This window comes from Engystomops pustulosus, chromosome 7, assembly GCF_040894005.1.
Source record: "Engystomops pustulosus chromosome 7, aEngPut4.maternal, whole genome shotgun sequence".
NCBI classification, from domain to species: domain Eukaryota; kingdom Metazoa; phylum Chordata; class Amphibia; order Anura; family Leptodactylidae; genus Engystomops; species Engystomops pustulosus.
The window spans coordinates 162,948,209-163,524,924 of NC_092417.1; the positions used below are offsets into that span (position 1 = coordinate 162,948,209).

The 576,716-nt window shown below is 44.8% G+C and overlaps 9 protein-coding genes and 1 long non-coding RNA gene across 19 annotated transcripts; 7 read left to right on the plus strand and 3 right to left on the minus strand.

The window, feature by feature from the left end:
• Window positions 1–593: 593 nt before the first annotated feature.
• PRRG4 (proline rich and Gla domain 4) lies at window positions 594–10,380 on the plus strand. The gene is made up of 6 exons (XM_072118611.1): window positions 594–865; window positions 4,764–4,870; window positions 5,233–5,396; window positions 6,388–6,430; window positions 6,905–7,037; window positions 9,636–10,380. The coding sequence occupies exons 1-6, from the start codon at window positions 825–827 to the stop codon at window positions 9,862–9,864; spliced, it is 717 nt and encodes a 238-aa protein (XP_071974712.1). The 5' UTR covers window positions 594–824; the 3' UTR covers window positions 9,865–10,380.
• A 9,412-nt stretch (window positions 10,381–19,792) lies between these two features.
• QSER1 (glutamine and serine rich 1) lies at window positions 19,793–51,916 on the plus strand. 2 transcript variants are annotated; one of them, XM_072118613.1, is made up of 13 exons: window positions 19,793–20,100; window positions 33,919–34,031; window positions 34,115–34,276; window positions 35,765–39,316; window positions 42,017–42,276; window positions 42,661–42,777; window positions 43,162–43,295; window positions 44,379–44,590; window positions 46,192–46,332; window positions 47,478–47,575; window positions 47,727–47,876; window positions 48,584–48,679; window positions 50,325–51,916. In XM_072118613.1, exons 1-13 carry the CDS (start codon window positions 19,997–19,999, stop codon window positions 50,463–50,465), a joined length of 5,280 nt encoding a protein of 1,759 aa, XP_071974714.1. In that variant the 5' UTR covers window positions 19,793–19,996; the 3' UTR covers window positions 50,466–51,916. The 2 variants fall into 2 exon arrangements, with proteins under 2 accessions (XP_071974714.1, XP_071974713.1); XM_072118612.1 differs by having other exon boundaries at window positions 19,794–20,100; window positions 44,376–44,590.
• A 36,728-nt stretch (window positions 51,917–88,644) lies between these two features.
• DEPDC7 (DEP domain containing 7) lies at window positions 88,645–112,015 on the plus strand. Its single transcript, XM_072118619.1, has 9 exons — window positions 88,645–88,767; window positions 95,697–96,108; window positions 98,833–98,960; window positions 106,813–106,999; window positions 107,155–107,372; window positions 108,760–108,902; window positions 110,325–110,450; window positions 110,992–111,070; window positions 111,685–112,015. The coding sequence occupies exons 1-9, from the start codon at window positions 88,695–88,697 to the stop codon at window positions 111,897–111,899; spliced, it is 1,581 nt and encodes a 526-aa protein (XP_071974720.1). The 5' UTR covers window positions 88,645–88,694; the 3' UTR covers window positions 111,900–112,015.
• Window positions 101,776–104,987, plus strand: LOC140071207 (uncharacterized). Of its 4 annotated transcripts, XM_072118618.1 has the most exons (4): window positions 101,776–103,817; window positions 103,926–104,035; window positions 104,322–104,417; window positions 104,496–104,729. In XM_072118618.1, the coding sequence occupies exons 1-4, from the start codon at window positions 101,925–101,927 to the stop codon at window positions 104,596–104,598; spliced, it is 2,202 nt and encodes a 733-aa protein (XP_071974719.1). In that variant the 5' UTR covers window positions 101,776–101,924; the 3' UTR covers window positions 104,599–104,729. The 4 variants fall into 4 exon arrangements, with proteins under 4 accessions (XP_071974719.1, XP_071974718.1, XP_071974716.1 ...); XM_072118617.1 differs by having other exon boundaries at window positions 101,776–104,035; XM_072118615.1 differs by having other exon boundaries at window positions 101,776–104,417; window positions 104,496–104,987.
• A 6,100-nt stretch (window positions 112,016–118,115) lies between the features above and the next one.
• On the plus strand, window positions 118,116–134,244 carry TCP11L1 (t-complex 11 like 1). 2 transcript variants are annotated; one of them, XM_072118620.1, is made up of 10 exons: window positions 118,116–118,298; window positions 123,388–123,557; window positions 124,178–124,310; window positions 125,921–126,041; window positions 127,046–127,266; window positions 130,129–130,265; window positions 130,855–131,021; window positions 131,281–131,462; window positions 132,156–132,328; window positions 133,189–134,244. In XM_072118620.1, the coding sequence occupies exons 2-10, from the start codon at window positions 123,395–123,397 to the stop codon at window positions 133,401–133,403; spliced, it is 1,512 nt and encodes a 503-aa protein (XP_071974721.1). In that variant the 5' UTR covers window positions 118,116–118,298; window positions 123,388–123,394; the 3' UTR covers window positions 133,404–134,244. The 2 variants fall into 2 exon arrangements, with proteins under 2 accessions (XP_071974721.1, XP_071974722.1); XM_072118621.1 differs by lacking the exon at window positions 118,116–118,298 and adding an exon at window positions 122,174–122,190.
• A 6,694-nt stretch (window positions 134,245–140,938) lies between these two features.
• Window positions 140,939–189,104, minus strand: CSTF3 (cleavage stimulation factor subunit 3). The gene is made up of 21 exons (XM_072118622.1): window positions 188,931–189,104; window positions 180,685–180,786; window positions 180,466–180,561; window positions 154,997–155,029; window positions 152,609–152,706; window positions 151,947–152,013; window positions 151,830–151,864; window positions 150,583–150,709; window positions 150,421–150,498; window positions 148,470–148,632; window positions 148,226–148,335; window positions 147,847–147,963; window positions 146,407–146,481; window positions 145,659–145,802; window positions 144,612–144,714; window positions 144,406–144,475; window positions 144,118–144,313; window positions 143,432–143,585; window positions 143,204–143,298; window positions 142,474–142,534; window positions 140,939–141,335 (listed from the first exon to the last, which is right to left on the minus strand). Exons 1-21 carry the CDS (start codon window positions 188,961–188,963, stop codon window positions 141,133–141,135), a joined length of 2,160 nt encoding a protein of 719 aa, XP_071974723.1. The 5' UTR covers window positions 188,964–189,104; the 3' UTR covers window positions 140,939–141,132.
• Window positions 189,105–195,988: 6,884 nt separating this feature from the next.
• On the minus strand, window positions 195,989–233,899 carry LOC140069046 (uncharacterized). Its single transcript, XR_011848697.1, has 3 exons — window positions 233,872–233,899; window positions 231,967–232,000; window positions 195,989–196,218 (listed from the first exon to the last, which is right to left on the minus strand). It is a non-coding gene; the product is annotated as an uncharacterized lncRNA (long non-coding RNA).
• Window positions 233,900–236,285: 2,386 nt separating this feature from the next.
• On the plus strand, window positions 236,286–301,619 carry HIPK3 (homeodomain interacting protein kinase 3). 2 transcript variants are annotated; one of them, XM_072118623.1, is made up of 16 exons: window positions 236,286–236,663; window positions 256,488–257,592; window positions 282,715–282,838; window positions 285,435–285,554; window positions 286,547–286,633; window positions 287,596–287,780; window positions 289,984–290,143; window positions 292,756–292,879; window positions 293,133–293,272; window positions 293,356–293,483; window positions 294,950–295,111; window positions 295,208–295,507; window positions 295,596–295,736; window positions 296,715–296,950; window positions 297,642–297,769; window positions 300,007–301,619. In XM_072118623.1, exons 1-16 carry the CDS (start codon window positions 236,588–236,590, stop codon window positions 300,463–300,465), a joined length of 3,675 nt encoding a protein of 1,224 aa, XP_071974724.1. In that variant the 5' UTR covers window positions 236,286–236,587; the 3' UTR covers window positions 300,466–301,619. The 2 variants fall into 2 exon arrangements, with proteins under 2 accessions (XP_071974724.1, XP_071974725.1); XM_072118624.1 differs by having other exon boundaries at window positions 293,151–293,272; window positions 300,007–301,617.
• Window positions 301,620–311,824: 10,205 nt separating this feature from the next.
• Window positions 311,825–408,974, plus strand: KIAA1549L (KIAA1549 like). 4 transcript variants are annotated; one of them, XM_072118629.1, is made up of 22 exons: window positions 311,825–312,173; window positions 343,641–343,913; window positions 348,363–348,935; window positions 351,296–351,432; window positions 352,812–353,022; window positions 356,493–356,614; window positions 359,283–359,445; window positions 360,401–360,460; window positions 364,079–364,230; window positions 364,313–364,484; window positions 366,487–366,650; window positions 369,993–370,168; window positions 373,940–374,067; window positions 374,731–374,763; window positions 379,029–379,192; window positions 381,113–381,330; window positions 390,561–390,693; window positions 397,042–397,386; window positions 399,071–399,168; window positions 401,347–401,492; window positions 403,049–403,197; window positions 404,746–408,972. In XM_072118629.1, exons 1-22 carry the CDS (start codon window positions 312,029–312,031, stop codon window positions 405,025–405,027), a joined length of 4,044 nt encoding a protein of 1,347 aa, XP_071974730.1. In that variant the 5' UTR covers window positions 311,825–312,028; the 3' UTR covers window positions 405,028–408,972. The 4 variants fall into 4 exon arrangements, with proteins under 4 accessions (XP_071974730.1, XP_071974726.1, XP_071974729.1 ...); XM_072118625.1 differs by having other exon boundaries at window positions 343,641–348,935; window positions 404,746–408,974; XM_072118628.1 differs by having other exon boundaries at window positions 343,641–348,935; window positions 403,082–403,197; window positions 404,746–408,974.
• A 5,224-nt stretch (window positions 408,975–414,198) lies between these two features.
• C7H11orf91 (chromosome 7 C11orf91 homolog) lies at window positions 414,199–417,167 on the minus strand. The gene is made up of 2 exons (XM_072114380.1): window positions 416,768–417,167; window positions 414,199–414,383 (listed from the first exon to the last, which is right to left on the minus strand). The coding sequence occupies exons 1-2, from the start codon at window positions 417,084–417,086 to the stop codon at window positions 414,280–414,282; spliced, it is 423 nt and encodes a 140-aa protein (XP_071970481.1). The 5' UTR covers window positions 417,087–417,167; the 3' UTR covers window positions 414,199–414,279.
• Between the last annotated feature and the right edge of the window lie 159,549 nt (window positions 417,168–576,716).

Consider the following 576,716-nt stretch of genomic DNA (forward strand, 5'->3'; position numbering starts at 1 on the left):
GCGTGCGCCAAAATCTCCCGGGGCAATACAGGGAAAATCGGCGCAATTCGGAAATATTTGGGTAACACGTCGGGAAAACGCGAATCGGGTCCTTAGTAAATGACCCCCATTGTGTTATCCCTCTTTTATTCCTCCTGGAAATCCATAAATAATAATAATAATTCCTTTATTTATGTAGCTCACACAGATTTGCAAAATCAGTCCCCAATGGGGCTCACAATCTAATCACCCTACCAGTATGTTTTGGAGTGTGGGAGGAAACCTGAGGACCCAGAGGAAACCCACGCAAACACAATAGCACTACAGAGAAGTTTATACATCTGGCAGTTCCGGATATTATTGCAAAATCAGAAACATTGAAAATCTGATGCACACGGAAGAATTGAAAACAATTACGCATCAGTTTTATCTTCTATTGTTCGCATTTTGCTCCATTATTTACATTTTTCTCACGTTTTTACTTTTCATTCACGGGTTATTACACCTAATAGAGTCATAAGAAGGAATAATAAGAAACCAGAACTGCTTGTCTTATTATCCAGATACCTGAGGAGTGACACAGACACAACGCAAGACAAGACAGGTATGTGCAGGAGGAGTCGCCCCAGTCCTGACTTCCTGGTGTAAGACTAGATGGGACTTTGTCTGGTCCCGGCTGTATAGGCTGATGCAGATCTCTATGGGCTGGTCCTCTGTCTATGGATTATAGAAGTGCACGGGCTCGGACGACTGTGCGGACTTTGGTTTTCGGGTCTTGGGAGAAGTTTTAGAGAAGTTGAAGAGTCTTGTTCAACTTTCTTAGGACTTTAGGACTTTGGGTACTGATGAATCTATTCAACAATGTGAATGGAGCTCTAACATTGAGGTAAGTTACTGCTATATATATATATATGTGTCTATATAATCCTTAATTATAGGGTTAACATATTCCTTATTTCTGGATATAAGAGATTAGTATCTGGGTCAATTAGTATTAAGACTGATGGCCATATATTTACATAGACAGGGCACCATAAATGGTGGTAGAACAACCAAGTTAACCCTATAGATGGGCCCAAGCAGAGCAATAATGGGATATTTGCGCCATTATATTGGTACTACTTTGCCAGTCAGGGAGGTGCACACTATTAGTTGGCATTATATGGCGTAATATTATGATATATATTACCGGTATATAGAATACGGAAAATAATTGCAAATTTTTCATTTCAAAGAAAAGTTATGTTATTCGGAAAATCAATAGGCAATAGGATCCTAGAGGCAAAACATTGTTCAAGCGGCCCTATAGTGGCTGAAGTACTACTGCCCCCAGCATGCACTAAGTATGATTGTATAGATAGTCATATATCACAATACACAAAAGTGTTACACAATCACAGTCCTTACCTCCCCCCTCGGACAATACTTGTGTCACGTGTGTCCCCCCTCCCCCTCCTATACACCTGAGGTCAGGTAGATTACACAATTCTCAATTTCACCCACATCCTATGTGCCACTATTCACACAACACGCTCCAGTGACGATTCCCGCCGTGTGCCCCTTATATGCCCTCTTTATGTCACATTATACCAATATGACTCCATATTACATCTGCACTCTACATGCCCCCACCCTATGCCCCCTTAGTGTCCTGGCACACATTATTATTTAGTGCCACCCAATATCATATAAACCCTTACTGTCCCCCACACCGTCTGCCTCCTAAGTCACAACTTATTCTACCCAAATTACCCTTTGGTCTCACCACACTCCCTATGCCCTTCTTAATGCCCTCTCAAACCATATAGTATTCTTTCACACCATACACATATTACCCCCTAGTGCAGGGGTGGGCAATTCATTTCCACATGAGGTCACATGAGACAGTGGAATGATTTGAATAAGCTATACCCCCACCCATACCCCTGCTCATTATGCCCCACTTTTATAATGCCACTTCCATAATGCCCCCATTTATAGTTCCCTCTCCTTATGCCTCTTTTTATAATGTCGTCTCTCCTTATACCCCCTCTTCAATTATGCCCCTTTTATAAGGCGCCCTCTTCTTATGCCCTTTCCATTATGCCCCCATATACAGTGCCCCCTGCATTCTTACCCCTTTTATAATGCTCCCTCCATTATGCATCCTTTTGTAATACCCCCTCACCTTATGCCCTATCTATTTTGCTCCTTTTTCTAATGCACCCCTCTCCTTATGCCCCTTTTCTAATGCACCCCTCTCCCTATGCCCCCATATACAGTCCCCCCTTTGTTATGCCCCCTTATATGAGGCACTGTCTACTTATGCCCCCTCTATTATTCCCCCTTTTATAATACCCCCTCTCCTTATGCTCCATCCATTATGCCTTACATTGCTGTGTGCTTGGCTCTCTGCATTGAACTACTCCACAGACCCTTCTAATATTTAACCAGAAGCTTTTTCCAGCATATACTAGGGAAGCTGTGGAACAGTTCAAAGGAAAGATCTAAGAGCACAGCAGTGTGAGGACATCGATTCTCCAAGTCCAGCTACAATCCTGGAATATACACTCATATTTCACAGTCCTGCTGCTACTGACAATAGGGACAATAGATAACACAGTCTGTAATTCCTCAGCATCTCATGGCATCAGGGGGCATATTCCCAGGGCATAGGAGGTCCACAAGATCAGCAATGAATTTGGTGTTTGGACAGCACAGGGCGAATAGCAGCCCTGCCAGGACTTTGTTACTCTGCCCATAACACTGCACACATGATGTAGCAATACATAAAGCCATAAAACTCCATAAAGGTGAAGGTTCATTTGGGATAGTCTCTTCAGTAGCGTTTACCAGCCTGTAGTGTGGCTTCCTGGCAGTGATGATGGGGGGTGTGGTGCAAATTTTTGGTTCCTTTCCAGCATTTGTGGAATTGCTGCATCTTTGATTACCCATAATGCATTGTTACAAGGTGTGTAGCGTAAACTACTAAATCAATATATTCCATTAATGAGTGGTAAAGTTACCCCGACAGCTTAACATTCGCATTGGTATAGAAAGAAAACACAAAACTTATATAACTCAGTCCGTCCCTTTATGAAATATTCCCATGATGCCCTTCTACGATGCCTAAGTTCTTTCTTTTTATGTATCTGTTTAATTGATATGCCTTTTTTACACAAAAATTACACAAGACTGAGGTCTATCGCAAAGAGATTGGTCAAGAGGTGAGTCCTCTGAGCCAGAAGGCCCTGAAATGGTCAAGGATCCATGACTTTGTCTTGCTGAAGGATGGGCAAACATCTAGTGTTGTTCACGGGGTCCACCAAGGATCTGTCTAGGATTCGGTGGACCCTGTTCTAAATAATAAGTCTGGAGTTACCCTGGGGTCCACCAAGGAGCTGTCTAGGATTTGGTGGACCCTGTTCTGAAGAATAAGTCTGGAGTTGCAAATCAAGTCAAGAATGTCATGGAACATGTTCAGGATACATGTCATTCCAAATTCTGGATACAACCCTCCAAAACTGGAACTGTATCAGTAGGAACCGGGGCGGTGGAGACCTGGCCACATCCTCACCTGAATATCTAATCTCAACGTTAACGGGTTTCCAGGATTAAGCGAAATTAATAAATTAGTGTTTTCCCCCCGTATGCTAGTACTGTGCAATCTTCTGCAGGTTGTTGACTTGTCCTGCAGATTGTCACAACTTTCAGGATGAGGAAAGAGGGACAAATGAAAAAAATGTTAAGCTCCCGATCCCTGCCACTGACTTGCTCCTAACCCCATTCACTAACAAATCAGATACTCACCTATTCTCATTCCCCCCCCAACAGCTCTCCTCCTCTTCTAGGGGGAGCCATTGGTCCACAATACATTTGGTCTATTTGGTTGCACAAAATTATTTAGATTTTACAGAATGCACACATATAATGTGAAGATGCTTAATATTTTTTGTGTATAACATTTGGTGAACTACAACATGTCATTCTGTCATACAAATCATAAAGTCATAAAATTTAAGGCTGCTTTCACACAAACGTATGGGAGATGTATATACGTCCTCTATAGTCATCTATGGAGCTCGGGCTTGTTACGGGGAGCACAATTGGGCTCATTTACTAAGGGTGCGTGGAGCGCATTTTCGTTGGGTTTCCCGACGATTTTCGAGTTGCGCCCGTTTAACAGGGGATATTGGCGCACGCAATCGGATTTTGTGCATCAGTGCCAGCTTGCCTGCGACACAAACGGGTGGCGGTCGTCGGACAACCTGAAGGATTCGGACTGAGCACAGGATTTAACATTTAGAATTGTGTCGCAAGACAATGCACTTACAAGCAACGGGAAGAAGGTGAACTCCTTCTATATTGAAATGAGGGGCATAGCTACAGTGGTAGCAGCCATAACAGCTGCTATGGGGCCCTAATTGTAAGGGGGCCCTGGCATCCGACCTGACAGTAAAGAATGGAAGATGTGCACCATTATATACAGTGTATATGGTACTGTATGTATGTGTGTATATGCTGTATGTTTGTATATTTACGGAATGTATATACTGTATGAATGTTAATACTATAGTGTAACAATACAATGTATATATAATGTGTATGCATTTGATATTCTGTATTTGTGTATAAAGTGTGTAAATGTATATATCAGTGCAAAACTGTGTGTATTAATGCATGTGATGCTATATACATGTGTGAGTGTACAGATACGTAAATTTTTCTATATTCAGAAATCTGCTATGGGGCCCGGCCTCTCCTTGTTACACCCCCAATTTAAACATTGAAAAATCTGTTTGCAGATATCGGAGCTTCATTCTGCATTTGTTTCTGATCTACCAGCTGATAAGTCAAGTCCTTGGATTTCCAGACTGTGTAAGAAATTTGCTGGGATCCCGGAATCAAGAAGGTATGAAATAGGGATTTTATTAATAGTAGAGGCAGAGCTAGAGGGTGGCAGTGGTAGTGAGGCCTTATAATACAGAAATTGTATGAATGTATAGATTGTACATGGGGGGTCCATGAACTTTGTACACAAACGTTTTTACGACTGTAAAAACTGAGCACACGGTCGTAAAAACGCTTGTGCCTTGACTTCTATGGGAAATATCCTCATCCATTTGTCCAATGTACCCTGGAAAAGATAGGACTTTCTGTGGCGAGGGGAGGGGTGAGGAGTGCTCAGTGTAAAGTATGGAGGACCATCAGATGAGGCAGCAGGATTTATGGTATCTTTCCGCATTGTACTTGACAAGACGCTGTTCCTTTTAGTGTTTAGAAATGGGGAGGACGCCAGCAGCTTCTTGGGCCGCAGACTGCACTACAACCAGTTTGATTTCGAGATGTTCATTGTGGGAAACCTGGAGAGAGAATGTTACGAGGAGCAATGCAACTACGAGGAGGCCAGGGAGATATTCGAAGACGACGATTCGGTGGTAATTGCATAAACTTTTCCTTGTGAGATTACGGTTTTCCTAAAAGACACACGGTTAAAGGGGTTGTACAGGACTGGATATACAAGGCTACTTATTTGCCCCTATAAAAAAGTGCCCAGGGCTTGTATGGGGCAATAGTTAACGCCTCTATTCACTTTTATAGAACTGAAATACCAGGTACAACCCACAGGCAGGAGTAAGTCTTTATATAACAAAAGGGAGGTCAACAGGAATATTAAAGGGTTGGCCCTTTGGACAGAAAGACAGATTACTTGACCCTCCATCTACGGCCATTTTATGGGTTTTATGCACAGCTGTCATCTCTGTCTCTACTCCAGGACATCCATGTGACATTGTCCTCTCTCTCTCTTCTTACAGTCACAGGGAGTAGTGATGGGTCATTTGCGAACGAGCCGGCACAAAGAGACGGCTCTTTCACGTGAAAGTCGGGAGTCGTCTTCCTTTAGTGAGCCGACAGCTCACTTAAACCCCACCCCTAAACGGCTCACTACGACCCCTTAGATCCTAAAAATCAAGTTAAAAGTGGAGAGGGTTGACTTTCTGAACTGAGACTTCCTATTGTATATTTAAAAGGGAGACGTTCAGGAGCCGGCTCTTCTTAGTGAGCGGAGCCTAATAATCCAGTTCACTAAGAAGAGCCGGAGAGAGCAGGATGAGTCATAACAATGCTGCTGCAGCTCCTCCTATTCAGCAGAGCTCAGAAATGTAAAGAAAGAAGTATAGAGGGTCTGAACACAGTAGAAAAGTAAGTAGCAGGACTGCTGAATCATTTGACGACCATTCAGGGATTATCTACAAGGTAGTCAAGTCACTTGGGGAACTTATGTAAAAGTTATGGCATCATATACTCCTGATGTAAATGCATGTTATGTCTGATCGGTATATACATGGTGGACATACTCATAAAATGCACGTTGGAGGGATAGTCATAAGAATTTATAAATTCATGGTGTTTTTTTTGTTTTTAAAGGCGGCATTCTGGAAGGACTACTCACGGAGAATATCCAAGGAAGGTAAAGCCAAATAATGAAAATGTATATATATATTTCAGTATAATTTATTTTTTTTATAGTTATTTAACATAATGCAAGGATACAATGAACCTTATCTATCCATCTATCTATCTCATATCTATCTCATATCTATCTCATATCTATCTATCTATCTATCTATCTATCTATCTATCTATCTATCTATCTCATATCTATCTATCTATCTATCTATCTCATATCTATCTCATATCTATCTATCTATCTATCTATCTATCTATCTCATATCTATCTCATATCTATCTATGTATGTATGTATCTATCTATCTATCTATCTCATATCTATCTCATATCTATCTCTTATCTATCTATCTATCTATCTATCTCATATCTATCTATCTATCATCTATCTATCTCATATCTATCTATCTATCATCTATCTATCTCATATCTATCTATGTTGGTAATGCCATATGTCCCTATCTGTTCTCCCCTTAGGTACAGAGATAAAGATTGATGTGATTGGGCTTCTCACGGGGTTAATTTGTGCTGGAACGTTCCTGGTTATATTTGGACTTCTTGGTTACTATTGGTATACAATGTATTGTGACCCGAGAAGACACAGTCACATGTAAGTACCGACCTAGTTCAGAATAAACTTTTCTTATAGTTCCCTACACTCCTGTATAAAGTTGAGATGAAAACTTTTAAAACTATAAGAATTATAATCTGTGCATAGACAAGAAATTGCTAAAATTTTGATGACCTTACAGGTGGCCTCTGGCTATTAAATAACATTGCAAAAAACACCTTTTTTTCGGCGCTCCTCTTCCTGTACCCGTCCTGACACAGCGGTGACAAATTTCACATCCATTTTCATGCTGGCTGAGAAATCACAGGATTTATCATAAATATGTGATACAGGCTGTCCCCTACTTAAGAACACCTGACTTACAGACGACCCCTAGTTACAAACGGAGCTCTGGAAGTTGGTAATTCACTGTACTTTAGTCCTAGGCTACAATAAACAGCTATAACAGTTATTAAATATGTCTGTAGTTAAGATTTATTGTTAATCCTGGTTCTTATGAGAATAAAACATTTTTAAAATCCATTTTTCACAGAGGCCGAAAAAAAATTTGTCTGGCGTTACAATTATAAAGTATACAGTTCCGACTTACATACAAATTCAACTTGAGAACAAACCTACAGACCCTATCTTGTACATAGCCCAGAGACTGCCTGTAGATGCAGGTCCCACCTCTGGGGCCCCTGCGTATCCCAAAAATTAGGGTCCGCTAACCTCATCCCCAATAGAAATTTATTGCACAATTTGTGGTGATGTAAAACCCTTCTCTTCCTTGGTTGACATGTATCTTTTTTCATCCATATAAACTATGTAACTATATATGTAACTATGTAACTGTATATGTAACTATGTAACCCTCATGGTACTGGGGGGAGAAAAAGAGACATACATACCCCACTCCGGATCCTGATTTGCACATTGCTCCGGTACTTCCAGTGGTAGATACACTATATCACCCCCCTCACTGCTCCCTCAGCTCTTTCCCCCCTCCCTCTGCTTTATGTAATCTCACTGCAGCAGAGGAAGTTTCAGCCCACAATGGGGGCTGGCACAGTGTAACAGCCTGTGAAGCTACAGAATGGGGAATCCCTGATGATGCCCCCAAAAGCACTTCAGGCTCAATAGCACAGTTATAAAAGTTGGAAGGCGGCCATGGATAACAAATATAAGAAGATTACCACAGTCACGGTGCCTGGATCTGTGAGTAATGTCCCTGGTTTATTAGGATCCAGAAGAGGTCACTGCACACAAGGCATCCTAGAAACACTGACGACCTAAAACAAATTTGTAGAAAGGAAGGATCCAAATTTTGTCCTTAAACGTGAACATATGGCGGAGATGATGTAAAAGAGGATCTGCAGGTTATGGGTGAAAGGGTTTACCTGCCTTTTCTTCCTGTAATTGGAGTGTTACTTGGTGCACCCAGTAAAGTACATGAACTGTCATTGATCCAGGTCATTCCAAAGGGTTCACTTACTTTTTTCTTTGTGATAAGCAGAGGTGATATAAGTAAAAACCTTTACAAAATGATAAAATTTTGGCACCACAATTGCAGCAGGGAGACCACAAGTATTTCACAGACCGTCCCCCGAACGGAGAAATCTTTAGCGCCCCTAGAGGTCAAAGTATGTCATCACCAAGAAAAGTAGTCAGGTGAGTTCTTAGCGGGATACATGATCCAGATAGAGATGCAGGGAAGCGTAAAATGCCTGAAACATCAAGTTCCTTTTATAGGCGAGAGATAACAACCCAGATCCGTGCAGTTTACTAAAGAAATCCCTGGTATCTTATGGCTCCTGCAGTAAGACAAATCAGGACCATGTAATTACAGAGAAATAATAGCCTTGTCTGCCCGAGAAAACATATTAAGCGTGCAATTATCCCCCTGTAATTACACCGCCCGGGACATCTCACTGAATATCTAATATTTTCCTCCACTCTACTTGGAAACTTAGGGCCTAGATTTTCGCATTAATGAAAAACACGACTTTTACGTCTGGAAACGGACAGATTTAGAGCAATCTAACACTCACGGGTCCATACCATGTATGTCCTGCGTATTCTGGTACTTAAGAAGACTTTAAAGGACACATGTATGGGGCTCAGGGGCGTAACAATTACAATTACACACACTCCGTCTCGGTGTATGTGAGTGCTATTCTTGCGACACATATTTTTTTCCGATGACCACGCCCCCCGATTTCTGTCGCGTGAAAGCCGGCGTCGATGCGCCACAATCCGATCGCGTGTGCCAAAATCCCGGGGCAATTCGGCACAAATCGGAAATCTTCGGGGAAACCCGACGAAAATGCGACATTCAGACCCTTAGTAAATGAGCCCCATTGTATAATTCATTGAATCAGCTGTAACTGGAGTGTTCCTTTAAGGATGGGTTCAAAGTGGACTGTAATCAGTGTGGAAAAAATTGTAAAATCTTCCGTCAATGGGAGACTCTATGGAAAGCATTTTCCATATTCTGCTACATTTTCATTGCATTGTTGGCTCAACATCGGTTACACAGTTCCGATCTCACATCCCATGATTTTCTTACATTTTAGCTCATTTTTTGTAACGGATATGAAATTTTCGACAAAATCTTTCATGACCCTGACTATGATATGCTCTTCATTTTCTTCACAGTCCAGAAGAAGACCACGAATGTAGAACGTCGTCCACCAGATGCAGGACACAAGAGGCTCTTCCATTGCAGAATACGGTATCCGCCCCAACACAACATGAACCACCCTCCTACGCCCAAGCTGTGGCAATGGATGCCGCCTATGATGTCCCACCACCTTATCCCGGGACGGAGATAGACTCGAAAATCTACAGAAAGTCCATGTCCATTCCTGCTTCTCACGTGTTTTGAAACAATGTTCAAGACACAATTCTTACTGTAGATGGACTATCGGATGGCGGGAAATATAAAATTCCGGTTCCATTCTAGATGGAGAAGAAAGAGGTTCACGATGGAGAGGTCCATGTTGGACAATGATGGATTTATGGACAACCAGTCAGGTTCTCTTGATTTCTAAGGCGACGTTCTGAGGGAACTCTTGAAATCATGGACCGAAACTGATGTGGCGTTTAGCATTGGGATTATTTGGATGGATTCCGGAGTTTGGGTATTTTTTTTAGACTGAGATCTTAAAGACATACGAGGTGGGCCTGGCTTTTCTCGGAGGATACACTCTACGGCTCGGAGATACTTGACAAGCCGTTGGCTGTGGACGTGTTTTGTATTCCTGTACCTTCAATGCGTTGCGTAATTTGGCAGCGATTCTTATATTTAGTATCTACCCTGCCAAAAAAAAGATCCTGTCAATGATTACTGTACGGAGAGGCAGGAAATTGTTACACAATCATAATAAATGATTATGCCGCAGTTGTGGGCGTTCCGCTTTTATGATACCCGTTGTAGGTGAGGTAAGAGCACATGATATCGGCGCCGGTGTCCCTAATGTTCGCAGAGTAAAGGGGTAGTTAAAGGCTGATCCCTGTGGAAGACTTTGGTTCTTTCTTCTATGTTATCCATGATGCATCAGGAGAGCATCACATAGGCAACTAGGCGGTTACCATTTGTACCTCCTGGGAGGACTGTGTGGTAATCTTTCATGCTTTGTATCTCTACAAAAACCTAAGAGATTGTAGGTGTATACCCAGGAGGATGCATTGTCATGTCCATCATTATAACAGTGTAACTTATAATAATCAGTAGATGTTATAGGAGTCTGTGCTACCCCTGTGGAGAACCTGTGTGGTACACTCCATGTACCGTAACTGCATCCCCAGGAATTGAGATAGAAATCTCTGGTCAGATACACCGATCCATGGAATTCTGAGATGAATGGCTGGTTCCCGATAAATTTTCCACGCTGGTGGTCCGCCGGCCATATCTACTAAGAAGTTCCGGCTTCTTAGTAAATAACGGTGCAAACTTTGCCTGTTTGGACCTAAGACCAGGTCTGGCAAAGTTTTTTTGCTATAGTTTCCGTTGGTTTTTAAGGGAAGACTACGGTAAATCTGGTGGGTCTGGGGTTCACACCCCTGCCCTCCTTCCTTCCCTGGCAATGCCCAAAGTGGTGTGTGCGTCAGAGAAGGCGTTATGGATCTCCCCCAATGTCTGCCGGCGGCATGGAGCCTCTGGACAGTGTCGGACTGTCCCATCAGAGCATCAGAGAATCCTCAGGTGGGCCCCAGGTTCAAACACTTTATAATGGGCCCCAAAGATCTTTATTTAGAATTTAATGGAGTAATCAGTAGATATTATGATTTATTTCATATAAGACGATTCCGATATTTTGGATTATTAGGTCTTTTTGATGATACATCCTACGTAATACGATTTAATGGTATTTTATGGTTGAAGGGTGGGCCCTCAAGATCATCACCTCTAGTAGGCCCAACACATGCCAGTCCGACACTGCCTCCGGATGTTTTATAAAGTTAATATTTCACTATTAAAGATGCCAGAAAACGTGTAAAAAACGCCCCCCCCTCCGCCCCTAGACGGAACAAGCAGCCTAAATAGGACACTCCCCCACCAGTAATCGGGTTTGTATGAAAAGGTTATGTTTCTAGAATTTGGAGCAAAAATTTCTGACATACACTGTTATGATTTGGATCTCGTCTTTATTTTATGTTTTGTGGAGTGATATAAAGTTTTCCCAAAAAAAAAAAAGAGAAATGAAAAAAGCGTCAGTTTTTTTTAAATTAAGGAGAAACATTTCAGAAAGGGGGTTTGCTGTGCCTTGTTTCTGCTCTTTCTCCTGCAGTGAGCAGCGTGACTGCTCATTTACATCAACGTTAATACTCAGCTCCAGTTGCGTATTCGTTGCGTTTTGTCTCTGTTTTGGTAACGCTGTGTCTCTGTGATGCATCCGTTTTGTCTCCGTGTCCGTAAAAAAAAAAACTGAAGGTGTAACATCGCTTTTAAAAAAACATCACACGTGGTTTTTCAGCCTCATCGGTGAATAAAAAAAAAAAAAGGACTTCTATTGCATTCAGTGATCCGCATCCGTGAAAAAAATAGGACACGTTCCATAATTCTTTTCCACGGACAACGGATCAGTGAAAATACAAACCAATGTGAAAACTCCCATAGAAATCAATGGATTCGTGGAAATCACTGAAACACGGACGTGAACGCCAATGTGAAAGAGCACTAAACGCTAAAACGAAAGTCTTCTGGGCTTCATCTACTTTAGGTAGATAAGAAGACTAATGATTAACTCTTTCCATACTTAGGAAATCTACCATCAAAATCTATCATGATAAACCAGGGACATTACTCATAGATCCAGGCACTGGGACTGTGGTAATCTTCTTATATTTGTTATCCATGGCCTCCTTCTTTCTAAAATCAACTGTTATAATTATCCTAATGAGTCTGAAGGGTGAACTAAGGGTGTTATCAGGATGTTACATCTGTTTCTCCCTCCTCCCTCAGCGCTTACCCTCTTCCAAACTGTGTCATCCGTCAGGACCAACCATGATGATCCCTATGGGGGGGGAGCCCAAACTGTGTAATCCATCAGGACCAACCATGGTGATCCCTATGGAGGGGAGCCCAAACTGTGTCATCCGTCAGGACCAACCATGAAGATCCCAAACTGGGAGCCCAAACTGTGTCATCCGTCAGGTCCAACCATGATGATCCCTATGGAGGGGAGCCCAAACTGTGTAATCCGTCAGGTCCAACCATGATGATCCCTATGGAGGGGAGCCCAAACTGTGTCATCTGTCAGGACCAACCATCATGATCCCTATGGGTGAAAGCCCAAACTGTGTCATCCTTTAGGACCAACCATGATGATCCCTATGGGAGGGGAGCCCAAACTGTGTCATCCATCAGGACCAACCATGATGATCCCTCACTATTGTGATCCCCCCTCCCCCCCTCCAATTCAGTCCTATTGATTATCCCGGTTTAAGTGGCTGGTTTAATCATCAGCTGATTGGTTGGACATTAAAAGGAGTATAATGGGAATTCAGGGAAACCCCCGGGGGCAGTATACTTATCCTACTCCAGCTTCTGGTTCCAGCGCTCTACCCCCATCGGTCTGTTGCCCATAATCCTGGAAGAATCAGTTGCCCATAGCACTTATTCCTTACGGAATTTTTGTGCAGAAAATCTGCTACGTACGTAATAAAGTTCTGTTGATATTTTCAAAACCGATTTTTTTTTTCTTAATGTCAATTGAAACGGACATGATTATAATTATGCTAATAAGGCAGAAGAGCTCTAGAGGTGTTACCAGAGACCCTCTGTGCTGCAGATTCACAGGTGGTTACAAGGTCTCCTCCTCATCACTTCCCCTCTCCCTCCTGTAATCTCACTGTAGCACAGGAAGTTTCAGCACACATAGGGAGTGGGGAAGTGTACTGCACACTGTAACAGTCTGTGAATCTCTAGCACGGAGGGGCACTGGTAACAACCCCAATAGCCTTTCAGGTCCATTAGCATAATTATAAAAGTTGATTTTAGAAGGAAGGAGGCCATGGATAACCAATATAATAAGATGACCACACTCCTGGTGCCTGGATCTATGAGTAATGTCCCTGGTTTATCAGGCTTGTACATTGCGTCACCTGGAGGGGGTTATTACTACGCCTGTGGATGTCGTACATAGTATTCTGTGTGTTCCCGCTCAGGATTTGTCCGCCTTCTATTGAAAAAGCACAAACTGTTTAGTGATGAGGAATGTTTTTGTCCATACACATCCAGCAGGCGCGGACACGTCCCACAACTCGCTCCGCAACATCATTGCACCAGTTTTTCTTTTGCTTTCGGCAGATATTGTTGCTGAAGGGGGAACTAAACCCTAAATATAACTGCATTTTTGTCTCCATTAGGTATAAATGTGGATGCGTTGTAACCTGTTTTATGTTAATATCCGACAGAATTCTACATATAATTATTCCTGTAATTTGGGCAGTTTAGTAGCTGTTAGTATGATTTATGATCCACAATACGGATTGTTAGATGTAATAAAGGGGGGGGGGTGTCTACCCTTTATTTTGGAGGTCGCTAGGGGGTCCGACACCTGGATCTGGATGGCTGATTACAGCGCAGTGTAAAGTGCACATCCAGACAGCGCCACACACTCTGCAGTGGCCGTGCTGCGCTATTGCGGCTCAGCTCCCATTCATGTGAAACAGAGACTGGCTCATACATTGGTCCTGTAGTCAGCTGATCGATGTGGGGGTCCACATGTCAGACCCCTTAATCTCCAACTAATGACCAATGGACGGACGGTATTGGTCAGGGAGATGTCTATAATGACACCTTTATGTATGTTGTTAGTAACAGCAGGACTGTGAAAAATGCATTCATAACTGGACTCTGAGTGCGGCGAAGTCTCCTCACACTCCTGCGCTCTTAGATCTCTGCATTGAACTGTTTTAATGCCCCTCTACTCTGGGTAAAAGCTGTAGGAGGTTCCCTGTTGAGAAAGGGCTTTGGAGAGGATTGATGCAGACAGCACAGAGCACAGCAGTGTGAGGGCACGCCTCTAAAAGCTACGATCCTGGATTATAAATCCATATTTCACAGTCCCGCTGCTACTAAGAACATACACAATGGTATGATTATACAGACCTCTAGAAACAATACCAAACGCTGGCTGCAGAGAGCACAGAACACAACAGTGTTGGGACATGCATCTAAAAGATATATTACTGGAATACAGATCCATATTTCACATTCCTTCTGCTACTAAGAATATAGACAAAGGTGTTATTATATAGATCTCTAGGGACAATACCTAGCACTAGCCGCAGAGAGCACAGAGCACAGCAGTGTGAGGACATGCCTCTAAAATCTATATTACTGGAACATTAGTCCATATTTCATGGTTCTTCTGCTACTAAGAACATAGACAAAGGTGTGATTAGGGTCTCTAGGGACAATACAGATACAGATCTCTAGGGACAATACCTAGCACTGGCTGCAGAGAGCACAGAGCACAGCAGTGTGAAGGCATTCCTAAGAAGAACATAAATCCATAGTTCACTGTCCTACTAAGAACATGCACAAAGTTTGATTACACAGATCTGCAGGGACAATACCTAACACTGGCTGCAGAGAGCACAGAGCACAGCAGGAATAGAAATCTAATTTTCACAGTCCTGCTGCTACTAACAACACACACAAAGGTCTGATTACACAGATCTCTAGGGACAATATCTAGGACTGTCTGATGTTTTGTATGGTCTAAACTTTACTTGGAAAACCCGGCACAGTGTTATTCTTAGTAGGTCCTGATGATATAGACAGGTGACATCTGGGGTAACATGAGAGATATAATAATAGCCCCATTACACACGTGTATTGCCCCCGCGGGGGGACGTGCTCCTCAGGTGTGTGATGTCAGATAACTGCAGACACCGACATCCTGCAAGAGGCGGTCGCTGAGCCTCCGGAATTAGATTGCAAGCTCCCGGGAACAAGGACTAATTACATCTTTATGATCATCGCACCAAATGTTTTCCAGCCCCCCTGCTCCTCCCTGCCCTGCGGACCACCCAGAGGAGGGGACTGGCCCAGATAGACAGACACTGGCCCACATTTATCAAGAACAGCACAGTGTGTACTATGTGCAGTGTCCTGTGTATAGTGCAGGGGGCGCCAGATTCAGGAGTTTTGCATGAATCCGCACTGTTCCGACAGGGGGCACCAACTTTTTTTGATGCAACTTTAACATGGGGCGTGCGACACAATTCTGTTGGACTTTGCATGTATGTTTGCACGGAAAAGAATGTGCAAAGTCCAATAGAAAACTGGCGCAGGGGCTTCAATAAATGTGCCCCATTGTCTACCTTCTGTGTACGGGGCAGGGCCGCTGCCACCCCGATTTAACAATATCTTCCATAAGAAACATATTGGGGCTCATTTACTAAGGGTCGGGTTTCCCGACGATGTCCGATTTGCCCTGAATTCCCCCGGGATTTTGGCGCATCGGCGCCAGCTTTCACGCAACAGAAATAGGGGGCGTGGCCGTTGGACAACCCGACGGATTTGTAAAAAAAGAATTTAAAAAATTTAAATTTAAAAAAAAATTTGTGTCGCAAGATCAGCACTCACATGCACCGGGACGAAGAAGGGGACCTCAGCGCAGCAGCGACACCTGGTGGTCATTGGGCGCACGGACCTTAGTGAATCCCGGCAGAACCCGAATCAGCGTCAGAGAACCCGCCGCTAGATCGCGACTGGACCGGGTAAGTAAATGTGACCCATTATATAAAATCTTAAAAAGGAATAAAGAGACAGGGAGCCATGTTATACACATCCCATACAGGGGGCCACGCTACACATCACCTAAAGATGTGACGTACTAAGAGTTCAAGGTGAGAATATGATAAAATGATAATATATTCTATTGGTCTCTGTTTACTAATCATTCAGCTGAGCCGCCCCCCCCGCCCCAGAGGCTCCTCCATGGCTATAACTGGGCAGTATATATATATATATATATATATATATATAGGTATATAACAGGCCCTGTCCCTATAACACTCAGGACAAGTCTGAGGGACGACCTGGAGGAGAAATCATCCCCTTTAACTGGGGAATTTGTACCAAACCCTGAACCCACGGGGTCCTAGATGTTATGTCCCTTGCACTTTCGTCGCACTGTTCACGGTTTTGGGATTTGTGCAGCTTTGACAGGTATTTAACAGGGTTAGGTATTTGCTGGGATTATGTTGCATGCGATCGGAGTGTGGTGCAGCGGCGCTGCTTCCATGCGACAGAAACGGGAGAGGGGCAGGCCGTCGGACAATCCGATTGATTCGGACTGAGCGCAGGATTTAAGATTCAAATTGTGTCGCAAGCCATGCACTCGGAAGAAGAAGGTGAACTCTGGCCGTCCTGAGCGTGTGTATTGCTCATATATGTGTGTGTATATATGGATAATGGTGATGGTGGTGGTGATGATGTCCGGGGATGATGGTGGTGATGTCCGGGGATGATGATGGTGATGATGATGTCCGGGGATGATGATGGTGGTGGTGATGTCCGGGGATGATGGTGGTGATGTCCGGGGATGATGGTGGTGGTGATGTCCGGGGATGATGATGGTGATGTCCGGGGATGATGATGGTGATGATGATGTCCGGGGATGATGATGGTGGTGGTGATGTCCGGGGATGATGGTGGTGATGTCCGGGGATGATGGTGGTGGTGATGTCCGGGGATGATGGTGGTGGTGATGTCCGGGGATGATGGTGGTGATGTCCGGGGATGATGGTGGTGGTGATGTCCGGGGATGATGGTGATGATGATGTCTGGGGATGATGATGGTGATGATGTCCGGGGATGATGATGGTGATGATGTCCGGGGATGACGGTGGTGATGATGTCTGGGGATGATGGTGGTGATGATGTCTGGGGATGATGGTGGTGATGATGTCTGGGGATGATGGTGGTGATGATGTCTGGGGATGATGGTGATGATGTCCGGGGATGGTGGAGGTGATGTCCGGGGATGATGGTGATGATGTCCGGGGATGATGGTGATGATGAGGTCCGGGGATGATGATGGTGATGATGTCTGGGGATGATGGTGGTGGTGATGTCTGGGGATGATGGTGGTGATGTCTGGGGATGATGGTGGTGGTGATGTCCAGGGATGATGGTGGTGGTGATGTCCGGGGATGATGGTGGTGGTGATGTCCGGGGATGATGATGGTGGTGATGTCTGGGGATGATGGTGGTGGTGATGTCTGGGGATGATGGTGGTGATGTCTGGGGATGATGGTGGTGGTGATGTCCAGGGATGATGGTGGTGGTGATGTCCGGGGATGATGGTGGTGGTGATGTCCGGGGATGATGGTGGTGATGTCCGGGGATTATGGTGGTGATGTCCGGGGATGATGATGGTGGTGATGTCCGGGGATGATGATGGTGGTGATGTCCGGGGATGATGGTGATGATGTCCGGGGATGATGGTGATGATGATGATGTCCGGGGATGATGGTGGTGATGTCCGGGGATGATGGTGGTGGTGATGTCCAGGGATGATGATGGTGGTGATGTCTGGGGATGATGGTGGTGATGTCTGGGGATGATGGTGGTGGTGATGTCCGGGGATGATGGTGGTGGTGATGTCCGGGGATGATGGTGGTGGTGATGTCCGGGGATGATGGTGGTGGTGATGTCCGGGGATGATGGTGGTGGTGATGTCCGGGGATGATGGTGGTGATGTCCGGGGATGATGGTGGTGATGATGTCCAGGGATGATGGTGATGGTGATGTCCGGGGATGATGATGGTGATGATGTGCGCGGATGATGGTGGTGATGATGCCCGGGGATGATGATGGTGGTGATGTCCGGGGATGATGGTGGTGATGATGTCCGCGGATGATGGTGGTGATGATGCCCGGGGATGATGATGGTGATGATGTCCAGGGATGATGGTGGTGATGTCCGGGGATGATGGTGGTGATGAAGTCCAGGGATGATGATGGTGATGATGTCCGGGGATGATGATGGTGATGTCCGGGGATGATGATGGTGATGTCCGGGGATGATGGTGGTGATGTCCGGGGATGATGATGATGGTGGTGATGTCCGGGGATGATGATGGTGGTGATGTCCGGGGATGATGGTGGTGATGTCCGGGGATGATGATGGTGGTGATGATGTCCGGGGATGATGATGGTGATGATGTCCGGGGATGATGGTGGAGGTGATGTCCGGGGATGATGGTGGTGATGATGTCCGGGGATGATGGTGGAGGTGATGTCTGGGGATGATGGTGGTGATGATGTCTGGGGATGATGGTGGAGGTGATGTCCGGGGATGATGGTGGTGATGATGGTGGTGATGATGCCCGGGGATGATGGTGGTGATGTCCGGGGATGATGATGGTGATGATGTCCGGGGATGATGGTGGTGATGATGTCCGGGGATGATGGTGGTGATGATGTCCGGGGATGATGATGGTGATGATGTCCGGGGATGATGATGGTGGTGATGATGATGTCCGGGGATGATGGTGGTGATGATGTCCGGGGATGATGGTGGTGATGATGTCCGGGGATGGTGGTGATGATGTCCGGGGATGATGATGGTGGTGATGTCCGGGGATGATGGTGGTGGTGATGTCCGGGGATGATGGTGATGATGTCCGGGGATGATGGTAGTGGTGATGTCTGGGGATGATGATGATGATGATGTCCGGGGATGATGCTGATGATGTCCGGGGATGATGGTAGTGGTGATGTCCGGGGATGATGGTGATGATGTCCGGGGATGATGATGGTGGTGATGATGTCCGGGGATGATGATGGTGATGATGTCCTTGGATGATGGTGGTGATGTCCGGGGATGATGATGGTGATGATGTCTGGGGATGATGATGGTGGTGATGTCCGGGGATGATGGTGATGATGTCCGGGGATGATGATGGTGATGATGTCCGGGGATGATGGTGGTGATGATGTCCGCGGATGATGGTGGTGATGTCCGGGGATGATGGTGATGATGTCCGGGGATGATGGTGGTGATGATGTCCGGGGATGATGATGGTGATGATGTCCGGGGATGATGGTGGTGATGATGTCCGGGGATGGTGGTGATGATGTCCGGGGATGATGATGGTGATGATGTCCGGGGATGATGATGGTGATGATGTCCGGGGATGATGGTAGTGATGATGTCGGGATGATGATGGTGATGATGTCCGGGGATGATGGTGGTGATGATGTCCGGGGATGATGGTGGTGATGATGTCCGCGGATGGTGATGGTGATGATGTCGGGGCTGCACTAGGCCTCAGCCGCCAGCAGGGGGAGCGGGAGAGGGAGGAGGCGCTGTGCCCGCTGCATCCTGGGAAATAAACCAACATGGGGAGCAGCTCCGGGCTCCTGCACTACAATCCGGCGGAGTGAGCGCGATCCTGCCCCGCGCCCTCCTCCTCCTCATAGCGGCCGCTGCGTCACCGCCTCCCGGGGACGATGTGACGGGCTGGAAGCGACGACCCGCAGCCTCTCCCGGATGATGGACAGGAACTACCCGACTCCCACCTTCACCGACCCGCTGGCCCCTGCCTCCCCCGCCGCCTGGGCCTACGAGCGGAGCGCGGCCGGGATCAAGCCCAGGTAAGGAGCGCGGCCGGGACGGCGAAGGGGAACTGGGAAAGTCCGGGGATGTGCGGCCTAGTCCTGCAGCCGGGCCTGGGAGTGAGGAGGGAGGGGCTCCGCGGCCCTGTGCAGCCCTACCCGGGGAGGACACTTACCACAGGCCGGGGATCCACCCCAGCTGCAGGCCTGACACCCGATCCGGGCGTGCGAGGAGGCAGTGACCCGGCCATGACACATGTGCTGCTCCTGTCACCTCCATGCAACCTGTGGCTCCAGCGGCTGTGCCCAAACTACAACTCCCAGCATGCACTGACAGGGGGTAACACTCAGGGCTGGCTGGGAGTTGTAGTCCCACAACTTCTGGAGAAGTTATCACCTACCTTCTGACAGGTAACAGCTCGGGGCACCTGGCGCAGGGGGCACCGGGGGTCCCGTCATATTTTGTTGTCCCTTTGCAAAAAATTGTTTAGTTTTCCCCTCAGACTTGAAGATAATCTGACAACTTTCTGCAATTGGGTAAGCAATGTTATAAAATGGACATGTCGGCTTAAAGGGGATGTCTAGGTCACATGTTAGGCTGGTTTTGGGTTTAAATATGTAAATTAAACATATCTGCCCCACTCCGATCCGGTGCTGGTGGCCCTGTGATGGGTGAACACTGCAGCCAATGGCCGTCCTTGGAGGTGACCTCTGTATATGCGGCATAACCCTCTGTCCAGAACCGACAACTGGACTGGGGCTATAGGAATCCTGAGGTGTGGAGGATACAGAAACAAAGCGCATGTACAGTCCCTGCGCCGCGCTAATACTTCCAGTCTTTGGCTTCTGAGCGGAGGGGGGTCAATCCTTGGCTTCCTTGGACGGAACAAGATGTCTCTTCCTTTGATGTCACCCGTCCCGCAGTCCAAGGAGGGAGAAGGAGGTCCCGTGACCCCGTCCTAAGCAGTACAGACCAGCAGGAGCAAGTTCAGGGCACTTTGTTTTGCCATTTTGCCACCTCGGTCCCAAGGGATTTTCCGGAATCTCTGTAAGGCTACATTCACACTAACGTATGGGGGACGTATATACGGCCCCCATACACTTCTATGGGCGCACGGCACCCTACGGGAGCGGTACGGTGCAGCACACGTGCGGCACCGTACCCGGGAAAAAGATAGGCCCTGTCCTATCTTTTCCCATAATACGGCGCCGTGCGCCATAGGTTGCTATGGAGAGGGGCGGGGGTGAGCTGCGCTCACCTCCTCCTCCTCTCCCCGTACACTGCCGTTGCCCGGTATGGTACGGGCGGGCAACGGCAGTGTGAATATAGCCTAAGGGTTTCCACACGTTACAGGTTTCGCTGCACAGAATTGTACGGAAATTGATGACGATCCCATCCCCGCTATGTGGGGAGAAAAAAATCTTTCAATAAGATGTAGTCCCCATCATATAAGTGACCCGTCGCTGTAAACGTTGTACGGAAATTAATCTGTGCGATCCACGTGGAGCCTCGTTTGCAGAATAACTGATCTGCATCAGCAGTAGAGATTAGCGGACCCGTAGTTTCAGGTTCGGCTGCGCGACCCGGACGTACTACTGGATTGGCGACCGAATAGCCAATCCGACAAATTGAGGCTCATCAATTTACCGGATTGGTATTCGGACGCCACTCCGGTAATACTTTCGGGTCGTGTCGCCAGACCCGAACGGAAACTACGTGTCCGCTCATCTCTAATCTGAATTAGTCCGGCTTCATGTAGTTTCTAATTACTGGGGGTAACCCTCAACATGTGCGGATACCCTAAAAATCCTACATGTCTATGGAGCACTGCCTACGCTGCAGATGTGGAATTCTATCCCCTTTCATTTTTGGCCCTAATTACCTACCCAAACTCCCTTGAATGTTATGTAGGGCTGTCCCACATGTGCCCCCCGTATCTTTGTTTTTATTTTCCAGCTGACTTTTATGCCATAAATTCGGTTTAGAAATATGCAAATGAGGCTGAAGTGAGAGGGGGAGGAGTTGGCAGAGCACCTTAGGGCAGTAACAATGCCCCCGCTCCGTCAGCGTCTCCTCTCATCCTCCAGCTACGTCACTCCTAGGTCCTGCAATATGTGGATCTGGAACCCCAAGGTCCTCGAACACCCCCAAAGCACTTCAACCTCATTTGCATCGGACTCATTGTCAGACTCATCAGGGGGGTACGTAGTGATCAGTGGTGGGGTCTTGACTCCTGTGGACTCTCGTGTCCATGAGTCTCTTTCCATTCTTCTTTGGGATTACAGTGTATATAACCATAGTTTCCATGTGACCGCTGAGTCACTGCTGAGATACATCTATAGTCCGGTGTGTCCTGGGGGGATATCACTACTACTGCCCATTATATGACATGTCCTCCAGCTTCCTCTAACCTCACCTACCTAACACTGGCTGATCTGTCTCTGTACACATCTCGCTGCCAGTGGTGGAGAATCCGCTCCATAGCACCTCAGACGTTATAGAATAGTATGAATCAGCACTGATGTGAATAAAGCACTGGGGTGAGATAGTAACTTACTATTTAGTTCTAACAGTCTGTCGGTGTTTCTCTTTTCTCATCCCTTCCTCTTCATAGACTTTTATGTAGTGTTCTACCTTCCAGCCCTTATTCTCTTGTATGTAATTGTGCCTGTTTCTCCTTTCTTACCCCCCTCCACTCTTCAGTGACTTCTATTTAATCTTCTTCCTTATCTTGTGCCCCCTCATAGATTTCTATGTAATAATTTAGCTATGTGTGCCTGTATCCCCCCTTCATATACTTCTGTTATGTTCCACCTCTGTGTGCCTGTACCCCCTTCAGAGACTTCTATGTAATCTAATATGTCTTTTTCTCCATTCTCACCCTCTTCTCTTTCAGTCTTATGTAATGTGTGTGTTTCTCCTTTCTTGCTCCTGCCCTTCTCATAGACGTCTATGTAAACCCTATACCTCTGTGTGCCTATACCCCCTCCTCCTCCTCCTCATAGACTTCTATGTAAACCCTATACCACTGTGTGCCTATACCCCCTCCTCCTCCTCATAGACTTCTATGTAAACCCTATACCTCTGTGTGCCTGTATGTTTTGCTCGTTCCTCCCCCTCCCCTCTTTGTAGACTTGTACTTACCTTTATACTTGAAACCACTGGGACATCTTCAGTCGAGAAGAAGGGGAACCGCTGCCGTCTGATAACATGTATTGCATTTCTACTATTTCTCTTTATTTCTTCTACGTTTCTTACACTTCTATTTGTACTGTTGATTTATGCTAAAATTTTAAGCCACAAAATAAGTGGCAAAAAATGGCAAAAAAAAACATAAGAACATCTATTTTTTTTCCCCTTGTGCTAAAAATAGTAGTAATTTTGGCAGAAATTCTTTACGGTTCAACAGTTCAGGCTCGGCAGGGGATGTTTAACCCCGTAATTGGAGGCGGAATAGGCTGCCCCCCGGAGGTGGATATTAAACCTGCAGGACCATTGTCATGGATGGATATAATGCCAGCGGCGCAGTGTGGACTGACACAAACTCACATGTAATCCATATTCGTGCAAAGTTCTATTCTGTGTGCAGAGTCTTTGGAGAGCTGAGTAGATCGGGGCATTACAATGTCTCCTGTTATTAGCCTGGAACTACTTCTGTTTAATCCAAGGTGTGAATGTAGGGACTACAACCACCAGCATGCATGGTACCATTGTCTTGTCGCAGAGCTGCTCTATGGCGCCACCTGTGGTAGCTTTAAACATTTGGTGTTAATTTGTATCCATCAGATGTTCTGTCGGCGGCATCTGTATTCATGGAGGGGGCTCGGTTCTGTTGTCACGGGTAATAGCTCCTGTCTGGATCTGTGATTTCCTCCATTTGTCCTTGTGGGTTTTTTGTTTTTACCTATTTGTATATATGTGTTATTGTACGTGATGGATATTTGGTGTCGCAGGGAATTTATGGCTTTTTTAGAATCCTGCAGGTCATGTAAAAAGCTTTCCATAAGTCTCCAAAGGCCAGGAACAGGCAGTGGCTAGCTCCCGCAGAATGCCGTAGCGGAGCAGATGGGATTTAAAGGGAATCTGTCACCTGATTTGACCCCTTTAAATGGGTTGGTCATTCTTTTACATAAGTTACATTTACTGCCTTAATAATGATCCCTGAATGTTCAGCAAGTGACTCCGCAGTCCCGCTACATAAATTTGTGTGTAGACTTTCTGTTATTCTTTGTTTACATGTCTGAGCTCTGCTGAATAGGAGGAGCTGCAGCAGCCGGAGAGTTATGACTTCTCCTGCTCCCAGTCCCCATCAGTGAGACGGACAGCAAAAAGAGACACAGTGGGGAACGCCACTTGGGCGGAGGGAATTAGTAAGAAACGGGAAGCTGGGTTTATATGTAGAGGGAAGAGCTGAAGATCTCAAAGAAGGCAAAGCTACAGATACAGATTTATTGAAAAGTGGCCAACCCCTTTAAACTAGCAGCCCCCCTCAGTGGGGGGGGGGGTTAAATGTCCTTTCTAGAATTCCGTCTTTTATGCGAAATCACATCCGTTTACTCCAAAGTCATATGCTGATAAGCAGAGAAGAGTCATATTTTGCCCGAGACGAGTCAAGTTTAGAGAATGCAGGGGGAGAGTTATTTCAGACGCCGCTATGGAACCCACAAAACAGAAATCTGATGTCTGATTAAAGATAATAATTTCCTCTTTCAGGTCGCATCAGGCTTCTAGTTCAGTGATCTACAGAGCTGTGGACAATCCCTACACTTCTCCCCCTGTAGACCTGTGAGGGATGGTTGTGACGTGACTCGCTGACTTCCTCTGTGCTGCTGTATACACATGGATTATACATCATTGTATAAATGTATTAGCAGAACATGAGTAATCCTCCGAGCGCCCTGCATTATGTCATACCCCGCACGTTCCCGGGGTGCAGCTGCTTATTCACATGCGCCTTACGGTTATATATATTATTATAATTTATATGCTTATGGGCGGGGCCTACTGGACAGGAGGGGCGGGGCCTTGTTATTTCATGCGGTTCTTGCTTTCTTATTACATCCCAGACTAGTGATAAAGATCTTCCCGTCATGAGATGTATTTATGTCCGTCCATTAAACGTGACCGCACTTCACTTCGGAAATAAGTCATCTGTCTAATGAATCACAGGCCGTGCAGGGAGAAGGGGAGTGTCTGTAAGGCCTTGTTCACATGGTGCGGGGACATTCGGCAGCTTACATGTGGCTTTAGTAGTCGCATTATTTATAATGTATTTTAGGTATTTTCATACAGTCGGCGCAGTCTGCATTCGGGTTTCTTTTTAACCCATTGACGACCCTTTATATTTGCTCTGCCGTATATCAGACGGCCTGGTGTTTCGGAACATGGTGATGTTTCTGGAGTATAGATAAGGCCCCATTCACACAACCTAAGATCTATGGTTTTCAATGCAGAGGGGGAGAGATGAGGAGCGATCAATCCCCCTCCCTTCTCCACATGGCCAAAAGCTATACCCGGGATCCAATCCGGGGGAGCACACTGCCATGTGAATGAGGCCTAAGGGTTAGTGTCTTTGAAGGGAATCTATTAGTAATTTTTAACAGTGCAAAGCTGCGGGCAGTGTTGGATAGCAGCCTTAGAGATCTGTGTAATATACCTAGTAGCAGGAGTGTGTATAAAAATGTATTTGTGTTCTAGGGTTGTAGCTGGAACTGCTGTGTGAGATCTCCTCCCCGTACTGCTACACAGCCTCTCACCGCTGCTGTAGCAGCTTCTGTTTGAATTGTACAGCGTATGAGGGGCTGTGTAGCAGTACAGTGAGGAGATCTCGCACACCAGAGTCCTTCGGATCCAGCTACAATATGGAATATAAAGACATTTTCAGAGTCCTCCTGCTACCGACCTAAAATGCACACAAAGGTATGGTTACACAGCTTTCCAGGAACTATATCTAACACTGTGTACTGCTTTGAATAGTCAGAAATGTATTGGCATCTACCATCGTCTCTTTTAAATGTCTTTCCTTATTGACAGACGCAGGATCCGTCCTAACTTTCCCGCTACAGCACCTCCTATTCATCAGAGCTCAGACATGTAAACAAAGAATCACACAGAGTCTGCACACAGCACAAAAATAAGTAGCTGGAATGCTGAATCACTTGATGAACATTCTGGGATTTTTATTAAGGTAGTAAAGGCACACGGACAACTTAAGTAAGACTGGCCAACCCCTTTAATATAAAAGTAACTGCAGTCTTTCTGTATCCCAATTGGTGTCTTGGAGAAAGGTAGCTGGGGCTTGAGTCACATGGTCTAATCTTTTTTTTTTTTAATTGTTACTGTATATTTTTTTCCATCTGTAACGCCAGGCCCTGGTGATGCCGGTTATACGGACAGGGGCCAGATGTGATCACGTGACATTGGTGGCTGATTTCTTCTCTGTGGTGAGCAGTATGACGGTGTCGCCGGGTCTGGTATCGGCCATGTTTGTGGGGAGCGAGCGCGGCTCATAATCACAGTCTATATTCTCCAGTACGGGGAATTATTAGCGTCCCGGCTGATTGTTTAATTACAGATCTACGTAGAAGGAACGGCGTGCGGCCTGTCGGATCAGCCTTGTATGGTAATATATGCACAACTTGTGACTAATCCCTACTGCTCGTATTCCTCTTCATGTTCCAAAATTAGATGGGTATACTGTGGGGATGTTATAGTTTATGAAAGGCTCATAATGGGTTAAAAAACAAAAGTAAACATCTCCTACCCGTTTCTGGCTGAACTTCCGTTATGTGTCTATTTCCTGCTTTTTAACACTCCGAGCCAATCACCATCCACCGAGCCTGTGATTGGCTGCTCAATGGAATAGGTTAACTTTATTAAGAGATGTCGTTGTGGATGCCTAACCTATGAGACGGGTATCTATAGTATGTGGTATAAATGTGTGACCTGTAGGGGGCCCTAATACTCGGCATGGTATAATCCCCCACAGCAGACCACCCACATCTTCGGGACGGATCAGCGGCTTGGGTTTCCTTTGTATAAAATTCAGCCACATAACCAAGTTTTATACAGATTATAAAAGCTTTTAGTACAAATATATAATCGCTCCAGATCGGTCACGTGATCGCGCCCCCCCCCCCCATTCCCCCTGTGTATGTTTATAGGGCCGAGCTATAAATATTTCAGACGTTTCACGAGCACTCGATTATTCTGGCTTCATAGCTGTCGTGGATTATGCCTTTGTTTCGAAGCCTTGAAATGGTATGGATGTGGGGGTACGGCTATGTTCACAGGACCGATGTGCGTTCAGGCTTAATCACATGTGATATCCGATTTCTACGCCCCGTGTCGAAATATGATGTGCAGTGGTTGACGCCTAATTGTAGCGTTTGGAGTTCACCGCTTGTGAATACAGAAGGCACATAACTCTGAGTCCCCCCGTATTCTTGTGCTCTAGTTCCTGTGCCGTTTAGGCTCAGAAAATTGGTGGCCTGTTATTAGGATAGGGCATAAACACCCCCATTGGCTATTTGAAGGGCATGAGGGTGCACATTGTGTTTGGCTTAGTTTGTGACCCCTTCATTGTGCTGAACTACACATGTACAGAAAGTAGGACACCCCCCTCGCTGATCTGATAATGGGTTATCCTATCAATTAGACCATCCACAGTTTCGAGGATAACTTGATGGGGGATGGGCCTAGTGGAGCAGTCGGTCGAGCGCACTTACTGCCGCTCTATTCATTGTGTATAGGAGAAATTGCTCATCTCAGAGTCCAAGGATGGACATTGATGGGGCAAATGCTTGATGTGTGTTGGAATGGGACTCCTCCACCCAAGCCCCCACCCCACCTCCCCCCCAAAAAAAAAAAAACTTCCAAGATCAGATTATTATGTCCTATAATTTTGGGTCAACCTTTTAATGCTATGATAGGCCGCGTAGACTTCGTTCTCCAGTTGTTCTGGCTCAAAAGTTATCAGCTTTGTGTCTGTGCCCTATGGCTGTAATAGGGTCTTACTGTAACCATGAAGCGGCCGCTGACTGTTGTCGCCATGAAGCGGCCGCTGACTGTTGTCGCCATGAAGCGGCCGCTGACTGTTGTCGCCATGAAGCGGCCGCTGACTGTTGTCGCCATGAAGCGGCCGCTGACTGTTGTCGCCATGAAGCGGCCGCTGACTGTTGTCGCCATGAAGCGGCCGCTGACTGTTGTCGCCATGAAGCGGCCGCTGACTGTTGTCGCCATGAAGCGGCCGCTGACTGTTGTCGCCATGAAGCGGCCGCTGACTGTTGTCGCCATGAAGCGGCCGCTGACTGTTGTCGCCATGAAGCGGCCGCTGACTGTTGTCGCCATGAAGCGGCCGCTGACTGTTGTCGCCATGAAGCGGCCGCTGACTCCTCCATCCTGCTCATTGCTCTGCGCTCCAGATGTTCCTCATAGGAAAATGTTAATTCTGTCCAGCTGAGCCATTTTCGAGCCTATTTTACCGCTGGGACCTGATACATCCATTGTAGGCAGAATGGAAGGGACTGGAAGCAGGTGAGGCCCGGATTAGCGACTCAGCACTGGCATCGCCTCAGTAATCAAGGCAGGAAATATAGATTTTTAAGCAGCTTTTCTACTGTAAATGCACGATTTTCCTCTACGCCTTCTGCTTGGGTGCAGATTGTTAAATCGCTACAGATTGATCGCTGGGCAGAGCCGGGATAACCACAGGCGTGTGATCAGATGGGGATAAAAAGGGGGGAATGTTATGCAGAAAAAAATTGTGGCATTTGGGTATGATCTGGACCCTTTCACCCACTATGATATGATTCTGCAGCGCATCTTGGATGTCTCCATAATCCGTCAGGGTCCTATCACTGTCCTATGTGATGCAGTTCATCCTGCCTGCTGCTTGTGGTGGGTTTCTCCCCTCATGGCTCTTACAAGCAGGAGGCAGGGGGAGCGGCGTGAAGCTATGCATGTACCCCACCACTACCCATACATGCACATCTCGCCCCCATTGTCAGGATAGCAGCATTTGGACCCTCACTCTTCATCACCCTAAATATAATTTGTTGGAAAGCTCCTAAAAATCTAATATCCTTTCTGCACGCTCTGACGCCATTGTGTTAGCCCCTCCTCCCCACCCCCACCATTCATCAGATTGTAAGCTCCTGTGGGCAACAACTCACTGTATTATCCTTGTGATTTGATAGGCTATGGTAATAATTATGATTTGGGTTAATAGCAAAATTATTTAAGCCATTCATGTATAGAGACATCTGGCTGCAATCTGCCATTAAACAAACACGGGAGGGCCTTTTGATTTTTTTGTATTTTTTTCATTCTCCTTTTGACATTTGCATATTTCTCTCTATGGAAGAAAGTGTGTGTGTGTTATAGCAGGTCCATAGTCTGTGCCATCACATCACTATTTTAGGCTACCAACTCCCTTAGGCATAGCAAGCAGTGGTGGAGAGTCACCCTATACTTTACCTGTCACCATGATTGTCAGTACAATGTGACTGAGGCACCCGTTATTTCAATGGGAGAGAGCGCAACGCAGGAGATGTGCGTGCGGCTACACACATAGGAAATGGAGCAGCAGCAGCAGTGGGGCCCTGGGTGTTTAAGGCAAGTCCAGGGTGGGTCACTTACTGCATACAGAATAAAAACTCCACAAAGCCTGAGGGAGGGGGTAGTCTCCCTTTAATGAAATCTACCATTATCTGGGAGACACATTTAAACTACAAATACTCCCTTCCTCTTGATGTTGATGCCGGTGGTGGCCTTCTCTAAGTTTGACACGCTGGAATAACCTAGAAAATTATAATTAGCAGCCCGGAGCACGGGGACAATGTGTCCAGAGCTCCGCCCTTCTAATTATGCACGCCCCCTGCGTGACGTTTCCTCCCTCTTCAAAATGGGAGAGGAAGAAATCTTATCACGCAGGAGGTGTGAATTCATAATTATCAGCATGAATGCATAATTGGCAGCCCGGAGCCCCGGACACCTTGTCCCCGCACTCGGGGCTGTGAATTATACGTTTCGTTTAGAGAAGGACACGGCTGGGATCAACGTCAAGAGGAACATAGGTAAGTATTTGTAGTTTAAAGGAAATCTACCACTAGCTGGTAGACATGTTAAACTGTAAACATCCGTAAAATCGTTGCCAAACCAGTAACTGATCTTTTTTTTTTTCCATGACCTCGAAACTTTTATCGTTTACTGTAACATTCTCCTGGTGCTTTGGTCTTTGTTTTTGGCATCGCAGCGGTGACCACCGTGGTTGCCCACATAGGCCGATGATGGGGTATAAAGCCATGTTTTGCCAAAATTACATAGGTATGACATCTAGGTATGATCAGTGCCATATCTTTCCATCTGTAACTTTCTTGTATCCGGGAAGATGATTTCCGCATTCGGAGTAAGTAACGTTACACATCACCGCGTCGCCTCGTACGGCCCCGGCTCCGTGTAAAGGACTCTCGGCGGAGGCCGCCTGCTGCTTTCCGATGGAGTCATCCGTGTTTGCCGGTGACATTCCGGGGACACTTAGTGGTTTTCCGTGTGACACGTCAGCCCCAGGATCAGGCAAGCGCTGCCAGCGTGTGTGTGAAAGCCTTGGCGGCCGTCCAGCACCCCCCTCCGCGATAATATCCTATTCTCTACTCCAGGGAACGTCTCCGGCTTTTCAATTATCTCACCGTTCCTCGTAACAAGGTGTTCAGCCTGGAAGGATTCTGCAGAGAGACGTGTCATTTTAGCGATTTATTAATATTTCAGCTGGATTTTTTTACTGTGCTAATTTTTTGCTTTCATTGTGACTTGTGTTTTTTACCCAATGATGGAGACATTAATGTCAACTAGGAATGTTTGGGGTACACGTACGTCCTCTTGTTATCATTCATGGCAAATTTTACTCCACAGCAATCCCCCCCCCCCCCCCCCCCCCCCCCCCCCGGAACTAATCCGGCATGCAAATGGTCACTCGGACCTAGGAAGATGGGTTGGGGAAGGATTCGGTGCAGTTACCACCTCCCGGGCACTTGCCGTCATGCCAGGTCTACTTGCTTTCTGATGGTTTGGGGACATATAATTTCTGGATGCCCCAGGCCCCCCCCCATACATGTAATAATTGTTAGATCCCACTAAATTTGTGGGTCTAGACGAATCCTCTAGTCTGGTAAACCAAGTCCATTCTCTGTCCCCAGGCCAATCTTATATTCCTTTTGGAAAGTAGAACAACGTTTCTCCCGAACGCACAGATTTCCTTCCTTGCTCTGGAGAATTTCCGTTACTTAAAGCCGAGCTGATCCGGTTACTATAATTATCCGGCTATACCTAGTCATTTTCTTGTGGTGCTCCGAGACAAGTGGTAAATGAACCATGTTTTTACCCTTCCGTACAGCTGGATGTTATATATTTCTGCACCCTCTTGGGGAGTATCATAGCAGAGATGGAGGATATTACTCAGATCTGTACATTTCTCATCTTCTCCTATCATTTTTGGAACACCCGAGTCATAGGTTATCTTAAACTACGGATGCATTGAGCTGTGAAGCAGAGTAAAGGGTATTCCGTGAATTTAGAAAACCCTCAGGGGGGGATGGAGTGAGGCAAAATAACTCATACTTGCCCTGCTCCGGCTCTTAGTTCCCATTGAGTTGCTTCCTGTGACGTCTGTTCCCTTTGCTAGGCTACTGCACTCCCTGAAAGTATCCCTAAAAGGAATGTGTAAGTGATTTTGACCACACACATGGTAAGATATAGGTCCTGGAGATCTGTGTAGTAACTCAATATGTGTGTGTTAACAGCAGGACTGTGATAGTGGATTGAAATTCCAGGATTGTACCTGGACTTTGTGTATTGGGGGGGGGCATGTCCGAGGAGATGTCCTTCGATGAGTCCTGTGAAACCCCAGAAACTGAAGTATTGGAGAAATGGGTGTCCCGTATTCATTGAAATCCCCTTTTAAGGCAGAGCTATAAGAGCGCAACAATGTGAGGACCACCCCAAGTACATAAAGTGCAGCTACATTCCTGGAATTTAAATCCATTATCGCAGTTCTTCTGATGCCACACAAATATTGGGTTACTACACAGATCTCCAGGTCTTGTATCTTACCATGTGCATAGTCAAAATCGCTTACATATTCCTTTTAAGGATACCTGAACATTTGGTGACAGGCAGGGGTGGATTAAGACTGCCATGGGCCCTGGAGTGTGTGAATATTATAGCCCCTACAATCAAGCTTCTTGGGGAATGTGTCCCTTCTGCCTGCTTTCAATCTGTGGTTTCAGGACTTTTAGAGGACCTTCAAAGGTCCTTTTCTTTCTTGCACTATAAAACGAGGGCAGCACGTTGGCTCAGTGGTTAGCATTACAGCCTTGCAGCGCTGGGGACTTGGGTTCAAGTCTTAGGTTCAACATTTGCAAAGAGTTTGTATGTTCTCTCTGTGTTCTCGTGGGTTTCCTCCGGGTCCTCCGGTTTCCTCCCACACTCCAAAACATATTGGTAGGTTGATTAGATTGAGCCTCATTGGGGACAGGGAATTGGCAAGCTCTGTGCGGCGTTGTGTAATCTGTTTGTGCTATATAAATACAGATTTATTATTTTTACTATCTTTCTAGACATTAATCCGCACACGATCATCGGGATCTCTTCCCCTCCCCAACATTTTTTCCTACCAGAGTGCCGATCTCCGAGGCAATGATTCGATTTATGCGTCTCAGATCCCGAGCGTTACTCAAGGTCTTATTTTCCAGGTTCTTGAAGGCAATGGCTGTAATAAAGTAGTGGCCCTGGTTAGGTCTGTGAAGATGATTTTGAGTGCTACGTTTGGATGGGAGAAGCTGGGAGTGAAGGGCCCCGGCTGGCGATGGCTTCCTGCGAGAGCGGCGCTGTCTGTATTTTCCAGGCCTTGGCCGCCTGCCACACAGTATGAGCTCATGAACATCCACATGGACTGTCATAAGCCGTCAGCGATTGTTTTCTTTATTGACTGTAATGAGCGAGACTTTACAGTTTCGTTGTGCAGCGCGTTTCGAGCCCCCGCCAGAAGAGTGAGCGCCGCTGCTATTTCCAGGCTCTATGCCTCATTTCTTCCAGATGGAGGTCTTCACAAAGTACTAATGCGATCGACAAACTATAGTCTGCGTTGTGCCTTGCTCTGTGTGTGTGTGGTGGCCGGATCAATTGGTCTAGTGTGTAAGGGGGGGGGGGGGGTACACTGTGTGGGGGCGGAATAATCAGAAAGACTTTCTATGTGGTTAGGGGTGGGATCAGGGGACTATTGCATTATGTGAAAGGGGTGAGATTGTCAAGATTTGTGCTGTGTGTGGGGGCGGGAGCAGCGGGACTGTTGCTCACTGTATGGAGGGGGTGGGATCAGCAAGACTCTTGGCCACTGGTGGTAGGGGCGGGAGCAGCGGGACTGTTGCGCACTGTATGGAGGGGGCGGGATCGGGTGGACAGTTGCGCACTCTGTGGTGGGGTCTGGACTCTTGGCCACAGTGCGGTGGGGGCGGGATCAGCAGGTCTGTTGCGCACTGTGTGGTGGGGGGCGAGACTCTCGGCCACTGTGTGGTGAGGGTGGGATTGGGCGTGACTATTACGCACTGTGTGGTGGGGGCGGGATCGGGAGTGACTATTACGCACTGTGTGGTGGGGGCGTGATCGGGCGTGACAGTTGCGCACTGTGTGGTGGGGGCGGGACTCTTGGCCACTGTGTGGGCGGGGATTGGCTAGATTGTATTATACCCAGTAGCCGCCTAACCGGTTTGCCAAATATACCTGTGATAAGATTTATCTGTATTTGACTTGAAGTTCTGCAGTTTGTGCTGATTATTTCTTTCCTGTTTATGTTCCTCCAGTCTGAGCTATGGCGCGGGGCATCCTACTCATTCGGACACGGAGCTCCTCCACCGGCAGACCTATGCGGCCACCCACCAGCTCCCTGGATACGCCACCACGCACCATCCTACAGGTAGCACATGTCATGTATAACTTACTGGCCGTTCTTAACATGAAAATGGCTTTCCAATGCTGTAAAATGTCTCTTGGTTTCAGGCTTATCCGGCCTATTCGATACGAGCCTCCACGTGGCCGGCGGTAACACTACAGAGACGTCAGTGATGAACTTTCTATCCGCCATCGAGTCTCGGACGGCTCAGGCAGCGTCGTCAGGCACAACCCTCCTGCCACAGTTCAGGGCTCCATCATGGCAAACTGGTAATAGCAGCTCCTACTACCGGACAAGCGGTAGTACACAAGACTCGTGGGGTCTTATAGATATAGCTGCACCTTTTATATACCTCCTGTTAGTTTTCACTCTATGTATACAGAGGGCAGGACCCTGAGCCTTTTGTAGTAAATGCAGCAATTTGCAATCCGTTTCCTAATGTGTGGAAAGTTGCAGCTTTGCTACGTCGCTCCATGTTACTTCCCTCTGCATGTACAGACTGAATACATTTATAAATTGCCCCTTTATTGCAGATACATCTTGGTCTGAATAAGGCCTAGTGTACTGTAGTAATTCTCTAGTTAAAGGGAATCTATCAGGCACCGAGACACTGATAATCTTATGTTTGTTATCTGTGGCTTCCTGCCTTCTAAAATCAACTTAGAAAACCATGCTAATGAGACAAAGGGGCTTCTGGGGGAGTTACCGGAGCTTTTGCCGTGCTGTAGCTCCACAGGCTGTTACACTGTGTGAGATTACATCAGGGAGAAGAGTAGCGGCCTCTGAAGCTGGAGCACAGAGAAGCTTTGATAACACCCCCAGTATCCTTTTTGGTCATTAGCATAATTATAAATGTTGATACTAGAAGGAAGGAGGCCATGGATAGCAAATATAAGAAGATTACCACAGTCACAGTACCTGGATCTATGAGTAATGTCCCTGGTTTATCAATGTCCCTAAATTGTTTTTAGTAAAGGTTTATATTCCCCATGAAATAATAATTCTGGAGCATCGTTATCAACAAATTGTGCTGTTCCTCTATTATTCCTCCTAGATGTGTATGAATAAAACAACTGGGTGCTGGTTACTAGTTCTATGTCATTACATGATGAGACTGTTTGCAAGCAATGTTATATTATCATCTGCAAGATAGAACAGGACTCCCGATCTTGTGATCAGTGGGGTCCCAGTAGTCAGACCCTCATTCAGATTGTCCTGCCCTATACAACTTACTATAAACCCTATAAAGGAAATCTACCATCACAATCCATCATGATAAACCAGTGAAACTTACTCATAGATTCAGGCACCGGGACTGGAATAATCTTCTTATTTTTGTCATCCATCGCCTCCCTTCTTCTAAAATCAAGTTGTACATTTATGCTAATTAGCAAGAAGTGGTGTGGGAAGGGTTAACCAGAGCCCCCTCTATGCTTGTCTCACTCTGCCTCTGTGTGCCGAAACTTCCTCTGCTGATTGTCTCACCCTACCTCTGGTCAATGTAACAGCCTGTGAAGCTGTAGCACGGAGGGGGCTCTGGTAACACTCTCAGAGCACTTATGGTTAATTAACATTACCTTTTAAAGTGTGAGCAGCCCGATTTGTGACTGTTTTAGAAAGTTGGGATAGACGGCTGTTTGCTGAACAGCTGTATATAGACGCGTAACCCAATTGACAATGGGTATGCGGTCTCCATAGTGTTTAGCGCTGTCTCTTTACTTGTCCTGCCTCTCACTGTGCGTTTTGCTGTGTTGCAGGCATGCATTCCTCGACAGCAACCGAACTGTTTGTGACCGGAGCTCTGCAAACCTCTGGAACCTTTCCAACATCTGCGCTCTCCGCCTATCAGCACCCAAACACGTTCAGCTCTAGAAACTTTGCCACGACTCCATCTTTAACCCTTCAAGATGGGACTTTCGGCGCGGCGACCAACGGTCTGCTCTCTCCTCACGACCCGCTTCTGCAGATCAAGTCGTCACAGACCCCCACCGCCTTGACCTTCGAGCGCCTGGGCAGCGCCGTGCTGAGTACCGGCATCCCACAGTCCTCGACATATCGCTCTGCCCAGGAGTCTGCGCCACATCTCTTACAGCCCCAGTTCAGTTTGTTGCCGTCAGCACTCGGTGGGACCCAGCAGACCCCTCAGCCATACAGTACATCAGTGTTTACTGGTTCTACCGCCTCCATTGAAAGAGCACTTCAGAGGGAATGTAGTGTTATAAAACACCATCAGAGGCCTTCTAGTACACAGTCTGTACAGGCGCAGCTATCTGGTACTCAGCATTCCTTACCGAATTATTTAACAAGCGCAACCGGGGCTGCCTTGCAGGACACGAGACAGTCCGCTCTGTTATGTGCTCCTCTCGGAGCTCTTACTCAGGTGAGCAATGGTGGACCGGTACAGAAAACCCCTCAAGTTTCTGTGGAATTATCTCAATCTTACCCATCTGTCATACCATCCCCCGGCTTCCCTCCTTCTTCGACGAAAGCGAAAAACTGTCCCACAAAGGTACCCCCGAGGTCATCAAAGACCCCCAAATCTCAGAGTGTAGCGTCTCCTGGGCAGACCCAAAGTTATATAAAGTCTTCTCAGAACCAGAGTTCTGTCATTTCAAGCCAAGCACAAGCCTTCTCCACAGCACAGCTTAGTAGCCTCCTACCTGTAAGTCAGTCCCCCAGCTACGTGTCCACGCAGTCCCCCAACCTGCCATCCGCTAGTCAATCGCAAGTTTTTTCAACAATCAAATCCGAAAAGCTGCCTCCTCTATACAAACCACTGACTGTGTTCTCAAGCCAATCGCAAACCATAACCTCGGGCAGCCAGACACTAAGTTATTCGACGGATCAGCCGCTTACGCTGCCTTCGGTTTCCAGCGAGAACTACTCCGATCAAACGAGAGATTTGTCTTCAGCTAACCAGACTCAAAGTTATTCTTCCAGTAACACTCAGGGTTTAACTCCAGTCAGTCAATCACAAGTTAGCTATTCATCTCAGTCCCAGGTGATGTCCCCTGTAAGTCCATCAGAAAGTTACAATTCGGGTCAGAACCTACCACTATCATCCCCATCTCTTCCATTTTCCGCTTCCTCACGTGGACAGACTTTGCCTGCGTCAAGCCCTACCCAAAATTACATTTCTATGCATTCATCCCAGGCTTCGCAAGACTCCACCTCGCCACAGTCTCAAAAGTTTTTGCCAACGGTCCCCTCATCCACGTTTTCACCACCTCCCCACTCGCAAGCATTACAAAACAGTAGAACGACCGCGGACTCCAAATCCTACGGGAAGAGGAAGTCTGAAACCAACCTGTATGCAAGCGTCAAACAAGAGGAGAAATTCCAAATGCCGGATCTGCAGGCGTTACAGCAGCAAACCAATATGGAGACGTCTAGCCAAGGACTGAACGACGGGGAGATGAATACACAAGAGACGGCTTACAGTGTTTCCAAGGCCGATGACCGATATTCTCAAAGTGTTATCAAGAGCAATTCTCGTCTGGAAGACCAAGTCCTCGGCCTTCAAGGGCCTAAAAAAGACGAACGAATGTTGAGCCCTGTCGGTCACATGTCTCAGCATGTCGGTCACTTAAACAGTTCAGGCGGCCACGATGCTAAAAATTCTACAGACTTAATACAACCCACACAAGTTAGCGCTAAGGATTTGAGTCAGCATAACATGTTACACAAAGTTCACGAAACAAAACTTCCGGAGCAGCCAAGTACGTCCCCACAGCTCCAGGCGGTTTTGAGGCACCCTCAACAACATCTTCAACTACAAGGCACGCAGGTACTTTTGGATTCAGATTTGCAAATGTTTCAGCAGTCCATTTTGCAGTCCAACATGGGGCAAGCAAAGGCGCCCGCTTCAATGCAGCGCATTCAGAGTCCTCAGCAAGTGGCGCCGCAGTTCCTCCAGATGGATGGGCACATCATCCAGAGCAATGGTGGGCAACCTCAACCATCTCTCCACTCTCAAAGCTCGGACGTCATAAAAATGGACACCTCCGACGGGAAGCATCTGCAACAGCACTTGCAGCCGAAAGATTTCGGCCAGAGACCGCGGCTAGACTCCAAGAATCAGTTTGAGTCTTTAAACCCAATGTGTTTCACAGAGTCCATGTTGCTCGGTGATGAACGAAACTTTTTGTCTCATGTTGATGACATTTTAGCAGCTACAGCAGCTCAAGAGTTTGCCAAGTCTTCTAGCGAGGATAGTTTGTCGGTGAAACCCGACGACTCAAAGTCCCGTTTTCAGTCCCTGAATATAAGGAATTCGCCTGCAAACTTTACATCCTCAAAGCAGCAGCAGAACCTAAACACTCTTTCGTTAAATGGCGGCCAAACAGCAATAAACCTTTCCACTGTTTCTACAACTCATTCCAAAAACACAAGTCTTGATCAAAACCAGATTCGGCCTTTAGAGCAAGAATTGCCAAGCGGGATGGGTTCACCGGTGCTCGGGACCAGTCAGGATGACCATGAGAAGAATTCCGAGATGGCTAAGAAGAATGAATCCAAGGACACTAGCGATGTAGCAGGAGATATCGGAGATTCAGATTTCATGGCGAGTGCAAACAACCTCAGTAAGGAAAATTCAGCATCTGATGGAGACTTTATGATGAACACGGATGACAATGCCTCTCAGGTTCAGCACATGTCCACAAGTGATCCTCAAGCAGGCAGCAGCTCTAGTGGCCAAATGGAGGAAGACTGCCAAGATCTAGGCCAAGACGGCCTTCCAAAGATCAAGGGCAAAGATAGAATGCCAATGAAACCGTTTTCGGAAGATGAAAACTCAAACGTCAAGCAAGCGAAACGGAACGTACAGATGAAACGGCCCTTGTCTAAAGGCCCTGAGTCAGGGATGCCGTACTCCACGCACGTTTCTGAGGGGTACTATGATAGCTATCAGCACCAAGAAAGGATGAGGCAGAAGATAAAGGAAGTGGAGGAGAAACAACCAGAAGTCAAAACTGGTTTCATTGCATCGTTCTTGGACTTTTTAAAGACCGGACCAAAGCAGCAGTTCTCTGCTCCTGCTGTGCGTGTACCTAATCGAATCAGGAGGCCGTGTACCCCGGTGATAAAGACACCTTGTCCTGGACCAGTTCCTCAGCCTCAAGCAGCAGGTTCGGAGGTGGCTGGCTCTCCTAAAAAGACTGAGGAGGAGTTTAAGAAAAATCTGGAGGCACTGCCGTCCTTTTCTTCTGATGACGATGATTCTGTCGGAGGCAATAATGATCTTCAGAAGAGCATCACCACAGCGTTGTCCGCCTTGGATGAGAATGGCGAGAAGAAGGTTAAAGCAGGTGAGTGTTTCGAGTTGCGAAGAGCTTGGTGGACTACCTTTCATCTAAGGTAGTCCAAGAATTTTGATAGTAGTAGGTGGACTGTTGAACTATCTCCGGTGCAGTCTAGTTCATGTTGGCTATTAGTCATAGACCCTAGATGAAGGCCACAGCGATCTAGGGTCTTGATGAGCTCCTAGTCAATGTCCAGATTGTTCAGTTTAACCTGACATGTGCAATGGTTAGTGATGGATTGACGGTGGTCTGACTGCTTTGTCCTCAACCATTCAGGAAAACGAGTAGAGCTTCCGCAAGTAGATAACTTTAGTGATTGGTAGTCATTTGCGTTGCTCTTTCTTTCCCTGAGCCTGTGATTTAATTTTTGCGACCTGAGAACCCAGGAATACCAGGTGCCCTATTCTGCAGTGGTAGTGGAGGTATCCCTACATGTTTGCATAGGACAGGTTTGGACCATACAGTTTTGAGTGTAAGTGTAAGTATTGTAGGACCAACCTTATCTCAGTAGTTGTCCTACCGGTCCCAAGTGTTTTGGCCATTGTCCACTATATCCTGCTGCTCTGATTGTTCAAGTTGACTTCTTGGCATTAGTGCAGGCTCACATAGATCTTAAGCTATGTAAAAAAACAAAAAACAAAACACCCATGTCAAAGAAGTGTTCCCATCGGGACATCGAATGGCTTATCCTACGGATATGTTCCTCAAACCTCTGCTGACATTGGCCCCACTTCTAGGTCTGCAGTACCTTGAACCTCTCCCAACCAAACCAGTAGAAACTGGCATCTTTCATTGAGACCCGAGCCCGTCTCTATGGGCGTCACGGCACAGATTTTGGTCCCCCCCCCCCCCCACCCAACACTCCCATAGAAGTGAATGCAAACCTAAACCTAGAAGACAATGTGTGTCTATCATCTAGATTCTGCTGCAGGTACTATTGCTCCATTATTTACCAGTTTCTCCCAAAATGGCCTTTTGATTTTTGTCAGGAAGAGATCTGTAAGTCACAGCCCTATATTTTCCAAGTTTTGGTCACTGAAAGGGGGCATCTCTATGACTAACAAGCAGCATCCATAAGGAAGTTAGTGGCTATTTTAAGAGAAGCCCATCTGGGGGAGGGAAATAGAAAAATTTCGTTTCCGGGTGGTTGGTAGCTTATATGGTGGTCACCACTCTTTTAAATCTGTGTCCTGGGATTAAATTTAATCCACGTTTAAACCAGAAAAAATATGGAAAGTAGCAAAATGGAAATAAAATGGGGTTGTTTTTAGTAAGAAGGGTCTCCAAGTATGAGCTGCTCCTGGGACCTCTGTTATAGGTCTGTTAATCATCAGAAAATGGCAGAAATTAACATTTATTACAACTTTAAAAACTGTAAAGTTACTGACAAAATAATAGTTTTAGCACAGCTGGAAAGAGTCTTTGATAACAATTCCTACAATACCTGTGTCATGCTTCTGGCTGCTTCCTATCCTCATATATCTATCATCCCTTCTTATAAAATCACATTCAGCTATTCCTGAATTGAGCAGGCTTCCTGGTAGTGCTCTGGCCTCACTGCCCTTAGCCGATGTCACAGAGGGCATTGGTATGAATCAGGACACTGTTTGTAATTGGACGACCTGAAGCATGTGATGAGTCACATGCTTGTAACATCAATCCTGGGCCTATTTTCTTCCACTCCTCTACAACTGCCCCTCCCCACAAGCTGCCTTCTCTTCTACAGCCATCCTGTATGGTTTCCCATGCTTACCAGGAAGCAGGACAAAAGGAGAGTAGCCTGTGTGCACAAGACAAAGCCTCTGCTAGCAGCGGAGCACCTGTAGAATTAGAGTAAATCGGAGAATTATTTTTGCGTAGTGCAGAGTTAGGCAAAGGTTTTCATACTTTACAGTTGTACTTTAAAGGAAATCTACCCTTAAAATCAAACCGGATAAACCAGGCACCGTGACTGTGGTAATCTTCTTATATTTATCTACGGCCTCCATCCTTCTAAAATCAACTTTTTAAAATGAAGCGAAAGCCACAAGGGTTATGTGGGTGGTACCAGGGCCCCTCCGTGCTGTAGCTTCACAGGCTTACACTGTGCGATAGCACTTACTCCCTCCCACTGTGTGAGATTACATAAGACAGAGGGATGTGGTGATATGTGCTCCTACACAGTATAACAACCTGTGAAGTTACAACATGGAGGGGTTTGGTAACACCAACCCCCAGGCACCAGAGCTCTTCTGGCTCATCAACATAATTGTGAAAGTTGATTTTAGAAGGAAGGAGGCTATGGATAACTAATATAGGAAGATTATCTGGATCTATGTGTAAGTGCCCCTGGTTAATCATGGCAGATTTCCTTTAATGGGCTGCCATTGGATCAGCACCAGTGCAGCTGCTTGTATATTGGCAATGTAAGAAGATCTCTTTAGCTCTGAGTTTGCAGTCGTCCTGATTTATAGAAGCAATGGGACTAAGAGGAGTTTATCACCGACAGCAGGGGCTGGCGGCGGCGGTTAATTACGGCCACTGCATTGTACTAATGCTGGTAATATACTCCGCTCACATGTCAGTGGTGGCCATAAATTACTTGTGAGCTATGAGTTTAATCCTTCTAGGGAACCGAGCCAAGATAATATTAGCAAGAAGCTGCTGCAGGTCTACAAGTGGGAACTCCAGGGATCTTACACCCTTTGTTGTTTTTCTTATGAGAAGGAGAGAAGACGACGACTGCGGTAAAGCAGGAATCTCCTCCAGTCCCTTCCCCAAGGACGACTCAAGAGAAGCCCAAAGTGGTGGAGACCCAGAAGAGCACCCAAAATGAGCTCACCCAGACCGAGCAGCTGGCCCTGCCGCAAGAGGTCATCGCGCTGGAAGGCTGCACGGATGACGAGGGCACGGAAAGCGGCGGTGAGGGGATCTACCGGGAGCGCGACGAGTTTGTGGTCAAAATTGAGGACATAGAAATGTTGAAGGTAAATTTACTCACCCAAATTCTCAGATTGTAACAATCCCTCAATGGTGCATTTTTAGATCTTTAAAGCTTTATATGGTCAAAACTGCTGGGAATCCGAACCTGAGAGTGTTTGGTATGGAAAGATGTGCAATCATACCCTTTTGTGTGTGTAGTTAGTAGCAGCAGGACTGTGAAATATGCATTTATATTCCAGGGTTGTAATTAGACGTGGAGCACTGGTGGATGTTCCTCACATGGATGTGCCTATGGATCTCTATATTGAACTGTTTCACAGCCAGCTGCTTGCTACAATTGTACCATTGGGAAAGTGTCTTTACCAAGGCAACCAGTTCAATAATGATTGTTAAAATATCTCAACATTTTCTCTTCTCTCCACTTCTAGGAAGCACTGCGTACAGGCAGGGAACCTCCGGCTATTTGGAAAGTCCAAAAGGCTTTACTGCAGAAATTTATCCCCGAGGTTCGGGAAGGACAGAGGACGTTTGCTGCCACAAACAGCGTAAGTTCTGCAATGTATAAATCCTGCATTGTCTTCCAGAAAAATGATGGGTACTGTGATTGGATATCCAATAGCTTAAAGCAGGTTGGTCACTGGAGTGGGGATGGATGGATCTTAAAGGGCTTTTTCCTAGTGTAATTGTTATATTAAATGGAGATAACAATCTGATTGGTTGGTGTCCTAGCAGTCGGATCCCCACCTGTTAGCTTGTTATCCCTGTATCCTGTCCACAGGGAATACAAATGTATCAGTGGAGCAAGGTTGTGGCAACCAAATGCCTTACATATGTAGATAATAAGGGTTAATATGTGGATGAATCTCCTATATGTGTACCTTATGCTTTTGTTCTACTCATTCTTATATATTTTTTGTTCTCCTTTGTAGTATCTTGGTTACTTTGGAGATGCCAAAACAAAATACAAGCGAGTATATGTGAAATTTGTGGAGAACGCCAACAAAAAGGAGTATGTGAGGGTTTGCTCCAAAAAACCCAAGAGCAAGGCTACTCCCCTTCCCAGGTAAACAGCCTGCCCTCTGATAGCTGCCATTTATGGAAAGGTCATGGCACTTGTAGCTAGAAAGTGTATAGATGTATTGGCGTCTTGAAGATATAATTGTAAAATAAGGCACTTTACCTTCAGAGTAATTTGGGGCTCTAAACCAACACAGGACCCGTGTAACATCTGTCTGTATGTGTACTGGCTTACAGATGAGTTTGATGAGATGTTGTAAGACTTCTTTGGTGCTCCAGGCACTTGCACGTAGCTTAAATGAAGCCGATGTAGTACTACCACCATACCTGTGGACTACGCTGGCATCATTGAAGCATCACTCAGGCATTGAGAGCTCCAGACCGAGGGAAGTATAAACATTCTTTAGTTTGTGTGTTGTGTGTTTTGAACCAGGGATATCCACTCCTAAAGTTGTACTTTAAACGGGAAATTTTTTTAAAAAAAGCTTATTTTTCTTTAACATTTTGCAGTCATATATCGGCTAATTTTCTAAAGACAAAAATGTCATTAATAAAACTATTCTATCAAGCTAAAGCTTCCCATATCATGACAAAAAAAGTAAAAACTGTTGGGATATGTAAAGCTTTTCCAGAGATATTATTATTTAAAGAAGCGCAGAACAGAACTGCAAAAATTGACCTGGACCTTCAGGCATCAATGACCATCGGTCACGAAGGGGTTAAAGAAACTATGAAAATGAACGTTTCCCATATGGGAATGTTGTCCTAGTTCTGCCTGTAAAATGTGTGAAAGAACCAAAAATCTTATACACTGCGCTACAGAAGGTGGCACACGATCCAATCGAAATCTGAGTGTCGGCAGGACCATCTAAAGATCTACCAAAGCAAAGCAGCCTAGTCCTCAATCTGTTTTAGTGAGAATTTGTGTTAATGGTTTTAGACTAGTTTTTATAAACTTTTACTACAAAGTGAGTGGGACCTGTGGAAGAGGCGTGGCTTAGACGAGAAACGGGTTGATCAGTTATCGCAAGGGGTCGGGCGTTTGACTAATTTGGTTATTAATCTAGATCCTCAATATTGTAATCCCAGAAGACCTCATTGATCCTGGCCTTTTCTCTCATTTTAGTAGAAACGCTCACACAAAGGTCAACACGGGTAACAAAGCCACCCCCGAGACTCCCGTACAGAAGAACGCACCACCAAAAGTCGTGACCCCTAAACCCAAAGCCAAACAGCCAAAGACCAAGGCTGAACCTCCACCAAAGAAGCGGAAGCAGTGGAAAGAGGAGTTCTCATCTTCTCAGTCGGACTCCTCGCCAGACATGCAAAGTGATGAGGAAGGTAAGGACAGATAATACAAGCGTTTCAACATCAAACATCTTATACCTGTTGGACTGACAAACCCGCTATGTGCAGTTTTTGGATCTACCAGACCTAAAATCACAGAACTGTATTGGAATATTCTTTTCTAGTGTATGTGGGAGCTGCTCATTGGAACAACTATCTAATGTGTGCAAAGTTCTAAAAAAAAAGAAAAATATGGCTCCCTCCTTCCAAACACAGCGCCCCTCTGACCATAGGTTGTGTGGTGTATTGCAGCTTGGCACCTAATCACTGAAAAGGAACTAAGCTGCAGTACCAGACGCCACCCATGTTCCCTCTGCTGTATGGTTTTTGGGTCATCGTGGTTCATTTCGTTCCTGATCAGGTCCTGTGTTTGCTTTCCGTTTCATGACACAAATTGAGCTGTTTTGACGCCTTAAAGGTTGTCTCAAGTATATAGCTTATCCCTTTTCCACAGGATTGGGGATAGCAAGGTGATAGTCTAACTGCTGGGAGCCCCACAGAGAACAGGCATCTTGTTTGCACTGATTGATGCTTATTATCTCTGTTCTATTCCAAGGGAGTGCTGGAGATATCTGAGCACAGCGCTCAGCTATCTCTGGCACTCGCATAGTCTTTAAAGAGAGCAGCATATTCGTCAGTATAACTATGGGTAAAATATAAATAGGGATCAGTGATACCTCGACCTTTATTAATGAGAACAGGATAGCTGGGGGTCCTGTTCATGTGATTGGAGCAGTCGGACCCTCACCGATTACCTTTATAATATGGATAAGTGATAACTTACAAACTTGGGACCACCCCTTTAAACTGGAGCCCCATTTCGCTGACTAGTCTGAGGCCTCATGCACACAACCGTGTGGTCTTTTCTGTTCTGTATATACGGCTGTATAATGGCCATAAATACGAGATGAAATGCAACTGTAGGACAACCTATTGCTCCGTATCTGTATAAAATACGGCTAAAGTACGACTAATTGATCAACTCGGTTGTAACGTTCAAGATATCTGTCAATTGTTCATTCTGCAACCACGTATGTTAGGGTGCAACACAAATTACTGATTGGTGACTGACTATTGGCTGGCTGACAGAAAGCTCCTCCCACTGGTTCTGGATAATGCACTTATATACAGCAGCATACGGTGCACAGCCATATACAGCACGTATTTAGCCTGTATTTTATACGTTCCCATTGACTTCCATGGGCCGTACAGAACAAAAAAACGGTGAAAAATAGGACATGCTTTTTATTTTTTATTTTTTTATCCCGCTCACATGGAATGCATGGGGCAGTTTTAATATGTTCTCTACACGTTTGTGTGCATGGGGCCTAAAGGAGATAATAAAAGAGTAGTAAAGGGAACAGACCTTTTGACATCAGTGATCCAATTTCTGCAAGGCAGCAACCATGCTTGGCGAATCCTGTAAAAACTGCACTCAGGGCCGTAAACTGTAATGGAAACTTTACCCAATATAATCTAAAGTGAAGGTTGAAGTCCATAATCTTTTAATGTTTCCAGCCCATATGAATAAAAATGTGCATTAAAACATACCAAGTTTAACTTTTTTATTTTTCTATTCTATCGTTTCCTTTAAGAATTCGAGCCCCCGCCACCTCCCATAGTGACGCGCTTCTTGAACACGAGGGCCATGAAAGAGACGTTCAAGGGGTACATTGAGCTGCTCGTTGGGGTCGTATTGGATGCGGAAGTGATGCAAAATCTGGAGAAGGATAACGGTAACGATAGATACATCATGTGATACTGATATGTGATATGCTGACCTGTAATAGGGTCACATAGGAAAATAGGAGGATTCTGTGGGGCACATTTATGTGCTGTTACCTGTGTATACAACGGAATTCAATGTACAAAATTACAAGACCATACATATCAATAATTCATATATAATCCAAAACATAATAACACATTTTTCAACCGCTCAAAATTAAGTAAATCCAAATTTTTCAGTGTTACTGAAACCTTTGCCCTCCTACCAACCAGTTCTTATTCCAAATATGAAGACATCCCCTTCTCAAATTACTAATTCTTTCCCATGCTTTAATTTTTCTGATCATTTCAATCAATTCCATAAAAGTTGGAGGTTGCGTACTGCCCTATTTTCTAGCTATTCCCAGCCTTGCCAAAAGAAAGATTTTACTAATCGCCCATTTTTTTGCCCATTTCTTGCCTTCTAAGAACATAAACCCCTAAAATAGCCACTTGAGGTGAACGGGGGTGAGTAATAAACAACTCTTTTCCACAAATTGAGAAATTTCCCCCGAAAAGCCCCCCAATTCGGGGCAGGACCAGGCTACATGTACATAATCCGCTCCCTCTTCCGTACAGCGTCGGCAAGTGGAATTTTCTCTCAGAATTATATCATGTAATAGCTTAGGGGTATAGTATAACTGATGTACAAGATTAAACTGGATCATTCTATGGTTCCAGGACATAGATGAAAGTGAGATTCCTCTATAACAGTTATTCCAATATTCCTTAGGCAGAATCCCAATGACCCTTTCCCATTTTTTGCTGCAAGGTATTTGCATATTAAATCTCCCTAACTTGTCACATGATGCCTAGTGCAGCCACAAAACAGACACGTGAGACACAAATGTGGGGCGGACACTTCTTAAATACCAGTGCAAGCAGTTTGCATTAGAAAGAATGGGCAAAGTCCGACAGAAAACTGGCGCACGGCCCTTACTAAATGTGCCCCCGTGTGTGTGTGTTACACTGTCTCGTACCTATCAGCATAGTGGCTCGGTGAGAAAGGGTCCTGGCTTAATTTCAGACAAAGGGCAATAATCTGTGTGCAGCGTGGTGGAATATGTTGGTGGTACATAAATTACTAAGACTTTGCCTCCACTTTACTTCGTAGATGATGTTCTTCTGCCACACATGAGGAAGATAGAAGGGATGTTAAATGAGAACAGGAGACGACTTCTCGCAAAACTGCAGATGGATCAGTCATTGAAGGTATACAAGCTCCTATATATCAGGGTATAACAGTAGGGGGACACGGCCTGGCAACTAAATAATAGCTACGGTGTTTGCCGGCTGTAAATTTAAAAAAAAATCTCATTAAACCTCCATATTTTTGACTACTCAATCTTTACTCATTTTCTAGAATGCCTTGGAAAATTACCCAGATATAACCACGATAAATCGCGACACGAAAGGAAAATCGGCAGGAACGGCGTGTAAAATAAAAGTGCACGGCAAGTGGTACAACAAGAAGACGATGAGGCCGGCTAAAAGCCCTTCAAAGCAATCACAGGTACGTCATGAATGGAGCAGAACTCCATTAGTGATGGCAGATTAGTACAAATGGAGGAGATACGGCCCCTGAGACGCTCGCCAATTCTGCTGATCCTTGCTTAGCATTGTGTCTCCTCCGCCAATGCCCCTACCTTAGAGTGTGCTGGCTGCTTCCATGCCCGGCCCGATCATTGACAACCTAAACGGACGTGCTGAGTTCCATTCTGGTTGTCTGCTTTCGGGCCAATTGTTCCAGCCAGCAGACGTGCAAGAGTTGGACGCTTCTTGTAAGGGGCCTGTGACTTTGATCGCGAAAACAAGGGGTCCATCTTTGCTCCTCAGTGTAATGGAGCAAACGGCCGCGCACGACCTTTCTGCTCCATTAATCCGACAGAGCGGCGAGGGGTCTGGAGGACCGAAGTCCCCTCGATTTCATGATCTGCTGGGGTCTTGGCACTGAGACCCCCACTGATCAGCAAGTAAGGCCCTATACCATGGATGGGACCTAACTTTCCTTTGTGGGAAACCCCCCTTTAAGGCGCTGCCCATTGTAGTGTTCCCCACAGTACAGAATGCTGGGGTGCAGCCCCTTGTCTTTTCAAGATGGGAATAAGGTCATTAAAATCAAAATCCTGGAAGACTTGTCCACTTTTTTTTAATTTTTTTATAGTATTTCTATTAGTTTTCATTTTTTGTGACTGTTTTATCACATTTCTACTTCCACAGGAGTTCACTGTAGATCCAGAAAAGTCCCAGTTGTGTTCCCTCTATCATGCACTCCACCATTACAAGTACCACATATACCTTATATGCAAAGATGAGGTAAGTCCCTTACGGTAGTCCTCTAGGGCGTTATGCCCACACCTAGAGAGAAATGTGTTTTACATGAGAAATGTTAAAAAACACAACTAGAAACTTTTAACTTATCTGAAGTTTAGATGGGGTGCAGGGTGCTAAGAACCGCACAATGTACACCCCCTTCCCCAATTATGGCCATGGCTCCTAGAAAGGGGCGTGAACTTGCCGGATTGGCTATTTGGCCGCTAGTCAGGCAACACGTCCGAGTCGCTTGGCCAAATCCGAACTAAAACTATGGGTCCTCTCATCTCTACTTGGGAAGGTTATCCAAACTTTTGAGCTTAATTGTTGGGTTTTCAGCAAAGACTTGTATGGACTTGATAGAAAGCAGTGAGGGTTCCTCCTCGACTTTGCTGTACATCGGATAGCCGAGTCAAAGACCAGCTGGGAAAACGCTATTGAAGGCCGGGCTACCCCCTGTAATAAAGTGCAGTTTTGACTCTGTACACTAGGGGGGGGATGTTGAGCTTCATGTTTTTCCTTATGCATTCTACATTGTATGAGATGGGTGGGTAGGAGAGGGTGATTGATGGGTGGGTAGGAGAGGATGATTGATTGATGGGTGGGTAGGAGAGGATGATTGATTGATGGGTGGGTGGGTAGGAGAGGATGATTGATTGATGGGTGGGTGGGTAGGAGAGGATGATTGATTGATGGGTGGGTGGGTAGGAGAGGATGATTGATTGATGGGTGGGTGGGTAGGAGAGGATGATTGATTGATGGGTGGGTGGGTAGGAGAGGGTGATTGATGGGTGGGTGGGTGGGTAGGAGAGGATGATTGATTGATGGGTGGGTGGGTAGGAGAGGGTGATTGATGGGTGGGTGGGTAGGAGAGGGTGATTGATGGGTGGGTGGGTAGGAGAGGGTGATTGGTGGGTGGGTAGGAGAGGGTGATTGATTGATGGGTGGGTAGGAGAGGGTGATTGATGGGTGGGTGGGTAGGAGAGGGTGATTGGTGGGTGGGTAGGAGAGGGTGATTGATTGATGGGTGGGTAGGAGAGGGTGATTGATTGATGGGTGGGTAGGAGAGGGTGATTGATTGATGGGTGGGTAGGAGAGGGTGATTGATGGGTGGGTAGGAGAGGGTGATTGATTGATGGGTGGGTAGGAGAGGATGATTGATTGATGGGTGGGTGGGTAGGAGAGGATGATTGATGGGTGGGTGGGTAGGAGAGGGTGATTGGTGGGTGGGTAGGAGAGGGTGATTGATTGATGGGTGGGTAGGAGAGGGTGATTGATTGATGGGTGGGTAGGAGAGGGTGATTGATTGATGGGTGGGTAGGAGAGGATGATTGATTGATGGGTGGGTGGGTAGGAGAGGATGATTGATGGGTGGGTGGGTAGGAGAGGGTGATTGGTGGGTGGGTAGGAGAGGGTGATTGATTGATGGGTGGGTAGGAGAGGGTGATTGATTGATGGGTGGGTAGGAGAGGGTGATTGATTGATTGATGGGTGGGTAGGAGAGGGTGATTGATTGATGGGTGGGTAGGAGAGGGTGATTGATTGGTGGGTAGGGTAGGGTATAGATATGTATGTTTGTGTGTGAGAGAGGGATGCGTATATGTTATATAAACGTAATTGTTTTGCTATCTCTTTCACCTCGTTTCAGGTTACCTCCATTCAGAAGACAAATCGGGACCTACAACAGGCAGACCTTGTAAACCACTGCCTGAAAAACATGAAGTGGGTGGAGGATCTTTTTGAAAAATTTGGTGAACTTTTGAGCCGGGTGCAACAGACATGTTCTTAAAGCCACAGGCTTCTATTATTTTATTTTTATTTTTTTAAATTTCTGGACACAACCCCCGCCCCCCCCCCTCTCCCCCACCACCTTATTTACATGTCACAGCTCTTCCCACCCCTACCCCTCCATACAGCACTAATATATACTGAGACTCTAATGTTGGCCCATCTCTGCAGATCGCTGGCGAATATACAGCTCCGTGTCGTGTCCGTGTCTGAGAGGTGGACGGCACGTATTCCCCCGTGCCCCCCCCCCCCTCCCATCCATTTTGTAAACTGTGGCCTATTGCGTTTTTATTTCCTTATCCCAGGGTAATGATACAGCATGCACTAAACTATAGAATGAATTCCTTTATTACCTATAGCGTTAAACACTTAAAACTGCTTTACTCCATTTTTTTTTTTTTTTTCCATTTTCAAAAATCGTTCAAATAGGAAAAAAAAAATCCCTCTTGCCCCAGGCCCAATTTTTTTTTTTTTTTTTTCTCATTTTATTATTTTTTTTTATATTTTTCCTGTTCTATTAAAAAAAATTTTTAAAAAACACTCTCAAAGTGGAGGTACAGGAACAATATTTAGCATCCATTTTTTTTTTTTTTCCCCAGGCCACCAAATTTATTTAGAAAAATATTGTACATTTTGTAAAACAGAGATTTGCGATACATCACTTTATGATAGCCAGACCGTGATTTAAAAAAAAAAAATGATAATAATAAAAATAAAACGGATAAAAAAAAAATTTTAAAAAAAGGAAAAAAAAATATGAAAAATGAAAAAAAAAAATCGTTATGCTTTACGGACTCCTTTTACAGGTTTTTTTTTTTTTTTTTTTTTCTTGGGTTCGGGAGACTGAACGCGGAATTGGTGCAATCCTTTGACTGCTTTTTGTGTCAAATTATATTATAATGGATTACAAAAAAAAAAAAAAAACAAGAAATGACATTAACTATTTTCCCTGTTTTTGAAGAAAACTATTTTCCTTTATACTGTGTTTTTTTTTGTTTTTTTTTGTTTTGGTTTTTTTTTTTTTTTTCCTTTTCAAGAGAGAAAAAAAAAAACCGAGAATCAATTGTACATTTTATCTCACGAATAGTTGTATTTTTCACAGAGAAAATATTGTGGTTATAATTCTGTTTTCCTGGGTCTTTGTAATAATACACCTTCCCCGTTTGTGGTTTTTATTTTATTTTTTTAAATTTAAATTTTTTTTTTGTTCTTTGTTTATACCCTCCCCACCCCCCTCTTTCATGTTGATTTCACATTGTATGCAATATATCTTAAGCAATGCTTCTATCTCCCCCATCCCCTCTATTCCCACCCCCCCCCCCCCACCTCCCACATAGATGTTAGCTGCAGTTTTAACCGGCAAAATGTATAGCGGGTTACTATAGTTTTTACAATGTAGACAATGCAACCGATTTTCTGATCCTTGGAAATAAATGACTTACTTAACATGTACTCGATGGCTGCAGGCTTGATTACTAGAAGTTGCACGACGTGTTTCGACTTCTAAACTTCCCCTTTAAGTCACTGAGGCATTCACTGAACCTGGGGGCCACGGAGCCTACCGTATTTTTCGGACTATAAGGCGCGCCATCAATAAATGCCTGCTAAAACATCTAGGTTCATATATAAGGCACGTTGGATTATAAGGATGACTGACCAGCAGGTGGCAGACCTGTGCTGTTGTCTGTAAGTACGGTTCATATATGAGGCGCACCTTTGATTTCTGAGAAAATCAAAGGATTTTTTGTGCGCCTTATAGTCCGAAAAATACGGTAAGTATATGGTGAAACGTTTTTGCTAGTCCTGCTTACATAACCACGTACTTGATGACTTTTTAAGAACGGTCTCAACTGGAGTCTCTTCTAGGGCAATTTTAAACTAGCAGCTTCTTCAGGTAGGGTGTGCAATTTATTTTCCAAAATTCCCTCTTTTATATGAAATTTTACACTAAAATAAAATTCTCCTCCAAAGTCAGGCAAACTCTTGCCGCCTCATTTTCACTTGAGATGAGTCAAGTTTAGGGGTTGCAGGGGGAGTGTCACATCAGAAGACCCTTATCTTTGGGTTATATAGCACCTAGAAAAATTCTGGTGTCATATTAAAGATGGGGATCTCAACAGGGTTATGGTTCTGTGAGCTACAGAACTGCACATACAGGCAGCTAAGTGACAGGCAGGAATTGGATGTTTTATCTACAGTTTGCGTTTCCAACTTTGTCTTTAGCTGCCTGTAGCTCTGGTTCTGTAGCACACAGAGCCATAAGCTTGATGTGTTCTGAAAGATGAGATCCGAATATTTAAATAAATCTGTTTCTAAATGTTATAAAATAGAAGGTGGGAGCTTCTGCAGTGACACTATCCCTGTAACCACTAAACTTGACCCATTTCAATCGATAATGGGGTGAGAAGAGTCATATTTGCCTGATTTGGGAGGAGGTTTTATGTGTAGGTTAACAGGTGAGATTTCACAAGAGGGGGGATTCTAGCAAGGACATTTTATACCCAACCTTGGGGGCTGGCTGTTGAGTGGAGTAAATATCTATGAAAGTGTGGCAACTAGAAAAGCCTGAGATATCTACTCTTAGAGTTACAATTGCGAATTAACCTCTATTAAACACATTCCTGATATATTAACATGCAGATGGGAAACCAGAATTGTTTCTCAAGTGCCACGGTTTGGGAGATATGTTGTTTAAACTTTGACACTTTCATCACATGTGTGTGTATATATTTATATAGTGAAGGGCCAAGCATATTCTACTTCTAGCAGCATGTTGTAGGGAACTTAACCTTGATTTCCAACATACCTTTATCATTTCTCTGCGTTTCTGCCATTTCTAAGATATCCCTTATTCAATCCGTATGCTAATGAGGCCGTTGGTGCACCCAAATGTGTCCTCAGCACCCAGTGCACTGTTATTGCTACTCGGAACATTTACCTATCTGTCAGATTAGCAGGAGATTTATTTTGTAAGGAGCATGAGACGGCACGAGAAGAAGCGGGAAGTGATTTAGACAGGAAGTGCTGAAGACGCGTTTTGGGTGCACCAACTGTCTCCTTAGCATACTGATTGCAATGGGAATATCTCTGGAGCAAGATAATGGGCAGACATAATAAAGGTATGTTGGGATACACAGTGCATTACATTATAACATGCTGCCAACAGAATATTATACAGGATGAAGATGGAAGACTCCCCTTAAGGCATACCTAACCTTTCAACAGGCGGTGTGTGTACATATGAGAAGTAATGCTGTTTCTGGTCATTATGTGATTTGTAAGTTTCATTTTCTAGAAGCTTTCATCTCTCAACTGCTCTCTGTCGATGGGTGAAGACCTAGCTACTTTAAAGGGAACCTGTCATCAGAAGTTGACCTTATTCACCACGACCAGTATGTTGTGAAGCAGATTAACACCTTCCAGATGATGTTTCTTTCATGACCCAGTGTGGTGGCATCATCCAGAAAATCAACTTTGAAGATAGATGTAAATTGGTTGTATAAAGTCATGGAGGCGGAGAGGATAAATGTATATTGGTTGGGTAAAGTCATGGAGGCGGAGAGCTCCGCTTTGAAGTCAAGTTCTCCTCACCTCAGAATGAAAGAGATCTGTTTAGTGATCTGTCTGAATGTAGGACCATCAATTACAGTGAAGAGGGCTTTCTGAAGTGAGGAGAGCTTGACTTCAGTGTTTTAACTCTCCACCTCCTTGACTTTATACAACCAAATTACATGTCACTTCAAAGTAGATTTTCTGGGTGATGCCACCACACTGGATCATGAAATAGACATGATCTAGAAGGTGTTCACCTGCTTGATGACATACTGGTAGTGGTTTTGTTAGGGTAGGATTCAAGACATCCTCTTTTAGTGTGCGTTGGCTGCGTGTTTCTAATCAATAAGCATGCGTGCACATCATAAGAAATTAATTCAGACACATTTGCTGATTTAAATCTCACTCATGCGATCATGGCCATGGCAAATCTGCACTGCTAGAACTTTATTTGGTTTCACAAAACTATATAGAAATTATGGAAGAAGCAGAAGGGGCGGAGAATTCCCAGCTCATGTAGTCTCTTGATTGGAGAACTTCCTTGCTGTTGCTTATTGACGTCAGGATTGAAGTCTTGTTGACATTCTTTAGCTTCAATTGTTTTCGTTATGATCACGATGTCGGCGCCATCTTATAATGAAGTCTCTGTTACAATGATTTTAGGAAAATAGAACAAGTAGAAATGACAGGATTTGATCTATCAGCAGGTTTACCTTAACAGTCCCCCCTAAATCCTGGAATTTCTCTCAGCTACTCTTAGTCTAGAAGGACCTACAGATCTGCCCATATGTGCTTCGCTCTCCTCTTCACCAGTTGGAGGACAGCAGACCCCTTGTTGGGTGTGCCCCCATTTAGTGGACTTTCACATATGGGAATCAAATCTCTACTCTACCTCTCCCTACTCCAGGGGGCTGCTTGATATGTTTCAGGGGTGGTTGATCTTCATTATGCAAATTTAAGTAACTTGAGTAAGGGGGTCTTTGGCTTGTCTAACTACTGATACCCATGATACTAGGTGGACTTGATGGGGGGGACCACATAACACACAATAAGTGACAAGAGCAAAATCACAATCCCCAATATCATCCGCACTTAAAGGAAACCCTTCCAATCCCCCAACTACAAAGAGAAGGATATAGTGTCCACTTCTGAGTTTCTTTTGAGTTCCCTGGACAGTCCTTCAATCTTTTCAAGAGCATGGGTAATCGATCCATAGGGGGCGATGTCATCCGGGATGTACATGCAACAAGCCACTCCCACCATCTTACAGACTCCTCCCTTCTCAGCAAGGGTCATGTCCAAAATCATGCAGTTCTGGAAAGCATCTCCGATATAATTCACAAATCTCTGTTTAATACAATAAAAACAGTTACCCAATTAACATCTTTGCTCATAGCTATCTGGGGAATAATGGACTCTAGTCCTGCCCATATCTGATTGTGGGCCTTGTACTCATCTGGACCCCCCCCCCCCCCCCTTGGTGCTCCCACTGTATCCATATAAACGTTGTCATCTAGGTGCTTCTCTCTCAGACCTCCAGAATCCTTTGCCATTCTCTACCTTTACTTATGTGTCTGATCAAACTTATCCCTGGGGATCACGAGGAAGGAATGCACAAATCTTATCACAGCACACTCACCTTCCCAGCCTCCAGGCCTGACCTGACTCTCCTACCCCCACAAATCCAGTACACATCAGACACTGCTAATACAGGATTACCTGTGCTGTCAATGTTATAGAAGGTCATTGCACCGACCGTAGGTAAAGTCTCCTACCCTGAGGGCATCCTGGTCACCCCTATAGATACAGTGATAGTCATGGTTGGGGTGTCCCTGAGCATACAAGTCATTCAGAAGAGACCAGCTAGCAAGAAGAATAAGTAAGCATGGAATAGAAAGCGTGGAAGCGTGCTGACTTCCCTCTAGCTTCACAGACGTGGCACTGGTCAGCAGGACTTGGAAAGGACCGTCGTAGCGAGGCTCCAGACTTTCTCTTTGGGGTGTCTCTTTACCACCCGTCGTCTCCAGGCTTCAGGTTATGCATCCTGAGCTCTCTGTCTGCATCTGAAAAATGAATCAGAAACACTTTTGCAGACCTTTTCCAAGGCCTGGCTCAACTGTATGGCATGTTCCACCTGGTTCCCTGCCATCATCTCTAGGGTCTGTGGGAAGTAGGGGCCTAGTCGGGGTGCACAGCCAAAAAGTACTTCAAAGGGGGCAATCCCATCTTTCTGTTGGGTGTGGTCCTAACTGAATGGTGGGCAGCAGGAAAGCACTCGCACCATGGTTTCCCTATTACTTCCATGGCCTCCTGGATCTCTAACTTAGGAGTGCAGTTTAAAGTATCTCAAACGCACCACCAACTTGGGAAGGGCAAGGGGTGTGCAGGGCCTGATCTATACCCAGGAGGGACAAGGTTTCAGGTCTTTACCTGTCCAGTGAAGTGGATTCTGCGACTGGACTCTATGGTCTCTGGAAGTCCAAACCTGCAGAAGAATCTCACTCACCAACTTCTTTGGCTGCAGCTCTGGCAGTAGCCTTGGTCATGGGAGAAGCTTCTGGCCCCCCTGGAAAGAGATCAATGCACACAAGCACGTACTCCTACGTACCACTTTTTGGTAGCTGGATAAAATCCATCTGCAGTCTCTGGAAGGGATACAGCAGCTTAGGTGTCACCTTCTGTGGGGTCTTTTCCACCTTACCCGGGTTGTGGCGGGCACAGACTATAAAGGCTTTCACTAGTCTAGTGACAGGGGTAGTAATGTCCGGGGCAAACCACTGGTGGTTTATGTGCACTAGCATGGCCATTTTGGATACGTGTGTTTGTGTCCGTGGCCTACTTGACTTACTGTCGGGTGCAGGGCTCCTGGCAGGCACACCCTGTCTCCCAGCATCCAGGTCCCATCGGCATCTGGGCTCCAGCTCTCCTCCACACTTCCTTCACTTCTGATGACTCTCGGGCCACCAGGGACTGGAGCACCTGTGGATCAAACTTTTAGCTCAGAACTCACCGCTGAGACTTCAGGAGAGTCTCTGGGTTCCTCTGTGCAGCTGCCTTCGCCATCCCGTCAGCCACATACTTGCCTTTGGCTTGTGGAGTTACCAAATTGTGTGTGGTTTAACTTTTACTATCCTCACCTCTTGTGGAAGTAGGAGAGCATCCATGAGCTCTTTAATCAGCGTGCCATGCTTAAAGGGGGTCCCTGCAGAGGTGAGGAAATCTCTAGCCTTCCATAAGGGTTCATAGTCGTGTTAAGACCCCAGACCTATACCTTGAGTATAGATGTTTGTCCTTTTACCTTCCACCAGCTGTAGCGCTTCCCTGAGTGCCGTCACTTCACCTCCAGCGCTGACCTGTGTGGAGGGAGTGGTTCTGCTTGTACTACCTTATGTGCGCCACTGACCACTGTATATCCAGTGTAGAACCGTCTGTCTTCTCCTGCAGACCTGGAGCCATCTATGAGAAAAAACTCAACATCTGGGTTACTCACCCTTCTCTCCCCCCCCCTCTGAATCCTGGAAGACTGGCGACAGAATGAAGGATTCAGAGCTGTGCACCTTATCAGTGTATCCTGGGGCATCAGGAGTGCACACTGGAGTCTGAGCTGTCTGGCCTTGGCTCAGATGCTTGGGCTGTACTTGGGTGAGGACACTGTGCAAGGTATGTGGGGTTTTCACGGTAACAGTGATCTAGGGTCTAGGATCAGCTCACTGGCCTTGCTGAGCAGATTGCTGGCTGCAGCTACTGACACATGAGGGGGTCCCCTCACGACTGAGTCTAACCGGGCCTAATAATGGGCCACTTGGGAGGCCACCACGTTCCTGGGCTAAGACACCTGTGGCTTATATACTCAGTGCAAAATAAAATAAATGGTTCAGTGGCATGTGCCTAGGTACAGGGCAGACAGGATTTGCCAGCTTAGGGCTATGGAATGCATCAATTGCCTCCTGACTAAGGGCAAATGGGGAAGAGGCAATGCAGTCAGATAGGGGCAACATCAGGCTGGGGGCAGCAGACCTTATCCCAGGCTGCAGGAGCTGGACAGTCCTAGAAACATGTGCAGAGGCTTAGGGCCTCAGGGCAGGGGCACATTCTGGATTGCCAGCTTTCTTTCCTCTGTCAGGTATCTGCCTGTGGCTGAGAAGCAGTGGCCTAGGAAGACCACCTTCTCCTGGCAGTACTGGAGCTTATCTCTGGAAACTTTGTAACCCTTCTGGAACAGAAAACACATAAGGTCAATAAATGCATCCTGGCAAACAAAAACAGTAGGTCCTCCACATACTGGAAAGGAGAACATCCAGTAAGGGGCTAGTCTGCCAGTCTACTCCCTGTAGGGCCGTGGGGTACTGGCTGGGTGAGTTTTACCCCCCTTGTGGGAATCTACATCAGGTATACTGGAATACTGAACTGGTAAAGGCAAATAGGTACTGGCAATCCTCATGTAGGGGCACAGAGAGGAAAACAATTGCCAAATCAAAAACGGTGAATAATATGTCACTCTCAGGGACTGCTGCCAGTTTGGGCTAGGGACCACTGGGCTTCAGTACACTCATTGGCAGCTTGGAGGTCATAGACCATCCTACATGTATCCGGCTGTTCTTTCTGGGTCTTTTCCTTGACCGGGAATGGGCTAAAATCATCATCGGGCTAGCAGTGGAGAGTCACACATCAGTTTTACAATGAAAGGCACTAACTCTGTTTGGGGGGGCCGTTCAGAAGGGGGACTGTTCTCGCTGACATCCCTGTCCATTACCACCACCCCTTGTCCTGCCCTGTTGGGGGCGTCTCCGTTACTCACTATAGTAATGTCTCCTCCCCACCGTCGAAAACACGCCCACTTGGGTCGGTCGGTTGAGACTATTGGAAATGTTGTCAGTGTCACTTTGCCGTGGTCTGTGAAACTGGTCTCTGTTTCCCTCTGGCTTTCAGTCACAATCTTATCAGTGTCAGTGTCTCATCCAGACATTTAGGATTCTCTTAACTATCTATAAACTTCTGGCTAGACTCCAACATCTCAACAAAATCCAGGTACACTTATGTTGGTTTTTAATCAAAAAGGAACAAAAGTCAGTCATAGGCTCAGTAATACAGTTGGGGGGCTCATTCTTGCTTAGTCTGTTCATGGTGGTACACAGGAGGACATCACATCATACTGTATCCCTGTTCCACAACAAAATAAATTCCTTCAAGTCTTTTCTTTAGATTGTCAGGGAGAAGTCTAAACGCAGCGATCTGCCCCCTTATGTAATCAACTTCAGCTTACTGTAGCGTCAAGGTCAGAACAGAACACAAAGTGATAACACAGCTCAGACAGAGCCCTAGATTTTTGGAGAACTTCAGCGTCAAGGCCATGTACATGTCTTCACAAAACAAAACGCAGCTCCAACAGCCCCCACCCTTCTGTTAACCCCTTATCCTGTTATCCTACAAAGCCCCACAACCAGCCTTTATGGCTGCCAACAGCAATCAACTTTCAGGGACTTGAAGGGAATATAACTTAAAATGGCCGCCACTGAAAAATAAACCGACTTAAGATAACCGCCACTGAAGAATGGTAGGGCGTGTCATCTTCTCTAACCACCAGATACAGGGGTGGAGTCTGGATTACAGGGGCCATTTTTCTCTCCCAAGGAAAATATAATAAAATCTCTTTTTCTCAAATTCTCTCCACATCAAAAACTTTGAAATGTCCCTTATTGCCTGTCTCTTTCTTCAATGGGCACTATGAAGGATTCCTGTCACTCTGTCCTCGTCCGTCCGTCAAAGTCAGAGGCTCTAAGTGTCTGTTTGCAAATCAAGTTTTACCACTTGTACAATCATCAGATCCTCTAACACATTCCAAAACTCTCAAACTTTCACTATTACTTTTCTTTTCACTGCAAACCTACCAGCCCTTCTGTTCCATCATATCAACTTGCACTTTTCCATCAGTCCTACTTAAATGAACAACCTTCTGTCTACCTACATCTTTCCCTTCCCTGCACTGAACTATCGCTAGCGCACCAGTGGTTCCCTCTGGGAGGACGTCCTTTCTCTTCCGAGACCACAGAATTTATCCCGAGACCCTTACCGTGCAGCTGCTCACGGCTTAAGGGCTGACCTTCAAGCTCCCCGATCACCAGTTACCGAGACTTAGCTTACTGCGTGTCAGAGGTTTATCAGAAGGTCCCCACTTAACGATCTCTCCTGTCCGAATTCCTTGTCAATTTTCCCTGACAAAAATCAAATCCCTGACAACTGGGCCTATTAACCACTATCCTGGCCGCCTGTATCAGAACCCCAGACATTTATCCCTTGTCTGCTTTTTTTCAAAGTCCCAGGCACTTGTCCCGTGCCTGCTTTTCCCTGCGGTCTCTCTTTCTCCATTTCTCTCATCATATCTTTTGTGACCTTGGAACGTCCTCCCCCTCCCTTTCTGTTCTCGCTCAGCAAAGCGCATACACAGCAGCCAAGGCACTTCTCATACAGTACTATATAACAATTCAGACCCCGATGCAGGACACCAGATGGCTATACACATTTACCCTCCAATCCCAGCTGTCTACAGCCACAGGTATCACCATTCCCCGAGTCACAGGCAAGTAGCAGAATATATGTAATCTGAAACTTACCGTGATCGTGGGATGATCAGACCCAGTCGGGAAATGGTGACCCCAAGACTGCAAACGGTGCTGGAACGAGGGGGCGTCCTGGTCGTCCTGATCGCAAAATCTCAGCAGTGCCTCCAATGTTAGGGTAGGATTCAAGACATCCCCTTTTAGTGTGCGTTGGCTGCGTGTTTCTAATCAATAAGCATGCGTGCACATCATAAGAAATTAATTCAGACACATTTGCTGATTTAAATCTCACTCATGCGATCATGGCCATGGCAAATCTGCACTGCTAGAACTTTATTTGGTTTCACAAAACTATATAGAAATTATGGAAGAAGCAGAAGGGGCGGAGAATTCCCAGCTCGTGTAGTCTCTTGATTGGAGAACTTCCTTGCTGTTGCTTATTGACGTCAGGATTGAAGTCTTGTTGACATTCTTTAGCTTCAATTGTTTTCGTTATGATCACGATGTCGGCGCCATCTTATAATGAAGTCTCTGTTACAATGATTTTAGGAAAATAGAACAAGTAGAAATGACAGGATTTGATCTATCAGCAGGTTTACCGTAACAGTTTATTAGGTCAAATTCTGCTGACAGGTTCCCTTGAACTCCCCCTCCCCTCTTCATAGACTTCAGTGTTATGTAACATCTCTCTGAGCTTCTATTTGCATATAGTGGAGATGTCCATTTACTCTGGTGTCCTATTCATGGACTGTGAAAAGCGAGTGCAGGATAGCGTATAAATTTCTGGGAGCTACATGATATGCAGAATGTTTCAGAAAGTGACAGATCTTTCCACCATACAAGTCTAGGAGTCCACGATCCATGAAGAAGTTGTAAGAGGATGTAAAAGCAAATCTCCAACCGGGAGCTGACAAAAATAACGTTGGTTCTGACAAAGGAGAATTTCCTGTAACGCTCCGAGCTGTGACCTGTGACTACACTTCGGCTACAGAGTGTTTAGTGTAGTCTGACACGCCTCCTGTCTCGTTATTGGTTAACACTTCCACAGCCTAAACCAATCATAAATTAGGAGATGTTTCTGACTACCAAATCACAGATCATTAAAAACTAATTTTTTTTAAAAAAATCTTTTTGCTTTTTTGTGTTTTATGTATGATGTGTCTGTACCATTTTGAACTGTTAATGACATATTCTGATTATATGACCTTCTTTATTCTCAAATTTATATCTTTTTGGTCCTAGTTGTTGGAGAAATATTTAGACTGCGCTGTGATAGACAATGTACTGTTACTTTTTTATCATTTTCCCAGGAATGTGCGTATTTTGTCTTTTATTTTACTCAGTTTTTGTGTTTTATGGCTTTATAGGATTCTTGGAAAGGACATGGGTTAAACCACAGCTACCGCACACATGCATGCATGCATACATACATACATACATACATGCACGCATGCACACATGGTACCCAGTGGTTTTATTGTATATTTAACCTATATTGTATATTTTTCTAGGAAACCTGGTAGGTAGATTTAAAAAAAAAAAAAAAAAATTTAAAGGTGTTCGGCACGTTGATTTTAAAATCTATGCAGCTAAAATAAAAATAAACGCTCAGCGGTTACATAACTGTTCATTAATTGGCTTTAGCAGTCACGTGATCACCGACACACAGGAAGATGTTAGAAGGTAGATGCTACTCTAAAACTATAGCACTTAACCCTCTTCTGTCCATCCCTACTATGAAAACAGCCAAGCTTTAACATTTAAAAAAATTCCAAAATGTATAAATAGACCTCTTGAGGATAATAGAAGGTACTAGCTCTCGGTCTAATACTCCAGTGATGGGGAACCTTTTATACAGAGTGCCCAAAATGTGACAAATAAGCAGGTTTTCAATGTAAAGTGACAGCATTGTCCTTGCTCCCTGTTCTGTCAATTGTATTAGCTCCCTGAGGACGCCAATACAGTAGAGAGGAGAATTGTGTGACCTGGAACAGGAGCTACAATGATAATCCAGTTTTGGCCACACCTTCTGCCTCATCCTTTAGGCCCGGGCGGATCGGGATGTGATGCTTTAAAATCGGCATGTCCACGACTTACTTGGATTGCAGGAGGATGCTTTGAATCCTGTCTGGTAAACTATACGGGTTGATGGCCCACAGAGAGTACTCTGAGTACCACCTCCGGCACAGGTGCCCTAGGTTCACCACCACTGTACTACACAATTGGAGCAGAAGCTAAACACTTTACAGCCAGTATCTGATTGATTGGTTTGCGTGTGTGGAGTCAATACTGTTCCCTATTAAGACAATGTTGCTCCTATTGTCTTAAAGGGAACCTGTCATCAGCAATTGTTCCTAATAAACCACTACCAGTATATTGTCAAACAACGTAACCCCTTCTAGTTTTTGTTTCTTTCATGGCCCATTGTGGTGGCATCAACCTGAAAATCAACATAGAAGGGACATGTAAATTAGTTGTATAAAGTCAAGGAGGCGGAGAGTATAACACTGAAGTCAAGGTGGGGGGCTCTGAATGCCTCCTCCTCTGTGGTTGGCACCATGCATTGATCTTCAGGAGATCTGGTTAGTGATGTTTCTGGATGCAATACTATGTATTACTGTGATGGGGGCTTTCTGAGGAAGAGAGAGCTGGACGTCAGTGTTAAAACTCCCCACCTCCTTGACTTTATGCAACCAGTTTACATCTCACTTCAAAGTTTTATTTTATAAATGATGTCAGCACACTGGGCCATGAAAGAAACATCCGAAAAGTGTTCAGCTGCTTGGAAACATTAGTAGTAGCTTATTAGGTTAATCTCTGCTGATAGGTTCCCTTAAGCAAAGTTGCAGTTGCAAATTTATTGAAAACACTTGCTTAAAGGAAATCTACCACTTGGAAAACCGAATTTAAAGCAATAAGCACCTTCTTGTGGCCGTTAGTAATATGATGCAGGATCCTATCTGGATTAGTCATAAAAACCTTGTAATTTCTGCAAAATTTAAACTATGCTAATTAGGTGAGGATGCTCCTGACACGTGACCGAGGGAGCTCCAGTGCTCTCGCTGCTGCTAATTATGCACGCCTCCTGCGTGCTGCATAGATAATTTTTTGCAGAAATTACAAGGTTTTATGACTCATCCAGATAAGATCCAGCATCATGTTACTAATGGCCACAAGAAAGTGTTGCTCGATTTAAAGGGCATCTACCACCAGGATGAATGATTTTATTCAATTGAGCCTGAGGGAGCCTAAAGCCCCTCAGACTCATTTGCATACAGTCTTTCATCCTGGTGGTAAATGCCCTTTAACCTACCACTTTCTGACTCTCATGAACCTGCATCCTCAGCTTAGCAGAGCAAGTGTAGGAAGACCGAAAAGATCAGGCATGTTGTCATCCAACAGGTCCAACCTTCCCTCATCTTCGAGAAAGGGTTGGGAGGTTGCACTAAAAGCCATAGCTTTGCATGACATGTAACATGCGTGACGGTCATTGATCCAATTTTTTTGGTCCACATATGACACTATCCTCTTGTCCATAATCGCACATCTCTGAGGGAACGCAGTGATATGTTGGGTCAATACGCCCTTTGTCTGGCGTTACGCGCCTGGATCTGGTCATCTTTAATGGTCGCCTTGGTGTCACGATTACTTCGCTATAGCAGAAGATTGCATTATGTTACTAAAGAATTCCATCTTTTTGGTTTTTTACTTTTGTAACTTCTCACTGTGTTTGTGTGGGTTTCCTCCCACACACCAAAAACATACTGGTAGGTTGGTTATATTGTGAGCCCCATTGGGGACAGGGACTGATTTGGGAAGCTCTGTGCAGCGCTGCGTCATCTGTGTGCGATATATAAATAAAATAATTATTATATTTAGTACAAAACCTGCCGGAAAGGACCTGCATCAATCTCTCTCTAAGGAGGCGCACAATTCATCTACTTACCTGGTAACAAAGTATGGAAACAGAGGATTCCATGTCCTATGAAGAAGACAAATATGTGTAACCTCTGGCAGCGGCTGGCCCCTAGTCTGGGATGTTATATAGGAGGTGTATACAGGTAGAGCAGGAGACTCCGAAACTCCCAGAAATGACATTTTAGAAGCTCAGTCTAATGGATGGTTAAAGTCTTGTAAGCTGTTTTTTTTTTTTTTTAATCTACTGGAAACCGTATTATTTAACCCGTGTGCCACCTCTACCTGCGAGCCCCCCTTCACCCACACTCTTAGGGGAGTTGGCTTACCCGCAAAATCCATCATGATAACCCAGGGACATCACTCATAGATCCAGGTACTGTGACTGTAGTAATCTTCTTATTTGTTATCCATGGTCTCCTGCCTTCTATATTATATCCATATATTGCGCAATCGCTGCCGGCTCTCTGATGCGGCCGCACCGATAGTTGGACGAATATATATATATATAACATTAGGCTGGCGCTGTGAATATGTGCGGCCAGCCAGCGCCGTCAAAAACATGGCGAGGCTGCTGTCAGTGCAGCCACATCGCAGAGAGCCGGCAGCGATTGCACTATATGTGCGCTGCTAGCGGCTATTCTTACAGGCGCTGACAGGGGCTTAGAGGCGGAGCGTCGGCCAGCCCCCTCATGAATAACGCAGACTGCAGCGCACAGGATACGAGGATCAGACCTCTTATTTGGTAAGAGGTTGGATCTATAAAAACATACTTTCCCCAACATAATTTTTTTTTAAAATGGCATAAATAGGCTGGGGAGAGGATCTGCTGGGGGTCTTTTTAGGGGGTGACAGGTCCTCTTTAAAGGAAACCTACCACCACATTTCTACCTATTAAGGTAGATCCAGTGGCAGGTTCCTCTAATTTATCTTTTTAGGGCTAATCCTTTAGTTCCTCCGTATCTTTTATAATTTTTAATGGCCGTAATATTAAAATATCCCTAAGAGGCTACACGGCGCGGCTCCTCAACACCCCAGTAGCCTCTTGCAAGCTGCTTACATATCCTCCTTCAGCTCGTCCGTGAAGCTGGGTTCTGCGTAAAGCGCAGGCCGGTGGCTGTGCAGTCTTGGCTCCGCAGCTACTGCGCATGCACAGAACTCGGCTTCCTGGACGAGTGTGCGCAGCTAAGAGGAGCTGCGCCCTGAAGATGTCTGGGTAGACGGATTGTCAGAGGCTACTCCACGTCCCTCTAGCCTCTTTGGAAAATTTGCATATAAGGGCAATTAAAAATTATAAAAAAATAAGGGGGACTAAAGGATAAGGTCTATACTACTATAGATTAGAGCAGTGATTTTCAACCTTTTTTGAGCCGCGGCACACTTTTTATACTTAGAAAATCCTGGGGCACACCACCAACCAAAATAGCACAAAATGTCACTAAAACAGTCATATTATACATATAGTTAATTATATAGATTCTAAGTTTATTTTACTCACTCAGTGTGAAACCTGGGCCTGTTTTGATAAACACAAAAGGGATATCCTGGCAGGAATGGTGGAAAGACACACACAAAGCTCTTCCTCAACAGTTCTCAGTTTCTCCCTGTTTTTAGTACATGGTGCTGTTTTTTTATGTGAGAAGTACTATGGCCATGAGGCCAGAGTACAAGTGCCAGCTCATATACTCAGCATATGAGCTGGTACTTGTAGTACTCCAGCCTCATGACTATAGTATTTCTCATTCTTATATGCAGTATACTGCTGGAGTACTACAAGTACCAGCTCATATGCTGAGTATTCTGCCAACAGTTCATATACTCAGGCAAAAGCTCATATAGTCAGCATTATTGGCGGGCATTACCTTGGCGGTGGGCAAATGCGAGAGTCTCTCCGCTCTCAGGATGATGCGCCGGTGCAACATCCCCCACCGGGGCCTAGCCTTTTTCTTGGGGCCTGGAGTCAGCCGGGGCCCGCAGTACCTGAGTGGCTGGCGGTTGCGGCCTAGGCACGCTTGTGTCACGGTGCTTGGTATGGGAAACCGGAGGGCTGTCCTACAGCCTGGCAGGTCTCCAGCAGGGTGGTGTTGGCAAGAAATGATGAGGGAGAGGCTGCTATAGCGGATCTCCCTGGGGCGACCATTTGGAGTCTAGAGTATGAGTCTCTGTGTGGTGGACAGGGTGCCCGTGATGGTGACAGCCGTAGTAGCAGGGACCAGACGGAGGCAGAGGTTGAACAGAAAAACTTACAGTTCTTTATTGGAACCGACAGGAACATCAGCAACGTGCCTTTAACAAGATGGTGGAGTGCTGAGATGCAAGTTGGAGGCTGCCACAGGAGGTAGAGCGCCAGCCTGGATGCAGAGGGCAGGCTGGGAGGTAGCTGTGTCCTAATAGGAAGCTTCAGCTTGTCCTGGAGTGCTTCAGGTATCACCCTTGAAGGTAGGATGATACCCCTTTCCTCACTAACTCTAATCTATTAGCTCCACTCTTCAGAGGCAGGGGCTAGGCTCTTCCTGCTCTTATCTGGTATGGTCGCTGAATAGAGTCTGGACTGGGGTAACCCAGTCTGCTTCTCTTCTCATCTGAGCTAGGCTAAACTAGTCTCTAGCTGTTCTGATCTTGTGCCCTGCAGACCCAGAGGGTCCGACTGGAACTGGTCTCTTCTCCCTCCTGGGAGAGACTACTCTAGTTCTGGAAGTTTCCTGACAGGGTCTTGTAACTCCCCTGGTCAGGTGGTGGCTGCTCCTCCAATTACATCTCCGCTTACAGAGGACAGGATGTAACACAGATCATTGGATAATAGAATCTTACATCATACACAGATTAACTTCTGCCTTGCCAGGCAGGATTAACCACTGCAATGTCCCCTATGTCCTATAAGGACCATGTAGTGTAAGGTGGTTACATGCAGGTGGGGCGTATTCGCAAACACTCCCTCGCCTTGCATCGGCGAGGGTGTTGCATACCACGGGGGCAATTGAAAGAGCCGCTCGACTACAGATGGCTTGGGGCGCAGAGGTGGATACGGGCACTTCGGGGAAGTGCAGACTATGTGAGGTGTAGGGACAAACCGCCCACGGTCCTGGAGACAGGCACCTGGGTTGGTGTCGGACTAAGACAAAAACATGTAAGTGCTTGACAGTTGGTCGCTGACGCCATTAAACCGAACTGTACAGTAGGAAAGGTGTGGTGTCATATCCTGTAATCCACTCCTTGCACCAAGGCCTGTATATTTGTTATATCAACACTTCTTCCCTGGCGGCAATTATATAGTGTGTATATCTGCATTGCGTTAGCATATGCGACACGAGTACCTCCTGACTGACATCCTTACCCATAGTATGGGTGGCATCCAGGTGCTAACTCTGTAACACCCCCGGTCCCCGAAGGACCCGCAGTTTACGGACTACCCCCATGTGCAAACCTCGGTTTGGGGGATAAGGTAGCGGTCAGTGTTTTACAAAAAGACGGTCCGACACAGCCACACTACAACCTGTAAAGCCTAAGAAAGGGTTAATGCAGACTACTGGCATATATTTTGACAGTGTGCAAACAGGTTAGCTCACATTGGCTTAGGAGCCCAATGGGTACACATCTTATAACATTACAACGTTACAGATAGATAGGCTACTTAGGGTAGCACGATAGTAAATGTCTCTTTTCCTGCAAAGGAAAGGCATGGAAGTGCAAACATAATGTCCGTACCTAAAAGGAAAGGCATTAAGTGCAAAATAATAATAAATTACGTGGCAACTTTTTCTGGTAGAAGTTCATCTTCTGGGTACAGCCCTTGATGTGGGGAAAAGTGCAATAAAGAAACAAAGGGTCTCCTCTATGTGTAGAGGGACAGAGTCCTTTGGTAGGAATCTCTGCTGTGGCAGAGGAAGGGGTGCTATCATAGCACATTACAATGGGCAGTTCAAGGAATGTCTCTTGACTGAGATAAATAAGGGTAAGAGTCTCAGGACAGTTTCTGGCTCTATAGGGTAGGGACAGAAATAAATATTTGCAATGGACACAGTACCTGGAGAGGGCTACAGCCCTTCAGGGGTTAGTCAGAAGCATCGCTGGGTTCAGCAGAGACAGGATCCAGCTCCAGCAGGGAATCCTGTACATCCTCAGCGGGAGTAGGTGCCGGCTGGGGACACCCGGTGGCAGTAGCGGGTACTGCAGGTGCAGCAACATCCTCCTGACCTTCAGGGGGAGGAGCGCTGTCGCCCGGGATGTTGGCTGTTCCAGCCGGGGGCTCAACTGAGCCAGGGAACACAGAGGGGTCCAGCAATAAATAGATAGGAACCTGCGGCAGCGCCACGTCTCCTTCCAGCTCCGGTTCTTCTGGGGCCGGGTCGTCACCCCATTGGTAACCAGCAAGTGGAGAGGTGGGCCTCGTCGGAACCTCCGGACAAGGTTCACTAGCCGGGATGTCTTCTCCCACGAAAGAGCCGCGGGACCGGGCAATGCTCCCGACAGGAGAGATGGTGGGGGTGGCGCCCTGGATCATGCCCGGCCCATGGATGGCAATGGGACCCGTACTCACGATCACCGTGGATGGAGCATTCACGTGGGTCACCGCCCGGGGACTCGCAGCCGAGGAAGAAGAGGTGTTCGGGGATTCCGGCCACTCATCGTCCTCATACAACTCATCGTAGGATGGGTAGTGGTCCTCGTCGGAGTCCGGGATCCGGATCACACCAGCCGCCCATGGCCCTCGGGGCCCCTCCTGCAGGGAGAACTCGATGCACTCTCCTGGCTTCAGGTTGTGCAGTCTCTCTGGCAAGTCAGGCCTCTTGACAGACCGGCGGGGAATAAATACCTCCCGTCCGGTGTAGTCCTGGGTGGCGAAGCCATAGCCACGTTGCTTGTCGAAGAACCGGACCATGCCGGTGGTGCGGTTCTTTTCCACCCAGGCTCCAGCTGCAGACCGGCCGGCCATGTAACGCTGGGCCTCCTTCTCGCGGCGTCGCTGTTCTGAAACAGCGTCTCGGAGCCTCTGGCGGACGGCCTCACCTCAGCCTCGAGGCTGCGGAGGTGCCGGTGCTGGGGCTCGTGGCTCCGGTGCAGGCTCGGATATCCGTGGTTGTCAGGCAGGTGCCGGAACAGGAGCAGGAGCAGCCGGAGGATCAGGAACCGTCACAGCAGGGCTAGCAGACCGAACAGCAGGGACAGTAGGCCTCGGAGCCGGTGGCACGGCAGCAGTAGGCCCAGGCGCTGGGTCGACAGGAGTCGGGACCTCCCCACGTGGCGCCTCCACGTGGGCCCGCGGTACCGGCATGGTAACCGGGAGAGGCACGAGGAACCGCCCGGGTGGTAATTGGTATTCCGTCACCGTCTCGACATACCTCCTGGTGACGAAGGCTCGGGTCAGTCCTAGATGCAGCCGGTGCCCAGCAAAGGGCCTCCGGACCGGCTGAGCAGAGACCACAACCATGGTCTCCAAAATCTCGAAGAACTCGGGACGCTCCACAGAAGGGAATGGCGGAGGACCCCACATGATGCTGACCTCACTGTCCAAGATCCGCACAAGTTCTGGCGTTTCGTTGAGGCGGGGCAGGAAGTCCGCCTCGTGCCAGAGGGAGGAGTCCAAGTCCTTCCCGCCAAGAGCTGTGGCGGGCTCTAATTTTTCCTGCACCACAGGAGGCGGGGTTCGCGCCCTTCGCGCGTGGGTGGAGCTTGGTGTGTCATCTGGGTTTCCCGCCAGTGAAGGTTTTGGCGGGCTGGAATTACTTGCTGCGCCACAGTTTCTGAGGAAAAATCTTTAGGCGCGGCAGCGCCAGATGTAGCAGAGCTGGTACAGTTCTTGCAGGGATTAACCTCTTGAGTGCTGGAGCGGCGCTCGACAGCACGTGGCAGCGTCGGAACCTCCGGACAAGGTTCACTAGCCGGGATGTCTTCTCCCACGAAAGAGCCGCGGGACCGGGCAATGCTCCCGACAGGAGAGATGGTGGGGGTGGCGCCCAGGATCATGCCCGGCCCATGGATGGCAATGGGACCCGTACTCACGATCACCGTGGATGGAGCATTCACGTGGGTCACCGCCCGGGGACTCGCAGCCGAGGAAGAAGAGGTGTTCGGGGATTCCGGCCACTCATCGTCCTCATACAACTCATCGTAGGATGGGTAGTGGTCCTCGTCGGAGTCCGGGATCCGGATCACACCAGCCGCCCATGGCCCTCGGGGCCCCTCCTGCAGGGAGAACTCGATGCACTCTCCTGGCTTCAGGTTGTGCAGTCTCTCTGGCAAGTCAGGCCTCTTGACAGACCGGCGGGGAATAAATACCTCCCGTCCGGTGTAGTCCTGGGTGGCGAAGCCATAGCCACGTTGCTTGTCGAAGAACCGGACCATGCCGGTGGTGCGGTTCTTTTCCACCCAGGCTCCAGCTGCAGACCGGCCGGCCATGTAATGCTGGGCCTCCTTCTCGCGGCGTCGCTGTTCTGAAACAGCGTCTCGGAGCCTCTGGCGGACGGCCTCACCTCAGCCTCGAGGCTGCGGAGGTGCCGGTGCTGGGGCTCGTGGCTCCGGTGCAGGCTCGGATATCCGTGGTTGTCAGGCAGGTGCCGGAACAGGAGCAGGAGCAGCCGGAGGATCAGGAACCGTCACAGCAGGGCTAGCAGGCCGAACAGCAGGGACAGTAGGCCTCGGAGCCGGTGGCACGGCAGCAGTAGGCCCAGGCGCTGGGTCGACAGGAGTCGGGACCTCCCCACGTGGCGCCTCCACGTGGGCCCGCGGTACCGGCATGGTAACCGGGAGAGGCACGAGGAACCGCCCGGGTGGTAATTGGTATTCCGTCACCGTCTCAACATACCTCCTGGTGACGAAGGCTCGGGTCAGTCCTAGATGCAGCCGGTGCCCAGCAAAGGGCCTCCGGACCGGCTGAGCAGAGACCACAACCATGGTCTCCAAAATCTCGAAGAACTCGGGACGCTCCACAGAAGGGAATGGCGGAGGACCCCACATGATGCTGACCTCACTGTCCAAGATCCGCACAAGTTCTGGCGTTTCGTTGAGGCGGGGCAGGAAGTCCGCCTCGTGCCAGAGGGAGGAGTCCAAGTCCTTCCCGCCAAGAGCTGTGGCGGGCTCTAATTTTTCCTGCACCACAGGAGGTGGGGTTCGCGCCCTTCGCGCGTGGGTGGAGCTTGGTGTGTCATCTGGGTTTCCCGCCAGTGAAGGTTTTGGCGGGCTGGAATTACTTGCTGCGCCACAGTTTCTGAGGTAAAATCTTTAGGCGCGGCAGCGCCGGATGTAGCAGAGCTGGTACAGTTCTTGCAGGGATTAACCTCTTGAGTGCTGGAGCGGCGCTCGACAGCACGTGGCAGCATTAACACAGTTCAATCCAGAAACACACAATCACTTGGGCCTAAACCCGGATGGCAGCAGGGTTAGGCAGCACAGTCTTTTTCAATAAAGGATAGTCTTTAATGCCGGAATAAGGCACAGAAGTATGAATCCTGTTCGTGACGCCACTTGCAACATCCCCCACCGGGGCCTAGCCTTTTCCTGGGGCCTGGAGACAGCCTGGGCCCGCAGTACCTGAGTGGCTGGCGGTTGCGGCCTAAGCACGCTTGTGTCACGGTGCTTGGTATGGGGAACCGGAGGGCTGTCCTACAGCCTGGCAGGTCTCCAGCAGGGTGGTGTTGGCAAGAAATGATGAGGGAGAGGCTGCTATGGCGGATCTCCCTGGGGCAACCCTTTGGTGTCTAGAGTATGAGTCTCTGTGTGGTGGACAGGGTGCCCGTGATGGTGACAGCCGGAGTAGCAGGGACCAGACGGAGGCAGAGGTTGAACAGAAAAACTTACAGTTCTTTATTGGAACCGACAGGAACATCAGCAACGTGCCTTTAACAAGATGGTGGAGTGCTGAGATGCAAGTTGGAGGGAGCCACAGGAGGTAGAGCGCCAGCCTGGATGCAGAGGGCAGGCTGGGAGGTAGCTATGTCCTAATAGGAAGCTTCAGCTTGTCCTGGAGTGCTTCAGGTATCACCCTTGAAGGTAGGATGATACCCCTTTCCTCTCTAACTCTAATCTATTAGCTCCACTCTTCAGAGGCAGGGGCTAGGCTCTTCCTGCTCTTATCTGGTATGCTGGCTGAATAGAGTCTGGACTGGGGTAACCCAGTCTGCTTCTCTTCTCATCTGAGCTAGGCTAAACTAGTCTCTAGCTGTTCTGATCTTGTGCCCTGCAGACCCAGAGGGTCCGACTGGAACTGGCCTCCGTGACGTCATTTTGTCGCGCGAGATTCAAAGCTTGCGCATGTGTTATTGTACCTGTAGTATGCGCCAACCACCATTGAGGGGCGCAGGTGTAAGCTTAGGGGGCGGGTATAGTGGTGGTTTCTTTAAAGAGAACCCGTCATGCAAAATAACCCCCCTAAACTAAATATATTTTCATAAACTGCCATTAGAGAGCATTGCCTCTATCCCTTCATTGTCCCTCTACATGCCTGTAAACCTAAGCAATGAGGTCCTAAAGCTGTATGCAAATGACCTGTGAAATGTCCAATGAAGCATTAGCATATTCAAGCTGTCCACTCTATTCATGAGTGGGAGGCACAGCCACACCCCCAGTGCTTGACTGACAGCCTGTATAATGATGTGAGGCTGTATAATGATGTGCTTCCTGGTGCTGGTGGCCACGCCCCCTGCAGCCTGTGTGTGTGTATAGGAGAGATACAGCAGCTCCAGGCAGCCATGTTACAGCAGAACATGTCAGATTCATGTGTAGCTGATGTCTGTGTCTCTGTATATTAGGAGGATGCAGCATGTCAGCAGATGCAGCACACACACTAGCCATGCTTTACTATACATTACACACAGACATGAGCAGGGAGAGGGGAGGGGTAACTGGGGTGACATCACTGCCTCTTACCATGTGACCAGCCTCATTTACATGATAAAGAATAGATGATTTTACAATGAATAATGTATGAAATAACTAGATAAACGCTGGGATGGGATCCTTGTGAGCTGCTCCAACAGGTAGAGGTGACAGGACTAGTGACACAGACCTGATGACAGGTGTCCTTTAAGAACCATTGATAGATATCTAACCTGAAGCACACAGATCATAACTCTGCTCCGTGACGTCTTTGTCTTGTAGTTGGATAATACTCACCTCTACTATAAATAGTATCGTTGTCTAAGATGAAGTCTTCTCAGGTACCAGCATGACCTCGAGAGGAGGGAGTTTATCTGTCTTTAGCCAATTTATTATCAGGAAGTAAGAGTTCTCCTTACGGAGACATTGCCAATTAAACCCACCTTGCAGGCATGAAGAGACTTCCTGCCATTGCTGCTCCACTAAGGGATTCTGGGAAATATGCAAATACATTTTCCAGGATGGGACAAAGAAAACATTGGCTCTTTTGCTAACAGAAAAGAATAGTGTTGCACGCCCCACGTTACAGGTGCACCAAAAAAAAAAAAAGTTTGGGCACTCTGTCGGAGCAGTGCAGGGGGGAGCCAGAGTCATGCAGAACATGCACCAGAAATCCTGAATCCGGCGCCCCCTGCACTATACACAGGCAACTGCATTGTTGTTGGTAGGTTTTTTTTATACCCCTGCCACGGCTCTTAAGAGGTTTTCCAGAACCTTCACAAGTGCATCAGGGGCCGCATTGGAAGATTCCTTCATAAAGGTTTTGCAGGTAGAACTTTTTGATCTGGTGAGATTCCGCACCTCGGAACCAGAGCCCAGCGGATCCTGTTATAGGCATTGAGATGTGTTAAACATAACCAATTTCCCTTTGCAAAAACAGTATATGGGCCCCATATTACCTCCTATCTTATAGAGCCCCAGTCTTCCGCCAATCTATATGTAGTTGGGGGGTTACAGTTGTACCTTAGACCAGGAGCCTTAGGTGCCCATAAGATGTCCAGTACTATAGACAATACATTAGTTATATACAATTATATTTTGCATTGGGGCCCAGAAGCTTGACGTTAATAGATATTTTGGAAAGGATTCTGATTCACCCGGATTTCCATTATGTATGTGCATCGGTCACACTGAAAGGTTCAGAAAACAAGCACCAAAATATTTCCCTGACTGTAATACTGGTCTGACGGCATCAAAACCTCATAAAAACATGTAGTCTTGGAGAATCACAAGCAGATAAATAGAAACTACCTGAGGTCAGTGACCCGTAGTAGTCAGAACATTCCAGAACACGGGTTATTTCTCATACCGTGGCTGCAATATCACATACAACCTTTAAACAGGTGTGGTGCTGTTTCTGCAGCCATATGCAGACCCTGTGACTTCTTTTATCCCGCAGGATACAAAACATGGTGAAAGTTTATTTAATTTGGGTAAATTTTGTGCTGAGTGATTAGCTTTTTTGTAAAAAAATAAATAAAAAGTTAAACTCCGATGGCGGGAAGATGATGCAACACATACCTCCTAGCCATACCGGATTGAGCGGGACTTGGATTGTTATGTGTCCCACCTTCTCGGGTGATCGATTGAAATGCACTCGCGAAGCACAAACCAGTCGACTCCATGCATCACCAATGACACTCTGACACTGCCGCATGCGGCACACACTCCCTTAGTGTCCCTGCACAGGATACACAGGAAAATCTTCTGTGCATCCCCCTCTAATCTATATGGATTTAGGGTCGGATTCTCCGAGAAATCCATCGCAAATCATTAATTTGCTGCAGACTGTAAACTTGTATCCATTTCCACCATCGCAGAGATTCATCAACCTGTCTACTCCAGAATTCTGGAGTAATTTTCGGCTAAAATTTCCAACGTTTCCAAAAAAAAGGGGTGTGGCCAGAAAATTCTAAACTAGAACAACTAATAGCTGGTGTGAAGTACAACTCCATCGTTCTCAGATGCATCATCCAGCAGGATTTATCCAGCACAGAATAGGACTATCTCCATGTGCACAATAACGTTGCGATCACTTAGATGTAAATCTGCCGCAGATCCTGATTGTATCTATTGAGGAATGTGAGCAGAGATGCAGTTCCCAGACTAGCCACTACACAGAGAATGGAGCTGTGCTTCCAATCTAGGACTTCTGGAGGGAAATCCAGGGATTATTCTTACTTATTTGGCCACATTAAGTAAGGGAGGAATTTTTATTTAAAGGTTCCTGTAATCTGATATTGACAACTGATCCAATAGATTGGACGTCAAGGAACATCCCTTTAAATCTGAATTAATATTGGGTGTGTAGATTGTATATGGATGCAGTTTTGGGGCATTAGACAAGTTTCCACTTATTATTTGGGGGATTCCAGCTCCTCCTCTGCCTGTATAGTTGGAGCCACACAACAACCTACATTGAAGAGATGTATTTTTCAGGTTTTTTTTGTTACCTCCATACACAAGTACAATACATTGTATTATTCTGCGCTGAATGTGGACGTTGCGGCGCGTTGTTATTTCTCCAATGGTTCCTTTGTTGTGGAAAGAGTAAGGTTCATACATATTCATATTAGTCACATATCTGGTGATGTGGGCAGCTGGGAACCCGGCCGTCCGTCCTGTGTGTACGTTACTGTGAGGTAGGTACACAAAGGGCACAGTGTTCTCTATAGCGTGTTTATCTATATTATATCTACATAATCCAAATTAAAGGCGTGGACCACTTTCAGCAAATAATTGATATGGTTTGCATAATGAAAATATACTTTTTATATCGATTACGAGAGCTCTGCTTTTGTCCTTCTCCAGGAAGATTCATTGTTTACTTCCTGTGGATAAAGAACGGTCTCGGATCATGTGATGTCACACAGGTGCATGGCTCGTTATATCCCTGGTCATGTGATGTCACACATGTGCACGACTCGTTATATCCCTGGTCATGTGATGTCACACAGGTGCGAAGCTTGTTATATCCCTGGACATGTGATGTCACACAGGTACACGGCTTGTTATATCCCTGGTCATATGATATCACAGGTGCACAACTCGTTATATCCCTGGTCATGTGATATCACACAGGTGCACGGCTCGTTAAATCCCTGGTCATGTGATGTCACACAGGTGCGAAGCTTGTTATATCCCTGGTCATATGATATCACAGGTGCATGGCTCATTATACCGCTGGTCATGTGATATCACAGGTGCACAGTTCGTTAGATCCCTGGTCATGTGATATCACAGGTGCACAGCTCATTATATCCCTGGTCATGTGATGTCGCACAGGTGCACTGCTCGTTGTATCCCTGGTCATGTGATATCACAGGTGCACAGCTTGTTATATCCCTGGTCATGTGATATCACACAGGTGCACAGCTTGTTATATCCCTGGTCATGTGATGTCACACAGGTGTACGGCTTGTTATATCCCTTGTCCAGGAGTTATGGATGACCTATCAGTAGCATAACCAATCAGTAGGAGGCCGCAACACCCCAACCCCCGCACAGGTGAGACTTCCTTGTACCCCAATTATTTGGTATTACTGTAAAGTTGACTTAAGAATTTAGGATTAAAGTAGGTAAAACTATTGTTCCATATGAATGTTTTTACTCTGTAATGTAATATTATATTAGTATATGTCCCCTATGATTTGTAAAGCGCTACAGAATATGATGGCGCTATATAAACAAAGATTATTATTATTATTATATGGTTAAGACATGCATGCTCAGCCAAAGCCATTGTTCCTTTGTTGCCGGGTGATTGCGAGGAATAGCTGATTGCTATGTGTGAAGTGGACACTTGTATTGATGGTGCACAATATACAGGATACACGATGCACGACCTGCGTACACTGCGCTCCGTCCTGTAAGACGTTACCTTGACATAAACTCATAGGGGGAGATTGATCATCAAGTGTCTGAGGTAAAACTGTTCTAGTTGACCATAGAAACCAATCAGAGCTCAGCTTTCATTTTATAAACAGCTGTGGGAAAGTGAAAGCTGAGCCCTGATTGGTTGCCATGGGCAACTTCAACAGTTCTTCTGATAAATCTCCCCTAAAATGTCTCTTATCTCCGGAGACACTTTGCTTCTCTTTGTATGTAGATCTGATTAAAGTCAAGTATCACCAAATCATTGTGATCATTATCAGGGCCAGAAGACTATAGCAAAGTCTCACAGAAGAGCCCCTGAGGGTGGACTTGTGGTGGGATCATGTCTATTAGCACCACAGGGTGACTGACAAGTTCCAAGACCCCCATTTTACTTCAGAAACTAAAGGGTAAATGACACATCCGAACTGCCAGCATGTAATGGGTGTGGGGGTCTTATCATTTACAACATGTCCAGAACATGGCCGCCATCTTGAAAGCCGCCATATTGGATCAAGGGCAAGTTTTACCAATGGAATGAAGTTCATGTATCATCAAAGACCAGAGTCCTGTCCTATATAGCAAAACTATTCCTGTGTATTCATTATTGTTTAGCAATGAATGGACTGTGAAGTGATAGCAGAGTGTGAATTGTGTGCCAAAAACAGCAAGAAGGTTGGAAACTTTCACGGTTGGACGGATAAATCCCATGTCTTCTAGAAGAAGGTAAACAAAACAAGGACAAGCTACTCATGTAGGAGCCCTCTCTTAGGAACAAGAGAAGAGGTTGTCTTTTCCCCCTATGTTAGGGTCCTAAAACATGGCGGTCTCCTGGCCGAGTGGTGACTACAAAAGGTAAGGAGACCTCACTAGTGACATAGGGGTGTCCGCAGCCGAGACTTCAGTGCCGAGACCAGTCACAACGCTGGAATAAGGGGCCAGAAAGTACACGGCCCCCAGGTTGGTTTTCAAAATGTCTAGAAGATCTTCTCAAAGAAACAATTCCTATCTGGGAGGAAGAGCAGTAGATCATAGAATTGAAGCTCCATACAAGGTTAGGTATAAGGGTCACCAAAGCTTAGGTGGATGCAGTGTCGGACTGGCCCACCAGAGAATCATAGGATCCTTCAGAAGGCACAGACTAACCTTATGCTGGACCCCATAGAGGAGCCCAGGAGGTGCTACTAAGCAGCTCTTGCTAGAGGATACTAAACCTCAAAGGCCTGTCACTTAAAGGGGTGGTCCAATAAATGAAAAATATGGCTGCTTTCTTCTCAAAATAGCGCCACACCTGACCATGGTTTGTGCTGGTATTGCAACTCAACTCTTTATAACTTAATAGTGCTTGATCTATCACAGGTACAAGCATCGGACTGGCCCATCAGAGAATCCACTGGCCGGTTCGGGGGCAGTCTGGGTTAAAGGTGGTTATTAAGTGGTTTAGCAGGGGTGTAGGGTCTCCAAATTATGAGATGTTTGCACCTATCCCAACATTGTGTTAAAACAGCCCTGATGGGGTCCTTACAGCTCTCCCCTAGCAGCATGTTTATGATCCCTTTCCTATCCAGAACACATGAATACTTAGTGATTCGGGCTTACATTTATGTGGTGGTCAAGAGGGATACAGGTTGAAAAAAAAATCGGACCCCTGAGTATAGCTTCCCCCAAAATCAGATTTTTGGATTGGTTTTCCCAAGTTTCATTGTTATCCCATATGGGAAAATAATTTGATTGGTGGGATTCCAATCACGAGAACAGCCCACATTGGGGCACATTTACTGCGCGCTATCCCCGATCTGGACTGTCCAACGATCCTGCGTTGTGGGGCGATTCACAAAGCTTGTGCGCCCGATTTCCTGCATCTGTCACTTTCCCGCTCAGGTCCACCGGAGTTCACCTTCTTCTTCCTGGTGCATGTAAGTGCTTGGTATTGCAACACAATTTAAATCTTAAATCCTGCGGATTGTCTGAATCCGTTGGAACGTCCGACAGCCCGCCCCCCGGTTTGTGTTGCGTGAAAGCCAGCGCCAACGCGTGCGCCAAAAACCCCTTCTAAATGCGGCACACATCGGAAATCGTCGGATATTCCGACGATAGTGCGGACCCTTAGTAAATGAGCCCCATTATGTTAGGGGATATAGAACAATCTGATTGGTTGGGGTGCCATCCCCAGCGATCACGAGAACTGACCTTTGCGTAGATAGTGGATTACAATCAAACTTAGGACAACCCCTTTAACCCATGTCCTGTAGATAGGGGCTAAATGTCTTTAAAGAAATAAAACCCTAAAAGTTCCATTCCCCTAATAAATCTTTAGCCAAAAACAGAATAAAAAACCTACGACACAACAAACAAGACACCAAACAGAAACTAAAGTGTTAATGATCTAATAATAAACCATATACACAGGACAATGAGTGAAGTCTGTGATAATCATCCTCCGCTCTGTCACAGTACGTTCTTGTCAAGAGTTAAAGTCCTTGAAGGGGAAAGTCGCGCCAAACAATGTTTGCCTTATTACTTAATCAAGACAGAAGTGATTAAATACAATTAATCCTGGGCTGTCATAGGGCCAGCGCTCACACACACACCGCGCTCCTCCACACCGCGCTCCTAAACGCGCTGTCCTTGAATCCATTGATTCTTTCTTTCATCTCAGACTCTTGGTTTTGAAGTTATATTTGAGAGAAAGTCTCCGGACAGTAAAATAAGTGAATTTTTCAACAAAACCAGAAATCTTTTAGTTATTCAAATGAAATCAAAGCACCGCACTTAAAACTTTGGCAGCACATGAGTAACCGCCCAAGGCAAACGTCCACACGGAAACTGGAAATATCAAGCGCAGATTCACAGCGGAATTTTACATGTAGATCTTACGACACATTTGCCTAAAATTTTTACCCGGTTATTGATGGAGAAAAACTATATAATATGACTTATTTTGTTATGTAAAATCTTCACCTCAAAAATCCACTTCCATCCAATTCAAAGAGGAGGGGGGGGGGATCATCAATGATATATTTCTCTCATGGAAAATAAACAATGTGCGGGTGGATCACTTGTGGTAATATCCATCGAGGAATGGAGGCTACATCGCCTCCGCAGGGGAAATAGAGAACTACACAGTTACCAATTAAAGGAAATCTACCACCAAAATCCATCCTGATAAACCAGGGACATTACTCGTAGATCCAGGCACCGGGACTGTGGTTATCTTCTTATATTTGTTATCCATGGATGCGTTCCTCCTTAAATCAACTTTTAAAACTATGCTAACGAGCCCGAAGAGCTCCTGGACCTTTACAGGTTAATGTACTGTCTCACGCTACCCCTGCTCCTTCAGCTCTTATCCCCCTCACACTGGAAGGGGGAAAGTGCTCATGCACAGTGTAACAGCCTGTGAATCTGCAGCACAGAGGGGCTCTGGTAATGCCCCAGAGCCCTTTCAGTTTATTAGCATAATTTTAAAAGTTGAATAGATAAAAAATATAAGAACATTACCACAGTCACAGTGTCTGGATCTGTAAGTGCCCCTGGTTTATCATGAAGGAATTTTGATGATCCTTTAAGGAATTTTTCCCATCCCAACTCCAAATACTTGTCGCTTTAGTGATTCTGGCATATTTGGAGCTACATCTCTAACCCTCAGAATTCAATCCCATTAGTTTCAGCACCAAATAAGGTATTTAGACTCTGTACTGTCAAGTGGGGGGTTCTAGGGCGAAGCAGACAACATGGGACCACCCACTTGTCTATAGAAAGCCATCATTCTGGTGTACAGGCAGTCCCTGGGTTACCTACAAGATATGTTCTGTAGGTTTGTTCTTAAGTTGAATTTGTATGTAAGTCGGAAATGTATACTTTATAATTGTAATCCCAGCCAGAACTTTTTTGGCCTCTGTGACAATTGGATTTTAAAAATGTTGGGTTGTCATAGGAACCAGGATTAACAATAAAACTTCATTACAGACACCTGTGATAACTGTTAGAGCTGATGTTTGTAGCCTAAGGCTAAAGTACAGTCATTTACTAACATCCATAAGGTCCATTTGTAACTAGGGGTCGTCTGTAAGTCGGGTGTTCTTAAGTAGGGGACCAACTGTACTTGGAATGTTTTCTCTATTGCACACTATTCCTGATCTGTACAGCGCTGCCGAATATGATGGCGCTATATAAATAAAGCTTTATTATTCCTAAAAATGTAATTACTTTTCAACATCTACTGTCAGATGGGTGGAGCCCAGCTGTCTACTTCAACCTAGGACCACCCATGGTTCATTTAGCATATTGGGTCTTCAAAATATCCTGAAACTATGCTAAGTAGACTGCACGCTGTCAGGTGGGTGGTCTTAGACTGGTGTAGGCGGACTGGCTCCGCCCATCTGACAGTCAAGAGCTGTAAATTGTACCATTGATTGATCAAGAATGGCGGGGGCGAGAGAATATATTCCAATTGTGTCAGAATAAGTGCAACAATGGGATGAAAGAGTAAAGGTGATCTGTAGAAATTTCAAGTTTAATACTGAATATCTCTGTACTACGCTCCAGAATATGTTGGAACCATGGAAGCAACAACAAGATTAGTACTTAGCTTGTCACGATCCAGCAGTGGACGCTTGTCACAAGATGTCACGGACAGAAGCTGAGCCTGGATAATGTCTAAATAATTGGGGCTTTGGATAATTAGCAATAATTAAAGCTTTCATACAACGACTAGGACACTGTTCACACCACTAGTGAATGACAGGTTACGCTGGAAATCTTACAATGGTACGAGAATGACGAGCATGCCGCTACTTGTCCCCAAGAATAGGCAAATAGTCCGTAGCTGGTTGGTTGCCATGGAATACACATTATTAGTTCTAAAATATACATTTTTTGCTTAAAATAAGTCATATTTTTACACATAAATGTGTCATCAGGTGAAGGAACCAGCATGTAGTTTACAAGAAGTCTATGAAGGACCAGGTAACATACAGTGCCGCTGCCGAAAAGGAGATTTTGACATCTAATAGGAAAGGATTCTTTACAGTTACAGTAGTCAGTCCACGGAATGTTCCACTTTAAGCGGCGGGGGGGATGGCAAAAATATGGCAGCATAAAATCCTTATAATATTTAACAATGAGCGTTGTAATAATATAGCATTGATAGGGCCGTACGGTGTGGGCTGGGTATTCTATCTGTAGGGCCGGTGACTGCTGTATTATATAGAAGGCACCCGCTGCTAACACCTGCCATCGAGGAGTTAACATTCTGATGTAACAGCAACACTTCAATGGTAACGGCGCATGCTCGGCCGTCTTATTTGAGATTGTGTTCAAGACCTCATCGGAGGCCGATAGCAGCTTCTCACAGGCTCCATAGCTGTCATATTAGGACTGGTTATAGATCAGGGTTAAAAAAAAAGAAACATACTAGGTATCTCCATACCCAAAAATGGCGACATACCAAAAATGATTATCCAATGCGTTGGTGGACATCACAAAAAAAAAAATGTACTGATGTCCAATTTGCCATTAATAAATACGGAGAAAAAGGCATCACACATTGTCCTAATGGGAATCAATGAAAAACGCAGCTCCTCCCGCAAAAAATGCCACCTTACACAGCTCCGTACAGTGAAGTATCAAAAAGTAAGGGCGACATGGAAATGCTTTGTTTTTCAAATGTTTGAAAATTTTCTTTGAAAACTGTATAAATTTGGTATCCCTATGATTGTGCTGACCCTGAGGGCGCGTTCACACGTTGCATTTTGGTTGCGTTTTCATTGCGTTTGAAACACATATACAACAGCTGATGAGAGGTAATTTGCCTAATTACATTACCGTTTACATAATGAAAGAAAGTACAATTTCTCCGGCAAAAAACAAGCCCTCACACAGCTCCGCACACAGAAAAATGAAAAAAACATTCAAAATTTTTGAAGGAGAGGGGAAAAAACATAATCAGTGAGGGGTTAAAATTAGGGGCAGTTCTCAACTGCTTTTTGGCTTCCGTTTTGTAATTTAAACAGATGTGTGGGCAGATCCATTAATAGTAAATTTCCGGGGGGGGGATTAACGGATCCTTTTAAAGGTCCCTCTAAAATAAACAGATACTTTGCTTTCCGAGTCAGTTAGTTTCCATTTTTCATTTATTTATAGCCATCCGTTTTTTAAAATTCCAAACTTTGGCAAAGTTCACCCTGAGGGCGCGTTCACACGTTGCGTTTTCATTGCGTTTGAAACGCATATACAACAGCTGATGAGAGGTAATTTGCCTAATTACATTACAATGTTAACAAAATGCATGCGATTACGAGTTGTTAACACATGCATTAACATTACGTTTACGATAACTTAATAGTGCTTGATCTATCACAGGTACAAGCATCGGACTGGCCCATCAGAGAATCCACTGGCCGGTTCGGGGGCAGTCTGGGTTAAAGGTGGTTATTAAGTGGTTTAGCAGGGGTGTAGGGTCTCCAAATTATGAGATGTTTGCACCTATCCCAACATTGTGTTAAAACAGCCCTGATGGGGTCCTTACAGCTCTCCCCTAGCAGCATGTTTATGATCCCTTTCCTATCCAGAACACATGAATACTTAGTGATTCGGGCTTACATTTATGTGGTGGTCAAGAGGGATACAGGTTGAAAAAAAAATCGGACCCCTGAGTATAGCTTCCCCCAAAATCAGATTTTTGGATTGGTTTTCCCAAGTTTCATTGTTATCCCATATGGGAAAATAATTTGATTGGTGGGATTCCAATCACGAGAACAGCCCACATTGGGGCACATTTACTGCGCGCTATCCCCGATCTGGACTGTCCAACGATCCTGCGTTGTGGGGCGATTCACAAAGCTTGTGCGCCCGATTTCCTGCATCTGTCACTTTCCCGCTCAGGTCCACCGGAGTTCACCTTCTTCTTCCTGGTGCATGTAAGTGCTTGGTATTGCAACACAATTTAAATCTTAAATCCTGCGGATTGTCTGAATCAACTTTTAAAACTAGGATCAGGATCAACTTTTAAAACTATGCTAACGAGCCCGAAGAGCTCCTGGACCTTTACAGGTTAATGTACTGTCTCACGCTACCCCTGCTCCTTCAGCTCTTATCCCCCTCACACTGGAAGGGGGAAAGTGCTCATGCACAGTGTAACAGCCTGTGAATCTGCAGCACAGAGGGGCTCTGGTAATGCCCCAGAGCCCTTTCAGTTTATTAGCATAATTTTAAAAGTTGAATAGATAAAAAATATAAGAACATTACCACAGTCACAGTGTCTGGATCTGTAAGTGCCCCTGGTTTATCATGAAGGAATTTTGATGATCCTTTAAGGAATTTTTCCCATCCCAACTCCAAATACTTGTCGCTTTAGTGATTCTGGCATATTTGGAGCTACATCTCTAACCCTCAGAATTCAATCCCATTAGTTTCAGCACCAAATAAGGTATTTAGACTCTGTACTGTCAAGTGGGGGGTTCTAGGGCGAAGCAGACAACATGGGACCACCCACTTGTCTATAGAAAGCCATCATTCTGGTGTACAGGCAGTCCCTGGGTTACCTACAAGATATGTTCTGTAGGTTTGTTCTTAAGTTGAATTTGTATGTAAGTCGGAACTGTATACTTTATAATTGTAATCCCAGCCAGAACTTTTTTGGCCTCTGTGACAATTGGATTTTAAAAATGTTGGGTTGTCATAGGAACCAGGATTAACAATAAAACTTCATTACAGACACCTGTGATAACTGTTAGAGCTGATGTTTGTAGCCTAAGGCTAAAGTACAGTCATTTACTAACATCCATAAGGTCCATTTGTAACTAGGGGTCGTCTGTAAGTCGGGTGTTCTTAAGTAGGGGACCAACTGTACTTGGAATGTTTTCTCTATTGCACACTATTCCTGATCTGTACAGCGCTGCCGAATATGATGGCGCTATATAAATAAAGCTTTATTATTCCTAAAAATGTAATTACTTTTCAACATCTACTGTCAGATGGGTGGAGCCCAGCTGTCTACTTCAACCTAGGACCACCCATGGTTCATTTAGCATATTGGGTCTTCAAAATATCCTGAAACTATGCTAAGTAGACTGCACGCTGTCAGGTGGGTGGTCTTAGACTGGTGTAGGCGGACTGGCTCCGCCCATCTGACAGTCAAGAGCTGTAAATTGTACCATTGATTGATCAAGAATGGCGGGGGCGAGAGAATATATTCCAATTGTGTCAGAATAAGTGCAACAATGGGATGAAAGAGTAAAGGTGATCTGTAGAAATTTCAAGTTTAATACTGAATATCTCTGTACTACGCTCCAGAATATGTTGGAACCATGGAAGCAACAACAAGATTAGTACTTAGCTTATCACGATCCAGCAGTGGACGCTTGTCACAAGATGTCACGGACAGAAGCTGAGCCTGGATAATGTCTAAATAATTGGGGCTTTGGATAATTAGCAATAATTAAAGCTTTCATACAACGGCTAGGACACTGTTCACACCACTAGTGAATGACAGGTTACGCTGGAAATCTTACAATGGTACGAGAATGACGAGCATGCCGCTACTTGTCCCCAAGAATAGGCAAATAGTCCGTAGCTGGTTGGTTGCCATGGAATACACATTATTAGTTCTAAAATATAATTTTTTTGCTTAAAATAAGTCATATTTTTACACATAGATGTGTCATCAGGTGAAGGAACCAGCATCTAGTTTATAAGAAGTCTATGAAGGACCAGGTAACATACAGTGCCGCTGCCGAAAAGGAGATTTTGACATCTAATAGGAAAGGATTCTTTACAGTTACAGTAGTCAGTCCACGGAATGTTCCACTTTAAGCGGCGGGGGGCATGGCAAAAATATGGCAGCATAAAATCCTTATAATGCTTAACAATGAGCGTTGTAATAATATAGCATTGATAGGGCCGTATGGTGTGGGCTGGGTATTCTATCTGTAGGGCGGGTGACTGCTGTATCATATAGAAGGCACCCGCTGCTAACACCTGCCATCAGGGAGTTAACATTCTGATGTAACAGCAACACTTCAATGGTAACGGCGATTGCTCGGCCCGTCTTATTTGAGATTGTCTTCAAGACCTCATCGGAGGCCGATAGCAGCTTCTCACAGGCTCCATAGCTGTCATATTAGGACTGGTTATAGATCAGGGTTAAAAAAAAAAGAAACATACTAGGTATCTCCATACCCAAAAATGGCGACATACCAAAAATGATTATCCAATGCGTTGGTGGACATCACAAAAAAAAAAATGTACTGATGTCCAATTTGCCATTAATAAATACGGAGAAAAAGGCATCACACATTGTCCTAATGGGAATCAATGAAAAACGCAGCTCCTCCCGCAAAAAATGCCACCTTACACAGCTCCGTACAGTGAAGTATCAAAAAGTAAGGGCGACATGGAAATGCTTTGTTTTTCAAATGTTTGAAAATTTTCTTTGAAAACTGTATAAATTTGGTATCCCTATGATTGTGCTGACCCTGAGGGCGCGTTCACACGTTGCATTTTGGTTGCGTTTTCATTGCGTTTGAAACACATATACAACAGCTGATGAGAGGTAATTTGCCTAATTACATTACCGTTTACATAATGAAAGAAAGTACAATTTCTCCCGCAAAAAACAAGCCCTCACACAGCTCCGCACACAGAAAAATGAAAAAAACATTCTAAATTTTTGAAGGAGAGGGGAAAAAACATAATCAGTGAGGGCGTGTTCACACGTTGCGTTTTGACCTGCGTTTTCATTGCGTTTGAAACGCATATACAACAGCTGAGGGGTGATTTGCCTAATTACATCACTGTTAACGCATCCGTTAACAAAACGCATCGTAAACGCGATGTTAACGCATGCGTTAACATTGCGTTAACGCATGCGTTTTGTTAACACATGCGTTAACATTGCGTTTACAAACGTAAACGGTAATGTAATTAGGCAAATTACCTCACATCAGCTGTTGTATATGCGTTTCAAACGCAATGAAAACGCAACCAAAACGCAACGTGTGAACGCGCCCTCACGTCCCCACACTTTTTTGATAACTTTTATTATCCCTATATTCAAATTTACTTATGCGGCTACTGGGGCGTGGAGTAGCCGCTTCTGAGGTTACACGAGGCGGCTACTCCACGCCCCGGTAGCCACTTTACCCCTCCTACTCACCCATCTTCGGCGCGCAGCTCCGCGTAGCTGTGCGCCCTCGTCCGGCGATCCTGCCGTCTGCGCATGCGCAGAAGAGCAGGCCCGCGCCTGCGCGCTCACTGCTCCGAAACAGGCGCGGGCCTGCTCTTCTGCGCATGCGCAGACGGCAGGATCGCCGGACGAGGGCGCGCAGCTACGCGGAGCTGCGCGCCGAAGATGGGTGAGTAGGATGTAAGATGGGTGACAGTGATGTAATTAGGCAAATCACCTCTCCTCAGCTGTTGTATATGCGTTTCAAACTAAATGAAAACGCAGGTCAAAACGCAATGTGTGAACGCGCCCTAAGAAACAGTAGTGTGAACTGAGCCTGAGGGCGCGTTCACACGTTGCGTTTTGGTCGCGTTTTCATTGCGTTTGAAACGCCTATACAACAGCTGATTAGAGGTGATTTGCCTAATTACATTACCGTTTACGATGCGTTTACGATGCGTTTTGTAAACGGAAATGTTAACAGTGATGTAAATAGGCAAATAACCTCCCCTCAGCTGTTGTATATGCGTTTCAAACGCAATGAAAACGCAGGTCAAAACGCAACGTGTGAACGCGCCCTTAGGGTGAAGACACACATGGCGTTTTTGGGCCGTTTTTACTAAGTGCGTTTTCAGATCGTTAAAAACGCATGCGTTAAAAAACGCATCCGTTTTTTAAAAACGCATGAGTTTTTTTGAAAACGCATGCGTTTTTGTCCGGTTTTCCGAAATTGCGCAATGAAAAACGGACAAAACGCATGCGTTTTCAAAAACGCATGCGTTTTTAAAAAACGGAGGCGTTTTTTAACGATCTGAAAACGCACTTAGTAAAAACGGCCCAAAAACGCCATGTGTGTCTTCACCCTTACTCCACTCAAGTAAAGGGAAGATGTAAAACGGATACTAACCAAGACACCATTACAAGTCTATTGAAATCAATGGAAAAAACGGATACGATATTTATCCGGCTTTTTATACGGAAACTGCAAAATAAAGGCAAAACGCAGATGGGAACTGGTTCAAATAAATAAAGATGGGTAGAAGCCCCTTAAAGAGGATGAATGATACTTACCTAAAATCGCCTGGCAATGAATAAGATAGAAAAATGTTACGTATGACTCTAAAGCTGGTAATGATGCGGTACCGCACCTCACTATTATCGCATACACACAGAGCACGTGGTGCGCGCGGCGCTGGATCCTCTATTGACATGTACACGTCACTGGCCCCGCCCCTCCTGTAGTAGAAGAGACGCCAGGCCCCGCCTCCCTGCTCAGTGCTCACTGCGGGAGGACGGGATGGCCACGGTCCGGGAGAAAGCGCTGGCCCTGAACCTGTGCACGTCCTACAGCCCGGCCCAGAGACCGCCAGGTACCAGCAGAACACGGGGCTGGGCTCCGGTACTGGAGTACATGCGGGTGGTGGGGGTGCTGCAAGTCTCTGGAGATGCCTTTTAACTTCTATGTAATGGGCTGTGTGCGGGTTTGTGTTACTTTTATATATTGTATTGTATATTTGGATGTATAGTGAGTGTTTTGGACTCTTTTTAGAGTGAACTTTTATTCTGGGAGATGTTAAACTTCTTTTTTTTTTTTTTTTACATATTTACGTTGCGTTTGTGTGCATATTATATACATTTCTGTTTTCTTGTGTCATTTTACACCTTGTATTTCCTAGAACACAACTTTCTGCACATATATAACAGAAATACACCCCCCCCCATAAAACCTTTCATATCTTATATGCTCAATTGTTACAACTCCTATTCTATAGACTGCAGGTCCCTATATATAACATTTTCCAGTATATAACCTGAAATGGATGGGTCTCCTGGTATGAGGAATATGTCCCCCCCCCCCCCCCCCCCATGGCTAAACTCCTTCTATAGGCTTAAAATGTCCAAAAAAAGTCTATAAAACGTGTCAAATCCTGTTACGTCGCTGTTCTAGAATTCTTCCAAGGTTGAGGTTTTTATTTTTGGATGGGTCTAGTCCTGGGTCACATGGTTAGAACTCGGTCTATCTATTAATATGGTTATATTTAGTTAAATAATTTTTTTTATTATTTTATTAATAATTATATTATGTAATATATATTATTAGTTGTGTTTTCCTAGGAGTGTGCACGCTCCTGTCATGATTTTTACAGCCTTAGTCAGCGCTTGTGTAGTTTATGCTTTCGGAGAATCGGTGTCTCAGGGTGTCGGTATATTACGGCAGTCACGTATGGCGGTAATAGATGGTTATAGGCTCTGGGTATGTGATGTCTCAGCTGCTGGAATGTGACCCGGGCGGCTTTTAAATTGAATGTGCTCATTTCCTCTGTGCTGCTGGTGCCTTCCTGTCAGTCTGCGGAGGGAGATCGCACAGTAAATTCTTTGGAAGCTTCTATGTAAACCTTCAGGCACCAGGAATTGTCTTTCCATATGGCGCTGAGCTGATGCTTCCCATTGGTTAATTAGATGGATCTGAGTATTTTAAGGGGATCTATAGGTTTGTTTGCTTCAGATGCCAAATACCAATGGAGTGAAAGTAGTAAAGGGAATAGACAGAATCTAGAGTAAACATTATTTATTTTCTTTATTTATATAGCGCACACAGATTACGCAGCGCTGCACAGAGCTTCCCAAATCAGTCCCAGTCCCCAATGGGGCTCACAATCTAATCAACCTAGCAGTGTCTTGGAGTGTGGGAGGAAACTGGAGGATCCGGAGGAAACCCACGCAAACACGCAGAGAACATACAAACTCTTTGTAGATGTTGACCCTGGGACTTGTACCCAGGACCCCAGCGCTGCAAGGCTGTAATGCTAATCGCTAAGCCACCGTGCCGCCCTATAATAATGTGCAATGTAATTCAGCATAGAACCTTATGATCACACACAGGCTGACATAACTATAACCTGTAACATGTGATCTATCGTCTGTTAGACGGGTGCTGGTACCTGGCCGGAGCCTTTAGGAGCGGATAGTACTTTGGGTGCCTAGAGCCTAAAAGCTTTAGAAAATTTTTAGGGCACATTCATGCAGTAGCCACTTAATTTAGGCTGATATGGTCTATTATGAAGTCCTGGTCCTCAAGGGTCCAGTATTGGGTTATAGTCGGGAGTCCCCCAAAGGATTTTATGATGAGCAAGTCCAAAAATAGTTCCCTTTTTGGTAAAATACCTGCACTTCTCCATTGACAAAACGGACAATTATTGTCAAGTCATGGAAGTCAATTACGTTCTGGTTCAGATTGACAGTGGGGTCCAAGCAGTGAGGCCATGCAATCAGTACCAGAATTCATCAATAACAGAATGTATCACGGTTTATCCTATGAGACGTGTTCTCTATGGTAGATTAACAGATCCTGCTGATTGGTGTTTCCATGGGAACAGACTACAAACAAGCCATTGGTAGTCTGATAATGTAGTAATACTTTATTTCTGTGCTTACTCATTCCTTGCTTATCTACTAAATGTATAGTCCCCGAGTGGTGATGGACTCTGTAACTACTACAAGATGATGGGGGGGGGGGGGGGGGGGGAAGTGTCTGACTGACCCACCAGAGGATCGGCGGATCTTCCCGTGGGCCCAGGCTCTAACCCATTTAACCCAAAACTGGAGCCCAGAGATGTATAATATACCCCAATTTCTTAGTGGTAGAGAACTGACACTATTGGACCCCACTCTGACACTGGAGGTTAGTGGGCTATGCCTCACATATTAAGGGTGGTATTGGTGGCTCAGTGGTTATCATTACAGCCTTGCAGTACTGGGTTCAAGTCCCAGGGTCAACATCTGCAAAGAGTTTGTATGTTCTCTCTGTTTGCATGGGTGTCTTCTGGGTCTTCAGGTTTCCTCCCACACTCCAAAAAAACATACTGGAAGGTTGATTAGATTGTGAGCCCCATTGGGGACAGGGACTGATGTGACAAGCTCTGTGCAGCGCTGCGTCATCTGTGTGCACCATATAAATAAAGGAATTATTATTGGGGACGTGTAGAATGTGTCCCTTTTTTCTAGTCCAATATTGACTTTAAATTACATTTTAGTTACAAAGAATGTAAAACTGTAAATATATATGACTGTATGGTAACAATGTGTGGAATGTATCGGTGTAGGTGAGCGGCTGGCGGTGCATAGATAAAGGGATTGGGCAAAGCGGAGGTATTTATTGCGTGATGTGAATGTGACCTTGTGCTGTGGAAGTCCAGAGTCCGGCACCTTTATTATGATTGACCTGCTATTTACTGTTCTTCTGGGCTGATAGGTTTTCCAGTTCTATGTCTGGTCTGTGGTGGGGATAGGACACCTGGTGTTATTCATTTAAAAAAAAAAAAAAAAACTAAAAAATTAGGGTTATGCTTCTTCCTGGTGTTGGTATGAAAACACTTCAAGTCAAGTGGACACTATATTGATCACAATGTCTCTTAAAGGAAATCTATCAAAATCCATCATGATAAACCAGGGACATTACTCATAGATCCAGGCACCGGGACACTGAGAAACTTCTGTGTTGTCCATGTCCTCCTTCCTTCTAAAATCAACTTTTAACATTGTGTAAATGAGCCAGAAGGGCTCATGGAATATTAGCAGAGCTCCTTTGTGCTGTAGCTTCACAGGTTGTTACACTGTGGAAGAGAACTCTTCCTCTTCTCCCACTGTAAGCTTGCATCATACAAAAGGGGGGGGGGGTGCTGAGTGAGCAGAGGGGAAGTGGGTGCCAGTGTAACAGCCTGTGAAGCTACAGCACAGGGGAGCTCTGGTAACCTCAAGAGCCCTTCCAGCTCTTGAGGTTTTTGCATTAGCCTTAGCAAATTTTGTAACAATTTGCTTGCAATAGTTTCAAAAACGTTGCTTTGCAACCCGGATGGATAAAGTAGAGTAGGTTCCACTTCTCAATCACTAATATCAGACAATCATTGACCTTTAACTTATGTCACTTGACCCTATTGACATTCCTGGGAATTGGAGATGCTCATAATTTGTTCCTCCTTGAAGACTCAAGGTCTTGGAGGATGGACTTTGATTATTTTGTCTTTGAAATGGGCGATACTGAGGTGTGTGGTAGACGCCATTGACTCCGGTGTTTATATACCTTGTATGCGCATGTCAAAGGGGGGCTAATAGCTTAACCTTCTCTCCTGGTGTTTGGAAAGTTGTAGAATAGGACCCTGCTGGAGACTTGTGTATTGGAGGTAGACTTGGTAGTTAGTATAATACAATTAGTAGCTAATTAACAAAGAATGGGAAGGGTTCAATCTACATACAAGGGCAGTAAATACTGTAACCCCCTCTACCCCCTTCTACATATCCACAGGGGTCTTAATACTGGGAGTCCCATGTATCCTTCATGATGGGAGCCCTCTTACTCAGGGCACATAGGACCCCCAGTATCTGTCAGACCCCCAGCAATTAAACTTTTATGTATCAGCCGTTTTAAAATAAAAAATCTCCAAACTTCATTAGGTAACTTCTGTTATTCCTCCTGGCAATGTTAGTCCTAACTGAGAAATGGGTGTTCACTGTTTCCTGTGTAAATGCGTGGATTAGACTGATATAAAATGTTTCTGGTCAGGGACGTGAACTATAACTGTGATTTGCAAGGTGATCTTCCAGGAGGAATAACTGATGAGATTTATGTAAAATTGCATCCGAATTGTATGGATAAGTAGATCTAATGTGCTCTGTTTAAAAAAATTTTTTATTTGTTATCCATGGCTTCCTGCCTTCTTCTAAAATCAACTTTTAAAAGTATGCTAATCATGGGCAGCACTGTGGCTCAGTGGTTAGCAGTACAGCCTTGCAGCGCTGGGGACCTGAGTTCATGCCCCAGAGTCAACATCTGCAAAGAGTTTATGTTCTCTCCGTGTTTGAGGGGGGGTTATTCCGGGTCCTCCCATTTCCTCCCACACTCCAAAACATACTGGTAGGTTGATTAGATTGTGAGCCCCATGGGGACAGGGGTTGATCTGGTAAGCTGTGCAGTACTGCACAATCTGTGTGCGCTATATAAATCAGACGTAGTGGTGGCGTTACCGGAGCCCTTCCATGCTGTATTCTCCCTGGCTGTTACACTGTCACCCCCTTCCCTTTTCCCTCAGTGTAACATCCTTTGAAGCTAAAGCATGGAGGGGTTCTGATAACGCCTCCCAGAGCCTTTCTGGATCATTAACATAATTTTAAAGTTGATTTTTAGAAGGCAGGAGGCCATGGATAACAAACCAGGGTCATTTACTCATATATCCAGGCACCATGACTGTAGTAATCTAGTATTTATCATGGTGGATTTTGATGGTAAATTTCCTTTATTTATGAGCGACCTTGTGGAGGTCCATGTCCCATGACCATAATGGCAGAGCAGTTTTTGGCAGCTGAGAGCGTGTCATTGCTCTTCTATTTACAGCTGATGTCTCATGCGATCCCTCTGTGTATTCTCCCTAATAAACACCTAATATCTGCCGTTGGGTATATTTTTGTTTGTTAATGAACCTGTTCAGTCCATTGGGACGGCGTGTGTTTACATTGTTACATCTCTGCCCATATACGTAAACACGGGGCTGAATATCTGCGCCTTTATATAACCTTCATCTCAGAATCGTCTAAAGTTTATTTCCCCTCTTGAAATAAATGAAGTTGTCCTGCATTACCAGACGACACCTCTATACATTGGTGGCGCTGTTCATGGAATGGTAAAAAAAAAAAAAAATTCTAAATTTATGTATCCCTTTAAATCTGCAGTGGTGGTCCCCGCACTGCTATATATTATCCCCTTCCCCGTTGCTCTGTACTAGTAAATCCGCTGTAATGACGCTGAGATTTACGGTTGCCGCTGAATTCGCTTCTGTTCCTGGCAGAACAGGGAACTAGACTGTAATTTCTGCTAGTAAAAATGTCAGCTGCTAAAATATGGATCTGCCGGGGAGAAGTGCAGAACTAACGCTGAGAATCTGTGATGGGGCAAGTGTGGACTTGGACTGAGTTCACATTTGAGTTGGAAGATTTGAAAGGAACAGGTGTCCCAGATTCCATCCAAAATCATGGACACAATTATTATCTAATTATTATCTAACTATGTACTGTGTTTTCTCCGAAGGTGGAATGAAGTGATAGGTTGTAGGACTGTAATTATTACATTCAGAGAAGACCTGGATATATATATAGTTGATACAGACTCATCATTATATCACTACAGACAATAGATGATGTCACAGCTTATCTCCTCCCCTCCCTGTACAATGACCTCTATATAGATAACACTGACCCATCATTACATCACTACTGACAATAGATGATGTCACAGCTTATCTCCTCCCCCTCCCTGTACAATGACCTCTATATAGATAACACTGACCCATCATTACATCACTACTGACAATAGATGATGTCACAGCTTATCTCCTCCCCCTCCCTGTACAATGTCCTCTATATAGATAACACTGACCCATCATTACATCACTACTGACAATAGATGATGTCACAGCTTATCTCCTCCCCTCCCTGTACAATGACCTCTATATAGATAACACTGACCCATCATTACATCACTACTGACAATAGATGATGTCACAGCTTATCTCCTCCCCTCCCTGTACAATGACCTCTATATAGATAACACTGACCCATCATTACATCACTACTGACAATAGATGATGTCACAGCTTATCTCCTCCTCCCCCCTGTATAATGACCTCTATATAGATAACACTGACCCATCATTACATCACTACTGATAATAGATGATGTCACAGCTTATCTCCTCCCCCTCCCTGTACAATGACCTCTATATAGATAACACTGACCCATCATTACATCACTACTGACTATAGATGATGTCACAGCTTATCCCCCCCCTCCCTGTACAATGTCCTCTATATAGATAACACTGACCCATCATTACATCACTACTGACAATAGATGATGTCACAGCTTATCCCCTCCCCCTCCCTATACAAAGACCTCTATATAGATAACACTGACCCATCATTACATCACTACTGATAATAGATGATGTCACAGCTTATCTCCTCCTCCTTGTACAAGGAGCCTTATAAAACTTGAGAAAAACCTGCTTTGGAGACAATTGTGTGCATTGTTACTGTTGTAGCTCAGCCATCCACTGGCCTCAGGGGCTCTATATGTACATGAATGCTTGACTGTTCACGTGAATGATGAATGTGCCAACATTACCTCTGGTTTAGGGATACCAGTTAAACACTGGTAGCTTTTAGCTTTTGAAGGACAGGGGGTTAGGTTTTATTTTTTTCATGTCCCATATATTCCATGCCTTTACTTATTTTTCTCTTCTGTCCCCCAGGTCCCAACTTGAGTAACAAACCCTTCCGGGCCACGTATATATGGAGTAGCATCATCCACGCTCTCCAGACACAAGTTGAAGTGAAGAAGAGGCGCCACCACCTGAAGTCTCACCCAGATTGTTTCATCGGCTCCGACGCTGTGGACGTTATATTCGCCCATCTTGTGCAGCACAAGTATTTTGGGGATGCGGAGATCTTGCGCTCCAAGGTGGTGCGGGTGTGCCAAGCTCTTATGGACTGTAAGGTGTTTGAGTCGGTGCTCACCACCTGTATGTTTGGGAAGGACAAGAAGCGTTCGGTGTTTGAAGACAGCAGCTGCAGCCTGTACAGGTTCCTCAATGTGCCCAGTCATCCTGCGGGAATGATCGAAAAGACCAACGGGCACTGCACACCACAGAGGTATCCCGGAAGGTAAGGGATTGAACAGATGGGAGATCTGTCCAGGAGTTGTCCCCTCCCTGGTCCATGAAGGGTCCATCAATGAGATATTGGTAGGACTGGCTTCTTGTATGTGTCTCCAAGGTTCCATTCAAGGTTGTCCTATTTTTAGGAGATTTGGCCATGTCTTTTTGAGTTCCTTACAATATCTTGAACGTGTTTCTTGTTCCCTTAGAGCACAACTAAATCCATGTAGGAATGTTTTTTAGTGATGACGTTGACTTGTGAGCGTCTTGACTCATCTTAAGCTGCAGCCAGAAACTTCAGAGGTCGTCGTCTTGATGAAACCAACCTCTGGCGGCGCAAGGCTGTTACCTAATAAACATCTACTCCGGATAAGATCTGTATGGAGACTTGGCATCGGGTGGTTTCTATTGTGTTGAAATTCTATGGTGGCACATCTTTGTGAGCGCGGAAGTTGATATTTAGCCGTAACTTAAATTGTTGATCCCAATTAATTCCTCAAAAATATTCATATCCTAGAGCTAAATGTAACGCCGTTTGATGGTGGTCACTGGGGGTGGCATAACGTGGTAATGTCAATCTACCAGACCTCTCTGAAAGCCCCCCATAAAGCGAAGTCATGACCATTAGGGGTTGGATGAATATAGGACCTAATCAAAATATGGCAGAGGAGCCCTTACAGCTTAAGTTACAGTCTTTTAGTTGATGCTTCTGACCAGGATTATGCTACCAGTTGACGATTTTGTGCCCTTTTTGACTATTTTGACTTTTTTTTTGTGACTGCTGAATCTGCTATTGCACCATCCAGTTCGGGCAGTTTCTCTCGTCGTTTTTTTTTTTTCTTCTTGCAGCCCTGAGGTTTGTTGGTGTTTGGCTGCAAACTAGATAATTCTAGGTAGTCAGTCTCTATAATACACAGCAACATCTTCCAGGACTCCTGTCAACAGCTTAAATTCTTTAGAGGACAAACTACTTTGGGTATTAGAGTATTGTGGTACTAACTCTCGAGGCCGGTGTCAATGTTGTGGTCAAGGAAAGGCAGAGCAGTTTTTTGGGAGAATTCGGTGAGAAAACGGCTAACGTTTATATAAGGTTGGCTGCTGTTATGGGAGGAAGGTTTCTGGATACAATTTTATCTGTCCCCATTAAAACGGAATCCCAATTCCAATCGTCCCCACGTGACCGTCTCTCCCCTTTTGCATATATATTATATTCAACACATAATCTCTTGCTAGCACCACCCTCCATATCTACTTAAACATTGTGGGCTTCGGTTGACATGCACTCAAGATGGCGTTGGTTGTGCGATACAATAGTGGATTATAATATAGGTGATTTGGGTGGTAGCCCAGGGCCCAAGAACTGTAGTGGGCCCATGACCACCCACCAAATTTTGTACTCAGAAGGACCTTCTTCCGTGAAATCCTTGTACATCTGTTCCTGCTTTCAGTACACGTGCCATTTCAGGACCTTTGAAGGTCCTGAAACTGCAGATTGAAAGCTACAAGAAGAGACACATCCTCCGCTCCCCAAGAAGCTGATTCTAGTCCCAGATGTAGGAAGTGATTCCTGACTTGTAGGGGCCATAATATTCATACAGCCCAGGGCCCATAGCAGTCTCTATTTGCCTCTGGTGCCATGACTTTTTTTGATGATTCCTCTTGGGTATGTTGGTGGTTGTCATTGGCATAGCACATGTAGTCATTACTCCATAATTAAATAGAATTGCTTATGTAATAGACCTGGTAAATGGACATTATATCCGTGTGTGTTTTACAAGCCATTCAGGACCGCAGGCGTTCATGTGGCCTCTATTTACGCTAGCTACTACTGTAATATTCTCTCCTTTTAAATTTTTGCAATTTTAAGCCCATTTACATGGTCGTGCATGACCTCCCGCCCAAGGGAACCTGTATTGCAGATGCAACTAATTGCATTGGAAACTCCCATCTGTGGATTTCTGTATTTAGAATTTCTTACTGTGTTGACCCTTGTGTGTTGGGCCACCATTGATCAGGGTTGTGGAGTCGAGGAGTTGGACGCTTGGCTCACCAACTTTTTTTAACGGACTCCAGCTTCACCAAAATGGTCACGGTCTCGCCAATGACGACTACCATTGGCATGTGATTAATCAGTCCCACATTGCAATATTATGGGTCACTTGGACAACTGGCTTCATCCTCTTTGCTGCGGTTTGGCTATGACTTGTGCTATGCTCCCGATAGATGAATTCTGCTTTTAGTGAAGAATTGGGCCAAGGGTAATGGAAAAGGCATTTGAGAGAGGACCTTTCACCACCTCGCACACATGGAGATGAATATACCATACTGTAGGTATCGGTCCCAGTGTGATCTCTACTGTCAGAGGGGAGGCGCTGAGATGGGGCTTGGATTGTGCGAAGCTTCTCTGAAAAGTAGAAGATTATCCTAACATGAGCCCTCTCCTCCTCCTCTCTGACAGTGGAGAGGATTATATGAGGTGGTGAAAGGTCCTCTTTTTAGGGTAGGCACTAGAGGTGCCCATTTTTCATCTAATATTTTAGGACTTGTCTGCTATATGTACACACAGCTGTGTAAAAGCTACTGGGCATTCACTTTTGGGAAAGTTGTGAAACCAGATTGAATTTATCTCTGGTTTCCCAGCCTATCTTGCAGCATTTTCCCCTCTATCATGTAAGCCTTGTGTGACCTTGCTGCATTGTTTGTACAGTAACCTGTAATATATCATTTGCAGGCATGAACCGGCCGGCTTCCAGAACTCTCCCATACAGTCGCACAATCTGGAAGATCTTTGGGATAACCTCAGTTTGACACCTGCTGACCCGGCACAGATGAATCTCCCTATAGACCTACCTCCCAAAGGTGAGTTTGACACAGGACATGTTTAGAGAAATGTCTTGGAGTCCTAATTTTAACATAAAACTATTGTTACAACTTGGTGTGACCTGCTCTGGTGCGACGGGTAATACAACATTTCTGCATGGACTGGTTGCATTGAAGTAGCACCCACACACCACTTTATCTGTGTCGCTCAACAAGTTTCCCTAAAAACACAAGGAGTGGCCAGTCTTAAAATACACCCCCCACCTCAGCCGGTCATCCTACCTCTTGGTGAATATGGGCGCAAACTCTGGCACTTCTGACCTGTAGACAAGATCATAACTGAAGTTTTTTGCTGTAGCCTCCATCAGTTCTGATCTGTAGACTATAGTAAATGTGGCAGAGCCGGACGATTACACACTAGCCTGCCCCAATTCCTGCCCGCTCTACGACCCGTCATGCCCATGCTGCCATGCGAGTTGTAAAAACCGGAAAAGTGGCGGAAAGAGGTAGTGATTTATATGGGTTTTCCAGCAGAACTCGCGGAGAAGCCATGGTAATACTTGGCCAATTTCTTGTGGGCTGCATCCAAACAAAACTAGATCAAATTGTTGCCAATTTTGCTGTAACCCCATAGCAAAATTGTTTTTACATTCGCACAAATGTATGGGGGATGTATATACATCCCCCATTGGCGGCAATGGGCACACGGCACCGTACCAGTCCGTAGAAGGAAGAAAGATAGGACATGTCCCATCTTTCTCCAGAATACAGCGCTGTGCGCCATATATATTACTATGGAGAGGGGCGGGGGTAAGCAATGCTCACCCCTTCCTCCTCTTCCCGGCGCAGATGTGTACGGTGGGCATACACCGTGTGAATGTAGCCTTAATCTGTATTTCCACCACGTCCCCCATGACGGCCACCTGGAGGATGCCCTTTGACCTCTGTGGGAACAGGAAGGAGAGAGGTTAAAAGTCCCCTCCCAGCATCCTCCCACCAGTGTTCTTCCTGTTCCCACAGGGGCAGGATGGAGAGAAAATCTCTCCTTGCATCATCCAGGTGTAAGGGGGGACGTGAACACCTACCGTCGCGCGGTCCTCGACCAAGCCACGCAGGTCGGGTCCACGGGCGGCTTCGGCCCTCCCTGGTCATCCCCGTCCGGCCTGATGAAACACCGCTCGTCCCGCTGGCGGCGGCGCCTAAGGGAGAGCGGTGGCGCTCCGTGCGCTTTAAATACAAAATCCCGGTGTGTCGCGCGGAGGTAGATGATGACTTCCGGCGCGACCGGAAGTGACGCTCCGATGCCGGGTCCGGAGCATGAACGCCGGCTGCAGCCTTCAACAGGGGGATGGGCTCCCCTAGAAGGTATTTAAGCAGGTTTTTGAGTGTAAGCGTTGATCTGAGGTCTAAGATCAAGTTGGTTCTGGACTCTCGTGCAGCCGTGTGTTTTGCTCCCTGCCGTCACAGCCATGTCTGAAGAGGCAGATGCAGGCTCTCTCCACCCGCTGGTACTTGTAAGTGCGCTGGAGGTGTCCTCCACATGTTACATGTGTATATATTTTGTTTTATGTCTCCTGCAACAAATTCTCCTCCTTTCCCTTCCAGGAGGAATCTGGTGGAAGGGGGAAAGGCAAGGAGGAGAAGCAGGAGAAAGGGGGCAAAGTGGCGAAATCTAAAACTAAATCATCTGAGCAGAAGATGTAATATGTGTTTCAGCAAGTTTTCAGAAGATGTAATATGTGTTTCAGCAAGTTACCCGATACGCATAAGAAACCAATATGTAAACCTTGCATTGATAAATTATTGAGGGACGAGAAAACCTCCTTTATGGATGAGATTAAGGAGTTTATCGAAGAAAAATTTGTATCCCTCACCTCAACCTCTAAGATTCCTCAGGGCCCCTCCCCTAAGAGAGCTCGTATGGATCCAGATTTAGCCACTCCGGTATCGGATTCAGATGTTTCCGAATCTCCGTCATGTTCTTATGGAGATTCAGAAGTAACACATTTTGACTTACAAGAATCTGAAGCTAGGTATCTGTTTCCTATTGAAGAAATGGAAAGATTACTCAAAGCAGTAAGGGATACTCTAAATATTGAAGATATAATCCCTCCCAGATCGGTTGAAGAGGATCTCTTCGGAGGATTGAGGACCAAAAAGCGAAGGGTCTTTCCTGTTAATAATACCTTGAAGGATCTAATCACGGCAGAATGGCAAGAACCTGAAAAGAAAATAGCAGTTTCCAAAAATTTTAAGAAACGACTTCTATTCGAACCTGAAGATTCGAAGATCTGGGACGCATGTCCTAAGGTGGATGTACAGGTGTCCAAGGTATCCAAGAAAATGGATTTACCTTTTGAAGATGCGGGGCAACTACGGGACCCTATGGACCGTAAAGCCGAGGCACTACTCAGGAAAGCATGGGATACATCGATGCTAAATCTGAAGACTAACCTGACGGCCACCTCGGTAGCCAGAACACTACTCTTCTGGCTGAAAGAGCTAGAAAACCATGTTAAAGACCATACTCCTAGAGAAGTCATCTTAGAGAATATTCCTCTCCTCAAGTTAGCAACAGCCTTCCTAGCTGATGCCTCTGCGGAGTCCATCCGATTTTCAGCTAAAGAAGGGGCTCTATCCAACGCTTCGAGGAGAGTGCTTTGGCTGAAGCAATGGGGAGGGGACTTACGCTCCAAAACAAAATTGTGTGGAATCCCCTTTTCAGGCGAGTTCGTCTTCGGCCCGGACCTCGATGCCATTCTCGAGAAAGCTGCCGACAAGAAGATGGGGTTTCCGGAAAATCGTCCCGACTCCAAAAAGAAATTTTTTCGTGGCCCCAAGGACCAGAGGGAAAACTACAGAGGGAAGGGCAAACAAGGCCGCTGGAGCTACCCCAAGGGAGGCAGAGGTCGTGGCTTCTTGTTCTCCTCAAATAGTGACCCATCAAAAAGTAAGAAGCAGTGACGCCAAGGTTGGGGGAAGACTCATGTTTTATACTTCCCAATGGGAGAAGATAACATCAAATCTCTGGGCAAGAGATATTGTAAAAAATGGTTACAGAATAGAATTCTCCTGTCTTCCCCCACAAAGATACTTCCGCCCATCCTCATCATCTCCTTCTATACAGGTCACCATCTGGCAGGAGGTCCAGAATCTGCTACAACTGGGGGCCATCCTGAGAGTTCCGCCCAATCAGAAGGAACAAGGTTTCTACTCTCCTCTGTTCACAGTGAAAAAGCCCAACGGATTGAATCGTCTTATAATAAACTTGAGAGGACTAAATCGCTTCATAATATACAGACGTTTCAAGATGGAGTCGGTAAGATCTGCTATACCCCTCATCCACCAAAACTCCTGTATGTGCACCATAGACTTAAAGGACGCCTATTACCACGTTCCCATCCACCCTTCCTCTCAGAAATATTTAAGATTTTCTGTTCTTTCTCCGGAAGGGGTAACTCACCACTTTCAGTTTTGCGCACTACCCTTCGGAATATCTTCCGCTCCCAGGGTATTTTCCAAACTGATGATAGAGGTGGTGGCTTTCTTAAGAAACCAGGATGTGTCTATCGTTCCCTATCTAGACGACTTCCTGATTATAGCCAGTACCAGCTTAGACCTAATCAGGTTTCGGGACTTTACGATTTCTACACTCACAAGTCTGGGGTGGATCGTCAACTTTCAGAAGTCAAGTCTTTCTCCCCTTACCCAGATAAAATTTTTGGGGGTAATCTTAGACTCATGTCGCCAAATCTCTTCTCTTCCACAGGACAAGAAGGACAACATCAGACACCTCGTATTATCATTCAGGAAAAAACCATACGTCTCAATCCGAACGGCGATGAAGCTTTTGGGGCAGATGACAGCCAGTATCCCAGCAGTTTCTTGGTGCCAAAACCATTCCAGATCCCTCCAAAGCTGGATTCTCTCATCTTGGGACAAATCACCAAGAGGGTTAGAGAAAAGGGTCCAGATCCCGCCGAGCGTCAGACGAGATCTTCTGTGGTGGCTGGATACAAGGAACTTAGGAAGGGGCGTCCCATGGATCCAACAGCCCTTGATTACCATTCAAACAGATGCAAGCAAGTCAGGTTGGGGCGCCTGTTTTCAAGATCAACTGGTACAGGGTCAATGGACTCAAGAAATCAGTGCCAAATCCTCCAACTTCAGAGAATTGTGTGCAGTCTGGGAAACTCTGAGATCCAACAGGTCTCACCTAAAGAGTTCTCACCTCCTGATATTATCCGACAACACCACCACTGTATCATATCTGAAGAGACAGGGGGGAACCAGATCTCCGGAGTTACTGGCACTATCACAGAAAATCTTCAAATGGGCAGAGAACAATTGCCAATCTCTCTCCGCAATCTATCTTCGTGGAAGAGAGAACCTAACAGCCGACTTCTTGAGCAGGAAAGCACTATTACCAAACGAATGGTGTCTAAAGCAGGAGATTTACAACCATCTGATCACCTTATGGGGGCAACCTCTCATAGACCTCTTTGCTTCAAGAGAGAATACAAAATGCAACCTTTTCTATTCTCTAGACACAAGGGAACCATTCTCGACTCTGGACGCATTCAGCCATACTTGGGACCAGCCACTAGCATATGCCTTTCCCCCAATTCCCCTGATTTCAAGAGTACTACGCAAGGTTTACCTGGACAAGGCCAGGGTAATACTAATCTGCCCGAACTGGAAGAAGAAGAGTTGGTACCCTCTTCTGAGATCCATGGCTCTTCAGGAACCCATCCTACTTCCTCCAGAGAACGATCTCCTATTTCAAGGCCCAGTTCTTCATCCAAGACCGAGTTACTTCGACCTATCAGCATGGATCCTGAAAGGGAACTCCTGCTAAGAAAGGGTCTATCATCAAGGGTGGTGAACACTCTACAGGCAAGTAGAAAACCAGTGACATTTGCCATATATCATAAAATATGGAAAAAATTTGTATCTTTTTGTGGGGACAAACCTCCATCACAAGATAACCCTAATATCTTTCAGGTGTTGGAGTTCCTGCAGGCTGGATTAGAAAGGGGTCTGTCCACAAGCACTTTAAAAGTGCAGGTGTCTGCCCTTGGTGCTTTTCATGACTGCTGCCTAATGGACAATAGGTGGGTAAAAAGGTTTATAACCGCCTCTTCTAGGATCCATCCTCAGGTCCTTACTAAAATCCCTACCTGGGACCTTACGTTGGTTCTCAATACCTTATCTAAAGGTCCATTCGAACCAGTAGAAAACATTGATATCAGAAACCTGACTTTAAAAACAGTTTTTCTGGTAGCTATAACCTCAGCCCGAAGACTTGGAGAACTACAAGCCATTTCTATTCAAGAGCCTTACTTAAAAATTCTAGATGACAGAATTATAATAACTCTTGACTCTGCTTTTCTTCCAAAGGTGGTCTCGAATTTCCACAGGAACCAGGAAATTATCCTACCATCCTTTTGCAGCAATCCAACTTCCTCCAGGGAGGCGGAATGGCATACTCTTGATGTAAGGCGCATGGTATTAAAGTATCTTCAGTCCACTGAGGAATGGCGAGTAGATAATAACCTCTTCATTCAATTCCAGGGACCCAACAAGGGAAAAAAGGCATCTAAGATCACAATCGCTAGATGGCTCAAGATGGCAATCTCCAAGTGCTATAACCTACAGAACAAGCCGGTTCCATTGAACATAAAGGCCCACTCTACAAGGGCCATGTCTACCTCATGGGCAGAAAGAAGGGGAGCTACACTAGACCAGATCTGCAGGGCTGCGACTTGGGCTTCCCAAAATACATTCATTAAACATTACAGATTGGACATTCCTAAAAATAAAGATTTGGCCTTCGGAAGGAAGGTGCTTCAATCAGTCATCCCACCCTAGCTTATCATCTCATTTGATAAGTCTCCAGGTGGCCGTCATGGGGGACGTGGTGGAAATTAAGATTTAGAAACCTACCGGTAAATCAGTTTCCACTAGTCCACCATGACGGCCTATTTATTCCCTCCCTAATATTAATTGTTTTTTGTTGTATTCAGGTGTGTGACTTAACATACTAATAAATACAGTTGCATCCATTCCAGGTGTGGTTATTTGGTAGACACTGGTGGGAGGATGCTGGGAGGGGACTTTTAACCTCTCTCCTTCCTGTTCCCACAGAGGTCAAAGGGCATCCTCCAGGTGGCCGTCATGGTGGACTAGTGGAAACTGATTTACCGGTAGGTTTCTAAATCTTAATTTTGTGAGGTTGGCCACAAAGTTTGCTGTACTCATTGCAAAGGGTGGAAATCCGTGGAGTGTTGGGTCAATTTTTAAAAAATCTCGACCATGGACTGAAAACTGGCAACATTTCCACTACACGTGGATACTATTCCATCTCTATATACGTTGTAAATTTGGGGTTGAATGATCTGTAATACAAGGAAGCCATTTCCCCCATAAGTTGGATGGAGCAGCTTGGGTTTAGCCACTGCATCCCATAACTCTCAATCCACTTGGTGTGTAGTAAGAGTCCCATTGGTCACCGTGCCCTTCGTCCCCTATCCTACAGATTACGGCTTACGGCAAAGTGAACTTCCATTAGTATTTTGGTCCGTAAAGTATATGGGTTGCATCATAGGGAATTATGTTTGTTTACACTTCAGTCGATTAAATGAAGTCCCCTGTGTAGAATTTTACACCATTACTTCATCACAATCCCGCATAAGAGTTAATACTGTACCCATTTAATAAAGAATTTAAAGATCCTTAAATATTTGCCCCAAAGGCAAATCTGTTGCCAGGCTGGTAACAAACACATCCATTGAACAAGGCACACAGTTTAAAGCATTGTTCCCTTCTGGTTGTCACATTCATTATAAAGTATAATGACAACCTCAGTGGCTCATGAATGGCTTTCTTATATGTAATCTCCTCTTATTTCTTTTACTGACGGGCACTTTTGGCTTTCTGATAGTAAAAGGAAATCTCTCGGTAACAATGGTGTTAATTGTCGTTTGTATTTTGACTGTAAATGGAGTCTGGATTGTCTTTTATGATCTGTGATTCTGGGTAGAACTCTATAAATATTGCTGGGTCGTTCCATTCTTTCATCTAGTTTGTTTTTTTCACTTTGATGGGACATGTGACCATAGACAACCAATGGGGACTGGACTTATCCAAGCTTGGAATGTCTATTGATACTTATTTGGTGAAGTTCTAGTCTGAAAGGTGGACACTAAATTTGAAGAACTCAACCAGTACTCAACCTAGTCTTCTTCAGTTGACCTTTGGACATTAAAATTAAAGATGCTTGTTCCTTCAATATTCCTATTTCAGGAAAGTCAACACATCATCCCCCAACTAACTTCATTGACTGATCCTACCAAAATTTGGGTTGTGCCTACCATTGCCCCAATCTGTGGTTTCCTTAAGCGTTACAATGTGTTGGGTAAAGGATCTCCGACAGCTTGGTCTTTAGTTTTGTTCCACTGTGAGATCTCAAATCTAGTTAAGGTCCAATATCTTAATCCGCATGATACTGTCTCGGGCCTTGAATCTCTTAAGGATGACCAGTATGACTACCATCCTCTAGGTTGAAAAGTCAAGTTGAAGGATATCTACCACCAGGATGAAGGATTGTAAATCAAGCACACTGAAATACAAATACAGACACCAGTATGTCACTGTTCTTGGTTTACAATCCTTCATCCTGGTGGTAGATGTCCTTTAAGCATACTTGTGGACCATAAAGTAGATGGTCCATGATTACAGCCCCTAGGTTTGAGATGAGAACTTGATCTAGATCACGCAAGGTTACAAGTAAAGTGGCTGATGATCCAAGAGTGATGTGGATTTTTAAGCCATAGTATTGAGGAACAACTACAAGTTATGGTGACCATCTCTTCTGATTGTACCCCTTTAGTTCTCAGTGAAGTCTGGCAGGAACAGACAATTCGTCGACTTCTTCAGCTGGTAGAGCTTCCAGTATTGGATTCTCTTCTTGAAAACACCCCTGTAGCTCAGAAACCTCAGTCATCGAAGAGTGAGGAGCTGATCATAACCAGCCAGTACCTGGATCGGGAGATTCTCAAGGCCTTTAGTGACTCTCAGTAAGTAAAATAATGTCTTTTATTCTAGGGGTTTCTATAGGGTTGATTTCTACCAAACCCCTAATTTTCTATAGTATAAAGCATGTACCTTCATAGATCTACCTTCAATGGTCTTGCCTGAGATGGCGTTATATTCTTGTATACATGTGTTATAGGGCAGATGAATGGGTTTCTGCTGCGGTGGATTGCTTGGAGTTCCTCCCAGACCACATAGTGGTGGAATTAAGCAGAAACCTTCCCGAGCATCAGGACAAGGATGGATCATGGAAACTACTTCTCTTTGAGACCTTAAGCAAGTACTACAGCCAAAACCGGGTGCCTTTGGTTACCAACCCATTCTTTGACATTCACACGGGTATTGCTGAGCTCTTAGGTGAGTTTTTATATTTTGCCTATAGTCTCATTTGGAGTTGCCTATATAATATAGGAGCAAAATTTTTGACAAGTTGTTGAAGGTCAAATGTGATTTGCCTTTTATACAGGACCCACTAATGCAGCCCAGTGCAATATTTATAACCAAGTGCCTCCACCAGCCATGTGTCTTTTTGACCACCCATGGTCTGATCACTTCGGGCAATTCTGCATTACTTTGCCAAAAGGTCCGCATTGGTCCATACATAGTGTTGTATCAAAGTCTCTATATACTGGGATACCTTGTTAAGGACCACCTCTTACTCATATTTTCCAATCTATAGTCATGTTGGTGAAGTCTCCTCAAAATATTTAGTCCTGTAACCTCACGACCTCTATAATTGGGGTTAAGCATTCTTGACGGCTTCATGTTTTTGGTGACTTTGGGTGAATCGCCAGTAATCTCACAATTTGTGAACCGGTATTACCCAGGCTGTAGAGGTAAAGGGTTACAGCACTTGAGTTGTTAGAATGGAAAACACAGGTCTGTTTATATAAGCTGCAGAAGATAAGACTAAGACTCTATGTACTGGGGTAAGGAACACGTGTTAGAGACCTGCTCAGTCTAGTACGTCTGGAGCTTACATGTCTTAAAGTGAACATTTATAGTTGAACCAATGCAGAATATGGCATTAGTAACTCTTGGGGGGACGGCCACCCCTTGGTCTCCCCAAAGTGAGGGTGGCTCTGGCTATTCTTTGGTCTCCCCAAGGTGGGGGGAGGGGGATAGAATGTCCAACTGAGGGGGGTCTGTTCTACCTGGGAATACTGTAGTTACCCAAGCTGGTCACCCTTTGGTCTTGGGGGGGGGGGGGGTTGCTGGCCACCCCATGGTCTCCCTAGGGTGGGGTGGGGGGGAATGGCATGGCCCCGTGGGGGCGGGGGCCTGGTCTCCCTGGGGATACTGTAGTTCTACCCAAGCTGGTCACCCCTTGGTCTTGATGGGGATGGGTGGGGGGGATTGGATGGCCTCCACTTGGTCTCCCTGGAAGGGGAGGGGGCTGGTATTCCTAGGGTTACTTAAGTTGGACCCAAACTGAAAACCAACTGTAGTTAGACCCAAGCTGGTCACCCTTTGATCTTGATAAGCCCTTGGTCTCCCTAGGAAGGGGGGAAATGCGGTGGGCTCCACTTGGTCTTTTTGGGTGGGTGGCTGGTCTCTCTGGGGACACTGGTTACAGACCCAAACTGGAAAGTGATTATTGAAACTGTGGGAACTCCCAACAAGCCTGATCATACACGTCCACAGTCAGATACTTGTTATAGAAAAATGATTGCTGATGATGGACTTTATATTGCACGGCGCCCGGCCCAGTGTACTGAATATACATTGTGTTTATTGCTTGCAGTAAATGGGAAGACTGAACCAGCCCTGGAAGCGACACAGCTCTGCTTGAAGCTCTTAGATTCCCAGAACCGGGAAGAATTCCGACGGCTTCTTTATTTCATGGCGGTTGCTGCAGAACCGTCAGAATTTAGACTCCAAGAAGAGGTAAAACTGGGAGAAAAATGACAAATTCAACATAAGTATCAGCTCTTTATATTCCCAATTGCTTCACTTCCTGTGCCTCTACTTCAGGCTTAAGTATAACTCAGAATCCAAACTTCAAATGTTAAACAGGTGAACATTGTAACTGGTGATTGTGTTGGTACATTTTTTTTTTTTTTGCATCAGTTTGTTTTATTTAGTGTATACAAAGCTCCGGATCCCTTTCATAGTCGCCTAATGCAGTATGTTCTGGCCAGATGCAGCCACCACTAGGGGGAGCTTGTAGCTCTTACTGCATACTGTGAAGGTTTCAGCTTAAAGTGCATCTAGCACCAGGATGAGACTGTATGCAAATGAGCCTGAAGCCCCTCAGGCTCATTTGCATACATTCCTTCATACTGGTGGTAGATGCCCTTTAAGGAAAACCTGTGAACAGATTTTACCCCAATAGACTACCAGCCCCATTGAGTAGTTTCACTAACATTTCACTCGTATGTTAAATCTAATCAGTTTAACTTTAAAAATGACTCCTTTCTGCCAAAATGACTCTCTTGAGATCATTTGCATATTTTTATTTTTTTTTCTGTCTTCAGTGTCACTTCAGATGCCTCTGTCTTTGCTTCTATGGCGCCTAGAATCATGGTGTCCTATTAAAGAGGAGACTCTCCTCATCAGACTTCTGGATAATAAAACAAAAAAAAAAATGGGGACTGTATCTTTATACTTGCTCACATTCACAACTTTTCATTTAGCTTCCTATAGCTCTAGGTCTGTTGCTTACAGAACCACAAGCCTGGTGCAATCGGAGAGTTCGGATTTTTATATTTAATAGGGCACCAGGCTCATGTTTCTAGCTGCTATATAATTGAAAATGGAGGCATCTGAATTGACACACCCCCTGCAGCTTATGAAAGTGACTCTACTCTGGCAAAAAGTGACTCTTCTCTGCTTATTTGCATATGAATTTTTGTTTTATAGGTAAATGGGTGAGATTTCACATAAGAGGGAATTCTAGAAAGGGCATTTCATCCCCTACCTGAGGGAGCTGGTAGTTACTGGGGTAATGTCATGATCATGGGGCTACCTCCCTGCTACAGAATAGTGCCTTGGAGTGACTTTAGAGGAAGGGCAGGCTGAGTCACAGGAGGAGTGGAATGGACTTGTAGGCTCTGTCCAATGCAACGTTTGTTTTTTTTGTATATAATATTCTATATACATTTAAATCTGACTGGTCCATTCTTCATCTCCTCATTACCCTTCCACCTGCACATAGCTGAGGTGGTGAGTAATAACCTGCGGTGACAGGTCTCCTGACAGTTTGCCGGGTCACTGTGGTATGTCAGCTATGTGTTTGCCGGCTGTCAGGCCTGCAGGGCGGTGGTGGCGGTGTAACTCCTTATAGCGCTGTTTGTATTTGAATTTTAGAGCGATAACAGAATGACGGTGAAAAGGAAATTCTCTAAAGCCATCGTACACAACAAGAACCTGTCCAAAGGGAAGTGCGATCTCCTGGTCCTCTTCCTCCTCGACCACCATAAGGACGTCTTCAAGGTATCAAGAAATACGTAATTGTTTTTTTTTGTTTAAATTTGCTTGAGTAAATTCGATCTTATCGATGAGACCTCCACTGATCACAAGGGTCTCTCTCCATGTATTCCGACTATATGGGCGCTCCTCCACTCTATATGGGACAGCTGAAGATTGTCCAGTCATTCCTAGTAAAGGAGGACTAAGTCCAACCCTTGCTTTTTTTCAGGGCCCCAATTCTGGTGCATTTGTAACACCCCTCCCTCCCAACTTATCTACACATAACCATTTGTATCCAATGGAAAACTTATAGCATGCTCTTCCAGTGCACCAACAGTCATGGCCACACCCCTTGTACACTGAGCAGCTAATTTGCATAAAGAGAAACAGAAAATTTATCTAAAAATTTCCAGAGATACTTTCCCAATTTCCCGGTCATCTGTCATTTTCAAGTACCGAATGGTAGTTACAAACTAAAAATAAAACCACCTTCTAAAATGTACATAATTTTCTGTATTTCTGCATTATGTAATCACTAACCTTTTTTTTTATCCCACTTTTCAAGATTCCTGGGTCCCTGCACAAGATGGTCAGTGATAAACTTGTAGCCATACAGCAAGGAAGGGACCCTGACAAAGACACAGGTATGTTGACTTGGGTACAGGGTTTTCTAACATTGGAATTAAAAAAAAAAAAAAATTTATACCCGACCAACCCTTTAATGGGGTGGCCCAAGATGATTGCTCTCTATCCACAAGAGTATAACAAATCTGATCAGTGGGGTTGCTATTGCACTGATCACAAAAATAGTTGTTTGATGGAGCGCCCAGTCAAGCATGCTTACTGTCGCTTTATTCAATACAATGCGAGTTATAGAAATTGTAGAGCACAGAAATATGTTATCTCTAGGAATCTGATTTACTAGTCAGTGACTGAGATGCCCAAACAATGTCCTTTAAATTCTAATATTCCTGTAAAACTGAATGGAATGGCAGGAAGTGTGCTCAACCGAGTGCTCAATTTGTGAGATTGGGAGTGTAATTCTCTAAAATGTTGAGGGTTCAAGTGGTCAGACCCCCTGATTAAGGGATATCCATCAAACTAGGTACAACTCCTTTGAGGAATAGTTGCACCAATCTACAGGGTCTGTGCATACCCTTCTAGAATTAAAATATTTATCCTAATTAACAGTGAAAGTGAGATTTCCAACATCTTTTTATATAATTATAATAGCTTTTTTCCTCCTTTTTACTCCCAGGTTACACCTTCTGCCAGAGAGTAGACAAAAATGAATTTGATAGGGCGGCCCGGAAAACGACCCAGACGGAACTATGGACATTACTTAAGACAATCTATGAGAACACAAAACTTTCCCCCAAAGAGAAGAAGCGTCTGTTGGGTCAGTTCTATAAGAGTCACCCGGAAGTCTTCATCCAGTTCTTTGGTGATAAAGTGAGCACAGTGTATATGTAATATATAAAGCCAGTGTTGTAAATAGCTAATAATAAGATGTAAATGTAAAGTGTTAATATTGTAAATTTTGTCTAACAGTCTCTATTTTGCATGTTAATAAAGAGGTTCTCTTTTTATTATTGGTGTTTATTTGAACTGTCTTTACCATTTGTGACTTTGGTTAAGTGCAAGGGTGAACCTGAACTTTCTGCTGCCTGAGGCGAACGGCTCCACCTTATCCAGTAGTAATAGTCATTTTTTTTTTTTTTTTTTTTTTTTTTTAGTGTGTTCTCCATAGTGTCACACCCATGCTGACATCTGGTGTAGAAACACTATTTTTAAGTGTCAGCTTCTGCTTTTTAGTAGGTGATTGCGCCCCTGTTGCTGCCCCCATCTTGCTGCAGATGGTGCTGCCTAAGGCAAGAGGCTCAACTCCCATCATGGCTGGTGCACCCCTGGGTAAGTGCATGTGCTCTTGTGAACCAGCTCCCATATCGCCCTACAAATCTCATTGTGATCTCATTTTAAACATCTTTTTTCTTTATGCAAATTAGATGCACTGTGCAGGAGGGGTGTGGCCACGATTTGTGGGACACCCATTAATTTTGATCTTTCTACATTACCCAGCACCTCCTATGCAAACAGTTTTTGCAGTAGGAACCAGGTGCATCATAAAAATAGAAATGTATCTAATAGATCACTGGGCAATGAAGAAAAATGGGAAAACTTGTACAGTGCATTCCTCGATTCTTTATTGGGGGTAGATCCAATTAAAAAAAGTCTACCACCTACATAAAGCGTTATAATTTGCTGGTAGCATTTTGTAGATGGGCACTGCGATTCCCAACATGGCTTTATTTCTATCCATTATGCAGTTCCTGAGAAATTCCCATTTTAAAGCTTATGCTAATGAGACAGTTGGTGTACCCAAAGCATGTCCTCAGCACTTCTATTCCCACCTAAATCACTTCCCCCCTCTTCTTCCAGTGTCATGCCATACTTCTCACAAGACAAAACTCCTGCTTATATGATGGAGAGGGTAAGTGGTAGCGGTGATCTGGGTGCTGAGGACACAATCTGGTGCACACTGTCTCATTAGCATATGGATTAAAATGGGAATTTCTCAAACTGTTAATGAATAGAAATACTTTTGAGAATCTGCCTTTCTCTACAACGTGGATTCAGCAGACTATAATGCGTGTGGTAGGTGGTGGACTCTTTAGGAAAAAAAAACTTGAAGACCTTGGGGTTAGGCTACTTTCACGCAAATGTGTGCTTGCCCCAGTGCGCTGGAGAGGGATGAGTGTTGCTCACCCCTCCCCTCTCCATTGCAATGCATGACCATAAACATGGAGAGGGCATGCTTTTTTTTTTCCTTTTCCTTTGTATGCTTTGGTGCTGTGTGTTGCCACTGGACTCCATAGCAGTCTATTGGAGACGCATATTGGGCTGAAATAAGTGCCCACAGGGCAAGTGGGAAAGGGGCCTTATGTTGTGTATGAATCTTGTGTCCCTGGGAATTACGGGCCTGAGTATCCTGCGTTTTTTGATATGGACATTTTATGTAATCCCACAAGATAATGTTGGCACTGTCCATGTTTGTGATGGCAATGCCTGATCCTGAATAGAGAATAGTCAATTTCTGCAGACTTATCCAAAATCTAGAATTCTTTGCTAAAAGCAAGTTGACACAGATGAATGAAGCCTAATTTACTGATGAGCTTGGAAAATAAATGTAGGTCACAAGCTACTTGTTGATGGTTTCCCGGATGCTGCCGGCGATTGCCATCAGACCTGTATACACAAACAATCTGCTGACTATAGGCCGATACCTTCCTGTATATTCACCTGCGCTCCAGTTCAGACCAGAAGACGTGAACACTCGCTGGATATCCTTCTCCAGACATGTCCTAACATACTTTGTATCTCTACACGATTTCTCCTTCCGTTTACTGTTTTCAGTTGTTGGTCAAACCCTCCGTCGTCTCCTGCTTCCAGATTTGATGCAAATCCCTGGAGGTATTAGTGAAGGGAGTTTGAAAACTTGTTTAATCCCTCAGGCTTTGTCTTGAACAGTACAAACTGGTTCAGTCTCTCCAGCTCAACGGCTTCACGTGAAAAACTGTAGCTGCAAATCAAGTAGTTTAGGGTCGTCTGAACCTTTATTACCAATATCCTGTGGAGCCGGAGACCTTGTGGTAGTCAGAGGGGTCTCTGAGATTTTTGCTCTCCTCCAAGTTTGTTCATCTGAGATGCTCCATTCAAGTTTTGGTGAAACTTTTTCTACCTGGCTGCAGCCTTAATGTGGTGGTCCAACTTGGTGACCACAAGGACTGGTGTGTGAGCTGTGACATGTTTGGGGAACGAGCCTACAAATTATACACTAAACTTGGCATAGTAGTCCCGGGTTTGGTAAAATTTTTACTGCAGGCAATGGTCCTATGGCGCGCACTTTCTATCTTATTACATTTGTACATCTAGAATTTTTGCATGTTTCATCGAACGTTTGTAGAACCATTGGTGTCTGATGAAAGACTGTTCCATTTGCAAAATAAAACTTGTTATAGAAAATAACAGTCCTCTTACCCAATCTTGCCTAAACTCATCCAGGGTATCCTTAAGTGCTTGGCAAATTGACCAACCATGTGCAAACAATAGAGGGCTATGGGCACTCCAAATTATCCATGAGGATCCACAGTAAAAATGTTCCTCTGTTCACTTCCACATGGTGCATCATAGATGGATACAATAAAAAGATAATCAATGCGTTTTAACTTTAAGGCATTAAGACAATGTAGCACCGAAACGTGTTAGTCTTGTTGTTTTAACAATCTATGATTTAACACGTGGAACATTTTTTACTCGTGGATAATTTGAACGCTTTATCGTTTGCACATTTCTTTTTTCAAAGGGTCAAGACCTCCCATTGTTGGTGAAGTTGGTGCTGGGTCAGTATTGGTGTTGGGAGAATGTTCATTGACTTGGTGGCAGGGGGATGATTAAGTGAATAACTCCAAAAATTTAGAAAAAATAGAACTTGTCTCATTCTTGCCCCTCATCAGTCTAGAGGAGTATTTTGTACCAATGAGGGGCAAGAACCCTGGAGCAGTGCTTCCTATAAAATGTTGGGTGGATTTTGGGATGGTCTGGTGCACACTGGTACATAGGGATGGATGTCAAGTGGTCACAACATGGTTTGGTGGTCCAAGGTACACTTTTTCCAAGTCGAAGAATCTGATGGTTGGGTATAATCCTGTTTATGCCTGACTCTTCCGAACAACTAATCGTCAATATTTCTATTAAACCATTCCTGTAAATTTCTACATTTCGTTGGCCGCAAACAACAGATCTGTGCGCCATGTCCTCCAAAAACCAGTCTGTGTGTCATCTGTTTTTGGGGATCTGTATACTTCCATGGGTGGTCCCAGGCTGCAAACATGGACAGGAATGGGACCTGCTCTGAATCATCTACACCCTCCCCATGGATCTATGGTAGACACATTCATGTGCATGGGGGTCATTGGAATTAATGCCTTCAAAGTCAAAATAGATAGCATAAGGACACCAGTTTGCAGTCATGGATAGATCCGGTTATGTCTTCTATGACCTCTCCATGTAGTAGTGCAGCAGATCACACACAACCATAGCCGTGGCTGGAATGTTGTCGTACAACACGTTGACCTTTCATCTTCCTAAACAAACATGTCAGAGGAATGTGCGTTGTGTACGGCGAGTCACTGCGCTGCCGCTGTGTGCCCAAGGCGGAGGCGCTCATCCTCATTATAAGAGACACCAATGATCTGGAGAAAGTAATTGTGGAGTTTACTGAAGGAAGGTAATAAAACACATAGTAAAAGTACAAGGTTGGAGCAACGGTGTCATCTTTGAGTCACTCACGGACTCGCATTCCTCTGTACCCTTTTAATATAGTAAAGACATTGATGCGGAACCATCGGACCCATAGTCACTACTATCAAAGGGGGTTTTAATTATGACGGGAGAGCTGATACATGGAGGTGGAAACACTGTCTCTAAGATGATTTTAAGCTGTCGCTTCAGATATGGCTTCCTCTAAAAGTGAATCTTGAGCATATATTGGTATCACCCAGTTGTGAACTTTATACATTTCTAGTAGGAATAACAGAGGAAGGTCACAACTCTTAAGAGAAACAATGCTCCATGACTATTATATTAAGGGTAATGCATTTCCAGAAGGGGTGAGGGGTCATTTTTTCATCAGGAACCTGTCACAAGGCATTAAATTTTTAGCTCATAACAGGTTCCAATAGCCTATGCTTTGCTGATATTAAAAATGTCTGTCAGCAATCTGAATCATTTCAGTACTTTATAAAAGTATTTCACGTTACCTGGCTCCCTGTCAGCACCATGTGGTCAGTCCCAGGGAGAGGGGCAGCTGCTCCCTGTATATGTGCCGGTGTCTCCTAATACATGATTCCTCTTCTTCACACCATCCTCCTACCCTGGCTGCTCACTGCACATGGCAGGAAGTGAGGAGAGGAGACTGACACAGGCTGCAGCTACCCCTCTCCCTGGGACTCGCCATGGTGCTGGGAGGGATCCTGGTAATGACTTAAAAAGTACTGAAATAATTCGGAGTGCTGACAGGCATTTTTAGAATCGGCATAACATCCGCTATTGGAACCTGTCACTCTACCTGAGTGCCTGATGGCTCCTCCGCTAATTAATTTATGCCCCCCCCCCCAAAAAAAAAATTGATATTAACCCCTCTTTCGCGGCTGCAGTCCTAATCCAGCTGCTGGGAGCCAAGGATTTAGCCAAACAGAGTGGAATCATCCCCTAGAGGTTACAAGCATCGGTTATAGGCCACCGTTAAACTGGTGAGAGATGTCCTTTAAAAAAAATATATATATACATTTTTGAACACGTTTTGCAAAAACGGGGGAAAATTAGGAAAATCTAGTGATCTGCCTGCGGTGCCCCCTAGTGTCCGCTCTCAGGATAACACACGTCCTGAAAGAAGAGAAGCCGGATCCCGGGGACTGATGTGACCGGTCGCCCTGCCCTGCTGATCTTCTCCATTGTTACCGCAGATGTTGTATAAAGTCAGGCAGATTCTGTCAGCCTGTTCAACAATTCCGCAATTCGTATTCATCCATAATGGATGAGGAATATTCTGTTTGACGAATATCCTAAGCCATAGTACAGATCCAACCCACTGGACTTGTGGTCCTGTGTTCCTGAGTTATGGTCCATGTTATTCCTATAGACTTTGAATGGACAGTGTGGAGTGACCACTGATTTGTATGGGGAACATAGGACCAGCAATCAGACCACATGATCACAGGGGTCCTTGCCTCAATGCCCACATAGAATAGTGATGCTAGAAACTTTTTTTTATTTTTACAAGAACAGCTGCCAAAAAAGGGCCTTAATCCTTTCCTTATCAGGCCCTTTTAAATGTTTGTCTTTTCTCCCCCCTTCCCCTCACCCCCCTCTTTCCACAGGAATGCCTAGCATGATTATGATTTTACTTTTTTATTCATATGGGTTCTAGGTGAATTTTTATCGTTGATTTTTTTTTTACTATTTTTCCCTAATTATTATTTTACACTGCATTGTAGTATATGGTAGATACTGCTTCTATATTTGTAGCATTCTGTAATGCTACAAATCAAACAAATGCCCATAAAAACCGTGCATAGTTAATGCAAATGTTTGGCATGACAATCTGCAACGTGTGCAAAGGGCTTTAAAATTACCCCAACATAATGCTGCGTTTTCATGAGCTGAAGAAAAAAAAAAGCAAAAAAAAAATCATAATAATGGACTTCATGTAGAGCTGGGATAGAGGTGGCGTCTGGATGAAATTTTGGTGGGGTTGGGTGAAAAAAAAAAAACCTGCAAAAAAAAATCTGCATCCCCCATCACAAACACTACCCAGGGTGTGTTCAGACACAGCAGCTGCGATTAAAACCGCAAACAAATAACTCTCAACTTTTTTTTTAAACTATGATATTTTTGTTGCATTTAGAATTATTCAGCCGATCTATATTTATTTACAACGTTTTTCTCGTAAACTAGAGAAAAAACGCAGGTAGTTTTTATTCCCATGCGGTTTTCACACACAACAATGAGCTATAAAATACACATCAGAAGGACACGCCCCTCAGCAGTACGTCATTTCAACACTGACCCCGCCTTCTGTCTGGCACGCCCCTTCTTAGTGTAACGCGACGCCCCGCCCCTTAATCGCTGTCGGAGTCTTACGTCATCATTCTCCTGCAAAACTACATTTCCCAGCAGCCCCCGGGAGCGACTTCTGCAGTGACCTGAATGGGCTGCTCTCTAACGACTATGACTTGCATCCTCCAGGCTCCTTGGTGATGGTGTGAGGGGTCAGGCCTGGCTCTCCCACCTGCAGCTGCCTACCCCATAAAGGTAAGCCTGGTCCCCGGCCATTACTGCTGGATCTGTACCTGGGAAAGCTGGGTGACTACTTGTATGGCCTCTATAACATGTGCTGCGTGGTGGTCACACAGCTCTCTGAGGACCCTGAGTGACATCATAATCTAGAGCCACCCCCCAGGGTTACTAATAGCAAGACATGTGACCACTAATTAAAGGGATCCTCTATGATACTTCTATACACAGTCACTGAGGGTCTCCAGGCCTGGACAAGAGAATGGGGGTCCCTTGGGAGCCATGGTCCCTATTAGTCCCATAGACTGTGAATAGGGCTTCATTCAGTGTAGGGAACACAGGACCCCCAGTTCTTGTGATCAAGGGGGTCCCGGCAGTCACTACCACAGCAATCTAGGTGGAACGATGAAATGTAGATTCTCCAGAATTATTATTTTAGGGGGAATAAAAATATGTAGTAAAAATGGAGATGACGAGAGAAGTGATGGGTCTTCTGTAAGGTAGCACCCTGCTATGGAGGCGTCCTATGGTCTGAGGTGCTCACTGATTGGCTGGAGCAGGTCCCTAGACCAGAGGAAGATGAAAAGACTGGAAGTACCGTACTGACGTGGGATCAGGAGCCCCTGCCCCTTAAGGGTTCGCTTGAATCCCAGGAAAACCGTTTAAGGTATATTTTTCCAATATACTTTCTGTATCAATTACACACAGTTTTCTACATCTCTGCTTGCTGTCAGTCTATAAGAAGCTTTATTGTTTACTTCCTGTGGATAAAGTCCGATCCCTGGTCATGTGATGTCACACAGGTGCACGGCTAGTTATATCCCTGGTCATGTGATGTCACAGGTGCACGGCTCGTTATATCCCTGGTCAGGAGATGTCACACAGGTGCACGGCTCGTTATATCCCTGGTCAGGTGATGTCACACAGGTGTGCGACTCGTTATTTTCCTGGTCATGTGATGTCACAGGTGCACGGTTCATTATATCCCTGGTCATGTGATGTCACACAGGTGCACGATTTGTTATAGCCCTAGTCATGTGATGTCACACAGGTGCACGGCTCCTTATATCCCTGGCCATATTGAGGTCGCACAGGTGCACGACTTGTTATATTCCTGGTCATGTGATGTCACGCAGGTGCACGGCTCCTTATATCCCTGGTCATGTGATGTCACGCAGGTGCACAGCTTGTCATGGTAAAAAGCCAGGGATGACCAGGGATATAACGAGTCCTGCACCTGTGTGACATCACATAACCAGGGACATGTGTTTATCCACAGGAAGCTTCCTATAAAATCACAGCCGGCAGAGATCTAGAAAGCAGTGAGGGATTGATACAGAAAATATATTGGAAAATTGTTTAACTTTTCATTACACAAACAATGAGATTTAATTTTGTGAGATGGAACACAACCCCTTTAAAGGGTTTTACATGAATCTGAAAATCCACAAGGGGGGAGATGTATGAGAATAAAATTGTGTGCATAGTCACCCTGCTCTGGCTTTTGGTTCCCGCGTTGCTCTGGGACCTCTGGTTTTCAGCACTGCCTGAGGCTCTGGGTGATCTGAGAGCTTCTTCATCCAATGAGTTGCCTCCTCAAACATGGATGTGACTTCCATTTTCCAGTGGACCTCACTTCCTGGGTTGTCTTCTAGTCTGAGGAGGCCACTCATTGGATGAAACGAGTCCCATGATCCTGCAAAACTTCTGGCTGGGGGCATGGCTGAAAACCAAAAGTACTGGAGCAATTTAGGAATTAAGATCCTAAACCGGATAATTATGCTTACACTTTTCTTCTCATCCCAACCCCGTAGGGGATTTCCAGATTCCTAGGAAAACCATTTTTAAGGCAAGGACTGTTGCCCCAAGACCATCATGTTGCCCTCCAACTTCTTCCCTTGTGTAAGTGACCCTGAGGGCGCGTTCACACGTTGCGTTTTGACCTGCGTTTTCATTGCGTTTGAAACGCATATACAACAGCTGAGGAGAGGTGATTTGCCTAATTACTTCACTGTTAACATTTATGTTTACAAAACGCATTGTAAACGCGATGTTAACACACACGGTAACAAAGTGTTAACACATGTGTTTTGTTAACGCATGCGTTAAAATTGCGTTTACAAGCGTAAACGGTAATGTAATTAGGCAAATTACCTCTCATCAGCTGTTGTATATGCGTTTCAAACGCAATGAAAACGCAACCAAAACGCAACGTGTGACCGCATCCTTAGGGTTACAATGAGAGTCTATTCAATAGTAAATAAGTCACAGATCAGTGCATTTGGTCAAGCGACAGGGGCTATAGATAAAGTCACCCTGTGACTGCAGCCCATGTCATGTATTGCTGCACCCAATCAGACATTGCAGTGTGATACAGTACAGTCATGGTATAAACCTCTTCATACATCAGTTATATCACACAATGACCTCTGATGTTTATCCAGAACATTCTGGGAATAGTCAGATTATTACATGTTTACCCGGTCATGACTCTTCTCTAGTAATCTCTCTGATCATGCTGGCGGAGCTTGTGTTGTATTGTTACATAGAAGTGTTACCTTATGGGAATAGCCCTTTAAGAGTGTTATCCATACTGAATAGGGTCCACATGTCTTACATTGGGGTCCCACCACTGGGACCCTCATAAAACCTTAAGTCCTGTATTGCAACATTACTATGAGATTACTTGAGATGTCCGATCAATGGGCATCGGATCCTTGTTGCCCCAATCACTAGGGTCCAATTTTTTCCATGGGGAGAAAAAAAACCCTTTAAGGCTGGCTTCACATAGTGGCTATACCTCCAAGGTCATTTGACAGTGAGCAGAGAAGAGTCATATTTGAATGAGATGAGTCAAGTTTAGAGACAGTGTCACTTCAGAAACCCCCATTTTCTGTTCTAGAGTACCTATAATCATGGTTCGGGTGTCATATTAAAGAGTTGAATCATTCTAAGACTTGTGGGTCTGTGATCTACAAACCCAGAGGTACAAGCAGTTAAATGAATAGGAGGGAACTGGATCTTACAGCTCACATTTCCAGTAACGCCGGTTCTATAGCTCACAGAACCCCAATTCTGATTAAACAGAAGAGGAGATTCTTATCTTTAATATGACACCAGAACCATGGTTCTCCGCACTATAAAGATGGGGCCGTTTGAAGTGACACTCCCTCTGCAGCCTGTATAAGGGACTCATCTCAGGCAAAATAACTCTTCTCTGCTCATTTTTACATGACTTTGGTGGGGATTTTTATAGGTGAAAGGGTGAAATTTCACAAACTAAAGAATTCTGTCAGATTCTGAGCCCAAACTACCATTTATAATTCAGTGTGTTTTGTTTTTTTGTTTTTTTTTTGTATATAGACTTAGATGTTGCCTGCTGCCAAATTCCACTGTGTGAACACAGCCTTAAAGCAGATTTTTTTTTAATTCTCCCCATGATATAAACTGTTGATTATGGCAACACGGTTCAGGTTTCCACTGTTTCGCCATTTCACACAATCTCATAGGGATGTAATAATACATGGGACTTCCAATCTCGTGAGCAAGCAGGGTCTCTGAAGTAGTCATCTAGGCGGGGGAAGTAACGCGTGCATTTTGAAATGGAGCAGAACAGCTGAGAAGAGGAGATTTTCATGATTACATAGCTGTTAACATTGTGTTTACAAAGCACATGCGATAACACATGTGTTTGTTAACAACACATTAACATATTTGTTAACACTACATTAACACACATGTATTATAAATGCAATGTTGACAGCTATGTAATCGACCAAATCTCCTCTTCTCAGCTGTTCTGATACTTCCGAAAACGTATGTGTTACTGCCGCGTGTGAACGCACCCGAACGGTTTGCTGGCGCACTGGATTTATTTTTGTTTCTATCCTCTCAAAGCTACAGAGAACAGGTAATGGCGTTGGATTATAATTATCCGTATTTCCTAGCCCGCCAGCGCTGTTACAGGAAGCCTGGGATATTATATTATAAAACCACATGCATTGATATGAGGCACTGGCCTCCACAGACTGTCTGGGGCCTGAGCTGAATTTATTATTATGATGATGGGAAGCAAATATGACAGCACCATGTCTGCTCCAAACACTAATAACCATCACAGAGTCAGTAGGCCTCATTTTTCAACACTAGAACACAAACAATGGACTTGTTGCCCATAGCGACCAATCACAGCGTAGCTTTTTTCTCTTCCTGAGTGGTTTATGAAATGAAAGCAGAGCTCTGATTGGTTGAATGTGTGACTGATTATTGCCTTAGATTAAAAAGAAAGGGAAAATGGCACCCATTCAAAAAATAAAAAGATTATAACATTGAAATCTCTAAGAAGACCATCCCTTTAACAAGATATCCCCCTCAATAAAAGGCCCACTGTATATTCGGAGCCCCTCTTTAGTGCACTCTCCTGTACAGCACCTGCCACAGAAACTCCGGCTCACGTGTAACTCCCGGGATTTCATGGAAATTTGGATTCACTCGTTGCCAGCATGAGGCGGTGTAGTTTCTCTTTGTCACATTGCACATTGTTAACCCTCTATCACCACAGAAACTTCATCTTAAAGGGGTTGTCCTACAGACCTCATATTTAAAGGAAATCTACCATCAAAATCCATGATTATAAACCAGGGGCACCTACTTATAGATCCAGGCACCGTGACTGTAGTAATTTTCTTATATTTGTGATCCATGGCCTCCTCCCTTCTATAATCAACTATTAAAATCATGCTAATGAACAAGACAGGATTTGGGGAGTGTTACCAGAGCCCCTTTGTGATCTGTCTTCACAGGCTGTTAAGCTGTGCAAGGAGCACTTCTCCCTCCCTCTGCCTGCTGCAACCTTGCACAGTGAGAGGGGTGGAAGTGCTCATGCACAGTGTAACAGCCTGTGGATCTACAGAACGGAGGGTCTCTGGTAACAACCTCGGGAGCCATTCTTGCTCATTAGAATTTTAAAAGTTGAATTCAGAAGGAAGGAGACCATGGATTACAATTATAAGAAGATTACCTTAGTCACAGAGCAACCTGTGACCTTTATTTAGAAGTTAAGAATATTTCTGTTGTGAAAAGTCCTTATTCTACTACTTTATTCCAGGCTCATCATGCCTTTTGAACCTGATAAATCACAGCCCAAAGAAGAGTCATCATCAGATGAACCGGGCAGAGCTGGCCGCGGGGGCGCTACCGCTGATGTCTCTGAGGAATCGGTGCGGAAGAGGATCCGTCAGAGCACCCCAAGTCCACACAGAGGAATCACCCCACAGGGTGAGAGATAATTTCCTCCTGTCCTCAACCAGCTGTAAAATCAATGGACTTTAGCCGCTGTGTAGCAATGGTTTATGAGTACGACAGGAATTTAGTGGGAGCCTGCAGTAATCCTACACGGCCACTATACAGTAGACGGAGCTGTTTGCTTCAGGCTCCATCTAAACTTTACAGTGATGCATCACTGTCCGCCACTCTGATTGTCAGAGTTGTCACATGCTCATGACTTTTTGTTGCCTGAAAAAACCCTTTAAGGAGGACCTCACCATTCCGTGATCTACTCCGAGCATATAACTTACTAGTATACGTATAATTTATCACTGCTATAGTTTCTTATACAGTTTTAGTTATAAAATAACATCAAAAACTATGAGTAAAAATGTCACGATTTTTGTTCTTGGATGCACTGCCCCCTTATAGCCAGCAGGTATCACCGGTATTTCTTGGCTTTTGAACAGTAAATTTGAATTTTGACTATTTTTAATATTTTTTTAAAATATATTTTGTGGGTGAAGCTGATGACCCTGACATGTGATAACAGGTGTCACTGAATAATCCCTTCTATATTGTATTGTTCTGTATATCAGGCAGATAGCGTGACTTCCTTGTGTGTCTTGCAGCCAGTCCGCCTCGCTTTGTGTCGGTGGAAGAACTGATGGACGCGGCGAAAGGGGTCACCAACATGGCCCTCGCTCACGAAATTGTGGTCAATGGAGGCTTTCAGATCAAACCCATGGAGTTGCCTCAGGGAAGGTAGGATGTGACGCCATTAATCCATGGCGCCAAACACATGAACCCCTTATTACTATCCACAGTATAGGGGACAACTCGCTGATGGGTGCCGGTGCTTGACCTGCCGCTCCAGTCATTTGGGGTGAAATGGACCCACATTTTATTATTTTGACTTTGAGGGGTTATTCCCTAATCTACGGGTAGGGGCTAACTTCTAACCAGACATCCCCTTTAACGTGTGCCACCGTACTGTTCTGTAGCCTGGAGAAAGATAGGACATGTCACTCACCCCCGCCTCCTCCGATGTGTGCCCACCGCGCTACGGTACGGTGGGCACACGTTAATGTGAATGTAGCCTAAGGGGAACCAGTTTCTCATCCAAACACTTCCCTAAAATCTCCTATAAAGTAACAATTTTCTTATCACTCTGCATTGCACCGTCCCTCTGTTATTCCTCGTGGAAATGTATTAATTAATTGTGTTGTCCATTTCCTTTCTTTCAAAGGGGTGTGTCTCTAGTCTGGTACTTTAATTACTGACTGAATAAAAACACATTTTCTCTGGGAATAACTGAGGAACAGAACAACACAGAATAATTGTTATTCATTGGGGCTTCTTGTACCCTACCTACGTTTCGGGAAAGGAGGAAACCCTACTCTCCTGATGTAGGAGGAAACGCTAAGCAGCTGGCAGATCGTCAGGTTTCCTTGTCCCTTGCTCCTGTTAATCCTGTCCTCGTGTCGGTGAGGAGGGTGAATGTTTGGTGCTTGTCCCCCTCATGGTCCTCCCTAATATTCCAGCCACCGGCCCGGATCCACGTGTGCAATAAGGAAACCGAACTGTAGTCCAAATTGTCCCATAAACCGACCCAGCAGGAGGAGACCTCCGCGCATAGGCAGTGCCATTGTCCGCCGCTCATGAAGACGTCTTTGTTCCAACGTGTGCGAGGAAACGTGCTCCTAGAAGGGGAATGTGCTTTACGTAACTGTCATTTAGGACGAGAACTGCCCGGACTTTCCTATAATTAATTTGTCCTTGTTATGTAATTTTTTTAACTATTAAATTTGAGTGTAAACAAGCGACTTCTGCTGCAGATCACTAAAGAATGCTGGGAGTTGTGGTCTAGCACAGATCTTTTCTAGTCTTAAGGCTTGAGTCCTTATAGGAAACCTGTCATCAGCTTTCACCACATTACACTGAAATGTAAAATAAAATGTCCAAAATTACCTCCGTTATGTGAAATTTCTCCAGAAATCTCCCTCAAAGTCTTGTGACAATGAGCAGAGAAGAGTCATATTTTAATAGGATAAGTCAAGTTTAGAGGCTATGTGGGGGGGGGGGGGGGAAGCCATTTCAGAGGATTTTTCTATAGGTCCTAGAAAAATGGTGTCATTTCAAAGATAAGAATTGATTATAGCGGGATATACATGTGCCGGCCACTACACAGAAAATGGAGCTGTTTAAAGGGGTATTCCGCAAAGTTTATCTTTCTGTACAACTACACCCGTAAACGAAACCCAGCAGAAAACCTTTAAATCAGCTATAAAAAGTTAGAAATATTACATAAAATGTTTTCACAATTTTGTTTTTCACTGTGTATTTTATTTTATTTGAATTTTTCTTTTTTGTAGCCTAGAAAGAACGGTTCGGGACATCGTACATAAAGCGTTCTGGGATTCCCTGGAAGCTCAGTTTGGTGAAGAGCCTCCGGTCTATGACCACGCCATTATATTACTGGGAGAAATCAAAGAGGTAATCGTTATGTCGCCAGACTAGATGGTCCTGGGTCATATTTGGTTGAAGATGAGGAGTGTTTTAGCAAGTGGGCTGGGATACTAAAAAAATTATGTAAAAAAAAATCTATTTACTAGAGATGAGCGGCCCTATTCGGTAGCTCCGCCTAACCTAACCAGGACATGTTGCTTAATGGGCTGCAGGGCATCCAATCAGGTAGTTTTACAACCCTAGCAAGTAGACATGGCTGTGATTGGCCTGGTGGACCTGTTCGGAGCGGCCGCACCTAAAGTTGCAGTGCACTTCTCTTATATTTAGCCCTCTCCGGTTCAACGGGTCCCTCATTGCTCCGGTGCTTCAGGTTCCTACCAGTAGTTCCAGGGGTTCATAGGACCCGCTTTATCCATAGGTGGCCTCCTTGGACATGGGATGTTGTTTCCGATTTCTAGGGGACCGGCTACGACCACCGTGGATCTTCTAGTCGCACACAGGACATGAAACTGGAGGATCTAGAGCAGGGAACTTACGTGTTGGCGCAACTGCTGACACAAGTGTGCACGTGTATCGGATGGTCAGGAAGACTGGTTGTTGGTCAGGCAAGGATTTAGCTGACCGCTAGGGATCGTCTCACAAAACCAACCTGTTCACGGGATCGATGGGTCCCCTGTGATTGGAGAGCCAGTGTGTACGCGTGACCGGCTGACAAGACCACCCTTTGTAGTGAACAGATTGGTGATCCAATCACAAGGGGATTTTCGTTCTGCCAATTGCTGAAGGTCCTGTCGGGTCGGTTAAGTTTAGTTACTTTCATAGGACAACCCCTTTAAGTGTCTTAAAATGAGCCATACTGTCTCCCATACACTAACCTGAAAAACATTTAAAGGGTTTGTACCATAAGCAACACTTCTTAGCTATCCATGTGCTTACTTTTGTTGGTGGTCTGACCTCTGGTCTCCTGAGTAGCCCAGGTCATGCAGAATTTTTATCAAGAACTTACCCCAACTTCTTGTTCTTCTTTCAAGGCCCTCATCTCTTTCCTGTTACCCGGTCACACACGGCTGAGGGATCAAATCAACGAAGTCCTAGACCTGGACCTTATCAAGCAGGAAGCGGAGAACAGAGCCTTGGACATCCCAAAACTGGCCAACTTTACCATAGGGATGATGGGGACCTTGTGTGCGCCGGCCCGAGACGAAGAGGTCAAAAAGCTGCGGGATATTAAGGAGCCAGTGCCCTTGTTCAGGTAACACGTCCTTATAAGATGCCCTCATGAGGGTCTGGGGTGCTTCTCATCACATACCTTATAAAAAGAAGTAAAACCCATCAAAAAACTTCCAGGGAATGTAAACGTTGTTGTCAAAAATAGACATCCCCTTTAAGGGGTTTTCTGCACTTAGCTATTATGTTGGTCTTTGATAGTTGATGGGGTGGGATCTCATCTGGCAGTTATATATTCAGAATAAAATCTCCTACAGTTTAAAGGGGTTGGTCATTAATTTAGAAAATTTATCAGGTGAAGGGCAAGACCCTAATCGGGTCCCCCATATTGTTCTTACCTTAGTAAAGTTTCTCTGTAGTCTTTGGCTGCTTCTGGTCACGTAGCCCCTGACAGCATGTACTTCCTGTGACGCCCCATGTCCAGCAGACGGAGAAGGCGGAGCATCCGTTACTGTAAGCACACCCCCTCTGTCACTCAGTGATTGGAGGGGTGTGCCAAGGACATCCACACACCCTCCAACATAGGAGTGGTTATCACAGAGGGGCGTGCTCACAGCAATGGCTGTACTGCCTCCTCCATCCGCTGTAAGCCAGCAGGACACTGGGCGTCACAGGAAGTACCAAGTCCTGTTACTCAGGGGTCATGTGACCTACAGCTCTCGCAGAGTACAGAGAAACTTTACCAGGATAAGTAAAATATGGGGCACCCTATTTAGGGTTGAACTTGATGGACATGTGTCTTTTTTCAACCGTATAAACTATGTACTTTGTAAGGTCTTGTACTTTTGCTGGTAAAGTGGCCAACCCCTTTAAGGCTGGATGATTTATAGATGCATGTCCGGTTTTAAAAGATGCCATTAATGTTGATCAGTAATTGTACATATGGAATACTGATGCAGCTCCTACTCCCCTCTCACAGCAGGAAGTCTAAGCGTGAAAGTTTATACACCTGCATCCATCTCCTCTCTAGTGTCTAGTTACAATATTGCTGCTTTTTTTTTAGACAGATTTCAGAATATTTAAAGAGAGGAGTTGCAGGCGGTGAGATAGGGATTTATAAGATGCTGTTTATAATTTATTAAGGAAAAAAATTGAGTTTTTATGGAAAACCATTCAAATAATCGGTGATCTATAAGTGGAGTAGAAAGTCTTCGTTCTCGTCTCTTACTACATCTCGATGGCTAAGACTTCATTTTTATCAGCCGTAAACAATGAAGTTCCTGGAAGTGGGTTATAACATTGTGCTGAGTGATGGGCGGCCGCTCCCCGGTGCTGGACTTACATCAGAGGGTCCTTGTATCCAGAATCAACACTAGTCTATTAGCGACCTTGGTACTTTCATGGGTAGATGGTGTCACGGCTTGTACTTGGGAGCAGGAATAATTCACAGTAGGTTTGAAATGTCTTTATGCTCTTTGTTCACCAAGTCCTCATTGTCTATATCAAGTACTGTGTAGGAGGTTCCTCTTATGTTCAGATGATCAAATCTTGGAATTTTTCATAATTTTTTTTGCCTATTTATTTATGACATTATCAATGCCTCGTGTTAGTTAAGCTAATGGTGATTCTCAAATCTCATTGCCTCCATGTTAGGGTCATATATAATCTACACGGCGGTGGTATTTTATGTAGAGAAGTTAGAAAAACCACAAGTACAAGATGAAGTAGAAGTCTATTGAGAAGGGAGGGGGAGCGGTGAGTCACAGCAACTAGGTCTCAACTCACTAGCACAGAAGGGACTGCAGTTGTGCAGACAGAGACTGCAGAGGGGGAAAAGCGCAAGACTACAAGACTTATAATGACCAGAAACGGTTATTTCTCATGTACACACACAGTATTTGTGATCTCTGTAGATTTTGTTAGCAGGTTGGGGACACTTTAGTTAAAAGGGTTGGCCACTCTTTTCTATCAGTTGTCCATGTAACTTTACTGCCTTGTGAATAATCCCTGAAGTGATTCAGCAGTCCTGCTACTTATTTTCGTGCTGTGTGCAGACTCTCCATATTTCTTTGTTTACATGTGAGAGCACTGATGAATAGGAGGAGCTGCAGCAGGAGAGTTATGACTCCTCTAGCTCCCTCCCACTCTGCTCTTCCTGTCTGTCAGTAAGGATGGATAGGGAAAAGAGAGACACAACGTGTGACACCATGAGGACAGGCCCTGGTTTATATCACCGCTGGGGTCCAGGTATAAGAAGGCGGTGACTCGTGTTGCGTTGTGACACAGAGGTCCGGTGTTTGGGACCTTGTGTCTTCCCTCGGTGAGTGTGAGTGAGACAAGATTTATTATAGAACGGCTATAATGGAGGCCGATGTACACATCCAGACCTGCTTAATTCTCCGGACAAAACGCTCCGGGATTAAAGGATTTCTACTGTTTAATGTCAAAGCTTTGGCATCGAAATACAGAAGAGTCGCCAGGACCCCAGAATGAACCAATAGGAACAGAGGAAAGTTTCTAGTCATTTGGTGGTTTCCATAGAACATGTCCCGGAGTAGGTTCATATATAATAACTATATATTCTGTTGTCCTAATGTCAGAAGAGCTGGACGGATGACCTCCCTGGAATTACATCCGTCTTGGTATGAAAAATCTGTAAAAACTTTGTGGAAAAGTTCTTTGATTTAGCCAAATTTCCAGGTACAACCTCCTATTATGGTTCTGAGTAATGAAGTAGATGGGTCTGGGTGGTGGTTCAGTCCCGACCTGCTCAGGCCCGTTTCTCCTTTAGAAGTTGGTGACATGTTTGGGAACGTCTTGGTGGACCCGGTGGTCTTCCCCTCCGATACTCTAAGGCTTTGTTCAGATTGTGTGAGAGCTACTAGAAGTTTGTGTACTTTGTGCTCCCATCATTGGGTGTTGGTGACCGGTTCCTCTCGTTGTGCAGGGCCATCTTCAGCGTCTTGGATTTGATGAAATTGGACATGGCCAACTTTGCCATCAGCAGCATCCGGCCACATCTGATGCAGCAGTCCGTGGAGTACGAGAGGAAGAAATTCCAGGACTTTTTTGAAAAGCAGCCGAGTATGAGCACATCTCCTGTCATGTCTTCTATCTGCCGGGGAGTCAGACATTGCTTTATGTGCTGGGTATTATTGGGTTAAAAACTTACATCCTTAGACTTCAGACTGGGCCTCCTAGAATGAGTATCTAGACCCTCCTCCCTCCCTCCCTCCCCAATATCAGGGCCTCTTGGCACAAGTGTCAAGACCTCGCCTCACCCCATACCGGGGCCTCTTGGCACAAGTGTATAGGACCCCCCAAGACCGGGGCCTCTTAGCACGAGTGTCTAGACCCTTCCCCCCCAAGACTGGGTCCTCTTAGCACGAGTGTCTAGACCCTCCTCCCTCCCCAATATCAGGGCCTCTTGGCACAAGTGTCAGGACCTCCCCTCACCCCATACTGGGGCCTCTTGGCACAAGTGTTTAGGACCCCCCAAGACCGAGGCCTCTTAGTATGAGTGTCTAAACCCCCTCCAGCCTGGGGCCCCACACCGCCGGTATCCGCTCTATGTACAGATGGCGTCCACCACTTGAGGAGCAGTGATATATATGGATTTTCTCTTTCCCAGGAGTTTTCATATAACGTCCCTTGTTTTCTTCAATCTCGTCAGACTCTCTAGAGTTCGTCACATGTTGGCTCCAGGAATCGGCTGATGATCTTTTGGCTAAGGACGCAGCGTCGGCGGCTTCTTCCGGTTCTCTGTGTCCCATCTCTGTGCTGAATCACGCCTACATCAGACTCCTCACATGGGACCATGAACGTAAACCCTTCCCAGAGGTAGGAATTACTAATCTGTGCCCGGATATTGCAAGTAGCAAATATTCCTTTACACCCACCCCCCGTCATTCACCAATAACGTAAGGGGCATCTGCATCCTTGAGTGGATGACCAGCACCACCTCATGCCGGCTGCTTATCTCCATTGACAATAAGATGATTGGGCATGATGAAATCCACCTGCCCGATCCTTCCGTCGGCAGGTTTGGATGGTATTTTAGATTTTTGACTACTTTTATCCATTTGTTTGTCTTCTCCAGACTGTGGTGATGGACCAGATCCGCTTTCAGGAGATGAAGCTGGAGGTGACGCAGCTGACGTTACTAGGGACGCTTCTCCTGGTCCTACAGAACTCCACGTCTCCCGGCCTCAGCAGTCACGCTGCCTTCATGGACAGAATGAAGGGTCTCATTAGAGTTTTACTGGAAGGTGTGGGGACCCCGTAAGTAACAGATGATGTAGTAGACCAGGTCCGCACTCTGCATGAGTATTGTTCCCTCTCTGAGGACGCCATTAGGGGCCATATTAAACCTACCCATAAGGCCGTGTCCAAAGACCCCCTTAAAGGATATCTTCCATCAGAATCCATCCTGATAAACCAGGGACATTATTCATAGACCCAGGCACTGTGACTGTGGGAATCTTCTTATATTTGTTATCCATGGCCTCCTTCCTTCTAAAATCAACTTTCGGAAAAATGTGAATAAGCCAGAAGTGCTATGTGGTGCTTTAGCTTCACAGGCTGTTACACTGTCTAGTAATGGTTGTTACACTGTGCAGGAGAGATTTCAGTGCCGAGTGGGTAGACAGTGTAACAGCCTGTGAAGCTACAGCATGGAGGAGCTCTGGTAACACCGCACATAGCACTTCTGGCTCATTAGCTTTTAGATTTTAGAAGGAAGGAGGCCATGGATAACAAATATAAGAAGATGACCACAGTCCCGGTGCCTGGATCTATGAGTAATGTCCCTGGTTTATCATGATGGATTCTGATGGAAGATTTCCTTTAATGGAGAGTTAATTCTAACACTTTGCAGGGGATTATATAACACATCACTATGTCAGGAAATCCATAGTAAGTAGTTAATCATTGATCTCCATATTTGCCCGTTCCTTCCCGCTTCCTGTCATTTAGTTCCGTCAATACGGAGGAGGCTCTGGCCGCGGCCAGCGAGAAGATCTGCCTGGAAGTGAGCGGCTACCTGAGTCAGCACGGGGCCACCCCCTTCACCACAGAGAGAGAGGAATCTCTTAAAGGGCAGATCCGGACCGCGTCATCTCCGTCCAACCAGATTTACCGATTAATAGGTAACTGCGTGTTTGCGTTTATTATTGATCCCCATTTATCACGTTAGCGAGCCTCATGTCCCGATACCCTTCCTGTAGCTATGAGAACACATGTTTGACTAATAAATGCATACAAAGATACATGTGACACTTGTGCTCTCAAGAGGTTGTGCCATTACTAAAAGGGCCCTCTACCCCCTTAAAGGGACTTTGTCATCAGCTATTTTCACAACTCAACTACCAGCCGCCTCCAGTAGGGTGTATAATATCCTTTCTAGCATTCCCTCCCTTAAATCTTGGCCATTTATCTATTACAAAAAAAAAAATCATAATCATATGCAAATGAGCTGAGAAGAGTCACTTTTTACCTGAGGTGAAGTCACTTTTTACCTTAGATGAGGCTCTTGGTGAAGTGTCACTTCTAATGCCACTATCTTGGCCTTTGTAGCTGCTAGAACCTTGTTGCTGGTGTCATTGTATAGATGACAATCTCTTCTTTCAAAATCATCAGGATTGTGATTCTGCCATATAACCAGAGATACGGGCAGTGAAAGACATAGTTGGGAATGTGAGCTGCAGATGAAGAATCATTTTCCCTACCATGACTTTAACTGTCTGTATTATTGGTACTGTAGCTTACCAAATCACAATACTGATGTGTTTTTAATGATTAAATTTTCAGCTTTACAATGGCACAGGAACCATGAGTGTTGCTGCTTAAGATTCCATGATGGGAAGGGGGTAAAATTTGTCAAAAACAATCGCGTGCCTCCATCTGTGCGCGCCTCCATCTATGCGCGCCTCCATCTATGCGCGCCTCCATCTATGCGCGCCTCCCGCCAGTCTCATCTTCAATAACAATCTTTATTAAACTTCTGCAGACTCCAGGATCCAGACCTACCTGCTGAACTACCTATCTGCGGCCAACCAGAGATCTGCCCCGGTGCTCCCCGGGGGTCTAAGCCAAATCCAAAAAGAACTGGAAGAGATGGCTGTCAAGTTTGTACGTCTGGTCAACTACAACAAAATGGTGTTTAGTCCACAATATGACCTCATCCTGAGCAGGATCCTGAATAAACAAGAGGCGCGGCCATGAGTGAGCGATCGGCTTGGTGATCGGGGCGAACCGCCAGGAAGTGGCACCTCTACAGGACTTGGCTTTTATTGTATGGGAAGCAGTGTTCCCGTACAGTCGTCTCTCTCATATTGCGCTGACACTCGTCTATCGCCCTCCAAATGTAAACGTCATATTCTCTACGGCCTAAAAACTTGTGTATGAGGACTTCACCAATGCAGAGGACTCGTATACGGATCAGTACCATCCAACCTCCGGTTCTGTACAGACTCGTTCATGCTTTGTTGTTTCCCATGACTGCTGCCTGCTCCTGGAAGCTTTAACACAATGAATGCTATGCAGGGGTCCGTATAGCGACCCCACAGAAGGGAAGTATTATATATTTCAGGTCATAAAGCTGCTCCGCCCTTCATGTATCAATAGCTCTTGGGATGTAGGACAACTTTGCCTGTTTCTTTTGTTAACTATGTCCAGCAGTTTCTTTGCTATCCTCCTCAGTTTAGGCTGTCCCTGCGGTAGCTGTCCCAGCCAGCTGTGCTGCTTGTCGGTGAGATTGATTTCTAACTCCTGTAAGGGAGGGGATCCTGCTCCATTCTCGCTCTCTGGTGGGATAGGTAGATGATATAATGGTCTCTGTGTGTAGCTAGCAGAAGAGCTGTGCAGATCTGTGGCTGAAGAAGTCTCCTGCAAAAAATAGAAAACAGGAGCTATTGTATAGATCCTTTTCAGTCTGTCCATCCCAGTCTGTGATTCTTAACTTTCTCTGCATGTCATAGACGCCTCTGCTCTCTTGACACTATCTGCACAGCAGGGAAGCTGTTAACACTTAGTACATACACAGCACAGACTAAACATCAGTGGCGTACCGACCGCGGTCGCAGCGGTCGCCATTGAGACCGGGCCCATCGGACGGGGGGGCCCGGGCGACCGTCTCAATGGCGACCGCGGTCGGTACGCCACTGGCAGTCGGGCAGGGGCCTCCGTCCGTCCGGACAGGAAGCTCCTGCCCGTCCCTGTATAGTGCTCGATGCGGCCATATGCGGCCGCTCGAGCACTATAACTGGAGCGATGTGGCCGGAAGACAACACCGGCGCACATCGCTCCATGAACTGGGATGCGCGGCTGCGTGATGACGTCATCACGCGGCCGCGCACCCCTTCCTGCCCGCCCGCGGCAAGAAGATAGAAGACGCGGGACCTGCTGCCAGTGGTGAGTATAGGGGTTTTTTTTAAATGGGGCTTATTGTATAATTAATTAATTGTAATAATTGTGTGTGTGTGTGTGTGTGTGTGTGTGTGTGTGTGTGTGTGTGTGTGTGGGGAATCTAATAATTAATTGTGGGGGGGGGGCAGAATATGTAATAATTAATTGTGGGGGAGGAGAATATGTAATAATTCATTGTGTGTGTGTGGGGGGGGGAGAGATTGTAATAATTAATTGTGTGGGGGGGAGAGATTGTAATAATTAAGTGTGTGTGTGGGGGGAATATGTAATAATTAATTGTGGGGGGTGGCAGAATATGTAATAATTAATTGTGGGGGAGGAGAATATGTAATAATTCATTGTGTGTGTGGGGGGGGGGGAGAGATTGTAATAATTAAGTGTGTGTGTGGGGGGAATATGTAATAATTAATTGTGGGGGGGTAGAATATGTAATAATTAATTGTGGGGGGTAGAATATGTAATAACTCATTATGGGGGGGAGAGTATATTTAATAATTCATTATGGGGGGAGAGAATATTAAATAATTAATTGTGGGGGGGCAGAATATGTAATAATCACTGAAATATCGGTTAGCAGAAAGGGTTTTGAGGGTTTTTTTTAGGTAAAGTTGGGGAGGGGGGGGGGCCCCATTAAGAATTTTGTCCTGGGGCCCAGTGGACTCTAGTTACGCCACTGCTAAACATTTCATGGAACTGTTTCACTGGTGGTTTCTATTACTTATTTCATGCTCCTCCATAGGATGGAAGCTGCCAGACTAGTCACTGCATAAATCCTGTATGTACTCACTAAGCAGAGCTTAGTTGCTTTACTTGCAGAGATCTCAATGAATTAGGTGAATAACTTCTCATTGAAGTTTCTTTATGACAGAACACAAAGTATCATGGGAAGTGAGGGCAGCTTATAACTGACTCAGCTTTAGGGCACAGACAGAAAGAGCTTAGACTCCGCCCAATTCACTGCTGCTGAGGAAGATTTCTGACAAGTCACTTCGGAACCGAAATCTGCCATAACTCTGGAAATGAAAGGACAAGCAGCACAATTTGGACACCATTCTGTTTTTTTTTTTTTTTTTTAAAGGGGGAAATCACATACAAGAACTTGATAAAAATTAGCAAATGTAAATTTGCTAATTATTGAAAGTATAGATTGTACGGAGGATTTTCCACAAAAGAAAGATGTTTTTATTGAAAAAAGGTTTGGAGTTTTTGATTCCAAATAATTTAATTTTTTGGAAATTTTGAAGGATTTCTTTGTGTCGTTTAACGTTTGAAGAGAAGAGACTTTCATAGCTGTGAGGTGACGGACTGGTTACAGGTTCTTTTTTAGATCAGGGCTGGAGATCTGTGATTTTAGCAGCGGGCGGCCATTTTTTATTTTTTTTTTACTACCCTTTAACCTTACTACAAATATCGAGCTTGTGTACAGTCTAAAGTTCTGTCCGGGTTTACGGATCTCCAGACAGGTGACCTATGTATTATGTAGATTGTGATTCTGTTAATTCGAATAATTTGAATGTTCAAGTTTTATTTAAAAAACCGACATGTATAGGATGGAACTTCTACTATGAAGGGCATCTACAGATCTGCTTTAGGCATTGGCCAAGGCATCCATGATATTGGAACCTTCCACAAATCGTATCCTCTTGGGTCAATAGCCGTGCCTCCTGTCTCAGCATTTGCTCTGCCTGTTGCCGCTCCTATGCGTTTTAAAGTGTCACCAGCCACGCACTGGTGATAAAAGGCACCTTTTACCTAGGATGCCGAAGTAGCTCTAGCTACTTGAAAAGTCCCTGCTCTTCTTGTGCATCTCTGGTTCCGATCTGCTGCCTCTTGGTCACAACCCAACTTGACCTGACACTTGACCTACACCTGGACTCTGTTATCTACCTGCCTTGACCTCGGCCTTTCTGTGACCATCCTTAGTCTAACCCCCTGGTGCTTCATGCCAGTGTCTCCTGCACTGACCTCTGCCTTTCTGTGACTGTCCGTAGCTTCGCCCCCAGTTGTTTCATTCCAGCATCTTCTGGCCTGACCTTGGCTTTTCTGTGACCATCCTTAGCCTCAGCCCCTGGTGCTTCATGTCAGTGTCTCCTGCACTGACCTCGGCCTTTCTGTGACCATCCTTAGTCTAACCCCCTGGTGCTTCATGCCAGTGTCTCCTGCACTGACCTCTGCCTTTCTGTGACCATCCTTAGTCTAACCCCCTGGTGCTTCATGCCAGTGTCTCCTGCACTGACCTCTGCCTTTCTGTGACCATCCTTAGTCTAACCCCCTGGTGCTTCATGCCAGTGTCTCCTGCACTGACCTCTGCCTTTCTGTGACTGTCCGTAGCTTCGCCCCCAGTTGTTTCATTCCAGCATCTTCTGGCCTGACCTTGGCTTTTCTGTGACCATCCTTAGCCTCAGCCCCTGGTGCTTCATGTCAGTGTCTCCTGCACTGACCTCGGCCTTTCTGTGACCATCCTTAGTCTAACCCCCTGGTGCTTCATGCCAGTGTCTCCTGCACTGACCTCTGCCTTTCTGTGACCATCCTTAGTCTAACCCCCTGGTGCTTCATGCCAGTGTCTCCTGCACTGACCTCTGCCTTTCTGTGACTGTCTGTAGCTTCGCCCCCAGTTGTTTCATTCCAGCATCTTCTGGCCTAACCTCTTGGTACTTCATAAAAGTGTCTCCTTTAGAAGTTGGGGCAGAAATCACCAGTACCTGGATTACTTGGAGAGGTAGCAGCTTACCAGTCGGGATAATGTGGGTCAAATGTTGAAAACTCTCCATTGAATATCAATCCAGTAATGTTCTACTCACAGCATAATGAGTGACATCATCAATCTCGTTAGTGACATCACCTCCATACCACAAAGCCCGGTGCTACGACAGATCAAAATATCTGGGCCTGTTATTTGGGAGTGTCAATAACTATACAGGGAATCTCAGTCCATTAAGAATTGTTAATCTCAAATGAATGAACTTTTCCAAAATTTTCTGGCTTCTGCTGATTGTTTGCGATGTTTATATTTATCCACTGTCACTTATGAATTCGATAAAGTTTTAATTTGGTTATTTTTTTTTGTAACTTTTTACTTGCTTTGATCCTTTCTATGTAAGCGAAGTTCTGTATAAAGACATCACTGTGTTTTGCAGCTCCTTGCTTTCCTTCATGCTGTGCTTACACAATACACAAATACATTACAGATTTATTATAGGTTTAGCTACATTATGTAATTAGATTATAAATATACAAATAATGAATCAACGTAATACAAGCTATTACACACTCCCAAGAATACTTATCACCAAGGCGATCTCTGTCCAGAGAGGAATCTCCGTTACTTACCAATTCCGGATGATCCCGCTCCCCTGGTATGCTACAAGACTCTAAACCAATCGGTGTTTGGAGCAGTGACCTGCCTTAGCCAATCGTAGGGTGAGCAGTTGCTACTAGTGGGAGGTGCCCAGGAAGTCCAGATCAGCAGGGGTGGGGCAAGTGAGTATTATTCTATCTTAGTAATGTCTTGTATCACAGTGTTGGTGTTTTGGTTGTGAAGTAGAAACTTTTAAGAGTTAAACCAGATGAGCCACAGAGCAGTGAACCGGTCAAACGCAAAGAACCGGACCTTCGGGTGATGAAATATACGACATGTACTGTACAAACCGTCTATCAGCTGCTAGCGATATCTCAGGTCTAGTGAAGTCAAGAAAACATGAAATTCTGGAATGTACAGAACCCCATGTGCTGGGTTTTCTCATGGTCTACAGCTTAAAGGGGTTGTCCATTTTACAGTAATGTAATGCCAGAGATTCATGGACATAAAATGGCCACAGAGGGTCATGTGATCTCTGAACATGAGCAATCGCCCTGCCAGGACCTGATGAGTGTATTCTATCATAAAATCCTGTCAGGGCGATTGTTCATGGACATGAGGTAAAGGGTCCAACCCCTTTAAAGGTTCAACAGGGTAAGTGGGTGTCAGCGGGACAGGTCCTAATGACAGGTCTGTTGTTTTAACTCGTGGGGCTGAGAAACCAGGTCTTATGTTTTCATAGCAATGTTTAGGAAGACCTGACAAGTCGATTTTGGGACCCTTAACCACCTACAGGGCTTTATGGACCTGTGGCTTAGGGCCCCAAATTGACCTGTATATTTATATTTGTGTGCCCCAAAGTAAAAAATATTTATACTTCGTTAGATGTGAGGCATATCGGACTCGCATCTAACGGATCCTGCCTTGGCACTTACTCTTACGTTGCAAGAAGTGAGGTCGGGACAACAAACCACCGATCGGTTTAGTGTCCCAAATCGCACTGACAGGTTCCCTTCAGGTTTTTTTTCCTGATGAGACAAAACACAGTGGACGTGTAATACAAGCGCCAATGTAAAACCACCCTTACCCTGTTAAGCTTTTCTTACAGCTGGAGAACCCCACTCCGAGTCTTTAGGATTAGGACTCCAACTCTTGCACCTGAGATCCTGTACCGTACAGCCTCCTAGTTCCAGAACCAGAACCCACTCCAAGTAAATAGAAGCAGGGCTGTATGTTAAAAACTATGGCCTAAAGCAGTGACGGCAAACCTTTTAGACACTGAGTGCCCAAAACCCACATATTATTTGCTAAGTGCCAATGCAACAATTTAGGCAGTAACTTAAAGGGAACCTGTCACCAGGGACCTCATTTTCACTAACGACAGATTGTAAAAGCCCAGGACACCTGCAGTGCACAGCTACCTCTCTGCCTTTTCTAAGCATTTGCATTAGAATATAATTGTTATAACTTGCATCCTGACAAAATCCTGGGGTAGTCACAGGGGTTGGGCTTTGGTTTGGATGCATTTAAAAAAACAAACATGCGATTTGTCTGAGCTGCAGTCTGCTCCATCTTTGTGCTCCTGCACAGCTCCTCCATCTCTCACTGATGTCAGCTCAACAGGCTGTGACTTCTGTGGAGGGGCAGGAGCTCTACAGGAGCACAAGGGGGCTAAGATCTGAGGAGGGAGTAACACAGACAAGGCACATTTTTTTTTTAATGCATCCAAACCAAAGCTCAACCCCTGTGACTACCTCAGGATTTTGCCAGGGTGCAATGGAAGTTATAACACACAAATATATTGTAATGCAAATGCTTAGAGAAAGCAGAAAGACACATTTGCACTGCAGGTGTAATAAGCTTCTGCAACCTGTCTCTAGTGAAAATGAGGTCCCTGGTGACAGGTTCCCTTTAATACTCCCTGCTCTGGCACAGGTTGAAATCGTATTGGCACCTGAGGACACCAACACAGTAGAAAGAAGAAGTTCGGATTATCATTGTAGCTGCCTTCCAGGGCCCTGGGACTGCAAGAGGCCTTGAGTCCTGTTTGGTGAACTTTGCACTGGGGTGAAGGCACGGGTGCCCATAGAGGGCTCGGAGTGCCACCCGTGCCATAAGTTCGCCACCACTGGCATAGAGTAACGAACAAGGGGCAGGGATCCGCCACGGCTTGTACACCTAAAAACAGATGTACAAGCTGTTATTTAGTCTCTATTTCTGATGCAGGGATATGGATTCATCATGGGTGACAAAGTAAGATTGGACCCAGGATTCTAACACTTCGCCGGCAATAAATTGGACCCAGGTTGAGTTATTCTTTTATTTTGCAAACAAAAAAAAAAAAAACAAAAAAAAAAGAGAAATGAATGATCACATCCCCCCGAAAGCCACAGGACGCCTCCTACTGCAGAAGAAAGCGGCTCTGACGTTATCGTACGTATTAAATATTTATTGTATGAAAAAAGGAGGACCATGTAAAAAACAGGCGTTCTGAGAACAGTGGATGAAAGGTCATAAAATTAAGAAAAAAAGTGGATTTTTGCACAATTTTTTTTTTTCTCCTGAAGTCTTTTGCAGTGCAAACACAGACAATACTAGCACTGGAGAAACTCAGCCGTTTACAGAAGGATAAAGTGTTTTGTGATGGCGGTCGCTTGTTTTTTTTTTTTTCCATCTTACAGTGTTTTTCGATAAAAATAGCAGCGGATTCACTAAAAAAAAAAAAACAACAGTAATAATAAACATGACAAGGCAAAGGCTGCAGCGCCCTCTAGTGTACGAGAATGGAAATCCACCCGGCTGCAAATTAAAAGAAAAAAAAAAATCCTTACAGTGTCTTGGGTTTTGCGCCACTAGTAAAATTATAAGCCACAGAGAAAATGAACGACACCGGCGCCGGATGTTAAGAAAAAAAAAAGGACAATTATCTTTCCAGCTTTTTTTTTTTTTGCCCTTAAAATAAACCTATAGAGGCCCCAGAGTGTCGTCCATTGTACGTAAAAACACAGATGAGCAAAACCGAGGACTATGTACATTTTTGGACTCTTGCCCTTCCACAAGAACGTCTCGATCTCACCCGAGTTTTATTAGTTTTTGTTTGTTTTAGTTTTTTTTTTTTTGGATGCTGGTAACAAAATAAGTCGTCCTTAAAGCAGAAGGTTTGAGGCAGGAGGAACAACGTTGGTTGCGATCAGATCAGTCCGTCTCTGATTGGTTGACACCGATTCCTCACCGGATCCTTTTCTGCTGCCGCGCTCTGTAGATGTCGTGTACCGGGGGCACCACCGCGCCCTTTTCTTCGTCGTCGTCGGAGTCTTCGTTGGGTCTTTTAACGGATTTGTTTATAAGGGTGCTTGCTTCTACCGGCCCGTTACCTTCCATGAGGAGCTCGGCCTGGCCTCCGGTTATCACCCGCACGGCCTCCTCCACAGCTACAGAGGGAGAGGAAAGCTGGGTTAGTGCTGGTACTGGACAAGCAATCTGCAATTAAGTAACTATGCTATTCCTATAAGGCTTAAAGAGAACCTGTCAGCAGAAACTGACCTAATAAACCACTACCAGTATGTGGTGAAGCAGCTGAACACCTTCCGGATCATGTTACTTTCATGACTCAGTGTGGTGACATCATCCAGAAAATCTACATTGAAGTGAGTTGTAAACTGGTTGTATAAAGTCAAGGAGGCGGAGATTTTATCAATGAAGTCCAGCTCTCTCTTCCTCAGAAAACCCCCCTGACTGTAATCGATGGTCTTGCACCGCTAACCAGATCTCCTGAAGCCCAATGCATGATGTCAATCACAGAGGAGGAGGCGTTCAGAGCCCCCCACCTTGACTTCAGTGTTAAACTCTCCGCCCCCTTGACTTAATACAACCAATTTATATCTCACTTTAAAGTGTGGATGATGCCACTACACCGGGCCATAAAAGAAACAAAAACTAGAAGGTGTAACACTGCCTGACAATATGCTGGTAGTGGTTTATTAGACCAACTGCTGATGACAGGTTCCCTTTAAAGAGGTTGTCCATAGGTTAAAAGAGATCTGCAATTAAGTAACCGTGCCCTTCTTATTAGGCTTAAAGGGGTTGTCCTGGGTTAACCAGGTTTGTGCAGCTCAGATTGGAATAAATGGAGCTTAGTTGCAATGTCAAGCGCTGCCAATGGTCAGAGCTGTCTTTGCCAGAGAGCAGCCATGATTATCAACTTCTGTATAATCCATGTAATTCTAGAATCAGGATCTCCTATCCTTAGCGTAGGTGATCAATTTGGGATCGGAAGGGCTCCATCACCCCCACAGATTGGCTCTTTGAGGTGGCGCCTGTCCATGTTACAAGTGCATGGGGCTGAGCTGTAATACGGTGCCCAGGTCTTGTCTCTTTATTGTCCTAATCAGACAACCCCTTTAAATCCCTGAATAGGGATTCCTCTGTTTTCTGCTTCAAAGCAGCCAATAATATGGCTAACACCGTTTTGGCGTACAGCTTGTGCGTCTTCAGACGTGAATTGTGCGATTTAGAAGTGGAACAAGCGTTGGCATCTTGTCTATAAAGGACAATGGGGAATTTACTTACTGTCTGGGATCTTACAGCGGCGGAAGATTTCCATAAGTTCGTCAACCTGTACGAAGGGGCCCTGTAGAGAAGAACATGTGGTAAGAGGAGGTCACATAAGGGAGTCTCTAGAAGATAATGACTGTGGCTGTATGGGTTGTACGGGTTTGTTACAAAGTTGCCGTGTTTAGGTTGCGTTCACACGTTCAGTTTTTCAGATGCAGTTTTTGAAGAAGCCAGTGGGTGAGAACACACCCTGAGGCCGCGGTCACGCGATGGGTTGCGTTTTTTGTTACATTTTGACACATTACAAAGGCTTCAAGCCTGAGTTGTTAGTAGCAGCAGGACTGTGAAATGGATTTATATTCCATGATTGTAGCCCAAGAATGTGATCACATTTCAAAGCCTTTGGAATACATCAAACGCAGCAAAAAAAAAAAAAACCTGACACAATGCATTGTGTGAACGCGGTCTCAGTTGGGCTCAACCATCCCCACTCCGATCCGCCCACCCCCTAGTAAAAGCAAAATTTGCCAGTGGCATTTAAGCAGTTAACACCTGCGGCCAGTGCTAGCACCAATCACGGGTGTTACTGGTTGGGGGTCCGGGCTCAAACAGGTTTTTCACATTTTAGGTTCAGCTGAACTCAATTCAGGAGCGGGTGAATGAATTTTAAAGGTTCCGCTTATGACTATGTTGTCTTCGTGTAAAATCGGGATTAGGGCGCCGCTATAATGTGTGGCTCACATACCTGGTAGCACAACGGTGGGGGAAGCAGCTTCATTAATAGCACGGCAGCGGGAGGCACAGGGAACACCCCGCCGGGAACTGGGTGAAGTCCAGGAGCTACAAAAAACACAGAAGTGATGAGTGACTATGGGGGCAATGCAGTGACTGCGCCAGTCCCAGTGTAACCAGTATGGCCGCCAGTCTAATGTCTCTCTACCCAGTATAGAAGAGAACATTAACTATGACTTACGGGCAAGGTGCCTGGGCTGGAATGGGATCATTTGGCTGGTGTCTGGTTTGGGATACTCCGGCTTTCTGTCGATTTCATCCTTGAGAGACGGAGCTATAGAAGGAGCTACAATGGGGTCTGGGATCAGTGATGCTAATTTAGCTCGGGAAACATCCTAAAATTAACAAAAAAAAAAAAAAAATATGGTAAATTTACATTGAAAGGGTTTAAAGTAGGATATATTTAAAGGGGTGGTCCGTAAACTGATAAAACATGTCTCATTTCCTCTCAATACAGCGCCACACCTGACCGTGGTCGGTGCAGGTACTGCAAGTGAGCTGTATATAAATGGAGCTGAGTAGCAATGCTGGCACAAGCCTTGGTCAGGTGTGGCTCTGTTTTTAGAAGAAAGCAGCCATGTTTTTCAACCTCCTTTTAAGAATAAATGTGGCATTAAATGTCCAGGCTACTCCAGTATACACATGCACGCCTGAATTAAAACTGCAGTACCCCGGCATGGCCACTACACAGTGGAGGGAGACGTTTTATTTTGGATTCATACACTATACAGTTCCGCTTCCACAGCTGATCAATAGGGGTGTCAGACCCCCAAAATTACAATGACAATGACCCATCCCATGGGTAGATCATCAATATTACAACAAAGCACTGACATAGTAACAGTACACGGAGCCTGCGGTACGTACTTTATATCCTAAGGCTTTGAGTTCACTAGAGGAGCAGGGGTAGAGGTCCATGAACTTGTAGCGGTCCACCAGCAGAGCCGTCTCCTTCCCCTCATACTCCTCCTTAAAGGCGGTGTACCTTCGCTTCTCCACCTTCAGAATACTTGCCAAGTCGCCAATGTTACTTTCAAACGCCAGGAACCGGGCCCAGATTTCACTGAGGAACAAAAATATTTCATGTTTTATACACGATCTGATGATTGCATCAAAACTATTCAGTAACCTGTCCATATTAATGGGGATACGTACCCCGACTTCTCTGGGGGCAGACTCCCCGACGTCAAGACCCGTTCAAATAATACTCTAGTGTTGTTGTCCTCTGTAGGTGCAAAGAAAAAGAGATGAAAATGACACTATAAAGTACATACAGCACATTGCCGTGATTTTCCATCGTCACTGTTAAGGGGAGATTTTGTAAATAAAGTTTTTGAAGTTTTATCGTATAGAGAACTTACCATTGAGGTGAGATAAATAATCGATATAAGCGAGAACGTATTCGGGAATGTCTCCGTACTTCTTTAAACCTAGCTCAAATATCTTGAAGGCTACCGAGGTGTCCTGGCAAATAAAACATAGAAAAAATATACGATGACGTGAAAATACTGCATTTTATTTTTAAAAAACGTAGTGGATTTCTCGTTTGCATCAACAACTTAATGGGAATTTACTAGTTATATTGACTATAGAAGATATTGGCCCTAGAGATTTAGAGCTGTGCAAGGATAACTATGCCTGAGTTGTTAGTAGCAGCAGGACTGTGAAATAGGGATTGCTGTGCTCTTAGCTCTGTGCACCAAGATGCCCCACAGTCCCTTCCCTCTACTCCGCATTACTCAAATGACCTCTATAGCTCCTACGTGGAGCAGAAGGGCTCTGCAGCAGTTTGAACACAGAGATGGAAGACCACAGCAGTGTGAGGACAACCCCTCCCCATGTGCATCTAGTCCAGCTACAATCTTAGAATATAAATCTATGTTACACAATTTTGTCACTCCTTTCCCAGATGGTAAATGGGTTACTGAGCCGGATGTAGAAATACTGCATTCTGGTGGATATCTCCTTTGGATCACCAACTTAAAGGGAATCTATTAGTAGTTTTGACCATGGAAGGTATTGGCCCTGGAGATCTGTGTAAGCATACGTATGTGTGTCTTGTTTGTAGCAGCAGGACTGTGAAATAGGGATTTATATTCCAGGACTGTAGCTGGACTTGGTGCCCTCACACTGCTTTGCTTTTAGTTCAGTGCCCTAAGATGAGAAAGAAGAGACTCAACAGTCCCTTCTCTCTACTGTGAATGACTCTGAATACTGCTACAGCTTCTGGGCAGCGCAGAGGGCCTCTGCAGCAGTTTAAATATAGAGATCAAAGAGCACAGCAGTGCACCATTGTAGTGCACCAAGTCCAACTACAATCTTGGAATATAAATCTAATTTTCATAACTTTGCCGCTCCTTCCTCAGTGCAGTCACCGAATCCATAAATAAGAGCTACATGATCCTCACCTTACTACAATAATACTCCATTAAGGCCGCAGTCACGTATACATGGTGTCGCGTCCGGACGTCTTCTCTGGCTTTTTTGAAGATCATTCTGCCTGCTTTGATCCCTTCCGCCCTTCTCGCAAATTTCATGTACTGGATGTAAACCTGGGAGAAAATGACAGGACACGGTCAGACTAAACGTATGTGCCCTTAGAAACAAATCGCAGCTAATTTTCATTCCGAAATGAGGGCTTGACGGAGGTAAATCTAACAACTGAGACATTACATAAGGTGCTTTGTAATCAATTGCCCATTCATGTCATTTTAGATGGAGGCACTCGGGGACATGTGGATGGGGTCGTCTAAACCGGAAAACAGAATAATGAATTTTGCTCTGTTTGTGGATTAATAGAATTAGCAAAGAAAATTCTATTTTGACCATCCTGTCAGATAAGGTGTCATGGAGTAAATGCACATGGATACATTGCAGAATTTCTGTACGGAACTGCATGCGGAAAATCTGCTGCATGTTCCAATAACTCAATGAGATATTTGACCAGATCTGCAGATTTCAAAATGTGCAAAATCCTTAGCAAAATCTGCAATAAAATTGAATGTATTATAATTGGGGGTGGGGTTTACTTGCACTTTTGGTCCAGACTCTTTCCACAAATCACCTATTGGAAAGTAGCAAACCTAAAAGTCAAAGTCCGACCCTTTAACAGGGATAAAATATTTTTATTATTCAGAATGAGACGTTGAGACTAACCAGTGTGGGGTCGATATCTTCTATGGCAAGGAGTCTATTATATATACTGTGCGTCTTCTCATACTTCATGCGACTCTGCAATAATAAAAAAAAACACACGTATAGATTAGATTATCCAACCATTTTAAATCATTTAAATAAATCTATAATTTTTGTTCAGGCTGGGTAATTCGGTGAGGGATTGGTACTGCACCCTGACCAATCAAAATTTCTGCTGCGTTACATGATGTGTCCTGAAATCATTGGTATCCTTTGAAATTAAACCTTAAAATGTGTGCCTGCTTTTGACTTAACACTCGCTATAGAACATTTTCTGGGTGGTCTGAAAGTTATAGTCCAAAAGTCAGGCGGATCGGGTGAGGTGCTGATAAAGAATAAAGCATCACCCAATCTCTGGAGAGCAAAGCCTGTGCACTGCTCTTCCTCTTCCAACATGAGAAATACTACAGCACCTGGAGTGATGTCACCAGCGTGTGACTGATCAAATGCTTCCTGTATCACTGAAAGGTCCTGAAAGGGATGTAGCAGAGCTGGTTGTGAGTGTAGGGATGTAGCAGAGCTGGGTGTGAGGGTAGGGATGTAGCAGAGCTGGGTGTGAATCTAGGGATGTAGAAGAGTTGGGTGTGAGTGTAGGGATGTAGCAGAGCTGGATGTGAGTGTAGGGATTTAGCAGAGCTGGGTGTGAGTGTAAGGATGTAGCAGAGCTGGGTGTGAGTGTAAGCTGAGTGTGAGTGTAAGCATGTAGCAGACCTGGGTGTGAGTGTAAGCATGTATTACAGTGTAGGGATGTAGCAGAGCTGGGTGTGAGTGTAGGGATGTAGCAGAGCTGGTTGTGAGTGTAGGGATGTAGCAGAGCTGGTTGTGAGTGTAGGGATGTAGAAGAGCTGGATGTGAGTGTAGGGATGTAGAGGAGCTGGATGTGAGTGTAGGGATGTAGAGGAGCTGGATGTGAGCGTAGGGATGTAGCAGAGCTGGGAGTAAGTGTAGGGATGTAGCAGAGCTGGGTGTGAGTGTAAGCTGGGTGTGAGTGTAAGCATGTATTACAGTGTAGGGATGTAGCAGAGCTGGGTGTGAGTGTAGGGATGTAGCAAAGCTGGGTGTGAGTGTAGGGATGTAGCAGAGCTGGTTGTGAGTGTAGGGATGTAGCAGAGCTGGTTGTGAGTGTAGGGATGTAGCAGAGCTGGTTGTGAGTGTAGGGATGTAGAAGAGCTGTATGTGAGTGTAGGGATGTAGAAGAGCTGTATGTGAGCGTAAGGATGTAGCAGAGCTGGGTGTGAGCGTAAGGATGTAGCAGAGCTGTAGGATGTAGTAGACCTGGGTCTGAGTGTATGGATGTAGTACAACTGGGTGAGAGTGTAGGGATGTAGCAGGGCTGGGTGTGAGTGTAATAATGTAGCCAAAAGGGAATTTTTAATTGGTGTCAAAAGAGGTGGCACCCACCTCTTCGTAGTCGGCATAGGCAAAATACAGCAGCATATTCTTTTTCAGCAGAGTACTGATCGCACGTTCATAAATATTGGCGGCTTCGTCACTGAAGAGTTTTGCATTATTCATATCCTAGAATGACAAGAAGGAACATGTAAATCTACACAAAGACAACTCATGCTTCCTGATGTGTCTATGGGGCAACAAATGTTAGACTACCCTTTCCGAAATTAGATCAACTGACTAGAGAAAACCACCGCCAGCCTGGGACAATGTAGTGGACAGACTATGAGGGCGACTCAAGCCCTCCAGAAAAGGCACCCAGCTCTCTGGGGGCTCTGAATTTGTTTGTTTTTTGTTTCATTTTTGGGCAAACCCCTTTTACTAAACTCACCCCTTTCTCAGCAAGCAGCTTGCTGGACTGCTCCAGGTACTGGCCAGCTTCGTACCAGATGTCGGGGTGATGTCCCAGGACCAGCAGACACTGTTCATAAGCGAACATGACTGAAAGGGAATACACAGATTGTTAGATGATTACTATCCTATCAGATAGGATTGTGTACATGGTGCCAACTACAGAGGATGATTATAATAATATAATAATACACCCTGATACTGTAGAGGACATAACTCCGCACCTCTTTTAGTGATGAGGGTCTGGTCCTCAGTACGGAGCGGATTGCTCTTCTCCCACTGAATATACTTCTTCCACATCTCCACCTGTTGAGCTTCCTGAGGGGTGTTCTGCGGGGGCACGGAGGGAGCGTTGCGATCCAGTCCTTTCATTACGGTTTCATACTCCTGAGGATGGGGGAAAGAAAAAACAGGTTTAAATTTTAAAGTAAACTTTTGCACTTTGAGTCAAAGCGTCTGGTTAGACAAAGCGATTTGTGGGTGGAGAGACAATATAATGTGTCCCTGTAGTGTCAGAAAACTTCAAAAAGATGGAAGAAGTTTTGATTCTCCCTAGAAAGGGGAGACTGCGGAGACTGATGTGAATGGGCAAAGCATCGAGAAACATGGGAAGTGCTCGACTTTGCTCATTTGATCCTTGGAGAAGTAAGCTGTGAGGATTCTTATAATATAATTTACTGAAATTACTGGCACACTATAGAGCAGCGGTTCTCAACCTGTGGGTCGTAACCCCTTTTGGGGTTAAACGACTGCTTTACAGGCGTCACCTAAGACCATCGGAAAATACGTTTTCCAATGGTCTAAGGGCCAAGGACATCACTCACCAATTAGTCTCTGCCGGCTTCCTCACTATTCCTCCCTGTTATCAAACAATGTAATGTATCCACGTCTTTAAGACATTTGATTGGGAAAGCGCTGCATAGTCACTTGTCATTGCCATCTACCAGCCGCTACCAGCATCCATACACAGAAGATCAGAGAGCCTATGGGATTGTGGGCAGGTAAGTACTTTTGATGGCCGGCGGGCATCCCCTGTGACTGACGACGACCGGGGGGCATCCCCTGTGACTGACGGCGACCGGGGGGCATCCCCTATGACTGACGGCGACCGGGGCATCCCCTTTGACTGCCGGCGACCGGGGGGCATCCCCTATGACTGACGGCGACCGGCGGGCATCCCCTGTGACTGACGGCGACCGGGGGGCATCCCCTGTGACTGACGGCGACCGGGGGGCATCCCCTATGACTGACGGCGACCGGCGGGCATCCCCTGTGACTGACGGCGACCGGGGGGCATCCCCTGTGACTGACGGCGACCGGGGGGCATCCCCTGTGACTGACGGCGACCGGGGGGCATCCCCTATGACTGACGGCGACCGGGGGGCATCCCCTGTGACTGACGGCGACCGGGGGGCATCCCCTGTGACTGACGGCGACCGGGGGGCATCCCCTGTGACTGACGGCGACCGGGGGGCATCCCCTGTGACTGACGGCGACCGGGGGGCATCCCCTGTGACTGACGGCGACCGGGGGGCATCCCCTGTGACTGACGGCGACCGGGGGGCATCCCCTGTGACTGACGGCGACCGGGGGGCAACCCCTGTGACTGCCGGCGACCAGGGGGCATCCCCTGTGACTGACGGCGACCGTGGGGCAACCCCTGTGACTGCCGGCGACCAGGGGGCATCCCCTGTGACTGACGGCGACCGGGGGGCATCCCGTGACTGACGGCGACTGGGGGGCATCCCCTGTGACTGACGGCAACCGGGGGGCATCCCCTGTGACTGATGGCAACAGGGGAGGGGGGCATCCCCTGTGACTGACGGCAACCGGGGGGTATCCTCTGTGACTGACGGCGACCGGGGGGCATCCCGATGCGTGCTGGCTACTAAGGGACATCCGGGTGACTGCTGGCTACTGGGGAATGGTGGCATCACTGTGGCTACTGGGAGCATAAATGTGACTACTGGGGGATCACTGTGACTACTGGCTAGTGGGGGCACCACTGACTACTATGGGAGCATCACTGTGACTACTGTGGGGGCACTGCTATAGAGATTCTCCATCCTTCCCTGGTCCATGGGTTATGTCTGGTTATGAAATGCAGTGTCGATAAGTAAGAGTAATGCTGTTCTGGGGTAAAAACCATTTACTGTGAATTTAAGCATTTCTTACCTTGGCGACCCTCCTGGCGTTCATGTAATCTCTGCTCCGATCCTCTATCATCTTCTTGGCTAGGTGAACATTAATACCCTGTGGATAAGACAGTGGGTTACACTTGTAAGGAGCCACAATCTCTCCGGTGTGATAATCCCTCATCCCCGCTGTATCCTCTACCTCTTCATACTTGTTGTAATCCCTCCACAGCTGCTCGATGTTAATCATAGGATTGACACAACCTCTCTGGTAAACCCTGCGGACGGCGGTGATTCTTTGATTTTCCGCGTAGGATCCCACCGCTTCCCTAATTGCCAAGAAATCAGAGACATCACAATGTAGTCTGGAGGATCATTCAGCGTGACCTGAACCCACGGGGATCCTAATCCCTGTCTGCATGTGGGAAATCCAGACTGATAAAAGAAATGGAGCACTCACGACAGTAAAAAAAAAATTGAATTCCAGGGATTTACTCCTGTTTTGCGATTGGTTTAAAAAAAAATTTTAATTAAAAAAACTCCTCTAAAGTCATATGCAAATAAGAGCCACGTTTAGAGGCTGCAGGAGGAGGGTCACTTCTGATGCCCCTTCAGTTCTATAGCACCTAGAATCATGGTGCTGGTGTCATTTTAAAGATAAGAATCTCATCTTTCACAATGCTGCTCTGCAAAATCAGAAGGTGAGAACTGGATCTTTACCTCCAGCTCACATTCAAAACTATATTTATATACTCCCTTGTAGCTCTGGTTCTGTAGATCACAGGGCCTGATGGGATGTGGAAGATGAGATTCTTCTCTTTAACACCACACCAGCAGCATGTTTCTAGGTCTACAGAAGCGAAGATAGGTTTTTCTAAAGTGACACTCCCCCGCAGCCTCTAAACTTGACTCATCTCAGGCAAATATGACTAGTCTCTGCTCATTTTTACATTACCTTGGAAGAGATTTTTTTTTTTTTTTTATACATAAACCCGATAAACGGGTGAGATTTCACTTAAAAGAGAGAATTCTAGAAAGAACATTTCATCTCTTACCTGCGGGGTAAAATCTGTTCCCTTTACATTTCTGTTATTGCCAACTGTTCTAATGAGTATGGGGTCCTAACCATCCCACCCACCTCCACTCTAGGTTTCAGGAAGTAACAGAATATTTTTGGAGGATTGCTCATAAACCTTCACAGTCGGGACCAGACAAGCAGTGATCACATGGTTATCCCCTATCCTATACATAGCACATATTATTTAGCACAAAGAGATGAGAATCTTATAACTTCTAGCATGCACAGGCGCTGAGAGCTGCATAATCCACGCGTGGTCCACGTATCAGGTGCCACGAGCAGAGTGTAAAATCTACTTTGTGATCACTGCTGCGAAGATATCGGGAGTCTCAGAGGTTACAGTCTTAGAAATGACACAGATATTGACTTACACTCCTTTGAGAAAGTTGATGTAATCCACCCAGATCTGCAAAGGAAGAAGCACTCAGTTACTGCGACTGTATGAGGCCGAGCACCATTCATGTCTGTGGATTGTGAAGAGCACTTACCTGGTAGGACATGATTTCCATGCCAATTTTATCCAGAGCAAAGTCGTAAGCCTGGGCCATTTTTTCCCTGAAAAAGAATTTTAAAAAATAAGCCAAAATGATTAATTTTTAACACGTTTTAAGTATAAAAAAAAAGTCCTCAGGTCCTTAGAGTAGGTTTGCTTTAATAGCGACCAGTCACCAGGAAAGTGTATTCTAATCTACCAGCCTAATGTTATAGAGCAGGAGGAGCTGAGCAGATTCTACATGGTGTCCTTTCTGCAGGCAGCATGTTATAGAGCAGGAGGAGCTGAGCAGATTCTACATAGTGTCCTATTTGCAGGCAGCATGTTATAGAGCAGCAGGATGAGCTGAGCAGATTGTATATAGTGTCCTATTTGCAGGCAGCATGTTATAGAGCAGGATGAGCTGAGCAGATTGTACATAGTGTCCCATCTGCAGGCAGCATGTTATAGAGCAGGAGGAGCTGAGCAGATTGCACAAAGTGTCCCATCTGCAGGCAGCATATTATAGAGCAAGAGGAGATTATCATATTTGACATAGTGTCCTACCTGCTTGTAGCATGTTATAAAGCAGGAGGAGTGGATTGTAAATAGTGACCCTGCAGACAGACAACACCTTTAAATACCAACAAACTAGGTGATGAATCTTTGGACACCTACTTGTAACTTGGAAGTTTCCCTTTTGTCTCCCGCACGTAAGACACGTAACATTTCCATAGATCTATGTGCAGGACCTTCATCAGACATCTCTGAAATAACTGTGGATATAAGAAAGCTTGGTGAAACAATAGTTATCTGTTCCCACTTCATTAAGACCACAAAGTCTTCCAATGTAAGCGACAAAAACCCTAACATTTACAGAAAACTAGCAAAATGTCGGGGATTGGTAATGACTAGAGGACATATTATAGTACAGTTGGTTCCTCTAGGTTTAAGATCCATGGAGTAAGTGTCCTGGATCCATGGAGTAAGTGTCCTGGATCCATGGAGTAAGTGTCCTGGATCCATGGAGTAAGTGTCCTGGATCCATGGAGTAAGTGTCCTGGATCCATGGAGTAAGTGTCCTGGATCCATGGAGTAAGTGTCCTGGATCCATGGAGTAAGTGTCCTGGATCCATGGAGTAAGTGTCCTGGATCCATGGAGTAAGTGTCCTGGATCCATGGAGTAAGTGTCCTGGATCCATAGAGTAAGTGTCCTGGATCCATAGAGTAAGTGTCCTGGATCTATAGAGTAAGTGTCCTGGATCTATGGAGTAAGTGTCCTGGATCTATAGAGTAAGTGTCCTGGATCCATGGAGTAAGTGTCCTGGATCCATGGAGTAAGTGTCCTGGATCTATAGAGTAAGTGTCCTGGATCTATAGAGTAAGTGTCCTGGATCTATAGAGTAAGTGTCCTGGATCTATGGAGTAAGTGTCCTGGATCTATAGAGTAAGTGTCCTGGATCTATGGAGTAAGTGTCCTGGATCTATGGAGTAAGTGTCCTGGATCTATGGAGTAAGTGTCCTGGATCTATGGAGTAAGTGTCCTGGATCTATGGAGTAAGTGTCCTGGATCCATGGAGTAAGTGTCCTGGATCTATAGAGTAAGTGTCCTGGATCCATGGAGTAAGTGTCCTGGATCTATAGAGTAAGTGTCCTGGATCTATAGAGTAAGTGTCCTGGATCTATAGAGTAAGTGTCCTGGATCCATGGAGTAAGTGTCCTGGATCTATGGAGTAAGTGTCCTGGATCCATGGAGTAAGTGTCCTGGATCTATGGAGTAAGTGTCCTGGATCCATGGAGTAAGTGTCCTGGATCTATGGAGTAAGTGTCCTGGATCCATGGAGTAAGTGTCCCTGGGTTATCATGATGGATTTCATGTTAGATTTCCTTTAATAAGCCTCTACTATGAAGTAGTTAATCGTTCTGTACAATGATTATTTGGGTGGTATATGTGTAATTTTACACCTGATTGTTTGAATATATCCATATAACCCTCTCCATATTGATGGACAACGGAAATGGCTTCTCTTAGATCATTACTCATGTCATTCCTCCAAGGTATTGTGTTACTACAGTGCCTGAATATTCTTCATAAGCAAACTGCCAAACTTCTGCTTTTATAGGGAGTCACACTTGCTAATGATCAATGAATCAAGTGCATTTAATTAGTATCACGTGGCTGTTAATTCCTATGGTAGCAGAAAGGGTGCAGTATTCCCCCTGCCCCTGCATTTTTTCCTAGATTTGTTAAAGGGAACCCATCAACAGATTTTTCTCTTAACAACCAACCATGCCCCTCAGGTAGAGAATGAAATGTCCTTCCTAGAATTCCCTCTTTTATGTGAAATATCACCAGTTTACCTATTAAAATTTTTTTCCACAAAGTCATGTGAAAACGAGCAGAGAAGAGTCATATTTAGAGGCTGCAGGGCGCCCAGAACTTTAATTCTAAATTATGTAGAAACATGATTTTGGTGTCTTATTAATGACTGGAATCTCATCTTTCAGATCACATCAGAAACGTCACTCTTTGAGGTACAAAACTGGAGATACAAGCAGTTAAAAATGCCCGATGCGGACCGAAATCTAATCCCTGCCTTTTTATTTTAACTGCATGCATCTCCGGTTCTGTATTATATAGAATCACAATACTGCCGCAATCTGAAAGATAAAAATTCTTATCTTTAATATAACACCAGAATCAGATTTTTAGATGCTACAGAACTGAAGATAGGGGGGGATCTGAAGTGATACTCCCCCTGCAGCCTCTAAACTTGACTCATCTCAGACAAAATATGACTTATTTTTAAAAGGTAAATGGATGAGAGTTCAGATAAAAGAGGAAACTACAGAAAGGACATTTCATACCCTACCAGAGGGGGCTGCTAGTTTAAGAGGGTAAAATCTGGTGAGAGGTTCCTTTTAAATCATGACATGATGTCATTTGTCATATGCATATTTTTTTTTACTTTTTTAAAACAATGTCCCGATATATAAAAGCATATAGAATTCAGAGCATGTAATGTATATTTTCTCATGATTGTAGGACAAATTTACCAAACTCACCTTCTCTACTTTGTCGTAATTTTTAGCTTTAACCTGCAGGCACATGAAAGAAAAGAAAAAAAGTTAAAACGGGGAAAAATAAAAAAAGTTTTATACCCTCCTCCTGATGAGGCACTAACTAGAATCACCTAATGTGTTACTAAAGTGACCCTCAATCATTGATGACCCAAACTTCATGGACTATCCCTACAATTGTCACTTTTGGAGACTGCCCCCCCCCCCCCGCCAATCATAGGTGTTTTGTATCCTGACCGATGTTACTGCACTGTTACTACTGATGCTGCTCTTTGATGGACTATGTTTTGGATAAACGATCCATATCAGATCAACAGGGGTCCTCCTCAATAGGACGCTGTACAAGGAGCTGTGGCTATTCTGGGTACTGCAGTTACCTAGATCAGCTGTGTAGGTAGTAAACATGTGGACCTGCATTGATCTGATATCTACGGTCTATACTATCCATAGTCTAGGGTTCCGATCCGGGTTGCATTAAAGCGATACTTTTTGGTTATCATAAATAAAACATGGAGTGCCGAGACCTTTAATAGTTGTCGGTGTACTATTGCCTTGGGGTATCAAGCGCAGTAATAATGGACCCTATTCCTCCAAATTTAAAGGGGTATTCCCACTGCGGCAAATTACTGTTATTGTTTGTATGATGAAAAATAATAAAATGTTCCAATATACTTTGTGTATGAATTCCTTGCGGTTTTCTAGATCTCTGCTTGCTGTCCTGCTATTGTTTCAAGTGGACAGAAATCTGACCATGGTCACACGGGTGTGCGGCTCTTTAGTATCAGAGAGAGTAATCAGAGCTGTGTGACCATGGTCAGATTTCCTATAGAACGACAGCAAGCAGAGATCTAGAAAAGAGCGAGGAAATGATGCAGAAAGTGTATTGGAAATTTGTATAACTTTTAATTATCCAAACAATATCAATTACTTGTTGAAATAATATTTATATGACGCCATCAAATTCCGCAACGCTTTACGATTCCTGGATGAGTCCAATACAAAAACTATATTGCCCCCTGCTGTACTGGATACTGTAGCGATGGAGATGCTATTAGGGGTAAATAGCTTTGTAGATATGTGCAATGTTAATCAGGCGCTGCCTCGGTGCAAGGCCTTGTACCTACTACTCCCGGTAGGTCAGACGTTGTATCATCTGTACCTATGGCTTCCACAACAATTCCCTCATAGGTTGACATTTCACAAAGGTCAAGACGACGAGACACAAGATGAGCGCGTCTACTTCCAATTTGTTACTGTATGTGATCCCCAAGTAATAACCCGATGTGGCGGCAGTATTATCGTTTACTCGGTTTCTGCTGCAGGGGGCACCCATGTAAAATTGGGATGAGTAAAACACGCTGATACTATGTGGCATCTTGGGTCACAGGGGTGGATAATACCAGAGATGGCAGGTGACAGGGGTGTTCAGGATCAGGGAAGCTGGAACCCAACTACAGCAGAGACTCTTCTCCATTCATAACATCCACACTTTCAGACAAGGTGGTCGGAAATATATTATTTTATATATATATATATAATAATAATTATTTATATAGCGCACACAGATTACGCAGCGCTGCAGAGCTTGCCAAATCAGTCCCTGTCCCCAATGGGACTCACAATCTAATCACCTACTACCGGTAGTATGTTTTGGAGTGTGGGAGGAAACCAGAGGAAACCATGTATGAAGAGGGAGAGGTAAATTTGTGAAACCTTACAGCTGGGCTCGGCAAAATTGTAAATTGAAGAATCAATCCACTAAATAAAAGGAAAGGGCAAGTGGTGGATATCAAAACAGACAATAATAGTTGCCCAAAAGCAAAAGATAGTAGTCACTGCCTCTCTTAACCCTTCATATATACAAACGATCTCCTGGCCGAAATCACGGATGTTATGAATTGAGATACCCTCTTTAAGACTGCATTTACACGTTCCGTTTAGAAAAGCAATGCAAATGTAAGTGGGCATTGAAATGCATAATTGATGGGGCAAACCATCATGCCGTCTGGATAGTACTGTTAAATTAAATCTCGATGGAACGTGTGAATGCAGCCTCGCCCTCTGTAAAGATGAATTCCAACATTCCCGATCCAGGACATCCCTGACACTGGCCATCAGAAGAGAATCGGGTGGCCCCATAGTTACTCAACTGAACCTACCAAAATCGGCAAATTGGCTAAATTTGTATTCAACTAAAAGTTCTAGTGTCCTTATTGGATAAGTAACTAAGACTTGCTTAGTGTTAACAATGGAAAAAAATTACCAGATATTGAAATAAAGTATTGACAATTTATTGCCTCCTACAACCGTAGGCTTAGTGGCAGATAAGTGACCGCTCCTAAAAAAAGGCAAAGAATAAAAGCAAGCCCTTGTTTGTACATACTGCAGGTGGCCTGAGGAGTGAGGTGTATATGTAAGTATTTTCTTTGTCTGTATATTAAATATTTCTGTAATTGAGCTTCTTGCTGTTCCATGGCTGTGGCCACGTATCAACACACCTTACATCGTGATTAAAAATCTAGTATTAAAAAACAAAAACACAGCATCTTACAAAGCCCCACCCATGAAGCCCCAAGTAGCTTAAAAAGGGGTATACCCACAAAGACAAGATTCTTAAATACGCTCAGGATACCACTATAACACATTTTCTAATTCAGTGGTGAATAGCTTCTCTTAACTGCACACTGCAGTGCTCTCTACCCCTCCCCCCTGCATTACAAGACCAGCTCAGACACAGGCACTTCCTGCCAGCAAGCAGCAATGTGCAGAGACTTACTCTACAAGCTACAGCCAAGATATAGCAGTGTTGACTGTATTTTTTATGGTCTAGGTGACGTAGTAAAGCTGAGGGTGTCATTGTGTCTTAGAATAATAATAATAATATCTCATCTCTGTTTCTATGCGTCAGACTAATGCTAGTACAATGTTCAGAAGCTAAATAAAAGTGTATATAAACCTGCACCCTGATAATCCAAGCACATTGTCAGCACACAGCATCTCATAGCACAAGAGGGATTATGAAGTGTCTGCTTAGAGAGGCCTCACTCACACCCTGGAATTTTACACTGACCATCACTGAGTGATAGGAGCTAAAACAGCAAGAAAACTGAGTAAAATTGTAAAGTAAAGGGGTTAAGATGATCTTTATTGTGTAAACATCACTGGGGATTAAAACTTGAGAACTTTCTTACATGGACAAACCCATTTTATTGAAAAAAAAAAAAAATCCCTACAATGACACATCCCTAGGAAACAGTAAGGACACATTCACATGGTGCAGTTTGAGACACAATCCAATGGTTGAGGTACAACAAACGTGAACATGGAAATGTGACGTAACCTCAGCATGTGATCACGATTGGAGCCTTTGAATTGTGTCTCAAAATGCTATCAAAACAAATTATGCCACACTAATAGTAAGGAGACATATTCATGAAGACCGAATCGCAGTTGCACTTGAAGAGGACGTGCACCACATTTCTGTCAGACTTGCCGATACATACAAGCCCCTTTCTGTGCACATGATGTATTGTGGCGTAGACTGTATAATAAATGTGGCGCACTGTATGAACGCAGCCTTAGGGTATGTTTGGTAAGCTTATATAGTGCCCTCCACGCGATTCGACAGCAGTGAGACTGCTATTAAAAACTATTGGTTATATTTTTGGCTGGTTGGTGACAACAAATGGGGGATAATAATGGGGGATTGTCTTCCAAGGACCTCCAAGAGCTTCTGGGAAACAGAGATTTCTTTACATTTTTGTTACTTCTAAGTGCAAGAGGATAATATAGAATTAAGGGAAGTTCTGTAGCTACCCCTGCCCTGATACCTGGAAACCCTTAGGAGCATGTGTGTGTAGCCGCCTGAGTGTGCCTGTGTCTCAGTCTCCTCATGCATTCCCCCTCCCTCCACTGCCTGCTCAATGCCCGACAGGGTGTGTGTATGTGTGTGTGTATGTATGTATGTGTGTGTGTGTGTGTGTGTGTGTGTAGAGATGGGTAGTTCACAAACAAGCTGGCGGTTTACGATGAATGTCAGTGCCCGGCTCTCGGTTCACTTAGCCCCGAATCGAGAAGCCCTGCCTCTTATTATGGATCTCACCGTCCTTTTAACATGAAATTTTGGGTGGGGATGGGTGGCTGGCTGCCTAAAAACTATTCTCTATGAAATTACATAGGGGGCTCTTTGGGAGCCAGAAGAGATGGATCTTTATAGTGAGCAGACTTAAATGAATGAGCTCATTATAAAGATCTGGTCTTTCCATCGCTAGTGGGGGAGGGGAGACCGAGACTGAGGCACACACAGGCTGCAGTGGCCTCCCCAGGTAATGTGTACAAAATTTTTATAATGTACTAAAATCATTCAGAATGCAAAGGTATTTATAAAATCAAAAACGGCAAAACAGAAGCTATTGAAACACATCACCAGCTCATCATAAGAAACGCTGATCTAGGTCCCAACCCCTCCCCCCCCAGGTGTCAGGTGGGTGGTCCTGTGCTAGGGCAGATGGTCTGACCTTAGAGAAAAGGGCCTATTATACTTATTGGGTGGCAAAATGAACGGCATTGACTGAAATAAGAAAATAAAAACGTAGGGTGGGGGGCTGCAGAATCGGTGTATAAAGCAAAGAGCCGAAATTGGAGGGGGTTCACTAAAGATCAGAGACTCCGGCAAAATGGATGTTGCATATCTGGACTTTTCAAAGGCATTTGACACCGTGCCACATAAAAGGTTGGTAAATAAAATGAGACTGCTGGGAATAGGGGAAAAGCTGTGTATTTAGGTAATTGGCTTAGTGATAGAAAACAAAGGGTCGTCATTAATGGCACATTCTCAATTTGGGTTGACGTTACTAGTGGAGGCCACAGGGGTCAGTATTGGGGCCACCTCTTTGTAATATTTTTATTAATGACCTTGTAGTGGGTTTACAGAGCCAAATTTCAATATTTGCAGATGATACTAAGCTGTGTAAAGTAATAAATACTGAGGTCAATAGTTTAGCATTACAGAGGGATTTGTGAAAGCTTGAGGAGTGGGCAGAGAAATGGTTGATGAGGTTTAATGTAGATAAATGTAAAGTTGTGCACTTGGCCCATGGAAGCAAAAAAGTATAATTATGTTCTAAACAGTCAATTACTTGGTAAAACTGGAGCTAGAAAAGGACTTGGGGGTATTGGTGGATGGTAAACTTCCAGGTCGGCTGCTGCTAAAGCAAATAAAATTATGGGATGTAAGAGAGCAATAGATTGTGATAAAGACATAGTTTCGCCCTTCTACAAGTCACTGGTCAGGCCACACATGGAATATTGTGTACAGTTTTGGGCACCAGTGTACAAAAAGGAGAGCAACCAAGATTATTAGAATGGGAGGACTAGACTTGTGTTTTTTTCCAGCCTTATAAACTATTATACTATGAAAATGTAGTAATATTATTAGGCTGATTGTATTAGAGGTTTCTTCTGAAATTTTTTTTCCTAGAACGAAAAAAAATAAAATAAATCAGACCATTGGATTGACTGATGGAAAACTAATCCTACGCACACATTTCTTTGAACTTCTTCTGGCGCACCTCCGAGAACCTCGTCTTAGAATTTATTAACTCCCCCTCACTCGTCCAGTCCTTCCCATTGACATTGCAGTAACCAGGAAAGACTGGACAAGTGAGTAAATGGTAAGAGCTCAGAGGCGTTCAGATGCCGTAAGCCAGAGTGCCTCAATGGGGACATATGGGGGCCTCTTTTATGTCATGATTAATGAGTTAATTAATGAGATTTTATAAATTTTTTAGGGGAAAAAAAATTGTTTTAGACTTTTAGCATTTTTGACTATTTAGTGTATTTTATGGGTCACTACGACTATGGATGGTTGAGGGGTGTTATTTTTTGCTTGATTTTTTTTTTCAGTGGTATCAATTTGGGGCAGGAAACATTTTTTATCACATTTTTTTGTAAAGAGAGACTCAAAAGAAAAAAAAAAAAACTAGTTTTGCATCCTTTTCTTGAAGCCGCTTAACCTGCCGGTCCAATAATGCTTCAGATTTATTATACAGGTTGTTACGGATGCATTTGTGTGTGGGGGTTTAATTTTTGTTTTTTTACAATTTTTTTCTTCTTTCTTTACTTGTTTCCTCAGTTGGATTTCAACATCATCTGATTGTTAAAGTCCCTGCACTACAATAGTAATGTATTTCAGTGTAGCGTAACTGACTGAGAATGCAGACACATACTTGGACACTTAACAGTCAGGTCCTGCCCAGTAGCAGGACCTGAAGGGCAGTCCTGGGACACTCATCAGTCCCTGGGGCTGAAAGAGAAGGATCGGACCAGTCTGGTAATCGGCGAGGCTCGGATCAAGGACGGGGAGGAAGAACATTCTCTTTACATGCCGTGGTCATGCATGACTGTGGCATGTAAGGTGTTTACACACACGACTAGAGATATCTCCGAAAGTTGGTGTTACAGGAGGGTGTCCGCTGTAACATACAGCTGATACCCTGCACGTCCCTCCCCCACCCAAGAGCTGTACTATTATTTCTTGTGCGGGGAGGGGCTAACAAGTGCACCTGATGACAATTGATTGGTTTATAGTTTTGTAACGCCTATATGCTTTGCATTTTGTTGTGCCAAAAGACCATGTGGAAGAACATGAACAGAAAAAGTTCAAAACTTGTAGGTCGACTCTCAAAAGAAGCACTGCCATGTGCATTTTTTCAATATTACACATAATGAATGAAGTTTTAAGATCATCTAATTTTTAAATGTGTTGGATTCTACCGTTCTATGGGATTACTGCTTTCCGAGCCTATGGGGCAGGAAACCTTACGGATCCAAGCACCACGTGTGGGGAGTAGATCACTTTTCCCTGATTTGTGTTATTTTGTTTTCTTACTCATGGGCTAAGCCCTCTGCACATAGGGTAGGTGTCTGCTGTATCATACAGCAGACACCTGTTAACTGCCCTGACCAATCCTGGCAGTTCACTATCTAGGTGCCAAGGTTGAACCTGAGCAGGGATATGGGAGGGCATGGGCGCTTCCCATGTCAGTGGGAGCCGCTGAGGTTTCCAGGCTTGGTCACTGACCAAATTTCTATTACAGTTTGGGTGTCTGAAATCGTGTAAAAAAAAAAAAAAGAATAAATTAAAAAAAAAACAAACAAACTAGATATGCAAATCATTCTCCATTATTTCCTAGAATGCATATCTAAATAAAATCAAAAACCATGCTCTGCATCACATAAAAGTGAAAATACCCCAATTGCCACCCATAAAAATTCCAAAACTTGTATCAATAAAAACATCAGTCCTGAAAAAAAAAAAAAAACCCAAAAAAACAAATAAATTACACTTCACCCAACATTGTGTGTTGGTAAATGTATGTAAATGTTATACAGAAAGAGAATATATGTACCGGAATATGTAATTGGGGGAGGATTTTCTTTATGTTATTAAAAAATTTGGTATTCTCATCACTACACTATCCTAAAGCATAAAGGGGATGTATAATTTGTACAACAGAGAAAGAGTATAAACAACACCTAAAAATCTGCTGCAGCTTCTCCTACCAATACCTAAAAATGGGGAATATCAGTCACCCGGAAGCGGATTAGGAGAACACATACACCGGTGACAGAATTAGTATGGACAAGTTTATAGTGTAGATTTGCCTTTATTTACCTGTATTCCCCAGATTTCTAGGTTTACTATCCCTTTAACAATTTTAGGTCAAATACGTAACAGCATTTGGCTTACTTTTTTTTTTTTTTATAAAGAAACATATAGCAATATAAAAATCCTTTGGTTTTTATTTATTGGAAATGTTTATCATTTTTGGTTGTTCTGGACATTTTTATTACAGAATTGTTATTTTTTTATACTGTATATATATTTCCTGAATTTACTGTTTCCTATTAAAGAAGATTCAGCACAAAGGATAGTATGGAAGGACCTGTGATGACATCATGAGAGGGGAGGAGCCATAGACCTATTCTGGCTGACACAGTGACCCATATAGCGGTGTTTTTGCACTGCTAGGGTCCCTGCACTCTATAGTTATGGTTTGGATGTTGTTTCCATGACTAGCATACATCCCCATGCATTTGTATGGCCTCACATAAGAACAGAATGCCTGATCTACAGACCTTGACCCTGATGCCAGTGACGCAGGCTGAAAACAATGAACAATGGTCATGTGAAGTAGTCCTAGGAGGTATCTGTCCTGCTCAGTAGCCCCCAGCATAGTACCATGTACAGTTTACTGTTTTCAAAACTTGTTCTCCTGCTTTTAGGAGAACAAGAGCAGGACATTCATTTCTCCCCCTACCATGGCATCAAGGCTCCTTTACCGTCGCAAGTGTCCTACACCGGTATATCTAAAAAAAAACCCAAAAACTAATCATTCTATTATCCCAAATTGGAAAATACCTAAAAATATCTGGAAGTAATTTACATTTTTTAAGCATAGGGCAAAAAATGTGTTTTGTTTTTTTTTTCAAACAACCCCCTTCCCCTATATATTTGGAATCTGCAATGTAAATTGACACACATTTTGTACTGAAGCCCACTCACCAGACTATAATTAAGTTGTATCCCATGCTATGTATGCCCCTGGTCCCCAGCCTCTATCTATGCTAAACATACTCATAGACTTATCCTGGTAGATAGAGGCATAATTTTTGCCTCTGTGTGGGCCAGTATAAGTTGTGTGCAAAAAGCAGGTTGGAAAGAAAGCTACAACTTTCCATTATGCTGAGCACCGTACATGCAGAGGCCATTGAAGTCTATGGGGGGAGGGGGAGTTGGGGCAGTCTAAATGGTACCAGTTTGATTTTTTTCTTTTTTAAACGTTCGGCACTGTCCAAATCAGTGTTTTGTTGGTGCAGGGAGATGGAAACACATAGTTATCAACACACACAAACTTATCTGGGAAAGCAAACTATCGTCTAAAGGTTAGAAGGACAAACTGTAAAATCACTGTCTAATGCTAAATAATCACCAAATGGGTAACTAAGCCCATCAAGCCAAATTTATGAATCGTCAAGAAAACATTTCCAGTTATTTTCCCCTTTCTTTTCCTGTAATGAGCAGGGTTTCTAAAAGCCTTCTCTAGTCCATACACAGCAGATAGATAAGGAGAGGAGGCAAGAGATTAAAGGGAACCTGTCACCAGGGACCTCATTTTCTCTAAAGACAGGTTGCACAGCCCATTACGGCTGCATTGTTGTAAACAAGCAAAAAAGGTGGGGGCTGAGGAGTATGGATGAGGGATGTAGCAGAAGTATTCTGGCAGAGAGCCGGGTAAGTTAAAATACACAATTATAATGAAATCCTCAGAGAATGGTCAAAAGGCATCGTTGCAATTGTGTAATTGGCTTTAGTGAAAAATTAGTTCCCTTGTGGCAGGTTCCCTTTAACTTTTTTTCCATACCTAGTGAACACTACACTTGATGATTCATCTCTGTTAGGAGATAAGGTTATTCACCGACCGTTTTTAAGGAGTTTCTTAGGAAAGAGCTCAACATGATTGCATCTTTTGACATAATGACAAGTTCCCATTGACTGTTTATTATAAAACATACAAGTATCAAACATTCTTAGTTCCATTCAGTTTTAAAAGTAGATACAATTATAACTGTCTGCCTGCCCCCAAAGAGGATCGAGTCATGGGGGCGTCTGTACAAGGCTGCAAATCCCCGTGCGAATAGGATGGGGTCAACTCAAGTCTACATGACAACAAAGGGACTCGGGGCCTTGCCGCACTTGTGACTAAACCCACTTAGCTGGAGGGACGCCAAATATACTTTTACATTCTTTTAAACCTGAATGAAACCAAGATTATTTATTACAAAAGAAAACTTAGACATCTGATATGATACAACCTGTCAGAACCTGTCCTTCAGTCACAATGTCAAAACCTAATAACAGGTTCACTTTAAAGGGAACCTGTCACCAGGAGGCCCATTTTTAGCACTCCCCCAGTCCCCACAGAGCATAGTACATACTCTGTGTTTTTGTATTAAAAATTGGTTTTACAGAAAAAAAAGATATGTTATATTGTACCTTTCATTAGCATCTGCTGTGTGACTAGGAACTTGTCCACTGGGAGGGGCTGGAAAGGAGCAGTTTCCCCCCACCCTTGGGAAACAGCTTCTCCATGTGACCTTTTCACATATATGAATAAATCCTCACACTCGGGATTGGCTGTAGAAGAGCAGGGGGCGTCGCTAAGCCCAGTGATGGGTGTTTTCATATATTTGAAAAGGTCACATGGAAAAGCTGTTTCCCAAGGGTGGGGGGGAAACTGCTCCTTCCCAGTGGGCATGTGCCTAGTCACACAGCAGATGCTAATGAAAGGTACAATATAACATATCTTTTTTCTGTAAAACCAATTTTTAATACAAAAACACTTTGGCAGAGTATGTACTATGCTCTGTGGGGACTGGGGGAGTGCTAAAAATGGGCCTCCTGGTGACAGGTTCCCTTTAAGTAGCAGATTCACACTGGTGTATTTCCCCCCCAAATCAGCAATTTCTCACTGAAGCATTTATGGCTTAAGCACACATACAGATTGTTTTTTTTTTTCTTGCTTCAGTAATTTTTCACTGATGCCTTATTGAACCATGATTTCCAATGGGCTATTTTTTACCCCCCAGTGTGTAAACAGCACCTTGAACAGAATGGATCAGTAAGGCATCAGTAGAAAAACCACTGAAACCTGGAAGAGGAAACCCAATCTGTAGGTCTCCATAAGCCAAAATGGCTTTAGTGAAAAAAGAAAAAACACCCCAATGTGAGAGACCACCACAAGACCTAGTGCGCAAGTGCAGTCAGTGAAAAATCGCTTTGTACACTGAAGAGAACATCGGCCCCGACCGTCTGATAACTGGAATAACCTCAACATGTCAGTTCTTTCCCGTGATCATGGGTTACCCCCATTTTCACTGACTGCACTGGCTCCTGGCAAAGAGCCCGAAGTCTATGGAATCTATATAAAGTCTATAAATGACAAAAAGCTGATTAGAAGGGGAAAGAAACCGGCACGGTTTTCTTTAATACTGTACATTACAAAGTTAACCATTATCATCTGCACTACTGATTTCGGCAATTTGGCTTAAATGTTTAGTTGCGCTTGTTTGTCATTTCTACTGGCGCACACATGACCCTGGTTTTCGTGGACCCGTGTATAGCAGTCATTTCTGCCACCATCGGATCGTGTGCAGGTAGGGAATGATTGTCTAGTCTGACTTTGTACCTCTCATTTATTGGCAGAGTTTACACCAGAAAAATTATGATATATCTGAAGCAATTTTGGCCGTGTCCTATTGGTCAAGTGTCTAAAATGTTTCATAAATGTGACACAAGGCATTTTCTATATTTTCCAATTTATTACTGATCTTAATGGTAAACTGAATAAATCCCCCCCCCCCCCCCCAAATAAGTTGCAGAAATCTCTTTTTATGGAGATTTCAAGCTTTTATTGAGAGCCGATGACAGAATCTCTTGTTGCTACACAAACCTTAGAGATGTTTTAGTGATGTAATCACAGACCTAACTCTTCTGCAAACCATTAGTCAGCAGTTTGGGTCATGATACCATTGCTCGGGCCAGCACATACAGCTCTAATACAGGGGATAGATTCTCATATTATGCATTTGTAAATACTTTCACTGCAGAGCGTCACACCCAAACCCATCCACGTGAGAAGGGGACAAGAACTTGTCTTACGGTATACATGTCTTGAAGACAATGGACTTTACGGTTCCAATTAAATAATAACCATTTTTTGTTTAAAAAAAAAAAAAAAATATCATGTTGTTAACTGTCTTGTAAACACAAATGTCAACACAATGTAATTAGGCACATCTCTCCTCAGCCGTTTCCAAACGCAATGTAAACGCCACGTGTGATGCAGCTTCAAAGATTTTCAGACCATAGGGATCTACTGAACCTACTTAAGTGGACTAAATCTACTTTACGCAGTATTGGGCCTTGTAATAGTTTTGCAACTTAGACACTATGAATTAGGCCAGGTTGCACTACCAACCCCAAACTCCTTACTATGTACAGCAGTGTGCATGGCTGAAAGTGAAGACCACAGCGCTCCAGAGAGCTCTGCCTTCGCCGCTTCTTGCACACAGTCGACCCCTTTTAAAGGGCATCTGTCAGCAGTCTTGAGACAGCAGACAGTGTTAGAAAATGTCTCTGGAGATCTGTGTAATCATACAAAAGTATATTTCACAGTCCTGCTGCTGCTAACACACAAAAATGTGCTGGTAGCAGCAGTACTGTGAAATATGGATTTATAGTCCAGGAATGTAGCTGGTTTTAAAGGACTCACTGGTATGTGAGATTTCTTCACTCTTCTAGAGTACAGCCCCTCCCCCTATGAGTAACTGCTGTAGGATCTAAACAGAAGCTGTTACAGGAGTGACTCATAGTAGAGGGCTGGCAATGTGAAAAGTAATGGACAGTCTACGGAGAATGCTGCTGCCAATAGGGAATAGGTAGAAACGGGAAGAACAATGTTGATTGGTTAATTTTTTTGGGTGCTAATGGGAAGGCATGTAGTGCTGCCAATGTATATTAAGTGAGCTGCACAGTATAGCTACAGAGGTACAATGTAATTTGTGTAAGGCCCCATTCACACAACCATCAGGGGAACATATACCCAGCTGCAGATATACATCCCCCATAGATGGCTATGGCACCCGTGCTCGGTACGGTGAGCATGAGTACCTACTGTTCAGAGCTGTGGCCGCATGGAGCATGCTCTATCTTTGGCCATAAGAAAATGGAGCCACAAGGCCGTTCTATGGAGGCATCAGGGGTCAGCAGAGCATACGTTCATGTGAATGTAGCCTTAGGCCCTGTTCATACCTGTACAGGGTGGGTTTGTACAGAAAGGAAATCAACAGAAAAAGGAAAACACCTAGAAATACTCACCCCCTCTCCTCGATGTTGATCCCGACACTTTCCTCCGCTAGTCTTGTCACACAGGGATCAACTAAAAGAAAGCCTTATAATTAGCAGCACAGAGACAAGATGTCAGACTTTCAAGGCTGCTAATTATGCATAATTAGCAGTCCGGAAAACTGGACATCTTGTCTCTGTGCTGCCAATTATAAGTTTCTTTTTTAGGTGATGCCAAAGTGTCAACACTAGCGGAGGACAGTGCTGAGATCAACATCAAGATAAGAGGGGGTGAGGATTTCTAGGTTTTTTTTTTTTTTTCTTCTTTCAAATGGTTTTCCCTTCCTTTCAGTTGAATTTGTATACAAGTAAAAAAACAGGTATATTATGTAAGTAACTCTTGTCCATGTGACAATCGGATTTTCAAAGTTGTTGGTTACAATAAGACAGCAGAGAGGTGTTTTTAGTCAGGTCCCCTTAAATTGAACCTGTCACAAAGCATGTCATTTGTAGCTGACAAAGTTCCAATAGCCTTTGCTATGTGGATTGTGTTAGGGGTTCTGCAGAAACCTGTGCCTCAGTCTCCTTTCCTCCACACCCACCCTGCTCCCTTTCATGTGCATTGAGCAGGCAGGGAAATGATTCCCAATGCTGACAAAGGCATTTTAAAATTAGCACAGCATAGGCCAGTGGTGGCGAACCTATGGCACTGGTGCCAGAGGTGGCACTCGGAGCCCATTCTGTGGGCACCCAGGCCATCACCCCAATTTCACCAAACAGGACCAAATCTTCCTGCAGTCCCAAGCAACTTAACAACAGTGCTATTTTAAAGCTGTGGGAAAAGTGAGAAGGTGTTGACAGAACTGCATTGTCTTTGAAGGTCTTCCTGGTGGACCCACCATTCTCCCTGGACAATGATGGTCGGAATTTTCCCACCTTCTTTAAAATGTATTGGTGGCCTCAGGCGTGAAATGCCATGTTGGCACTTCATGGTAAATAAGTGGATTTTGGTTGTAGTTCGGGCACTCTGTCTCTAAAAAGTTCGCCATCACTGGCATAGGCCATTAGAACCACCGGTGACATGACACACCTGATGACAGGTTCAACAAGTCACTGCAGGGATTTTTTTAAGACTGAGTGCAATCTCTATTACTCCCCTCTCAGCCACACAATGCATGGGATGTACCAAGAGGCTCCTCCCAAGATTATTTTTACACCATTTTTGGCCTGGTGCAGAATTCTGTTAAAGCCAGCGCTATAGAGGTTATAGTAAATGCATCGGGACGGGGACATATAACTTCCTATCATGCCCACTCGGAATGGCGGTGGCTTAAGTGGGAGGGGACAAATGCCTTTACACTAGCTTTATTGAATTCTACAATGATTAAAAGCATCTAAAACAGCTATAAAAAGGGGTTCCTCCACGTGCCTCTCAGATGGGTTATTTGGACCCTTCACATGACGGTAATACAATCTAAAATATCATGTCTGTATTGTATTATAATTGTTGCATAACTATTTGGCATTAATGCTTCTTTCGCTCCACCATTATTTTGGATAATATTTACTAATACAGATATACTGCTCTTGGAGCCCAACTAGCATACTACTGTCTGCATATATGTACATCATAGCCTGAGAGCTAGGGGTTTTTTGGTAGTATGTTCAGCTTTTTATAGCTCTTTTAGAAGTTTTTAATCATTGTATAATTCAATAAAGCTATTGATTGTTCCATATACACATCTTTCTTTTTTGCCCTCTATTTCATGTAATTTTTTGGATGTGTGGACTCAACACACAAAAGGCTACATTCACACGATGTATGCCCCCTGTACCGTAGTACGGCGAGCATACATTGGCGCCGGGGAGAGGTGGAGGGGAAGAGCGTTGCTCACCCGTGCCCCTCTCCTTAGGGTAACATAGGGCGCAACGCCGTATTCAGTTGAAAGATATCCTTCTACAGGCTACGGAACGGTACGGTGCGCACGCGGCCACTGCGGTGTATGGGGTCTTAAATACTCCCCCCTCCATGCGTTTGTGTGAATGTAGCCCAACTCCTCCTGTCCCTGGATAAAATTCCTTTACACTAAAATTTTAAAGCGATTTTGTCAAACAGCAAATTGAAAATGCATCCCCTTTTGAGCAGCACAATATAAAAATCAACTTCCAGGATTTAAAAAAAAACTTACCTCGGTGTAGACGTCCCTAATATATAGGCAAAGTGACAAGATTTCCGCTTCCAAATTTACAATTTAAAAAAAAAAAAATATATATATATAGGGGAAGAAAAGTTCAAAGATTATAACATGCCACAAGCTCACTGGTGTTTAGAATTCAGTGTCTGAGAAACTGATGGAAGTTTCTTATTTGAACAGTCACTACCTTCTCCCTTTTCACAGTGTCCTCTAATTTTTTTTGTGCAGGCTAGAATTGCAAATGTCTCACAGCCGCGCAGCTCACCCCCTCCCACCACACTGAAGTACAATCATCAGTTTCTTGATCGTCGCTCTTCACACTACAAGGTATTCCTTGTTGTACTGTTCTCTTTGTAAAGGTAATGATCTCGATCTGTACATGGTCTTCGTTATCGGTAACATCAGCTTGACAGTCTTGTATGCTTAGAACTGAAATATTCCATGGCTTTTGTTTCAAAGACTTCCTTTTGGTTATTTCCCTTCACATGTTGTTTTGTTGCAGATCTTCTGAAGAAATACAAGTGTCAATCTCCACGGTTCTCCTTCCATGCTCCAATAAACGTTTGACTTTTTACACCCTGCAATTTGCCTTGAATGGGTTTTATGACGTCTCCAGTTTTCCCACGTTCCTGTAAGATCCCCTAAGGGATGACGGCAATGTAACATTTCTTGAATGAAGAGTAAATAGATTCTTCTACGTTGAGATGAATGGTTAGGGGAGAAGAGGCTCTAAACAATGAATGAAGCTTCAAATTAAAAGTTACAATTAAGAGTTACCCCACAAATTATATTTGATGAACTCCCTTCTCTAACTTGGGGGTGCAGATGATAAGGGATAACCCTCTTTAAACTTTCCTGCCAAGTGTAATAAAAGTTAATTAAAATGAATGGTATACCCAACTTTGCAATCTAACTTTTCTAGCTGCTGAAGGCTTAAAATATTCCTAAATGTGACTATTCTAGTAACCCATTAGTAAGATGTAAATTTATGAGGGCAGGCAGTGCTCACTCCCTAAACCACAGTGACCACCGCTTTATATGCAACGTCTGTTGCTGGGGATACTACATTGTCCTGACTTCATGTACAAAGAATTTTTTTCTTTTTATTTTTTTTGAAGGGCATTAATAGAGGATTTACAAGTTCCCTAAAATACTGGGAAGATGTTGAAAAGGAAGGAAACATGGACTAAAACATCTATAGCCCGAAGATGCTTTTGCAGCGTAACAATACTGATAACAAATCCATAGGATAGATCAATTTTGTACCTCATTGATCAGGAGTGGGCCCAATACAGCGAACCAACACAGAGAATAAAGCTGGAAGAACAGCTCCAGTTTCCTTTCTCTAAATGGGCAGGCTGGAATTAGTTGGTCCGATTCGGAGTGCAGATACCTAGATTTTAGTGACCATCCTTTGGCAAGTACCGAAATAGAATATTGAAGGCCCCTGCGCCATGTTCTCTTCTACACATGTACTATGAATAGAGAACATTACAGGATCCTTATCTCCCCCCATTATTTACCATCCGCGTATATAGGGATACAACATTGTTTATACCTGTACACCAGGAACATGCATTATACAATAGGTTAGTCCTTTTCAAGTGACTGTAGCTTAAGGAGCTTTGAGGTCTAAAATCTGGGGTCTCATGTTTTTGATTAGATCACATTTCTTGAAGCAAAATTACATGAAGGTCCCCCCACCATAAATAAATGATAATAGTAAGATTTTTCACAATGCATAAGATGTTTACTTTGGGTAAATGTACAGGGGAGGGAGGTGGGTGGGGGTAGTTGGTTTACATTTATTGTATAGTTTTCAGGATTAATTTGTGCAATTTGCAAGGTTTTCTATGTGGGGTCCACACCTCATTAGTTGCCATACAATGAAAGGGCGTGTCAGGAGTATTCCGACGAATCCCACTATATGCCCATGAAGCGGAATACTTTACCCAGGGACCCCCAACTTCCCCCTGAATTGCCAGCTGCTGATGATGAACGGGACCCCCCAGTGACGTCGCTGTCCTAATATGGACAGTGACATGACCGGGACAGTGACGTATGCGCTCAGCGGGACGAGATGCAGTACAATATTCACTGTCCATTGAACCTAATGACTGCATACGTCAGCTGAGGCATGAAAAGACGCAGCTTGTCTTTCTATTCTGCTTTTTTTAAAATGCACAGGAGGTAAAAGTGGCCAGGCGGAGGTAACAACTATGCCACCATTTGTCAATATGTATGCTAAGCGTACATGTTGGGTGCTTTCCTGACGTATTGCATACAAAAAATGTGATGTGAACTAAGCTTTAGCATAGTCAACAGTTGAGCAATTGTTTCATTTCTTGCAGTCAGTATATAAAAACATGTTAATAGTAGCAGCAGGACTGATATACATACACAAACAATTGCAGGACTTCTCTAAGATGCTGCAGAGTCCCCCCTCTGCTCTGAGTAAGAGATGCAGCAGGTAGGTGGTTAGATATTACAGGAAATCTACCCTAAAAAAATTCCATCATGATAAACCATTGACACGTACTATTACTAGATCCAGGCACGGTGACTGTGGTAATCTTGTATTTGTTGTTATCCTAAGGCCGGCGCCACACAGGGCGCTTTGTCTGCGCTTGCAAACGCAGACAAAGTCGCGCCCACCGGGGCGGGCCTCGGCTCGATTGGGCCGAGGCCCGCCCCGGTGGGCGCGACTTTGTCTGCGTTTGCAAGCGCAGACAAAGCGCCCTGTGTGGCGCCGGCCTTAGACTCCAATAAAAAAAAAAGTTATGCTAATGAACAAGAAGGGCTCTTTGGGATGTAACCAGTGACCCTTCGTGATGCAGCTTTACGGTCTGTTACACTGCACAGATACATGGCCTCCCACCTGCCTGATGCAAATACCACAGCGGGTATACCAAGGGTAAGCACTCCGGCAGGTTAACAGCCTGTGACGCTGCAGCAAAATCAACTTTTACAATTATGCTAATGTGAAAGAAAGGGGGGGGGGTGTTACCAGAGCCCTTTCTTGCACATTAGCATAATTGTAAAGTTGATCTTAGAAGGAAGGAGGCCATGGATAACACATACGAGAAGATTACCACAGTCCCAGTGCCTGGATCTATAAGTGGTATCATGTAGAATGTTGATGTTAGATTTCACTTGAAGCAGAGGGCAGGGACTGTACAGAAATATAATGGTAGAGATCAAACAACACCGCGGTGTGAGGTCACTACCCCAGGATTCAAAGCCCAGCTATTTCTCATAGTCCTGCTGCTACTAACACACACAAAAGGTATGGTTATACATCTCTCCAGGGACAATACCCAACACTGGCTGCAGCTTTGTGTCTTCAAATCTGCTGATTAGGACTCCCATTAAAAACTGTAATTACCATCATAGAGCAGTAAAACCCATTATAATTTTTTTTCCCCCTCGATTTTATAGCTGCCCTTCAAAAGAGTTTAATGACTGACAAATGTTGTATGGCCCGAGGTTGAGTTTCTTGACTTGTAATAACAGAGTTTATTAGACGCCTCTATAGAAGCTGCAGCTGTCTTTGTAGTATTGAGGGAACGTGTATTCTCCCACGCAGACATCCTGACCCTGGTACAACACATGGCACAGCTTGTCAAACAAAGGCAAGACGACGCCGTATGTTAGCATACTAGGTCACTAGAAGGGTCTGTGTCAGGACACTAGGTTCCCTTTCATTAAGGCGACTACTGAAGCATGAGTAGTGTTAACAGGGAGGGGGTATGTCTGGTGTAATTGTCTTTAAATTAACTCTTTAGTAAAATATTGGACCAAAACTTTTAAAGATTATAGCTCCGGTTCACGTTGACAATTTTATCCCCTCAGTTATGGGGAGGGTAGCACCACCTACCCCAAGCGCCTCAATTTGTTGGCAGCATGTTGTAAATAATTACACAGCAATTCCCAGGAAATCTATTAATTCTGTCCATTATTCCATTTCAAAGACCCATATTCTAATGAGGCAGTTCGGTTCAAGCGGGTTATGTCGTCAGCACCCAGAGCATTGACATTTCTGTTTTGATAACTTCCATCTTCTTGCACAGTTGCCCCCACTGCTTAGCTGATGGAGAGAGAAGTGGTCCGGACACGAATAGCAGTACATCTGGTGCACCATCTACCTCGTTAGCATACAGATTAAGGCTTCATTCACACATAGTATGGCGGGCATACATCGGCGCTGCGGAGAGGAGCAGGGGATGAGCGCAGCTCACCCCCGCCCCTCTCCATAAGAATATACAGCGCCATATTCCGTAGAAGGATAGGACATGTCCTTTCTTTCTACGGGCTACGGAGCAGTGCGATGCTGCACCGTACCGTTCCCGTACAGGGACGTGAGCCCATAGAAGTGTATGGGGGACGTGTATATATACGCCGTATATACGCGCCCCCCCCCCATACGTTCATGTGAATGTAGCCTAAAATAGGAATTTTTCAAACTGCATGAAATTATATTGCATTTATCCACAACATACTGCCAACAGATTATGTTTAGCATATTGACCCATAAAGAGCGACTGTCCTATTTACAAGCTTTAAAAGAAACTTACACTCCATTTAAATTAAAGCATGGATAAACCAGGGACATTACTCAGATGCAGGCACTAACGGTGGTGATCTTCTATTTATTATCCATAGCCTCAGTTTCCTAAAATCAACTTATGCTAATGTGCCTGAAAGGTTCTGTTGGCATTACCAGAGCCCCTCAATGCTGTAGCCTCACCAGCAATTACACTGTGCAGCAGCACTTCTCCCCCTCCCCCGATATAATTTCATACAGTTGGGAAGTGCAACAGCCTGTGAAGTTATAGCACAAAAGGGTCTCTGGCAATACTTCCGGGATCCACCCAGGCTCATTAGTATCAATTTTAAAAGTTCAATTTAGAAAGAGGACGGCCATGGATAACACATATAAGTATCGGTGCCTGCAGCTATGAGCAAGTGTCCCAGGTAATCCTGCTTGATTTGGATGGTAGATTTCCTTCAAGACATCAGAACTTCAGATCAAAAGGAGGCAGAGACACTAAGATCCTTACAAATCACAAAAACAAAAAGGTGTAAAAGTGCTGAGGATGGTGTCCCTTCATTGACAGCTTCTATAAATCTATACATGGCACATGCGAGTCTCTTCAGAGAACAAAGGAGATGCAAACATACAGAGATTCTGCTGCATGGTTTTAGAAATAATGTGGTGGTCTCAGTATCTAGAAAAAGCTGGTTCTCCCACATATCACCAATATAGTAGTCCAGAGATAAGGCAGTGCACTGTGCTAGTCCCATTCAAAGTCAATGGGGCTTAGGGAAACATCCGAGCACTGTTCTCCATCAGTCCCATGAACATTGAAATAGAATATGAAATACTTTTGTGAACTAAATCTGACACATGCTCTATACCTTGTATCAAATGAATTATCAAATGAATTGTACTGTGTAGACCTCAAAAATATCTATCATATTCAGCAAATGAAGTGTACAGAGAAAAATACAGAAAACTAAGACATACACCAGTCAATGGCAAAAAGCGCACGGACTTGTAAACATCCAAGTTATGTGTTCCCATAACATTACTGAAGCAGCTTCCTCTTTGACTGTTAGGGTGGATTCACAAGAGGTGTTTGGGGAGTTCCAGGAATCTTTCCCACTTGAGGCACACCAATGTCATTTATAATAGGCCCCGATTGAAGTTGCCTAAACACCAGGTTGGCGAATCTTTACTTTAGTGGAATTAAAGGCGTCTTTTAAATAGCGGCAGATGACTATTCTTTTTCAGCCGTACCATTTGACTTTATATCCAATTAGACATCCAGATGATGTAGCATTATCCATACCTTGGATGCTTCACATGACATACAGGGCAGGCAGATGGTAATCATAAGTCTCTTTGTGGCAATGAAAATCCACTTTCACAGACAGTCCTTGTGTTGATATTTCCACACGTAGGCTACTGATAACAAGCGATGACAGACTTGTAAGCCCCTTTGGTTGGTAATTTTGCTGACATTTTCTTGGAGCTTGCGAGGTCTATGACTCTTTGGCAATGCTGCCCTTTGCCCTTCACAATAGCAGTCTGACATGCTGCCTAACTGGAAATACACCATGCTATGACAGGCTGTGACATGGTGAAAGTCGCTTATCTTTCTCTACTAAAACTTATATGGAGGTAGAGGCTTGTTGCACCTGTAAGCAAATATGTTGGTCAAAACAACCTATAGGAAATAGTGGAAGAGGTGTTCACAGAATAAAGGTTTATACAATGATGAAAAATCATACTGATGATATTACACATCACTAAAGACCGGGTATAAAACTATGTTGATGTTATTTATTGCATAAAGTGCAATAATACGAGAACAAAAAGGAAATATTTGTGTCATAAGTCTAATAAGCAAGAGCATAAAGTTTAAAGGTAGAAGATAACTTAATAGAAAGAAAGAATCGCAAGATGAAAATATTTTATTGTAGTATGAGGAGATTCTAAGTAAATTTCTATAGAACAAGAAAAAAAATTCTTAATCTGCTTTGTGTGTATTCATTACATTATGACATAACTATTTGGCATGTGACTTGGTATTACAGCTACTACTACATATGGTTTCTGCACTATTCTATGCTCTAGTACAGTGGTGGCGAACCTATGGCACGGGTGCCAGAGGTGGCACTCGGAGCCCTCTCTGTGGGCACCCAGGCCATCACCTGGCACAAAGGCCACCATTCAGGACTCAAGACCTCCTCCTGCAATCAAGAGCAGCCCAGGACGTGCCACTTTCAGCGTTATTATAAAGTGACTTGAAGTGCAGGAGGAGCTAGAAGATTTGGACAGATCTGGTTATCATTGTAGTCCATTTTCCAGACCTGTGATTGATCCTGTTAAGGGAACCCTAGAGGGAAACTACAATAATAATCCAAATTACTCCTTTCTACTGTATTTGTGTCCTCAGGATGCTAATACATTTGAAACCTGTAAGTTACTTTAATTTGGCAGTTTGTGAAAAATATGTGACTTCTGCTTGTAGTTTCGGCACTCAGTCCCTAAAAGGTTCGCCATCACTGCTCTAGTAGAACCTACTCCCTTATAACAGGCTACATCTACATGCTATAGAGCCACAAGACACCATAATAAATTATAAAAGTCATTAGACAAAACACTGACGCAAATAAGAGAATATAACAAATATCGTAAAAAAGGTTAAGTTACCATTATCAATCAAGCAGCTGTTGGTGTACTAACTAGTTTGGGTCAGACCAATTTTGTTGGATTCGTGCATTAGCTCTGCCCTGTTGTGCGCTGGTATTCGGCTATGGCAATAACTGCAAAAATCTAATAACCAAGTTCTGAAAAGGTAGACAACTCAACTCATCTAGAATCATTATCCATCTCTTCTAGAAGTGGAATCATTTTGCTGTGGCTCTAGGGTTTGGCTAATACAAGGGAACACATATGTTCTAGATATGTCCTTCTGAACTAAATAGAACAAAATATTTTTTTTAAGGTCAATGTAATCTCCCAAAGTATACGCTGAATGTGTCCATAGACATATACTGACAGGTGAAAGGACATCAGGTCTCTGTCACTAGTCCTATCACCACTACCTGTTCGAGCAGCCCACAAGGAGATCCTTTGCATGATCGCTTAAGCTTACAGGTATGGAGAGGGACAATGAATGGATAGGGACAATGCTTTCTCATGGCAGTTTATGAAACCATTTAGTTTGGGGTGTTATTTTGTTTGACAGGTTCTCTTGAAAGCCTCCTTTTGGCCTCAATCTGCTCAGTTAATAGGTTGAATCAAGCAGCAAAAATAGGATAAAAAAAAAAGCATTGTAAGACTAAGTATATTTTCCTTCATTAAAAAAAAAAAAAAGCCTGGTTATGTTCAGCGGAGGCCATAATAGGCTAATGGGCTCTGATGCCATTTGCTTCTATTACCAGCTTCTACTGAACATACACATTGGGTATTCCCTTTAAGATGTAACTGTCCATACCCCCATAACACTGCAGCTAGTAGAGAAAGTAGCAGCACTCCGTCTTCCTAGTTCAGGATATGTTTATTCACATGTGGATACAAAGCTACGTTTCAGCTAGCTCAATGTAGCCATTTTCAAGCAATGGCTACACTGAGCTAGCCGAAACGTAGATTTGTATCCACATGTGAATAAACATATCCTGAACTAGGAAGACGGAGTGCTGCTTTCTCTACTACCTTCATGTAACTAGGTCTTGGGTCAGACCAACGCAGTCAGCACCCACACGGATTGAATCCCCTTTTGTTTCTCACTGTGCTGCCTACCCGTTTTATGCTTGCCATAACACTGCAGCTGATGTTCATCCCTCCTTCCACTTTCAGGGGGTAAAAAGGAAGATGAACATACAGTTATATACTAAATGGAGGGCTTCAAAGTAATCAATGTAAAAAAATATTTGTTTCTGACACAAGTTTGCTAGAGGACATCACCACCAGGATGAAGGACTGTATAACGCAAATGAGGTCGAGGGGCTCCATTTGCATACAGTCCTTCATCCTAATGGTAGATGTCCTTTAAGTACATGCGATGAATCCTACAAATATATACTAAAAAAAAGGGCAACAATGAGATGTGACCTCAGCCTTAAAGGGGTATTCCCATTTCAGCAAATGTTATTGTTTTTACAATGAAAAATTATAGAAATCTGGTCACACAGGTGCAAAGCTAGTTCGTATCATAGAAAGTGATCATAGCTGTCAGTTAAGGGGCTGTGCACCTGTGTTACAATAGTCAGATTTCTGTCTTCTGGAAATAAACAAAGCTTTCTAAAGAATGACAGCAGAGATCTAAAAAAACCTAAGGAACTGATATAGAAAGTATATTGGAAGATAGCTTACATAATGAAAAGTTATACAAACATTTACTTGCTGAAATGGGAACACTCCTTCAAGACACACACTTTTCTGAATGAATGCAGATTAATTTCTCCTTTAGTTCCAAATACCTAGATGCTTATACTGCACACAGTGGGAACTAGTAATATTTCTATACATAAATAGACCAGGAGAATAATTGGCATAAGCAGAATCCCTTTATTTTACATAAAATTGACCAAACACACGCATTAGATTGACCTGCCGATTCTGGCTGGACCGACAGGATTTCTAATGTGTATGGTGTTTCTGACCTCTTCTTGGACAGTAAAAGATACGGGACAAAAGGATGAGGTTGTTTGAACTCAAAATGCCCATTCTTTTTGTTTTCTGGGAGATGAGGCACTACTTTGTGGGTTTTCGTCTTCCTTCTCCCCCATCAACAGGGCTGACCCACGCTACGTGTTTGTGTAAAGAAGCATCATTTAAAGGCCAAGCTAAATTCAGAGTAGTTTAAATGGATATGGAGATTTAGTTATTGATCACTAGCCTCTGCTATTGAATGCCCAACGATGATCAATAAATAAATCCTTTAACAGAACTAAACATTAAAGTAATATGAAATGTATTCAATGTAAAGAAAACTGATCATGGCACAGATTTTTACTTACTGGAAGCCTGCAATATATTATAGAAATGGCAGAATTACAATAATAGAATATCCCCGTGTTAAAGTATGTAGATGATCAGCACATTTTATGTATGCAAAAACCTAAAAACCGTAATTGAATCGAATACAGTAAAATAAAACCTGCAATGAAACATTTAATACAGCGAGGCACTGCAAAAGTAACCAATGGTAAACACATTTTAATGGTTAAAATCAGAAATACAACACTCACATAAGAATCTCAGTATAGGCATAGTTACGTTATAGTGTGTGTTCTGAATATGGTCAGCGAGCATAACATTCACACAATTGTCTTACTGAATGCTGCAGGAGGAATACTTGGTTATTCACAGGAGATTAAGCACTTTCATAAAAATAGGATTATTACAGTAACATGAATGTACAGTATATGCTAGATCACCCACAAAAACAACATTACAGATAACATTTTATTATAATAGTACGGCTATGAATTTTGCAGATCCCAATTAGTTTGCCATCGTCACTGAAAATAACACGTGATCAGATCTAAATAAAGGACACAGGAGGCAATAAATTGACACGACAAATAAATAAAAGTCTAAAGCACTCCATACCATTAAAATGTTTTAATGTTGTTGCAGTATCACTGTGCAACAATCATCAGTGCGGTAACACTTTAGAGAAGTCATCAGTTGCTTTACCCCTAATTTACATTAATTAAAAGATATAAGTGTGCCTGAGCTATAAGTCCCTGCTAAAAGTAGTCCCAACCTTGAAGGCTATCTGAATTATGTTTAGAAATACCCATAAGAAAATGTAAAAAAAAATTAAAATATTAACCTCTGCTTCAATGTAAAGTTTCCAGAATCTGCCAGAACTTGGGAACTGGGCCACAAGCCGCTCATATGTCTTCCGCGCTTTGTCTATAGGCTGATTCTAGAATTTGAATAAACAGTGTTTTACAATGTTACGGATTGATGTATGAAGAATTTATGATATGCATAAAAAAGCCACTGCTGGGGCCGAGAGAGAACGTAATGTAATCCTATGTCACTAAACCTGTGCCTCGCGAATGAGAATGCTCCAGGCGTCAAGGTCGTAAGGGTTGTCTTCCAACTTCTTCTCCGCTTTCTTCACCTTTTCTGGCACATATTCGGCAGCCTTTACAAAGCAAACAAGGAACAAGGAAAAAAGGAAAGAACAAAAAAAGAAAAAAAGGAAAAGACAATTACACACTGTTAGACAAAGTTCAAAATTATGTTCATCAATATTAGATCAACAGAGGATCTTACTACCCAACCTGAATAATTGGGTCTTATCTACAGCGCCCGTCATTGTCTAACTGGAACAGCTCAATACTTTTAGCAATGTCTGTGTATGGTATCACAGCTCCACACTAAGTTATTACTAGGGAACTATAAAGCAATTTTGGTGGATCTTTACATTTCACTAATCACTAATAAAAGTTCAGAGTTGTGAATTGTAAAAAAAAATTAAGGGACCTAAAGAAACCCCTTTAAACTGGTTATTTAACAGGGGTGCCAAGAGCAAGATTCTGACGATAAGTTTTAAGGTCGTGAATTATACATTTGATATTAAACCATCACAGTCTGTTAAACTATTTCACCAGGTTTTGTTATGTAGCACCACTGAATTACCAATAAGTACGTGCTGCTCAAAAACACACTGGGAGTGACTCTAAAGCCTATTGTCCACAGAGGAGCTCTGTGCGCTTGCAGGACATACCAGACCAAACCTCAAATCAAACAAGTGCATGGAGAAAGTTGGACCAAATTTGCTTGTGGGAGATGGGTTTTGGAGCCTCCATCATGCACTACGTTTCAGACTTCTGAGCAAAAGGACACATCTGAGCATCCATGAAAAAATGACAACACATGCCAGGAGTCTTCCTAGTGTATACAGAAGATGTAGTGTGAACAAGGTCTTGTCCCATCAGCATCGCCTCTCCTGCACAATTCAATTAGTCCTGCATTTACTGAAAAAGTAGACTCAGTTCTGCAGGGGGATTTTTATCTCATTACAGCCTACACGGACACATTATAAAACAGATATTATGGAGGAACCTTGGATTGCGAGAAACTTGTGTTTCTTGAACACGGTTTTAATCCAAATTGTTTAAATACCAAAAGAAGTTTTTCATAGGAAATCATTGAATTCCAGATGATTCATTCTACGCCCTCAAATATTTAGTCACTTGCAGTAAAACATCTAGCCCTTTTACTAAAACAACTTTGTGAGAGGGAGGTACAGTACAGTGGAGGGGGCTGCCTGTAAACAGAGTATATATAGGACTATGTATAAAATATAGCACACGTGACCGTGACCAGATGCCACAGGCTTCAATAGAGACCGATATCCAAAGCTTTCCGTCTCATTCTCAACTTATTCCGTCTGAACAGGTGGAAAGGATCGGTCATCAATATTTTCATGGAAAACCACTTTAAGAGGAGTGAACAGCACCCGTTCCCACCGATGCCAATGATTGGGAACGGCAGGTGCCAGCACTGGACCACCAATGCTGAAATGCAGGGGTCAGGCAAGTAATTTACTTATAACGAAAAGCTGCATTAACTTTTGTGAGCATCATTCTGTAGTTGTCTGTAGTTACAGCCAGACAGGTTTCCATGGGTAGTTTTTTCACATTGCATGATGAACTATGGAAACGAGTAGCATTGCTCACGCTTCCCCTCTCCATTGCGAGGCATAGCGCCGGCCATATATACGGAAAAAGATGTGGGTGGGACACAACATGAAACCTGTCAGTGGTCACCGTACCACGAACAGGCGCCATAGGTTTTTATGTGGACCGATATCTGCCAATCTCAATTGCAAGATGAATGGTGATGCAGGTAAAGCCATACTTTATATAAACCAGGTGCTTTCCTATACTATGCAAATTACATTTAACTAACAATATCAACAGAAAACTGGAGCAACTAATGTATTCTCTGCTGAACTTCCAAGTAACGCAGGAGGAGAAATACATCCAAACACACAAAATACAACTTTAAAGACTTGCCTAAATGCTGCCAGGTCTCAGATCAAACCCTTCTTATCATATATACATATAATTAGTAGGTCTTTTGCTGCCCATACACCTGCAGCGTAGCTATAAATGGAGAACTGTATAACATACATGACCCCATTTGATTGCATTTGTCAAACCCCTACTGATCCAGCAAATAAGAACAGGGTATGAATGGGAATTAGTAAAACAGCATTCATCTACACAGTACAATTGTTGAAAAATTCTAAAATAGGGATTGATAAAAAAAACTCAAACAAGAGTAATATGACCTCTGCAACATGCACAAAATACAATACAATATTAGATCAGCCTTAAAAAAAATAAGTGTGGTGCATACGGTTGTACCCTGTATGCTGCCGGACACACGAGCAGTTTCCAGGGAGATCAGAACCAGAAGGGGGGAATTCTGTCATCCATCTGCCAGCCTACCATATTTTATACAGATATGGTATGGATACAGTGACATACATGCACATATGATTTTTTTTTAAAATGGTCACAAATATTAAGGGCTCATTGAGCCGACTGTAAAGGGTACCGATATCGCTTCTGGCACCCAGTCACAGTGCAGTGAGCACACGCTATGTCATCACACGGTGACCATTTACAGAGAAATATATGGCATGTCCTATATTTTGCAGTGTTATGGCGCCGCCCGGGCGAGCATACGTAGTGTGTAAGTAACCATGAGTATGGTCATAGTGCCTCATGCACAGGACCATAAGCGTTTTTCCTGTTATGTATATACAGCTATATTTTGGCCATAAATACAGCATGTTTCTCATCCGTATGCGCATGTATCTAAAAATTAGTGGGCTGGCAAAAGATGACTGACAGAATGCACTCTCCACTGGTTCTCATCTCTGTGGACGCTGCATTTATATACAGAAGCATACAGTGCACAGCTGTATGCAACCTGTATTTTATACAGTGCACAATGCGCCCATTGAAATGGACGGCCGTATTGACCATTGAAATAATTGGGGCAGTATTCTACATGTATAGGATTGTGTACATTAGGCCTTGCACAGCACAGAAATACACGACTGGAAAATCATACATTCATGTGAAAGGGGCCATAACCATGCAACTTGTGACTGATGTGTAACCTTTTCGAATTTTCCATAGGAAATGAGAGAGAAACCATCAAAATCTGTACTGAGGCTGGCGCATCTGGTAATCTCAAATGGGGCTTTGAAGCTGAGAAAACCAAATTCTAATTCTGCAGGATACATCTGCTCAGAGACATGACCCTCCAGTGACTTACAAAAAAAGATTGAGTTCAAAGTCCCATTCGACAAGGTGGTCTTGTGGCCCTGCAGCTCTGCTGCTGGGTGCCAGAGATTGGACCCCCTCCCCCCTATGGTACTCCTGCAAAAACATTATGCAATAAACACACTGTAAAAAAGCTTGCCAAGAACATTACTGCTTATATCAAACGTCCCATAACAAGAACAAAAATGTAGCAATTGTCTTCCAGTATGTCGCCATATATCTCCATACACAGGAGGCAGTTCGCCATTCAATCTATGAAGACGAGGCCTTTAACAACCATCCAAAAGCCATAACTTTAAAAAAAAGTTTAAAAATGTTAAAAAATTCTGTGTACCAAACCAGCACAATGATCAGAGACCATTAAAAAAGGGTGAAAAACATGGCAGATTTCTTCTAAAATATAACACTGCACCTGACATGGTGTGTGCTGGTATTGCAGCTTTATGGAGATGAATGGAGTTTCATTTCAACACATCACACTATCCATAGTCAGGAGAACAATTTGGGGATGTAAGCAGCCATGTTTCTCAACCTCCAAAAAGCTTTGTGTGTAATGGACGTGTTAGGTCTAATGGCTGTCTGGAAAATAAAGCGTTACCTTTTGAAATAAAAAAAAGCACCCCTTTAACCCTTCAAATTCAGTGATTCAATAATTCACAGACTGGTAAAGTAAGGGAATGAACAAAATAAACCCCCCTTTCTAAAAAAAAAAAAAAAAAAAGTGAACAATAAGTATTTGCCCCCAAAAATCGGCATATCTATTAACCCCGTCGTGACCGATGGTCATTAGTATCTGAATGTTCAGGTCAATTTTTGACGTTCTGTGCTTCTTTGAATGACACTATTTATGGAAAAGCTTTACATATCATAACAATTTTATCTTTGTTGTGGCCACTGCAATACAGCCGTCTGGCTGTATACATCCTATTTGCATTTCATGAAAAAAACTAAAATAATTATCGCATATGGTATATGTCATTACGGTGGGAACATAAATGGCCGCTGCTACATTGACATTTTGTAAACAAAAATTTGACCACCACAAAAGGTCAGATTTTTCAAAAATAATATAAATGAAAAAAACAAGGACCACAAAAAAAAAAAAAGTTACCCCATCTACAGCTATACAAACTGGAGTATGAAAATTTTACAACAAAATCTGTATAAAACGTTGTATCAAGAAATGGTTTCTTTGAACAGTTTTTGAATAGCGGGGTGGAGGTGGCGTACAATCACAACAATTTATGAAACATGTAAAATGAGACACTTATCACCACATTTGCACATTTGCACATATACAGCTAGTGACAGGTTCCCATAGAGCCCTTTTAACTAACTGACACCCTTGTTTCAGCCCAAAAAAATTTCCTTCACATCCCCATAAATCAATTTTATCTTATTACCTGAAATCAGAGGGGGCCTGTCTTGCTCGGACAGCCCCTCCCATGTACTCCTCCCCATGCCTTATGCCCCCTTACTATTAAGCAGATCATGTCATGTGACCAGGGTGATGTCAAAGGTTCTGTTCCCTTTACATTAGCAAAATGTACACCATGTATGTATCTAATGACATGAAATCATAGCAGCCTCCATGGGGCTGCTGTGATTTAATGTCATCAAATACATACAGTACAGGTAGAGTTTGCTAATGTTAGGAGGCTAATGGACCTGAGATTATGTCACTCTGGTCACATGTCATGAATGTAACACAAGGCAGAGCTTCCAGTAAAATAAGGGGGCAAGGTTCACTGGCAGTCCAGGAGAGCCAGCAGACACGAGTCAGAAAAGCTAATTTGTATATCAGAAGAACCAACCAATTGAGGTACAGTGCCCCACTGGCAACTAATTTTAGGTGATGTGGGGAGGACTTGTAACCGTTTATCAGCAGACATTGTTAGGGTGGTACAATTCTGGTGACTGGTCCTCCACCACACAACAGAGCTTTCAGTAAACCACAGCATGTCTTCCATCTAAAAAGTTGCATAACAACCCCAAAACTTTGAAAGCCAGCCTAAGAAATATTCAAAAATGCTAGTGTTTGCCATCTATACCATCATTTTATGATGCTGACATTAAAGAAAATCTACTATCAAAACCCATCATGATAAACCAGGGACACTTACTCATAGATCCAGGCACTGTGACAGATAATCTACTTATATTTGTTATCCATTTACTCCTATATTCAACTTTTTAAATTATGCTAATGAGCCTGAAGGCCTTTGGGGAAGTTATCTGTGCTTCACAGGCTGTTACACTATTTCACCCTCTACCCTGCTCCCTGAGCACTTTCCTCTCTCTAACTAGGTCTGATGCAATCTGATGGCAGAAAAGGAGGTTTCAGCACACAGGTGGGAGAGCGGTCCTGCACAGTGTAAGCCACAGCACCAGGGATCTCTGGTTTATCATGCTTGATTTTGATGGTAGATTCCCTTTAAAGCAGGGGCAAATTTCTGTTGCGGCATTCATCAACAAAAAGACGTGCAGAGCATTTTGATAAATTGTAGATTCCACTGACTGGAGGAATTACCCTCAAAGCAAAACTAGTAATGATCTTGCATGTAACAATCCAAGGACATAACCACAAACAGCCCCCATCTGCCATCATGAGACTGACTTCACAAAGCGCTGCATATATGGATAGTAAAAAACAAAATTAAAAAAAAAAAGTGTTGGAAGTTTTGTAAAATGAACAAAATATTAAAAAAAAAAACAAGCACATTATACACATCCTGTAACCTTAACCAACCACTGTAAACACTTTGTAACAACACCTACTAGCCCACATGACAGGCACACATCAGGTGACATTCACAATGAAAGGACGCATCACAACACCTACTGTACTCAAACGAAAAAACGTATCTAAAAACTTCATCCTCATCACATTAATAAAGTGTAAACACCTGGAATAAAGTCATCTCTCTTTCTTGAGATTCAGAAAGGCCCTAATGGGGTTGTCAGAGTTTTAAAAACATTTTTTAAAAATAAAGGTGTACTCACCTCCTCTGTCTGACCCCTGCCTGTTTGTTTACAGGGGCTTTGCTCGAGGCGCTTCCAGCCATCCCACTCTCTGAGCACTGTAGGCGCTGGGCTATGGAGATGGATGGGAGTGGCTGGGTCGGCCGGAAGCTCCCCAAGCACAAGTTCCATGCCCCTGTTAACCAACAGGGGGACAATGCCAGACGGACCATAGGAGAGACTGGGAGGCGAGTACACGTTTAATTTTTTATTAAAAAGCCTGCCCCAGCCTGTCTCCTTATTTATTTTGCATTATTCCAAGCGTAAAATTCCTCTACCAAGGGACCCCAGTTGGGTTCAAGTTTACCTTTGCGTTAGGGCTCCGTTACATTTTCCACTTTTGGGCAGTTGTAACGGAAACTAGAAAAGGACGGTTAAAGGGGTTGTCCACTTTCAGAAAATAATTTATATGGTTTGTGTGACGAAACGTTGTACAAATTTCCAATATGCTTTCTGTATCAATTTCTCAGTTTTCTAGATCTTTGCTTGCTGTCCTTCTGTAGGAAGCTTCTAAGTTTACTTCCAGTGGATAGAAATCTGTCCATGGTCACACAGGTGTTATATCCCACAGCTCTGATAACTTATATTAACCAGCCGTGCACCTGGGTGACCATGGACAGACTTCTATCCACTGGAACAATGGAGCTTTCTATAGAATGACAGCATGCAGAGATCTAGAAAACAGTGAGGAATTGATACATAAAGTATATTTGAAAATTGCACAACTTTTCCTTACACAAAACATATCATTTGCTGAAAGTGGACAACCCCATTAATGCACTGGGCACGGATTCTGCGTTTTGAACAGCATCTGGATCTCTGCAATATTGGATGTTCTTATACTACTGAATGGATCAACAGGACACATGTACAACCCATTAGTTAGAACAGCCTCTCTTCTCCAAGAGTGTCCATTCACACGATCAGGGGAGATCCCAGAAGTCGCTCCCTCTTCAACCAGATTGTTACCACCTAATACAGTATAACTTGCTAATGTTGTACAACCCTTAAAGGGGTTTTTCCACGAAGGAAAGTTGGGCCCGAACTTGCTGATCAGTGGGGGTCTCAGTGCGGAGATCTTTGAGCGCGGCCCTCAGCAATTTCCGTCAGTTCCACAGAGATTGATGGAGCAGAACAGTCATGGGCGGGTCCGACGGACCCTTCGTTTTCGCAATCTGTGGCGGTCTCAAAACTGAGACCCCCCCCGGATCAGCAAGTTAGGCCCCAACTTTCCTTCGTGGGAAAACCCCTTTAAGAGCACATAACAAGGTAACATCAAGGGTGACCACTCCATCACTATCAGTTCATACTTCTCACACCACTGAAAACACCAGCCACAGGCCCCCAAAATGCATAAGTGGGTCTCGAATAGCAGAACAGATTGATCTTTTCCCCTAGATAAGTGAAATATATCACTTTGAAAGGGTTCAACAGTCAGGACCCCCGCAATCTAACATAGTTAAGACGGGTGAACAGCACCACACACTCTGTAATGGCAGATATGTGTTACTACAGCTCAGCTCCCAGTCATTTGGTCGAGAAATGATTGATACAATCTTCAATACCAGGTCATGAGGAACATACCTCCGCCCCAAAGACTGAGGTCACACATTCACATTGGATTGTGTGTGAATTATAGCCATACAATATCCCCTCATCTTTAGAAGCCATGTTGGATAAAACCTGGTTCAGATGAACAAATAAACTAGACCTGGAATGAATTTAGTGAAGGCTGAGAGTCTATAGGACGATCGATAAATTGTGCATACAGTTTGTGGCGAATTACAAGCATCAGGCGGCCCCTTAGACGTCATGGCGCTCACATAGTCTGTAATGGCGTATACACACATAACTATGTCCTTACAGTCACCACAAGTGAGTCCTCCCGCCCACACGTCCAGTCACACTGAGGCCTAGCCGGGCCCCGCTCACCAGCGCCACAGCCGCCGCCATTACTCACTTGCTCGGAGGTACCTTCTCCGCTTGACATCATTTTCCCGCCCAAAACCGTCTCCGTGCACGTCCCAGGGGCTCCCTCCTACACCGGTCACCGTCCTTCCCTCACAGCCCCGTCCTCCACTCACAAGGCTGCAAAACAAAATGGCGACGGGAGAAAAAACCGCTGCGCTGCGCTCTCTTCCGGCCAGCTGAGCCGTTACGTCACAGCGCCACCGCCAGGGCACAGGAGGTACTGCAGCTGCGGAGGACTACGGTATCTCCTGTGTAACAATAATAATGCATCATATGTGATTGACTGTAGGAATAATTTAATCTAAAATCAATTACTATCCTGACAGACGCAAATCGCAAGGAAAGATTTTATTTGGACGGTTAACCCCGTCGCGCCGATGCCCCTTTTCCATTTTGCGTTTCCGTTTTTTCACTCCCTTCCTTCAAAAATCCAGATTTTTTTCATTTTTCAGTGCGCAGGGCTTGTTTTCTGTGGGACAAATTGTCTTTCCTTCCATCAGTATTTATTATCCCATGTCATTTTACAGGAAAACTGGAAAAAAAATCCAAATGCGGTGAGATTGCTGAAAAAAAACACATCTGCGTCATTTTTTTGCGGTCGGCTATACTGCGCCCGTCAAATGACACATCCCCATTAATCTTTGGGTCAGTACGATCAAGGAGATATCAAATTTATAAAGTTTTTCATTATGTTTTAGGCTACATTCACACACATGTATGGGGGACGTATATACGGCCGAAATACGTCCCCCATGCACTTCTATGGGCTCACGGCCCTGTACGGGAGAGGTACGGTGCCCAGGAAAAGATAGTACATGTCCTATGTTTTCCCGTGATACGGCGCCGTGCGCTGTATATTCCTATGGAGAGGGGCGGGGGTGAGCAGCGCTCATCCCCTGCTCCTCTCCGCGGCGCCAATGTATTCCCGCGGTACTACGGTACGGCGGGCATACATCGTGTGAATGTAGCCTTAATATGTAAAGTTTTGATAAAATAAAAATATTTCTCGTTTTGTCATATTCTGATGCCAATAACTTTGTCGTACAGACTTTTAAGAGGTGTCATTTTTTTGAGGAACAAGTTGATGTTTTTGTTGATACCATTTTTGAGACTGTACAAGCTTTTGATCAATTTTAGACCTTATGCACACGACCGTATGCATGTTGCGGTCCCATTTTCTGGCCGCAAAAATAAGCCATGTGTTACCCGCATGTAACCCATATGCCACTGGCCATATTAAAAAAAAAAATACGGTGGGCTGCACCACGTGACTTGGTCTCCCATAATATTGAGTCAATATGTGTATAATACTCTGATGGCAGCGGCGCAGTGTCTCTAAAAGGTGAGTATTGATTTTCTTTTTTTTTTATGTGGCTACATACTGGGGGAATGCTGGCTGGCTCCATACTGGGGCAGGGGGCTGGCTATATACTGGGGCAGGGGGCTGGCTACATAATGGGAGAATGCTGGCTGGCTCTATACTGGGGCAGGGGGCTGGCTATATACTGGGGCAGGGGGCTGGCTATATACTGGGGCAGGGGGCTGGCTATATACTGGGGCAGGGGGCTGGCTATATACTGGGGCAGGGGGCTGGCTATATAATGGGGCAGGGGGCTGGCTATATAATGGGGCAGGGGGCTGGCTATATACTGGGCAGGGGGCTGGCTATATACTGATCACTTTTTATTACATTTTTTATGGAATGTAAAATGATGGAGGGACGCTTCTGATGCCAGCGGTCAAAGAGGAAGAGCAGGCGGGCACCACACCATATAAACCTCTGCCCAGGGTCCCCTATTCCTCACAATCTGCACCCCAATTAAAGCCACAATCCCACCCATATAGTGCTATAATACACTCAGTCCAAGTCATCTCCCCACGGCATCATGCGCACCCTCCCTATTGAGGGGTCGGGGGTACGCTGCATAGGGAGATGAGAAGTTACAGTATGAGGAGGGATGAGAAATCACAATATGAGGGGGATATGAGAGGTTACAACAAGAGGGGGAGATGAGGGGCTACAATATGATAGGGAGGTGAGAAAGCTCCTGCATGTGCCCACTCAGTATATAGATAACCCCTGCATGTGACCACCCAGTATATAGATAGGCCCTACAAGTGCCCACTCAGTATATAGATAACCCCTGCATGTGCCCACTCAGTATATACATAACCCCTGCATGTGACCACTCAGTATATAGATAACCCCTGCATGTGCCCACTCAGTATATAGATAACCCCTGCATGTGCCCACTCAGTATATAGATAACCCCTGCATGTGCCCACTCAGTATATACATAACCCCTGCATGTGACCACTCAGTATATAGATAGCCCCTGCAAGTGCCCACTCAGTACATAGATAGCCCCTGCAAGTCCACAGCCAACCCCCCCCCCCCACTTCAAAGCAGATGCCCTCTTTAATGAAATGTCCACAGAAGATGCCCCCTCTAATGTAATGTTCATCACAGATGCTCCCATTCATGAAATATCCACCCCAGATGCCCCCTTTTAATGAAGTGTCCACCCCAAATGCCCCCTTTTAATGAAATGTCCACCCCAAATGCCCCCTTTTAATGAAATGTCCACCCCAAATGCCCCCTTTTAATGTAATATCCATCCATGATGCCCCCTTTACATAAATGAAACCCCTCACCCCATCATTCATATAATGTCCACAGCAGGACCCACTTGAAAAAAAATCTATACTCCCTTTGGCTTCTTCTCCCCAGCCCTGAGGCTCTGACTTCTCCTTCCGGCCTGGACGCATAAACCATGACGTGGCGGTGCTGTGGCTGCACAACGTCATAGTGATGCAGAGGAAAGGACGGAGCCGTAGGGCTGGGGAGAAGAAGCCGGAAGGTGAGTATAGATTTTTGTAGACAGTGCTGGAGGGTTTGAGCTCCTCGCCCCCCCCCCCCTTTTTGATTAGAAAACAGGGGTGGGGGTGGGGCCTTGAACACAGTCCCACTAGACCCCCCCATGGTAGCAGCCCTGGTGGCAGGCACCAAAGCACTCAGCTTTGCTACAATTGACTCCAATTGGGGGCAGTAGGGCACTGGAGTAAATTCTAGGGGCTTTCATGACAAATGTGTCTGGAATGTTAATAATTCTGATGGAACCTGATGTGGGGACCCTTTTAGGAATTTTCTTCGGGGCCCAATAGACTCTAGTTACGCCACTGCACATAGGGCCAGATGTATCTAAAGCAGTGCAATCTAGAAGTAGTGCAGTTTGCCTCACTAATGTGCAGGGGGCAGCAGTATATTGAATACTGGCGCAGTATCTGGCGCCCCCTGCGCTGCTCGGGAAGTGAGAACCAACTTTTTATGGTGCACCTTTACTATACAGCGTCCGCCACAATTCTGTTGAGTCGCAGCATTAAATGTGTCACAAACTAATTTCCACATATTGCTTAAAGAAACACACACGTAAGTGCGACACATCTACCGTCAGTGGAACGGATTGTGGATGTCCTTTAAATACATATTCAACCATTTTGCGCGTTGTTTCTAGTGCAAATTCAGATAGAAAACTGGCGCAGCCAGAATAATCGACCTGATCCGTAATTCCCTCCCGTATATCTGTGTGGCGATATATGGCCGTCGCTAAGGGTTAAGAGCCTAGGAACGAATACACAGAATGACCTGAGAGTTATGTATCACTGAAATACAACAGGACAAAGAACGTGGAGGGTTAAACATGGTTTATTATACACAACCCTCTTCCTATACCTAAAGCTGTTGATCCAGAAGAAGGCGAAAAAAACCTGGACAATTTGTGCCTCAGGGAAAAATTCCTTCTTGACCCCCGGAAAAGGCGATCATTTCTAAAACCCTGGACCAAAGCCACAATATAAGTCCAGTACTGCAGAACGTGGGAGGTGCTCCCGGTACCATCGTCTCCTCTGGACCTCGCCGGCTGAACGTTATTCTTCTCCACTGCTGAAAGAGAGAACACACACTGCCCCCTATAGGAGAGACTGGGGAATGTTACGAATACCAAACAAAAGGATAAAATAAAGAGTTAGAGGGAAAATCCATCCCATTTACATATAATTATTATTATGACTGTGTATGATTTCTAATTCTTTAGTTTTAGAATAACTTCTATGTCTCCTCAATCACAGACTTGGCATCTGGGGGCTGAAGTTCACACAAACTGGATCTGTAAAAGCCGGGTCACCACTGGCCTTTCATAGGTAAGTAACCTCTGGAACATGAACAATGCAATATAGTCCGATCCACTTACAGACCGCACACTCACAGGACAAATGACTTGCAGCCTAACCCTCACACAATCGGGTCACTTCTGGCCGGACCCACTTTCAACCCGCACATTCAAAGGACAGTAGACATGCAGCCTAACCTTCACACAATCGGGTCACTTCTGGCCGGACCCACTTGCAACCAACACATTCAAAAGACAGTAGACAGGCAGCCTAACCCTCACACAATCGGGTCAGTTCGGGCCGGACCCACTTTCAACCCACACATTCAAAAGACAGTAGACTTAAAGCCTAACCCTCATACAATCGGGTCCCTTCTGGCCTGACCCACTTACAACCCGCACAATCAAAGGACAGAAGACTCGCAGCCTAACCCTCACACAATCGGGTCACTTCTGGCCGGACCCACTTACAGATCGCACACTCACAGGACAGAAGACTCGCAGCCTCACCCTCACACAATTGGGTCAGTTCTAGCCGGACCCACTTACAACCAGCACATTCAAAAGACAGGAGACTTGCAGCCTAACCCTCACACAATTGGGTCACTTCTGGCCGGACCCACTTACAGAACGCACACTCACAGGACAGGAGACTCACAGCCTCAACCTCATACACAATTGGGTCACTTCTGGCCGGACCCACTTTCAATCCGCACATTCAGAGGACAGAAGACTCACAGCCTAACCCTCACACAATCGGGTCACTTCTGGCCTGACCCACTTTCAACCCGCACATTCAAAGGACAGAAGACTTGCAGCCTGACCCTCACACAATTGGGTCACTTCTGGCCTGATCCACTTACAACCCGCACATTCAAAAGACAGGATACTCGCAGTCTTACCCCCACACAATTGGGTCCCTTCTGGCCGGACCCACTTTCAACCCGCACATTCAAAGGACAGAAGACTCAAAGCCTTACCCTCACACAATTGGGTCAGTTTGGGCCGGACCCACTTTCAACCCGCACATTCAAAGGACAGGAGACTCACAGCCGAACCCTCATACAATCGGGCCACTTCTGGCCGGACCCACTTACAGACCGTACACTCACAGGACAGAAGACTCGCAGCCTCACCCTCACACAATTGGGTCAGTTCTAGCCGGACCCACTTACAACCAGCACATTCAAAAGACAGGAGACTTGCAGCCTAACCCTCACACAATCAGGTCACTTCTGGCCGGACCCACTTTCAACCCGCACATTCAGAGGACAGAAGACTCACAGCCGAACCCTCACACAATCGGGTCACTTCTGGCCGGACCCACTTACAGACCGCACACTCACAGGACAGTAGACTTGCAGCCTCAACCTCATACACAATCGGGTCACTTCTGGCCGGACCCACTTACAACCCACACATTCAAAAGACAGTAGACTTGCAGCCTAACCCTCATACAATCGGGTCACTTCTGGCTTGACCCACTTACAACCCGCACATTCAAAGGACAGGAGACTCAAAGCCTTACCCTCACACAATTGGGTCAGTTCTAGCCGGACCCACTTTCAACCCGCACATTCAAAGGACAGTAGACTTGCAGTCTAACCCTCATACAATCGGGTCACTTCTGGCCGGACCCACTTACAGAACGCACACTCACAGGACAGTAGACTCACCGCCTCAACCTCATACACAATCGGGTCACTTCTGGCCGGACCCACTTACAACCCACACATTCAAAAGACAGTAGACTTGCAGCCTCACCCTCACACAATTGGGTCACTTCTGGCCGGACCCACTTACAGACCGCACACTCACAGGACAGTAGACTTGCAGCCTCACCCTCATACAATCGGGTCACTTCTGGCCTGACCCACTTACAACCCGCACATTCAAAGGACAGTAGACTTGCAGCCTAACCCTCATACAATCGGGTCACTTCTGGCTTGACCCACTTACAACCCGCACATTCAGAGGACAGTAGACTCCCAGCCTAACCCTCACACAATCGGGTCAGTTCGGGCCGGACCCACTTTCAACCCGCACATTCAAAAGACAGTAGACTTAAAGCCTAACCCTCATACAATCGGGTCCCTTCTGGCCTGACCCACTTACAACCCGCACAGGACAGGAGACTCAAAGCCTTACCCTCACACAATTGGGTCAGTTCGGGCCGGACCCACTTTCAACCACCACATACAGAGGACAGGAGACTCACAGCCGAACCCTCACACAATCGGGTCACTTCTGGCCGTACCCACTTACAGACCGCACACTCACAGGACAGAAGACTCGCAGCCTCACCCTCACACAATTGGGTCACTTCGGGCCGGACCCACTTTCAACCCGCACATTCACAGGACAGGAGACTTGCAGTCTAACCCTCATACAATTGGGTCACTTCTGGCCGGACCCACTTACAGACCGCACACTCACAGGACAGAAGACTCACAGCATCAACCTCATACACAATCGGGTCACTTCTGGCCGGACCCACTTTCAATCCGCACATTCAGAGGACAGAGGACTCGCAGCCTAACCCTCACACAATCGGGTCACTTCTGGCCGGACCCACTTACAGACCGCACACTCACAGGACATGATACTTGCAGCCTAAGGCTACATGCACACTGCCGTTGTACCGTAGCACGGCGGGCACACGGCAGCGCGTGGGGAGAGGAGGAGGAGAAGAGCGCTGCTCACCCCTGCCTCTCTCACCAGGAACATATGGTGATTGGCGCCGTAATATGGGTAAAGATAGCACCGTATCGCTCCCGTACAGGGCCATGAGCCAATAGCGATGTATGGGGGACGTATATCGGCCTTATATACGTCAGCTGTATGTACGTCCCCCATACATGTGTGTGCATATAGCCTAACCCTCACAAAATCGGGTCACTTCTGGCCTGACCCACTTACAACCCGCACATTCATACAAAAGGAGACTCACAGCCTGACCCAAACACATCCGGGTAACAAAACCCCTTCACTCCCAGAATATAGTTACAGCCACTTGACCGGTGTTCACATTTGTTGTCGGGTGCAGATTCTCAGCTCCGTCACATTCTCCACGAATAACCGGCCACGTCTTCTCCAGTGTGAGGATTTCTGGGAATGAGAGCACAGGCATATTACAGCGGGCCATACACCGAGCTTTATGTGACCCTATGAAAGCTCTTCCTATCTCTATTAGACATGTGGGCGGGGCTTGATGGGTTATTATTCATTGTTATTCTGGCTGATGCAGACACCTTATACACTAGATGAGTGAAGGGGGCTGTTATTTTACCATCCAGCCTCCATAAGGGGCATGTACCCCGATGTTACAGGTCAGAGAATACCCCCAGTCCAGATTATACCCCGGGTTATAATGGCCTACACTAGATTATACCCCGGAGTATATTTTGGCCTAAGCCATTTTATAACCCCATCATAAGCTTTGTGATATACATGAGAATTACTATTAGGGATTCTGCTCTTATAAGTTAAAGGGAACCTGTCACCAGGTTTTACCCCCACTAAACTCCCAGTCAGTCAAATATGACTCTTCTCATCGCATTTTCACATGAGATGAGTCAAATTTAGTGGCTGGAGGGGAAATGTCACATCCGAAGCCCCTATCTTCTGTGTTATAGAACCTAGAAACAACTGGTGTTATTTTAAAGATAGGGATCTCATCTTTCAGATCCCATCAGGTTTATGGTTTTGTGAGCTACAGAACTAATGATACAGGCAACTAAATACATAGTTGGGAATGCAAACTGCAGATAAAGATAATGATAATCTTTAAACTTCCTGTATGTCCAGTTCTGTAAATCACAGAACCATAAGAACAATAAGCTAACTAAAATGTGAGATTCTTATCTTTAATATGACACCAACACCTGTTTCTAGTTGCTATAGAGCAGAAGATAGGGAATTCTAAAAAAAGGACATTCCACCCCCTACCTGAGGGGTACAGTAGTTTAGTGGGTAAAAACCTAGTGGGATGTTCCCTTTAAGTGAAAAATTTACTTAAATCTTATGTCTCCAATCACAGAACCATTGCTGTTGGGCTGTGTTCGCACATTGAGGTTTTCTGATGCAGTTTTGTAGCAGATGAGGACCCTAATGGGTGAAAACATATAATGGAGATGATGCTCCTCCTCTTATTTTACTCCACTCTTGGTTGGGACATCAAAAACTGCATCTGAAACCTGAACGTGTGAACGCAGTCTTAAAGTGCATCTACCACCAGACTAAAGGACTGTATGCAAATGAGCCTGAGGGGCTCTAAACTCCATAGGTGTTAATGGAGCCTGGAGCCCCTCAGTCTCATTTGCATATAGTCTTTCATCTAAGTGGTAGATGTCCTTAAAAAGAGGCCACACACGTCATGTAATTCGTAAATTTCTTCAATTACAAGTTAGTAAACAGCACGATCCAGAACTTGTCCAAAAAGTTGCATGTAACCCGAAAAACAATGTGTATTCCTGAATAAAGTTTTTATTTCACATGATCCCTTCCATTATGTATACCTGCCTTATGGCGTCCTAATGCTACTACAATGGCGCACGTATTACACCCATCTAAAAGTGACCTTTATTATCTCATTAGCTTGGTTTATGGATCTATAGTTGTTATTTGGGTTACCCTTATATAAGAGAATGTGCAGTAATATATAAGTCTGTCTCTGAGCGTAATACAGAATGGTGAATAACAGATATAGGAGCCTTAAAGGGGCTGTCCATTTTCAGCAAATATTTGATATTGTTTGTGTAATGAAAAGTGATACAATTTTCCAATATACATCCAGTATTAATTCCTTATGGCTTTCTAGATCTCTGCTTGCTGTCCTTCTATAGGAAGATTCTGGGGCAGATTTACTTACCCGGTCCGTTCGCGATCCAGCGGCGCGTTCTCTGTGCTGGATTCGGGTCCGACCGGGATTTATGATGGTAGTTCCTCCGCCGTCCACCAGGTGGCGCTGCTGCGCTGAAGTCCGCTGGAATGCCTCAAAATACACCGGCCTATCCTGGATGAAGGTGAGTGAAATTTTCGCGACACAATTTTTTTTTTTTAAATGCGGCGGTTTTTCCGAATCCGTCGGGTTTTCGCTTGGCCACGCCCCCCGATTTCCGTCGCGTGCATGCCGCCGCCGATGCGCCACAATCCGATCGCGTGCGCCAAAATCCCGGGGCAATTCAGGTACAATCGGCGCAAATCGGAAATATTCGGGTAACACGTCGGGAAAACGCGAATCGGGCCCTTAGTAAATGACCCCCTCTGTGTTTACTTCAGTGAATAGAAATCTGTCCATTTGATGTGATGTGAAGGTGCACAAGTCATTATTATCACACAACTCCTATTACTATCAGTGATAATAACAGCTCATGCACCTGCATGTCCATCACATCACATGGACAGATTTCCATTCACTGGAGTAAACATAGAAGCTTCCTATACAAGGACAGCAAGCAGAGATCTAGAAAACCGTGAGAAATTGATACAGAAAGTATATTGGTAAATTGGATACATTTTCCTTACACTAATAAAATCAATTATTTGCTGAAAGTGGACAACCCCTTTAAGCAGGTACCCAGCTCTCATGGCAATTGATCGGCGCCCTCCCATGACGTCAGTTACGGCGCCGATGGGCCACCAAGATGACGGCGCCCATCGCAAGCGCTGTTAGGTGGGGCTGTCAGCTTCAACTGCGGCACCTAACAGGTTAACTGCCACAATCGGTGCCGACACGCGCCACGTATGCAGTGAGGCTGTGTAATTACCGTGCTCACATTGCCTTTACTTAAACATGACACTCAAATAATGTTTACGTAAACATGATGTAAATTTTATGTAAACTCCATTTTTTACACCCCCTGGTATAGAGTTTACCCCCCGGCTATAATATGGCCTGGGCCAGACTATACCCATGTTAGAGGAGTAGATTCTGGCCTGAAGGGGGGTATAGTTTGGCGTAGGATATTTTATATCCTGGCGTATACTATACCCGGGTATAATCCGGGTTGTTATGTCCTGCTATACAAGGCTTGGCCATGACATGTAGAGGGTACTGGGCTCGGGTACTGATCCAATTCTCCCCCTGGGTGATGTATGCTTTGGCTACACCCATGTCTTGTGCCCCTCCTCCCCTATAAAAGTCCTATGTCTCTCTTAGACCCGCCTACTGCTCCGCCTCATCTGCTATTAGCCACTCCCCTTTCTTCTATCCATCCTGAACTGAACCTCAAGCCCCAAAATCTGACCTTTTACGATTTCGGGGCATTTAGGCACATATTTTGGGGTGCAGACAGGAGTCTCCTCATTGTGGCGGCCGCTGAAGCTCGTCTGCTCCTTCTCCATCCAGGAGACAGATGGATGAAATGACAGTTGGAAATGGAATGTAGGGCGTGTCAAAGACGACCATAGCAACCAATCACAGCACTGCTTTCAGCATAAGTGCATGGAAATGAAAGTTGCAATATGATTGGCTGTGATAAAATAAGGGAGGGTGTGAGGCACAACAGTGGGATAAGGGGTACAGTGAGGAGGTATGAGGCACAGCAGTAGGATAAGAGGTACAGTAAGGAGGTATGAGGCACAGCAGTAGGATAAGAGGTATAGTGAGGAGGTATGAGGCACAGCAGTGGGAAAAGGGGTAGAGTGAGGAGGTATGAGGCACACCAGTGGGATAAGGGGTACAGTAAAGAGGTATGAGGCACAGGGGTGGGATAAAAGGTGCAGTGAGGAGGTATGAGGCACAGCAGTGGGATAAGGGGTACAGTGAGGAGGTATGAGCCACAGCAGTGGGATGAGGGGTACAGTGAGGAGGTATGAGGCACAGCAGTGGGATAAGGGGTATAGTGAGGAGGTATGAGGTACAGCAATGGGATAAAAGGTACAGTGAGGAGGTATGAGGTACAGCAGTGGGATAAGGGGTATAGTGAGGAGGTATGAGGTACAGCAGTGGGATAAGGAGTACAGTGAGGAGGTATGAGGTACAGCAGTGGGATAATGGGTATAGTGAGGAGGTATGAGGCACATCAGTGGGATAAGGAGTACAGTGAGGAGGTATGAGGCACAGCAGTGGTATAAGGGGTACAGTGAGGAGGTATGAGGCACAGCAGTGGGATAAGGGGTACAGTGAGGAGGTATGAGGCACAGCAGTGGGATAAGGGGTACAGTGAGGAGGTATGAGGCACAGCAGTGGGATAAGGGGTACAGTGAGGAGGTATGAGGCACAGCAGTGAGATAAGGGGTACAGTGAGGAGGTATGAGGCACAGTAGTATGATAAGGGGTACAGTGAGGAGGTATGAGGCACAGCAGTGGGATAAGGGGTACAGTGAGGAGGTATGAGGCACAGCAGTATGATAAGGGGTACAGTGAGGAGGTATGAGGCACAGCAGTGTGATAAGGGGTACAGTGAGGAGGTATGAGGCACAGCAGTATGATAAGGGGTACAGTGAGGAGGTATGAGGCACAGCAGTATGATAAGGGGTACAGTGAGGAGGTATGAGGCACAGCAGTGTGATAAGGGGTACAGTGAGGAGCTATGAGGCACAGCAGTGGGATAAGAGGTACAGTGAGGAGGTATGAGGCACAGCAGTGGGATAAAAGGCACAGCAGTGGGATAAGAGGTACAGTGAGGAGGTATGAGGTACAGCAGCGGGATAAGGGGTATAGTGAGGAGGTATGAGGTACATCAGTGGGATAAGGGGTATAGTGAGGAGGTATGAGGCACATCAGTGGGATAAGGGGTACAGTGAGGAGGTATGAGGCACAGCAGTGGTATAAGGGGTACAGTGAGGAGGTATGAGGTACATCAGTGGGATAAGGGGTATAGTGAGGAGGTATGAGGCACATCAGTGGGATAAGGGGTACAGTGAGGAGGTATGAGGCACAGCAGTGCGATAAGGGGTACATTGAGGAGGTATGAGGCACAGCAGTGTGATAAGGGGTACAGTGAGGAGGTATGAGGCAAAGCAGTGGGATAAGGGGTATAGTGAGGAGGTATGAGGTGCAGCACTGGGATAAGGGGTACAGTGAGGAGGTATGAGGCACAGCAGTGGTATAAGGGGTACAGTGAGGATGTATGAGGTACAGCAGTGGGATAAGGGGTATAGTGAGGAGGTATGAGGCACATCAGTGGGATAAGGGGTACAGTGAGGAGATATGAGGCACAGCAGTTGGATAAGGGGTGCAGTGAGGAGGTATGAGGCACAGCAGTGGGATAAGGGGTATAGTGAGGAGGTATGAGGCACATCAGTGGGATAAGGGGTACAGTGAGGAGGTATGAGGTACATCAGTGGGATAAGGGGTATAGTGAGGAGGTATGAGGCACATCAGTGGGATAAGGGGTACAGTGAGGAGGTATGAGGCACAGTAGTGGTATAAGGGGTACAGTGAGGAGGTATGAGGTACATCAGTGGGATAAGGGGTATAGTGAGGAGGTATGAGGCACATCAGTGGGATAAGGGGTACAGTGAGGAGGTATGAGGCACAGCAGTGCGATAAGGGGTACATTGAGGAGGTATGAGGCACAGCAGTGTGATAAGGGGTACAGTGAGGAGGTATGAGGCAAAGCAGTGGGATAAGGGGTATAGTGAGGAGGTATGAGGTGCAGCAATGGGATAAGGGGTACAGTGAGGAGGTATGAGGCACAGCAGTGGTATAAGGGGTACAGTGAGGATGTATGAGGTACAGCAGTGGGATAAGGGGTATAGTGAGGAGGTATGAGGCACATCAGTGGGATAAGGGGTACAGTGAGGAGGTATGAGGTACATCAGTGGGATAAGGGGTATAGTGAGGAGGTATGAGGCACATCAGTGGGATAAGGGGTACAGTGAGGAGGTATGAGGCACAGCAGTGGTATAAGGGGTACAGTGAGGAGGTATGAGGTACATCAGTGGGATAAGGGGTATAGTGAGGAGGTATGAGGCACATCAGTGGGATAAGGGGTACAGTGAGGAGGTATGAGGCACAGCAGTGCGATAAGGGGTACATTGAGGAGGTATGAGGCACAGCAGTGTGATAAGGGGTACAGTGAGGAGGTATGAGGCAAAGCAGTGGGATAAGGGGTATAGTGAGGAGGTATGAGGTGCAGCAATGGGATAAGGGGTACAGTGAGGAGGTATGAGGCACAGCAGTGGTATAAGGGGTACAGTGAGGATGTATGAGGTACAGCAGTGGGATAAGGGGTATAGTGAGGAGGTATGAGGCACATCAGTGGGATAAGGGGTACAGTGAGGAGGTATGAGGCACAGCAGTGGGATAAGGGGTACAGTGAGGAGGTATAAGGCACAGCAGTGGGATAAGGGGTACAGTGAGGAGGTATAAGGCACAGCAGTGGGATGAGGGGTACAGTGAGGAGTTATGAGGCACAGCAGTGGGATAAGGGGTACAGTGAGGAGGTATGAGGCACAGCAGTGTGATAAGGGGTACAGTGAGGAGGTATGAGGCACAGCAGTATGATAAGGGGTACAGTGAGGAGGTATGAGGCACAGCAGTGGGATAAGGGGTACAGTGAGGAGGTATGAGGCACAGCAGTGGGATAAGGGGTACAGTGAGGAGGTATGAGGCACAGCAGTGGCATAAGGGGTATAGTGAGGAGGTATGAGGCACAGCAGTGGGATGAGGGGTACAGTGAGGAGGTATGAGGCACAGCAGTGGGATAAGGGGTACAGTGAGGAGGTATGAGGCACAGCAGTGGGATAAGGGGTACAGTGAGGAGGTATGAGGCACAGCAGTGGGATAAGGGGTATAGTGAGGAGGTATGAGGTGCAGCAATGGGATAAGGAGTACAGTGAGGAGGTATGAGGCACAGCAATGGGATAAGGAGTACAGTGAGGAGGTATGAGGCACAGCAGTGGCATAAGGGGTACAGTGAGGAGGTATGAGGCACAGCAGTGTGATAAGGGGTGCAGTGAGGAGGTATGAGGTACAGCAGTGGGATAAGGGGTATAGTGAGGAGGTATGAGGCACATCAGTGGGATAAGGGGTACAGTGAGGAGATATGAGGCACAGCAGTTGGATAAGGGGTACAGTGAGGAGGTATGAGGCACAGCAGTGGGATAAGGGGTATAGTGAGGAGATATGAGGCACAGCAGTTGGATAAGGGGTACAGTGAGGAGGTATGAGGCACAGCAGTAGGATAAGGGGTACAGTGAGGACATATGAGGCACAGCAGTGGGATAAGGGGTATAGTGAGGAGGTATGAGGCACATCAGTGGGATAAGGGGTACAGTGAGGAGGTATGAGGCACAGCAGTGGGATAAGGGGTACAGTGAGGAGGTATAAGGCACAGCAGTGGGATAAGGGGTACAGTGAGGAGGTATGAGGCACAGCAGTGGGATGAGGGGTACAGTGAGGAGTTATGAGGCACAGCAGTGGGATAAGGGGTACAGTGAGGAGGTATGAGGCACAGCAGTGTGATAAGGGGTACAGTCAGGAGGTATGAGGCACAGCAGTATGATAAGGGGTACAGTGAGGAGGTATGAGGCACAGCAGTGGGATAAGGGGTACAGTGAGGAGGTATGAGGCACAGCAGTGGGATGAGGGGTACAGTGAGGAGTTATGAGGCACAGCAGTAGGATAAGGGGTACAGTGAGGAGGTATGAGGCACAGCAGTGGAATAAGGGGTACAGTGAGGAGGTATGAGGCACAGCAGTGGGATAAGGGGTACAGTGAGGAGGTATGAGGCACAGCAGTAGGATAAGGGGTATAGTGAGGAGGTATGAGGCACAGCAGTGGGATAAGGGGTATAGTGAGGAGGTATGAGGCACAGCAGTGGGATAAGGGGTATAGTGAGGAGGTATGAGGTGCAGCAATGGGATAAGGAGTACAGTGAGGAGGTATGAGGCACAGCAATGGGATAAGGAGTACAGTGAGGAGGTATGAGGCACAGCAGTGGCATAAGGGGTACAGTGAGGAGGTATGAGGCACAGCAGTGTGATAAGGGGTGCAGTGAGGAGGTATGAGGCACAGCAGTGGGATGAGGGGTACAGTGAGGAGGTATGAGGCACAGCAGTGGGATAAGGTGTAGAGTGAGGAGGTATGAGGCACAGCAGTGTGATAAGGTGTACAGTGAGGAGGTATGAGGCACAGCAGTGGGATAAGGGGTACAGTGAGGAGGTATGAGGCACATCAGTGGGATAAGGGGTACAGTGAGGAGGTATGAGGCACAGCAGTATGATAAGGGGTACAGTGAGGAGGTATGAGGCACAGCAGTGGGATAAGGGGTATAGTGAGGAGGTATGAGGTGCAGCAATGGGATAAGGGGGTACAGTGAGGAGGTATGAGGCACAGCAGTGGTATAAGGGGTACAGTGAGGAGGTATGAGGTACAGCAGTGGGATAAGGGGTATAGTGAGGAGGTATGAGGCACATCAGTGGGATAAGGGGTACAGTGAGGAGATATGAGGCACAGCAGTTGGATAAGGGGTACAGTGAGGAGGTATGAGGCACAGCAGTAGGATAAGGGGTACAGTAAGGACATATGAGGCACAGCAGTGGGATAAGGGGTACAGTGAGGAGGTATAAGGCACAGCAGTGGGATAAGGGGTACAGTGAGGAGGTATGATGCACAGCAGTGGGATGAGGGGTACAGTGAGGAGGTATGAGGTACAGCAGTGGGATAAGGGGTACAGTGAGGAGGTATGAGGTGCAGCAGTGGGATAAGGGGTACAGTGAGGAGGTATGAGGCACAGCAGTGTGATAAGGGGTACAGTGAGGAGGTATGAGGCACAGCAGTATGATAAGGGGTACAGTGAGGAGGTATGAGGCACAGCAGTGGGATAAGGGGTACAGTGAGGAGGTATGAGGCACAGCAGTGGGATAAGGGGTACAGTGAGGGGGTATGAGGCACAGCAGTGTGATAAGGGGTACAGTGAGGAGGTATGAGGCACAGCAGTATGATAAGGGGTACAGTGAGGAGGTATGAGGCATAGCAGTGTGATAAGGGGTACAGTGAGGAGTTATGAGGCACAGCAGTAGGATAAGGGGTACAATGAGGAGGTATGAGGCACAGCAGTGGGATAAGGGGTACAGTGAGGAGGTATGAGGCACAGAAGTGGGATAAGGGGTACAGTGAGGAGGTATGAGGCACAGCAGCAGGATAAGGGGTATAGTGAGGAGGTATGAGGCACAGCAGTGGGATAAGGGGTACTGTGAGGAGGTATGAGGCACAGCAATGAGATAAGGAGTACAGTGACGAGGTATGAGGCACAGCAGCGGGATAAGGGGTATAGTAAGGAGGTATGAGGTACATCAGTGGGATAAGGGGTACAGTGAGGAGGTATGAGGCACAGCAGTGTGATAAGGGGTGCAGTGAGGAGGTATGAGGCACAGCAGTGGGATAATGAGTACACTGAGGAGGTATGAGGCACAGCAGTGGGATAAGGGGTATAGTGAGGAGGTATGAGGTGCAGCAGTGGGATAAGGGGTACAGTGAGGAAGTATGATGCACAGCAGTGGGATAAGGGGTACAGTGAGGATGTATGAGGCACAGCAGTGGGATAAGGGGTGCAGTGAGGAGGTATGAGGCACAGCAGTGGGATGAGGGGTACAGTGAGGAGGTATGAGGCACAGCAATGGGATAAGGAGTACAGTGAGGAGGTATGAGGCACAGCAGTGGCATAAGGAGTACAGTGAGGAGGTATGAGGCACAGCAGTGTGATAAGGGGTACAGTGAGGAGGTATGAGGCACAGCAGCGGGATAAGGGGTATAGTGAGGAGGTATGAGGTACATCAGTGGGATAAGGGGTACAGTGAGGAGGCATGAGGCACAGCAGTAGGATAAGGGGTACAGTGAGGAGGTATGAGGCACAGCAGTGGGATAAGGTGTACAGTGAGGAGGCATGAGGCACAGCAGTGGGATAAGGGGTACAGTGAGGAGGTATGAGGCACAGCAATGGGATAAGGAGTACAGTGGGGAGGTATGAGGCACAGCAGTGGCATAAGGGGTACAGTGAGGAGGTATGAGGCACAGCAGTGTGATAAGGGGTGCAGTGAGGAGGTATGAGGCACAGCAGTGGGATGAGGGGTACAGTGAGGAGGTATGAGGCACAGCAGTGGGATAAGGAGTACAGTGAGGAGGTATGAGGCACAGCAGTGGGATAAGGGGTACAGTGAGGAAGTATGATGCACAGCAGTGGGATAAGGGGTACAGTGAGGAGGTATGAGGCACAGCAGTGGGATAAGGGGTATAGTGAGGAGGTATGAGGTGCAGCAGTGGGATAAGGAGTACAGTGAGGAGGTATGAGGCACAGCAGTGGGATAAGGGGTACAGTGAGGAAGTATGATGCACAGCAGTGGGATAAGGGGTACAGTGAGGAGGTATGAGGCACAGCAGTGGGATAAGGGGTACAGTGAGGAGGTATGAGGTGCAGCAGTGGGATAAGGGGTACAGTGAGGAAGTATGATGCACAGCAGTGGGATAAGGGGTACAGTGAGGAGGTATGAGGCACAGCAGTGGGATAAGGGGTATAGTGAGGAGGTATGAGGTGCAGCAGTGGGATAAGGAGTACAGTGAGGAGGTATGAGGCACAGCAGTGGGATAAGGGGTATAGTGAGGAGGTATGAGGTGCAGCAGTGGGATAAGGGGTATAGTGAGGAGGTATGAGGCACAGCAGTGGGATAAGGAGTACAGTGAGGAGGTATGAGGCACAGCAGTGGGATAAGGGGTATAGTGAGGAGGTATGAGGTGCAGCAGTGGGATAAGGGGTACAGTGAGGAGATATGAGGCACAGCAGTGGGATAAGGGGTACAGTGAGGAGGTATGAGGCACAGCAGTGTGATAAGGGGTACAGTGAGGAGGTATGAGGCACAGCAGTAGGATGAGGGGTATAGTGAGGAGGTATGAGGCACAGCAGTGGGATAAGGGGGACAGTGAGGAGGTATGGGCACAGCAGTAGGATAAGGGGTACAGTGAGGAGGTATGAGGCACAGCAGTGGGATAAGGGGTACAGTGAGGAGGTATGAGGCACAGCAGTGGGATAAGGGGTACAGTGAGGAGGTATGAGGCACAGCAGTGGGATAAGGGGTATAGTGAGGAGGTATGAGGCACATCAGTGGGATAAGGGGTATAGTGAGGAGGTATGAGGCACATCAGTGGGATAAGGGGTATAGTGAGGAGGAATGAGGCACAGCAGTGGGATAAGGGGTACAGTGATGAGGTATGAGGCACAGCAGTGGGATAAGGGGTACAGTGAGGAGGTATGAGGCACAGCAGTGGGATAAGGGGTATAGTGAGGAGGTATGAGGCACATCAGTGGGATAAGGGGTACAGTGAGGAGGTATGAGGCACAGCAGTGGGATAAGGGGTATAGTGAGGAGGTATGAGGCACATCAGTGGGATAAGGGGTACAGTGAGGAGGTATGAGGCACAGCAGTGGGATGAGGGGTACAGTGAGGAGGTATGAGGCACAGCAGTGGGATAAGGAGTACAGTGAGGAGGTATGAGGCACAGCAGTCGGATAAGGGGTACAGTGAGGAGGTATGAGGCACATCAGTGGGATAAGGGGTACAGTGAGGAGGTATGAGGCACATCAGTGGGATAAGGGGTACAGTGAGGAGGTATGAGGCACATCAGTGGGATAAGGGGTATATTGAGGAGGTATGAGGCACAGCAGTGGGATAAGGGGTATAGTGAGGAGGTATGAGGCACATCAGTGTGAAAAGGGGTATAGTGAGGAGGTATGAGGCACAGCAGTGGGATAAGGGGTATAGTGAGGAGGTATGAGGCACAGGGTGGGATAAGGGGTACAGTGAGGAGGTATGAGGCACGTCAGTGGGATAAGGGGTACAGTTAGGAGGTATGAGGCACATCAATGGGATAACGGGTATAGTGAGGAGGTATGAGGTACAGCAGTGGGATAAGGGGTATAGTGAGGAGGTATGAGGTACAGCAGTGGGATAAGGGGTATAGTGAGGAGGTATGAGGCACAGCAGTGGGATAAGGGGTATAGTGAGGAGGTATGAGGTACAGCAGTGGGATAAGGGGTACAGTGAGGAGGTATGAGGTACAGCAGTGGGATAAGGGGTATAGTGAGGAGGTATGAGGCACATCAGTGGGATAAGGGGTATAGTGAGGAGGTATGAGGCACATCAGTGGGATAAGGGGTACAGTGAGGAGGTATGAGGCACAGCAGTGGGATAAGGGGTACAGTGAGGAGGTATGAGGCACAGCAGTGGGATAAGGGGTATAGTGAGGAGGTATGAGGCACATCAGTGGGATAAGGGGTATAGTGAGGAGGTATGAGGCACAGCAGTGGGATAAGGGGTACAGTGAGGAGGTATGAGGCACAGAAGTGAGATAAGGGGTACAGTGAGGAGGTATGAGGCACAGCAGTGGGATAAGGGGTATAGTGAGGAGGCATGAGGCACAGCAGTGGGATAAGGGGTACAGTGAGGAGGTATGAGGCACAGCAGTGGGATAAGGGGTACAGTGAGTAGGTATGAGGCACAGCAGTGGGATAAGGGGTACAGTGAGGAGGCATGAGGCACAGCAGTGGGATAAGGGGTACAGTGAGGAGGTATGAGGCACATCAGTGGGATAAGGGGTACAGTGAGGAGGTATGATGCACAGCAGTGGGATAAGGGGTATAGTGAGGAGGTATGATGCACAGCAGTGGGATAAGGGGTATAGTGAGGAGGTATGAGGCACGTCAGTGGGATAAGGGGTACAGTTAGGAGGTATGAGGCACATCAATGGGATAAGGGGTATAGTGAGGAGGTATGAGGTACAGCAGTGGGATAAGGGGTATAGTGAGGAGGTATGAGGTACAGCAGTGGGATAAGGGGTATAGTGAGGAGGTATGAGGCACAGCAGTGGGATAAGGGGTATAGTGAGGAGGTATGAGGTACAGCAGTGGGATATGGGGTACAGTGAGGAGGTATGAGGTACAGCAGTGGGATAAGGGGTATAGTGAGGAGGTATGAGGCACATCAGTGGGATAAGGGGTATAGTGAGGAGGTATGAGGCACATCAGTGGGATAAGGGGTACAGTGAGGAGGTATGAGGCACAGGGTGGGATAAGGGGTACAGTGAGGAGGTATGAGGCACGTCAGTGGGATAAGGGGTACAGTGAGGAGGTATGAGGCACATCAGTGGGATAAGGGGTACAGTGAGGAGGTATGAGGCACAGCAGTGGGATAAGGGGTATAGTGAGGAGGTATGAGGCACATCAGTGGGATAAGGGGTACAGTGAGGAGGTATGAGGCACATCAGTGGGATAAGGGGTACAGTGAGGAGATATGAGGCACAGCAGTTGGATAAGGGGTACAGTGAGGAGGTATGAGGCACAGCAGTGGGATAAGGGGTATAGTGAGGAGATATGAGGCACAGCAGTTGGATAAGGGGTACAGTGAGGAGGTATGAGGCACAGCAGTAGGGTAAGGGGTACAGTGAGGACATATGAGGCACAGCAGTGGGATAAGGGGTATAGTGAGGAGGTATGAGGCACATCAGTGGGATAAGGGGTACAGTGAGGAGGTATGAGGCACAGCAGTGGGATAAGGGGTACAGTGAGGAGGTATAAGGCACAGCAGTGGGATAAGGGGTATAGTGAGGAGGTATGAGGTGCAGCAATGGGATAAGGGGTACAGTGAGGAGGTATGAGGCACAGCAGTGGTATAAGGGGTACAGTGAGGAGGTATGAGGTACAGCAGTGGGATAAGGGGTATAGTGAGGAGGTATGAGGCACATCAGTGGGATAAGGGGTACAGTGAGGAGATATGAGGCACAGCAGTTGGATAAGGGGTACAGTGAGGAGGTATGAGGCACAGCAGTGGGATAAGGGGTATAGTGAGGAGATATGAGGCACAGCAGTTGGATAAGGGGTACAGTGAGGAGGTATGAGGCACAGCAGTAGGATAAGGGGTACAGTGAGGACATATGAGGCACAGCAGTGGGATAAGGGGTATAGTGAGGAGGTATGAGGCACATCAGTTGGATAAGGGGTACAGTGAGGAGGTATGAGGCACAGCAGTGGGATAAGGGGTACAGTGAGGAGGTATGAGGCACAGCAGTGGGATGAGGGGTACAGTGAGAAGGTATAAGGCACAGCAGTGGGATAAGGGGTACAGTGAGGAGGTATGAGGCACAGCAGTGGGATGAGGGGTACAGAGAGGAGTTATGAGGCACAGCAGTGGGATAAGGGGTACAGTGAGGAGGTATGAGGCACAGCAGTGTGATAAGGGGTACAGTCAGGAGGTATGAGGCACAGCAGTATGATAAGGGGTACAGTGAGGAGGTATGAGGCACAGCAGTGGGATAAGGGGTACAGTGAGGAGGTATGAGGCACAGCAGTGGGATGAGGGGTACAGTGAGGAGTTATGAGGCACAGCAGTAGGATAAGGGGTACAGTGAGGAGGTATGAGGCACAGCAGTGGGATAAGGGGTACAGTGAGGAGGTATGAGGCACAGCAGTGGGATAAGGGGTACAGTGAGGAGGTATGAGGCACAGCAGTAGGATAAGGGGTATAGTGAGGAGGTATGAGGCACAGCAGTGGGATAAGGGGTATAGTGAGGAGGTATGAGGCACAGCAGTGGGATAAGGGGTATAGTGAGGAGGTATGAGGTGCAGCAATGGGATAAGGAGTACAGTGAGGAGGTATGAGGCACAGCAATGGGATAAGGAGTACAGTGAGGAGGTATGAGGCACAGCAGTGGCATAAGGGGTACAGTGAGGAGGTATGAGGCACAGCAGTGTGATAAGGGGTGCAGTGAGGAGGTATGAGGCACAGCAGTGGGATGAGGGGTACAGTGAGGAGGTATGAGGCACAGCAGTGGGATAAGGTGTAGAGTGAGGAGGTATGAGGCACAGCAGTGGGATAAGGGGTACAGTGAGGAGGTATGAGGCACAGCAGTGGGATAAGGGGTACAGTGAGGAGGTATGAGGCACAGCAGTGGGATAAGGGGTATAGTGAGGAGGTATGAGGTGCAGCAATGGGATAAGGGGTACAGTGAGGAGGTATGAGGCACAGCAGTGGTATAAGGGGTACAGTGAGGAGGTATGAGGTACAGCAGTGGGATAAGGGGTATAGTGAGGAGGTATGAGGCACATCAGTGGGATAAGGAGTACAGTTAGGAGGTATGAGGCACAGCAGTGGCATAAGGAGTACAGTGAGGAGGTATGAGGCACAGCAGTGTGATAAGGGGTACAGTGAGGAGGTATGAGGCACAGCAGCGGGATAAGGGGTATAGTGAGGAGGTATGAGGTACATCAGTGGGATAAGGGGTACAGTGAGGAGGCATGAGGCACAGCAGTAGGATAAGGGGTACAGGGAGGAGGTATGAGGCACAGCAGTGGGATAAGGGGTACAGTGAGGAGGCATGAGGCACAGCAATGGGATAAGGGGTACAGTGAGGAGGTATGAGGCACAGCAGTGGGATAAGGGGTACAGTGAGGAGGTATGAGGCACAGCAATGGGATAAGGAGTACAGTGGGGAGGTATGAGGCACAGCAGTGGCATAAGGGGTACAGTGAGGAGGTATGAGGCACAGCAGTGTGATAAGGGGTGCAGTGAGGAGGTATGAGGCACAGCAGTGGGATGAGGGGTACAGTGAGGAGGTATGAGGCACAGCAGTGGGATAAGGAGTACAGTGAGGAGGTATGAGGCACAGCAGTGGGATAAGGGGTACAGTGAGGAAGTATGATGCACAGCAGTGGGATAAGGGGTACAGTGAGGAGGTATGAGGCACAGCAGTGGGATAAGGGGTATAGTGAGGAGGTATGAGGTGCAGCAGTGGGATAAGGAGTACAGTGAGGAGGTATGAGGCACAGCAGTGGGATAAGGGGTACAGTGAGGAAGTATGAGGCACAGCAGTGGGATAAGGGGTACAGTGAGGAGGTATGAGGCACAGCAGTGGGATAAGGGGTGCAGTGAGGAGGTATGAGGCACAGCAGTGGGATAAGGGGTATAGTGAGGAGGTATGAGGCACAGCAGTGGGATAAGGGGTATAGTGAGGAGGTATGATGCACAGCAGTGGGATAAGGGGTACAGTGAGGAGGTATGAGGCACAGCAGTGGGATAAGGGGTACAGTGAGGAGGTATGAGGTGCAGCAATGGGATAAGGGGTACAGTGAGGAAGTATGATGCACAGCAGTGGGATAAGGGGTACAGTGAGGAGGTATGAGGCACAGCAGTGGGATAAGGGGTATAGTGAGGAGGTATGAGGTGCAGCAGTGGGATAAGGAGTACAGTGAGGAGGTATGAGGCACAGTAGTGGGATAAGGGATATAGTGAGGAGGTATGAGGTGCAGCAGTGGGATAAGGGGTATAGTGAGGAGGTATGAGGCACAGCAGTGGGATAAGGAGTACAGTGAGGAGGTATGAGGCACAGCAGTGGGATAAGGGGTATAGTGAGGAGGTATGAGGTGCAGCAGTGGGATAAGGGGTACAGTGAGGAGATATGAGGCACAGCAGTGGGATAAGGGGTACAGTGAGGAGGTATGAGGCACAGCAGTGTGATAAGGGGTACAGTGAGGAGGTATGAGGCACAGCAGTAGGATAAGGGGTACAGTGAGGAGGTATGGGCACAGCAGTAGGATAAGGGGTACAGTGAGGAGGTATGAGGCACAGCAGTGGGATAATGGGTATAGTGAGGAGGTATGAGGCACAGCAGTGGGATAAGGGGTACAGTGAGAAGGTATGAGGCAAAGCAGTGGGATAAGGGGTATAGTGAGGAGGTATGAGGCACATCAGTGGGATAAGGGGTACAGTGAGGAGGTATGAGGCACAGCAGTGGGATGAGGGGTACAGTGAGGAGGTATGAGGTACAGCAGTGGGATAAGGGGTATAGTGAGGAGGTATGAGGCACGTCAGTGGGATAAGGGGTACAGTTAGGAGGTATGAGGCACATCAATGGGATAAGGGGTATAGTGAGGAGGTATGAGGTACAGCAGTGGGATAAGGGGTATAGTGAGGAGGTATGAGGTACAGCAGTGGGATAAGGGGTATAGTGAGGAGGTATGAGGCACAGCAGTGGGATAAGGGGTATAGTGAGGAGGTATGAGGTACAGCAGTGGGATAAGGGGTACAGTGAGGAGGTATGAGGTACAGCAGTGGGATAAGGGGTATAGTGAGGAGGTATGAGGCACATCAGTGGGATAAGGGGTATAGTGAGGAGGTATGAGGCACATCAGTGGGATAAGGGGTACAGTGAGGAGGTATGAGGCACAGCAGTGGGATAAGGGGTACAGTGAGGAGGTATGAGGCACAGCAGTGGGATAAGGGGTATAGTGAGGAGGTATGAGGCACATCAGTGGGATAAGGGGTATAGTGAGGAGGTATGAGGCACATCAGTGGGATAAGGGGTACAGTGAGGAGGTATTAGGCACATCAGTTGGATAAGGGGTACAGTGAGGAGGTATGATGCACAGCAGTGGGATAAGGGGTACAGTGAGGAGGTATGAGGCACGTCAGTGGGATAAGGGGTACAGTTAGGAGGTATGATGCACAGCAGTGGGATAAGGGGTACAGTGAGGAGGTATGAGGCACGTCAGTGGGATAAGGGGTACAGTTAGGAGGTATGAGGCACATCAATGGGATAAGGGGTATAGTGAGGAGGTATGAGGTACAGCAGTGGGATAAGGGGTATAGTGAGGAGGTATGAGGTACAGCAGTGGGATAAGGGGTATAGTGAGGAGGTATGAGGCACAGCAGTGGGATAAGGGGTATAGCGAGGAGGTATGAGGTACAGCAGTGGGATAAGGGGTACAGTGAGGAGGTATGAGGTACAGCAGTGGGATAAGGGGTATAGTGAGGAGGTATGAGGCACATCAGTGGGATAAGGGGTATAGTGAGGAGGTATGAGGCACATCAGTGGGATAAGGGGTACAGTGAGGAGGTATGAGGCACAGGGTGGGATAAGGGGTACAGTGAGGAGGTATGAGACACGTCAGTGGGATAAGGGGTACAGTGAGGAGGTATGAGGCACATCAGTGGGATAAGGGGTACAGTGAGGAGGTATGAGGCACAGCAGTGGGATAAGGGGTATAGTGAGGAGGTATGAGGCACATCAGTGGGATAAGGGGTACAGTGAGGAGGTATGAGGCACAGGGTGGGATAAGGGGTACAGTGAGGAGGTATGAGGCACGTCAGTGGGATAAGGGGTACAGTGAGGAGGTATGAGGCACATCAGTGGGATAAGGGGTACAGTGAGGAGGTATGAGGCACAGCAGTGGGATAAGGGGTACAGTGAGGAGGTGTGGCATTATGCAAATGAGCCTGAGGGGCACCAGGCTTTATTAACTCCTATGAAGACTGGAGCCCCTCAGGCTCATTTGCATGATTTTAAAAGCCTTTTTTCCCTTAAAAACAAGGGCATAAGACGCTAAAAAAAGAGCAGATCCTGCCAGAGGGGGCACACACCAGTATGTCAGTGTTCTTGGTTTACAATCCTTCATCCTGGTGGTAGATGTCCTTTAAGAAAAAATCTATAGGTTACTGTTAGCAGTTACTGGATTTCAGATGTGCAACCCCTAACACTTACCACTAGGTGGTGCTGTTAAAGCAGAATAGTTTTAGGATATACCGGAGATACAGGGGAGTATTTTGCACTAGTAATACATTCTATAGAATGTGTAAGTATTGCTATTAGAGGGGCACAAAAGCGACTGCTGATCAGTGCAGGAACTGTGGGGCTCATTAACTGCTTGCACAGGTATTTAAAAAGTGTCTGAGACACATTTGTGTCGCACGCAGCAGTTTTGTGTCGCGGCCGCAGTCTTCTTCACACGACACAAATTAAGGGGGACGTTTCGGTGCTCACTCGGCGCCCCCTGCACACTACACAGGCAACTGCACGTAGTACACACTGCACAGTTCTTGGTAAATACGACCCTGAGCGTACGCCCCCGATGATCAAGTATTGATGATCCATTATAAGGACAGTAGTAATTCCTATAACCTATAACCCAGCAGTCCCTGCTTCCTGCGGCACTAATATATCATACTCCCCAGGGCCGGCTCCAGGTTTTAGTGGGCCCCTGGGCGACAGAGCCTTAGTGGGCCCCTCCGTGGGCCGCCCTCCAGTGGCCACACTTCCCCCCCCCTCCCCACACACTGACCACCCCCCCTCCCCTGCGGACACACTGACCTGACCACCCCCCCTCCCCTGCGGACACACTGAACCCCCCCCGCTGACACAATTATCCCCCTGCTGACACACTGACCCCCCCTCTCCTCCTGTATACACACTGACCCCATCCCTCCCCCCGCGGACACACTGACCCCCCTTCCCCCTCTATACACACTGACACCCCCCCCCGCGAACACACTGACCCCCCCTCTCCCCCTGTATACACACTGACCCCATCCCTCCCCCCTCCCCCTGCGGACACACTGAAACCCCCCCCTGGTTCCCCCGGCGCAGCACCTGCAGCTGTCTTCGGCCTGGGCCTCCCGTACGCGCTGGCTCTGAAGCCGGCACACGTGATCCGATGACGTCATCATGTGCGCCGGCTTCAGAGTCGTCGCATACCCTGCGGAGCGCCGCATCGTGGGAACCGGGACAGGTGAGTTTTAGATTCTGCCTCTATGCAGCACTTCCGACCAGCGCAGCATAGAGGCAGAAAAATGATCGATCCGGATGGTGATCAAGTGTACCAGTGTCTCATAGAGACACTGGTACAATTGATCCGGGGGCCCGAGTGGGCCCCTCCAGTACCCTGGGGCCCCGGCACTTGCCCGGGTTGGCCGGGTGCTGGCGCCGGGCCTGATACTCCCCTCTGCTCTGAGTGAGTGCTGTAGTGCTCAAATAGAAGCCTGCAGCAACAGTCACATAGAGCAGGTGGGAGGAGGTTTGGAGTAGATCAGTAAGCAATAGTGGATAATAATGTGGGTCGTAGCCCGGAGCCCAAGCCTTCTAGGGGGGGGCCCAAAACCATCCAAACCTAATTTTATACTAAGAAGGGCCTTGAAATTCTTCTACAAATCTAACTATTCTCCTACTCTCAATACACATGTACACAAGAGCCATTTCTGGACCTATGAATTAATTCTTCACAGTCCTGCTGCTACTAACACCATGAATGTTGGAATGAAGGAATTGTGTCAATCGACAAATAAAGGGGCAACAAGATGATTAGTGGAGATCTAACTGCTGGGACTTCCGAATCAACATTGTTCTCAATGGAGGGGCAGGTTGGGCATGTGTCCTACTGCTCTATTCAGTACTGTGGGAGTGTTGTAAATTGCTGAGCACAGCGCTGGGGTCTCCCTAGCACTCATACAGACAGTGAATGGCAGTGCTGGAGATATCAATACTGTGGTTTTCAATTTCCAACATTCCCTTGGTATTGGTATTGAATGGAGCAGCAGTCGGACCCACACTAATCATATTGTTATTCACTATCATGCAGGTAACAATCAAACTTGGTACAACCCCTTTAAATATTTCTTCAGTCCCAAAACACTGTTTGCAGTTTGTACGGTCACATCTAGAGATGAGCGGAACCGATGGTTGGATTCTGCGTTCTGGTTCAGCCGCCTCACGGAACACTACCATCGGGTCGGCTCTTCTCTAGTCACCTCTATTGCCACATTCCCTTTAATACACACTATTGTGTGCAGTCATCACTATCACATCATGAAGCCCTGACCATCTGCTTGTAGGGAACTTGTAAAAGCCAACAACAGCTGTGAGAGGTGTCATTGTCACATGTGTCAAAGTAACACTTTCTTAAGCCATTCTCCAAAAAACCAACAATCCCACCTGTTCATTGCATGGGGCAGCAGCACCCTGGGGAGTAGGTACCACAATCAGGGCATAAGCTGCTATATAGCAGCAGTAGCAGACAACCTTAAAAGGGTTGTCCCACGATAGTCAAAGGGGGGAAGTGTCTCATTGTTTGGGGGTCCATCTTCTAGGTCGCCCAAAATATTCGCTCTATAAGAACTTTACTTTATAAACTCCTCCTCCATGACTATTTGCAGGGCTTAGAGGATGACTAGAAGTTCCATATAAGCAAATGGAGAGAATAAGGAACGTGATCTAAGAAGTGGTGATGACTGAGAAGGGTCTACTGTGCCTTGTAGCGTCATAGATGAAAAGTCATGGGTGAAACCTGCGGCAATGGGGTTTTCTATACTAGAAGAGTTTGTATGTTCTCTCCGTGTTTTGTGGGTTTCCTCCGGGTCCTCCGGTTTCCTCCCACACTCCAAAAACATACTGGTAGGTTGATTAGATTGTGAGCCCCATTGGGGACAGGGACGGATTTGGCAAGTTGCACTGACTCAGTCCAGCCACTACAACAAGGATGGAGCTGTTTGATTCCTGTTCTATTCTCAGTTGAGAACAGTCAATCTGTGGGGGTCCTGAGCATTGGATCCTGCTGATTAGCCTTGCAGCACTAGGGACCTGTGTTCAAGTCCCAGGGTCAACATCTGCAAAGAGTTTGTAAGTTCTCTTCCTGTTTACATGGGTTTCTCACACAACATACTGGTAGGTTGATTAGATTGTGTCCGGTGACAGGGACCAATTTGGCAAGATCTGTGCAGTGCTGCAGAATCTGTGTGCGCTATATAAATATAATAAAGAATTATTATTATTATTCTTCAAAGAGGGCATACCAAGTTTAATTGTTATCCCCTATCCACACCATTCTAATGAGCAGGATTTTGTGAATCGAATCACATTCCCACTAATCGATTGAGCGGCAGGTCGAGCATTCAGTAATAAGGGAGTGTCTAAAATTGCTGAGCACAGCGCTTAGGTATCTCCATTCGGAGATACTCAAGCACAATTTCTGATGTTCCCATAGTATTGAGTGGAGGGGCAGGATCACATCAATTAGTACTACATAAGTTAGTTAGTATCTTGTGAACGATGGGTGTCACAGGTTACAACCCCATAATAATTTGCACCTATCATTTGGGTAGGTTATTAATATTCTTAGCCAGGAAGATGTTATACACTATACTGCTACTGAATTCGAAGTGTCCAGACCCCAATGATCTCCTTTACTGTGTAATGAAACTTCAGATGGACATCCCCTTTAAAAACCATCTAAAGTCTTGACATTATTGTGGTCGGTGAAGCAACTTCGCTGGATTAGACAGGAACTGAGATTCACCCATTGGTCAGAGCGGATACCCTTGACCTTGAGAAGAGTTTTGGCTTTAGGTGTGCATGCAAGCGCCGCTTATTTTTAGCCTGAGGTATGAGAATCTGACCGGAAAGAATGCGCTCAGTGATGGTGGCGAGCTGTCTGAACAGGAAGAAAGTCAAAACCGTAGCAGATAGGAATACAATTACAGTCACTTCACCCTCTCAGTAACACACCGGAGCGTAGGAAAGAGAACCAGCAACTAGAAGGCCTCCGATTTTAAATGGAAATTGGCCGCGACGGGATTATAAGACGTCTGTAATGGGTTTCATTGAAATGTGAATCCAACCCAAAGTGTGTATCAGGCTCTCGCTGCTGAAGATCTCACCGTTTTGTGTATACAGCTCTCGTGTCAGATCATGTAGTAGTAGTGGTGTTGGTTTGAGATATATCCAATATCGGTGCTTTTAGAGGGCGAGTGCCCAAACTACAGCCAAAAACCCACTTATTTATCACAAAGTGCCGACACAGCAATTTAATCAGCAACTTATGAGCTGATGCTCTATTCTTCTCTATGGCGCTGACGGGGATTGCCAAAGCTGCAGTGTGCATGTGCAACCAGCTGTCCTATTTTGGGGAACAACGGACCCCCCATTCCCGTAATCCGTAGGAGTCCAACTGCTACATCCCCCAGCAAGTTATCCCGCATCCTTATATGGGATCTATCATATAAGGGATATATATCAAACCAACACATATCATTAGAACTGCATGATCTGACATAGGAGCTGTATACACAAAGCGGTAAGATTTTCAGCAGCACAGCGAGAGCCTGGAACACACTATTTTGGATTTTACATTTTAATAAAATTCATTAAAGAGGTCCTATAATCTGAAATAACCTGAATACATATGGGGGCACATTTACTTACCCGTCCCTGCGCGATGCCCGAGGTGCATTGTCCGACGATCCTGCACAGCTGCCGATATCCTGCATGTGTCGCTTCCCCGCTCAGGTCCACCGGAGTTCACCATCTTCTTCCTGGTGCATGTAAGTGCTTGGAAAACCCAATGGAAATGCGCCCGCGGGCCCTAGAGCTTTCTGTTTTGGGCAGCATGGTGGCTCAGTGGTTAGCATTACAGCCTTGCAGCGCTGGGGACCTTCAAGTCCCAGGGTCAACATCTGCAAAGAGTTTGTATGTTCTCTCCGTGTTTGCGTGGGTTTCTTCCAGGTCCTCCAGCTTCCTCCCACACTCCAAAACATACTGGTAGGTTGATTAGATTGTGAGCCCCATTGGGGACAGGTGCTGCAAAATCTGTGTGCGCTAGATAAATAAAGGAATTATTATTATTATTGTCTATACTTAAGATTATCTCATTGGTATAGGGCAGTGGTGGCGAACCTATGGCACGGGTGCCAGAGGCGGCACTCAGAGCCCATTTTGTGGGCACCCGGGCCATCGCCCCAGCACACCAGACAAGACCCCACGATTCTCTGTGTACAGAGGGAAACTGGAAAGAAGCTAAAATGATGAAAATTTTCCATCTTCCTACTGTGTTGCTGTCCTCAGGAGGCTAATATCATTGAAAGTTGTTGAACAGGGAGCAATAAGTTACTGCTTTAATTTTTGGTTGGCACCTCGTGATAAATAAGGGGGGTTTTGGGTTGCAGCTTGGGCACTCGGCCTCTAAAAGGTTCGCCATCACTGGTATAGGGTCTGACACTAAGCACTAATCATCTCCCATCAGATCTGTACATTGAATAGCAATAGCATAGTCTAATATGCGAGGGTACAATGCAGAACTCCTATTCAGGTGAGTGAAAGCTAAGCTGCAATAGCATGACATAGCCACTACAAAGATTGTGGAGCTATTTGCATCCAGTGCAGAACTGTCAGCTGATTTGTGGACAACCCCCACCAATCTGAAATTTACACCATAGCAACTTTTTTTGTGAAGTTAGTAACCCCTTTAAGTCCATTTGGGACAAAATTAAGCTTTATTTTTTTTATCTTAGAAGGGGTGTATCAGTCATGAGGCGAGTTGAGTGTCTTGCCTCAGGCACCAGCACCTGCAGTAAGAAGGGGGGCAGCCTCATGCTGCAGTCACCTCCTACAAAGCAAGACCTGACACTTAATAATAATGTCTCTTCACATCTGATATCACCATGGGGGTGAGACGCAGCATGGAGAACCCACTTACTAAAAAAATGTACTACTGGATGGCAGGGGGCGCCATTCTATAGTTCGCCGCAAGCAGTAGAGAGATTCCGTTCACCCCTGTATCTCAGAGCACGTGGTTTTCTTTCCTGCAAACTAAATATTTGTCTTATTATTTATAGGGAACTGAAATTCAATTCCCTATTACCTAGACCACAAATTACCAAATAAGGTCTTAAACGCAGATACATCTATGTTGCCGAAAATGATTTTTACGGAGAATTTTGGTGAATTATGAAGAATAACAGGGGAGAGGCTGGATACTAAGAGCGTGATTGAGGCTTGAGGAGGATTCAAGGAACACCCCAGTCACAGCTGATTCATTGCATTATATTTTGTGCAGGGAGGAGCAGGACTCTAGATTCTAGTAATAAACTGAAAATGAGTCATTCTCCTCCCTCCAGGCCCTGCACCATGTATTATTCAATAAATCAGCTTTGACTGGAGTGTTCCTTTAAGACTGCCATGATCTCTGAGCTGGATGAAAATTGTTGACTGCCCACAATTCTACATTTTTTTCAGTTTTGGAGTTTGAGGACCGTTAGAGGACCTTTAAAGGTCCTGCACGGCTCTTGTATACTTGTATGTCTGCATAGGATATGAGGATTTCAGGGCTGGAGATTCCTCTCTTTAGTGTCTCTGTATCAAACTTGGTTTTGGCCCTGGGCGGCCAGCCATACCCCCATATTATCATCCACTACTGGCTCTTCATGGCACTCTATCTATATCATCTATGGCAATATCTATAACATCCACAGAGTCGGTCTTCCAAGACCCTTAGCTGGTCATGGCTCCAGTTGTTGGAACGGGACACCAGCCACTTTGGAGTGGCCCAACAGAGAACCAGAGGGATTTCTACTAGTCCCAGGTCCAGGTCTACTAGTCCCAGGACTACTCAGAGGTCCAGCAGATGACAATCTAACTAGGAAGCTACTTGTCTATCTCCCACAGGTTGAAGGAGGACCTCAAAATAATTTTATTGTGTGGACCCAAGCAACCCCAGTCCAACACTGGACAAAGGGCCACCACTAGGAAGTTTGGGCAAATTTTGTGGGCCCCCTACACAATGATAATCCGGGCCTATGTGCACAGTGAGTTCTGTGCACCAGTGGGAGGGTTTTCTGTTTTTTTGGGGCCTCTTATCCTAGTTGGGGCCCCCTGAACACAGTCACACTAAACCCCCCTGATGGTGACCCTGACTGGACCACACCCGATGAAACTAGAGCCCCCCCCCTCCACCCCCCCATCCCCTTGAAGGCAAATTGCTTCCAATATACAAATTTGCAGAAGTGGCAAAGAATGCTGGGAGATGCCAGCTCTGAAGCTTTCAAAGTTGTGAATGCAGTTCCGAACTGTATACAAACAGTCCCCGGGTTACGTACAGGATAGGGTCCATCAGTTTGTTCTTAAGTTGAATTCGTATGTAAGTCGAAACTGTAGATTCTATAATTGTAGCTCCAGACAAAAACATTTTTTTGCCCCAGTGACAATTGGATTTTCAAAACTTTAGCTGCAATGGGACCAAGAATTATCAATAAAACTTTATTACAGACGCCTTACAGCTGATCATTGTAGCCGGGGACTAAGAGAGCTTCACCAAAGGTCACAGTGGGTAGTGGGGTCCGTCTTTAACTAGGGGTCGTCTGTAAGTCAGGTGTCCTTAAGTAGGGGACCGCCTGTATATAGTTATACATTTCCACAATTGTTTTCTATGCAGTTTATCACCCAGCCATAGGTAGGTGCCGGCAGAGGGCGAGTCTTTCGACTTTAGATGTAAGTTTTATTTTCTTTGCAATGACACCGGGGATGTGTAGCGGGTCAGGCGCGCTTAGGCTATCCTGTAATATGGTATCTGCAGTTACACGGCACGGCCGGCCTGCACCTGTTAGGTTTTATGCTGAATTCATGCCTTGTTTGACTCTTCCAGCTGGGCCTGGCAGTTGCTGCGGGGATTAGGTTACGTTAAGTCTTCAGATGGCCATCCCAGGCAGACTGCGTCTTAAGAAACACTTAATCTATTTTTCTAATCTCTTTCTATGTTTCCTTTATGTCGACAATGTACAAATAATTTGGAGTCCGAGGTGAAGGGACTTTGGGGCTGTTAATGGCAAAAAATCAAATCTTCCTGGAAAATTGGTTATCCTAGGGGTGTACATTGTTACGGGAGGAACAATTTGTTAGGATTGTTAGAGTTATTGCTTTATACAAAGGTAAGTTTTAAAGGACATCTACCACCGGGATGAAGAATTGTAAAACACGTGCACTTACATGCTGGTCTGTGCCCCCTCTGATAGGATCTGCTCTTACTTTAGCTTCTTACGCCCTTGTTTTTACAAGTAAAGGTTTTAAAAATTATACAAATTAACCTGAGGGGCTCCGGGCTCCATAGCTGTCAATGGAACCCAGAGCCCTTCAGACTCTTTTGTAAAATTTTAAATCTTTGTTTTCTAAAAACATGGATACAAGAAGCTGAAAGAAGAGAAGATCCTATCAGAGGGGGCACAGACCAGCATGTAAGTGTGCTTAGTTTACAATCCTTGATTCTAGTGATAGATTTCCTTTAAGGATGAAGTAGGTTTGGGGTATAAGGAAAGGTGATAAATAATAATACTATTAAAGGGGTTTGCAGCTTTAAAGGAGTTGGCCATATATAAGAAACTTTACCAGGTTACAATCCCCTTACAAGGTCACTTACTATGGTAAATGATCCCTTTATGACATGTCACCTGCCTGGATCTGCTTTTGGGACTTCCTGTGACCTCCCGTTTCCTGTGGATCAGGGGACGGTGGGCTCAATACTTAATTACTGGTGGTGGGGTGTGCCAAAACCTGCATTCAATAATGAGTACATGGCCCCCTCATCCCCCTCGGAAGTGCAGTAGGAAGTCTCGACAGATCACGTGACCTTTGGCTCCTCTGGGCAAAAAGGGGAAGTCCACTATAATAAGTACAATATAATTGCCCCTATGGGTAAGGTACTTACCTAGGTAAACTTCTTATATGTGACCAACCTCTCTAATGATATTGATGACTTATCCATAAGATTAGTGGTCCGATCATCAGGTCCTGTAGTGTTCAGCAAAAAAGCAACGGTCCATACTCTTCTCCTTATAATATTGTCAGGTATCCGACACATCAGAAGAACCTTAGTTCTAGAAAGCAAAGACAAAATTAACCTTCTAGAAAGCAAATTGACAAAATGACCAGTGAAATGGTAGAGAAAATCAGACTTTGTTAACCTATGACTTCCCAGCTGTTGTCACTCTTCGATTTCACCCAGTCCTACCAGCATGTGTCTACTCGGCCACACACACTGTGACCCCCCCCCACAGCTGGACTCAATATAATCATTTCCTTCTAGAAGGATTAGATATTTACCTGGTAAATGTAGTCAGACAGATCAAACCCTAGATCTTGCTTCTGGGTCAGAGCTCAATTTAGGGACGGATAAAAATTTGTGGGAGATCTTTGGATTGGTGCCAATCTCCTTTTTAGGTGTTAACTCTCCAACTGTCTGTCGGAGAGAACTTGTGTCCCTTTAACTCACTTAGGGGCAGATTTACTTACCCAGTCCATTCGCGATCCAGCGGCGCGTTCTCTGCGCTGGATTCGGGTCCGACCGGGATTTATTAAGGTAGTTCCTGTACCGTCCACCAGATGTCGCTGCTGCGCTGAAGAGCATCGGAACGCACTGGAATACACAGAGCCGGGCTGAGTGAAGGTAAGTGCAATTTTCGCGACACTTTTTTTTTTTTTAAATGCGGCGGTTTTTCCGAATCCGTCGGGTTTATTTTCGGCCACGCCCCCGATTTCCGTCGCGTGCATGCCGGCGCCGATGCGCCACAATCCGATCGCGTGCGCCAAAATCCCGGGGCAATTCAGGGAAAATCGGCGCAAACCGGAAATATTCGGGTAACACGTCGGGAAAACTTAGTAAATGACCCCCATAGAGTATTAGTATACTCCTATGTGGATGTGGATCAAAAATTCTGTTTGGGCAGGAGTTCCCAAAAAAGTATACTTGCCCTGCTGCAATAATTCCAGACTTTGGCAGTGAACCCCGTGCACAACTGAGGTCCCATGTTAGAAGGAGGCCACAAATTGTCCAGATTCCTGAAAGAATTCTCTTAAGTCTATGTTTCCAGCCTCCAGCTTGAAATCGATTTTTCCCTTGCAACTCGTACAATCAGGTGACAGGAGAGAACAGTGTGCGGCATCTTCTACTAGGAATACACTGGAGATTCCGCACACAGAACACACCGGTAGCAGAGACAGAATGGGAAACGATTTATAGTAGACCTGTATTTGATGGGGAGGCGTCTAAGCATTGGTACAAGGGATTTGATTGCTCATGATGAATTACTTAATTAAAGGGAACCAGTCACAAGTGAACTCATTTTCACTAAAGACAGGTTACAGAAGGCCATCACACCTGATGTCAGCCCACTGAGGTCAGCTCTAAGCTGTGAGCTCTGTGAAGGAGCAGGAGGGAGGAGTTGTACAGGAGCACAAAGGTGGGGGCTGAGAACTAAGCAGTCTGCAGCACAGACAAGTCACATGTTGTTTTTTTAAATACATCCAAACCAAAGCCCAACCCCTGGGACTACATAGAGGATTCTGTCAGGGTGCAAGTTAAGTTATAACACACAATTATATTGTAATGCAAATGCTTAAAGAAAGCAGAAAGGCACATTTGCAATGAAGCAGTAATGGGCTTCTTTAACCTGTCTTTAGTGAAAATGAGGTCACTCTGCTGTATTTCTGTTATCTTTTCTTGGTTGTCCTCCTTTTACTTTGAATACCAAATTAACATATGCACATGCATAATTTACATATAAATGCATATGATTTTTTATGTTTTGACATAACAATTGTGAACAAGTCATACCACGTAAAATTGAAGAATAGTAAAACAGGAACATAAATATAGAACATAGCGGGACTCAGACTGGAGAATGGAGAATAGACTACAAGTAAATATCTGAGCATGAATGGACGTTGTAGGAACTAATTTGAGTAATAAGCCTAAAGAGGATTAGACATATGTGCAAGCAAAGCAGCAGTCAATGACTGGCACAACGTCTGTGCCGCCTGGTGAATATCATAAACCATATACATATACAGTAACCATGTACAGTGCCATCATAAGTGGCTCCATAAATTCTAACTATATCTTAAAGGTCCCAAATCTCAACACAAAACCTACTCCAGGGCGCCTAACTATACCATCCAAAGTGCTGCAAGGGTGCTGAACCCGTTGTCTGTACCTACTTTAAAGTTATTTGCATTGTGGGGATGTAGATAAAATGTAATGTAGTGGCAATAGTGCAGGACTGCGCTCCTCATACACGAGTATGCATGTACATGGGCCCCTCAACGAACCTATGTCAGTCCTTCAAGGGTCCTTCAGCAGCAGCGCTGCACTGGAGACATGTCTGAGGTAAGTGATTTATTTATGTGTGTCTGTCTTCTCCTATTCTTCATATCTTATCTGTATACAGGCGTTCCCCTACTTAAAGCAAATCTACCACTAGGATTGTAAACCAAGCACACAGACATACTGGTGTGTGCCCCCACTGGCAGGATCTGCTTTTCTGTGCCCTTGTGTTTAAGAAAAAAAAGGCTTTCAAAATTATGTAAATGAGTCTGAGAGGCTCCAGGCTACATTAACGCCTATGGAGCCTGAAGCCCCTCAAGCTCATTTGCATAATTGTAGGAGTCTTTTTTTGTTAAAACACAGGCTTAAGAAGCTACAAGAAAAGCATATCCTACCAGAGGAGGCACACACCAGTATGTCAGTATGCTTGGTTTCCAATCCTTCATTCTGGTGGTAAATGTCCTTTAAGAACACCCGACTTAAAGATGACTCCTAGTTACAAACGAATCTCTGGATGTTGCTAATTTACTGTACTTTAGCCTTAGGCTACAATGATCTGAATAACAGTTATCAAAGGTGGCTGCAATTAGGCTTCATTGTTAATCCTGGTTCTTATGACAACTCAACATGTTTAAAATCCAAAATTTTTTGTCTGGGGTTACAATTATAAAATATACAGTTCCGACTTACATAAAAATTCAACTTAAGAACAAACCTACAGGACCTATCTTGTACGTAACCCTGGGACTTCCTGTATATGGGCACAGTACAGTACTGCAACTCTTATCCTCTACATATGTGAGCCATGCAGTACTACTACACCAATACTGTAATTATATTGGCACCACACATTATTACTACTCTTATCATGTATATATGGGAACGGCACAGTAAAACTACTTCTATCATGTATATACACTCACCGGCCACTTTATTAGGTACACCATGCTAGTAACGGGTTGGACCCCCTTTTGCCTTCAGAACTGTATCAATTCTTCGTGGCATAGATTCAACAAGGTGCTGGAAGATCCTCAGAGATTTTGCTCCATATTGACATGATGGCATCACACAGTTGCCGCAGATTTGTCGGCTGCACATCCATGATGCGAATCTCCCGTTCCACCACATCCCAAAGATGCTCTATTGGATTGAGATCTGGTGACTGTGGAGGCCATTTGAGTACAGTGACCTCATTGTCATGTACAAGAAACCAGTCTGAGATGATTCCGGCTTTATGACATGGCGCATTATCCTGCTGAAAGTAGCCATCAGATGTTACAGGGTACATTGTGCTCATAAAGGGATGGACATGGTCCGCAACAATACTCAGGTAGGCTGTGGCGTTGTAACGGTGCTCAATTGGTACCAAGGGGCCCAAAGAGTGCCAAGAAAATATTCCCCACACCATGACATCACCACCACCAGCCTGAACCGTTGATACAAGGCAGGATGGATCCATGCTTTCATGTTGTTGACGCCAAATTCTGACCCTACCATCCGAATGTCCCAGCAGAAATCGAGACTCATCAGACCAGGCAACGTTTTTCCAATCTTCTACTGTCCAATTTCGATGAGCTTGTGCAAATTGTAGCCTCAGTTTCCTGTTCTTAGCTGAAAGGAGTGGCACCCGGTGTGGTCTTCTGCTGCTGTAGCCCATCTGCCTCAAATCTCCACGTACTGTGCGTTCAGAGATGCTCTTCTGCCTACCTTGGTTGTAACGGGTGGCGATTTGAGTCACTGTTGCCTTTCTATCCGCTCGAACCAGTCTGTCCATTCTCCTCTGACCTCTGGCATCAACAAGGCATTTCCGCCCACAGAACTGCCGCTCACTGGATGTTTTTTCTTTTTCGGACCATTCTCTGTAAACCCTAGAGATGGTTGTGCGTGAAAATCCCAGTAGATCAGCAGTTTCTGAAATACTCAGACCAGCCCTTCTGGCACCAACAACCATGCCACGTTCAAAGGCATCAAATCACCTTTCTTCCCCATACTGATGCTCGGGACTGCAGGAGATTGTCTTGACCATGTCTACATGCCTAAATGCACTGAGTTGCCGCCATGTGATTGGCGGATTAGAAATTAAGTATTAACAAGCAGTTGGACAGCTGTACCTAATAAAGTGGCCGGTGAGTGTATAGTCACAGTACTACCACTCCTATCCTGTACAGTGCACACTGGGAAATGACAGAAAATGTGAATAAAATATGAAATATTGGTATATCTCGGTTTGGACTTCCCCTTTAAAAAAGAGGAACATGTAGCACGGAACTCTGTCACACATGACTTACATTATAGGGCAAGCATCTTACAATGATATACAGGCAGTCCCCGGGTTACATACAAGATAGGTTCTGTAGGTTTGTTCTTAAGTTGAATTTGTATGTAAGTCGGAACTGTATACTTTATCATTGTAGTCCCAGCCAATTTTTTTTTTTTGGTCTCTGTGACAATTGGATTTTAAAAATGTTGGATTGTCATAAGAAATGGGATTAACAATAAAGCTTCATTACAGACACCTGTGATAACTGTTATAGCTGTTTATTGTAGCCTAAGGCTAAAGTACAGTAAATTACCAATATCCAGAGGTCCGTTTGTAACTAGGGGTCGTCTGTAAGTCGGGTGTACTTAAGTAGGGGACAGCCTGTATTACAATGTTGATGATCATATGTAGTATGTCATATATGTATTTATACTTCTGTATGTATGTGTTGCTCTCCATAAATTCTTACTGGAAGGTTCTATTTTCCCAGCAGTAAAATTTCCATTAGGTTTCCAAAGAGGCAAATTGGCACAGGATGCAGCGTGTGGGTTGACTATGTAAGTTGCGCGCATATATAGACATCATTGAGAACACTATGCCAATCTCAGGCCTATTACTATATCCATAGCAACTAGATAAGGCCACCACATCAACGCTTTCTCAACTCAACAAGCTCCACCTGAGCCGCTCTACTGTATTGTGCCGAGTCGTAGACATAAATGTTACGTCCAGATCTGTGCAGACCTCCCTAGATCCCTGTCACTGACGCATCTGTCCGACTGACTACATGAAGGGTCTCAGGTGTCAGAGTGAAGACAATAAGCGTGATGCCTGGAGACTATGTTGTGTGCTTATAGTTTTAGGCATGACGTACAAAGAATTGTATGATATACGTGTAGTTTATATCAATAGACATGGATTTTGTGTATACCTAGAAAACTGGAAGCAGGTTATGATAGAGGGGGAGAAGCTGAACTCTGTGATATATAGATTTATAAGATTTGGAAAAGGAATTCTGATTACTCCACCCACACACAGTGATTGACAGTGAGAGTCCTGATTACCCCGCCCACACACGGTGATTGACAGTGAGAGTCCTGATTACCCCGCCCACACACAAGTGATTGACAGTGAGAGTCCTGATTACTCCACCCACACACAGTGATTGACAGTGAGAGTCCTGATTACTCCACCCACACACAGTGATTGACAGTGAGAGTCCTGATTACTCTGCCCACACTCAGTGATTGACAGTGAGAGTCCTGATTACTCCACCCAAATACAGTGATTGACAGGGAGAGTCCTGATCTCCCCGCCCAAACACGGTGATTGACAGTGAGAGTCCTGATTACCCCGTCCACACACAGTGATTAACAGTTAGAGTCCTGATCTCCCCGCCCACACACGGTGATTGACAGTGAGAGTCCTGATTACCCCGCCCACACACAAGTGATTGACAGTGAGAGTCCTGATTACTCCACCCACACATAGTGATTGACAGTGAGAGTCCTGATTACTCCACCCACACACAGTGATTGACAGTGAGATTCGTGATTACTCCACCCACACACAGTGATTGACAGTGAGAGTCCTGATCACCCCGTCTACACACATTGGTCACATTTACATGTGGTGTTTAACACATGCATTTCAAAACACACTGCAACAGCTCTAGAGAGATTTCATGAGGAAAAAAATATCTAAAAGAAAAAAAATCCCAAAAATTTTCTAACTTCACTTTATTTTTTTTAGAAATATTCCAATTTCTATCAAAGTCTCCATTTTTCCCTTCTTTCATGTTATTGTTGTTGACAAAAGCGTTAACGATGTTGTGTTATAACGGCGACAACAAAGCGCCACTAAATATAACATCATAAAACGATCTTGACATTTCCATAGAAATCGCTCGCCGCCTCTGTGCCGCTGTACTAATTATCACCTGCAGTATTTTGCCTACAATTTGGCATTAAGAAATGTTTACAGAATTAAGGAAGAATTCTGCCCACGACTGCTCCTTACCAGAAGAGATCGCACCTGCTCGGAGAAGGGAATCACATTATATAATCTTCATTCCTATGGTTCTGCGTTGGGATAGCGCAGGTCACAGCTCTCCGTGAGACATGTGAGGTCGGCTATTTATTTCCACCTAATCTCTGGATGGATCCAGGAATATCCAGCCAGGACTGCCCACACATCTCCAGCTATCCGAGAGAACCTATGGACTACTCTGATAAGGCCTCTTTAACATGCTCTGGTGAATTTTTTTCCCTTGAATTCCAAATGTTTTTTTTTAAGTTTTTTTCTTTTTCTTCTGGCATTACAAAAGAATAAAAGAGAAGACGAGACCAGCGTCACTTGGACAGGAATAGCGGCACGCAAAATCTCTGACGACTAATTCACGCTAGCGTTCTTTCCTCCGTTAAAAAAGTGAAGGATGGAGGTTCAGCGGAGGTGTAACTGTCACGGGTGACCCTGCGATCCATGTCCCGGGTCCCAGGTACACCTGTGTAACTCCATGTGCCCCAGCCTGCCTGCATGCAAACTCATCTTTCCCGGTTCCAGCGGCGGTCTCCAAGATACCCGCTCCGATAATTGGCGCTGGCCAGCCGCCTGCCCTGATAAATTCCAGCCCCTTCCTGTGTCCCCTGCCGGATCTTTGTGCCTCATAGTCTTAGAGAAAGCTGTTCATGATGCCCTGTGCGATTATTCTGAATTTCCCGTTGTGACCTTGATTCCGTTCCTGGGCTCACTCCTGTGCTGCCTGTCCTGACCTTCCGCTATGTCCCTGACTCTGATCCTGTGCTGCCTGTCTCGACCTCCTACCTGTCCCCGACTGCGACCTTGCCTTACGATTCTGTACTTCGTCTTGACCACCACCACGGATAAAGTCGCCCCTGTGAAAAGACCTGGTGGTACCACTCGGCAACAAGTCCAACCCGCTTTGCGGCGGGCTCTGGTGATAACCGAGTGCCACTTAGACTCCGGTCCTAGTTGTTGGCTTACGTCATCGTCCACGGTGGTCCAGAGGATCCACTACCACTGATCCTGACAGTAACATATTAATTAATAATCCCATTGACATCAAGGTAAATCTTATGTCATCCGTTATGGTCAGTTTGGCATGGATCCATCAGCCATGCGTTTTTTTCAAACAGAGGTAAATTACTGCAGCTTCCGTATTTTTTCCATCCAAAAAACGAACAGTTAACAGATACCTAAACTGAATGTATGGGACGACATAACATTTACATTGATGTCAAAAGGATTTTTAACTTTAAACCTCCATTCTTCACTAGTAGTTTAAAATGAGCCTAACCTGCTGTGATTTACAGTAAGGGGATGTACCAACTTGTCCACTTATCCCCTTACAAGCTGATTGGTGAGAGTCAGATTGCTGGGACCCCTACTGGGACCCCTACTGGGACCCATGCCCACCCAAACACCCACCAAATTTTACACTGAGAAGGACCTTCACCTATGAAACCCTTGTACATCTGTTCCTGCTCTCTATACACAGGAGCCATTTCAGGACCTTTGAAGGTCCTCCAAAGGTCTTGAAACTTGAGATTGAAAGCAGCAGAAGGCACGCATCCTCCATTCTCCAAGATTCTTGTGCCATATGTAGGAAGTGAATTGGTAGAGACTTGTAGGGGCTATAATATTCATATATGGTCCTTAGCAATCTTAATCTGCCCTTGTAGAGGGTCTGTTAGGTGTGGTCCAATGGGCAACTTGTAGTTGTGCCACTAGGTCAAATTTTGAATTAAGGAGAACATTGAAATGAATGGAATTTGGCTTTATACTTCTGGGTCAAGATCTGGATATTGACTGGATTTCAGGAATTTCTATTAAACCAACATTTTTGTTGCATGACTAATTAACAAGAATTCCCCATCATTGTGCTCTGATGTCAAGGAATCTTATTGTTCTCCACTTACCCACAGTCCTATACTTACGGAGATCACTAACCTTAGCATGCAAGTCCTGGCTGCCTGGAGGTTTTCTAAAAAAATCGAAAAAATAAATGTTCAAAAGCCTGAGAGTTTTGACTTCAATTTTATTCAGTCACTGGAATAAATTAAGATAATTGTAGGACATGAAGATTTACAGGTGATGAGGGGGTAGTGTATTTTGAAGGTGAGATTTTGTTAAAGGACCATTTCAGATAAGTTCCTGTTGCTCTATTTTCATAGGTTACAATGTAAAATGTTCCGAACAGAACATGTTACAGATTCTGAGTAACAGAGTTTAAGTCGAAAAAAAATAATCAGCGGCTCTTTGTTCATAATTAATAGAATTCTGCTGAATAGTGAATTCAGCTCTGGGTTATAGTACAGGCTGTATCTGAGGATCGGGAGAGAATACTCATGCAAATTGTTTAAAAAAATATATTAAAAAATATTATACTTTATATGCAGATTGTAGTTGTAAAGGTTTGGTAAAGACAAGGGTTGTTAAAAGTTATCGGATTCTAAAAACGCTAAAATGACCAATTTTACACAGATATATCAGCATTCAGATAATCCACATAGTAATGTCACAGAAAAGGAATAATGTATACAGTAAGTGTTGTCCTGGACTACCAATTTAATAGTACAAGAATAATACACACAGTGATGTCACAGTACAGAGAAATATACGCACAGTGATATAAACACCATAAAGATAATAAACGCTGGGACAGTAGAGAGATAATACACACAGTGATGTCACAGTACAGGGATAATACACACAGTGATGTCACAGTACAGGATAATACACACAGTGATGTCGTAGCACAGGGATAATACACACAGTGATGTCACAGTACAGGGATAATACACACAGTGATGTCGTAGCACAGGGATAATACACACAGTGATGTCACAGTACAGGGATAATACACACAGTGATGTCACAGTACAGGGATAATACACTTAGTGATGTCACAGTACAGGGATAATACACACAGTGATGTCACAGTACAGAGATAATATACACACAGTGATGTCACAGTACAGGGATAATACACACAGTGATGTCACAGTACAGGGATAATACACACAGTGATGTCACAGTACATAGATAATACCCACAGTGATGTCACAGTACAGGGATAATACACACAGTGATGTCACAGTACAGGGATAATACACACAGTGATGTCAGAGTACAGGGATAATACACACAGTGATGTCACAGTACAGGGATAATACACACAGTGATGTCACAGTACAGGGATAATACACACAGTGATGTCACAGTACAGGGATAATACACACAGTGATGTCACAGTACAGGGATAATACACACAGTGATGTCACAGTACAGGGATAATACACACAGTGATGTCACAGTACAAGAATAATACACACAGTGATGTCACAGTACAGAGATAATACACACAGTGATGTCACAGTACAGGGATGATACACACAGTGATGTCGCAGTACATAGCTAATACACACAGTGATGTCACAGTACAGAGATAATATACACAGTGATGTCACAGTACATAGATAATACCCACAGTGATGTCACAGTACATGGATAATATACACAAAGTGGTGTCACAGTACAGTGATAATACACACAGTGATGTCACAGTACAGAGTTAATTCACACAGTAATGTCACAGTACAGGGATAATACACACAGTGATGTCACAGTACAGAGATAATACACACAGTGATGTCACAGTACAGTGATAATACACACAGTGATGTCACAGTACAGAGTTAATTCGCATAGTATAATAACAGATATAATAAACACAGATGTCGTAAAACATGGAAAATGCATGCAATACAGTACAAGGATTACGTGACGATTGTAGCAGAAGAGGAATAATGGGAGCATGAGGTTTCAAAATGAAAAATGGAATGGAAAACTTACATTTTAATATTCTTTAATATTCAGATCTGGGGGGCAATAAAGACTTTAGTAAATTTGGCCACTTGCAAAGGTGATCTAACCTTTATCCCTTCCTACACTTTTTGTTGGCGATCACATGGCCATGAAGGACGTCAATTCTTATTTGTACCAACTGTTGCGAAACTGAAAAGCTAATGTCAGTGTTACTACAGCAGCCGGGGGTCAGCGTGCCCGTAAGCTCACTAGAGACAGTATTTCATTACTATACTTCACACTGTGATGTCAACATTTTTGGGGCTGGACATGCGCACACTTCCTTATTTTGAAGACCCCAAAAGCGGGACAAAAGATGCAGATAAAAATTGCGTCTCACAAGCTCTGCCCTTGGCCTGTGCCCTAGTGGGACCGTAGTGTACCCCCCTGCACTATGTAATGTCCCCCTTTGTTGCCTCCAATTAGTATAATGACCCTTTCCGATAACAACCCAAACTTTATAAGCAAATTTGTCAGACCAAACTTGTTGGTGGGCATTGGCTTAACGGGTTCTTCAAGGAGTTGTCCAGTAAAAATAACTTATCCTCCTGGCCACAGCGATCAGCAAAACCAGTGACTTGAAAAACCTGTGTAAATGGAGCGCCAGTGCATGCCCAGCGTTTTTTTGCTCATTTTTTGGGACGGCTATGGTACAAGGCGGCTTAGGAGAGTAAAAATACTGGGGTCTAGGTGGATACCCTATGAACTCAGTGCCTCCAAATAAAGTTGGATAGGTAAAGAATATTGATGTGATACGTCACGCACAGTTTTTATGCACTTTTTGTGGACATTTTATGAAAAATAAAAATTCTATGTAGAAATGTGCAAAATTGGGGCACATAAAAAAACCATAGTGAGGCCTAAAATTCATATTATTTCCCACAAGGCAGTATCATAGAGCCTAAAATGTGATTTCATAACCAATTTTAATGCTTTATGATATGTTGTATGAGTCATAGGTGGGATGTTTATGAACACAGTTCTATGACGCCTCCGCTTCCATGTAGGATTTACTTGACAGAACCTAGAACTAGTGAAGTGAACTGACACGCTGAGTTCAGTTCAGTGATTCTAGATTTGATCCAGTAGATCCCACAAGCGTTTGGAGCGGAATTGTCAAACCAAACTCGCTGGTGGGCAACAGGTTTAACTGGTTCGTCAAGGAGTTGTCAAACATAAGTAACTTTTCCCCCTATCCAAAGCATTCTTCATGTAGCATCTCCACCTCCATGTGGGATTTACTGGACTGGACCTAGAACTACTGAACTGAACTAATAAGCTGAGTTCAGTTCAGTGATTCTAGATTTGGACCAGTAAATCCGTAAAATCGTACAGAGCGGACTTGTCAGACCAAACTCGCTGGCAAAATGTGCAAAATTACTGGACATTACCGGACTAAACCTAGTCTCACCCTATAAAGCTGGATAGGCCTGGAATATGGATGTGATGTGTCACGCACCATGTTTATGCAGATTTTCATGGACTTTTTGTGAAAAACACAATTTCTGTGTGCGATTCACAAAGATCGTGCGCCCGAGTTCCTGCATCCGTCGCTTCTGCGCCGAGGTACGCCTGAGTTCACCTGCTTCTAAATGTTAAATCCTGCGCGTTGTCCGAATCCGTCGGGTTGTCTGACGGCCACATCCCCCGATTTCTGTCACGTGAAACCCGGTGCCGATGCACCAAAATCCGATCGCGTGCTCCAAAATCCCGGGGCAATTCGGTGCAAAACTGAAATTGTCGGGAAACCCGACGAAAATGCGCTCCGTGGACCCTTAGTGAGCCCCATTGTTTAGATGCTGATCCTATAAACCTGGTATTACCCTATATAGCTGGATAGGCCTGGAATATGGATGTGATGTGTCATACACCATGTTTATGCAGAATTTTCATGGACTTTTTGGTAAAAAATAACATTTCTGTGTGGAAATGTGCCAAATTACTGCACATATACACCGGATATCACCCTATAAAGCTGGATAGGTCTGGAATATATAATGCGCTGCGTCCTGCATAGTTTTTATGTAGAATTTTTCTGACTTTTCTGAATTTTTCTGTGAGGAAATGTGTGGAAATGGGGCATCACAGGCGACTTATTGTGGATCTGATCATCAAGGAACAGTAAAAGAGCCTAAAATGAAGGGTATTTCTCTCAAGGAAGCATGATAGAGACTAAAAATGTAATTTCATCAGCCATTTCAAAGTTTTTTATTGTATGTGTATATATCATAGATGAGTCATCGGTGGGATGTTTATGAACACAGTTCTACGCCGCCTCCACCTCTATGTTGCTCTGGATGGGTGCAACAGCACCGCCACACAGGGGGTTAACGGGCATATGACGTCAGCGATGTAAACAACCTAGTCACGGGCTGACGGTTTACGGCCGCCAGGTGTCGCGCTTCTCTTCGGCGGCGGATGTGCTCGGCGCTCGGCTGCTACTGCCTGTTTCCCTCAGGCTGCCCGAGCGACATGTTAGGAGGGGAGCGGGCGGCGGCGGCGGTGGTGTGTGCGCGGCGGGACCGAGCGAGACAGGGAGCCCGCGCCGGCAGCGAGAGGATGGCCGCTCACTGAGGGGGAGGAAGAAGAAGAGGAAGGAGCCGCAGCAACAGCCACACGGGCACCCGCCGCTCCGGGGGGCTCCACAGAAGGACGGTGACGGAGCTCAGGGCCGGGACAAGATGGCAGCAGCAGCGAGCTGAGCATGCAGAGGGGCCCCGCTCACTGCCTGACATGTCCGGCACAGCCCTGCACGCTGCACCTCCTCCTGCTCTATGAAGGTAACAGGGCAATGGCTTAAAGGGCAACTCCACCACCTCCTCTCTACCTCCTTCATCACTCCTTAAAGGCCCCCTCTTGTGTTCTCATCCCATTGGATTTTGTGTCTTTTTGTGTGTTGGAATTGAACAATTATCGCATTACCCCCCCCTCCCTTTTTCGCGACACAACAAAATCGGAAGTAAAATGCTCCAACGCCTCCGTTTTGTCGCTATAGGGGTTGTAATAGTCATAAACTACCTATAAAGTTTATTCTGGGCGGATATTTGCTCTCTAAAATTAACTTTGTTTTTTAAGAAATTGTGTCTGTTTTTTTTTTTTCTGTTGGGTAAGTTTTCAGCGGCCATATTAGTGATTGTGATGCAGACCCTTTCATGGAGAAGTTATTTTATACAGTAAGGACCCCCAGGTGGAGGTGTAATGGGTTGGCGAGGACTCACGACCCATCAGTGTGTTACCCATCTGAACATATGCTTAGAGTATTGATCCCCTCCTATGGAGGTACATGGGGGGAGGTGTTGGATAAGTCTCCCCCCCCCCCCACTCACTAGGAACCCCTCGTAGGAGGCGTACACCCTTATATCCATACGTGTTTTGGTGAGGTCTTGTATTAGTGCACCCATGGGGACGTTAAAGTTTGCCATACCTGCATGTAGATGTGCTTGGTCCGTATTTTGCCATCTGTTTGTCCTCCATCTGTAACCCTTTCTCAAGTCGGGTGTCCCGTGTCTTCCGTTATTTTTTCATGGATCCAAAAAAAAACAAAAACGGAAGCCTGGCAAATGTCTCTAGCTTATCCTGACCTCTTGAAGGGTCACCTGATTGTATTGCATAACAGATCCCTAAATACGGAGGGTGTGTGTACGACCGTATTTTACTTGTTACCATAGACTGACTTGGGTCAGGACCTGCTCCGAGTTTTCTACAGACTCCAAATGGATCTGTAAAAAATAACACTTTCACGTGGCCAGTTAAATGATGTCTGCGTCCCATCCGTAAAAATATAACACGTTTGAGGAGGGTTCAGACTTTTGTTACCCGGTCCTATACATTTTGTGGGAGATTTGTAGATGATGTTATGTGTATGGGACCCCTGATGTCATGGGGATTTAAGGATCGTGCAGTTGCATTTCAACATGTCTGATCCTTGTGGTCGCCAGACTATTTGCTCACCTACCAAGCTTGGTAGGTTATGTCCCATACATAAATCCTATATCCAGCTTCTAGGGCTATCCGGAAGCAAGAGCTGATTGTCCCATTTTACATTTCGGATACTACACAAACTTCCTTTAAGGCTGCATTCACACTGCCGTTGCCCGCCGTACTGTGCCGGGGTACGGAGCGGTACGGTGCCGCACGTGTGCCGCCGCGCGCCCATTGCTGTCTATGGGGGATGTATATCAGCCGTATATACGTCCCCCATACGGCAGTGTGAATGTAGCCTAAGTCATTTTGCATTTATGTTTTTATGGTTTCATTGGGTCTGATTTTGGGTGGATGAATCGGTGTCCCCTCCTAAATATAGAGTTTGAGGTGAAGGAGATAAGTATATAGGGCGATACGTATTTTAAGTACAGTACACACTGCTAGTCGCTTCTGTGGTAGACCATGCAGAGATGACAAAAATAACAGCGCCCGAGAGGGACGGGAAGTTTAGGGAAAGTACAAGAAGAACTAACAATCTGGACTGTAGAATAACTGTGTGGGGGGTCGGAGGGGAAGGGCTATAAGTGGTGTATTTGCATGGGACATGGTGTTCCCGTCCGTCTGTGTGCATGCATGAGCTCATGTAACAACAGAGCTCATGTTCATGCCGGTCTGAGCCGGAGAGATTGGGATGAGGAATGGCCGGAAGGGGCGAGAGGTAGAGTCTTCTGTATATGTGAGGGAGGACTTGATCTGTGATCATACAATGCAGAGGACCCCCTTCTATTGTTAGTGAAATATACGAGGAATAAGGTGTTTTTGTTAGAGATTTTCTGCACTGTGTGGATTTTTACTTTTTGCTGGTGGGGAAACACTTTGAATTGCAATACTTCATTGTATGACCATGTCTATGATATCTCATTATGTACTATTGATGCAGTAGAGGGTCATACACATTCTTATGAATCCTGGATGGGTTATGTAATGAGGGGTCCAGTACTTTTTGGGTTGAGGGCACATGGGAAGGTCCTATTACCCTAATATCAGGTTTGTCTTAATTCTAAGGGTGGTTTGTGGTGGGATGTCTTTGGTTATCCTCCAGTGCAAAGGGTGAATATCCTTGCTAAATGTTTGGTTATTGGGATCCCCAAAATTGAATTGATTGAATGCGATTGAATGCTGTGCTGTCAGTCCCATAGATGTGAATAGAGCACTGGTCACACGCTTACATCTTGGGGCATCCATTCTCATGATCAGAGGCGGTAGGGCCCCCAGGCAGGCAGTCAAAAATGATAATATATTTTTGAGGAAGTGTAAAACAAAATATATTTTTACCACTTCTACTTCTAGGCCCCAGTTCCTGGTTTTTGGTTACAAGTATGCAGATGAGACTTGGTGCGTAGATACTTGTGTGCTAAGACTGTGTTCAGACCAAGGCATTGGATGAGAATTGCAGTGTAGTCTCTATACAGCAGCTGTGGGTTTGTACATACACATTTAGTTACATGTTGTTCATTTTAACAAAATGTAACTAAATTGTACATTTAGTTCTTAGAGGATATATTCCTGAATTAAGTCCTGATCATTGGGACTTTTTTAAAGTTATTTCGAGATCTATACTTTCGTTTTTTCTTTATAGTTGCTTGGTCTTATAAAGGGGTTGAATTAAAGGGAACCTGTCACCACAGAACCTCATATAGACCCCAAACAGTACTTTCTAGATGACTGTAATTGTTTTTCCATGGTTCCTTTGTGCATTCTGTACGCTTTGTCCCAGCCTGGTTTTATTCCCTTTTTAATAAATACTATATATATACTTTTATTGAGCCTGGTTTCTCTCATCAATTCAGTCAAGGTCTCCCATGCCTCCACATGGCCTCTGTGCCCTGTAAACCCACCCCTCCACACGTCCCATGACAATGCCCCCTGTTCACATCACTCTGCGTATGTGCGGTGCGCCTGTTATTGAGGAGTTGTGGGGCTCATCCCCAGCTGCACCGCACAACCTCAAGTATTGTGCGCAGGGCCGGGTTACAAGGTGTGAGAGCTAGGTACACCTCAGAGCACGTCCTTCCAGCTCTCGCACCTACCCGGCAAAGTGATCGTGGGGGTGGGATCCTCACTAATCACGGTAATAGTCCGACAGCAATCCGGACCACAGCGGTTCTGTTATCCTGAGCGGCAGGTCCTTTTCTCATGCTCATGGGGGTCCCATCAGTGAAACTCTCACCGATCATCTTGTTATTGCCTAGGGCACTCCTTGCAAACTAGGTACAACTTGACAGGTAATACGCCTTACATATCTTGTGTTAGGTTATTTTCATATGTTGTGGACGCCCCTACTCCTTGGCCCAGCTGAGCGTGCACGCATTCTTTAAAAAAATAAATAAATAAAAAAATTTTAAAAAAAGAGGCGCGGGGACTGGCATGTTTGTGGACGATTGCTGGCATGTTACTCTGAGAACCAATGAATTTGTCTGCCTGATACTTATGCCCCCAACTTTTACCATCAGGTGAGATTCGGGTAATTTCCATACATATTGGCTATGCGGCGACCAATCGCACTATATCGCAGGGGCGTTTAACCAGTATATGAGTAATGTGTACTATTGCCATAGCCTGTTGTCTCTACAGTTGCTGTTTAGCTTAAGGCAGTCTATTGTTCCCTCTTATCAGCCATGAGAGGCTGACTCCGCAAGATAAGTGACGGGAACTTCAAAAATATCCCCCCTCCCCCCAAAACCAGCACCACGATAAACTACTTTATCTCCATATCGCTGGCGTTCTGAGAATTTCCAGGAACTTTTCCACGACTTTTGTGAAAGAAGTTCAGCCAACAGAAAATAAGTTTAATGTTCTTATTGATAATGGGTCTAAAGCAGAACCATTATCGGCGTTATGGTGTGGCTGCTCCTCGCACTGCGCCCCTAAATAAAAGATGATTGATCGGGTTGTGATGATGGTGCGTTTTTTTTTTTGCTCTGGAGCTGTGTCAACATGTTGTGGCCTGGTGCGTTGATGGAGGGTGGGGACAGGGAGGGCGTGAATGAGGTGTCAGCACAGGACTGCTGAGCCCATCACATTCCACAAGCTTCCAGGGGCTCTATTCACATTCACTAGCCCGAGAGAGGATAGCAGACCCAGGCGGGCGCTACTGCCCCGTATAGACATGCACTCATCAGTTTTGCAGCCCTCCCCCCATTACATCCTGTTCCTCTTCACTCTGTGTATCCCCTTTCTCATTGTGCGTCCTCGCTCTTCCTGCGACATCTAAACACAGCCCACAACTTTCCTGTTGCCTCTAAAAATTCTAAAAGAATTTTATTTATTTTTTTGACTCGAATGCGAGGAAACATTTTAATAGCTTCCACCCCCCCCCCCCCGGCCTTTCATGGCATCTTGCGCACAGATTTCATCTTTTCCTACTTTTCACGTAAAAGTCTTTCATCCTACACGCACTCCATAAATCCCCCCCGACAGATCACGTAAACACGCAGACGCACTACAAGAGTTTGCATTATTCTTCGTGAGATCGGAAGAGAGGAAATGGCTTTCCAGCTTGTACGTTGGTGGATTCCTTATTCCGCTTTTTTGGGGGGTTCTGGAGGTTGTGGGGGGATTAGGGGTAAGATTTCAGACTGTATTTCGGACACTGGGGTTTGGAAAGTCATTGCTTCATTTGGTGTTTTTGTAACTTTTTTTGCTTAGTTTTTGTTGTGTTACATGTGTATGTGAGTCTCTATATGTACCGCTGTACACGCTTTGACCTATTGCATGTATAGTCACACACGCTTGTATGCATACAAGGCGAGGGAATAAGTGATGTTTCTAAGACGCTAATGTTTGTGAAATTTAGGACTGGATGGATTTGTATCAAATCTTGTAAGCTTACTAAACAGGGCGCCTTGGGGCCTGTCGTCCATGTGGCTAGATTATTTGGGTAACATTGTACCTCAAGATAGCTTATGTCTTATTCTATTCACTGCCTTAAAGGGGTTGTCCAGAGGCTCAGAAACATGGCTGCTGTGTTTCAAAAACATTGCCACCATCTGATAAGGAATGTAGCTTAATTGCAATACCACACACTACCAATAGAAAGGTGCTGGCACTGTTTTTGGGATAAAGCTGGGGGGGAATTTTTCATAGACCGGGGCTACGTGCACTGGTGTATGATGGAGGCCCCTTTGGCGCCTCCTGATGTACTTGACCTGTGGCTGCGCTGATGTACATTTCTACGCCAGGCCTTGTCTAGTGCAGGATTGTGCTCTTTCGGGTGTGCCGGCATGAGCCCAACTTGGCCGCCAGCGTGGAGGTGCAGTATAGAGGGAAATGATGGCAATTTTGGATTATTTCGGGGCTTGTACTCCAAAAAGCTGGGGTACCGGCCCTTATATATCTCCCCGCTGTCTCAAAACATACATGATTCTCCTGTCTGTAGTATAGGAGTTCAACCTTTGGGACCCCCCATGATCATTGGATTGGTGCAAGTGGCTCCATTGACTAATTTTGGACCATGGGAGCTCCCATAGGAGGGAATGAAGTTCTAGTGAAGTACATGGAAGGCACTTACTTTCTCCTGTTTCTGTGTTTTATGGGGATCCCAGTTCTCAGACCCCCAGTTTTGTATTAAGAGGATGAACGGTCACCCCCTTCTAAGGTTATATTCACACAATGTGAATATGACATATGCAGTTCCTTACTGAATTGGTGTGGACGTTGACTTGTAGTATGAAACAGAATTGTAACATTAGGAGCTCCTGTATTGGACTGAACAAGAGGCACAACCCAATTCCCCCCTTTATATGATGTCCCTATGTGGCAGGGCATGGGTAGTGTCCAGGAGAGATGATCTCTTGTGCTTCCAGATCCAGTTATATATACGTTGCCTTTTTGGTGTTGAGCTGGACAGGAACGATAATGCGTGTTTGGTAGCTGCGGACAGCTTGCAGGGAGTCTGTAGTGTTTCCAGCGGGTGACAGGTGATGGGTTGGGGGCTGTAATCTCTGCCTCACTTAGTCTCTGTGGAATGTGAAGCTACAAAGAGGAGGATATTGTGTAAGAAGGATGGGAGTGCCTCCACTTCTCAATTACTGGCTTAATTACACTTACAATGAGCATTGTTTGGGTTGTTGTCAGTTAAAGTACATGCAGGGGCATAGTGGGGAATTCAGCGTTCCGGTTCCTCAGAAGTTGTAAAAAAAAATAGGGGACAGATAATTGGGCTGTCAGGAGGCCCCCAGCTCCGTGTACTTGTGTTTGTTTTACGTTATGTCCTTAGGGCTAAGTCCACACAGGACGCACTTGCAGCATAGCCGGCCACCCTCCGTGTTGTAAAGTACCCGCATAGGAGATGAGATTGTACAATATATCGGGTGACTAGAATACTACCTGACCCGCGGCATGACTAGTTGTGTTGTGTGATTGCCCCTGAGCTTTTAACCTTTGCAGTGTTGAGTTCAAGGAAGACCTGACACATTCAGAGATTAACATAGCATACTGTAGGGGCTATCTCACAGATTCTGGGGCACTTTGAATTTTGTTTTTGGTCCCCCAGGATTTCAGTCCCGGTATCTGACCACTTTAATCCACTTCACTGTCAAAGAGGAGGAGCTGGAGCAGAGGAGGGGACATGTGTTATGAGGATTTTTCTCATTGTCAGAGTGCCCCCTCCTATGCTCCGGCTCCTCCTCTCTGACAGTCGACACAAATACAGTGTCATATACCGGGACTGATATCTCGGCAACAATGGAGCCAATATTGAAAGTGCCCCAGAGCCCATACTAGGGTATGTAAATCTCCACTTTTGTAAGGCGGTGAAAGGTCCTCTTTAAGTGGCGAATGCAGACACAAATGCCATCCTATAAAAGAGGAGTTGCGTGTGGACCTGTAAAGTTTTTAGTTGGGGTTATTAGGCCCTGTGTCAGACCAGGACTTGTGGCTGTATTGTGTATATCCACTACACTCTGGGTGTATGAATGAACCCTTACAGGGGTTGTACCAAGTAATATTGCTAACCCCTATTCACATTCTCATCAGTGAGGGTACGATCATTATGGCTGCATGTCCTGTAGCCTTCTGTCGGAATTTATTAGGGGTCAAAGCAACAGATAGACCCTCATTAATCACTGAGAATTTGTTAATGGTCAAATGGTTATTGCCGCCGGGAGCCTCCCATTATGCTGCACATGGACTGCTCTCCTCGGGGTATACTGTGAGATCTGCATCCATTGTATAGATAGATGCACCCAGTTACCTGCTGGCAACCATCGATCAGTTTACTCCTTGTTCTGGCTAACAAAAGGCCACCTGCACGCGGATTACATTGCACTGGGAGTGGTCGGGACATGTCTAATCTGCTTTCTGTCTCTGTGAAGATGCTATAAACTTCTGAAGAGGGGGGCGGAAGAGGATTTATAGTGTTGGGGGGGCTTTACGTACCAATGTTCTGTGGTTATAGATTCTGATAGTCGCCTGTTATTCATTGCTAAAGGATAAGACTCCCATCTCCCCAGTGACAAAGCACATGCACCTTCATTAGGACAGAGCGTGCAGGTGTATTATGGGAGCCGGGAAGAATAGCTTTGGGCAGAGCAAACTTGACTTAGAAATAATCCAACCCTCCATCCTATACTTCATCCTTGTAAAAAATCCCCTTATAATTAGTCATTTTTAGCTTATTTTTCGGGTTAATTGTTTACGGAATCCATCAGATTTTTGCAAAGTTCTAGATACACATTCTACTGATCATCCTGGTCTTCCTGGTGCATGAATAGAATAGAATCCCTGAACTGCTTTAATGATTAACATGAGAAGTAAGGAAGGGGCATGATGTCGTAGCTTTGGATAAGTAATGTTTTTGAAACTTTTGGCTGTCTGTGGAAAGTTGGTGAGTAATAATACTGAAGATATGATCATGGGCTCGTCCCTGCTTGAAAATTAAGGTCTTATCGATTTGATATAACATTAAACACACTGACGGAGCCACAAAGTAGACCAATGCTGTGAAGATGGACAGAACGTACTGGAGTACAGTATGGACCTACAGATGAGCTTCATTAGGCCTAGTGATTGCAATGTAGTGGATTTTTGATTGTACTGTATAGTCTGGTACATGTAGTCCGGTAGGCCTCTGACTCTGGATTGATTCACACACAGATCAGTCTTCCTTCCAGTGTTATTTTTGGACACTTTGAGGTCCACACGACGTGGTTGGGAATAACTACTACTGGGCGGCAGGGTGGCTTAGTGGTTAGCATTACAGCCTTGCAGCGCTGGGTACCTGGGGTCAATATCTGCATCTGCAATGTTCTCTCCGTGTTTGCATGGGTTACTTCCGGGTTCTCCGGTTTCCTCCCACACCCCAAAACATACTGTTGATTTGATTGTGAGCCCCATTGGGGGCAGGGACTGATTTGGGAAGCTCTGTGCAGCGCTGCATAATCTGTGTGCGCCATATAAATTTATTATTCTTATTACTCTTTCTCATCGCCACCTTCCACTGACCCTAATACATGATCTTCCCTATGTCCCTCCTATAGGCTTCCTGACACATCCACCGCATTGCTATATTCTGCAGGAAATAACAAATATATACCGTATATATTTTTATTCTTAAAAAAACCCACAACTTTTCTGTGACATGCCTAAACGTCTGATGTCATTTCCCCTTATAGTCAGTGGAAACCTCTCTAGTGTATTTCTGATCGTGGTTTGCGTGTTTTCAGCTAAACAGCGTCATATGTGTCATTTCCATTCACCTTATAGTCACCTAGTGAAGGGTTGGCTTGGGCTGTGCGTGGGGGGTGTTGGGGGGAATCTACATTGTATCATCTTGTATGTATAAGAAGTGCGCACAGACCTGAGCACATCTTGTGACCTCTTACTGCGGACATCACATTTGGGGGAATGTAATGTTGTTGTGGTGCTATATGTAGGGTTTACTGTAACAAGTAGATTAGGGGCTTCACCTGCTGCTGTTTGGAAGAAGTAATGGGGGACCCCCGTACGATGTTAACCGCTTCCTGACCCAGGGTCATTGATGGCTTTTTTTGCAGTTCTGTTCTGCTCTTCTATAAATGACAATATCTATGGAACCACTTTACATATCATAACATTTAGAACATAACATAATATAATAATTTTATTAATCACCCCTTTTTTCTGGGTAGAATTTTCATATGAATAGGTAAAAACCTGAGGCTTTTATTTTGGTCACTTTCCCCGTTGTACAATTTTTTTTTTTTTTTTTTTGGTGAACGGTAAAACTATATAAACCTTTACCAAAATGTTGATATGTAGATTATCAATTCATTACGTATAATATAGGTTCCATAGGTTTGTTCTTAAGTTGAATTTGTATGCAAGTAAATTTTTTGCCTCAGTGGCAAGTAGCATTTTTTGCTATAATTGGACCAAGGATTATCAATAAATGTTCATGAGACTCCTTAGAGCTGATCATTGCAGCCTGGGACTATAGTAACATCCAGAGAGCTTCACCGGTAGAGAGGTCCGTCTTTAACTAAGGGTCGTCTGTATGTCGAGTGTTCTTAGGTAGGGGACCAGCTGTACTTATGCAAAGTGTCCTCTGCAGCTGACCGACTGGGGGATGTCAATTCAAACGGTCATATCTCACGAACCGTGGCACCTAGAAACACAATTCTTATGTCTTTGTAAAGAGGAGCGTATCCCCTTTTAATATAATATATGGATTGAAACGGAACCGGCGATATCCACTGTTAAATTTTTGCAGAAATTGAGATCTGTATATTTAACTATTGCACATTTTACTTCACCTTTAACAGTCAATATCTCCTGTTCTGTGTCACCAAGAAACACGTAGGGAGGAGATGCTCCCCTTTAAAGGAAACCTACCACTGCTTGCAAGATGACGTAGGGTAGCACCGGAGGGCTCATTTGCATATGTAAGAAAATCATTTATTTTGGCTAAACTAAAGTTCGCCAAGCCTAACTAAACTATCTACGGGCATCAGCATTAAGTAGCCTACAAGGTGGTCTGCTCGCATGATTTCAGTGGTAGGTTTCCTTTAATAGGACACCCGAATTGTGTTTCTAGGGGCCACAGTTTCCAAGATACGAATGTTTAAATAGGGACAACGTCTTGATGTGTGTATATACGTGCTCTTATAGGATATATATATCCGTATGGCAGACCTGAAGGGGGTTATCGGTAGACTATTGAAGCTCAATCAATGATTATATGTCAGTCCCATACCATTAACAGCAGACTTTACTGAAACTGGATCACCCAATCTGTAAACCATTGTATGTGTATGGGTCCAACTTGCCTGCTCTGCACCTACATGTACTGATGGGGCAGTCCAGAGGCCCCTTACATTGTAAATGGTTGGCCAAATTGGGGAAATAAGAAATTTTGGCTGGCTATTGCTCGGAAACCTTACAAATGATCCTTTATGATGCTGGGGAGAAGTTTTCTTCCTAGCAAGAAGGTGAACAAATGTGTTGGAGAACTTAAGCTTTGGGGAAGCAAAGCTGTGGGGGTTTGGCACAATCATGCGCTGATCTTTTCGCTCCTGTCCCGGAAGTTTTTAATACTTGATTAAATCTCTCCCTTTTTTTGTTGGGATTGATCGTCCATACTGTCCTCTAAAAAACTGATCAGTAACTTTGCATTAAAGTTTAGTTAGTTGCCTATTTTTGGCATCGCCCTCCAGGTATATAGTGGGGGAATCTTTTTCCGCTTCGGTCATGTGATTGTTTCTATACAAAGACCCTCTGTTACCCGGTCCTGAAGTCTTCACATTGAGTTCTATATCTATGTCATAAGTGTTTATGATCTGGGACTTGGGGCTGCAGTACGTGATACGGTCGGGTAGATGTTTGGTGTATGAGCTCATAGGCTAAACAAGTCACCAAGGGACGTCTCTATATATGTAGGTCAACATCAACTCGAAAATACAAGCCTTCACCTGGTACTTGGAGAAGGTTTGTGTCATTGTCCCATGATCACTAAGCCAGGCATGACTGTTTCCATCACGGACGACCACAGAAGGCATTATCCAACGTGTTGTAGTCTTAGCACAGGTATACATTACAGCAAAGAGCAACACAACCAGGTCGCCAAGAAACCCGGGGAAATAATTTACCTAATGTCTATTGTTTCCATGTAGCGGGGAATGACCTGACAATCTATAGATGAAGGGGATGAGGCCTAGTATCAGGTGTAGGCACAGTCCTGGGAGACGTCTGTCCGTAGATTGGAGTCTAGAACGGAGATGATTTTGGTTCGGCTTTTAACCCAAGTCATGTAAGATCTCTAAAGGCGACAGACTATTTAAGGATTCTGTCATTCGCACTTATAGTAAATATGATCAGTAATTTTTTGGGCTGTGATCTGAGACCTCCTCCTAGATTTCTGTGTTCACTAACATAAGGGGCTAACTGCAGCAAATCATTAGTCACCCCGAGTCCTCATACAGCCCTTATAGGGTGGCACTATAGCACATACAAGGCCTATAGGAATGTCAGTACAATCTGGTCTTCACAAAGGGAACTGGCACCCCTGAGCTTCTCCCTGGGGATCCCCTTTAAGACTTACATTACTAACCTTTTAAACAGATAACAACCTATGGGAGCTTCCAGGAAACAGCTGTTCTTGCCGAAAGAAATTTGGCTGCCCCCGAGATAGCGAGACCAGAAGCCAGTTTTTTTTCTGGTTCGGAGAGAATTTCCAAGTAGAGGAGCCATATACGGTATATATCATATCCATATGTTATAATAGGGCATCTAAACAGGGGACTCCTGATGAGAACAAGTGATAAATCTGTAGAACACGCTAGTGCTATTTTCACAAATCTTTGATGCTTTTATTTGCACTGCTCTGACTATCTGTGCTGGCATTTTAACAATTTAGGAGCCCTCCTATAATTAGTCGACTTGTGTTGGTGCTCTGTTATGTCTGTGTCTCATGAACACCCAATCGTAAGTTGTGTGTGGCCCTGGTGCGGGGGGCCCTCTCTCTACCTTGTGTGTGGCTCTGGCGCGGGGGGCCCCCTCTCTCTACCTTGTGTGTGGCTCTGGCGCGGGGGGCCCCCTCTCTCTACCTTGTGTGTGGCTCTGGCGCGGGGGGCCCCCTCTCTCTACCTTGTGTGTGGCTCTGGCGCGGGGGGCCCCCTCTCTCTACCTTGTGTGTGGCTCTGGCGCGGGGGGCCCCCTCTCTCTACCTTGTGTGTGGCTCTGGCGCGGGGGGCCCCCTCTCTCTACCTTGTGTGTGGCTCTGGCGCGGGGGGCCACCTCTCTCTCTACCTTGTGTGTGGCTCTGGCGCGGGGGGCCCCCTCTCTCTACCTTGTGTGTGGCTCTGGCGCGGGGGGCCCCCTCTCTCTACCTTGTGTGTGGCTCTGGCGCGGGGGGCCCCCTCTCTCTACCTTGTGTGTGGCTCTGGCGCGGGGGGCCCCCTCTCTCTACCTTGTGTGTGGCTCTGGCGCGGGGGGCCCCCTCTCTCTACCTTGTGTGTGGCTCTGGCGCGGGGGGCCCCCTCTCTCTACCTTGTGTGTGGCTCTGGCGCGGGGGGCCCCCTCTCTCTACCTTGTGTGTGGCTCTGGCGCGGGGGGCCCCCTCTCTCTACCTTGTGTGTGGCTCTGGCGCGGGGGGCCCCCTCTCTCTACCTTGTGTGTGGCTCTGGCGCGGGGGGCCCCCTCTCTCTACCTTGTGTGTGGCTCTGGCGCGGGGGGCCACCTCTCTCTCTACCTTGTGTGTGGCTCTGGCGCGGGGGGCCCCCTCTCTCTACCTTGTGTGTGGCTCTGGCGCGGGGGGCCCCCTCTCTCTACCTTGTGTGTGGCTCTGGCGCGGGGGGCCCCCTCTCTCTACCTTGTGTGTGGCTCTGGCGCGGGGGGCCCCCTCTCTCTACCTTGTGTGTGGCTCTGGCGCGGGGGGCCCCCTCTCTCTACCTTGTGTGTGGCTCTGGCGCGGGGGGCCCCCTCTCTCTACCTTGTGTGTGGCTCTGGCGCGGGGGGCCCCCTCTCTCTACCTTGTGTGTGGCTCTGGCGCGGGGGGCCACCTCTCTCTCTACCTTGTGTGTGGCTCTGGCGCGGGGGGCCCCCTCTCTCTACCTTGTGTGTGGCTCTGGCGCGGGGGGCCCCCTCTCTCTACCTTGTGTGTGGCTCTGGCGCGGGGGGCCCCCTCTCTCTACCTTGTGTGTGGCTCTGGCGCGGGGGGCCCCCTCTCTCTACCTTGTGTGTGGCTCTGGCGCGGGGGGCCCCCTCTCTCTACCTTGTGTGTGGCTCTGGCGCGGGGGGCCCCCTCTCTCTACCTTGTGTGTGGCTCTGGCGCGGGGGGCCCCCTCTCTCTACCTTGTGTGTGGCTCTGGCGCGGGGGGCCCCCTCTCTCTACCTTGTGTGTGGCTCTGGCGCGGGGGGCCCCCTCTCTCTACCTTGTGTGTGGCTCTGGCGCGGGGGCCCCCTCTCTCTACCTTGTGTGTGGCTCTAGATTTTTATTTATTTTCTTTTTGGTTGTTGGGGTAGAAGTCCTCAGACTTGCGCTAATCCCTGTTATCATGAGAATGTGGTGAACTCGCTCTTATTTACGTCAGTGAAAGACTCTATTATTCTGTCGGGCCGCATAGCCAAGCAAGAATGTCAGGGGACAGGGTAAAATTTTATTCTTAAAAAAAAGGAAACTCCGCACGCTAGTCCTGCTAATAGGACATGTAATGTATGGGAGGCTCCACATGCTCCTAGATGTCAGATGGTGTTGTGCCAGCGTCCGCCAAGGCTTCCAGGAAAGTCGGAGTTAATTTCACCCCTCATCAGTTCCTTGAAACGCGGTGGAAAATATTCTGCAAGCTTAGAGGAAACTCTTGGTTATAGTGTAACTTTCATATACGCGGAGCGGCCCCTTTGCCAGCAGCGACGGGCGCAGTCTACGCGGTATTGACTTTGCAGATGATAAGCGCGATGTTTACTTACAACCGTTAACCTTTTTGTGCGGGGAATACGCCTTCCGTATACACGCGGTTATAAAGGATCTTATTTCCCTCCAGGCGCTGATGACTTTGCTCACGTCTCCCATCACGTTACCTTTCAGGATCTTGGTTGTTACAGTTTTGTGATTAGATTGTGTCAGGCTATAGTTCCCAGCATTAGTATGTGACTAACTGCTAGGTATTGTCAGTGTACGATTAAACATCCAACTCTTTTCCGAACTGGGCATCTTCAGAAAATTTTAAGTGTTTTTTTTTTTTTTTTTGGGCCCCTTTGCACCCCACGTATTGTTTCATATTGATGACCTCAGGATTGGTCATGAGTATGTGATCTGTGGGGCTACAGAAAAGACCTTACAGCAATCAGATGTGGCTGGAAGTAGTAGATCCTCCACTCAGTGCATTTCAGCTCTGGTCTGGTTAAAGGGATTGTCTTAACCGGTTCGCGACCGCCAGCTGTGTATTCACGGCGGTGGTCGTGTTCCGATGCATGGAGAGGGCTCGCGGGCTGAGCCCTCTCCATAGCCGGTAAGTCTCTGCTGCATATTGCAGCAAAGGCTTACCGGTAATACCCACGATCGGTGCCGGCACCGATCGCGGGTGTTATCTTGCTGATCGCTGGGCCCATGCGCCGCCATCTTTCGGAGGATCGCCGCTCCCCGTGACGTCATCGGGGAGCGGAGATCCGTCGCCATTGTACTGATAGCACATTGTAATGAATGGGTTAACCCGAAGTAGCTTCGGGTCTTCGTGAGACCCGAAGCTACTTCCGGTTAACCCATTCATTACAATGTGCTATCAGCACATTGTAATGTATGAGGAGTAAAATCCCCATGTACCCTAGGGAGTCTGAAAAATAATAATAATAAAAAAAAAAAAAAAAAAAGTTATTAAAAAAAATTATAATAAAAAAACCTAAAAATTCAAATCACCCCCCTTTCCCTAGAACTGATATAAATATAAATAAACAGTAAAAATCATAATCACTTTAGGTATCGCCGCGTCCGAAAATGCCCGATCTATCAAATTATAATAACATTTTCCCCCTGCGTTTAACCCCGTAACGGAAAATCGCGTCCAAAGTCAACTGGCACTTTTTTGCCATTTAAAACAAAAATTTAAAATTCTATAAAAAGTGATCAAAAGGTCGTACAGTCCTAAAAATAATATCATTGAAAACATCATCAAAAGGCGCAAAAGATGACACCACCCTCAACTCCATACAACGAAGTATGGAAAAGTTATAAGGACAAGAAGACGGCAAAATAAAAAAAAAAATTTTGTTCATGAGGTTTTAATTTTTGTAAATGTATGAAAACATTATAAAACCTATACAAATTTGGTATCCCTGTAATCGTACTGACCCAAAAAATAAATTAGATGCGTCATTTGTGGCGTGAAGTGAAAGCCGTAATATCCAAGCCCACAAGAATACGGCACAAATGCGTTTTTTCACCATTTTCACTGCATTTGGAATTTTTTTCCCGCTTCCCAGTACATGGCATGGAATATTCAATGCGATCACTATGAAGTGCAATTTGTTACGCAAAAAATGAGCCGTCACATAGCTTTTTACGTGTAAAAATAAAAAAAGTTATAGATTTTTGAAGGTGGGGAGTGAAAAATGGAAATGAAAAAAACGGGACAGGGCCCGGGCCTTAACCGGTTAAAGAGCTTTCTTCCTTTATTGGTGGTTGCTGGTACAGCAACTAGGCTCCATTCATCTCTATACAGCTGGGCTGCAATACCGGCACATGCCATGGTCAGGTGTGGCGCTGGTTTTGGAAGAAAGCAGCCATGTTTTGCAACCTTCGGACAGCCCCTTTAAATGGGAACTGGCACTGGCTCTATACTTTAGATGCTGCCAGTTTATGTGGGTGCCCCATCAATCACATGCAGGTGATCTAACCTGCATAGGCATGAAGAGTTCAGGAAAACTCCTTTAACAGGGGCACTCAGGTAGTGTCCTGCAAGGGGAGTATTACGTAGGACCATTTCATGTATTTGCCTTGCGTTTACCTCCTAAACTGGGGTTCCTTGTTATAGCTCATATTGGTGGTCCTGAACTCGGGGCCCTTCTCTGTCCATAGCTCAAAATCCTGGTGTTCAGACAAGGGGTTTCTTCTTAAAGATGACTTTTCACCACCTCACACACATGGAGATGAATGTAATGTAGCTGCTTCATAGATTTCGGGGTATTTTGAATTTTTTCTCTGTCCCCCACGGTTGCTGAGATATCGGCCCTGGTATCTGGCTATTGTGATCCTCTCCACTGTCAGAGAGGAGGAGCTGGATGGAAGGATATTATAACACACCCCTCCTAATCTGCTTCAGGTCCTCCTCTCTGACAGTGGAGAGGATTACAATAGAACTGATATCTCCGCAACCATGGGGGCTAGAAAAAAAAATCGGAACTGCCCATAAATCTGTAAAACGGCCCCTACATTAAGGTACGTTTTATCTGTCAAATGTGTGAGGTGCTGAAAGGGTCCCTTTAAAGTATTAAAGAGACATCACAAGTGGCTCACGGTAACTGAATTGGGCCTAACGTGTATGACCAGCCTTAAGGGGGAACCTGTTATCTCTTTAAGGGGGATTTTGCAATGACATCAGATGTGAGTGGAAACTCCATAACCCATAATGTGTCGGCACAGCTGCCGTCTGTAGCCTCATGTTTTTACTACTTTGTTGCACTACCTTCCCCTTTCAGAATGTTTCTTTCTGGTTGAACCGATCTCTACAATTGTTACAGTAAATCCTCATTTAAACAAGGTTAGAAAGGTAACAATGACAGCTGCAGGGACATAATACATGTAGTTTGGGGGGGGAAGGAGGATCCATGGCAGTCGATGGAAAACACATTGTTACCCAATCTGATGCTGGCTGCTGTGTGTACGGCGTGTCATGCATCACATAGCAACTCGCATAATAACACTGCTGTTGGCGTAACGGCTTTATGGAGGGTTTTCTAGGCTTCGGCTTTCTTTATGCAGCTCTAGGCTGCTTCATGTAAGTATATTCAGTCTGTGAAATACGGACCGTATGTCCAGGACTGAGCGCTACCCAGAGACCGGGACTTATCAACATGGTCACCTAAGATGTTATGAGTTTTTCATGCCGTTCTTGGTACCCACCTCTGCCTTTACCTGTTACACTGTGCAGAAGCACTACTCAATCCCACTGTTTGGAATTACAGCAGGCGGGGGAGGGGGGGGAGACATTGTAACAGCCAGTGAATCTACAGCACAGAGAGGCTTTGGTAATGCCCCCCTCCCCCACAGTCATCCTGGCTAATTAGCATAGTTTTTAAAGTTGGTTTTATAAGGAAGCAGGCCATAGGTAACAAAGTGAAGTCTCGTGGAAGTGATGTCCTGTGTCCGCAGAGGCCACTAATTGGAAGTGGGTCCTGTGACCTTCTGGCTTGATGTTCAAAAACCAGGAGCTGGACTGGTGTAAGCAGGATTTTGAATCTGTAAAAGCTCAATTTGAATGACAGCAAGCAGACATCTTGCGCCCCCCTCGCCCGATCAGCTTTTGCGTCCCCTCGCGTCTCAGCCTCGGCGTTTTGCGTCCCCTCGCGTCCCAGCCTCGGCGTTTTGCGTCCCCTCGCGTCCCAGCCTCGGCGTTTTGCGTCCCCTCGCGTCCCAGCCTCGGCGTTTTGCGTCCCCTCGCGTCCCAGCCTCGGCGTTTTGCGTCCCCTCGCGTCCCAGCCTCGGCGTTTTGCGTCCCCTCGCGTCCCAGCCTCGGCGTTTTGCGTCCCCTCGCGTCCCAGCCTCGGCGTTTTGCGTCCCAGCCTCGGCGTTTTGCGTCCCAGCCTCGGCGTTTTGCGTCCCAGCCTCGGCGTTTTGCGTCCCAGCCTCGGCGTTTTGCGTCCCAGCCTCGGCGTTTTGCGTCCCCTCGCGTCCCAGCCTCGGCGTTTTGCGTCCCCTCGCGTCCCAGCCTCGGCGTTTTGCGTCCCCTCGCGTCCCAGCCTCGGCGTTTTGCGTCCCCTCGCGTCCCAGCCTCGGCGTTTTGCGTCCCAGCCTCGGCGTTTTGCGTCCCAGCCTCGGCGTTTTGCGTCCCAGCCTCGGCGTTTTGCGTCCCAGCCTCGGCGTTTTGCGTCCCCTCGCGTCCCAGCCTCGGCGTTTTGCGTCCCCTCGCGTCCCAGCCTCGGCGTTTTGCGTCCCCTCGCGTCCCAGCCTCGGCGTTTTGCGTCCCCTCGCGTCCCAGCCTCGGCGTTTTGCGTCCCCTCGCGTCCCAGCCTCGGCGTTTTGCGTCCCCTCGCGTCCCAGCCTCGGCGTTTTGCGTCCCCTCGCGTCCCAGCCTCGGCGTTTTGCGTCCCCTCGCGTCCCAGCCTCGGCGTTTTGCGTCCCCTCGCGTCCCAGCCTCGGTGTTTTGCGTCCCCTCGCGTCCCAGCCTCGGCGTTTTGCGTCCCCTCGCGTCCCAGCCTCGGCGTTTTGCGTCCCCTCGCGTCCCAGCCTCGGCGTTTTGCGTCCCCTCGCGTCCCAGCCTCGGCGTTTTGCGTCCCCTCGCGTCCCAGCCTCGGCGTTTTGCGTCCCCTCGCGTCCCAGCCTCGGCGTCTGACGGAAAATTTCTTTTAACCTGCAAATGGCACTAAAAATATACTTTCCGCCTTACTACTTGCAGCTAAATATAGAGCTCTTGTAATCTCTCACGTAGCTCATACATTTCAATTGGATGAAGTGTTTTCTTCATACAGCTGGAGGACGTTTTTCCTAATTCTTCCCCCTCAGCCTGGAACAGGTTAATGGCATCGGCCACTGGAGGTGTTTTTTCCTTCTGTGTCTGACGTCTGTCCACCCTGTTACCCCCCCTTCCCTCCATTGACACGCGTGTTTGGCTCAGAGAACAAAAGTCTTGTGTATATGAGCAGCTTTAGTTAATGACTAACCTCCCCGCTCCCACTGATTATTACTTACCTGACTTCTGCAGGACCATGTTTAGTTAACCCCAACATGGAGACATCCAGTACAGTCATTGACCTGTTATTCAGGAGTCCAGGAAAGCTGGGTTACCCTAAAGATTGCCTTGCAGTAACCATGTATGTTTATAACCCACCACTCCCAGAAATGAAGAATGGGGACGTGTTTGTGCGCCGGTTGAAGGGGGGTAGAGGAAGTTTTTAAGAATTGCAATAACTATTGGGGTTATACTGTTTACTTACTGTTGAAATAAACTGGTCCCTGGTCATGTGATGTCACACAGGTGCAGGGCTCGTTATATATATATATCCCTGGTCATGTGATGTCCTACAGGTGCACGGCTCGTTACATCCCTGGTCTTGTAATGTCTCACAGGTGCATGGCTTGTTACATCCCTGGTCTTGTAATGTCTCACAGGTGCATGGCTTGTTACATCCCTGGTCTTGTAATGTCTCACAGGTGCATGGCTTGTTACATCCCTGGTTATGTGATTTTGCGCAGGTGCATGGCTTGTTACATCACATGACCAGGGACTAGTTTTTACCCACTGGGAGTAAACTATAAAGCTTCCTATGGAGTGTGAGCAAGCAGAGATCGAGAAATTGTACATCTTTTCATTACACAAACAATATCAATTATTTACTGAAACTGGACACCCCCTTAAAGCCTTTGGCCAAGCCCTCTAAAGGGCTACCTCTTGACTGTAACAAATGGGGGCATGTAGAGTACAGATCATACTGTTATCCGGGATTAACAACTGGATGGATAATTAATCTCCTCTTTCTGTCTTTTCTATCTGCAGGTATGGCCTCACAAGTTTTAGTGTACCCACCATATGTTTATCAAACTCAGTCAAGTGCCTTTTGTAGTGTGAAGAAACTGAAAATAGAACCAAGTAGTTGTGTGTACAGCAAGAGGAGCTACCCCCTACGTACCGACCTGAATGCTAGACAACTTGGATTTGCACATCCATCTAACAAGACTAGGGCTCCTTTCCAGACAAAGAATCCAATTGACAGACCTCGCCAGCAGACTGTCGCACCCCAGGCCGGCGCAGTCGCTTTAGAAACCAACACAGGTGCTCCCGGGGACACAGCAGCGCAGGCGCAGCCGGATCCGGAAGAGGCACCGACCGTCGGGACACCGGATTGTGCATCTGATTTGCTGGAAACACATCAGCGATGTGGATTGAAGCGTAAGAGCGAAGAGTTGGAGAACTTAGGTGGCAACATGCAGATTGTCGATGAATTGTCTGTACTGCCTGCCATGCTGCCGGGCAATGCGGCTAACCCAGTAACTGTTGTGGCAACCACCGGTGCTTCAAAGCAGAATGGGGCAAGTGTGGACGGGGACTATCAGTTGGTACAGCATGAAGTGTTGTGCTCGGTTAAAAATACTTACGAAGTATTGGATTTTTTGGGCCGGGGAACCTTTGGACAGGTGGTCAAGTGCTGGAAAAGGGGCACAAACGAGGTGGTGGCGGTGAAAATCCTGAAAAACCATCCTTCGTACGCACGCCAAGGGCAGATCGAGGTGGGCATCCTGGCACGGCTAAGCAGCGAGAACGCGGATGAGTTTAACTTTGTGCGGGCGTACGAATGCTTCCAGCACCGGAACCACACCTGCTTGGTTTTTGAAATGTTGGAACAGAATTTATATGACTTTTTAAAGCAAAACAAATTTAGCCCATTACCCCTGAAAGTTATCCGGGCCATCCTCCAGCAGGTGGCCACTGCACTGAAGAAGCTGAAGAGTCTCGGTTTAATTCACGCTGACCTCAAACCCGAAAACATCATGCTGGTGGATCCTGTGCGGCAACCGTACAGGGTGAAAGTCATAGACTTTGGCTCCGCTAGCCACACATCCAAGACTGTCTGCTCCACGTATTTGCAGTCTCGTTACTACAGGTAAAGCTCGTTTTAGCCTCTTTCAGGTCTTTGTGCGATAAAGCCCTCTACAAATACTGCGGCTTATGGGTAGGGTTTGCTTTGTGTTTTGTTTTACACCTTTTCCCATGATTTGTGTTGGGTTCTGGCATTTGTTGGTGTTTACACTGATTGTGTTTGGGCTTTTCTTCTGCTTGTAGTTTGAGGGATTAGCTATGCTACATGGTTCCTAAAGCAAAGGTTTATTTGTGTGAATGAGAATTGCTTAAAGGGACATTTCTTGATTGCCTGAACCGGGGGGTTTAACATTGTGACCCCACACGTTCACAACCCCTCTGTGTGAGTAGCAGGATTGTGTCAGTGTGGGAGCATTTTTTTCACCTGCTTCTTTGAGACTGACAGGTAGCAGAGTACAGTGCTGTCAGCATTGTAGAAGTAAGTGGGGTGCTGGTCACGCACAAACTCTTGACTCATGTGGAGGGTTTGGAAACCTCTGTTTGCTTGATTCGGTAGAGGTCTAGCAATCCTAAACTTATCACCCATCCTGTGGTTGTTGCTTATTATGTATTGTATTGTTCATACGTTTTGTGGTCTGACCCCATGATGTAACCCTGACCTGGAAGTAGCTTGCCTAGCACTTTCGCAACTTTGTTTTGGTGATCAACAAAGGTCCCTTCAGTTGTTCCCTAATAACTTTGACGTTAGTGGCAACCAGTCACGATGATTGTACTGTTCGATCGGTGTAGGTATTACAAGTTGTGTTTTTTTTTTTTTTGGGTGGGGAAAACCCCCAAACAAGTTAGAGGGTTCATAGCAAGTTTTCAAGTTATCCCCAGTCCACAGGACAACCCTAATGGGTGGGGTCTGACTGATCACAAGAATGGATCCACAGCAATCCAGTTCTCACGAATGGGAGGGGCAACAGGTTGAACTGCTCAGTTAAGACTGTTGAAAATTGCAGGGCACAGCGCTAGGGTATCTCTGGCCTCCCATGGACCGTGAATAGGAGTGCAGGAGATATCATATAGTTGTGCTCTGCACTTTCAGACGCTAAAATGCTATTAAACGGAGCAACAGGAGGAGCGTGCCGCCCATTAGTGAGAATGGGAACTCCATTGCTGGGGATGATCGCGTGATCTGCGGGGGCTCACTGATCAACTTATTATCCACTATCCTGTCCATAGGAGATAACTTCTAGATGACTTTGTCTCTTCTAGACAGCAATGTTACCTTTCAGAAGTGTCTCGACGTAGGATTTTTTATTCCCTTTCCCCTCAGGTTATTATAATTAATTTGCCTGATAAAGTTTTGTGTGTGTCATATGTTCTCATGTCTTTTGGCATAGACCTGCTATTGTCCAGGGCCAGTACTGAGCAGTTTACTTTGGTTATTTCTTGTTCGCTTTTGCATCTTCATTTGCCATCAGTTTCTTGTATAGAGAAAGCTTTGTATATGGTAAGAGGTGACTTTACAGACTATGATGCGGGAATTATTCAGCGTTGGGGGACAAGTGGGTCACTGTCTGACCATTTTGGTCAACTATCTGACCACGCAGTCTTGGTTAGCGAAATTGTAAAGAAGAATTGATAGTGTCTGGGTAATGAGTTTGGAAATCGTTCCACTTCAAATATAAAACTTTTTGTATTACTAGAATCTTAAAGCCAAAGTTTTAGTAACTTTGAAATCTCAGAAGTTTCAAAGTTTTGGAAGTTTCTCGGTACCATCCAACTCAGATGAGCGCACGCATAAGGAATATTTCATACATCACTATTGGATTTGTATAAAATCTAGATCTAAGGACCCGTAAATGATAGACGCAGTCATCTGTGACCCATTTCGAACGTGTTATTCACGTTATAAAATCTCCTCCGAAGTGTCTCAAATCTTATAAATTCTGAATATGAAGTATTTACACGCAGGGCTATGATGTAACCTTTCCCTTCGAGCCCTTTTTGTGTTATTTTTAGCGCACAGACATGAGATCTCCTCCTATGGCTCATGTTTTAGTCCATGTTAATACTGAGGTGTTCCCATGTTACTCACGTTACAGGTTGGAATATGAGGCGTCCGGGTAAAAATGGCTAAATTCTTTCAAACAAGGTGAATCATCCCTTTAAAGCGAAATGAGAACGCGTCAGGTTTCTACAAATAACCACTTCTGTTATACCCGTTGCTGAAAATAACAGGTTGTGCGCCTCTCTGTCATGACCCCCGGGGGGCCCATCCTGAGCTTAGTCACCGTCACCCAATGCTATGAGCAAGTCATTGCTGCCTGGGACCACCATGTCCTCAATATAGACCGAGGGAATGGGATACCGGCAAAAGTGGTGGTGTAGTAAATATTTTGGGCAAAGTTTAACCCATGAAATATACAATAGTGAAGTTTTAACTGATCCTTTTTGCTTTTATGGAATTAGTCTGCTTCCAGAAATGACTGATGGCGGCTTAAAGGAATTGTCTGGGGCCTTGGTGAGGATGTTGGATCATGGGGCCTGGGTGCTACTCTTATCCGCTATTCTTGACAGCTTTCAATGCTGTGACTATAGATGCAAATTGCTCTGTCCGATGTGTAGTGCCCATGCCAGGGTATCGCAGCAATGGCTAGTGAGAATATTAGGGCTCATATATATATGGGGGGTGACCAGCGAAATGGCAGGTTCTGGCTTAATGGAAATATACCTTTAAAATCCATCATGGTAAACCAGGGAGACTTTTCTCATAGATCCAGGCACCGTGACTTTTTTTTTTTTGTAGGGTAAGCCGCTATTAATGAGCCAATAAAAGTATTGGAAACCTATCTAATATTGTGTAATACCCCCCCCCCCCCCTTTACGAGTAGATAAGTTTGTGAAGCCGATCTGCTTACTTGGGTTCTGCTCAAGCATCACACGGGCAAATGTTATTCTATCACTTTGAACCCGCACATCACTGAAATGTAGCAGCTTTGCTTAAAATAGGCCCCCGAGCCCCGGCCAAGGCACGCTGACTACTATAGATGGTGAGGCTGTCCGACCCGAGAGTTGAAAAAAGACAGAAGTGCGTCGCTAAGTGGCTTCGTTTGCTCAAGGTCAGCATGATCTAAAGTGAGCTGCGCTAGTACTAGCCCTGTGCTGTATACTGGCAGCAGTATATATTGTATAGACCATCTATACAGTAGACCAGAAGACCACCCAGTTCCCCTCCTGCCAAATAACTAACATGTTTCTCTGGATTTCTCCTTGCATTAGTATAATAAGAAGCTCGCCTCCATTATTTCATGCAGAGGTGTTCGCTGTTAAAGGAAGCATGATCTATTGTGATATTTTGTAAGTTTAAACTACTTTTGGCAATCCAGAATAATATTACATAGAGAATGATTTGGGTTCGGTGGCCGTGCTGTGTTGTCATATATTGTAGGTTTCGCATTGTCCGAGCCTTGACTTGGGAACTCCATTCTGTGTGTTGGTTGGAAGTTCAAGTTCAACCAGACGCATGGGTTACCAGACTCAGACTTGACTGTGTGAATCTAGGCCAAAGGATTAACCGGGACAAAGAAGAAAGGGAGAACCTATGGGAATCGTCCTTTTTTTTTTCTTTTGTGCTAAGACACAGCTAGGGCGTGGTCTAGTTTTCAAGATGACTTAAAGGAAATCTACCATCATGATAACCAAGGACACTTATAGATCCAGGCACCGTGATTGTAGTAATCTTCTTCCTCCTAAAATCAACTTTTATAATTATGCTAATGAGTCCGAAAGGGCTACTGGTGTCTCACCCTGCTCCGTACTTCCATCTGTGCCCCTGCACAGTGTAGCAGTCTATGAAGCTGCAGCATGGAGTGCATTTCTGGCTCATTGGCATAATTTTAATAGTCGATTTTAGAAGGAAGGAGGCTGTGGATAACAAATAGGAGAAAACCACATTCACAGTGCCAGGTTTAGTGCTTGCTTCTGATGGTATATTTCCTTTAAACAATGTTTGGTGGGGTTGCTCCAGTACTTCCAGTTTGAGCCTTGCGTCCATCTAGGAAAGGAGAGGTCACGGGACGCCTTGGGTCAGGGGCCTACTGAAAACCTGAAATCTCTTCAAAAAATGGAACTAATGTCACATCTCTGAGGGGACCAGTTTTCAGATGAGGTGGGTCCTGAACAACTTCTGTTCTGATGTGGGGCCCAAAATAGTGATTCGAAACCTGGGATCTGGAGTGGGCTAAGCATGTGGTGTTTTTTTTCTTATTGCCCCCATTCATGGAAAACCCCTTTAAGCACCTTATTTTTTGTCTCCAACGCTGACTGCACAATTTCTCCCACATATAACAAAGTTCTAGCACAAATCGTAGTTTCCTCCTCCTTTTTGCAGTGCTTTCCGTTTGTCTTCACGTGTGGAGCGCCCCTTATTATACCGGGAGAAAAGGGTGTACACTGTTCCCGATTTCTGGTGGCTCCAGACTCCACATTCTGCAGTCGCGCCGTCATACGTTATTTTCTGAGGAACGTTCATTTTCCTGTTTCCTTTGGCAGAACTTCCGTACATGGCAGAAAGAAAAAAAAAAAGAAGAGGCCTAGCGGTTGCCTCATGCGTCCTGCAATGTGAGCCGCCGCCGGTGTCGTAATAGATGAACTTGAAGCAGTTCTGTATATTGGTGTCTGGAGGAATGGCAGGAATGTGTTGTTGCCTGTAAATGGTCTGTACCTCAGATTCTTGCAGCCGCCAATTAACCTCTAAGCTCCCGGAAATGTTCTAGATTTGTGCCAGCTAATTGGAGATAATTTCTAATGAGGCCCAACTTTTTTGTCTATGATTGAGCTACGCGCACTGGGGAGCTACACCCACTCATCAACCTACGTGTATTACGTGACTATAGAATAATTCTAAGATACAAATATAAACATTCTTACGGTACATTCACACACGGTATGCCCGCTGCTGTGGCCTGGGCTATGTGGGGCGGCGTGTCCCCAATCTGCTGTGGCCTGGGCTATGTGGGGCGGCGTGTCCCCAATCTGCTGTGGCCTGGGCTATGTGGGGCGGCGTGTCCCCCCGCTGCTGTGGCCTGGGCTATGTGTGGCGGCGTGTCCCCCCGCTGCTGTGGCCTGGGCTGTGTGTGGCGGCGTGTCCCCCCGCTGCTGTGGCCTGGGCTGTGTGGGGCGGCGTGTCCCCCCGCTGCTGTGGCCTGGGCTGTGTGGGGCGGCGTGTCCCCCCGCTGCTGTGGCCTGGGCTGTGTGGGGCGGCGTGTCCCCCCGCTGCTGTGGCCTGGGCTGTGTGGGGCGGCGTGTCCCCCCGCTGCTGTGGCCTGGGCTGTGTGGGGCGGCGTGTCCCCCCGCTGCTGTGGCCTGGGCTGTGTGGGGCGGCGTGTCCCCCCGCTGCTGTGGCCTGGGCTGTGTGGGGCGGCGTGTCCCCCCACTGCTGTGGCCTGGGGGGTGTGGGGCGGCGTGTCCCCTCGCTGCTGTGGCCTGGGCTATGTGGGGCGGCGTGTCCCCTCGCTGCTGTAGCTTGGGCGATGTGGGGCGGCGTTTCTCTCCCGCTGCTGTAGCTTGGGCGATGTGGGGCGGTGTGTCCCCTCGCTGCTGTGGCTTGGGCGATGTGGGGCGGCGTGTCCCCTCGCTGCTGTAGCTTGGGCGATGTGGGGCGGCGTGTCCCCTCGCTGCTGTAGCTTGGGCGATGTGGGGCGGCGTGTCCCCTCGCTGCTGTAGCTTGGGCGATGTGGGGCGGCGTGTCCCCTCGCTGCTGTAGCTTGGGCGATGTGGGGCGGCGTTTCCCCCCCCCCCGCTGCTGTAGCTTGGGCGATGTGGGGCGGCGTTTCCCCCCCGCTGCTGTAGCTTGGGCGATGTGGGGCGGCGTTTCCCCCCCGCTGCTGTGGCCTGGGCGATGTGGGGCGGCGTGTCCTCCCGCTGCTGTGCTTAGATTCTGACACAGCCCTTCCCTTCACCTACTATACTGTACTATTCAACCAGATGCCTACACAGTTCTTCACTAGTGCCTTCTCACCGCTTCTAGTAACTTATTTAGAGCCCATTAAATCTTTGATCTTTATGTCTGTTTAGTTGCGGATTAGTTGCATCTGTTATCTTGAGCCCTGAAGTTATCTCCAGGAAGCTTTATTTATATGAGCCTCTTGGGTTTAGGATCTCGTTGATTCTAAGGCCATTTTAATATTTGCAGCCTGCACCCATGTTGACTTTTAATGGGCAATTCCGTCATCCGTATTGTCCACTCTCAGGGCCATCCGTTTGCACTAGAAGAGATAGGACATGCCCTATCTTTTGCCACGCTGGATTTACGGTGCGGTAGCCTGACTTCCAATGCAGAAGGGAATGGGTGCAGAGCGCTTCCCCTCTCCTGCTTCAAGAGAAACTTCCTCCATTCACTTGGAGGATGTCCCTAACCTTGAATTAGTCCTACGTTAGTGTTTCTTTGTGACCAGCAGAACTATGAATACAGCAGTGAGGTATAGGAAAAGTTTCATACAAGTCTTAGATGGTGGTTAAAAGTGAACACTCACTGTAATGGGAGTGCAAAGAACAGAACCAGCGCACGAGTCATTGACCCGAATGGTTACTTGTACAGCCACATGAATGGATGTCGGCTCAACCACTTGCGTATTCATGGCCGTCACGTATTATGAGCAATAGAAAGAACTCGTAAAAGGAGGAACAAGTAGAGGAAAAGCCGGGCACACCTCACACCATCCTCAGGAAAGTGGAGCACGTCCTTAATTATGGCCTTTGTGTAAGTAGCCACCAGCTGGTGATGGTAACCCTCTCCACGTGATCTCATGTATCAGTCTATGGATTAATAATGGATGATTCAGAGGTGACGTCTCCCTCGGACCAGACTAGTTTGTTTCTCTGCACGGTCCGGTCACAATCCAGACCGATTACTCTCGAAAATTAAAAAACAGGAAAAAAAAGGAGCATCCGCTTACCATCGCTGCCCCATCTATACAGAGCGGATTAAGTGCTTTTGCATTGGGGATTGCCTGAAGTTCACGGCCCTGCGCAGAGCGGGTGTTGTTGGCCATGTTATTCCCTCCACTTCAGCGTTTTCATTTAGATATTGGCAGGGGCTCCGGCTCCCATGATTCCATTAGCTGAACGAGCCTTTCAGGCATGCATGGCCGCCCGCCAAGGCATCGGTCAGTAAATAATTCAGATGGCAGCTGGGGTGTCTAGCTTCTATTACAGGGGCCCCGAGACTGATAGCATGTATTATTTTGACAAGGCTTTGATAGAAGCTCTGTAGTTTGGATAATATTCTGCAGAGCGTTACATGCCCCGTCCCAGCTCGCTTTAACCCTTTAACTTCGTCTTAAGTCACCGCTGTGCTTTAGATGTAAGCAATTGCCGTAGTAGTAGTAATAGTTGACCTGGGCTGCAGTGTTTTTTTGGGGGATTCTTGAAGCAAGTATTTTAGGGGGTTTGAGGTGCCACAAAAGAGAAGGATATGACTGTTAGAAACTATATACAGGTGGCCGCGGTCCCCTACTTAAGGACACCCGACTTACAGACAACCCATAGTTACAGACAGACCCCTCTGACCTCTGGTGAAGCTCTCTGGTTGTTACTATAGTCCCAGGCTGCAATGATCAGCTGTAAGGTGTCTGTAATGAAGCTTTATTGATAATCCTTGGTCCAATTACAGCAAAAAATGTTTAAACTCCAATTGTCACTGGGGCCAAAATTTTTTTTTGGTCTGAAGTTACAATTATAAAATATACAGTTTCGACTTACATACAAATTCAACTTAAGAACAAACCTCCGAACCCTGTCTTGTACGTAACCCGGGGACTGTCTGTATATGTATACACACGCACACACATGTGCACAGTGATAGATGGGGAGTGTCAACATAACCCCGCCCAAGCACAGTGATTGACGGGGAGAGTCTGCATAACCCCGCCCACGCACCCTGTGATTGAGGGAGAGTCTGCATAACCCCGCCCGTGCACTGTGACTGACGGGGAGACTCTGCATAACCCTGCCCATGCACTGTGACTGAAGGGGAGACTGCATAACCCCACCCGTGCACTGTGACTGACGGGGAGACTCTGCATAACCCTGCCCATGCACTGTGACTGAAGGGGAGACTCTGCATAACCCTGCCCATGCACTGTGACTGAAGGGGAGACTTTGCATAACCCTGCCCGTGCACTGTGACTGAAGGGGAGACTCTGCATAACCCCGCCCGTGCACTGTGACTGACGGGGAGACTCTGCATAACCCCGCCTGTGCACAGTGACTGATGGGGAGACTCTGCATAACCCCGCCCGTGCACTGTGACTGATGGGGAGACTCTGCATAATCCCGCCTGCAGGTAGCAGGGTCTATGGCACGCTGTCTGGTAACACTGGGTGACTTTTTTTTTTTATGAGGCACTAGTTGTTGGTTTTTTCTTTTCTTCAGCTTGTGTTTAATTTCCGTTTACGACTCTGTTCTTGGTGTTCCATCCCCCGTTCTCTCTCGTCGTTGATTTTCCACAATGCCCACATGTAACCAGTTTGGAATCGGATAAGAACAGAACAGCCCGGAGTAAATGAGATTATGGGCCTCGTCACAGGAGTATGGATTATTTCATGACACTTATGTCTGTGTGCGGTGACCTGTCCACCCGCTGCACTCGCCTCGGGACACGTTTCGCGCTTGTAAAGGGTCACAGTAAATTCACCCCCCATTCCCTTCGGTCTCGGATGCGTGTCGCTTCTCAGCAGGAGCGAGTGAATTTGATATACTAAGACGTAGAATTCACGCCGCTCCTTGTCTCAGCCCGAAAGAGATTTTGTGAAACTTATAACTTTTTTGGCCATGATGTGTATTGGCTCCTCCAGAATTGGGATAAAGGCTGTGGACCCCGCCTTGTGCTTTCTGCTGTATACAAGATTGTAGCAGAGATGTGATATAATTCTGTATATTGGATAAATGAGCGATGTGCTTCACTTATTGCTATGGGAATATGTTTGCAGCAATGTGGCTGGAGGACCCCCCCCCCTTACTACTTGGTAACTCCAGGTTTAGCAATACAGAGGCCTCTGGGAATTTTGCAGCTTGGTGAATAAGACCTTTGTATATACATCCAGGCATGAAACTTTCAGACCAACCATATGTGGTCCCCGGCCCTAGCTCTTGATCAAAGGGATTGGGTGATGGGCGACCGGGGCCTGAAGTACACATGAGTGATCAAGTGAAAGAGAACCCACTCATTATCTCTTCACCCTCCATTGCGTCATTGTGGCTCTTCAGCTGATCACAGCGCTGGGAGGGGAAGGGCATTGATGAAAATCTTGTGATCACGTTTCCCCCTGCTGCCCCAAGGTCCTTGGTGTGACAATGGGGAGGTTATCAGATGAGGCAGAGGGATCTGTTGTGGCATTTTGGTCCTTATGGCATAGTAGTAATTTCGGATTTATTAAAGGGTTTATATATTATATATAGGTATAGTGCATCCCTATGGTCTGTGACCCTTTAAAATACTCCCTGTCACCAAGTCACAGCAAATAATTGTTTGTTTTGTTCAATGAAAAGTTATGCAATTCTTCAATATACTTTCTGTATCAATTCCCAGATCTCAGCTTTCTGTCATTCTACAGGAAGCTTCCTTGTTTACTTCCAGACCCTGGTCATGTGATGTCGCACAGGTGCACGGCTCGTTAAATCCCAGGTCATGTGATATCGCACAGGTGCACGGCTCGTTATATCCCTGGTCATGTGATGTCGCACAGGTGCACGGCTCGTTATATCCCTGGCCATGTGATGTCGCACAGGTGCACGGCTCGTTATATCCCTGGTCATGTGATGTCACACAGGTGCACGGCTCGTTATATCCCTGGCCATGTGATGTCACACAGGTGCACGGCTCGTTATATCCCTGTACTGTACAACCCCTTTAACTGTTTGGGTGAAATTTGGTCTGCAGTGCTTGGGCCTATCCCCCAGTCCTTTTGTACTTTATATACTTGGGAGTGTGTTTGCTGGCCCGGTCCTACTTCTCACCAAGGCACAATACAGAAGGCAGCGCTTCCCTCCTGTGTGTAAGTCCAGCAGCTCTGCTCTCATGTCACATCCTGATCTGTGTCATGTAGCCGTGAAAATCCATTGCCAGGAACATTTCCTGACTCCTGATGCAAAAGGAATTTTCCATGACATAAATTTCTTGTATTTTACACAGAAAGGTCCCACTTTGGATGGAGATTACAGCGCGCAAATAACGGCGCCTGGTCACGTAGTTTCCTGGAAAGTTAGTTTTTAAGCAACTCTGGGTTGGCTACAATGTTAGGGATTTGCAGTTTAGGATTTCCACATTTATGGGAAAAATGTTGCAGATTGTAGTGTCCTATCTACTAGCAGCTTGTTATAGAGCAGGAGGAGCTGAGCAGATTGTACATAGTGTCCTAGCTGCAGGCAGCATGTTATAGAGCAGGAGGAGCTGAGCAGATTGTACATAGTGTCCTTTCTGCAGGCAACATGTTATAGAGCAGGAGGAGCTGAGCAGATTGTACATAGTGTCCTTTCTGCAGGCAGCGTGTTATAGAGCAGGAGGAGCTGAGCAGATTGTACATAGTGTCTTATCTGCAGGCAGCATGTTATAGAGCAGGAGGAGCTGAGCAGATTGTACATAGTGTCCTTTCTGCAGGCAACATGTTAGCATGTGATGTATAATTAGTTGTAATTGGCAATTAGCTGGTTGGTACAATCGGGTTCTGAAGTCGTTCCCCTTCTTAAAAGGGAATTTTTAGGACAAATCTAAACTTGTTCCTCTTGCACCTGTCAGGGTCTCATAACTTGCATCTATAAACGCTGTGCTCCCATTTATAGAAATATTGTGCATTCTTCTTCTTCTAATATTTTACATTTGGATGGCGAGATCTATTTGTACAGTCGCTGGAATGTGCCTCGGTGGGGGGTGGGGATGTCAGTCACTTGTGTTGAGGGATTAGATCCTTTGATCCCTACTATTAATAGGGTGTGATGATTAATTTGTGGCTGTTGTACCTCGTTGTCTTGAGGGTACGGCCACACGTTCCCCTTGCAGTGGGTTTTGAAGCACAATGTAACGAAATGGGGAGGAGCTTGTGCCGATCGCATCTGCGTTTCCTCAGGATGTGAGCAATTGGAAACTAGCGCCACGTGCTTTGTATTGACAGAGGAAACGGAGGTGCGATCGGGACAAGCTCCTCCCCTTTCCGGTTGTATTGCGTTTCAAAGCACATTGCAAGCGGAATTTGTGACCACACCCTCAGTATGTCTTTCGGGTGTGGATGGAAATGGTAGTTTTTCGTTGTAACCCGCTCTAGGATAACATAGCGCCCCCCACAGCCCACATTCTAGAATAGATTGTTCCTGGTCGTACCAAGATGGTGGGTTATCCCCTATCCTCTGTGAGGGTCCACTGATCATGAGAACAGAACCCCTAGCAATCTGTAGGACCCCGGGGGTCCTGTTCTCACCAGTGGTTGGAGCAGCAGCCCGGGTCCTACCGCTCCGTTGAGTAGTATGATCAGAAATGCTGGGGTCCGTTCTCATGATAGGTGGGGGGTCCCAGTAGTTAGACCTCCTCTTGCTTGTTCTCTCTTATCCTGTGGTTTGGGAAAAGCAAACTTGAGTCCTTACGACCCCCTTTTAAGGCTTCAAGATTGTTCCTCTTCAAAACCAAGAAAAAAAAGGAAATGTTTAATTCATAAATTTTAAGTTTTCAGCCCCCGATATAAAAATAGCTTGTAGTTGTTCCCAGCAGCAATTATTTTCTCGGAAATCGCTTACGGAAAGGATATTTCTGGAGCGGTCCCACGACTCTTTCGGACTCGATGCCGAATGATTTTATTTATGTTTTTTACGTGAATCACATTTGTATCTTTTAATCTTTTATGTTTCGTTAATGTACAAAGTCGTCTTGCGCGAAGCAGAGAAAGTCGCGGGGGTTGTGATCTGTTCTCTTCGTACTTTGTTGTGAAAATAATCCGTTCTACCCCAAATAGACGGCATGTGTCGCCAGCGCCGTCGCTGCTTGTATTTAGGCCTGGAAGCTTTATTTACATCGCTCTGTTCTTTCCTGTTGTCTCCTCGTTCAGCACCAGGAATAACCCAGGAGCCATGGCACCATCAGGAATGTGCAGGCCCGGGACACTATGGAATGCATGCGGTTCCATGATATCCCCCAAAATATAAAGGCCGGATTCCTCCATCCAGACATCTGCTGTCATACATTTATATCTCTCTTCCTGAATTCCTCAGATATTTACAAAGCCATAAAGTACCGAGCTCCGAATACAATGTATGAATGGCGTCGTCTAACATTACATATATAAAGAGGCTGTTTTTCTGCCCTGTTATGCCCTCTGCATAGGGCGTATTTAAAGGGATTGTGAGTAGTGCCGGCTACAAGTGCTTGTTTCCCGCTTTGCATATCCATGAAAAGATGATTACCTCTACATTGCCTAATTAAGACCCATCCAAGTGGGATGAGAATACAAAGCCATGGGCATCCCATTGGCTTCAATATAAGACGTGTAATGTGGCATTGTAGGAGAATTAAACGCTTGCCGCCAGGTCCCCCCCTGCTCCTAGATTCCTGCTGATCACTGGAGCATCCACAAGACAACCCTTGGTCAATTTCTTAATCTCATTTTCTTTTTGCTCCATTGAGTCCAGGATTACAATCACATAGTTACCTTCTAAGAATCCCTGTTACGACACAGGGTCCCCGGAGCCCCTGCACTCTGTGTCACCCTCCTCATCCTCCATTGTATGTGATTGCAGTACCTGAGATGGCGAGCCTCATGGGCAGCCTGCAGCTAAATCCTTGGGATTATGCTGCATTCACAAGAGAAGATCGCTTGCTACAATCCTTAAAAAAGCTGGGCTGGATAATATGATAATAATTTATTTATATAGCACACACAGATTACGCAGCGCTGCTCAGAGCTTTCCAAATCAGTCCCTGTCCACAATGAGGCTCAGAGTCTAATCAACCTGCCAGTATGTTTTGGAGTGTGGGAGGAAACTGGAGGACCTGGAGGAAACCCACGCAAACACAGAGAGAACATACAAACTCTTTTCAGATGTTGACCCTGGGACTTGAACCCAGGACCCCAGCGCTGCAAGGCTGTAATGCTAACCACTGAGCCACCATGCGGATGGAATTGGTTATTGGAATTGGTAACGTAGTCATTTCTGCGCCCGCGTTGACACTTTAGCCTTTACCTTTTCAGGGGCTTCTTGTTTTTAGTTTCATGAACCTAAAATCCATTTTTCTTAACTTTTCAGAAGTTTGCAATCTGAATTAATCTGAATTTTTAATGTTTAAATCCCTTTAATTTGACGCAAAACTAACACTGGAAAGTCTAAGGCCCGAAGTTTCTTCGTGTTTTTCCAGCACAGAACTGGAATCTTACAAGAACAGAAGCGGAAAAGCGAGCGGAGAGAAGCGATTAGGAAACTCCTCTATTAGATTACACAATAACGTTATACCGTGACAACTTTACTGTGTAGTGGGATGCAATGTGTTTGTTTTTTTTTTTAATGTTGCTCCTCAATTTTGATGATTTTCATATTTTTCCCAAGAGCGTGTCTCCTACGTTTCCATTAACGCGTGATCATCCAACATTGTTTTATGATCCCGCTAAAACTATTTCCATTGATGGGATCGCGCTACTTGTCATCCGTGTAGATGTCAATTCTTATTTCGATTTCATTTCTCAATTCCTGACACCTGCAGAGTGGTGATTTTTTTTGTATAAGAACTTGTTCAATATCCTGGGTCGCATCCAAATTACTCTAATTACCCCTCCATCCATAAGGGGGCATAGATCCAGATCTTGTGATCAGTGCGGTGCGGTTCCAGCTGTTGGATTTCCACCAGTCATGTTGTAATCCAATTGCCATGTGATGGATGTCCATTGGGGAGTTAAAAGCTTTATCTTCTTCACAAGTTTAAAGGGGTTGTCCTGTGGATAGGGCCTATCTTGCTGATCAGTGGGGATCGAGCTGATCATCTCTAGCTGATGGGGATTGCCAAATACGGTGCTCATCTATCTCCACGGAGATAAATGCGGCAGCCTGCGCATGCGCGACTCGCTGCTCGGGTCATCTCGAGATGCGACAGGGATTCATCGGACCCCTTTTCGTGTGATTTGTGGGGTTCCCATTTCTGAGACCTCCATCAGGACAATAAATACCAATAATAGTATACAGGACCACAATATAGTACTCGAATCAGTAAAATCTTATAATCTTTATTTTTGCCCAACATGGCAATCAAAAAGAGTTAAAAACATCCCATAAAATCCACAAAAACAAACAAACAATGAATCACATGAATCTGACATGGCTGCTGTAACATGGCTGCCTGGAGCTGCTGTATCTCTCCTGTACACACACACAGGCTGCAGGGGGCGCCAGCACCAGGAAGCACATCATTATACAGCCTCACACCATTATACAGGCTGTCAGTCAAGCACTGGGGGTGTGGCTGTGCCTCCCACTCATGAATAACGTGGACAGCTTGAATATGCTAATGCTTCATTGGACATTTCACAGGTCATTTGTATACAGCTTTAGGACCTCATTGCTTAGGTTTACAGGCATGTAGAGGGACAATGAAGGGATAGAGGCAATGCTCTCTAATGGCAGTTTATGAAAATATATTTAGTTTAGGGAGGTTATTTTGCATGACGGGTTCTCTTTAATGGGGTGTTGGGGTGCATGCTAGACATCGATTAGGGAGAACAGGACCCTTATTCTTGTGATCAGTGGAGGTCCCTGCAGTCGGACCCCTGTCAATCAGATTGTTATCCCCTTTCTTCTGCATAGTGGATAGCAATGATACTAAGGCTGTGTTATATCAGTAGAACAGTGTCCCTCTTGTACACATGTCACGCACGCTGCAGATCTTGAGTTCTTTATTAGGATTTTTATATAACTAAGCTGAGCGGAAGTTTTCAGATCAGATAGTGTCCCATTTTAGGAGGAAATGCTAAAGTCTTGTGATATGAAGCCGCGAGGCAGAGCCCACGTTCCAGATCTGCCTCGTCCCACGGCTCGTTTATTAGCGTCCAAGCAGGCGTCATAAAGCTGGACCCTGAATCTAAGGTTCCTCGCTGTGTCCGACTCTTATTTCTTGGGTTTCTAATTGAGACTAAATTAGACAATAGAGGCTAAAATTAAAAATGTGACGCTGTTTCAAGGTGGCGGGTGACCCGCTGATACATAGAATTGCAGCCAGTGACGTCTACATAAAGCCGACTCCCCTGGATACACACACAGTGTAATCAGCTTCTGGGGAGGTGTAGAATACTGTGTTAATTGCTGGGTTTTGTAGCGCGTTGCTTAGTAAGGCTTGGGCTTTAGACTAGAAGCCTATAGCCAGGGCCTGATAGGCCTCAGTACATTGCCGGCCTGCAGGCTACTGGGCAATCGCTTAGTACCCTATAAGTGACTGGTGGGGTGCAGGGGGAAGTACCGGGGAGGGGTTAGTATGTCGTCTTTTTTTTTTTTTTTTTTCCTTTTCTCACCCCTTTAAGTGTCCTACATCATAAGCATACCTGTCTTAAAGGAAATGTGTCTCCTGAATGCATAGAAATCTCTTTATAGTGATATGCAAATAAACGGTCCAGTGCATCATGGGTGTGACCTCTAGGTCTGGTGCACCCTCCTTTGTCCAGTTACACAGGGTGAGCAGGATGCTGTATGGGAGGCCCTGGCCCGGACCTGGTGGTGGTGGTGCCCATGGTAAGAGATTTTTCTACATTCGGGGCTTCCCCTATGACTCTCATCAAAGTCATTGGGTCTCATCTGTAGACTGCACTATAGGGCAATGACTCTTCCTGTCTGGCAGGTTCACCAGGAGTAGTATTAACCATTTCGGGAAGCCAATGACTGACACAATGGAAATTGGAGGTTAGAGAGTCTAAGATTGGGTAAATGTATCCTAAACCTGTACAGACAGGAGGCAGTCCATGTAATGTCACCTCCACTTGCTTTGTAACCATTACATGGCGGTGACTAGTGATAAAGTGAGTACCACGTGCTGGGAGGCACGTAACACAGCGATACAACAAATAATGCGTTTTTATTTCTGACCACGTCCTGAGCAGCTTTAGGAAATCAGATTAGATCCAGACAGAACAGCTGCGGAGCAGCCCCTACCTGGTGCTCACAGTGACACAACACCAATAACCTAACAGAGGAGTCTCACAAATACATCCAACTACTAGCTGAACTCCAGAACAGCCCGGACCAGGAGTAAGGGCAAACCCCAAAGACTACAAAGGACTACAAGTACCAGCATGCCCAGGATAGCATTATAGGGACACTATGGAGAGACTACAAGACCCAGCATGCCCAGAATAGTATTATAGGGACTCTATGGAGAGACTACAAGTCCCAGCATGCCCAGGATAGCATTATAGGGACACTATGGAGAGACTACAAGTACCAGCATGCCCAGGATAGCATTATAGGGACACTATGGAGAGACTACAAGACCCAGCATGCCCAGGATAATATTATAGGAACTTAATGGAGAGACTACAAATCCTGCCATGCCGAAGGTAACATGAAAGTGTATAGGGACAATATGGAGAGACTACAAGTCCCAGGATAGCATTATAGGGACAAGCGAATCGGCACTAGTGAATTAAGTCAACATCTTCCAGAACCTATGAGTATAGACAACATGCAAATGAGTGCAAGTGTCCAGTGGGTGGTCCCAAGCCTGGTAAGTGCTCTGCCTCTCTCCAGCAGACCATGTCCTGGTCTTCCTCCTTCCTTGATAGACATGTCTATTACGGTATGAGGTCACACACGTACGTTGCTCTCCCTTCTGCCTCTTTCACATTTGGTGCACGGGCACTTACCAGGTATGGCACCACCCACCGGACACTTGCAATTTAATTTGCATATCTAATGAAACTTTAGTTTCCTCATAATCGTCTCTCATTAGTATAATGGAAAGACGCCTACTCACTGCCTTTAAAGAAGTAATGAGACAACGGCTGGGCCACCCAGGGGTTAACTGGCTGACATTTGTTATTGCTCTCTTTGCGTTCTGGCTCCAAGTGGAAAAATAACCCTCCCCTGTTTATCCAGAGCGGGAGGCCTTGACACGGCAACAGCAAAAAAAACCCAAACATATTTATGTCAGGTACGCGGCAATAACACACAGCGGCGCGGCCAGCGAGGGGTTAATGTGGGGTTAACCTTGTATTTAGCTTAAGCTACTTCACATTCTGTTCTAATTCCTTCTGCGAGTCCAGAACTGTGCCGGCTTTCCGCAGATAGAGCCTTTCATGGAGATGCAGCCCAATCCTGGGAGCGCCTCGAGGTTCCCCAGTGTGGGGAATGTAGTCATCATCCACTGTGACTACCAGTAGCCCACCTGTGTGTGGCTAGTGTAATACCTCTAGTTGTGATTTAGGATATGACTTGCTGGTAATACAGACAGTAACTATTCCCATGTGAAGGAGAAAGCTCAAGTGCACTTCGCCCCCCCCGGGTCCGTGGCGTTTACTTATCTTGTGATCTGCTGCTTCTTCAGGTGTGGAACGTTGTCATGTTTCATGTCTTAAAGTGAATCGTTTAAACCAGTGGTCGAACACAAACTACAACACCCATTAGACTATGACGGCCCCTGGTCATACTCAAGACGCCTCATCACCAATTATCAGATGGGCACAATACATTCCTATTCATAACCGGTGTCCAGTGCTGCGCAGACCACTTTGCATAGCCACTACAACTCATACTCGCTATAGGGGTTATCCTAAAGGGTTGTGTATAGGGTTATGCTGACTGTAGTGCAGTGTGCTATAGGAGTGATCAGACCATTGCATCTTCAAGTTCCCTCCAGGGACCCAAAAGTAAAAATAAATGTAAAGACCTGTGATTAAACGTAAGTTTGAAGCCTGATTCATCCAATGAGTGGCCTCCTCGAACGCGTGGACAACACAGGAAGTCCCCTGGAAGTCGGAAGTGACATCCGGTGGTCTGAGGAGGACACTCATTGGAGGAAACGAGTCTCGCGACCCAATGGAACTTCCAGCCAAAAATTGGAAGCATTAGAACTGCTCCTGCCCTGGCCCCCTACTATAATCAACTTTTTTTTTGGGGGGGGCAAATTTTCATATAGGCTGGGGGTTTTTGGATACCGAAGACTTGGACTTCTTAGATGCAAATAGTCTGTAATTGCCTTGATTCTGATACTTTGGTGGTATTATTCAGTGAATTAGACCATTTTTAAGTAATAAGGCTATATTCACACTGCCGTTGCCCGCCCGTACCGTACCGTAGCGGGCAACGGCAGTGTACGGGGAGAGGAGGAGGAGGTGAGCGCAGCTCACCCCCGCCCCTCTCCATAGCAAACTATGGCGCACGGCGCCGTATTACGGGGACCGTACCGCTCCCGTAGGGTGCCGTGCGCCCATAGAAGTGTATGGGGGAAGTATATCGGCCGTATATACGTCGGCCGTATATACGTCCCCCATACGTTCGTGTGAATGTAGCCTAACCTACTATCTGTATAAACCCAACTCCATAGTCTTGATTACCTTACTATCTAACCACCTATGGAACAATATACATCGGGAGCCTAACATCAAGGAGACCCTGGATCTAAATTTCCGTATAAGCACTTTTCCTCTCTACTGGTTACGGTCTAGACGCCGTGGACGGCCTGCTGGGAAGGCCAACCCTCCCCTCCTTTGCCCCCTTCTCTATACACGTTAGATTAGTCCGCCCATTGATAACTAAATTCCATTAACACCGGCCATTGTTTATCCGTCCAGATTCTAGAACAAGCGCATGAAAGCGTTTCTCTTCCAATCCGCGCGTCTGGTCTGGGGCGTTCGCAATCGGCTTGTTCCAAAAACTACATTAGCAGCTATTTTTTTTTCTGGCTGATATGATGGGAAATCTGATCAGCCCGGGCAGTAACATGGCAAAAAATGAAATGTTTGTTCGAAGTCTTTTATTAGAACAAGTTGTATCCTTGTTAAAAGAGAATTAGAGAAGTTTTATGTGACAGCATCTCAGCCTCCCCTGGTATGTGATATCACCTCCATCCGCATGCGCTATAAGCGCCTTTCATATAGGATGAGGATTATCGGGAGAGCATTGATGACCATTCAGTGGGGGTAGGGGACAATTTGACATGGAAGTCACTTCCGCTTTACATAAGATGTAACTTTCTGTATTTACCCGGTCAGACACTGGCCTGAATCTGGAAGTGCTGGAGCGATCCAGGAGTCGCAGCGTTCAGGCCGACCACACAGACCCAAGTTTCAGGCAGTGAGATCCGTTGTAATAACTGGCCCTTAGTTTTTAATGGATTTTCATCTGCGCGACAATGAAATGAATTCTCATTTCCCTGGAAACCCCTTTAATGAAACCAATTATACCTTTGTAAAAATAATATTATGTGATTAACAATATTGATGACCCGACGGCGCCGGCGGATTGGTAAATATATGACACGTTGATGGTAATTGGGAAATGAGATCCGTCTTAATAGAAAGCCTAGAGCTTCTCATTTCACAGTTCTTGCCGTCTGATACGTTGTAATCGAAAGCACAAGGAGAGTAAGGTCTAGAGTAACAGAGTACAAGGGTGCTCCAATAGGGGGTTCTTGTACAGATGGGTGCAGATCATGGGATCACACTTTCTGCAGTCTCTGTAGACTAACTATGCATATGGCTGCTACCTGACCCTCTATTAAAATAGGCCAAACACTGTGGATTTCAACTTGTCCAGTTCTTTGCTTCTCTGTTATGAGTTATCCGAGGGAGTCTGTCCATATCTGAAGTCCTTATTTGTAAGGTTTGGTTGTTGCTACCTAGTGGGTGATGCTGGTAATGTGCTAGACACTCACTTTTTAAAGGGCAGTTCTGAACTTGCAGAACCAGAGGTGTTGGGCACTCAGCTGGAGAGATGTTTAGTCATACCTTTTCTTAGTAGCAACAGTACTGAAAAATATAAACATCCATTCCAGGATTGTAGCTGGACTTGCAGTAAAGGTGAAGTTTTTTCAAACGCCTGTGCTATTAGGCTTCTGCATTGAACTTCTTTACAATCCCTGAGTGAAGGCTTACAATATTTTGGTTGAATGCTGCCGCAGTCACTATCTCCCCTTTGCTCTTAGTAAGAGCTGTAGACTTCTGGTTTGATAGTAAAGCTGATAGGTGGGGCAGTGGAATAGCTTGCACAGGCTTCTGGTTTGATTGTAAAGCAGATGAGATGGGTTGTGGAATACCTGTTGCAGACTTCTGGTGATGTAGTAAAGCGGATGGTAGGTGCTGTGGAAGAGTTGGTATAGCCTTCTGGTGATATAGTAAAGCAGATGAGAGGGGTTGTGGAATACCTGTTGCAGACTTCTGGTGATATAGTAAAGCGGATGGGAGGGCCTGTGGAATAGTTGTTGCAGGCTTCTTGTTAGATAGTAAAGAAACTGGCAAGACCTGTGGGATAGCTTGATGCAGAGGTTACACAGAAGTGTAAGGACACCCCATCATGCTCCAGTCCTGGAATATAAATGCATTTCAACAGTCCTGCTGCTACTAACATCGAGACCCCGCAGTTTGACCAAAACTGCTGATTCTCCCATAGCGGAAAGAACTAGGGACCGGCCAGGCCCTTCCACATGGCAGTTCTGCTTTATAATGAATTGATGTTTCCTGTTCTTGGATACAATAACAACAAGTAACAAATGTCAGGAAGATGCAGTGTAACCAGTAGTGAGAAGCAGGAGCCGCTTTTCACTTTTACACTTGTCTCTCCCCCCTGACCTTGTTATTGTACAGACCCCTCCCTGTGTTATCACAACCTGTTAACTAATAACCAGAGGAACACATTAACCCCTCGCAGGCCTTTCTTTTCTGTTTCAATGCCAGGGCAGATGTATTTTTAGTTGGAAAAGATCACATCCCCTCCCCTCATTCATCCCCCTCCCCCCATCCGATCCACTTTGCAGAGGAAGGGGGAGCATGTAAACAGTCTAAAATTAAAGTGAGATCTTCACAGTGAGAAGATGGAGCGGCCACCTGGTAAACACTGATCAGGTTCTTGCACAAGTTGAAAGATCTGTAAAGGAGCGGCCGCCCCTTGTCATGGGCTCCTCTGCACGTAAACACGCCAGTGGCCAGCAATCACAAGCAGTCCACCCCCCTAGACCCATTTCTATTCAATATTCACTGGACTCATCGTCCGTAGGAAAAAAAAAAAAAAAAAAACATTTTTGTGAACCATATTATTCAGAAGCAATAGGTTTGCCTTATACTGATGTGTTGCCTTATAGTAGAGAGACAGTTTTTTTTTTAAATATATTAAAGTCCCTTAAAGGGGTTGTCCATCCTGCTCAAGTTTCCTGCATATACAAGATGATCAGTTGGAGGTCTCGGTGGCAAGAACGAGGGTCTGTTGTATCCCAAATGAATGGAGAAGCAGATGAAGCGTGCACACTGTCGATCCGCTTACTCTTTATGGCACTGACAGTAGCAGTGGAGCCTATGTCAGCGCCAAAGAGATGGAAGGAGCTACAGGTTAATGTGCTCATACATTAACCTGTGGCTGCATCCATCTCTTTGGCACTGCTCAATTCATGTGGGGTACATTGCACCCTCCTTCTCATGATTCATGGGGGGGTCCCACCACTGGTAACCCCTCTGAGCAGCTGTTATCCCCAATCCTGTGTTTATGGGAAAACTTTGTGCAATGGCTATGACTGAACAGCCCCCTAAGGAGAATGATGTCATTGCTCTGTGCAGTTCTCCTGGTTCATTGAATTCAGGATTTAGCTAAAAAAATTGAGTTCATTTCGTGTTTTGCCCAGTAATTTCCTGGAAAGTGTTTGCACGGCAGTGACGTTGTGGGAAGATGGTGGAAAGCTACGAATCCCCTCGGAGATGAGGATGTGTGCGGCACTCGTTTGCTCTGGCCTGCCCTCGCTGGCTGTGGACTTTGCACATGTAAGATGACACACCACATCCTCAGCGTAGATGTGTATATAGAGAAAACAAAACCTTTATTCTGGGATAACAGCGCAGGACACGTAAACACGGGCTTTATGTAACGTGTAGCCCACGCGGAAGTGAGCGGCAAAACAGAGTATGAAAATCTAGGAGAATGGGGGCGACGGGGCACGCTCTTCACACTTGTACACTTGTTCCCCATTAGACGGGATGGTCCGCTGGCACAGCTGTCTTCTAGGCTCACAAGTGTCACAATACAGCTGTCTCCCATTCATCACCCTCCCTATAGTTCAGCTGTCTCCCTGACACCTCCCCAGAGGACAGTTTACTCCCCGAGGGGGATATTAACCTTAAAACAAATGCATGTAAGTGCAGCCCTAGATGTGAGTAGTGGTCACAGGTGCCAGGATTGTCCACTTCTATCTTTGTCTCTCTTTATACTATTGGAGTCGGCTTTTGGGGAATACTGGGTGTTTTGCAACAAACATTGTGGTGCATCAGGAAAAGAAGGAAACAAGAAAAAACTCGACCTAAGTTTTAGAAAATTGCCTTTATAAAGGGTTAACATGCTGTTCAGAGAGCGTTTCATCTCTGGGCGAAAGTTGGGGGACCCAATCCCTTATCTGTGGTTTAGGAGACAAAGTGCTGTGGTTTCCCTGATATTTCCAGAAATGGCTGCCCGGCTTACAACCAATTTTTTATTAGTTTGTCGCAGGATGTGGATAATATGCCTGGGGTGATGTCACAGTATTAGGGAAGAGTTTAGCATAATGTCACAGGGCATGGAAGTGGTAAGCGTGATGTCGCCGGATTGGGGATGCGGCCAGAGGGATGTCGCCGGATTGGGGATGCGGCCAGAGGGATGTCGCCGGATTGGGGATGCGGCCAGAGGGATGTCGCCGGATTGGGGATCACACACATTATCCTGCAGTACATGGATATTTAGAACTTGTAATGTGTCATCTCTCGCTGTGTGTTCCTGGCAGAAGCGGCAGAGATCTCCCCTCGTGTAGAATCGGAATTAAATGTTGCTTTGCTGTTGCTTTTTTCTCCTTTTCTGTATATGAACCTTTCTGAAAAGCGATATATCAGATGAACAAAGAAGGGGCCGATCCATGTGGTCAACTTGTGGCCCCTGGGTGTAAGGCGATCCCCGATGACTTGCATGTTACCAGCTCTGATACCGTGACCGAGGAGGAAACATTGTAGTGTTTTATTAATGCTGAGGTTACGTTACACAAACAGCGCTATGGCTGTGCTATGGTTACAGTCACTCCACACCCTGCTCCTACCTGCCTCCTCCCCGCATGTCGCTGCTTGTACGCCAGGCGCTGGTTGGCTGCCTGCAGATTCCTGGTAGTCAGGTTCTGCGTGACCGGGCTTCCCAGAATTCCTATTGTAGAATGTAAATAATGACTTCCACTCGCAGATCAGGAACGTGCACGTTGCGTGCAGATTCTCTGCGGCTCCAGTGTGTGAGAAACGGGTTAAGAGTGAAGTTTTTTAGATTCTTTTGATGTTTTGAGATCTTTGTTTTCGTGTTAAACCAAGGAACAGCTTTTGTTCCTTTTCTGTATGCAGTCGCTGGGGCTGTGGGGTTGGTACGTTATTATATAAGGTGCTGTACATTAGAAGAGGGGTTCATATACAATACAAGTACAGATAAGTACAAAAGATGCAAAACTAGACTGAACCAGCGCTACTGGAAGGTGGACCCTGCCCATGCTGACTTGCAATTAAGAGACAAGCAAATGAAATTGGATTAAGTAGAATGCGATCCGAATTTCTTTGCTCTTTGTGGTAACGAAGTTCCGAGGCCCAGAGGTCATGGAAGTTGTGACAGGCCTCCAGACCTGAAGTATTGACTCGGCCTGGGGTGGGGGGGATGTGAACTTTTCTTTCTGCTCTAAGTGCAGATTGGCGGACGCTCCCCGGGAAGTGCAGCTCAAGTACTTCACCACCGGAACAAGCGGGTAACTGTTGCTGCCTTCGTGGAGCACTTAAATGCCTCTCGGTCTTTACAGAAGTCCATTGGGGGCGAGGTGCCAGGCCGTGCCAGGAAAGATCTCCTAGGACAGTGATGGCGAACCTATGGCACGGGTGCCAGAGGTGGCACTCTGGGTCCTTTCTGTGGGCACCCAGGCTGTGTCCCCAGGGCAAAGTTCACCAGGAAGGACTTGCAGTCCCAGACAACTTGAGATGCTGCTCCCAATGCTCTTTTAAGGTGACACATCCTTGACTGATTGAAACTGTAGGAAGAGTGAGAAGGTGTAAACGGGGTCGGGTTATCTTTGGAGGTCCCCTTGCTGGCCCCATGATTCTTCCTGTATAGAGAGACCCTGGAGAGAAGCAACAATGATGTAGAGGGTAGATGTAAACACTAGGATTGGAGCACAGCAGGGGGTGGTTGCTGTGTTTTGTAGGATTCCAGGTTACATTTTGAAGTGGGGAACAGAAGTTGGGGAGTATGGGGAATAGGGAGCTGAGCAGCCACCTGCTCATCACACCGTGATCGGGTTCAAGAGAAGTCAATAACAGCCGTGATTTTGCTGCAATTTATGTGGCAATATCGCAGCCCTATATATACAGTTGTGTGCGTGGTGCCTAAGAGAGGGCGCTTGTCGCGCTGATCGTACACTCAAGGGAGTAATAAAATTTGCAGAAGCTGCTCGCCCGGCTATTGTCCTACCTGGTCTTGCAAATATTGTTCCATTGCTAAAATATTTCTTACTTGTGCTGTCTCATTTACACACACAGGGTTACCTGTCCCAGTTTTAAAGGGAATCTGTCAGCAGTTTTGACCATTGTAAGGTTTTGTCCCTGGTAAGAGATTTTATATTGCATTCGGAGCACACTGGTCTGCGTGATCTAATCACTGTACTGCTGCACAGCCTGTCTGTTCTGCTGTAGCAGCTTCTGTTCGAATCCTACAGCAGTAACTCTGGGGGAGATGCTGTGCCGCAATACAGAGAGGAGAACCAGAGTATTCCGAATCCAGCTACAATCCTGGACTATAAATACTTTTTTCAGTTACTAATGACAAAATGTTTGCGCCTAAAAAAAATGGCACAGCAAATTTGGTGGCCTCCTACTTGGCAAAGCCGCAGCTTTTCCCCATAGAATTCATGGTACCATTTTTATTGTTGGTGTAATCGATGTCCCATCTACGGACTTGTTTTACCGACCCGTTTGTTTTTCTTTTTTGCCTTCTGCAGAGCTCCCGAGATTATTTTGGGGTTACCGTTTTGTGAAGCCATAGACATGTGGTCGCTGGGCTGCGTGATTGCCGAGCTTTTCCTGGGATGGCCGCTGTACCCGGGAGCGCTGGAGTATGACCAGGTAAGGGTTTCATTAGCCACTAGTAAGGTCTGATGTGTATATGTATAGCGCTACGGGGGAACCGGATGCAGAAGTCGCTTACAAATGTCTCCCATTGGATACATGAAGGGAACTTATCGGGCAGGTTTGATCATACATAGACACCGTTGTTCTGTGCCTAGGGTTAGACACGTCAGGCCATTCCTTCCAGAATCACTAGGCCGGGCGCCTTATTTGTATACTTCTAGGCACACGGCCCCAGCAGCCCTGTTTGTGCCGCTACTTTGCATGACTATGTAACAAACAACCTGTAAATAGGATTCTCAAGAGAAGACTCGGCTCCCCCCCCCGGAGAGCTGGCAATCTTTATGTGCTAAATAAAGCCATACGCCGTGTTTGCCTCCGCATCAGCTATGAAGTGCGGAGATGACAGGTCAGATCAGCAAACAACCTGGTAAACAGGATCAAGGAGAAGATCTCGCATGTAATAACTCAATGTAATATACAGTTTGCCCCTCTATTTGCTCGCTGGACTATAGCCCGGGATTGCAAAACGTCAGTGCGTAAAAGAAGTCGACTATGCAAAAAAGGGTTAAAGCAAAGTGAACCCGGTTCAGAATGGGTTAAAATGTGCTGTATTTGCCGATCCTCCGTTGCTCCCATACGGATGCTTCTAAAAGGCAATGTGTATTAAAGACCTCTAGGTCATCAGTAGGGAAATCAAGCCTGCAGTATGTATGCACAGTGACTCTGCTTTCCACTCCATCCACAGTGTGGCGGGTGATGATCACTGGGGGTGCAGAATGTTGCACCCCCAGGTGCATACTTATTACATATTCCTTTGTAGATTTCTCTTTTTAATGTGAAATCTCCCCCATTTACTTTAAAAAAAAAAAAAAAAACTCCCCCAAAAGTCATGTGACAATGGAGAAGAGTCATATTTTCCCTGAGATAAGTCTAGAAGTTATAGGTGGAGTGTCACTTCAGACTCCCAAATTTTCAGTTCTGTAGACCAAGAAAGAAGCTCCTGGTGCTATTTTAAAAATAAGAATCTCATCTTTCAGATGGCAACAGTCTTGTGGTTCTGTGATCTACAGAACCGGAGACGTACAGTTATAGAAATGGGTAGAAACTGGATCTTTATCTGCAGCTCACATTTCTAACGTTTTGTCTATAACTTCCTATATCTCCGGTTGTGTAGATCACAGAACCACGAGCCTGATGCCATCAGCGAGATGAGAGTAAAATCTTTTAAAGTAAATCTACCAGCTCATTCCTATAATGTAAAGCAGCGTCACTTCCTGTCGCTCTTGGCCCCCATGATCTATAGCTGTTTATATTCTTTTTCAGGATCTGGTTTATCCGAAAGTTTGCTTAACTTTCTAATGATCTTGTGGGGTGTCACCAGAGCTGATACATTTCCTTTGCAACCTACTAAAAGGCTTCTTTGTTCTATAGAACCCAAGATAGAATTGTCTGAATTGCCCCCCCTGCAGCCTCTCAACTTGACTCATCCCAGGGAGTATTTGACTATTCTCTGCTCATTTACATATCACATTAGAGGTCTTTTTTTTTTTTTATTTATATACGTAAACTGGGTAGATTTCACATAAAATGGGGGAATTTTAGTAAGGATATTTCATCCCCTCCACATGGGGGTGCTGGGGGCTTAAAGGAGTTTTCCCATGAACTAAAGTTGGGCCTTATTCACGGGATAGGGCCTAACTTGTTGACCGTTCTGCTCCAATTAATAATCTCTATGGAGCTGACGGAATTTGCCGAGCTCCGCGCTCACTCATCTCCGTCAGCTCCATAGAGATTAACGGAGCAGAATCGTCATGCGTGTCCGTCCGCTCCATTAGTCTGATTGACCCCTTGTTTTCCTGATCTGTGGGGGTCTCATCACTGAGACCCTCACTGATCAGCAAGTTAGGCCCTATCCTGTGGATAGGGCCTATCCTTAGTTTGTGGGAAAACCCCTTTAACTGGGTGCAAATTGGTTCCCTTTTATGGACATGACCTGGTAATCCCTGATGTTTATTTCTATGGGAAACATCCTAATGAAATAAAAGTAATGGGATAGTCACGTCTTCCTGCTTAGGACACAGCCTAGAATAATCGCGCCCCATGTGAAAAGCGGAAGTTACTGATACGTTTCGCCATCACCTTACAGCACACAAGTACAGAGGAAACTCACTTCCTTTATTACTAAAGTATGAAGCCTCGTACATCAACGCTGGGAATGTTGTAATAATTCATTATGTCAAATGTAAGCCTAGTTATAAGTATCTGATACGCTGCTTCTGTGGGTAAAGTGTCTGGTTCCCAAGGGTCTGCTATGCACTGGGACCCCCCATAACTGGGATGGCAAGTGCCCCATGCGGAGGAGTCGCCACACAGGGGCAAGTCCTATAGAAGGGACTGATATCGTGGTCATGTCTGCCTTTCATATGGGACAGGCCAGCAGTTCTCCCCCCCCATCTATAGGACACATACCCCCCTTCCTTATGAGTTTATTTGGCAGGTAACCCCTTTATTCATTGAGTTCATTCATTGTCATCTTTTTGACTCTCCTTCTTAGTGACACTTTGTCCTGTATTTTTTTTTTTTTGTCTAGATCCGATACATTTCCCAAACTCAAGGCTTGCCGGGAGAACACCTGCTAAACGTGGGCACAAAAACGTCCCGATTCTTCTGCCGTGAGCCCGAAGCCCAATACCCCAGTTGGAGGTTAAAAGTGAGTAACCCTTTTATTACCATTAGCGATGACTCTTATTATCTACGACTACATATCTGATGTAGGAGCTCAGCTCATTTCCTAGAGCTGCCTGGAAAAAATGCGCGTGTCTATGGCAACCAAATCATTGTCACACGGAATTACAGAAATATATGGAATTTTTTGGCCCGCTTTTTTTTTTTTTTTTTGTAAGATTTGTAAAGCCAGCCATATCATTTTGTAAACCCACTAGTGGATGTCAAAGAGCATTGCTAATATTTTCTCATATCCATAGCCAGAGGGTCCTGGTTTCCGCATCCAGTTTTTGAGGCTTGGGTAAGGCTGTAAGTTCCCAGGGGATCATGGGGAAACAACTTCAGCCAATGAGTGGCCTCCTCGGACCAGGGAAGTGATGTCCCCCTGCAAAACAGTCTGGTGGTCAAAGGAGGTCACTCATTGGAAGCTTACCCTGCACTAGAAGTCCCTTCTCTGTGTCCTTCCTGACTAGGAAGGTTTTTGTTTCCTCTATTTTGTGTTTTGAAAATGAATTGCACTAGAAAAGTATAAAAATGCTGGGGGGTTGATCCCTGTAACTTGGCTGTCATGATGCATATCAGGACTCCGGGTCTGGTGTCCTTTATTTCCCGGTGACCCAAACTGGTTTTAGGTTTATATTGGCGCATATATATCTATAGGATAGGTAAATAGTTGACTGGAAGGGGCATTACACCCAGTATTACTACCGCTCTTCTGGCTGAACAGAGCCCCTTCCATGACCTTCAGCCGATACACTATGTATAACAGCTGATCACAGGAGGCAAACTATTATTGACCTACCTTGTGCTATAGAGATGGAAAGCTCACTTAAATACCCAGATCATTGCATAAGGGGACTTGTAGGGAGCGCCTGACATCCATGGTAGCTCTAATGATGTTATTACGAGACTCCGCCGGCATAATGTGGCGCGTCGTGTTGAGCTGTGTTCAATGTCTTCCTCCTTTCTCCGTAACAGACCCTGGAGGAGCACGAAACGGAAACCGGAATGAAGTCTAAGGAAGCCAGGAAGTATATATTCAACAGTCTGGATGATATAGTGCATGTAAGTAGCCAGAGAGGACGCCCGGCCCTTGTGGTTCTGGTCGCTCCTTAGCCCTATTACACATAAAAGGAAGATGACATTCGGCCCTTTCGGTTGTGGATACATGCTCTTATGTGAGACCATTGTAGCAAATTTACTAAAATTGAAGTCCTTAAACTTTGTCATTTTGCAATGTCGAATGATGTATTTTAACACTGTCTGATTTACCTGTGCACCTCCTAGAACAATGCACCAAAGCTTTGATACAACCTCGTCAACATCCCTCTCGTTAAAGCTTGAACCCCCTTTTTGTTTAATACAAGTTGTAAGTCTAAATCCACTTCAAAACCCATCATCGTAAACCAGGGACACCTACTCAGAGCTTGTCCTGTCTAATTTCTGTAATCATAACTTATGCACTGAATAAAAAGCGGGACAAAGATGACCATTAATTGTCCCAATATCTTTCCGGTCTCGTCATTTACGGGAATCTGTGTCAGTCCTCAATTAATACCTTATTAGAGGCGGCGGCTTTGTAGATGTAATGTGACCTACATCTTACACTTCCCGGAACACGTGACCATGAATCATGATGCTGCACTTAGGAGTAGGGGGTGTTGTGTTTCTACATAACCTTATATTACTATAGATCCAATGCATTCCGGAACGTTGCAATCTCGTAGGTTGCTCATGTATCTTTTCAATATGGTTTTGGCCTGAAGGGGAAAGCCACATGCACACGGTGTTGCTATTTGTGGTCTCTATGTGACATTTTGAGCGCCTTGGAGTGTGTATTAACCTTCTTCTGACTTTCATGTGTCAGCTCGGCTTTCCTTGTCATACGCCTGCACAATTTTGTTGAGATTTTAGCTATAAAATGTTACACCCTTAAATGGTATTGATGATCTATATAGAGAATAGTACACCCTTCACCCCTATGAATATGTAGCTATTGTCTGATATTATCCGTATGTATTCCCTAGGTGAACATGGTGATGGATCTGGATGGCAGCGACCTGGTGGCGGAGAAGGCAGATAGGAGAGAATTTGTGGGCCTGTTGAAGAAAATGTTGATGATCGATGCTGAGGCGAGGATCAGTCCGGCGGACACCCTGAGCCACTCCTTTGTTACCATGAAGCACCTCCTCGATTTCCCCCACAGCAACCAGTAAGTGACTGATCGGAGCGGAGAGCGATGTAAACCCCCAGCCGGGGCCAGCATTGTCATTCATTGCTCTCACGCAGGGGCCATTTACCCCTGTAGAAGGGGCCGTATCCTCCACAGCTGGTGAACGGCCGCGCTTTGTATAGACGTAATGAGATTTCTCTGTGAACGTCTAATCTTCTGCCGTGTAGAGTCGGCCTCTCGCAGCCTTCACACACAATGGGGATTTGTCCCTGGCGTTCAGAGTGTGGCGGAGATTTAGAGGGTGATGGGGTCAGAGGTTTAGGCATTCATCCCAATGTTTAGTGGGAGACCCGGACAACGAGACGGACAAGCGCTTCAGCTTATTACAAATAATAAAAACTGTTCAGACCAATTGTTATTCCGCATCCTGATGAATAAAGTTGTACCGAGGGGGGAAAAAAGCTTCTCCTTTCTTCCAAAAACAGCTTGACACCTGACCATGGCTTGTAGGGGTAGTGCAGCGCAGCTGTATATTGATGATTGAAGCTAAGTTGTAATACCATGCACAACCCATGCTCATGAGGAGATGCTGTTTGAAGATGTTGTCAACCTACAGACCACCCCTTTTAATATTTTTTTTAAATTCTAATTTAGTTAAGGCATCTGAGATAGGAGGCATTGCCATAAAACCGTAAAAGGGGCTTCCACTATAACTGGGGGGGTTCCCTGTTCCTTTGTGACGCAGCTAGGCCGGGAGCGTCCGCTGTCATGTGACTACCACTCTACTTCCAATGATTAGGCTCTGCAGTAACGTGACCACCTACACCTTTCCGCCAAGACTTTTAGAAACTGGGTGCCGCAGCCAGGTAGGGGATGTATAGTTTGTGGTGTTGTCCTGCGCCGACTGCCAGGTTTTCCTTTTACATGTTGCTCTGCCCTTGGGACTTTTGTTAAAGACATTGGTTCCACAACTGCAGTGAAGAGAAAGAGGGCGACATACTGATTTACAGGCAGCTCCCCCCCTACTTACTACACGAACCCCTTAGTGCTTTATAGACGGGTTGTACGGGACCCCTATATACATGATTGGTGCTTAGATCCCCCTGGACAGCATGTTATCGTCTACTCTGTGCATAGGGAATGAGACTAAAGCTTAGACCAACACCTTTAAGGTTCATACATTGCTGCCCTTATGGCTACACCCATAAAAACAGAGGGTGAATAAGGCCCGGTCACTGCGGCTCATTGCTCTGTGTAACCTCTGCTCCAGCACATGCGCCGCTATCCCCTCCGCTATGAATTCCTCCGCAAGAAATAAAGCCCGTATTTACATATATGGCCGGTCCGAACAGCCACCCCCCCGCCAGATAGGACACGGAAAATATGACTGCTATGAAATATTCACCAATGTGTTGGCGCACAGGAGCATTCCTAAATAGGTCAAAGCTGAACTATAGATTAAGGCGACAAGACAGATGGCAGCAATGAGATTTAGCCTCTTTTGCTGCCATTGAACTTGGTAGAAGACTAAAATGACATCTGCGAGCTCCCCGCATCCTGTTTACTGATCTTATTGTCACACAATGTATGGGACTTGGTAGGTCACATGACCTCTGCCTCTACTGACATGTCTGCTATAGGGGTTTTAGCATTTATTACATCCCCGATCCTCTGCTGTGTCTGATCGCTGCGCTTGGGACGACAAGTCTCACATTGGATAAGATTGTCCAGACTTCGGAAGTCAGTGGAGCAAGCGCAGGAGGAAATTCGTACCATACTCCATTCACGTCTATAGAGATGCTATCCTAATAGTTAAACCAGAATTGGGGCACTAAGGAGGTGATTGATGATTGTAATATACGTCGCTAGCTTGGTACAAAAATTTATAGCTGGTTATATGCAGACACTAAACAAGCAGGGGGTGCAGACCGCTTATAGCTCGGTATGATTTTGGCTCTAGTGCAGCAGCATATAACCCTTCAGGATAGAATTGGCTGGAGACCCTTATCTCTGGGGACCTGCCATTGAGTGGAAGTATTGGAGAGACTCCATACACATAAGACCCCACCCAAGTTTGCTGTTTAGTCAAGATACTATAGTCTTTAGGTACTAAGGTCTATATGTGTATAACCGAGATACTAGAAAATAAAGTGGTGTATTAGACTAATATAGACTGGAAAAAAAACCTTATAGAATACACAGTTATCAGTGATATAGTAAAATTTTATTTCCTGTTTTTCAGTGTCAAATCGTGTTTCCATATCATGGACGTTTGCAAGTCTCGGCCCAACCCGTGTGACGCAGCGAACCGCAATAAAACATCAGTCATGAGACCGGTTGCCTCGGCCAATGCAGCTAATCTTTCCGCTGGGTTCACCAAAATTGGCAATGTCAGGAGTCAGGTACGTGGCTATCAATGTACACTATTCATTGTTTCTACAGGACCTTTCACCACCTCACACATTGGAATCATGTAGGGACTTCTTCAGATTTGGGAGAAAATGTAATATCTAGCCCTCACTGTTGCTGAGTAGAGATCTTATTGCCGGATTGGATGCCGAACAGCCAGTCTGGCGAAATTATGCCCCTAGCTACTAGCTATGGCTGTTATTATGCCAATCATATGCATGGCTAGTTGCCAGGGGGCGTTAATTTGCCGGAGTTTGGATATGCTCGTCTTTATTGCTGGGAAATCAGTCCTAGTATCTGGCCATTGTAATCCTCCTCACTGTCAGATAGCAAGCGCTGGAGTAGAAGGTGGAACATAAGATATGCTAATCTTCTCTCATACTGTCAGAGGAAGGTGCTGTAGTCAAGGGGGGACGGGACGCGTGTAATGTTGATAATATCCAACACAGAGATTACAATGGCCAGATACCAGGACTGATATCTTGGCAATGGTGGAGGCTAGAAAACAGATTCCCCTGAATGTGTATTGCAGTCCCCTACATTATGGTATGTTCATCACCACACGTGTGAGGAGGAGTAAGGTCCTCTTTAACCCTGTATTTACCGCTTTATTTTTCCTAGTGTCTATTCTGTTTGGCTCCGAGATGTGTATATGGCTGTGATGTTAAGGGGGAAGGGTTGTCGTATCCTAGTGACAGGCTTCCTACATCTAGTAAAGCTGAGACGATGCAGGGTTTTCCTTATAGGGCACGCGAGACCTCATTTACTATCTTGTAAACAGCCGTGTTTTACCATGTGGGATGTATGAGTAGTGCGCCATCTTGTGGCCCGAATAGCAAACTGCATGCTTTATTTCAGCATTGCGCAATGTATCATCCAGTGTATCCGGAGGGGGTTTGTACGGCACTAGAAAACCATACATAACAGCACCAATGTGTTTCCACAGAGTATACGTGGTACTACAGCCCAACCTCATTCACTTCAGTAGAAGGGGCAATGCAAGGACACTTGAGTCCTTTATCTATCAGATTGTGAGGGGTCTGATATACAACACCCCCTCCTGATCATCAGCTAACAGTATATCCAATCATTTCATGATCTGCACCTGGAGCTCAGTCCCTTGCCAGTGAATGTAGATAAGCTGCAATACCAGACACAGCCACTATACATCTATTTGGTAGGAAGTTAAAGGGAACCGGTCACCAGGTTTTACCCCACTAAACTACCAGCCCCCTCACGTAGGGGATGAAATGCCATATGAAAAATTTCCATCTTTTATGTGTAATCTCGCCCGTTTACCTCTAAAAGATCTTCCCCAAAGTCAGTGAAATATGACTCTTCTATCCCATTTTCACATGTGAAAAGTCATGTTTAGTGATTACGGGGGTGAGTGTCACTTTAGAATCTCTGTGTTTTCAATAAGTCCTATAAACATGTTTTTTTGTGTCATATTAAAGAAAAAAATCTAATCTTTGGGGTCACATGAGGCTTGTGGCTTTAGGAACTACAGAACCAGAGATACAGGCAGCTGAACACATGGTTGGAAATGTGAGCTGCATGTATAGATCCAGTTTCCACCTAGTTGTATAACTGCCTGTATGTCCAGTCCTGGAGCTCACAGAACCATAAGCCTGATGGGATCGAAAATATGAGATTCTAATCTTTTAATATGATACAAAAGTTTCTTTCTCAGTACAATAGAACTGAAGATACAGGCGTCTGAATTTACACTCCCACCTGAAACCACTGAAATATGACTCTTCTCTGCTCATTGTCACATGACTTTGGAGGAGATTTATTTATTTTTTTAATAGGTAAACTGGTGAGATTTTACAAAACGGTGGGAATTCTAAAGAGGATATTTCATCCCCTTCCGCAGGAGGCTGCTAGTTTATTGGGATTAGACCTGGTTCCCTTTAAGAGACCACAGCATTCATTTGAGCATGAGTTTCTCCATTGCCCTGCCCCTTTTAAAGGGTTTGCTATGGGATGGCGGATCTTTAGAGGTTTGAGGTTACTAGAAAAAAAACAGAACTTTTACTTTGCTTTTCCGCAGTGGTCCGGTCAATTGCCGCGCCTCACTTGACCAAGCAGTGACCTCCAGGTTGTAGTGCGCACACTCTTTGCGGTTTTTATGTTAGTGCTGATCTCTGTACCATGAGGCTCAGTGGTGACTGGGCTGGATTGGTGGAGAAAAGTTAGTATTGAGTTCTGTTTTGTCCTCAAAAAAATAAACAAATAAAAATAAGTGATCCCATTACACCCCTTTAACTAATGTAATGTAATCAGACTTTACATAGGGTATCCTAGCCAAACGTGAACCACTGGAGCTTCTTAAAGGGATCGTTTCACAAAGAGGTTCTATGAGAATATAGTGTTGTATCATATTTGTGTTGTGTTTTTTGGTGTTTTTCCAATTTTTGCTTCCCCCATCGCCCTTTGCATGTGGGAGTGTGGCACCCCCTCCTACATATGTGATATCGCATAGATCCCCTCACTTGGGGAACCCTGTCATGTGCTCGGAACCTTTCCATTGATCTTTTTTTTTTTTTTTTTCTTGGTAATTTTAGATTTTGACTTAAATGTAACACGTTTTGTATTTCAGGCTTTAACAACTACAGGGCATTCAGTAATCCATCACGGGATACCAGTGCAGGCAGGAACTGCTCCATTTGGGTGTAATGATGCTTTTCAGCAAACCCTGATACTGTGCCCCCCTACCCTACAAGGTACGTCCTCCTTGCCTATGACATCTACATATAATTTACATTGTTTAAAGGGTACCTCCTTTCTTGCAAAAACAGCGCCACACCTGACCATAGGTGGTGGGTGGTATTGCAGTTTCGCTCCATTCATCTCTGTACTGCTGAGCTGTAAATACCATCACTAACCAGGGTCAGGTGTGGTGCTGTTTTTGGAAGAAAGCAGCCATGTTTTCCAACCAAATTTTCTGTGTTTTTTTGCTATGTAAAGGTAAAACAGTCCTATCCCTTCTCGCAGGGCTCCCACCAAATCACGGCAAGCCCACCAGTTATTCTGTGAGAGTTGATAACGCTTTACCCCTGGTTACGCAGGCTCCAGCCATTCAGCCCCTACAGATACGACCAGGTGTCCTTTCCCAGGTGAGTGTTTCTTCTTCTTTCAGCGCGTCGAAAGTTTCCTTTTACTTAATATTTAATACAAATTTATGTTTGTTCTCCCCCAGCACACATGGTCTAATGGAACGCAGCCGATACTGGTTCCCGCCTGGCAGCAGGTGACCACTATGGCGCCAACTACAACCACCCTCGCCTCTGATACCATGGCTGGACCACAGAGACTGGGTGATTGGGGGTAAGTTAACCCTTTCCTGGTCAATGGTCATTGCTACCTGAACGCTGCCATTCTGTTCCGCTCTTCCTTTAATGACGATATCTTTGGAACAGCTTTAAATTTCATAACAATTTTTTATTTTTTTTTCCCCATGACATGTGAGCCTTTAATTTGATAGAATAACTTAATTCATTACGTGTTGTTTCATTATAGAATGAGAAGACAAATGGCTCCAAGTGTGAAAACACTTTCATTTTTCCTATTAAAGTTTTTTTTTTTATAAGTTGTTGTGAAAGGGAATAAACCTTCGGCAAAATATCAAATAGGCGCAGCGTCAATCTGTTGCCCTTCCTCAGGTGCAGCTACTGACACACAGAGGGTGCATGTACTTCTGCAGACTGTCAGCTCGGCCTCCCTGCAGCCCCCTCTCCATTCTTTCTTCATCTGACCGGCTGGAGGGGACATAATTCAGGCAGCTTTATCTTCTGCATGGCACTTAGAACACAGTTCTGGTATTGTGTAAAAGAGGAGAATCTCTCCTTTTAAAGGGGACCTACCACCACGAATCTACCTATAAAAGGTAGATGGGTTGGTAGGTGGATCAATAGGACCTTTTAAGGGCTAATCCTCTCTCCCCCGCACTGTTTCGATAACGTTTATTAGATTTATATGCAAATTTTCTTATGCGGCCTCTTATGGGGCGTGGAGTAGCCACAGCTGAGGCTACACGGCGCGGCTACTCCACACCCCAGTAGCCTCTTTTCTCCTCCTACTCACAATCTTCGGCACGCAGCTCCTCGTAGCTGCGCGCCCTCGTCCGACGAACCTGCCGTCTGCGCATGCGCAGAACAGCAGGCCCGCGTCTGTGCGATCACTGCTCCGGAGCGCATGCGCAGACGGCAGGATCCTTGTAGCTGCGCGCCCTCGTCCGACGATCCTGCTGTCTGCGAAGATGGTGAGTAGGAGGAGAAAAGAGGCTACTGGGGCGTGGAGTAGCCGCCCCGTGTAACCTCAGATGCGGCTACTCCCCGCCCCAGTAGCCGCATAAGAAAATTTGCAGATAAATCTGAATAAAAGTTATCGAAACAGTGCGGGGACGTGAGGATTAGCCCTTAAAAGGGCTATCCTCACGTCCTATTGATCCACCTACCACCCGATCTACCTTTTATAGGTAGATTCGTGGTGGTAGGTTCCCTTTAATGAAATTCTTTTTATATCTTGTTTCTTGGTGCCACAGAACAGGGGATGTAAACTGGGTTGGGATTCTGTATAATAAAAATCTTTCAGCAAGTGTAGCAGCGGAAATCTCCGTTACTATTACACCTAGAAACGCAATCCTGGTGCCGTATTAAAGGACTGATTCTCGTCTCTAATACGACACTGCTACAGTGTTTCTGGAGAAAAAGGTGTTTGAAGAGGGTCACTGCCATGAGGCTTAGACATGTGCAATTAGGAAGGGGTTAAACATTTTTTTAACTTTCCCACAGGAAAGTCATTCAGCACGGCAGCCATTACAGTTCCATGATCCTGCAGCCTCTCCTGACCAACCAAATGGCCCTGTCAGCCCCTCAGCCTATCAGTTTAGGCATCGCACACGTGGTGTGGCCTCAGCCTGCTGCTAATAAAAGGAATAAAATCTGTCAAAACAGGTCAGTAGGGATTTCACTTCCATTGTAAACCAGCGGGACCCCTGCCGCTCCCCATCTTTTCACATTTGTTGTAACCTCTCGGCTTCTCTTCCACAGGAGTAACACAATACAGGACGCCAGCGTCCACAGTAAAGCACTTACCTCTCCAAAGATCTCAAACAGCGCAAAGACCACAGAGTCCGAGAGTTGTACGTTACCACAGGACAATCACAACTTGGCGGAGGAGCCGGAGGAGGAAGCGGCGTGCAAAGCGCCCGAGGAGCCGCTCCCAGATGTTTCCAGTCAGCAGAGACAAGAAATTGTCATAGCCGACTCCCCGAGCCCCCCAGCCAGCGTCATCACCATCAGCAGCGACACGGATGAGGAGGACTCGGCACAGACCCACTCACTGAGAGAGTAAGCCCCGAAATAAATCCTATAGATAAATGACAAGATAAGTTTGCTGATTCAGCGGGTTAAATGGATCCTGTTATTTATTCCCTAGATGTAAAGGCAGCTTGGACTGTGAAGCCTGTCAGAGTACCCTGAATATTGATCGGGTCTGCTCCCTGAGTAGTCCGGACAGTACCCTGAGCACCAGCTCCTCAGGGCAGTCCAGCCCGTCTCCCTGCAAAAGACCCAACAGGTGATCTATCCGTCTTTGTCTCTGTCTGTGTTTAGTCTCTCTGTTGGTAGATTTCCTTTTAAGAACTTTGTAAGTTTCTAGTAGAACTAACGACAAACTCCATCATGATAAACCGGGGACACTTACTCCTAGATCCAGACACCATGACTGATAATCCGCTTATGTTTGTTATCCATGGCCTCCTGCCTTCTAAAATCTACTTTTAAAATCATGCAAATGAGCCAGCAGGGTTCTAGGAGGTGTAACCAGAGCTCCTCTGTGCTGTAGATTTACAGGCTATACAGTCTCCCCCTCACTTTTCCTGAAGTAGCTTCGGGTCTTTGTGAGACCATGGCGACGGATCGCTCCCCGATGACGTCACGGGGAGCGATGATCCTCAGAAAGATGGCGGCACCCATGCACTGTCATCTTTTTGAAGCCGTCGGCAGCTTTGCCGGCGGAGATCAGCAGGAAAATGCCCGCGATCGGTGCCGGCACCTATCACGGGTGTTACCGGTAAGCCTTTGCTGCAATATGCAGCAAAGACTTACCGGCTATGGAGAGTGCTCGGCCCGCGAGCCCTCTCCATGCACCGGGACCCGGCATGTGACGTACTGTTACGTCATATGTCGGTAGGCGGTTAAAGATTTTGGGTTGTCTGATAACTGTTACATCTGTCTGTGTAGCCTAAGGCTTAAGTACAGTAATTTACAGCCTAAGGTCCGATTGTAACTAGGGGTCATCTGTAAGTCGGATGTTCTTAAGTTGGGGACCGCCTGTATATATATTGTATATACAAGTTTGCATATGCATCTATGTAAGTTGGGTGGGGACTGGACTCTGCTGATCCCTCAGCAATGATGGGGGTCCCAGTCTCGGTTCTTGGGTTGGGAGTTAGATACTCATGTGGGTCAAGCACATAATATAGATTTATTCACACAAATCCCTGCAAATCTGTAGCAATAATACATTAAAATCTGTGCTGTAATAATTTTGCAGCATGTCTGATGATGAACCTGAGAGCGGCTGTGACACCGTAGACGGATCCCCAAGCTCTGATTCATCCGGCCACGACAGCCCGTTTGTCAAGAGCACCTTTGTAACGGACCCCAACCAGAACGCAGAGAAACGGGTGTCAGAGAAAACTGAAAGCAAACCAGCAGTGTGCACGCTAGTGGTCCCACCGATCAGGATCGAAAACCGCAAGTTCAACTCCCATCGGGCGAACAACAAAGGTAAATATCTGAGATGGTGGTCTTGTCTTCTTCTTGGGCAACAGTTGCTTAAAGGGCTCGTTCACTTTCTGCAATTGATAATGTCTGAGTAATGGAAAGCTCTACAATTTCCAATATGTTTTCTGTATCAATTCCTCATCATTTTCTAGAGCTTTGCTTGCTGTGATTGTGGATAAACACTGGCCCCCTGGTCATGTGATGTCACACAGGTGCATGGCTTGTTATATCCCTGGTCATGTGATGTCAGAGAGGCACACGGCTCGTTATTTCTCTAGTCATGTGAAGTCACACAGGTGCACGGCTCATTATATCCCTAGTCATGTGAAGTCACACAGGTGCACAGCTCGTAATATACCTGGTCATGTGATGTCACACGGGTGTACAGCTCATTATATCCCTGGTCATGTGATGCAGAGCGAGGTTTTTATCCACAGGAAGTAAACAATGAAGCTTCCTGTAGAATGACAGCAAGGAGAGATCGGAAGAACAGTGAGTAATTGGTACTGAAAGTATAATGGGAAACCTATATAACTTTTCATTACACAAACAATAATTCTTTGGAGAAATTGGACAATCCCTTTAAAAGTTGCTTCACATAGCTGGACCCTCATGCAGAGCACCTGAGAGGAGCAGTGAGGATCACACATGTCTCTCATTGCAGTGAAGGTTTAACATGATTTGGTTTTTCCAGATGCCGTTTGCCATCCCTTAATCAAAGGACGTTCAGGTCCGGGAAGAAAGAACCATCCGACGGGCCTCGGGAATCGCCAGCAGAAACTTACATCAGCATTCCAGCAGCAGCCGCTGAGCTACAGCCAGGTGAGCAGTGTATAGCATATCCCAACTATAGACACTGACCTCATTTCTTAAAAAGTGCCCCCCCCATTCACACAACCTTCCTTAATCACATATACATGACCATCTTATTTCAACCCTTTTATTATCCAATACATACTACTGCGACCGTAGTCAGTCACCGAATAACAGACTGTGCACCCTTGCCAGATGCCACAGTGCAGAGGACGGGACACTGTCCTCTGCACTGGTGGCGGGACTGTGAAATCTGCCATGGGTGGTCTGTTATCCAGGGACTGACCATATGGACACCAAGCATTATAGTCATATAGTGAAGGGACTCCTTGTATCACTGTGCTGCTCGGAGTCCCTTCCTCCACACTGGTGGTTGGACTGTGAAAGCTGGGAAGGGCGGTCTGTTATTCAGGGACTGTCCATAGGGACACTAAACACCATAGTCATATAAATTACAAAAAGGAATGCAGCAGATCAGCATGGGCCGAGTTGCCATCCGCTAAGTAAATAACACCAAAATACTTGGAAAAATAAGTCAGGTGCGTGGCTATCATAAAATATAAACTTTATTCAAATGCAAGGCAAACAATTTATGCACAACACAATAAGGGCAAGGACAAAGCATAAAAGAGGCAATGTACTGTGTGGACCACACAGAGGAGTTAGAAATGTGTAGGTCCCTGGGTAATGCCACTATAGGCTAGAGCAGGGGTCCCCAAACTTTTTACATAGGGGGCCGTTCACTCCCCCCTCAGACTGTTGGAGGGCCGGACTAAAGTTTAAAAATAAATAGCGGTACATGTGACCGCATCCATAATACACTGGTACCCCCTCAATTAATTAGTTCATAAGGGGGTGCAGTATATTAAATATTTTATATATTGGCCCAATTAATTAATTAATTGGGCTAATTAATTATTAAATATACTGGGACCCCTCTCCATTAATTATTGAATATGCCTCCCCCCCATTAATTACTAGACTGCCCCTCATAATTAATTTTTTCCTATACCCCCACCATTAATTATTTCCTATGCTGCCCCCCACCATTAATTGTTTCCTTTACTGTTCCTCATAATTATTTCCTGTGCTGCCCCTCATAATTATTTCCTGTGCTGCCCCTCATAATTATTTCCTGTGCTGCCCCTCATAATTATTTCCTGTGCTGCCCCTCATAATTATTTCCTGTGCTGCCCCTCATAATTATTTCCTGTGCTGCCCCTCATAATTATTTCCTGTGCTGCCCCTCATAATTATTTCCTGTGCTGCCCCTCATAATTATTTCCTGTGCTGCCCCTCATAATTATTTCCTGTGCTGCCCCTCATAATTATTTCCTGTGCTGCCCCTCATAATTATTTCCTGTGCTGCCCCTCATAATTATTTCCTGTGCTGCCCCTCATAATTAATTATTTCCTATGCTGCCCCTCATAATTAATTATTTCCTATGCTGCCCCTCATAATTAATTATTTCCTATGCTGCCCCTCATAATTAATTATTTCCTGTGCTGCCCCTCATAATTATTTCCTGTGCTGCCCCTCATAATTATTTCCTGTGCTGCCCCGGCTACCACAATCTTTTTACTGCCCTTTTTGATAAAAAAATAAAAAACCCTGTACTCACCTAAGTCTTCTATCTTGTTGCCGCGTCCGGGCAGGAATGGGTGCGCGGCCGCATGATGACGTCATCGCGCGGCCGCGCAGCCTAGTTCATGGAGCATTGTGCGCCGGGGTTGTATTCCGGCCACATCGCTCCAGTAATAGTGCTCGAGCGGCCGTTTCCGGCCGCACCGAGCACTATACAGTGATGGGCAGGAGCTTCCTGTCCAGACGGACAGAGGCTCCTGCCCGACTGTGGAGCGCCGTGGGGGCCCAGGATTGGCGCGGCAAGCTTCGGGGGCCGGATCAGAACGGTCCGCGGGCCGTAGTTTGGGGAACCCTGGGCTAGAGGTAGGTTACACAATCAAGAATACATACAATGTAAACATCGGGTTGCAGCTTAATACCGCTCACAAAGTTCAGAGTGAGTAAAACCAAAGCAAATACCATACCAATGACTGGGACCACACGTATAAGACCCCATAGTCATATAGTGAAGGGACTCCTTGTATCACTTTGATGCTTGGAATCCCTTCCTCCACACTGCTGGTGGGACTGGGAATTCTGGCAAGGGTGGTCTGATTACTAGAGATATGTATGTGACATGGCAAAAACCTATGTATACAATGAACTTTTTTTTTCACTCTAGATGCAACATTTTGGAACGGGGCATCAAGAATGGAATGGAAACTACGGGCACAGGAGGCAGCAGGCGTTCATCGCACCCACAGTCGCCAGTCATCCGTTCACCCTTCAGCACGGGAGCCCCAATCACAGCGCTGTGCACGCGCACCTGGGCGGGCAGCCCGCTATCCTTTCATATCCGCCTTCTGCTCCGCTGACAAGCGCAGCGCCGGTGGCTCACCTCCTGGCGTCACCGTGTACCTCAAGACCGATCTTACAACACCCGGCTTACAATCTCTCTCATCCCAGCGGCATCGTTCATCAGGTGGCGGTGGGCATCAACCCCAGGCTCTTACCCTCCCCCACCATGCACCAGACTCAATACAAACCCATATTCCCATCCCACCCGTACATCGCTGCCTCCCCGGCCTACACGGGATTTCCCATGAGCCCCACCAAACTCAACCAGTATCCGTACATGTGAGAAACTTCGAGGGGGAAAAAAAAAAACACGCTTGCGAAAAGAAAACTTCGAAAGATCCAAGCGCGGAATGGAAGAAAACAAAAACGTACAAATGAATAAACAAAACAAAAACACATGGCTTTTGATAATGAAATGGAAAAAAAAAAAAATCGGCCATGGCACAAGAAAAAAAAAAAACCAATATTTTTGTGAATCACGTTAAGACTCGGGGGTGCAATTTCAAACAATCTTGGAGCTTTAAGAGAAAAAAAAAACAAAACGACAAAAAACGAAAAAAAAAAAAGATGACAAATTTCACTTTTAATGTGTGTTTTTTGCACATTTGGTATAAATCGTCTCTGGTCCTGTTCTCTTCTATAGTAAACTCTCTAGACAGGTGACTTACAGGAGGGGCGGAGATCACTTTTCTTCCCTCCTGCTATTTTTTTATACAGAATTTTTTGCCTTCTTAACTTTTAGTCTCTTTTTTGGGAAAGCCATTCAGCGTAACAGGTTTTAGCGCAACAAATGCACATATAACGTTCAGTGGTTGCGGTTTGTACGTTGCTGTCGTCGTCGTGTTCTACCTGGTTTCCGTTTTCTCTCTAGTTCCGTCTGTTGGGTTGTTTCAGTGTCGGGTCACACGGGCTACTTGAGTCGATGTTCACACTGCATGTGTCTTTCCGCATGGGCAGAAGAAGAAAAAAAAACGAAAAAACAAACGAAAAAAAAAAAAAGTTGCCTCGACCTTTGCGCTCTCTCTCTATCTCCGTGTCGTCGTCCTAATAATCCGCTGCATTGTAAACTGTTCCCACACATAGTGCCTTAATGTTATTATTACTTACTATATATCAATGTCAAACTTTTTTCAGCACTTAAAGAAAACAAAAAAGGAAAAAAAAAAAAACTAAAAAAAAAAACTTTCAGATCTGCTGACGATATAAATATCTATATATATTTTTTTCCCCCTTTCCAAACGAAGCGCATGGGTTTAGGTTTTGATTTTATAATCTGTGTTGCCGCTTTTTTTTTTTTTTTTCCCCCCACTTCAATTTTTTTAAAAAAACTTTAAACTCGCTAGCCGCACACGTTTTTATCGACGGAAACTGCAATATCGTCTTTTTATCGTCCAATTGGCTGGATTTTAAGATTTTAATATTTTTTTTTTTTTCCTTTTTTCTTTCTAATATCTAGTTAGCAGTGTAGTAAGGCATGGGTCATAGAACGGGGGGGGGAGGGTTTGGATATAAGGTTTTAAAAAAAAAATTTTTAACCTGTTTTCGGCTGAGGCTGCAGAATTTAGCTTCCAGCTATGAAGATAGGTTGACACGCTACTCGGCAGCACGCGACGGCGTCGGAACGCAGTATTTCGATTTTTATATCGCATCGAGAAATATTTACTATAGAAGTTTGATAAGGTTTTTTTTTTACCCCCCTTTACGCATTTAGGGCTCAATTTACTTCACAATATGTGAACCCCCCCCCATTTTAATAGACCGTATTTACATTTTTTCTTTAGTTTTTTCGCATTTAGGCCTTAATTTACTTCACAATATTTTAATTTTTTTGTTCCAATTTTAATTAACTATATTTACATTTTTCTCTTTTGTTTTTTTTTTCGCATTTAAGCCTCAATTTCCTCCACAATATTTTAATTTATTTTATTAGTTTTCCACATTTAAGCCTCATTTTTGAAGTCTCAATATTTAACTTTCTTAAAATTTTGCTAATTTAACCTTCATTTTTTTTTTTTGCGCTATCTAAAAAAAATAATTTTTTTAAAATCTCTTTTCAGCGTTTAAATTTTATTTCACGATATTTAAATTTTTTCTTTTCTTTTTTTGTTTTCTGCATTTAAGCCTCGTTTTAACACATGATATGATATTTTACATTTATTTTTTTTCTTCTTGAGTGGTGACTGCTTATTTTATTTAATACATTCCGTCAGGGACATATGAAAAACAAAAAAAATCACGTGCGTATTTACGATATTATTATAATTATTTCTTTTTCTCTTTTTTTTTTTGTGTTAAACAAAAGAAAAAGAATTGTGCAACGTCCATATCGAAAAGTTTTTAATTTATCCAAGCACCAAAGACGTTTTTTGGGAGAGGGGGGGGGGAGGGATCAGTTTTAAAAGAGGAAAAAAATATAAAAGGAAAAAAAAAAAATTATTAAAAAAAAATTCTATCTATATTATATAGATCTATATAATAAATGGTAGCTACAATTTTTATTTAGTTTTTCCGCATAGACCTAAATTATACTGTAGTATAGTGGTTGGGCTTTAAGAAAAAAAAAAATGGTATTACGACTAATGTTTTTTTTTTAGCTTCTGAGCGAGTAATAATTCTATCATTTATCTTGAATGTATCTCCTAGATAAGCTGCTATATATAACAGACGCCACTTTCTTCGATAGCTGTGAAAGTTTTTTTTTGTTGGCTTCCTATACCCCCCCACCCTGGTTTATACATAGTCGCCTTACTTTGGAGTCTGAATTCTATATGAAAGTGTAGTGGGTTTTTTTGATTATTATTATTATTATTTTTTTTTTGTATTTCATGTTTGCTGTGCCCTTTTGTAACTACTGTATTGTAAATTATGGAATCCTAATGGCATATGTTATTTTTTTGGAGGGTGGGGGGAGGGGGGGGGGTTGGGTTGTGTGTTTTTATGCATCAGTATTTTATCTCCTTAAATTTTTAAGCTCATAACTGCATATAAGTGGGTGTTTTAATGTAAGTTCATTTTATTTTTAGTTTTTATTACGCTGTTGTGTATTCTTTCTTTTTTTTTTTTTAAGAACCTTGCAGGCTTGATTTTTAACTTTTTTTTTTTCTTCTTTAAATTTTTTGTTTGATTAATCGGATCCATATCAAGATACAGTAATTAGCCAGTGACTGGAATCATGAAAAGTTATGGGCGGGTGTTTTTTATTTTTTTTATATACGTCGCAATAACACCACTATATACAGCACTTGCACCCCCTTCTTACCCCCCCCCACCACTGTGTATAAGCTATCATTGCTCTCGGGACGACCACCAGGTGGTGTTAACACAAAGCAGTGTTTTATTTAACGAATGTTTTCACCATGAAAAACTGTAAAGAGAAAAATAATGTGCCTATAAGAATTTTTTTTTTGTTTTTAAATTTTACAGCAGTGTTAATGGGATAAAAAAAAATTCTAGTAAAAAATAAAAGCAGGGAGAATATCCATTTTTTTTCTCACTATGCATCATGTGCGTCAAGGTAGGGAACTGATATTTCGCTACAGTTTATGGCACCCTCGTGGTGGTGATCTTTTTTTATTGTTGCTATGACAGATGTTGCAAATATTATATTGAGGATGTCGCCGCTCCCCTGACATTTTTATGAATTTTTATGAATTTTTTTTTTTTTTTTTTTAAACGATGCATGTTCCTCTGTTATTCTTCCTGGAAATGGCTTAAGGGGGGTTTCCAAACTAAAAATATCCCATCAGTTTTGTGGTGGTCCAACACTGTATTATATACCACAATGTATCATGATATCCCCATTGATGAGCTCTTAGTAACTTGTTTGCAGAGAACGGAGCACAAATTAAACAGCGCCTTTATCTGTGTAGTGGTCAGACCAGGTAACTGCTGATCACTTCCAATTTATTAGAATGGGATGTAGGATGCAATGACTTACTTCAGCCACTACACAGATGACGGCGCTGTCTGCTTTCTCTCCCGTTTTGGGAAATATGCAAATAAGTCTAGGAAGACTTATTTGCATATTTTACCAGGATTCCATAGTGGAGCATCAATGGCTATAAATCTCCCACACGCCTGCAAGGCTGCCTTAATTGGTAAAGTCACCGTAAGGAGAGCTCTTACTCCCTGACCCCATTCTCTGTTCTGATGAGAACAACTAATCAATGGGGGGGGGGGTTCTAAATTTTAGTTATAAGGACCTATCCTCCAGCTAGATGACCTCATCATCCTTAGTCAACTCTGATCAAACTTTTCCTTTAACGTTTCCCGGAGGAATAACAGAGGATTTGCATAACACAAAGTTCTAAACATCAGACTCTTCTGAATCGGAATTTTCAGGAAAGTGCAAGTTTACTAAACCAGAAGTGTCAGGTGGGGGTCGGCTTGTGGTCTCATCAGAAGACGTTGGGCGCAGCTCGCTAGGTAGCGGGTGCTCAACGTCCCTTTCATTTAAAGGGCTCTGCAGCTATTGGCCTTAGGTGACCTCCTCATCCAGACGCTTGTATTACTCTTCGCGCCTCAACCGGTGTTGAGATCTTCTCGTTGTTTCTCGCCTACGGGACATTGTTCCGTGAGTTTGTCGATGATATTCGGAAATTCTGTCTCGTTTGTAAGATTCTCGATGAATTTTGAGTACGTTACGGTGGTCGTCTTCTAGGACCCTTCAGCATCACTTGTTGTCATTCAGGCTCCGAAGGGTTTGAGCTGCTTATACACACACAAGTGTGGACTGATCCTGACGGATGTGCGGGGTGTAGACTCTTCTCGACAGCAGATATTGTATTTTGTGTCTGAAAGTGTCATGTATTTTTTTTTTTCTTTCCGCCCCCTATAAAAGCACACGCATGCTCAGCTGAGCCGAGTGTTCATGTGTATGTGGTGGTTGAGAGGAATAGCTGTCGGCTGACAGCTATGTAGACTACTTTCCATGTAGGACATCATCACTCTGTGTCCTGGGCACCCAGCAGTCCTCCAGGGGGCAAGAGAAGCACCTCATGGGAGGGGGGTTCCTGGTTTGGGGGGGGGTACACGCCTCTATTACCTCCTATGTCATACCCATGAAGACTAGACAAGGGCCACAGCTCATCAGATATTTGCAACATCTGTATAATAAATACCGATATAACAGCGTTTTGGGGGGGAGGGGGTTGTAGATTTCGGACAGTGGCCCCCTAATTGTTATAGTATCGGGAGTCAACTGGGTTGGTCGTCCGGTGGTTAAGCTTGGACTCCACAAAGTGTTTCCTGTAGGTTGTACAGAAGTATCTCTCGCTTGTGGAAGGCCCTTTGTAAATGCGATCACGATTGCCAGATCAGTGAGGGGCTCGGTCAGGCTTTTGCAGCAACGTAAAGTGACAACCACGTATTGGGAATCCCATGGGGAGCAAAATAGGACTGCAGCATCCTGGTCGTGCTTTGTGACCGTGTGATGGGTGACGTCAGGTCTAGGGATTGTGTCAATGTCAGAAAAGATCACTGCACGTGATAAAGAGGAGCGGCCATGAACCTTTAAAGCGACACTAAACCGAAACGCTGTCATGAACCGGACTGTATGAAAATGTTATACGATTTGCCAGCAGCATATTATAGAGCAGGAGAAGCTGAGCAGATTGTACATAGTGTCCTATCTGCAGGCAGGATGTTATAGAGCAGGAGGAGCTGAGCAGATTGTACAAAGTGTCCTATCTGCAGTCAGCATGTTATAGAGCAGGAGGAGCTGAGCAGTTAAATTGATTAGTAGTTAAATATTCAATATAACTTACGATCCATTAGGTTTCTAATGGATTTTGGGGGCGGCCTAATTAATTTCACATTTGAAAAGTTGCCAGTCACTCAATAAATCACAGGACTCCTAATCACAGAAAAAAACAGATTCCATTTGGAAAGTTGTAACATTGTTTCCTACAGTTCTATGTATGAATCTACAGTTCCAATCCTCCTGCTTTATACCATGCTGTCTGCATATAGGACATTAGCTACTTGGCTCCTCTTGCTCTGTAACATTCTGCCTGCAGATAGGACACTGTCTAATATCTTCAACTCCTTCTGCTGTATAACATGCTGCCTGCAGATAGGACACTGTGTACAATCTGCTCAGCTCCTCCTGCTCTATAACATGCTGAGGGCAGATTTGGACAACGTATATACTGCAACATGTTGCTTTTTAAATGTTGTTAATAATATTTGCAGATTTTATTTCAACCTATTTGTATGTTTTATGTTTAGTGTCCCTTTCAAGGTATTATAGCGCCCCCTAGCTGTAGCCAAGTGCTTTGTTAATAAAGCTGTATGGACTGCTGTGCTTGTATCTATATAACCAGCTTTAGGCGCTGATGTGATGGTAACCTCTGTATATATGTATAATGTGTATAATTTGTATAGCTCTGATGGTGTACGCGGCACTTTACATGGTAACACAAAGCAGTTCCAGCTTCTATTAACCTGCCTGAGCCAAGGCGCAGCACGTACCCCGTGGCACTTCATGGCCGGCTCCTCTTTGCACATAGTGGGGGGTCAGTGGCGCTAGATGTTATCAATGTGTCATGTACCTGTTCCATAACCTGTTGTAGTACTGGTGGGAACCAACAGGTGGCATCTCGGTGACGCTTATGGGTCAGTATGTCCTATTTATAGGAGTGGGGCATGTCTATTTGCAGGGCAGTCCCTCCACATGTGTCCTCTTCGAGGTCCTTCAAGACCTTCATTTGTCGATAAGCGTCGTCCTTCTCCAAGGACCAGATAGGCTTCATATGCAGGAGGCCTACTCCGTCCTTGGCTCTAGACATGGCACCCGGCTAGACAGAAGCGAGTGTCATGTGACCTGAAGATCGCAATGTCGTATTACGGCATCACAGTGGCTTCTCGATGTGCCGACGTAGACGGCATGCGATTGCCGTTGGGTTACCCGTTGGATCCCATCTATTTTTAGCAGGGTTTTGCTGCTGATCTGGTCTTGAGAGAGTAAATTTGATGTCCTGTATCGCTTTTTACCCACGGGTAATCTGTACTTTGGATTATCGTGATGTCGTCGTAGCGCTCCAAGTGACAGACCATGTACGGGAAGGTGCAGGCGCTGAGGATTTTGGCCTAGCCCGGTTGGGGGCATACAGCTGTTCCACTGGTGGTTTATCGTCAATCTGATTTGATTTGTATGATTCCGAATTGTCTTAAAACGACGTGAGCTGCCCATTTTGGCAATCAAAAGGTTAAATGTGGCTACAGGGCTTTCGTTGGGTCTTTTCGGGGGTGGTGGTCTACTGACCCAACGCTGGGATTACCCAATCATTGCTGGAGTCTACTGTTCTTGAGTTCTCATCTAAGATGCCATCCTCTACTTGGGTGTCTTCTCTAACATGAGAGGGTCAGTAGTGGAATTCGTGGCCGCTTGTGGTCCACCATAAGGTAAGTGACCACATCGGTAGGTGACGTTCTCGTAGCGTTAAAGAGTAATTAAAGGCAATTGAGAAACCTTTAAGAAAGACCAATGCATTTTGGGGTGATCTTCAGTCCTGCCATCTTCTCTAGAAGACCACCTTCCAATGCACTTTTGGGTGGTCTTTTTCAAAGCGGTTTCACTGCGTCTTTCATCGGATCAGTGGACCTCCCCCCCCCCTCCCTCCATGTTGTAGGTACTGGCCATAGCTCTGACCCTAACTTATCTATCTCTTATACTATTGCACTGAGTTGGTCCTACAGCGGGCCTGATCCGATTTTATTCCTTCTCCAGATCCCACCCAAAGTATAGGATCCTTGTAAGATGCCTCCGAAAACTACGTAGACCGGGAAAAAAACAAAAAGCAATATGGACGCACCTCATGCCTTATACAGAACATATTTATATGTCTATCTTTGCTTTTCAAATTCTTAGAGAACCTGATGGATTACCTTTTAAATGCTCTTTATCGTTCAGAACAGTTCACCTACAATGGAGGACCCAGCACGTCCCTGCATTCTACAGCAGCCAATTGTAGCTGTGTAATGCCTCCTCTGTCCTGCGGGGGAGCTGCAGGGAACCTAAACCCTCACTGTCTTGTTAGCCACTGATCGATTGATTGCTGAAAGTCCTATTTAAAATTTTTTTTTTTTTGGTTTGTTTTGGGTTGGCATCCAAGAAGACCTTCTTAGGTCAATCCTCCACCCCCCCCCCCCCCCAAACTTTTTAAATAAAACACTGCGCGGCCGCAGAGGTGCTTCTTCTTCTTCATTAACCGGATTTCGTGTTCCTATTTATTACCTTTTTACAGGTTCATTGTATTCAGGGTGTTATACGTTATGCTACTGTACTAACTGATTTTGGTTTTTTGGCTTTTATTTTTTATTTTTTTTTGGATTAACTCCGTATTTACTGCTTTACTTGTGATTTTTTTTTTACTTTTTCGGCTTGCGGCAAGTAAAATTTAACTCATTACTGCAAGTTGTAGGACTGTTTAGAAATCCAGCTTTGTGTGTGTGTGTGTGTTATTTTGATTTTACAAAAAAAAAAAAAAGTTTGACTTGTTACTGTTTAACCAATGGTAGTTTTTTTTTTTTTTTGTGGCTTTAATTTTTTATTGTTTTTTGTTTTTAATTTTGTGTTTTTTTTCTTTCTTTTGGGGCTTTATTATTGTTATTATTATTATTATTATTATTTTCTTGATTTTTATGCTACACTAGTTTTGCCATGTAGCAGTTGCACTGTGCAATATTCTAATATGAGGACTGGGAAACATTTTTATGGATGTATGTGTCTTGTTACAGTTTGCGATAGTATTTTTTTCCTCTCTAGTTCTCAGTGATTTTTTCAATGTGACCAAGGCTTCTGTACTTTGTCACAAAAAGCGGGTTTTCCAGGTTTAACTATTTTTGGTGAGTGTCAAAAAAAAAAAAAAAAATGAAATTTAAAAAAAAAAAAAATGATGATGATGAATTTATGGTTGTATTATTGTCTAAATTCACTTTGAATTAAAAATATATATTGCAGCAATTCCAAACGTCGTCTGTCGTTTATTCCATATAAGATTTTCTGATTATTTGGCTTATCTGTTTTTTTTTGTTTTTTTTAATTTAAATTGATGAATATTCATTCAATAAATTGACCAATTTGGAGGAAATCAAATTTGTTGTGAATTTTACCCTAAATTTAGCATTTTCACAAAATGGAATTGGAATGAAGGAGAACCTGTCGCTTGGTTTTACCCCACTAAACTACCCAGTAAGGGGGTAGAATCCCCCCCCTCCCCCCCCCCAGTTTTTTCCCAAAATCTCCCAGGAAAATGACTCTCTTCACCTGATTTTCACATGAGATGAGTCAAGTTTAAGTAGTTGCAGGGGTTGGTGTCGCTCCAAAAGCCATTTTTTGTGGGAAAGGGACACTTATAAACAATCTGCTCAGCTCTTCCTGCTCTATAACACACTCCTTGCAGATTGTATCTTGTACAACGTTTACCGATTTGGCAAGCTCTGTGTAGCGCTGCGTAATCTGTGCGCTATATAAATAAAGAATTATTATTATATAGGGTAAAAAATATGTAAAAATTATGCTCATGAGCTTGAGGGGCTACCCATGCCCCTGTGTAATCTAGCTTTACAGACTGTTACACTGTCTCCCCCCCTCCCCCCTTGCTTCCTCAGCAATTGTGCCATGAGCACTTCCTGCTGTAATGTCATTGCTGAGAGAGCAGGGGTGAGACAGTCTAACAGCCTGTAAAGCCAGATAACAGAGGGACTAGGGTAGCCCCTTAGGCTCATCAGCATAATTTTAAAAGTTGATATTAGAAGGAAAGAGGCAATGGATAAGAAATATAAGAAGATGACCACAGTCCCGGTGTCTGGATCTAAGAGTAATGTCCCTGGTTTATCATGATGGATCTTGATGGTAGATTTCCCTTAAAGGGATTTTTAGGATGGAGGCCACTTTGATACTGATGGTGTAGAATAGAATAGTCAGATGTAGCACTGATTAGCTGCTCCTTATACCCAGAAGCTTTACAGTAGCCGGAAGCAGAAGCCTCAGTCCTAAGGAAAGGTCATGAGAATCAAAAGCGGCCCTGTCCTGGCCAAACTGCTTTAAAAATCCAGTTGTATGAAAAACTTGTATCAGCAAAGGAAAAGAACACAAATCACACTAACATAAAGCCATTAGAAAACAAGAATATTCCTAAATTTTAGCCCTTTTGTTTCTCAAATGTCCATATCTAGAAAGCCTCCCTTCCGCTCTGTGATTCTCAAACTGCGCATTGTCTTGGGGGTGTTTTTTTTTTTTGTTTTGTTTTTTTTGGATCGACAGCAGTGCTGTAGTGATACAAAGAGTCCCTTCTTCCCTACTAAACAGCAATGCTGTAGTGATACAGAGAGTCCCTTCTTCCCTACTAAACGGCAGTGCTGTAGTGATAGTCGTACAGAGAGTCCCTTCTTCCCTACTAAACAGCAATGCTGTAGTGATACAGAGAGTCCCTTCTTCCCTACTAAACGGCAGTGCTGTAGTGATAGTCGTACAGAGAGTCCCTTCTTCCCTACTAAACGGCATTGCTGTAGTGATAGTCGTACAGAGTCCCTTCTTCCCTACTAAACGGCAGTGTTGTAGTGGTACAGAGAGTCCCTTCTTCCCCACTAAACGGCAGTGCTGTAGTGATAGTCGTACAGAGTCCCTTCTTCTCTACTAAACGACATTGCTATAGTGATACAGAGAGTCCCTTCTTCCCTACTCAATGGCAATGTGGTAGTGAAAGTGATAGAGAGTCCCTTCTTCCCTAATCAACGGCAGTGCTTTAGTTCTAGTGATACAGGGAGTCCCTTCTTCCCTACTAAACGGCAGTGCTGTAGTGATACAGAGAGTCCCTTCTTCCCTACTACACGACAATGCTGAACTGGTTTCCTGATGAAGAGGGGATTCCTTGCATCCAGGGATGACCTTCAACTCTGCTGTCAGAGGCAAATTATATTGAATTGCGTCTCCTCTGCCTCATCCAGTAGTAATGCAACAGGTTTTTTCTTTAGGAGGTAGGTTCTCCCTGCAGTGTCTGACATCAGGCTATTTTTTTGTGTGTATTTTATAGCAGGTGACTGAACCTCTGATGCTGTCCCCCATCTTGGTGCAATTGGTGCTTCCTGAGGCAAGAGACCCAACTCTTCTCTTAGATGATGCATCAGAGGCTCAGTGGTTAGCATTACAGCCTTGCAGCGCTGGGGCCCTAGGTTCATGTCTCGGGGGTCAACATCTGCAGAGAGTTTGTATGTTCTCTCGTGTTTGTGTGGGTTTCCTCCAGGTCCTCTGGTTTCCTCCCACACTCCAAAACATACTGGTAGGTTGATTAGATCGGGAGCCCCATTGGGGACATGGACAATTTGTCAAGTTCTGTGCAGCGCTGTGTAATCTGTGTGCACTATATAAATAATTATTATTAATTCTTATATCCTTAAAAATAATCAAACTGAAAGAGAAAAGTAATATTAATGACTATAATTTTAGAATTTAAATGATAATATATAATCTCTGGTATTAGATGAATGGCGCTTCCAGCCTCCTGTCGTGTGTCAGTGCGGCCGCTAGATGGCAGCAGTGCGGTGTAGTGTGTGCAGGCAGGTGACTGGCGCTCAGGTGGTGGACCGCTGCAGTCTCCCGAGCCGCCACCAAGGGGCGCCCTGTTCCTGCCTGTTCTCACTGCTGGGATTGCGTTTTTTTAGCCGGTTGCTACGTGATCTCTTTCTCAATGAAAAGACGTTTCCAAAGCTGCAATAACAGTGTCATCCCCCGAGCAACAGCAACACGGAGTGACCACACAGAGCAGGGCCGGCAGCACCCAGGGGAGCCCCAATGACATCTCCTCATCCTAGGGGTGACTGCTCCTCCTGCATTGTGGATACCCATGTCTCCTGCTGAGAAGAAGCCTGCAGGGGCACAGCACGGCTCCCCTCCCATGGTGCCGCACAGATACAGGAGCCCAGCATGGAGCACAGGTCCTGCGGTACTGGTGCTGGTCCTGCTATCAGCCCTGCAGCACCCAGTGCAAGGTAAGAGGAGAGCACCCAAGGGTGTATACTGCACCATTCATCCTCCTCACCCCATATATACAGGGTGCAGCCTGCCCATACTTCTGTATACTGCACCATCCATACTCCTGACCTCTTATATACAGGTGAGAAAGCAGTATATACAGGGTGCAGCCTGCTCATACTACTGTATACTGCACCATCCATCCTCCTCACCTCTTATATACAGGGTGCAGCCTGCCCATACTACTGTATACTGCACCATCCATCCTCCTCACCCCATATATACAGGGTGCAGCCTGCTCCTACACACAGGGGGATAGAAAGAATCATCCTATCTATCTGTACCATAAGAATCCAGCATAGTGGGGGTTAACTGGCATAGAGGTGCATGGTGGCACCTGTCACCTATAGGGTATAGACAGTAGTCACCTATGGCTCCATGTGCGGCAGGTGCTACGTGAATGATGTATAGATCTATATAGTTCATACATGGAGGATAAATAAATCTTATAGCTATTCATCCATTCATTTTCCAGATGTGTCTATCTATCTATCTCATATCTATCTATCTATCTCGTATCCTATCTATCTATCTATCTATCTATCTATCTCGTATCTATCGATCTCATATCTATCTATCTATCTCATATCTATCTATCTCATATCTATCTATCTCATATCTATCTATCTATCTATCTATCTCATATCTATCTATCTATCTATCTATCTATCTATCTATCTATCTCATATCTATCTATCTCATATCTATCTATCTCATATCTATTTATCTATCTATCTATCTATCTATCTATCTATCTATCTATCTATCTATCTATCATCTCTCTCTCTCTCTCTATCATGCTCTCTGCCCTGTGCTATGTACACACATTATAGAGTCTTTTGGATCTTTCTTGCTCTATGTATCCGTCTCCTCCGTGTATTCTGTGAATCTGCAGATAATATCCGTGTACCCGGAGGCTCTGGTGTCCCTGTGCTGGGTGAGGATGGATCTCGGCTTCTTCTGTGATTTGTGTAATAGATACATTGTATCTGTATCAGATCAGGATGGTTTTTCTTGGACAGAGATGTTATGTTACCATAGTGTGTATGAGAGTTACTCCTAGTGTCCCCCCTCATCCTCACTGCCCTCTTGCTCTTATGATTTTAGGAAGTTGAGGTATAGGGGAGGGGGTGATATGATAAAGATCTCAGTGCAAAAGAACCCAGTTTTGTGACTTCTGAAGGATTTTCCACCTAAATTTGTGCTAAATTTGACTTTGATTTTATTTAAGTGACCTGCAATACCTTTCATGACCTTAACACAAGGATGGCGCCGTAATTGAAAAAAAAAAAAAATTAAAACCCTTTTCTTCTAATCGCACACATCTTCTATTGGTTGCATTTAAAGGGATGACTAATCACTTTATGTGGACGCACACACTAGGCTCCTGGACATTTGTCAGGACTAATATTATCATGTCCGCTATTGGATGACTCATCGAGGAAAGGTCACTTCTAAGTATCCATTAGTTGTAAAGCACCGACATATTCTGTGGCGCTGTAGAGTGGAACGCACCATCCGGATCCATAGGTGACGGACACTTTATATAGAAGGCTTGTTAATTGTACATTTTGGAGGTTAATATACTGTTCAGGAAGATGCTGTTCTCATTGAGGAGACTTTTTTTTCATGCAATGATTCATGGGAAATAAAGTATGCAAATGAGCTCAAACTGGAGCCACCCATTTGTAGACAATTTCTGTATATCAAAGCCTGTTCACACTGTCCTATGTCTCTGGTATAGATGACTCCGCGTTGTTATATTACATCTGGCTCCCGTTTTTCTCTCGTCTTTGTCACATTTCCCGATGGGCCGGATATTATTGGGCCACCCGTGCCATGGTAGATTCTGTAAAAACACACACACACACAACACTAGACATGGTGGTAGAATTGGGTCAGTATACTTTGTTTATGTGATGTGTGCTCCAGAACCCAAGATTCTTGGGCTTAGTCGTGATGGCTCGGTCATAGCATCTCCACATCGGCAGGTCTTGTAGATTGTTACCAGGACACTGTAGTTTCTACACCATCCATCAACCCTAATTGATAGCCCTTAGTAGCTTCTAAATTAGATTATCTTCTAGTTGTCTAAGGTCTAGTATTGGGTTCAGGCCAGGACCCTCTTGAGGATGCTCTGGTGGACCAGTCATACACTGACTACCTACCAAATTGGTCCAAATTATAAGGGTGATTCATGAATGTTGGGTGGTGAAGACGATCCGACGGAAAAGCCACTGTAGGTCATGGTGCTTAAAAGGTTCCTGCTAGTGTTGGGGCTGATTCATGAATGTTGGGTGGTAAAGACGATCCGACAGAAAAGCCACTGTAGGTCATGGTGCTAAGAAGGTTCCTGCTAGTGTTGGGGCTGATTCATGAATGTTGGGTGGTGAAGACGATCCAACGGAAAAGCCACTGTAGGTCATGGTGCTTAAAAGGTTCCTGCTAGTTTTGGAACACTCCACATTAAGTGCCCATGATGACCACTCTCCGGCTAATGTTGTATTGGCCCAGAGTACCAGAAGATCCTCTGGTAGGCCTAGGTTCTAACCAAAAGAAGGATCTGAGAGGTACAGCTAGAAGGAACTACAAGTACAGCACTGTCCACCATTATCATGGCCTCCTAAAGTAAGCAGTTGAGCATCCTAAAGATGGACAGATGTCTACGAGTCAGCAATATGGGGTAGAGAAGGCACCAGGATGCACCATGAGACGACAAGCCATGTAGGTAGGGTGATGGTTTGGGCCATGTTCTACTGGAGAACCTAAGGTCCTGGCATCATATGGACTTTACCATGATACATACCATCTACCTAAACATTGCAGAACATGACAAGATTTCAAGGTGATGACTTTCCTAATGACACCTACAGTCTTTGTAGACCCTGAAGAGTCCCTGTCTCCTAAGGTTAAAGCTGTTTTATCTCTTAAAGGGGTTGTCTGTCCTCATCTGCATGGGGCTCCAGAAACCTAGGACATGCAATTTCAACAGATTTGCTAATAAAAGTAACACAGCTTCGGGGCAGCAAAGGGGAGCAGGATGAAGAACCACATCCTCCCTCTCCACCACTTGTTGGCACGATTGTCCCCTTTTAGGTCGTATTTCTCGCATTCCTGTGTACCCGCTATTTCCTTTGTTCCTTTTACACATTTGGCATTGGCAACCAAGAGCTTCAAGTTTGGACCCTCAAAATCTCATCTGTAGGCATCTTAAAATCCCCTTTAAATTTGGGAATGTCTCTTCATTGGCAATGATCTAGGAGTCATAGTTCCTTATGGCAGTGAATTCTTAAAGGGTTTTGTGTTGCAGAGCTGGAAGCATTATGTCACAGCATTGACAATGACGGAGCGGCCCGATCCCGGGGTCAAGCACCCGTGTTCATCGGCGAGAGGGAAATATCTTAGCCAGATCCATCAAGCATGTGCTTCTCAGTAGAGATTGCCAAAGGAAGTAAATCAATTGTTTAAAGCTTGTAACCATAGCAACAGTGGACAGCAAATTCTCTCATCGACCGATCCCAAGCACCTTCCCAGACGAGGGAAAGCGGAATCCTATTGTCACCACTCACATACTAAGGGCGGGGGTGACTCAGATTACAGATTAGGTAGAGTTCAGATGAAATTAGAACTGCTAAAAAAAATCTGTCCCCTAGGTCGTTTTATCTGAGTTTTATCTTTAATTTCTGACCCTATGGTTTATTCTGTGCCAATATTGAAACGGTATTCCAGGAATTGGGGGAAACTTTTTGGGGTAAATGTTGTTCTTACCGTGGTATAGCCTTCAGAACCGCTTTGGCTAATCTGTAGTCTCATCTGACCGAGGAGTGGAGACCAGGGTTCCATGACCCTTGACACTTATGGCGAGTTGGAGGTTCTGAAGTTGCAGGTTCTGAAGACGAGTACTGGCGCAATGTGAGGGGTGGCTAAAGATATTATGTTTATTTAGTATCTACCCTGCTTTTGGTTTCCACTTCCCGTGCTTTGCTGGTACTTCTGATCTTCAACACCCACTCCTTAGTTGCTCTGTTCTTTGGCACCTCCAGAAGTTTTAGGGGGTTCCACGAATTTCATGGGTGCTGCCATTTTGAATTCTACTGAGCTTCTTCTCTAGTGCACTCCAAGGGCTGTCCAGTATAGTGTAATGTTAAGAATTCCAGTTCAAGGCAAAAAAAATTGCTTAAATTTTTTTTTTTTTTTTTGTGTAAGAGGATTCTTTAAAATTGTCCAGTCCAATCGTAATCGACTGATGTTATGTAGCATTACTTTACGTGAAGAGATATTACGCCACAGGCGCCGGCATCCATTGTTATGTGAGTACACGGCCGGGTCACCACCATACACCCATGTATAGAGATGTATATATACTTTCTTCCACCCACGACAACTATTGATAATAAACAAAGAGACACAACCACAAACCATCCTGTATATCCTCCATATATCAGTATCGTCCCTTCATCACAGCCAAAGGTCCGAGAACCCTCCTTTATTTCACAAACCAAAGGGACAATTACATGGGACAATGATCTGATTCCCCAGTAAATAATGAGTGAGGGGATCTAACTTTTAGCCAATGACAGGAACATGACCGCCATCTTGAAAACCGCCATATTGGATCAAAGGCAATCTTTTCCAAGGTGGTCATGTAGCAGATCAAAGAAGACCAAAATTGTCTCAGAATTCGATTGGCACAATCAGATCTGTAATATCTCTAGTGGTTCAAAAGTTATCACCACAGAGATTCTCCATAGATTCTTAGGATTTCCATCTTGTCCCACAGTGTATTGAGTCTTGTCATGGATAAACTTAACCCCATGATCAACATCTTCTCTCCTATCCCATGTGTGGCGGCATCCTGACTCTTCTGCGACAGGGGGTCTAATAAACTTTTGGTTAATATTAAAGGGGCTGGCCACTTTACCTCATGTTTTTTGTAATGTGTGTGTAAGTGTGGGGGGCAGGGTATTAGGTAATTTACCAATATACATCTATTTCTTGATATGTAAAGTGAAACCTCCTCCGTCTTTTACCTCATCAGACAGAGATTCCTGTCCATAAAATGGCGGCAGGTGAAAGATGAAACAAACAACAGATAGAGATCACATGACCCTCCACCTGCGGACATTTTATGGACAGGAATCTCTGTCTGATGAGGTAAAAGACAGGAGGCTTCACTTTACATATCAAGAAAGCTGGAGCAGAACTATTAATAGATGTATATTGGTAAATTACCTCATATCCTGCCCCCCCACACACATTACAAAAAAAGCATGAGGTAAAGTGGCCAACCCCTTTAATTAAATCAGTGTCTTCAACCAGCAATATGTATTGGGGCCTTGAACCACACGTCATCCCCACTTTACAAGTCTTCTATCTTCTCTTTCATTCGATCTATGGGGTAATCTGGCAATGCCCTGCGGCGCCCCCAGAGGGGAACCTAAGTATTACATTCTTTTCACAGCTCTTTGGTGTCTATTAGAAATAAGCGGTTGCTCGGCAGCCATTGAGGCAAACTCTTCTTCTGTGTTTATGTGTGGAGGTTGACTGATGACATAGGGGTCATTCTCGTGCTTTGCCTAGGCACAGCCCCCAAACCCATCACATTATGGGGATTTTCATTGACGTGCGACTGATAACAATCTGTTCAGACAAGTTTGTACCTGCAAAGAGGGAAGAAGCCGAGCTTCATGATAATGACATGTTAGTGTCTCCTTATAGGAGAGTCAACACTAAACCTGTACCGCGACATAGCTGAAAGCAGCGGTGGACACAATGACATCAATGGAAGGTGGACATCTACAATGAGTAGTGACAGCCGCGACATGGACAGGGCTTTGTGTTAGTCAGAAGTCATGGAAACCTGAACTAAGTCAATTTGACTAAGATTTTACCTAGGGCCATAAGGTGATATGTATTTACGTTGACCTAAAGGGGCGTTACAGGGTCAAGATATTGATGACCTATTAAAATTAGCTCAATAGGGGATGAGAAGCATTAGGTGACCCATGAGGTGTCCCTTCGCCTTATGAAGAGACCCGTAATATAAGTAATACTTCTAGGGGGCTTGCACTGGGGCCTAGTAGCTTCATTCTACCCCTCGGTCTGACACTAAGCACCCTATGAGTGATACTTCCCAGGCCTGAGACGTAACGTGCATAGGTCATTTGATGCCATTGTAGCGGTTGAGGTGTAATACCAAGCACCACCACTATACAATGACTGGCGCTACGCTTTGTAAGGATGCTGCAACCTGTCTGAATGCTGCGGTCTCTTCATGCAGCTTATATTCAATAGGATCATCATGGAGGTATTCTGAAAGCCATGTAGTCCTTTCTCCCGATCTAGATCACATGCACACTCGGCCAAATTGAGTGTGCACATGCAGTTTGGGATGTTGGATCGATTTTGAGTATTGTTTCCTAACCTTTGCCTCTGCGGCTGCCAGTACAGGTGGAAAGGCTATGAAACACTTCTCTCTACCTAAATTTCCTCAATACGCATCATCAACACGAAATCCGCTGGTTAATTGCAGACAATACATTGTCCTCTTATCAATTAGTCATCCAAGGTCAATCTATTTCTGCTCCTTCTGTAATGGGAATTAAATGGCAGAGACAGATCATTAATCTTGTGCTAATATACGATTGGTCCTTTCCGTCTACTTATCGGAAACCTATGTGGAGGGACAGGGGTGCCCGAAAAACACACAGGGCCACCGTTTAGCGTTAGTAGCCGAAAAAACACAGAACTTAAGAAATACTACACTTTTTCTAGAAACATTTTGTTTTAGATTCCAATAATGCTGTGCAAAACATTGAAAAGCTGCAACTATAGAAGGTGCAGGACCTTTGTGACATCATCTCAAAGGTCCTTAAGGTTATATAGGAGATTTGATCTGAGGTCTGAATTCTGTTTATGATCTGATCTGTTTAGGGGAGTAGGGATATTTTACAAATAATTTGCGTAGGTAAGGTAATCAATATGAGACGGGTGAAGGTTCAACGCCCAGCACCCCAAAATATTTGCTAAACAAATTAGCTGTGTATTGTCATGGAAGCGGAAGTTAAGCTTTCCCTGCCTCACCCCAATCTGTAGCTAGACTGGCTCTCCTGAGGTAGAGAGGTTGGTCTGAGGTAGGGAGAGCTTGACTTCAGCACTGAGCCCCCCCACCTCTGTGTTTTTACACAGCTAATTTGCATATAATTTCAAAGTCGATTTTCTTATTGATGCCAACCCACCGGACCATAAAAGGAAGTGTCCTAACTAAGCTATCGGTCGTGGTTTATTATGTTAATTTCTGCTGTCAGGTTCCCTGTAAATGAATGGTAGTTTATTTGCAGTAACCAGTACTGACCACTATACGGAAATTGAGCTGTGTATTTTTAAGCCGTTGTTGGACTGTCACTTAACCAATATCAAAATGCCTATTCCGTCAAAATAATTTTAGCTTACAAAACCCCTTTAATTGTGACTTCCATTACTTGGGATTTCTTGGCATTGCAACAGATTTTTGCATTGATTCCCAGAACTTTTAAGTTATACATTTGACAAATGGAATTTTCTTACAACAGGAAAAAGGTGACGCCCAGTTGTCAATATATTTACAAATTTCCATGAGCACAATGCAGAGACAAAAGTAAAAAAGGGACTAAAAATCATACAAATATACCAAAATGGACTAAAGGACCAACAATTTCTCTTTAATAATCTTTATTTAATAATAATCTTTATTTATATAGCGCCATCATATTCTTTAAAGGGAACCTGTCAGTAGTTTTGGTGCAGTATACCAAATCCCCTTCATCCCCAGAGAGTCTCAATTGACACTGCCATTACAGTGACCCCCTACATAACCAGTAGAGTGCCCTCCCCCAAAAACACCTTTAATTTCCCCCCTATAGGACCAGTGTATTATGACCGACCATAGGTATAGACAGAAGTTGTGGTATCAGACGCCATTGTGTGAGGACTGAATTGTGTAATTCATTCATACAATACATGTGAATGTGAAAAGCCGAGGGCGGCCATATAGAATTACATAGGAGCGGAGTCATTCGAAAATGTGATCTTTATCGTGTGGCTACAGAGCGTCCGAGGGCGCAGGATTCCTACAAGTGTCATTGTCTATAATGAATACTTTAACCAAATCCGCGTAGGGCAGTCGTACACAAGGATTAGGCAGGATTGTAGCCTCGCACTGGATACTTTCTCACATCAATTACTTCTGTTGCTCACTTAAAGGCGTCATTCATAGTGTGAATATGTGCACCGCAGTCAAATAGAGGATTGCAGGACATTGCAGAAATCAGGGAAATGTTTACGCTGTCCATTATAACTTTACACCTACTGTGAGAAGTCTCAGAATGGGTCCTCCTGCCATGTTCAGAGCTTGTGAACAACACCCATGGCTGGGAAATGCCGGGTATTCCTATGTAAGGTGTGGTTTGAGTGATGGACGGCTGAACCAATTAGCTGCTGGGCCGATATCCAGGAACCCCACATATACCCTCTCCTCATTTCAATCTGATGCTGGATATACTGGTCTCATGACACTTGTTGTTCTACCTCCTTAATTGTGCTACTTTGTATTCTGACCCTTGCTACATTTTTGACCTCATGATTCTGTACCTCAGCGCTATCTTGGTTTTGACATGGTTATCCCGACTTTACTTTTGCCTATCTATCTTTCTGTCTATCTCTCTGATTGCTTGTCATCTTTTCTGAGCACATTATAAGAGTAGGGACTGTCATCCAGTTGTCACCTATTGGTTAGCACAATGTGGGCAAGTAGGCAGCGACAGGGGTGATGGGTTTGCCTCTTACTCTATCATGACAGAATACAGACAACTGTATTCGGTTATGGAGGCCATGGATGCTGTGGGTAACCAGGGGCAGAGTCTAGTTCAGATAGTTCAGAGCCTGATTGACTGTACAGCTGCCGGAATAACGGCTTTGTTGATTTTTTCCACTGCTTTGGAGCTATTGTATGAGGGACCACATGCACCTTTAATTGTGTCTGTCTTACTATCTAGATATCTGTTTCTGTTAATTTGTCATCTGTACTGAGCAAATGCTCAGAGTAGAGACTGTCGCCGAGTTGTCACCTGCGGGTTAGAACATTGTGGGCAGGAAAAGGGGTTGTGGGTAAGCTCATGGCCTTCACCTCTTTCACTGTCGTGACAACTACTCTTAGTTGGTTTACTATGCTTCAGAATTGTCATATAATACCAGAGAGTCCCCATGTATAGAGGAAGAGGGTCCTCATAACTAGTACCAGAGAGTCCCCATGTATAGAGGAAGAGTGTCCTCATAACTAGTACCAGAGAGTCCCCATGTATAGAGGAAGAGTGTCCTCATAACTAGTACCAGAGAGTCCACATGTATAGAGGAAGAGGGTCCTCATAACTAGTACCAGAGAGTCCACATGTATAGAGGAAGAGGGTCCTCATAACTAGTACCAGAGAGTCCCCATGTATAGAGGAAGAGTGTCCTCATAACTAGTACCAGAGAGTCCCCATGTATAGAGGAAGAGTGTCCTCATAACTAGTACCAGAGAGTCCACATGTATAGAGGAAGAGGGTCCTCATAACTAGTACCAGAGAGTCCCCATATATAGAGGAGGAGGGTCCTCATAACTAGTACCAGAGAGTCCCCATATATAGAGGAGGAGGGTCCTCATAACTAGTTCCAGAGTCCCCATGTATAGAGGAAGAGTGTCCTCATAACTAGTACCAGAGAGTCCCCATGTATAGAGGAAGAGTGTCCTCATAACTAGTACCAGAGAGTCCCCATGTATAGAGGAAGAGTGTCCTCATAACTAGTACCAGAGAGTCCCCATGTATAGAGGAAGAGTGTCCTCATAACTAGTACCAGAGAGTCCACATGTATAGAGGAAGAGGGTCCTCATAACTAGTACCAGAGAGTCCCCATATATAGAGGAGGAGGGTCCTCATAACTGGTACCAGAGAGTCCCCATGTATAGAGGAAGAGGATCATCATAACTATAACCAGAGAGTCCCCATGTATAGAGGAAGAGGGTCCTCATAACTAGTGCCAGAGAGTCCCCATGTATAGAGGAAGAGTGTCCTCATAACTAGTACCAGAGAGTCCCCATGTATAGAGGAAGAGGGTCCTCATAACTAGTACCAGAGAGTCCCCATGTATAGAGGAAGAGTGTCCTCATAACTAGTACCTGAGAGTCCCCATGTATAGAGGAAGAGGGTCCTCATAACTAGAACCAGAGAGTCCCCATGTATAGAGGAAGAATGTCCCTATAACTAGTACCAGAGAGTCCCCATGTATAGAGGAAGAGAGTCCTCATAACTAGTACTAGAGAGTCCCCATGTATAGAGGAAGAGGGTCCTCATAACTAGTACCAGAGAGTCCCCATGTATAGAGGAAGAGGGAGCTCATAACTAGTACCAGAGAGTCCCCATTTATAGAGGAAGAGGGTCCTCATAACTAGTACCAGAGAGTCCCCATGTATAGAGGAAGAGGGTCCTCATAACTAGTACCAGAGAGTCCCCATGTATAGAGGAAGAGGGTCCTCATAACTAGTACCAGAGAGTCCCCATGTATAGAGGAAGAGGGTCCTCATAACTAGAACCAGAGAGTCCCCATGTATAGAGGAAGAGGGTTCTCATAACTAGTACCAGAGAGTCCCCATGTATAGAGGAAGAGGGTCCTCATAACTAGTACCAGAGAGTCCCCATGTATAGAGGAAGAGGGTCCTCATAACTAGTACCAGAGAGTCCACATGTATAGAGGAAGAGGGTCCTCATAACTAATACCAGAGAGTCCCCATGTATAGAGGAAGAGGGTCCTCATAACTAGTACCAGAGAGTCCCCATATATAGAGGAGGAGGGTCCTCATAACTAGTACCAGAGAGTCCACATGTATAGAGGAACAGGGTCCTCATAACTAGTACCAGAGAGTCCCCATGTATAGTGGAGGAGTGTCCTCATAACTAGAACCAGAGAGTCCCCATGTATAGAGGAAGAGGGTCCTCATAACGAGTACCAGAGAGTCCCCATATATAGAGGAGGAGGGTCCTCATAACTAGTACCAGAGAGTCCACATGTATAGAGGAACAGGGTCCTCATAACTAGTACCAGAGAGTCCACATGTATAGAGGAGGAGTGTCCTCATAACTAGAACCAGAGAGTCCCCATGTATAGAGGAAGAGGGTCCTCATAACTAGTACCAGAGAGTCCCCATGTATAGAGGAAGAGTGTCCTCATAACTAGTACCAGAGAGTCCCCATGTATAGAGGAAGAGTGTCCCTATAACTAGTACCAGAGAGTCCCCATGTATAGAGGAAGAGGGTCCTCATAACTAGTACCAGAGAGTCCCCATGTATAGAGGAGGAGTGTCCTCATAACTAGAACCAGAGAGTCCACATGTATAGAGGAAGAGGGTCCTCATAACTAGTACCAGAGAGTCCCCATGTATAGAGGAAAAGGGTCCTCATAACGAGTACCAGAGAGTCCCCATGTATAGAGGAAGAGGGTCCTCATAACTAGTACCAGAGGGCCCCCATGTATAGAGGAAGAATGTCCCTATAACTAGTACCAGAGAGTCCCCATGTATAGAGGAGGAGGGTCCTCATAACTAGTACCAGAGAGTCCCCATGTATAGAGGAAGAGGGTCCTCATAACTAGAACCAGAGAGTCCCCATGTATAGAGGAAGAGGGTTCTCATAACTAGTACCAGAGAGTCCCCATGTATAGAGGAAGAGGGTCCTCATAACGAGTACCAGAGAGTCCCCATGTATAGAGGAAGAGGGTCCTCATAACTAGTACCAGAGGGCCCCCATGTATAGAGGAAGAGGGTCCTCATAACTAGTACCAGAGAGTCCCCATGTATAGAGGAGGAGTGTCCTCATAACTAGAACCAGAGAGTCCCCATGTATAGAGGAAGAGTGTCCTCATAACTAGTACCAGAGAGTCCCCATGTATAGAGGAAGAGGGTCCTCACAACTAGTACTAGAGAGTCCCCATGTATAGAGGAAGAGGGAGCTCATAACTATTACCAGAGAGTCCACGTGTATAGAGGAAGAGGGTCCTCATAACTAGAACCAGAGAGTCCACGTGTATAGAGGAAGAGGGTCCTCATAACTAGAACCAGAGAGTCCACGTGTATAGAGGAAGAGGGTCCTCATAACTAGAACCAGAGAGTCCACATGTATAGAGGAAGAGGGTCCTCATAACTAGTACCAGAGGGCCCCCATGTATAGAGGAAGAATGTCCCTATAACTAGTACCAGAGAGTCCCCATGTATAGAGGAAGAGGGTCCTCATAACTAGTACCAGAGAGTCCCCATGTATAGAGGAAGAGTGTCCTCATAACTAGTACCAGAGAGTCCCCATGTATAGAGGAAGAGTGTCCTCATAACTAGTACCAGAGAGTCCACATGTATAGAGGAAGAGGGTCCTCATAACTAGTACCAGAGAGTCCCCATATATAGAGGAGGAGGGTCCTCATAACTGGTACCAGAGAGTCCCCATGTATAGAGGAAGAGTGTCCTCATAACTGGTACCTGAGAGTCCCCATGTATAGAGGAAGAATGTCCCTATAACTAGTACCAGAGAGTCCCCATGTATAGAGGAAGAGGGTCCTCATAACTAGTACCAGAGAGTCCCCATGTATAGAGGAAGAGTGTCCTCATAACTAGTACCTGAGAGTCCCCATGTATAGAGGAAGAGGGTCCTCATAACTAGAACCAGAGAGTCCCCATGTATAGAGGAAGAATGTCCCTATAACTAGTACCAGAGAGTCCCCATGTATAGAGGAAGAGGGTCCTCATAACTAGTACCAGAGAGTCCCCATGTATAGAGGAAGAGGGAGCTCATAACTAGTACCAGAGAGTCCCCATTTATAGAGGAAGAGGGTCCTCATAACTAGTACCAGAGAGTCCCCATGTATAGAGGAAGAGGGTCCTCATAACTAGTACCAGAGAGTCCCCATGTATAGAGGAAGAGGGAGCTCATAACTAGTACCAGAGAGTCCCCATGTATAGAGGAAGAGGGTCCTCATAACTAGAACCAGAGAGTCCCATGTATAGAGGAAGAGGGTTCTCATAACCAGTACCAGAGAGTCCCCATGTATAGAGGAAGAGGGTCCTCATAACTAGTACCAGAGAGTCCCCATGTATAGAGGAAGAGGGTCCTCATAACTAGTACCAGAGAGTCCACATGTATAGAGGAAGAGGGTCCTCATAACTAATACCAGAGAGTCCCCATGTATAGAGGAAGAGGGTCCTCATAACTAGTACCAGAGAGTCCCCATGTATAGAGGAGGGTCCTCATAACTAGTACCAGAGAGTCCACATGTATAGAGGAACAGGGTCCTCATAACTAGTACCAGAGAGTCCCCATGTATAGAGGAGGAGTGTCCTCATAACTAGAACCAGAGAGTCCCCATGTATAGAGGAAGAGGGTCCTCATAACGAGTACCAGAGAGTCCCCATATATAGAGGAGGAGGGTCCTCATAACTAGTACCAGAGAGTCCACATGTATAGAGGAACAGGGTCCTCATAACTAGTACCAGAGAGTCCCCATGTATAGAGGAAGAGTGTCCTCATAACTAGAACCAGAGAGTCCCCATGTATAGAGGAAGAGGGTCCTCATAACTAGTACCAGAGAGTCCCCATGTATAGAGGAAGAGGGTCCTCATAACTAGTACCAGAGAGTCCCCATGTATAGAGGAAGAGTGTCCCTATAACTAGTACCAGAGAGTCCCCATGTATAGAGGAAGAGTGTCCCTGTAACTAGTACCAGAGAGTCCCCATGTATAGAGGAAGAGGGTCCTCATAACTAGTACCAGAGAGTCCCCATGTATAGAGGAGGAGTGTCCTCATAACTAGAACCAGAGAGTCCACATGTATAGAGGAAGAGGGTCCTCATAACTAGTACCAGAGAGTCCCCATGTATAGAGGAAGAGGGTCCTCATAACGAGTACCAGAGAGTCCCCATGTATAGAGGAAGAGGGTCCTCATAACTAGTACCAGAGGGCCCCCATGTATAGAGGAAGAATGTCCCTATAACTAGTACCAGAGAGTCCCCATGTATAGAGGAAGAATGTCCCTATAACTAGTACCAGAGAGTCCCCATGTATAGAGGAAGAGTGTCCCTGTAACTAGTACCAGAGAGTCCCCATGTATAGAGGAAGAGGGTCCTCATAACTAGTACCAGAGAGTCCCCATGTATAGAGGAGGAGTGTCCTCATAACTAGAACCAGAGAGTCCACATGTATAGAGGAAGAGGGTCCTCATAACTAGTACCAGAGAGTCCCCATGTATAGAGGAAGAGGGTCCTCATAACGAGTACCAGAGAGTCCCCATGTATAGAGGAAGAGGGTCCTCATAACTAGTACCAGAGGGCCCCTATGTATAGAGGAAGAATGTCCCTATAACTAGTACCAGAGAGTCCCCATGTATAGAGGAAGAATGTCCCTATAACTAGTACCAGAGAGTCCCCATGTATAGAGGAAGAGGGTCCTCATAACTAGTACCAGAGAGTCCCCATGTATAGAGGAAGAGGGTCCTCATAACTAGTACCAGAGAGTCCCCATGTATAGAGGAAGAGGGTCCTCACAACTAGTACTAGAGAGTCCCCATGTATAGAGGAAGAGGGAGCTCATAACTAGAACCAGAGAGTCCACATGTATAGAGGAAGAGGGTCCTCATAACTAGTACTAGAGAGTCCCCATGTATAGAGGAAGAGTGTCCTCACAACTAGTACTAGAGAGTCCCCATGTATAGAGGAAGAGGGTCCTCATAACAAGTACCAGAGAGTCCCCATGTATAGAGGAAGAGGGTCCTCATAACGAGTACCAGAGAGTCCCCATGTATAGAGGAAGAGGGTCCTCATAACTAGTACCAGAGGGCCCCCATGTATAGAGGAAGAGTGTCCCTATAACTAGTACCAGAGAGTCCCCATGTATAGAGGAAGAATGTCCCTATAACTAGTACCAGAGAGTCCCCATGTATAGAGGAAGAGGGTCCTCATAACTAGTACCAGAGAGTCCCCATGTATAGAGGAAGAGGGTCCTCATAACTAGTACCAGAGAGTCCCCATGTATAGAGGAAGAGGGTCCTCATAACTAGTACCAGAGAGTCCCCATGTATAGAGGAGGAGTGTCCTCATAACTAGAACCAGAGAGTCCCCATGTATAGAGGAAGAGTGTCCTCATAACTAGTACCAGAGAGTCCCCATGTATAGAGGAAGAGGGTCCTCACAACTAGTACTAGAGAGTCCCCATGTATAGAGGAAGAGGGTCCTCATAACTATTACCAGAGAGTCCACGTGTATAGAGGAAGAGGGTCCTCATAACTAGAACCAGAGAGTCCACGTGTATAGAGGAAGAGGGTCCTCATAACTAGAACCAGAGAGTCCACGTGTATAGAGGAAGAGGGTCCTCATAACTAGAACCAGAGAGTCCCCATGTATAGAGGAAGAGGGTCCTCATAACTTGTACCAGAGAGTCCCCATGTATAGAGGAAGAGTGTCCCTATAACTAGTACCAGAGAGTCCCCATGTATAGAGGAAGAGGGTCCTCATAACTAGTACCAGAGAGTCCCCATGTATAGAGGAAGAGGGTCCTCATAACTAGAACCAGAGAGTCCACATGTATAGAGGAAGAGGGTCCTCATAACTAGTACCAGAGAGTCCCCATGTATAGAGGAAGAGGGTCCTCATAAATGAAACAAGAGTGTCCTTAGTACTAGGACGTCCCACTGGACTCTAAAAAGAGTCCTGTACCAGAGGAGCCCCATAATCAATGTTAGGTTATCCCATAAAAAATATTTCTTATCCAAAAGAACACAAAACACTGTGCAGAGAGAAGAAAATAATATAATAATAATTTTTAATTCTTCAAGTTACAGCAAAAACTGAAGGGACAAACAGTGGGACACACATTTGGGGTCATTTACTAAGGGCCCGATTCGCGGTTTCCCGACGTGTTACCCGAATATTTCCGATTTGCGCCGATTTTCCCTGTATTGCCCCGGGATTTTGGCGCATGCGATCGGATTGTGGCGCATCGGCCCTGGCATGCACGCAACGGAATGGGGGGGGCGTGGCCAAACAAAAACCCGATGGATTCGGAAAAAACGCCGCATTTAAAAAAAAAGAAAAGTGTCGCGGAGCTTGCACTTACCTTCACTAGGAATAGGCCGGTGAACTTGAGTGCGTTCCGATGCTCTTCAGCGCAGAAGCGCCAGCTGGTGGACGTCGGAGGAACTACCTTAATGAATCCCGGCCGGACCCGAATCCACCGCAGAGAACGCACCGCTGGATCGCGAATCTGCCGGGTAAGTAAATCTGACCCAATGGGGCACATTTACTTACCCGGTCCATTCGCGTTCCAGCGGCGGCTTCTCTGACGAGCGTTCGGGTCTTCCGGCGATTCATGAAGGTCCTGCGCCCGATGTCCACCAGGTGGCGCTGCTGTGCCGAGGTCCGCCGAGATGCCCCGGAGTTCATCGTCTTCATCGTGGTGCATGTGAGTATGGCCCGTGCGACCAATTTTTTTTTTTTTTAAATGCGGCGTTTTTTCCGAATCCGTCGGGTTACCGTTCGGCCACGCCCCCCCCCCCCCATTTCTGTCGCGTGCATGCCAGCGCCGATGCGGCACAATCCGATTGCGTGCGCCAAAATCCCGGGGCAATTCAGGGAAAATCGGCGCACATCGGAAATATTCGGGTAACACATCGGGAAAACGCGAATCGGGCCCTTAGTAAATGACCCCCAATGTGTAAGATTGAACATTCTGCACAATAAACTGGGGCGTAATAATCCGAAAAAATTAAGATTATTTATCATGTATCCCAGACAAACCAAAAAAGGCAAAAATAAGGCACAATTTTAAAAAAATCTGCAGTAATCAGTATATTTCCCCCAAATCGCACCAAATAAAATTACAATTTCTCCAATTACAACCCAACCAAAAGTGATCTGGTCTTCCTGGTTAATAAGGGATTAAAAGCTTCCTATCACTGTGTGCATTCAGCTCTGAGTTTAGTAGTAAAGATACGGCAGTATTACATGGTATTACATGGTAAGAGCCCAGCGTCCGCCCCTGTAGGGGTGAGAGGGATGTCCCCCCGTGTGCTGCCGGACCCCCTTCCTCTGTACCGCACTGCAGTGGGGTCACATAACACCCGGCATTGTGATTGGTAATGGAGCCGCCCCGGGGGACAGCGGGAATGTGCTGCACAGGGAATCTCTTCCCATGATGGCACAATCTCTGGAACAATCAGGCTTCACATCCTCACAATGTCCCTGCAGGATGCGCCATCATACACAACACACATAACCACATATCCCATCCCCCGAATCCCAGGAAGAGAGAATTTACTGGATTTACTCCTGGATCTTATCACATATCTTATATTTATCTTGTGGGGAGGAAATTGCAGACTCGGCAGAAACCTTATGAGAAAATCTTGATTCTTGGTCCCTCTTTATAAGCAGCTGTAGATGTATATAAGAATATGTGCAGGTGTAAGCGCTGCGTGTACTTACCTCCTTACACCATTGGGTCATTTTCCTACCATCTGATTGATACACTTCAATTCTGTGTTCTACAATACTGCTTATATTTAAAGGGAACCTGTCACCAGGTTTTACCCCAGTAAACTACAGTCCCCCTCAGGTCGGGAATGAATTCCCTCTTTTATGACAAATCTTAACCAGTTACCTATAACAAAAAAAAATCTTGTTAAAAGCCATAAAAATGTTCAGAAGAGTCATCTTTTTGCCTGAGATGAGTCACTTTGTGAAGCTGCACTTTATACACTGCTACATTTGGTTGTAATAGACTGTGGAGACAGAGTCCGTGACTTTTTTTTTAATAAAATGATAGAAATTATCAAATTTTGTCATACTGCTCAACTCTAAGGGTGAAGACACACAGTGTGTTTTCAGATCGTAAAAAACGCATGCGTTTTTAAAAACGCATGCGTTTTTTGAAAACGCATCCATTTTTGTCCGTTTTTAATTGCGCAAATTCGGAAAACCGGACAAAAACGCACGCGTTTTTTAAAAACTGATTATTTTTTTACGATCTGAAAACGCACTTAGTAAAAACGGCCCAAAAACGCCATGTGTGTCTTTACCCTTAGGGGTTACACCAGTCACCAGCTCCCTAGATGCACCAACGGCCACAATACAGCACACAATACCACCCCAGAAATGATAAATGCCACAGTATAGCCATAAATACCACCCAGAAACCAAATACTACATTCAGAGCAGACATTAATAGTGCAGACCCCAAAACAGATCAATTATAATAATGGAGAGACCCCCAGAGTAGACAATATTAATACAAGCATACAAATAAAACTGGAGACCCCCACAGCATAAAACTACTATAACTGAAATACCTCAGAACATAACACTACTAATACTAGAGAGTCTATATCAGATTAATACTGGAGACCCCAGAGCATAATACTACTAATACTGGAGACCCCAGAGCAGACAAAAAAAACCATACGACACTGCAGCTTCTTTTCTCCCCCATGCGCTGCTCTGCTCTGTGTCCCTGGTTGTATGCGGCCGCAACAGGAGCAGAGCTGTGCCAGGAGCAGGAGAGGACCTGGGAGCTGACAGCTGCACTCATCGCTGCCCAACTTCCTGCACCAATGATCTGCCATCAGTTATGAAAGTGCTCAATGGACTGTGACTGCCAGCAGGGTGCGGACCACAACTCATGGCTTGACATTCCCCATGTGGCTGACGAACATGATTTGTACATCCTTTTCAAGGCTTTTAGTTGAGATGAATGTGGCTGCACTTTATGTACATGCTCAGGAGTGAAGCTCCTCTGCTTCAGATCAGAGAAATAAGGCATTGGGATGGAATTCTGCAATTTATCTCAGCACTATTAGATTGGCCAGGAAAACCGGACTGTGGAGTCAAAGTTAGGAAATTTGAGGAGTCAGACTTTTACCAGGTTTGGCTTACCATCTCCACAGCCCTGAGTTCTACAGTACCAAGAAACATGATGTCATATTAAAGATAAGAATTTTGTCTTTCAGATCGTATCAGGCTTGTGGTTCTATGAGCTACAGGGATATAGGCAATTAAAGAAAAATGTGTGAATTGGATCTGTAGCTCACGTCTCCAACTATGTCTTAAACTGCCTCCAGTTCTGTAGTTCACAAGCATAATGCAGTTATAAAGATGGAATTCTTGTCTTTAATATGACACCAGAATCATATAAGATAGGGGTATCTGAATGGATTCTCCAGCTCCAGCCTCTAAAAGTAACTCATCTCAGGTAAAAAAGTGACTCTTCTCTGCTCATTGGCATATGACTTTAGAGGAGATTTTTTTTTTTGTAGAGGTAAACAAGCCATAAAAGAGGGGATTTTATAAAAGATATTACATATGCTTCCTAAGGGGGGGCTAATAGTTTAGTGATAGTTTAGCTAATAGTGTTAGTAGTGCAGGACATGCACAGTTCAGATATGTCCTTCCTTACCTTTGCTCTTGGCTGGACAAGTCACGAGATGATCATCTCCACCGCAATAAAATCAAGTGTTGAAACACCTACTAATCTACCAATCATCCTCAACGGCTTTAAGAATTGTTCTCTATACTCTCTTTGCTTATTCATTAAAACCTGCAGCTGCATCCCCCTCCTCCCCCTCACTACTATTTAGACCAGATTGAAAGTCTATAGACCATGAAGATTCCTCATACTTCCTTGCTACCCCATGTTTCATGTGACGGTCACACAAAATGGACCGCAAAGTTGACAGGGCTTGGAAGATTTACATAGAATGGACAAAAATTTGCCTGGGATGGGCCCTAAAATTGTCCCGTGGACTGAAATTGTTGGGAGGTGTTGATTCCCTACACATGCCCTCTTTGAAGTGGTGAACATAAACCCCCTAATGACTGATATATACTGTGTATATGGTGCCAATATTTAAAAAGGGCTCTAAAACTTTGCCATGTAATTACAGGCCTGTAAGTCTTTTGTTGAGAAGGACCTGGGTGACTAGTGGTTCATAGATTAAATAACAGCATGCAATGTCAATCAGCTGCCTCTAAAGCCAGTAGGATCTTGTCCTGTATCAGCACTGGTCTGGACTCTCGTGATAGGGATGTAATATTACCACTATACAAGGCATTGGTTCGGCCGCACCTGGAATATGCTGTCCAGTTCTGGGCTCTGGTCCATAAAGGGGAAGCCCTGGAGCTGGAGAGGGTTCAACGTAGAGCCACAAAAATGATAAGGGGTATGGAGGGTCTCCGTTATAAGGAAAGATTAAAAGAACTTGATTTATTTAGTCTGGAAAAGAGACGACTAAGAGGGCATATGAATGGTCCATACAAAAAATATGGTGGTAAGTTGTTCCAGGTTAAATGAAATCAAAAGACGAGGGGGCACTGTCTCTGCCTGGAGAAAACAAGGTTTAATCTAAGAGAACTGTCAATCTGTAGAATAGCCGAGCTCAGGCGCTGGTCACTGCAGGGACAGCAGAGAGCTTCAAGAAGGGTCTAGATGCCTTTTTACACCTAAATAACCTTGATGGTTGTGTTATATAGAATTGTTTCCCCTAAATCCCTCCCCCCCTTCTTGCTGCAGGTGGTGCAGTCTGAGGTAGGAGGCTCCACTCGCCTCATGGCTGGTGCCCCCCTGCCTGTTCACAAGTGTATGGCTAGCTTTTCATCGATGTCTTACCTCAACATGTGCTTTTTCTCTTTGCGTTCACTCAAACAATACAGAATGCAGAGCGAACGCACCTTCCGTATCCCTTGTAACCATGGCGACCCTTCCGTGAATGCTGAATATATTACAGAAAGACAAATAACATGAGGTAGTCGTGAAACGGGGGAGAAAGTTTGAGAAAACGTCCCTAACAGGTTGAAGTTCCTCGGCATAGAGATATCACAGCTCGAGGTGTTATTGTGAAGGGTTGGGGACGTGTTACACATTGCGTAAGCGCAGTTTATAAAAAAGTCGCGTCTACGAAAATACAGAAATAACCCAGGAACTAAGGAACATACAGAAGGAGAAAACATCTCAGGCGATAGAATCGGATTTTATTTCTATATTTCTGAGTTATGGAAACCAAAAAGACTTGGGTGAAGACGTATCATTGAGAGAAGCTGCTCCTCCTCTTTTTTTCACTCCACTTTCAGATGCCATTGGATATCGGAAATGGCATCTGAAAAACTGAACGTGTGAATGCACCCCAAAGCCTTGTCCTATTTTCATCCAAATTCTACCCCTTGTGATATAATTTATGCCCTCACCACATCTTGCACATGTGTAGAAGGTCTGCGCATGCGCGGTGAAGCATTTCCTGATGGAACGGCGCATGTGCTTGTGTGAAAAGCCAAACCTTGTGCGTATAAAGCTGTTTTGGGGGTCCTCTAGGCTTCTACCCCTTGTGATATCATTTCTGCCCTTACCACATCTTGCACATGTGTGGAAGGTCTGTGCATGCGCGGTGAAGCATTTCCTGATAGAACGGCGCATGTGCTTTTGTGAAAAGCCAAATCTTGTGCCTTTGAAGCTGGTTGGGGGGTCATCTAGGCTTATTCCACAAGGCAGTGCTCCGACATGTCTACAGAAGCATAAGATTTGGTTGCGTAAACAGGAACATGCGCCAAACCTTGCCATGCATGTACTCTAGAAGGTAGAAGAGAATGGATCAATTGCATAAAAGTGATTTTTCTTTAAATCAAAATAATGAACAAATGTACACACGTGAACTGGGGCTGGATTCATGCTGTAGTACTGAAGAGATCTAGCCCCCTCAGTCACACCAGGATGTCCAAGTCTGTATGCGCATGCGTTATTTGATGACTGAGGGGCTGGATCTCTTTAGTACAGCAGCATGAATCCAATCCCCCTGATGGCATTGAGTAACAATGTCCTGACTCTCGAGAGGGGGAGACCCTGGTCAATGATATAAAAACCTTATAGAATGTTAATAATCTTTATTTATATAGCGCCATCATATTCCGTAGCGCTTTACAATGAATAATATAGCCTTTAGGACCTAGTATAGCAGTGTTATTGGAGTTCAGATCTCTTCACATTTTAGACTTAAAGGAAGAAGTTTTACACATAATAATTTTTTTCTTTCCACTTTCCGTGACATTTTAATGTCAGATTTGTGCGTTGCCTCCACAGTCAGAAGAAAATGACCCAGCGGAGCCGTCAGCTGTGTTTACCAGCAGACAGCCCTATCATTATGTGGTCCAAAATGTGTCTATAAAAAGCTTGACTTTCCTGCTGCAGTTTTGTCGTCTTCACCAGCCACTTATACACGGCAGAAAAACAATTCTCCTGTATGTGCGTTTTATAAAAACTTTGAGTAAATTAAATACCAGTGAACAAAATAGTTTATATTTCTTACCTGGAAACAGTCAAAATGCAGGAAAAGTGCAACTAAAATGGTCCTTAAAGGAATTGTCCATTTGCAACGAGAATAGAAGTGACCACAGTATAGGAGCTAACATCACTGGGATCCTATGATCCAAGGGGGTCCCATTACTGAGACCCCCAACAAAGTTAGCCCCTACATCAGTAGAACAAGTGAAAACAAGAAAGTTTGTAATATACATTGGGTACAGAAAGTAATCAGATACCTTAAAATTTTTCACTCTTTGATTCATTTCAGCCAATCGGTAAGATCAAAAAAGTTATTTTTTTTGCTCATTAATGTGCTCTCTCATAATGTGCATCCTGAGAGATAAAAACCAGAAATGTAGATATTTTCGCTAATTTATTAAACAAGAAAAACTAAAATATCACATGGTCTCAAGTATTCAGATCCTTTGCATATTTAATACATTTCACATGTGCTGTTCATTTCCTTCTGATCCTCCTTGAGAGGGTTCTACTCCTTCATTGGAATTGATTAGGAAAGGCACACACCTGTCTATATAAGACCTCACAGCTCACAGTGCATGTCAGAGCACATGCGAATCATGAGGTCTAAGGAATTGCCCAAGGAGCTCAGTGACAGAATTGTGGCAAGGCAGAGATCTGGCCAAGGTTACAAAAGAATTTCTGCAGCATCCAAAGATTCCTAAGAGCACAGTGGCCTCCATAATCCTTAAATGCCAGAAGTTTGGGACGATCACAACTCTTCCTCGATCTGGCCATACAGCCAAACTAAGCAATTGTGGGAGAAAAGCCTTGGTGAGAGTGGTAAAGAAGAACCCCAAGATCTCTGTAGCTGAGAGATGCAGTAGGGAGATGGGAGTCACCTATCACTGCAGCCTCCAGCAGTCGTGGCTTTATGGCGGAGCTTGAAAGCCTCTCCTCAGACATATGAAAGCCGCATACTGCTGGTGCACTCTGTCGGGGCAGTGCAGGGGGCGCCAGATTCATTCAGAACGTGCGCCAGAAATCCTGAATCTGGCGCCCCCTGCATTATACACAGGACACTGCACATAGTACAGACCACACTGTAATGTGCCCAATTCTTTTTAAGTGGCAGGTCCTGCTTTATAGCAGGTGACTGCACTCCTGATGCTACCCTGATCTTACTGCAGGCGGTGCTGCCTGAGGCAAGAGGCTCGACTTACCTTATGGATGGTGCAACCCTGGCACATGCACATAGCCTAAAACTTGAAGACCCAATGGCTATCCTGATACCAAGCAGACACTATTATGTATAATATGGATGCTTTTTTTTTGGCAATTCCACGTCTGGTAACTGAGGAGGCTCCAAATTGGAGCATTTCATAATCGGATATTGACGGAAGGTGAATTAGTCAGTGACTAAGCCCCTGCTTTACATATCATTATCACCGTTCTATTCAGGCGAAGGCTTTCAAAGTTGCACTGGAAAAAAGGGAAGACTTATGTAAAAACAGAAGATATGCACATCTATAGTCTTATGGAGGAAAGGTCCTGATCCGTATTATCCCTACAGAATACAGGAATGGGGGCTAGGAGAAAATAATAGGGCATGGGAACATAGAAGAGAAGAAATAAATGGCTTTAAGAAAACACCCCTTTAAGAAGTGTACACCTCTTTCTAAATTATTTTGGTTCTCATTGGGCTTTTGAAGCCCCACCAGACACAAAAAGTTTTCAGAAAAGTATGTGGGAAGGGGGGAGATCAGATTTGACACAACATTTTGGTGTACAAACAGTCGTACACTAATATTTTGAGACAGAAATTGCTACAAAATGTCCAATAAATTCCCTCCGATCAACGTTTTTGGAAAAAATATTCTCTGTCCAACTTTATTGTAAACCAACGTTTTTGCAATCATTTTGTGTGCTTCAAAAGTGTGCTTTAAAAACCTTATTAAAACCTTACTCATAGATCCAGATACTGTGACCGTGTGCAAATTTTCATTTATTTGTTATCCATGGCCTCCTTCCTTTTAAAATCAACGTTCAAAATTATGCTAATCAGCCAGAGGTGCTCTACCAGAGCACCTCTATGCTGTATCTACACTGTATCTACACTGTCTCATTATCCCCCCTGCTCCCTCTGAAACATTCTAAGAGCCAGTGAAGACTGAGGGCACAGAGGGGCTTTGGTAACACCCTTCAGAGCCCTTCTGGCTCATTAGGATAATTATAAAAGTTGATTTTAGAAGGAAAGAGGCAATGGATAGGGAATATAAGAAGATTAGCACAGTCACGGGGTCCTGGATTGTAGTGATGATAGATTTCCTTTATCACAGAAGTTTCTGTGAGAGTTCTAGGTAGTTCCCATGACAACAAATAATTTTTTAAAGGAAATATATATATATAAATTTACTTTAATCTTAGGTCTGGCCCACATTTGGGAATTTGAGAAGCCAGGACACAGCCCAATGCCCTTCTCCAATGTTAATGCACAGCTGGTATTCGGTGGGGGTTGTGATATTAGACTCCCTCTAAAAAACAAAAGTATCATAAAAACTTTATTAAAATAATATATCATAGTCCCTGTATGTGATCTCTCCTGGGCCCCCAGGCTGGAGTTCTGCTTTAATAAATGATCTGTTACATTCCTTTACATCATAAAGAATTACAAACTTTTACTGGACTTCCCAGGGTTCTGTCCTCCCCACTGTGATCTGTAAAGTTCTGTTAGATGTGAGACACGGGTCGCTCGCTGCTGGTTTCCAAAATGTTCTTAATTATCCTCTCAGTAATCATGGAGGAAAATCAAGGCCGCCTCTGGATATACGTTGAGACATCAAGAAGATCATTTGCATATCTTAATAACATAACTGAACTGAACATGGTAGAAAATAATCCATCAGGATCACATGGGGTTAATTAGCGTCGGCCTCAGAATGGATAAGATATGGATTGATGATGAAGCCACAACTATAGGAGCCATGGAGGTTACTAGAGGTCCAAGACACTAAGGAGGAACATCAAAGTACGGGAGCGCTGTACCTTCTCCCAGGGATTGACAATGGGGGTTGTGTTCTGCTATGGGAGCACCTACCTGAGATTGACTTACCTGCTCGCTACACTGGAGTTATGGGTTTACAATAACAATAGTGGCACCTTATTTCTTCCATACAGTAATATAGCCCATTTTTGGGTCTCCAAACAGTAACGGGTCCTCCAACACCGTAGTAGTGCCACCTTTTTGCCCCCACTAAATAAGGGAACATTGAAGTGGACTAGTGTCAGTAGTGTATTGTGTGTATGTACAGAGTAATAATATATCATGTATAATTTGCGATCCATTCATGGGAGAAGACCTAGCTGCCACTGATGAGGGAAGACCTAGCTGCCTTGACTCACCCCTCCCTCTTCATAGAGCTTCTATGCAATATGTAATCTCAGTGAGCTAATTGTTGGTGGGGAAGAACTAGCTGCTTTGACTCATTACCCCCTCCCCCCTCTCCATAGAGTTTATTTTATATAGCGCCTACAGATTATGCAGCGCTGCAGAGTTTGCCAAATTAGTCCCTGTCCCCATGGGGCTCACAATCTAATCAACCTACCAGTATGTTTTTGGTGTGTGGGATGAAACCGGAGGACCAGGAGGAAACCCACGCAAACACGGAGAGAACATAAAAACTCTTTGCAGATTTTGACCTGGGTGGGAATTGAACCTATGATCCCAGCGCTGCAAGGCTGTAGTGCTAACCACTGAGCCACCATGCTGTCCATTAGCTTCTATGCAATATGTAATCTCAGTGAACTAATTATTAGTGGGGAAAGACTTAGCTGCTGTGACTCACTCCTCCCCCCTCCCTCTGAATAAAGATTCAATGTAACATGACAGCTCAGTGAGCTACTAGCTAGTGGGGGAAGACCTATATGCTTTGACTCATTACTCCCCCCTCCTCTCCATAGAGCTTCTATGCAATATGTTCTCTTAGTAAACTACCTTCTAGTGGAGGAAGACCTAGCTGCTGTGACTCACTCCTCCCCTCCTGCCTTCTTAGAGCTTTTATGTACTACAACACCTCATTGAGCTACTTGCTAGTGGGAAAAGCTAGCTGCTGTGACTCACTCCTTCCCCTCCTCTCTCCATAGAGCTTTTATTTAAAGAGGGTGTCCGACAGCATTAAAAAAAACCTATTGGTGGCCGGGAGGGGGCTGGTTAAAAAAAATAATCATTTACTTACCTCCCCGGTCCCTCTCGGCATCTCACACTGCCACGTCTCCGGTCCGTGCCCCATGTAAACTAAAAGGTGCACGGAATCCGCGCCATGTTCAGCTTCTGGCCGGCCGGCTGAGATCCCGCATGATACAATGCTGGGAATATGTAATATGGCAACTCAGTGATCTACATGCTGATGGGGAAAGACCTAGCTGCTGTGACTCACTCCTCCCCCTTCTTTCTCCATAGAGCTATTATGTGATATGACATCTCACTGAACTATTTGCCAGTGTTCAAAAACCGGGTCCTCCATTTTTATTCCATAAAAAAACAGAACACAGGTTTTTATACTATGTTATGTCTATGGACTCATCCTGACATATCATTAGACACAACTTGGACTCAACCTGATTTTATCACTAAATAAACAGACCTGTGCCAAGGTACCCGCGAGGGTTTCATCGCTGACACCTGCTCCTCATATCTCCCTGTCCAAGTCAATTATGATAGAGTCAGCAGCGGAGAAATCGGATGAGTGATACAATGTATTTGTCTATTTACTTGTTTGGGACGGAAACCGTTCATCTACATAAATGTGTTATTTTAGTTCCACTCAATGAAATCTAATTCTGGCATGAAAATCAGGACACGAGAGGCGGCGGTGGGTGAAATCGGCCTCAAATTAACAGGAAATGATATTTTCTCTGCATCAGGGAAACGGCCCTGATGAAATATTAAGCAGCAGGTTAGTGATTTGGTGGCATCTAAGTACGGAAAGGGACTGTAAAGTAAGTGAGTCCAGGCGACATTTCCATTCTCTAGTGCTCCTTGTTATTAACCAGAGTCTTCCAATAATACTTAACTGGTCAATAACTTTTCATTAAACTTTGTATAAATCAGTAAAACAAGTAAATGTGAAAAACTTTGGAATATGTCCTTGACCAGATCTGTGCCTTGCCACAATTCTGTCTCTGAGCTCCTTGGGCAGTTCCTTAGACCTCATGATTCTCATGTGCTCTGACATCAGAGGAAAGTTATTCCTTGTCCCCTTACTTGGCTGCCGCCCTTCCTCATTCCAATGTGAAATCTCTTACGACTTCTGCTTTGCCAGTAGAGTTGTTCCATCAGCTTTGATTCTCACCCTGTAGTCCACCAGGAGTAACTGACCAGGTGTCACAATGAATATTAGACCCCCCACCATTATTGGGATAGGTCATTAACATAAGATGTGGCGGCGCGGATATGTTCACGTTCACAGTGTGGTGAGGCACTTATGCACCACAAGCTTTCCTAATAAAAGGTTATGGGGCCATGAATTAGCTACACCAGGTTGTGTCCAAGGAAATTAAAGAAATTTAAGCCCAATCTATTGGAACGCCTCCAATTTGGCAGACCATACACTTTTAGGTGCGCTTTTTAATTAACACTGCCCCTTTTTGGCAAATTCGCTCCAAAATTGTCTTTAAAAATACCAGGAAATCCATGAAAAATTCTGTCTGTTAAATTCTATCCCTAATGGAAAGCTTGTGGACCCCATTCTAAGAAGTATTGGACCACTGGCATCATCAGTGGTGATCAGAGCCTAATTGATGATTCATGAGCCTAAGAGCTCTTTCACATTGGCATGGATGCCTCACAAACCCATTGATTACTACGGGTGTTTTCATATTGGCATTGGCGTGTATTTTCACTGATCCGTTGTCCGTAAAAAAAAATTAGGAAACGTGTCCTATTTTTTTTTTACTGATGCGGATCACGGAAGCAATAGAAGTCTATATGGCTGAAAAACCAGGTGTGATGTTTTCAAAGCGATGTTACACCTTCAGTTTTTTTTTGTGGATATGGGGGTGCATTTACTTAGAAATTCGGACAATTCACTAAAAGTGCATTGTCCGTCTATAATGCAGCGTGCTGCGATTTACCAACATCGTGCGCCAGAAATCATGAATGTGTCGCTTCCCCATTCAGGTCCGACAGAGTTTGCCATCTTTTTTGTGGTGCACCTTTAACATAGGGCGTGCAACACAATTTTTAAGTTAAATATGGAGCTCAGGCCAAATCAGTCAGACCGCCCACTGGCACCCCCCTAATTTGTGCCGCATGGAGCATAGTGCAATTGCGCCACAAAAGGGTCGCATGCAACGCAATAGCCGCACAGACACTTCTTAAAGACACTTAAGCCGTTTTAGCCTAGAAGAATGTGCACAGTCCGACAAAAGTGCGGCACAAAGCCCCATGGAGTCAAAACTGATGCATCATGGAGGATGGAAGCGGAAGAAAAACTGAGGCACAACGAAGAAAAAACGCAAGGGATGCGCAACTGAAGCTGAACATCAATGCCAGTGTGAAAGAGCCCTTAGGGTGTAATACAAATACAGTATATAGCATGTATGTTGCGGGGGAAGTTAGGGGGTTACACCTGGCCCCTCATAGATGAGATTTAGAATAATAGATGGTAATGATAAAGCCACCTGAATAGATTGGATTTTCCCATATAAATTGCGCACACTGCCGAGCAGACAGACTTTGATGAATACGCTTAGCTTCCGTCTGGAATAAATTGGCGCGAGATCCATCTGTAAATGACTGGTGTGATTATACAGAACAGATGGAGAAAAAATACCTATTCAAGAGACACTTATTTACTGTGTACATCGTCCTCACATATTCCCGGATTAGAAGACGGAAAGTGTTACATACGGGTGGGGGGGTTTCATCTTCCCTTTGGTTTAAAGATATGGGTACGTTTGGAAAAATTGGGAGTAATACTGAATGGACATCTTTTACACATGCATCCTCAGCTGAGCGTGCAAGTGTTTCTCATTGAGGAAGCCATTGCTAGACACTTATTATGGAAGCTTACCTGCCCGCAGAGATAAAACAGAGCAGGCTGGTTGAAAATTTAGGGCCCAATTATTTTATAACCCTTCCTTTAATGGGGACTGAGGAGGCCCTCTTACATATGAGATGGTCAGCCAGTCGCTGTTCAATTGGTTGTCCTCATTGGAATATCTAAAGATTGATTTCGTTTTTTCCACCATGGAACCAAAACTTTACTTCAGGATCGGCACTGCGTAAAAGGAGTTGGTCCAATTTTCAATGAATCAGGGATAACATACTTCTTGACGGAGGTCCCAGGGGTCAGTGGTCACAAGATTGGGGGCACCGATGGTGGTTGTATCCCTACTGATGTAGTAAGGGTAAAAGATAAAAAGATTGGCCAACCCCTTTAAGCACATACAACATATTCACTAATTGGGAATCTTTGAGGGTCCCTACACATGGATTCCCACTAACATATATGATATTTCCTCTATATAAGGTCACATCACTGTAGGACGTTGTTAGGAATCGTCTGCGTTGCGACACTTATAATTAAGATATAAACCGTCTTTTGTCTGGATGGCAGCTTTTGAGGGATATCTCTCCTCATTTCCATGACAACGAGCGAATAATGACTCCGTCGAGTGAGTCCTTGATAAATTAACACAATAGCAGCCGCCTGTCTATGACTCAAAGAACCGTCAGGTTTGCAAACCACAAATGAACGGAACCGTCTGTGAAAATAAAGTTATTGTTGAGCAGTGAAAGCCGCAGGTTTTATTCTTGTGCTGCTCGACAGGTCAAATACTGAATTCATCTCATCGCTTTATTCTCTGCCGCTCTCCTGAATGGCACGTCCCTGTTATGTCCTCTGGACCTGGTCTTGACATGGTGCTCATCGTGTGAGGTTTTCATAATAGCAGAGGCCGGATGCATGACTAACACCTCGTTAGTACGTTTCTTGGATCAAAAATTGAAAAATTTACAAAAATGATTTGTAGACAACCCCTTTAATATAAGGGTTGGCCCATCCATCTATCATTGCATATGGTTAATTTGGAATGAGACCAAGTCTACGGTGGGACCAGATAGATAATGTAAAAGCCTTCCAATTGGGTTGTCTTCTCCTGGTCCTCATATGTCCTGGAAATGGCCTCCCTCTTATGTCTTGTTTCCTTAGTGATACGTATGACATCAACAGTCTAGACGCAAGATATCCTTGACAACTTGTAATATCAGTAGAGGCAAACATTATCCCATACAGCAGTGATGGCAAACCTTTTAGACACCGAGTGCCCAAACTGCATCCAAAACCCACATATTTTTCGCAAAGTGCCAATACGGCAATTTAAACAGTAACTTGTTACTCCCTGCTCTGTCACATGTTTATATTGTATAGGCACCTGATGACACCAATACAGTAGAAAGAAGGTGAAAAAGCTTTGGTTATCATGGTAGCTTCCTTCTAGGGTCCTGGGCTGCCTGGGACTGCAAGAGGCCTTGAGTCCTGTCTGGCAGAGTCTGCGGTGGGGTGATGGCAAGGGTGCCCATAGAGAGGGCTCTGAGTGCCAGCTCTGGCACCCGTGCCATAGGTTCACCACCACTGCCATATAGTATATATCAACTTACCTTGACCCACATTCTCCTGGGTCTATTCTATTTCCTTCTCATGATTTCTTCTGTATATCGAATAATCGAAAGGCAGCTGTGTATATTTTGTGTGAAAGCATTTAGAACTATGTAAGGCTCTGTTCACATTGCGACAAAGGTTACTCAGCTTTTTTAAAATACATTTTTGGAGAAAATTGGGACAAATTGCTGGACTCTCTTTAGGCTAAATGATGGACTTATGTTGGCCAATATTATGGAACCCAACAGACCTATTTATAAGACAGTAGGACCTGTTGGCATGGTTGCTGAGGGAGCCACCTCCTATGATGGAGCAGAAAAACAAAAATGTGAACAGAGCCTGAGTTTATTGCCTTATGATGGTGTCAGTTCAATGCATAAGTCAACTAACATATGTATATTGGCCTATTGTTTCAGGTTTAACAGTTCCGCCAGATGGAGTCTTCGAAATAGGTGACTTGTGGCCCTCTGAAGAATCATTGTCTTCTGCAGTTAGTGAAATCCTTCCTTCATATGGCCAAGAAGAGACAGAAAATACCACATTGATCTATAATACGACATCCAGCAGCCAGCAACTCAATGTTACAAATCTAGTCACCTCCATCCAGGACAATACAACTGCAGAGTCTGAAGCTGATCTTGGTCCTTCTGAGTCTCCAGTGCCATCTCCTTTCCAGCCGACAGACTCAGGTCTCAGTGATGCCGGCATGTTGCCTTTATTGAAATTACTTGTAGTGGACGGTTTTGTTTCTTCATCACCGCCATCATATCCATCTTCATTACCATCATTATCATCAACGTCATCATCATCATTGCCACCACTTGCCCAGACTTTCCTATCAGTGACTGATGTATCTTCTTCTACCATTGTGCCTTACATCAATTCAGTTGCTGAGGGGGGAGTCTTTACTCAGGACACATCTACAGATGTAAATTATTCTAGTTCTTATGCAACCAGCAATAATATGATTGTAAGTGCCACCACCATTGGCACCAGTGATTTGGTAAAGAATAGCCAGACTCAAGAAGTTACTCAAGCATCGCAAGGTACAGAGTCGACTCTAGATCTAACAACTGGAGACTCGTTAGGGCAAACCGATCACGAAATTAAATCTTCTTCAGTAAATGTTACATCCTTACCATCAGAAACTACTTCCATGCGACCAATCTATGCATCTTCTTCTGAAAGTGTCACTGAATCCAATGCTGACTTATCTTCTACAACAGTTCAACCACCCACTACATTTAGCCCAACGTTTACCATATCTTCAGACACAGTAAATGTTAGCGCTCAGGCACATAGAACAATAGAAAGTAGTAGTAATTTGAATACATCTACAGCTGTCCAGATTACAGTAGAGGAAGGTGCGTCATCAATAGGACATTCGTCAACAGGATCCATAGAATCTATCTCCAGTTACTCTACTGACACTACAGTAACACGTTCTGGAGAAACATCTGTGGAGGCAACCAGGTCGTCAGTAGAATTAAGTCCATCTCCTAAGACCATGATGTCCACCTTCTCTGTCACCACATCAACTCTACTTAATCCATCTTCAGCATCATTTTCTGTCCAACCTAGTGATGTCACCAACGTTGAACACACATCTAAAGAATTGTCCTCCATAATGCCCAACACCAATACTATAGCTCACTTGACCAGAACTGAAATAAGCACCAGGTTTAGTCCAACACTGGCTTCTGAAGTTACTATAAGTGTAGTGCCAAGTATCAATATGTCATCAACTGCTCCAGAAGAACAGCATACTCCAAGTGTAACTAATGGCATGACCTCCAGGACCTCAATGGCTCCTTCAGAAACCCAGTCCGAAGTATCTCTCTCTTTTAAACCATATACTCTACCATACCCAACTAATACAACAACAGAAGTGCTTCCAACAGTTCATATAGTAGATAATACAAGTCGGATGTTAACAAACACTCCAAATGAGGGAAATACAAAGTTCTCAAATTCAAGCACTGCATTGTCAACTCTTGAGCTCTCAACTTCAGGTCTTGCTGAAAGTACAGAAATAAACACCACTAAGTCATCAGAAGTGACTTCAGCAGTGACAGCCACTACATTGACTATATCACTTGACGCAACGAGTATTGAGGCATCTAATAAAATGGTAGATGTTACATCCCCATTAGAAACAAATACATTAACGACTTTTAATTCACGTTCAAGTCCAACATTACCTTCGGAAACTCTACCAGAAACTTCTACGTTCACAAATGTAAATGACGCCAGTACAAACACTGGGATCCAGCAGACATATTCCACAGGAGGGAGAACCCGTATAGTTACAAGTAGTCATGAAGATAGTGTGTCGGCAGTTCGAGAACCTATAACATCAACCCATAGTACCTCGATAACTACTGTTGAATCAAAATCGAACCTTGACGTTAGTGAAGTGACAACCAAACCTGCAACTGACAATAGCTCTGCGATGTCACGTATCGGATCAACACCTCAAGTCACCGAGTCCTCAGAAAAGGCATCATCAGTGAAGACCACAACATTAACTACATCGCTTGACGCAACAAGGGACATGACATTAATAACTTCTAATAAAAATGTGAGTCTGACATCCTCATTGGAAACCAACACGCCAACAATGTTCTATGCACATTCAGGTGCAACATTAGCTTTGGAAACCATGCCAGAAACCTCTACCTTCACAACGATTAATGATGCCAGCACCACCACTGAGATTCAGCAAACATATTCTGTAGGAGAAGCCACCCACAGACCCACAAGTAGTCAAGAAGATTTCAGGTCAACGTTACCTGAACCCATAACTTTAACCTTCAGTAACTTAACAACTAGTCTAAAATCCACATCCAACCTTGGTGTTAGTAAAATGACAACCCAACTTGTTTATGATCATACCTCTGCTACGTCAACATCAAAACCTCAGGTCAATGAGTCATCAGAAGTGACACCATCATTGAAGACCACCACATTGACTTCATCGTTTGACCCAACGAGTGACATGGGATTGTGGACTTCTAATAATATTGTTATTGTAACATCCTCAGTGGAAGCAAACTCATCATCAATGGTTACTACACATTCAGGTGTGACACCAGCTTCTGAAACCCCACCGGAAACCTCCACAATAGACACTGAGAATAAGAAGACATCGTCCACAGATAAAACTACCCACGTGGCTGTAAGCAGTCAAAATGATTTAACATCGTCAGTAGCAGGAACTATAACTTCAACCCTCAGTACCTTGAAGGCTACTTTTGAATCAACGTCCAACCTTGGTGACAATAAAACGACCACCCAATCTGTTATAGGAAATAGCTCTTCTACATCTGATATCACGAATGAGTCCTCAGAAGTGACACCATCATTGAAGACCACCACATTGACTTCATCACTTGACGCAACGAGTGACATGGGATTGTGGACTTCTAATGATATCGTTATTGTAACATCCTCAGTGGAAGCAAACTCATCATTGATGGTTACTACACATTCAGGTGCGACACCAGCTTCTGAAACCCCACCGGAAACCTCCACAATAGACACTGAGAATATGAAGACATCGTCCACAGATAAAACTACCCACGTGACTGTAAGCAGTCAAAATGATTTAACATCGTCAGTAGCAGGAACTATAACTTCAACCCTCAGTACCTTGAAGGCTACTTTTGAATCAACGTCCAACCTTGGTGATAGTGAAATGACCACCCAATCTGTTATAGGAAATAGCTCTTCTACGTCTGATATCACGATAGTCAAGTCACCTCAAGTCAACACAACTGCAGTAACAGTGTCCACCCAGTCAGCTGTCACAAATGGCCTTGAAACTCTTCCATCTAGTTGGGGTTCCACAGAAACCAGTACAAAGAGTATGCACTCTAATTCTACTCCATATTCCACTTTTACATCCTCAAGTGACACTACAACTTTAAGGCCAACACATTTCTACTTGTCAACTACTTCTTCTCCCTCTTCTTTGCCAACATCTAATTTTGGTGAATTAAGTACTTATTTTAATACTCATAGTGGACAAAGTACATCGAATGTAGCCGGAATTTCAGAGGTAACATCATCCTTGGTGCCATCAACAATAGCCCCTTCCAGTGGGGTTACTCTGGACCACGGACTATGGACCATTACAGATAACACTATGGAAACGTCAACCAGTACATTGCCATCTACGTTGAACGTATCCCCAAGAGAATCATCTACCCAGTCAACAAATATTTCTACAACAACAGAAAGTTTGTCGATGTCTTCGACTTTAAACATCTCAAGTCCTCATTCTTTGTTTAGTGAATTAACAAGTCCATTGTTTTCCAAATTAACACAAGTGAGTTCTTCAGATAATACAAGCTCTACTACATCGACTACTAAAGCCTCTGAAAATACCACAACTCATGTTACTTTAATGGTATCAAGCAGGCAGTCAATGGATTCTTCAGCTTTATCCACGGATCAAACATCAAGTAGAAGTTCTGACTTTCACACAACTTCAGATGGTCTTCAAAGTGCCACTACTATAGAAACGTCAACCAGTACATTGCCATCTACGTTAAACGTATCCCCAAGAGAATCATCTACCCAGTCCACAAATATTTCTGCAACAATAGAAAGTTTGTCCATGTCTTATACTTTAAACATCTCAAGTCCTCATTCTATGTTTAGTGGATTAACAAGTCCATTGTTTTCCAAATTAACACAAGTCAGTTCTTCAGATAATACAAGCTCTACTACACCGACTACTACAGCCTCTGAAAATACCCGAAATCATGTCACTGTAATTGTATCAAGCAGGCAGTCAATGGATTCTTCAGCTTTATCCACGGATCAAACATCAAGTAGAAGTTCTGACTATCAGACAAGTTCAGATGGTCTTCGCGACGCCACTACTAAAAGTCTTTCCACAGTCACATCTTTGCTATCACAGCCATCGACACAAAGTCAATCTTTAGCTTCCACTACTGTAGACGTGGCAAATTTTAACGGAAGTACCACTCACAAAGCGGTCACTACATTGTCCATGCTTCATACCACATCCCTTGTGTCATCCACAACCATACCATCTACTCATTCTTCATCTTTTTCACCTTTCACAACTACAATCTTTCCAACAAACATTTCTGATTCTCTTTCTACAGTCTCTTCTGGGGCATCTTCTGCTGAAGTATCAACTGTTTCAACTACAGGAAACGCCACGCAAAACTTTACTTCTACAGAAAAGCCTTCCACTTCTTCTTCTGTGACTCTCACAACCCCCACAACTCATGTGTCCCCATCTATTATCTATACATTGTTGTCCACCCAATCCTCCAAGAGTGCTCAGACACCAACATTTGGAGTGGTTACCACAGCCACTACACCAATTGCCCCAACAAACCACACCATCCATACGCCTACCACAGTAGTTTCCACAACTACCTTACAGACTACAACCCTCACATCTACTGCTTCAACCACTACCCATGGCCCTACTACAGATACAGTCACAACATTGTCAGATGCCACCAAAGTGTCTAGTGTTTTACCTCACACCATTACTTCATCAACCACGACACCTACAACAACCACCCCAAGGACGTCGGTGGCTTCTGTGGCACCAATCACAAATGCAACTGATGTTAGTAGCACAACTCCGACTACCATGCTGAGTACAACCACAACACCTTCTTCATTTGAGTGCAGCCTGTCAACCGAAACCATGGTGAAAACTGGTAGGTCCACTTTTCTTTCGTTCTCTTCTCCAAATGTTTTCTACGACAAAAAATTATGCAAAAAAAGTTTGAACCTGATTATTTTATGAGGTTTTCATTGATGATTTTCCAACGATAGGGTTGTCCAGTCTAGAGATGGTGTTGAGATGTTTTGCCCATTGCTACCGGGTCTGCCGGTGTGATCTTATTAGTATGTGGATTCTGTCTTGGGTTGTGTCACATTTTGAAACTTCATAGAAATGTAAGAAATCTGAGTTTTCTTTTAAGAACAAACAGGTTGTGAGGCTTCCGTGACATATAAAATACATCAACAAGTAGTCGTGTCTCTCGGGAACGGCAACACGGCGGAGCGAAGTTTGTTTATAGCCTCGGGTTACTTGCAGTTTTAATGTGGTTACTCTGTAAAGAGTCTTCTTCAGGATCTAGACAACCGTATCTGACAACGTTAGAAACCAACAAATTCATGCTGACAGTAAACAGAGGATAAACTTGCCCATAGTGTTTGTTTTTTTTGCAGAATTTTCTCGGAGAGAGAAAGAAAGATTCTCTTGGAGAGACTAAAAGGGATAATTTCTTGCAGATTTTTTTAGAGGTTGTGACCGAAGTTTATATTTTTAGGTGGATAAATTGGTAAATTTGGCTAGTTTCCCTGCAGCGCCGCTACAGGACAAGCAAGGAATTGCACGGTGCTCAGTGAAATTGACACCTGTCTATTTAATGCTTGGAAGTTTTGGGTCCTCCAAGTTTTAACGTCTGTTTCACTTGTAGTAAGGTGCCACTAATAGATATACAGCATAAACTAGTAAACAGTAATTAAAGAAATGAACTTGTAATTATAAATTTGGTAATATTTGTATCATCTGCTGCACAATTTACTATACCGGATTTACAGTTTCAATGAAATAACATTGACAAGTGAGAAAACATATGCATATGTTGCTGCTATTTCACGCCTGTTTTTAAAAAAACTGGAAAAAATAAACCAACATTGTAGGACTTACACTGTCAATCACTGTGTGTGGGCAGAGTAATCAAGACTCTAACTGTCACTCACCGTATGTGGGCAGAGTAATCAGGACTCTCACTGTCAAACACTTTGTGGGGGCGGAGCAATATGGATTCTTCCTGTTAATAACAGTGTGTGTGTGTGTGTGTGTGGGGGGGGGGTTAATCAGGACTCTCACTGCCAATAATTGTCTATGGGTGGGGTAATCAGGTCTCTCACTGTCCATTACTGTGTGTGGGCGGGGTAATCAGGACTCTCATTGTCAATCACTGTGTGTGGGTGAGAAAATCAGGACTCTCACTGTCAATCGCTGTCTGTGGGCGGGGTAATCACATCTTTAAATTTAATCACTGTGTGTGGGCGGGGTAATCAGGACCCTCCCTGCCAAGAACTGTCTGTGGGTGGGGTAATCAGGACTCTCCCTGTCAATCACTGTCTGTGGGCGTGGTGATCATGTCTCTCACTGTTAATCACTGTGTGTGGGCAAGGTAATCTGGACTCTCCCTGCCAATCACTGTATGTGGGTGGGGCATTCAGCCCTCTATTTTTTACTCAGAATTCCTACTCCAGATTATATAAACCTATATATCACAGAGTTCCCTAATAAAGCAATGCATGAGCGAAGAATTTTTAACATATTTATGAAAAAATAACTAATGAAGGTGTTAATTGGCGCTTTTTGGGCACTTCTTAGACTAGCCATGCACATTGGATTTGAACTCTTTTCAGTTGCATCTATCTCATTCGATCTCTAACATATATATATTGTAAATAACATTTTTGAACAACCCCTTTAAAGGGAACCTGTCATCAGAAATTGGCCTAACAAACCACTAGCAGTATGTTATCAAGCAGCTGAGCAGCTTCTAGATCATGGTTTCTTTCATGGCCTGGTGTGGTGGCATCATCCAGAAAATCTACTTTGAAGTGAGATATAAATTGGTTTTATGAAGTCAAGGAGGCGAAGAGTTTAACACTGAAGTCAAGCTTTCCCTCCCTTAGAACACCCCTTCACTGTAATTGATGGTCCTGTATCCAGAGACATCATTGATCAGATCTCCTGAAGTCTGGCCCATGATGTCAGTCACATGAGTGGAGATGTTCAGAGGCAGGGAGAGCTTGACTTCAGTGTTAAACTCTCCCCGCCTCCTTGACTTACATCCCAACTTCAAAGTTGATTTCTGCATGATGTCACTAAGCTGGGCAATAAAAGAAGCATGATCTAGAAGCTGTTCAACTGCTTGACAACATACTGGTAGTGGTTTATTAGGTCAATTTCTGATGACAGGTTCCCTTTACTATATAAGTATATATCTGTATATGACCTAATTGCCTATTGTATCTCATGACATAGTTCTTACCATGACGTATCAGCCACAACCTGCAGAGAAGGAGACCATTGCACAGAAATTTGCTGAGTTCCTCAATTTTACACTGTACCGAACCCTAAACCAACCCATCCAAGTATTTCTGAACAGAACCTCTCTAAATGTAAGTAGCTCACCTCTGCCGGAAAGCTGGGATAACACAGTGGGGCACATTTACTTACCCGTCCTGTCGCGATCCCCGCCGTGCGTTGTCTGACGAGGATTTGGGTCACTTAGATCGTGCGTCCAATTTCCTTCCTGTGACGCTTCAATGCTCAGGTCCGCCGGAGTTCACCTTCTTCTTCCCGGTGCAAGTAAGTGCTGATCTTGCGACACAATTTGCTTTTTAAATTCTGCGTTTTTTCCGAATCAGTCGGGTTGTCCGACGGCCACGCCCCCGAATTTGTGTCGCATGCAAGCCGGCGCCGATGCGCCACAATCCGATCGTGTGCACCAAAACCCCCGGGCAATTCAGGGCAAATTGGAAAAGAATTGCGAAACCCGACGAAAATGGGGCGTTTGGACTCTTAGTGCCCCGGTCTGACTGTATTCTACGGCCCATCTTATGTTTGGGCCAAATTTGGAATTTGAAGTCAACCTAAAGGAGGGGGGAGGGTCTCCCAGATCCCAAATTACCCCACAAGAAAAAACAGCGCTGAGTAAGACACTTTATAATTGTTATAAAGATAATTGTCCTATTTCCCCTCTTTAAAGAAAATTCAGCTTTAATGCAAATGATCTATATTTTTATGCAAATCAGCTACTAAGTGCCCCAGGGGCGGGACTACATCAGCTAGTGCACCTGTGTTTTCTTCTTTTTATTCCTCCAAATAGTGTCCAGTTTGGCCTATCACTAATCCTTTAAAGGAAACCTACCACTTCTGAAGGTAGGTATGAGATACAAACACCGGGCACCAGCTCAGGGTGAGCTGGTGCCGGTGCTTAGTCTCGTTAGTGTTAAAACCGCGGTATCGCGGTTTTAACACTTTTGAAACTTTCTAGCAGAAACTGCTTCGGCGCTGCGCGCGACCGTGCGCGCGCAACGCCTGCGGCGTTTCCAATGTAGGCGCGCGCACGATCGTGTGCACGAAGCGCCGAAGCAGTTTCTGCTAGAAAGTTTCAAAAGTGTTAAAACCGCGATACCGCGGTTTTAACACTAACGAGACTAAGCACCGGCACCAGCTCACCCTGAGCTGGTGCCCGGTGTTTGTATCTCATACCTACCTTCAGAAGTGGTAGGTTTCCTTTAAACCGGTACTGGCACCTTCTATCACAAGAAGGCATTTATATGTACAAAACCGAGTGCTTGTGAATTCAACGGACCCATAAAATATGGGATAATTAAAGTTATAGGAACTGTTACAAAATTTTGTGCCCGGATATTTTGCCTTAAAATTTGTAACCCGGAGTTTGGGCACTTTGTAAAGACGAATAGTTGGATTTGGGGAAAGACGTGTTTTGCCAAAAACTAGCACAGTATAATCTATGGCTATATATTTACAGGTGACGTTACAGACCCAAAATGTGACGCTGGGATATTCTATATCAGTCAACTCCTCCATATACATCCCGTCAGCCATCGTAGATGTTCTTACAAGCAATGGCGTCTTCAACGTTACTGCGCTCAATCGTTATGTTTCACTCCTCCAGTCTGTACCGGTACCGGCTGAGACCTGGGAACCGGACCCCGATGTCAGCTTTAGGGTAAAAACTGGTAAGATAATTTCTGTACATATATGGATTTCAAGAAGTTTTTATAATATTTTTTATAGTAATATTGGGAATTATACAAACTCTTTGTGCAGTTATGAATATTTGAATGAATTGTTAAACCGGGAAATTGTTTGTGAGTCTCTAGGTTTGTCTCAGCTTCTGTAATAAATAAGGAGGTTTAGAGGTTTTCCTTCACTGTGTATTGTAGATTATCCCCGAATTCTGACATCACATGGATTAAATAACAGCACAGACACCATTTTGTTCATTACTACTTTACTTTGATATCTGTACTGTGACATCACTGTGTGTATTATCCCTGTACTGTGACATCACTATGTGTAGTATCCCTGTACTGTGACATCACTGTGTGTATTATCCCTGTACTGTGACATCACTGTGTGTATTATCCCTGTACTGTGACATCACTGTGTGTATTATCCCTGTACTGTGACTTCACTGTGTGTATTATCCTGTACTGTGACATTACTGTGTGTATTATCTGTGTACTGTGACATCACTGTGTGTACTATCCCTGTACTGTGACATCGCTGTGTATATTATCTCTGTACTGTGACATCACTGTGTGTACTATCCCTGTACTGTGACATCGCTGTGTATATTATCCCTGTACTGTGACATCACTGTGTGTATTATCCCTGTACTGTGACTTCACTGTGTGTATTATCCTGTACTGTGACATCACTGTGTCTATTATCCCCTGTACTGTGACATCACTGTGTGTATTATCCTGTACTGTGACATCACTGTGTGTATTATCCCAGTACTGTGACATCACTGTGTGTATAATCCCTGTACTGTGACATCACTGTGTGCAGTATCCCAGTACTGTGACATCACTGTGTGTGTTATCTCTGTACTGTGACATCACTGTGTGCATTATCCCTGTACTGTGACATCACTGTGTGTATTATCCCTGTACTGTGACATCACTGTGTGCTGTACTGTGACATCACTGTGTGCATTATCCCTGTACTGTGACATCACTGTGTATTATCCCTGTACTGTGACATCACTGTGTGTATTATCCCTGTACTGTGACATCACTGTGTGTATTATCCCTGTACTGTGACATCACTGTGTGTATTATCCCCGTACTGTGACATCACAGTGTATATTATCCCTGTACTGTGACATCACTGTGTGTATTATCCCTGTACTGTGACATCACTGTGTGTATTATCCCCGTACTGTGACATCACAGTGTATATTATCCCTGTACTGTGACATCACTTTGTGCATTATCCCTGTACTGTGACATCACTGTGTGTATTATCCCTGTACTGTGACATCACTGTGTGTATTATCTCTGTACTGTGACATCACTGTGTGTATTATCTCTGTACTGTGACATCACTGTGTGTATTATCTCTGTACGGTGACATCACTGTGTGTATTATCTCTGTACTGTGACATCACTGTGTATTATCCCTGTACTGTGACATCACTGCGTGTATTATTTCTGTACTGTGACATCACTGTGTGTATTATCCTGTACTGTGACATCACTGTGTGTATTATCCCTGCACTGTGACATCACTGTATGTATTATCCCTGTACTGTGACATCACTGTGTATTATCCCTGTACTGTGACATCACTGTGTGTATTATCCCTGTACTGTGACATCACTGTGTGTATTATCCCTGTACTGTGACATCACTGTGTGTATTATCCCCGTACTGTGACATCACAGTGTATATTATCCCTGTACTGTGACATCACTTTGTGCATTATCCCTGTACTGTGACATCACTGTGTGTATTATCCCTGTACTGTGACATCACTGTGTGTATTATCCCTGTACTGTGACATCACTGTGTGTATTATCTCTGTACTGTGACATCACTGTGTGTATTATCTCTGTACGGTGACATCACTGTGTGTATTATCTCTGTACTGTGACATCACTGTGTATTATCCCTGTACTGTGACACCACTGCGTGTATTATTTCTGTACTGTGACATCACTGTGTGTATTATCCTGTACTGTGACATCACTGTGTGTATTATCCCTGCACTGTGACATCACTGTATGTATTATCCCTGTACTGTGACATCACTGTGTGTATTATCCTGTACTGTGACATCACTGTGTGTATTATCCCTGTACTGTGACATCACTGTGTGTATTATCCCTGTACTGTGACATCACTGTGTGTATTATCCCTGTACTGTGACATCATTTGGGGAGCTGGCCACACCACAAGCCACAAACAGATCTGATGCAGACTTGCCCTGCTGTTATATTTGCCTCATTAATAACTCATATTGGTAATGAAATGATTAGTAATGTGATGTTATTAGATGATCGGCCGCTCTGTAATCTATAGATTAGGCTGTGGGTGACGCGTCGATTCAATTTGCAGAGAGCGTCTGGGCTCCGGCTTTGGCGTCTTTTCTCTTCTGGCTTGGCAGGCGGCCAGGACTACGGCTCGTGTTGTTGCTGTTTGTGCTTTTAAGACAGATTATTGCAGTTTTTGCAGAGCGTTGCACAGTGGAGCCGCGCAGGCGACAGGTGTACAATGCTGCCGGGGTGCTGGGTAACCCTGCCATTGTTTTGGATCTGGACCAGGGACAATGATGGATCCTGAGCTTGTGGTGTTTCAGCGCGAATTAAAACCTGGTTCTTGGCGTCTAGTTGATTGTTTCGATTTGGAAAAACATGCAAGGATTGGGAATTGGAATCAAATGGAAAATCTTGACTATAACAACTGATAGACTATGCACATAACGTGCCCAAATTCTGGTGTATTTTGCATAAAAACTGTCTCATTTAGGAAGAACTTTTTGTACATTTTTGTGAAAAATGAGGTGGGACTTGAAATGAAGTGGGTGTGGTCTGAGTTGCATTGTAATGTGCCAAGAATGCTGACTTTAAAAATGCCTTTGTCAGCATTCAGAAGCATTTCAATACTTTATAAAACTTTATTTCACATGACCTGGCTCACTGCCAGCAGCGTGTGCTGAGCCCCTAGGAGGGGAATTGTCATCTGCAGCCTGTGTGTCTGTGTCTCAGTCTCCTGCATTCTTCCTCTAGTTCACTCTTTCCCCCCCTCACTCCCCTTCCTGCTCAATGCACATGACAAAAAGAGGGGTGCAAGCAGCTGGATGAATGTGGAGGAGAGGAGACTGACACAGGCATACGAATTGTTGCAGTTTCTCCCTCCCCCCGGGACTTTTCACACACTGCTGGCAGGGAGCCAGGTAATGTGCAATAAAGTTTTATAAAGTACTGAAATCATTCAAAATGATGACAAAGGCATTTTTAAAATCAGAGTAGCATAGGCAATTGTAACCCGTCACCCAAAATGTCACTAAAATGACATTCCTGGTCACAGGTTCACTTTAAATAGCATTGTGATCATGAAGATGTCAGTGTGGGTATAGAACGCTTGTGTGCATTATCAAATTGTAACCATTACCCCGCAATGTCTTTCCACTCTGACAGTGCTGAAGTTAATGGGGACAGGGACCAATGTTCATACTTGTGTCTACGTCCGAAACATGGAGCAAAAACTACAGACAGCGTATGAGAGGGCCAGCACTGTCGTGACTAACCTCTCTGTAAAGGTAAGTTAGCATTCAGTAATATATATACTTATTTTCTACCTAATATAAATCTCATATTAGGTTTACTGACCTCACAGCCTTCAGTAGGTAAAGACGATCTGAAAAACCGTAAGCCATTATAAGGCTTCATTCTTCCTCTAATCTCCTTACTTTCACTATAAGTGAAATTAACCCCTTAGATGTGGTGGACTTTTTTAGTTCATCACATCTGAGAGGTTAACCAGGGGCGTAACTAGAAGAGGCAGTGCCCCATAACAGAGTTCTGAATGGGGTCCACTTCCCGCTTGATAAATATACATATTTGTATACACATGCGAGTTACAATTACAGGCGGTCCCCTACTTAAGAACACTAGACTTACATACGACCCCTAGTTACAAACGGACCTCTGGGTGTTAGTAATTTACTGTACTTTAGCCTTAGGCTACAATAATCAGCTATAACAGTTATCACAGGCGTCTGTAATGAAGCTTTATTGTTAATCCTGGTTCTCATGACAACCCAACATTTTTAAAATCCAGTTGTCACAGAGACCAAAAAAGTTCTGGCTGGGGTTACAATGATAAAATATACAGTTCCGACTTACATACAAATTCAACTTAAGAACAAACCTACAGAAGCTATCTTGTATGTAACCCGGGGACTGCCTGTACACACTTATACACTCATGCCCACACGTATAGGGCATATAAACACACATACAGTGCTATATACAAACATACAGCACATATACACACATACCTTATATACACACACCATACACTGTATACACATACTACATATGCACATTACATATATAGCATATACACACACATACAGTGCCATATACAAACATACCGCATATAAACACACATACGGTATATACACACACATATACTGTGTACACATACAGCATATACACATCATAGATACAGCATGTATACATCACATATATGTTATATACATATTATGCCCCATCTTTTACTGTCAGGTCGGATGACGGGGCCCCCTGCCGCTGCAGGCCCCATAGCAGCTGCTGTGGCTGCTTCACCTGTAGTTATGCCCCTGGGGTTAACAGTAAGTTGTCTCCAATCAATGACCATTATTTTTTTGGTACACACCAATTTTCCATAAAAGCCACAGCCCTTTCTGTAGTATGTAAGAACTGATAAATATTTGATGTTATACATGGCCCATGACTCCACGTATTGGAATTACTGAATACGCTTTGGCGTGATATTGTCCATACAATGCGAGTTTTGGCACAGAGCTGGTGTCGGCGGTTCTACACCTGTCAGAGCGTGTGCTACCAGTCATGATTATACAGATCACAGGTGCTCGGCCCCCAGGACAATCTGCTCTGTAATATCTACACAAATTACCCGCAGATCAACTTTACCCTTTACTTGCCATTTCCCAACTTATACCATATACCCGATCCCGGCTATAGCTTGACTGTCCTCCAACTAGGGGAAGGGTGCAGGTCGTTACCTTAGCCTTGTCATGCGTTCCTTAATCTGTACCGTACAGTTATAAATCTCAGTCATGACCCTCATTACCCTAGTACTTTATATTTATCCAACCTGGAAATATTTCATGAAACATCTATAGGACCAGCCATTACCTGGGTTTCTTAGATAGACCATATAAAATGATTCTGGGGGTCCACCTTCTGTCAACTCCAGACAATAGCCCAGTGGTGGAGAACCTATGACACATGTTCCAGAGGTGGCACTCGGAGCCCTCTCTACGGCCACCCAGGCCTTCACCCCATTTCACCAGACAGAATCCAAGACCTCCTCCTGCAGTCCCAGACGGCCCAGGACGTGCCACACTCCTCCTTGGCATCCCTGGCTGCCTGGCACCACAAGAGGATTTGGGAGGTGTGGACAAAGCTGGATTATCATTAGAGCTCCTGCTCCAGACACCATTATTTTTCGTGTTCTGGGGACCCTAGAAAGATGCTACAATAATAATCCTTCTTACTACTGTATTGGGTCCCTCAGGACACCAATACGATTGAAAGCTCAGACAGAGCAAGGAGCAATAAGGTACTGCATGAATTGCCGTGTTGGTACGTTTTGGTTGTTGTTCATGCACTAAAAGGTTCACCATCACTGCTATAAACCCTTGTAGCCACCAAATGGCATCCAAAATTGGCATCTAACTGGGCTCCCTAAACAGGGGTGTAACTAGGAGAGACAGGTCCCCAAAGCAGACTTCTGAATGCCCCCCCCCCTTCTCGCTTTAAAATATGCACATTACACTCACATATATACATATATTTATACCTTTATACATAAACATTCATTTATTCACTCATACACACATTTATAAACTCTTACACACATATAGAGCATATACACACATACAGTGCCATATACAAGTGTACAGCATATATACACACATACAGTACATACACACCATATACACTGTGCAGAATAATATTTATAATGGTGCACATCCTCCATTCTTTACTGTCAAGTTAAATGCCGGGCCCCCTGACACTGTAGGCCCAATAGCAGCTGATATGGCTGCTACCACTGTAGTTACGCCCCTGCCTCTAGTCACCATAATTGTATGAGGAACAGGGTTTCTTGCAGGGATCCTTTGTTAACAATGGATATATCTGATCAGACCAACTTGCAGTGCGAGTGACTGGTCTCTTTTTTTTTGTGTTTGTTGATAGATTTTGAGCACTTCCAAAGTCGACCAAAGTCTGAGCCTGATCTATGTTGTGAAGAACAATGGCATTCTGTTAAATGGCACCACGGCTAGCAGCATGCTCAATGTCCTCTCCGGAGAGGTGGTCGGATACTATCTGGGAGACCCTCCATCCATTATTGCTGAACGTAAGTATTACACCCTATACATTAGACTCTCATATAGAATATGGGAAATCTGGGTGTATACATTGTTTGCCTGGAACACTTCTAGGGGGATTCCCACCTTGGAAATTTATGGCAAATCCAAAGCTTATGCCGTAAATGTGTAAAAGATCCACCTTTATGGACCGGAGCTTCCTGACCCATTTGAGGCTTTTAGCCAACACATCTGATATATTCAAAGGAGAGTAACATGGTTATTTTGGGGGCTCTCATGGAAGGTAGCATATAGATCCTTCTCCGACTCTGTCCGGATAAGATGGACGCCTCACCATATTGGCCAGTGGTTCATAGTTCCCAGGGTGTGATGTTTTTGGCATATCTAAAATTGGAATATCCCTTCTCAGGTTAATAACTCAGGTTATTAAAGGTTATTTATGCCCTGATTTCATAGGCTAGTAGTAGTCAATAGGTAGGGGTCTGACACAATGGGGGGGATTTATAAACGCACTTGCGCAACAATTATGGTGGGTTTGCGCCAAAAACAGTGTCTAAAATGCCTTGCACCACACTTATCAAGGCTTTTAGACAGTTTTTTTTGGCTGTTTCCAGACTTGTCCGATTAAGGGGGAGTGGCTTCAGTGTGATGGGCGCGGCCTCGCGAGAAAGGGGCGAGGCTTGCGGGAAATCGGAAAAATTCTGGCACACAGTTTAGACCAACTAAAAATAGGTCTAAAGTACGAACCAACAGTCTTATACTGCACCAGAATTCCTCATCACAGTGATAAATCTGGCGCAGTGTTTTCCAGCTAGAAACTGGCGGAACCTGAGACACATTGTTAACTCCCCCCCAATATGTCAGGAATAGTGACAGGACGGGTAAAATTGTCTTTTATTTCCATCAAATTTACCACTTTGTGCATTAAAAGTGAAAAATTAAACAATTCTCTATAATATCTTTTACTTTTTTTCCATTTTTTAGCTTTGTACTATCCTAACATTGATACATCAGATTCTACTATGAACTACTGGGTGTACACCGGTAAGATTATTCATTGATATCTTCTATGATCTCCATGTGCCCATTTTAGCCTAGAAACACACTTGTCAATATCACTACACACACTCCATGTCTAAATCCTGTCTATATCTATATCACCATTGTAAATCACTTGGTCACAATTAACTGATTTTTTCCTTCAAAAACAGCGCCACACTTCTCTGCAGGCAGTGTGAGGTATTGCAGTTTTGCACAAATAAATTCAATTTATCTGAGTTGCACTACCAGTACCAAACTCATCACAGGTGTGGCGCTGTTGCGGCAAAAATCTTCACGTTTAGCTTTTAACGCATCAGGGGATATTGCTTAACCCCCACAAAATGACAGATTACATGTTCGCTTCACGTGAAACTACACTGACAAAGAACAATCAGTGTGTTTGTCTCCAGCGCCTCCCAGCTACACGACGGTCATAAATAAGTCACCGTAGAAAAGTAGCTTCATCTCCAAGAAAACAAATAGCAATCACGGAAACATTCCTCAGTGCACTCAAGAACCTCTCCACACGTTACGAGAGGAAACATATTTCAAAAATACCTGGAACAATATCAACACCGTGATTACGTTCTGTTGTCTTGGTAACCTGATGATGACTAATGGATTACGAGAGGCTAACTTGTACATGTAGACAATAGACACTATGAAATTGCTTTTGCATAACTTGGCTCTGCAAGGGCTTGTTTTTTGTGTGAACAGTTGTATTTTTGCATCGCACCATTGCAGCCTACAAGACACGGTTGACCTAGAGATCTTTGTTTGTCTCATCGCTTCCATGGCACCTACCTGGCACAGCATGGGGGCACCTATCGGTAGATCAGTGCACTTTCTTATCACCACTTTGATGCAAGTTTAAAGTTTTCCAAATGTTATGTTCTGCTCTACACTTATTAGCAGTCTGGTGGTGTAATAAGTAAAAAAAGGAACCAAAGTCAAACCTTAAAGGGCTTCTAAAAGCCATTGACCCACTGACGCATGAGCAGTTCCTTAGGCCCAACATAGTGGATGTTACTTTATTGACACACCTAGAGCTGTCTTAACTGAAAAAAAACTTAGCTCACCCACCAAAAACAAGCCTTCACACAGCTCAATTAACAGAAACATATCAAAGTAACAAGAATCAGAATAAATGCATAACCTGTAAATTTGTTTTTCTCTTTTTAAAAAAAAATTCTGAATGCCATGACAGAATTTGGTTTTGTGCCATTCAAATATTTGTGCCAAACAAATATTTTTTTTTACTGTTACTTAGTATGTGAAACTAACCATTAAATAGTGTCTGTATAAAATGCTACTCATCCCACAAAGAGTAAACCCGCAAATTTGTTTTTCTCTTTTTACAAAGAAATTCAGAATCTTGTCTTTGGTGTCCTCTAAATGTCATATTTTACAATATACTTGGAACATATGTAGCCATATCTATACATACCGATCAAAATGATATGTAATTACATTCCTGTGAACTCAATACTAAAGTACTCAAGTCTATAATTGTTTATAATTCTATGAAACTAAAGATTCTATCAATAAGCATGCTGTTCACCACCCTCAAAAAAACAAACAAAAAAAAAAAAAACATTAAATAGTCTGTAGAAAATGCTACTCATCCCACAAAGAGTAAACCTTCATAAAATGAGAAAATATAGTTCACCCACCAAACATAAGACCACAATGAACTAAGTTAACAGTAACATTTAAATGGCATAGGTGTCAGAATAAATTGATACATAGCAAATTTGTTTTGGTCTTTTTTTTACAAAGAAATTCAGAATACAAAGATTTATATACTCGAGTATAAGCCGACCCAAGTACAATCTGAGGCCCCTAATTTTACCACAAAAACCTGGTAAAACCTATATATATTTTTTACTCAAGTATAAGCCGAGTTAGGGTTTTCAGCACATTTTTTTGTGCTGAAAAACTAGGCTTATACTCGAGTATATATGGTAATTTCGTTTTGTCCCATACTGCCCCACAGATAATTTTTTTTACTGTTACTTAGTACCGGTATGTGAAATTAACCATTAAATACTGTCTGTAAAAATTCTACTTGCCCTACAAAGAGCAAACCCTCATAAAATTAGAAAATATAGTTCACCCACCAAACATAAGCCCTCACAGAGCTTAGTTAATAGAACAATTTAAATGATACAGGTGTCATAATAAATTAATGCATAGCAAATTTGTTTTTGTCTTTTTTACAAAGAAATTCAGAATACAGATAATTTAGTTTTGTCCCATTCTGACCCACAAATGTTTTTTTAATTGTTACTTAGTATGCAAAATTAACCATTAAATAGTGTCTGTGAAAATGCTACTCATCCCACAAAGAGCAAGCCCTCATAAAATGAAAGAAAATATATTTCACCCACCAAAAATAAGCCCTTACAGAGCTCAGTTAATAGAAAAATAAGTAAATAAGTAAAAGATGTCAGAATAAATTGATACATAACAAATTAGTTTTTCTCTTTCTAAAATGAAATTCAGAATGCAAATTTATTCTGCAGGTGTCAGAATAAATTGATACATACGAAATTAGTTTTTGTCTTTTTACAAAGAAATTTAGAATACAAAGATATAATTTCGTTCTGTTCCATTCTGCCCCACAAATATTTTCTTTACTGTTACTCAGTATGTGGAATTAACCATTAAAGGGAACCTGTCACCAGGAGACCCATTTTTAGCACTCCCCCAGTCCCCACTGAGCATAGTACATACACTGACAAAGTGTTTTTGTATTAAAAATAGGTTTTACAGAAAAAAAGATATGTTATATTGTACCTTTCATTAGCATCTGCTGTGTGACTAGGCAGTTGCCTTTTGGGAGGGGCTGGAAAGGAGCAGTTTCCCCCCACCCTTGGGATACAGCTTCTCCATGTGACCTTTTCAAATATATGAAAAACACCCATCACTGGGCTTAGCGACGCCCCCTGCTGCTCTACAGCCAATCCCGATTGTGGGGAGTTATTCATATATTTGAAAAGGTCACATGTTTCCCAAGGGTGGGGGGGGGGGGGAACTGCTCCTTTCCAGCCCCTCCCAAAAGGCAACTGCCTAGTCACACAGCAGATGCTAATGAAAGGTACAATATAACATTTTTTTCTGTAAAACCTATTTTTAATACAAAAACACTTTGTCAGTGTATGTACTATGCTCAGTGGGGACTGGGGGAGTGCTAAAAATGGCTCTCCTGGTGACAGGTTCCCCTTAAATGGTGTCTGTAGAAAATACTACCCATCCCACATAGAACAAGCCCTCATAAGACTATTTCAAAGGGAAAAAACAAAATAGGGCAGATTTACTTACCTGGTCCGTTCTCTGCGGTGGATTCGGGTCTTCCGGCGATTCACTAAGGCAGTTCATCCGATGTGCCAGCGCCGATGCGCCACAATCCGATCGTGTGCGCCAAAAACCCAGGGCAATTCAGGGAAAATCGGCGCAAATCGGAAATAATCGGGTAACACGTCGGGAAAGCGCGAATTGGGCCTTTAGTAAATGACCCCCAATGTTCGGATCATTGAAGATAGGAAGGAAAAAGAAAAAAAATTTAATTAAAAATTGAATTTATAGGACACTGATAAATAATATGTATCTATTTCCCAGTGATACAAGGTGTTGATGACCAGTTATTAGGACAAAACAACCAAAGCTTTGCACGGCAGATGGAAGAGAGATTGGCCCAACTTTTCCAGATCTCTAGCCAGCAATCAAGACGATTTAGAAGGGCGACCACTGTTGGAAGCTACACAGTGCAGGTCAGTCGAAGGGCAATTCAAATTTTTGTTTCTATAACAATTGTTTCTATCTCCAATTATTTGTTTTTTACTTGTATTACAGATGGTGAAAATGGAACGTTTGGCCGGTGCTAATAACCAGGCCATGCTAACTTATTACACCCTGAAAGATGGGCAGCCATTGTTGGGTACAGTTGCTGCCAAACAACTAAGTACCATCGACCCTCAGACCATGGCCCTGACCCTTGGATATATCGTTAAAGTGCAGGCGAATTGTAAGCACCTTATAATCCAAAATGTTTTTAACAGTTTCAACCAAAAATTGATTCAGTAAAAATACAGATTCAATGGGAAACCAAAAATGTGGAGACATAAAATGGAGGGGTCATTTCAATTAATAAAATAATGATATAGATATAAGCAAAAATGATAAGATATATAGATATATCTATAACCTATAAGAGAATTCTGAGGAAGGGGTGGCCTTGCACCCCCATGACTCTTGTAACGAGCAAGAATCGGGGGTGGTCACGGAGAGTGCCCCTCACTCTGGAAGACCAAATTCATGGTGGGCACAGATTTCTTTAAACTCATTTGACTGTAATGGAATCTGTGTAATACTTTACTTCTCCTGTGGGAGTGCTGTAGGGAGCACTAATGTTCATATTCTCTCCCAGATAAGTGATTGTTGAAGGTCCCAGTAGCTGGATACTCTGTGATCAGCCAAAGGCAGTTAAAAATATTCCTATAATGAATGATCAGATGGAATAAAAATAACTCTTATGATCATAACACTGATCATAATGGGGCAAGAAGCACAACAAAGTGTTACTTACCTCTCTCTAATCACCCATTGCTCAAGTCCAGAGGCTCCCCAGGTGCTTGCTGCACCCTTCTTCACCTTACACTGGCTTTCTGCATTTAGATGCTCCACGAACCCTCTCTCTGTTCTGACTTTAATGCTATTATTGTAACACTAATGTAATTGAATCAAGTTTTTATACATCTACGCATGCATCTTTGCAAATCTCTTGTAACACATGTATTTGCACTAAATGGTGTTCTACTTACCCATTACATACCCGGCTTCCCTGCATTTACACGCTGTTGCGCAATACCGCTACGGCAAATACATCTGATCACGTGACTGGTTACCATGCGACGCTTCACGTGACCCATTTGGCTCCGCGCCCCACACATGACAGCGATCACGTGACCCATTCGGCTCCGCCCCCCACACATGATAGCGATCACGTGACCCATTTGGCTCCGCGCCCCACACATGACAGCGATCACGTGACCCATTCGGCTCCGCCCCCACACATGACAGTGATCACGTGACTGATACATCACACCACCATCCAGCTCCGCCCCCGCACATGACAGGGGCTTTGCGCTCCCATTGGTTGACTGTTCCTTTTTAACACTCCCCTCACCGGAATGACGCTACCCCCAGACGAAGGCTCTGTTACGAGCTGAAACGCGCGTTGGGGATATCGCCATCCCGTACAGTGGAGGTCCACTTCATCTCACCTTTTGTTCATTGGTAAGGTATTATCTCTACCTGTTTGTGCGCATTACCTATGTTTATGCATGTTAGCAACTGTGTGCCACTTTACACCTGTTGCCTTCATTATATGTACCATCTGTCCTTACCTATTACATGTGCATGCTTTGTCCATGTGTAATTCCTCCTATGTCTGCCCGGGGTGACGAATTTCTCATTTGTTGTCGCCGCCTTGCACTGTCATTCCCCCTCAGCATTGTCTGAGGATTTTCATCCTGCTTTTATCATTATGTCTTAAATAGTCATTAATAAAGTATTTTTTACTACAATTATTCAGACTCAATTTGGTCTTTCATAGTGCTTCTTTTTACCCCTTTTTCCCTGTCCCTCCTTAAAGGGGTACCTTTAGTTTTTGTGTATGCTCATGGGAAGCCTTTCTTTGGTGTGTTACTTACCATACCGGTCCGACCCACACACTATTACGTACCACATGGATCTGGACTTACTTGGTATATAGGTTTGATACCTTCATCTCCCTTCTCTCTCCCTTCCTGATTCTCCTGTTGTTCTGACTAAAGTCTGTAGAAGGAATCTGGTTGGATACTACAGCAGCCAATGAGAGAAGAAAAAATGGAGGCGTTGTTTAAGCAACCTATCAAGTTGCTGCATATTTTGAGGTTCTTTGAGGTTATCCTCTATGTGTAGTTTGGGTGATCTTACTTGATCCTAAACTTCTAAATATGAACATGTTATTTCCTTCTATTACTTAGCTGTTGTTCAAAAGCCCCCGAACAATCTTTGGATAATTGCGGCGGTTTTGGCTCCTATAGCCGTTGTCACCGTCATCATAATCATCATCACCGCCGTCCTCTGCCGGAAGAACAAGAGCGACTTCAAGTCTGAGAACATTGGCAACCTCCCTCCTAGGACCAAGGTAAATTACTTTCTCTTTCTAATCCTAAATTCTATTTGAAACCCAAAAATAGAGCATTAGACCACGTATTATAGAATGTGGAGGTCTAGTTTAGTAAAAAGACAAATGTTTGCTTAGATGTAGGAAGATCAGGACTGAATGATTGCTGAGGTAGGAAGTCTTACAACCTAAACTTTGGTTCTCTTCCAAAGAAGATTGTCTCTAGTGGCAACCTGTAGCTTACTATTCTGTAAGTCATCATCAAACCCGTTAAAGAGCCTTCAACAATGTACAGGCGGTCCCCTACTTAAGGACACCCGACTTACAGACAACCCATAGTTACAGACAGACCCCTCTGCCCACTGTGACCTCTGGGGAAGCTCTCTGAATGCTTTACTATAGCCCCAGACTGCAATGATCAGCTGTAAGGTGTCTGTAAAGAAGCTTTATTGATAATCCTTGGTCCTATTACAGCAAAAATTTAAAAACTCCAATTGTCACTGGGACAAAGGAAAAAAAATTGTGTAGAACTTCAATTATAAAATATACAGTTTCGACTTACATACAAATTCAACTTAAGAACAAACCTCTGGACCCTATCTTGTATGTAACCTGGGGACTGCCTGTAATTTCCTCCAGATTTACTTTAAAAAAGAGAAGCCACTCAACTTTAGACAGTGTTTTCTGGGTTCTTGTACCATTTCTAATACAGGTGGTCCCCTACTTAAGGACACCCGACTTACAGACAACCCCTAGTTACAGACGGACCCCTTTGCCCACTGTGACCTCTGGTGAAGCTCTCTGGATGTTACTATAGTCCCAGGCTGTAATGATCAGCTGTAAGGTGTCTGTAATGAAGATTTATTGATAATCCTTGTTCCAATGACAGCAAAAAAATTTGAAACTCCAATTGTCACCGGGGCCAAAAATTTTTTTTGTCTGGATCTACCATTAAAAAATATACAGTTTCGACTTACATACAAATTCAACTTAAGAACAAACCTACGGACCCTATCTTGTATGTAACCCGGGGACTGCCTGTACAGAGCAGTCTACTGTTTGACTTGGTAAGAGTCCCTTGATGTTTTTTTTTTGATCTTTGCAGAAAATGGCATATTTTTGTTCATTTGTAAAGCCAAACTAATAATATGGTTGTAGGGTCAGACTTGCTCAATAGAGCACCAATCTGTGTTCTTCTAGGCTTTTGGATATTGGGATGCAAAGCTCCTGTAGAAGACATTCACATTTGCAACTGTTAGAGCCAGTCATATCATAATGGGCTATGTCAGGAATGACTATTGATTGCCTATCCTCAGCTGTACACAGCTGTAACCACAGGACACGAAGCCAGAAGCACTTGGCCCTCTGTCCCTCAAGCGACCGAGCATCAATGCTTCCATTGAAATTGATCTGGAGCAACGGGGGCGGGTGTCAGCCACCAACTCCTATCTCTGAAGATAGTTCTTCAATATTCATTCATGGCCAAGGCCTTCTAGATCTGTCATTTTGTTGGACAAGTCAACCATATAATCCATTTGGGGGCCTACCAACTCTTCCCAACTGGATTTCAACATGTCGATTCCTTTGTTCTCAATTGCTTTGGATGAAGAAGACTACCTTCCAAAATGTCCATGTCCATTGGTGGGTCAGGAGGCCAATATAATGAAAAAATGAGTTATATTATATGTGTAGCCAGTCTTATGGGATGATGTACTCGATCTTGAGGATATGTCTTATGTCTACAAAGATAATTAGTGTAATGAGTTGATCCTATGTTGGTTAGATGTAAGGTGGACCTTCGAAAATTCCTCTTGTGACCCCCCCTGTATTAACAGCTGGTCACTGTTGGTTGTTCTTATTCCTTACAACCCATTTTTATCACTCTGTTTATATGAAACATTGGTCAATTCTCTGCAAATATAATCGAAGCGAAGTGCATCATGGGGAGGAGCCGATACACTGCATGGGGCGGCCATCTGTGGTCTGTTTGGTTTCTTCGTTCCGTCCTGTGAATGTGCTCGGCTTTTACATTCTGTTTTGTGATATTGATTTCAAGATTATATTACAACATCCCGCAATTCATTTCCATAACGCATTGAAAGATCTCTGATTTGGCAGGACTCAGCGTTTCCTTCTCCTCGAGTTAATTTTTTACCGTCTCTTGTTTACAGATCTGCGGAGATTATTAATGGAATGTAAATTGACTGACAGAATGTTATTGCAGGTTTATTGACTATTACTGCCAAAATAGCTTGAGACGCTTCCAAGTGTTGTCTTCTGACACACCACACGTGTGGTGTGATAAGGAATGATCATTCTTGTAATTTATCCTTAAAGGGGGTGTCTTTTCTCAGATATACTTGGAAGTAACTGGATCTCATTTAAGGGAGTCCATCACCAGGTGGGAGCATGCAAAAAAACCAGCCAGTGTTAGCTATCGTCCCTGGAGATTTGTGTGATCATACCTTTGTGTGTGTTGTTAGTAGCAGCAGGACTGTGTTCGATTGATCGATTGCGAAAAATTGATTTTTATTTTGCTATTTTTGTGCCCTCACACTGCTGTGTCCTACAATGCTGAAACCATGTAGATATATATATACATATAGATAGATAGATATAGAAGCATTTTCACAGTCCTGCTTCTACTAACATTCACAGAGGTATGATTAGACAGATCTTCAGGGACAATGCCCAACACTGACTGCATGGTCAAAACTCCTGGAAATATCTCTAGTTATATTGCAAGGCTTATTAAGGGGGTGGACATGAATTATATGGACCCTTTTATGTAGTTTATTCTGAAAAACCTTTAAGTTGTGTATAAAATAGAAAAAAATGATTATTGAACTTAACCGAAAGCATGAATTTAATAGACCCCTCTTTTGGTGGTCCATAGTAATGATAGGACAGTCTTATGCCAGACTTAGGGCATCTTTGGGCTTCACACTTCTATGGTTCCGCTTAGTCTTCTTAATCCACACATAAAATATCCCATATTGAGAAATTTTGGGGAAAGCCCTTGGAAAGCTGACAGCAAAAAGGACATCCATGTGTTCAGGCTGTCAGATCAGTGAATTTGTCTATGATTAAATGTCTTGTTATATTAGGAGACGTCTGAATGTGGTCTACTAGAAACAAGTGACAGCTCTTCTTGGCTTCCCCTCCCTGAAGCCATAAGCAGAGGCTATCACTATACATCATTGGATAAATCAGCTGCCCCCCTTATAGTTGACATTCTGATGCCTCACCCTTTGCCCCCTTGGGGTTTAATCCATGACCATGGACCTCCCATGGGAAATCACAATGAAGTCATCCCAGATAAGTAATGTGTGGGGTTCAGGAATGTCACCTTCCCTTTTACAGCCAGTCCAAGGTTTCGATTACGCCAAGCAACACCTCGGACAGACAGGAGGGGACGAGGAGATGCTCCCTGTTACTCAAGAGACGGTCGTGCCATCACTCAACCTGTCCCAAGAAAGAGACAGCACAAAGGACGGCAGCACGGAGAAGATGCTCAAGTCTTCAGACCATAGAAAGAGGTGTGACCCCAACATTGTTGTATTGTGTGTAACCATATATATTCCCTCGTAGAATAATTGCCTAACGAGATACTGATAGAACTTGACTTAAATGGCTCATTAGAATAGTTTAATACGTTTTTCCACTGCCATCTCTAATAACCTATTCAGAGGACTGATCACTGGGTTATGACTTCTGGTGCCCCTCGTGATCACAAGAACAGGGGTGCCTCTTCACCCTATATGAAATGAGTGGTGGTAGTGGCAATCTCTATCAGTGCCATAGGGAAGCACGGAGTGGGGTACTTGGGGAGGTACCAGTTCTCCTGATCTCCAGGGGAGGGACCCCAGGAATCACAGACTTACTCCCATTTACAGGTAAGGGGTTTTCTCTCTAATGATGTTCATCACAGGATAGTCGATAAGTGTCTGATTTTTGGAGGCTCTAACAGCTCAGACCCCTAACAATAATGAAGCTACTGTGCTATATAAGTTAATGGAGTAATGTTCTTGTAGATACCATAGTACTTCACTTGCATAGGGCTTTTGTGTCCCCTGTTCTTATAGTTGGGGTCCCAGTGTTCAAGCACTTAAAGGGGTGTTCCCATTTCAGCAAATAAATCTCATTATTTTTTATAATGGAAAGTTATAACATTTTTCAGTATACATTTTGTATCAATTCCTCACAGTTTTCTAGATCTCTGCTTGCTGTTGTTCTATAGGAAACTACATTGTTTACTTCCTTGTGATAAACACCTGTCCCTGGTCATGTGATGTCACACAGGTGCACTGCTTGTTATAACAAACAACTCTGATTACTCTCTGTGATATATCGGGCTACGCACCTGTGTGACATCACATGACACGTGATATAAAACGAGCCGTGCACCATTGTGATATCACATAACAGGAATAAAACAAGCCGCCTACCTGTGTGACATCACATGACCAAGGATATAAGGAGCCATGCACCTGTGTGACATCACATGACACGTGATATAACGAGCCATGCACCTGTGTGACATCACATGACCAGCGCTATAACAAGCCGTGCACCTATTTGACATCACATAATCAGAAATATAACAAGCTGGGCACCTGTGTGATATCACATAACAGGGATATAATGAGTCTTGCACATGTGTGACATCACATAACCAGCGCTATAACAAGCCGTGCACCTGTGCAACAGCACATGACCTGGGATATAATGAGCTGGGCACCTGTGTGACATCACATGACCAGGGACCAGTCTTTATCCACAGGAAGTAAACAATTAAGACTGCCCAAATAAAATTAAAACCATAAACCACCGGGAGCACAGGCCCCTTTAACCCTAAACCAATTTTCGCCGATAAATAAACACACAGAGACTTGTATTAAAGTTAAACATATGTGGGTTGACATGAGGGTCGGCCACAGCTTTATATATTAATGTAATAAACATCTCGTATTTTTTTATATTATTTTTTTGTATTATTCAAAACATAAATTGAACAGGTAACAAATTTAAATAACAAACCAAGAGCAACAAAACCCCTCCCACCTGTATGCCTGCCAGCCAATGGGCATGTAGGCCAAATAACCCAACTAACCGCCAGCTGTGACAAAGCAACGCCGAAAGTACCTGAAACAAAGGGAGGGCGGGTGGGAAACGCAATCCGGAAAGAGGGTGAGTGACGTCTGCAGCCCCTATTTAAGCTATGCTCACTTCCTGTACCACCCACGACACAAGCCCGCCCCTAGTCACGTAGCCCCCACCTCCCTGGGATACGCAGGGAGACAGAAAGGAAAGGGAAAAACCACTTCAGTTAAAGAGGGCCTATTCCTGTACATAGAACCCCGCTAACTAAGACCCCTTTGTGCAGTCATTAGCCCAACGGCTATATGCCTCCGGGCTTGCAAGTTTCCTATAGAATAACAGCAAGCAGAGATCTAGATCCATAAATCTATACAGAAAGTATATTGGAAAATTGTATAACTTTTTATCATGCAAACAATATCAGGTATTTGCTGAAGCAGGAAACCCCCTTTAATCCTAACCTCTTAAAATTGTTACTTTTACTGTAAAACTCACTCAATTACGATAAAATGATTTACACATCCAAAATACAACTAGATTATACACTCACCGGCCACTTTATTAGGTACACCATGCTAGTAACGGGTTGGACCCCCTTTTGCCTTCAGAACTGCCTCAATTCTTTGTGGCATAGATTCAACAAGGTGCTGGAAGCTCCTCAGAGATTTTGGTCCATATTGACATGATGGCATCACACAGTTGCCGCAGATTTTTCGGCTGCACATCCATGATGCGAATCTCCCGTTCCACCACATCCCAAAGATGCTCTATTGGATTGAGATCTGGTGACTGTGGAGGCCATTTGAGTACAGTGACCTCATTGTCATGTTCAAGAAACCAGTCTGAGATGATTCCAGCTTTATGACATGGCGCATTATCCTGCTGAAAGTAGCCATCAGATGTTGGGTACATTGTGGTCATAAAGGGATGGACATGGTCAGCAACAATACTCAGGTAGGCTGTGGCGTTGCAACGATGCTCAATTAGTACCAAGGGGCCCAAAGAGGGCCAAGAAATTATTCCCCACACCACGACACCACCACCACCAGCCTGAACCGCTGATACAAGGCAGGATGGATCCATGCTTTCATGTTGTTGACGCCAAATTCTGACCCTACCATCCGAATGTCTCAGCAGAAATCGAGACTCATCAGACCAGGCAACGTTTTTCCAATCTTCTACTGTCCAATTTCGATGAGCTTGTGCAAATTGTAGCCTCAGTTTCCTGTTCTTAGCTGAAAGGAGTGGCACCCGGTGTGGTCTTCTGCTGCTGTAGCCCATCTGCCTCAAAGTTCGACGTACTGTGCGTTCAGAGATGCTCTTCTGCCTACCTTGGTTGTAACGGGTGGCGATTTGAGTCACTGTTGCCTTTCTATCAGCTCGAACCAGTCTGCCCATTCTCCTCTGACCTCTGGCACCAACAAGGCATTTCCGCCCACAGAACTGCCGCTCACTGGATGTTTTTTCTTTTTCGGATCATTCTCTGTAAACCGTAGAGATGGTTGTGCGTGAAAATCCCAGTAGATCAGCAGTTTCTGAAATACTCAGACCAGCCCGTCTGGCACCAACAACCATGCCACGTTCAAAGGCCTCAAATCACCTTTCTTCCCCATACTGATGCTCGGTTTGAACTGCAGGAGATTGTCTTGACCATGTCTACATGCCTAAATGCACTGAGTTGCCACCATGTGATTGGCTGATTAGAAATTAAGTGTTAACAAGCAGTTGGACAGGTGTAGCTAATAAAGTGGCCGGTGAGTGTATATTCTGTGACTGCTGACCAGAATTTACAGTCATATGATGCTAGTTTAGGTTATAAACCCCAAGAAATTAGCAGCCGTAATTTAGTGCAGCATCCTGAATGTGGCCTCAGCAGTAGGCCTGCTTTTTGCCCATAGCAACCAATTAGAGAGAAGCTTCCATTTTTCCACAGCAGTTTGAAAAATAACAGCTAAGCTCTGATTGGTTGTCAGCAGCAACAAAGACATTCTTACTACTAGGCCTCGTTCAGGCCACCATATTATACATTTATAATAAAAGTGACCCAAAATGGTGATATTACAAGTTGTACCACATGAAAAACCCAGCTCTGCTGCATCCATTAAAGGGGAAACGCACAATAGCTCCAGAAAGCTCTTGACATTTTTCGTTATACGAGTCGCTGAAATGATTCCTCTAACACTTGTCTCTGTTGCTATGGTAACCTGTAGCCGGTCGCCTTGCGAAAATGGTTCCGTCATCAGCAACGAATCAGAGGAGGCCAGTTCAGACGGGAGCACTCCGCAGAAAGTAATGGCTCAGCACCGAGTGACAAAGGATGAGGCTGGCAAGCGGAACGGTGAGGAGGGCGCCCCCGCTAATAGCTCTGTAGCCATCGGCGTACATCATCTGCAATGCCACGTACATGATTTCACTTCATGCTTAGAATAATCCACTTCCAACACTACTTGATGCATAACCAATTAGATATCAGCCTTTAAAATGCTTTAAAAATGTAAATTTTGAAAAAATATTTTTTCAACACTCTTTATCTCAATATCTTGCACGCCCACAATACTTCCACGTTTTCCTTTGTCTCGCAGGAGGCTGGCATGGGAATGGTTACACTTGCCCCCGCTACTGTGCCGCAAGTCCATAAAATTCTTAATAGGGCCATAAAATTTGATAGGAATTTTTCCAGGACTGATTTAAAGGGGTTGTACATGGGAAATGACATTAAAAATGGCTTATTTTTCTTTCTAGAAATAGCATCACACTAGTCTCAAATACAACTCAGTATCCTTCAATTAAAGAGCTGCAATACCGCAAGCAACCTGCAGACAGGTGTGGCGCTCTTTCAAAAAGAACACAATCACGTTTTTCTTATTTTACCACATGTAATCCAAGTCTATTTCCTTCTGAAGCACACAATTTTTTTAAAAAAATTTGGTTAATGTTATTGTTCCACTTTTTAACACAATTTAGAATTAAGACTTGTTACTATATTTTCTTTAAAATTTAGGTTTTTCAAAACCAAAAAGAAACAAAAAAATTGGTAAGATCTTCCACCTACTGATCTCCTGTTACTAACATATGGTAAAGTTTCTGGGTAGAGGGAGATCTGTGACTTCACTTAAAGGGATATTCCTGTCTTATAACTTGGTGGCTTACAGATATTGCTATGTGTGATCAGCTGGGTCTGACCTTCGGCACCCCACCATTTTTTTTATGAAGGGGTCATGGCGTTGAGGTTTCTTTCACCTTGTCTAGGCATTTGGCTACCTAGTGGGCGGGACTGAATACAGTCATGGTGGTCCCAAAGGTTGGCCAAAGTAATGGCATATCGTACCGATAGGAATGTCTCTTTAAGACCTGGTTAAGGCCATCTCCAAAATCAGCTCTGTGTGACCAAAGTAAATCACATGTAAGTTATCGGGGTGTATGGCAGATTTAAAAAAAAGCCTTTTAAAATAAAAAGTCTTACACACCACTAGAATAGCAGCCCTCTCAGATAGGGTCTGAAATATCCTTTCTATAATTTCCTCTTTATGTTAAAACTTGTCTGTTCACCTAAAAAATATCACCATCAAATTTATATGTAAATGGGTTGAGAAGAGTCACTTTTTTGCCTGAGATGAGTCACTTTTAGAGACTGGAGGGGGAGCATCACTTCAAAAGATCTTATCTTGGGCTCCATAGTATCCAGAACCATACCTGGTATCATATTAAAGATAAAAATCTAATCTTTCAAATCGCAGCAGACTTATTGTTCTGTGATCTACACAACCAAAGTTGCAGTCAATTGAATACATAGGCAGAAATATGAGCTACAGATAAAGATCCTATTCCAGCTTATGCATCTAACTGCCTATTATCTTGAATACAATTCTAAAATGGTTCTAGGTCCTATAGATCCAAAGACAGGGGTGTCTAAAATAACTCTACTCTTCCAGCTTCTAAAAGTGACTCATCTTAGGTAAAATGATTTCTCTCCTCTTCCTAGCTCATTTGCACATGACTTTGCAGCTGATTCTTTACAGGTGAACGGGTGAGTTTTAACATAAAAAGATAATTCTAGAAAGGACATTTCCTACCCTACCTGAATGGAGTGGAAGTTTAGTAGTGTAAAAGTTTAAAAACTAGTCCCTCAGGTAGGGGATGAAATGTCCTTTCTAGAATTCACTCTTTTATGTGATACTTCATCCATTTACCTATAGAAAATCTACTCCAAAATCAGACAAATGTGACTCTTCTCACCTCATTTTCCACTGATATGAGGCAAGTTTAGTGGTTATAGGGGTAGTGTCATTTCAGAAGCCCCTATCTTCTGTTCTACAGTACGTAGAAACATGTTTTTTGTGTCATGTCACATTTACTAAGGGTCCGAATCGGGTTTTTCCGCCGGGTTTTCCGAATTTTACCGTTTTGCACCGAATTGCCCCAGGATTTTGGCGCACACGATCAAATTGTGTCGCATCGGCGCCGGCTTGCATGCGACGAAAAACGTGGACAGTTCGGAAAAATCCCGCTATTTTTTTTAAAAAAGTGTCGCTTGACACGCACTTACCTGCACCAGGAATAGGATGGTGAACTCCGGCAGACACTTAGTGGACATCGGGCGCACGACCTTAGTGAATCCCGGCAATCTCCGAATCCTCGCCGGAGAACGCGCCGCTGGATCGCGAATGGACCAGGTAAGTAAATGTGCCCCATAGTTGGAAATATGAGATGCAGCTAAAGATCCAGTTCCCTCCTATTATTTAATTGCAGTCCGGTTCTGTAGATCACAGAATCATACATTTCATATGATCTGAACAACAAAATTCTTATCTTTAATATGACACCAGCACCATATTTCTAGGAACTTTAGAACTAAACTGTGAAGTGACTCTCCACCTGTGGCCTTTAAACTTGACTCATCTCATAAGAAAATGGGATGAGAAGAGTCATATCTGCATGACTTTGGGGGTCAGTTTTTATAGGTAAATGAGTGAAATGTCACATAAAAGAGGGAATTCTAGACAGGACATTTCATCTCCTACCTGAGAGAGCTAGTGGTTTAGTGGGGTAAAACCTGGTGACAGGTTCCCTCTAAAGCCTTTAAGGAGGCTTTAATTTTCCCTGGATGTAAATTCAAGTACAGGAAGTAATTACAAAAAAATCAATGGCACCATACAAATTCATGAGTACTCCTTCAAGGAGGAACCATTCCATTAGATTGGCTTGATCTGTTCCCTGGGTATTATGGCCTTCGGATGGAGATAGCCCGGATTTTATCAGTCTGCTGGCGGCCATTGAGCGCAGTTTATTGGCTGTGAAGCAGTTCACATTATGAGCTATACGCTGCTTTAGTCTGTCGAGGTTAGTGAGAAAATACGATCTCAGATTCGGTCTTGAACAATAGCAGTAAATAATCCCACCGCAGGGCCGGTATATTCCGACTAGACGGAACCAGTAAAGGATGGAATGTGCGCTCTCTGGATTACGGATGTAATGGCACCTACAACAATCACATAGAATGTGATGAAGCTACACACTGTATACATTATATACCCCAGTGACCTACATTACAGATCTCCGTAGGAGACCTATCACCTGGACTTGGCCAGTCTTTAATAATTCATGCGCACAGCAGAGGACCGGGTTTCTATAGGAGGCTTTTATTTATTCATCCTGTTAAAATTGCTTTAAAGGGATTTTCCACATCTTGACACCAGCTATTTAGGTAATTTTTTTTTAAATTCTTACATAGCACAACCCTGTCCCCCATCATAGACATAGAGGTAATAGTAATATTTCAGCAGGTGTCACCATCCTGTACTGCTCACAGTGCTAGGTATTGGCCCTGGAGATCTGTGCAACTATACATTGTGTGTGTGTTTTAAAGTAGCAGCAGGACTGTAAAATAAATCTTAGGATTAACCTGTCCTCACACTGCTGTGTTCTTTACTCTCTGCTTTGAGAGTTAAAGGTGAAAGCGTAGCACATTTCTGGTTGGATACCACATTAGTCACTAAGAGCAGAGGGGAGCGACAGTGAAGTAGTTTAATGCAGAGAACTAAGAGCAAAGCAGTGTGAGGACATGCCCCCAGCGAACTTATAAAAGCTACAATCCATTTTTTTCACATTTCTGGTATGATTACACAGATCTCTGGGGTTGCTGATTTACTAAAAGTAAAGTCTCCTCTTCAAGTTTTTTTTGGTATTTTTTAAGTGACTTAAAGGAAATCTAGCATCAAAATCCACCATGATAAACCAGGGACACGTCCTCATAGATCTAGGCACCGTGACTGTGGTCATCTTCCTATTCCTCTTATCCATAGCCTCCTCCCTTCTAAAATCAACTTTTAAAATTAAGCTAATGAGCCCAAATGTTGTAGACAGAGCTCCTTTATGCTCTGGCTTTAAAGGCTGTTACCTTGTCTCACCCTAAACCTGCTCCCATGGTACTTCCCTCCTCCTTTTGCCTGTTGTAATCTTACAGAGTGCGAGAGGGGAAGTGCTTCTGCACAGTGTAATAGCCTTGTGTAGCCAGAGCAGGGAGGAGCTCTGGTAACTCCCACAGAGCCCTTCTGACTCATGAGCATAATTATATAATTTGGATTTAGAAGGCAGGAGGCCATGGATAACCACAGTCACGGTGCCTGGATCTATGAGTAAGTGTCCCCTATTTATCATGCTTCATTTTGATGGTAGATTTCCTTTAGAATCCTCCCTAAAAACACACCTTTGTTTTCGGTAGGGTCAGTCTTGGCTACTTTTGAATGCCGAAAACCTGACCAAAAACTGTGTGACTTTGTGGCCTCTTTTGAGAGTCCCTTTAAGGCCCTAAGTTAAAACCTTTATTTTGAAGGTTGCTGCATTCCTCGATTTCACCAGTACAATCAGTAGACCAGTGACTAAAATATCACCTCCGCCATAAAGGCATAGCAATTCCTGCTATGCATTACAGATAATAAATTGGCTTGACCTTTAATGGAAACCAGCGGCCTGAGGATGGAGATGGCCTGGACTAGGGCTGCACCACTGCTGAGCTTTATTGTGTCTGATCTTTCTTCTCTGCCTATTAAAACCGCTCACACTGACAGCTCCAGTAACATAGAACATTTCCTTTAACCCATAGAAGCCTTTCTTAAAGGTTATTTAAAGGAACCGGAGGGGAGCGAGTCTTGTGGTCTATTGTGATGCTTCAAAAGCCAAAGACCCTTGGGTTGTCCAGGGTGTTGTCTCTTTGCCCCAGCCCTGGTTGGTTATTGTGCATCATTTTGTTATATATTTTCGGAAATAATCTGGTAATAACTGGCATCATTGTTCCTCCAGTGCCGATCAGCGATGAGGAGGAGGGGAACATTCACAAAATGTTGTCTGACCCCTTTGACTCATCTTCCGGCTCGGTGCAGCTCATTGCCATAAAACCCGTGTCCGGACCACCCGCCCTCACCGTGTCTGACCGGAATCAGGAGATGTCTATCATCAATGGAGAGGTAGGTTATTATGTGTTATTACTATAGTTGTTATTTATGACCTATTTTTGGGCTAGGTCATCCAAATTATATGGTCTTACACTTGGGACAACCACAGATCAGCTTCCTCTATTTTATAGACCTGGGGGAACAGCTCATTGCTCAGTGTGGTGGCCAAGCGGAACTACTACAGCTCAGTTCTCATTGACTTGAATGGAAGTCAACCTGTAATTACCCAGGCCAGCCACTATACAGTAAATGGAGCTGTTCTGGGTTGATTCTGGAACCACAGACAGCTGATCAGTGGAGCTCCCAAGTGTTAGACCCCCCAATTATCTCACATTGATGACTTATTCCAATTTATCAATGGAGAATGCTGTCCACTTCCACAAAGACTATGGGCGGTGGGGTCATTAGAGGTAATTACAAGGACAGTCTGCATGATTTCTCACCCTAACTAGAGATATATATCCTGGTATGAGGTGCCCTTAAAGCGGTTATTCCCTAGTATTTCTCTCTTCCCCACATGGTAGATAATAAGGGTCTGATTGGTTGATGTTTCACCACTGGGATGTCCAACAAGTAGTCCCACTCTCAACAGTGGTGTTTTGGCTCCATTTATTCTGCATGGGTCATATGGAGATAGACAAGAGCAGTACTAAGCATATTGATGCCCCCATTTCCTTAATTACTGTGGGTCCTATTAGTGGAACCCTGGCAGGGTAGGATGAAGTTGTGGGTCCCTGACTATCTATTAGGTTTTGCGCCCCCTTAACCCAACATAAGCTGTGGATCCGAGACGGCCACCCAAATTGCCCATATAAGAATCCACTACTGGACTCTGGACATTGATATACTTACAGTATCTTCTGTATTGGTGGTAAATTGTTATTGTGGGACAACCTCTTTGAAACCCAGTTAGAAATCATATTCGCTCCATGTTTTTTTTTAATATTTTATATGGATCTGACCAAAAATCCTCTGTAGGCCTCTATATGGAACTGGACCTCATAGTCATTTATATCTATGGGTGTTACCATACAGCCGACCGCTCCCGTCAAGGGATTGAACTCAGCCTGACAACCTGTACTTGTCAGCGGATGACACAAAATATGTCTTTGTGGTCATCACAGTGAGTACAGATTGTGTACAGATGCCTCGTGTTTAGATCCTGCCTTTGCCTACCCAACAACAAGCGTCATGTCTGCCTGAGTCTCTAATTAGTGGAGTAATCCTTAAAATAGCTCATTCCTCATAGTGCGGCAGATGTTCCCTTCTAATGTTATCCTGTTAGGAAGAGATATAACATGGGTATTTCTTAGTATTTCCAGTATATAGATATTCCAAAATATCAGTGTTGCACTATAAAATCCTTATTTGTGACCTTCAGGAAAGTCATTGACCTTGTAAATACATGACGGAAGAGCTCTAGGTGGGCCGCCATGTATTAGATAGTTGGATGGCCCTGCCTTAATCGGTGGATTTGATTGAATTCATATTAAAGGGGTTGTTCCATAATAGACACTTATCCATTGATTTCTATAGGTCTAAACATTAAGACTCCCCCCTCAGTAATCAGTAGAATAGGGGACCAAAAGTTCCCAAACCGAATCGGGCTCGAAAGTCAAATAGAAGAGAATGTCACTTGTCCACCTCCAGAGCTGCATGGTTTTCCTTAACCCATCTTGGAAAACTTTGCATATTTTCGCAGAATCCCCCCCAAGTGGAGAGCCAATGGCTATAAGTCTCCACACTCTTACATGGTGGACTCAATTGGCAGTATCCGTAGAACTCTATCCGACGCCTGTGCTCCATTCATTCCCCATTTTTGAGGGTCGCAGTGGTCAGACACCTCTTGGCAATTCCTTCTTTGGTCCATCTTCATATTTCAGTCTCAATAAAAACATCAACGTCCTAAAAAGTTGACTTTACGCCCACCAGGTTAATAAAGCCCTGAAGCAGAAATCAGACATTGAACACTATCGCAACAAACTACGCCTGAAAGCGAAGAGGAAGGGCTACTACGATTTCCCTCCCGTAGAAAGCAAGTCGCTCAATGAGAGGAAGAGGAAGGTCTATGCCAAAACTCAGATGGAGATTGACAATGTGCTGGATGCCGGGACGGATACTTCATCTCCATTTGCCGAGCCTAAGAACAGGTACAACGTCTCACAGGGACAATTTATGGCTGAGAAATGACTATTATGTATCCTGTTATAGGGCTATTAAGCTTCCTTGACATTATACAGGTTGGACCGGCAATGAGGCAAGTTGAGTCTCTTGCCTCAGGCAGCACCACATGCAGCAAAATGGGGGCAGCATCAGAGGCACAGTCACCTACAGGAATGTCAGTATAGATGTGAGAACACAATAATCTGATACATTACTGCTGGATAGGGTGGAGGGGGCGCCATTCTATAGTTGATCCCACTAGGATACTAGGGATATATTTTGAAAATTATTTAAAAGAGGGAAGTGGGAGGAGTTTTGGAAAACTCTTCTTAAGTGGGAGGGGGTATGGAAACCTCTGCTTGAGTTGGAGGGGTTTTGGAAACCTCTTCTGGAGTGGGAGGAGTTTTGGAAACCTTTTGTAATGGGAGGGGTTTTGAAAACCTATTATGGAGAGGGAGGGGTTCAGAGCTCCATGGCCTCATCCTCTGAAGAGTCTGAGTTATTAACAGTCGACAGTTTTGTGCTGTGTTTTAAAAGGGTTTTTTACAGGGTAGGGGTGATCAACAGCCCTGAGGATTGCCCCTTATTTGCCCTCTGATGTCACCCTTCTGGTATACACTCATCCTGTGACCTTTGTCATGAGTCCCCTTGAAGTCATGGGGGCACAGGACTAGTGCCATAGATTGGTTTGGCCACAGGACAAGTCAATGATGGAACTCAGTATAGCACGGCATATATGATGCCCTTCATTCTGATGGTTGTAGGGATCCTAGCAATTGTACCCCATGCGATGAGACATATCCTTGGGGGTATTTAGTACCTTGTAGCTGTAGGTAGAGATGACGGTATCATGGGTTAGTGGGTGGTTGGCCAAACTTATGTCCATATATAAGACATAGATATCTGAAAGTAGATATAAGGAGAGACTTTGCCACCAGTAGGGGTCAGCGTAGCAGACATGAGCAGGGGCGGTAGGGCTGTGCCGTGCAAGTGGGGGCAAATAGCACTCTAAGGTAAAGTTATAGCGTAATTCATTTGAAACATGTGCGGTCCCAGGTAGAAGAGACAAGTCCATCTAATGCAAAATGTATAGTGCATCTCGCTCGTTGCCAAGGTAAATTCCTTGTGCATAGGGGATAACATATGGATTGTGCAGTGATCCCTACAGTCATGCAAATAGGGGTCACCCTCCCCTGAATGAATGTAGGAGCAGCTTGAGAACGTATCCTACCACTCCACTCATTCTCTACTATCTACTGTATGTATGTGCATTCACCCCAGTCTCTATTATACATATAGTCTCATGTATCACCATAACATAGCAAATAGGAGAACTGAAATCATAAAAATACAATAGAAATTTGTCAAAACCCTAATATTCCGCTGGTAAAATGTGACGCATCCTCTCGGCACCAGTGTGTATTAAGCACATTACAGGCAGTAAAATAAGTACAAAGCGCTGGGTTAGTTAATGGCATATAAACACATTTAGTCTGGAGTGACCGATGACTAAGAATTAGAGGCAGTGGCGGAGCAGAATGTGGAATGAATTGGCGGAATCCTTCTACTCCGGATGGAATTGTATTATTCACCCACTGCGGCTCTGCAATGACTATACAAGCTAATGAGCAGCTATTGAAATGTGTAAATCACACAGTATCAGCACAATGGGGGGCAAATAGGAACTTAAAGGGAACCTGTCACCAGATTTTACCCGACTAAACCACCAGCCCCCTCCGGTATGGAATAAAATGTCCTTTCTACAATTCCCTCTTTTGTGTGAAAACTCAACTGTTTACCTATAAAAAAATCTCCTCCAAAGCCATGAAAATGAGCAGAGACGAGTCACTTTTTTTGCCTAAAAGCCACCAGATCAGATCCTGACACAATGGGTTCTATAGCTCCTAGAACCATGCATCTGGTGTCATTGTAAAGTTAAGAATCTTAGTTTTCAGGAAAAACATTGGGGCAGATGTACTAAGACTGGCCCCATTCTTAATAGTCAGCATGCCCAGCATACAACAATCCGGAACTACTAAGGGGTTCTGATCTTTTAGTAATTCAACTTGTGCAATGGGATTATAATCTACTATACCAACTGGGTGTGGATATCAGTGAAAACCTGCACCAGTTTTGATGGCAGGGGTGGGGTGTGCAAAACTTTGCAAATTCTGTTGTCGGACTTTTTTTGTGTCTTGTATACCAAAAAATAGGAATTGTATATCGCTGCCATTGAGATGGTGGTTCTTTGGGACTGGATATTTCTCTGCAGCTCAAATGCCCAACTATGTCTCTAAGGGCAGCTATTTGTCTTAAACTGCTCTTATCTCTGGTCCCACAGCATAGATAATGATATTACCTTTAAAATGACACTAGAAGAATAGTTGTAGTGGCACTTATACTGGAGCTTCTCATTGCAACCCATCTCATTCAAAAAGTGACTCTTCTCAGCTCATATTCATAGGACTTTGGAGTTGATTTTTTAAAAATAGGTTAATGAACTTAATGGACAATTTATAACATAAACGATGGAATTCTAGAAATGATTCTTGATACCCTACTTGAGATTGGTAGTAGAGCTTCTCAATGTGACCCACCTCAGTCAAAAAGTGACTCTTCTCAGCTCATTTGCATAGGACTTTGGAGGTGATTTTTTAAAAATAGGTTAACTTTTAACATAAAGGAGGGAATCCTAGAAAGGATTCTTGATACCCTACTTGAGAGTAGTAGTAGTTGAGTGGTTTACAAAGCTGTTGACAGGTTCCCTTTAAGTGAGAACTGTCTATGACAGGGATGGATGGGAATCCTGATGATACGTGTGTGAGGATACCATGGAATAGAGATGAGATGGGTTATCTTGTCCCTGGGTTACATGAGCGTTGATGTGATGTTACATGGACCCCGACTAGTAGCGCACATAGTGTAACTGGGCTAATGAGAAGCCTCCTAGAGATGGCCATGGAGATTGCCTTACTTCCAATTTCGATCCTTTGCAATTAGGTCAGCGATGAACACAGGGGACTGTAAGATACTAGAGTATTACCCAGCGTATCACTGAGCTTACATCAAAGCCTTGCCGTGCATTTGGAATGAAAATACGTTTTATTCTGTAATATTTCTCTATTTCTACAATGATATCGGGCTCACATGTGCCTAAATACTGCAGGCAAAAATTCTTGAGGTAAACAAACTCAATAGGAATGTAATCCCTATCCAGAGGATTGGGGATTAATATCTGATGCGGGGAAGATGACCGGAACCAGAACTGCAAGTCCCCCTAATCTTTCCTATACAGAGAGACACTTCCGAAATCCTGTAATCTACCCAAAAGCTCCATAAAAGTCAATGGTGCACAATTCATCCTCCGTTCCATAAATTTCTATGAGACTACCGGGATGGTGTGCAGAACTCGGATCATCTATTATAAGACATTTATCCCCTATGCGGTGGTTAGGACATAACTCTTATCACCAGGCTTACCCCATCACAGACTTTTATCTATGATCTATCCAAACATACAGTATCTACAGTAGTACTACTATTCAGTCCATATATACAGGATAAGAGTAGTAGTAATGTGCTGTGCCTGTATATACAGGCTAGGAGTAGTAGTAATGTGCTGTGCCTGTATATACAGGATAGGAGTAGTAGTACTGTGCTGTGCCCATATATACAGGATAGGAGTAGTAGTACTGTGCTGTGCCCATATATACAGGCTAGGAGTAGTAGTACTGTGCTGTGACCATATATACAGGATAGGAGTAGTAGTACTGTGCTGTGCCCATATATACAGGATAGGAGTAGTGGTACTGTGCTATACCATATATACAGGATAGGAGTAGTAGTACTGTGCTGTGCCCATATATACAGGATAGGAGTAGTAGTACTGTGCTGTGCCCATATATACAGGATAGGAGTAGTAGTACTGTGCTGTGCCCATATATACAGGCTAGGAGTAGTAGTACTGTGCTGTGCCCATATATACAGGATAGGAGTAGTAGTACTGTGCTGTGCCATATATACAGGATAGGAGTAGTGGTACTGTGCTATATCCATATATACAGGATAGGAGTAGTAGTACTGTGCTGTGCCCATATATACAGGATAGGAGTAGTGGTACTGTGCTGTGCCCATATATACAGGCTAGGAGTAGTAGTACTGTGCTGTGCCCATATATACAGGCTAGGAGTAGTAGTACTGTGCTGTGCCCATATATACAGGATAGGAGTAGTAGTACTGTGCTGTGCCCATATATACAGGATAGGAGTAGTAGTACTGTGCTGTGCCCATATATACAGGATAGGAGTAGTAGTACTGTGCTGTGCCCATATATACAGGATAGGAGTAGTAGTACTGTGCTGTGCCCATATATACAGGATAGGAGTAGTAGTACTGTGCTGTGTCCATATATACAGGATAGGAGTAGTAGTACTGTGCTGTGTCCATATATACAGGATAGGAGTAGTAGTACTGTGCTGTGCCCATATATACAGGATAGGAGTAGTAGTACTGTGCTGTGCCCATATATACAGGATAGGAGTAGTAGTACTGTGCTGTGCCCATATATACAGGAAAGGAGTAGTACTTTACACTGCCCATGTATAAAAGTTAAGAGTAGTACTGTGCTGTACCCATACAGTGCATACTGGATAGGAGTAGTCATACTGTGTAGTGTCCATATATACAGGGTAAGAGTAATAATATTGTGCTGAGCCTATATATATATATATAGGATAGGAGTAGTAGTACTGTGCTGAGCCTATATATACAGGATAGGAGTAATAGTACTGTGCGTTGCCTTTAAACGCATCCGCAGCAGGGGATACGTCTTCTCCTCTAGTGGGAGGCAGCGACTTGTATTCCCGGCTGATGGGAGAAGGGCAAACGGAGCAACTACCAGGACAATGCATTGGTGTTTGTTACACTATAAAGTAGATTCCATAGGTAGAACAATGGTGATATTGTGTATATATATATATATATATATATATATATATATATACACTCACCGGCCACTTTATTAGGTACACCTGTCCAACTGCTCGTTAACACTTAATTTCTAATCAGCCAATCACATGGCGGCAACTCAGTGCATTTAGGCATGTAGACATGGTCAAGACAATCTCCTGCAGTTCAAACCGAGCATCAGTATGGGGGAGAAAGGTGATTTGAGTGCCTTTGAACGTGCCATGGTTGTTGGTGCCAGAAGGGCTGGTCTGAGTATTTCAGAAACTGCTGATCTACTGGGATTTTCACGCACAACCATCTCTAGGGTTTACAGAGAATGGTCCGAAAAAGAAAAAACATCCAGTGAGCGGCAGTTCTGTGGGCGGAAATGGCTTGTTGATGCCAGAGGTCAGAGGAGAATGGGCAGACTGGTTCGAGCTGATAGAAAGGCAACAGTGACTCAAATCACCACCTGTTACAACCAAGGTAGGCAGAAGAGCATCTCTGAACGCACAGTACGTTGAACTTTGAGGCAGATGGGCTACAGCAGCAGAAGACCACACCGGGTGCCACTCCTTTCAGCTAAGAACAGGAAACTGAGGCTACAGTTTGCACAAGCTCATCGAAATTGGACAGTAGAAGATTGGAAAAACGTTGCCTGGTCTGATGAGTCTCGATTTCTGCTGTGACATTCGGATGGTAGGGTCAGAATTTGGCGTCAACAACATGAAAGCATGGATCCATCCTGCCTTGTATCAGCGGGTCAGGCTGGTGGTGGTGGTGTCATGGTGTGGGGAATATTTTCTTGGCACTCTTTGGGCCTCTTGGTACCAATTGAGCATTGTTGCAACACCACAGCCTACCTGAGTATTGTTGCTGACCATGTCCATCCCTTTATGAGCACAATGTACCCTGTAACATCTGATGGATACTTTCAGCAGGATAATGCGCCATGTCATAAAGCTGGAATCATCTCAGACTGGTTTCTTGTACATGACAATGAGGTCACTGGACACAAATGGCCTCCACAGTCACCAGATCTCAATCCAATAGAGCATCTTTGGGATGTGGTGGAACGGGAGATTCGCATCATGGATGTGCAGCCGACAAATCTGCGGCAACTGTGTGATGCCATCATGTCAATATGGAACAAAATCTCTGAGGAGCTTCCAGCACCTTGTTGAATCTATGCCACGAAGAATTGAGGCAGTTCTGAAGGCAAAAGGGGGTCCAACCCGTTACTAGCATGGTGTACCTAATAAAGTGGCCGGTGAGTGCATATATATAGAGGCAGTCCCCGGGTTACGTACAAGATAGGTTCTGGAGGTTTGTTCTTAAGTTGAATTTGTATGTAAGTTGGAACTGTACTTTATCATTGTAACCCCAGACAAAAATTTTTTTTTGTCTCTGTGACAATTGGATTTTAAAAATGTTGGATTGTCATGAGAACCAGGATTAACAATAAATCTTAATTTAGACACCTTTCATAACTATTGTGTTCTTAAGTAGGGGACCGCCTATATATATATTACGATCCCTCTGTCATTCCCCCACTTTCTTGGGTTGTCCAGATTTCAGTTTTCTTTGACACAAGGCAGGGATCTGTCCCGGGAGCTATATAGCTGCCAATGTGGAGCGAAATATAGCAAGTGAACCTGTCAATAGGAATTAACATACTCCTATAGGGAGAGAACAGTGTGACACTGTGCAGACACTGCAGCAGCGCTATGTAGAAGCACAATGCACAGCCGGATCATACCGCAGCTCCGTTACCTAATACTTTACAATCCCCAGAATCAATACTTCACAGACTACACAGATCCAGAGACTGACAGCTAATGGAAAATACATAGTGGCATACACAAAATCCGAAAAATTCTGCGCTAGACACTTTGGGGGTTATTTATCTCCCCCCTCCCCCCCTTGTGCCTTTTGTGAGTCTATTTTTTTGCACCTCATTTGTCTCTGTAGTTTCAGCCCTTTGTCAAATGTGGATTATTTTTAAAAGTTTTTTTTTTTAAAAAAGCTGCAAAGTTTTAAAAAAAAAAAAATCACACTATAGATTTTCCTACGTATGTCGGAAGTGGTTCACGCAATATTTGTGTCCTTTTAGGCACAAATCAATGTTCGATCAGGTTGCAAACACCTGGAAGGAGGAGAAATACAAAAACAAATTAGGCGCAAACCAGGGTTACTGATAGATCCGAAAAAGACCCGGTGAGCGCTGGGGGCGGGGTCAGAATCATATGCTGGGTACTTAACACCAGTTTCTGATTATTGTGTCCCAGTCCCTTTAAAAGCCACTTTTCTGACCACAAACCAGAAAAACAAAGCAGAAATTAATATGCAAATATTTTGACATGTGCAAAAGGGGCGGGCCCTATTTGTCAATGTTTCTACACAATGCGATGGCTAAAAAAATTAAAATCGTGACTAAAGGGCAATAATTCCAGAGTAGATCCAGGACACTTGCAGCTGTTACTAGAGAAATCAGGTACATTGGCCCCGCCCCTGGGGCACTTTATATAAATGAATAAATAAATCCTATATAGAAACATCAGATTCTGAAGCACTTCTGCAGGTAATGGGGTACATATAAAAATATAATAAGACATGACAGTAAAAAATAGTCAACCACTGAAACGATAGTAATTTGCAGGTTAATTTACATACATAAAATAACGATTATTTCTGCATTGTTTCATTTATCTATGGTCTTGTATGTGTGCTTTTATTCTCATGAAAGGTTTATTTGCTATGCTATGATTGGTTAAAGGACACCTGTCATCAGGTCTGTGTCACTAGTCCTGTCACCTCTACCTGTTGGAGCAGCTCACAAGGATCCATCCCAACCTTTATCTAATCAATTCATACATTAATCATTGCAAAATCATCTTTTCTTTATCATGTAAATGAGGCTGGTCACATGGTCAGAGGCAGTGATGTCACTCCTGTTACCCCTCCCCTCTCCCCCCCCTGCTCATGTCTGTGTGTAATGTATAGTAAAGCATGGCTAGTGTGTGCGCTGTATCTGCTGACATGCTCTGTCCTCCTAATACACAGAGACACAGACATCAGCTACACAAGTACCTGACATGTTCTGCTATAACATGGCTGCAGCCTGGACCTGTTGTATCTCTCCTATACACACACACAGGCTGCAGGGGGTGTGGCCACCAGCACCAGGAAGCACATCATTATACAGGCTGTCAGTCAAGCACTGGGGGTGTGGCCGTGCCGCCCACTCATGAATAAGCTGGACAGCTTGAATATGCTAATGACTCATTGCACATCTCACAGGTCATTTGTATACAGCTTTAGGACCTCATTGCTTAAGTTTATAGGCATATAGAGGGACAATGAAGGGATAGAGGCAATGCTTTCTCATAGCAGTTTATGAAAATATATTTAGATTAGGGGGGTTATTTTGCATGACGGGTTCTCTTTAAGGGCTTGTTTGGACCTGGAAGACTACTCTAATAAAATTGTAAGATCTGCAGACACCACTAGGGGGAGCTTAAGAACACAAAGAATACTGCATATGCATTGATTAATTACACAATGGGGCAGATTTACTTACCCGATCCTGTCGCGATCCTGAGGCGCGTTCTCCGACGAGGATTCGGGTCATCCCGGTGATTCACTAAGGTCGTGCGCCCGATGTCCACCAGGTGTCGCTGCTGCGCCTAGGTCCGCCGGAGTTCACCTGGTTCTTCTTGGTGCATGTGAGTGCTTGATTTTGCGACACACGGGTTTTCCGTCGGTCGAAATCTGATCGCGTGCGCCAAAATCCTGGCGGAATTCGGCGCAAAACGGAAAAAGTCGGGAAACCCGACGAAAGTGCGGCAGCGGAGCCCTTAGTAAATGAGCCCCAATGTGCACTAACCTTCCTCTGAACTTTATAATTGAAATGGAGGTCGGTGGGGTGGACTTGGAGATCTGCCTCCAGTATTTGACAATGAACTTTGTCAAAATGGTAATGCTCTTTAAAGGGGTTGTTCTGCAATCTGGATGTAGGGCATTTAACAAACAATCGGGAGGGAAGGGAGTAATGACACCCATTGTATGGCTGCTTCCCTTTCCAATCTTTAGAGGTCTTATTAATAAATATATCTCTGTAGACCAGTGGTGACATCCATTTATTGGGGGCACATGGGACCCCCTTTCGTGACCGTACTCTTAATATTAAAGGGATGGGAACTGAGCTTTAGATGAATTGATTACTATTTGATTTCTACCTCTGTGACCCGGTGCACTATATTTCATATAGGCAATCCTCCATGAAGAACCATCCCTATAGAAGCCGTCAGTCTCTCAATAGCCCGAGCCCAGGGGAAACAGAGATGGATCTTCTTGTGACCCGAGAGAGACCCAGACGTGGAATCAGGAACAGTGGTTATGATGTGAGTGTTGTGATGTCTTCATATTTGATAAATTTAACCATACGTATCCAAACTGCAAAGAGAAGGTAACTTTGCAAAAAATGTTAAAAAATAAAAATAATCATTTTTTTCTGTCTGCAGCTCCTATGTAACTCTTGTGTCTCCCTGGTGACAGACAACAAACCCTGTGTAGTCATACATCACTTCCTTCCATCATCTATTTCTTGCTAACATTCAGTATGAATCCCAAGACCAGACTACAGAATGTTTATTTGTAGTCTGTAACCTTGGAGACAGATACGTCTGTATAGGTGCAGTAGACAGAAAACAGTTGGCGATTTTTAGTAAAGATTATTTGCAATATGCTAAATATTTTTGATGCATTGAAGTTTTAAAGGGAACCTGTCAACAGAAATTTACCAAATAAACTACCACCAGTATGTTGTGAAGCAGATTAACCCCTCTCACAGCCCAACCTCTATGGCTTTTTACAACCAATTTAAAGTAGATTTTTTGCCTGATGCCACCAACCTGGCCCAATAAAGAAACATGATTTGGAAGGTATTCATATGTGTGCCAACCTACTGGGAATGGTTTATTAGGTCAATTCCTGCTGATAGGTTCCCTTTAAAAAATTGACGCTAGTGTATAGAACCATTAATGTACAGTATATATTTTCTGTGTAGTTCAATGGGTTGTTCCACAGTCACATCAAACTTATTACCTGTCTATTGGATACGTGTGTGATCGCTGCTGGACATACATCAAATAGGGCAGTATGGAAGCTTAAAGAAAATCTACCATCAAAATCCATCATGATAAACCAGGGGCACTTACTCAGAGATCCAGTAATTATTGTAATTTATTAATCTTATGTATTTATTCTAAAGAGCTTGAGGGGCTCTGGTGGGTGTTTCCAGAGTCCCTCAGTGCTGCAGCTTCAGTGGCTGTTACAATGAGTAGAGTAGGTCTCCCCTCCTCCCTGCACTTCCTGCTTCTGCTAGATTACACAGACAGAGGGAGGAGGGGGGAGTAGGAGAAGGAGGAGACATGCTCTGCTCATTGTAACATCCTATGAAGCTGCAGCACTGAGGGGCTCTGGTGCCTCCCACAGAGCCCTTCAGGCTTATTAGCATAATTTTAAAAATTGATTTTTAGAAAGAAGGAGGCCATGGATAATAAATATAAGAAGATTACCACATTCACAGTGCCTGGATCTATGATTAAGTGTCCCTATTTTTTCATGCTTGATTGTGATGGTAGGTTTCCTTTAAAGGGGTTGGCCACTATCACTAAAGCTTATCAGGGTAAGTACAAGTCCCTAATAGTGTCATCCATATAGTACTTACACTGGTAAAGTTTGGGTAAAGCTGCCAGGTTTACTTCCTGTGAAGTTTCGTGTCCTGCTGTTTTCCAGGGGATGGAGGAGGCCATGCAGTCATTAGTGTATGCACCCTTCTCCGTCATAACCACTCCCATAGCAGTAGTTGCAGGAGCGTACCAAGGACATTCACATGTTCCTGGAACTTCTTGTATAAGAGTGGTTATAACGGATGAGGGTGCATATAGTAACGATTGCACGGCCTCCTCCATGCCCTCAAAGGCAGGACACAACATGTCACAGGAAGTTACATAACCCGTCGGATTTACAGAAACTTTACCAGGGTAAGCACTATTTGGGTGACCCAATTAGAGTCTTGCACAGTTTAGGGTCTGGTAAAGTTTATTAATAGTGGCCAACCCCTTTAAAGTCTGCCTCTCTTATCCATAATCAGAATCTAGTAGTCTAGTGTATGTGCAGACTATTATGTGATTGTCTTCTTCTTTCGATGGTCGTATTATTCTCTACAGCTCTTATCTATAATGTGTAGTTGTCTAAGATCTAATAGAAGGAGACCTAGCTGCTGTGACTCACTCCCCCCTCCCTTCTCCATAGACTCTATGCAATAAGACAACTTCCGAAAGAAGCACTTTCCGCTGATAACATGTATTATAAAGTTCACTTTTACTACCGATTTATGCACAATTTGTTGAAAAGTTTAATGTATCCCTAGGAAAATTTCGGAATTGACTCTCTGTTGTTTTCGGGGACACATTGGTGGCAGGTTGGAACTAGTTTGTAATAGTTTGGGTTCCTCTTGTATATTTTGGATGAAGCCCAACATCTTTAAAAATTTATTGGACTTCCCCCTAAATAAGGCGAAGCCACGCGCCCCTTGCCGTCTATGGAGGACATATAGGGCGTGTATGCATGGGCTGTATATACGTCCCCTGTACAGTCCATGTCCAGCTGTCTAATTTATGGCACATAAAACCTAGTTAGCACCTCGAGGGTTACTGTGCTCGGTAAGGCCGCAATTGCTGCTGATGCAGGAACGTGCACAGCCCTCCGCTCCTCCCATGAACATAATGTGGCTTTATTATCCGTATTTTATGCCATCTGGAGAAATCAATGGATGACTCACTCCTACCCACCATGGATGACCCTCAGAGAGCAGAAGAATGAGATTTACACACGTTATTAGCTGCAGACCAGACTTTGTCTACAATTCCTACACAGGCCTATGTGTCTCCATGGTAACAGACTACAAATACATGTTGTGTAGTCTGATTCTGAATTATGTTGTCTTTGCCCCACCTTCTTAATAACATAACTTCGTACCGCCTAGAGTTGGCTTAGTTTGCACCAGAAAATTGCGCTGAAAATTTGGCTTAAATGTTTGCTAATTAGGCCACACCCCCTTTATGTAAATTCATACCTTTATTATGTTGAAGTAGGTAATACATGTAAAAAAACAATGTAGTGGTTATTTTTTTAATCACTTTTGGGGGTTACAGTTGTGACCTTACTATGATTTCATATGATGTTACTAATATATGAGTGTACAGTGGAGGGTATTTTCATTTTGTATATTCCATATATACCCGAGTATAAGCCGACCCAAGTATAAGCCGAGACCCCTAATTTTACCACAAAAACCTGGGAAAGCACCTGCCCCCCCCCCAGTATATAGCCTGCCAGCCCATATCCCCCAGTAAATAGCCAGCCCCCTTCCCCAGTAAATAGCCAGCCACCTTCGCCAGTATATAGCCAGCCCCCTGCCCCAGTATATAGCCAGCAGCGGGGGAAGCTGGAAAGGTGAGTTTTGATTCAGCTTTCATTTACCCACAGCTGTTTATAAAATTAATGCTGAGCTATGATTGGCTGCAATGGCCAACTAGAACAGTTCTACTCTGAGACCCCTCTGATAAATCTCCCCCTCTTGTATATGAGTACATTACTGTTCACTGGGAAGTTTACGTTACCATAAAGCAGATGACTGATTAATTGCAATATGACTGCAGCATCAGACTACACAGAGATTGTTGTCTGTTACCATAGTGACACATAAGCCAATAGATACAACTTTGGTCATGACAATTGTATTTCGTTATGTAGTAACCCTTTACATTCTGAAATTTTCAGTTTCTCTTCCATTGTGCGCGGCTCCATCCATTTACACTTTACCTTCCAGAAGATCTAGGTCACACGGAGAATTATTCATCTTAGAAACCTGGGAGCTGCAGAAATGGGACAATTTATATGTTGGAGGCGCAGGCAGTAAACACATCGATCTTGTATCATTAAAATGTCTGATGTAGCATGCAGCTATCCCAGCAGGTTATTTATCTGTACGCGCAGCCCATGGTGCAGTGTCTGTATTACATCTCTGCTGCCTGTATACATATACATAACATCTATACATTATAGCTATTACTTCTTTATCATCTATCTATCTACAGTATCTATTCATCTTCTATCTATCTATCTATCTATCTATCTATATATCTATCATCTATCTATCTCATATCTATATATCTATCTATCTATCTATCTATCTATCTATCTATCTATCTATCTATCTATCTATCTATCTAGAGAAGTAAAAAAGATAGAGAAGTAAAAAAGATTCCCAGCGGCACTGCTTAACAAGTCCTGGTGGGTGCACGCTCAAACGGGCAGGCTAGAGCCCCACAGTCAATAGAAATAGAAAAAATAAGCGGCACTCCAGTGTTGTGGGAAAAATCAAGTGGTTTTTATTCCCAAGTTGCTACGTTTCGGCCTCATCCGAAGCCTTTGTCAAGCCCTTTGGCTTGACAAAGGCTTCGGATGAGGCCGAAACGTAGCAACTTGGGAATAAAAACCACTTGATTTTTCCCACAACACTGGAGTGCCGCTTATTTTTTCTATCTATCTATCTATCTATCTATCTATCTCCTATCTATCTATCTATCTATCTATCTATCTATGCCATATCTATCTATCCCCTATCTATCTATCTATCTATCTATCTATCCATCCATCTATCTATCTATCTATCTATCCCATATCTATCTATCTATCTATCTATCTATCTATCTATCTATCTATCTATCTATCTTCCTATGCATCTCATATCTATCTCATATCTATCTATCTATTTCATATCTATCTATCTATCTATCTATCTATCTATCTATCTATCTATCCATCTATCTATTTCATATCTATCTATCCATCTATCTCATATCTATCTATCCATCTATCTATCTATCTATCTATCTATCTCATATCTATCTATCCATCTATCTATCTATCCATCTATCTATCTATCTATCTATCTCATATCTATCTATCCATCTATCTATCTATCTATCTATCTATCTATCTATCTCATATCTATCTATTTACCTACTTCCTATCTGTATACATTGGGTTGGTCCCTGATCGGATGTTTCCCCTGGGATCACTTACATTGATGCAGTTCTGTATATTGTAGCGGTCACTGGAAAGAGACTATGCAAAGCAATAAATTCTCTTAGGAAAGCTGGGGCTGTTTAAATGGACACTTAATAATTTCCCTGCAGGCAGAAAATCAATGTGTGGCTGCGAAAAGCCGCAGAGAACTTGGAGAGGAAAAACATTTAACTCATTAGTGTCAATGGACGCCCTTAATGTTGTCTTTGCACCTTGTTCATACTTTGTGGTTTTGGTGCAGAACTGAGCTGCCACCTTTAGTTTGATGTTGATACAATTCTCTTTCACAGATATGTACATGGTCCCTATTATTATTGTTGGGGGTCCTTTGCATACGGAATGAATGTCAGTGATAGGAAAAGTTGTAACTGATTATTCATGGGTGGGTCCAAAGGAAAAGATGGGGGTGGCTTCTGGACCCCAATGCAAAACCTACATCAGGCTCCTCAACAATGATGTAAAATTGATATTATTGGGGAAGAGACACTGTGTAGGATCCCCTAAAGATCATGGGCTGGGGTGCACATTTTGCACTCCTTTAAGTTACCCCCCTATGGAATTTGTCATAATACTTAAAGGAAATCTACCATCAAATTCATCTTGATAAACCAGGGACAATCCAGGCACCAAGACTGGGGTAATCTTCTTATATTTATTATCCATTGTCTCCTTCGTTCTAAAATCAACCTGTATAATTATGCTAATGAGCCAGAAGGGCTTCTGGGGATGTTACCAGAGCCTTTCCGTGTTGCAGGTTCACAGACTGTGCAGGAGAACTTTCCCCTCCACCTGTGATGTAGGGGGAAGTGCTGATGAAAAAGGGGTAGGTGAGAACAGTATAACAGGCTACAGCAGGGAGGGGCTCCGGTGATGCCCCCAGAGCCTTTTAGGCTCATTAGCAAAATTTGCTGAAGTTGATTTTTAGAAGGAAGGTGGATCTATGAGTAATGTCCCTGGTTTATCATGATTGTTGGGATGCTAGTGCTAGTGGGGGATATGAATGGGATAACATACATATAGGAATGGGTCCAAATACAAATTGGCCAATATAGTGGTTCTCCTGCCCAAAATTTGGAAATAGCTGTGATTTTTTCTCATTTGGTGGAAGGCTTTAAAAATAACAAAAAAATTGGTCAAAAAATTCAACCAAATGCAACCCCAGTTTTCACCTGGACATGGACCTCTCTAAAAAGTTCCCCCAATTGTTGGCCACAACTCTTGGGCCCCATGAACCTGACCCTGCAACGGGGATATATGCTAGTCATTGTTTTTGTGGCTAGTACATGTCCCCATGTGTTTGGGGAGCAGGTCCCTACTCCTGTCCTCTTCTGGTGTCATCAGCGCATGAGTAGATCTCACACACAAGGAGACACGGGCCACAAACAATAGACCACGGCCCAAAAACACACAGTGTAGGTGTTCATGAGGCCATAAGTCTGACTAAAGGTGGTGGCCAACTACCTGGTGAACTTCATTGTGGAACCTCAGGTGAACTTCTGGACCTTCTCCATGTCCAATCTTTTTGGTTGTATTATGATCATGTCTGTTATACTTTTGGGTATGACATGACACTTTTTCTCTTTGTCTCGTAGACGGAACCTGAAATCATTGAAGAAACCAATATCGATCGGGTAAAACAAGCCAGGACATATATCAAATCTCGTCAAGCTAAAGGTCACTCGGAGACATCCACCCTGAGCTCTCAGCCATCCATCGATGAAGTCCGCCAGCAGATGCACATGTTGTTGGAGGAAGCCTTCAGCTTGGCATCCGCCGGGCACAGAGAACCCAAACGACAAGCCGATCCCTACGCCTCAGTACAACACATGCCGTATTCGGAAGTCGTCACCAGTGCCCCCGGCACCATGTCACGACCTCGCATGCAGTGGGTGCCAACTTATGGGCCAGAGATGTATCAGTATAGTCTCCCTAGACCAGTAAGTAACTCCGGTGGATAGAGAGTCCATTCATCTTCATCTTGTGTAGGCACTTGACTTTTCAGTTGCCACTTTTCAGTTTGTAGCAGGTGACTGCGCCCCTGATGCTTGCCCCCCATCTTGCTGCAGGTGGTGCCGCCTGAGGCGAGAGGCTCAACTTGCCTGGTGCACCCCTGGTTCTGTATTTTCGACTACAAAGGGAACTCCAGCTTTTTAAATACATAGCATTATCTATATTATTATTTATTTGATATTGATGTAACTGTATTACAATTGTGCTCCTGAGCTGAATTCATAATTCTGAAGCTTCAGAGCTGAAATCTCTTTTTATTCCTTTCTTTCTTAAAAGGATCTTCCAATTTATCGATATTGAATCAGATCAATGCGGGTCCTTCACTAAGGCTCCCCACCAATCAGCTTCTGATGCAGTAATCTACATATACTATAGAAAGAACAGCTCCATTCTCTGTGTACTGGTCGGGCTGCGTGACTACAGTTCATCTCCTGTTTATAGTAGGGGAGGGGATGAGATGTCCTTTATAGAATTCCCTATTTTATGTGTATCTCAACCGTTTACCTATAATTAATCTCCTCCAAAGTTATACGCAAATGAGTTGAGGAGAGTCATATTTTACCTGAGATGAGTCAAGTTTAGAGGCTGTGCTTCAGTTGCTCCTATCTGGAAACATTCTGCTAGTGTCGTATTGAAGATAAGAATCTCATCTTTCAGATCCCATCAAGCTTTTGTCTGAAATGAGTAAAATTTAGAGGTTGGACATAGAAACATGTTGCAGGTGTCATTTTAAAGATGATAATCTCATCTTTCAGATCGCATCAGGCTGTGATTTTGTAACCTACAGAACCACTTATACAGGTAGTTGACTACATACATAGTTGGGAATGCAAGCTGCTATGTCTGTAACTGCGTACATCTCCGGTCCTGCAGCTCATAAAACCGAAATCCTGATGCAATCTGAAAGATGAAATTCTGATATGACATCAGATGCATGTTTGTAGGTAATATATAGCAGAAAATAGGGTCATTTGAAGTGACTTACACAGTGCCGCCTCTAAACTTGACTCATCTCAGGCAAAATATGACTCTTCTCTGCTCATTTTCACATGACTGTGGAGGAGATTTTATTAGAAGTAAATGGGTGAGATTTCACACAAAATAGGGAATTTTAGAAAGGACATTTCATACCCTACCTGCTCTTACGTATATTACACACTATATAATACACTAACATAAGATACTGTATACATGGAGGGTAACCACGTGCCTGGGGGTTGTGGTCCGTGGTGAAGATGGGGGGTCTCCATATCTGTTTATTCAGCAACATGAGATCAGAAGTTAGGGAAGAAATGGATGGTGACAGAATAAGATCATTGCGGAGTCACGAAATGTCACAATGTGGTGACAAGCGACTTATAGCCCTCAGCTAATGAGAACAGCGCCAGTGAGCTTGTCTAGAAATCTTCTCCAAATTGCCCTGGATAATCTATTCCTTGCATATAATTTACATTATATCTACCCATCTGCAGAGGAAAATCGCATTAACCCCTCGCGGCGTTTTTACATGTATTCCTCGTATCTAAACATTCCAGGTTTGCAGCTGTAGTTGTCGTTTCACTAGTTGGTTTATAATTGATAACTGTTTACAATTTTTTTTTTTTCCAACAGAATTACCGATTCTCCCAGCTACCAGAGATGGTCATAGGTTCTCCGCCACCGCCGGTACCTCCCAGGACAGGTCCTGTCGCTGTCCCCTCCCTGAGGAGGTAACATTCACTTTATGTTGTGTTTCTGAATTAAAGGGGATGTGTACTGTCCAGTCTACTGTCATCAGGGAATAAATATGTAAATTGTCCTATCTGAAAACAACATTTATAAGATTGGCTGCACCAGTTTTCCGGCGCAGTTTTCACATGTATTTATGAAGTGTTTGCACCAGTTTTGTGTCCCGACTGCGCTGTGTCTGCTGCGAAACAAAACTCTGCACCTAAATGGGCTCTCCGGCGCTGGTTCCCCACATTTATGTTGAAAGTCCAACATAATTGCCCCTTACACTGAGTGCTCCAGTCTTCAGTATCTCACACAATCTGCACATAGTGCCTTACTGTTATGGAGCAGGGGGAGCTGAGCAGATTGTATATATTGTCCTATCTGCAGGCAGCATGTTATAGAGCAGGAGGAGCTGAGAAGATTGTACATAGTGTTCTATCTGCAGGCAGCATGTTATAGAGCAGGAGGAGCTCAGCAGATTGTACATAGTGTCCTATCTGCAGGCAGCATGTTATAGAGCAGGAGGAGCTGAGAAGATTGTACATAGTGTCCGACCTGCAGGCAGCATGTTATAGAGCAAGAGGAGCTGAGATTGTAAATAGTGTCCTATCTGCAGGTATCATATTATAGAGCAGGAGGAGCTGAGCAGATTGTACATAGTGTCCTATCTGCAGGCAGCGTGTTATAGAGCAGGAGGAGCTGAGCAGATTGTACATAGAGTCCTATCTGCAGGCAGCATGTTATAGAGCAGGAGGAGCTGAGAAGATTGTACATAGTGTCCGACCTGCAGGCAGCATGTTATAGAGCAAGAGGAGCTGAGATTGTAAATAGTGTCCTATCTGCAGGTATCATATTATAGAGCAGGAGGAGCTGAGCAGATTGTACATAGTGTCCTATCTGCAGGCAGCGTGTTATAGAGCAGGAGGAGCTGAGCAGATTGTACATAGAGTCCTATCTGCAGGCAGCATGTTATAGAGCAGGAGGAGCTGAGCAGATTGTACATAGAGTCCTATCTGCAGGCAGGATGTTATAGAGGAGGAGGTGCTGAGCAGATTGAACAGTGTCCTATCTGCAGGTCACAGTATAGTGGCACAATGAGTCCCGTACCAAAATACTGCACTTTAACAAGGGTCAATTAAAAAAAATAATCCAGTAGAAAAGTGTCCAGGTGCAGATAACAGACATGGAAATACTATGCAGAACAATATACTCTGTATTGCAGCGCTGCAGCCTCCTGTGTATTACATTGCGGCCTCCCCATTATTCATGAACCCTGTACAGTCAATGAAGATTTTCTAGATTAACCCTTTACAGTCCGTACTAACACTAGAACGACCCCGTAGAACAATCCCGCGCGCTGCAGGACGTGACTGTCATGTCAACGGCATCGAAATGACCTGACGGAAAAATTCTCACACACATCACACAGGGAACATCTGCTGAGCTGTGATGCAAGGAGTCGCCGCAGTCACTGCCGCTCTCTGCATGTTAATCGCCCCTTCCACCAGCTGGAAATCAATACTTCTCCTGGTCAGTGCTGCCACCTAGTGGCAGCAGCAGTCATCGCAGGAGTGCTTTCTTTAACCCTTAAAAAGTTACGTTTTTAACCTATTCTGTGCTCTTTATCATGATTTTTTAAAAATAAATAGACAATCCCTTTAAGTAGTAGATGCTATTGGAGGTACATAACTGCATCCCCCCAGTAACATGTGATGTAGTCTGATCCATGGTGGTCCTTACCATTTAGGCTGCAGCGGGCCCTTAGGGCTTTTAGACAGCATAATGGGTCACTTTTTATTTGTGTACAGTGTGAGCATTAAACCATCCAGGCCACCGGGGAGCGCTGCTATCCCACAGGGAAGGGTCAAAGGACTAGTTATGTGGGCAATTCTGTTTTGGGTCTGCCCTATAAATAGTTGTGTATGTGGTGGGTACAATGTATAGATAGGTGTAACGTCTTCTATTCCCATTCAGTGATATCCCAGGGATAGTCATGGTTGTCCTGACACTGTGTGCAGGTTACTGTGTTGCTGCTAGAAATGCCTGTTATAGACAGGACATGTATGTAGCGCCACCCAGTGGCCATCTATGGTATTGCACAATCAAACTGTAAAATAATATGAATGTTCTTATTTATCTTATTTTACCGAAATTGTGTCCTTTATCCCGCACAGGTCTACATCGGACATGGCAAACAAGGGCAGAATGCCGGAGCCTGCTCGAAATGAGACAGGCCCAGGGGAGCACGTGGGGTTACCACCAGTGGCAAGGGTGCCTGTCCCCGTGACCCAAACGGATCAGTCTGTAACAAATTATTCAGGTGAGACCAGGTCACCATGAGTACGTGCTAAGATACTGTATCAGGGGGTAACTATGTCTCGTAATCCGGTATTGCTCCGGTTTTATGATAGAATGGGAACTTCTATAACTCTTAGTGATCTATAAAGGACCCCATGCTGTTGATGGGTGGGAAGGTTTGGGAGAATTTGGGTCGGATTAGAGGTAGGGTTCGATACCTAGCGCCTGCTGCTTGATCAGCCTACAGTGGATGAGTGTTAATGCCTATTCACTCCTTACCAAGCACAGTGCCATACATTGTATAGTGGCTGTTCATGGTATTGCATAGTGACTGACTGACGGAGGTGTAACCTTTGGATTGAAAAGTAGAAAACAGATATCGATCACTCCCACAGTCCTGTGTTTGAAGGCACAAGCACAGCGCCATACATTGTATAGTGGCTGTTCATGGTATTGCATAGTGGCCATGCTTGGCATTGTAGCTGAGCCTCATTCACTTGACTGACGGAGGTGTAACCTCTGGATTGAAAATTAGAAAACAGATATCGATCACTCCCACAGTCCTGTGTTTGAAGGCACAAGTGCAGCGCCATACATTGCATAGTGGCTGTTCATGGTATTGCACCACTGTCCCATAAACTTGTGACCATGTGATGGATGAGGTTATGCCATCGAACTGAAAAGTAGAAACCTTGTCTGGTGCAGATGGTAAGGGTCCGATATCCATTGCCCCAACAATCCTCCGATTTATGATTCAAGAACAGCGCCATATATTGTATAGTGACCGCCGTTCTTGGTATTAAAGTTCTGCCCAATAAACATGTGACTGATGAACATGAAAACCACAGGATTGAAACATTAAGACCCAATATCTATCTGCCCCACAATCTCCTGATTGAAGATTCAAGAACAGCGCCATACATTGTATAGTGGTTGTTCTTGGTATTGCAGTTCTGTCCCGTTCTCTTGTGACCATGTGCCTGACAGACGTGAAAACACTGAAAATAAGAAACCTTAGATGATAGGGGGGCCTAATATCCTAAACCCCCACAATAATCTGTTTGAAAAATCAAGCACAGCGCTGCACATTGCCTAGTGGCCATATTTGGAAATGCAGCTCAGCTCCATTCACTTGTAACCTGACGGACGTGAAACCACAGGATTGAGAAATAGAAACCCCATATCCATCAACCCCACAATCTTCTGTGTGAAGAATCCCGCACAGCGCCATAGGCTGTATAGTGGCCGTGCTTTGTATTGCAGCACAGCCACATTCACAGGCCATGCGACTGTATGGCCACCTAGTGGTTGCGCTGTGAATTACAATCTGTTAGAATGTTACATTATTGTGTTCTATTGGTTCCACAATTGGATTCTTGGTGGACACATATTGTTACTCCAGAAATATTGTTACATTTTTGTATATTATAGCAGTTTAGCTTTTCCACGTACACCCTGTACCTCTTACTCCAAGACTGGAAGCAGTACTTGCGCCAACACTCGAGGATCACTTTGCCATTGTAACTCCATGATCATTTTAGCTCATAATTGACCTCAATCGCTGCATTGCTTTGTCAGGTAACTCAATGCCTGCTGTATTCGCCATACCAGGGAACCGAGCGGGATACTCCGGATACTACATTCCACAACCGCCAGCTTCGTACCGGAACCAGGCCTGGATGTCGTACTCAGGAGAGAATGATTTACAGGGACAGTGGGCCGACTCGGTAAGATCTTACATCTTCTGAACTATAGAGGGGCCATAACACTATTCACATCTGGTAACAATCATGTCACTTATATCTTGATTTTATTGACCACTGATATCATCAATTCAGTTCCCTTTGCCACCATTACTATAGGTCTGGGGTCTTGGGAAGTTGCACCCAGAGATTCCCAACTACTTACCTTCCTTACCTACTATGTTATTGATTTTTACATTTTGAATAGATTTTCTTTTGGGTGGAAACCCCCTTTAAAGTGATGGCAGAAATTTCAGGGTCTTATTTAAATGGGTTCTTCAGTGACATACAAGTTAGGAAAGGGGATAATTTGCTGATTGGTGGGGATCTCAGTGATGGGACCCTCGTAGATCACAAGAATGGGGGTCCTTTGAACCACCTCGTCGTACGCCGAGAAGAAAGAATAGGTTGTGCATGTGCTGGCTGCTCTTTTCATCTCTATGGCATTGACGGAGATTGATGAGTACGGTGTGCGACTATCTCTGTCAGCACCATAAAGATGAATGGAGCAGCCAGTACATGCAGGACCTGCTATCTTCTTCTTGGGGTAAGATTGGGGGTACAACGGACTCCATTCTCATGAGACCCCTCAGTAAATTATGCTCTATCCTGTGGACTTGTATATCACTGAGAACCTCTTTGAGGCATTTTTTAGAAATTCTGCATCTGATCCCTATTGGGCCAGTACTTCTGTTCTTCAGCACCTGTACTCAGGGGTTACCGGACTTTCTTTGGACAGTTCATTATCTCCTCGACTAAGGGATGTCACTTGCGACTTCAGAAGGAGTGACGTCTCATGGTCTAAGAAAACCACGGGCATTGGCCAATTGACCATGGATAGGCCCGTGCCCCCAATGACCTCCAGTGGTGGTGCGTATACAAAAACTAAAACTAGCGGTGCAGTGCGGTGACCAGCAGCTGGAACAGGGTAAGAGCACATTGTTACTTTTACCTGTGCCCGGCTGGAAGTGCTTGGGGTCATGGTACCCACATTGGCCAATCCGTGGCTCCTCTAGCCTCATCGGACCACCGGATGTCACAGGTGAGGTCCCTTGGTTTTAGGAAGCCACGGATTGGCCAAAGCAGGTCCTACTGGAATAAGTGTCCTGGTGCAACACGGGTACTGGGAGCAGATTTTGTAAATAACAGCCAAAGCTACACATCAACCAAGTACTAGGCCTCAACCTAAAGCCTATCACGTAGAAGCGAGTCACGTGGAGTCAGTGTGGCTCCTCATTACAGGGCCTAGGTTCTTAATTTCCCTAGGTACGAGGAAAACTTACCTTACGCAGACAACATGGACAGACAATAGACTTACCTTAGTCTTACGCAGACAACATGGACATTACAGACCACAGTTATCTTACAATGTGGTTGTGCTATGATCCCTCCACTCCACAAGGGACACAAGGTCCCCATTTTGGTGATCGGTTAGACTTCTAGCCAAGAGATACAACTGATTCTGAAGCTAGATGATGAGTTATTATGGTAGGACAACCCTAATAACGTTACTGTTACTTCCTGTTGCTATAGGTACCACTCCCAGGATACATTGAGGCGTATCCCAGGTCCAGATATCCACAGAACTCTCCTTCCCGACTCCCCAGGCAGTTCAGTCAACCAGTTAATTTACATCCAAGCCTGGACCACGCCACCGGACCATCCATCGGAGCGTCACAACAAAGTCTAGCCGACACCGACACCCCGGACGCCTCCATCACAAACCTTTCCACAGCCGCACTGGTTAAAGCCATAAGGGAAGAAGTCGCTAAACTGGCGAAAAAACAGACGGACATGTTTGAGTTCCAGGTGTGAAAAAACGCCCAGGATCCATCTCCCCGTCGCACCAACGCCCCAAATGCTGTGTTGTCCGGTTTATGGTAACAGTGCCTAATACATAAGAACTGACATGGGATTTTACGATATTTTTATTCGGAGGGATGAAGACTAGTGACAATCTGTTACTGATACTTTTGATTCTTATTTATAAATGTAAATTATTAAATCTTTTTTTTCTATCGACCTCAAAACCCAAAAACTACTTTTTTTTTTGCTATGTTCGGTACCATAACAAAGTATTATGTGAGTTCTATGAACGGAACCTTCAGCTATGTCGCTGTGGATTATTCCCGATGGGCGGGGCTACTGGGTTACTCCCATTGTTTACACTTCTACGCAAATCGATGTGGGCGGGGCTGTGCAATTGACTGACAGCTGTGCTCTACGTTATGCTACAGTCCTCCAGCCTCAATATATAAAGAGATCTGAATTCCGTTTTTTTAAACACGGACGTCACGTTCTTTATCTCTATGACTGATGAACTTTACTTGGGGACCACTTTGAACAAGTGCCATAATTTTTATTAATATTACATGCTTGTATTATCTATCATGGGCAGTACAGTAAGTTCTTGACCAACATGGATCCCATTGGCTTTAGCTATGTAAGGGGCTCCTAAATAGGGGACCCCTTTATCATTACTTTCTATATAGATTGGGGTTGTTTTAGTTCATCTACATGAGGTGAGTCTTTTGGTAAATTTCCATCATGAAAATTCAGCCGAATCTTTGTTTCAAAGCAACCGGAGCAAATACTACCCTAAAATTAGGGTTATCCTCCGGCGCCATTACTACAAGAATCTCAATCGGGGAGACTGAAGGCCAAAGAAAACCTTGTAACAGCATGTAGACTTGGTAAAATCCCATCCACTATGTTGGGACTTGGTAAATCTGTCATGTACTTACCCTTAAAGGGAACCTGTCACCAGATTTTACCCCATTAAACTACCAGTCGTATCAGGTAGGGGATGAAATGTCCTTTCTAGAATTCCCTCTTTTATGTAAAATTTCACCTGTTTATCTATAACAAAACTGTCTCCCAAGTTATGTGAAAAGGAGCAGAGAAGAGTCATATTTTGCCTGACATGAGTCTCAGGGGGAGTATGACTTTAGACGCTCCTATCTTTGGTTCTATAGCATCTAGAAACATGCTGCTGGTGTCATATTATAGATAAGAATCTCATCTTTTAGATATTTTGGGACTGTGATCTACAGAACTGGAAATATGGGTAATTAAAAAAAACGGAAGGGGTTGGGTTTCTATCTTCAAAACGCAGATACACAAAACAATTATCTTTAATATGACACCAGCAGCATGTTTCCAGGTGCTATAGAACTGCATATCGTGGCATCTGAAATTACTCTCCCCTGCAGCTTCTAAACTTAACTAATCTCTGCTCATTTGCACATGACTTTGGAGGCGACTTTTTTTTTTTAGGTAAACGAGGGAAGTATCATATAATAGAGGAAATTCTAGGAGGGACATGGTTTACATAACTAGTTTAATGGACTAAAATCTGGTGACAGGTTCCCTTTAAAGCGCATATTTACCAAAAGACTCATCCCTGCAGTAGTTTCCTATCAGCTCTTAAGGCGGTTTAAGGCAGTTTTTGATGTTTTTTACCCCCCGCCCCTTAAATATAAAATACATTCCAATGCAATCCTAAATCCAGCGGGTGAAAAGTTCCATTGACCGTGCGCCCGTCCCTCTCCACATTGAAGGGTTTTACAGACTGGCGCTCGCCCCTGACAGGTAAACTGAGAACCTTGAGTAAATTTGGCTTAGAACCTGATCTGCAGCCGTCCGTACAAACAAGCCTCTGTCTACCCGAGATTTCTATTATTTAGTAAGAAATAATGCTAAGCCGCGAAACAGAGAACTAAAGAGACGCTCAAAGTAATGAACGTCCCAGGAATGCCCGGAGATAGAGCCCCATTATATGGAAGGTGAGGATGTCCATACAGTGAGGACATTATATGGAACCGCTTCATGCAAACTCAGTATTCTTCACTGGGATATGGACAATGACATGTGATATAGTATGTTGTGTATAGGAGACCCTCAACCTCACATACAAATCCCCTATAAATCCCATATAAATACAGGCGGTCCCCTACTTAAGGACACCCAACTTACAGACGACCCATAGTTACAGACGGACCCCTCTGCCCTCTGTGACCTCTGGCGAAGCTCTCTGGATGTTACTATAGTCTGCATTGACCAGCTGTAAGGTGTCTGTAATGAAGCTTTATTGATAATCCTTGGTCCAATTACAGCAAAAATTTTGAAACTCCGATTGTCACTGGGGCAAAAAAAAAAAAAATTTGTCTAGAACTACAATTATAAAATATATAGTTTCGACTTACATACAAATTCAACTTAAGAACAAACCTCCGGACCCTATCTTGTATGTAACCCGGGGACCACCTGTATAATGTATATGGCAATGCAACTCATGAAACTGTTTTTATGGCTTCATTTCTGCTTCCAGATGTTGTTGGGTTGGTAAAGCATCAGACATGTTAAATTCTACATTTACAGGGGTTTTCCATTAATAAAATCCCTCACTCCTGCTCCCATGAGTGGCCTCCTCAGACAATACAAAAAGTGAATTCCCCTTGATACAGAAATGTTCAAGGAAGCCACTGATTGAATATAATGGGTCCTGTGTCCCCCAGGAACTGGAAGTATCAGAGAAACAGAGGAACCAGAGTCCGAGTGGTGGCCACTTGGTGAAGGCTGTGATCTTACTGTTACTCTAAAGGAGCGATGTGCATCCGCGGTACCACTGCATGATAAACTCAGACATTGCTGTTGGTGGAGGCCCCCTTAGTAGATAGCTGGTGGGGGCCCCGGGACACGCGCCCCGGAGCGCACCCAATAATCCAACCCTACCGCTATCCATGAGATTCACGCACCCATCATACAGCTGAGACCGATGTGAACATGTATGTTGCATGAGGAATAAGCCATAAAGACAGTCTCAAAAATGTTGTTGTTTGTTAAACCTCTATTGAAATTTTCAATTCTCAAAAGTGAGACGTTCCCTTAGAGATTGTTGTGTGCAGTAATTCAGTAATGTCTTGTGAAAGGGGGGCAAACAATCCAATGCACTTGGCAGGTGATGGAGCCTCAAAATTTCTGTGTAATCAGTTGCCCCTCACTTGTAAAATCCAAGGGGTACAGTGTGGATGCAAAGCATTGTGGGTATAGCTTCTGTCTGCCATATTACTCACATAGGTCCATAAATTCACAGCATGATACCTACATTGACCGCACATCTTATATAAAAAACTGTACCAAACTACATTATTTTCCCCCTGTATTTCCAATCCGACAGACAATATCACCTGCAGATCAAATCTAAGATATTAATTACATTAAATCTGCTTAATATGAATTTTTTTGTAGATTTTTTTTCTTTAAAGTGGAAAAAGTCCTCTCCTGACCTGTCCTGATGTCTACATGGATCATCTTTTCTTAGTTATGGGTCAATATTGGGTCAAATTAACAAATGGGTGTTACCAGTTGGGGGCGTGTCCCCATATGGTAAATTTTTCGGGTGGAATAACACAGAAACGGCACAACAAATGTGAAATCCTATAATACGCATCTCTGTAGAGGTCAGAAATCTTATATATGTATATACCTGAAATGTATTTTTATAATCTTTGTAAATACCTATATATATTGTACATATATTACAGATATATGCAAACTGTCCAGCTGCAATGGGTCGATCCAATGATTAACGATCCAATGATTACCCCAGGAGATGAATGTCCGCCCAGGATAGGAGGAAGCTTTCTGTATTAGCTGCCTTAGTGATTCTCGTTTTCTTTCATTCCTTTGTCTTGCTACTTTTGCTGAGTTGCTTGTGATATTGATCTTATTACTCTATTATCTATTAAAAACAATTATTGTATACAAATTTCTCTGAACCTTTTACGTTTTCAATCAAGTGATAATGATCGGGAGCCTTCATGAAGGAGATGAGGCCTACAGAGCTTCCCGATAGTCCTGGACCAAACCAATTGTGAGAAGGAGGGGTATCCTGAATGTGGAAAAGGTTCTCCGCCCCTTGTTATATAGCTGGATTGGGTGACTTGGACATACTGAGTGTTTGGTGATTCACTTGGAAATGGAAGTTTAATGTGGATAAATGTAAGGTTATGCACCTGGGGGCTAATAATCCAGATGCAACATATGTCCTTGGGGGAGTCCCTTGTTGAGAAGGACCTGGGTTGCTAGTAGATCATAAATTAAATAACAGCATGCAATGTCAATCAGCTGCCTCTAAAGCTAGCAGGATCTTGTCATGTATCAGCACTGGTCTGGACTCTCAGGATAGGGATGTAATATTACCAATGTACAAGACATTAGTTCGGCCTCACCTGGATTATGCCGTCCAGGTCTGGGCACCGGTCCATAAAAAAGAGGCCCTGGAGCTGGAGAGGGTTCCACGAAGAGCCACAAAAATGATAAGGTGTATGGAGGGTCTCAGTTATGAGGAAAGATTAAAACAACTAGATTTATTTAGTCTGGAAAAGAGACGACTACGAGGGGACATGATTAATTTATGTAAATATATGAATGGTCCATACAAAAAATATGGTGGTAAGTTGTTTCAGATTAAATCAAATCAAAAGACGAGGGGGCACTGTCTCCGTCTGGAGAAAACAAGGTTAAATCACCGGAGGCGACAGGGCTTTTTCACTATGAGAACTGTAAATCTGTGGAATAGCTGAGCTCAGGCGCTGGTCACAGCAGGGACAGCAGAGAGCTTTAAGAAGGGTCTAGATGCCTTTTTACACCTAAATAACATTGATGGTTATGTTATATAGAATTGTTTCCCCTAAATCCCTTCCTCATCCAATCCCTTATGATGAAATATAAATGGTAATTATTACAGGAATTGCTCGCCTCTAGACCTGCAGCATTAAGGTTTCTTATGCATCTGCAGCATTGATATGGAGCTGCTGCATTGATATTGTCCTGTAGTTTTGATACAGACCTATTACATTCATATGAACCTGCAGCATTGATATTGAGCTGCAGCCTTCAAATGGAGCTGTAGCATTGATATAGATCTGCAGCATTGATATGGACCTTCATCTGCAGAATTAATATGGACCCACAGCATTTATATGGAGCTGCAGCATTGATATGGACCTGTATCTTTGACATGGACCTATCACATTGATATGGACCTACAGCATTGATATGGACCTGCAGCATTGATATTGACCAGTAGTTTTAATATGGACCTATTACATTAATATGAACCTGCAGCTTTCATATGGATCTGTAATATTGTTATGGTCCTGTAGCATTGATATGGATCTGTAGCTGTAGCATTGATATGGATCTGTAGCTGTAGCATTGATATGGATCTGTAGCATTGATGTGGAGCTGTAACATTGTTATGGACCTGCAGCATTCATATGGACCTGTAGTTTTAAAATGGACCTATTACATTAATATGGACCTGCAGCATTGCTATGGATCTGTAGATTTGATATGGATCTGTAATATTGTTATGGACCTGCAGCATTGATATGGATCGGTAGCATTGAAATAGACCAACAGCATCGATAAGGAGTTGTAGCAATGTTATGGACCTGCATCACTGATATGGACCTGCAGTACTGATATGGACCTGCATCACTGATATGGACCTGCAGTACTGATATGGACCTGCAGTACTGATATGGACCTGCATCACTGATATGGACCTGCATCACTGATATGGACCTGCAGTACTGATATGGACCTGCATCACTGATATGAACCTGCAGTACTGATATGGACCTGCATCACTGATATGGACCTGCAGTACTGATATGGACCTGCATCACTGATATGGACCTGCATCACTGATATGGACCTGCATGACTGATATGGACCTGCATGACTGATATGGACCTGCAGTACTGATATGGACCTGCAGTACTGATATGGACCTACATCACTGATATGGACCTGCAGTACTGATATGGACCTGCAGTACTGATATGGACCTGCATCACTGATATGGACCTGCATCACTGATATGGACCTGCAGTACTGATATGGACCTGCAGTACTAATATGGACCTGCATCACTGATATGGACCTGCAGTACTGATATGGACCTGCATCACTGATATGGACCTGCAGTACTGATATGGACCTGCATCACTGATATGGACCTGCAGTACTGATATGGACCTGCATCACTGATATGGACCTGCAGTACTGATATGGACCTGCATCACTGATATGGACCTGCAGTACTGATATGGACCTGCATCACTGATATGGACCTGCAGTACTGATATGGACCTGCAGTACTGATATGGACCTGTAGATTTTCATAGAATTTGAATGGAGCTACAGCAAATGATGGACACATAAATGTGATGTGTGTCACTATATGGGAATTTTCTACACTACTAGAATTAAATAATATCATTTTGATACAAATAGCCATGGAAGGCGAGCGCTTGCGCCAATTCACCCTGTTGCACAGAATTGCTAATGATAACATTGCTGATTTTTTTCCCTTTCTGAAAGGTTCTGTAGAACAATTAGAACCTGTCACGCCAGTAACAAAAGGTTAGTAACCTACCGGAGAAGCGGGAAATCAATTCCTTCTACATAGTGTTGCCTGGCAACCAACTAGAACACGGCACATGTGGGCAATGCCGCTACAAACGAGGGAAATCTGGTAATATATGAGAGCTGAACAACATGAATAAAGCAGATGGCGAAACCTGAACAGAGCGCAAACCATAAGAGATGATTGATAGATGCACAGGACTACACAGAGACAACTTGTAGTCTGTATCTATGGAGACTCATTGATCTGCACAGGAGCTGTGGACGCCAAATTTTTTACATGCATTGGAGCTACGTAAGGGATACATAAAAAAATTCTCCCTGTACTATGACATTAATACTGCCTCAATCATACATTTAACCTGGCTGAGGGGGTGTCACTTGTCCCACCAGCCCCCCCCCCCCCCAGCGCTATCCCTTTAACAGTCATTCGGATAAGGCTCAGCGCTCCCTCGTCTTTTCACCTCCGCAACAAATTGCACCCAGATGAATTCTTTTGTATTTCTTGAGCCGCCACGGTCCTGGAACTTTTTGGAATTTTCTATCATTAACCCCTTTTGTTCATAAAAGCTAAAACGTGGCCTCGTGTTATAGATTGTACCAAGTCTGGAAGGAACGTTCTGCTTGAGGTGTAACCAGAGAGTATTATCTGCTATCATCTTGCCGGCTGATGGATCATTTTGCAAAGTAATTTTAAGTAAGTATTTTAAGACTCCCTCGATTGCTCTAAACTAGAAGTCCTGGAATGCGGTTGGCAATGGGCCTATCTTAAGACCAACCAGATGGTCATGTTTTGGCCAAACAATCTGCTGCTGAGGTCAGATGTTCAGTGCAGGGGTAGATACTTCTTATAAAATTAAGGAGAGAAAGGAAAAGTTTTTTTGTGGAAACTGTACAATAGAGAGGAGGCTCTAGGACCTTGATGGCACATGTGGCCTGGATACGGTTAGACATGGAGGACACAGATTTTGTACAGTTAGTAGAAGAGCTGGGAAACCATGTAGGAGTAGGATGAAGTCCTGCATTCTCCCTGTCCAACCCTAGGTGTCTCGGCACCACTACTAGAACATCCCCACCGGGGGCTGGCTGTGTAGATTAGTATCGGAGTCGCTGGTCTAGTTGTGGTTTAGCTTCAGTTGTCATGGTAGCTCAGGCCGTGCTCAGGCCGTGTGACCCCTGGGGCACTCCCGATGTAGGTGACTGGTTCCTAGTAGAAGAATATGAAGGCCTGTGATGGTATCAGCCAGAGATAGCCATATAAAACGAAGACTGATGGTTCTTTTATTAGGAGAACTTTTAGTCCATCAGCAGCAGATAGCAGGTTGGTCAGAAATCCTACCTCTGAGGGCAAGCTGAGCTGTTAGTTGGCTGGCTGTGGTTGGATAATAGTATTCTGGATAGCAGAAACCAGTAGTACCTCAGCCTGGACCAGTGGTCAGCTAGGCTGAACCAATCTGCTGCAACTGCAGCTCAAAACCAGAAAACTGTATTTCTGTAGTAGATGAAGAACTAAGGCCTCATTCACACAACCGTAATGTAGGCTGTACTCTAGTCCCAGAATTTGAGGTCTATGGCACCTGTTCGTGCAACTGAGCTGGGTGGCTGCGCCACAAAATATAGGTCGTCCTATATTTGAACAGATTTGTGGAGCAGCCGCTCGTCTTTCAATGGAGAGGGGAGGGGTGAGGAGCACTCACTCCTCCTTGGTTCTCCATCTGGCCCTGTGCTAACCCTGGATCTGTGTGAATAAGGCCGAAGAACAGCAACAACTCACCCAGAACTCCAGACTGAGCCTACATTTATAGACTTTAGCTCAGTCTAGAAAAATCAGTGAAACCAGCCAATCACAACCTGCTTTACCTCAGGAAAGATGCAAAACATACATGTAAACCTAAATAGACATTAACTCTTTAGTAGCAGTGCAGAATGAAATACTTGTTCCAACACTCTCCTTAGAGAGTAGATGGCAGTGATAGCTGAACAGGTAAATAATGGGGACAATGGCTTTTAAAAGGGTGACCCATCCTTAAAGGCGCTATGAGGTCTGCAGCTCTCCAGCTAACCAGGAAGTTATGTGGGTGAGGAATTTAGTAAAGACTCACCCTGCACTATCTTCCTCTTCTCAGTCTTGTTCCTGCCCCTTTGGTTTAACCCGGAGAAGAAGTTACTAGAAGTAGAGGAGGACAACAACACTGATCAGCGCCACCTCACAACACATATGTGGGGCCATAAGACATAAATTTGCTTAAATCCAGATGAGGATTAGATGGGGGCGTTTTGGGGGGCCCCAAGTAATGACTAAGTTTGGAAACCACTTAATACCAAATGCTAAACTCCGCCCATCTCACCCCCCTTTAGGGCCAAGCATAGTTACATATTCTCATCTCAATCCCTTGCTGCCTGGGGCCCCCAAAATACTAAATCCATCCCTGCCCATGCATGCCCACATCTCTGTCCACAAATTTGGGCCAATTCCTTTAATAATTTTTTGGCTGATCCCATAGACGTCGCCCCTGTCTTAGACAAACTGATAAAATAACACAAGAATTCTAGACTCCAATGACTTTTTATTTCTCCATCTACGAATATAACAAAACAATAATATGAATTTTCATCTTGTAAAATGTATTAAAAAACTTTTCTTCTTAAAGGAGCCTGTGTAGATTTCCCATGAGCCTCCAGGGCCTTCATATCATGGATCATCCTGTCCCTCACTGCCCTCAAATAGTAATCTGAAAAAGAAGAAATATAATAAATGAAAATTGTGCTTTTTGACACAAAGGTCTTGTTATGTCATTTACCTAATTATACCCCAATTTCTTCCCCCGCCTGTAGCTCCAGTCTATTGTACCATGTAATATTCCAGGCCAGACACTCGGAAATCCTTTTTGACATTTTCGGAGCTCATCTTTCCTCTGAGACAATGAGTTCTTGTTATCCTACTTTCTGGATGTTAGATCAGGGCCAAATTACAGGGAATTGGAGAAATTTGAGCAGATTTTTTTTCTTCTTTTTCAAGTATTTTAGTCATTTTGAAGCATGAAACCAAATTTTTCATTTTTTTTATCATATGTTCACAAAAAAGCTACCAATAATGAATTGTCAACAGTAAATAGAGGTTATAAATTAAAGCCAGGAGCCGATGATGGCTGCCATAGCCCCGGGGCCCCCACCAGTAAGTACAATGCTGTTCCTACATGAGGGTTAAAGGGGTTTTCCCATGAAACTAGTTAATCCCTATCCATAGGATAAGGCCTTAATTGCAATAAGAGAGGGTCTCAGTGATGAGACCCCCACAGATCACTAGTACGGGGGGCCCAAGGTATCTCCGTTGGACCCCTTTTGCTCCCCGAGATGAGCGGAGCAGTCAGTTGCGCATGTCCGGGCTGCCCCGTTCAATTCTATGGATCTGATGGAGATCTTCTCCACTCATCTCGGGGAGCAAAGAGGGGTCCGATGTATCTTTGGACCCCTTGTTCTAGTGATCTGTGGGGGTCTCATCACTTGCCTGGTTTTGTGGGAAAACCCCTTCACGAGCTGATGTCCTGCAGTTTATGAACAAATAGTGGACCTTTCAAAGATCCTGAGAAGGTTCTTATGTACAGGGTAGCAGGCACCAAACCTAAGTTGTTCCTTTTCCATATAGGGGGACTAGTATTATAAGTAATACCAGATCTGTGTTGATAACTTTTGATCCACAAGAAATATTAAACACCAAAGTCTGGTCACAATTCTGGTCTTCTTTGATGTATATATCCAACACTTGTTCAGGATCCAAGATGGAGACTTTCAAGATGGACTACATCCACATTTAGAGAGAGGAAGACCTGGACCGCACATCCACACACTATACAATGATCTATTGCTGCTTGGCTACATTGACAAAACAAAGGTTTTTGAAGGTTCTTGGTTACATTTTGATCAAATTGTACAAGCCACTAACCACTTCATGGTGACCTCATTTTAGTGGTCCCTACGCTATTGAGTGCAGCATCACATGGCATCTACTGCCGCTGCAGCACAGCCCTAGCAGGGACCAAGAACAAGCAGCCCCCTATAGAGGCTGGCTAAGCCCCTACGGCTCTGGGCCCGGGTCCCCACTCGTACCACATCATGTGAACCGGTCTTGGATGTTCACCATTCCATGTGGTCTCAGAAATGGAGAACAAGTAGGCGGACAATATATGTAGCCTCCCGCGAACTTGGTGCGGTACTGCATGGTGTCTACTGTTTCTGTGGTGCAGTGCTGGTGGGGACCCAGGGCCCAGAACTGTGGGGGCTTAGCCTGTCAGTATGGGTGCTGGGGGGGCCTACTGGGTCATGGTCCCTGCTGGTGCTGTGTTGCAGCGGCAGTGGATGCCATGTGATGCTGCATTCAATAGCGTAGGGACCACTAAAATGAGGTCACCGTGAAGTGGTTAGAGGCTTATATAATTTTATCAAAATGTAACTAAGAACCTTGAGCGGATGTCTGGTCCAGATCTTTTTCTTTCCAAATGTTGGCCTTCAAGATGTCTCGTCTGGCACAGCAGCTCCATCCATTCTCTATGAGACGGCTGAAGAGGGCCGAACCTTGTATATGACTATCCCCAGCAGTCCCATAATAGCGATACCAGCAACTCCATTCAAAGACCCCTTTTTAATAATTGTTGGGGTGTTGAAGCTGGTGCCTCCGGTGATCCCCTAGGCTACAGATAGGGAATAACATAAAATATCCAAAATACCTTCCGGAAAGAAAAAGTTCCCCAAAACCTAGTTCCAATTCTAGTGAAATAATGTATCCAAATAGTAAAATAAGATTTGGACCTAAATCTGTAACTGTTAACCTACTAACTAATCCAAAAATTAGAGGTGCTGCCTTTTTGGACCCTCACCTGACAATGAGGTTCTGTATATACAGACATGTTGTATATAGATATGTGTATATACTCACCCATTGTCTATGCTCCAACTGACATAACTCCCTGACCACCAGCTGCCAGTGGGTGGAAAGTTCATGCCAGGGATTTAAAGGGACAGCATCACGTACGTTGCATTGGTTCTATATACAAATCACCCCCAAAATTGGTTCCACTTTAAAAAGTGCACTATAAGAAATAAGCAATTAGTTACTCACATTTTTGCAAATCAAACCAATCTCCTGTCATATCAAGCAGCTCTATCTCCTTGATGAGGATTTCCACCTCGCACAGCTTGTCCGAGAGGCTTGTCTGGGGTTTGGGGTCTTCTTGGGTTTGGGTAGAGAAGAACCAGATTGGGATATAGCTGAGATCTGCTAAACCAGGCGGCCAACGGGCGACCTTTTCTCTGCGGCTGTCGGAGGCGTCAGTAAAAGTTATCCCAAGTTTCTTCCAAATGTCAAAATCATTCTCTGGGGTATTAAAGTTGCCCTTGTCATATAGGGAGGGAAAGTAGATTGGCGTGGCTGTGGCCATATTGGATACAGAGCAAGGATCTGCTGCGGAGAAATTCCAGTGGGATAGAACTGTTGGAGCCAGTGCCAGTCTTGTGCCAGTCTTGTGCCGGTGCAGGAGACATGACGGCATAGCCTCACGGCCAGTGCTGTCATCTCAGTATACATACTATACGTGAAATCCATATCAATTTAAAGGGATATTATAGTGAACATTCCTTGTATGATGAACTTAGGCCTTATCCACACTACATCTACTGAAGATGATCTGTCTCACATCTATGAGATATTCACACAGATTAATCCTTTCTAATAATGGGGCAGCATCAAAATGAAGGTCAGAGGTGGCCGACCTGGTAGGACATTTGGACTACTGTATTTACCCGAGGGTCTCCAGCATGAACAGTTACAGGTCATCCAAGACGGGTTGGAGAAGTGACCGTACATCTCACTTGCCTGTCTCTATGCCACCCATAGACATCACAGACATGGACCATCTCATAAATGTGGCTTGTAAGATAAAGTCCAGGTTCCAGAATCTTAAGAGCAGGTCCTCTTTAATTTTGGAGGACGTGGATGGAAGGCATAACACATAATGGGGCTCATTTACTAAGGCCCCCGCGGACCGCACTTTCGACGCACATCCCGACGATTTCCATTTTTCGCCGCTGGGACAGGGATTTGAAGGGGGATTGCGTTGCATGCGATTGGATTTTGGCGCAATCGTGCCGGCTTTCATGCCAAACAAATCGGGGGGGCCTGGCCGTCGGACGATCCAACGGATTCGTACAAACCGGGGGATTTAACTTCAAAATTGTGTCACAAGCCAAGCACTTACATGCACTGGAAGGAAGAAGGTGAACTCCGGCGGACCTGAGCAGTTAAGCGACACATGCAGGATATCAGGCGCACGATTTTCTTTGCGGCAGAGTTCATCCTTGATGGACAGTCTGGATCGGGGATCGTGCAGTGACCGGGTAAGTAAATGTGCCCCAATGACTGCATGCATATAACAAACTATAGCCACCCACCATACCCCCCTTTCCAGAGTAACCACAGACACGGAAATATCTTTAAAACATGTGGAGTGACAACAGGGAGTCGGCCACAGCTTTATTAAAATACTTTAACCATTTAAACACCTACTCATAGAGTAGTAACTTCTTTTTTAACTTTTAACAAAAAGGAACATAATTAACGGGGCACCTGAAATGCCAGCCTCGTTAGAGGGCATGTAGGTCCTCACCCCCTTCTGTACAACCGCCAGCTGTGACTTAAAATTACATGATGTATATAAGACCGCATATGTGTGAATAACAAAAATTTTTTTTTTTTTTTTTTTTTTATAATACAGCAAGTATACAACAATTCAAAAACAATAAGGGAGGGAGGGAGGGGAAGGATTCCTGAAAGAGGGTGAGTGAGAGCTCTGACCCTCTTTTAAGCCCTAAGCTCAGCCCCCAGGTGTGGCTAGCACTAGCCCTGCCCCCGGTCACGTAGCCCACGTACCCAGTAACCCACTCCTGCTGAAAAGGAGGGGGGGGGGGAGAGAGAGTTAACCCTTAGCTGCCCTCCCCACTGCCTGCAGTCCCTAGCCCAACGGCTATATGCCTACGGGCTAACAAATTCCATGAAACCTCCAAAGTTTTACATAGAAATATGAAGGGTTCTCTGGGGGATGGTGCAAACTATGAGATGGTGCGCCTCAGATTATCTAAGGGGTTTGAAAGGTGTACCAGGGACACTAAGGGTCCACACACCGCATTTCCGACTATTTCCGATTTGCGCCGCATTTAACAGGGGATTTTGGCGCACGGGATTGGATTTTGCCGCAATCGTGTCGAATTTCATGTGACACAAATGAACTGACTGATTCAGACTGTGTCGCTTACATACATCGGGAAGAAGAAGGTGGATGCAGGATATTGGCTGCACAATCTTAGTGAATCGAGCCGGACTTCATCCTCGTAGGACAATGCACCTCGGGGATGGCGACAGGACCGGTTAGGTAAATGTGCCCCAAGTGTCCTCATACAACTAAGCTATGCATTGCATCTTGGCCACCTCCTCATATTCTTCCCCCAAGATCAAGATCTTAGAATACCAGGCTTGTTGGGTTGTAGAAGGTGGCTAGTAAGGAATTGAGGGCAAACTTTTGGAGAAACGGGGAAATTGACCATAGTGACTCAACACATTATTTTGAGCATAGATTTTCAGACTTTTCTTTGATGGTTGGGGGCTACCTTAACAGATAAAGGAACCTCTAAACAATTTATTACAGTCTCTCCCCACCCAAAAATGGAGTCATAGGATATCTTGTACTGGAGAGTAACAGTGTTATCATTTTTAGGGTTCTGATCTTCCTCTGTACAAAGCAGGGCTGTCGGTGGCCTCTATAGATATCGGTGGGGGGACAAAATGAAAACCAAAAATGTGAATGTTGGGCTCTGGACTTGCTATGGTACTATAGACCACTGCCTATACTGCCTACTCACTTCCATTACTAATACCCAGTCCCCCCTTGCCCCGTGCCCGCTCCCGCCTATCATCAATCATCAGGATTTTTCTTCTTTTCCAGTCTTTGTAGCTTAATAATCTTATTTCTCCAATAATTATCTCAGTAATGAAGATTTGGGTTCCTGGCAGAAGATAATGTAGAAGGTTTTCATCTCCTCCTCGGCTCTGGGTCTCATTAAAACCCGCTGAGCTGCAAACACTGCAGCGTCTGTATCTGGTACAGCGAATAATCTCCTCAATCCTCCGGCCTTTTGTCTCAAATCTCACAATTTTTTTGTGGATTGAATAACCCTGGCACATACATTAGTGATTGTTCTGAGCTGAAACCTCAGCCCCCTCTCTCTGTGTTATAGTCTTAGATATTCCCGACATCTAGATTGTAACAATTCATATAATATGCTGTACTGTATGATATAAAAACTCTGCACGCAGTCATGTGTGCATCATGTGCATGTAGCACGGTGGCTCAGTGGCTAGCACTACATCCTTGCAGCGCTGGGGACCTGGATTCAAGTCCCATCCATGTCAACATCTGCAAAGAGTTTGTATGTTCTCACCGTGTTTGCATGGATTTCCTCCGGGTCCTCCAGTTTCCTCCCACACTCCAAAACATACTGGTAGGTTGATTAGATAGTGAGCCCCTTGGGGACAGGGACTAATTTGGGAAGCTCTGTACAGCGCTGCGTAATCTGTGTGCGCTATATAAATAATAATAATAATTATTTAGCCTTATGTTTCCTTCATTACAGTTTTGATTCATGGACCAAGTTTGGAACCAGTTGACCTTTGTGGGTCTGATGATGTGATGAAGGTCTGTTTCAGATGAGCATGTTCATACTTCGCAGCTTTCCATATCCCAAAATAGGGGCAAAAGATGTCATTTTCAGTTCACTAGCCCTGCCCCCACCCTTGATTGACCCCTATACCCTAACCCTGTACCCTAGTGAACCTCCAAAGCTTATTACTAACCCTCATGTAATATAATGTCCCCTTAGAGGGAGATGGAAGCCAGTAGGCGTGATGACATCATCACTTCACAGCTGCCGAGCTCTGTCGATATTCCATGGTGATTTGGGGAGCTGTCCCATTGTCCTGGGTGAATGGACCTTAAAATCTGGGACTATCCTGCTCAAACCGGGATGGGTGGGAGGTATGGATGTTTGATCCGACCATGCGGTGGCCGGATTTTACAGACTGTATTAGGGAAAGGACTGCGAGAATCACAGTCCATACATGTATGTTTTCAATATGGCCCTAACTAATTTGCTTGGAGTCCCTGGCTTCCCTGGAGCAGTTTTCAGGAGACCTCCTTTAAAAAAATTAAAGGGAACCTGCCACCAGGAATGTCATGTTTAGCTGGGGACAGGTTCCAATAGCCTATGCTGTGCTGATTTGAAAAATGCTTTTGTCAGCATTCTGAATCATTTCATTACTTTATAAAACTTTATTTCACATTACCTGGCATGTGGGTAGGGGAGAGATGCAGCTGCAGCTTGTGTGTCTGTGTCTCAGTCTCCTCTCCTCCACACTCATCCAGCTCCCTCCCCACTTCCTGTCATGTGCATTGGAGGGGGATGGTGTGGAGAAGAGAAAGAATATATGAGGAGACTGAGACACAGGCACCCACAGGATCCTGGTGAACCAACACAAACCAACATCTAATTCTTCTTCAGGTGGGGTGTTATTGTGTACAGTGTGGTGTCCCTTTTACTCTGAACAGCTAATGATTGACCCGTCCAGCTCTGAATGTGACATCCCCCAAAACTTTTGACAAGTTTTTCAACTTTTATCCTGTTGCCCCCAAGTTTCAAACTTGAAGGATCACCATTAGTCTGTGCCTAGATGTCTGATCATCATCAACTTGTTTCTACGCCATCAAAACCCTTCTACCATCACTGATATCAGGCAGGAGACATATGGATTCTTTACAGATACAACTGTTACTATCTTTATACTGTGGCTTTATGTTTGCAGGGACATGGCGCCACCTACTGCTTAATCCCCAGACTGCATTGGGCCACATTTATCACTTGTTTTTTCTGTTGTTTTTGCGCCTTTTCGTTTAGGCGCACCGTTTTTGCGCCATTTTGGCGATTAAACGTCAAATTAGACGCGCAGCAAAAATAACCACCTTTCCCTCATCTATCGTTCAATTCCAGATGTTTTGCTGCGCCTAATGATATTCATCACGTGCGACTTTTGCATTTAGGCGCAAAAACGGGCGCAAAAACACTCCAGCTCGAAGGTGGCGTTATCTGAGAAGAAAGCACTGAGCCCCTTTGCAGAAGAGCTCATTTCTAGCAGCAGAGCTCAGCCAGACACTGGTACATATAATAGATACATGAGATACTCTGCAGACACTGGTACATATAATAGATACATGAGATACTCTGCAGACACTGGAACATATAATAGATACATTAGATACATTGCAGACACTGGAACATATAATAGATACATTAGATACACTGCAGACACTAGAACATATAATAGATACATTACATACACTGCAGACACTAGAACATATAATAGATACATTAGATACACTGCAGACACTGGAACATATAATAGATACATTACATACACTGCAGACACTGGAACATATAATAGATACATTAGATACATTACAGACACTGGAACATATAATAGATACATTAGATACACTGCAGACACTGGAACATATAATAGATACATTAGATACATTACAGACACTGGAACATATAATAGATACATTAGATACTCTGCAGACACTGGAACATATAATAGATACATTAGATACACTGCAGACACTGGTACATATAATAGATACATTAGATACACTGCAGACACTGGAACATATAATAGATACATGAGATACTCTGCAGACACTGGTACATATAATAGATACATTAGATACATTACAGACAGGAGCTGCAGACTCTATTTACAGTTCATCACCTTCTATTTACAAAATATTCTGCAAAACCTGAGCTCACAGCAAGAGAGGAGAGAAGTTTGCACAAGTTTGCAGAAGCTTGCAGAATTTTGCAGATACTACAAACAAGTGTCCCCCATGTAATTCTGCACAGTGTCTGAGGGGGATACTGTGCAGAATTACAGGGGTGCAGCAGGAGACCAGCACTGGGGGATCCCCTCCAGGAGAAGCCCCTGCTGAGGAGGTCACTGGGTGCTGGGTGTCACACACCTGGGTGCTGCTGTGAGTGTTATCTTCATTCTGGGCTGTGGGAGAAGCAGAGAGGAGCTTGTAGCAGGATCACATGTAAGAGCCCGAATCTAACATTGCTCCTAAACTGCGCCTAAACTGTGTTAAAGTAAAGTGATTAATAAGAGGCAGGAAATATACTTATCACAGATGGTTGTAGCTTGTGATAATTCTGGCAAAACAGTGCGCCCGAATTTAGGCGCAACTACTACACTTAGGCGCACAAAAGTGATAAATGTGGCCCATAGTTTTTCAGAAAATGTTTTAAAACGACATTGATTATTTTACGTCTCATTGGAAAATCGCAAACATGAATATGCAGATTTTGAAGCATGTCTGTCATGTTAGGGATCACATATAGCTAAATTTGTCCCCCCCAAAAAAAAATGTTTATTGAAGACCTTAAACAGATATCTTATGACTATGTAGAATATTCATCATGTTTTGCAATGTATTTATGTGATAAAACGGATATAAATTTTCCCATATGCAGCACAGTGATAATAGAGACATCTGCAGCCACCACTAGGGGGAGCTAAGTGATCTGCTCAAGTCACTCTTATGTGGTGCCCCTGCTTGGGCTCTTAGCAAATTGAACAAAACCAAGAAGCTTTGGCTGGTTGTGACCCACTTAAACTTTCCCCACCATCTCACTCTTCCCAATCTCTGGGCCTGATCCAGTTCACTAGAGAGGTTCCCCATAGTCTCCAGCATTCTCCTTTGACCTTTTTTTTGCTCCATCCTTTCCTCCCAGGCAGGTATGAAGGAGGACATGGCTCACCTATGGTTGCAAATCTGACACTTCATGAGTACAGTCTTAGGATCCCCCACATTCTTTATCCCCCACTGAATTTGAGAGACTGCACCATTTTACCTCTTTTTTGAGCTTCGATATTTAAAGTATATCTCCCAATTTAAAATCATTGATACCAAATTATCATACGTGATTTACCCTTTTAAAACAAAAAGAATGATGCTCATATTGTGATTCTTACCTTTTTCTCTCCACATTTATGTAATTTTTCTTTTCTAAAGCTACTTGTCAGAAATCTTCCTCTGCAGCAGTGAAGTGGGCGGGTTGTTACCTCTTCCTGTCTTTGCCCTGAGTTGAGTCAATTATAAGCTGCATCCTGTGTGTGCTCTCATGAAGGAGGTTAGCAGCAAATCCAATGAGATTCCAAGAAGTAACACCACTGAGCTCTGCATAAGTGTACATAGAGGATGAATACCATGACTAGCCGGTAGCTTTCATCACATGCAGAAACACGGGGCATAGAATGAGTAGTAGAAATCTTAAAGGGGTTTTCCCACAAAACAAGTTAGGACCTAACTTGCTGGCCATGGGGTCTCAGTGATCACGAGAATGGGGTTTCTGATGGGGTCCAATGCACCCTTGTTGCTCCCCGGCATGAGCGTAGCTGAGCAACCAGGCACACATAGGTGGGCTGCCCCATTTACCTCTACGGAGCTAACTGAGATTTCTGAGTAAGGTGTTCGGCAATCTCCGCCAGCTCCATAGAGATAAATAGGGCAGCCCGGCCATGTGCAACCGGCTGCTCCGTACATCTCCGTCCCTGTTGTTCTTGTCATCTGTGAGAGTCTCATCACTGATAGGGCCTTTGGATAGGGCCTAACTTGTTTCTTTGGAAAACCCCTTTAAGTGAAATAGTCACATGAGGTATAGCATTTGTGCTGTTTGGGCACTAAGGGTTACCAGTGTACCCGCTGTGAAGTGCCCAGGCATGAGAAAGTAAGAGTGGAGGCTGCTGCTGGCTACAGCATGAGGTGCACAGAGAGACAGAGAAAGTTCTGAAGAAGTTCTGGGATGGAGGAACTGATAGAATATAGGACGTTCCTTCCACCTCTCTATTCTTTGCAGGAGGCTTTTGTATCCACAGATCTGCACAGACATAAGACTCTCCTGCTGGTGACACATTAGCATCACATGATCCCCCCTCGCTCCGGAGTGACTCCCCTCCAGCAGTTAGAGTCTGTAGAGAAGAAACTGTCAAACATAGTTCAAATAATAGGCAAAGTTGTCACAAGAGATGTTGATTTGAGAAAGGAAATATCAGAGTTGCTCTTAAATGCTCGACTGACCCCTTTACCCGGACATTGTAAATGCAGATGTAAATGTCCCTGTGTAGGAATCTCCCCCTTAACGTGTGGGGGTTGATATGGAAAGGTACAGAGGTACCCACAGAAAATACTTTATACTTAAAGGGCACCTACCACCACAAATCTACCTATAAAGGTAGATCGGGTGGTAGGTGGATCAATAGGACGTGAGGATAGCCCTTTTAAGGGCTAATCCTCACGTCCCCGCAATGATTTGAAAACTTTTATTGCCCCAATATTAAAATTTTCTTATGCGGCTACTGGGGCGTGGAGTAGCCGCATCTGAGGTTACACGAGGCGGATGTGCCGGATGTGCCGGACGAGGGCGCGCAGCTCCTCGTAGCTGCGCGCCGAAGATTTTTGGTAGGAGGAGAAAAGAGGCTACCGGGGCGTGGAGTAGCCGCCTCGTGTAACCTCAGATGCGGCTACTCCACGCCCCAGTAGCCGCATAAGAAAATTTTAATATTGGGGCAATAAAAGTTTTAAAATCATTGCGGGGACGTGAGGATTAGCCCTTAAAAGGGCTATCCTCACGTCCTATTGATCCACCTACCACCCGATCTACCTTTATAGGTAGTTTCGTGGTGGTAGGTTCCCTTTAAGTATTGCTCTGTTGGCACTGTGGAAGGGAGACTGGATCCCCCACATATTCTTGGACTGCTGCATTTACATATGTCCTGGGTTGTTGTAACGGGTCACACAGACAACCGAACTAAAAGTCTATTTGGGAAGAGTCCGGAGGGAGGAGTCTGTGGACTAGTGGATCCTCTGGACCACCGCAGGGGATGGTATGAGGCCTGCGGTGGCAGCCAAGATGGAGGGATGTGCAGAAAACAGTCCAAGCCTGGGATGACAGCAGCAACACAGAGAAACAGTGGTGACACTGGCACAGACTGGAGACACCGCTGGACTGGAGCCCTGGAAGGCACAGAAGGAAGCATGTGGGAAGACTGGGGACAGGAGACACGGAGGCGTTTGGAAACGCTAGAAGACTGGACACACCAGGAGCGTATGGGAACGCTGGAGACAGGAGACACAGAGGCGTCTGTAGACACTGGAGGAACACGGAGGCGTCTGTAAATGCTGGAAGACAGGAACGTCTGGAAACGCTGATGGGCAATCAATTCAACAGGAACCGCTGTGGGAAGCGAGGTGTGGAAACCTTGGAAGTTCCATTAGAATGCTGAAGAGTAGGCAGCGGAGCACCCGTGACAGTACCCCCCTTTAAGGTCCCTCTTCTCTTCTTCTTCAGCCTCTTCATTCGCCTCCTCCAATTCATCTCGGTGATGGAACACCTAAGGAGAAAAGCAGAAACAGGACAAACTTGCATAGACTCCTCTGCAAGCAGTACAACCGGAGGCTGAAGCGGCTCTTGGGAAGTCGGAGCAGCACTGGGAAGCTGCCGAGGCTGGAGCGGCTCTTGGAAAGCTGGAACAGCTTTAGGAAGCTGCAGAGGCTGGAGCGGCTCTTGGAAGCCGGAGACCGGAGTGGCTTCTAGGAAAGCCAGAGACTCTGGAGAGGCCTCTGGAAAGGCCGGTGGAGAAACTAGAGCGACCTCTGGAAAGGCCGGTGGAGACGCTGGAGCGATTTCTTGGAAGGCCGGTGGAGACACTGGAGCGACCTCTGGGAAGGCCGGTGGAGACACTGGAGCGACCTCTGGGAAGGCCGGTGGAGACACTGGAGCGACCTCTGGGTAGGCCGGTGGAGACACTGGAGCGACCTCTGGGAAGGCCGGTGCAGACACTGGAGCGACCTCTGGGAAGGCCGGTGCAGACACTGGAGCGACCTCTGGGAAGGCCGGTGGCTCTGGAGCAGCTTCTGGGAAAGCCGGAGGAGAACTTGTAAGTGGTGGAAGCATGGCGGCTGGCTGGAGTGGTTCTTGGAAAACCGGATTAGAGCTTGGAAGCTGAGGAAGCACGGCGGCTGGCTTTTGGAACACTGGAGCCAAGCGAGGCCGACATGGAAGCCGGACTTGTGGTTGCTGGCAATCAAACAGCTGTTGAGGCATGGAGACAGGCTGGAGTGGCTCTTGGAAAGCCGGAGCAGCACTGGGAAGCTGCAGGAGTGGAACCTGTGGTAGCCGGGAGTCTAGCAGCTGTTGGAGCAGGGTGGCAACCCTATTCAGATCCTATCCCCAAGAAAAAAATCAGATGAGACTGCTGGGCGAGAACATCTGTCAGCAACTAGTATGAGTCTTTGGAACAGTCCATGATGGGATCCATGGCCTTGGCGGAGTCCATGGCTGGATCTTGCTGTAACGGGTCACACAGACAACCGAACTAAAAGTCTCTTTGAGAAGAGTCGTGGCGGAGGAGTCTGTGGACCAGTGGACCCTCTGGGCCACCGCGGGAGATGGTATGAGGCCTGCGGTGGCAGCCAAGGTACAGGGATGTGCAGAAAACAGTCCAAGCCTGGGATGACAGCAGCAACACAGAAGAACACTGGTGACACTGGCACGGACTGGAGACACCGCTGGACTGGAGCCCTGGAAGGCACAGCAGGAAGCATATGGGAACGCTGGAGACAGGAGACACAGAGGCGTCTGGAAATGCTGGAAGACAGGACACACCAGGAGCGTATGGGAACGCTGGAGACAGGAGACACTGAGGCATCTGGAAACGCTGGAGGAACACGGAGGGGTCTTGAAACGCTGGAAGACAGGAACGCCTGGAAACGCTGATGGGCAATCACTTCAACAGGAACCGCTGTGGGAAGCGAGGTGTGGAAACCTTGGAAGTTCCTAGAATGCTGAAGATCCGGCCAGGAAGGAAGGGAGGTGCCGGATTATAAAGGGTGAGCCGGATTAGCGAACTCCAATCAGGAGGACGCTGGCCCTTTAAGGCTTGAGAAGTCCGTGCTGGGAGCCGGAGCACAGACAGGAGTCAGGAGAGGTAAGTGAGGGCAGGGGGACGGAGACCGTCAGGCAGCGTAGCACGGGTGTACCCGCGACCTGCGACATGGATCGCGGGAGCACCCGTGACAATTGTGGTTAAGGCCTGACCCATGAGGTCCTCCAGTTGTCCCTGGACTCTGCTCTGTGCCTCTTTAATGTCTTTATGGTCTCCAGATTATGCACCTCCTGATAGCTGCCAAATGTCTGAAGAAATCTCATAACATTGTACACCCCTAGTGGATGTTTCATAGGACCAAATCTGAAACCTAAAGTGTAAGTAAACTTTTGACAATTTTTAACAAATGAATAGTGTAGATATAATAGTAATGTAATTACTTTATTGGATAAATCTGTTCCTGTGTCCTTCTTTTCTTCTTTCTTTCTATCTTATGGAAGCCGATTATGTAAATCAGCTTTCTGTCCTGTATCCACTGACATCTGAGAGATAAGGAGAAAGTGTCTTATGACTTACGGCTAACTCCTTACAGACAGTCTTACAGACTTAGACTCCTACAGATACTCTAATCTCCTGGGAATGCTGAATCTTAAAGAAAAACTGCTCACTACAGGAGAAAGAGGAGAACCAGACACAAAGAAGCTGCTTTACTTAAAGTCAGCTGTTCTCTCTCTCTAATTCTGACATCCTTACCTTTTAGAGCAGCCCACAGGGATTCCATCCCACCTTCTACCTTGTTGATCCATACATCAATCCTTGTAATAAAATTTTTCTTTATTATGCAAATGAGCTTTGGTGCTCAGACTGAGGAAGTTAAGTCACAAGGAGACTGTTCCTTGCTACCTGTCCAACCCCCCAGTTCATTTCTCTACACAAAGTAAAGTTTAGCAATACCTTGGTAGTTATTTTGCTTTAGCTGCTGCCTGTGAGAGAGACACAGATAAGGCAGCAGCTACACAAAGTACCTGACCTCCCTTCCTCTATGTTAAATTTTGTGATTTTTTTTTAGCTGTCTTCTAAAGTAGCAGGGGATTTTGCCCCCCTCAGAAATAACATCCCATAAGTGATTGCTACTTATACACCCACTGTAGCCCTCATGTGGCCACCATCATGCTGCAGGTGTTGCTGCCTGAGGCGAATGACTCTACTTAACTAATGGATGCTGCACCCTCCCTACAGCTATGCCCCTGGCACTTACCACTCTACCATGGCAGGTCCAACTGGAAATCAAACTTTTAATAATTTTGTAGAAATCATGTGTACATATACACTGTATCTGGGTAATTTGTGATTTGTAACTTTCAATTTCCAGCAGATCTCATCTCGGCACCCTTGTCCTTAAAAGGACTTTAGACTTGAAGTTGCAAAGATAAATAAAGAAAATATATATTTCCCCCATGCAGCTGCAACCTGCCTTCTCTAATTTCTCCTGTAGGGGGAGCTCAATGCACAGGTATTTATCCAGTTACCAATGGAAGCTGCAAACATCGCCTTGCACTGAGCGCCCTCTAGTGGTGGCTCCAAGGGAATGCAGTGCATCAATATCAGGTCATGGTCATTTATAGCTTCTTACCTGTCACCTATAGTAAAGCCTTAGTGTGATGCAGAGTAATGGAAAAGTGTGCAATATAGGCTTAGACTATATAGGGGTGGGAATACCTTCATTTCTTCTAGGGGTCACCCACTGTTTTGGTATTGTACAGTAATGATGAGGATCTGTCATTATTACTCCAGCCACATCTTATGAAGGAAGTGGAATGATATGCGTGGTCACATGTTCATAGTATCAAGTTGACCCAAGGAAGGGAAGGGATTGGATGAAGAAAAGATTTAGGGGGAAACAATTCTATATAACATAACCATCAATGTTATTTAGATGTAAAAAGGCATCTAGACCCTTCTTGAAGCTCTCTGCTGTCCCTGCTGTGAACAGCGCCTGAGGCAGGCTATTCCACAGATTGACAGTTCTCATAGTAAAGAAGCCTCTGGTGATTTAACCTTGTTTTCTCCAGACGCAAGTTGTGTAGAAATAATTTTTTTAAGGGAATCTACCATCAAAATCCATCAATATGAACCACCTACTCATAGACCCAGGCACTGTCACTTTGATAATCTTTTTATATTTGTCATCCATGGCCTCCTTCCTTCTGATATCAACTTTCATAATTATGCTTATGATCCAGAGGGGCTCCTGGAGGCATTATCAGAGCCCCTCCATGCTGTAGCTTCACAGGCTGTTACACTGTCTCATCCTCCCACTGCTCCCTCAGCACTTCACTCCTCCCTCTGTGTGCTGCTGTTGTTAGAATCAGGTAGAGGAGCGAGTCAGTGCATCAGTGTAACAGGCTGTAAAGTTGCAGCTTCTAATGCAGCTGCTAATGAGGCTCCTTGGGGGTGTTACCATAGCCCCTCCATGATGTAGCTTCCCAGGTGGTGCATTGCATATATACTGCTTTGATAATAGACCCTGTCTCCAGAAATTTCTGCCCTCCTATGAAGTTTGGAGGTGGAAGAGGACAGTGATTGCACCTAATATAGAGGGTTAACCATTTCACATAAAATTATGTCAACTGGATGTCAAGGGTTGTATGAAGAGGACTTCTTCACCTGAGTGAAGTTGCCCCCCCCTGCCTTGTCCAATTTGGTGTCAAACGTTTGTGCTGATTTGTGCAGCAGAAATTATCGTTTGTGTGGGTATCCTTTTTAAGATATTAATAAAAGTTTCCAGAGGTCATCAAAGGTCAACCAGCCCCCCCCCCCACATTACCAAAATCAAACAAAACTGGTGCCAATCAATTCTACTACGTTTGTGCTGCACAAATTTTAGTTTGTGCTGCTTTTGTTTTGAAGATATTAACTACATTTTAAAGTTCAAAAGGTCAGCCCCCCCCCACATTAACCGAATCATTCAAAAGTCGTGTCAAACTTTTGTGCTGGTTTGTGCAGAAAATTTTTTCGTTTGTGCCGCTATTTTTTCTGTGTTTACGGTTTAAGGTGTTTAGGATGAACTGCTAACAAAACAAACCTAGTGACGCTTCTCTGGTTTGATCGGCAGGGGGATTCTAACAAACACATTGGGCCACATTTACTTACCCACTCCACGGAGTGCAGTGTCCTGCCGGAATGCACTGTGCCGCGATTCACTAGGATCGTGCGCCTGATATCCTGGTCACCCACCCGTTACAGAATTCCAACAACCATTCCTCCCATGTTTCAAGAGGCCCCCCCCAACTTGAAAGATAAATTGGTTAAAGCCGACATAGGCACCACTTCCAAAACTTCTAGACAAACGTTTCTGCGGACACCTAGGAGGGGTACATTCCCATGCTTACACTGTGCCCAGTCCACTAACATTCAGAGAGGAGATTCATTCACACATCAGGAAAACGTTACCCCATCAAAGGCTACTACACGTGTGACACAGATTACTGTATTTACCTTATCAAATGCCCGTGTGGCCTGGCGTACATAGGGGAAACTACCCAGCGAATCCGCGATCGGATATGTAAACATAAATCCACTATTCGCCTTAACAACACATTACTCCCCATACCGGCCCATTTCCTAGAAGCTAGACACTCCATAAATCAACTTAAATTCCAGATTATCGAACACATTGAAACGCCAAGGAGAGGAGGGGATCGAGTTGTACTATTAACGAAACGTGAATCTTACGGGATTCACACATTGCAAACATTACAACCAGATGGACTCAATCGGGACTATAACATACAAAGCTTCTGTTGATCCTACTTCATTTCCAATGTCTAATTACAGGCGGTCCCCTACTTAAGAACACTCGACTTACATACGACCCCTAGTTACAAACGGACCTCTGGATATTGGTATTTATTGTACTTTAGCCCTAGGTTACAATGATCAGCTGTAACAGTTATCACAGGTGTCTGTAATGAAGCTTTATTGTTAATATTAATTCTTATGAGAACCCAACATTTTTAAAATCCAATTGTCACAGAGACCAAAAAAGTTCTGTCTGGGATTACAATGATAAAATATACAGTTCCGACTTACATACAAACTCAACTTAAGAACAAACCTACAGACCCTATCTTGTATGTAACCCGGGGACTGCCTGTAGTTTGTTCTTTACAGAGAAGATAGAATTTTCCAGATGCGGACTCGTTGACACCACTACTAAGGATGGGTAAAAAAAGCCTGTTCTCTGTGTGTCCTGTAATCTTTTTCCAAAATTTTCATACTAACCCTTCTTCCGAATCTCAGACCCTAATGCTCCACTTTTTCAATTTTTTCATTTTTCTAATTTTTCAATTTTTTTCCCCTTATTTTTATCTTTTTTCTACCTCAATTTACTATCATTTTTCACACTTTACTTATATCCTTTTTTCCCTTCATGTCCATTATGCCTGAAAACCCGATTTATACCATTATCTGACAGCCAACATCGATGGCCAAAATTCATTGGGGCAGATTTACTTACCCGGTCCGTTCGCGATCCAGCGGCGCATTCTCTGCGGTGGATTCGGGTCCGGCCGGGATTCACTAAGGTAGTGACGTCCACCAGGTAGCGCTGCTGCGCTGAAGTTCCCCGGAGGCACGCTGGAATGCCCTGAAATTCACCAGCCTATACCTGGTGAAGGTAAGTGTAATTTTCGCGACACATTTTTTTTCTTAAATGCGGCAGTTTTTCCGAATCCGTCGGGTTTTCGTTCGGCCACGCCCCACGATTTCCGTCGCGTGCATGCCAGCGCCGATGCGCCACAATCCGATCGCGTGCGCCAAAATCCCGGGGCAATTCAGGTACAATCGGCGCAAATCGGAAATATTCGTGTCACGTCGGGAAAACGCGAATCGGGCCCCATTATGTTTTACTTTTTTACATCATGCCCCAATATGATTCACAACTCGGTACCTTCTCCCACTTTGCATAATACTCCTCTATGCGCTCCATACCTGGAACGCGGATACCGCAATTCAGGATACCTTGGAGGCTACTGCGCTTGTCCGCGCTTGCGTTCCAGCAAATGGAACGCATCTATGACAACTTCCGGTCCTATACCGGAAGTTGCCAGCACGATACCGGAAGTTCACTCCCACCGTGACGGCTTGGACTTTAAATAGCCGCCGCCAACAGGAGGAGACCAGCGCCACACTCCTCTAAGCGGCACACACCGCCATTCCTCCAGGGCAGCGCTAGCATTGCTATATGCAACCTTCCTCCATCGATATCAATTTTACAAACTGGTAAGCTGACCTCTATCCTTTGCATGTATTCCCCACAGGTGCTTCCATATTTTAAGATTGGACCAGATGTACCTTTCATGGACTTATGAAGACTATTGTACCTATAGCCATTACTTGTTACTTCATGACAACTGCAAACGTTTAACTGTAATACCTATTTTTGGAGCTTGCTCCCTCTTTATCTGACACAAATGGATGTCAGCCTCGCAATATGTTTGTGATTCTTTGTATATATGTAAATAGCATTTTTGATGTTTATATAACACTTCTGATCCACTTCTTTTTTGTGCCATATTCCACAGAGTTTGATAAAGGTCTATTGTTGACCGAAACGTCACATATGAAAGTTTGTATCAATAAAAAATTCCCTGCAACCTATACAGTGTGACTGGAGTCCAAGATTTTCTTACACTATATGGGATTGGGACCCTCTCCGGAGCACCTGCATCTAATACTTGATTAAAGTGTGCAGCCTAAATCCAATTTTTAACCCGATGGTATCCTGCATGTGTCGCTCAGGTCCGCCGGAGTTCATCATCTTCTTCCTGGTGCATGTAAGTGCTTGATCTTAGGAAACAATTTTAAGGTTAAATCCCACGCTCAGTCCGAATCAGTTGGATTTCCGCTGCCCCCCCCCCCCCCGATTTCTGTTGCATGAAAGCCATCGGAGCTGCACCAACATCCGACTGTGTGCGACACAATCCCCTGTTAAATACCTGTCGGAGCAGTGCAAATCCCAGAAACTCAGATGAAAGTGCAATCCGCGACCCTTAGTAAATAAGCCCCAAATCTGATGACCTCTGAAAAAATTATCACTACATTAAAAATGATAGCGGCACGAATGAAAATTTTCGCTGCACAAACCAGCACAAGCGTAGCACAAACGTTTTACACCAGATTCGGTTAATGTGGGAGGGCTGGCTGACCTTTTCACCTTTACAATTTGGTTAATATCTTCAAAATAAAAAACAGCACAAAAATTTGAGCAGCACAAACCAGCACAAACGTAGCAGAATTGATTGGCACCAGTTTTGTTTGATTTGGGTTATGTGGGGAGTCTGGTTGACCTCTGATGACCTCTGGAAACTTTTATTAATATCTTAAAAATGATAGCGGCACAAACGAAAATTTCTGCTGCACAAATGTAGCACAAACGGGGCTAAGGTGACTTCTTCTGGATCAACATAAAAATATGATTATTATTACCCAAATATTCTTGATGGATTGTGTCTAGATCAGAGGGCTCTTATATGTTATATTGACCAAAAAGAACCAGTTGGGGTCACATCATGGACTTTCCTTCTAGAATCTTCATTACATCCGCCCCACCCTCATTTACATAAGAGACAAGCCCCCATCTGTATATCATTCCATTAAAGGTCCTTTGTTTCTTAGGGAATAATGGATGCAAATAAAAATGGAGTTCAATTTCACAAAAGTCGATATTTGCAAAATTTCATTAAAAGGACTTTAATTAGAACAATCAATATAATTATAGCCAGAAATACAATGTAGGAGCGGGAGGAGGCCATTAACTTAATTACATGTCCATAATAGAGACCTAAGGGGAATTCTGATGGCTTCATTGTAAAGGTGACATATTGTCTCCCCTGAGAGGAGAGATTAGAGGAATATACAGCCCAAAGTTCTGCAAATTGTTACTAAAAATTAAACCCCTTTAGTTCACTAGACCAGCAGAATTTCTATCATTAACCCCTAAAATGCCAAATGCAAAAAAAAATGTCTTTGCATATTTTGTTGAATGGAGCTTCGTACGGTGTTATTTACAGTGATCCCCCGGTGGTCAGTAGTCACAGTGATCCCCCAGTGATCCCGCAGTAGTCAGCAGTCCCAGTCATGCCCCCAGTTGTCAGTAGTCACAGTGACCCCCCAGTAGTCAGTAGTCACAGAGATCCCCCAGTAGCCAGTTGTCACAGTGATCCCCCCCCTAGCCAGCAGTCACAGTGATCCCCCAGTAGCCAGTAGTCACAGTGATCCCCTGGTAGCCAGTAGTCACAGTGATCCCCCCAGTAGCTAGAAGTCACAGTGATGCATCCACTAGCCAGAAGTCACAGTGATCCCCCCCCCCCCCCTAGCCAGCAGCCACAGTGATCCCCCAGTAGCCAGTAGTCACAGTTATCCCCTGGTAGCCAGTAGTCACAGTGATCCCCCCAGAAGTCACAGTGATCCCCCCAGTAGCCAGTAGTCACAATGATCCCCCAGTAGTCACAGTGATCCCCCAGTAGCCAGTAGTCACAGTGATCCCCCAGTAGCCAGTAGTCACAGTGATCCCCCAATAGCCAGTAGTCACAGTGATCCCCCAGTAGCCAGTAGTCACAGTGATCCCCCGGTAGTCAGTAGTCACAGTGATCCCCCGGTAGTCAGTAGTCACAGTGATCCCCCAGTAGCCAGTAGTCACAGGGATCCCCCAGTAGCCAGAAGTCACAGTGATCCCCCCCTGTGGCGCATACAGGTTTAACCGCAGTGCCATTGCCCCCGTAAAATTTATGCACGTCTTAGAGACAAACTTTCCACAACCCCTTGGATGTTTGTGATTGTGTATTTGCTGTATATAACTCATTCTGCTTTGCGCAGCTGATTAATAGGCTCCTGGGTGTCAGCGCCGCACCATCAATAAATCAAGGTCCTAAAGGAAAAGTCCTCAATATTTTAATCGTTGAATGACCCTTTTATTGTGAAGGCTCGTGCAGACTAGTCCCAGATACGGAGACGTATCTACAAGATGTGTCCAGCAGATGTCACCGGCGCACGTCTTATCATGGCCGGCCGCTCGCTCCTCGCCAGGACGCAGTATTTACCGCGTCTTATTTTCTGGCTGGATCATTGGACAGTCGTAACAATGACTTAAATAGTGAATAAGTAGTTAGAAGTGTCACCTTAAGCCGGTTAATTCTGAGGCGGATCAATAGAAACACATGAATGCACATGAGAGCCTCAGATCAGTATCATTCAACTTCCCTTCCCATGGACGGCGGACGCAGTAATTATAAAAGAAGTCAATGAACCTTAATCAAAATAAAGTAGAATAATCTCGCTTTCTGTTTCCCCAAGAGTGAATCCTGTAATAATACCGCACACTAGTGGCCCCGTTTCAGAAAATTGCTTAGATCTATTATCGGGGGGATGTGTGATATTACAGGCCTGAGAAAGTTGTCATTTCTAGAAGGAAAGAAGATAAAAATCGGGAAATTATAAAAATAAATCAGTTTGTTTCAGTAAAAATGTTTTTTATTCTTATTGTAATTATTTTTTACATTTTAAAATTGCATTATTTTTATAACAATTTTTACAATCATTTTACAACATATACTATATTTTTATGGCAGAAATTTATATCCATATGCAACATCCCCCACCGGGGCCTAGCCTTCTCTTGGGGCCTAGAGGCAGCCGGGGCCCAGAATACCAGAGTGGCTGGCTGGCCTAGGCACGGTTCTTGGTATGGGGACCGGAGGGCTGTCATACAGCCTGGCAGGTCTCCAGCAGGTGGTGTGTCCAAGAAATATGGAGGGAGAGGCTGATGTACTTGGTCTCCCTGGGGCAACCCCTTTAGTGTCTGTAGTTTGAGTCCCTGATTGATGGATGGGGCGCCCTTGATGGTAACAGCCGTTTTCAGGGACCAGACGGAGGCAACGTTGTGCAAAATAACTCACGGTTCTTTATTCAACCAACTGCAGGCAACGAGCCAAATGATCTTGTACAGATGCCGGATTGTTAGAGAAGTCCGGATTGCTGAGAGTGGTCATGGAGAGTGATCCTCAGGAATAGATTCACCAGCCTGGTAGTAGGTTCAGGCTGGGATGTAGCTGTGTCCAGATATGAAAGCTGCAGCTTTGTCCTGGGTGTTCTGTGTGTGGCACTGAAGGTGGGACACACTAGCTCTCTGGTCACTGACAGTCTGTGCTCTATATTGAGAGCTGAGGCCTAGGAGGCCTGTAGAGGTGTGCTCCTGTCTCAGGAGCTGGGGCCTAAGAGCTTCTCATGTGGTGAGAGCTGGGCCTAAAGAGGACTTGCCCCTTCCTGACCAGGGGTTTTGAGTGATGCTCACTCTCCAATCACACTCCAGTTCACATGAAGGAATATCATTAAATCAAAACACATACCCTGTTAACCATTGCTGTACAGGCAGGGGCTAAAGCTACTGAGGCCTAATACTGACTGCATTCTTCCTGAGACGAGTTGCGCAGGCTCATCTTCTGGGGAGATACAGATAAAGGGCCTCATTCGCAACACTCCACTGTCTATACATTGGCAGGGGTGTTGCATATATTTATACAGAATACTGATAATTCTAAATTTGTCCCAAAACGTTTGGCAGTCCCAAAGAAATGACATGCCTCCACCTTTACTGATGTGTCTTGATGGGGGTAGAAGAGACCCCCTGCTTCTAGGGGGACCACACCAATCTACAACTTATTCCTTACGTAGGGGAAAAGTTGTCCTATAGAATAACCCCTAGGTGTAGCCTAGGTTTCCAAATGTTTTTTAGAAGGTAGGTTCCTATAAGTCAATGTCCAACTTTCAAGAAGCCTTTTGACTTGGATCGAGCCAAATCAGTCACATGTCAAAGGCTTCTCTAAAGTCGTTTGTTGACTTATAGGAATCTGCCTTCTAATAGGTATCACCAGGGCCGGATTAAGGTTGGTGGGGGCCCCTGGGCGCAAAATCTGGTGGAGGCCCCCACTAAGTGTAGCGTACACACACGTCCTCCTGCTTCCTTTCCACTATCCCAGCAGTAACACATCTACATACAGCCGCCAACCCTCCAGTAACACTGCTACATACAGCCGCCTCGTCCCCAGTAACACAGCTACATACAGCCGCCTGGCCCCCAGTAACACAGCTACATACAGCCGCCTGGCCCCCAGTAACACAGCTACATACAGCCGCTTCGCCCCCAGTAACACAGCTACATACAGCCGCCTCACCCCCAGTAACACAGCTACATACAGCTGCCTCACCCCAGTAACACAGCTACATACAGCTGCCTCACCCCCAGTAACACAGCTACATACAGCCGCCTCGCCCCCAGTAACACAGCTACATACAGCTGCCTCACCCCAGTAACACAGCTACATACAGCCGCCTCGCCCCCAGTAACACAGCTACATACAGCCGCCTGGCCCGCAGTAACACAGCTACATACAGCCGCCTCCTCCCCAGTAACACAGCTACATACAGCCGCCTCACCCCCAGTAACACAGCTACCTACAGCCACCTCGTCAACAGTAACACAGCTACATACAGCCACCTCATCCCCAGTAACACAGCTACATACAGCCGCCTCATCCCCAGTAACACAGCTACATACAGCCACCTCCTCCCCAGTAACACAGCTACATACAGCCGCCTCACCCCCAGTAACACAGCTACATACAGCCGCCTGGCCCCCAGTAACAAAGCTACATACATTCGCCTCACCCCAGTAACACAGCTACATACATTCGCCTCACCCCGGTAGCACAGCTACATACAGCCGCCTCATCCCCAGTAACACAGCCGCCTCATCCCCAGTAACACAGCTACATACAGCCGCCTCGCCCCCAGTAACACAGCTACATACAGCCGCCTTGCCCCCAGTAACACAGCTACATACAGCCTCCTCGCCCCCAGTAACACAGCTACATACAGCCGCCTCGCCCCCAGTAACACAGCTACATACAGCCGCCTCGCCCCCAGTAACACAGCTACATACAGCCTCCTCGCCCCCAGTAACACAGCTACATACAGCCGCCTCGCCCCCAGTAACACAGCTACATACAGCCGCCTCGCCCCCAGTAACACAGCTACATACAGCCATCTCATCCCCAGTAACACAGCTACATACAGCCGCCTCACCCCCAGTAACACAGCAGCATACAGCCGCCTGGCCCCCAGTAACACAGCTACATACAGCCGCCTGGCCCCCAGTAACACAGCTACATACAGCCGCCTCATCCCCATTAACACAGCTACATACAGCCGCCTCAGTCCGAGTAACAAAGCTACATACAGCCGCCTCATCCCCAGTAACACAGCTACATACAGCCGCCTGGCCCCCAGTAACACAGCTACATACAGCCGCCTCGCCCCCAGTAACACAGCTACATACAGCCGCCTCATCCCCAGTAACACCGCTACATACAGCCGTCTCATCCCCAGTAACACAGCTACATACAGCCGCCTCGCTCCCAGTAACACCGCTACATACAGCCGTCTCATCCCCAGTAACACAGCTACATACAGCCGCCTGGCCCCCAGTAACACAGCTACATACAGCCGCCTCACCCCAGTAACACAGCTACATACAGCCGCCTCACCCCCAGTAACACCGCTACATACATTCGCCTCACCCCAGTAACACAGCTACATACAGCCGCCTCAACCCCAGTAACACCGCTACATACAGCCGCCTCATCCCCAGTAACACAGCTACATACAGCCGCCTGGCCCCCAGTAAAACAGCTACATACAGCCGCCTCGCCCCCAGTAATGCAGCTACATACAGCCGCCAACCCTCCAGTAACACAGCTACATACAGCCGCCTCGCCCCCAGTAACACAGCTACATACAGCCGCCTCGCCCCCAGTAACACAGCTACATTCATTCGCCTCACCCCAGTAACACAGCTACATACATTCGCCTCACCCCAGTAACACAGCTACATACATTCGCCTCACCCCAGTAGCACAGCTACATACAGCAGCCTCATCCCCAGTAACACCGCTACATACAGCCGCCTCATCCCCAGTAACACAGCTACATACAGTGGCCACAGCACGAAACAGTGAGTACTCGTGGTGCTCACAGTACCGAGCCTAGGCGCTATGGACGCCTTTGAGGGAGCAAATTTGCGGCCAGATATACGTCCCCATACGTTCTTGTGAATGTACCCTTATACAGACATGTTTATACAATTACCCACATTTATATACATATACACACACACATAAAGTTCTACACTCGTATACTGCACCCATATATACACACACGTATACACTTATACACACACATTTATGCACTCATATACATTTATAAACTAATTCCCAGAGTATATACACATATAGAAAATACACACACATTCAGTATGTACAGCAATTACACACACATATGGGAAATACACACACACACATTCAGTATATACAGCATTTACACACACATACAGGAAATACACACACACATTCTGTATATAGAGCATATACATACATTCCATATACACAGTATATACAAAAACCACATCATTCACATATATATAAATGTACACACATATATGCGTGTATAAACACAGTAGATGCATATATGCACAGTATATACATATATACACGGTAGATGCATATATACGCAGTATATACACATATACACAGTAGATACATATCTGCACAGTGTATACATACATACACATATACACAGTAGATGCATATATACACAGCATATAGATATATACAGTAGATGCATAAATACACAGTATATACACATATACACAGTAGATGCATATATACACAGTATATACATATATACACAGTAGATGCATAAATACACAGTATATACATATATACACAGTAGATGCATATATACACAGTATATACATATATACACATATACACTGTATATACACATATACACTGTATATACATATATACACTGTATATACACATATACACTGTATATACATATATATACACAGAAAATATATATAAAGTATATACTTACCTGTTAGGGTGACCGGGTGCCTGTTCGGGCGGGTGGGGGGGTCTTGCCGCTCCTTGTTCACCGGTGGGGGGGGGAGTAGGTCGGTTGCTTATTGGACCAGGAAGGAGGGGGGTTGGCGGTAGCATGTTCGTCCGGGGGTGTGGGGGTGTGTGAGCGGTTGAGCAGGGGGCGGGGGAGCCGGAGGCGGTGTTGAGCGGGGGGAGCCGGAGGCGGTGTTGAGCGGGGAGCGAGCGGAGCGGGGGGCGGGGAGGCGGTGTTAAGCCGGGAGTGAATGGAGGCTTGTGAGCGGAGCGGGGAGCCACTGAGCGGAGCGGGAAACAGTGTTGAGCCTGGAGTGAGGGGGGCGGGGCGGGGGGTGTTGCTTGTTTAGGTGGGCCTGGAAGCAGTCACCTGTGCCGAAGGGGGGGCGGAGTGGCGGCGGGCGGCTCTCCATGCAGCAGGAGGAGTGGGCGGGCAGTTTATGCAGGGGCTGGATCGCCGGGGAGGTGCTCGCCTATGCCCGGAGGCGGCGGGCGGCGTTCGGCTCATGAGGGGGGGGCACGGGAAGTGCGATCTGGTGGGGGCCCCTAGGGGGGGCAAGATGGTGGGGGCCCCGGGGCTCGAGCCCCGGGAGCCCCGCCTATAATCCGGCCCTGGGTATCACTGAGAACCCATGGATAACAACACAAGGTTCTACAACCCTTGAGAGGGTTCTAGCTCTATCTCCCTAAGAACCTTTAGGTATCTCATATGGCTTATCTGTACGTATGGCTGTTCCCGTTATCACCTCTCACAATCAACTATACTGATCTTGTACAAATCTCATTTTCAGGTTTTCTACCCAGGGGTGTAACTTGAGGGGGTGCAGAGGTTGCGATCGCACCTGGGCCCAAGAGGTTTAGGGGGCCCTTATGGTGTCACTTTCCCATATGAGAAGACTATTACTATAAACCAAATATCATAGTCAGGGGCCTGGCACAGACTTTGCACTGGGGCCCATCAGCTTCTGGTTACTCTACTCTACTTTTTTTCCTACCCCCCCCCCCTTTTTTTTTTCTCCCCCCTTCTGTTTTAACACTTTTTTAATTCTGTGCCTTCCCCGTTTTCCTTCAATAAAATTTTGTTGAAACTGAAAGATATAATTGAAAGCAAAGTTTTACCTTTTCTACAAAGTAAATTTGCATATATACATACATATATATTCCAGAATTCTGAGTGAATCGAACATGGACATATCCAAAAGTTCTCTCTATATCCTGAGGATATCTTTATCTTTCTGTATTATCTGATTGACAAGTCATAAATTCTGCTGTTGTAATTATGGAAAACCTTTTTGGGGACCAGGATAGGGGGTGACAAACAGGGGCGTAACTTGAGGGGGTGCAGAGGTTGCGGTCCCACCCAAGAGGCTTAGGGGGCCCATAAGTTGTCACTTTCCCATATGAAAAGACTTGTACTATAAACCATACATTATAGTTTGGGCCTGGCACAGACTTTGCACTGGGGCCCATCAGCTTCAAGTTACACCACTGGTGACAAAATACAAAGTGTACTTACCCTGCTCTGGATCTTGGTTTCCACATCAGTCTAATACTTCCCATCTTTGGCACCTGTGCACGGACTCATGTGCCAAGAGGTCACGCAGGGGCGTAGCAACAGTGTTAGCAGCCATAGCAGGTGCAATGGGGCCCACAGTCTCAGGTGGCCCGGCCACCCAACTTTAAGTGCTATTACAGGTCTGAGGTTTTGGCCAAATCTTAGATCATGGGGTGTCACTTGTAATGCGAAAAGAAGTGACATCCTATGGTGTGAGAAGGACATGAATCAGCCTGTGGCCAAGCGCAGGTTTCGAAGTCTGGAAGTAGCGGTGGGTCATGTAAACCGGGAGTCATAGCAGGGTAAGTAGACTTGTTTTTTATTTCCACCATGGCCCCCAAGGGGTTTTTTACAATTCCTAGAAAACCCATTTAAACCCAACATATTGAAAACGGTAATTAAACGTATTCATTTTTTTCATTTTTTTCTATTTTTCATCTCGTCAGTGTATTTGTGTCTGTTTTTTTTCTCCCATTTTTGACGACTTCCTCTTTCCAAAAACTCATTTAAAAAAAAAAAATTCTATCTGTTTGAATCACTTTATATTTCTGAGATCCGGCCGGGGATAGAGAAAAAAAAAATCGAAATTCTTTGAAGCGTGAGAATAAATGTATCTCATCTTTCATACGCAGAAAAGTGTAGCCAAAATGCTGATGATGGATTAGTCAATTTACATACTCAGGTAAAATACAATAACAATAAAAGAGATATTATATAAAAGAAATATGTGAGAGCGCGGCACCATCATTCACCTTGGGAAACTGATAAAACATTTGCTGAAACGGTTGATGCAATTTCTATGGCTGGATAAATCACATCTGGATTTCTATAGATACAAAACACAAGATAACTCATAATATCTCAGTATAGTATGAAGTAAGGACCATATGTCGGCCATATTTCCTGGGACCAAGCGCCGGTCTACCGGCACCATAGTAACCGATATTTCCTGTCTCCCTAGGAAACTAATTCTACAATTAGGAGACAAATCTTTTGACTAGTTACAGGGGTGGGGGTAGCTTTGTCTCATTAAGAGGTCATCACTCAAAGTTGTGGCCATTGAGGTGGGATTGACATGTCCTTCACTTTCTAATGTCAGGGGTATAGGAGGGAAGGTAACACTCACACCCAGATACTGTATCAAATACGCTCAACCAGAAGATTCATGTATTGTAAAGGGCAGATGACACAGTGGGGGTGGGATGAGAAGCTTCAGGTCACACCCCCGAGGTGCCTACTGTTGGATGTAATCACAATCTTTTCCATCAAAGCTGTGTCTCATATAGGTAAAGTTTTGGAAGAATATACAACAGATACATTTTCTTCTTGTGGAGACCACCCGTAAGAAGAAAGGCAATGCTTCCTGCTAAACAGAAGATATGCAAATGAACCGTCATCCAGGAAGAAGAAGTTTTCCTGTGTAACCAGCTATTTTATATGTTAGTATCTGATCCTTCAACATGTTTTTAAACTTGACCTGATGAAGAAAACTATGTTTTTTTCATATTGGAACTTTTTGTCCATGTAAACATGGCAATGGAGACCTGGAAGCTAATTTGGACCTACTGGAATAGCATTAAGAATTGCAGAGCTTGATAGATTTTTGTGTTTTGGCTCCTGTTGTAGCCTTTAGTTTTCAGATAGAATTAATTTAGTGTCTTGACCTTGGTCTCCTAAATGAATCCCCACTGGACCAGTCCAGAAATTACTAAACTACTAGCTAATCCTTTACGTCTCATCTTGAGTTCTTTGAGTTAACTTGCCTTGGTCTCCTGAAGGAACCTCTGGACTATCCTAGAAATGACTAAAATAACCTAAAAATGTATATTATTCCCCTAACGTGAATTTTCCTGATTGGTTGTAGGGGGGGGGGCTGTAGGTGGGGGGGGGGGGGGATTTCCGTGTTGCATCGCATTTAACAGAGGATTTTGGCACATGTGATCGGATTTTGGCACAATCGTGCCAACTTTCATGTGACATAAATCGGGGGCGTGGCTGTTGGACAACCCGACTGATTCGGACTAGGCGCAGGATTTAACATTCAAAATTGTGTCGCAAGCCAAGCATTTACATGCAGCGGGAAGAAGAAGGCGAACTCTGGCGGACCTTAGCGGGGAAGTGACACATGCAGGATATCGGGCGCACGATCTTAGTGAATCGTGGCAGCTCCCAATCCTCATCGGACAATGCACCTCGGGTATCGCGACAGGACGGTAAAAGTAAATGTGCCCCTATATGTCTCCTGTTGTGTCTGGGCCTCATTATAATGCCAAGACCTGGATCTACTCATGGATTCATCATTGGACCAGATCTACCATAATTATACCATATCAATGACGATGGTGCTGATGAAAATAATTGAAAATTATTATTTTTTTTATCTACAATAAGTGAAAAAAAACGAACATGGTATGAATGAAATCACGTAATAAATGACCCAGTCTCCGATAGGTTTTTGTCAATCACCGTAAATAATTAAAACATCGTCAAGGAAATCTAGTTACAATGTTGCTAAACATATTCATGGTTTCCATAACAACTGTTAGGGCCAATTAGATGTATTCTGAAAGCAAACACCATCAGTCTCAAGTTAAAAAGGGTTTTGTGAGCGCTTCTGTATGTCACCTCTCTCCCATTGGCTTGTCCTACAGCCCTTATTTGTAATTGGCATGAGAACCATTGTATGTCGCCCCTCGAAATGAATGGTTGACCCAGGAGACTACATTTTCTATAGGAATTTCTTTGGTTTATATGTATTTTGCAGGGGTAATAGGGTGGGGGTGATTTTTTTTTTTTCAGGGCACGACCTTTGACCTTATGGCAGATGGAACAGAAAGTCGTCTCATTCTTCGCCCCTCACAACGCAAACATTGTGTCTGTAGAAGGGATCCTCTTGCACGGAGAGAGCACTGGGGTCCATGCATTATTCAGGGAAGCATTCTCGTAAAAAAGCTGCCTAATTCTTACAGAATGTCACTAAATAAAAAAGAAAGGAAATGTTTGTGTGTTAAAACTGATGAGTGATTTTCCCAAGCATGGTAAGACATAAATCAGTGATGTAGTTGCGAGCGTTGTACCGGCAGAGGATGGATCGTTCTGTTTTGTACGGGAACATCAAGAATATTTATTATTTAGGAGTGAGTTGGGCATATGTTCGGAATAGCAAAAACAAGGAGCCTCTTTCTTTTATGTAGAAGTCTCATCCGCATATGGAAGTGGTTACGAGATTTGGAATTCCCTGTAAGCTAAAAGATTGTGAAAGGGTCTTTTTTTTAAAGGATTTTGATATTGAAGACTAGAGATGAGCAAAACCATTCGGGCTCAGGGTTTGGGTTTGGCCCGCGAGACATATAGTTGCATTGGCGTCCAAACAGCCAACCTAGTAAATTGACAACTAGGCATGGCTATCATTGGCCAGGGGTGTCCAAACTGGCAATATGTCCAGGTCGAGTGGGCCAGGCCCCCAATCCTGAATGAAAACATTGGGTCCGCTCATCTATATTGAAGACCTATTTTTAGGATGGGGTCTGACACTGGCTGATTATAGGAGCCAGACCTTTGATTTCACAAGTTCTGGATAGTTTTGACATAACAACCAGGCCACTCTTCAAGTTTCTTGTGATCATGTTGGGTTTTTTCTGTCACTTCCCCTGGGGTCACTAAACCTATGTTGGTTTCAACCTGGGATGATAATTTACATAACCCTAGCAGACCTCCTAGGACACATGTTTACTGAGTTTTAAAGCCCTTCACACATTTCTGGGAGTTTCAACCTTAACCTGATCAAATAATCTGAAAACTAAGAATTTAGAGATTCTTAGCTTGAAAATGGTTTTCATTGATTATTGATGACAAATCCGTTAGATAGGTGGGGGTTTGACACTTGTATCCCCAAACCAAAACAGATGATAGCTGAAGTTAGACTTCACATTCATTTCTGGAAACTGTTGACTGTCTAGTTTCTTCTCAGAAATTAAACACTGCAATGTCTGGGTAAGGGGTGGCCCAAGCTATGCTGGTATCCACCAGGCACAATTGAGGTGTCACCACGTGTTGCTGCTCTCCAGAAGGGATGGTGTGGTGCACCCCAGTGGCGTGTTACTCAATGGAGAGAGGTGAGGGTGTGCGGCGCTCATCCCCTCCTCCTCTCCCCGGCGCCAACGTGTGCCCGACGTGCTATGGTACGACAGGCACACGTTAGTGGGAATATAGCCTAGGACTGATGTATCTCAAAATCAATTCTTGTAACAGGTGTAGCCTCCTCTAGGATTTCTGAACTTAATTTGGTGCTCTCCTGGGCTGACAACCACAATAGGCCCAGCAGGTTGCCCAGAAGTGACCTCTTCCCAGCCACAGTTTTACCAGTTTCCTACATAAGAGCACAACCAGCTCACTTCACTAAGGGGCAACTATTTTCCAGGTCAGCACACTATTTGCTCTCCACGACCCCTGGCCAGTCTTTGCTCGGTGATACCAGCTCTCAAACTAAAAATACCTGGCCCAATAATCAAGACACAAAATTTCTGTTAATCTACAACTCTTCAATTATAAGACCTAATTCGATCAAGAAGAGTAAAACTTGATGTAAAAAAAATCCCAAAAATCATTCAACTTGTCAGAGACTCCACTTTTTCAAAAACTTCTTTCGGCCAAAGTTTGCCTGGATGATAAAAATCTTGCAACTCCCCGGTGAAAACTAAAAAGGATTAAGAATTTCAAAGATCGCGACGGCCTAAGTGAAATTCTCTTTGGGAACTTGTCAAAAAATAACCGTGAAAACAGAAGCAAAATTTTAATCTCTTTTGAATGATTTAGGCCGGGGAAGAAGTTCTTGTTTAGGTTTTGTAAATATTTCATGCTGTCAGATGCCTCATCGTAACGAGCCCTTTATAATCCTCTCCTTGTTAGGCGCACGTCTTTTCAATGTTTTCCTCCAAGAGTTTGCGCTCTTCAGCGAAACTTGAAATGTCAAAGAATTTTAAGATTCCTTCGCGTTCCTTTTGAATCGCGCCGCAGTTCCTAAACGTATATATATTCCCCGAACGCCGCCGACTGGATTGGAAGCAGATGGTGGAGCTTGTAAAGTCTTTTCTGATATGTTTGATAGCAACTTAGTTAAATGAGTCTGGGTGAATAAGTGTCCCCCGTCTGTACTGTCTGCTTGGTGATAAGATGCGACAGCCAATCAAAAACTTACAGAGATAAGTTTTCTTTACTATGTGGTTGTAGTGAATAGAGAGGAAACTGTAAGAGAGTGTGCAAGGTTATGGTTCTTTACAGTGTAAAATTTGGTGGGCGGTTGGGGTGGCCATGGGCCATGGGCCCCCTTGAAGTCTTTAGCCCCAATATACCATCCAAACTCTCTTTATTATACAGGCGGTCTCCTACTTAAGAACACCTGACTTACAGACGACCCCTTGTTACAAGCGGACCTCTGGATGTTAGTAACAGTGTTAAAACACTGTTATCAGAGGTGTTTGTAATGAAGCTTTAGTGTTAATCCTGGTTCTTATGACAATCTAACAGTTTTAAAATCCAATTGTCACAGAGACCAAAAAAATTCTGGCTGGGGTTACAATTATAAAATGTACAGTTCTGACTTACAGACAAATTCAACTTAAGAACAAGCCTACAGAACCTATCTTGTATGTAAACCGGGCTACATACAAGATAGGTTCTTTAGGTTTGTACTTAAGTTGAATTTGTCTGTAAGTCAGAACTGTATATTTTATAATTGTAACTTCAGACAAAAACTTTTTTCCCCCCAGTGACAGTTGGATTTTCCAAATTTTTTTCTGAGGCCCAAGGATTATCAATAAAGCTTCATTTCAGACACCTTACAGCTGATCATTGCAGCCTGGGACTATAGTAACATCCAGAGAGCTCCACCAGAGGTCACAGTGGGCAGAGGGGTCCGTCTGTAACTAGGGGTCGTCTGTAAGTCGGGTGTCCTTAAGTAGGGGACTGCCTGTATATAACTTGGGGGTCCTGCTATTAATTACATATGACTAGGGGGCCTGCTATTAATTACATACGACTAGGGGGTCCTGCTATTAATTACATACGACTAAGGGGTGCTGCTGTTAATTACATATGACTAGGGGGTCCTGCTATTAATTACATATGACTAGGGGGTCCTGCTATTAATTACATATGACTAGGGGGTCCTGCTATTAATTACATATGACTAGGGGGTCCTGCTATTAATTACATATGACTAGGGGGTGCTGCTGTTAACCCTTCCCTGACACAGTAATAGTAATAGTAGTGCAAGGGTGGCAGTGACTTGCCGACCCCTACAGTAGTATTACTGTACACCATGCTTCTGACAACGGGTCACAACAAATTTCAGTTTTTATCTAAAAAAAAAAGGTAAGGCATATAACACAATGTGGTAAAAATAAATAAAACTCACGCAAATTAAAAAAATATTTGATTGAAATAAAGACTCCCCCAGACCCCTGATTGACCATTTTATTAGATGTTATAAAATCCTCTTCTTGAAAAATAATCCAAAGGGTCCTGAAACCTGTGGAAAGATAGAAAACATTAATGTGTATAATAAAAATATCTGACCTCCTGCTTTAACGCATGCAATCGGTAAGGAGCAGCGGGTGTTTGCATCGTTTACATGTAAAACATCGGGTGCTCATTACTAATCACATGGGTTTCAGTGGAAGCGCAAAACAGATCAAGACGAGCCTTCTCCTAGAACTTAAAGGGGTTGTCCCGTAATAGCAAGAAGGGCCCTTTCACCTGGATAAGTGGCGGTCCCAGAGATGAGACCCCGATGGATCACTGAGATCATCACAGATCAGCAAGTTAGGCCCTATTGTGTGGATAGGGCCTAACCTGCTATTACCGGACAACATCAGACAACCACTAATTTAGGCCGAATTCATGAGAAGTGACATCTCCGCTCTATATAGAGTTGCACGGCGTATGCCCGTGCACACGGGGAAAGATAGGACATGCGGTATCACTCTATGCGGCCATTGCCGGTCTAGGGGGGGCATATGTACGGCCGCAAGCTTGCAGCCGTACATACTTCCCCCATATGTTTGTGTAAATGCAGACTTAGAGCATGCCAGTCGTGCATGCTTAACCCCTAGAGCCCCAGTGGTGCTCAAAGGGTTAACAAAGGCAGCAGTGAAGATCCCTTAGAGATAACCACTTCTGTCTTTGTTAATCCTTAGAGCACCGCTGCACAGCAGGATTAATTATCTATAGTGAGGGGAGCAGCAAGGTGAATAATAATTCACCTGTGTGTCGCCCCATTAATGTAACGGGATATCTGCCGCCTGAAGCGAGATTCTCATCTTGCTTAATGGCAGATGCGGCCCTGCGTAGACCCCTCCAACCACTGACATAGAAGTGGTATATGTTGTTAGCATCAGCAGGACTGTGAAATATATATTTTTATCAGGATTGTAGCTAGACTTGGTATATTGTGGGTGTGTCCTTGCATGGATTTGCTTTTAGCTTTTTGCATTTAGCTGCTCCAAAGCCCCTGTCATCTGAGTAAAATCTGTAGTTGCCTTCCGTCTGATTACTACTAGTCATTCAGTATAGAAGGGGCTGTTGTCCACTGCAAATGTCTTACAGCACAGCAGTGTGAGGAAACACACCAAAGTCAAGCTACAATCCTAGAACAAAAATCCTTTTTTTTCCAAAGCTCTTACGAACTTCATAGACAAAGGTGTGATTGCACAAATCTCTGGATCATGTGGTGTATACTGTCTGCATCTTTGCATTGTGAAACCACCTGATATGTTCCATTAAAAGAATTAATCTGATTTCTGCGTAATATGGGGCATTATTAATCCTGGGTAAGGATATTCCAGAATTGGTCAAATATTCTTTATTTTCCTTTATAATGTGTCTATCTCAGTTCCTGTATAACTGGGTCGTGGCCTGTACATTTTAGTGGATCTGCAGGAATTAGCACTATAGACCAGATGTCTGTAGGTGTGGAGGCTCTCGCTGAATATGAAGTTCTAGAAGACTCCCAGCAGTAACAGCTCTCAGTCTTTGAAGGGGATATCAGAACCGAGCCTGCAAGAACAATGACCTGAAGCAAAACTATAGAAAAGTTCTGTGGAAAGTTACTTCTTTGCAGAAGGCGGATTCTTATAAAGATGCTGTTGGCAATTGTATAGATGGAACATCTAAAGTGTCAACATCTGTTATTCCTCTTCATAGACTCTCTTTGTCAATAATTATTAGTAATTATTTCTGGTTGTTGGCTACCTACACCCACGTCCTCTCAGGAAAAAGGGTGGATTATCCTATAACACATCCTAAGAAACTACATGGGGCCCAAAGACACCAATGGTGGTTGAAAGTTGACTGAGTCGAGAGAAGGAAGGAGGAGATATACGGGATGTGATATACACCTGCATCCTCTCTGATCACTCCTCAATGGGGCAGATTTACTTACCTGGTCCTGTCGCGATCCCGCGGTGCGTTGTCCGACGAGGATTCGGGGCCGGAGCGATTCACGTAGCTCGTGCGCCCGAGTTCCTGCATCCGTCGCTTCTGCACCGAGGTCCGCTGGAGTTCACCTGCTTCTTCTCGGTGCTTGTAAGTGCGTGTCTTGCGGAGGGCGATCAGGAGAGTGGACGTCGGCTCACTAGATTTTCTATTGTCTCTTATGGAAAACCAGTGGAGACTATAGCAAAATACAGTCAGTACAGATCTGGTCTACAAGTTTAAAATAGGGGGTTTGTGCCCATATTTACTGAGAGCTTCTTAATCTTAATGGATAGGGGTGTCGGAGCACCAAGGGGAGGGAACTTTAAAGGAAACCTACCATCACGGATTTACTCCACTCTATCTTTAATCCTTTACTCCACTCTATCTTTTATAATCTTTAATCAGGGAATATGCAAATTTTCTACAGAGGTTACTGGGGTGTGGAGTAGCCGGAGCCGAGGCTACACGGAGTTCTGCTCATGCGCGGTAGCTCAGGCTTGGGAACCCAGATTGCGCAGCCGCCTGTCTTGCAGATGAGTGCACGCAGCTCGTCGTAGCTATCTGGTAAGAGGATCAAAGAGGCTACTGGGGCGTGGAGTATCCGCACCATGTAGCCTCAGCTCCGGCTACTCCACGCCCCAGTAGCCTCTTTAGAAAATTTGATTAAAGATTATAAAAGATAGAGTGGTGTAACGGATAATCCCTAAAAAGGGCTATCTTTACATACGTTAGATGCACCTACCACCGGATCTACCTTAAAAGTTAGATCGATGGTAGAAGGTTTCCTTTAAGACTGGAGTTCAAAATGCCAGTCTTCATCAATTGCCCCCAAAGTATTTGGGAACCCTTAAAGTTACTAAAACTTTAATTTTTCAATTTTTCATTTGAACTTGAATTTGTTCAATAGACATCCTTTTAAGGGATGGATTTGATGTCATATCCTTCCCCTTCCATAGTTCTTTATATATGATAACAATGCTAGTGAATCTATTCAGAAGTATTAGAACACAAGAATACAAAAAAACCTCACCAAGCCTTTGAATGCTCCTGAATCCAGTCATTTATCATCGTGTAGAGGGCACTCAGCCGCTGTAGAAGATAAGAAATCAGTCACCCGTTCCTTCTGGTCGTCATTACAATAGACAGTGGGAATAAATCTACTTTTTATTGTTAACTAACACAATATACAAACACGGTGGCAACAAAAGGTTAAGGCTATCCCTTAGTCCTACCTGGTCCAAAACAGAAAAAAAAAATCTTTTTTTTTTTTTTACCGAGAATCGGTCTCGTCTTTTTTCACGAGTTTTCCCGTAAAAGCTGATAATTCCTTTAACATTTTATTTGGTGAAGGTAAAGATTAATTAAAAGTAATGAAGTGTTTGCATAATTCGATAGAGTGATTCATTTCTCTCACTTTAGTTTATTGTTATATCCCACCGCTTAAGTCTAATGCTCCCCGGACTTGTTAGACCGACTGTTATCCGTTTATTGCGCGCATCGCTCATGCTAATTTTATTCATTTTGAAGGTTTCGAAATTTTAGATCAATTATTTTTCATGTTTTTTTATTGCACGGAACTCGGCAGAGCGAATTATTAGAATTGTAAATCAGCTTTGGATTATTTTAATTTATTACATTTTTTTTTTTCCCTACTGAGTGTTGATTTTCGTAATGATGGGTCGACATATGAAAGAGTTAAAGCCCTTCAGAATTTGTGTATTTCATGTAGAAAGTCTTTGGAAATATCATTAACATTTTATAAAAAAACATGGATCCAGATATTACACTGTACATCAATCTAAGCTTTTATGGATACATATGGTATAGACCAACTAGCCACGTCATGGTGACCTTTACATAGTAGGTCCCTACTCTATTAGTTGTGGCACTGCATGGTGACCCAGCAGTCCAAGAAAACCCATGCTGTTAGGCTAAATTCCCTGGTAGAAGAGGTTCTTTACCACCCAACAGCCCAAGAAAACCCATGCCACCTTGCTAAATTCCCTGGGAGAAGAGGTTCTTTACCACACAACATCTCAAGACCACCCATGCCACCATGCTAAATTCCCTGGTAGAAGAGGTTCTTTACCACCGAACAGCCCAAGAACACCCATGCCACCATGCTAAATTCCCTGGTAGAAGAGGTTCTTTACCACCGAACAGCCCAAGAACACCCATGCCACCATGCTAAATTCCCTGGGAGAAGAGGTTCTTTACCACCCAAAAGCCCAACAACACCCATACCACCACGCTAAATTTCCTGGTAGAAGAGGTTCTTTACTACCCAACATCTCAAGAACACCCATGCCATCATGCTAAATTCCCTGGTAGAAAAGGTTCTTTACCACCCAACATCCCAAAAACACCCATGCCACCATGCTAAATTCCCTGGTAGAAGAGGTTCTTTACCACCCAGCAGCCCAAGAACACCCATGCCACCATGCTAAATTTCCTGGTAGAGGAGGTTCTTTACTACCCAACATCTCAAGAACACCCATGCCACCATGCTAAATTCCCTGGTAGAAAAGGTACTTTACCACCCAACATCTCAAGAACACCCATGCCACCATGCTAAATTCCCTGGGAGAAGAGGTTCTTTACCACCCAACAGCCCAACAACACCCATGCCACCACGCTAAATTTCCTGGTAGAAGAGGTTCTTTACTACCCAACATCTCAAGACCACCCATGCCACCATGCTAAATTCCCTGGTAGAAGAGGTTCTTTACCACTCAACAGCCCAAGAACACCCATGCCACCATCCTATATTCCCTGGTAGAAGAGGTTCTTTACCACACAACATCTCAAGACCACCCATGCCACCATGCTAAATTCCCTGGTAGAAGAGGTTCTTTACCACCCAACATCCCAAGAACACCCATGCCACCATGCTAAATTCCCTGGGAGAAGAGGTTCTTTACCACCGAACAGCCCAAGAACACCCATGCCACCACGCTAAATTTCCTGGTAGAAGAGGTTCTTTACTACCCAACATCTCAAGAACACCCATGCCACCATGCTAAATTCCCTGGTAGAAAAGGTTCTTTACCACCCAACATCCCAAAAACACCCATGCCACCATGCTAAATTCCCTGCTAGAAGAGGTTCTTTACCACCCAGCAGCCCAAGAACACCCATGCCACCATGCTAAATTTCCTGGTAGAGGAGGTTCTTTACTACCCAACATCTCAAGAACACCCATGCCACCATGCTAAATTCCCTGGTAGAAAAGGTACTTTACCACCCAACATCTCAAGAACACCCATGCCACCATGCTAAATTCCCTGGGAGAAGAGGTTCTTTACCACCCAACAGCCCAACAACACCCATGCCACCACACTAAATTTCCTGGTAGAAGAGGTTCTTTACTACCCAACATCTCAAGAACACCCATGCCACCATGCTAAATTCCCTGGTAGAAGAGGTTCTTTACCACTCAACAGCCCAAGAACACCCATGCCACCATCCTATATTCCCTGGTAGAAGAGGTTCTTTACCACCCAACATCTCAAGTACACCCATGCCACCATGCTAAATTCCCTGGGAGAAGAGGTTCATTATCACACAACATCTCAAGACCACCCATGCCACCATGCTAAATTCCCTGGTAGAAGAGGTTCTTTACCACCGAACAGCCCAAGAACACCCATGCCACCATGCTAAATTCCCTGGGAGAAGAGGTTCTTTACCACCCAACAGCCCAACAACACCCATGCCACCACGCTAAATTTCCTGGTAGAAGAGGTTCTTTACCACCCAGCAGCCCAAGAACACCCATGCCACAATGCTAAATTTCCTGGTAGAAGAGGTTCTTTACTACCCAACATCTCAAGAACACCCATGCCACCATGCTAAATTCCCTGGTAGAAAAGGTTCTTTACCACCCAACATCTCAAGAACACCATGCCACCATCCTATATTTCCTGGTAGAAGAGGTTCTTTACCACCCAGCAGCCCAAGAACACCCATGCCACCATGCTAAATTTCCTGGTAGAAGAGGTTCTTTACTACCCAACATCTCAAGAACACCCATGCCACCATGCTAAATTCCCTGGTAGAAAAGGTTCTTTACCACCCAACATCTCAAGAACACCCATGCCACCATCCTATATTTCCGGGGAGAAGAGGTTCTTTACCACCCAGCAGCCCAAGAACACCCATGCCACCATGCTAAATTTCCTGGTAGAAGAGGTTCTTTACTACCCAACATCTCAAGAACACCCATGCCACCATGCTGAATTCCCTGGTAGAAGAGGTTCTTTACCACCCAACATCTCAAGTACACCCATGCCACCGTGCCAAATTCCCTGGTAGAAGAGGTTCTTTACCACTCAACAGCCCAAGTACACCCATGCCACCATGCTAAATTCCCTGGTAAAAGAAGTTCTTTACTACCCAACAGCCCAAGAACACCCATGCCACCATGCTAAATTCCCTGGTAGAAGAGGTTCTTTACTACTCAACAGCCCAAGAACACCCATGCCACTATGCTAAATTCCCTGGTAGAAGAGGTTCATTACCACCCAACATCTCAAGAACACCCATGCCACCATGCTAAATTCCCTGGTAGAAGAGGTTCTTTACCACCCAACAGACACAGATTGACACCGATAGAAGCCACCACTCGGCATTGGATCACAGGAACATATCTTAAATAGTTCTTTTTCAATGTGGTTACAGACATACAACACATGGTGTGGTGATTGTTGGTAGCTACCGTTGGAGTGCCTAGAGCCTAGAGCAGTGGTGGCGAACCTATGGTACGGGAGGAGCAAAGAATCCTTTTGTGGGGCAAAGATTCTCATCCAAAAAGCCATGGTCAACAATCTCCTGGCAGATTACATTGGAGCACAGAAGCATGGGGCAAGGTGAATTTTAAAATTATCAATACTTCTCTCTTGGAAGATATCCCACCACCAGCTTTCAGTGGAATTTTTGGAATCCAAAACATCATGTTTGCCCATTCCTTCAACGCCACAAAAACATGGGACTTCTTCTGTTGTCGCAACTGATATACTGATATTGTGTGCTATGAGAAAGCAGAGAATTGTCCAAAATCCATCGAAAGTCTTTAACTTCCCAGCACTTCAAGCCAGGTGCAGGTGCCAAAGACCAGAAGTAACGGCACAACGTGGGAATCAGAGAGGGGTAGGTACACTTAGTTGTATATGCCACCCCTGCCCCAGCCCCAAGTAGTTTCTCAGAATAGAACTCACCCCTAGGCACTCCTAAGCTCAACTCTGAGATATAAATCCATTTTCACAACCCTGCTGCTACTAAGAACATACCCAAAAACCCTCTCTGCATTTTGAGAAACAAAATTCGACTACTTAGGACCTCCACTAGAGGGGGTGTATTGCATGCTGTTTGAGTACTGAACTCAATATACAGTAAGCTCCCCCTAGTGGAGGCTACAGGCAGTCTGAATTTATTAATAACCTCTATACCTACTGTATGTGGTGGATTAAATTTTTTTATCAGAAAAACAAAGATCTAAATGCTATAAAACTCAGCACAAAATTTCACTCCTAAAACTGACAGACAAGGTGTTAAAAGATGGAGGTGCCCTGTAAAATCTGTCCCAAATATCCCAAGGTCATGTCTTAGGCACTTCACATACTGAGAAGACGCAGCCTTCATGTGGGTGACATGTTCTGAATTCATACATTTGATATCTCTGTAGTCATACAAGAATTGCTTTTATTCGTAATATTTTTCTCTGTTGAAAAGAAAGAATAGAAAGAATTGTTATTCTTCTTTATCTTGATTATTTTGTTATTGGAGAGAGAATTGGATGGTTTTTCCGCAGTAAACACTGCATAACTCTACGTGAGGAGTTAAACATTGCGAGTAGAATTTCAAATACTTGAACATTTTTTTATATTTTAATGCTGCGCTGGATCCTAGAACTACATTGAATACAGTAAGGTCCAGGTTACTTACAAGATGGATTCTGTAGGTTTGTTCTTGAGTTCAATTTGTATGTAAGTCGGAACTGTATATTTTATAATTGTAGCTCCAGACAAAAATTTTTTTGGTTTCTGTGACAATTGGATTTTAAAAATGTTAGTTTGTCATAAGAACCAGGATTATCACTAAAGCTTCATTGCAGACACTTATAGCTGTTTATTATAGGCTAGGGCTAAAGTACAGTAAATGACCAATTATCAGAGGTCCATTTGTAACTAGGGGTCATCTGTAAGTCTGGTGTTCTTAAGTAGGGGACCGCCTGTATTCAAGGCTAAAATAGCACCTCCCCTTTGTAGACTGTGATGCTATATGTCAGTGGTGGCGAACCTATGGCACTGGTGCCAGAGATGGCACTCTGAGGCCTTTCTGTGGGCACACAGGCTGTCTCTCAGGCACAGAGTTTACCAGATATGGCATCTTCCTGCAGTCTCAGGCTGTCCAAGTAGTGCCCTGCTATTTTAATGTCACCCATCCTGTGCTGCTTGGTCCTGTCCAAAGAGTGAGAAGGTGTGTACAGGGTCGGATTTGAGCTCAAAAATTCTGGTAGCAATAAATTTGTTACTGCCTAAATTGCCATGTTGGCACTTTGGGAAAAGCTTGTGTTTTTTTGGGTCTCATTTTGGGCACTCGATCTCTAAAAGGTTCGCCATCACTGCTATATGTTAACAACTGATGGGAATATTCACCCTATTTCCCAAATCTTTCAAAACAATCAAAACACCAAATCATACAAAAATAAGTGCAAACCCATAGATCAAAATTAGCGATGAGCTAACACATTCAAATTTTGGTTTGGATGAATTTGGGCAAACCCCAATTTTAAAATCTTGTAAATGCGGTGGCATTAGAACTACTGCGGGTGTACAGTAGCCCGTGATCAGTGCCAGGATCAACCACAGAGAGGAAGTTGACCCGGACTTTGCAGGTTGGGTCCACTCAACTCAACTAATCAAAATCTATCAAAGGTATAAAAAAAGTGAACAAAACAAGAAAACAAAACAGTACGCACTAGTGGATTACATTTAATCATATAAAAGACCCCCACAGTGCTGTGCCCCTATGATATGTACCTCATGGTAACAGACTACAAGAACTTGTTGGGGCATATTTACTTACCTGTCTTGAGGAGTTCACCCAAAGTGCATTGTCTGACGATAATGCTCTGTGCCGCGATTCAATAAGATCGTGCACCTGATATCCTGCATGTGTCGCTTCCCCGCTCAGGTCCCCGGAGTTCACCTTCTTCTTCCCGGTGCATGTGAGTGCTTGATCCTGCCACACAATTTGAAAGTTAAATCCCACGCTCAGTCCGAATCAGTAGGATCGTCCGACGACCACGCCCCCCGATTTCTTCATATGGAAGTCAGCGCAGCTGCGTTAGAAACATCTTTCCGAGCCGTGCAAAACCCGAAAACGTCTGAAAGTCCGGCGAAACTGCGCATTGAGCTTGTTGTGTTGTTTGATCCTGTGTCGGGACTTCTTGTCGAGTTCTCCATAAGGTTGTAGCTTCCATGCTACAGGATGAGGGGGTGACACAAGAGCTTACAGTCTATGAGGATGAGGGGGTGACACAAGAGCTTACAGTCTATGAGGATGAGGCGGTGACACAAGAGCTTACAGTCTATGAGGATGAGGGGTTGACACAAGAGCTTACAGTCTATGAGGATGAGGGGGTGACACAAGAGCTTACAGTCTATGAGGATGAGGCGGTGACACAAGAGCTTACAGTCTATGAGGATGAGGGGGTGACACAAGAGCTTACAGTCTATGAGGATGAGGGGGTGACACAAGAGCTTACAGTCTATGAGGATGAAGGGTGACACAAGAGCTTACAGTCTATGAGGATGAGGGGGTGACACAAGAGCTTATAGTCTATGAGGATGAGGGGGTGACACAAGAGCTTACAGTCTATGAGGATGAGGGGGTGACACAAGAGCTTACAGTCTATGAGGATGAGGGGGTGACACAAGAGCTTACAGTCTATGAGGATGAGGGGGTGACACAAGAGCTTACAGTCTATGAGGATGAGGGGGTGACACAAGAGCTTACAGTCTATGAGGATGAGGAGGTGACACAAGAGCTTACAGTCTATGAGGATGAGGAGGTGACACAAGAGCTTACAGTCTATGAGGATGAGGGGGTGACACAAGAGCTTACAGTCTATGAGGATGAGGAGGTGACACAAGAGCTTACAGTCTATGAGGATGAGGAGGTGACACAAGAGCTTACAGTCTATGAGGATGAGGGGGTGACACAAGAGCTTACAGTCTATGAGGATGAGGGGGTGACACAAGAGCTTACAGTCTATGAGGATGATGGGGTGACACAAGAGCTTACAGTCTATGAGGAGGAGAGGGTGACACAAGAGCTTACAGTCTATGAGGATGATGGGAGGACACAAGAGCTTACAGTCTATGAGGATGAGGGGGTGACACAAGAGCTTACAGTCTATGAGGATGAGGGGGTGACACAAGAGCTTACAGTCTATGAGGAAGAAGCCGGTGACACAAGAGCTTACAGTCTATGAGGATAAGGGGGTGACACAAGAGCTTACAGTCTATGAGGATGAGGGGGGACACAAGAGCTTACAGTGTATGAGGATGAGGGGGGACACGAGCTTACAGTCTATGAGGATGAGGGGATAACACAAGAGCTTACAGTCTATGAGGATGAGGGGTGACACAAGAGCTTACAGTGTATGAGGATGAGGGGGAGACACAAGAGCTTACAGTCTATGAGGATGAGGGGGTGACACAAGAGCTTACAGTCTATGAGGATGAGGGAGTAACACAAGAGCTTACAGTTTATGAGGATGAGGGGGGACACAAGAGCTTACAGTCAATGAGGATGAGGGGGTGACACAAGAGCTTACAGTCTATAAGGAATAGAGGGGACACAAGAGCTTACAGTCTATGAGGATGAGGGGGTGACACAAGAGCTTGCAGTCTATGAGGATGAAGGGGGTGACACAAGAGCTTACAGTCTATGAGGATGGGGTGGTAACACAAGAGCTTACAGTTTATGAGGATGAGGGAGTAACACAAGAGCTTACAGTTTATGAGGATGAGGGAGTAACACAAGAGCTTACAGTTTATGAGGATGAGGGGGGACACAAGAGCTTACAGTCAATGAGGATGAGGGGGTGACACAAGAGCTTACAGTCTATAAGGAATAGAGGGGACACAAGAGCTTACAGTCTATGAGGATGAGGGGGTGACACAAGAGCTTGCAGTCTATGAGGATGAAGGGGGTGACACAAGAGCTTACAGTCTATGAGGATGGGGTGGTAACACAAGAGCTTACAGTCTATGAGGATGAGGGGGTAACACAAGAGCTAACAGTCTATGAGGATGAGGGGGTGACACAAGAGCTTACAGTCTATGAGGATGAGGGGGTGACACAAGAGCTTACAGTCTATGAGGATGATGGGGTGACACAAGAGCTTACAGTCTATGAGGATGAGGGGGGACACAAGAGCTTACAGTCTATGAGGATGAGGGGGTGACACAAGAGCTTACAGTCTATGAGGATGATGGGGTGACACATGAGCTTACAGTCTATGAGGATGAGGAGGGACACAAGAGCTTACAGTCAATGAGGATGAGGGGGTGACACAAGAGCTTACAGTCTATAAGGAATAGAGGGGACACAAGAGCTTACAGTCTATGAGGATGAGGGGGTGACACAAGAGCTTACAGTCTATGAGGATGAAGGGGGTGACACAAGAGCTTACAGTCTATGAGGATGAGGTGGTAACACAAGAGCTTACAGTCTATGAGGATGAGGGGGTGACACAAGAGCTTACAGTCTATGAGGATGAGGAGTGACACAAGAGCTTACAGTCTATGAGGATGAGGGGTTGACACAAGAGCTTACAGTCTATGAGGATGAGGGGGTGACACAAAAGCTTACAGTCTATGAGGATGAGGAGGTGACACAAGAGCTTACAGTCTATGAGGATATGGGGGTGACACAAGAGCTTACAGTCTATGAGGATAAGGGGGTGACACAAGAGCTTACAGTCTATGAGGATGATGGGGTGACACAAGAGCTTACAGTCTATGATGAGGAGAGGGTGACACAAGAGCTTACAGTCTATGAGGATGATGGGAGGACACAAGAGCTTACAGTCTATGAGGATGAGGGGGTGACACAAGAGCTTACAGTCCATGAGGATGAGGGGTGACACAAGAGCTTACAGTCTATGAGGAAGAAGGCGGTGACACAAGAGCTTACAGTCTATGAGGATAAGGGGGTGACACAAGAGCTTACAGTCTATGAGGATGAGGGGGGACACAAGAGCTTACAGTGTATGAGGATGAGGGGGGACACAAGAGCTTACAGTCTATGAGGATGAGGGGTGACACAAGAGCTTACAGTGTATGAGGATGAGGGGGAGACACAAGAGCTTACAGGCTATGAGGATGAGGGAGTAACACAAGAGCTTACAGTTTATGAGGATGAGGGGGGACACAAGAGCTTACAGTCAATGAGGATGAGGGGGTGACACAAGAGCTTACAGTCTATAAGGAATAGAGGGGACACAAGAGCTTACAGTCTATGAGGATGAGGGGGTGACACAAGAGCTTGCAGTCTATGAGGATGAAGGGGGTGACACAAGAGCTTACAGCCTATGAGGATGAGGGGGTGACACAAGAGCTTACAGTCTATGAGGATGAGGGGGTGACACAAGAGCTTACAGTCTATGAGGATGAGGGGGTGACACAAGAGCTTACAGTCTATGAGGATGGGGTGGTAACACAAGAGCTTACAGTCTATGAGGATGAGGGGGTGACACAAGAGCTTACAGTCTATGAGGATGGGGTGGTAACACAAGAGCTTACAGTCTATGAGGATGAGGGGGTAACACAAGAGCTAACAGTCTATGAGGATGAGGGGGTGACACAAGAGCTTACAGTCTATGAGGATGAGGGGGTGACACAAGAGCTTACAGTATATGAGGATGATGGGGTGACACAAGAGCTTACAGTCTATGAGGATGAGGGGGGACACAAGAGCTTACAGTCTATGAGGATGAGGGGGTGACACAAGAGCTTACAGTCTATGAGGATGATGGGGTGACACATGAGCTTACAGTCTATGAGGATGAGGAGGGACACAAGAGCTTACAGTCAATGAGGATGAGGGGGTGACACAAGAGCTTACAGTCTATAAGGAATAGAGGGGACACAAGAGCTTACAGTCTATGAGGATGAGGGGGTGACACAAGAGCTTACAGTCTATGAGGATGAAGGGGGTGACACAAGAGCTTACAGTCTATGAGGATGAGGTGGTAACACAAGAGCTTACAGTCTATGAGGATGAGGGGGTGACACAAGAGCTTACAGTCTATGAGGATGAGGAGTGACACAAGAGCTTACAGTCTATGAGGATGAGGTGGTAACACAAGAGCTTACAGTCTATGAGGATGAGGGGGTGACACAAGAGCTTACAGTCTATGAGGATGAGGAGTGACACAAGAGCTTACAGTCTATGAGGATGAGGGGTTGACACAAGAGCTTACAGTCTATGAGGATGAGGGGGTGACACAAAAGCTTACAGTCTATGAGGATGAGGAGGTGACACAAGAGCTTACAGTCTATGAGGATATGGGGGTGACACAAGAGCTTACAGTCTATGAGGATAAGGGGGTGACACAAGAGCTTACAGTCTATGAGGATGAGGGGGGACACAAGAGCTTACAGTCTATGAGGATGAGGGGGTGACACAAGAGCTTACAGTCTATGAGGATAAAGTGGTAACACAAGAGCTTACAGTCTAGGAGTATGAGGGGGTGACACAAGAGCTTACAGTCTATGAGGATGAGTGGATGACACAAGAGCTTACAGTCTATGAGGATAAGGGGGTGACACAAGAGCTTACAGTCTATTAGGATGAGGGAGTGACACGAGAGGTATAAGAGCTTGTATAATGGTCCATCTATTATTTATAAGGGAATAGAATAAAAAAAATTATAATTTATTAACCAGCCACCATCTTAGATACAAAGTCCAAGGTGAATGGGACTGCAGAGAAGCCTGGAGCTTGGTATCTGGTGTTTGCCAGATAATTGACGAGAGAGTTGACATTTTATGCATGTAGCGAGTGTGACAGGATTTGCCAAAAAAGATGGGTTATAAGAGCACATTTGAAGCTTTGGGTGTTGGGTATCAGTCTGAGAATCCGGGGTAGGACATTCCAGAGAATTGGTGCAGCTCAGGAGAAGTCCTGGAGACGGGAATGGGAGGTTCAAATTAAGGTAGAGATGAATCTAATCTAATCTAATCACTGTCAGATCGAAGAGTTTAGTCATTCATTACCAGGAGTTAGAACAGAGGAACATTTAGAACATGAAGAAGATTTAGAAAACTGTCTGTATAATTTATATTGCAGGTTAAATTTACGAAATTAGACTTTTCCGGAAGCTTTTATGGTGCATATGAATTAGAAGTGAGGAAATACACAACATGTACAAGTGTTATTTGCAAGCACTGAAGATTTTTAGGACATATATATAGCTCATAAACCTGCTGTTACTGGATTCTGCTATATGGAGAGACGCACATGATCGCTCTCCACTGCTCCATCGCCCCATTAAAAATCCTGAGCGTGAAGCCGCCTACTGCCGTATATCTTCTAGTGAGAGGCTCTCACAAATTGTAGCAGACAGGTGAATCTCTTTGAGTTTATTTTTATGGAAGGCGCTGATGTCCTGAATTATGTTCTGCTCAGCAACAGTTTGGTTTTATTTTTACAGCTCACTGTGAGCAACATGCCGAATGTGAAAATTCCTCAATTCCCAAAGCGTTGCACAATTTAGAGGAAATCTACCATCAAAATTCATGATGATAAACCAGAGATACTTCCTCATAGATCCAGGCACTGTAACTGTGGTCATCTTCTTTTATTTCTTATCCATGGCCTCCTTCTTTTCTAAAATCAACTTTTTAACTTATGCAAATGAGTCTGAAAGGCTACTGGGGTGGATCCCAAAGCCCCTCCATGCTACATATTTACAGGTTGCTACAGTGCGAAGAGAACTCCCCCCTCCTACTGTGGGCTCAAACGTCCTCTGCTGTAGTGAGATTACATCAGGCAGAGGGAGAAGAGGGAGACAGTGTAACAGCCTGTGAAGCTACAGCATGGTGGGGCTCTGGGAACCACCCCAGCGTTCTGCACAGGGCTATCTTTACATACATTAGAGGCACCTACCACCGGATCTACCTTAACCCCTTAAGGACGCAGGGTTTTTCGGCTCATTTCTCGCTCTCCAACTTCAAAAATCCATAACTTTTTCATTTTTACGTGTACAGACCTGTGTGAGGGCTTATTTTGTGCGTAACAAATTTTACTTTCCCATAATGGTATTTATTTTAACATGCCGTGTACTGCGAAGCTGAAAAAAATTCCAAATGTGGAAAAATTGGAAAAAAAACACATGCGTCACGTTCTTGTGGGCTCAGTTTTTACGACTTTCACTCTTCGCTCCAAATAACACGCCTAATTTATTTTTTGGTTCGGTGCGATCGCGGTGATACCACATTTATATAGGTTTTATTGTGTTTTAATACATTTTCAAAAATTAAACGAATGTGTACAAAAAAGAAAAAATTTTTTTTTGCCATCTTCTGACGCTAATAACTTTTTTATACTTTGGTGCACGGAGATGTGTGAGGTGTAATTTTTTGCGAAATGAGGCGACGTTTTCATTGCTACCATTTTGAGGTCCGTGCGACATTTTGATAATTTTTTATTTCATTTTTTATGTTATGTAAAAAGGTGTAAAAGTCGCATTTCGGACATTTGGGCGCCATTTCCCGCCTCGGAGGTCACCGCCGCCCGTAACCGGTTTTATATTTTGATAGATCGGGCATTTTGGGACGCGGCGATACCTAATATGTTTGTGATTTTTACTGTTTATTATGTTTTATATCCGTTCTAGGGAAAGGGGGGTGATTTGAATTTTTAATATTTTATTAATTTTTTTTTATTTTTTAAACTTTTTTTTTCCACTATTTTTTAGACCATCTAGGGTACATTAAGCCTAGATGGTCAGATCGCTGCTACCATATACTGCAATACTTCTGTATTGCAATATATGGCATTTTTGCAGCACATTCATTACAATGAGCCACTGGCTCATTGTAACGAATCTGCAGATGCCAGAGGCTACCATGGCAACCGATCGCCGCCCCCCGATGACGTTCGGGGGCGCGGCGATCGTAATAAAGATGGTGGCGCCAGCGGCGTTGAAAGGGTTAATAGCCTAGGTTATTAGCGGTGGGGGTTTGCTGCAATATGCAACAACCCCCACCTCTGTATGAAGAGGACTCAGCCCGTGAGCCCTCTTCATACATCCCTTATACCTCTGCGCCGTAGAGCTACGGCGCAGAGTGTTAAGGGGTTAATAGGTAGATCCGTAGTGGTAGGTTTCCTTCAATATAGTTTGTAAGTTTTAGAAAGTTAGTAAAAACATCCCAAAAAGTTGTGTCTCTTTGTATCGATGAATGTGATGTTCCGCCTGTGAAGTTTACCTCTTCTTTGAGTAACTTCTCCCTTTCTTGTCTATATTTAATGAAGTGTTGACACTAGAACACAAACCCTTCAGACGTGGATTTCATGCGTTCTCTTCTTAAAACGTAATTCATTATCATACACCCCTTGAACTGTATGTTCCAAACAAACCTAATGATGTGTCAAAACTTTACGTATCCAGATATTTCTACTCTAATAGGGTTATTCATCAAAACCAGCAGTGGGCTATGGTAAGTGCCTCCATAGATAATGCATGAGGATCTTATTCACCGTGTGATGTCATATATATCTGTATTAGTGCAGCATTAACATTAAATAGTAGCTCGAAAATATGAAAAGCCTTTGAGCTGGAGGAGCTGATGTAGGGGTAAACAGGTCATTTGCCCCAGGTGGGGTAGGATGGTGATGGTGTCTGGGGATGCTTACATTTTACTCTCCTACCCATGATCCTTTAAGCTACAAAATCTGACACTTCTCCTCGCTGTTGTAACTGATTCCAGTGAGCAGCTCTGTCAGGATGGGCAGGAGAGGGAGGAAGAGGGCATCTACTGAGACATTGGGGGTCATTTATTAAGACTGGCATTAACAACGTCCTCCACCAGCGGTTCTGTGCCTATATTCACTAAGAGGCTCCAACCTCTTAGTGAATATGAGCGCAAACATTACCGGTTCCAACCTGTAGACCAGGTCGTAACTAGCAGAATTTTTTTGGCTCCAGTTCCGTTGGAGACTTTAGTAATTGTGGCGAGCCGGGCATTCAAGACCTAGCCCGCATAGTGACGTGCAGGTCATAGAAACATAAAAATGATGGGGAGAGGGAAACATATATGGTTTCCCTTCCAGAAAAGTGACGGAGAAGCCATAGCAAATCTTCGGCCATTGGGGCTCTTTTACTAAGGGTCGTGCTGTGCACCATTTTCGTAGACTACATGGCTTGCACAGGTACTTAAGAAGTGTGTGCACAGGGATTGTAGTGCATGCAACCCTTTTGTGGCTTCCATGCAACACAAATCTGGGGTCGTGCCATCAGACAGTCCGACTGATTCGGAATGAGCGCGGGATTTAACTTTCAAATTGTGTCGCAACATCAAGCATTCACATGCACAAGGAAGAAGAAGGTGAACTCTGTCGGACCTGAGCGGGGAAGCGACACATGCAGGATATTGGGCACATGGAGGGTAATTACTAAGGGCCCGATTCGCGTTTTCCCGACGTGTTACCCGAATATTTCCGATTTGCGCCGATTTCCCCTGAATTGCCCCGGGATTTTGGCGCACGCGATCGGATTGTGGCGCATCAGCGCTGGCATGCACGCGACGGAAATCGGGGGGTGTGGCCGAACGAAAATCCGACGGATTCGGAAAAACCGCTGCATTTTTAAAAAAAAATCTGTCGCGGAGCTTGCACTTACCTTCACTCAGCCCGGCTCGGTGAACTCCAGCACGTTCCGATGCTTATCAGCGCAGCAGCGCCACCTGGTGGACGGCGGAGGAACTGCCTTAATGAATCCCGGATCGCGAATGGCCCGGGTAAGTAAATCTGCCCTATGATGTTAGTGAATCGCGGCACAGTGCATTATACACGGACAATGCACTTTCTGTGAACTCCAGTGACCAGGCAAGCAAATGTGCCCCATTGTGTCTTCTGCTAATTGAGGTTCAAATGTTCTATGTGGGCAACATCGGCTCCCGCTCCACCATTAGTCCTCAGCTGCTGCTGCATGAGACTGGCGGGCGTGAGGACATCAACACACCAGCTGGCTGCAGCCATGTGCAGCAAAGTCAGAGGACTAATGGTGGAGCGGGGAGCCGGTATTTGCTCTGCTTCATTAGTGAAGGATTCTGGGACATATCTCCTGGAATAGTTGGGGTATCCTGTGGAAATCTCATCCATACTACAGATAATGATCAGGAGTGGACTATAATATAGGTGGTTTGGGCAGTAGCCAAATTTTCTAGGGGGCCCATGACCACCCAAACCACCCACCAAATTATACTGAGAAGGAGCTTCACCCATAAAATCCACGTACATTTGTTCCACATGTGCACAAGAGCCATTTCAGGACCTTTAAAGGTCCTAAGCAGGCAGAAGGGACACATCCCAAGGAGCTGATTCTAGTACTAGATGTAGGAAGTGATTCCAGACTTGTAGCTTGGGCTATAATATTCCTACAGCCCAGAGCCCGTGGCAGTTGTAATCCACCCCTGATGATACCGCTTTAAGAACTGCACTGAATATTGCATGTGTGAATAAATTGGTCCTAAAGTGCACAAAATTTAAGTCTAAGTTTGTCCGCTTCTTTGAGTAACCGCTTTGTTTTAACAAGTAGAAGAAGAACAATAGAAGCCAATTATAATTCCGGGTACAATGCGGCTGCCGGGGCTAATATCCACACATCACTTGGGATCTGCAGTTCACACATCAATCATTTTGTATCCTTTCGTGGCATTAGCTAATCCAGAATTACTTCCCTTTGCTTCCCTCGGAGGGACCTTGGCTGCCTACCTGCAAGTTACAGGAGAAAAAACGCCTTGTAATTGCCATCCGCGCGCTGCCGGTATTCCTCCTTCCCGTGGCAATCATGGCCGCTTCACTCGGCTAATGAAGACTTGAGAGACTAGGAGGAATAATTAAGGCAGGTGTTTAGACTCACTACTATCTAATTACTTTCTCACAAGACGCCGCCATAAAAAAAAATAAAATCTTACAACCTCGAGTTTTCCGCCAGTCCAAATAGCAAAAAAAAAAAAAGTAAAAAACAAAAAAAAAGAATCAAACAACGGAGAAAAGCAAACAAAAATAAATTTGATTTTGAAAAGACAGGTGTTTTTTTTATAAGGCCGAGGAGCGGAGGCTTCATAAATCTCCTCCCGAAAACATAATGAAGTTTTGTGGGAACCCGAATGGTTCTGATTCTACAGATAAATATTAGGCTCAAAAGATTTACGCCTGTTTACGGAGCTACAGCTGGATTTTTTTTTTTTGTTTTTTTTTAAAGAAATGAAAGTGGGATTGTTATCAGGGGCTTAAAATGATGAATGTCTCGGAGCACCGAGATTTTATATGTGTTTTTTATTAAGATTTTATTTTATTAGGAATTACCATGAGGAACCTGTCAGCAGGATTGACCATGCAGACTACAGCCAGTGCTCGCTATTGTCCCCAGAGATCTGTGTATGTTATTAGTAGCAGCAGGACTGTGTAAATTGACTCATATCTCAAGATTGTAGCATGTCCTGTGTTTTGGGTTTTTGTTCTTCCTATTCTCTGAGTAAATGCTGTAGAAGGCTCTTTGTTGGATACTAGAGAAACTATGGAGCAGCTACATGCACAGAGAACAGCAGTGTGAGTACACTCCCACTTCAAAAGCTACAATCCATGCCCCACCCCTTTACAAAAAACCACGTCTCTCTCTCTCTCCAATAAGCCACGCCTCTTTGCCAGAGAATTAAAAAAAAAATTAAACCAGGATTGTGATGCATTTAGGCTTGTAAATTTTTCCCATAGTACCCTCTGATGATACCACAAAAAATGTTGTTATACTGCACTGTAACCCCTTAAAGGACATCTACCACCAGGATGAAGGATTGTAAACCAAGCACACTTACATACTGGTGTCTGCCCCTTCTGGCAGGATGTGCTCTATTTTTAGCTTCTTATGGTCTTGTACTCACAAAAAAGGCTATAAAAAATATGCAAATAAACCTGAGGGGCACCTGGCTCCATAGATGTTAATTGAGCCTGGAGCCCCTCAGGTTAATTTGCAGCATTTTTAAAGCCTTTTTTTGTAAAAACAAGGTCATTAGAAGCTAAAAGAAGAGCAGATCCTGCCAGAGGGAGCACACACCTACATGTAAGTGTGCTAGGTTTATAATCCTTCATCCTGGTGGCAGATTTCCTTTAAGGACACAGCCCTTTTTCATTTTTACATTTCCATTTTTCACTCCCCACATTCAAAACTCCAAAACTTTTTATTTTTCCATGTATAATGCTGTATGAGGCTTGTTTTCTGCGTAACAAGTTGTACTTCCTAGTGATGGTATTTAATGTTATTAGTAGCAGCAGGACTGTGTAAAATAGATTCATATTTCAATATTGTAGCATGTCCTGTGTTTTGGGTGTTTTCTCTGAGTAAATGCTGTAGAAGGCTCTCGTTTGGGTACTAGAGAAACTACGGAGTAGCTACATGCACAGAGAACAGAAGTGTTAGTACACCCCCACTTCAGAAGCTACCGTCCACGCCCCACCCCTTTACAGCAAACCACTTCCCTCTCTCCAATAAGCCACGCCTCTTTGCTAGAGAACTTTAAAAAAATATGATGCTACACATTTTCATGTAAATTATACCAGAATTGTGATGCAATTAGGCTTGTAAATTTTTCCCATAGTGCCTATAAAGTTAAGTGGTACTAGCTCATTACATTATAGGTGAGTTCTAAAATTCAGTCCTAGTACCCTGTAAAATGCAGTTATAGTATCCTATAAAATGTGATGCTGATAATGCATTGAATGCAGAGATAAGTGCCCAATAAAATTTAGTAAAATTCAGTAATAGTGCCATAAACATTGAAGTCATTGGGGGCTATTTATGATAACATGGAATATGATAATGGCGCACTGATTATATAGTATGATTATACCGCACTGTTACCCCTTAAAGGACATCTACCACCAGGATGAATGATTGTAAACCAAGTACACTCACATACTGGTGTCTGCCCCCTCTGGCAGGATCTGCTCTATTTTTAGCTTCTCATGGCCTTGTACTCACAAAAAAAGGCTATAAAAATATGCAAATAAACCTGAGGGGCACCTGGCTCCATAGATGTTAATTGAGCCTGGAGCCCCTCAGGTTAATTTGCAGCATTTTTAAAGCCTTTTTTTGTAAAAACAAGGGCATTAGAAGCTAAAAGAAGAGCAGATACTACCAGAGGAGGCACAGACCAGTATGTCAGTGTGCTTGGTTTACAATCCTTCATCCTGGTGGTAAATTTCCTTTAAGGACACAGCCCTTTATCATTTTTACGTTTCCATTTTTCACTCCCCACATTAAAAATTCCAAAACCTTTTATTTTTCCATGTATAAAGCTGTATGAGGCTTGTTTTCTGCGTAACAACTTGTATTTCCTAGTGATGGTATTTAATATTCCATACCGTGTCATGGGAAACTGCAAAAAAATTCAAAATCCAGTAAAACTGACTGAAAAACATGTTTTTGACATTTTCTTTTGGGCCTTCTTTTTACGACTTTCATTGTGCGCTCCAAATGACCCCTCCCCTTTATTCTGTAGGCTGGTAAAATAACAGAGATATTAAATATATATATATATAGGTTTTATTATGTTTTAGTAGATTTTAAAAATGTAAATGTTTTTTAAATTTTTTTTTCTTTTGACCATATTCTGAAGCCAATAACTTTTTCATACTTCAGTGTACAGAGCTCTGTAAGGCGTCATTTTTTGAATCCCCAATTTGGGGATTGTACAACCTTTTGATCACTTTTTGTGATTATGTGTTGGAAAATGAGAAAAAAAGTGGCATTTTGGGCATATTTTCTGCTAAGAGGTTCACCACTGGGAATAACTAATTTTATACTTGGATAGATCGGGTAGATGCCTTACATGTTTATGATTTTTTTACATTTATTTTTATATCAGTTCTAAGGGAAGGGGGGTGATTTGTAATTTTAGGTTTTTATTGTCTATTAAATTTTTACTGTATATTTAGAACCCCTAGTGTACCTGAACCCTAGAGGGTCAGACCTATCCTAACATATACTGCAATACCACTGCAGTATATGGGCATTTTCCTACTGATCTATAATAGTGTGCCACTGTCACACTATTATAGATCATGCTGAATGACTCACGGCCCCTAATGACAGGGGGCAGTGATCCAGACCAAGAAGGTGGTGCCCAAAAGCTGCTAGTATTCAAATGATCATGGCAGCTTTGCCAGGGGCAGTTAAATGGTTAAAACCGATCGCGGGTGTTAGTGGTGGGTGTTTGCTGCCATATGCAGCAAACACCCAGCGTGTATGAAAAGGGCTCAGAAGGTGAGCCCACTTCATGCACCCGCTGCCGAAACCATGATGTTGGGGAATGTCATGGTTCGGCAAAGGGGTTAAAGTTCAGTCACTTTACCTAATATTTCACAACCATTACCCCCTATTAGAGGAGCACTCCAGGCACAGCTGAGTCATTGTATTATACCTGGTGAAGGGTCTGAAGGGAGGAGCTGGAATCTAGGTTCTAGGAATACAATGAAAATGAGTCCAGCTCCTCCCTTTCCGGTTCTGCACCTTGTATTATGCAATGAATCAGCCTTGACTGGAGTGTTCCTTTAAATACCCACAGTAAAGACCAATCACACCCCATATAATTCAGGCGCCATAAAAATCATCCCCAAAAAGAACTGTAAATATGAGTAAGAAATAAATATGACACGTTATAATAACGAATTCCTATCAACATGACATTGGAAACGTGACAAGAAACAAGTTTGACAAATTACGAAATTCATCAGTTTGAAATTTTCGGCTGAACCTCCCGGTAAGATTTTGGCAGCGGTTGTGTTTCATTACTTATATATTCCCCCTGTATTAGAACTAAGCCGGCTAAATATCTCTGAGACGAGAGCAGGGATAAGGTTAGTCTGTCTTTTATATCTAAATCATAGGAATATATTGGATTTCGAGATCAGTAGCGATGAAGTTTCTTCACCGGTAGAAAATTGAATCATTGGTATTCTATGGGAACGATCCGGGATGGAAAACTAATGATACCAGATGTCAACTTTAACGCGGTTCTGTATTCTCGAATAATATCACTAATGGAACTTGGGAAATGTATTTTTGGAGGATATTGCCCTTTTGAGAATGAAATCCTCCGATAATCGGTTATAGATGTAGGTCCAAGCTCGGAAATCCAGAGATAGATGCAATGCTATACACTGGTCACTAATATTGGAAAGGTTTTCCAGGTACAAAAAAACCCGGAAAAATTAAAGGAAGACTTCCCCCCTCCTGCTGGTACACCACCACTAACGTGGCAGGAAGTGAGGTGATCATGTGACTCTTCCGCCAACTATTGGGCTGAAGGCGGTGCCGTTAGCTAGTGACATCACTAATCTTAATTCTTTAGTAAGCTTTGGGGTCCTGGGTTCAAGTCCCGGGGTCAACATCTGCAAAGAGTTTGTATGTTCTCTCCGTGTTTGCGTGGGTTTCCTCCGGGTCCTCCAGTTTCCTCCCACACTCCAAAACATACTGGTAGGTGATTAGATTGTGAGCCCCATTGGGGACAGGGACTGATTTGGCAAGCTCTGTGCAGCGTAATCTGAAATTATTATTATTATTATTGACAAAAATATTCCTCCCCCCAACTGATCACATATTTGTTATATACATATCATGCTGTAGAATGTGCAGAATAATGGGGCAGATTTACTTACCTGGTCCAGTCGCGATCCAGCGGCGCGTTCTCCGACGCTGATTCAGGTTCTGCCGGGATTCACGGTCGTGCGCCCGATGTCCACCAGGTGTCGCTGCTGCGCTGAAGTCCGCCGGAGTTCACCTGCTTCGTTCCGGTGTATGTGAGTGCTATTTTTGCTACACAATTTTTTTAAAAAATTCAACGGCTTTTCCGAATCCGTCGGGTTTTTCAACGGCAACGCCCGCCAATTTCTGTCGCGTGAATGGCGGCGCCAATGCGCCACAATCCGATCGCATGCACAAAAATCCCGGGGCAATTCGGTGCAAATCAGAAAAATTTGGGAAAACCATCGGAAAAACGCGATTCGGACCCTTAGTAAATGTGCCCCAATATGTATATAATGATGCACATCCTCCATTCTTTACTGTCAGGTCGGATGCCGGGCCCTCCTGACACTACGGGCCCCATAGCAGCTGCTATGGCTGCTAACACTGTAGTTATACCCCGGCCTCCCACCATGGCTTGACGTCTTCTTACCATATTTTCATAAGGGATCGCAATTTCCTAAGGGATCAATAAAGCTTTTTTGTATGTTATTGTATATGAAATAAAACTGAGAAACGTTGGACCATATTTCAAAAAAGAAAATTATAGACAAATTTTACTCAACCTTTATAATAAAAACCAAAATCTGGAATGTATAAAACAAATTTTCGGTCATCGAGGCACAGCACATTCATGGATGTGTTAGAAATCTTCCTCGCTGACTCTCCGGCACAATCTAAGTCATTTCAATCTGTTAGATGAAGGCAGGTGGCGATGACTAGAACGTGATAAATGATTTTTAGACTGGGCAAGTGTACAGAGGGTTAATGAGTTAAACTTTGAGACAGATGCAATTGTCACACATGATTTATCTCTATCCAGTGAAGACAGCCAAAGTCATCAATGGGACTGACAGATAATGGTGTTTGTGACTGGTTTTTATCCTGGAGGGGTTATCTTTGAACGAAGCGGAGACTGTCTCTTGGCGGCCTATCTGCTGATGCCTCTTCACCTATAAACTTCTGCATTCTGTTCCCGAGATCCATCTTTTTGATTTAAAAGTCCAAAGGATCCAGAATGTCTCTGCTAATGATATTTCTCATACAAAGGGGATATGTATCCAGAAAATAGATCCCTGGAACATGACATAAGTTGAATCTCATGGGTCCCTACTGAGGTTAAGCCTGCCATGGACCCCGGGCTGTATGGATATTATATCCCCTACAAGTCTGAAATAACTCCCTACATCTGGTAATAGAATCAGCTTCTTGGGGAATGCTTTTTGGACCTTCAAAGGTCCTGAAATGGCTCTTTTGTATATGTGTATTGAGATTTACAAGAATTTCATGGGTGAAGATTAGAGATGAGCGAACACTAAAATGCTCGGGTACTCGTTATTCGAGACGAACTTTTCCCGATGCTCGAGTGCTCGTCTCGAATAACGAACCCCATTGAAGTCAATGGGAGACTCGAGCATTTTTCAAGGGGACCAAGGCTCTGCACAGGGAAGCTTGGCCAAACACCTGGGAACCTCAGAAAAGGATGGAAACACCACGGAAATGGACAGGAAACAGCAGGGGCAGCATGCATGGATGCCTCTGAGGCTGCCTAATCGCACCATTATGCCAAAATTATGGGCAACAGCATGGCCATGAAAGAGTGACAGAATGAAGCTAGATAGCATCTAAAACATCCAATAATTGACCCTGACACTATAGGGGACGGCATGCAGAGGCAGCGGCAGCAGGCTAGAGAGTGGCATGGCGACATACCCTAAATGGACTCAGGCTTCAAACCAATGGGTGGCAGAGAGGAACCAAAGGAGGTGAGCAAGAAGCGCTCAAATAATATCGGTACATGATAAAAGTTTGCCAGTATATTTTGTGGATTACACAGCAGGGTGGCGACAAAGTTAACAACTTTGATGTGGAATCCATGAAAACAACCCAAATTTCTGCCTGACACACCTCGTTTGATAAAGGGACGATGTATGGAGGCAGCTATATGGACGACTTTTGGAGGTAGCAATGGAGACAACGTGTGGAGGCTGCTATGGAGACAATTTAATTTGGATAGTGCCTGTATGTGGCAGTCCCAAAAATTTTTCAAACCAGAGGAGCAGGTAGGTGGCCCTCCAGTAAAATGGAATAGATTGAGTGCCTGTATGTGGCAGTCCAAAAAAATTTTCAAACCAGAGGAGCAGGTAGGTGGCCCTCCAGAAAAATTGAATAGATTGAGTGCCTGTATGTGGCACTCCCAAAAATTGTTTAAAACAGAGGACCGGGTAGGTGGCCCTCCAGAAAAATTGAATAGATTGAGTGCCTGTATGTGGCACTCCCAAAAATTGTTTAAAACAGAGGACCGGGTAGGTGGCCCTCCAGAAAAATTGAATAGATTGAGTGCCTGTATGTGGCACTCCCAAAAATTGTTTAAAACAGAGGACCGGGTAGGTGGCCCTCCAGAAAAATTAAATGCATAAAGTACTATAGCTAGAGCCAGTGGGCCCTGTCAAAAAATAGCCAGTTTCCTCTGCTTTACTGTACAAAGAGGAGGAGAAGGAGGAAAATGAGGAGGAGGAGGAGTGGATCAATTATTCAGGTTGAGCTTCCTTCACCTGGTGGAGATTGGAAATTATGAGAAATCCAGGCTTTATTCATCTTAATAAGCGTCAGCCTGTCAGCGCTGTCAGTCGACAGGCGTGTACGCTTATCGGTGATGATGCCACCAGCTGCACTGAAAACCCGCTCGGACAAGACGCTAGCGGCAGGGCAGGCAAGAACCTCCAAGGCGTACAGCGCCAGTTCGTGCCACATGTCCAGCTTTGAAACCCAGTAGTTGTAGGGAGCTGTGTGATCATTTAGGACGATGGTATGGTCAGCTACGTACTCCCTCACCATCTTTCTGTAAAGATCAGCCCTACTCTGCCGAGACTGGGGACAGGTGACAGTGTCTTGCTGGGGTGACATAAAGCTGGCAAAAGCCTTGTAAAGCGTACCCTTGCCAGTGCTGGACAAGCTGCCTGCTCGCCTACTCTCCCTCGCTACTTGTCCCGCAGAACTACGCACTCTGCCGCTAGCGCTGTCAGAAGGGAAATACTGTTTCAGCTTGTGCACCAGGGCCTGCTGGTATTCATGCATTCTCACACTCCTTTCCTCTGCAGGGATGAGAGTGGAAAGATTTTGCTTGTACCGTGGGTCCAGGAGAGTGAACACCCAGTAATCGGTGCTGGAATAAATTCTTTGAACGCGAGGGTCACGGGATAGGCAGCCTAGCATGAAATCTGCCATATGCGCCAGAGTACCAACGCGTAAGAATTCACTCCCCTCACTGGCCTGACTGTCCATTTCCTCCTCCTCCAACTCCTCCAACTCCTCTTCTTCTGCCCATACACGCTGAACAGTGAAGGACTCAACAATGGTCCCCTCTTGTGTCTCGCCAACATTCTCCTCCTCCTCATCCTCCTCCACCTCCACCTCCTCCGATATGCGCTGAGAAACAGACCTGAGGGTGCTTTGGCTATCAACAAGGGAATCTTCTTCCCCCGTCTCTTGTGACGAGCGCAAAGCTTCCGACTTCATGCTGATCAGAGAGTTTTTCAACAGGCCAAGCAGCGGGATGGTGAGGCTGATGATGGCGGCATCGCCACTGACCATCTGTGTTGACTCCTCAAAGTTACTCAGCACCTGACAGATATCAGACATCCACGTCCACTCCTCATTGTAGACTTGAGGAAGCTGACTGACCTGACTACCAGTTCTGGTGGAAGTTGACATCTGGCAGTCTACAATCGCTCGTCGCTGCTGGTAAACTCTGGATAACATGGTCAGTGTTGAATTCCACCTCGTGGGCACGTCGCACAACAGTCGGTGAGCGGGTAGTTGGAGGCGGCGCTGCGCTGCCCTGAGAGTGGCAGCATCTGTGCTGGACTTCCTGAAATGCGCACAGATGCGGCGCACCTTCGTGAGCAAATCAGACAGATTGGGGTATGTCTTGAGGAAACGCTGAACTATCAGATTTAACACATGGGCCAGGCATGGCACATGTGTCAGTCTGCCGAGTTGCAGAGCCGCCACCAGGTTACGGCCGTTGTCACACACAACCATGCCTGGCTTCAGGTTCAGCGGTGCCAGCCACAGATCAGTCTGTGCCGTGATGCCCTGTAATAGCTCTTGGGCGGTGTGCCTTTTATCGCCTAGGCTCAGCAGTTTGAGCACCGCCTGCTGTCGCTTAGCGACGGCACTGCTGCTGTGCCTAGAGCTACCGACTGATGGCGCCGTGCCCACGGATGGTAGTTCGGAGGAGGAGGTGGAGGAGGGGTGGGAGGAGGAGGAGGCATAGTAGGCCTGAAACACCTGGACCGAGGTAGGCCCCGCAATCCTCGGCGTCGGCAGTATATGACCAGCCGCAGGGTCAGACTCGCTCCCAGCCTCCACCAAGTTAACCCAATGTGCCGTCAGCGATATATAGTGGCCCTGCCCGGCAGCACTCGTCCACGTGTCCGTGGTCAGGTGGACCTTGTCAGAAACGGCGTTGGTCAGGGCACGGATGATGTTGTCTGACACGTGCTGGTGCAGGGCTGGGACGGCACATCGGGAAAAGTAGTGGCGGCTGGGGACCGAATACCGAGGGGCGGCCGCCGCCATGAGGTTGCGAAAGGCCTCGGTCTCTACTAGCCTATAGGGCAGCATCTCCAGGCTAAGCAATCTGGAGATGTGCACATTAAGGGCTTGGGCGTGCGGGTGGGTTGCACTATATTTGCGTTTCCGCTCCAGCGTCTGGGGTATGGAGAGCTGAACGCTGGTGGATGCTGTGGAGGATCGTGGAGGCGACGATGGGGTTTTTGTGGCAGGGTCCTGGGCAGGGGGCTGACTATCAGCTGACACAGGGGAAGGAGCAGTGGTGTGCACGGCCGGAGGTGAACGGGCTTGTTGCCACTGAGTGGGGTGTTTAGCATTCATATGCCTGCGCATACTGGTGGTAGTTAAGCTAGTAGTGGTGGAACCCCTGCTGAGCCTGGTTTGGCAAATGTTGCACACCACAGTCCGTCGGTCATCCGGTGTTTCCTTAAAGAACCTCCAGACTTCTGAAAATCTAGCCCTCGCCGCAAGAGCCCTCGCCACGGGAGCTTCACTAGTTGACACATTTGGCGCTGATGCACCAGCTCTGGCCCTGCCTCTCCGTCTGGCCCCACCACTGCCTCTTCCAACCTGTTCTGGTCGAGAACTCTCCTCCGTCTCAGAAGCACTGTGTTCACCCGGCCTCTCAACCCAGCTTGGGTCTGTCACCTCATCATCCTCCGATCCCTCAGTCTGCTCCCCCCTTGGACTTCCTGCCCTGACAACAACTTCCCCACTGTCTGACAACCGTGTCTCCTCATCGTCGGACACCTCTTTACACACTTCCACTACGTCAAGAAGGTCATCATCACCCACAGACTGTGACTGGTGGAAAACCTGGGCATCGGAAAATTGCTCAGCAGCAACCGGACAAGTGGTTTGTGACTGTGGGAAGGGTCCAGAAAACAGTTCCTCAGAGTATGCCGGTTCAAATGCCAAATTTTCCTGGGAGGGGGCAGACTGGGGGGGAGGAGGCTGAGGTGCAGGAGCTGGAGGAGTGGCGATTTCGGTGACATGGGTGGACTGCGTGGAAGACTGACTGGTGGACAAATTGCTCGAAGCATTGTCAGCAATCCACAACATCATCTGTTCGCACTGTACTGGCCTCAACAGTGCTCTACCACGAGTCCCAGTAACTTCAGACATGAACCTAGGGAGTGTAGCTCTGCGGCGTTCCCCTGCTCCCTCATAAGCAGGTGGTGTCTCACCCCGGCCAGGACCACGGCCTCTGACCCCTGCAGTAGTTGGACGCCCACGTCCCCGCCCTCGTCCTCTACCCCTAGCCCTCGGGTTAAACATTTTCAAAATGAGAGTTATAACTTTAATTTTTTTTTAACTTTTTTTTGTTTTTTTTTGTGTTTTTGAGTTTTTAAAACCAAACGATGCTATCCTATTGCTATGGCTATTTTCTAGCCAAGTATGAAAGCACACTACTATGCCAGATGAGATGACACTGAGTTATTAAACAAAATAAACGTAAAATAAAAAAGGACAAATGGCAGACTGTGCCTAATTGAAATCCAACCCCTACTAAATTTTCCCACTTCGGTCTTTGCAATGGATATGTGCGTCACTAAGCGCAAAACACAGCGGTCGCAAGTCTCACTACAAATTGCTCACAATTGGCTAGTAGATGCACTGCAGCAAGTACAGCCACCAGCAGATCAACCAGAAATCAAATATATAACGCTACTGTAGGCGTAAGTAAGCCGTTTGGATTCTCCTATGGCTATTTTCTAGCCAAGTATGAAAGCACACTACTATGCCAGATGAGATGACACTGAGTTATTAAACAAAATAAACGTAAAATAAAAAAGGACAAATGGCAGACTGTGCCTAATTGAAATCCAACCCCTACTAAATTTTCCCACTTCGGTCTTTGCAATGGATATGTGCGTCACTAAGCGCAAAACACAGCGGTCGCAAGTCTCACTACAAATTGCTCACAATTGGCTAGTAGATGCACTGCAGCAAGTACAGCCACCAGCAGATCAACCAGAAATCAAATATATAACGCTACTGTAGGCGTAAGTAAGCCGTTTGGATTCTCCTATGGCTATTTTCTAGCCAAGTATGAAAGCACACTACTATGCCAGATGAGATGACACTGAGTTATTAAACAAAATAAACGTAAAATAAAAAAGGACAAATGGCAGACTGTGCCTAATTGAAATCCAACCCCTACTAAATTTTCCCACTTCGGTCTTTGCAATGGATATGTGCGTCACTAAGCGCAAAACACAGCGGTCGCAAGTCTCACTACAAATTGCTCACAATTGGCTAGTAGATGCACTGCAGCAAGTACAGCCACCAGCAGATCAACCAGAAATCAAATATATAACGCTACTGTAGGCGTAAGTAAGCCGTTTGGATTCTCCTATGGCTATTTTCTAGCCAAGTATGAAAGCACACTACTATGCCAGATGAGATGACGCTGAGTTATTAAACAAAATAAACGTAAAATAAAAAAGGACAAATGGCAGACTGTGCCTAATTGAAATCCAACCCCTACTAAATTTTCCCACTTTGGTGTTTGAGGTGGATATGTGTGCCACTAAGAGCTAAACACAACAGTAGCAAGTCCCCCTGCTAATTCCTCACAAAATGGTACTAGATGCAAATAAAAAAAAAAAAAAGTAGAACGTTATTGTAGCCCTAAGAAGGGCTGTTGGGTTCTTGGAGAATCACTCCTGCCTAACAGTAAGCTAATAGAACACCCTAACGCTTTCCCTGACCAGCAGCAGCTCTCTCCCTAGCGGCATCCAGACACAGAATGATCCGAGCAGCGCGGGCAGCGGCTAGTCTATCCCAGGGTCACCTGATCTGGCCAGCCAACCACTGCTATCGACGTGTAAGGGTACCACGTCATGCTGGGTGGAGTGCAGAGTCTCCTGGCTTGTGATTGGCTCTGTTTCTGGCCGCCAAAAAGCAAAACGGCGGGAGCTGCCATTTTCTAGAGCGGGCGAAGTATTCGTCCGAGCAACGAGCAGTTTCGAGTACCCTAATGCTCGACCGAGCTTTAAGCTCGGACGAGCATGTTCGCTCATCTCTAGTGAAGATCCTTCTTAGTATAAAGTTCGGTGGGTGGTTTGGGTGGTCTAGAAGGCTTGGGCGACCTCCCAAACCGCTTGTATTATAATCCACTACTGCCCTACTGCAAAACTTCTAACAGGGTCACAGAAATATCATGCGTAGCTTACACCATGGGTTCTGATCATTGATAAAAAGAGAGATCTGCATGCTACATAGAAAACATTATGGGGGTCATTTACTAAGGGCCCGAATCGCGTTTTTTCCGGCGGGTTACGTGAATTATTCCATTTTGCGCCGATTTTCCCTGTATTGCCCTGGGATTTTGGCGCATGCGATCAGATTGTGGCGCATCGGCGCTGGCGTGCACGCGACGGAAATCTGGGGGGGCGTGGCCGTACGAAAAAAACCCGACGGATTCTGAAAAACTGCCGCATTTAAAAAAAAAAGTGTCGCTGGACACGCGCTTACCTGCACTCGGCCTGGCTTGGTGAAGTTCAGTGCATTCCGAGGAACTTCAGCGCAGCAGCGACACCTAGTGGACGTCGGGGGAACTACCTTAGTGAATCGCCGGAAGACCCGAATCCTCCACACAGAACGCGCCGCTGGATCGCGAATTGACCGGGTAAGTAAATCTGCCCCATTGCTTTTAATGAGCGATGATCATGAGCAATGTTGATGTGTATGCTGTATATTCCGTTTGGTGGCACTGCACAGTGTTTTATAGTAGATGATGTTGGTCCAGAGGAAGTCAAAAGACTCTACAAGGTTGATACCAATTGGCCTATAATAGGGAAAGATTGTTTCCAAATGTCAAATATATCCTTCAGATTAACTTTAACTATTTCCCATGACTTTTGATATTTTAGCTCTCAAAAAAGGGATCCAGGCTCTTCTTGAACATGTACAAAGTAACAGTCATCACACCACCTTTCAGCATAGAGTTCCACCGTCTCAACATGTGCCACCTTAAGAGTGGTAAAATCTCCTCTCCTCTAGGTGTAGAGGACACATCCTATCTTTGGCAGTGGTAGAACCGCCTCTCCTCTAGGCAAAGTATATGCACCCTGTTTATGGTGATGGTAGAAGCTTATCTCCTCTAGGTGTAGAGGATGCCCCCTGTCTATAGTTATGGTGGAGCCGCCACTCTTCAAGGTGTAGAAGAGCCTCCTGTCTATGGTGATGGTAGAACCACCTCTCCTCTAGGTGTAGAGGATGCCCCTGTCTATGGTGATGGTAGAACCTCCTCTCCTCTAGGTGTAGAGGATGCCCCTCTCTATGGTGATGGTAGAACCTCCTCTCCTCTAGGTGTATAGGATGCCTCCTGTCTATGGTGATGGTAGAACCACCTCTCCTCCAGGTGTAGAGGATGTCCCCTGTCTATGGTAATGGGAGAACCGCCTCTACGCTAGGTGTAGAGGACACCCTCTGTTTACGGGGATGGTAGAAGCTCCTCTCCTTAAGGTGTAGAGGATGCCCCCTGTCCATGGTGATGGTAGAACCTCCTCTCCTCTAGGTGTAGAGGATGCCCCTTTCTATGGTGAAAGTAGAACCTCCTCCCCTCTAGGTGTAGAGGATGCCCCCTGTCTATGGTGATGGTAGAACCTCCTCTCCTCTAGGTGTAGAGGATGCCCCCTGTCTATGGTGATGGTAGAACCTCCTCTCCTCTAGGTGTAGAGGACGCCCCCTGTCTATGGTGATGGTAGAACCATCTCTTCTATAGGTGTAGAGGGTGCCCCCTGTCTATGGTGATGGTAGAACCTCCTCTCCTCTAGGTGTAGAGGATGTCTCCTGTCTATGGTGATAGTAGAACCTCCTCTCCTCTAGGTGTAGAGGATGTCCCCTGTCTATGGTGATAGTAGAACCTCCTCTCCTCTAGGTGTAGAGGATGCCCCCTGTCTATGGTGATGGTAGAACCACCTCTCCTCTAGGTGTAGAGGATGCCCCTGTCTATGGTGATGGTAGAACCTCCTCTCCTCTAGGTGTAGAGGATGCCCCTTTCTATGGTGATGGTAGAATTGCCTCTCCTCTAGGTGTAGAGGATGCCCCCTGTCTATGGTGATGGTAGAACCACCTCTCCTCCAGGTGTAGAGGATGTCCCCTGTCTATGGTAATGGGAGAACCGCCTCTACGCTAGGTGTAGAGGACATCCTCTGTTTACGGGGATGGTAGAAGCTCCTCTCCTTACGGTGTAGAGGATGCCCCCTGTCCATGGTGATGGTAGAACCTCCTCTCCTCTAGGTGTAGAGGATGCCCCTTTCTATGGTGAAAGTAGAACCTCCTCCCCTCTAGGTGTAGAGGATGCCCCCTGTCTATGGTGATGGTAGAACCTCCTCTCCTCTAGGTGTAGAGGATGCCTCCTGTCTATGGTGATGGTATTACCGCCTCTCCTCTAGGTGTAGAGGATGCCCCCTGTCTATGGTGATGGTAGAACCTCCTCTCCTCTAGGTGTAGAGGATGCCCCCTGTCTATGGTGATGGTAGAACCTCCTCTCCTCTAGGTGTAGAGGATGCCCCCTGTCTATGGTGATGGTAGAACCATCTCTTCTCTAGGTGTAGAGGGTGCCCCCTGTCTATGGTGATGGTAGAACCTCCTCTCCTCTAGGTGTAGAGGATGTCTCCTGTCTATGGTGATAGTAGAACCTCCTCTCCTCTAGGTGTAGAGGATGTCCCCTGTCTATGGTGATAGTAGAACCTCCTCTCCTCTAGGTGTAGAGGATGCCCCCTGTCTATGGTGATGGTAGAACCACCTCTCCTCTAGGTGTAGAGGATGCCCCCTTTCTATGGTGATGGTAGAATCGCCTCTCTTCTAGGTGTAGAGGATGTCCCCTGTCTATGGTGATGGTAGAATTGCCTCTCCTCTAGGTGTAGAGGATGCCCCCTGTCTATGGTGATGGTAGAACCTCCTCTAGGTGTAGAGGATGCCCCCTGTCTATGGTGATAGTAGAACCTCCTCTCCTCTAGGTGTAGAGGATGTCCCCTGTCTATGGTGATAGTAGAACCTCCTCTCCTCTAGGTGTAGAGGATGTCCCCTGTCTATGGTGATGGTAGAATCACCTCTTCTCTAGGTGTAGAGGATGCCCCCTGTCTATGGTGATAGTAGAACCTTCTCTCCTCTAGGTGTAGAGGATGTCCCCTGTCTATGGTGATAGTAGAACCTCCTCTCCTCTAGGTGTAGAGGAGGCTTCCTGACTATGGTGATGGTAGAACCTCCTCTCCTTTAGGTGTAGAAGAAGCTCCCTATAGATGGTGCTGGTAGAAACTTCTCTTCCCCAATTTCATCCAATTTAACCCATTACTGCCCCTCCTTCACTTTGTGCTGCCTCTGAAGTGTAGTAGGTATGGCGGATGCCCACTAATCCAAACACCACTAAGGAGACCCTGCCCTCAAAAAATTCTGAAATAGTAGTGGATAGTAGAGAATCTCCTTATAACAGAACACCCGCATAATAAATATTTTTATTGTAGAGCAAAAGCTGCCGAAATCTGTATTTTTTGTTCAGATATGGCAATAATAAAATGAATATGTTTGGTCCGTCGATATAAAGGTCACAACACCAGTGTCAAAGATAATGCAGAACATTGTAGTCAGAGACTATGCTCCTGTAGAGAACCAAGATGTGTATAATGATAATGAAGTGCGTACAGATGGTGGACTTACCTATGGGACATATGGTGTCATGAGGTGACCCTTAGAATATGGAATTTGTGTCAGACTTTGCCATATGTTCCACTCTATCAGTATTGTTAACACTGCAAGAAAGTTTTACTGAAGGAGAGACTTTTGGGCCGAATGAGTCGCCCTGCTGTAATCAATTATCAAATATTATTATGAATGATAGATTTATTATATTCTGCATTTCATTATAGAAATTGATAGGTCTTGTATTAAACTGCAGCTGCAATATTTGTAATTTAATTATATAATATTTACAGAGTTTACTTAATCCTAAAACAGTATTTTTTAAGGGTAGCCATTTTGAACAGTGTCTATAGATAACAATGATGCCCCCAAGATGTGCTGGATGGGTGGGTGGGTTGGTCTGTGGATGGATGGGTGAATGGATGGTGGATAGATGGATAGGTGAAGGGGTGGATGGAAGTATTTTTGAATGCATTTTTGTAGACTGATTGGTGGGTTGGTTAGCGGATGGATGGGTTGGGTAGATGGATGGAAAAGGGAAGTGGTAGATTGTTAAATGGAAATTTGGGAGGAAGGGTGGGAGGATGGAATGATGTATGGGTAGATGGATGCAACAATGTATGAGTGGATAGATGAATAGATGAATTGATAAGTGGAAGGATATATAGCTGGATGTGTTGTGTACTCCACAGTGAGTTTTAGATTTTGTAGCTGCTGTTGCCGATGGATAAGAGCCTTTAATAGAGACTTTTGAAATTGCTTTTCTAGAACTACTCATCTGGATTTTTTGGTGGTCTAGTCTTTCCTTTTCTTTCTGATGTGGTTGCATCTCTTCAGTACAGTGTAGGGCAGTGATGGCTAACCTTTTAGAGCCTGAGTGCCAAACTTTAACCAAAAGTCGCTTATTTATTGCAAAGTGCCAGCACAGCAATTTAAGCAGTAATTTATTTCTCCTTGTTCTTTGACAATTTTCAATCGTTCAGCCTCCTAAAGACACCAACACAGTTGAAAGGAGGAGGGCAAATTCATCTATCATTGTAGAAAGATTCTTTGAGTCCTGTCTGGTGAACTTCATGCTGGGGTGATGGCCTCGGTGCCCACAGAGAGGGCTCCGAGTGCCGCCTCTGGCACCAGTGCCATAGGTTCGCCACCACTGGTGTAGGGAACCTGTTTGAGTGAGTGAGAGGCTTTTGACTAGTCTCGAGAAGTAAGAGTTCTCCTTAAGGAAACTTATAGCTATTAAAGCTCCACTAAGGGATTCTGGGAAAAAAATGCAAATAAGTTTTCAGGATGGAATAAGGAACCACCCTCCCCCTTTTTAGCTACTTTGTAAGGCAGCTCCCTTGACATCAAGCATGACTTTCAGGAATCCTAATGACATGATGCAAGATTAAAACCAAACCAGCATATCTATTCCAGAAAGAACAGATTCCCAACTGTAGACAGCGCTGTTTTGATGTGGTTGCGTCTCTTCAGCACAATGTAGGGAACTGGTTTGGCTGAGTGAGAGGCTTTGGACTAGGGTCAGGAAGTAACAGTTCTTTTTATATTTTCACACAATCCATATATGCTTCACTTGACTGCCGAGGCCATTGATGCAGGGTTTGTGTGTACATATATAGTACATCATCACTTAAATAAGTAAGCATAGACTAATGAGAACTATGGGATTCAACAGTGGATTCTAGATTTTCATATTACCCCCATAATCACTCTAAATGCTGCCCTTCATCATGGCCATTTTATTTATATGTATCCTATGTGTGTCTGTCATCTTCTAGTACTCAAGGAAGCGCCAATGGTTCCATACTTTTTCCCCTAAGCTAGAAAATGTACAAGATGATATTTTAACGAATTATTGTAGATACGGTTGAAAAAACGCAGGTCCATGAAGTCCAACCTATAAGTCCTAAGGTGTTGGTAGTGATTTCTGGTGTTATCCTTTCAATGCCACCGGAAAAGATTACACAACAATCACCTTCTTATCATTTTACATAATGTATATTCTATAAAAAATTGTAGTTTGGGACGTGAGATAAATAAAAGAAATACACATTTTTTAGGTATCTGGAACCTTTTTGGATGCAGTAGAAAGTTGCCTGTAATGGATGTTTGTCTTCCCTCACCCTGAGCCGCTCTGTCTCCTGTATCATGGAGGGAGAGCGATACCTTCTCCTATTCCGGGACCACACAGCGAAATCAATACCCACTTCCAGCGTGATGTATACAGCGATCTGGAAAAACAAAAAGTACAAGAAAAAAAAAAATCAAATCAAGCTGGAAACTAAACGTAAGCTCCTTAGTTTCCCCCTCATTTTCTGAATAATCGTGATTTCCCCATGACATCATCAGGGAGCGACGATCCTAGAGTAAATGGCGTCACCCATCATGTGCCGGCAATGGCTCTACCACCCACGATTGGTTGCAGCTGAAGTTTTGAGGAACCAAACTTGCAATGTTCAGCACAGACTCATCGCTAATAGGGGTAGGGGCAAATGTGGCAACCAGAATAACTCCCTGCTGACAGCATTTCATGGGGAGTGGCGGCTGTACGTGACAATTTTCATGGGGAACATCGCTCCTCGTGACGTCATCAAGCAGCGCCGACTTCTGGGAGGATGACACCACTTTACAGGGGGCATTTAAACAATTACCACCTGCAAACGGTGCAAATTCGAGGGGGACTGAACCTGCGATGTTCACCATGAATCGGAACATTGTGGGTTCGGGTCAGTTCATTACTAGGCACTATTCATTCTGTGGCTCTCTCTCCGATTTTCGCACACCGAGGGTTAATTCTCAAGCGTTAGAGAAATTCAATAAAACTATGAAGGTGCATTGGCATATTATAAAACAGCAGAGACAACATTAGTTCAGTCACATCTAATTATAAATGAGCAGATTGTGAATCTGTCAAAGGGAGGCAACCTGCAAATATAAGTGATATCTGGAAGGAAACCCGGCCTTCTGTCGTATAATATGGCGTATAACGTGTCGTGTCACATCCACTGAAGATTATTTATACTAAGAATTTATGATCTTCCGCATGAGGTAGAAATGTGTTAATTTTAATCACAGTCAGAAGTTATGAAAAAATTGGGGGAGATTTATTTTTGTCTGAGGTAAAACTGTTCTAGATGCCCATGAAAACCAATCAGAGCTCAGCTTCCATTTTATAAACAGCCGTGGGAAAATGAAGGCTGAGCTCTGATTGGTTGCCATGGGCAACTAGAACAGTTCTGCTCACCCCCATTAGGGTTTCAGGGCTGTGATTTCAGGATACAAGTCAGTAATCCAGGGGTAGAATATCACAGATAGAAAACTAAGCAAATCCGTATGTGAATTTCAAAGTAAAAATTGCAAATGTATAATTTTTTTGGGCTATTTTTGACAAGTGGTTTCAGAGCAGGTTAAGAGTATTCACACATGCGCTGTCATTCTATAGCCTCTAAATCTGTACGTGAGGGTTGTAGATCTGATGGCAGACTTGTCTGTGTCTCTCTAGGTCAGTTACATTCATGTGAACATGATTTGGTGTCACTGTTATTTAGGGACTGAGTGATGTCACTGTACAGAGATAATACACACAGTGATGTCACAGTACAGGGATAATATACACAGGGATGTCACAGTACAGGGATAATACATACAGTGATGTCACAGTACAGGGATAATACATACAGTGATGTCACAGTACAGGGATAATACACACAGTGATGTCACAGTACAGGGATAATACACACAGTGATGTCACAGTACAGGGAAATACACACAGCGATGTCACAGTACAGGGATAATACACAGTGATGTCACAGTACAGGGATAATACACACAGTGATGTCACAGTACAGGGATAATACACACAGTGATGTCACAGTACAGGGATAATACACACAGTGATGTCACAGTACAGGGATAATACACACAGTAATGTCACAGTACAGGGATAATACACACAGTGATGTCACAGTACAGGGAAATACACACAACGATGTCACAGTACAGGGATAATACACAGTGATGTCACAGTACAGGGATAATATACACAGTGATGTCACAGTACAGGGATAATACACACAGTGATGTCACAGTACAGGGATAATGCACTGAGTGATGTCACAGTACAGGGATAATACACACAGTGATGTCACAGTACAGAGATATTACACACAGTGATGTCACAGGACAGGATAATACACTGAGTGATGTCACAGTACAAAGATAATACACACAGTGATGTCACAGTACAGGGATAATACACACAGTGATGTCACAGTACAGGGATAATACACTGAGTGATGTCACAGTACAGGATAATACACTGAGTGATGTCACAGTACAGAGATAATACACAAAGTGATGTCACAGTACAGGGATAATACATAATACATTGAGTGATGTCACAGTACAGGGATAATCCACACAGTAATGTCACAGTACAGGGATAATCCACACAGTGATGTCACAGTACAGGGTTAATACACACAGTGATGTCACAGTAAGAGATAATAAACACAGTGATGTCACAGAACAGAGATAATACACACAGTGATGTCACAGTACAGGGATAATACACTGAGTGATGTCACAGTACAGGATAATACACTGAGTGATGTCACAGTACAGAGATAATACACACAGTGATGTCACAGTACAGGGATAATACACACAGTGATGTCACAGTACAGGGATAATACACTGAGTGATGTCACAGTACAGGATAATACACTGAGTGATGTCACAGTACAGAGATAATACACACAGTGATGTCACAGTACAGGGATAATATACACAGTGATGTCACAGTACAGGTATAATACACACAGTGATGTCACAGTACAGGGATAATACACACAGTGATGTCACAGTACAGGTATACTACATACAGTGATGTCACAGTACAGAGATAATACTCAGTGATGTCACAGTACAGGGATAATACACACAGTGATGTCACAGTACAGGTATACTACATACAGTGATGTCACAGTACAGGGATAATACTCAGTGATGTCACAGTATAGAGATAATACACAGTGATGTCACAGTAATTAGGGTTTACACTTGCAGAGATGTCAGAATACACAAATAATGCTTCGGAACAGGGGTAGTAACACAGTGTCATGGTAGACAGGTGTTCCCGGGTGTGACTGGTACTGTACCTCTGCACACCCTGGAAATTGTTCAGTAATGAGAATCAGAACATTTTATTTTTGGTACTTTCTAATTCTAAATGAAGCTGGGAAATCTATTTACTTGCACATTAATATTACACAACAATCACCTTCTTATCATTTTACATAATGTATATTCTATAAAAAATTGTAGTTTGGGACGTGAGATAAATAAAAGAAATACACATTTTTTAGGTATCTGGAACCTTTTTGGATGCAGTAGAAAGTTGGCTGTAATGGATGTTTGTCTTCCCTCACCCTGAGCCGCTCTGTCTCCTGTATCATGGAGGGAGAGCGATACCTTCTCCTATTCCGGGACCACACAGCGAAATCAATACCCACTTCCAGCGTGATGTATACGGCGATCTGGAAAAACAAAAAGTACAAGAAAAAAAAAAATCAAATCAAGCTGGAAACTAAACGTATTGGACAGGTTTTTTGTACTATAGACCTTGTACAGACGGGGCCTAAAAGACCCCCCACAGGCAAACAGCTTTTGTGTCTGGCATTTCCCGACACTGCGGAGCTACCGGCACCGCCATTCGTTAGCGTTTTGTTTATTTAAGCCGAAGCGATTCAGAGTTTGTTCACACACACGAGGGATTACATCATTAGCGCTGACAATGTCATTCCCCGCAGCTGAGGTTCATGGCCTTTTCAGCTGTGAGTGACAAGAGGGTCCTGTCAATCAGGCACAGCAGGGCCACATTAGAATCTCTAATTAACACCCGCGTTTGTATCGCCTTCCAACAAAAATCAAAAACAGCCGGTTCTTCGTTGAACTCTATTTACTTAACCCAGGGCTGGAGCTACGTCCCTTTAAATTACATTGTCATTTACATAAATTAACGTGAGAATGGGCGAGTTTCTTTTTGTGTCTGGGTTTAAAAAAAATTAAAGTTTTATTTGGACTAATTGGATGTTTTTGAATTCTTGGGTAGATGTGAGCATAAAGCTGTGGATGAAGTAGTCACTGGTTTAGAAAGGGATGAAGAAAAAGACCCCCCCCCAACATACGTAGGGCCGGCGCCAGCACTGGGCATACCTGGGCAAATGCCAGGGCCCAGAGCTGAGGGGGGGAGGATCCACATAAGGCTGTATCTAATGAATCCATAGGGGGTGAGGGGGCTTTATGTAACATAACCATGTGGGGGCTGTATGGTATAATAAACTAGGGAACAGGAGACTGTTTTAGTTTCTGAATTTTTAATGTTGCCATGTGAGTTCACTGCAAAGGGGCCCACTGAGGGTCTGTCGCCCAGGGGCCTACTGAAACCTGGAGCTGACCGTGACCTACATAATAGAAAATTCATGTGAGCTTCTAATTTAGGAGGAGGTTAGACCCAGAGCATAGTGTAGGGGGAAACCGTCATGGCATAGAGGGTGGAGCCTGATAAGCAGAGCGGATGGTGGAAGAGAGGTATAAAAGTTAGTAAGGCAAGTTAAAGGTCATCAATTAGACGCAAAGCACCCACCGCCCTATTTTTTTAATATGGGAATTCATTGTATAGTATTTTGAGTAGTGGGGGGGGGGGGGGGTTGTCATTGGGGTGTAAAGGGAGGAAGTGTAACAGGGAGGCCTGTTCAACCCATATGCTTTAAAGGATTCTAATTGGTGGTTTGGATCTTTGGACTCCTGCTGCGTGGTGGTGTTCCAGGGAGTGGTGTAAAAAATTATATATATACAGTATGTAGCCATCTGTGGGGTAATATGGTGGCTCCCGGACCCATGGTAGCGATAGGGGGTAATGGCGACATTGATTGCAGATTGGCAGTGATGTTTTTGTAGCTCCAAGGACCATCTACTTGAGAAAATGTTCATGTAGATTTATATATATTTATAAATATCCGTGATATATAAGTGGTTATTTATGTTATTTGTTATGTTTGTTAATGAAAATGGCTGCTGTGACCAAACAACGAAATGGTATCCGTGCATTCTGTGAAGAGATACTAAAGGGAATAAGGCCCACAGAAGCCAATTGGGCGAAACAGAGGGAGGTAAATATTAGACAGAACAATTCGACCTTTCATCAAGTAATGACATGACTTATATATGAAGTTGGGGGGAACTAAGGATTGGCCAAGATGTTCAAGCTCTTGAAGGACAAGCTCCTAATGAGGTTTTTGAGAGTTCCTCACCCTACTGACAAGACATGTTCATTCAGGACACATAGGGGCAGATTTACTTACCCGGCCCATTCGCGATCCAGCAGCGCGTTCTCTGCGGTGGATTCGGGTCTTCTGGTGATTCACTAAGGTAGTTCCTCCGCCGTCCACCAGATGTCCCTGCTGCGCTGAAGTTCCCCGAGGCCCGCTGGAATGCCCTGAAATTCACCGGCCTATCCCTAGTGAAGGTAAGTGCAAGCGGTAAATGCAGCGTTTTTTCCGAATCCGTCGGGTTTTCGTTCGGCCACGCCCCCCCGATTTCCGTCGCATGCATGCCGGGGCCGAAGCGCCACAATCCGATCGCGTGCGCCAAAATCACGGGGCAATACAGAGAAAATCGGCGCAAATCGCAAATATTCGGGTAACACGTCGGGAAAACGCAAATCGGGCCCTTAGTAAATGACCCCCATAGATTAACTGGTGAAGTTGTATGGGCTTATGGGTCTTTTTTGAAATGGCTTCTTCATTGGGCTGAGATCCAACATATTTTGTCATCCATGTAAAGTTTTTATGTTTCCTTTTCCCCACCTGGCTTGGAACCTTTCATAAACTGCTTCTCGTTCCCTCATTGCCTTTGGTGTCGTACTATATTAGACAACATCTCCTTGTCCCCCTCCCAATCAACCCACTAGAAGCCTCCAAATTTGTGGCTCCTCCTGCTTAAAAGCTGAGATATGTTATTTGGTTCGAACTTGGGCCCACCCTCTATCAATCCCTTGACTTGTGCTTGACAGCTGATGTATGTTATTGCATTAGAAGAAAGAAAAGCTTCATGAAAACTAAAGATTAATGTAATACAACTATTACCTATTGCTGTGATTATACTGACCCATAGAGGAAAAGTTCAGGGTGGACAGTAGCAGATCCATTATTATTTCATTTATTTTCATCTCTACCCTATAAAAAGTTTATTAGGTAACTGGTGTACCCAAACAACATTGCACTGAAAAAATAATCATTGTTATAAGCCTAATTAAGCTAGCTAGGGTGTTACCTATCACTCCAGGAGGGGTAGCTTCAAAAGATCTCCGCAGCCGCATCGTCTCCATGGATTTTACCCCCCATTTTCAAACAGGAGACAGTTGTGGAGTTATGGTCCATCTCAGCCCAAGGGCAAATACCTGTATCCCCAGAGTATCATATGGGTATTTCTATTTAGGTTCTAGCACCCTTAGGTCCAGAGATATACATATCTCGGGATGGGACCATAGCAAATGGGTCAGGTTTGGTATCAATGCGATCCAATGCGATCACCTGGATCCAATGATACAAGAACCCTGACCCTACGACTCCTCCTTGTGAAGCTATGACTTCTCCAAGGTTAATACCAGGTAGGAGGGACCCATGAGCCCACCTGTGGGTGGGCAGAGGGGTGTCTGCACCTTATATAATCAGAACACCTCTGATGCTCCTTGTCTAGGAACCCATTATACCATCAAGTTCAGAGGAAGATCTTAAGGTGTGGACTATCAGGTTCCACCATTGTATCAGGTCCTACCTTCGTATTTTGTACTCTGTATATATATCTATTGTGTGTACTGTTTGTCTAGTGTGCCCTTAAGGCAATTAAATATAAAATTTAACCTGTGTTGCTCTTATATACATGCTACCGTGTTGGTTCCTTGCCCTATATAATCCCGTTACGGACCGGGCTTATATTATAGAAGAACTGGTGGCAGCTTAATTGGTTTGATAAGGTTCTGTTTCACTGAGGCTAGTGAGAGGGGTCTTATAGCCATTCAGGGTTGTGATTTATTGTCGTGCTGTTAGGATCAGTGGATCCTCTGGACCACCGCGGGAGATGTAACTAGCCAACACCCGGGACCGGAGCCTAGCGGCACCTGGTATTCACCAGAGCCCGCCGCAAAGCGGGTTGGACTTGCTGCGGCAGGATACCACTAGGTTGTTCCCAGGTGTGACTAGCCCACGGTGGCAGCCGAGGTCGAGGTACCTTAGCGGAATCTCGTAGACAGGTCCAGGCACAGGGTCAGGGCAGGCGGCAGAGATGCAATGTCAGGTCCAAGTCCGGGGTCAGCAACAGGAGGTCCAGGCAGGTGGGAACGGGAACACAGGCACATGGAACACAGCAACACGGAGGAACTCAGGTAACACGGCAACACAGGACTCAGGAGCGGGAACACACAGGAATACACAGGAATACACAGGAATGCAGGAATACACGGGAACGCAGGAATACACAGGAACGCAGGAATACTCGCTTGGAAGCTTTCTCTAAGGCTATGAGGCACAAAGATCCGGCAAGGAACACAGGAAGAGGCAGGGTTCTTAAAGGTGAGGTGTTCAGCCAGTGCACCAATTAGAGGTGCGCTGGCCCTTTAAATTTTCTGCAGGAGCCGCGCGCGCGCCCTAGGAGGCGGGGACGCGCGCGCACGGCAGTCCGAGGAAGTGCAGGAGCCGGGAGAGGTAAGTGAGACCGGCCAGCAGCGGGGGCACATGAAGGAGCACGGATGCGCCCGCGATCCGTGACAGGGATCGCGGGAGCACCCGTGACAGTACCCCCCCCCCTTCGGCCTCCCCCTCTTCTTGGGCCTGAGAAAACGTTGGAGCAGGCTCTTGTCCAGGATGTTATCCTCTGGCTCCCAGGATCTCTCCTCAGGACCAAATCCTTTCCAGTCTACCAGAAACAACCGCCTACCTCTCACAGTCTTAGTATCCAGGATCTCTTTCACCTCGAAGACATCGGTGGAATCAGCTTGTGGTACCGGAGGAGGAGTAATTTGTCGGTTGAAGCGGTTGAAGATTACTGGCTTAAGGAGAGAAACGTGGAAAGAATTAGGAATGCGCATGCTGGGAGGCAGACGCAACTTGTAAGCCACCGGGTTGATGCGGCCGAGAATTTCAAATGGACCCAAGAACCGAGGTCCCAATTTATAGCTCGGGATCTTCAGCCGAACATACTTGGCGGACAGCCAAACCTTGTCACCAGGAGCTAAAACAGGGAATGGTCGGCGTCTTTTGTCTGCTTGACGCTTGGTCTGGGCTGTAGCTCGGAGCAATGAGGTGTGGACTTGCTCCCAGATGGCTTTCAGATCACGTACCAGGTCCTCCACAGCAGGAACATCTGCAGACGTAGGTAACGGAAGAGGAGGCCGAGGATGCAGTCCGTAGTTAATAAAAAAGGGAGCAGAACCGGCAGAAGTGGAGTCCAGGGAATTGTAGGAGAACTCCGCCCATGGTTGAAGAGATGCCCAGTCCTGACGGGCAGTCACCCGGCGGGCACGCCCCAAGCTGGAGGCGGAGGATTGTGTCGGCCGCGCGTCGCCCGGGCGAGCGCATGCGCGCGGCTGCTCACGCCGGCTTCACATATCATTTGTATCCAGCCATTGCGCAGCACACACCCGGACAGGTGAGACTACTTTTCCAATCTCCATGATATATATATATTGCCCGGACACACTAAACCATATACCCCTGAGGAAGCCACACTCGAGGCGGAACGCGTGGGGCGCTGCATCTCCCCCTCATCGACACTTGGTGATATCACTTTATTTATTCACATTGACAAATTGCTGTACTGTGCTTTCCATGGATATGTGCATTGAATATTGATCACAGGAGTCTAGTTGCACCTTACTTAGCACGGACTACAAATGTTTACAGCCAGCCAATGTTTACAACATATTTTTCATCTTTCATGAGACACCAAGCAGAGATTTACTGAGATTCGTAAATAGAGGGGGAGCTAGTTCAGAGCATGTTATTGTCATGCACTGCACACAACACAACATTTGTTTGTGCTGTTTTTAGTGTTTTTAAATGTCAGTGTGTCTATGTATAACAATAAAATTTTTTGCATTTTTTCTAAATAGTTTTGATTCAAGCCATTTTTTGAATACACATCCAACTTTTTTGCTTAAAAATATCCAAATATTGGGATGTGAGTAGAGATGAGCGAACATGCTCGTCCGAGCTTGATGCTCGGTCGAGCATTAGCGTACTCGAAACTGCTCGTTGCTTGGACGAATACTTCGCCCGCTCGAGAAAATGGCAGCTCCCGCCGTTTTGCTTTTTGGCGGCCAGAAACAGAGCCAATCACAAGCCAGGAGACTCTGCACTCCACCCAGCATGACATGGTACCCTTACACGTCGATAGCAGTGGTTGGCTGGCCAGATCAGGTGACCCTGGGATAGACTTGCCGCTGCCCGCGCTGCTCGGATCATTCTGTGTCTGGATGCCGCTAGGGAGAGAGCTGCTGCTGGTCAGGGAAAGCGTTAGGGTGTTCTATTAGCTTACTGTTAGGCAGGAGTGATTCTCCAAGAACCCAACAGCCCTTCTTAGGGCTACAATAACGTTATACTTTTTTTTTTTTATTTGCAGCTAGTACCATATTGTGAGGAATTTGCAGGGGGACTTGCTACCGTTGTGTTTAGCTCTTAGTGACACACATATCCACCTCAAACACCAAAGTGGGAAAATTTATTAGGGGTTTGATTTCAATTAGGCACAGTCTGCCATTTACTTTTTATTTTACGTTTATTTTTTTAATAACTCAGTGTCATCTCATCTTGCATAGTAGTGTGCTTTCATACTTGGCTAGAAAATAGCCATAGGAGAATCCAAACGGCTTACTTACGCCTACAGTAGCGTTATATATATTTGATTTCTGGTTGATCTGCTGGTGGCTGTACTTGCTGCAGTGCATCTACTAGCAAATTGTGAGCAATTTGTAGTGAGACTTGCGACCGCTGTGTTTTGCGCTTAGTGACGCACATATCCATCGCAAAGACCGAAGTGGGAAAATTTATTAGGGGTTGGATTTCAATTCGGCACAGTCTGCCATTTACTTTTTTATTTTACGTTTATTTTGTTTAATAACTCAGCGTCATCTCACCTGGCATAGTAGTGTGCTTTCATACTTGGCTAGAAAATAGCCATAGGAGAATCCAAACGGCTTACTTACGCCTACAGTAGCGTTATATATATTTGATATCTGGTTGATCTGCTGGTGGCTGTACTTGCTGCAGTGCATCTACTAGCAAATTGTGAGCAATTTGTAGTGAGACTTGCGACCGCTGTGTTTTGCGCTTAGTGACGCACATATCCATCGCAAAGACCGAAGTGGGAAAATTTATTAGGGGTTGGATTTCAATTAGGCCCAGTCTGCCATTTCCTTTTTTATTTTACGTTTATTTTGTTTAATAACTCAGCGTCATCTCATCTGGCATAGTAGTGTGCTTTCATACTTGGCTAGAAAATAGCCATAGGAGAATCCAAACGGCTTACTTACGCCTACAGTAGCGTTATATATTTGATTTCTGGTTGATCTGCTGGTGGCTGTACTTGCTGCAGTGCATCTACTAGCCAATTGTGAGCAATTTGTAGTGAGACTTGCGACCGCTGTGTTTTGCGCTTAGTGACGCACATATCCATTGCAAAGACCGAAGTGGGAAAATTTAGTAGGGGTTGGATTTCAATTAGGCACAGTCTGCCATTTGTCCTTTTTTATTTTAAGTTTATTTTGTTTAATAACTCAGTGTCATCTCATCTGGCATATTAGTGTGCTTTCATACTTGGCTAGAAAATAGCCATAGGAGAATCCAAACGGCTTACTTATGCCTACAGTAGCGTTATATATATTTGATTTCTGGTTGATCTGCTGGTGGCTGTACTTGCTGCAGTGCATCTACTAGCAAATTGTGAGCAATTTGTAGTGAGACTTGCGACCGCTGTGTTTTGCGCTTAGTGACGCACATATCCATTGCAAAGACCGAAGTGGGAAAATTTATTAGGGGTTGGATTTCAATTAGGCACAGTCTGCCATTTCCTTTTTTATTTTACGTTTATTTTTTTAATAACTCAGCGTCATCTCATCTGGCATAGTAGTGTGCTTTCATACTTGGCTAGAAAATAGCCATAGCAATAGGATAGCATCGTTTGGTTTTAAAAACTCAAAAACACAAAAAAAAACAAAAAACACAAAAAAAAGTTAAAAAAAAATTAAAGTTATAACTCTCATTTTAAAAATGTTTAACCCGAGGGCTAGGGGTAGAGGACGAGGGCGGGGACGTGGGCGTCCAACTACTGCAGGGGTCAGAGGCCGTGGTCCTGGCCGGGGTGAGACACCACCTGCTTATGAGGGAGCAGGGGAACGCCGCAGAGCTACACTCCCTAGGTTCATGTCTGAAGTTACTGGGACTCGTGGTAGAGCACTGTTGAGGCCAGAACAGTGCGAACAGGTGATGTCGTGGATTGCCGACAATGCTTCGAGCAATTTGTCCACCAGTCAGTCTTCCACGCAGTCCACCCATGTCACCGAAATCGCCACTCCTCCAGCTCCTGCACCTCAGCCTCCTCCCCCCTAGTCTGCCCCCTCCCAGGAAAATTTGGCATTTGAACCGGCATACTCTGAGGAACTGTTTTCTGGACCCTTCCCACACTCACAAACCACTTGTCCGGTTGCTGCTGAGCAATTTTCCGATGCCCAGGTTTTCCACCAGTCACAGTCTGTGGGTGATGATGACCTTCTTGACGTAGTGGAAGAAGTGTGTAAAGAGGTGTCCGACGATGAGGAGACACGGTTGTCAGACAGTGGGGAAGTTGTTGTCAGGGCAGGAAGTCCGAGGGGGGAGCAGACTGAGGGATCGGAGGATGATGAGGTGACAGACCCAAGCTGGGTTGAGAGGCCGGGTGAACACAGTGCTTCTGAGACGGAGGAGAGTCCTCGACCAGAACAGGTTGGAAGAGGCAGTGGTGGGGCCAGACGGAGAGGCAGGGCCAGAGCTGGTGCATCAGCGCCAAATGTGTCAACTAGTGAAGCTCCCGTGGCGAGGGCTCTTGCGGCGAGGGCTAGATTTTCAGAAGTCTGGAGGTTCTTTAAGGAAACACCGGATGACCGACGGACTGTGGTGTGCAACATTTGCCAAACCAGGATCAGCAGGGGTTCCACCACTACTAGCTTAACTACCACCAGTATGCGCAGGCATATGAATGCTAAACACCCCACTCAGTGGCAACAAGCCCGTTCACCTCCGGCCGTGCACACCACTGCTCCTTCCCCTGTGTCAGCTGATAGTCAGCCCCCTGCCCAGGACCCTGCCACAAAAACCCCATCGTCGCCTCCACGATCCTCCACAGCATCCACCAGCGTTCAGCTCTCCATACCCCAGACGCTGGAGCGGAAACGCAAATATAGTGCAACCCACCCGCACGCCCAAGCCCTTAATGTCCACATCTCCAGATTGCTTAGCCTGGAGATGCTGCCCTATAGGCTAGTAGAGACCGAGGCCTTTCGCAACCTCATGGCGGCTGCCCCTCGGTATTCGGTCCCCAGCCAACACTACTTTTCCCGATGTGCCGTCCCAGCCCTGCACCAGCACGTGTCAGACAACATCATCCGTGCCCTGACCAACGCCGTTTCTGACAAGGTCCACCTGACCACGGACACGTGGACGAGTGCTGCCGGGCAGGGCCACTATATATCGCTGACGGCACATTGGGTTAACTTGGTGGAGGCTGGGACCGAGTCTGACCCTGGGGCTGGTCATATACTGCCGACGCCGAGGATTGCGGGGCCTACCTCGGTCCAGGTGTTTCAGGCCTACTATGCCTCCTCCTACTCCCACCCCTCCTCCACCTCCTCCTCCGAACTACCATCCGTGGGCATGGCGCCATCAGTCGGTAGCTCTAGGCACAGCAGCAGTGCCGTCGCTAAGCGACAGCAGGCGGTGCTCAAACTGCTGAGCCTAGGCGATAAAAGGCACACCGCCCAAGAGCTATTACAGGGCATCACGGCGCAGAATGATCTGTGGCTGGCACCGCTGAACCTGAAGCCAGGCATGGTTGTGTGTGACAACGGCCGTAACCTGGTGGCGGCTCTGCAACTCGGCAGACTGACACATGTGCCATGCCTGGCCCATGTGTTAAATCTGATAGTTCAGCGTTTCCTCAAGACATACCCCAATCTGTCAGATTTGCTCACGAAGGTGCGCCGCATCTGTGCGCATTTCAGGAAGTCCAGCACAGATGCTGCCACTCTCAGGGCAGCGCAGCGCCGCCTCCAACTGCCCGCTCACCGACTGTTGTGCGACGTGCCCACGAGGTGGAATTCAACACTGACCATGTTATCCAGAGTTTACCAGCAGCGCCGAGCGATTGTAGACTGCCAGATGTCAACTTCCACCAGAACTGGTAGTCAGGTCAGTCAGCTTCCTCAAGTCTACAATGAGGAGTGGACGTGTATGTCTGATATCTGTCAGGTGCTGAGTAACTTTGAGGAGTCAACACAGATGGTCAATGGCGATGCCGCCATCATCAGCCTCACCATCCCGCTGCTTGGCCTGTTGAAAAACTCTCTGGTCAGCATGAAGTCGGAAGCTTTGCGCTCGTCACAAGAGACGGGGGAAGAAGATTCCCTTGTTGATAGCCAAAGCACCCTTAGGTCTGTTTCTCAGCGCATATCGGAGGAGGTGAAGGTGGAGGAGGATGAGGAGGAAGAGGAGGAGAATGTTGGCGAGACACAAGAGGGGACCATTGTTGAGTCCTTCACTGTTCAGCGTGTATGGGCAGAAGAAGAGGAGTTGGAGGAGTTGGAGGAGGAGGAAATGGACAGTCAGGCCAGTGAGGGGAGTGAATTCTTACGCGTTGGTACTCTGGCACATATGGCAGATTTCATGCTAGGCTGCCTATCCCGTGACCCTCGCGTTCAAAGAATTTATTCCAGCACCGATTACTGGGTATTCACTCTCCTGGACCCACGGTACAAGCAAAATCTTTCCACTCTCATCCCTGGAGAGGAAAGGAGTGTGAGAATGCATGAATACCAGCAGGCCCTGGTGCACAAGCTGAAACAGTATTTCCCTTCTGACAGCGCTAGCGGCAGAGTGCGTAGTTCTGCGGGACAAGTAGCGAGGGAGAGTAGGCGAGCAGGCAGCTTGTCCAGCACTGGCAAGGGTATGCTTTACAAGGCTTTTGCCAGCTTTATGTCACCCCAGCAAGACACTGTCACCTGTCCCCAGTCTCGGCAGAGTAGGGCTGATCTTTACAGAAAGATGGTGAGGGAGTACATAGCTGACCATACCATCGTCCTAAATGATCACACAGCTCCCTACAACTACTGGGTTTCAAAGCTGGACATGTGGCACGAACTGGCGCTGTACGCCTTGGAGGTTCTTGCCTGCCCTGCCGCTAGCGTCTTGTCCGAGCGGGTTTTCAGTGCAGCTGGTGGCATCATCACCGATAAGCGTACACGCCTGTCGACTGACAGCGCTGACAGGCTGACGCTTATTAAGATGAGTAAAGCCTGGATTTCTCATAATTTCCAATCTCCACCAGGTGAAGGAAGCTCAACCTGAATAATTTATCCACTCCTCCTCCTCCTCATTTTCCTCCTTCTCCTCCTCTTTGTACAGTAAAGCAGAGGAAACTGGCTATTTTTTGACAGGGCCCACTGGCTCTAGCTATAGTACTTTATGCATTTAATTTTTCTGGAGGGCCACCGACCCGGTCCTCTGTTTTAAACAATTTTTGGGAGTGCCACATACAGGCACTCAATCTATTCCATTTTTCTGGAGGGCCACCTACCTGCTCCTCTGGTTTGAAAACTTTTTTGGACTGCCACATACAGGCACTCAATCTATTCCATTTTTCTGGAGGGCCACCTACCTGCTCCTCTGGTTTGAAAACTTTTTTGGACTGCCACATACAGGCACTCAATCTATTCCATTTTTCTGGAGGGCCACCTACCTGCTCCTCTGGTTTGAAAACTTTTTTGGACTGCCACATACAGGCACTCAATCTATTCCATTTTTCTGGAGGGCCACCTACCTGCTCCTCTGGTTTGAAAACTTTTTTGGACTGCCACATACAGGCACTCAATCTATTCCATTTTTCTGGAGGGCCACCTACCTGCTCCTCTGGTTTGAAAACTTTTTTGGACTGCCACATACAGGCACTCAATCTATTCCATTTTTCTGGAGGGCCACCTACCTGCTCCTCTGGTTTGAAAACTTTTTTGGACTGCCACATACAGGCACTCAATCTATTCCATTTTTCTGGAGGGCCACCTACCTGCTCCTCTGGTTTGAAAACTTTTTGGGACTGCCACATACAGGCACTATCCAAATTAAATTGTCTCCATAGCAGCCTCCACACGTTGTCTCCATTGCTACCTCCAAAAGTCGTCCATATAGCTGCCTCCATACATCGTCCCTTTATCAAACGAGGTGTGTCAGGCAGAAATTTGGGTTGTTTTCATGGATTCCACATCAAAGTTGTTAACTTTGTCGCCACCCAGCTGTGTTATCCACAAAATATACTGGCAAACTTTTATCATTTACCAATATTATTTCAGCGCTTCTTGCGCATCTGTTTACATTCCCCTCACCCGCCATATCCCAAACTTATAAGAACGCTACTACACTTGATCTTATACAAAAGGTTCTTAGAAGTGCTGTTTGGGGAGTAGCCTAGAGACAGGGGCTTGGATTGGCGAAAGCTCGCCTGGCAGCGGAGCGCCAGCTCCATGCCAAGATCCAACTAACATAGTTTTAACTGCAGCACCTTTAATCTACTACTAGTTCACTGCCTCCATGCATGGTCCCCTTATCAAACGAGCTGTGTCAGGCAGAATTTTGGGTTGTTTTCATGGCTTCCATGTTAACTTTGTCGCCACCCTGCTGTGTAATCCACAAAATATACTGGCAAACTTTTATCATGTACCGATATTATTTGAGCGCTTCTTGCTCACCTCCTTTGGTTCCTCTCTGCCACCCATTGGTTTGAAGCCTGAGTCCATTTAGGGTATGTCGCCATGACACTCTCTAGCCTGCTGCCGCTGCCTCTGCATGCCGTCCCCTATAGTGTCAGGGTCAATTATTGGATGTTTTAGATGCTATCTAGCTTCATTCTGTCACTCTGTCATGGCCATGCTGTTGCCCATAATTTTGGCATAATGGTGCGATTAAGCAGCCTCAGAGGCATCCATGCATGCTGCCCCTGCTGTTTCCTGTCCATTTCCGTGGTGTTTCCATCCTTTTTTGAGGTTCCCAGGTGTTTGGCCAAGCTTCCCTGTGCAGAGCCTTGGTCCCCTTGAAAAATGCTCGAGTCTCCCATTGACTTCAATGGGGCTCGTTATTCGAGACGAGCACTCGAGCATCGGGAAAAGTTCGTCTCGAATAACGAGTACCCGAGCATTTTAGTGCTCGCTCATCTCTAGATGTGAGGCATTCAGAGTTGCCTATATCTATATAGTACGGAGATAGCAACCTAAAGTCTGATTCACCCTCTCCACTTGGCCGTTAGTCTGTGGGTGATAGGCAGAAGAGAAGTCCAAGTTCACCTGCAACTGGTTGCACAGAGATCTCCAGAATTTGGACACAAACTGAACTCCTCGATCCGAGACGATGTGCTGAGGGAGACCATGAAGCCCGAAAATATGCTGGAAGAAGAGGCCGGCGAGACGTGGAGCAGAAGGCAAACCTGGTAGAGGGATAAAGTGAGACATCTTCGAAAAGCGGTCAGTCACCACCCAGATAACGGTGTTGCCAGAAGATGACGGTAGATCCGTAACAAACATAGCCACATGAGACCATGGGCTGGTAGGCACGGGTAACGGCAACAGAAGACCAGCAGGTTTTAGTCGTGAAGGCTTGTTGCGGGCACAAAAGGCACAGGAACCCACAAAATCCCGAACGTCCTTGACGCGGCAAGCACAAGTCTCTCTGGAGGAACAATATGCCTCGGAGCAGAGTCCTCCCCCATAACATCAGAAGCACGGGACAAGGCGTCAGCCTTGATGTTTTTCTCTGCAGGGCGAAAATGGATTCGGAAGTCAAAGCGAGAAAAGAAGAGGGACCACCGGGCTTGACGTGGATTCAAACGCTGAGCCGTCTGAAAGTACTGAAGGTTTTTGTGGACTGTGAAAATGCTGACTGGAAATCGGGCTCCCTCCAGCAGATGCCACTCTTCCAAAGCCAGCTTGATGGCTAGAAGCTCCCGATCTCCAATGGAATAATTTCTCTCCGCGGAGGAGAAGGTTTTGGAGAAGAAACCACACGTGAGTGTTCGTCCCCTGGGACCCTTCTGGGTAAGGACTGCCCCAGCACCCACGGAGGAGGCATCAACCTCCACCAGGAACGGCTTTTCAGTATCCGGTCGGGTAAGGACTGAAGCGGAGGAAAAAGCAGTTTTTAATTTCGTGAAGGCTTCTTCTGCTGCTGGTGGCCAGACACGGGGATTAGCACCCTTTTTCGTAAGCGCCACCATCGGCGCGACCAAAGATGAGAAGTGTGGGATAAATTGTCTATAATAATTAGCAAAGCCCAGAAATCTTTGTATAGCCCGCAGTCCCACTGGGCGTGGCCACTGAAGAACCGCAGATAACTTGGCAGGATCCATCTGCAAACCTTTATCAGAAATTATGTAGCCGAGGAATGGAAGGCTCCTCTGATGAAAGTGGCACTTCTCCAGCTTGGCATAGAGGTGGTTTGTCCGGAGGCGGCTGAGAACTTGCCGTACATGAGACTGGTGGGACTCCAGATTGGCAGAATACACAAGGATGTCGTCCAGGTATACCACGACACAACTGTACAATAAGTCCCGGAAAATATCATTTACAAATTCCTGGAAAACGGCTGGCGCATTACAAAGTCCGAAGGGCATAACTAGATATTCAAAATGCCCATCACGGGTGTTAAAGGCGGTCTTCCACTCGTCACCCTTCCTGATGCGGATGAGGTTGTAGGCCCCACGAAGATTCAATTTGGAAAAAATTCTTGCACCCCGCAGACGATCAAATAGCTCCGTGATAAGCGGCAGAGGATAGCGGTTCTTAACGGTGACCTTGTTAAGACCGCGATAGTCTATACAGAGGCGGAGAGAGCCATCCTTTTTTGTGACAAAAAAGAAACCAGCGCCAGCTGGCGAGGAGGATTTGCGGATGAAACCTCTTTGCAGATTCTCCTTAACATATTCCGACATAGCGGCAGTCTCAGGAACCGAGAGCGGATACACCCGACCCCGTGGTGGAGAAGATCCAGGCAGCAGGTCGATGGGGCAATCATAGGGACGATGTGGAGGAAGGATCTCGGCTTGTTTTTTAGAAAACACGTCTGCAAAGTCCCGGTACGGAGCTGGAAGTCCCTCCAGAGGCTTGGGAGACAAGGTAGCAGTCCTGACAGGGAGCGGATGTGGAACCGTCATGCAGTGTGAGGAGCAATCCGGACCCCAACGTAGAATCTCCCCAGAAGACCAGTCCAGAACAGGGGCATGATGCTGCAACCAGGGGAGACCCAGCAGGAGAGTGGAAGTGCACTGTGGCAGCACAAAAAAGGAGAGTCTCTCTTTATGCAATGCACCAACTTGAAGGAGCAGGGGTTCAGTGCGAAACCAGATAGGCACGGAGAGAATCTGGCCACTGACTGAGGCAATGGACAAGGGCTTCTCAAGACGAACCACCGGGAAGTGATGCAGGGCGACCAGTGCAGCATCTACAAAGTTCGCTGTGGAGCCTGAATCCAGGAAAGCGGAAACCTGGACCGGAGTACCGGTGCCAATGCTGAGGAGCACAGGGAGAATCAAGCGCGGAGAAGCTTTATTCACACCTAGGGACGCTTCTCCTGAGAAGCCTAGGTGCTGGCGTTTCCCGAGCGTTGGGGACGTACAGGGCAAGTTCCGACGAAATGCTGTGGGCTGGCACAATACATGCACAAGTTCTCCTGACGTCGTCTGGAACGCTCTTGTAGAGTGAGCCGGGTTCGGTCAACCTGCATGGGTTCCTCAGCAGAAGATTCAGGCGGGACCTGGAGCAGTCTTTGGAAGACTGGCGCCAGGCGAGGAATGCGTCTAACACGGCCTTGGGGATACTCGGAGCGTAGTTCCTCAGCCCGTTCCTTAAACCGAACATCAATTCGAGTGGCCAAGGTGATGAGGTCACTCAAAGTAGATGGAAGGTCCCGAGCTGCCAGTGCGTCCTTGACCTGCGCAGTGAGCCCTTTCTTAAATGTAGCGATGAGAGCTGCATCGTTCCAAGCAAGTTCAGAAGCCAGGGTGCGGAATTGAACTGCGTACTCTCCCACCGATGAGTTGCCCTGACGCAAGTTCAACAATGCAGACTCTGCAGAGGAGGCTCGTGCTGGTTCCTCGAAGACTGACCGGAACTCTGACAGAAACGCAGTGAGGCTAGACACAACCGGGTCATCTCTGTCCCAAAGCGGAGTAGCCCAGGCCAGGGCTTTCCCGGAAAGAAGGCTGAGGACAAATGCCACCTTGGACCGCTCTGTGGCAAATTGCGACGGCATGAGTTCTATGTGCAAGGAGCACTGGGTTATAAAGCCCCTGCACATCTTGGGATCTCCATCATACTTGCCGGGCAAAGAGAGGCGTAGCCTGGGTTCAGCAGCAGGAAGATAAACCGGGGTAGCAGGGGTCGCAGCGGCCGCTTCTGGAGACTGTTGCTGATGTTGGGTAGCAAGTAGTTGTTGTAGCATGGCGGTCACTTGCTCTAGCTGATTCCGCTGTGCTGCAATCTGCCGGGACTGGTGGATCACGATGGTGGCGAGATCAGGCTGACTGGGAGAAGGAGCCTCGGCAGGATCCATGGCCGGATCTTACTGTTAGGATCAGTGGATCCTCTGGACCACCGCGGGAGATGTAACTAGCCAACACCCGGAACCGGAGCCTAGCGGCACCTGGTATTCACCAGAGCCCGCCGCAAAGCGGGTTGGACTTGCTGCGGCAGGATACCACTAGGTCGTTCCCAGGTGTGACTAGCCCACGGTGGCAGCCGAGGTCGAGGTACCTTAGCGGAAGACAATCTCGTAGACAGGTCCAGGCACAGGGTCAGGGCAGGCGGCAGAGATGCAATGTCAGGTCCAAGTCCGGGGTCAGCAACAGGAGGTCCAGGCAGGTGGGAACGGGAACACAGGCACACGGAACACAGCAACACGGAGGAACTCAGGTAACACGGCAACACAGGACTCAGGAGTGGGAACACACAGGAATACACAGGAATACACGGGAACGCAGGAATACACGGGAACGCAGGAATACACGGGAACGCAGGAATACTCGCTTGGAAGCTTTCTCTAAGGCTATGAGGCACAAAGATCCGGCAAGGAACACAGGAAGAGGCAGCGTTCTTAAAGGTGAGGTGTTCAGCCAGTGCACCAATTAGCGGTGCGCTGGCCCTTTAAATTTTCTGCAGGAGCCGCGCGCACGCCCTAGGAGGCGGGGACGCGTGCGCACGGCAGTCCGAGGAAGTGCAGGAGCCGGGAGAGGTAAGTGAGACCGGCCAGCAGCGGGGGCACATGAAGGAGCACGGATGCGCCCGCGATCCGTGACAGGGATCGTGGGAGCACCCGTGACACGTGCCATTTGTGCGGACAACTTTAAATCACTTCCTGCGCCTCACAGAACCTATGCGTTCTGGGAGTGTCTAAAAAGGGTAATTAAGTGACCTTGTGTATCCTTCAGGGGTCCCAAAGGTCACGGTTTCCTTCACAATCATACTATAAAAACAAGACCTGATATGGATATTTTGTCATCTAAATAAAAATACTTAGTTCTTGGAATGTGATTCCGAATAAATCCTTGAATTTCTTGGACATATAATGGGTCTTCCGATTCCACCAGGGCAGGGTAAAAAAATCTGGTCTCCGGTTTACAATCCTGTCCATTCTTGTGGTCACAGGAGCCCATTTTTGATCTAAATAACCTGGCTACTAATTGGTGCTCCTATTAGCACCTTGATAATGGCGGAATTCGAACGTAATACTTCCGTTTTATTGTCATACAAAGAAATACATGGGTAACTATAGCTCAATGATTCACCCCAACTAGATGTAAATATAATATTTGAGATGTGGATCTTTATGTAAATCGCTCCCCTACTAGATTATACACCATGTGCAAATAGAGTTCCCATGGCAGTTCCAGGAGAATTTAATAAAAAGTTATAGTTCAAGATGAAATCCTTGTGTGTAAGAATAGATTTTCTATATTGTGAAATAAATCTAAATCCTGTACAGCTCACGAATGTTGAAACAGGACTTATACGATGAAATAAGATGTACAGGAGGCTGGAGGACGAGTTTAATGAGAATTCCGTGTTTACTATATAGAATTTGATTTTTTTGCCAATAAAGAGGTCAAAGCGAGAAGTATCTGTTTAAGACTATACAGACAATAGCAAGATAACAATCATTAGATTATATATAGTATCTAGGGGGTTTATTTGCCCATAGCACATGTAATATGGCTTTTGGGGCCCCAGAGCATGTTTCACTGTGAGGGGATGTAAAATATTGACTCACAACCAACCGAGTGCTTTAAACTGTATCAGCGCCATCAGGTTGCCAATACATTTTAATTATGTAACTTATTTAGCAGATCTGTGCATAAGGGGTGATCCAAGCTTTACTGTATTTAGGGCTCAGTAGTGGATTATAATTAGAGATGAGCGAACACTAAAATGCTCGGGTACTCGTTATTCGAGACGAACTTTTCCCGATGCTCGAGTGCTCGTCTCGAATAACGAACCCCATTGAAGTCAATGGGAGACTCGAGCATTTTTCAAGGGGACCAAGGCTCTGCACAGGGAAGCTTGGCCAAACACCTGGAAACCTCAGAAAAGGATGGAAACACCACGGAAATGGACAGGAAACAGCAGGGGCAGCATGCATGGATGCCTCTGAGGCTGCTTAATCGCACCATTATGCCAAAATTATGGGCAACAGCATGGCCATGACAGAGTGACAGAATGAAGCTAGATAGCATCTAAAACATCCAATAATTGACCCTGACACTATAGGGGACGGCATGCAGAAGCAGCGGCAGCAGGCTAGAGAGTGGCATGGCGACATACCCTAAATGGACTCAGGCTTCAAACCAATGGGTGGCAGAGAGGAACCAAAGGAGGTGAGCAAGAAGCGCTCAAATAATATCGCTACATGATAAAAGTTTGCCAGTATATTTTGTGGATTACACAGCAGGGTGGCGACAAAGTTAACAAGTTTGTTGTGGAAGCCATGAAAACAACCCAAAATTCTGCCTGACACAGCTCGTTTGATAAGGGGACCATGTATGCTTACAGTTCATGCCAGTCGCTGCACTGGCTGCCAGTCTCCTTTCGAATACAGTTTAAAATAATAATAACCCTCATCCATAAAGCTCTGTATAATGCTGCACCCCCCTACCTCTCCTCTCTTATCTCAGTCTATCGCCCAACCCGTGCTCTTAGATCCGCCAGTGATCTTAGATTAACCTCTACCCTAGTGCGGACCTCCCACTCGCGTCTACAAGACTTCTCTAGAGCTGCACCAATTCTATGGAATGCTCTGCCCCGGACTATCAGACTAATACCTAACCTCCAAAGTTTCAAACGTGCTCTTAAAACCCATTTCTTTAGGCAAGCCTATAACACTCATTAACTGCATGAAGTTTTAACTCTTCTACTAACCCGTCCTGTGTCGTCCTCCCATCTGTTATCCAGCAACCAACAGGCACCAGACTTCTCTGCAGTCCCATTCACCCTGGACCTGGTATATAAGATGACGGCTGAGTGGTTCAAGCGACAGCAAATCCATTTATTATATTTTGTTCTATTCCCTAAGAAGAATGGCTTGACCATTAAATATTCTTTTACCTCGTGTTACCCCATCATCTTCATAAACCGTAAGCTCTGGCGAGCAGGGACCTCACTCCTGTTGTTCCATACAAATGTTGTGCTCTGTTACATTACATTTGTATTTGTTTCCTATGATTTGTAAAGCGCTGCAGAATATGATGACGCTATATAAATAAAGATTATTATTATTATGGAGGCAGTGAACTAGTAGTAGATTAAAGGTGCTGCAACTATGTTAGTTGGATCTTGTGATGGAGCTGGCGCTCTGCAGCCAGGCGAGCTTTCGCCAATCCAAGCCCCTGTTTCTAGGCTACTCCCCAAACAGCACTTCTAAGAACCTTTTGTATAAGATCAAGTGTAGTAGCGTTCTTATAAGTTTAGGATATGCCGGGTGAGGGGAATGTAAACAGATGCGCAAGAAGCGCTGAAATAATATCCCTAAATGGTAAAAGTTTGCCAGTATATTTTGTGGATTACACAGCAGGGTGGCGACAAAGTTAACAACTTTGATGTGGAATGCCCTGTAATAGCTCTTGGGCGGTGTGCCTTTTATCGCCTAGGCTCAGCAGTTTGAGCACCGCCTGCTGTCGCTTAGCGACGGCACTGCTGCTGTGCCTAGAGCTACCGACTGATGGCGCCATGCCCACGGATGGTAATTCGGAGGAGGAGGAGGTGGAGGAGGGGTGGGAGGAGGTATAGTAGGCCTTTGAGACCTGGACCGAGGTAGGCCCCGCAATTCTCTGCGTCGCCAGTATATGAGCAGCCCCAGGGTCAGACTCGGTCCCAGCCTGCACCAAGTTAAGTGTAGTAGCGTTCTTATAAGTTTGGGATATGGCGGGTGAGGGGAATGTAAACAGATGCGCAAGAAGCGCATGATGCGCATGGAGCTGGCGCTCCGCTGCCAGGCGAGCTTTCGCCAATCCAAGCCCCTGTCTCTAGGCTACTCCCCAAACAGCACTTCTAAGAACCTTTTGTATAAGATCAAGTGTAGTAGCGTTCTTATAAGTTTAGGATATGCCGGGTGAGGGGAATGTAAACAGATGCGCAAGAAGCGCTGAAATAATATCCCTAAATGGTAAAAGTTTGCCAGTATATTTTGTGGATAACACAGCAGGGTGGCGACAAAGTTAACAACTTTGATGTGGAATCCATGAAAACAACCCAAATTTCTGCCTGACACACCTCGTTTGATAAAGGGACGATGTATGGAGGCAGCTATATGGACGACTTTTGGAGGTAGCAATGGAGACAACGTGTGGAGGCTGCTATGGAGACAATTTAATTTGGATAGTGCCTGTATGTGGCAGTCCCAAACATTTTTCAAACCAGAGGAGCAGGTAGGTGGCCCTCCAGTAAAATGGAATAGATTGAGTGCCTGTATGTGGCAGTCCCAAAAATGTTTCAAACCAGAGGAGCAGGTAGGTGGCCCTCCAGTAAAATGGAATAGATTGAGTGCCTGTATGTGGCAGTCCCAAAAATTCTTCAAACCAGAGGAGCAGGTAGGTGGCCCTGCAGTAAAATGGAATAGATTGAGTGCCTGTATGTGGCAGTCCCAAAAATGTTTCAAACCAGAGGAGCAGGTAGGTGGCCCTCCAGTAAAATGGAATAGATTGAGTGCCTGTATGTGGCAGTCCCAAAAATTGTTCAAACCAGAGGAGCAGGTAGGTGGCCCTGCAGTAAAATGGAATAGATTGAGTGCCTGTATGTGGCAGTCCCAAAAATGTTTCAAACCAGAGGAGCAGGTAGGTGGCCCTCCAGTAAAATGGAATAGATTGAGTGCCTGTATGTGGCAGTCCCAAAAATTGTTCAAACCAGAGGAGCAGGTAGGTGGCCCTGCAGTAAAATGGAATAGATTGAGTGCCTGTATGTGGCAGTCCCAAAAATGTTTCAAACCAGAGGAGCAGGTAGGTGGCCCTCCAGTAAAATGGAATAGATTGAGTGCCTGTATGTGGCAGTCCCAAAAATGTTTCAAACCAGAGGAGCAGGTAGGTGGCCCTCCAGTAAAATGGAATAGATTGAGTGCCTGTATGTGGCAGTCCCAAAAATTCTTCAAACCAGAGGAGCAGGTAGGTGGCCCTCCAGTAAAATGGAATAGATTGAGTGCCTGTATGTGGCAGTCCCAAAAATTTTTTAAAACAGAGGACCGGGTAGGTGGCCCTCCAGAAAAATGGAATAGATTGAGTGCCTGTATGTGGCACTCACAAAAATTGTTTCAAACAGAGGACCGGGTAGGTGGCCCTCCAGAAAAATTAAATGCATGAAGTACTATAGCAAGAGCCAGTGGGCCCTGTCAAAAAATAGCCATTTTCCTCTGCTTTACTGTACAAAGAGGAGGAGAAGGAGGAAAATGAGGAGGAGGAGGAGGAGGAGTGGATCAATTATTCAGGTTGAGCTTCCTTCACCTGGTGGAGATTGGAAATTCTGAGAAATCCAGCCTTTATTCATTTTAATAAGCGTCAGCCTGTCAGCGCTGTCAGTCGACAGGCGTGTACGCTTATCGGTGATGATGCCACCAGCTGCACTGAAAACCCGCTCGGACAAGACGCTAGCGGCAGGGCAGGCAAGAACCTCCAAGGCGTACAGCGCCAGTTCGTGCCACATGTCCAGCTTTGAAACCCAGTAGTTGTAGGGAGCTGTGTGATCATTTAGGACGATGGTATGGTCAGCTACGTACTCCCTCACCATCTTTCTGTAAAGATCAGCCCTACTCTGCCGAGACTGGGGACAGGTGACAGTGTCTTGCTGGGGTGACATAAAGCTGGCAAAAGCCTTGTAAAGCGTACCCTTGCCAGTGCTGGACAAGCTGCCTGCTCGCCTACTCTCCCTCGCTACTTGTCCCGCAGAACTACGCACTCTGCCGCTAGCGCTGTCAGAAGGGAAATACTGTTTCAGCTTGTGCACCAGGGCCTGCTGGTATTCATGCATTCTCACACTCCTTTCCTCTGCAGGGATGAGAGTGGAAAGATTTTGCTTGTACCGTGGGTCCAGGAGAGTGAACACCCAGTAATCGGTGCTGGAATAAATTCTTTGAACGCGAGGGTCACGGGATAGGCAGCCTAGCATGAAATCTGCCATATGCGCCAGAGTACCAACGCGTAAGAATTCACTCCCCTCACTGGCCTGACTGTCCATTTCCTCCTCCTCCAACTCCTCCAACTCCTCTTCTTCTGCCCATACACGCTGAACAGTGAAGGACTCAACAATGGTCCCCTCTTGTGTCTCGCCAACATTCTCCTCCTCTTCCTCCTCATCCTCCTCCACCTCCACCTCCTCCGATATGCGCTGAGAAACAGACCTCAGGGTGCTTTGGCTATCAACAAGGGAATCTTCTTCCCCCGTCTCTTGTGACGAGCGCAAAGCTTCCGACTTCATGCTGACCAGAGAGTTTTTCAACAGGCCAAGCAGCGGGATGGTGAGGCTGATGATGGCGGCATCGCCACTGACCATCTGTGTTGACTCCTCAAAGTTACTCAGCACCTGACAGATATCAGACATCCACGTCCACTCCTCATTGTAGACTTGAGGAAGCTGACTGACCTGACTACCAGTTCTGGTGGAAGTTGACATCTGGCAGTCTACAATCGCTCTGCGCTGCTGGTAAACTCTGGATAACATGGTCAGTGTTGAATTCCACCTCGTGGGCACGTCGCACAACAGTCGGTGAGCGGGCAGTTGGAGGCGGCGCTGCGCTGCCCCGAGAGTGGCAGCATCTGGGCTGGACTTCCTGAAATGCGCACAGATGCGGCGCACCTTCGTGAGCAAATCAGACAGATTGGGGTATGTCTTGAGGAAACGCTGCACTATCAGATTTAACACATGGGCCAGGCATGGCACATGTGTCAGTCTGCCGAGTTGCAGAGCCGCCACCAGGTTACGGCCGTTGTCACACACAACCATTCCCGGCTTGAGGTTCAGCGGTGCCAGCCACAGATCAGTCTGCGCCGTGATGCACTGTAATAGCTCTTGGGCGGTGTGCCTTTTGTCGCCTAGGCTCAGCAGTTTGAGCACCGCCTGCTGTCGCTTAGCGACGGCACTGCTGCTGTGCCTAGAGCTACCGACTGATGGCGCCGTGCCCACGGATGGTAGTTCGGAGGAGGAGGTGGAGGAGGGGTGGGAGGAGGAGGAGGCATAGTAGGCCTGAAACACCTGGACCGAGGTAGGCCCCGCAATCCTCGGCGTCGGCAGTATATGAGCAGCCCCAGGGTCAGACTCGGTCCCAGCCTCCACCAAGTTAACCCAATGTGCCGTCAGCGATATATAGTGGCCCTGCCCGGCAGCACTCGTCCACGTGTCCGTGGTCAGGTGGACCTTGTCAGAAACGGCGTTGGTCAGGGCACGGATGATGTTGTCTGACACGTGCTGGTGCAGGGCTGGGACGGCACATCGGGAAAAGTAGTGGCGGCTGGGGACCGAATACCGAGGGGCGGCCGCCGCCATGAGGTTGCGAAAGGCCTCGGTCTCTACTAGCCTATAGGGCAGCATCTCCAGGCTAAGCAATCTGGAGATGTGCACATTAAGGGCTTGGGCGTGCGGGTGGGTTGCACTATATTTGCGTTTCCGCTCCAGCGTCTGGGGTATGGAGAGCTGAACGCTGGTGGATGCTGTGGAGGATCGTGGAGGCGACGATGGGGTTTTTGTGGCAGGGTCCTGGGCAGGGGGCTGACTAGCAGCTGACACAGGGGAAGGAGCAGTGGTGTGCACGGCCGGAGGTGAACGGGCTTGTTGCCACTGAGTGGGGTGCTTAGCATTCATATGCCTGCGCATACTGGTGGTAGTTAAGCTAGTAGTGGTGGAACCCCTGCTGAGCCTGGTTTGGCAAATGTTGCACACCACAGTCCGTCGGTCATCCGGTGTTTCCTTAAAGAACCTCCACACTTCTGAAGATCTAGCCCTCGCCGCAAGAGCCCTCACCACGGGAGCTTCACTAGTTGACAGTGGCGCTGATGCACCAGCTCTGGCCCTGCCTCTCCGTCTGGCCCCACCACTGCCTCTTCCAACCTGTTCAGGTCGAGGACTCTCCTCCGTCTCAGAAGCACTGTGTTCACCCGGCCTCTCAACCCAGCTTGGGTCTGTCACCTCATCATCCTCCGATCCCTCAGTCTGCTCCCCCCTCGGACTTCCTGCCCTGACAACAACTTCCCCACTGTCTGACAACCGTGTCTCCTCATCGTCGGACACCTCTTTACACACTTCCACTACGTCAAGAAGGTCATCATCACCCACAGACTGTGACTGGTGGAAAACCTGGGCATCGGAAAATTGCTCAGCAGCAACCGGACAAGTGGTTTGTGACTGTGGGAAGGGTCCAGAAAACAGTTCCTCAGAGTATGCCGGTTCAAATGGCAAATTTTCCTGGGAGGGGGCAGACTGGGGGGGAGGAGGCTGAGGTGCAGGAGCTGGAGGAGTGGGGATTTCGGTGACATGGGTGGACTGCGTGGAAGACTGACTGGTGGTGGACAAATTGCTCGAAGCATTGTCAGCAATCCACGACATCACCTGTTCGCACTGTTCTGGCCTCAACAGTGCTCTACCACGAGTCCCAGTAACTTCAGACATGAACCTAGGGAGTGTAGCTCTGCGGCGTTCCCCTGCTCCCTCATCAGCAGGTGGTGTCTCACCCCGCCCAGGACCACGGCCTCTGACCCCTGCAGTAGTTGGACGCCCACGTCCCCGCCCTCGTCCTCTACCCCTAGCCCTGGGGTTAAACATTTTTAAAATGAGAGTTATAACTTTTTTTTTTTTTTACTTTTTTTTGTTTTTTTTTGTGTTTTTTTGTGTTTTTTGTTTTTTTTTGTGTTTTTTGTTTTTTTTTTAGTTTTTAGAAACAAACAATCCTATCCTATTGCTATGGCTATTTTCTAGCCAAGTATCAAAGGAAGCACACTACTATGCCAGATGAGATGACACTGAGTTAGTGCCTAATAGAAATCCAACCCCTACTGAATTTTCCCACTTCAGCCTTTGCTATGGATATGTGCGCCACTAAGCGCAGAACACAGCGGTCGCAAGTCTCACTACAAATTGCTCAGAATTGGCAAGTACATGCACTGCAGAAACTACAGCCACCAGCAGATCAACCAGAAATCAAATATATAGAACGCTACTGTAGGCTTCAAGAAGCTATTTGTATTCTCCTATGGCTATTTTCTAGCCCAGTATCAAAGGAAGCACACTACTATGCCAGATGAGATGACACTGAGTTAGTGCCTAATAGAAATCCAACCCCTACTGAATTTTCCCACTTCAGCCTTTGCTATGGATATGTGCGCCACTAAGCGCAGAACACAGCGGTCGCAAGTCTCACTACAAATTGCTCAGAATTGGCAAGTACATGCACTGCAGAAACTACAGCCACCAGCAGATCAACCAGAAATCAAATATATAGAACGCTACTGTAGGCTTCAAGAAGCTATTTGTATTCTCCTATGGCTATTTTCTAGCCAAGTATCAAAGGAAGCACACTACTATGCCAGATGAGATGACACTGAGTTAGTGCCTAATAGAAATCCAACCCCTACTGAATTTTCCCACTTCAGCCTTTGCTATGGATATGTGCGCCACTAAGCGCAGAACACAGCGGTCGCAAGTCTCACTACAAATTGCTCAGAATTGGCAAGTACATGCACTGCAGAAACTACAGCCACCAGCAGATCAACCAGAAATCAAATATATAGAACGCTACTGTAGGCTTCAAGAAGCTATTTGTATTCTCCTATGGCTATTTTCTAGCCAAGTATCAAAGGAAGCACACTACTATGCCAGATGAGATGACACTGAGTTAGTGCCTAATAGAAATCCAACCCCTACTGAATTTTCCCACTTCAGCCTTTGCTATGGATATGTGCGCCACTAAGCGCAGAACACAGCGGTCGCAAGTCTCACTACAAATTGCTCAGAATTGGCAAGTACATGCACTGCAGAAACTACAGCCACCAGCAGATCAACCAGAAATCAAATATATAGAACGCTACTGTAGGCTTCAAGAAGCTATTTGTATTCTCCTATGGCTATTTTCTAGCCAAGTATCAAAGGAAGCACACTACTATGCCAGATGAGATGACACTGAGTTAGTGCCTAATAGAAATCCAACCCCTACTGAATTTTCCCACTTCAGCCTTTGCTATGGATATGTGCGCCACTAAGCGCAGAACACAGCGGTCGCAAGTCTCACTACAAATTGCTCAGAATTGGCAAGTACATGCACTGCAGAAACTACAGCCACCAGCAGATCAACCAGAAATCAAATATATAGAACGCTACTGTAGGCTTCAAGAAGCTGTTTGTATTCTCCTATGGCTATTTTCTAGCCCAGTATCAAAGGAAGCACACTACTATGCCAGATGAGATGACACTGAGTTAGTGCCTAATAGAAATCCAACCCCTACTGAATTTTCCCACTTCAGCCTTTGCTATGGATATGTGCGCCACTAAGCGCAGAACACAGCGGTCGCAAGTCTCACTACAAATTGCTCAGAATTGGCAAGTACATGCACTGCAGAAACTACAGCCACCAGCAGATCAACCAGAAATCAAATATATAGAACGCTACTGTAGGCTTCAAGAAGCTATTTGTATTCTCCTATGGCTATTTTCTAGCCAAGTATCAAAGGAAGCACACTACTATGCCAGATGAGATGACACTGAGTTAGTGCCTAATAGAAATCCAACCCCTACTGAATTTTCCCACTTCAGCCTTTGCTATGGATATGTGCGCCACTAAGCGCAGAACACAGCGGTCGCAAGTCTCACTACAAATTGCTCAGAATTGGCAAGTACATGCACTGCAGAAACTACAGCCACCAGCAGATCAACCAGAAATCAAATATATAGAACGCTACTGTAGGCTTCAAGAAGCTATTTGTATTCTCCTATGGCTATTTTCTAGCCAAGTATCAAAGGAAGCACACTACTATGCCAGATGAGATGACACTGAGTTAGTGCCTAATAGAAATCCAACCCCTACTGAATTTTCCCACTTCAGCCTTTGCTATGGATATGTGCGCCACTAAGCGCAGAACACAGCGGTCGCAAGTCTCACTACAAATTGCTCAGAATTGGCAAGTACATGCACTGCAGAAACTAAAGCCACCAGCAGATCAACCAGAAATCAAATATATAGAACGCTACTGTAGGCTTCAAGAAGCTATTTGTATTCTCCTATGGCTATTTTCTAGCCAAGTATCAAAGGAAGCACACTACTATGCCAGATGAGATGACACTGAGTTAGTGCCTAATAGAAATCCAACCCCTACTGAATTTTCCCACTTCGGCCTTTGCTATGGATATGTGTGCCACTAAGAGCTAAACACAACGGTAGCAAGTCCCCCTGCTAATTCCTCACAAAATGGTAATAGATGCAAATTAAAATAAAAAAAGTAGAACGTTATTGTAGCCCTAAGAAGGGCTGTTGGGTTCTTGTTGAATCACTCCTGCCTAACAGTAATCTACTAGCACCCTAACGCTGTCCCTGACCAGCAGCAGCTCTCTCCCTAGCGGCATCCAGAGACAGAATGATCCGAGCAGCGCGGCCAGCGGCTAGTCTATCCCAGGGTCACCTGATCTGGCCAGCCAACCACTGCTATCGACGTGTAAGGGTACCACGTCATGCTGGGTGGAGTGCAGAGTCTCCTGGCTTGTGATTGGCTCTGTTTCTGGCCGCCAAAAAGCAAAACGGCGGGAGCTGCCATTTTCTCGAGCGGGCGAAGTATTCGTCCGAGTAACGAGCAGTTTCGAGTACCCTAATGCTCGACCGAGCATCAAGCTCGGACGAGCATGTTCGCTCATCTCTAATTATAATATAGGCGGTTTGGTCGGTAGCCCGGGGTCCAAACCTTCTGTTGGGCCCATGACCACTCAAAACAACCAACCAAATTTTATACTGAGAAGGACCTTCTCCCATGAAACCCTCGTACATCTCTTCCTGCTCTCAATACAGATGTACACTTTGAAGGTCCTCCTAAGGTCCTTCCCCCAGGAAGCTGATTCTAGTACCATATGTAGGAAGTGATTTCAGACTTGTAGGGGCTGTAATATTCATACAGCCCAGGGCCCATGGAAGGCTTAATCTGCCCCTGTTAGGGCCCCCAACATGCCAAATTTGCTTCTGAAAGTGCTCCAACTGATTAGTAGCCTACTGGTTACTTTCTCTCTGGCACCTCTGGCTCTGCCATGCTCAGCCCGCAGGCTGTATAAGCTGGGGGGCTGCAGGACTGGCCGTGCTCTTCTCCTTTAAGGGGCACAGTCCCTCCTGCTCTCCCCCTCCCCTTTCCTCCTCTGTTTTATTTCTCATTGGTGGCCAGCGAGTTCCGCTGGCCACTGGGGGGCAGCGGGCCAGGATATTTATTCTTGAGCGAGGAGCTAGCCAGCCTCTTTGACTGCTCTGCGCTCAAGAGATCCCACCCACCCTCCCTATGTTAATATTGTATATTATTGGTTTGTTAATATTTTATTCTTTGCTGTTTGTTATTGCGTTATTCATGTTGTTGTTGGTAGTCACAGCTTGGCCTGTGGTGGAATCTTGACCCTCTCGGCTGGTAGTTAAATCACCTGACGGAACAACTAGGACAAGCCCCCGCGGAGGCGGGGCCAGGCATGCAAGGTGAAGTTAGGGTAAGGGTCAGGGTTCTTCCCACAGGTCGCTTACTTGTTATTGTAAATAATAAAGCTGTGGCCGACCCCCAGTTTTTTATCCCAAAAATTGTATTTGTGTTGGTTTCTTGGAAAGGGGGAGCGGGGTACATTTTTTGATGGGTTAAACGTTAATACGGTCAGTCTTTGGAGTGGAGGTGTACCTTAGGAGCACCAGCAACGTAACTTGGACCCTAGAAATGTCAAATCATCCAATGATGGAGCTGTGGAAATTGAGTCAAGCCATATGTGACCATATAGTAACAATAGGATATTGTTATTTAGCCAGGTAGTTGTCCATATCATGCATGGAACTTTCCTAACTGCTAGGCTAGGTACACGGACATGTGAATTTCGTGGGTCACAAGCAAAAGAACGTGATCTCCTGTTGGCAGCCCATCGGTAGGTGAGCACTACCCTCAAGTCAATGGGAGATGACTGCCCTAGCCGCAAAGCCGAGCAGTAATAGGACCTGCTCAATAATATGGGGCAAGGACAGTCGGCTTGGTGTCATGGCCTCATTGGGTTCTATTGGGCTTGGTCAAAGCTGGTGCAGCACGATACATGACGGCTTATGGTGGATGAATATCTCTGTTCTGGTTATAGAAGAAGGTCCTGAGAATAGGACAACAGTCTATGATATCCTTATGCCTTACTAAGGAATATTGACCGAGGTTTTCACCATTAGACAGCCCCTTTAATTCGAGCAGGCATCCAAAAAGTTCTAATAGTCATAGAAACTTTGCTTTTATCGGAAAATAATTACAAATTGTCACAGTAGAGTCTAATTATTCCCCATCGACACGAATGTGCTGTGTGTGGAGATCATAATGAAGTGACTGACCCAGTGCTTTGTCTTCTCCGAACAAGTGGACAGGAACGAGAGCTTCATGCCATCAATATTCCTGACAGCCTATACTTTCTATGCTATTGCTCTCAGCCTTTCATGAATAAGGTCTTGAGATAAAAAAAAAGTGGCCTACTTAGAGAGATAGCTGCTGTCATTGCAGACCTGTCATGACAGAAGCAATGACTCAGATCCTCCAGAAGTGAATGAGAGAATTGACTATTAAAATGTTACCGAGTGCCCCCCAAAAATAGTCATGTCAGCCACCTCACTCGCGCAAGTCAGCAGAGAGGAGGCTTCAACTACAGTCATACCAGCAATTTTCTGTAAATCAGATAACAGGGAACGGTGGTGAATACTCGATTCCTGAGTGTAGGGAACGATTTCTTGTAGCTTCACGTAGCATCATGTATGGTGAAGGCTGATGCTATGTTATTACGGTATAATTCCTGATAATTTGGATTTTTTACGATTTTTTACAATTATATGGTGGTTACATGTAAAGATCTTAGGTTAGAACCTAAAACTTCTCAATCCCAATAAGCTACATTGATGAGGTCATACAGATGGATGGCTACTTTCCCCGTTATCTTATCATTTATTATGCCCATATTTTGGGGTTCCCGATTTTGTAACTGCTAAAGCCAATGACTGGCAACAGCAGTCATGTGACCACTAAAGCTTCTAGTATGGTCGAAGGGGTCAATAAGGGACCTGACATCTACGACACAGAATAGTGGTTACATTGGTGGTAGTTGCTGTCCAGAACACTGGATTGAGGATTGAATATCAACGTATCTGGTTCTTCTGCCCACCAACATACCTGAGCGAGAGAGAATTCAATGGACCCTGTATATGTAAGAAAGTTGTCCAGTCCCATCAAGATTGTTGGGCTTAAGTCAACTTTTCTCTTCTGTTTATGAGGTGCATGAAGTCCTACCTAACTCACAAACATCCATCGCATACCTTGAACTTGCCAATGGCACGGAACTTTATATACCTACATATTTTTGCTTAGGGCTAAAAATATAAAGAGCCAAGTCCAGATTTTGTAACTGCTGAAGCCAATGTCTGCCAACAGCAGTCATGTGACCACTAAAGCTTCTAGTACAGTCAAAGGTGTCACTAAGGGACTAGACATCTACGACACAAAATAGTGGTTACATTGGTGGTAGTTGCTGTGCTGAAGAGAAGCCTACTGACGAGCCCATCAAAATAAGAGCAAACAAATGGTAGGCAGGAAAACTGCTCACTACACCCCGCAAACTAGAAATCTGGTGGACATGAAGGTCTCATGCGAGCAGGAGTGATGGCCGGATTGTTCTGCTAATCAACAAGCTGATCTTCTGTAATTTCATCAAGATATTTAAAAGGCAGCACTCAGTAGACAGTCATAGTAAAGCCAAGGAGGATATAGGATAAAGCTAAGGTCAAAAAACATGCAGTACAATAAAAAAAGACTGTAAGACTCTTGTGGAGTAAACTTTGTCTTTTGAACTTTCAAGAACATTAGAAAAGGTTCAGTCTGGTCCACCCACTATGTGGTGGGGAACACTCTGCACAGTTTTTAATGTTCCAAGTTGGAAGGGAAAACTTTTCTCATAATAGACTTTTAATTCTGCTCTTAGTTTCTTGATGTTAGGATAAATATTGGAAGTGCATTTTGAACAGGTCAGAACATAGTTACGCTTCTTAGAAGCAGTCAACCAGACATGGCCAGAGACCTGAGAGATATGGGTAGAAGACAAGAAAAAGAGTGCTGTGTTGATGGAGAATAAGCAACTACATCACTCCTTTCACATTGGCTGATCTCCAGAAAACAGTGGATGGAGGGTTAAATATCAACGTGCCTGGTTCTTCTGGCCACCAACATCCCTCAGCACATCACTCCTTTCACATTGGCTGATCTCCAGAAAACAAGGGATTGAGGGTTAAATATCAACGTGCCTGGTTCTTCTGTCCACCAACATCCCTCAGCGAGGGAGAATTCAATGGACCCTGTATATGTAAGAAAGTTGGCCAGTCCCATCAAGATTGTTGGGCTTAAGTCAACTTTTCTCTTCTGTTTATAAGTTGAGTTGCATGAGGTCCTACCTAACTCACAAACGCCCATCACATACCTTGAACTTGCCAATGGCACGGAACTTTATATACCTACATATTTTTGCTTAAGGCTAAAAATACAAAGAGCAGAGTCATCAAAGATCAAGAATCAAGAATTCCATCCTAGATATTAGTAAGAACCAGATGAACGAAGAGCAGGAGGAGACTTAATCAAGTTTTACCACCAGGGAATTCAGCAGGAGAACACTCTGTGTATGGTCTATTACTCCGGCATTTGTTCTTATTTCATTTTATTATTTTTTCCCCCAGCATTAAGTATCAAGGGGTTTATCCGCGGAGTTTAGAACACAAATAATCCAATACAAGCAATATTTCAAAACCTCGGCTTGGGTCGAGAAGAATAACAATATTTGTTGTTCTACAAATAGGGAATTTCAAAAGGAACACATTTTGTTCTTAAGTATCCAGAGACCCATTCCTGCACTTTCTTCTATAAACTTGATTGACTTTTCTTGATTTATAATGTCAATGATGTACAAAACCTTCCTGCACTTTTAGAAGTCTGTTTGAGGATCTAAAGAAGAAGTTGTGTGAGATGTTTAAAAGGAAGTGTCCACTCCTCATGGATCTTCAGATGAATTAATGAATTACATGATTAATTTATACGAGTATATGAATGGTCCATACAAACAATATGGTGGAAAGTTGTTCCAGGTTAAATTACATGGAAAGACAAGGGGACACTGTTTCCATCTGAAGAAAAAAAGGTTTAATCTCCAGAGGCAACAAGAACTGTGAATCTGTGGAATAGCTGAGCTCAGGAGCTGGTCACAGAAGGGAGAGGAGACAGCTTCAAAAAGAGGTTAGATGCCTTTTTACATCCCTTCCTCATCCAATCCCTTCCCTTTCTTGGTTGACCTATATGTCAGTGATGGCGAACCTTTTGGAGACAGAGTGCCCAACCTACAACCAAAACCTACTTTTGTGTCGCAAAGTGCCAACATTACAATTAAAGCAGTAACCTATTGATCCCAGTTGTATCACAAGTTTCAACCATATTGGCGACCTGAGGATACAATAGAAAGAAGATGGAGAAATCTGGATTATAGCTTCCTTCCAGGGTCCCCTGAAGAGGAAGAATCAGGGGACCCAGAGCAGGAGCTCCAACTATAATCCGTCTGTGTCCACACCTTCTCGGTTCTTGTGTAGTCCTTGCAGCCAAGGAGATGTGGGTTTAAAATAGCACTGAGAGTAGCACTCAAGCCTTCCTCCTTCGATCCAAGACAGCCATGGGTCTTGGATTGCAGGAGGAAGGCTTGAGTCACATCTAGCAAATTCTGTGCTGGGGTGAAGGCCTGGGTGTCCACAGAAATGGCTCCAAGTGCCACCTCTGGCACCTGTGCCATAGGTTCGCCATCACTGACATATGTCTTTTTTCAACCATACCAACCCAAGTAATTGTGAATATAAAGTAGATGCTCTCGATGAATATGAGAGTTATGGTACAAAACGGAACCACACTTCTATGGCACGACAAAAACAATTGCAAAAGGCGGCTTAAAAAGACTGGATTACATTGTGCTCATCAGGGATGATGGTGCTAAGGGCCCACACTCCATCCTCCATCCTGAACTTATTCATCTTGATATAGGATAAATGATCCTATAAAACTATTGCTCCACCATAAGAGGGAAGACATTTAGAGGTGCATATACTTTTTTTTAATACATCCTATAAAAAGTATTTTCTTAGAATCAAGTAATTGCTCCATTCACCATCTAATTGATTTGTATTCTATAAGATCTTGGTGGCTCATTGTTGTGCATCAGAACTTGGGCACATTGGAGGATCTTCTGGTAATCTGTTGTAAAAACTTATCATGAGAATCATGAGAGACTATGGATGTACCTAAACTTTGTACAAATTTTGCATAAATGAGTAGTCTGGTCTTCATTTTGTGACATTTTAAAAATTTATACATTTTTACCAAAAGACTAAGACAAGATTCATCTCACAAAAAGCAAGCCCTCACACAAAGTAATGTTTTGAGAGGTTGAAATTATAGGATAGATGCCAAAAATACAAAAATTTCTTATGACTTTTATTAATCAAGTTTTTAAGCATGTCATGCATGAACCTTTGACGTCACCAGTATAAAAAACACTTTTAGTGGCAGTGTCTGGTCCCAGGGATAGTGGACCCACTGGACCACAGCGGATCATGACGTAAGCCAACACCTGGGAGCGGAGTCTAAGTGGCACCCGGTTTTCACAAGAACCCACCTCAAAGTGGGTTGGTCTTGCTGCGGTACCACCATATTGCCCCACAGGCTCGACTTTGTCCGCGGTGGAGGCCAAGGAGTAGTGCAGAATCTTAAGGAAAAACCGTGGTCGGGGACAGGCAGGAGGTCGAGACAGGCAGCACAGGATCAGAGCCGGGGACGTAACGGTAGGTCAGGGCAGGCAGCACAGGAGCGGAGTCAATAACGGAACCGGGGTCACAACGGAGAGGCTGGGTTATAAGGGATTCTGGGAATGGCCAGTGCCAATCAATGGTGCAGGACCACCAGAGCCGAAATAAAAACGGGGATAGGTAATTGCAGCCACGGTGGAGCTCGGAGAGGGGCACGGGTGAGCCTACGACCCGAGATGTGGGGAGCGGGTGCACCCATGACAGGCAGTCATCCACCACAGAAAACTATATATGACATATTGATAGGGCAGTGCTCTTACATTTGTTGTGGGATAAACACCTAGTACCCCCCACAGATTAGTTGGTCTCAGCAGTTGATAAACAGAGAATGAAACAAGAAGCAGACAGCGCCATTCGCAGGGTAGTGGCTGAACTGAGGTACTGCACCTATTCAAATAGAAGCTGATCTGCAGTAACCTGGTATTACCACTACACAGAAAACTTATATTATACCACCTTAGAAAATCCCTTTAAAATATGTGAAAGGTATAAATAGGGTGAAGGGTGAAATATTTTTAATACGAAGCTGCGGAGATGGCGGATTTTCTGACTGGATGCAGGAAATGCTAAAAGCTGACAAATTATTTTTCTACGAATGACTTTTCTCCTGCTGGAAAATTCAAGCTTTTAATAAAAAATATTGATTTAGTCCGGTATTGCACCTCAGTCTTTAGAATTGAATGGGACTGAGCTGTAAATGCACATGTAACAGGGAAATCGGGGTAGATTCACTCCTGGATGGAAGTAGCCATGTTATACTATCCCTATAAAAGACATGATGGTTTACCTCAAGCAATAGCGCCACTTTCTTTAGGGGGCACAATGAGGTACTGCAAATGAAGCTTGGGATTGAACTGTAATACCATATCTATGATAAGGGGGGGGTGCTTTTTCCTTCAGAAAGCCACCGTTTTTTTTTTCAATATCATTCAACCCCTTTAAAGGGTGTGTGTTGTTAGTAGCAGCAGGACTGTGAAATATGGATTTATATTGCAGGATTGTGCACTGGAGGCTCTCTCCATCGAAAAAGTTAACAGCTCATCCCTTCCGACTAAACACTGTAGCAGGCTTCTGGTTGAATACTATAGCAGTCATTCAGCTCATGGAAGCATTTTAGTGCAGAGACCTATGAGCACAGCAGTGTGAGCATGTCCTCACACTGCTGTGCTCTCCGCATGGAACAGTTTCAAAGCTCCTCCTGACTAAACGCTGTAGCAGGCTTCTGGTTGAATACTATAGCAGTCACTCAGCGCATAGAAGCATTTTAGAACAGAGATCTATGAGCACAGCAGTGTGAGCATGTCCTCACACTGCTTTTCTCTGTGTTCCACAGCTCATCCGTTCTACTCTGAGTAAACGCTGTAGCAGGCTTCTGGTTGAATACTACAGCAGTCACTCAGCGCATAAAAGCATTTTAGTGCAGAGACCTGTGAGCACAGCAGTGTGAGCATGTCCTCACACTGCTGTGCTCTGTGTTCTCTTCATTGAACAGGTTGAAAGCTCCGCCCTTCTACCCTGAATAAATGCTGTAGCAGGCTTCTGGTTGTATACCATAGCAGTCACACAGAGCATAGAAGCATTTTAGTGCAGAGACCTATGAGCACAGCAGTGTGAGCATATCCTCACACTGCTGTGCTCTCTTCACTGAACAGGTTGACAGCTCCTCCCTTCTACTATGAATAAACGCTGTAGCAGGCTTCTGGTTGTATACCATAGCAGTCACACAGAGCATAGAAGCATTCAAGTGCAGACACCTATGAGCACAGCAGTGTGAGGATATGCTCACACTGCTGTGCTCTCCACATGTAACAGTTTCAAAGCTCCTCCCTTCTACTCTGACTAAACACTGTGGCTAGCTTCTGGCTGAATACTATAGCAGTCACTCAGAGCATAGAAACATTTTAGTGCACAGAGCACAGCAGTGGGAGGCATTTTTGAAAGCAAAAATTCTAGAATGCAAATCTATTTTTTAATAGTTCTTTAACTTACTGCTGACAGATTCCCTTTAAATTGACCCTTTTGTACTCTTTAGGATGTTGCTTTATGATTTTTCACACATATCCAGTGCTGATTAATCCCTGTCTAAATATAGATATGTATTAATCCTATAAAGGAGAATTATCAGCTGCAGAAACACCTCGCCGTTCAGGAGCGCGGCTGATCCGTAGAGCGCGGCTTATCCGCAGAGCAATCAGGGTCATTTAGAGGAGCGTAATGGGCTCCCATGGGACTGATTGCACATTCACATGGCAGAGTCTATTGATTCCTCACAGAAGGATAGCTGTGCTTAAGTATACAGCCTAATGCCGGGGAGGGTAATGGGGCAAAGGAAAAATAGGAGTAGTTCTTCTAATAGGATTTCAAAGAGCCACAGCCTCTGGCCAAGCGGGATAATTAAGAAGCGAGATATTGTGTGTTGGAAGGCATTGATAAGTGAGTCTGAACAATGGCAGCATCCAGCAACGACAAACACCACGCTGCTAAGAATTGCGCGGTTTAAGACCCATATCCATCTCTGCTGTATATAGAGGCAGTGAAAAATTTGATTTGATTTTCTAAGTTTCCTAAAACTTTTAGAGCATTTTAGCCTAAAAATCCAAAAAGAAGTATCTGAGTCATCTGAACCCGTACAGTATGTGTCATGGGGGCCTCTTGACTAGTGATGAGGGGATCCAATGGTCGGGTTCGGCCACCTGAACAGTCAATCTGGCTAATTGATGCCCCCAGCGACTAGCCATGACTATGATTGGCCAGGGGGTGTCCATAGCTAGTTGTTAGGGGCGTCTAGAGTTTGCCACTACCCAGCACGATATCCGGGGCAGGCATCCGAACCCGAACGCCGAAACCAACCATCGGGTCCCCTCATCTTTGCTCTTGACTCATCCCTGATGGGACACATTGAGGGAATGAAGAACAAGCATGTAAAAACCAATAATAGTACAATATAACATGGACATGTAAACTGATTTAATTACAAGAAAAAAATGATTTTTATAGACTCCAAACACCTCATCCACCCAACCTGCCTCCAATCGAGCCCACTCAACTCAACTCCATCCCGAGTCCCCCCAACCTGCCTCCATCCTGAGTTTCCCCTACCGGCCTCCATCCCGAGACCACTCAATCCGCCTCCTTCCCGAGTCCACCCAACCTGCCTCCAACCCGAGCCCACCCAACTCACCTCCATCCTGAATCCCCCCAACTTGCCTTCATCCTAAGACCACCCAACCAGCCTCCAACCCGAGCCCACCCAACCCATCTCCATCCTGAGACCACGCAATCCTCCTTCATTCCAAGCCCACCCAATACACCTCCATCCCAGGTCCCCCCAACCCGCCTCCTTCCTGAGCCCACCCAAACCATCTCCATCCCTAGTCCCCCCAACCCACCTCCATCCTGAGACCAACCAATCTGCCTTCATCCTGAGACCACCCAATCCGCCTTGGTCCCGAGCCCACCGTAAACATACAACAAAAAATAATTGTAGGTGGGAAGAAGAGTGGATTGAAATGTAGGCAGTTTGGGGCAGTTGCCGAGGGCCAAAGCTTTCTAGCGGGCCCATGGCCACCCACCAAATTTGATACTTAGAAGGGCCTTCACCTATGAAATCCTTGTACATCTGTTCATGTGCTCAATACAGATGTACTCAAGAGACATTTCAGAATCTTTGAAGGTTCCGAAAAAAGGGCCTGAAAGCAGCAGAAGGGACACATCCTCCATCCCCAAGAAGCTGATTCTAGTACCAGATGTAGGAAGTGATTCCAGACTTGTAGGGGCTATAATATTCATACAGCCCAGCGCCCATGGCAGTGGGAAAGGTTAAGAGATGGAAACTTGGACGTCTTCTTGAAACATTCTCTTGTATCAAGTTGTTAAAATCATCTTGATTCCATAACTATCTACAGTTCCTTCCTCCCAAAGAGAATATTAGTTTACCTAGAGAGCAACAGATGCCTCCAGCTTTAACACAACTTTAATGAGATCAAGGGATCAATTCAATACAATATTGACGGACTGCAATTCCCAAGATGACCACTAGGTGACTGCATATAGACTGATACATCATATGACTCTGTGACACAATATCAGAAAACAGTGTTTGCTTTGGGGACACATAACTGTGACAGGTGACAGGAGCCACACAGACATCTAATCGATAAGAATATTCATAGCTTGTTCTAATATAAGTCAATAATATTCGATCAACTGATGATCTGACAATGAGCACCTTTTCTACAGTTATTTTATCAATATTTTTAGCCTTGCAAACCTCTTTAAGTATCTAATGAGGACAGAATTTCTCCTGTAATGAAAAGATAATGAAGAGAGAATACGCCGCATGTATATATTACTCAATGTACATCATGTGCCAACTGTCAGCATATGCTGCGGCTCTATTATTAGCCATAGTGCGATATTATAAATAATCACATTAATATAGATGTTACAAATGACTGTGCTGTGAAATAGGTTGTATGTTTTCTCAGTTCAAGGGAAATTACAGTATTTTTGCCTTCATTTAGATTAACTGATATTTCTTCAATTCCCCTTCTCCCAAATAGAATTCTAAAAAGATGGTCCTGAAACTAAATATAATGTAAAGTAATAACTGTGGCTGATTATATGGCTGTGGTCCTACACATTCAGAAGGGGATCCTCTGATTGGACAATGTTAAAATATACAGGGACACGCCCCCACCGCTAACACCCAGGTATATATGTTATATATATGTGTGTGTGTACTAGGAATAATAGACTAACTGTTGGGTACCCACCGTTCCACCTAAGTGATCCTGACAGTTTTCACCCCTTATAGGCTTCTGGACTTCTCTACAAGGGGATCACCAGATCTACACTCATTACAATACAATATACTTTATTGATCCCATAGGGAAATGGTTTTGTACGTAGTGCGCGGTCATAAGTTACAAGTTACTCCAGTCCACTTGGTGCTGGTCATCGTGGGATTTGCTGTGCATCTTGGTGCTGTGATTGCACCATGTCGGGTGTTTGAGTTTCCTGATACTGGAGCCTTGAGGTTGATGTCAACAAAAGGTCTGGTCTACTTGGGTTTGTAGTCTTGGTTCATTGGTTGCCTCTGTGCCTGGTGCTGTAGAACCAGGTCATTGGGTGTTATTTAAGGATTCTGTGCGCCTCTGCATCAATCATGTTGGAGCAGGGTGTGGACCCTCACCATGTGCATCTATGGGCCTTTGGATGTTGGTGCTCCAGTTGCACTGATGAATTCCAGGGAGTTGGCTTCCTCCGAGCCTCCCAGGGCTTGAAGGGCACTAAGGTCCTTAATAGGACCTGGTGCTGGGTGCAGGCCACTTCCGGGAACTGGGGATGGGGTGTGGGAAAGGAAGAACAAGTGCTGCGGTTGGGTCACTGTATCTATGAGGTGCCACCCTGTCTATGAATACATCCTTTGTGTGGGTGATGGTCTCCAGGTTCCCCTAACAGGTCCAGGTCCAAGGAGCAGAACTTGTGTGACCTAAGTGCAACATCCCCCACCGGGGCCTAGCCTTTTCTTGGGGCCTGGAGACAGCCGGGACCCGCAGTACCTGAGTGGCTGGCGGATGCGGCCTAGGCACGCTAGTGTCACGGTGCTTGGTATGGGGAACCGGAGGGCTGTCCTACAGCCTGGCAGGTCTCCAGCAGGGTGGTTTTGGCAAGAAATGATGAGGGAGAGGCTGCTATAGCGGTTCTCCCTGGGGCAACCCTTTGGGGTCTGAAGTATGAGTCCCTGTGTAGTGGATAGGGTGCCCGTGATGGTGACAGCCGTAGTAGCAGGGACCAGACGGAGGCAGACGAACAAAAATAACTTACAGTTCTTTATTGGAATCTTTCTCCTCTAGAACTTTCCGGACCAGGGGTTTTATTACTCCCACTGGTCAGGTGGTGGTTTCTCCTCCAATCGCATCCCAGCTTACAGATACAATAGGATAACACATGTGATTGGTTGACGCATATTACATCACATAAAGAATTAACTCCTGCCTTACCAGGCAGACTCTACCGCTGCAGTGTTCCCCTGTGTTATGTAGTGACCTGCTGTGGGGTTGATCAAACCCTACACAGGCTGCAAGCTACATGGTGGGACGTATTTGCAACAACCCCTCTGCCTTGCATCGGCAAGGGTGTTGCATAAGCCTACCTAACCCCCTTCCCTTGGCCTAAGAGTTTGATGTGCATGCACGACCACTCTCTATTCAGATCTACCGGAACCCCAGATTCCCAGGAGTGGGATTTGCTACGTTTCTTGCTCTAATTGCCTTGAATAGAAAGTGGCCATTCATGCATTACAATCAATGCATTCTGCGCTGTCACCAAAAGTGTATTAGCAGATCCCCGTTTGTAAGATAGTTGCTGGTCCAAAAGGTGGGACTCATAAACATTAAACAAGAGAATACCACAGGTTTTCTCCATAACTGCACCAATTATCTGGAATGCCCTACCCCGTCAGACTAACCCCAACCCCCAAAGCTTCAAACTGCTCTTAAAACCCATTTATTTAGGCAGGCCTATCACACTCGCATGCAACTTTAACTCTTTATTAACCAATTCTGGGTACGCCCCTTGTCAGTTATACGGAAAATGTTTGTCTGCAGTCCCACTGACTGGACTTTGTATGTAAAATGACAGCTGATGACTGGTTCAAGCAGCAGCAATTTTATTTATTAATTTATTTTCATTCCAATCCCTTTTAAAAAATGGCTGGACCATTATACATGCTCTTATACCTCTTGTGCCCCCCCCTCATCCTCATAGACTGTAAGCTCTTGTGTCTCCCCCTCATCCTCATAGACTGTAAGCTCTTGTGTCACCACTCATCCTCATAGACTGTAAGCTCTTGTGTCCCCCCTCATCCTCATAGACTGTAAGCTCTTGTGTCACCACTCATCCTCATAGACTGTAAGCTCTTGTGTCACCCCTCATCCTCATAGACTGTAAGCTCTTGTGTCACCCCCTCATCCTCATAGACTGTAACCTCTTGTGTCCCCCCTCATCCTCATAGACTGTAAGCTCTTGTGTCACCCCTCATCCTCATAGACTGTAAGCTCTTGTTTCACCCCCTCATCCTCATAGACTGTAAGCTCTTGTATCACCCCCCCATCCTCATAGACTGTAAGCTCTTGTGTCACCCCCTCATCCTCATAGACTGTAAGCTCTTGTGTCCCCCCTCATCCTCATATACTGTAAGCTCTTGTGTCACCCCCTCATCCTCATAGACTGTAAGCTTTTGTGTCACCCCCTCATCCTCATATACTGTAAGCTCTTGTGTCACCCCCTCATCCTCATAGACTATAAGCTTTTGTGTCACCCCTCTTCCTCATAGACTCTAAGCTCTTGTGTCAACCCCTCATGCTCATAGACTGTAAGCTCTTGTGTCACCCCTCATCCTCATAGACTGTAAGCTCTTGTGTCACCCCTCATCCTCATAGACTGTAAACTCTTGTGTCACTCCCTCATCCTCATAGACTGTAAGCTCTTGTGTCACCTCCTCATCCTCATAGACTGTAAGCTCTTGTGTCACCCCCTCATCCTCATAGACTGTAAGCTCTTGTGTCACCCCCTCATCCTCATAGACTGTAAGCTCTTGTATCACCCCCCCCCCATCCTCATAGACTGTAAGCTCTTGTGTTACCTCCTCATCCTCATAGACTGTAAGCTTTTGTGTCACCCCCTCATCCTCATAGACTGTAAGCTCTTGTGTCACCCCTCATCCTCATAGACTGTAAGCTCTTGTGTCACCCCCTCATCCTCATAGACTGTAAGCTTTTGTGTCACCCCTCTTCCTCATAGACTGTAAGCTCTTGTGTCAACCCCTCATGCTCATAGACTGTAAGCTCTTGTGTCACCCCCTCATCCTCATAGACTGTAAGCTCTTGTGTCACCCCCTCATCCTCATAGACTGTAAGCTCTTGGGAGCAGGGCCCTCACTCCTATTATTCCATATGACTGTTTGTACTCTGTAAGGTCTTATTTTATTTGTATATGTTGCCCAGAATCTGTATGATGATTATTATTCCCCATTGATGCTCAGGCACCTTCCTGGAGTTGAAGGTGCCTGAGCATGTTTTGAGTAATAAGGAAAGTACGGATTTTAGGTGGAAATACAGTAGTTTGCTTAGTATGTAGAGGTGACGGGTCCTCCTAGTAACAAGGGTTCTTGCAATATTCACTTTATGGTGTTTTCATGTATTACTTAGCCCAGGAATCTAGTACTGTATCTGCTCGTCATAAATGATTGATATTCTCTCCGCACATTCTTCTCATACTTGTGTTGCTCCGTAGTGCCCGGTTCTATTACTTCTAAGCTTGTCTGCTTCCATCTAATGTAGCCCACACCGGGGAAGTATCCGGGGATAAGCCGGCATCATGACAACATACTCTTTGTGTTTGATGAACTTGTACAGGAACTTGCCATCTGGCGGCTTGCGTGTAAATAATGTGGCGCTAAGAGTCATCGTAAGACGCCATCGCCCGCAATGGAGAAGTGTCTAATAGACAACTTGTAAGCCAGGGACACGTACCGAATACATCAGGAGGGAGAGGAACAATGAGCAAATAGTTAGAAGTGTAGAAAAAGAACATGTAGGAACGCACAGCGCAGCAATAATTGAATGGTAGAGATGATAGATATAAAAGAGGCTTTATGTACCACTATAAAGTATAACATCGGGGAAATGGGAACAGTAAGTGCTATGGCGGGGCTGAAAAAAGACTAAATAGATGTGAGATATTGTTAATAGAACATAAAAGTTATGAAAGGGATGGAATTCAGATAATGGGTTGGATCTTTAAAGGGAACCCATCACCATATTTTTCACAGATATAACACGTTCCCATAGAGTCCTATTAAAGGGGCTTTCCCACAAAGGAAAGTTAGGCTCTATCCACGTGATAGGGCCAAACATGCTGATCAGTGCTGAGACCCCCACAGATCGAGGAAAACGAGGGGTCCGACTGACCCCTCGCCGCTCCTCAGATTAATGGAGCAGACGGCCGCACATGACCATCCTGCTCCATTAATCTCTAAGGAACTGACGGAAATTGGCGAGGGCCATGCTCTGAGATCTCCGTCAGCTCCATAGAAATTAATGGAGCACAACGGTCATGCGTGGCCATCTGCTCCATTACTTTTATGGAGCGATGAGGGGTCGGTCGGACCCCTCGTTTTTGCGATCTGCAAAGGTCATGTCACAGTGGTCGACAATGGGCATGACCACAAGGCTCTCTTGCCCAATTTCATAAGACAACTATGGTTCTGTGAGTAGGAAGTGCTTCATGGTGAAATTTGCCAGGAGTGTGCACCGGATCTTTGGGTCACTCCCATGATACATTGAAATAAAATATCATAGACATAAAAATGTTAACGATTTCTTTACGGCCACAAATTTTTACAATGTGGGACACTACCCCTACAAGACCATGGCCTACATTTACTATCGTGCAGTTTGCCTTACTGTCGTGCAGAAGGCGACACAGATTGGACTTGCCGACATAAATGTGGAGGCTGGTGCGAGTGCGCACCGGAACACCCCTCCCCGTGCAAGGCATAGTGCAGCTGCGACACAATACAAGTGTGCTACCATATACTGAGCTTATATGTGACCCAGGCAGGGGTAGTTTCCCCATAAGGCATCCAACACAACTATGTGGAGCTCCAGAGACCAAGAAGACTCCGCACAACGTTGGGATGCAAGTTCACTAGATCACAACCAACTTAAGGAATGTGGGAGAAATAGGATGAGGACCCACATCCTCCATGCCCTCCCCCCAATGCAGTGCAGCTCTGCTTGGTGCCATTATCCTCCTCCTCTGCCTCTAGCTACTTCCTCTTTGGCCAGAGTAAAAAACCTAATTTTCAAAGAGGACGAGGAGTAACCGCAGCATGTAACACCAAAATGCAGAATTTAGCCAAGATGGGTCACAAGACATAACTTTGAGGCACCCAAAATTCTAAATCTGCCCCAGAAGCTGTCATGGGTCTGTGGCCATAACCGATTGCCCCTATGGTTAGCCTCAATGCACAAAGCCACTTTCAGTTTTTGAAGACTCCTCTAGACAATGCTACAGGTACATGCCAGGCTTGGAGTGGCCCACCACTGTAGTCGTGAATCCAATGGTGGTCCCTGACATTTATCGATTTCTCCCCCACTTCTGGCCCGCTGTTTCAAATTTGGTGGGACCATGGTTGGATTAAGACAGCCATGGCCCCTGGGCTGTATGAATATTGTAGTCCCCACAAGTCTGGAATCACTTCCTACATCTGGTACTAGAATTATCTTCTTGGAGAATGGAGGACATGTCCCTTCTGCTGCTTTCTTGACTGGTGGAGGACCTTCATAGATACTGAAATGGCTCTTGTGTACATGTGTACTCAGAGCAGGAACAGATGTACAAGGATTTCATGGAGGATGTTCCTTGTCAGTATGAAATTTGGTGGGTGGTTTGGGTGGCCATGGGCCCCCTAGAAGGCTTGGACCCCGGTCTACCGCCCAAACCGCCTATATTGTAACCCACTACTGGGTGACATTGGTATATTGAATGGAACACTTTCCTGTCTGTTTCCACTGCTCCTGTGGATATATTTCCCTCTTCTTTCATCCCTCTACTTCGGATAATTTCTCCGAAGCTACAGATGGTGGTGTTTTCATCTAAGCCTTCCTCCGAGTTTGTATGTGACAGAAGCAAACATGAGAACATTATTGTGAATGTAATAAACAAGACACATTTCACTCTTCAATCTACTTTTTGGCATTTATATTGTGTTTTTTTTACTTCTTACCTGTTGGGAATGAAGCCTCGCAGGCCGATAGATTTATTACCAGACCTTCAAAATACTCGGTGTTTCATTGTTCCGCGCTATGTAAGAGCTTATAATTAAGAAGAGAAAATGTTCCTTCACTTGGAGGATTACGGATTCCTTGTCACTGTTCTTCCTTTGCTTTGATTTCTTTTCACACTGTGAGAAATGATTCAGAGAGAAGACAATGGCAAGATATGAGTTGACCGATAGGTAGAAATTGGAGGCGCTGTGGACGTTCTCACACCTCGCTGGAGCTTCCGCTGGGATCTCGGCAGGGGGTGAACGGCTACAGTTCTGCAAATCTCCGCTTTTCTTTATCTTTTATTTTTTTGGGAATCGGAAGTTGGGGGAATGCAAACAGAATGTGATAATAAACATAATTTAGCTCGAGACACGTAAGAAGAGTCCAATGTGCATCATCTTTTACACTTGCAATATCATTATGATACTTATTCCTCTATATTGTTCTATTACCTTTTAGAAATTTTATAGGGAACCTACCACCACGGATCTACCTATTAAGGTAGATCGGGTGGTAGGTACGTCTATTGGACGTGAGGATATTCCTTTCAAGGGCTAATCCTCACGTCCCCGTGTGACGAGGACGCGAAGCTCCTCATAGCTGTGCGACGGAGATATCTGGTAGGAGGATCAAAGAGGCTACTGGAGTGTAGAGTAGCCGCGGCCGTGTAACCTCAGCTCCGGCTACTCCACGCCCTAGTAGCCTCTTTAGTAAATTAGCATATTAGGGAAAGAAAAGTTATAAAAATATTGCGGGGACGTGAGGATTAGCCCTTAAAAGGAATATCCTCATGTCCAATAGAGGCACCTACCACCCGATTACCTCTCTCTTTGCTTTGCTATAAATCCCATGATGTCCCAGTACAGTAGCACATTATCAGTAATGGACAGAAGCATCTCTGCTATTTATGTGTAGTACAGTTTATTTTCTGGTGCTGGTCACTACACAGACCTTTGACTCCTGAAGTCAGCTGCTTGGCTCGGGTCTGAGCTTTGAAACTTGACCAATGAGAAAGTAATGGTCCGCCATGGTTGAAGCACTTTGGACAAAATTAATTTTCAGAGCCACCCTCATGCAACTTTGTGTTGAAACTAAAATCTTCAAGTAAATAGTAATAATCCTTAGTTAAAGGAAAGTTACCATCAAAATCCATCATAAACCAGGGACAGTTACTCATAGATCCAGGCACTGTGACTGTGGTCATCTTCTTATATTTCTTACCCTTGGCCTCCTTCCTTCCTGCTGGGGGTATTACCAGAGCCCATCCGTGCTGTAGCTTCACAGGCTGTTAGGCCGTCTTACTCTCCCCAGTGCTCCCTCAGCACTTCCCCCCTCCCTCTGCCTGATGTAATCTCACAGCAGCAGAGAAAGTTTCATTACACAGTGGGAGGGGGAAGTGCTCCTTGCACAATGTAGCAAACAGCTGTGAAGCTTCAGCAGGGTAAGGCTCTAGTAACACCCCTTACCACACCTATGTCTCCTGTTGATTTTAGCTGAGGTGGCTTGACTCTTCTTTCACTCTCACTTCTCCCAAGTTTTAAAATTATGCTATGAGGTGCTACCTTCTGGCTTTACAGGCTGTTACACTGTCTTACCCTCCTCCCTGCTCCATCAGCACTGAGAATACAGCAGCAGGTGGTCACTGCACAAGTGCTGAGGAAGCAGGGGGAGAATGAGACAGTGTAACAGCCTGTAAAGCCAGTTCACAGAGGGTCTAGGGTAATCCCTCCAGGTCATTAGTATAAAATAAAAAATAGATTTTAGATGGAAGGAGACTGTGGAAAACAAATATAAGAAGATTCCCACAGTCACGGTGCCTGGATCTACGAGTCCCGGGTTATCATGATGGATTTTGATGGATGGTAGATTTCCTTTAACTTATTTATACAGTATTACCATTACCATTATCCATTGTAGGGTAACCAAAAAGTCAGGTATACTGTTTAATAACAATAGTCACTGGCATGTGCCCAATAGTAGCAAGTAGTCACAGTGTCCCCCACAGTAGCCAATAACTAATTTATACAGTATTACCATTACAATCATCCATATGAGGGTAACCATAAAGTCAGGCATACTATTAAATACCAATAGTCACTGGCATGACCAGTATGTGCCCAATAGTAGCAAGTAGTCACAGTGTCCCCCACAGTAGCCAATAACTAATTTATACAGTACTACCATTACAATCATCCATATGAGGGTAACCATAAAGTCAGGTATACTGTTAAATAACAATAGTCACTGGCATGACCAGTATGATGTGCCCAACAGTAGCAAGCAGTCACAGTGTCCCCCACAGTAGCCAGTAACTAATTCATACAGTATTACCATTACATTGATCTATTTGGGGGTAACTATAAAGTAAGATATACTGTTAAATAACAATAGTCACTGCCATGACCAGTATGTGCCCAACAGTAGCAAGTAGTCACAGTGTCCCCCACAGTAGCCAGTAACTGTCCCTGGTTTATTATGCTTCATTTTGATGGTAAATTTCCTTTAAATAAAAGTCACAGCACAAAATCTGGTGACTGAATGGTTAAATCCTTGAATCTTGTCACAGTCCCTAAATTTGCATCACTTTTTTCCTGGAACGGGAGAGGCAGGATAGTGACTGCACTCAGTGTATTAAACATCAGCATGAGGTGTTATTACAGAAAAGAGGATTAGCTGGATGATCCCAACAATGGCGGCTTTGTGCTAAATGACAAAGTATTTCATGGGAATACAAAAGGACCACAATCACACTTTATTTTCTCAGTTTTCTTGCACATTATAGAAAAAAAAAACACAAACAAATATTATCTTTCCCGGAAAATTTTGGGAACTTCGAAAACTGATTTGGCATGGAAATAGGTTAATTTTGGGTCGCTCTAAAAATGGGTTTTCTAGTTAAATAGAAATATATAGTACAGTCGGTCCCTGACTTAAGAACACCCGACTTACAGACAACCCCTAGTTACAAACGGACCTCTGGAAGTTGGTAATTTACTGTACTTTATCCTTAGACTACAATAAAGAACTATAATAGATAATAAAGGAAACCGACCACTACGGATCTACCTGTTAAGGTAGATCTGGTGGTAGGTGCATCTAACGAATGTAAGGGTAGCCCTTTTTAGGGCTAATCCTTTACTCCCCTTTTCTAATCTTTAATCAGGGTAATATGCAAATTTTCTAAAGAGGCTACTGGAGAAGGCGTGGTGAAGTTGGAGCTGAGGCTATACGGCGCGGCTACTCCACGCCTCAGTAGCCTCTTTAATCCTCCGTCCTAGACATCTTCAGCTGTCCGTGAAGCCAAGATCGCGCAGGCGCTGGCCTGTGTTCTGTGTATGCACAGAACTCCAGCTTTACGAACGAGTGTGCGCAGCTCCTTGTAGCTGCGCTCTGATGATGTCTGGGTAGGAGGATCAAAGAGGCTACTGGGGCGTGGACTAGCCTCAGCTCTGGCTACTCCACACCCCAGTAGCCTTTTTTGAAAATTTGCATATTACCCTGATTAAAGTTTAGAAAAGATAGAGAAGAGTAAAGGATTAGCCCTAAAAAAAACTATCCTTAATAGGTAGATCCGTAGTGGTAGGTTTCCTTTAAAGGTGTCTGCAATGAAGCTTTATTGTTAATCCTGATTCTTAAAATCCAGTTGTCACAAAGACTAAAAAAAATATGTCTGGAGCTGCAATTATAAAATATACAGTTTCAACTTACATACAAATTCAACTAAAGAACAAACCTACAGAACCTATCTTGTAGGTAACGCGGGGACTGCCTGTAATAGTAATTCTTGCTTAACGTTTCCAGATGCTCCAAGACTGACAGTCCGAGTAGAAGCTTCTCAGCCAATCATTGACAATCACCAATGAGGAGAGCCACTGTTCGAACCATGATTGACTCTTTAGCCTAACCTAATCGTTCCTGACAAAAGACTATGGCACCTCCGATAAAGTCCAGGATTTAGCACCATGAGAATGTTCTCTTAAAACACATAGGTTGTCTACCTACCTTATCTGTATGTCTACGTACATGTTTTTAATATGATCAAATAAATTTGACAAGCTTTGTGCAGCGCTGCGTAATCTGTAGGCGCTATATAAATAATGAATTATTATTATAAATCTCATTAAACTATCTCATTAAAAATCTCAATACATTTCATTGGAGGTGCCATAGGTGTTTTTCTGCATCTTTCACTAAACATTCGTGAGGCATCGCGGAGTAGTATCTATTTTTAAATTTTCTGCTTTTGCATTTTTTTACTAAACAACCCCTTTAACCCGTTCACGACCCGTGACGTAATAGCACGTCACGGGTCGGCCGCGGGTACATGGAGAGGGCTCACGCGCTGAGCCCTCTCCATAGCCGGTAAGTCTTTGCTGCATATTGCTAGCACCGATCGCGGGTGTTTTCACCTCGATCGCCGCCGGCAATGCTGCCAGCGGCCTCAAAAGGATGGCGGCGCGTGGGCGGCGCCATCTTTTCGAGGATCGCCGCTCCCCGTGACGTCATCGGGGAGCGGCGATCCGTCGCCATGGTAACCTCGGGTCTCACGAAGACCCGAGGCTACTTCGGGTTAACCCATGCATTACAATGTGCTATCAGCACATTGTAATGTATGAGTAGTAAAATCCCCATATACTGCCATACTGTAGTATGTACTGTAGTATGGCAGTTTATGGCAGTTTATGGCAGTTTATGATAGGATCGTGCAGACACCCTAGGGTTAAAGTACCCTAGGGAGTCTGAAAAGTACTAAAAATAAAAAAAAAAAAAAAGTTAAAAAAAAAAAATTATAATAAAAAACCCTAAAAACTCAAATCACCCCCCTTTCCCTAGAACTGATATAAATATAAATAAACAGTAAAAATCATAAACACATTAGGTATGTCCGAAAATGCCCGATCTATCAAAATATGATAACGGTTTTTCACTGCGTTTAATCCCGTAACGAAAAATCGCGCCCAAAGTCGAAAATGGCACTTTTTTTGTCATTTAAAAAAATTAAAAAATTCTATAAAAAGTGATCACAAGGTCGAACAGTCCTAAAATTGTTAACATTGCAAACGTCATCAAAATCCACAAAAAATGACACCACCCACAGCTCAGTACGCCAAAGTATAAAAAAGTTATTAGCGCCAGAAGATGGCAAAATCCCCCCAAAAATTTTTGCACAGGAGGTTTTAATTTTTTTAAATGTATGAAAACATTATAAAACCTATACAAATTTGGTATCCCCGTAATCGCACAGACCCAAAGAATAAAGTAGACATGTCATTTGGAGCGCACAGTGAAATCCGTAAGATCCAAGCCCACAAGAAAATGGCACATACCAATTTACCAATTTCACTGCATTTGGAATTTTTTTCCCGCTTCCTAGTACACGGCATGGAATATTCAATACAATCTATATGAAGTGCAATTTGTTACGCAGAAAATAAGCCATCACACAGCTCTGTACATGGAAAAATTAAAAAGTTATGGATTTTTGATCATGGGGAGTAAAAAATGAAAATGAAAAAACAAAAAAGGGCCAGGTCCTGAAAGGGTTAAACCAGATGACTTTTATCTTATGAACAAGATTTGAATATGGTAATTACAATAATTACCAAATTTCTTTCCTAGGGGTGGAGTAAAGCCTGCCATGGGCCCTGGACTGTATGAATATTATGGCCCCTACAAGTCTGGAATCACTTCCTACGTCTGGGACTAGAATCAGCTTCTTGGGGAATGGAGGATGTGTCCCTTCTTCCTGCTTTCAATCTGTGGTTTCATGACTGGTGGAGGACCTTCAAAGGTCATAAAATAGCTCTTGTGTACATGATTATTAGGAGAAGGAACAGATGTAAGAGGGTTTGACGGGAGAAGCTCTTTTTCAGTATAAAATTTGGTGGGTGGTTTGGGTGGCCTTGGCCACCTAGAAGGCTTGGGCCCTGTTCTACCACCCAAACCACCTATATTATAATTGACTACTATTCAATGCTCATAACTTTATGGTTTAAGTTATAAGAATTTGGTAATATTTGAATTTTGTATAATCCATTTTGGAATTCCCAAAGAAGTCAAGGGAGCAAGGAAAAGTTTTTGACCTGCACACCTCCTATGGGACATCTGGGAAATATGCTAATACGTTTTCCAGGATGGGATGAGTAAAAAAACATTGCCACTTAGCTACCTTTTAAGGCAGCTCCTTAACATCAAGCACGACTTTTAGGAAGCCTTATGCCATGCTATGATGTGGAATTAAAGCCAAACCAATCTATTCAAGAAGGAACAGATTCCCAATGTTGTTGCACCTGACATCAGGCACAGTTCAATTGCCAATACATGGCATCTAAGGGGGCTCATTGTCCCCATTTTGGCTGACGCAGGCGTCTCTGTGTTCAAACCCTGAAATAACACATCTATACTATATAGTGTGGATAGGGGATACATATTATTGAAACAACCCCTTTAAGCCATAAGACAGCCAAGTATACTGGGAAATTGTGAGATTGTGAGCCCCACTGGGAGAAGTTGCGGGCGTGAATGATGACTTCCACACTATATAAGCAAAAGGATATATATAAATTGTAGTCATAAAATCTCTCAATACACAGTAGATACCTCCACCATATATTTTAGCTGTATACAAAACAACTGGAGTATAATTGATGGCTTAATTATATAATAAAGATTTCACGGGTCTCTACATCAGCTTTCGAGGAAAATAAAATGCAATTTTGCTGAAAAAAGAAAAAAAAAAACCCTAATGACTTTTACTGAACCCATCAGAGTGGACACAAATCACAGTTCGCTCGGCAGTAATATAAAAAGCTATTCCTGGGAATCAGCTCCCGTTATTTTAATGCAGACCGAGGCAGGTCAATTCAACTGTGTGCGCCCGAGGCGCCGAAATGTAAACTATATACTCACGAAATGTATTGTGTGGGCAAATGATATGTCCGTTCCCTTTTCTCGCACCATTACCGGGACAAAAATAGTTATCGCTGGGTCATGTGGAAAGATCCTGCTGTATTGTGTAGCCGTCACAAGTTTAACGTTACTGGGATTTCATATAAGACTGGTATATTACAATCTGGAAAAAAGCAAAAAGTGTCATAATAAAAAATAATTAAGTCATAAAAATAGAGAAGTAAAAGCATATTGAACAAAAGGCAAATATTAAAAGGAGCGTCTCATGTGGAAAGTAGAGTCCGATCTGCAGGAACCTGGTTTTGGAGCAAACTTTTCCAAAGAATTTGGCCAACAGATGTGGCCACACTTGGGAAGGAACTGTTCAGAGAAGTTTGGGACACTAAACCACCCAAAGGACCCTATGGACCAGTAGTTTAGCAGATGCTCTATATAAGCACATGACTCTCAAATAGGGCAACTTGCACTTAAGGACCTTGGTTTGGTGTCCAAAATCGCCCTAAAATATTCCTATTAATTAGTGATGAGTGGATGTTAAAATTCAGTTTCGTCCGATGTGATTCAGATAACAATCCCAAAACCCAACCAGCAACTCCTGTGATCAGCGTTGGCACAGATCCCTTGTTCTGCTGATTGTGGAGTGGTCCATACAGCTGGACCCCCTACAGCCAAACTGTCATGCCCAATTTCCATATACCCAGACGTATTCATGAGGGGGCAGTCCGAGGCGCTGCCTCTTACCCGGACCGCCCCGCCCATTCCATAGGTGGGCGCTGACTGCCGAGCGTCATGCGGCAATCACCGCCCCTAATCCCGCCCCCTCATGAATACGCCGGAACGCTTTGAGAGTGGTCCAGCGTTTCTGGTGTACATCGCGGCAGTGCCTGGAGGTTTCCGATAACGCTAGCAGTGTAATTCCTCGGATGAGATAATTGACCCCGGAGGGGGCATGAATGCGGGTTTGAATGGGATGGCGTATACCGCTGTCATGAGCCTGCTGTCTCTACTTACCTTGGACCCTGGGGATCCTCCCGTGTATTACCCAATGAAGTCCCGCTCGGTTCGTCCTAGTCCAAACGTATGGTCCGAGCTGCGCTTGAATCGAACGTTGGGCTTCCCTTACAGAAGATGGCCGCGATATGATCCTCTTTCTTTTTACGCATGCGTCAAATAAGAACTGGGATAGTCTGTACCGGACTGACACTCCGATACGTCTATAAATCCACATATATGTTGATATTGCAAGATGTCTTTAATAGTTGTTACACCTCGTTTTTAATTGTCACTATGCACTTTATAATAACACATTTGGATGGATTCTAGCACACGTCACTACAATCTGGTGACAACACTTAGGGTCAAAGTGTGTTTTGGCTCATGGTTTTGATAATTGCACTATGAGATATTTTATATATTACTCATATGAGTTATTATATTCTACTTTACTGTATCTATGTTTAAACATTTCATGTCACATATGTGAGGTCACGTGTACCGGCGATGTGTGCGCCGCCTATTTAAGTCAGCTGACCACTGACTCTCACTATGCTTGAGAATGCCTTTAATGATAAGGCGAAACGTCGCTCTTATGGTGGAATAAATCTTCACTTTTTCTCATCTAAATTGGAGTGCTGCTTCATCCCCTTCATTTTTCGTCTAACTGTTGCAGCACTAGTGCCATTTTTAAGGGAGACAGGTCCTCTTTAAAGGACATTTACCATTAGATAACGTGATGGTAGATGTGTATCACTCACCTCCCTGTCCCGTGCCCTTTTCCAGCATTCTTCTTTTGTTATATCTTAGAAAGGCCTATTTTCGGCAAAATTAGAGTTTATAGAGCACCTCGAGGCTCTGTTGCAAACTAAATTATTCACACCTTGGTGCCTCCTGGCACCGCCTATGTACTGCTTTGAGAGCCGGTGACATCACTGACTCTCTCTGGAAATCTTGCGAATGCGCGAGAATACCTTTCTTTGTGCTGCTGACAACAGAGATGCGCAAGGTTTTCAGAGAGAACTGGGGACAGCACCGGCTCTCATAGCGGTCCGTAGGTGGTGACAGGAAGCACCGAGGCATGAAAAAGTGAATTAATTTTGTCGAAAATAGGCCATTCTAGGATATAACAAATAAAGATTGATGGAAAAGGGCACGGGACAGGAAGGTAAGTGGTACACATTTGATGGTAGATGTCCTCTGTAATAGATTTTTGACCAGTTTTTTTTTAATGTTCACCATATGACCTAAGTAACTTGTTATCATTATTCTACAGGTCAGTACAAGTGATACCATATTTCTATATTTTGTCTTACGTTTTACAAATATTTCAGAATAAAACTTAAGGAAGGGAAATAAATCTATAGTTTTTACATCACTGTCTTCCAAGAGGTATAATGGGACATGTTGGACTTTTTTTAAAATCACTTTTTATAGCATTCTTTGTGTGACCAAATAAAAAAATTACAGTTGTTTTTTATTTCTTTTTTTAGGGGGGGGGGGTTAATTATCCACATTCAGTAGTGATTTAGCTCTATCGTACTGGTCGTTACGGAGGGAGTGATACTAAATATGTAGGGTTTGTGTGGTGGTTTTCACAGTTTTTCCATTAAATGTAAAAAAAAAAAAAGTACCGTATACACTCGAGTATAAGCAGACGCAAGTATAAGCCGAGGCCCCTAACTTTACCACAAAAACCTGGGAAAACCTATTAACTTGAGTGTAAGCCGAGGGTGGGAAATGCATTGGTCACAGCCACTCCAAATAAATATAGCCTGCCGGACCCTGCCCCATAGTATATAGCCAGCACCTGCCCCCCAGTATATAGCCTGCCAGCCCATATCCCCCAGTATATAGCCAGCCCCCTGCCCCAGTGTATAGCCAGCCCCCTTTCCCAGTATATAGCCAGCCCCCTGCCCCAGTATATAGCCAGCAGCGGTGGAAGCCAGAAAGGTGAGTTTTGATATGTTTTTTTACTCAAGTATAAGCCGAGTTTGGGTTATCAGCACATTTTTTGTGCTGAAAAACTAGGCTTATACTCGAATATATGAGGTATATGTAAATGGAGGTACATTTGGTAAGTTTATAACGTGCCCTATGCATCTACCTGTGGGTGATTTGGGATCTGGCTTTAACCAGGGATCACATTTTGATTTATTTCTGTTTTGTATTTTAGCTTTATTTGGTATTTTAGTTCAATTCACTGGATTGTATTTTACAAGGATTAGGAATAAATCTCTTTCTTGATCTTGGTAGAAATACAGAAGCCAAGGATAATGCTATGGGCTAGTGTTCAAGGTCTACTAACCTCACATGAAAATCCTTGCTGAAGATTTATGAATACAAGTAGACTCTGAATTTAGAATATATTATACTTTACAAAAAAACTAAAATAAGCCTAAAAGAAAGATAAAATTGATGGCTTATTTAGGGGATACTCCTAACTACCCAGGACAGTTGGTCCTTTTATTTCCATAGTTAGCTCTCCAGTCTATCCACCAGTCACCAAAATCTGTAGGGTGGTCTACTGACTTCTATTGTTAATGATGGCTCCTGTATAATAAGAGACATAAAATACTCATCGAAATTCTGTAGGTGATAGTAAGAAGACCGCGGAAAAGTGAGCTCTACAGAACAGGAAGTGTTAGTCTCAGCTTATTAAGCTTAGAGGCCAGTTTTGACTTTTTTTGGACTCTTAGAAAAGGGTTAGAGATGAGCGAGCACTAAAATGCTCGGGTACTCGTTATTCGAGACGAACTTATCCCGATGCTCGAGTGCTCGTCTCGAATAACGAACCCCATTGAAGTCAATGGGAGACTCGAGCATTTTTCAAGGGGACCAAGGCTCTGCACAGGGAAGCTTGGCCAAACACCTGGGAACCTCAGAAAAGGATGGAAACACCACGGAAATGGACAGGAAACAGCAGGGGCAGCATGCATGGATGCCTCTGAGGCTGCCTAATCGCACCATTATGCCAAAATTATGGGCAACAGCATGGCCATGACAGAGTGACAGAATGAAGCTAGATAGCATCTAAAACATCCAATAATTGACCCTGACACTATAGGGGACGGCATGCAGAGGCAGCGGCAGCAGGCTAGAGAGTGGCATGGCGACATACCCTAAATGGACTCAGGCTTCAAACCAATGGGTGGCAGAGAGGAACCAAAGGAGGTGAGCAAGAAGCGCTCAAATAATATCGGTACATGATAAAAGTTTGCCAGTATATTTTGTGTATTACACAGCAGGGTGGCGACAAAGTTAACATGGAAGCCATGAAAACAACCCAAAATTCTGCCTGACACAGCTCGTTTGATAAGGGGACCATGTATGGAGGCAGTGAACTAGTAGTAGATTAAAGGTGCTGCAGTTAAAACTATGTTAGTTGGATCTTGGCATGGAGCTGGCGCTCCGCTGCCAGGCGAGCTTTCGCCAATCCAAGCCCCTGTCTCTAGGCTACTCCCCAAACAGCACTTCTAAGAACCTTTTGTATAAGATCAAGTGTAGTAGCGTTCTTATAAGTTTGGGATATGGCGGGTGAGGGGAATGTAAACAGATGCGCAAGAAGCGCTGAAATAATATCGGTAAATGATAAAAGTTTGCCAGTATATTTTGGGGATTACACAGCAGGGTGGCGACGACAAAGTTAACAAGTTTGATGTGGAATGCCCTGTAATAGCTCTTGGGCGGTGTGCCTTTTATCGCCTAGGCTCAGCAGTTTGAGCACCGCCTGCTGTCGCTTAGCGACGGCACTGCTGCTGTGCCTAGAGCTACCGACTGATGGCGCCATGGCCACGGATGGTAATTCGGAGGAGGAGGAGGTGGAGGAGGGGTGGGAGGAGGAGGAGGTATAGTAGGCCTTTGAGACCTGGACCGAGGTAGGCCCCCTCGGCGTCGGCAGTATATGACCAGCCCCAGGGTCAGACTCGGTCCCAGCCTGCACTAAGTTAAGTGTAGTAGCGTTCTTATAAGTTTGGGATATGGCGGATGAGGGGAATGTAAACAGATGCGCAAGGAGCGCTGAAATAATATCCCTAAATGGTAAAAGTTTGCCAGTATATTTTGTGGATAACACAGCAGGGTGGCGACAAAGTTAACAACTTTGATGTGGAATCCATGAAAACAACCCAAATTTGTGCCTGACACACCTCGTTTGATAAGGGGACGATGTATGGAGGCAGCTATATGGACGACTTTTGGAGGTAGCAATGGAGACAACGTGTGGAGGCTGCTATGGAGACAATTTAATTTGGATAGTGCCTGTATGTGGCAGTCCAAAAAAGTTTTCAAACCAGAGGAGCAGGTAGGTGGCCCTCCAGAAAAATGGAATAGATTGAGTGCCTGTATGTGGCAGTCCAAAAAAGTTTTCAAACCAGAGGAGCAGGTAGGTGGCCCTCCAGAAAAATGAAATAGATTGAGTGCCTGTATGTGGCAGTCCAAAAAAGTTTTCAAACCAGAGGAGCAGGTAGGTGGCCCTCCAGAAAAATTGAATAGATTGAGTGCCTGTATGTGGCACTCCCAAAAATTGTTTAAAACAGAGGACCGGGTAGGTGGCCCTCCAGAAAAATTAAATGCATAAAGTACTATAGCTAGAGCCAGTGGGCCCTGTCAAAAAATAGCCAGTTTCCTCTGCTTTACTGTACAAAGAGGAGGAGAAGGAGGAAAATGAGGAGGAGGAGGAGTGCATAAATTATTCAGGTTGAGCTTCCTTCACCTGGTAGAAATTGGAAATTATGAGAAATCCAGGCTTTATTCATCTTAATAAGCGTCAGCCTGTCAGCGCTGTCAGTCGACAGGCGTGTACGCTTATCGGTGATGATGCCACCAGCTGCACTGAAAACCCGCTCGGACAAGACGCTAGCGGCAGGGCAGGCAAGAACCTCCAAGGCGTACAGCGCCAGTTCGTGCCACATGTCCAGCTTTGAAACCCAGTAGTTGTAGGGAGCTGTGTGATCATTTAGGACGATGGTATGGTCAGCTACGTACTCCCTCACCATCTTTCTGTAAAGATCAGCCCTACTCTGCCGAGACTGGGGACAGGTGACAGTGTCTTGCTGGGGTGACATAAAGCTGGCAAAAGCCTTGTAAAGCGTACCCTTGCCAGTGCTGGACAAGCTGCCTGCTCGCCTACTCTCCCTCGCTACTTGTCCCGCAGAACTACGCACTCTGCCGCTAGCGCTGTCAGAAGGGAAATACTGTTTCAGCTTGTGCACCAGGGCCTGCTGGTATTCATGCATCCTCACACTCCTTTCCTCTCCAGGGATGATAGTGGAAAGATTTTGCTTGTACCGTGGGTCCAGGAGAGTTAATACCCAGTAATCGGTGCTGGAATAAATTCTTTGAACGCGAGGGTCACGGGATAGGCAGCCTAGCATGAAATCTGCCATATGCGCCAGAGTCCCAACGCGCAAGAATTCACTCCCCTCACTGGCCTGACTGTCCATTTCCTCCTCCTCCAACTCCTCCAACTCCTCTTCTTCTGCCCATACACGCTGAACAGTGAAGGTCTGAGCAATGCTCCCCTCTTGTGTCTCGCCAACATTCTCCTCCTCTTCCTTCTCATCCTCCTCCACCTCCTCCGATATGCGCTGAGAAACAGACCTGAGGGTGCTTTGGCTATCAACAAGGGAATCTTCTTCCCCCGTCTCTTGTGACGAGCGCAAAGCTTCCGACTTCATGCTGATCAGAGAGTTTTTCAACAGGCCAAGCAGCGGGATGGTGAGGCTGATGATGGCGGCATCGCCACTGGCCATCTGTGTTGACTCCTCAAAGTTACTCAGCACCTGACAGATATCAGACATCCACGTCCACTCCTCATTGTAGACTTGAGGAAGCTGACTGACCTGACTACCAGTTCTGGTGGAAGTTGACATCTGGCAGTCTACAATCGCTCTGCGCTGCTGGTAAACTCTGGATAACATGGTTAATGTTGAATTCCACCTCGTGGGCACGTCGCACAACAGTCGGTGAGCGGGCAGTTGGAGGCGGCGCTGCGCTGCCCTGAGAGTGGCAGCATCTGTGCTGGACTTCCTGAAATGCGCACAGATGCGGCGCACCTTCGTGAGCAAATCTGACAGATTGGGGTATGTCTTGAGGAAACGCTGAACTATCAGATTTAACACATGGGCCAGGCATGGCACATGTGTCAGTCTGCCGAGTTGCAGAGCCGCCACCAGGTTACGGCCGTTGTCACACACAACCATGCCTGGCTTCAGGTTCAGCGGTGCCAGCCACAGATCAGTCTGCGCCGTGATGCCCTGTAATAGTTCTTGGGCGGTGTGCCTTTTATCGCCTAGGCTCAGCAGTTTGAGCACCGCCTGCTGTCGCTTAGCGACGGCACTGCGGCTGTGCCTAGAGCTAGCGACTGATGGCGCCATGCCCACGGATGGTAGTTCGGAGGAGGAGGTGGAGGAGGGGTGGCAGGAGGAGGAGGCATAGTAGGCCTTTCAGACCTGGACCGAGGTAGGCCCCGCAATCCTCGGCGTCGGCAGTATATGACCAGCCCCAGGGTCAGACTCGGTCCCAGCCTCCACCAAGTTAACCCAATGTGCCGTCAGCGATATATAGTGGCCCTGCCCGGCAGCACTCGTCCACGTGTCCGTGGTCAGGTGGACCTTGTCAGAAACGGCGTTTCTGATTCGGGTGTTTAGCATTCATATGCCTGCGCATACTGGTGGTAGTTAAGCTAGTAGTGGTGGAACCCCTGCTGATCCTGGTTTGGCAAAGGTTGCACACCACAGTCCGTCGGTCATCCGGTGTTTCCTTTAAGAACCTCCAGACTTCTGAAAATCTAGCCCTCGCCGCGGGAGCCCTCGCCACGGGAGCTTCACTACGTGACACATTTGGCGCTGATGCACCTGCTCTGGCCCTGCCTCTCCGTCTGGCCCCACCACTGCCTCTTCCAACCTGTTCTGCTATAGGACTCTCCTCCGTCTCAGAAGCACTGTGTTCACCCGGCCTCTCAACCCAGCTTGGGTCTGTCACCTCATCATCCTCCGATCCCTCAGTCTGCTCCCCCCTCGGACTTCCTGCCCTGACAACAACTTCACCACTGTCTGACAACCGTGTCTCCTCATCGTTGGACACCTCTTTACACATTTCTTCCACTACGTCAAGAAGGTCATCATCACCCACAGACTGCGACTGGTGGAAAACCTGGGCATCGGAAAATTGCTCAGCAGCAACCGGACAAGTGGTTTGTGACTGTGGGAAGGGTCCAGAAAACAGTTCCTCAGAGTATGCCGGTTCAAATGCCAAATTTTCCTGGGAGGGGGCAGACTGGGGGGGAGGAGGCTGAGGTGCAGGAGCTGGAGGAGTGCCGATTTCGGTGACATGGGTGGACTGCGTGGAAGACTGACTGGTGGACAAATTGCTCGAAGCATTGTCGGCAATCCACGACATCACCTGTTCCCACTGTTCTGGCCTCAACAGTGCTCTACCACGAGTCCCAGTAACTTCAGACATGAACCTAGGGAGTGTAGCTCTGCGGCGTTCCCCTGCTCCCTCATAAGCAGGTGGTGTCTCACCCCGGCCAGGACCACGGCCTCTGACCCCTGCAGTAGTTGGACGCCCACGTCCCCGCCCTCGTCCTCTACCCCTAGCCCTCGGGTTAAACATTTTGAAAATGAAAGTTATATAACTTTAATTTTTTTTTTTACTTTTTTTTGTGTTTTTTTGTGTTTTTTAGTTTTTTTTTGTGTTTTTTAGTTTTTAAAACCAAACAATGCTATCCTATTGCTATGGCTATTTTCTAGCCAAGTATGAAAGCACACTGCTATGCCAGATGAGATGACGCTGAGTTATGAAAAAATAAACGTAAAATAAAAAGGAAATGGCAGACTGTGCCTAATTGAAATCCAACCCCTAATAAATTATCCCACTTCGGTCTTTGCGATGGATATGTGCGTCACTAAGCGCTAAACACAGCGGTCGCAAGTCTCACTCCAAATTCCTCACAATTGGCTAGTATATGCACTGCAGCAAGGACAGCCACCAGCAGATCAACCAGAAATAAAATATATATAACGCTATTGTAGGCGTAAGTAAGCCGTTTGGATTCTCCTTTGGCTATTTTCTAGCCAAGTATGAAAGCACACTGATGAGATGGCGCTGAGTTATGAAAAAATAAACGTAAAATAAAAAGAAACTGGCAGACTGTGCCTAATTGAAATCAAACCCCTAATAAATTTTCCCACTTTGGTGTTTGAGGTGGATATGTGTGTCACTAAGAGCTAAACACAACGGTAGCAAGTCCCCCTGCAAATTCCTCACAATATGGTACTAGCTGCACTACTAGTGCCAGCAAGCCCAGCCACAAGCAAACAAAAAAAAAAAAGTATAACGTTATTGTAGCCCTAAGAAGGGCTGTTGGGTTCTTGGAGAATCACTCCTGCCTAACACTATTCTAATAGAACACCCTAACGCTTTCCCTGACCAGCAGCAGCTCTCTCCCTAGCGGCATCCAGACAGAGAATGACGCGAGCAGCGCGGGCAGCGGCTAGTCTATCCCAGGGTCACCTGATCTGGCCAGCCAACCACTGCTATCGACGTGTAAGGGTACCACGTCATGCTGGGTGGAGTGCAGAGTCTCCTGGCTTGTGATTGGCTCTGTTTCTGGCCGCCAAAAAGCAAAACGGCGGGAGCTGCCATTTTCTCGAGCGGGCGAAGTATTCGTCCGAGCAACGAGCAGTTTCGAGTACGCTAATGCTCGAACGAGCATCAAGCTCGGACGAGTATGTTCGCTCATCTCTAGTTATAAGGGTTGTATCTTTTTGCTGGTGGTGATGGTGTGGCTTCCAAAGGGGGCATAAGGAGGAGGCCACAGCAAGGGGGACAAATGCTTTTGGGGGGGCTACATAAAGGAAGGTATGTTGGTAAGTTGGGGAGGTACAGAAACGGGGTATATGGAACCACGGAATAAGGGGAGGCATATGCTGGGGAGGTACAGAAAAGGGGCATACAGTGGAGGCCACAGCAAGGTGGGCAAATATGTTTAGGGGCTACGTAACGGGAGGAATATGGTGGTGAGGGGCTACATAAAGGGAGTCATAAGGTGAGGTACAGAAAAGGGAGGTATTTTAAATGGAGAGGGCCTTGTGTCAATGTGATGGGGGGGGGGGGGGTACTGAAAGATATCTGCATTATTTTATTTGTCATTATACTTTGTGGCAGACTATTGGGTGGGGCTAGGGCACCAAATACATTGTAAGAATGGGGTATTTGTTATATTTGGGTACCAAAACATAGAGCTACAGAAGGAGGAGGGGCCATAGACAATAGTTTGATATGGGGTTATAGCTGCATTGGCCGGTATTGCAACCCTAATGATCAATTATCTCCGACCTAAAAATTCCCAATAAAGCTGTGAAAAAAACATTTTTTTAAAATCCTTAATGGTCCCCATAAGACAAAGCCTTTTATTATGGCCTCTCCGAACATGTCCCAACGATGTGTTGTGCATATATTTGCTCTTCCCGTACTGTAAGTGACCCATCTGTATAAATACAATGGGGGAGATTTATCATCAAGTTTCTGAGGTAAAACTGTTCAAGTTGCCCATGGAAACCACAGCTCAGCTTTAATTTGATAAACATCTGTGGTAAAATGAAAGCTGAGCTCTGATTGGTTGCCTTGGGAATAACAGTAAAACTGCTGTTTACCGAGAATCCCCTCAGATGTCAGCAAACGTCTGCAGTTTACCATCAATAAAGCAATTTATTGCGGAGCACAATTGTGGATAACACATCCCCTGACACAACTATGTGTTACCGCTCCGAATATCGTCAATACGCTTATAATAATAATAATGGTTAAATTGAAATGATTGTCATTTTTTTCCACAGCTCAAATTGCTGCTTAAATTGCAGCCAAGCATCCGGGTTTGCGAAATGAGCCCAAAAGCTGCTTATTTCTCGTGGAATTACATACTATTACCAAAATGTTCCACTGCCGCGATTTAGCAGGAACGTATTTTAAGGGGAAGGAAAAAAACTAGAAAACCGGTATAATATTTTAGAGCCTTCTATTTCCTATTCCCAGCATAATCAGTCACCTGCAACAAATCAATATTTCATCACCGGACCCAATAATACAAATGCACCTGTAGATCGCAATAAGAATGGTGCATCTGACTACAGAGAGATTGTTTGTAGTCTGTTCCTATGGAAACACCGAGAACTAAGTATGTGCTGATATAAGGTTAACTAGAGTGAAGGCACATATATATGAGAAGGCATCAAGGACCATCATTATTCTTCTCTGACCTTGATCCTTGTATGAAGTTAGTAACTACTCCAAATCAAGTTATTTGGGAGGCCCGTTTTGGTTCTGAAGCCCATTTCAGCTGCCCAGTTTGTAAATGACATAGCCTTATATATTCCTTTACCCTACTAAAATTTCAGGCTGATTCACTTACCAGGGGCGTAACTTGAGGGGGTGCAGAGGGTGCGGTCGCACCAGGGCCCAAGAGGTTTAGGGGGCCCATAAGGTGTCACTTTCCCATATGAGAAAACTATTACTATAAACCATACATTATAGTCAGGGGCCTGGTACAGACTTTTCACTGGGGCCCACCAGCTTCTAGTTACACCACTGTCACTTACCCAATTAACTCCTCAATGCAGTTTGGAGTAGTTAGGTCATACCCTAGGGTGGAGGTACAATGAGCCATATGTACAGTAGGACACAGGGAAAACTAACAGACCAACAGACCACAAACAGTGTGAACAATGGGGTATATTGTGCTCTTCGGAAGGCCATGGATATGCGGCTTGTAAGGTAAGTAGCACAGCCAGAGAACCGCTTCCTCGAGCAACAAGAATCATGGCAGTCGTTGGATTACAGAATTGGGCCCCATTCACTCTTACGCTGTTGGGACCTAAAAGATATACTGTCCGACACAACAGTCGTGTGAATGAGGCCTTATATGAGGAGATCAGCCAGAAATGTTGGAGAACCGGAACGAAGATACTGTTACTGTAAATGTGACAAATTAATTTATGATGTGTACAGGTATAAAATGTGTTTTGGCTTACTACAAAAACCTTCTTCAGGTAAGAATGCAATACCTTTTTTTACCATGTACTAGGCTGAAACGCGTTGTGTACGCATAATCAGGGGCATAACTAGGAGAGTCAGGGCCCAATTGCGGACTTATGAATGGGCCCCCCAATACTCCTAAAAAAAATATGTACATATTTGTATACTCACACACATGAGTTACAATCAAACACTGTGGGGCACATTTACTAAGTGTCCGCACACTGCATTTCCGTCGGGTTTCCCGACTATTTCCGATTTGTGTCACATTTAACAGGGGTTTATGGCGCACACGATCAGATTTTGGCGCAATCGCGACTGATTCGAACTAAGCGCAAGATTTAAAATGCAAATTGTGTCGCAAGCCAAGCACTTACATGCACCGGGAAGAAGAAGGTGAACTCCGGCGGACCTGAGCGGGGAATCGACACATGCAGGATATCGGGCGCACGATCTTAGTGAATCGCGCCGGACTTCATCCCTGTCGGACAACGCACCTCGGGGAACGAGACAGGACCGGGTAAGTAAATGTGCCCCGTTATACACATACAGCCTATACACACATACTAACAATATCATATACAGCACACACATACAAATACAGTATATACACACCATACACACATACAGCATATTTATAACCAATACAGATACAATACCCCAGATGCTGGGGCCCAATTACACTGTGGGCCCCATAGCGGCTGCTACCCCTGTAGTTACGCCCCCTGCGCTTGATAAATAAGGCAGCAGCTACAACTTTGTTGTTAACTAACATTTCTTGCTGATCTTCCCAATTTTACTCCTGGAGGTAGTTACTCTCTTTTCTGCTGTAAGTGGACGTTTTCTTGTGTATTTGAAGTTGCACCTGAAGGAGAATTTTTTTATGTAGGGAAGGAGAATGTAAGGCAGTTCATCAGCTCATTTGTAAGAGAAAAAAACTTAAAAGAAAGAGACACTTTAGCATCGGGAGGCTGGTGCTGACATTTATAAAAGGTTCTGTCTGGATATCAGTCAACCTTGATGGTGAAAGAAGAAATGCTGAAAAATCCATTATTTTGAGCAAGTATTTCTAATGTGCTTCAAAGTGCAAATTTAAAGTTTCAGTCTCTTTATTTCTTGAAGTGTCAGTTAGTATTTCTTTATATTGGTGTAGAATATATACTGATGGGAGTTTACCCAATTACTAGGTTTCTACTATATTGTTTAATATTTCATCTTCTGGTTTTGTGTAGTCAGGGGCGTAACTTTAGGGGGTGCAGAGGGTGTGGTCGCAACCGGGCCCAAGAGGCTTAGAGGGCCCATTAATAATAATAATTCTTTATTTATATAGTGCACACAGATTACCAGCGCTGCACAGAGCATCAAAGCAGTCCCTGTCCCCAAGGGGCTCACAATCTAAATATGTTTTTGGAGTGTGTGAGGAAACCGGAGTACCCGGAGGAAACCCATGCAAGCACGGAGAGAACATACAAACTCTTTGCAGATGTTGAACTGGGTGGGATTCGAACCCAGGACCCCAGTGCTGCAAGGCAGAAGTGCTACTCCCTCAGCCACCGTGCCGCCCTTGCCCATTAGGTGTCACTTTCCCATATGAGAAGACTATTACTAAAATCCATACATTATAGTCGGGGGTCTTGGTCAAACTTTGCACTAGGGCCCATCAGCTTCTAGTTACACCACTGTGTGTAGTCATTGTTTTTGTATCATTTGATGTCCACTTTACCTCAATTTTTTTGTAATGTGTGTGTAAGTGTGGGGAGCATAATTTTAGGTAATTTACCAATATACATCTATTAATAGTTCTGTTCCATTTTCTTGATATGCAAGTGAAACCTCCTGTCTTTTAACTCATCTGCTGGACATTCCTGTTCATAAAATGGCCGCAGATGGAGGGTCACGTGATCTGCCAGACATTTTGATAGTATGAATGCTGAATATCATGAATATAACATGAAGGTTCTGGCAGGGCGATTGTTCATCTACAGATATAGATCACATGACCCTCCATCTGCGGCCATTTTATGAACGTGAATGTCTGGTTGACCTTATTGTGGCCTCCACCTCACAATGACCGACCCCAGGTCTAACAATTTACATAGTTGCTGAGAAAAGTCATCAATAATGATAAGCGAGACCCTCGCAATTTGCAAAATGGGGGACTGCAGGTTCCCAAAAATTCCTCCCAACCAGATAGATTTTTGGGTTTTGGAAGTCTCAAATAAGTCCTGCATTTCACTGACTTCTGTAAGACTTCTGTATCAGCTTGGATGAAATGCACAAGTCCCGGAGGTATGGAGTGGGGGTCCACACTGCAGATTGGGGTAATGAACAGAACAAGCTACTACTAGGCATCTCTGGTCGGGATTGGGAATTTGGAAATTGTGCTGAATATTTCACATTCGTGGAAGGTATCTACACAACACGACATTCAACGTTTTTGAAGGTTGTATGGCTGATCCTCTTTGCCCCAATGATCAGTATAATAAAAGTGGCGGCACCTAACAATACATTTATTTTCTGGAGCATCCAGCCCTCAAATTAAAATCTTTATCAAAAGATTAAAATCTTTCTCTATCCATCTCTTTTTTGACATAAGTGCCAATTACTTTATTTATAAAAGTTTTGTTTGATGTTTAAAGTTTTTTTTATAGGAATTCCCCTGATGTGTGAATTAAACATCCATTTTACGTCTTCTGGCAATTTTGAACAATTTCGCCCCAGTTTGCCGGCATAAAAGTAGACTAGAGCTGTGTAGAGTAGACTACACTGTGATGTCACATCCTGCTCATGCCCCTCCCAGGATGCAGTTTTAGATTACAAACCACACCTCCTGCATATGTACTGTGTCAAAGGCATTCTGGGACTTGTAGGCAACAGCTATTCCTGAAGGGTAGAGATGAAGAGACTTAGTCAAGTTTGTATTACATTTGTGTTAGGCTATGCTGACTTAGGGCTTAGGTTTGCTGTTGGTCTGTTCTGACATGGATTTTGTACCAAAATGCTCTAAATTCAGGAGGCCTCTGGCTTGATTCCACCAGGACTGTTAGGTGGGTCACAGCTCTCTGCCTCTCTCTCTCTGTACAGGGTGAGTGAAAGTCCAAGGACCCCCTTTTATTTAAAGGGCAATTTACATATCTCAGTAATGGGTGAGGAGGGGGGGTCTATCTTTTAGACTATGTCCAGAACATGGCCATCTTGCAAGCAGTCGAATTGTATGAAGGGCAAGTTTTTCCAATATGAAGGTGGTCATGTAGCATCAGAGAAGACTAAAATTGTCTCCGAAATTGATTGACGCAATCAATCACTTTGATCACATTGATTACCGCAATCACATTTGTAATATTTCTCGTGGTTCAGAAGATGTCAACACAGAAATTTGCACAGAAAACAACCAGCAACATGCCCTATGATGCACAGCTATATTACTTTTTATCCCGGGAGCTGAACGCAGAGCTGGATCCAATCATTATGAATAGAGATGAGCGAGTATACTCGTCCGAGTATACTGCTCGGTCGAGTATTAGCATACTCGGACCGGCTCGTTACTCGGACGAGTATCTCGCCGGCTCGAGATCGAGCAGTAAATTAATAAAATAAATTGAATAAAAGTATTTTTATTGTAAAAAAAAAATATTACACATGTTTGCAGATGTTTTACTTGTAAGAACACATTGAAATAACACTATTCTTCACTTTCCAGGTGTTCGCGTGTGTCTCCCGCTAAGTTAGGAGATGTTCGGAACATCTGGAATGTGAAGAATATTGTTCTTTCAATGTGTTCTGCACTTAAATGGTCCTGTATTCACTGTTTTTAATGTTTTAATTCTATTCTACACTTTGCAGCTGTGCACGGGTATCTCCGAACCTATCGGGAGACACGCGCGCACACCTGCAATGTGAAGAATAGAATTAAAACATTAAAAACTGTGAACACAGGAGCATTTAAGTGCAGAACACATTGAAAGAACACTATTCTTCACATTCCAGATGTTCGTGCACATCTCCTAACTTAGCGGGAGACACGCGCGAACACCTGGAAAGTGAAGAATAGTGTTATTTCAATGTGTTCTTACAAGTAAAACATCTGCAAACATCTGGATTTTTTTTTTTTTGCACTGTTCTTTTACTGTTCAGTTTTATAAAAAAAATGCTCGGGTCTCCCATTGACTTCAATGGGGCTCGTTATTCGAGACGAGCACTCGAGCATCTGGAAAAGTTCGTCTCGAATAACGAGCACCCGAGCATTTTAGTGCTCGCTCATCTCTAATTATGAACCTACATGAGAATCTATGGAGAGTTAATTTTCTAACCAATAATGATCTTCTTTGAGGCTACATGATCATGTTCCCAGTGGAAAAACTTGCCTTTTATCCAATATTGCGGGTTTCCAGACATAGCCTTAAAGGCAACCTACCACCACGGATCGACCTATTAAGGTAGATCCGGTGTAAGGTTCCTCTAACCATTAGTAGTATAGCTTTTTTAAGGGCTAATTCTTTAGTTGCTTAAAACTTTTTTAATTCCCCTAATATGCAAATTTACTAAAGAGGCTACTGGGGTGTGGAATAGCTGGAGATGAGGCTACACGGTGCGGCTACTCCACGCTCATGAGCATGAGCAGAGTGCAGGCTGGTGGCTGTGCGGTCTCCGCTCTGTGTCCGGAGCTACAGCACAGGCGCAGAACTACAAGGAGCCTCTTTAGTAAATTTGCTTATTAGTGGCATTAAAATTAAAAAAGAATTGGGCAACTAAAGGATTAGCCCTGAAAACGGCTATGTACTATAGATAAGATGAACCTGTCACCAGATCTATCTTAATTGGTAGATCCGTAGTGGAAGGTTTCCTTTAAATACATCCCCTCACACATTTCTCTCTGGGGGATCAGATATGTAATTTTTCCTTTCTTTTCTGAAATTTTTCCTTTCTTTTCTGGTAATTTAGGGCTTTGACTTGCGCTGTAGCGGTGCTGATCTCATAATCCAGTTTTTCAATGCTTCATGTACTATCAATACGTTTTTTTTGTTATAGTATTTTCACACAGCAACGAGGCCTGGGATCTTATTCTATGTCATGGACATGTAAGTCTGTGTTTTTCCACTTCTGCTATAGCTTCTATCATCTCTTCCATTCTGTCGCTTTAGCTGTTTGTGGTTTAAGATGAATATTTCATGAATTGTATCTTTCACATTTATATCTGCAGATGCGGACCCTCCATTCCCGACAGATAAAACATGAAATCTATTCAGAGTTCAGATTCTGGTTCCTGCTGCCCAGGATGGTCTCTGTTCTAGTAACTTTGATGTCCTTAGGTTCCTCCAAATACCTTAAATGAGAAATTACCTCCAATAATACTCTCTTTTAAGGGAATTTGTCAACAGGCAACTATCAACCATATCCGAGATACGAAAAGTATTTTCAAAAATTTAAACAAGTTGGATAAGAATCTCACTCATAATTTATTCATACTTACAGGCACAAAAAACAAAACATACTGGGGCTTATTTACTAAGGGTCGCGGACTTTGCACCGTTTTTGGGATTTAACGGTAACACGAGCACCATCCGCATTGTGATTTAAGTCTATTCGGACTGCCCACTGACATCTAAAGTGGGCGGAGGTATGGAGTCTGGAGACATTGGGGCACATTTACTTACCCGGTCCTGACGTGGATTCAATGTCCACCAGGTGTCGCTGCTGCACCGAGTTCCACCGGAGTTCACCAACCTTTCCCTGATGCATGTGAGTGATAGATTTTGCAACACAATTCGGTTTTTAAATTCTGCGTTTTTTCCGAATCCGTCGGGTTTCCCCCCCCCATATCTGTTGCGTGAAAGCCGGCGTGTTTGCCGACCGCCTACGCCAAAATCCTGATGGAAAAAACGGAAAAAGTCCGGAAACCCGACGAAAGTGCAGCCGCAGAGCCCTTAGTAAATGAGCCCCATTGTTGCAGGTTTCTTCCGCTCCCAGGCTAGCCACGGAGCAGGATCGGGTCTCCGACACACGGGACCCTAGGAAGACGAGTGACCGCCGGCTCTGTAGACATGACCGCCGGCTCTAAAGAGTTAATCAGAGCTACTGGGTCTAATCAGACCCTGTCCAGCTCTGATTAACATCAGCCTTCACAGATGGTGGTTTCCACCTATAACTGAGGCTCTTATCGATGCCTCAGTTACAGAGGAAAACTTGTAAAAGAAAAAAAAACTGTGAAAATGTCCCCCAGGGGTCTTTTATGACCTCATGGGGAACATATACTATATAGTAAAAACACACACACACAAAAATATGAATACAAATTTAAATAAAATACATTCGTATTTCCCCATTAAAAAAAAAATCCCCAGTTACAATTCAAAAAAACATCGCCATAGTCACCTCGTTTGCCCGAGACTATTCATATTATATTTCAAAAGGCCGAAACAAAATAGGGAATATGTACTATAAATAAAAAGCCTTTTTTCCACTTTTAACCCCAAATAAAACAAAAAATGAAAAAAAAAAAATGTATTACTTATTTGGCTAGCTTTATGTGTCCTGAAAAAAAACACCACAAAATATGTTAAAGTAGCCAGCAAAAAAAAAGTTATGGCCCTTAAACCGCCACATGTAAAAATGTGCTAGAATTGCCCAGTCACTAGAGCCTTTTCAGGCTGCGTCACTAAAGGGCTAAGGATGAACACCAACGCGAGGAAGTGGTGAGCAGACTGATGTCCAGGTTCACGTTGGGTGTTTGGGTTTGACCTCCCAACCCAGACGTATTTACATATGGGCACGCCGAACAGCCAATTCAGTAAATGAATACCCCTAGCTACCAGCCATGGCTTGGATTGGCCAGGGGAAGTTCCCCTTACCAATTCGCATTTCTAGTAGCTAGGGGTGTTCATTTGTCAGATTGGCTGTTTGGGAGTACTCACTCATAGATCCAGACTGTGGTAATCTTCTTATATTTGTTGTCCATGGCCTCCTTCCTTCCTTCTGGCGGTGTTACCAGAACCCATCCATGCTGTAGCTTCACAGACCGTTAGACTGTCTTACCCTCCCCAGCACTTCCCCCTTCCTCTGCCTAATGTAATCTGAAAAAGAGAAAGTTTCATCACCCAGTGGGAGGGGGAAGTGCTCATTGCAAACTGTAATAAACAACCTCTGTAGTTGCAGCAAGTAGAGGCTCTAGTAACACCCCTTACCACTCTATCTCCTGTTGAATTTGCTCTGTGTTGCTAACAGTTAAGTAAGCTCAGGTGGACTGATTCTTTTTCCACTATCACTTCTCCTTTGCTGGTCTGCTTTGTCTGGAAGTCAGGAATCTGGATCCATCAATTTCTGAACACTGACATCTCACATAAGGTTTGGCTGCCATTTCACTTGTGCTTGCTATCAGTCTTATATGGTGTTTATCTTGACTTAAGTATTTTCGATTTCTGTACTGTCTGCCTGTTTTCTGACTATTTGTTTTGCCTATTGATTCTGTACTGCATTGTGCTGTTAGTTCTCATCCCTGTCTGTTGACTATTCTTCTTTGTTCAAATACCAATAGAAGTATATAGGGCCCAAGATATTCTTATCAATAAATTATACTCAGTACTACTCAATTCAATGAAATCATTATACAAACTTTATTAACTGGCCATCAAAAAAAATATATTAAAAACACACAATAAAATCCACAAGAACAAAAATGTGGCAATGGTCACCGATATTTCAGTACATAGCAAGCATTAACCAATGCATAAGTATCAAAGATCACAATGGGGGTCATTTACTAAGGGCCCGAAATGCGTTTTTCTGGCGGGTTACGCGAATTTTTTAATTTTGTGCCGATTTTCCCTGAATTCCCTAATGGGAGCTGTTTATCTAGTATTGGATTTTCTCTCTTTGGTATTTATTATATTCTTCTATGTTTGTTTGGTCCAGTCTTTGTCTATGTTTTGCACTTTGGTTCAGTAAGGTAACATCGAACACTTGTCGCCTACCGCTTAGGGTAGGCTGAGAATTTAGGTAGGGACAGCTCGGAAGGGGATTTAGCCTAAGAGCTCACTCACTTTGTCTGTCCTTCCAGTCCATTCCCTCACTACTGTGACGATAATGACATAACTACAGGCAGTCCCCGGGTTGCATACACGATAGGGTCTGTAGGTTTGTTCTTAAGTTGAATTTGTATGTAAGTCGGATCTGTATATTTTATCATTGTAATCCCAGCCAGAACTTTTTTGGTCTCTGTGACAATTGGATTTTAAAAATGTTGGATTGTCATAAGAATCAGGATTAACACTAAAGCTTCATTACAGACACCTGTGATAACTGTTATAGCTGTTTGTTGTAGCCTAGGACTAAAGTACAGGAAATTATCAATATCCAGAGGTCCGTTTGTAACTAGGGGTCGTAAGTAAGTCGAGTGTTCTTAAGTAGGGGACCGCCTGTATATGGCTTATGAAAAGTTATCTCTATAGATCAGGTTTTGTGATGCCAGTATCTATGGTACGTGACCAATGAGGTTCTGGTTATGGTACCCCCGGAGAACACCGTAAGGGAAATGTAGCATTAAATGATGATTATTCCAATCAATGGGATACATCAGTGTACAGCGATATATGCACACAGAAGATCTCCATTTTGGCTTTTAGTGGGAGACCTCTGCTTCATCCATTATTTGACTGAGGTTATCTATCTCAATATCGGTTTAGATGGAATCAGTAAATCTCAGTATCACTCCTTGTGACTCCTATACTCATATACTGAAGCTGGCCACAACAAAACTCAATTATTGGAGCACAAATATAAGAAAAACAGATCTGACAGTGGAAAATATTTCACTTCCAAACAATCAGGGGCCCCCGGCCCTGATCTGCGAAATCTTCTATTGTAATAATGTCCTTCATCCCCACAATAGCCGGATGACTCTGATCTGTCATTATGATGTATAGACTGTCATGTTTACGCAGCATTTATGGGTCATCCTGAAATACTCTGCATAGAATTGGGTATTCCCATCTCAGATATTTAGGGAATAACCACTTGATGTATCCTAAATGCCTGATGCGTGGTAGGCACCACTTCTGGGACCCTCACTTTCTAGAAGAAAAGGGCTCTGATCATCTCAAATCAATAATCTTCATATCCAATAAAAAAATCATTCTTACCTAAAGGATCGTCCATTAAAATACATTTATACACAAAGGGCACTAAAACCACTCACCGAATATGTAGGTTTACCTTCTCCTGTGCTACCCTTTCTTGGGGTTAGAAGTTCATTTTGACTTCCTGACTCAAGTGACCGCTGTCTACTTTTGGGTGTCTGTTTTTTCTGGAAGAGACTTCCTGATTTGGGAAGGCTTCTTGTAAGTCAGGCATTGATTATGGTGAGCTGCCTTATGTAAGGTAGCACTAGAGATAGTTTTACTTTTTCCATCCTGGAAAACATATTTGCATATTCATTACCAACAAAATATCCAAACAGTAGCATCTGGCAGATAATAGTAGTTCATGTATTCTTTGAATGGGACCTGATAGATTTCTAGACCAAGTGGCTTTGTCGGAGACATTTCAAGGGTTTGCACCCACAACTGGCTCCAAAACGGATTGCGGTTGTTACCGGCGGGTGTACAGGTTTGGGTTCTAGTAAACATACAAAATTTGGTGAACCTGAACCTGTAAGGGGTCGCTCATCATTTGACATGGAGAATCTACAAGTCTCAAGAAAGTTGATGTGATGAACATACATGTACAAGGTGGATTCCCATGTCAGATTTTGTATTGCTCATCAGGCCATCGGAATCTCTCACTTCCCTCTCCCATTATCTTGTATAATTAATAAGATCTTGAGAAGGTCCTACTACAGATTCTGCTGGGGGACTATTTAGGGGGTCTCCTGAGATCTTTCAGATGTTTTCCTCCACTTTTTAGACAAGAAACAAAGGAAATATTAACATCCCATTCTTGGGGTTCTGATTAGAGATGAGCGAGCACTAAAATGCTCAGGTGCTCGTTACTCGAGCCGAACATTTCCAGATGCTCGAGTGCTCGTTTCGAGTAACGAGCCCCATTGAAGTCAATGGGAGACCCGAGCATTTTTCAAAGGGACCATGGTTCAGGAATAAAATGTGTTATTTAATTGAAAAATAATGTCTTCTGATAATTTGCAAACATCTGCGATCTATTCTTCACTGTTCCGCGCGTATATTATCTCCCGACAAGTTAGCAGATGTAAAGAACAGTGAAGAATAGAATAAAAACAGTGAACACAGTGAACACAGGATCATTTAAGATAAAAACACAGTGCAGAACACAGTGCAGAATAGATTACAGATGTTCGGCACATCTGCTTACTTGTCGGGAGATACGCGCGGAACGGCGCGAACAAAATAGCATGTGAAGAACAATATATATGTGTGTGAAGAACACATTGCAGATGTTTAAATACATCTGCAATGTGTTCTTCACACATATATATTGTTCTTCACATGCTATTTTGTTCGCGCCGTTCCGCGCGTATCTCCCGACAAGTAAGCAGATGTGCCGAACATCTGTAATCTATTCTGCACTGTGTTCTGCACTGTGTTTTTATCTTAAATGATCCTGTGTTCACTGTTTTTATTCTATTCTTCATTGTTCTTCACTGTGTTTTTTTTAATTAAATGCTCGATCTCGAGCAGGGGAAATACTCGTCCGAGCAACGAGCCGTCTCGAGTACCCTAATGCTCGACCGAGCATCAAGCTCGGACGAGCATGTTCGCTCATCTCTAGTTCTGATCCATCTCAGCCCGAGGCCAAGTACATTTTTGGAATTGAGATTGTCAGGTTATCATTTACCTATGACTAAATAGGTTCTAGAATTCTTGGACACAGATATATAAATATCTGTGGTTGGTAGCATAAATGCCTCATATCTGGTATCAATGTGATCCAGGGATTAGTCCGGATCCAATGAGACCAGAACCCTGACCCTATGACGTTGTATTGAAAAGCTAGAACTCCTCCAAGGTCTTGTTTCTGATCCCAGGTTTGGAGGGTCCATAGAGCCCTTTTGTGGGTTTGAAGGGGTGTGTCTGCACCTATTATAATCAGAACACCACTTATTCCCATGGTCTTTGTTTGGGGGAACTTTTCAACATCACAAGCACAGTAAGGATCTTAAAGTGTGGACTATCTGTCCCCATTAGGCCGACACAAGGTAACGGAATAGCTGATACAGGCAGTCCCCGGGTTACGTACAAGATAGGGTCTGTAGGTTTGTTCTTAAGTTGAATTTGTATGTAAGTCGGAACTGTATGTTTTATAATTGTAGCCCCAGCCAGAATTTTTTTGGTCTCAAATCTCAATTGGTGACAATTGGATTTTAAAAATGTTGGGTTGTCATAAGAACCAGGATTAACAATAAAGCTTCATTACAGACAACTGTGATAACTGTTACAGCTGATTATTGTAGCCTAGGACTAAAGTACAGTAAATTACTAATATCCAGAGGTCCGTTTGTAACTAGGGGTCGTCTGTAAGTCGGGTGTTCTTAAGTAGGGGACCGCCTGTACTTGTAGTGTTATTGCTGTTTTAGCTCCTATCACTCTCTATGGTGCTCAGTGCCAGGGTGTGGGTAGGAACTCTCTAAGCAGACACTTTATGCTCCATCTAGTCCTAAAAAAAAGAGAGATGAGACAGATCAAAGACGCATGAGATCCATTAGATTACACACACAGCACTGCTACAACTGTGTTCTCACAGATATGTGCCTGCTTCCCCCTTCCCCCTTCCCCTAGATCACTTATCTCTTTGTAGCTTGTAGCTGTAGTGGCGGCCTACTGGGCTGTTGAGGTTCTGTTTCACTGAGGCTTGTGCAGAGGGTCTTTTAGCCATTCAGAATTGTGAGATAATGTTGTGCCATATCCGGAGGTTGTATGGACATCTCTAACTCCCTTCCTGCGCCTCCCAGTGTCTTTTTGAGAGGTTTTACAACAGAATCGTTCTCTCCTGAAAACGTATTTGAGCTACTAGAGATTCACCACACAAAATGTAATAAAATGCCTGAATAATCCTGAATTTCAAGTACTTAAGGGTGAGTTTGTTTGGAGGATATTTGCCGTAATACTCATTTGTAAAAGAGAAAGGATTAAATAAAATCTAAAGAGGATTATACTGGGGTTCTGCCGTGTAGGTTTTAAAAGGATCCCATTCAATTAACTTGTCAGGTTTTCATGTTTTTAATTATTTTCGCAGAATTGAGTAGAAGACCTCCGTCTACACTAGACTGGACACAAACGGCCCCGCTTTATATTAACGGAGGGTGTGTCGGTGAAAGTGTCGTTTGCCTGAAGGATTAATGAGGAATTAATGTCATTAGAATTAGAGTGAATAGTAATTGGAATCTAGAATCGTCATTATACATCATCAAACCGCATTCAACTCGTAATTTGGTAACGCAAAAACCTTTACAGACGTCATGACGTCACTGAGCACGAGCTTAATTGGCGCACTGCTATGTACAGTTACGTTGTGCTTCTTGCTTACTGACAGCCAGGATCCTGCCAATATGGGGCCAAAGTTTGATTGAGGAAGTTTAACCCCTTAGTACTGACCAAATCTAAGAAGTTTAATGAGGCAATGGCATCCCCTGGTCCGAGGTCAGATGGTGCTGAAGCGTTGCAATGTTGACATTGTCCCAGCTCACTTTTTGGGAAATACAACTTTTTACTAGAACTGACTTGTCTTTAGAGGTGACAGTTTCTCAACAAATTTATATATTCAAAGGTAACAACTTCTCTATATTCTCTTTCATTTTCTTCTCCACATGCTCCAGACCACCATGACACATTCTGCAGAGATTTCTGTAAAGACATCTTTGGTACCTTGAGATTTCAGACCAACCTGAAAATGTATACAGGACGAATGTGCTCCCTGCACATACATAGAACATATTCATAGACATATACTGTTAGGCAGTCATACAACCGTTGGCTGACAAGCTTGCGGCCATACATACGTCCCCCATAAACGGCAATAGCCGCACGGAGTGATACAGTGCTGCACATCCATACACGGGAAAAAGATAGGACATGTCCTATATTTCCTTTTACAGGCCGGATACTGTGCATTTCAATGGAGAGGGGTCACACGAGGGGTTGATGTATGCCGTAGTCATGCGGGCAAACGTCAGTGTGAATGTAGTATTAGCCAGAGGCATCCGTTTTGTACAGTATATGCTGCACTCAGTAAGAAACCTTGGATGGAAAATCAGAAAGATGCATTTTTCCATCCTGCTTCCTGCAGCTGACAACATATACGCTCAGTGACCTCTATACTAGCCTATGTAGGATGGATGCAATTGTATGGCATCCATCCCCAGCCTCCACTGAGGTTAGGCTCTGGTAGATTTTCAGTGATGTAACTGTCCATATAAGGAGATATACATCACAAGGGAGAAACCATGAACATCGGCAGCAGCTAATCCCTGCCTTTCAGGGAAACGGCAGGAACAGGAGGATGTACATGCCCTATGTTGTAAGGACAGGTCAGGGATCTATCTCCCTTTAAAAGAAAAACAAGGTATGAACCTAGTCTAATATTCATCATAAATTATAATAAAATCACAATAATAGCCACATTGGGGCATATTTATCAGGGCTAGCACTTGCGATTATTTAGCCCTCTCCGCCACCATCATGCCTGGGGCGCGTGAAGAGGAGGCGCGGCCGGCAGGGAGTGGGCCGGCATGGGGCGTTACTGTCCCCTCGTCTGTGCACTCGCTGCTGCCGTCGACTTTTCACCTGGGATAAGTTGGTGGTTGAGTTTATTTGTACACCAGGCCCTGTGCATCACCCTGCCCGATACATCAAGAGGATGAAGCTTCTTGATGTATCGCGCTGCGCATACGCCATACACCTTTGTGTTAATGTGACCTCTCAGGAAACCTTAGGTACTTGACTTCTAACTAAACCACTCATATTATATAACCCATAATGTGTGTCTATACCTCATTGTCTGATAGTTAGTTTTATAAGAAATTCTTTTACTGCATATAGTTTTTGGCCTCTGGGATAAGTATCCAGAGTAAAAAAAAAGTGAACAAACTTACAAAAATGTTTTTTTTTTAAACAAAATTTTTCAAAACCTCACATTTCTAGTCAGTTGTTCTTATCTCTAATCCAACATGAATAAATAAGGAGAAGAAAATAAAACTGAGCAGCTTTTATTTATTAGATGCCTTGACTGGGTAATTATGGCTGACTACCTGTGGATAAAATGTGACTCATCTATTGCAGAGAAGAGCACTTAAATTTTATCATCTGTTATTCTAGGGGAAGGTTTATTGTTATGCATGAGTGAATTCAGGAGCACCGTACTAATGGTGATTTACAGAGGCTACAATAACAACTTTTCCAGACTTAGATGGGATTAAACAAAGACAAGAGCGAAAAGCATGAAAAACCGTAAAAGAGATGAAAATTTCATAAAGTTTGCTTTCCTCAGAACTTTTGATACATCACTAGGTATTGCAGCTCGAAGACTGGAGAATATTCCGCTAGAGTAGCAATGGATTTTGCTGGGGGGGGGGGGTATGAAAAAAATACTACGCACATAAGATACCTTAACATCCCTTTTTTGGGTTATTGACACAGAGGACCTACAATTAAAGGGGCCATCTCATCAGAGCGAGACCCCATTAGAATCCCTCCCCTATAACAGCAACTGTAGCGAAAAAGTAGTATCACATGATACCCAAACTTCCTTGCCCTCCTTCCTCTTCAATTTAAGGGTGGGGCACGAGGCATATGACATATGCTACTCGCTATTTACTACCTAAGACTGCAGATGAACGTATGCCCGCTGGGCCATAGCCGGACGGGCACACGTTCGCCCCGATGGAGAGGAGGAGGTGGGACCCCTCCCCTCTCCATAGAAATGCATGGCACAGGCGCCGTAACATGGGGAATGATAGGACATGTCCTATCTTTTCCTCGTATACGGAGCGGTACTGTGCCACACATGAGACACCGTATCGCTCGGTGCGGCCATTGCCGTCTATGGGAGATGTATGTACGAACGCAAGCTTTCAGCCGAGTCTCCCCAGCGGTTGTGTGAAGGCAGCCTAAGGAATAAAACAGCCTCCAGACCAATCAACATCAAAGACCAAGCCACTGAACAAGTAAGAATTTACAAGAACCTGGGTGTCATAATTGACGAAAACTGATCTGGGCTGAAAACTGCAGCCCAGCGACTAAAAAAATCACAGCAAGATCTTACTTACTCAGGAAACTCAGGTCCTTCAACGTGTGTAAGAAAATCCCGAGAATATTTTATGAGTCCTCGATGGTGAGCGTGCTATTCTTTGTGGTCACCTGCTCGGGGTGTACTTTCAAAAGAAGAGATGAGAGCAAAATTGCAAAGTCAATTTGAAGAGGCCTGGCACGATACATTTCACCCATTGTACCACCTCATAGCAAATCAACTAAGCACATACAGCAAGAACTACCACCAAATAAACTGCGGTTCTTCGATGTTTCGTAACTCCTTTTCCTCCAAAGCTACAAATTCTACAAGAAAACCATTGGCACCCATAGGACTAGTTTTGCCACCAGCAACCAACAATTAATTCATTAATGATCTTTTTGAGTATCCTATGTCTTTATATGCTTATATGTAGTCCTGGCTGGGATGGGGTGTGTACAAAGCAATTTCTCAAAAGGGATCAGTAAAGTTATATTGTATTGCATTGTAGGTATAGAGGGTTCAGAGCAGCATCGACCATGTGGCGAGTTGAGTGCTATAAATCAGAATGAGCAGTATGAACTGAATGCCTTCAATTTCTTTGCCTCCTTAAAAGTCCCCAGTCCCCAGGCTAATTTTCAGTCTGTTTTCTACAAAAGTCTGTTGTAATTAGCACCAAAAACTAAAATCTAAAATGCCTTGAACCACATGTAACATGACTATTTTTAGATGTGTCTATTACACCTGTCTGGGTTCACTTAAGGGGGTTTGGTCTCATTTAATGGAAATCTACATTGGGGAATCTTTCCAAAAGTAGATTTTTCATGGTAGATTTCCTTGAAATTGATACATCCCGTTTTTCAATAATTCTTGGATGCAGCTTCTGCCAAAATAAAATTGGATAGTCAAATATGCAACTGAATTTCATAGGCTACTGGGGGCTTGGAGTAGCCCTAGACAGCTCCGGAGGCAAAGGCTACTACAAGCCCCCAGTAGCCACTATAGACTCCGTGCCCCATGGATGAGAGGTCGATTGTTGGTGGCGCCGGAGCATGTAGAGGTGGGTCTGTAGTGGCTACTGGGTGCATGGAGTAGGCCTTCACCCCCGGAGTTGACTGAGGCTACTCCATGCCCCTAGTAGTCTATGAAATTAATTTGCACATTTGTTATTTAAACTTTATTTCCGCAGCAGCTATATGCAAGAATTAGTGAAAAATGGGATGCAGCAGCTGCCCTGATGCGGAACCTACCATGGGGAATCTATCCAAAAATAGATTTCCTTTATGGAAGCCTGGCCTAAGTTGAACCAAAATTTGGTGCAAATCAAGCACATTTTTTATGGTATTTCTTGATCTCTTATTCTAATTGATAATCAGGTTTTTCAATTTTGAACATTACATAATTACGTCTTTTGTATATTGTTTTTGTGACAATTGCCTCCACATATTTGTCTCCGACTCCTAGACTATTTCTGTATAGAGGAAGCAAGGGAAGTTAGAGCTTCTCCCATGATCTGACAAGACTTTAATTTGCCTGAAGGTTTCGAGCTGCCAGCATTGCCCCATATATGACAATATACAATAAAACTGAAGTACTGTTTTCATTCTATTTTCAAAAGATTATGTAGAAAAGAAAAACTAAAATTATATGGCGGCAACGCAACGTTACAGCTCAGAATATTAAATGCCTACTGCGATGAAGCACAAATCACTGTGTCAGCAATTTTACTTGCACGTAATAAAAGAAGCACAAAGAAAGATTTTTTCACTCCGCAGCAATACCTCATTTTTCCTGCATTCAATAAAATTTTTAAAGGGGTATTCCAGTTATACTTGTTTATAATTATATGTTATGCAACTTGCTGTACAAATATCCTTTGTGCATTAAAGTGATTGGAAAAGTATTAATATTGGTGGGCATTGGAGGCCATCAATATCTGATCAAGGCGTTCAACACCTGCATCCGCTGTTTGACCCCTCATAAACAGAGATTTACCCCTCTGGTGGCTGGAAGCTGTAACTACAGCCAAACCTTCAGTTCACTTCAATGGGAACCTTCGTACTAAACTTTGAGGGTTAGAAGTTCGGCCCAGGCCCAGGCCCGAGTCTACGTTCAGCTCAACCTCCCATCCCCCTCCCCCCCGTTAACGCCCGCGATCAACGCTAGTGCCGAGGCAACAGCATTTAAATGGGTAAACCTGCCAGGGTATTACCATGTTGGAGAGGAATATTGTTCCCCTATGATGTCATCGGAAGCAACAATACTCTTCAAAATGGCGCACGTGCAGCTAGAGTAGTTTAAAGGGGTTGTCCGATTGTTTATAAAATTCTGGAGCTGGGCTGGGGAGGAATTTAAAAAAAACAAACAAACAAACAAGTACTCACCTCCTTCATCTCTTCCAGTGTCCCATGCTCCCCTTTTGCACTGATGTCAGCCGGCCGAGGTGGGTGGTCATGCCCACCTGTCCCCATATCTAAGCGCCTGATACAGTGCTGAGAATAGGGACGTGTGGGCGTGACCTACGTTGCTCCTGGGGTACACCGGGAGTGACGGAGGAGGTAAGTACAGGTTTGCTTTTTTAAAAAATCCCTTCACAGCACAGCTCCAGGATTTTATAAACAATCGGACAACCCTTTTATTTGCCCTAGGTGACTTTGCCAATGGCATTTTAACCGTTAACACCTTCAATCAGTGCTGACCTGAACACGATTTTAAAATGTGTGTTTATTTACTAGAGCTGGAAAGAATTGTTATTGCTCTACCCTTTGGACTACTTCTATGGCACCGAACAGAAGTAAACCAAAAAATCTTTTGCCAGACCACAAAAGGGGTTGTCATATAATAAACATATGATTTGTTCAAAAGTTATAGGGCAGGTTTCTGTTCAATGATGTTCAAACTACTGCCCCCTTAATGGATCAACAGAACAGGGGTCCCTTTCTCTTGGGTTAATATAGGACCGGTGAAGATAGGGGAGTACAGTATTTTGTCAGTGCTGTACACTCTTATTCAAGTAGAGGCATGTATTCATGACATTTTGTCCATTTATGCAGGAGATACAAGATTCACCATTCTTGTGATCAATGAGGGTCCAAATGGTTGCACCCCTAATCAATTGGATGCTAAGACTAAGGATCTCTAACAAGTCCTGACTATGGAACGACCCGTTTTAAATTTATAAAAATCTGGGTATAAAAGTAGCAAAATTCAATTTTCTAGTAAATGCTTCAACTCTTTCTTATTTAATTATTAAGTTAAAAGTCATTTTCGAAAACTTTATCGCTCATTTGTTAGACTCCTTGCCCTGGCACTTATTTCACCTACCTGTTATATGCACATAAGGCAGCTCCTAAGAAATAGAAATGATAAAATAATTATATTTAATACCAGGATTTAATCTTACAGTAAATTTTCCTGACGATCATAAAGTCAAGACCCCGTGTATAGGTGAATGAATATGAAAACCCCTAACATGCAATTACCTGAGCTCTTTGGGAAGATTAATAGGTTGTGAATGGTAAGGTATAATGGTACAGTGTGAAACTCCGGCTTTAGTGGTAATTAAAGGTAGGGGAGTGCTGAATAAAAAGGTTTCTTAAAAGGGGTGCATGACCCTCGAGAAGCTGTGAGACATGTGGAGAGGCTGAAAGATCGAGAGTGTTTTACAGTGGGAGAGGTGGTAGGTAAATGGATTAAAGTAATGAAATAATTGAAAGTCTGCAATGAAGTATGTACCTGATGTTAAAATAAAGTTTAGAACAGTTTAGAGCTTACGGTAACTTATATTCAGCAAGTATTGACAGCGTGTTCAAGATTATTAGACTGTAGTGAGAGTCATGGTAGGGGCTACTGGTGCCCTGTTGCCAAAGAAACACATTAGGAGAACACATGAGTGGTTGAGAAAAGCCTAGAAAAGTGTCAAATTTTTGAAAAAGTCATAATGACTTTATCAATCCCATGATGCTATTCTGGTGTCTTTACTTACCTAGATGACTCAACTAAGCCAACCAATGGTCATTTCCTGTATATTGACCAGCTTCAGCCAATGATCACCTCAGGCAAGTGACCAGTGATTGGATGATTCACCACAGTCATGGATGATAGCTATTGTCCATAGCGGTTTATACCGCTACTACTCCTGCTCTGCATCCTCCCAGCTGTATACTACTGCAATACACTCCACACACTTTAGCAGTCCGTATCTGATGAAGATCCAGTGTGGTCTGAAACATTGAATTTTTAGATTGCCTTATCTATATGTGGGTAAAAGAATTATCAAATTTTTGCATCAATTTTAGAGTGTCTAAGTCTATCTGTAAGTATTATCACGGGATCGTATCTTCTATTCCAAAATGTAGTGATGTGTATGTTATCTCTAATAGTGATTGGAGGACCCACCAGAGCTAATGATAGATTGAGTGATCATTTCATGTTTGTTTTACCAACCTCAGCCAGTGATTGGATGACTCACCTCAGCCAGTGATTGGATGACTCACCTCAGCCAGTGATTGGATGACTCACCTCAGCCAGTGATTGGATGACTCACCTCAGCCAGTGATTGAATGATCCATCTCAGGCAATGATTGAATAAGTAAAGGCAGTTACATACAATATACAAACTGTTTATTTTATAATTGTAGATCCAGACAAAATTTTTTTTTTGCCCCAGTGACAATTGGAGTTTCTATACTTTTTGCTGTAATGGGACCAAGGATTATCAATAAAGCTTCATTACAGACACCTTACAGCTGGTCATTGTAGTCTGGGACTATACTAAAGCATCAGAGAGCTTCACTAGAGATCACAGTGGGCCGAGGGGTCCGTCTTTAACTATGGGTCATCTGTAAGTCGAGTGTCCTTAAGTAGGGGACCGCCTGTAGTCTTTTCCTGTTTGTTTGACCAGCCAGTGATTGAATTACCCACCAGACCCAGTTCTGTTCTCAGCTGGGAAGGAGTCCATGTTAATCATAAGGAGAGCTTGGGCTGGCGACTTGGAAACCTCTTTTTTGGTTAATCTGTTAATAATGTTGTATGAGGCTTACCATAACGGTTGTATGCGATCATAGCTCCATAGTGTAAAGAGTTGGTCTCCTTTGTTTTTTCAGTTTCCCCGACATGCGTAGGAGGAGTTAAGGTAGATCTTTTGTGAGTAGTCATTTTCTGTTTGTTTTGCCAACCTCAGCCAGTGATTGGATGACCCACTAAAGCCAATGATAGATTGCCTGATCCTTTCCTGTTTGCTTTACCAACCTCAGCCAGTGATTGGATGACCCACCAGAGCCAATGACAGATTGCCTGATTCTTTCCTGTTTGTTTTACCAACCACAGCCAGTGATTGAATGGCTCACCTGAGCTTGTGTTTGGATGATTGATAATCCACCTCAACCAGTGATTGGATAAGAAAGTGGAGATTATCAGTGGGTTCTGCAGTCAATGAAACAGAATGGGTAAGTGATTTATGCAGGTGAGATGGTTTGTTTGATATTTTTGGTAGTCTTTTTAATTCGATTTTTTTTTCAATTTTCTAGACATGGCTATGTAGGCAGCCATCTTGCCCGAGCTCCTACAGAACTGCGATAGCTGAGATTTGCAGCCTTTTTGCAAATTATTCTTTGGGAGAATATAGTGGGCATGCTCTGTATCCTGTGTAGAGGTCACTGTAGAGGGGAAAAGGGAAAGAGTTTTAAATAAAACCAAACTTTATTTAAACAGGCCATTTAAAACAATTACACGTGTATAAAGTTTCCCGTCCCTGGAAGAGTCAATTGATGGATTGGATTAATTTTGCAGATAAAAGTAATAGAATTTATAAGACTTTGATGTAACATATAGTCATTTTCTAATCTGTTAGCTCTTTCTTTCTCTACTTGACACCATCATTTAACATTATTAGCCAAGATAATGTTCTTAATGGATATTGAAGAGAGGCGCATTATAACGCAATTACATTTATTGAGATGTTGTTCATGTTCTCATAATTACTGTGATATTTAAGGCAGAGAAAAGAATTTTACGTGTGTTAATCATCTATTGTGCAAATCCATCGAGGTCCCGCTAATTTATCGTTAGTTTTGACGTCCTTAAATCAATCCAAAAATCGCCATTATTGAGTAGATTGGGGGAGTCTAAAAATTGAAAACGGGATAGAAATTGATTTATTCCCATCTTATTTGTAATTTACATCTCCCTCCCGACGTAAACGCAAATCCAGAGAAACCACCGGTTTAATTGCGTTCAATAGCACATCACAGCTGGTAATTTTTTTTTACCACGCACCTCCAGTCTATTTTTACTATATCAGTATGACGTCCATGCTACAGATGCTAACATTTTATCACTCGTTCCCATAAAACTGCGCAAGCATAAAAACCAAATGAGAATTATCGACTAATTGTCTTGCAATAAATTGAATTGCCATTGATTCAAAGGAATAACATTTGGTCTGACTCATTTTAGTTAACTAGTTTTTAAAGTAGGTGTAAGAAAAAAATCCATATAGACGTATATACTGCACTTGGTTTATGAAGCTCATCACCTGAAATAAGCCCCAAACCACCCAACAGTAGTTAAAGTTATAGACTTTTGAAGACAACTCGTTTTCGAAAGTCATGTTTGGACATAAGGATATCATAAAGGAGGATGCCCCTCTTTGGACCTTCTTACATATACCAGATCGAAGAACTGCTAATGAAGAAATATACTAATTTTTATGGAAGCACCCATCATGTTTGGGCATAAGCACAGTAATATGGTCATGTATGGTCAAAAAGGAATGATCATGGTAGGATCATAAAGGAAGATGCCCCTCTTTGGATCCCTTTACATACCCAGACATTACCGAAGAACTTCCAATGAAAATATCATGTTTGGATATATGGACAACATAGAGAAGAATGCCCCTCTTTGGATCACCTTCCATAAAACAGACTAATTAATAATGATAAAATACTCAATTTGATAGAATCAACAGTTATCTTTGGGCATAAAGACATCATTGCGGAAGATTTCCCTCCATGGATCTGCCTCAGTAAACTAGGAGATAGATATTCTTATGAAGAAAGACACAGATTTTTTATGGAACCACCAGAAATGTTTGGGCAGAAGGATATCATTGGGCCTTCATCCATATACCAGACCGAAGAACTGCTAATGATAAAATATACTTATTTTAATGGAAGCACCCATCATGTTTGGGCATAAGCAAAGTAATTTGGTCATGTATGGTCATAAAGGAATGATCATGGTAGGATCATTAAAGAAGATGTCCCTATTTGGATTCCTTTACATACCCAGACCTTATCAAAGAACTTCCAATGAAAATATCATGTTTGGATATATGGACAACAAAGAGGAGGATGCCCCTCTTTGGATCACCTTCCATAAACCAGACTATCAAAGAATGATAAAATACTCAATTTGATGGAATCAACAGTTATCTTTGGGCATAAAGACATCATTGCGGAAGATTTCCCTCCATGGATCTGCCTCAGTAAACTAGGAGATAGATATTGTTATGAAGAAAGACACAGATTTTTTATGGAACCACCAGAAATGTTTGGGCAGAAGGATATCATTGGGCCTTCTTCCATATACCAGACTGAAGAACTGCTAATGATAAAATATACTTATTTTAATGGAAGCACCCATCATGATTGGGCATAAGCAGAGTCAAATGGTCATTTATGGTCAAAAAGGAATGATCATGGTAGGATCATAAAAGAAGATGCCCCTCTTTGGATCTCTTTACATAAACAGACCTTACCAAAGAGCTTCCAATGAAAATATAATGTTTGGATATATGGACAACATAGAGG

Bases quoted from the DNA above. Each gene is read 5' to 3' on its own strand.
- PRRG4 (XM_072118611.1), top strand. From the start codon at position 825: ATGAATCTATTCAACAATGTGAATGGAGCTCTAACATTGAG. The intron at 866-4,763 runs GTAAGTTACTGC...ATCTGTTTGCAG, and splicing joins AATGGAGCTCTAACATTGAG to ATATCGGAGCTTCATTCTGC. The intron at 4,871-5,232 runs GTATGAAATAGG...TGTTCCTTTTAG, and splicing joins GGGATCCCGGAATCAAGAAG to TGTTTAGAAATGGGGAGGAC.
- QSER1 (XM_072118612.1), top strand. From the start codon at position 19,997: ATGATGGACAGGAACTACCCGACTCCCACCTTCACCGACCCGCTGGCC. The intron at 42,778-43,161 runs GTAAGTTCTGCA...TCTCCTTTGTAG, and splicing joins CGTTTGCTGCCACAAACAGC to TATCTTGGTTACTTTGGAGA. The intron at 48,680-50,324 runs GTAAGTCCCTTA...ACCTCGTTTCAG, and splicing joins ACCTTATATGCAAAGATGAG to GTTACCTCCATTCAGAAGAC.
- DEPDC7 (XM_072118619.1), top strand. From the start codon at position 88,695: ATGGCCACGGTCCGGGAGAAAGCGCTGGCCCTGAACCTGTGCACGTCC. The intron at 107,000-107,154 runs GTAAGTAAAATA...CATGTGTTATAG, and splicing joins AAGGCCTTTAGTGACTCTCA to GGCAGATGAATGGGTTTCTG. The intron at 110,451-110,991 runs GTATCAAGAAAT...CCACTTTTCAAG, and splicing joins ACCATAAGGACGTCTTCAAG to ATTCCTGGGTCCCTGCACAA.
- LOC140071207 (XM_072118615.1), top strand. From the start codon at position 101,925: ATGGGAGAAGATAACATCAAATCTCTGGGCAAGAGATATTGTAAAAAA. The intron at 104,418-104,495 runs GTAAGGCGCATG...ATTCAATTCCAG, and splicing joins CGGAATGGCATACTCTTGAT to GGACCCAACAAGGGAAAAAA.
- TCP11L1 (XM_072118620.1), top strand. From the start codon at position 123,395: ATGCCTTTTGAACCTGATAAATCACAGCCCAAAGAAGAGTCATCATCA. The intron at 131,022-131,280 runs GTAGGAATTACT...TGTCTTCTCCAG, and splicing joins AACGTAAACCCTTCCCAGAG to ACTGTGGTGATGGACCAGAT. The intron at 131,463-132,155 runs GTAAGTAACAGA...CCTGTCATTTAG, and splicing joins CTGGAAGGTGTGGGGACCCC to TTCCGTCAATACGGAGGAGG.
- CSTF3 (XM_072118622.1), bottom strand. From the start codon at position 188,963: ATGATGTCAAGCGGAGAAGGTACCTCCGAGCAA. The intron at 144,476-144,611 runs GTAAGTTCTCTA...TTGCACCTACAG, and splicing joins TTATTTATCTCACCTCAATG to AGGACAACAACACTAGAGTA. The intron at 143,586-144,117 runs GTACGTACCGCA...TGTTAATTTTAG, and splicing joins TCAAAGCCTTAGGATATAAA to GATGTTTCCCGAGCTAAATT.
- HIPK3 (XM_072118623.1), top strand. From the start codon at position 236,588: ATGCAGAGGGGCCCCGCTCACTGCCTGACATGTCCGGCACAGCCCTGC. The intron at 282,839-285,434 runs GTAAGGGTTTCA...TTTTTTGTCTAG, and splicing joins GAGCGCTGGAGTATGACCAG to ATCCGATACATTTCCCAAAC. The intron at 293,273-293,355 runs GTGAGTGTTTCT...GTTCTCCCCCAG, and splicing joins GACCAGGTGTCCTTTCCCAG to CACACATGGTCTAATGGAAC.
- KIAA1549L (XM_072118625.1), top strand. From the start codon at position 312,029: ATGTCTCCTGCTGAGAAGAAGCCTGCAGGGGCACAGCACGGCTCCCCT. The intron at 360,461-364,078 runs GTAAGATTATTC...TCTATTTCCCAG, and splicing joins GAACTACTGGGTGTACACCG to TGATACAAGGTGTTGATGAC. The intron at 370,169-373,939 runs GTGTGACCCCAA...GGTAACCTGTAG, and splicing joins TCTTCAGACCATAGAAAGAG to CCGGTCGCCTTGCGAAAATG.
- C7H11orf91 (XM_072114380.1), bottom strand. From the start codon at position 417,086: ATGGCCACAGCCACGCCAATCTACTTTCCCTCCCTATATGACAAGGGC. The intron at 414,384-416,767 runs GTGAGTAACTAA...CTTCTTTTTCAG, and splicing joins TTGGTTTGATTTGCAAAAAT to ATTACTATTTGAGGGCAGTG.